Below are 557,070 nucleotides of genomic sequence, written 5' to 3'. Positions count from 1 at the left end.
AAAAAAAGATTGACAGAGAGACATTTCAAGGATTCCTGCTGTCCAAGGGCTCCTCCAACTCTTTCTGCTGGTGTCTTTTCAGCTTTTTTGCACTTTTTTAACTTCCGTGGTCCTGGTTGTCCTCTTCTTCCTTTTCAGAGTTGGCTGAGCCATCTCATCCAGGCGCATTGCTTTGATCCCACCGTGCCCCCCCCCTTTCTCATGACCCCCCAGCCCCACCCCAAGCTGGTCCTTCCCCTTGCACTCCAGCCTGTGGACACACTGGGGGGTTGGTCCTGCAGGAACCTTAAACTTCGCAGGGCTTGGTACACGGCTAGCAGCTTGGGCTCCAATGCAAAACAGATGTAGTAAGGGTGGAAGCGGTCGAGTCATTAATCTCTGAATCTCAGTGTTTGCTTTTAAATTGCAGAATGAAGATAATAGTACACCTTTGCCTCGTAGAATTGTGAGAATTAAAATACAGCTGACCCTTGAACCACAGTGATTGGAACTGCGTGGGTCCACTCATACAAAGATTTTTTTTCATTCTAGTGCAGTAACTGTAAATGCATTTTCTCTTCCTTATGATGTGCTCGATAACCTCTTTTCTCAAGCTCCCTTTATTATAAGACTATGTACCACATAATATACATACAAAAATGTGTGTTAATCATTTGTTGGTAAGGCTTCCAGTCAACAGTAGGCTATTAGTTGTTAATTTTGGAGGGAGTCAAAAGTTATATAGGGATTTTTGACTGTAGGGATCAGATCCCCACATTTTTCAAGGGTCATCTGTAGAAAAGTTAGATGCAAAAAAAAAAAAAAAAGAAAGAAAGAAAAAAGAAAAGAAAAGTTAGATGCTTGGTACTATGCCTGGAATCAGTGTTCAGCTATGTGAAGGTATCCATAATTAAAAGTATCATCCCCCCCAAAAAAAATAAATAAAAATAAAATAAAAGTATCATCCCCACAAGACCTGCTCTTCCTTTTGAGTTTCTTACTTCATTAAATGACCTTCCACCACTTGCCTGCTGGATGACTGACCAGGACACTTTGGGTCCTCGCTGATCAGGGTCCTGCTTGCTCTTGCACGCCATTCTTCTCAATCCACCTTGGTTTGGCTGAGTCAGGACAAGTGCTTCAGTGATGTCAGACACATGCTTCTTCCTCCCGCCTTTTCCAGCTGCTGTGGTTCAGGTGGAGGAGTAGCTCCCTAGTGCCTTCTCATTTAGCTGAAGTTATACTTCTCTGGAAGCTTCCAACATTACCTTCCCATCAGCACCACACTCAATTTGATGTTTCCTTTCCATTTCTTCACTATTCGCTACATAATTATCACATTTGCTCATTGTGTTGAAATGTTTGGCCTACATCACTGTCTCTGCCTTTATTTTTTTTTTAAGATTTTATTTATTATTCATGAGACGGAAGGGAAGAGAGAAAGAGGCACAGGCAGAGAGAGAAGCAGGCTCCATGCAGGGAGCCTGACATGGGACTCAATCCCGGGTCTCCAGGACCACGCCAGGGGGTGAAGGCGGCGCTAAACCACCGAGCCACCCAGGCTGCCCTGTCTCTGCCTTTAGACTGAATTTCTTCAAGGTAGGCTCATTCATTACTTATGCACGAAGAAGGAGTAAGGACTCTATAAATGTTTGAGGAATGAATAAATGATCACAGTTTATAGGAAAAGATATTAAGGCGGAAACACCAGACGGGACCAAAAAAATTGCCTGGGCAAGAATCCATGAAGGGTTGAAGTAGGGTAATGATCATGGGGTTAGCAGGATGAAAATAAATTAGAGGAGAACATCTGTAGGCCTGGCAACTAACTGGATGGTGGAAGAGAGGGAGGAGTCAAAGATAACACTTGAGTTTATTTGATATAGTGGCTCAATAATGGGACCACTAACTGAGAGAACACAAAGTTTCTGGGAAAGATAAAGGATTCAGTCTTGGTACTTGAGATTTGAAATATCTATGATATAAGCCAATGGTGGCCTTCCAGTAGGTAGCAGAAAATATGGATAAGGAGTGACAATGGGGCTTCTAGAAATTTTGACATTGGTGCATAGGCAGCAGGTAAAGCCATGGTTATGGATGAGTGAATGGTGGCAAATGTATCAGATATTTTCTGTACTCTTTTTGGGTACAAGTAGGGTTGCATTTCCTGGCTTCCTTGTCATTGGAATGAGCCACGTGACGCATTCTGCCGCGAATTGTGAGCATAGCATTTAATTGCTGATGCAAGACCTTCCAGAACTCTTTTTTTCTCTTTGCCATGGCAATCAACAATGTTCTAGAGAGTATATGCTCCATGAGTCTTGGTTTTAGAAGGGAGGATGATGCAGAAAAGAGTCCCATTCACCTCATGATGGGTGTTTAAAGTGAGTGAGAAGTCAACACTGGTCATTTTGGGCAACTGAGATTTGAGGGGTTTATTTGCTACCGCAGCAGATCTTTGTCATTTCTGACTGATACGAATGAGAAGGGAAGAATGAAATCTTGAGAACACTGTTGTGTTCATTAGACTATTTTGCATGTAAGAAAGAGAGATCCAGAGACCACCTTAATTAAAAAGGTGAAAGCAGAAGTGTTTATATGGATATCGATAAGTAGCTAGTAGGAATCCAGGCCCTTTGAAACAGAAGCTGTTCTCTTATTTCTTTCCCATCGGATCTCCATTTTTTTCTCTACCTCTTTGATCTGTCCTCACACTACTGACTGCTAGTTCTTTTATCCTCTCATCTACATTTCAGAAGCACAGTCTAATTGCAAGACCCTCTATCTCTAAGCCACATCATTAGTGGCCAACCAGTCTGTGGTCAGGCACCCATCCTGACCCAAACAGTGCCACCCCTACAAAAAACACCCCCCTCCACCCCAGCTCTCCTGAGCCTGGGACCTCTGGTCAGGGCAGTGCAAACTATAACGGGATGTTTCCGTCCTTGCCTGCTACAACTTCTTTTTCGCAGAATTGCTGAAGGTATATTGTACAAATGGAAATTAGATATGCCTTAACTTACACTCCGACTTGCCACCCCAGCCTGTTGCATTAGCAAAAACATCCCAACTGCTTGCCTGGTCTACAAAGCCCTTTGTGATCTAGCTTCTGCCAACCAGTCCTACCTCATCTCCTGCTACCCTCCCTCCAGCCATACTGGCCTCCTATCTCTCCCGTGAATAAGCCAACCTGGTGTCAACTTCAGGATGTTTATACTCTGCCCTTACTAATCTCTCTTGTTTGAATACTCTCCCCTAGCTTTTAAAAAGTTTATTATTATTTCCTCCCTTCTTATTTATTTTAAGTTCTACAGTAGTCTCAGAGATGAAGTCTGCATTAGAGTCCTCCTTTTCTTCAATTGTATCTGTGATCTCAAATATGTATGGTTATTGCTTTACTGTCTTCCCTAAGAACACCAAAAGCCCCATGAAAGTGGTCATCTTTTCTGTCTTGGGATTCTCTGTATTCTCTAGAATAGTTCCTGGCACATGAAATATTTTTAAATTAATGAAGGAGGTGATAGATAGTGTGCTGGTGACTGGCTGTTTTCTGCTGATCCTCCATCGGGGTTCATTCTCTACTTTTCCCTGCCTTGCTGTGTGTCTCAGGAGGCTGAGCTCTAGAGTTTCCATCATCCAGCCTCCTTCATACTCTGGGTTTCCACTAAGGTTTGGCCAATGGAAAGCACCAGAAGAATACTAGACAATAGTATGAGTAAGAAGGGGTCAGAGTATTTACTACACTTTCCCAACCCAGCTTCACTATTTTTGGCAGTGACTGAATTCTCCCATGACCAAAGTTCCTCTATCAAGTTTCCAGCTCCACCTGGCTCTGCCAATGGTTTCCTGATGCTTCACCATCCTCGTAATACTCCCTTGATTAGACTCTTTACTATGGCCTCTGTCACCCACTAGGACCCTTACTGACAGCTTAAAAGGTCAAAGGCTGATTAGTTCAGTACAACTAACCTGAGTTCACACAACTTATCCAAGACTATACAGAGAAAGTGATGGATCCAGGTTTTAAAGTCAAAGTTCAGGAATCATGAAAGGTCAGGAGAAATTGTTACACTGGAAGTCCAAGGAAGAGAGACTATTAAGAAGGAAGGAAGGGTCACCAGTGCCCAGTGTCGCAAAGGGTTCAAGGTGAAAGAAGGATCAATAAGTGTCCCTTAGAAAATTTGTTTTATTATTTATTTATTTAAATTTTTTTTTAGATAATGTGTTTTAAAAATAGCCACTTACAGGGGTCCTGGGTGGCTCAGTCAAGTAAGCATCTGACTCTTGGGTTCAGCTCAGGACATGATTTTAGGGTCTTGGGATCGAGCCCTGCTTCAGGTTCCCCACTCAGTGGAGAGTCTGCTTGTCCCTCTACCTCTCTGCTCCTCACCCTGTTCACACCAACTCTCTCCCCCACCCCATATATAAATAAATAAATAAATAAAAAATAAATAAACAAACAAACAAACATCTTTTAAAAAATAAAAGTAGCCATTATGGCATTAGGGAAAGTTCTTTCAATGAAAGGCAAATTTCAGAAGTTTGGGACTATTGGAAAAGTGAGTATAGCAGAGTTTAAATAGCTCTTGTGATGATCCTGAACAGAAAGGAAGGAAGAAAAGGGTGACAGCTAGTAGGGAATGCCAGGGGAGGCAGATGGCGAGATTACGTGATACTCCAGCGTGTTTATTAGTTGAGATGAAGCAGCCTGGGGAGAGAAAAGGGTTGAGAAACAAAGAAAAAAAGTGATGAAACCAGGTTCTGAAAAAGATGAGGGGAAAGGATTAGATGTCGGGAAGCAACACTTTCTCTCAGGTTTAAAGGAATGACAAGAAACAAATGCAAATTTGCCAGTGCTGATTTCTAATCATAATGGAGTCCACCATTGGGGGTTTATTTGGAGAGATGCAAACAGTTTTTCCTCTACCCTTTCGTAGCCTAGGGCATGATTTCCATGAATTTCCCTGATCACAAATAATTTCCCTGGCTTATCTTCTCAGCTCTTTAGGTGTCAGTCATATAGTGGGTACATTTTTCCAGCCTCCTTGTTATAGACTTGCCACTGTGTCTGTCATTTGAATTCTTTTTTTCTTAGTATCTGTGAGGAGAGGGAAGGAGGTAGAAGAGGGAATCCAATCAAGCTTTATTAATTAATCACATTTAAATGCAAAATGGTAAGATGCTATTAAAAACTAATTCAATGGTAAATTACTCTGCAAACTCTAAATTATTTTATAATTACAGATTTTACAATATTTCCCAATATTACCTTTACTCAAATATAGGTACATCCATAATGACAAGTACATTTTGATATGTGGGTATTTTGAAATTAATTGTTAAAATTAATTTGCTAGGATTTATTGCTAGGATTTCTTGTTATTCATGCAAATTGTTTCTCATGGACCGTTATGAGTCTTTGCATGATTGTGATGTCTTTATCTTTCTCTACTTATGTTTACATCTTTGATTGGTAGGTTTTGGGGAGATTTTAGGGTTCTGGGATCAGAATTAGAATCTGGCTTAATTTGTAATAGAGTTTCAGAAGCCTTGAATTCTTCATGAAACTCTGTGCCAAATGGACACACAGGCCAGGCATCCTTCAGTGACTACTCCTGCAGCCAAAGGAAAGTGTAAGCAATGAATCAAGTGGTGGAATCAGAACAGTTCTGTTCTTCGAGAAGCTCTCCAGCTTGCAAGGCAAATACTTTGAACACTACTTTGGAGCACTTCACAGAAGACAAGTGCCTTCTTTTTTTCAGACTTGCTTAAGATATATAATTTAAATGAGAGTCTGGACCTGGTGTGAGGTGGTTATTTCAGTGTTAACAACTAACTCTTTCTGAATGATATTTAACTTATTTGTTCATCAGAAGCCTATTTGGGGATCCATACTTTGCCAGCTGCCTTAAGGATATAAAGATGAACTAAAGATGTTTCCTGCCTTTCAGGAGGGACAGTCTAATTGTGAAGAAGAGAACATTAACTGAGTTACAAAGCATGAGTAATGGCTGCATCAGAGTGGTGCCAAGAGGTTTGGGATGGCAGGGGGCAAGGTAGACGATTCCTGATGGCTGGCCGTTTCCAAAAAGCGTCCTTCCTTCTGTTCCTAGGTTTCCTTAGTTCCAAGAGCTAATGGTGAATATAACCAGTCTTCTTCTCTAGCTCCTCTGTCCATGATTACAATTGTGGTGGGAAACTCTATAGTCTTGTCCAGCCTTGATCCACCATCATTTTGCTTACACACCTGCCCATCTCTTACCCAGTACACATTTTCTTCAGGAGTGTATCTCCAGCCTCCCTCTTCTCTTATACCACTCTTCAATACATATTTGACCTGGAAGAAGTGAGTCTTGGTGAAGGTGGCAGGTAAAAAGTAGTGGAAAAGGGGGGAGCACCCACTCATATCAGCTAAGTAGTTATATAGCTAATTACCAGTCATGGTGAGAAAATGGGAAGTTATAGGCTGATGCTACAGATAGAACTTCCGGTTCAGAGCAGTCAGAAGATTTGGTGTTTCTAATTTCAAATTTTTTCAATTCTGTGAAAACAATATATCGAGGTTCAGTTAGAAAACTGTTGTTCATTCATGACAGTGTAGGAAAATGCTAAGCCTTGCGGTTATTATAACTGTTACTAAACAAGTAGATGTACACACAAAGTACTGCTCAGTCTAGACACTACATTGATTAACACCATATAGGATATTAGGAAGACAAATGAATATAAAATATTATTTTTAAAGTTTTGTTTAGAAAGAAAAAAAAATTCAGAATATCCTATTATCAATGACCCTTGCTTCCCAGTATAGAAAATATGATCAGAGACTGATATTATTTCTGTAGACTGAATCTTATTTTTAGGCATACATACACAGAATTTTATGATTTCCAACAAGTATTAAATACTTGTGGCTTTTCAGCTGTTCTCATAAATGAAGATTTATGAAGAAAAGATGATTAGAGAATATTTTTTAAAATTTGGATTTGTTTCAAGATTATTTGTTTTAAGTAAGAGTTCCGGAAGAAAGGCATACTCTGCTGACCTCCAGGCATAAAGTGACCCATCTGGCTGATTTTCTTTTGCCTCATCTCTTCATGTCATTCTCTCTCAAATCTGTCCTCCCGTTTGAAGAGAAAGAAGAGAGCAATCTCCCTTGGAAGAAGAGGATTCATCTTCAGTCAACAGAAAGGAATTTTAAAAAACCAAACAGGAGGGGTAGGCAGGCTTGCTTCTTAAACCACCAAATAAGGTCTTATTCAGTAATTATTTATTGGGAACATCTATGATTTCAGCATTTTAAAGGACGCAGTGAGAGTGAGACTGCCCTCACAGATCCATCTTGCAGTGTGAGAGGCATAAACAAATATAGCATGGAGCGTTAGGTATAAGGGCAGCACAGAGGAAGGAGTGACTAAATCTGTCTGGGTATCAGAGAAAGTTTTGCAGGAAAGGTGATATTTGAGCTGGATGTTGAAGGATGAGTATACACTTATTTATATCCTGCTTATTCCAAAGGGATTTAAGGTACCTTGTAGGAGTTGACCAGATAGTGGAGGAGTAGAATAGCATTTCAGTCACAGGAAGTGCCAAAGCACAGAAATGTGAAAGGGCACAGTATGCTTGGGAAGTCGTGGGAAGGTTTGAGGGCAGATGCGCAGAGGACACATGTGAGCCTGGGGGGTGGGAAGTGAGACAGCATAACCGCTGGGCCAATCACTAGCAGTAATTTGCAAACTTAGGCATGTATCAGAATCCCCTGGAGGCTTTTAAAAGCACAGATCCTTGGGCCCCATCCCCAGAGATCTTGATTCTGCAGATTTGGGGTAAGAGAGGGCAAGAATTTACATTTTTTACAAATTTCCTAGTGATGTTGACACAGCTGGTCCTGGTTCCACACTTTCAGAACCACTTCTTTAGAGTTGGGATTTTATCCTATAGTCCATTGAGAGTACCTGAAATTTGTGTAGTTTGAGAAAGAGTGAATCAGATCTGGATTTAGAAAATTTACTGGCAGCTATGAGGAGAACAAGGGAGGAAAACCACTTGGTAGATTATTTCACACATCCAAGAGACAAAGTAAATGGACCTCAACCCATTTACAGAAAGATGAAATACACTTAAGAATGTCTAGAGGCAATAAACAAACAAACAAACAACAACAACAGAATGTCTAGAGGCATAATCAAGATTACTTGGAATGATTGAATATGGGGAATGAGGGAAAGGGAAGGAATCTCAGAATGTTAAAATTATGTTCCATAATGTAACCAAAATACTATAAAATTTATTCAAAGGACCTCATGCTACCAAAATCTTTAAAATGGGCTCTAAGAAATCTTGCAAAATTTCAGATGACTTTCTTGCCAGGGTCGTGTATAATGCTTTTAGAGCCAAAGAGAGAGAGAGAGGGAGAGGGATAGCTTGGTCATGGTCATTCATCAGTCACTCCTCAAAATGTGTGACATGAAGCCCACTCAGGTATGGTCAGGCCTTTGTGAGGTAGCATCATCTAGGGGTGCTATTTACCCACCATGTCCATTAACATCGGAACTTTGATTCCAAGTATCGGCTGTGGTCTTTCCAGCCTCCATATACTCTTAATAACTATAGGAGTTTCCCCTGATACGTAGGAACTTCGTAGACACAACATGAAGGATCGGTTACAACTGGCTGACACCACAGAAGAGAAAGTGAACTATATATGAGTAACTTGATCCTAAATTGAACCCGTAATAACAATTCAGCAAAGTTTTGATTTTAGCTTCAAGTTTCTCTTTGCAACTGAATCTTTAGCCAAGTGTGCCTAAGGAGCCATCTCTGTTCTGTTCTCTGTTGTTCTCACAGTGCCAGGTTCTGCTGGCCCTTTCCTTGTGTTTTCGTGCTTTTCTTTCCTCTTGCAGGGCTGTGGAAATGGTCACTTCCTTGTACAAACCTTTCTTTATCTTTTTGCAATTTCTGAATGTTTCCATCAGTGTAATCTCTGCCAGTGGCATTTCTAAGGAGGTTGATTTGTTCAGTTCTCATTGCTAAATAGTTATAACCCATTATAGCTTCTCTTTGTTTTTCTGCAGCCCATTAACCCTCTCTGTCTTTCTTTTTTTTTTTTCTTTTTTTTTTCCTTTTTTTTTTTTTTCCTCTCTGTCTTTCGTATTGGACTGTGTGTGCTGCCCATTGGTAGTGATGAGGTAGGAGCAGGGTAGGAGGAAAGTACAGAGCGGGATGGGAGTAAGGTATTATGTTTTGCTCCTTTCAAATTAGAAGAATAACTTTCAGATTGGGTGTCAACTGGAAACACATCTCTCCCTTGGACAGAAATATTACCATATCTTTAACAACATTAAACATAATCTCTTGCTGTAGCCTTTCAGGAACTTTCTGATTCACTATTTTTATGCTCACAAATCATGTGGGAAACAAAGAAGCTTCATAGTCATTGTTGAGATTAGAGGGATTCATATGTTACTCCTTCTTCTCACCACATAAATTCTAAACTGGAAGAGACGCAGGAGTCAGGAAAAGGACGACCCAAACTTTAACTCTATCACTGATAGGGTCGATGGGGAGTCTGTCTTGGAGTAAAAGCCAAGTAATGACAAACTGTGCCAGTCTAGTCCTCAAAACAGCACATTAGAGGGAAAGTTTGAATCTTTAGCACAGAGAATGGCTGTCATCCTCCTCCCAGGTAATTCCTTCCACCACCATGTGGAAGAGTAAAGGGGTGGAGGACAAAAAGTCCAGAAAAACACTCTTTCATAGAAACCAGGGGATGAATTACCCAAGACAGATATATTTTCTAATAAAGTTTTAATGATAGTTCTAGGAAAATAACAATGACTAACCACACAGTGTCTATCATTTGACTTCTGAAGAGTGTCAAAGTAATCTCTTTAAGATAATTAATGTCAAAGACATTAAGAATTTTAAGAAATCAGGAAAGTTAATGTTTATTTTCCAGTCTATGAATGAAGATGACAAATGGTGTAATTATATGCATAACTTGTGAATAATTCAACCAATGAGCTATTTAATTTAAAAATTTATGATTTGGAGAGTTAAAGTTTTGGCTCTTTTTTTAAGTTGTCACACGCTGTTAGTGATTTCCACTCCATTCCTCTACCTTCCACTAGTACTAAAATTCTATCTGAGTATGTGGCCACTCCACTAAAGAAACTATTGCCTAGTCTCCCTGGCAGCTAGAAGTAGCCATGTAAATAAGTTCTCAGCGATAGAACAGCAGAGTAGAAGGGATGCCTGCAACTCCAGTCTCATTTGCTTAAAGGAAATACTTTGCTCTATTTTCTTCCCCCTTCTTGGGCTGAGATACTGAGATGACAGTCATCAGTGGCAGCAGGATCCCTTAGAGACCTAATGGACCAGAGCCTTTCTATAGCCTAGGCTGGCCAGACTGTAAGATGAGAGCAAAATAAGCTTCTGCCTTTTTTAGGCCACCATGTTTTTTGAGGCTCTTTATAATGTCAGCTTAACATTTATACCAACTAATACAAATAGTTATGCCTATTTTTATTTTTTATTTATGTATTTATTTTTAAATATTTTATTTATTTATTCATGAGAGATAGAGAGAGAGAGGCAGAGACACAGGCAGAGGGAGAAACAGGTTCCATGCAGGTAGCCTGACTTGAGACTTGACCCCAGAACTCCAGGATCACGCCCCAGGCCAAAGGCAGGCGCCAAACCACTGAGCCACCCAGGGATCCCCTATGCCTATTTTTAAAAGTGTTAAAATATTCAGTAGGAAGAAATCTGCACACTTAATTATTATAGTGGGTTGAATAGACATCCCCAAAAGATAGATCTATCCAGAACCTAAAATATGGTCTCATTTGGAAAAAAACATGTTTGAAGATGTAATTAAGAATGTCAAGATGAGATCATCCTGGATTAATTGGGTGAACCCTAAAGCAAACGACACGTCATTAGAGACAGAAGAGGAAAATAGAGGAGAGAGGCCACGTGAAGATAGGAAGGGACTCAAGGGATGCATTTGCAAGCCAAAGAACTAGAGCTGGAGAAGGCAAGGAAAGATTCTCTACTTTCCCAGGGATGATGACTCAGCCTACACCTGTGAAAGAATAAATTTATGTTGTTTCTAAGCCACCCAGTTTATGGTGATTTGTTACAGCAGCCGCAGGGAACTAACACAGCTATTTAATAAAATTTGATAATGAAGATGAAGAAGGATATTTGGAGGAGTTAAAAAAAATAATTTCCTGTTTTGTTATGAAATACTGAAAGGAGTATAGAGCACTAATATGAAAGTGGCTCATTCACTCATTTGTTAGACACCTTGGGGCACCGGGGTGGCTCAGTTGGTTGGGCATCCAGCTCTCGATCTCAGCTCAGTTCTTGATCTCAGGGTGCTGAATTCTGACCCTGTGTTGGTCTACACGGGGTGTGGAGCCTATTTAAAGAAAAAAAATTAATTAAAAAAAAAAAGACACCATCTGATTGCCTAAGGTATATCAGCCATTGAAAAGTGCCAGGAATATAAAAGAGAGACATGGTCCCAACCTTCAAGAAGTTCGTTGTCTCCTTGAAAAAGATACATGAACGTTGATGACACTGGTCTGGTTCATTTAAAAAAGAAGCTAAAAAGAAAGAAACTTTATGTCACGATTATAGGCTACTTGGCAATGAGAAAAACTCCCATGGAGTTGTTGGACACATAAGTTTGAAATCTAAGAAAATCGGATATTCAGTTTGTTCCACACAGATCCTTCTATTGGGGGATATGACAAACACTGTAATAAAAATGGTTCCTTGTATTTCTAAAGCTTTAACTTCATTAACTTTTTTAATAATTGAATCTTTATTACCTTACAAGTAAGTTGATGAAATAACATTCCCCTCTAACCAGTTGAACATCTCTAACTTAGAATAAGTTTTAAAAATCTATTTATTTGTTTGTCAGTAAATAGACTCCATTCCCAGCATGGAGCCCAAAATGGGGCTTGAGCTCATAACCCTGAGATCGAGACCTGAGCCAGGATCAAGAGTCAGATGCTCAAATGACTGAGCTGCACAGGCACCCCTAAAATTCTATTTAATAAGGAGAAATTTTCTAGAGTAAATAGAATTGTTTTCAATATCTCCTCAATCCCCGGTTTATGAAGTGCACTGTTTTGTATTTGGCAACCCCATCAGGGATTTATTTCAAAATTATGTCCAAAACAATAAAAATTACTTATGATCACATGGAAAGAATGCATTAAATATTATTCCTTGGACTGTATTTCAACCTTGGAATGAGCAATGCAAGATTCTCCCTTGCACAGATAAGCCACTAAGCAATATGGAATCTATTATCCACGTCACCTCCTAATTTTATTTTGGAACCAAAGATTCCTAGTAGATTCTCTTATTGGAAGGGACATCGTCCTTAATTACTCTGTCTTCAATGTGATACAGGTAATGTGAAAATCTGATTCTGTTCTCTTCCCTGGTATTTCACTGTTTCATATCATTTTTTTTTAAATCTTGGCTCTATTTTTACTCAATGCTAAACTTGTATATTTCCTTTTATAATAGGCAATCTTATCTTGGACCCACAAAATGAGGATTTACTACTGTGTAGGAAACATATACTGAAAATAAGTACGCATAAAAATACTGGAAGGAAATCCACCAAAATGCTCTCCTTTGGGTGTTAGATATATGGATAAGTTTTTAAAATATCCTTAGTGCTTTGTATGCTAATCTTTTATATAATAAAAATGGAATCAATTTTGATGTTTATTTGCAGTTTAAGGTATCATCTTAAACTGAAATAGGTAGGAGGAGATTGTAGTGGAGTCTGTCTCGCTCATGCTCAAGTGAACACAGCTGGGCCTGAAGTTGTCTTCCAGGATCAAGTGGAGAAGCTCGATAGAGCAGCCCTTCTGAGGAATCCCAACTAAGGAATCTCTGGCTCCACCTGCTTGCAGGGCAAAAGTAGTGCTGGAGAGCTCTTCTCACCAATCCACGAGGCATACAGGTAAAAAGAAACCAACATTCTAAACATTTTCCTCAATCCAAATTCATTTAAAGTAAGAAATATTTACAACAATATTGAGAAACTATAGTCCTGAAGGAAAACAAATGGCATCACTGACATATTCAAGTTTAGCCTAAGTTTTTTAAAAAAGGTAATGAAGTTACATTTTCATTTAAATGCCTAGGTATTTACTATAATCTTAGAGTGCCATAAGGTGGTTACTAATTTATTAGATAGCATTAAAGTTAGCATTTTAATGAATTGTCTTTTTTTGCCACAGCTTATCTCAGTAGTATTGGGTTTTGGTAATATAATGTTTGACAAACTGATAACTTTTGGGAGAGGGTAACATGAAATCCTTTGTTCTGTGAAAGTAAAGCACCTAGGAGCACTTTTTTTAAACACCTACGCAGGTAAATGAGATACAACAAAATCAGTTTTGGGTTGATGTTGCTGTTTCTTCACTCTCTCTGAATAAGATTTTTGTTGGGCTCACACAGCCATTTTGCTTCCTGGAGTGAATCTTCTTTCATATTTTTTCATTCAAGTTTTCATATGAATGTTTTTAAATAAAATATATAAGTGGAAAAATATGAAACCTGTGATATTGTTTTCCAGGGTGTTCAGTGTCAGCCTCAAAACATAAAAAAGAAAAAAGCAAATGGGACAACAAATAAAGTTGCCCTGTGTTTTTAAGACTTAAAACATTCACCTATAAAAACACTGATATTTTCAGACAAACAGAAAAATGTTTCCCTGCTGAAACAGTATTTGCTATTATAGGATATATAGTTAAATCGAATGAGAAATAAGGGCAAGCATAAACAAATACCAAAGAAAAACTTCATTGTGCAAATGTTCTCAAAAATAAACTTGGAGAAACATACCTCCCTGAGTATAAATATTTCAGCTTAGTTTATGTAAAGGTGTTATCTGTTGAAGTCAGCAGAAATCATGCCTTCATACAATTCTGGCTAGAATATGTTTTTTTAATGATTGCTAAAGTCTCATAGAAAGGTCTATATAATTTCTTGTCTTGTGTTAAGCAAGAGTTCTTGTTTCCATGTTCAGGTTTTCTGTGAATTAATATTTTGAAATATCAATTTCCTAAAAATGAGTGCATTATCATTATTTCAGTTGTAAACAGTCGCAACCTTTTCTTTTGCAAACCTGCCTTGCAAATACTTTGTGAGCCTTTACATGTTAGCATAACACTAGATAGCCTCATGTCATGTTTTAGTATTGTCTGTACAGATATTTCATCTGTGGGAGGTTTTTCATCTGTCCATCATGGATCAACCCAGTAGTAAACTGTGCTTATTTTAAGTCTTCTATTTTTAGCCTAATGATTTATCTAACTGACTTTTGAGGTCTGTTAAAGAACAAAAATAATTTGGAATTAAAAATAATCCATAGTGTCACAAATATAGAAAATGTGTTATAAAAAATAAGCTAAAGCAATTTTAGCACATCAGATTTGATAGAGTCCATCTGCTTTTGTTGCCTACATAAATTGCCTTTTCTTTTTTTTAAGGATTTTATTTGTATATTCATGAGAGACACAGAGAGAAAGGCAGAGGGAGAAACAGGCTCCACACAGGCAACCTGATGTGGGACTCGATCCCAGGATCATGACCTGGGCCAAAGGCAGTTGCTCAACCACTGAGCTACCCAGGGTGCCCCATAAATTGTCTTTTCTTTAGCTTAGTTATCTGTAGATGCTGCCATAGAGCTTCAGCTCCATCCAAAACCAGCCCTGACCATGCCTTAAAACAATGTGAATCAAAGTGGCATTTTTTTCCCCAGAGAGCTGTTCAGCTAGCATAGGACTATACCAGTCAGAAAACACAGAAGAGAAATACAACCTGGAGATGCAAAGTTTAGAAGGCACCAGCATTTTAATGGTTAATAAAGCCATGGAAGTAGGTGCCATCATTTAGGAAAAGAGAGTAGAACAATCTTTACCAGCTGTCTAAAATCCTGAATAAACACAGCATTTCCCCCTCATCCTCATTATCATAACCTCAATGTCCACATTGTTCCAGCTTTGGTTTTTGTGGTTTGTATTGTAAAACTAATGTTTTTGCGTCATTTTCAAATTACTATGCAATTCAATATCCATTTCCAGATTACACATGCAAAACCCCTGACGATTTAGGAGAGCAGCTACATGAGCATAGTAACTCACCTAAGGGACCAGCCGTGGCTCCTATCCACCCCCAGGCTTGCTAGAAACAGCAGATGAAACCATCCGGGTGGAGATCTTTGAGACTTGGTATACTAAAGTCAGAATTTACAGGATGCCCTCGTAAGCAGCAGATAAGACCAATTTCTAAATCTATGTGCAATGGGAAGTCTTGAGCATTTGCTTTTGGAACCTGGAGCATAGCATATTATGGTGATCAGTACTGTTCATCGCACAATTTCAACGGTGGGCTGCAGTGTGGCTCATAGTAGATACGATTTTATTACCGGTATTCGAATCATTTGTGTTTCTCCTAGTGTTTGAGAGCTCTCAAATGCCAAACCCAGCAAAACAGATGAACAGGTGTAGGGAGGAGCACGAGTAGCCTTTGTTCAGTGTGCGGGGTCATGGGTTCACTATCAAGATCTTGTGGACCTTCACGGGCTGGTTTGTAAAAGTTTTATTACTCTGTGTACCGTCTTGTCAGGGCCTTTACTGACACCAATACCAGTAAAATGTATTCTGCAAACAAAAATAGCATTTTTGCTTCTAAAGCAATTTTTCGTGCTTAACATTGTTTAGAAATTTGAGTGAGTTTCAGGGTACTATTTAATGATGTTTTGCCGAGAGTATCAAGGATGTCCCTGAAATTGCCTCAAATAATTATATCCTCCCCAATACTGCTGAGAGGTATGTTCTTATAAAGCAAAATTCAAGGGCAAAAATAACTGAACGACAACAGTAAAAAAATTTTATTAGTTGGGAATTTGGCTTGAAGCCACAGTACAAAGCTCAAGTAAACTAGGCCGCGCACTTGAAAGGCTTCTTTTTCTTGAGCTTGTTTGGCCTAAATAACCTCAGGCTATAGCAGCCTCCGAGGAGGATTGCTCTCTCTTCCTTTTTAGCTTCAAAGGCAGCCCTAAGACTCCAGTGAGCACTCGTGGAAATGGAGAGAAAGCCAATTGGAGAGGACCCTGTTAGCTCTCCTCTGTGTTGCTGAAGTAAACTTTTTGTTGTGCCTCAAACTTAGGGAGAGGATAACCTCTCTGTGCCCCCCCACCCCCACCCAACACCCTGCTCTGTCCTGCCAGCAAGCCAAATGGAAGCAACAGAGAGGCCTCCAGTGACCTATAGCCCTTTCGAAGAAAACTTTGACTCTTCAAAAAAAAAAAAAAAAGTAGCTTAATCAGTATTCGATGATCTTACTAATGCAATCAATCCTCCTTCCCTTGACTCTATCCCTAAAGTGACATAAAGAATGTCAATGTGGAATGGTGTTCTATGCCTAAGGAGCAACAAAACTATTTCAAGTAATTAGGTACCTTTCTTTAAAAAAAGGCAAAGTGTGGTTGCCTTCTTGTTTTCTGCGAGATAGGGTTTTTTTTTTTGTAAAAAAAAAAAAAAGTGCTCTTGGGGGATCCCTAAATCCTTGAAAAATAAATCAGCCATCTTCTGATTCCTTGGGGACTGGTGGAATAGTGTAAGCATGGACACACAGCAGACACACATTCTTTTTTTTTTCTTTTTAATAATAAATTTATTTTTTATTGGTGTTCAGTTTGACAACATACAGAATAACACCCAGTGCTCATCCCGTCAAGTGCCCCCCTCAGTGCCCGTCACCCATTCACCCCCACCCCCCACCCTCCTCCCCTTCCACCACCCCTATACACAGACATTCTTTACAATAAGTCTGGCTCTGGCTTTAACCCAGAGCCCTAGTGAGCGGGGCTGAGTCATAGAGTTCTACAAGGACTCCTTTTGTGCCATTGGCCTAAAGCCTAGATAAAATGAAAGTAAAGAGGCCTCTGACTTCTCTGCACTAGGCCTACAACCAAATTTTTGCCTTAAGAGTCTTGCTACTTTATTAATAGTAAGAAGGGAGGAAAGACAAGATTTTTAAAAAAGAGCACCAAGGGTAAAAGAGTCTTTTTCTTTTACACTTGGAACTAATGTTACCCGAGTTACCAAGTCGTAGGCCACTCAACATTGGGATGTTGTGTGTATTGGGGGGCACCTTAAAACAGAAATCGTGTAAAAGGACACACTCTATGTGAGACAAAGAGCACTGAAATTGAGACACCCACAGAACCCTAAAGATGCCAAAGTCAGAGCTATTTATTTATTTGCAAATCTCTTTGAAGCCATCAGCTAATAATAACTGACTGGCTTTGCTTCTTCATTACATCTTCCCTCAGCTTCTCCTCTTGAAATGCTCATCAAGTTTTGTTATTCTTCAACAGCCATCTTTTCTTAAATTGGGAGCTTCCCAAGGGCGGAGACATGTCTTATTCTGTAGTGCTTAGTAGGCACTCAGTAGACTTTTTTTCCCTATTGAATGACTCTTCATTGTGCCTTTGACTATAACTTTTATGCAGAGTAGCATTGAGGAGGGTCTTCCAGGTGATGGTTTCTTCATCTCCCCAAAAATATAGAGTGTGTAGCCAACGTTAACTCTAGAAGTATTATCATTTGCATGACTGATGAAGTTAGGAAAATTAGATCTCATACAAATATATTTAATTCATTGCTAACCCTTCAGACTGGATTTTATGTGTCCATAACCCCATAGCCATCCTTCTTTCATAGATCTCTTATAATTTCTTCATAAAAATCTGCATTTCCACTAGGCTATAAACTGCAGGGAGTGCAGGAGACTGGTTTGCTCACTGCTGGATTCCTAGCACCCATCACCTGGCTCAGCCTTTATTTAATAAGCATTTGTTGAATGAACAAAACGTTCGAGAATCTCCTTTCTAGACACTAACCGTAAAGTTCCTTTCTCATTGGAGCACCTCTCTGTTTTCATGTCACAGACCATTAGAAGACTAATGTTACCTATTGTGTGTGTGTGTGTTGGGCCACCTGTTGGAGTTACTGCAGCCATTCATGTTCACAATGGTTGAAGACTTATGCTTCAGCAGTTCTTATATTTCATTAGAAAGACAAAGGAAAAAGAAATACACTACAGCTGAAATAAATTGTAAAAGATATCTGCAACTCAGCTCTAAAACGTACTTCTAACTTTTGACAGTATAAAGCAGTGCACGAAACTGTGTAAATCTGGCTGTAGTTTTTACTGCATAAAAATTCATAAAAATGTTTGATGTGTAACTACATTTTTTAATGACAGGTAAAATCCATTTTTGTATTTATGTGTGGTCACAAGTAACCCTTGGTTCAAAGTGATATTTCTGTTTCAGATAATCCTTACAGTTCCACTTACTTAAGTACCTTATTTATTTATTTATTTATTTAGATTTTATTTATTTATTCATGAGAGACACAGAGAGAGAGAGAGACAGAGACACAGGCAGAGGGAGAAGCAGGCCGCTCGCAGGGAGCCCGATATGGGACTCGATCCCAGACTCCAGGATCATGCCCTGAGCTGAAGGCAGATGCTCAACCACTGAGTCACCCAGGTGTCCCTTAAGGTACCTTATATAAAGCACTTTTTAGTATATAAACATAGATACCAAGATGACTATTAATTTCTTGAGTTATTGAATTTCCAGCAAATTGTACTTTATGTTTAATCCCAGAAATAGAACGCAAAAAGTCCATTTTAAAGCCTCTTACTGCCTCATACAAATTTTTCTATCTCTTTAAGGTAGAAAAAGGAGAGAGCAGAAGAAAGTAGTAATATCTTATTTATAAACTATTGCTTTTATAAAATATACTTAACATATTTCATGTTAAATAACCTCTTAAATGACATTGTCAAAAGAGTAAAGCCCTCAGAAGTCAAAGCAATCTAGAAAGACTCTTGCTGAGAAAAAGTTAACATAAACGTATTACTAATATTTAGTTCAGGAAAACTCAAGTTTATTCAAAAAACTTAAATGTAATTTATTCCATAAGGAACAGCTTATGGAGGAGGAAAGACAAGGAGGAGTGAGGAAAAAGGAAAATATAACCCAAAAAATGATAACTTTCATACAGAAATGAAAGAACAGAGGGCAAATAATTGAAAGGAGTACTCTTGCCCCCCCTTGCCAGTCACTCGGCTGTAAAATTCAGCATGTGATGCAATTTCCCATGCCTTTTGAAGTACTAATTCCCTGATTAAGTACTCTTGACCTTAACCTGGAAGCTCCATGAGCTTTCATTCATTATTCATTAATGGGGCTTAAGACTATTCTACTCTGGAGAGACAGATACTCTTTTGCCTTCAAGGAATATGTCAATTAGAGGAGACAGGTCATTGAGGGGATGCTAAAATGGCTTAATATGTACTATTATACTGGAAATGCTCTTTTCTCATGTGTGGAAAAAGCATGCTAGGAAAATGCTCCAAAAACTCTGTCAGCTTCTTACATATAAGATCCTAAAATGGCATTTCAGGACCATTTTTTAAAAAACTGGTATTAGTTGCACTTAAAATATGACACCTATAGCAATGATACTTAAAATTATTTATAACCTCCTATATAATAAAATTAATACTGTTTTCATCAGATTCTATTTCAAATCACTGTAAAACTTTTATCTTCTCCCAGAACTAACCATGCGACCAGCCTGCTTCAGGCATCACAGAGTCAATGGAGAAGAAAATTGAGAAACAATGAATTTAGCGTTTATTATCTTACTTTTGAATGGTTATGTTGGGGTGCCTGACCGGCTCAGTAGGTGAAGCATGTGACTCTTGGTCTTGAGGTCATGGGTTCAAGCTCTACATAGAGCTTACTTAAAAATAAAATAAAAATCGAATAGAGTTATGGTTAGGATATGTTTAAATAGTAAATTCAGGACACCTGGGTGGCTCAGCAGTTGGGCACCTGCCTTCAGCTCAGGTCATGATCCCGGGATCCAGTGTTGAGTCCCACTTCGGGCTCCCTGTGAGGAGCCTGCTTCTCCCTCTGCCTGTGTCTCTGCCTCTCTCTCTTTCTCTCTCTCTTCTGTGTCTCTCATTAATAAATAAATCTTAAAAAAAAAAAAAAGGTAAAATCTGCCCTCAGCTTTTCCTGAGTCCAAGGTGGTTCTGTGGGGTATCAGCAATGTTGCTCCAGAGAACTATATGTATCACAGAACACCATCTTGGTACTTTTGTTTATGTAATAGATGATGATGATTACTTTGATCTAAAATTAGGTTAAGTTCTGAAAGCTTCAGTTATCTAAATTGGACTTAAATACTCTGTGGAAGGGCTACTCCAAGTAGTTTCTTGTGGAGGATACCCAGGGATACCCAGAAACAAGCAGGAACAAAGTCGTGAGGAACCTCACATATCATGTGAAAGTGCTTCGACTTTATTGTGAAGTTAAAGTATGTTCTGTTCTGATGGTATTTCACAATCTAGTAGAGATTTAGACAGGGTCTTGCTGCCTAATTTATCTTCTTAAGTATATGTTAGTATTAACTGCTTTAAAACAAAAACCTCAGTTTGTGTAGATGTTCTGTCCCTCCTCTGAATGAGGCCATGTTCCTTGTCAAAGGTGAGGTGAGAGGTGATTACATCAGGATTCTGAGGAGAGTATTAAAGATTTCCCAGTGGATCCATTCAAATTCCTCATTCCTTCCAGAGTAGAAAGACTAGAGGCCAAAGCAAGAGTATAGGTGAACATGTATGATGTCTGGACCTATATAAGGTAATGAATGATAGCAGAGATGAAGAAGGGATTAATTTGAGTGGAATTTTGATATAGAATTAAGTGAGAGTTTTTGAAGAAGTGGGAGAAATGAGAGATGATTCCCAGGTTCTTGACCAGGGTGACTAGTGGATGTAACGTCCAGGTTGAGGTGGAAGTTAATAAATCTAACTTTGGACATGCTGAACTGAGGGACATCTGTGCAAAGACATCTAATAAATTGGATGTTTGGTATGACGCTCAGGAGAAAGATCTAAGCTAGTGTTGTAATTTGGAAATCATTGTGTTTTGGTGGTTTAGATGTTTATCCAAATCATTGTGTTTTGGTGGTTTAGATGTTTGGTGTATACATATACTTTAGATGTTTAGATGTTTAGTGTATATAATGACAAAAGAAAGATTAAGGATGAATTCTAGGGGAATACCAAGATTTATAGGGTAGACGAGATAAAGACACTTCTTAAGGAGATAGAAAGAAACAGAAATGGTTGTCATGGATACCTGAGGAAAGAAAGACTTTCAAAAAATATAGTGGTCAAGACTTTTAGTCACTGTGAGGGGTCAAGTGAGATTAAGACTGACTAACTTCCATTTAATTTGGAAATTAGAGCGCTTTCAGTTAGTGACGCTGGTAGATATCAGATTCCTGTGGGTTGAGGAATGAACAGAAAATGAAATGAATTCAGATCATTCTTTCAAGAGGCTTATTTATGAAGGTAAGAGCAGAGATTATAGCTAGAAGAAAACTCAGGATCAAAAACAGTTTTTCTTTAAGATGGGAAAGATATGGGTTCATTTACTTGTGGAGGAGAAATCAGTGGAAAAAGATCTCAGGGGTAAGCAAGAAAACAAAATTGATGCCGCAGAAATTATTACAAGCAGAGATACAGCATGGAAGTTTGGAGGAGGGATTAGCTTTAGAGAGAAGACCTTTAGACTGGTAGGGGGTAGAGAATTGGGGGTTTTAGAGGGGCATTGATATCTAGTTTAGTTTAATTGTACTCCAGATGTGTGATTTCCTCTTTCTTACTCTTTGGAGAGCGTGCATGCCAGGCTGCCTCCACTCCTTCATTCACATCACTTCAGGAGAGGTGGACCTAATGACCTAGTAAATTTGACTAGAACAACCGAGCATTAGAATTCTTGGTTGAATTCCAGCCACTCTTCCTTTTGGGAGCAGTCTCTCCTACAGAGAGCATATGTTCTCCTGCTCCTTCGAGGACACACTTTTCCTCACCACACAGGAAGAGTTGCTTTGGTCCATTGCTTCCTTAAACTTGATTCTATGTACCTCACTCTGACTCAGCATTGTAAAACTCCTGTGAGTAACATACACAAAGCCATATCCTACAACCTGGCATTTGTAAGTAATAAAGATGATATTTTGGCCTCTGTCACTCCTTTCTTGCATATCTCAAATAGGTCAGTGTAGAAGAGGATCATCTTTGTGTTAATTAATCACTTACTCATCAAGCACAGCACTGCCTACGTGAATTTGGACAACAGCTCGTGGCTCCCCACCGTCTGGTCTTCCATTATTTATTGGACATGTTTGCCCAGATAGAGTCTATATTTCCCAGCCCCCTTGCAACTAAGTGTGGCCATAGGACTTCGTACTACTATGGAAGGGGATCAGCAGTAATGAGCGTAACTTCCACCTCACTTGATTAGAAGAAAGTTACTTTCCCTATTTCTTTTGTCTGATACCTTAGATATGGCTAGAGGCTTAGATGTGCCTAAGATCTTAGACCTTAGATATGGCTGTGAGCTAGTTAGACTTTGTAGAAGAGGAATGAGCCCCAAGGATCAGCAGAGCATGAATAGGGAGGGAATCTGAGTTGCCGAATATCCATGTAGAGACTTAGCCCACTAGGCTGCCCTGGGCTGTTACATGACAGAGAAATAGACATTTATTTCATTTAAGCCATTGTATATTTGGGGCTCTTTCTGATGGCAGTTTAACCTTTACCTTAAAAGCCAGGACTGAGTTGTTTGGGCCTTAATATTTTAAAATCCAGAGACAAAAAAATAAATATAAAAATAAAAAAATAAAATCCAGAGACGTAGATGGAATTTGACCTACTAGAGTCTTTAGCTATGAATGAGACCACAGAGGTATAGATACGATTGTTTCTTAGATAAATGAATAGCATAACTTCTAATATTAAAAAAATGTGACAACCATGGGCATAATATTAATATGTTCTAAGAAAGGTGGGAGGGACAGAAGGCTCTGTTTATGCTCGTATGTACAAGAAAAGAAGCTAAATAAACTTATACTCACTCTCATTCTGTTTATTTGTACCAATTAGTTTTCAGTCACATTAGGAAAAGATGAACTGAGAAAATTCTTCTGGGCGTTCTAGGCAGAGAGCACAAATAGCAGGCATAAGGTTAGTAAGCCACCGATGAACTCAGCATCAGGAAGAACCATGTACCTGGCACACTGGGGAGGAGAATCACAGGAAGATGAGGCAGATTGGCAGGTCCTTGTAAGTCAAGATAAGAAATAGGGATTTGATTTTAGGCATGATGGAAGCCATTAGAAAATTTTAAGCAGCTCAGTAGCAAATGAAGGGATCTGTCTTTTAAAAATATCATTCTAGAAAATTGATGCAAGGGAAGAAACAGGGAAACTGATTAGGAGATATTGTAATAACCCAGGCCAGTAACCATTGGACAGTGGTTTAGATCTTTTGGACAATGTGGGGATATTGAGCACAGCAAGCCCCTTTATTAGCAGCAAAATAATAAATAATATTTAGTTGAAGTGAAAGAATTCAACAAATACCAAAGATGTCTGTCTGGCACTCATTAGCCAGAACATTCCTTCACTCTCAAGCTCCAGGATTGCTGCTGGCTGCTCCCAACATGCCTTTGTTCCCAGGGAGTGAAATGTCTTGGCTCAGCTCAAAAACTGTGAACGGGGGCTCTCAACCACAGCTGCTTGCTTCTGGGAACATGATCAGCAAAATGGATGTCTAGATTTTCAGTTAATCAAGTGAAATACCAGCTAGCCTTTTGGTTTAGTACTTCCAAAGTCAGTTGCTGCCAAGTCCAGTCAATACTGTGAGCTGTTCAAGAGGCTTCTACAGCTGCTTGGCCCTAGAGAGACTTGTGGTGGTGGAGCTATTGACAGCTCACAGATGGAAGAGCTTTCAATGTTAGTTGGTCCAATGTGCTGGAAATAACAAAATTGGCAAGAAACAGGTGACTTCCGATTGGCACAGAGATGAGGTACCAGGAAACTGGCACAGATGAATCTAACCTAAAGAAACATCCTAAAACGTATAGTAGGTTGTTTCTTTTTCCTTGCTCAGCTAGTTTCCTTGCTCTAAGCTTGATATCTAATGCAGGCTTGACTTTAGATGCAGGAGCCCTTCCTGTTGTGGGTGCTCCAGGAGCACCAGAGGTAAACAGGTAGCAACCTAGAGAACTCCCAACCATGATTCTGAAACAGATACCACCCACCACTGAGAAACCAATTCAAATAGCCTCAATCTGAGGAAAAAATAGTCTTGTATCTGTGTTCAGGCATTCTCTCAAATGACACATGATGTACACCTACTTTAGAAATTTCAGTTTTTCAGGTTTTTTGCTCCCTGTGTGTGTATGTGTTTGGCAACAGCTCAGACCCTGACACTATACAAATTATGAAATAGCATTACCATTACCATCATCTTATAAAATACGGTATATTTAGCAGTTAGCAAAGAAATGTATTTGAAACTTGCATATAAATTTTTTAGAATATTGTATGTAACTTTGGACCTTATAATTGAGTTAGGATATAAAAGTTTGAGTAATTATTCAGAAAGAGTCAAAAAAAAAAAAAAGAAGAAAAAGAAAGAGCCAAGGAAGTATATAACTTATTGACACACAGATATGAAAATAAAACTCAAATTGGTTTCCTAAGTCTGATTAAAAAAAAACAAATAGTAGTCTCCATATAATCTGAAGGATCTTTTTTTTTTTTTTTTTAAATAGTTAGTAAGCGGCCTTCGACAGTGTACCACAAACTCCTGAAGGAAGAAATGAGCAATTATCTCTATTCATGAAAGGCTCATTGAGAGAACATAATCGTGGGGACAAATTTAGGATAAATGCAAAGTATTTCTTGCCCATGGAAATTGTCAGAGACTAGAGTCCCAGGGGCTTATGTGGGATCTTCCCATTGACTATATAAAGGGAGAGACAGAAGACAAGCAGTTACCTTCTGAGTATCTTTCATTCTTAAATTGCAGCTCATCTGTGTCAGATGGACTCTAAATGTCATCATCACCTGGAAAATTTGGGTGATGAGCTAGGTTTTGCCATTACCCAAATAACCACTGTATGATGGAAGTAGGATCTCCATGGTAGGACAGTTGTCCCTTAAGTAGAGAAGGTAAAATACAGAAGGAGGAAAGTATCTTGAAAGCAAGCAAGAATGAAAAAGTTCCTGCCATCCTCAAAACAGACACTCATCAAAAGAAGTCTCCTGTACTTGTATTTCAATATTTATCTTTTAATATGGGGCTTATGATGGGGTTACATCCTGATAAACTCATCATAAGTTGAAAATCCCATGAGTCAAAAACATATTTAATATGCCAAACCTACCAGACATCGTGGTGCAACTTAGCCCACCTTAAATGTGCTCAGAACGCTTACATTAGCCTGCAGCTGGGCAAATTGTCTAACACAAAGCCTATTTATCATAAAGGGTTACAAATCTCATGTCACTTATTGAATATAGAACTGAAGTTGAAAACAGTTCCATATGGGTACAGAATGCTTTTAAGTATATCAGTTGTTTACCCTTGTGATCACCTGGCTGATGAGAAACTGCAGCTGGACTTGCTAATTCAAAATTCACAGTACAGTTTCTACTTAATGGGTATGGCTTTTCCACCATGGTAAAGTAAAAAAAAAAAAAAATCATCAAATTGAAAGATTATAAGTTGGGAGCTGTCTATAATAATATGTTTAAGTAAGAATGACACTGTAGAGAAAACATCAGGTAAAGTATACTTTAATCTTTATACTTAGCCTAAAGTATACTTTATACTTAGGCTTAAAGTACAGCTCACATTCTTTTATAGGAGTTTGTTAAATCTTGTGATATAGGAACACAGTTGTGAGTTGGGTAATTATCACTTATTCAGAAGCTCTTTTGCTTGATACATCTCATTAACTCCGCTAGTAAAGTATTCAAATGAGAACATGTTTGTGTTGAATATTTTTAAATGGACAGTACGGTATGGGGGTTGAGTTTGATAAAGTAGAAAAAATTAAAAGTTGAGGCTCAGACTTATTGTGAGGATGAAAGCACTTTGTGTTTCTGATTTTGGTAAAAGAGGAGAAGATCTTGGTCAAATTGAAATAAGATTTTAGAACTCTGAATGTTTGGAGGCAATAACCTCAACAAATCATGTTTGTACTTTCAGTGGAATATCTTATTATGAAATTCCATAACTCAAATACATAGTAAAATGAATAAACCAGAAGTTGCGGTACTCTAAATAGTTGTAAGAATACTTTCCTCATAGAGACCTAAGCCAATGTTATCTAAGAAACTTACACTTCTGCATTCTTCCAAAATGTACTCATAACAGTTTTGAATCTATGCCATGCCTCCAGTCATACTCCATGCCTTTTAGGTAATAATTCTTGATGTTTCCCCTTGTTATTTCCAGGGCTTTTTGTTATTGTTATTTGCTGCACTCTTGGTGAAGAACATTCTGGAATATTACAACCATTTAGGAAAAATAACCTTCTAATGGAGAACACAACAACAAACCAAACAAAAAGAAATCCCACATAATTTCAGATGATAAAACAGAAAAGTATTCTGGTAATAAAAGATGGAGACTTGACTTTACCTCACAGACCTTCATTTTATGCTTGGAACCTATCCCTCACCCTGACACCTTTACTTACATGAATATATGGTAAAAAAAAAAAAAAAAACACCTTCCTGGGAAAAGAAATGTTGGGAAATATCAGGAAGGGAGACAGAACATAAAGACTCCTAACTCTGGGAAACGAACTAGGGGTGGTGGAAGGGGAGGAGGGCGGGTGTTGGAGGGGAATGGGTGACGGGCACTGAGGTGGACACTTGACGGGATGAGCACTGGGTGTTTTTCTGTATGTTGGTAAATTGAACACCAATAAAAATTAATTAAAAAAAAAACACCTTCCTAAAATAGAGAAGTTCAAGATTCAGGCACTTCACAGGATAAATTGCCCTGGAAAAGTTAAAATGTGCTTGCTTTTATGAAGGATAAAATTGAAATTTTGCAAATTATTATTTTCTTGAAGAAAATAGTTGCTTTACCCTCATCAAATCTACTTTATTATATACCTAGAGTCTTTCAAAAATACAGATTGTGTTCCAGCCCTAATGGATCAGAATTGGGGTGAGGGAGGAGGAATGTTGTTGTCAGCTGTATTTTTTTATATTCAAGTATAACTGAAGTACAAGATTATTTTAGTTTCAGCTGTACAGTATGATCCAACACCTCTGTACTTGACTCAGTGTTCGTTCATGGTACAGGTACTATTAATTCCCTTCACCTATTCTCCACCCCCCTACCTTTCCCCTAGTAACTGCACTCTCTATATTTGAGTCTTTTTTGTTTGTTTTGTTTCTTAAATTCCACATATGAGTAAAATCATACAGTATTTGTCTTTCCCTGACTTATTTCACATACCTTTATACCCTCTAGATCCAACCATTTTGTTGTAATTGGCAATATTTCATTCTTTCCTAATGGTTGGAGAAATATTCTAATATTAAAGAAGATGTGACATATATAGATTACTAGATCACATGGTAATTCTATTTTGAATTTTTTGAGGAACCTCCATACTGTTTTCCACAGTGGCTGCACCAGTTTGCATTCCCATCAGCAAGCAGTGCACGAGGGTGCCTTTTTCTTCCACATCCTTGCCAACACTTACCTCTTTTGGCCATCTATACGTGGCCAAAAATATCTATTCATGTCCTCTGCCCATTTTGAATTAGATTATTATTATTATTATTATTATTATTATTATTATTATTATTAGGTGTCTGGGTGGTTCAGTCAGTTAAGTATCTGACCCCGGCTCAGGTCATGATCTTGGGGTCCTGGGATCAAGCCTCATGTCGAGCTTCCTGCTCAGCAGAGAGTCCGCTTCTCCCTCTCCCTCTGTCTCTCCCCCTTTCTTGGTGCTTGCTCACTTGCTCTCATAAATAAATAAATAAATAAATAAATAAATAAATAAATAATTATTATTTTGATGTTGAATTGTATATTTTGGATATTAATCCTTTATCCAATATATCATTTGCAAATATCTTCTATTCAGTAGGTTGCATTTTTATTTTGCTAATGGTTTCCTTCCCTGTACAAAAGCTTTTTATTTTGGTGTAGTCCCAATAGTTTAATTTTGCTTTTATTTCCCTTGCCTCAGGAGACTATCTAGAGTAACGTTTCTCTGGCTTATGTCAAAGAACTTTTTATATTTTCTTCTAGGAATTTTATGGCTTTAGATCTCATATTTAGGTTTTTAATCCATTTTGAGTTTAATGCATTTTGTGTATGGTGTGAGGAAGTGGTCCACTTTCATTCCTTTGCAAGTTGTTGTGCAGTTTTTCCCAACGTCATTTGTTGAAAAGGTCTTTTTCTCATGATACATTCTTGGCTGCTTCATCAAAGACTAATTGTATAATCATGGACTTATTTCTGGGCTCTCTATTATGTTCCATTGATCTTTTTTGTTGTGTGGGTACCACTGTTTTGATTATTACAGCTTTGTAGTATATCTTAAAATCTGTGTGATACCTCCAGTTTTGTTCTTCTTTTTCAAGATTGTTGTGACTATTTGGGTTTTTTCTGTGGTTCCATACAAGTTTTAAGATTATTCTAGAAGTTCTGTGAAAAATACTGTTGGTATTTTGATAGGGGTAGCATTAAATCTGTAGATTGCTTTGGGGAGAATGGCCATCTTTAACAATATTGGTTTTCCCAATCCATGAGCATGGAATATCTTTCCATTTGCTTGTGTCATCCTCAATTTCTTTCATCAGTGTTGTATAGTTTTCAGAGTACAGGTCTTTCCTTGGCTAAGTTTATTCCTGAGTATTTTATTCATTTTTGTATAATTGTAAATCAGACTGTTTTCTTAATTTCTCTTCTGTCACTTTATTATTAGTGTAGAAATTCATCAGATTTCTGTATATTGATTTTGTATCCTGCGACTTTACTGAATCCTTATCAATTCTAGTATTTTTTTGGTGGAGTTTAAGGGTTTCCTAAATATAATATCATGTGATCTATAAATAGTGGAAGTTTTACTTGTTTTACTTCTTTATACCAATTTATATGCATCGTTTCTTTTCTTGTCTGATTTCTGTGGTTAGGACTTCCAGTACTATGATGAATAAAAGTAATGAGAGTGGACATCCTTGTCTTATTCCTGATCTTAAGTGAAAAGTTTTCAGTTTTTCACTATTGAGTATGATGTTAGTTGTTGGTTTTTCATGTGTAGCACTGATTATGTTGAAGCTTGTTCTCTTTAAACCTACTCTTTTGAGGGTAATTATCATGCATGGATATTATACTTTGTCAAATGCTTTCTCTGCTTCTATTGAGATGATCACATGAGGGTTTTATACTCTTGTTAATGTGATGTACTACAGTGATTGATTTATTATATCAAACTGCTTCTCCTGCATCCTTGGAACAAATCCCACTTGATCATGATGAATGATTTTTTATTTTTCATTTTAAAGATTTTTATTTTATTTTATTCATGAGAGACACAGAGAGAGGGAGAGAGAGAGGCAGAGACACAGGCAGGGAGAGAAGCAGGCTCCATGCAGGGAGTCCCATGGGACTCGATCCCAGGTCTCCAGGATCACGCCCTGGGCTGAAGGTGGCGCTAAACCGCTGAGCCACTGGGCTGCCTTATGAATGCTTTTTAAAATGTATTTGTTGGATTTGGTTTGCTTATATTTTGTTGAGGATTTTTGCATCTGTGTTCATCAGAGATATTGGCCTATAGTTCTCTTTTTCTGTAATGTCTTTGTCTGGTTTTGGTATCAGGGTAATGCTGGCCTCATAGAATGAATTTGGAAGCTTTCTTTCCTCTTCTGTTGTTTGAGATAGTTTCAAAAGAGTAGGTATTAACACTTCTTTAAACGTTTGATAGAATTCACCTGTGAAGCCATCTGGTCCTGGACTTTGGTTCATTTGAATTTGTGTTGGGTTTGTTGTTGTTGTTGTTGTTTTTGTGGGGTTTTTTGCTAATTCAATCTCATTGCTGTAGGAGAAGACGGGGCCAGACACAGATGTTAGCAAGCTGGCTGTAAAGTGCTCTTGCTGGTTCTGGAAGTGTCCTGCTCTCTAGGCTGGGGAGGGGCATGGATGGCATCTTCCAGCTCTCTTGTTCTTGGACAAATCTCCTAAAGATCTCTGTCCTTCCAGTGAGCTTGATTCTGAGATCAGTAAGTAAATCTACTTCCTGTATACCCCAGGTGCTTTTCAAACTGCTACTTGTGTGCAGTATCTCGGAGATATTATTTGTTACGCTGTCTCTGTAAGAGACAGTTTCCTAACACCCTCTTGGCTCTCACAGAGCTAAGCTCTATGATTTTTAACGTATCCAGAGTTAAGCCCCGCTGGTTGTATAGAGTTGTGAAGTTAAGCCCCGCTGGTTTGCAAAGCCAAATGTTTTGGGGACTCGCCTTCCCACAGCAGGTCTCCTGGATCTGGGGTTCCTGGTATGGGGTCTCTTCCCCTCCGTTCTCTGTGCTTGTGGTATCCCTCTGAGCTTCTGGTTAGTCTCACTGGGAGTTGTTTACCAACTGCATCTCCACCTCTCCTACCCTTTCTGATGTGGTTTCTTCTCTGCAATTAACTGTGGAGAGTCTGCTCTGCCAGTCTTTGGGTCATTTTCTAGGTTGGTTGCACTGACGTGGCTGTTACCTAAGGTGTATCTGTGGGACAAGATGAGCTAGGATCCTCGCACTCTACCGTCTTTCCCCAAAATATTTGTTTTTTTGCTTTTTGTAATATTGATGTCAACTGTTCTGTTGGGGTGGGGTTCAAAGGGGTTTTGGGGAGAAAGGTTTTTATGTCTTATTTAAGCCCTTTCATCCCAGAAATAAGGAGAACCAAAGCTTGGAAGGCAGTTTAGGGAGGTAGACTGAAGGTGATATTTTGAAATATTTAATGTTTTCTCCCTTGTTTACACTGAAGCCCCTTTGCCGTTAAAGCTGAACAGAATATCCATGACTTATTACCCTAAAGAACAGAGACCAAGGTACATAGAGAAGCAAAGGAATCCAGTGAGTTTATAAATGGATTTTGAAATAACTCAGTATAAATAGTAGTTTTGAAAGCCTTATTTTCAAGTGCAAGACCCAGTTGCCTACAGTTTCAAACTTCAAAAGTTTCTTTTTATTATCAGGGATTTAGAAAATGAAATTTTAGGCATATGTTTGTTTGATGAAAGTAGATTGACTCTAAGATTAAATTTACAACTGTGCGGAAATGGAAGCTTTTGAGTGAAGTTCAGTTATAGACCAAAAAGAAAAAAAGGCACATTTCTGCACAGTAATGCCAGTGACTAAGTGTTGACGGGCACAGATCAAAATTATAAAGGAAAGAACAGCATGGAGCAATGTGGCCTCCTCCTCCATTTGATGTCATTTAATGCAGTGGAGGACAGTGATTCCGAAACTAACAGCAAAACAAATAAAGCAGAAAGCAAAATTATTTCTGGAACTAAATGACACGAGAGATGCATATAGAAGACAAACAGCTCCTTCCTTTCTTCCCTAAACCCTTTACCCAAGTCATCTATACTGAGGAATAGGAACCTTGAAAAGAGGAAGAAAGTTGGGGGTCTTGCTAGTCTAGCAATTAGAGCTGTTAGGTCAACACATTTGGATTTAGAAGGTATGGAAAGGAATGGAATGCTTATTTGTTTCTTTCTTAACAAATTCATTAAGAGAGGTTTAACACATGCAAAAAAAAATTAACTACTTCACTGTAATATCATTTGTTTTTATTAAAGATAATGTTGATGTTTTAGTGAACATATCAACATTTCTTATTCTAAGATGAACAGTATGCACACACTTTTCTTTACATTTTTGCATTTATTGAATATAAACTCTCACAATATCTCACATATCTTGCTATCCCCACTGCATAATTAAGGATTCTCAAAGTTCTTACATTCTTTTATTTCAAAATGGTATGTAATATTCTGTTATGTTTATGTGCCATAATTTGTTAGAATCATGACTTAGTGAGAGACATATTGTTTTTCTTTTTTGCTGGGGAGCAGAGGTGAATGAATCCAGTTTAGAGCCGTATATATAATATTTTGCTTCTATGTATTTCCTTAAGTTTATTTTTCTTTGAACTTGAACTGACTGGGGTTGCAGGTGGTTGGCTTACTTCCATTCTCAACATTCAGTTGACTATGAAAGAACAGTTGACTTTCTAAAATGAAAACAAAACTTTGATTCTCCATTTGAACAATAACAGAATTCTCTTTAACCAATAAACAAACAAAAAGAACCAAATTTGAGAATAGAGCTGCACCAATATATTTTTGTTGTTTGTTTAAACAAACAATGCCAGGATACTTTTAGATTTTTTTTTAAGTTGTAAAAATAGTACAAAATTCCCATATACCCAGCATTCAGTTTCCCCTGTTGTTAACATCTTATGCTGGTATAACACTCACAACTAATGAACAAATGATGACACACCATTATTAACTAAAGTCCATACTTTATTCACATTTCCTTCCTTTTAGGCTATTTCTTTGAACTATTGTTAGAGCTTGCTTTATACAAAAGGTATTTTAATTGTATGAAAAAATGGTTTACAAAAGCCAAATCATACTGCTACAAATGGATGCTCTGAATTAGCCTAGAAGTCACAGGGGGAAAAGAGCTTATTAAAAATCTTCTCTGAGGGGATCCCTGGGTGGCGCAGCGGTTTGGCGCCTGCCTTTGGCCCAGGGCACGATCCTGGAGACCCGGAATCGAATCCCACATCAGGCACCCGGTGCATGGAGCCTGCTTCTCCCTCCGCCTGTGTCTCTGCCTCTCTCTCTCTCTCTCTCTCTCTCTCTCTCTCTCTGTGACTATCATAAATAAATAAAAAAAAAATTAAAAAAAAAATCTTCTCTGACTCACCAAACAGGTATACCTAGGCAGGAGTCTTGTGGCTGGAAAAGAAGAAAGCTCTAATTCTTCACTCTCACCCTTCTTCCATTGGTTCTAAGGCAGGGCATTGCAACAGATGGTTATTTTCTGTTGGCACACCGTGGGGGGCAAGGGTAGGCATATGATGACAGCTTTTAAATGCTGGTAAGTCCCTTGAATTTCCACTGCATGCCCGAAGGATTGAGTAGGATCATAACACATCACTGGTGAAAGCAAGCTCTGCATACATGAGAGACTTCTTTTTTTTTTTTTTAAGATTTTATTTATTCATTCATGAGAGACAGAGACAGAGGCAGAGGGAAAAGCAGGCTCCATGAAGGGAGCCCAATGTGGGACTCGATCTCGGGACCCCAGGATCATGCCCTGGGCCGAAGGCAGGCGCCCAACCGCTGAGCCACCCAGGGACCCCCCTACATGAGAGACTTCTAATGATTTGGCAGATCCTCTCAAGTATTAAAGATTTCCCTTATCTTACTTTAACCCCAAACCTTAGGCACGTGGTTCTTTCTATCAGAACAGGCCCTGCTTCTTAGAAGGACATGCTTCTATCATATCTGAAGTATGGCTGTATTTTCTCTTTGCTTAATTACTCCTAAGATTCAATCAGAGAAGCAGGTGGAACTCAGCTCTTTTCCCTTACTCTGAAAGCATAAAAAATTTCTGAGCATAAAAAATTAAAACAGTATTGTCTCTAGTTCATGCTAAGCAGTATAATGCTATCTCTAGGCCATCACAAACAGTTGGCATGGCCCCATAATAGGCTGAAGGGTTTTACACAAATTTTCTTATGTAATCATCACAACAGCCCTTGGGATCTATTACTATGCCCATTTTGCAGATGAGGAAACTGACACACAGAATGTTAATATGTGACTCTGCAGAGTCAGTCACATACTGAGTAAATGGCAGTTAGGATTTAAACCCCAAGACTTTGGTTTTAATCATGTTGCTATAAGTTTTACCCCTAGTTTTAGGGGTATAGTAAAGTCAACAAATATTTCATAAATGAGTTAGTGAATGAGTAATAAATGGATGGAACATTTCACAGGTGATGAATCCTTGAGTGAGATATGTCTTACATGAGTCAAGCTTAGGAACTATTTACTTTATCCTCATCTTTACCTTGGCTCACTTATTCAGGATAGCTTCCTGAAGAAATGCGAGTGTTATTTTTGTGTGATTTTGAGTTTTGAATAGGAATAATAAGACTGACCTAAAAGATATAAAAGAGATTCTGTATATAAAGAGCAACATGAAAAAGTTACAGTGAAGGGAAAAAAAGAGAGAAAAATAGAGCTAAACATTTTTTTTAAGATTTTATTTATTTATTCATGAGAGACACAGAGAGAGAGAGAGAGAGAGAGAGAGAGAGAGGCAGAGAGACAGGCAGAGGGAGAAGCAGACTCCATGCAGGGAGCCCAACGTGGGACTTGATCCTGGGTCTCCAGGATCACAACCTGGGTATGAAGGCAGGCACCAAACCACTGAGCCACCCAGGGACCCCCTAAACATTCCTTTGAATTCGGAGTGTCACATGGGAATGGAAGGAGATTGGAGATCTGTGGTTTGGGTAGGTAATTTGAATGTATGCAAAAAGCAATAATGAATCATTTAAACTCAGAGAAGGGATGATATAGTCCTTGTTTCTCTTATTTGGCTACAGCCTTCTGTACTGATCAGGATGTAGAGAGAGACCAAAGGCAGGAAGTAGGCTTCGTTCATCTGCAGCCTAGATAAATGATTGGCCATAGACACAATGTGGAAGGAAGTATTTGAGGAGCATTTGGGGAGTGGTGGAGGGAGAAGACATCCTCCTTATCAGAAAGTCATTTTGAATATGAAAAGGATATAGTGTAATCCATTTCTCTTCCCAACTTCTAAGATTCTTATTTTTATTTTCTTCCTTTCATTTTAAGTCAGAATCCAAATTAATTTTTTCCCCAGTAAATATGAGACCTAAGAAATTTTAAACTTGACTATTGTTAAGTCTAAATTATGTCATCTAGGGAATAGTAATATAGAAAGTCTAAAACCACATTTCTTTTAAACTTTAGAATTGCATTTGGTAGTTTAGAGTGCATGAGAGCAGATAATTTCTAATTCCATTTTGCTAAAATTATAGTAAAGAAGGTTTACATTCTCACAAAACAGACAATCAAGAAATAGCCCGAGGAGGAATTTCAGAAATACTGAGTTTTCAGGGAGAAATGAAGTAGAAATTTAAAACTTTCCCTGAAAAAGAAACCTGAGGAATTAAGTGCCTGACAATTATATAAATGCAAAATAATTTTAAAAAATATTTAGAAGCCCCATATCATTAACAGGTACTTTCCAAATACAAATTCTACTAGATAACTCTGACTCCAGAAAATAAGCACAAAAGATGTAAAATGACAAAGGTTAAAATTGTGTAGTATTAAGCAGTACTTGTAAAATCATTGCAGTAGAAGTATGGAGATAACAATATCTCAAGAGACTGATGGTAAATACAAGGAAAAAATCTAGGTGACCTAACCCTAAATTTCTAACATAGGTTACCTGTTATCTTCAGCTGACTATTAACTATATACACTTCTCTCAGCTTAGGAGATTTTGACAATGGACATGCATTATTTAGAAAAAAATAAAATAAAAATAATAAATACAGAGTTGTTTGCTTGAGAACATGTCCCTAAATTACCGTGGCTTATCTGAGGTATGTAAATATTGAATGACTAGTTAGGGAATTGGTTTGAACACCCTAAAATACTGTATGATATTTTATTAAGGACTCAGGTGTTCTTCACCCTGAAGAAAAATCATATTGAAAAATTGAATGGAAGAATGGCACCATCCCCTTTTTGAACAATATCATTCTCAAGCTGCTAATAAGGCCTTCAGTGAGCACTCATCTTGTAGCCTGCTTTCCTTACACACAAAAACAACTCTGGAATTTTCTGTGGGGAACACCAACAGGGGAGAGAGTTCAAACACATAGCACAGAGCAAAACTTCTTTAAAACCCTCTTTGAATATTTTTCTTTCTCCAGGATTCCATGCTTCATGGAAGCTCTCCTATATCTCTTCTCTTTCTTCCAGAAGAATCCTTCCAGCGTTCCCATAAAGTGCTACTCTTCCCTTTCTTTCCTATACAAAATTCCAAATGTGCTGACATGTCACAATTAGCTAGACAAAAGCAAAACAAAACAGCACCAAGCCAAATCCACACCCATCTATTAGCCCTCTAAGTGGCTCAATTTATCACATTATGTAATATATAAATAATAAACTAGCCAAAAGTAAGGTTCTTTTTCAAATGCAAGGGGCAAAATAAAGCATTCCCCTTCCTCATCCCATTCGTATGCTCTAACTGCTGTTCCTTTCCTAGTGACATTCATTTCATTCTTGTGATTCACCCAGAAGGTCACATACCAGTCCATCTGTAATATTTTTTCATATGGAAAATATTAAGCCACCAGACAAGTCTCCAGAAGAAGCATGTTTTAACAGATGCTATGAAAAAAAATGAGACCCTAAATTTATGTCAGAGTTCTAAGCACTAGTCTAAGAGAAGATGTGTGTGCACATGCCAGCCTTTTAAAAATTATCATTATTTTAAATGTTCACTTAGCTGGTGATGAGATACTTCAACAATAGCTGTTAATAGAGTCAAAGAGCCTGCTTTGGAGATGGTGGTAGTGAATAGAGGTTTGGGAAATGAGAGGAAAGGAAGCCATCTAGTTTCATGGTAGGGCCAGCAGATTTGATGTGCCAGGCACTAGTGCAATATTGTGCAAAGTCCTTAAGAGCCTGTGTGTGTGTGTGTGTGTGTGTGTGTGTAAGGAGAAGGTTCAGCTGTCAACCTTTCTGCCATCCCATTGAGCATTTACATTCTTAGGAGATGACCATCAGAGGTGTAACAAAAACATAAATCGTATCACATGCAAAATAAAGAATTCAAATGTGATTAGTGGATATGTTAAGATAGGAAGGGTTATTTTCGGCATGGTTTTGGTTTGGATTTTGTTGTTTTTGCTTCAATGAAGACAAATGAATGATGAAGTAATATAGTATACCTTACTTAGAAGTTATTACAGACGTGGGGCGCCTGGGTGGCTCAGTTGGTTGAGCATCTGACTCTGGATTTTGGCTCAGATCTCAGGGTCATGGGATTGAGCACTGCGTTGGGCTCCACACTCAGCAGGAAGTATGCTTGAGATTCTCTCTCTTTTCCTCTGCCCTTCCTCCAATTTGTCTGCTCACTCTCTCTCTCTCTCTCTCTCAAAAAAAAAAAAAAAGTTATTATAGAATCTTTCTTGCCCTAATGGGTTAAGATTTGGTTCCTGTGATGAGACCCAATTCCTTTTTAAAAAAAATTTCTTTTTATTGGAGTTCAATTTGCCAACATATAGCATAACAACCAGTGCTCATCCCATCAAGTGCCCCCCTCAGTGCCTGCCACCCAGTCACCCCCACCCCCTGCCCACCTCCCTTTCCACCACCCCTAGTTTGTTTCCCAGAGTTAGGAGTCTCTCATGTTCTGTCTCCCTTTCTGATATTTCCCACTCGTTTTCTCTCCTTTCCCCTTTATTCCCTTTCACTATTTTTTATATTCCCCAAATGAATGAGACCATATAATGTTTGTCCTTCTCCGATTGACTTATTTCACTCAGCATAATACCCTCCAGTTCCATCCACGTTGAAGCAAATGGTGGGAGACCCAATTCCTACTAGACTGTAAGTACAATGAGGACAAGAACTAATCAGCCATCTTTACTGCAGTGTCTCTAATGTCTGGCATGCAACAGATGCCATAATAAATATTTGTTGAATAATAATGACGTGAGGGTACATCATAGATCCAGATCATCTCTGATCTGAAGGACATTATGATGATGGTGATGATGAGAATGATGGTGATAAATAATAGCTGTGATTTATTGAATTCCTTCTTTGTGCCGAGGACTGCACTATAAATTTGTCCATGAATTTCACATTTCATTTATCCTAAGGAGTATGTCATCATGTTTTACAAATGAGAAAATTGAATTACAGAGTTAGAACGATACCCCACCCAGGTCAGTCTGACATCGAGCCTGAGTCTTTTACTGAATATCTTTAGACAAACACATTCTATACACACATTGTGAGCACAGAACTAAGTTGAGGATAATGGACTGAAAGTAGCATGGACTCTTGACTCCTAAGGAGACAGTTAAAGGTAAATAACAGGCGCGATCCTAGAGACCCGGGATCGAGTCCCACATCGGGCTCCCTGCTTGGAGCCTGCTTCTCCCTCTGCCTGTGTCTGTGCCCCTCTCTCTGTGTCTCTCATGAGTAAATAAATAAAATCTTAAAAAAAAAAAGGTAAATAACAATACTGAAGGGAGATGTGGCAAGGCCAGTTTGCCAGGTAATTGGTACAAAAAGTCAGTACTGCAATTTCAAAGGGGAAGAATTTGCTGTGTCCTAAAGATCTCAGAAAAATGTTCAAGGGGGCAAGAAAGCTTGAACTGAATGTTGAAACATGAATAGAATTCAGATAGGGAGAAAATGACGGGAAGGATATGAACTAATTGGGGCAGCACTTGCTTAGAGGAATGCACAACATATGTTTAGAAAGAAAGAGGAGATTCGGGTGGCTGGAGCAGGCCTTGGAGGCCAGTGTTCATTTCGAGAAGTGTTGCATTGAGATAGTATACGATTGAAAATAATTATTTTACTTTCCATTTTAAAAATATTCTTTCTCTAGCATATTGATTGTCTTCCTCCTAGTTTTATTTTCATGGATGTATCTTAAAAGCAGGAATCAGGGATCCCCGGGTGGCTCAGTGGTTCAGCACCTGCCTTCGGCCCAGGGCGTGATCCTGGAGTCCCAGGATCGAGTCCCACATTGGGCTCCCTGCATGGAGCCTGCCCTCTGCCTGTGTCTCTGCCTTTCTCTCTCTCTCTGTGTGTCTCTCATGAATAAATAAATAAAATCTTAAAAGAAAAAAAGTGAGGATCACTTTCTGAGGACAGTGTGAAGTGGGATACTTCAAAGTTAAAATTGAGTCCATATACTGACCATTGAAGTGTGTCTCCTGCTCTGCAAGATGCAGGGGCCAAGTTGAACTGCCCACATGGCCCCATGTTGTGCACTTTTGTAAATGCCCTGCAATCATGCCCTACAAGCTTGGTGGGTTTTCAGAACTACTGAGTCTCTGAACCATGTCTCATGGACTGCTGCAGATAAGTGGTGAGACTGTTCAGAGAGACTTGGAGCCTGCTGCCTTTTTTAACCACTGCAACTCCTCCACTAAATGTTTACTGAATTGGAGTAATGCCTACATTGTTATTTGAAAAACAAATTCTAAAAAAAAAAAAAGAAAAAAAGAAAAGAAAAAAAAAAGAAAAATTCTGACTAAGAAATACATTCTTAAAGTTCTCCTTCACAAGTTAGACTCAATCTAATCATTGAAACCTTTAGAGATAAAGAATGCCATTTTTATGGCAAAGGCTTTCAGTTAATTATTTGCCTTAAAACTTTTTTATGCTTTTTGACATCTTAAGTTTTTTAATATGTAGTCAATCTGATGTTTTCTTCTGTGATTTCTTTCATAATTTTTATTTGGAGAAAAGTCTCTTACCATCCAGGAGAAAATTTGCGTATAATTTTCCTTAGTTTTATATACTTTCTTCTTCTTTTTTTTAAGATTTTATTTATTTATTCTTGAGAGACACACAGAGAAGCAGAAACATAGAGGAATAAGCAGGTTCCTCACAGGGAGCCTGATGTGGAACTCAATCCCGGGACTCCAGGATCACACCCTGAGCCAAAGGCAGATGTTCAACCGCTGAGCCACCCAGGTGTCCCTAGTTTTTTCTTTTTTCTTTTAATTTTAACTCTTTTATCCACCTGGAAAATTTTTGGAATAGGATATATGGGTGTATTTAGGAATAGGAATAGGATATTATGGATGTATTGTTTATTTTATAAACAAGCATTTGACTAATTTTTTGGTTAATTTATTCCATCCCTGTTAATGTAATTTTTTACATTAGGATTAGTTTTTATACAGTACCAATTATGGGGTTTCTGTCATTGTTTATTTTGTTCAGGGTAGAGGAGTATCAGCGATATCTGGCCTTGCACCTGACTCTTAGAAAATAGCTAGCTATTCCAATTTATCTTATATTTCCCAGATGAATTTGAGTCATTTTTTATTGAAGTATAACTGATATACAATATCCTGTTCATACCAGATGTACATCACAATGACTTAATATTTTTATATTTTATAAAATGATCCCCATGAAAAGTCTAGTTACCATCTGTCACCAGTTATTATAATATATTAATCATATTCTCAATGTTGTACATTATATCACCATAACTTATTTATTTTATAACTGGGAGTTTGTGCCTCTTAATCCCCTTCACCTATTTAGCCAGCCCTCCAACCTCTCCCCTTTCTGATAGCCAACAGTTTGTTTCCAGTTCCAGTTTGAAGTCATTATCTTCAACCCCACACATACCCCCCACATTGTGTTTCAGAGTAATGATGAGTAGTTTTGACAATTTCAGATAGGTGTAATCTTGTGAGGAAAGTCTAAAGCTGTATTTCAGTGTTTGTTAGGCCACTTTATCAGAATTATTCAATCCGCCCCTTTAGGTTGGGACCTAGAAATTTGTATTTCAAGCAAGCTTTCTGGGGTTGAGAGCATCTGCTGTGGAAACATAGGTACATGCGAAGAGAATCCTGCACAGACTAGGCCTGAAGCAATAGGATCTAAATAAAGGTGGTGATAGTGATACAAGAACAGACAGGTGTAACCTATTTCAAGGTAAGAGTTGATAGCATTTTTTGAGCATTTATGTTATTGAGTTTGAATTTGGGAAATTGTTAGAGGATGTGCCACTGTAGAAATAGTGATTTGAAAAAGGATTTTTTTTTTCCTTCTAGAGGAAAACAATTCATTTGTAAACATGTCAATGTAAACATGTCAAATTTGACATGACGTCAATATTTCTAATTACAAAATATCTTAAGTAAATAGACACATGTAATTTGGTTCAGGTGAGAAAGGGCTCTGAACAGAAGATGTACAGGGGTTAGAGAATGAGCTTTGGGAGTGATGAAGTGTCCACTGTTGCCACTTAAGGCTCCTTGAGCTTGAGCAGGTTATCTAATTTCTCTAATCCTCAATTTTGACGCATGCTTTTGAGTGAGAGGTAGATATGATGGTTGTCTACAGAGAGAAGATGATTGTGAAGCTGTCAAACAGGATTACTTCTCCAATGGGGAAGGGGTGAGAAGGGGAAGCAGAGGACAAAGGACTGAGTCCTGAGAAGCCACTTCATTTAAGGACGGTAGAATGAAGAACTAGTAAACCAGCATAGGAGGTGGAGACAGTACAATTAGATAGCAAAACCTCCAGGCTCTGCTATTCCATATCTTTCAGTCCCCTGTCATACTCAGTTGGACACTGATGTCTATTACGTTTTTGTTAGGACTCTTTCTTCAAATGGCATCTCTGGACGTTCTGGTATGTAAAACAGGCAAGGGGAGAAGCTCTGGCTGAAGTAGCGATGGTGGCAGGAACCCCAGGCACTTGTCTTCTTGCTTGGCTTCAGCAAGCTGAGCTCCCAGACATCTCCCTAGAAGCTTCAGCTTGAACACCAGGGTATGGGATAGTTGTAGCTGGGACAACTACACTCACTCTGTCCATGGAGCAGCAAGGTAAACTCGAGCATGCCTGAAAGCACAGGGGAAACCTGATCTTTGGTTTATAAAAGCAATTGACTGAGTACTGACCTGGCTTGAAGAAGACAAGGTTTGAAGTCGGCTTGTCTAAGCATGAAAGTGTTGGTGTTATCTACACTGTACTGTGACACAACGCCCCCCCGCCAGCATTCCAGAAATGAGTTCCCCTTAGTATATTCATATCTTTCTTGTTCTGAACCATTGTGGATACTTGTGTTATTTAAGTAAAAATGTCTATCATTCTTAGTTCGTTAGAAAGGTGATATTAAAGAAAGAAATACAAGGAGAACAGGTGATTTTAGAGAGGTGTGCAGGGAGTTCATGGGTGTTTATCTTTTATGACCCATTATATTTTGTTCCTTAAATCCAGAATCTGCCTAATGTATTTTTTAAACATCTGCTTTAAACATTAACCTTGATCATTACTTTTCCTCTGTCAGTCTACTAGTACTCCAAATTCCACGTAATAATGGGCAGCCCGGGTGGCTCAGCGGTTTAGCACCACCTTCGGCCCAGGACATGATCCTGGAGACTCAGGATGGAGTCCCACATCGGGCTCCCTGCAGGGAGCCTGCTTCTCCCTCTGCCTGTGTCTCTGCCTCTCTCTCGGTGTCTCTCATGAATGAATAAATAAAATCTTTAAAAACAAATTCCACTTAATAAGCACTTTGCCCCGTGTTGAGAAAGATAACAATGCAAGCAATTAATTTCCTCTTGAAGACTGATTCTGGCTTTTATATTCTAGTCTTCTGGAAACTAAAATTAGACCACAAATTACTTCAATGAAGAACACAAAATTCTGCTAGGCAATAGCAACTTCCTGTAATTTTCTGAGATTTAAGGACCATATAACAGAGCTGATACAGAAATTTAAAGCTTTCCTGAAAAAGTGGGTCCATTTATAACTTATAGCAACTTGGGGAGTAATTTGGCTAAATCACTGAGTTGTAGTACTTAATTGTTTGTGTGGATGCTCAGGTTGCTAATTAAACCCCAAATTTCCAGTTTCCAGCTTCTGTACTTTGATTTCAGTAGGTCTAGGGTAAGCCTCTGCCTTTTAATGAACTACTCCAGGTGATTCGGATACAGGTGGTCCGTAGGTCACACTTTGAAAACGCTGATGTACAGAGTAAGATGACATTTAAGAAATCTTTTGAGGGAAGCATTTGATAGGTTTCCCTGGAGTGGCTAAACCATGGAGAATTTTCACTTTGCCCAGGAATATGTAACAACAAATAATGACCATAAGAAACCCTTTTCAGAACTTACTGGGTGCCAGGGATAATTATAAATGCATTATTTATACATTAAATTGCTTAATTATTATAACACCCCTACGAGGGAACTGAAGAACAGAGAGGTTAAATAATTTGCCCAAAGCCTTGGAACTAATAAATGATGACTGTGGGATTTGGACCCAAGTGGTTTGGTCCTTAGTCTCCACACATAACACTTGTTTTTTCAACAAGCAGAATGAATAAAGCAGCTCTATATGTAGTGGAAAGGAAAATTCTTAAAACATATTATGAAGTGCAGAAGGGGTGCCATCCCCCAAAAGAAAGAAGACAGGAAGGAAGGAAATGTGGATGTATGTGTAGAGAATATCTCTGGAAGGATACACACACACAAAAATGATAACCGGTTGCTTTCTGAGAGGGCCTCTAAGTAGCTGAGAAAAAGGAAGGAAGATTTATCCTCACTGAACACCTCCCTTGTGCCTTCTGATTTTTGTGCTATAGGAACACATAACCAATTTTAAAAGTAAATGCATTTTTTTAAAATGGCAAAACCCTCATAATGAATCCTTCTGAAGCAAGTAAGAGCCTTTTAAAGAAATATATATATCTTACCTCCCAGTTGATATAGTCTGCATGCAATTACCAGTTTGTGTCTGGGGTGCCAACAGGACCTCACTAGGATAATGACTTCAGGTAATTTCTCCCCATGGTGCTTTGCAACCCACATCAACATACAGCTAGGACTCAAGCAACACTCCAAGGAATTGGCCTCCATCAGCCTGCTCACTGACGGACCTAGGAGCCCAATCCGGGCTAGCCCAGAAGGTGATTCTGTGATGCCTGTCATGGAGGCCAGCATAGTAAGGCTGAAGAAATCTGGGATGAGCAAAGACAAAGGGATTACCCAGTGAACAGCACATAAAACTCGTCTAATAAATACTCTGAGTGGATAAGCCAAAGAAACCAAAAGGTGGGGAGAAGGCCAAAAAGTGGTAGTATAAATATGTGTCCCACACCTGGACAATAGTGACATTGATTTTTCATCTACATCTGATAAACTGGCTCTAAATGCGTCCTGGAGCAAGTTCCCAGAATGATCTGAGCAAGAACCATTAGCTTAAAAGTCCTCAGCGATACAGAAAATTCTATTTAAACTTTCCTTTTCCCCCAGAAGTGTGTGGGTGGATATGCGTAGGAGAGCAGGATTTTAACTTTGTCATCATAGCATGTACCATTTATCCAGTCCATAAAAATCTTTGAAAATTGTAAAAACAAAACACAGTGTTCTCTTTGAATTTGTAGTTTTAAATAGAGACTCGTAAGACTTGAAATTGAGACAGGCAAATATTTGAGGTTGTGGTTTCAGGATCAGTTTGGCTACCAGACAAGACAGGGCCCTAAGGCTCTTTGACTCTCAGAAGATGGCAAACACAGTGTATGTCCAGATTGGATTCATGCGCTTAAATGTACCAGGGGCCAAATTAAGTTCCTAGTGCTGAGGAGATGACGCTTCATGAAATCAGAAATCCATTCCACTTCTAAACATCTAAAGAATATGCCATAAATTGTATTATTGTTTCAAAGTTTTCTCATTCTTCCCTGTAACAAGGTTGTAACCCTGTTGCCATGGAATTTGAAGTAGGCCTTTGGTATGGGAGGAATATATTTCTTCATTGAATTTCTATCAGGCTTGAGCATGTGACTGTTTTTGGTCAGTGGAATAAAAATATGGGATGTCTGAGCAGAAGTTTTAAGGGCTATCACAAAGGTGGGCCATCATTCCCCTCTGCCCCTTAAAATGGTTCCTGGCAAAGAGACACTGCTCTTTCAGTGCTGGATCCTGGAATAAAGAGAACATGCTAAGCAGGCTCTGAGACAATCCCTAGCTGATGTGTAACAGAAACAGGAAGTAGACCTTTGTTGTTGTAAGCACCACGATTTGGGAGATTTGGGAATTCTAGTCTTTCCTGATGAAAGCTGACTGATAACAGAGTGACAACTTCAATAGCCATACTTGCTGCAGGAAATCTTTATTTTTTAATTTTTAATTTTTAATTTTTTATTTTTTTTAGATTTTATTTATTTATTCATGAGAGAGAGGCAGAGGGAGAAGCAGGCTCCATGCAGGGAGCCCGATGCGGGACTTGATCCCAGGACTCCAGGATCACGCCCTGGGCCAAAGGCAGGTGCTAAACTGCTGAGCCACCCAGGGATCCCTGCAGGAAATCTTTAAATGAAAAAAGATGAATGCAGTAAAACATAAATTCCTATGGCATCCTCACTCCCTCAGGCTGGCTGAACGATGGGCCTGGCAGGAGGGTGGCTCCCGGTGGGGCATGCCCAGGTAAATGATGAGTGAGTGGGTACCTGGACCCACTGGAGTGTCAGCTCCAGGTAGGACACTCTCTGTCCCTGGCCTCTGGGCTTGTCTGGATGAACACTTGGAACTCAGATCACGTGTTTGGCCATCTGTGGTGTGCAGTCATTAAAGCTGCTGTGAGAAAATATTTGAATTCCGTGAACTCTTTGTAGGAGAAGTAGATATTTTAAAGCAGAATGTTGATAGTCTTGGCAAGCTTCACACACTTGGGTATCTTCTCAGGATCAACCAGAAATTGCTCACTTTTATGAGAGTGGACGTGATCTTTGAAGAACCAGCAGAACTTTGACATACATCAAAGAACATGTGTAAAGAACCAGATAATAAATAATTTCAGGTTTTGCAAGTCATACCACCTCTTTCACAAATACCCAACTCCACCACTGTATTGTTAAAGCAGACAAAAACAATATCTAATGAATAATTGTGGTTCTGTTCCAATGAAACTGTATTTACAAAAATGGGTGCCTGACCAGATCTGACCTCTGGGCCATACTTTGCTGACCCTGGATCTAGTGAAAAAAGAAAATGGAGCTTAGTTGCATCAGTATCACACTAAGAAGTTTGGTGTCAGTTAAAGAGAGTTTGTTGAAAAAAAAAAAGAGAGTTTGTTGTATACACCTCATCTAGAGAAACTTGAAATGACCTTGCTCACCCAAGAAGTCATTAAACCATGAAGTTTACCCTCAGGAGATATTTGGAAAGTTTAATGACAAACATTGTGTCATCAAACACAATTAGGAACTCCAGGTGCCTTGACAGGGTGATCTGCAGACTTATCCCAGAGTTTGGGGATGTAAAAGCACCATCTTATGAGAGAGCACAAAACATACAGAGGCAACCAAGGATGCAAGTTCTGAGAGCGGTAGAAAGTTTCGAAGTTGAGAAGCAAGCATCACTAGGGATTTATTACTCACCCTGCATCACTGTGCAATGTGTGCGCTCATTCTGCAATTGGTTTGTCAGAAAGAACATTGGCTCTTAGTACATGTCAGGAGAGCAATTGTGAGTAGATTTAGGGAAGAACATAGACCAGGAGTGATTTGCTGTATCTTGGCCTTTCTTGTTCCTTTTCTAGGAAGAAGATATATGTTCCAAGAGAAGGTTTTTTGTTTGTTCACTAAACAAGAAATGAATTTAAATATTTGATATCCTCCCCCCAATGTCCAGAACAATGGAATATAATTTTCTTGGGAATTTTGTTTGCTGCGATCATTGAAAGAACATTCTCCATGGCTTATTCAGGAAGGTTGCTATTCTTAGAGGATCAGAGCAGGGTTCTTAAACATAAAGACCTAAGGATAACCTGAGTAACTTTTAGTTTTCTACAATTAGAGATTTATGGGCTTCAAAGATGCTGCTAGTTCTGGGTTGTGGTCCCTTATTATGTTATTTAATCAGCACTGCATGTGACACTGGTATAGGTGGTCATCTAATCAAGTGGTGAGAATACAAGAGCAGGGACTCCTTTTGACTGAGTCCTATGTTTGCTCCTGTAGCTCCAAGACAAAATCTATCTGCCAGAGCTCAAGTTCAGGTGCTCTCCATGCGCCAACTATGTTCATATACCTCTCATTGGGGTACTCGGGTGACTCAGTTAAGCATTTGCCTTCAGCTCAGATCACGATCCCAGAGTCTTGGGATGGAGCCCCCCATCCGAGCTCCCTGCTCAGTGGGGAGCCTGCTTCTCCTTCTGCTCCTCCCCTCACTCAGCTCATACTTTCTCTCTCTCTGTCTCAAATAAATAAATAAATAAATAAATAAATTAATTAATTAATTAATATACTTCTCATCTATTTATTGGATTTTATTATCCACTGACCTGAGATTTTGCATTTAATTTAGGAGGTATGTTTTTAAAGATTTATTAAATTTTTTTAGAGAGAGAGTGAGAGTGCACACACAGGGTAAGGGGAAGGGCAGAGGGAGATGGAGAGAGAAACTGAAGCAGACTCCTGGCAGAGTGTGGAGCTTGACGTGGGGCTCGATATCAAGACCCTGAGATCACAACCTGAGCTAAAACCAAGAGTCTTCGTGGCTTAACTGACTGTGCCACCCAGGCACCCCAGGAGATGTGTTTTTAATTATATGTATATAGCAAGTAACATAACCTACAACTAAGTCATTTTAGTTTCTGAACATAAACAGGATATATTTTTTCCTATGCTATCACCAAACCCAACATTATTGTTGTTTCAGAGGACATACAGGTACCTCAAGAGAAAAAATATTATTTGCTAATGTCACGTTTTTGCCTGAGGTTTTCTTTTATGTTAAAAGTAATTTTGCAAAGAGCATAGAAATAAATCCTGAATTTTGCCCTTCTTATGCTCTTAATTTCTAATGTGAATATCTTTTTTAGGGTAGCCTTTGAATAGAGCAAAAACAGGCTTTGCATAATGGGATGTAATATGATAAATCTATATGTATTAAGAAAGGATATGGCCTGAGATCATGTATAATTTAAATTAAATTATTAAAATTAACAATGGCTTCTATATAAATAAGAGGTCTTTATATGATATACCATACCAATATCTAATGTATAATTAATTAGAGATGTTTTAGGCTATTTATGTAAAAGGCTATTTATGTAAAAAAAAATCTCTTACTCAGGAATGTAGAGCCAAATTATAAAATCATTCCCAGGAGAAAATCAGTTACAGGTAGAGGCATAACAAAATATTCAAGAGGCTTAAAATCAGATAGATACTGGATTGCTTACTGATTTTGCCATTCACCATCTTTGTGGCCTTTCTCAGGTTGTCTAGTCTCTCCAAGCTTCATTCTCCTCCTCTGTACAGTAGGAAAAAATATATCCACTCCATTAAAGTTGTTATAAGAACTAACTGAGCAATGTTTATAAAATACTGAGCTTATAATGTACACTGAAAAAAATGTCAGTTTAGTCCCTTTATACCATTTGACTGAAAGCGTTCCTGAACTCTGAACAGAAATATGTTTTTTGGTTTCCTCTAAATATTTAAATATTCTGCATTCTTTTCTTATGTTACTTCCCAAAACAAAGCTTTTGTTTCTGATCTAATCTTTTCATAGTATCAAAAATGTGTGGATAGAGAAGAAAAGTCATAATCACTAAATAAAATTTCATTTCTAATTCAAGCCTTAACATTGTAATGCTAATGAGCACTGTATTTGGTTTGTCAAATATTTAATGCAAATTAGTTTGTGTTTTTACATTATTTTTAAAGGTTAATTTTTAATATTTCTTTTTTATGAATCTTGGAAACAAAGTATGTATTTCATCTTGAGTCCTGTAGCATAGGCACAATCCAAGCATTATTGTTTTTTTTTTTTAAACTTTGATGTTTTTTTTTTTTACTACGTAAATACTGTGGGTTCATTATAAAAGGATTAGAAAATATAGGTTCCTTAAAAAAAAGAAAATATAGGTTCTTAAAAGAAAAAAAACTATAAATTTATGAATCAGAAATGACCACTGATTACATTTTGCTGTGGACTCTGAGACATTATGTATGTATAGATATTATTACAACCCTTGGGAACTCTAAAATGTTGATTATCTCTCTCAAATATACTTTTATAATATAATAATTTATTTTATATAAATAAAATTATAATTTATTTGATTTATTTAATTGATAATAAAATTTCCTATGGAACCTCATATCTGATTTCCCTGCTGAAAGCTTGTTTCTCTGCTTCTAAAAGTCACCTATGTAGATGTTAATGCATGGTAGGTAGCGTTGTGGACATGAAGTTCATAAACTCTTTTTCTTACTGTTGATGTTTCATAAGACCCAGCCTCTAATTAGTTCCACCAAGACACTTTTTTTTTTAGCAGTTGTGGCTATCCCCCAAAAAGTTGTATTCATCATTCATTTTTTATTTATTCAAATATAGTTGAAAGTCAGTGAAAATAAGATATTGTTGAAAATAAAAAGGAACGTAGGTACTCTTTACTCCAGGCATGATTATATGATTGATTAGAACATGATTATAACATTGACAGGAGTCCTGTGAAGGAGAATTTCTTCCTTTAAATATCACTCTAGCCTCTAAACTAAATCCTCAGCATCATGTTGATTTTGGACAGTGTTGGACATCATGTTTAAACCCTGAGGCCTTTTCCTATTTCTCACTGTGCAAAAACATATAAATCCACCATACAGTGTTAAATGTCACAGGGGGTATAAGCATCCAAACAAACGACAGGGGTTCAAATGGAAAGTCTCTTCTGAATTGGAGACATCAAAGGACAACCTGGTGAGATAATATTTGAAATTGACCTGGAATCCAAATTGTTTTAGGTAAAGTAGGAAAGAAAGTTTTCATTATCCCTCTGATGAGAACTAATGGAGAAAACAGGCTGAGATCATATTTTCTAATTCTACCTCTCTCACTTTCCAACCATAGGTCCTCCTGGCCTACTTTTGTCATTTGTAGATTGGATGAGGAGTACTGCCCTAACATTTCACCGGAGAGCTGTGAGGTCAAACTGAGATAATGTGACTGAGAATATTTTAAAACTGTATAGTGATGTATGAGCATAAGGAACATTTAAATACTCAGTGTTATTAGCATGTTTGAGGTCAAGATATCAATTCACAGTTTGTGGTTCTACCTTGAATGACTCTGAAGAAAAATCATAAGAAAATATAAAGTGATTTCAGTATAAATTCAGCTATTATTTTGAGAGCAAGTAACTTTCAGGTTAGTGTCTGGAATTTTATAGTTATTTCACAGATTATACCCCTAATTTCAAGAACTGTTATTAATGTATCAAATACTGTGTTAAGTACCTCACATGTACACTTTGTGCCTGGGTCTTAATTTATAAAGATGACTGAATGATGACATGGAGAGGTCAATGCTATTTGAAGAGAAATTTAATGTCATTCACATTTCTTCTAGAAACAAGAGACATGGCTGGTCATGCAGGGCCAGGGAGGAACACCAGGTTTTGATCAGGAAGCCGAAGCTGTTAGAGGGATAGGTTTAGGCCTGAGCTTTTACTGGAGTTTCTGTGGGAAAGGCAAGGGAGGGCAAGATGAGCAGTTTAGGGTTGGCTCGTCTGAAGAATTTCGGCAGACTCCAAGGTTTAGGAGTGGTCCCTAGTTGTCTGATACCTGCCCCTGAGATGATTAAGGCAGAATTATGCCTCTTGGAGCACAGGCTGGGAAGAGGAGTCTGGCTCTGGAATGGTGAGTTCTCATATTAGAAGCAAGCTCCTTGCTGAGTCCTTTGCTATCTCTGAGAATTGGGACGCCCAGGGAGGCAGTCTATTTCCAGCAGGAAATGCTTTGTAAGATGTCAAAACATGATATAATACAATGCAGTATTTCATTAAATCATCATCAGCTTTAACTGAAACTTTAGACTCATTGATTAGTAATTCCCCATTACAGATAAGCTCTAGCAATCTGCTGTACCACATGGTCCCTGTACTCAAAAGTTATGTATTGGACACTTGAAAATTTGTTAGGAGAGCTGATCTCTGTTGTGTTCCCTTCTTACCACAAATAAATAAAAATCTAAAAAACTCATTACAACTCAGTATAAAGACACCACATTCTCCCTATTTTAAAAACAAGTACATCGAATCTTAGAGAAATTATGTAATCCGCCACACAAATGTTAAGTGACAGGATAAGGATTTATTTTTTTATTTTTTTTATTTTTAAAGATATTTATTTATTTATTTATTTATTTATTTATTTATTTATTTATTTATGATAGAAAGAGAGAGAGAGAGAGAGAGAGGAGGCAGAGACACAGGAGGAGGGAGAAGCAGGCTCCATGCCGGGAGCCCGACGTGGGACTCGACCCCGGACTCCAGGATTGTGCCCTGGGCCAAAGGCAGGCTCTAAACCGCTGAGCCACCCAGGGATCCCCAGGATAAGGATTTAAATACAAAATTCTAAACCCTGACAACCTATAACTGTAACAGTATATGTATATAGAGTACTTTAACAATTTATTTTCTATCCTTTAGTAGCTAAGGTATTGATAATGTTGGTTGGCGATGATTATAAACTTAGGAGTCATGGTGACTTGGCTAAATATGATATTGAGGGTCAGCTACATGGATTGCCCAAGCTAAGACATTATTTGGTAATTGTTGCTGCTTGACAAGCTAACCCTAGAGTTTGTGACATGAAACAATGGTTTTATTTTGCTCATACTTTATGGAGTCAAGAATTCAGGAAGAGCCTGGCTAGATGTTTTGTCTCTGATTCATGTGCTATCAGCTGGGCAACTGGGATCATACTCAATTTTCAAGAGGGTTTCTTCATACATGCCTGGTAGCTTATTTCTCCTTGATTTCTCTCATTTTCCACAGGATCTCTTATCCTCCACAGCCAATCCCTATGGTTTAGGCTTCTCACAGCTCGGTAGTCTCAGAGCATTTGCATTACTTAAATGGCAGCTGGCTTCCAAAAGACAGGAAGCAGTGATGCCAGGCCAGTAAAGGGGAATGCCTGAAAATGACAAAGCATCAATTCCGCCCTATTCTACTGGTCAGAGCAGTCACAAGACCTGCCCAGATTCAGGAGCTGAAGAAACAGACTCTGCCTTTTGCTAGGGTTATGACAAAAGAAAACAGGATGGGAGTTACTGTTCTAGCTATCTTTGGGATCTATAATGTCACGCATACCTAATCAGTGGCTGAACTCAGGTATCTAATGCCAAAGATCAAATTTTTATTTTTGCATTACAATGAAACACAGTTTAGCACAGCAATAATCAATAGACCTCCTTTTTAAAAAAAATTCAGAGTGACACTGAACATATGCCATTGCCAGTATATTGACATTCACATTTCCGTTATCTTCCTTAAGAAGACAGCAAAGTTTCTGATCCATTAAAAACTTCTGTTACTTTTTGCCAGAAGTCCTACTCTTCTTTTATGGCTCCACTCTTTCCAAAAAAAAGTATAAGTTTAGTAGATTCAGGACTTCAGTAGTCAGGACAGTTTCATCACAGGGATCTAAGGCTGCCTGGAAATGACATTGCTTTTAACCCCTAGGATATAGCCCATTCCATAGCATCCTAGAACTTAGTCATTTCCAGTACCTGCTTCCAGAAGTGAGGTTTTTTTATATACAAAGCAAACTTTATGCCACCTGATTAAAATAAGACAGTGAACAGAGATGGAAAATAAAAGTGGAACAAATTCTACAACTTCTCTTCTTTGCATGTGCTAAACAATTTCAAATTCTATTAAAAAAAGATAGACATGATTCATATTGAGAACTCACATTTTTAAAGACTGAAAACTAAAATTATATCCGTGGAATGTACTGAATCTCTGTTCTGCTTATCTCTTTGAAAGTATTAGAATAGCAGTATAACAATCCATTTTTTTAATGATAAATAATTCTTAAACTATCTAATTTACTACATGTGAAACCAAAATTCATTCATTCATAAAGTAACCCCATGGATGCCTTTTTTCCCCTACCCTAAGTTATTTCTGCTTTTTATTTGGAACATCTAGTTCATTTACTTTTAATATGATTATCATATTGTTGGATTTAAGAAAATCTTTGCTTATTTTCTAGTCTGTTTTGAGACTGCATTATTCCTTTCTATTTTTTGACCAATAAATTTTTTTAGTATTCCATTTTTCTCCTCCTCTGAATTATCTACAGGTCTTTTATTTTTAGCAGTTGTTCCAGTTATTATAATACATATTCTTAGTTTATGACAATCTGTTTTAAATTAATATAGCATTTCCCTACAATGTGAGAACCTTCTTAATAATAACTTGATTTACATCCTCCTGTATTTGTTCTGTTGTTGTCATATGTTTTACTTTGACATGTGATATAAATCCTAAAATACATTATTTATTTGTACTTTAAGCAGTGTGGGTCTGTATTTGAAATTTCACCATCTGGATGATCTGTGCATCTGTTGTCTTATCTATTGTTTTCCTTGGTTTCAATCCCATAGGTTTGTCTCTGTGGGCCTGATCTTTTAAATTCAGTGCCAGTTGTTGTACTTGAGAAATTATAGAGACAATTTAATGCCCAAGATAGGTACCTTCATCCCAAATAAGATTTACAGCTGTTTCTGGCAGATAACTTGGTGTGAAAACAATACAGATGCTCTTGATTCAATCAGGGATCGAATGCTTCAAACTGAGCTTCAGTCTTTGTGAGAGATGAGCTATTTCAGTTACCCTCCTTAGATGCAGCTGTTGAGGCTCCCAACCTCAAACCTGAGGATTTGCCAGAACCCCCTCTCTTTGGCAGGCTCTGCGTTCCAGTTTTTATCCTCCTAAATTTACAAGCCTGTGGAAAGCTTAGCTTAGCTTCTCAGCTTCTGAACCATCTCTTGTAGAATTATGTCCCTGAAGAAAAGTGATCCAAATACTATGCTTCCCTTTCTGGATTTTCTTCTTCTCTTGGTTTTTGGTCTAGGAATTTGTCTATGCCTTGTAGTTCTCCAATGCTCTCATATTTTTAAAAACAATATTTTGTTCAACCTTTATTTATATAATTCCCTAGGGTGAGACTGATAGTTATTTAATACCTTCCTAGTCTTTCAGTAATACTAGTTCTGAAAAACTTTTAAAATTATGAAATGTAAAAAAAAAATTATGAAATGTAATATATTTAGAAAAATTCTTATAAAATACAGGTTCAACTTAACTAATTATGATAAAATGAATATTGAGTGTAACTACCACTAAGGTCATGTCTTTTCATTTTAATCAAAATTATCTGATGCTAGGAAAGGTTAGTGTTACTTCACAGCAATGATTGTTATAACCCAATAAAATATAGCAATCTTAATGATAATGGGCACATAGAAACTAAAGATAACAAGCAATACTTACATAGAAATGATAAATTTATCTCAAGAAGTCTATTCTAAAGTGGAGTGTAAATTTTTCTTAGCTGGGGGAAAATGGTATTCTGAAGATAGTTTACTGATTAAGGTTTAAAGTAAACCTACATCATGGCTAATTAAAAGAAGTGAGAAATTGATTATATTGTTCCCAATATTTTTTCAACCAGAATTAAGAAAAAGAAGTTTGAATATCAAAAAAAGGAAGGAGGCTTCAATTTAAGCAAAATAACTCAGTATCACTTATTAATTTTATATGTTTTAAAAGCCACGGTCTCTTACAAAAACTTATAAATGGAAAAGATGAAATAATGAGAACATCTAGTAAAAGAGAAAATGATAGAAAACAAAAAAAAAGAGCTTAAATTAGTAAATAAAAAACCTTTTTTTAAAGTTTTCATACCATTTTTAGAGGTGAGCCACACATTCAACTCTGAATTTCTTTTAGTATAAGAGCAAAGAGGGAAATACAATCAGTTTCAAGATTCAAGGTACTACAAATAATTGTACATTCACAAACCAATTGTTTAGGAGATGCACAGCTGTTCTTGGTATTTATATCGGAAGAAAAAAAATTTTACTAAGAGTTCTTACTCAGGAGCATCTTTGATGAACGTATAAAGTAAAATGAGATTTATTTTTGACCAAAAGTTGACATGACACATTAAACATGATGCAGAAAGTAAGTTGCTAAAAGCAACCAGGCAAACAATCACATAAAAATTGTGAGATATTCATTGAGCAGATGTTCTGTGCCAGACAGTGTGTGAGGCCAACCACTCATGGTCCTATGTGGGAAACAGACAATTAAATTTACAGCATTGAGGTTATAATAGAACTGCATGCAAGGGAGGATCAAAATGGGAGGAGATCCAGTTATTCCTCCACAGAAAGATGATAATTAAGCAGAGTCTTGATGTCTGAGTAATATTTCTAAAGTGGCTAGCAGAGGACTGAAGGTAGACACAAGAGTGCATAATCAGAATGGAGGCAAAAAAGAAATGGAGATCTATAAATAATTAGAGAAAGAAATGCAAATTGGAAAGAAAATGGATAAAGGTAAAGAAGAAGACAAAGCCATTTGGATACCACTTAATAGCTAGTGAGCCATTCATAATTTAAAGCTATATAATGACAAGATCAGAGCTAATGCTTTAGGAGATTACTCTTGAAGCAGTGTGGGAGATGAATTAGAATGTTGGCCCTGAAGGTAGTGAGAATAGTAAAGAGCATATTGCAAAAGCCCAGGAAAGAAATTATGCATGTCTGGATCAAAATAATTGTAGTGGATATAAAGAAAAGTGATACATTTTTTAATATTTAGGAATTAATCAGTAAGCCTTGATGACTGATTGGATATTAGACATGATGGAGATAAAAGAGTTTAGAATATCTCCTAGGATACAGTTAGGAAGGATTTCATTTCACTAGTCACTTTAGAGGCCATAAGAGGGCTTGTTTTACAACCTAAGTGTCCATCAGTAGACAAATAGATAAGAAAAGTGTGGTACACACACACACACACACAGTAGAATGTTAGGCAGCCATAAAAATAGAATGAGATCCTACCATTTGAGACAACATGGATGGACCTAGAGGATATAATGCTAAGTGAAATAAGTCATAGCGAGGAAGACAAATATCATAGGATTCTATAGGTGGAATCTAAACAAAAACAAAAATGAATGAACGAAAAAGTAGAATCAGACTTATAAAACACAGAGAACAGACTGATGGTTGCCAGAGGGGAGAGAGGTGGAAGGATTTGGGCAAAATAGGTGAAGGGGAGTAGGACATACAGGCAACCAGTTATGGAGTGAATAAGTCGCAGGAATAAAAGGCACACCATAAGGAATATAGTCAATAATATTATAACAGCTATATGACAGAACAGATTGTAGCTACACTGTGGTTAGCACAGCATAATGTATAAGCTTGTCAAATCACTAAGTTGTACACCTGAAACTAATGTTACATTTTGAGCCAACTATAAAATTAAAATATTCAACTCAAAAAAAAAAAAAAAAAAAAGAGGGCTTGCTTCATAAACTCTTGAATGTGTTTTATTTGTGACATGTATAGTACATTCAAGTGGAGCCACCTAGTAGTCAATAAGATACATAGGCCTGAGGCCCAGAAAGAAGATCTGGGCCAGGGAAAGAGGAAGCATCATTGTAGTTTCAATCATGACTGCGGGAGCTTGATTAGGGAAAGAGTCCAGAGAGAGAAGAAAATGAGATTAAGGACAGAGCATTGGGTTCATCAACATTAAAGAGCTGACTACTGATAGAAAAAGAAGTCTCGGAGAAAGGCCAAGGATGTGTGGTCAGAGTACAAGGTGAATTCCTAGAGGGTTTTATCCCATTTTATCCCATTTTATCCCATTCTTTTTCTTTTTTTTTTTTTTAATTTTTTTATTTATTTATTTATGATAGGCACACAGTGAGAGAGAGAGAGAGGCAGAGACATAGTCAGAGGGAGAAGCAGGCTCCATGCACCGGGAGCCTGACGGGGGATTCGATCCCGGGTCTCCAGGATCGCGCCCTGGGCCAAAGGCAGGCGCTAAACCGCTGCGCCACCCAGGGATCCCTCCCATTCTTTTTCTAATTGAAAAAATACTCCATTTTCTTCATGATCCTGATTAGGTCTTTGGTAGTTTTAAAAGTATACAAATGGCCAAGATAGTGGCAGATCGTATTGTTTCACTAAAAATCATGCAGTGCCCATGAACTATATTATTTAGAGGTAAATAAAAAGTTATTCCTGTCCTCGGCATGGCATGGTGTGTTAGGAGGAAATGTGTAAGTAGCGGAAAACTTCAACATAAGCAATAAGTGGGGTTCACAGTGTAAACCACAATGTATTGTGTGAACGTGGAGCAAAGATGCCTCCTCCCCTTGCCAAGTTTTCAGATGTTGTCTTATATGATATACTAATTGTAAATATGAACAAGAAAGAGGGTAAAGAAGGATCTAATCAAGAGAGACTTAAACCACAGGAGAATTTATCTCATCTAGAGGATTAAGATGAGATAAATGCTTTCCTATGCCAGTGCCCCATAAACAACTGTCAGTAAGAAGCAGTTTGATTTTACTGGAGTATTTTGAAGTAGAAATGAGGATAGCCAATGTGAGGACAGAATATTTGGGTTTTGAGAGGTGATGATTTTCTAAGTGACATTCAGAAGCTAGTCTTATCAAAAAATCGTAGAGCAGATGTATTATCTCCTACACAGAGGGGAATCATTTCTTGTTTAGCCAAAAAAGGGATGTTTCTAGCTAATATCTGCCCAAAACACCTGCTAACAGCATGCTGTGATTCAAAATCTTCCAACACAATGAGAATGTGGAAGAAATATAAAGCTGCAATAGTTATGGTTCACAGATAAGTGTGTATTTCATAGATAAGTGTAAAAAGAATTTGTCCTACACAATAATTAGTCATTGAATAACATGCCTGTAGTTTTGGAGTCCCTGTAGCCAGGGAGAGCCACATGAAACTCAAAAACGAAGCAAAGCAAAGAAAAAAGAAAAGAAAGAAAAGGTGGGGTACCTGGGTGGTTCAGTCAGTTAAGTGTCTGCCTTCTGCTCAAATCATCATCTCCAGTCCCGGAATGGAGCCCCATGTTGGGCTTCCTGCTCACCGGGGAGTCTCCTTCTCTCTGTCTCTCTCTCTGTCTCTCTTCCTCTGCCCCTCCCCACTGCTCATTCTCCCTCTTCCTTTCTCTCAAATAAATAAAATCTTAAAAAAAGAAAAAGGTGCAGTAAGCTCTAGACAGAAGAGAACATTGCAAAAAAATGATGAAGAGTGAGAAAATAACGTCATTAGATCATCAGGAGACATTACTTGGATGTCTTGCTAGTTAACTAAAACACTATTAACCTTTGACTAAATCTATACAGCAACCCAGACTGGCATTGATTCTTGACATTTTTTCCCCTGTTGTCTCGATAAAGAACTATATTTAAGTGCTGTGGAAATGAAATCACCTGAATTCAGGGGGACTAGAGCCTTGCTACTCAAAGAGTAGCAATATCACCTTCTGAGAATTTTCTAGTTTGTCTCCATATTGAATGAATCAGAATCTGCATTTCAACTAAAGTTCCAAGTGATTTGTATACCTCTTAAAATTTAAAAAGTACTGGTAGGAGTTTATTCTGGTGCCTTGTCAAGGACTTCCATACCTTGAGTCTGTCAAGTTACATATATGTTATGTTAGTTTCTATAAAGTGTTTTTAGCCCAAATAACACTACTAGTTAAATGTATTACCATCTACATAGCTATATAACCATACAAGAAATTCAGTTAAATTGTCATCTGTTCCCTTGTTTGGCAAATAATAAGTACCTACACCATACTGAGAATATAGGTAATAAAATAGTCGAAACTATAATAATTATTTTATGGAAATAAAATCTAATTGAGAAATTATATCTTTACAGGAAAACACTAGGAAAAAAATATGTGGCATTAAGTGTTCAAACCATTTTGTAACCTATAGATCCAGGACCCTGAAAAACCACAAAGGTATTTCATGGGATCCTTATACTAATTTACTTTTCAATGAATATCATTATTTTCTCAATCAAGAAAAACTAGAAGTACAACTATTGTCATGTGGGGCCTATGAAATTTTCCAGTGCTAGTAGAGTTCATATTGAATAATTAGCATGAATTACACAAAATGTTAACAGAGTATAATTATTATTGATCTGAATGGGTTTGAATGTTGAGTACCTAGGTATTACAGAAAATGAATTATACTGAGTGTCTGGAGGGCGTTCTAGGGAGGAGTCAGAAGTGTGTTTAAGGTTATAAACAAATGAAATAGGCAGAGAATGAGAAGTAAACATCTAGTAGAGGTGAAAGACAAAACAGTTGGTCAGTATTAAGAGTCAATTATGTAGATAAGGGGGATTCCTGGGTGGCTCAGTGGTTTAGCACCTGCCTTCCACCCAGGGTGTGGTCCTGGAGTCCTAGGATCGAGTCCCACATCAGGGTCCCTGCATGGAGCCTGCTTCTCCCTCTGCCCCTCTGCCCTGTCTCTCGTGATTAAATAAATAAAATCTTTTAAAAAAATTATGTAGATAAGGATGGGGTAAATTATATAAAAATCGATCCTATTTTTATTTACCCCATATCTTACTCTCCTGGTCTCCGAATATTGGCAGGACATGTCTCTCATAGCTGGAGAAACACATTTGCCAAGAGTCCTTAAATTAGAAGCTCACAGCTGTGGTGTCCACTGTGGAGGGATTTATGTTTCAGAAAAATAAAGTTTCTCTTTAACATGAAGTGATGATTTCTTTTTAGTCAGATTTCTCCTCTGCATTTTTTCCCATGGCACAGCAATTTTGTTTTGTGCACTTAGAATCTTTCATAATGGTTCTTTAAGTAGGTATGCAATAAAAGTAAAAAGTTTGAGAGTGAAGACAGCAAAAATGGCAGCATAGGAATTTTGTCCCTCCCCACCAACAGCAATTTGAATAACCATCTGCAGGCAAAGTACCTCCACAAGAACCAAGGATTCCAGGTGAAGGATTATAGCACCTGAATGAAACACAGAATAAGAAAAGAGACATTGTGCCAATTAGAAAAATATAGATTCACATTACCCACCATCACCCCTTCTACAAGCTCAGTTTGGCCAGCATGAAGAGAGAGACTCTCCCCATGAGAAGAAAGTGAAGTGAGTTCTTACTTTACCACAGACCTAAGTCAGCCCACAGTGGCACCAGGCCCACTCCCATGGCGATAAGTGGCTCCCTGAGGGTTTCCAGGAACCTAGACCCTCAGCTTACCTGGCACCTGCAAGGTCTAGCAGCCCCAGTGGCTCCTGAAACCCTAGGTGGCTTCCATGGCACCAGATTCTCAGAAGGTCCAGCAAACCCAGGTTCCTCATCCAACCCAGTGCCAGCTAGCTACAGCAGCCCCAGCTGGCTCCAGTGGCCCCAGGCACCTGGTCTAGTCAACTCAAGTACTGACCAGCTCCAGTGGCCCCAGGTAGCTTCTGTGGAACCAGGTTTCTAGATCAAACCATCACCAACTGCTTCCCATTGCCCCAGGCAGCTCTCAGGGCACCAGGCTCCCACTAACCCAGGTTCCAACTCAGTGCTAGGCAGCTTCTGTTTTCCTAGGTCCCAACTGGCCCATGTGAACCTAGGTTCTAGACCGGGATCCATGAACTTAGGCTGTAACCCAAATCTGCTGCCAACTACCATCAATATAGAAATTCAACTAACCTCAGCACTAGGCCAGCACCCACAGCACCAGACCCTAGGTCCACCCCAGCATCAGGCTAGTCCCTATAGACCTAGGTTCTCAGCCCCACCCTAAGACAGACCAACTGCAACACAATCTCCCAAGTCAGTCCCCAAGGCCTCAGGCTATAGGACTATTTCTGTAGCCCTAGGCTCCAGGCTCATGCTAGTGCCAGGTCAGCTCCCATGGCCCCAGCCTCCAAGCTAGTCCCTCTCAGTACCAGACCAGTCCCTGTGGACTCACATACTGCACCCACCCCAGTTGTCCCTAGTTTCTGATTGGCCCCTATGGACTCAGGTTAGAAGTCTGCCCACAAAGACCCAAGTCCTAGGCCCATCACCACTGACCCAGCCACCACTGGTCCCGATGTCCCCAAGCACCAGGCATGCCTATTTGCTCATCCAGGCATGAGACTTGAGAGCTCAAGGACTTCAGCACCCAGTGTGACCATGGACAGCCCCAAGCAGCCCTCCCAGAGTCTCTGGAAAAACAGACTGTTGAAGGGATTTGCCTGCTGAAGCCCATCTGTAAAGACTGAAAGAGGTGCTTACTTCCTCAAATGTACAAGTACCAATATAAGGCCACAAGTACCATGAATAATCAAGGAAATGTACAGCCAAAGGAAATTAATAAAGCTCCAATAACTGACCATAAAGAAATGGAGGTTTATGAAGTGTCAAAGAATTCAGAATGATTCTCTTACAACTACAAGAACACTCAGACAACAAAATAAGGAAAACAATGTATGGGAAAAATAAGATCAACAAAGAAATAGATATTATTAAAAAATCAGAAACAAAACCAGAAATCCTAGAGCCAAAGAATAAAAATGACTGAACTGAATAATTCCATACAGATCTTCAGCAACAGACTTGGCCAAGCAGATGAATCAGTGAACTAAAAGGTAGGTCATTTGAAAGTATCCAGTCAGAGGATCAAAAAGGAAAAAAAAAAAATGAATGAAAAAAAATGAAGAAGTATACATGAATTGTGGTATACTATTAAGAGAAACTATCTATTCATTATTGGTGTCTCAGAAGGAGAAGAGAGAGAGAAAGGAGCAGAACGTTTAATTAAAGAAATAATGGCTGAACCCTTCCCAGACTTGAGAGAAATGGACATCCAGATTCATGAGGTCCAAAAGGTGTCAAGTAGGATGAATTCAATAAGGGCTACGCAAAAAAAAAAAAAAAAAAAAAAAAAATAAGGGCTACGCAGAGACCCATTATAATGAAATTGTCAAAAGCCAAAGACAAACAGAGCTATAAAGGAACAATTCAAGTTTGCCCCTGTAAGATTATAAGTGTATTTTTCAACAGAAACTTTGCAAGCCAGGAGAGCATAAGAAGATATGTTCAAAATTTTGAGAACAAAAAAAACAACAACAAAAAAACCTATAGGCAAAATACTATACCCAGCAAAACCATTCTTTAGAAATGACTTTCCCAAACAAACAAAAAAGCTAAGGGGGTTCATCTCCACTAGACCTGCCTTATATGCTAAGAGCATTCTTGAAGTGGAGATAAGAGGCTGATTAACATTTTATAAACATATGAATGAGTAAAATTCACCAGTATGGGCATACTTTGTTTTATTCCACTTTGCTTATTGTGCCTCACTGATAGTACTTTTTGTTTGTTTGTTTGCAAATTGACGGTTTATGGCAACCTCCTGTCAAGCAAGTCTATTGGAGCCATTTTTCCAACAGCATTTGCTCACTTTATGTCTCTTACATTTTGGTAATTCTCACCATATTTCAAACTTTTTCATTATTATTTGTTATGATGATCTGTAATCAGTGGTCTTTGATGTTACTGATATAATTGTTTTGGGGTACCAGGAATACACCCATATAAGACAGTGAAATTGGGCAGCCCAGGTGGCTTAGTGGTTTGGTGTCACCTTTGGCCCAGGGTGTGATCCTGGAGACCCAGGATCGAGTCCCACGTCGGGCTCCCTGCAGGGAGCCTGCTTCTCCCTCTGCCTGTGTCTCTGCCTCTCTCTCTCTCTCTCTCTCTCTCTGTCTCTCATGAAAAAAAATAATAAATTAAATAAAATAAATAAATAAAATAAAATCTAAAAAAAAAAAAGTGAAGTTAAGAAATGGTACATGTTTTCTGACTGCTCCACTAACTGGGCTGTTTCCCCATCTCTCTTCTGTTCCTCTGGACTCCTTATTTCCTAAGACACAATAATATTGAAATTAGGTCACTTAATAACCCTGCAATGGCCTCTCGGTATTCAAGTGAAAGGGACAGTCACGTGTTAAGTCAAACGCTACAATTAAGCTTAGTGAGGAAGACATGTCAAAAGCCAAGGTCAAAATCTAGGCCTCTTACACCAGTTAGCCAAGTTGTGAATGCAAAGGAAAAGTTCTTGAAGGAAATTAAAAGTGCTGCTCCAATGAGCACATGACTGAGAAGAAAGCAAAGGTGTCTTATTGCTCCTATGAGAAAGTTGAAATGGTCTGGATAGAAGATCCAACCAGCCATAACATTCCCTTCAGCCAAAACCTAATCCAGAGCAGGGCCCTAACTCTCAATTCTTTGAAGGCTGAGAGAGGTAAGGAAGCTGCAGAAGAAAAGTCTGAAGCTAGCAGAGTTTGGTTCATAAGGTTTAAGGAAAAAGGCTGTCTCCATAATATCAAAGGGCAAGGTGAAGCAGCAAGTGTTGATGTGGTAACTGCAGCAAGTTACCCAGAAGATTAAGCTGAGATAATTAATGAGGGTGGCCACACTAAACAATATATTTTCTTTTTTTAAAAAAATATTTTATTTATTTATTCATGATAGAGAGAGAGAGAGAGAGAGAGACAGAGACAGAGACACAGGCAGAGGGGAGAAGCAGGCTCCATGCAGGGAGCCCGACGTGGGACTCGATCCCGGGACTCCAGGATCGCGCCGTGGGCCAAAGGCAGGCGCTAAACCGCTGAGCCACCTAGGGATCCCCTAAACAATATATTTTCAATGGAGATGGAACAGCCTTCTATTGGAAAAAGATGCCATCTTGGACTTTCACATTTATAGGGGACCAGTCAATGCCTGGTTTCAAAGCTTCAGAGGACGGACAGACCCTCCTATAAGGGGCTAACGCAGCTGGTGACTTGAAGTCAAAGCCAATGTTCATTGACCATTCTGAAAATCCTAGGGCCCTTAAGAATTATGCTAGATCTACTCTTCCTGTGCTCTATAAAGGGAACAACATAGCCTGGATGACAGCACATCTATTTACAGTATGGTTTACTTAATATTTTAAGCCATAAAATATTTAATATTTATGTTGAGATCTCCTGCTCAGAAAAAAAAAAAAAAAGATTCCTTTCAAAATATGGCTGCTCACTAACAATGTACTTGATCATCCAAGAGCTCTGGTGAAGATATAAAAGATTCATGTTGTTTTCATACCTGCTAATACAATAATTATTCTACAGCCCATGTATCAAGAAGGAATTTCATCTTTCAAATCTTACTGCTTACGAAATACATTTTCAAGGCAATCAGTGCCATAGTTAGCAGTTCCTCTGATGGATCTGGGCAAAGGAAATTAAAAACCTTCTGGAAAGAATTTGCCATTCTAGAACGTTAAGAACATTTGAGATTCATGGGAATCTCAAATATCAACATCAACAGGAGTTTGGAAAAAGTTGATTCTGACCCCCATGGATGACTGTTGAGGGGTTCAAAGGTTCAGTGGAGGAAGTAACAGCAGATGTGATGGAAATAGCAAGAGAACTAGAATTATAAGTGAACCCTGATCATGTGACTGAATTGCTGCCACCTTGTGATAAAACTTGAATGGATAAAGAGTTGTTTCTCATGGATAAGCAAAGAAAGAGGTTCCTTTTATTAAACAGAAGCATAATTAACATATAGTGTCATATTAGTGTCAGGTGCACAATATAATGATTGAACAATTCTACAAATTACTCAGTGCTCATCATAATAAGTATACTATTAATCACCTATAAGAAAGTGGTTTCTTAATTTTTTTTGGTAAATATTTTATTTATTCATGAGACACAGAGGAAGAGAGGCAGAGACACAGGTAGAAGGAGAGTCAGGCTCCATGCAGGGAGCCCAATGTGGGATTTGATCCCAGGGCTCCAGGATCAGGCCCTGAGCCAAAGGCAGATGCCCAACCACTGAGCCACCCAGGCATCGGAAAAGTGGTTTCTTAAAGTGGAATCTGCTCATGGTGAAGATCCCGTGAAAATTGTTAAAATGACAACCAAGGATTTGGAATATCACACAAATTTAGTTGATAAAACTGAGGCCGGGTTTGAGAAGACTGACTCCATATTGGAAAGAAGTTGTACTGTGAGTAAAATGTTATTAGATGGCTACGGAGAAATGGTTTGTGAAAAGAAGAGTCAGTGGACTCGGTAAACTGCATTGTTGTCTTAAGAAATTGCTGCAGCCACCCCCACCTTCAGCAAACAGCAGACTGATGAGCCAGCAGTCATTCACATGAAGGCAAAGTCGTCCACCGGCAGAAAGATCATGACTTGCTGAAAACTCAGATGATGGTTAGAATTTTGGTAATAAAGTATTTTTTAGGGACGCCTGGATGGCTCAGTTGGTTAAGTGTCTGCCTTTGGCTCAGGTCATGACCCCGGGGTCCTGGGATCAAGCCCCACATCAGGCTCCCTGCTCAGCCAGGAGTCTCCTTCTCCCTCTGTCCCCTCCCCCTGCTTATGCTTTCTCTCACTCTCTCGCTCTTGCTCTCTCTCTTTCTCTCAAATAAATAAATAAATAAATAAATAAATAAATAAATAAAATTTTAAAGTATTTTTTAATTAAGGTAGGTATATAATTTGTAGACATAATACTGTTGCACATTTTGTAGAGTAAACATATATAACTTTTGTGTACGCTGAGAAACCAAAATTTCATAGCTTTATTGCAGTATTTGCTTTATTGCAGTGTTCTGGAACTGAATCCATAATGTCTTTGAGGTATGCCTGTAAATCCACAACAGTATATGAAGGTACCCTTTTTCCACGTCTTTCTTAACATTTGTTATTTCTTATCTTTTTTGATAATAGCCTTTCCAAGTGGTGTGAAGTGATATTTCACTGTGGCTTTGATTTGCATTTTCCTGATCATTAGTGATGCCAAGTACCATTCCACGTACCTGTTGGTCATGTAGTGTCTTCTTTGGGAAAATATCTGTTCAGATCCTCTGCTCATTTTTAATCAAATTGTTTTTTTGCTACTGAGTTTTATGAGTTCATTACATATTTTGGATATCAGGCCCAAACCAGATATGTGGTTTGCATTTTTTCTCATTCCATAGATGGTTTCTGTTCATTCTGTTTATCATTTCTTTTTTTTTTAAGATTTTATTTATTTATTCATGAGAGAGAGAGGCAGAGACACAGGCAGAGGGAGAAGCAGGCTCCATGCAGGGAGCCCGATGTGGGACTTGATCCCAGGAGTTCAGGATCATGCCCTGCACCGAAGGCAGGCGCAAAACCGCTGAGCCACCCACGGATCCCGTTTATCATTTCTTTTGTTGTTCAGAAGTTCATTTGTTGTAGTCATGCTTGTTATTTTTGCTATTGTTGTCAAATTTTAAAAATTATCACCAAGACCAATGTTAATACCTTACCCCCTGTGTTTTCTTCTAGGAGTGTACACACTCCTAGGGATACCTGCAAGTTGGAGCAAAGCAGAAAGAGAGTGCAAAAATAGTACCCATTGGCTTCTGTACCCAGAAAGCACCTCAGTAGGCCTCTAGATGTATGCTAAATTAGATGCTTGCCCCCCCAGGTCAATACTTTAAGATAAACAAGTTAACCTTTTCACAGAAAGTCTGGGTGCTTTTTGATTGCTTGCCTCTGTGCTGGGCCCTGAGATGGCCAAGTTCTTGGGAACTTTAAAGAATTATTTCTCAGTTTGCTATAGCCTTGTGGGTCTCATGGACACAAAGCCCACTGGTGTGCAAAGCTAGATGTTTGGGGGGTTTGTCTCTCAGGTGCAGGTCCTAAAAGTGCCAGATGTAAGATTCCAGCCCTTTATTCCTCAAGGATAATTTGGTGTTGTTAATTCCCTCCCAATTATGGGTTGATGTTCTGGGAATGGGATTTATAGTGATTGTGTCTCAACTATAGGCTTCCAGTTATGGAATGAATAAGTCATGGGGATAAAAGATACAGCATGGGGAATATAGTCAATGGTATTGTAATAGTGTTATATGGTGATAAATGGTAGCTACATTTGTGGTAAGCATAGCATAACAAAATCATAATATATAAACTAGTCAAATCACCATGTTGTACACTTGAAACTAATATAACATTGCATGTCAACTGTACTTCAATTTAAAAAAAAAGAAACAGATTGTATCTCTGTTTCTCCTACTCACTTTGATGATGTTTTTTTCTCATTCACCCTCTATGTAAGTGTCAATCAGCTAATTTGGGGATTTTTTTTCATGAGAAATTTTTACATATGTAACTGTAAATTCAGTGTTTGTGGGAGGAGGTGAATTCAGGATCCTTCTACATCACTCCCTTGAACCAGAACTCCAGTGTTTTCATTTTTATACTTGTTTTTTTTTTAAATTTTAATCAATATACTTTTTTGCTTGGGGACAGGCTCCAGTAAACTCCAAGAAAGGTGACTAAATTTTCAGCAAAAAAACTCCAGTCTTTTTAGCTTAGAAATCCAGAGACAGAATTTGATATGACCATAGTAACTGGAAAATGAGGAAGGATATTTGGTAAAAGAGAGAGATACAAGAAAGAATTCTAAATCCTGTGTCTAAAATTTGTCCAGAATTGTGCTGATTCCCTGAACTATGCATGCACAATTGGTATTCACTTGCCTATGCAAGAGTTACAAAGTTTGGAGATTTAGTTGAGCCAATTTAACTGCCTATTGAAACAACAAATGAATACTTTTCAGAGGAATAAACACAATCCAGAGTCTTTTCAATTCACAATGTCTAGGATATTATCTATAATAGACATATGAAGAAAGAGGCAAGTGTGATCGATACTCAAGAGAGAATACTCTCAGTGGATTCTGACCTAAGTTGACCTAGATATTGAAACTGGCAAAAATTTTAAAGCAATTATTTTAATTATGCTGAAGGACATTAAGAAAAATATATTTATAATAGATAAACATATTTAAAATGTACGCAGAGAAATAGAATCCATTGAAAAAGATCCAAATGGAAAATCTAGAACTAAAAAGTACATTATATAATATGAAAAAATTACTAGCTGACCTTAATAGCTGGTTACAGAAGAAAGTGTCCATAAACTACTAGAAATTTATCCCAACTGAAGAACAAAGAGAAAAATGAAAAAAATTGAACTGATACATGTGAGACAATAGGACTAATAGGATTAAAGAAGCATAAAAACACTGAGGACATACAAATTATTCAAGCATAAAAACACTAAAGCATAAAAATTATTCAACAAAATAATGTCCAAGTTAGTTCTTCTTCTGTTTAGGATGTAGAAATTCACAAAAGAATATGCTCCAAATAATGAGTAAAACTAGATGGTCTACAAAATCACAATTTTTCTTGCTTGCCAAAAAGTATTACACTCTAGTTCTGAATTTTTAGAATTATTGTTCAATCAATATAACCAAAATTCCCAGGGGTTTACAGAAGTAACACTTGTGAGAGAAGCAAAATCATCACTTCTGTAAAAAAGGGTCTTTGCCATAAAAACTCTGACACTAGAATTTTATCAACCACAGAAATTATTAACGGGGTCTAATTATTCTCCCAATAGTATAGTATAGTATAGTATAGTATAGTATAGTATAGTATAGTATTATTACAGTATAGTATTATTCTCCCAACAGTATCCAGTTTCAAGTAGCAGATTAATTTTTTTTAACAGTGTAATCACCTTTGTTCTGCCCTATAGCGGGTGAGAAAGTTGGACACATCTTTGCTGTAAAGCACAGGACAAAAATTAAATAACTTTTGGGTGCAGCTGGAATAATGTCTAATATTTATTAAGTGATTACAATATACCATTTTAAATTCTGTTAGTTGTTATTACACTTCATGCTTCTAATCTATTAGGTAGTTACTGTTTTCATCCCACTTCACTCATGAGGAAACAGCCCCTGAGAGCACGAATGAGGAGATTTCCCAAAGTCTCCAAGTTAGTAAGTGGTGGTACTAGAATTAGGACTTAGGCAATCTCTTTCCAGAACCCACATTCTTAAATAACTGCTATGCTATGCTCCTTTCCATCTAGGACAGAAAGTGTTCTGGTCAAAAATGACAGCTTACTGGATAGAAGTTTAGAAGCTCAAAAAAGTTAGGTAAGAGGTAGGGAAAAGATACTGGTTTTAATAATCTTGAACGACTTTAATGGCCTCTGTATGCTCATTTACCTCCTTCACAACTTTGATTTTAAAACACACTCCAAGTGCATTTAACTGTTCTGAGCATCTGTCTCTGATAATACTTTGTTGTTCCTTTTCACTGATCAGATCAAGTGTTAAAATATTAGTGTAAAAAATTAAAATAAAATATTAGTGTCATTCCCCATAATAGTCACTTACTTGTAAAAATACTATTATGATACCATGATGGTCTTCATCATGAAAAATGTTACAAACCTAAAAGTTTCAGAAAATTAGTATAGCTATTATCACTGTCATTTCAGTTTTAAAAGTCATCAAGCCCTTCCGATAAATGTTGCTCTGCCATTTATCCTTTGATGTCTTTTCAACAGAAATTAAACTATGACATGAAAAATAAAAAATAAAGTCCATGACCTTGCTATATAAGAGACCAATAAATCAAATTAGGTGAAGATGAAACTCTTTAGCCTCATTTCTTCTTTATCTACTTTTCTCTATGAAGCCTTTCAGATCTTCGGCCAAAATGGACCCTCTAGTGTCTACTACTAGTGTCCTTGATCCTGCATTGGGATCTCTTCTAATACTGCAATGATCCTCCCATTCACCGAGCAGATGGCTGTATTGTTTAGTCACCTCAGCATTGGTCCCGGAAAGTACTTGGGTGTGTGGTTCCCACATCTGCCCAACCTCTGGGTTTGTCTATATAAGACTGATTCAGTAGGTACAGAAGATCCAGCCACCCGCTTACCTTTGAGATTTGCAAGAGCCCCATTTATTTGGTATTGAAATCAGGAAATTAAAAGGATTAGGAAAAGGATTAGGGAAAGGTGGAACATCAACAGAAGGAAACTAAGATCATCATTCTGTATGATATCTCTGAGCATCTCAATCAGAAGAGGCTTTCTAGTTACCAACATAGTACATACAACTGGAAAAAAAAAAATAACCAGTAAGATGGTTTAGCAAAAATGCAAGTAGAGGGAATACTTAAAGTTCTTTCATTAGATTATTAAACGTGTTGTATTTGCCATTGAAAATAGGTATTTTTAACTCTTAGTTTCTCAAGAACTAACACTGTGTAGATTCATTAATTTGGTGTCTCTAACATTTCTTTGGGTGATAAAATTGTACAGACATGGACGGAATCTCTTCAGCGGTGCATATAAAGATCAAAAGAAGAACAGGGGAAATCTTGGTGAAAGAGTTGGGAGTTTTCAGGATTATGGTTTTTTTTTTTTCAGGATTATGTTTTTAAGTGCAAGATAGAATTAATTTTGTATATCTCCAGTCTTCTAATAGTGGAATGAGAATGAAATAATCAAGAGGGGGAAAACAAAAAAATAAAAATTAAAAAAAATAAAAAATAAATAAAAAAGAGGAGGAAAACATTTACATATTCATAGGTAGATATACTATAAAGAATACATTCTGTATAAAAATATATTCATACTTCTATGTTACCTACTCATATTCAGATATATACTTATTTATATTTCTAGAGCTAAGAAATTCTGAACTTTTAAAAGTACTTTTTTTTAAGGTGTTTTCACATAGTTCAGTATTTAACAGTTACAAAAAGTGAAAAGATCTCCCTTCATCCTGTGTTCCAGTTACCACATCCTGTCTTTAGATGTTACCTATTGCTTGTGTGCTCGTACAGAGCTATTCTGTACAGGTTCAAATAGATACATAAACTTAAATATTTTCCTTTCTTACCCTAGGGTACCATACTACGTGCAATATTCTATATCTTCACGGGGTTTTTAAAACATATTAATATATGTTTGTGAATATTTTTTCATTGCATAAAGAGCTTCATTATTCTTTTACGTGATGGCATGTGGGTGAATGAGGGAATGCGGACCAAAGTAGTCCTATCTTACAATTCTAGGAGAAGCCAATGATTAAAATTTTTATGCTAAATTTTCCACGTGTTAAATACAGGTAACTAATTTTAAATGTTTTCTAGAAAACTATGCAAGTCACATAAATTATATCTGCAAGTCACATCTGACCAGTGGGCTACTGTCTTTTAACATTTTTCTGCATTGTTAAATTTGAACAGTCCATGGATGAAGAAGCATATGTGTAATATCCACTCTCCATGAATGTGGACACTGTTTCTTAATGATCTTCTTTCCTAAAAGTATTTAAAAATTTGCTATCTTGTCATGGAACCCAAACATTCTATTTTAAGACTGAAGAAGTTACAAAATTGGGCCGGCAAAGCAGGACAAAAACACTCTTGCCTCTTTCTACAAGCGGATACCATAGCAACATATGTAATGAAAGTTAAGTTTTTTTCTTATTTTTCCAATTAATTTTAATTTTATATGTTAGCTTTATTTTTATGAGAGCTATACACAAATGTTATCTCTATTAAAAGATTAATTCTGTGAGTCTATAATTTGAAAAAGGCTATTTTCTGTCCCATCCTTACAGATTCTCAGTTGTTATTCCCAGGAGGCAACCACTTTCAATTCCTTTAGCTACATTTTATAACTGTTTTTTTTCCCTAATATTTGCTTTCATTTCTCAAAAACCAAAGCAACCCTTATATTTGATTTTCTAAATTTTAGACATGACCTATTGACTTTCTACTTTGAAAGATCATTTTCTCCATTTCCCTTTTCCCCATTTTTCCAATTTCTCAATCATAGTCTTGGACAAGATGGCAATCTGATGTTCCATCCACTGACCCACTATGTATTATACTATGATGATTTATCCTTCCTTACATTGCTTTTTATTTTCTCAGGAGATCATTATCCTTTTTTCTCAGTTGCTTATTTTCTATGTGTCTATCACTAATTTTCCCCCAAACTCTCCAGCTCTCCAAACAGTTAAACCCTCCATTGTCTACAAGTTTCTTTCTCCTTGTTGCCTCTCTTGCTCTCTCTCTCTCTGGCCTAGATATTCTCTCTGGAGCCCTCACATCTGTTCCTGATGAACTAGTTGTTCTCTGGCTTGTGGGAAAGCTGCCTCACCATGGACATTTCCTTCCCCTTTAGCCTGGAAATTCCCATATGCATCCAGCTCTGTTAAGTCCCTTATATCCTGGGTGCAGTGTCTGTCTTTGTTTACTCTCCTAGTTGAGTACAACACATTCTTCAGTGGCTTCCCAAGAGAGGGCACATGGAAAGTGAAATTTTTGATAAAGTATTTATTAGGATTCTCTAGAGAAACAGAACCAATAGGAAGTATTTATATATATATATATATATATATATAAGAGATTTATTTTAAGAAATGGATTCATGTGAGGATGGAGGCTAGCAAGTCCAAGTTCTGTGAGCTAGCAGAATAGAGACCCAGCGAAGAGCTAACACTGCACTTGAAGCCCAAGGTTTGTCAGCCCAGAGACCTGGAAAGGAGCCAGTGTTGCAGTTCAAGTCTAGAAGGCAGTCGGTCATCTGCTGCAGAATTCCCTCTTGCTCAAGGGAGGTCAGCCTTTTGTTCTGTTCAGCTCATCAACTGATTGGATGAGGCCCACCCACATTATGCAAGGACACCTGCTTTACTCAGAGTGCACTGATTTAAATTTTAATCTCAGCCAAAAACACCCTCATAGAAACAACTAGAATGACGTCTGACCATATATCTAGGCATTGTGGCCCAACCAAGTTGACATACAAAATTCGCCTTCACACACACCTAAAATCTGTTTTCATTCCACCTGTACCTTGTTTGATAACTAAGTATAGAATTCTAAGCTGCAAATTCTTTTTTCACAGAATGTTGGAGACATTGCCATGAGACCTTTTGGCTTACAGTGTTTCTCTTGAGAGGTCTGATGCCATCTTGATTCTATTTTTTCTTTTTAATTTGAACTTTGTAAGCTTTTGGGGTCTTCTCTTTCCCCCATTGTTCTCTTTACTCTCATTATTTCACTGTTAGGCCTTGATCTGGGCCTCCTTCACTCCCTGTGCTGGGTATCACCAGGCCTTTTCTTTCTTTAAAGATTTATTTATTCATTCAGAGAGAGAGAGAGAGAGAGAAGCAGAGACACAGGCAGAGGGAGAAGCAGACTCCACGCAGGAAGCCCAACGTGGGACTGGATCCCGGGTCTCCAGGATCACACCCTGGGCTGCAGGCAACGCTAACACCAGGACTTTTCAAATCTGAGTGCTTACGTTCTTCATTTTTGAGCCATTTTCTTGAAATGAATTTTCTTCCTTTCATTCTCCCCACTCTGGTTTTTGGGGGATTTGTTTTTGTTTTGGAATTCTTACAGTTTGAATGTTGAGTCTCTTGAACTAACCTTTTTTCTTCTGTAATCCATTTCTTTTATTACTACTTTTTTGGGAACTTTCTCTACTTTATCACTGATCTGTTAATCAGATAGCCCCCTTCTGTATCATATTTTTAATTTCTAGGATTTCTGTTGTTCCTAAAGTTATACTCCTTTTTTATTGCATAGTGTTTCCTGCATACCACTACCTTACCTTTCTAAGGACACTAACTATAGGGGTGGGTTTTTTAAAGTTTATTTATTTATTTATTTATTTATTTATTTATTTATTTATTTCTGATAGACACAGAGAGAGAGAGAGAGAGGCAGAGACACAGGAGGAGGGAGAAGCAGGCTCCATGCAAGGAGCCTCATGTGGGACTTGATCCCAGGAATCTAGGGTCTCGTCCTGAGCCAAAGACAGACGCTCAACTGCTGAGCCACCCTTAATGTGTTTTTAAAAGTAAAATAGCTATTTATTCAGCCCCTTATCATGCCAAATGTTTTGTGCATATACCATATCACTAGCACACCCTCTGTAACAGGCAAAATTATACATTATATTTCATGTTGCCTAATTATATAAAATACAAAGTGAAAATGATTTATCAATTCCTTTTAACATTACTGGTAAACAATTTAGCAGTAGATATGAGGCACAAAATCTTAGTAAAATATGGCATAGGAAGAGCAATAATGTAATTCTCACTTAGCTTGTCATAATTTGTTATGAATAGACAAAGGCAAATTTTTAAAAATATTGTATTTACTAAGATTCTGGCAAAAGCTTTGTGTAACAAGACATAGCATACCGGGCCTGCCACTCAACTTGTTTATGGTTAAGTCTCAGCTTCAATATGAAACTGTTTTAAAAAAAAAATCAAAAGCCTGCTTTTCTTACATGCTAAGTGTCTTGGCAAGTATGCCATTAGACACAGTAAGGAACTTAAGGTAGCAAGAATAAGGAGTTAATAGAAGCCAAACACCGCAGCCTAAACAAAATTCATACAAAAATAAAATAACTATCACTGGTTACATAAAATTTTCCTGACTAGTTAAAACTTAGCAGTATAAAACCTACATTTTAGAATCCGTAGCTAACAAGGTCAGAAAGTACCGGTGTCTATTTGAAATGATTCCTCTCCAATGCCAACATGTGGTCAAAACTAATTCAAGTTCTAACACATTCTAATGCTAAAAAGAATTTAATATTGTTGAAGGAGAGGTAAATCCCGGAGCTTCTGGGGCTCTGTCATCCTGCAAAGGGCTGTTTCTCTGGTTCACTTAAGCGACAAAGAACAGAGTCCAAGGATGTCAAAGGACAAGAGAGCTATACTCAGCTCTGACCTCCGCTGAAGCATGGCTGCTGTGTCCACAAAAACAGGATGTGCGAGGATAAAAAGCAGGCTAGTCAACTAGCTAGAAAGATAGCGAACTATCTACCCCCCCACCCTAAAAGCTCCTTCCCCAGGTAAATAAAAGTATAAAAGGGGGAAAAAATTAAAATATACTTCTCTACAGAGGAAGGATTTTGAAATATTAATGCAATCCCTATTTCAAAAATGTTAACTAGTCATCTCTAGTTGGGCAGCGGGCAACGATGATGGCCCTTTCACACCATGGCCTCTGAGTGGCTACTGAATAGTCCAGGATTAATTCTGAAAACAAGGAGATGCATGCATTTTAGTGATTATGTCATAATTCTCACGACTGAAATGTCCTTAGATATTGCACTTTCTTTCTAAGGGAATCCTGATTTTTCTTAATGCTACCATGAGCATGAGTCAGGACTTGAACTAGAAGCTTTCTTTTTCTTCTGATTGTGTTTCTTATCCTTTTTTTTCCTGTTACTTTTTCTCATTCTTCACTGTGTTTCTTTTTTGCTTGTGCCATCTTAATATAATCCGATTCTAATAAGAAAGGACTCAGATGATAAAGGTTTATCTTCAGGAAACTTTTTTTTTTCTTTTTTTTTTTTTCTGAGTCCTTTCATGTCCTTTTCTTTGTCAGTTGCACCTTTTGACTTCTTTTTCTTTTTTAAACTATCCTTACTGGCTGTCTGATTCAGTTTCCAACATGGAATTTTCAGAAGCTATACGTGAATAGTTCTTTTTTTTCCTTTTTCCTTGTTTTTTATCCTCATCTTCAGAATCTGAAGAACTGTCAGAAGAATGAGAGCTTGATGAAGAAGAATACCTACCAGATTTCTTCTTTTCTCTTTTCTTTCCCTGCCTTTTTTTTTTAATAGATGAGCTCTCATTCCCCCCTTAATAATTTCTCCCTATTTTTCCAAATCTTTCTTCCTGTTCTTATTTTTTTTTTTTCTTTAAATTCAGCCAGTGACTTGGAGCCTTTTTCTTTTCTAGTTGTTCTTTCACTTCTTCCCAGGTAGACCTTGATCAATTCAGATAATCTTGGGTCATTGGCCCTGAACCCTGGTTTGTAACCCTTGATCTGGGCATAGCTATTGTGTTCATATAGGGCCACCAGATTGTTCTGCTTCCCCATGGTTCAGGACTGAGCACACAGTCGACACCGAGGGAGATCAGGCCAGAGAGTTCTATGGTTTTTTTAGTTTGGGGGGCTTTGGAGGTCTGTTTCCTCAAAATTTCTTTTTCCTTCTTTTTGTTTTTCAACCTGTTTTCTTTGGCATTTCATGCCTATGGCTTTCGTCTGGTATCTGCTGAGCTTTGGCTACTGATCATATTTATGAGTGAAGCCTACACAGCTGATGGGATATTTGTGTGGGTGTTTATTGTCTGGTTGGCTTCTTTAAAGGGTAACTGGCTGGGCCATTTCCATGGGATAGAACTTCATCATCTGTAGAACTTTGGCCTGAGGGAAGAATGCTCCATTCTCCTGTTTGGGAGATATGAGCCTGGAAAATAGCATTCTAGGACTCAAGTAGGGAAAAGGGTAGAGAGGTCTGTAATTCAGAATAGAGCCTTTCACTTCATCTTCCAGTTTATGGCACGGCGCCACCCACGTATATGTCTTGTGTCCATGAGTTCAGAATCTATCTTGTTCAACCTCTTCACAAAGAAGAAACCTACCAGCTTCTCCTAAATTGAAGGAAGGTGGTGTCACTACCCCTGCTGCAAAGGGTAGTGGAAGGAGGTCTGGGAATCTAATGAGTTCTTAACCACATTTCAGCTACTTCCCCAGTTCTCAGCTGCATCTGCATCACCTCTTCTCAGAGTTACCAATGGCTTAATTTCTCAAGCCTCTCTGCAGTTAAATCCCTGATTCAGCTTAAATCCTGGCTTCCCCTAACACAAGCTTAGGTTTCAATTTTCTTTAGGCTGCCACCGAATCAGTTATCTCCGCCTCTTGGCTTTCTTGCTTCTAATTTTTATTTCTTGCTATTGTTTCCCCTGTTAGGTTACTTGTTTGCTGGTAGATATATCTCTTTCTGTCTTTTGGAAACCCTTTCATTATACTGTGAGTGCTGTTTTTGGAGGGAGGATGTTCAGTCACTTATTGAATAGTCTTCCCATCGCTTACAGTCCTGCGGAGTGGCAGTAAAAAACGCTGCATGCAGGACCCATGGGAAAGAGCTGAGAATGGCAGGACCTAGGATGCCCTGGCTTGCTGATGGCTATGGTTGGCGCTTTTGGCCAAGCGTCCAGTGGAGGATGTTGGGAGTTGAGAGGCAAAATTCAAGCATAATTAGCAAGAAGAGCAATTGCCCTGCCTTGGTCTGGAGAGGGGATGAAAGACAGATTCAGCTTTGCCTAGTGCTATTTTCCAATATTCAGGAAAAGTGACTTAATCAGTAGGACAAGACAGGAGGGCCTGGGAGCCATGGCAGGCCTCATAGACATCAAGGTAAAGATGTTTCAGGAAAGCCTCTCAGGTTAGAACAGAATAGCAGCCTGTAGAACAAAATTAGCTTCCAGGAGGAGGGGTAGCCAATGGGCAGGTGAGTGTTCAGGTTCCCTGGGCCCGCCTGAGTCTGCTTAACCAGCCTGAGTTCTGTGCTGTGAAGGCTACGGAGGTTTATGATTTTACCCCACTTCTGGATAATGTGAGTTGGTATCACTCTTAAGGATTTGTGAAAATAAAAACAATGATGACACCTTCCTTTCCTATGTTTGTTTCCCAAATGCCAAAGAACTTTATTTCGTCCTGACAAGCATCAGTCAGGGGCCTGTTGCTGCTGGCTGCTGACCGTGCTCTGGAACCTTCATTGCTCTGAGAGAGAGAGAGGAAGGCTCAGTCCAGTGACCCAGCTCCCTAGGTCAGTCCTGCGGAATCTGGGATAGAGTCCAATCAGGAGCAATGTGGATCTCAGTGGGCTTCATTATGAAAAGGCTAATCCACTTTGTTTCTTTTTTTTTTTTTTAAGATTTTATTTATTTAAAAATAAATAGAGAGACACACACATAGAGAGAGAGAAGCAGAGACACAGGCAGAGGGAGAAGCAGGCTCCATGCGGGGAGCCTGATGTGGGACTTGATTCTCTGACCCCAGGATTACACACACCCTGGGCTGAAGGTGGTGCTAAACCACTGAGCCACCTGGGCTGCCCTGCACTTTGTTTCAATCAAGGATGCTGCTCAATCTAGTTTATTAAGTCCAAAACTGTTATTCAGACACACAGCTGTGCCACTTCCCCATGAAGGAATTGCTGTTGTAGGCCTTCAGCACAGACCAGGGACCGTTTTCAGTTGCTCTGATGTCATGGAAAATGTCAGAACAGAAAAATAAATCAGCATGGGTGTGGTGATGGAGTAGAAGACCAGCATGGAGAGGAGTCTGTGGGAATTGGGGTTTCAGGCCAAGCTGACCTAAAGGAAGGTGATAAAATGCTTCACACAGCTTCTCTTACCCTCTCTTATCTTTGTGTCTGGGGCAATCAGGACTAATTCCCTGATTCTAATTCTATTCAGTGTCCCCTACTTTATGATCTTATTTTAAGTCTCCACAGTTGGTGACATGATTTTCTTAAATAGAGACACAGAGGCTCTTTATTGCTTGGAGTGAACAGAGTGAGGCTAGGAGGGAGGGCCCATGTCTATCTCATTTTCAGCTGTTTACCTGGTATCCAGAGCTGTGATTAGTACTTAGTAAAATTTCAATAAACATTTAACAGATGAGTGAATGGGAAAAAAAAGAAAGGAATGAGGCTGACTTGATATCAACAGAAAAAAAATTTTCCCCCCAAATAATTTTTTTTGTATATTTTTTATTAGAGTTCAATTTGCCAACATATAGCATAACACTCAGTGCTCATCCTGTCAAGTACCCCCCTCAGTGCCCGTCACCAACAGAAAAAATTTTTAAAGATTGTACATATATCCCTTAACATAGAGGGGCAAAACAAAAGAATTGTAATTTAATCCAATTTCCCTCACATATTTTGACCAAAAGGAAACTGTTTTCTGATAAACCACAATTGTAGTGTTCTTATAGAAAGGGGATTTGGTGGGGATCCCTGGGTGATTCAGCGTTTTGAGCCTGCCTTTGGCCCAGGGCGCGATCCTGGAGTCCCGGGACCAAGTCCCACGTTGGGCTCCCGGCATGGAGCCTGCTTCTCCCTCTGCCTGTGTCTCTGCCTCTCTCTCTCTCTCTCTCTCTCTCTATGTCTATCATAAATAATAAAATAAAATAAAATAAAATAAATAAAATAAATAAAAAGAAAGGGGATTTGGCAATGGTTGGAGAGGAGCATCTCTTTTCTAGGTAAGATAATACTTTTTTAAAGAGAATAATAATATAAAAAGACACTTGCTATTGAAAAATTGGGTATACATGTATATTATAAAACATATACAGTGTCAGCCACTGTGTTTTCAAAAGCGTTTTTCTGAAAAAAAAAGTTTCCATGAAGGTGTAAACATAATCCCAAAAGTCAATTCTTAAATTGTGTAGATTCTTTTCATTATGATAAATCTACCTAACAGTATACATAGGTAATATATAGATGACTTACCACTGAGGTATAAAGCAAAACATCGAAATGAGATTATACAACTAGCAGCAGGTTTAAGTTATATTGAAATATTTGGGGCAGCCCGGGTGGCTCAGAGGTTTGGCGATGCCTTGGGCCCAGGGTGTGATCCTGGGGACCCAAGATCGAGTCCCATGTTGGGCTACCTGCATGGAGCCTGCTTCTCCCTCTGCCTGTGTCTCTGCCTCTCTCTCTCTCTCTCTCTCTCTCTCTCTCTCTCTGTGTGTGTCTCTCATAAATAAATAAAGTCTTAAAAAAAAAAAAAGAAACTTATCCATGTGAAATTGAAGGACATTTGGCTCCATTTTGAAAACTGATTTTGTTTAGCGGCCGACTGTATCAATCTGGTCAGGAGGACCAGAGCCTCTACTCCATCCACCCCAATCCAAGGTAGACCATATTACTTTTAAGGACTCTGGGAAAATGGCACAGAATGCTTTCCTTTCTTCATAAAACTGTATAGGTGATTCAGTGAACAATACACTATAAATGAGAAAGAACATTGTTCCCAAACAGTTTTTAGATAAAATCTGAAGGTTAAAAGTTAGACATTTCCAGTGACTATCCTATTAAAGTGTTTTACACACTTTTCTGTCATAGGAGACAGACTATAGATCTCAAACTAGACCTCTCTCAACAACGGAGTGTCATCATTATGACTCTATTTATTAGAAGGCCGTGACTCTCACTCTACATACAGAAGCTGATAATGTAGAAGATGGGTCCATAACTTCCCAAAGGGCATGAAAGACCTCAAGTCCTGCTTTCTTAAAGTCAGCTAATGTGCATAGGTTACTTTAATAATTATGTGTTTCTTTTTTTTAATAATAAATTTATTTTTTATTGGTGTTCAATTTGCCAACATACAGAATAACACCCAGTGCTCATCCCATCAAGGGCCCCCCTCAGTGCCCATCACCCATTCACCCCCACTCCCCGCCCTCCTCCCCTTCTACCACCCCTAGTTCGTTTCCCAGAGTTAGGACTCTTTATGTTCTGTCTTAATTATGTGTTTCTAAGACATTTGGGAAAGAGCAGAATTGTATGCTCATATAATACTTTCTTAACTTAAAATAATGCTTATTTTTAAAAGCATAATCACAGAACATGCTAGGGTCAAACATGCCAAAATATTATGGAGAATCATTCTAGAAGGTAGTAATTATTATATTATTTTTTGTAATTATTATACTTTTAAATTTTCCCTGTAAAAATGTACTTTTACCTTATTTTTTAAAAAGATTTTATTTATTTATCCATGAGAGACACAGAGAGAGAGAGAGAGAGATTGAGAGAGAGAGGCAGAGACACAGGCAGAGGGAGAAGCAGGTCCCATGCAAGGAACTCGATCCTGGGACTCCAGGATCACGCCCTCGGCCTCAGGCAGGGGCTAAACTGCTGAGCCACCCAGGGATCCCTGTACTTTTACTTTTAAAAAATTAATAATAATAATCCCTTTATTTAACCATAAAAGCAGAGTGAAATGATGCATTTGCAGTATCATGGGCACCAGAAATATATACTATGAACCAAATGCAGAAGCTCTTACTTCTTTCTTATATTTTGTCATTTTACCTTTTTTCTTCTTTGCATTTATTTAATCATTGTTCCAAAAGTATTTGCTGAGCATCTACTATGTTAAATATCCTTACGTTCTGGGATTTTAAATGGTGAACCAAAACATAAGGCCCCATTCTCCTGATGCTGACCAGTGGTGATGGTGTTTGGACTAATGGATAGATGTTAATCATTTATCACACACATTCCAAAATAAATGTAGAATGACATCTGAAATCTTGTCTGAGGAAACAGGGGATGTTGGGAGCAAGGGGGTAAATCACATGAGAGTCCGTAGGAGAAATTGGGGGTCTAGTTATAACAGGAGGTAAGAATGACTGAGCAGATATTCTAGGCTTCTTTTTTGGACCAGAGATGGAACAGCTGTGAGCTGTCAGCTTCTGCACCTGAAGGATTTAACTTTGAAAACCATCATCAGGAGATGAGTGATCTTTTATTCTGATTAGTGAGCCTAACCTTTAATATTATATCTTCTTATGTCTCCACATCACCTCTTTCAATCAATTTTGGCACTCAGAGTTTTATTCTTTTCTGGAACTGTGAAAATCCTGCATGTGTACTGGATATGAAAGTGTTGTTTTACCAACTCTTATCCCTTTTATCTTTTCACATAATTAACATATTTTTCAAAATTCCAGAATATTAACTAGAATGTCAAATAACTCTGAGCAGCTTTTTTTTTTTTTCTATCCTGGGGTGTTACTGGTTTATCTTTTTCCTAAATTAAAATCTCTTATGTCTTTAGTGTTCAGATAGTAACACATACTGATTAATAATAATATATTAAAAGTTCAAGACTAAGCAGGAAGAAGAGCTAGAGGCAGTTGAGAAAGATATTATTCTCTTCATTTAATAGGGATTAAATAAGGTAGATGAGAAGTTAAGTGAGTTTATAAAGATTGTTTAATAAATAAGTGGCAAAAATGGTATTCAAAGCTAGTTTTTTCTCCAAATCCTATGCTTTTTCTATAGTGTATCTAAATCAATATTTTTATTTTTTAAATCAATAGTTAGAAATACATTTATACTGTGTTTTAGGTTTATGTGGGTTTACTCAAGAATGTATTTATTTCAATCTATCTCTGAAGATTTTCCAATATTCTCTTCCCACCATATTAAACTTTATGTGATCATAAATTTTTAAGTTGCTGACTTAAATTTTACACTTGATGTGCAAATAGATATTTGCAGTAAATAGGAGGAGTAAAGTTTCTGAAATAACATTGAGGTACTAACCACTGATGCTAGACATTCCCAAATAGCTGAATTATATTTAGACCAGAAGATGGCATAAGAGCTATAGCAATGGAAAATTACATGCAACAGATTGTAGACTTTCTTAAAGGATTGCATTGTAAACCAGCATATATGTTATGTAATTATCTATTTTTCTGATAAAAGGAAGCATTCTTTATCCTGTGAAAATGTATACTTCCTTTTAAATTACATAATAACTACAGACAAAAACATGTAACACAAATGTACACACACAAATCAAAATTAAAACCACTCAAATTTCACAATTCAGAGACAACTATCTCTAACACATTAAACATCTGGGGGTTGGGAGCAATGTGCATGCTTTAGAAAGCTATGTTTTTATGCCTCAGTCCAAGTTCTATTCCTTTAGGAATGGTTCTTCTCTGGAGGATCAGAGTTTATGCCTGGAAAGGCAGGATTCATATCCAGAAGACCTAAATCAATCCTGAAAGTACAGAGTGCTGGTTGCCTGCCTATAAGGTTGGTTCCACATTTGGAGATTGATATTTCATATTTAGAGATTGATATTCTATATATGAAGTTCTCAATTAGCAATAATCTTGCCTTGGATAAACCTCATTGGGTATGATACTGCCACTGTGCAAAGGTTATATATGAAGTTCTAATTTTCAAATCAGAGAAACCAGATTCCTTTCTTGGTGAATGATATTCTGGGTATAGAGTGACAGAGTCAATGGTTATAGGGCCAGGTTCCTTGTTTAGAGATTGGGATTCTGAACATGGAGTGCCAGGTTCCAGGTCTGGGAGACCAAGCTCCAAGTTTTAGAGGACACCATGTATGGGGTTCATTTAAGGGACTGGGGTCTGATCAAGGAAACAGTAATGACTATGGGAGGCAATAACATACAAATTTCTTGTGTGGTGCTTAGACAGAATTGTATGAGAGGGGAATGTCCCGCATAGGATGAGTCCATGCAGAGATTTGTAGTGAGTGGTCACCCTCCAGAATAGGAAAAAGGTAAAGGAACTCCTAGGAGAGAGGAAGATTGAAGTAGGATCTTTAAATCTAGGGGCTGTTGTTCAACAGCATGGCAGGGAATCTCTGGGTCCTCAGAGACCCTAAGGGCATAGGTAGCGTGGAGTCTTCTAGCCACAAGACTCTACTTATCAATGACCAGCAGATACTGAGTATAGTCTCATAAGGTCTCATAAAGTCTCATAAAGCAGGCAGGCTCTAAATAGCTAAAATTCTGCTTATTTGGGTTATTTAAAAAACAACCAAATGGATATGTAAAAATTTAAGTATGGTATCTGTGGGCTTCTGAGTTGACAATTCTTAGCTTGCAGTGAAGAAACAATTTAGGGGCAAATGCACAGAAGCCATCTTTGGCTTATTGACATAATACAGTATCTATAACTGAAATCCAGGTACTATGAGTTTCTACACTTGTAAGACCATGTTCCATATTTGAAGAAAGACATTCTGGATATAGAATGGCAGCAGATTCCTTGCTTATAATGCCAGGATTCATATCTGATCCTTCTGAGACTGAATTGCCTAGTATCCTATGTGGAGTGCCAGGCTCCCCAATTGTAAGGTCGGATTACATGCCTGGAGACTGAGCTTCCACATACAGTTTTCCATGTTCCATGTACGTAGGGTAAAGAAACACACATGGAATTTGAAACGGACTCTGAATGTGCCAAGTTCCATGCTTGTAGGGTTCCATATTTGGAGATTGAGATTCCACACATGAAATGTCACGTTCTATGCCTGGAGGCACAGTTCTATAAAGGGATAATTCAAAGTCTAGACTTAATTATCAAGACTGAAAGGCTGTGTTTCATACCAAGAAGTCTAGATTCAGTATTTCAGGCCTAGTTGAGCAAATTCCATACTTGATGGGTTAGATACTGTTTCTTCAGGTTCAGGTTTCACTCCCCAAAAGAAAGAGATATCAAACAGATAGGAAGCCATGGTTTGCCTGGAAGGGCTAATTCCATGTCTAGAAGGCCCTGATCCACAGACAGAAGCACAGATGCCACACAGACAGGGAGTGATTCTATGTCTGGAAAGTCAGGATTCACATTTGCATAGACTTCCCATGCCTATAAAGTTAAATTTTCTTCTTGGAGGGTTAGGATCCATGTTTGAAAGCTAAATTCAACACTTGGAAGACCAAAGTTCATCCTCAGAGGGCTAAGTTTAGATGCCTAGAGAGAAGGCCTAAGTCTCATATGGAGAACCAACTTTTATGCCTGGAAAGGTATAATTCACACTTAGAACTAAATCAATGACTAAAAGTGCAACTTTCACATAAGAAGTGCTACGTTCCAATCCTGGGAGATGTAGGTCCTTAGAGCATCGATTTATATGACTCAAATGCCAACTATTAAGTCTCGATTGCCATGTTCCACAGTCTCATGCTTGGAGAATGAGATTCCACAGATGGAGCACCACATTCCATTCCTATAAAGCCAAGCCTAATGCTTAAAGATGAAGATTTCAAAGGTGAAGTGCCATGTTTGCTGCCTAGAAAACTAGGTTCCACATCTTGAGGAGCCAATCTCTGTATGTCTGGAATGCCAGATTTCTCACACTAAGGCAGTGTCCCATGCTTAAGGATTAGGATTTCACACAGAGGATATCAGAATCAATGCTTGTAAGGCTGAGTTCCATTCTTGTAAATTGAGATCCTACATATGCAGTGTCATATTCCATGCTTACAGGGTCAAGTTCTATGCTTGAAGAACAGAATTTCCACCCCTGCCATGTCATGTCCCTTATTTGAAAGGCTAATTTCTAAGGTCAGGGCTTGAAATTCCATACATAGAGTGTCAGTTCCCATACTCGTAGGATTGGGTTCTTTGTCTAGAGGACAAGATTCCATATATGATGGATGGGTAGTCTAAGAAACTAGGCTCTATGACTTGGCAAGCTGAAGCCTATAATTAAAACATGAGGTTCCATGTCTGGAGTGTAAGACTCCTCACATGGCAAGTCAAGTTCCATATTGGTAGATTGAAATTCTAACATGGAACACCACATACCATGATGGATTTTGTGTATTCTTACAAGAAGTGACAGTGTCTATGACTGTTCATCCAGGTTCCATTTATGGAGACTGAGATTCCACACGTAATGAACCAGGTTCTCTATTAATAGTTCCAAATTCTATGTGTGGAGATTAAGATACCACACATGGTGTTCAATATCCATGCTTATACAGTTAGGTTCATGCTTAAAAGTGGATGTTTCAGATAAGGTATTCCAGATTACGTGCTTTTAGAGCCAAGCTCCTTGCACAAAGATTTAAATTCCACAATGGAGTGTCAGATTCCATGCTTGGAAATTGAGATCTATATGTGCATAGATTCCCAGGTATGATGCCTGGGAATCTATGCTCTATCTTTTGTAGAGTCAAGGTCTGTGATTGAAACACCAGTTTCCATGACTGGAGTTCTGGGCTACAAGCAAATCAAGTTATGTTCTATGCTTGTAGCTTGAGATTCCTCACACTGAAATCCAGATTTACTGCTTGAAGAGTTATATTTAATACAAACAGCATGAAGATTCTATACTTGTGTGTCATGTTCCATGCTTGGAGATTGACATTACATACAGGGAGTTCCAGGTTTCATGCCTGGAAGACCAGGTTCCATGATTTACAGAGTGTATGTCATTGAGTGACAAGCAACTTTAGATGTCACAACCCATACTTCTGTAGCCACCCTCTATATTTGGAAATTAAAAATCCACACATGGAGTGCCACATTCCATCATTGTTGGTCCATGTTCTGTACATGAATGTTATATTCCACATATAATTTCATGCTTTAGGTCCATATTCCATCTAAAGATACAAATCTTTATAATCCATGCTGGGAAACAAGTCTGCATGTCTCAGAAACACAAATTCTAATAGTGAAAGCCCATGATCCTTGTATGACTTAAAGATTTCAAATTTATAAAGCCAAGTTGAATGTTTGGAGATTAAGATTCCTAACATTGGATGCCATTTTGAAAGCTTTTAGCAACAGGTCTAGCTTCAAGAATGAAATTCCAAAAATAAAAATAAAAATAAAATAAATTAAAAAAAGATTGAAATTCTATGTATGGAACATCAGGTCCTGGTCTTTTGGGGCTAGATTCCATGTCTAGAGATTGATAATCCACATGTAAGGTTCCAGCTTCCATGCTTGTCTGGCCTGATTCCATTTCCAGAGATATTCCATATATAAAATGTTATTTTCCAGGTTTCAGGGCCAAGCACATGTTTGGATATTGAGAATACAAACATGTATTTAATGTTCCATGCCTGAGGGTAAAGGTTCCTTGTCTTGGAAAGCCAACAGCTATAACTCACACCCATGACCCATGTCTGAAATGGCAGGTTTCACTCATATAAAACTATTCTTTGCTTGCAGTTTAAAATTATATATATGGAGTGCTTAGTTCCACACTATTACGACCAGGTGAATTAATTTCTTTTCTTTTTTTCTTTTCTTTTCTTTCTTTTTCTTTTCTTTCTTTCTTCTTTCTTTCTTTCTTTTCTTTCTTTCTTTCTTTCTTTCTTTCTTTCTTTCTTTCTTTCTTTCTTTCTTTCCTTCCTTCCTTCCTTCCTTCCTTCCTTCCTTCCTTCCTTCCTCCCCCAAGCAAGTGGCATAGGGGAGGGGTACAGATGGGGAGATTTAAGCAGACTTCTTGCCCAGCACAGAGCCTGACATGGGGTTCGATCTCATGACCCCAAGATCATGACCTGAGCTGAAATCAGGAGTTGGACACTTAACTGAGTGAACCACCCAGGCACCCCAGGACCAGGTGAATTTCTTGTAGACAAAAGTTCCACATATGAAGTGCTAGTTTCCATTGCAATTGAGCAAAGTTCCATGCATGGAATTTGAGATTTCAGACATGAGATGCCAAGTGTAATGCATATGGAACTCAGTTCTTGTTTGGAGATTGAGACTCTCTGCATAGAATATCAGTACCATGTATTTAGAGCCTGGTGTCATGTTTAATGATTGAGATTCCAGACATGGAGTACTAGATTGCATGATTTTAAGGCTAGGTTGAAGAAATTTCACACATGGAATGATAAATTAAATTCTTGTTGGGCCAGACTCCATGTGTGGAGGCCAAGATTCCACATATAATGGGATTTACCAAGCTTGTAGATCCAATTTAAATGCTTAGAAATGTCAGTATTAAATATGTACTGAAAAATATTATGCATGGTTTCATGTAATGGTGACCTCTATGACCTAAGTGCCAGGTTTCATGTCTTAAGGGCCAGCTTCAGTTCATGTAAGGTGGTGCTGTGTCTCATGCATGGGGAATAGGATTGTACACATGGAACACTAGATTCTATGCTCATAGATACATATTCCATCACTGCATTTGAGATTATACTTTGGAGTGCCAGGTTCTATGCTCAGAGATTAAGATTTCTTGCATGGAGTGCCAGGTTCTTTGTAGCCAGGTTTCATGCTCAGAGATTCAGATTACACAAATAGTATACCAGGTTCTATGCTTACAGTCTAGAGATTTAAATTCCTTATGGTTAAAAAATAGTTAATTAATTAATTCCTTATGGTATATTAGTCTGTTCAGACTGCCATGACAAAATACCATAGGCTGGATGCCTTAAACAACAGAAAGGTATTTTCTCATAGTCCGGAGTCTAGAAGTCTAAAATAAGATGCTAAAAAATGTATTTTCTGGTGAGGTCTCTCTTCCTGGCTTGCAGATAATCACCTTCTTCCTATACCCTACATGGCCTTGCTTCCCTCTGTGCACACACAAAGAGAATAAACTCTGATGTCTCTTCTTCTTTGTATAAGAGCATCAGTCCTACAGGATTAGGGCCTCACCTTTATGACTTCATTTAACCTTAAGTACCTCCTTAAAGGTATTATCTCCAAATAAGTCACACTGAGGGGTAAAATCTCAACATATTAATTTGTAGGGATTTAATTCAGTCCATAGCACATACTGTGGCACATATGATGCCACAGAGAACAATTTCCATGTTTGGGAGGGTCAATGCCTTTGACTGAAATGCTAATTTCCATGTCTGGAATGTAAGCTTTCAAACATGTCTGGCCATGTTTCATTCTTATAATCCATACCAGAGTGCCAGTGTCCATTATTCTAAGTCAGGCTCCATGCTTGGCAGTCAAGATTTCATACATGGAATGCCAGTTTCTGTACTTGCAGGGCCATATTCCACCCATGGAAGTTGAGATTCCACACATGGAGTTTTAAGTTCCTTGCCAGGAAGGTCAAATTCCTTATGTGGAAAGCCAAAATCTATGACATACAGGTTGGGCTTGGGCACGAAGACCCATACTCTGAGGTGGTCCATGTTCAGAGATTGAGAATCCACACATTGATGCCATTCTCCATGCTTGTAGGGCTTCAACCCCTTCTTGGACATTAAGGCAACATATATGGAGTTCCAGGATCTGTGACTGGGAAATCAGTTTCCACGTTTTGGCAAGCCCAAGTGAATGACTGAAATACAAGGTTATATATTTGTAGTGTCACCTTCCATGCTTGGAGATCAACATTCCACACATGAAGTGCTAAGTGTCAAGCTTGTAGATCCTAGGTTCTATGCATGAAATGCAAAGGTTTATGCATGGCAGACTAGATTCTATGCTTGTTGGGTCAGTTTTCATGTTTGGATATTGAGCATGTATGCATGGAGTGAATTTCATACCTGGGAGGCATGTTTTGCAAGGACAGCTTCTATGACCTATATACCAGATTCCAAGTCTGGGATACTACATTCACCACAGTAAGACCATGGAGACTCGGAGTCCACACATGGAATGCCAAGTTGCATGTTTGTAGGGCCTGGTACCATGACTGGAGACTGTACTTTTACATATGAAATGGCAGATCCATTCTTGCTGAGCCAGATTTCAGATTTCACACTCTGAGATTGAGATCCCATAAAGGAATATCAGTTTTCATGCTGTTTCATGTTTGTGTCAAGTTTCATGTTTGAAAATTGAAATTACACATATGTAGTACAAAATTCCATGACAGGGTGACCATGTTCCTAGTATAATCAACATTTATTCCATGCCTAGATGTCTAGGAGCCACATGTAGAAGTCCAGATTCCACACCTAGAGGACCAAATTCTATGCCTAGAAAAGCAGGATTCACATTTTGTACTAATTTCTGTAACTGGAAAGTCTAATTCCATAGTTAGAGGCCTACGTTCCATGATTGAAGAGCCACATCCTATACCTAGAGGGCCAGGTTTCACGTTCAGAGGGTTAGTTTCCACTCCTGGAATTCTAATTACATGCCTGTAATTAGACCCAGTCATAAAAACAACAACAACAACAACAAAAACAAACAAACAAAAAAAACAGACTTTATGCCTGGGAAAGCAACCTAAAAGTTTTAAATCAGTATCTAAAAGATCAGATTCCATAACTGGTTAGTTAGATTCCATTCCTCTGGGCTTATGTTCTACACAGAGAGGTCAAAGCTCCTTATTTGTAGGATCAAATTCTATGTTTAGGGCCAAGTATCACAACTGGATGACCATGGTTCATGCCAGGAAGGCTGAGTTATGTGCCTTGAAGTCCAGGCCCCATACCTGGTATGCCAACCTCCCCACACATACGTTGTAGTTCCATAGTACAAAGGTAGGTTATACATCTGCAGGGCCATATCTGGAAAACCAGATTTCATACATGATGGGATGGAATTCATGCCTGGAAGGGCTACGTCCATGTTTGGAAAGTCCATGCAACTTTCCATGCCTAGAAGGTTCACTTCCACACTAGAAGGACACATTCAATGCATGGGGCCAAGTTTCACGCCTGGAGGTAAAAAGAGGGAGGGTCCTCATTCCATGCCCACAGGGCCAGATTCCATGCCAAATGAGCCACGTTCTTATGAGTGGAAGACCCATGTTTTTCCAAGTCTAAAAGACCAAGTCCAAATCCTAGGTGGTCTCTTTGCGCTACTGGAAGGCCAGAGTCCATGTGCCAAATATAGGCAGTTCAGCCCTAACTGTGCTCTAGCTGGGAAAGATGATTTTCTTTCAAATTTATTGTTCCAGCAATGGCCATTCTAATTGCCAAGTTAGTCTGGTGACATAACCCAACAATAAGCAGAAAAATTATGAGGCAAGCCAAGAGTTTTTATGCAGTTGCACAGTGTAAGAAATTGCTTCTATTGGAAAAATTTATTTGAAGGGACAATAAGAGAGAGAAATCAAATATTTTGGTTACATACTTAATAGTCATGCTTGCAGAGCTCAGTTTTTGCACCAGCAGTTACCGGGTACTAACCAAGTCTATACCTGCATTGCTAAGTCTGTACCTGAACTGTATCATCTGGTTCCATGGAGTGTGTCTTATTATATGACAGATTAACTGTGGCACAGAGAGTTTTACTGATTTTCCCAGTCTCCCAGCTGGATACTGTAGAGGAAGAATGTGGACTCTGCTACATTTTATGTATTTTAAATTACAATGGGCTCTGCCTGCAGTTTTGAATGAGCCCAAAACAAGAAGTGGTTAGCATTAATTCCCCGGCTGCACAGCCAGACTCAGTTATCTCTGCAGCATGATACACAAAACCTACACTTTGAACCACAAAAATCGTCTAGTCTTAGTCTAAGAAAGAAGGGGTATATGAATTCCAATAACTTCCTTATAACAATAAAAAAAAACCCCACGCATTTCATTCAACTTCAGAGGTATATGGCATATACACAATATGATATTCATAATTAGTTCTTATAAAGCAATTTTCATCCCTGAAGCACTTTATGAAATTAACTAATTAATCTTCCCCATATCCTTCAGAGAGAGATAACTGTACTCTGTCTGCAAAGAGCCTCTGTCATGGGACTGAAAGTGCTTTATGAATATTACATACAGGGATAAGCAGGCTCCAGGCACTTCAGATACACACAGGCTGACATTGGGGATATTAGTATTCACTCAATCACTAAGCAAATGTTTATTTAGTGTTATTACTAGACATCTGTAACTGTGGGACTGATGTCCCCAGGAGGTAAGATCGTGTGTGCCTGAAGAATGCAGTAGGGATTATGAGGGTATGCTGTTCTCTTTAGAAAAGACAACAAATCCCTCTTGACCTCTTTGCCCCAGAAATAGAAGTGGTCTCCTGAGAGCGGTCCACCCACATGCAGAGGCCTCTCTTCTACTCACGTTTTTACCATGGCGGAGTTGACTCCTGGTTTGGCTGCCGATTATGGGTTGCCTGGAACTTGCCCTGCAGCCTTCAGTGTGGGTATGTCTTAGTCATCGTAGCTGGTGACACTGCTCACTGCTTCCTTTTCCAGGACTGTCCTAGTCCCCACTCTCAGCCACAGCCTGGAAATAATTCAGCATCCCTAGCCCAGAAAGCTGAGGTTCGGTGTGAGTCTAGCACTGAATGTTAGCCTAGTAACACTTTTTGAAAAGTAGGCTTGTGCCTTAGATGAGGCTCCTCAGAAAGACTCTGAAGGGGAACACTGGTGCAAATGACTTAAAGAGGGAATACTTTCAGGAAAAAAAAAAAAAACAGGCAGGGAGTGAGAAAATCAGGACAGCGCAGCATGAGTGGGGAATGTGGTTCACCCATGGTTCCAGCCTGCTCTCCTTACCTCTGAAGTGCAGTTCTCATTCCAGAGGCAAGAGAGTGAGGCTGGTATATGGCCATGTTAGTTAGTCATTGGAAGATGAGCCACCTTCACAGAGGAACCAGGTCTACAACTGAGACATCTCCGGGTGAGGTGGCCCTCATCAGCCTTGCAAAAAAGATTGTCAGCAGCCAACACACACTGGTGCGTGTGGTAAAAGGCCTCTGGGCAGAGCATCACCGACCTCTGCCGCACCCTGCTTGGATCATCCCAATCCACTTATTTCTGGCATTAAGTTTTCCTGGTACACTCACAGCTTTTTCTGGCTTCTGTTTGGTCATAATTTCTGTGTAAACCTACAAAAGGAGCCTTACGTAGAACAAACTATGGATCTACTGCTTTCCGTCCCAATGAAGAAACTGAAACTCATTATCACGTGACCTCCATACTAGTAATCAGTATCTCTCTCCTCCTCAGCATATACTTTCGATGGTCTGGATGGCTTGCCTGGTGATGGAGCTAGACCCACAGTCCCAAAGGCGCTGAGCCTCTGACTGCCATGCCCCCTTTCAGATCACAGTTGTATTTGCCCATTTTGATTAAAATCAGGCACAGGAGTATACCTAGAGATGCTCAGTGGATAGCGCGCGTGCCAAGCATATTTCTCCTCGCCTCTCATGTAATACCTCCTCAAAATGATTTGTATGGTACCTCATTTCTTTGTCTGCTGGTCTATTGGAACAATGATCCCAAAATAAACAGGCAGGGGCCATAGCTCTTTGTTTAGGGAGACTTTCATCGTCCTTGGATGGAGTATTCCCTTCCTGGGAGCCGGGACCTCTAGCCCACAGGGCCTAAAGTTACAGAAGTGGGAAACACAAATTTCCCAAGAGGGTGACTGGGAATAATGGTGACTGGGTCATTCCCACTTCTGCACCTTAGTTCCAATACCCACGTACTCTGTCTATTGGAGATACAATACCATGTAATAGATGCTGAGATAGGGTATATGATATAAAAAACAACAATCCTGTGAGTAATGGATATTCTCCTGGAAGATGCCCTATGTATCCTATATCAGCATCTATTACATGGGATCCCAACATCACGGGCCCACTGCTGTACCTCCTTTGCTGGAAAGTGAGTCTCTTTGTCCCAAGTCATAGTCATACAGGATCCCTTAAAGAAAAATCCCATTTTTTGATTATGATACAAGCTGGGGCACTGTAGGAAGGAAAAGTAAACCCCTACTCTATGTTAGGATGAATCACTGTCCTTTTTACGGTAGAAGGGTTTTATGTAATCAACTACAACTGTCTTGATTGGTCACCTTAAGAGATAATGTCATATCAGATGCTCAGGATTGCTCTTTCTTACTGGGAGGTCAGATACTCCACAGGGGCATTAGCTAGATCAGGCTGGTGAGAGAGTTCCTGTACATTCTGAACCACGCAGAGCCTCCATGTTTACAACTATGACTATTCCCTTGATGGGCCATTGCATAAGCCCAGAAGTAGACAAGGACAGAAGTTGATAAGTAATCCTGTCCACATGGCGCTTCTGCACTGGATGCTTCCCAGTGGACGGTAATGCAGAACACAAAGATATTGACACTTCATGCCCCTTCCCCTATATACATTCACGTGCCTCTTTCCTGGGCCTCCTTGTCCCCAGTCTTCTCATCCTGCTTCTTCCAGGACTCTGACCAACCAGCCAAACCATTCACCACTGCCTAGGATTTTATATACATTCTTAATTCAGGCCATTTTTCTTTCCACACAAAGTATGAGGTTCTCTGCACAGAAGCTCTATTTTTTGGGAAGATCTTATCTCACCACCATCTTTCAGAGCATCCCTGCCTCATCAATCCATTTTCAATTTGTAGCACATAGTGAGCTAAACTGTCTGTGAACCAAGCCTAGGCTTTCTCCTCTTCCATCATCTGATCTCAGGGAGCCCCATGAGGCCGTATCTCTGAATCTACGGGAGATGGATCACCTGTGCTTGTATAGGACTCTTGCCTTCTAGGCATGATTAAGTCCAATATCAGAAATTTCATCTTCACTTCGTGATGGATTTCTGCTGATTACATGACATAGTGAGTCTGACAGGTCTCAGCTCATGATAGGTAATTCTGACTGGATGGTCACTTAATAAATTCCATGATCAGAAGCTCAATATTTGCTGGGGCTCGTGAAGCATGCCAAAAGTTGGTTTTCAATTTTTCATACACTTACCTGTTCCAGATAACATGGCCTTTTTCCAGAATCCGAGGTGTCTGCACTATAATTCTCCTACTGGATTTTGCTAGAAACTCCACACTGATAGCTATGGTATCACGGGATCTGCTGAAGCCAGTGGCCCAATTGGTAGGGCTGCTTGTACTACAAGCCTAACTCTGCTGCAGAATCCTTTTGTGCTCTGAATCCCACTCAAAATTGATAGCCTTCACATAACTTGATCAATGAGTGGAAACAGCATCTACAAGAGCAATATATGCTGCTTCCCAAACCCAAAGAAGCCAATTTAGTGCTGTGCTTCTTTCTTAGCAGCAGGAGCTACAGGGTAAGATAACGTGTCCTTTACCATGAAGAAGATGACTAACATTGCCTCCACATGACTCCTCAAAGTTTTTCTACTATAAGAGCCTTCTGATATATTTTAGAGTTTTGCTCTTACCCTCCGGAGAACGTGTGTTTTACCAGAGCATCTGGAATACTTGCCACATCCTGGTTCAAATAAAATGACATCAGCAATATAAGGGACCAGTGCTAATGTTCCATGGCGTATCCACATGATCCAGGCTCCCTTGAACTATATTGTAACAGATACCAGAACAGTTAACTCTCACTGGAGCAAAACCATGAATATATAACCACAGGCATCCCATGGGAGCATGAACAGTTTTCATTCTTTCTTTTTGATAGCTGGAGAAGGATGCATTACTAGATCGATAGCTGCATACCACACACCAAAAGCTGTATTGATCTCTTTTATTAATGACAACATTTGGCTTAGATGGCTATTGGTCTAAATTTGTAGCATTGCTGTTATCCACCATAATCTATTCAGTTCTTGCAGGGGCCAGCCTGATGAATTAAGTGGGGATGTGATACTCCTCTATCCTTCCAAAGTGCCACTGATCTCTGCTGTTCCATTCAAGGTGTGATCCTGGTTTTGGTTTATTATATTGGTTTGAAAAGGGAAGCTTCAGGAGATTTCACTTGGCCTTTGTCTACCCTAATAGCTCTTCTTCCCTGGATCAAGAAACTAATAATGTGAAGAGTCTGCCTTTTACCAAATATGTTCATTCTCATGTGACATTTGAGAATTGAGGAAATGACCACTGGCTGGGTCTGTGGGCCTAGTGAACCAACTGCGTAATATACACAAGACAGTTCTCTACTTATTGCTTGACTTCCATTCACTGCTGTTGTAATGGGGGGAGAGGCTCATGATGGCACTTAGTGTCCAAGTTTAGGATCAATTCAGACTCCAATTTGTCAATCCAGCAGCATCCCAGTGTATCATTAACCAGGAAATACCTGCGGGTCTATCTGGGAAAGGACTGAGGAATCACAACTTGCTGTAGGCCCGCAGCAGTCTTTATGCAAGGAGACTCAGCAGCTTCCCTTTTTATTGAAGAATTCTGCAGAGGGATTCAAGTCTAAATCAAAATTGGAAAAGGGATCATGCCTGTCTATTAGGCTGTGTGTGTGTGTGTGTGTGTGTGTGTGTGTAGGCTCTCCATATATTTTGCCTGTAAGAACATTGTTTTTACGAGCTATCTCTGTAGATATTTGTAGTAAGTTTTAAAGATCTAATTGGCTTTATTAAATGACTATCAAGTAGAAGGGAGCTCCAAAGGGTTTGAGGAAGGGAAAGGTTTTTAAAAAGTACAGAAAGTGGAAAAAAAGGAAATTACTAGCAAAAAATACAATGTAGGCAACACTGCCCTCCTCAAGGGAAGAGATGGGGCCTATCAGTAAATTTCCTAGTGCTGACCAGGAGATTCCCATGTTGACTGGTTAAATGTTAGATTTTGGGGTGGGGGCTAAAACAGTTAGCTTAGGTATTAAGTCTTGGTTTACTGACTTGGGGTCTTTACCAACGCAATGCCATTTTGAGCCTGTGGTCTCTTTTCAACACCAAATTCCCCACTGTTTTACTCAATCTGCATGTTGGAAAGCAGTGTTTTCCCCTACAAACCTCCTTCCTGTGAGTCTCCTCTGACACGGGGTACTCGTTGTACTTCCTAGATGCCAGGCCCCACTTGCCAGAGGCAGGTCCCATCTGCCTCTCACTTCTAGTCACTCTGCACTGGCAGGAGGCCGACCTGCCTCTGGAGAGAGTGCAATGGAGTCTACTGGCTCTCGTGCTTTGGAACTAATAGCTTTATGAAGCCAGAGCCAGCCTGAGACTCTCAGAATCTTCAAAACCACTGTCATTTCATTTATTCAACTTCAGTGCTTTGGGATACATTTTTATTGCATCACTGTCTCATTTTGCAACTCAGTATCGTTTTCAAGCAGGATTTGTTCCTGTCACATGAAATGATAAATTTGTACATTTGGAACTGCAAATCTAGTTATTCATGCTTTATGTAAGCAAATTAAATTTTTTCTCTGGGATTATTGACAATATCTAATATTATGAATTCTATTGGGGGAGTTGAAGAAGAATTTTAAGAGGCAGGGTAATTTGCAAACTGACTGGGTGTGTTGCTCTGAGGAGGTAACCAAGAAGAGGGAGCACATGCACTTCCTGTGAGAGGACTTCACACCCCTCCCGGTGGACATAAGGGTGGAGGGAGAGCGGACAGCTGCATGTGCTGGAGCAAAGACGAGGATGGCACAAGCAGACGTGTGGGAAAGGGAGGGGCAGGAGGAGTGTGAGGACCTACTGTCAGTTTAAAACATGGTCCAAATAAGTGGCTTTGAAGATAGTGCGGAAGCACATCTATAGAAGTCCTTCAATGGTGGGCTTTCTTTCTTTCTTTTTTTTTTTTTTTAAGATTTTATTCTATTTATTCATGAGAGACATAGAGAGAGAGAGAGGCAGAGACACAGGCAGAGGGAGAAGCAGGCTCCATGCAGGGAGCCCCACGTGGGACTCGATCCCGGGTCTCCAGGATCAGGCCCTGGGCTGAAGGCAGGTACTTAACTGCTGAGCCACCCGGGCTGCCCAGAATGGGGGGCTTTCAATGTATCTTTGCTTCAGTCTTGTTGCTGGAGAGTTAAATCTTCATCAGGTGAATTCATCATACGTGGTAATATTGCCATAAATTAATCCATAATATTCTGGATTATTGATATACCCACTAATCCTTTCCAGGTGAGAGTCACATTGGGCCTACCAGAGCATAGCAGAGCCGGAACACGGGTTCCTCTGGTCTCACTTAGAACGAGTGCCATGATGCCATCAATTAAACATCGCTCTTGACGTGAAATGTTTAAAGACAAGGAATAACTTCAGAATATTTATGATTATAAAATAATATATAATCACTATAAATTTTTTTAAGTACAAGAAAATATTAAGGTAAAAACTAGAGCCATTTAAAATATCACCACCCAGATAAAATGGCCACTAACATTTTATATTGTAGAAATCTTTCCTCCTACTATCTCTACGCTTACACACACGCGCGCGCACACGCACACGCACACACAGTCACATTCTCTTTACATAATTGCATACATTCTATCATATGTTAGATATTGTTTTTAACCAGATTTAATACAATGTTGTATACATTAAAATTTATTGGACTAAACCTCTATTCATGAAAGTTTGAGTTGTATAGAAATCGGGGCTCATAAACCATATTACAATGAATGTACAGTGTACATCGATACTGATCCAGTTCATATTCTTCCCCAAATGTTCTTGGCCCCACCTGCCTGCCAGGCCTGCAGTGGCTTTCTCAGGAAGCTCAGTGGAGAGCTGCACTGCCTCTGCACTGGCCCAATCTCCTAGCTCTGGGGGCTGTCTCATCTCCCCCAAAGATGAGAGTCTAGCCTCAGCTGGATTCGAAGGGACCCATGGTGGGATGCCTGGGAGGCTCAGCTGTTGAGCATTGAGCATTGAGCATCTGCCTTTGGCTCACAGTGTGATCCCGGATTTCCTGGTTTCCAGCCCCAAATCGGGCTCCCTGCAGGGAGCCTGCTTCTCCCTCAGCCTAGGTCTCTGCCTCTCTCTTTGTGTCTTTCATGAATAAATAATTAAAATCCTCCCCCCCCCCTTTTTTAAAATAAAAAGCCACAAACAAACAAACAAACAAAAAAAAACCTAAAGGGACCCATGGTTCTGACTCCTCCCACCACTTCCCAACTCTGTTCTGTGGGGGGAAGGAGTGACTTCCCAGGACTGCCTGGATGAACCAAGTAGCACAGTCTGGAAGTGCAAGAGTTCTTAGTACCTAGAGGGAGCAGGTAAGGAGGGAGGGAGGTTAAACTGACCTGGGAAAGATGACAGGTGGATTGCTGCCCTCCTTCCTCTAACACCAGGAGGGTTCCCAGGTGCAGTGGGGCTGCATAGCCAGACCGGAGAAATGTGGCCTGAGCTAGTGACTGGCTTTATTTTCTTGTGATATTGTGGCCACCTCACTAAGTACCACCTTTTTTTTTTTCCTCCTTCCTTTCCTGCCAGGCTTCCCTATTACTGCCCTAGGATTGAACCTCTCCACAAACTTGAACATTGCTTCAGACTCTTTTCTGAGCAATCTGGGCTAAGCCATCTTTTTTTTGTGATGTTGTCTGCTTATCCCCTTAGAGAAATGCCTGGAAGTAAACTACTTGGCTGAAGGGCATAAACAATTTTACTTGAATAGGAGTTGCCTAACTACTCTCCACACAGATTGAATGAGTTTACCTCCCTCCCATCAACTGAATGCTAATTTCTTTTTGAGGCTGAACATGATGGACTGTGACATGAATTCTTTTCCTCACCTTTAATCTTTTTTTTTCTTTGTCTTTTGCTAAAATGAACGTTAAATTCATGCTGTTTCTGAAAGAAAAATTCAATAGCTCAAAGCAGTTCAGCCTGGGGAAAAGTGTTTAATGGTACATTTTAACATTTTTTTTCTTGTTTACCATTTGTTCTCAAGCACTGCTCCCATGAAAGAAACTAATATAAAACTCATCTAATTTAAATATTCCTTTTTCATATGAGGTACTGTTTACTGAATTTTAAGTTTTAAGAGAGCAGAATAAACATGGCAATTTATCATGTAACAGATTTTTATTCAACAATACTTGCTAAGCCACTGCAATGCATTAGGCGCTTAATACACAGTGGAAAGGAAGCAAGACACATTTGGCCTCTGCCTTTTTTGAGTTTACAGTCTGCAGACATGACAATGGACAGTTTGCACAGTTTGAATGTTTGGGTAGAAAAACTATGGAGCCCTGAAAGGCCTGCCTGAGGCTTCCCAGGGGAAGTGGACTCTAAAGTGAAACCTAAAGAATAAAGAGGGATTGGGGAGGCAAAAGCATGGAGTCTGGAACTGTGTGTGTGTGTGTGTGTGTGTGTGTACACATTACATGTGCATGTAAATGCAAGGATATGTGCGTGTGCGTGCTCATGGGGAGCTCATGGCCGGCTCATGGGGAAAGATGAAACTTCCTTTTTTCATCTGTTTTGCAGGGTCTTGAGAATAACAAAAAGGACACAAAGTTTCACTTGCACTGAATCCAGGGTCAGCCATGGCCACTGACTACCTATGAGTAGAGAGAAAATTGGAATCATAGGTTGTAAAATCATTGCTCTGTGGGTTGGAGAACTGATAGGGGAAGGAAACATGAGAGATGCGGAGTTCCATGAAGAGGCTCTAGCTTCAGGGGTGAGGTGCTCCAAAAGGAACTGAGGCAGAAATGCAGACAAATGAAGGGCAATGGATTTCAGAACTATTTATGTTGGAATTCATGAGACCCGGTGAATGACTGGATTTGTGAGGGGTGAAAGGGGTCAAGATGGTTCCCATTCTCCTTAAAAAAAAAAAAAAAGAGATTAAAAATTTTTTTCTTTTTTTTTTTTAAGATTTTATTTATTAATGAAACAGAGAGAGAGAGAGAGAGAGACGCAGAGACACAGGCAGAGGGAGAAGCAGGCCCCACACAGGGAGCCTGACATGGGACTCTATCCCGGGTCTCCAAGATCAGGCCCTGGGCTGAAAAGCAGCACTAAACTGCTGAGCCACCAGGGCTGCCCAAGATTAAAAATTTCCATCAAAGCTTGTCCTGTTCTTTTGCTCATATTCACAAGGAGCTATGAGGAGATTTATGTCACTGCTTTTTATATAAATTAATAATGATTAGATTTATTGACCAACTATTTTGAGCCAGGCGTGGAACAGTCTGTGTAATCGTCACAGCCCCCCATGGGGTGAGTGCTATTCTCATTCCCACTTTCAGATGAAGAAACTGAAGCGCAGGTAGGTTAAATGATTTGCCTAAGAGCACACAAGTCAAAGTGGAAGAGCCTGTGCATGACCCAGTGTGCAGGCGCACGCTCTCTCTCTCTCTCTCTCTCTCTCTCTCTCAATATTATTATGATGGCTCCCCTTAGCAAAAATGAAAGAGAACCCAGTGAAGTTGGGAAATTCTTTTAAACCTAAAGCAATTTTGCCCATCAGAATACTGGCGGTTCATTTCAAAAGAATTTTTCTGAAGCCCAATTTCTTAGGAAGTAGGTGTCAGTTAAAGGCTAAAGGGCAGAATGACACAATTATCAGTTTTTGTTTTTCTTTTCCCTTCTTGAAATATGACTGATATTTTCCATTTTAAAAAGTGTGACCCAGGGCGGGGGGATTGGGGTAACTGGGTGATGGGCACTGAGAGGGGCACTTGATGGGATGAGCACTGGGTGTTATACTATATGTTGGCAAATTGAACTTCGGTAAAAAAAAAAGTGTGACCCCCTTTGGGGTGCCTGGGTGGCTCAACTGGTTAAGCACTTGACTCTTGGTATTGGGCTCTGGTCATGATCCCATGGGTGGTGAGCTTGAGGTGCCTCCCACCATCCCCTCCTAGAGCCCGCATCTGGCTCTGGGCTCAGCAGGGCACCTGCTTGAAAATTCTCTCCCTCTGTCCTTCCCCCAACTCGCAGGTGCCTTCTCTCTCTCTCTCTCTCTCCCTCAAATAAATAAATCTTTAAAAAAAAAAAAGTGTCCCTTTAACCCCAAACCTCTCCCTTCTATTTTTTTTTTTTTTCTAATAGACAGATTTGAAGCTGAGAAGGAAACTGGAAGGAGGAAGTCATTGCCATTGTTCAATTCTGAGAATTTTCCCAAGTGTAATTCAGGCTGTAAGTTACTTTAGTAAATTAGACACTTCAAAAACTTTCCCTAAGATGTAAATAAAATGTTGAATCTTATGAGTCGGCTCACCTCAAGAATGTACTATAGTCCAAAGGACTAGTTGTTTCATCACAAAACATATCAATGTATATTATGGGTTCTGAAGCATCCACTAGAACAACTATATGATTAGAATATGGTTTCCAACTCTTCTACACTGAGAAGTAGCTTAATAAATTTAATAGGAAATCGCTTTTGAAAAACGGTTTCAAATAACCTTGGCTCACTTACAAACCAGGAAACATTTCAGCTTTTGGGAGTTCTGTTTTGGAGAAAACAAGTAGTCTGTTTTTACATATTTCCCTAATTAGAAGTTAATCTGCACTTTTCAAGGAAATGTTATAACTTTTCTTCCACAGAGGAGCAACCAAGTGGGAATAATGCTAAGCAGGGTGAAAGCAGGCACTTCAGTCTCTCCATAATTTCAGGCATATGAGAAAGTCATTTCTAGGACAGCACTTGCCAGGGTAGAGCGTGGGCACATTCACATGATCTCTTAACACCTCTTTGAGTTTGGTAAACTCCATAGCATTGCACATGTAATGATGACCCTACTGTGCACTGGTTTCTGACTTATTCAGACAATATCAATGAAAGCTTCCTCTGCTTTAAGTGCTGGGGACGCAGTGAGGAACAGAATATTCAGAGTCTGCCCACACAAAGTGCTCACAGTCGAATTTATGTCCATTCTCATAACTGCACAAAAATCTGATAAAATGGTATTAAGGTTCAGACAGATTAAGCCACTTGCTCACAACTCCAGAGCTAAATCTGGCTCCCCTAATCCCACCCTCCTGCATCCTGGGTCCTCAGAATTCAGGAACACATCCCCAGGAACTCATTGTGAGATCCCCAAATGTCCACATTTATATGAAGAACCTTAGAAAGAAAGGAAGCCTGTTTCTAGGGATCCTTGGGGCATCTACACAGTGTTGTCAGGTGCCCCCTCCCACCTCTTACAGGCCTGAATGTTTTTAAACATAGATGCTTATTGGGACACCTGGGTGGCTCAGCAGTCGAGTGTTTGGCTTGGGCTCAGGGCATGATCCTGGATTCTTGGGGATCGAGTCCTGCATCAGGCTCCTTGCATGGAGCTTGCTTCTCCCTCTACCTGTGTCTTTGCCTCTCTCTCCGTCTCTCATGAGTAAATAAATAAATAATCTTTAAAAAACATAGATGCTTATTAAAATTATAATAGCTACAACTATAGGGTCAACTAATCTTTGACAAAGCAGGAAAGAATATCCAATGGAAAATAGTCTCTTTAACATACTGGGAAAATTGGACAACATGCAGAAGAATGAAACTGAACCACTTTCTTACACCATTCACAAAAATACATTCAAAATGGATGAAAGGGATCCCTGGGTGGCTCAGTGGTTTAGCGCCTGCCTTAGGCCCAGGGTGTGATCCTGTAGTCCTGGGATCCAGTCCCACGTCGGGCTCCCTGCATGGAGCCTGCTTCTCCCTCTGCCTGTCTCTGCCTCTCTCTCTCTCTCTGTGTCTCTCATGAATAAATAAAATCTTAAAAAAAAAAAAACAAAAAAAACAAAACCAAACCAAACAAAAAAACAAAATGGATGAAAGACCTAAATGTTAGGCAGGAGAGCATCAAAATCCTAGTGGAGAACACAGGCAGCAACCTCTTCGATCTTGGCCATAGGAACTTCTTATTCAACACGTTGCTGGAGGCAAGGGAAACAAAAGCAAAAAATGAACTATTGGGACTTCATCAATATAAAGCTTCTGTACAGTAAAGGAAACAATCAACAAAACTAAAAGATAGCCTACGGAAGGGTCGAGAAGATACTTGCAAATGACATATCTGATAAAGGGCTGGTATCCAAGATCTATAAAGAACTTAGGATGGGGATCCCTGGGTGGTGCAGCGGTTTGGCGCCTGCCTTTGGCCCAGGGCGCGATCCTGGAGACCCGGGATCGAATCCCACGTCGGGCTCCTGGTGCATGGAGCCTGCTTCTCCCTCTGCCTATGTCTCTGCCTCTCTCTCTCTCTCTCTCTCTCTCTCTGTGTGACTATCATAAATAAATAAAAATTAAAAAAAACTAAAATCAATTAAAAAAAAAAAAAGAACTTAGGCAACTCAGCACCTAAATAACACCTACTAACTGCCAGTTAACAAATGGGCAGAAGGCATGGATAGACACTTTTCCATAGAAGACATCCAGATGGCTAACAGACCCATGAAAAGATGCTCAACATCACTCATCAGGGAAATACAAATCAAAAACACAGTGAGATGCTAGCTCACATGTATCAGGATGGCTAAAATTAACAACACGAGAAACAACAGGTATTGGCAAGGATGTGGAGAAAGGGAAACCCTCTTGCATTGTTTATGGGAAAGCAAACTGGTGCGGCTACTCTGGAGAACAGTTTGGAAGTTCCTCCAAAAGTTAAAAATAGAACTACCCTATGATCCAGCAGTTGCACTATCAGATATTTACCCAAAGGATACAAAAATTGAGATTCGAAGGGGTACCTGCACCCTGATGTTCACAGCAGCATTAGCAACAAGAGCCGAACCATGGAGAGAACTCAAATGTCCATTGACTGATGAATGGATAAAGATGTGAGATATATATATATATCTCAGACATAAAAAAAAAAAACTCTTGACATTTGCAAGGACGTGGAAAGAGCTAGAGAGTATAATGCTAAGTGAAATAAGTCAGAGAAAGAAAAATACCATATGATTTCACTCATGTGAAATTTAAGAAAGGAAACAAATGGACATAGTGGAAGGGAGAAAAAAGAGAGGGGGAGTCAGTCCATAATAGATTCTTAACTATAGAGAATAAACTGAGGGTTGTTGGAAGGAGACAGGTGTGGGATGGGCCTAGATGGGTGATGGGCATTAAGGAGGGCACTTGCGATGAGCACTGGGTGTTGTATGTAAGTGATGAATCACTGAATTCTATTCCAAAAACCAATATTTCTCTGTATGCTAAAATTTAAATAAAAATTAATAAAATGATAATAGCTATTACCTATATTTTCTATTTTCGAAGCTTCCGACTCCGCCTCCAGATCTTGAAGTCCCTCTGCTTCGTCTCTATATCTTTTTATCATCAATTCACGTAATTGGATATTATGACAAGGAAGCAGGTAACATCCTTCATTCTCTTACTCTAATTCCTTTGATGACTATAAGATTTATTTAATCTTTCTCTCTTTTACTCATTCATTCCACACTTATTGAGTGCCTACCATGTGTCTAGCAATTTACCAGACACAAGATACAGATGAAAAATGCAGTTCTTACTTTCTAGTATCTAAGAGTTTAGGCAGGGAGGTAAGCAAAGAGGATACTAAAGAATTATTTAAAAAAAAAAATGTGAGAAGGGACATGACATGGGCATGTAGAGAGTCCTATGGAAACAAGGAAGAGGGAAACCTCTCACTCTGGGGATTGGTGGGGGCAAGAAGGGTGAGAGAGGAAAAGATGTCTGAGCTGATTCTTAAAATCCTGACTAAATGATGGGCAGGCCAGTTAAGGGAGGTGTTTATTCTAGGCAGAGAATGCCAAGGGCAAGAGCCCAGGAGCCTGGGAGAGCAATGCATATCCAAGGATCTGCCAGTAATGATAAATAGCCATATATATGTGCCATTATTTTTGTGCAAGGTCCCATGCTAGGTGTTTCACATGCATTATTTAACTGAATCTTCATCTAAACCGTGCTCAGTAGGTAGCATTCTTATTTCTATTTATGAGTTGAGAAAAAGAGAGGCTCAGTCAAGTGCCTTGGTGTTATCCAATGGTGATAAAAAGGTAGGCTGGGATTTGAGCCCACGTCTTTTAGATAAGAATCTGTCCGCTTACCCACTCCATTCCACTCCAGTAAATCTGCGTGGTTAGAATGTTGAGGCTGGGGAGGAGGTAGAGGGAGAATGGTGAGAGGTGACTGAGGCAAAGGTGATTGTATCTTGAAGGCTCCAGTGAGCCTCTGAAGGATTTTCAGCAGGTGTATGCTATTCTGAGATGTGTGTTTTAGAAGGTTCACTCCGTAGGTGGAAAGCATGGAAGGACAGGATGGAGGCAGGGAAACCAGGCAGGTGGCTGTGGCACTGCTCCAGGGGAGAGAGAACAGTTACCTGGTCTCCAGTGGTGGCAGTGAGGATGGAGGTAGAGGGTGGATTCCAAGATAAACTTTGCAACTGATTGAATAGGGGTGAGAGGCAGTGCTGGAAGGATCTGAAGTTATTCCCAGATTTCTCTTTTGGATGGATTGATGAAGGATGACAGTCTTCAACAAGATACGGAGGATAGGATAATTAGGAGAAAATGACGAATTCATTTTTAGACAAGTTCAGTTCAAAACGCCTTAAGAAATATCCATAAGGAGATGTGCACCAAACAGACTGAAATAAAAACCTCCAGGAGGGGAGGGGTCTGCTGGTTGCAAAGTCATCAGCCTGAAGACCGATGGTAACAATGGGATTGGACTAATACCAGTGAGTGAGAATGGGAGCCACAAAGAAAGGAAAAGATGAATCAGGGACACTGTCTAGAAAACATTAACATTTGGAAGAATTAGAAGATCCATAAAAAAGACTGAACAGAGGATGAGGATAAGAGTTTCAAGGAGGAGGGAGCAATCAGTGGAGTCCAAGGCTATCGATCACAATCTCATAATAACAGTGACCACCACTGCTCACCAGAACCCTGTTATAAAGAAAACCACAGGCCCCAAATGGTGTCCGTAAACCAAGACTTAATACCTACCCTGACCACAGGGAATCCCCCAGGGAATGTGACCTTTCGGAGTCAACAAGGGATTTCCCGGTCAATGGTAGGACATTTCTGATAGATGCCCTCTGTTCTCCTTAGGAGGGCAAACTTGCCTACACAATACATTCCTTGCTAATAGATTCCTTTTTTCTTCTTTTTCCACTCTCTCTGTGCCTTTAAAATCCTTTCTTTCGTTGACCTCAGTGGACCCCCTTCTACTTGTTAGATGGGGTACTGTCCACCTCATGAATTGCTTAATCAAGCCAATCAGATCTTCACATTACTCGTTTGAATTTTATTTTTAAGCACCCTTCTGTGCCAGACACCCTGCCATGCATTTTATGTGAAGTCTCTCTGGCCCTTCCACCGTGGTGGATGCAAAGTCTTGGTGCTGCTGGGGATAATGACGATTATCTTTGTTGAGCACTTTCTCTGTGCCTAGTGTTTGCTAAGCCCTTTGCACACAATACCTCAACCTTGTTTTTACAGATGAGAATATTTGCCCACGAAAAGGAAGAAGACGGAGCGTGCTGACTGTAGGAATGCACATGGCTGATGGACAATGCTGGATATTTGAAGTTTGTTCGATATGACAAGATGCTAGAGCTGTTAAGTCCATTAGGCCACGGATGGCAACTTTATTTTGCTCACACAGTGGTGTAACAGAAAAACATCAACCCCAGGGTAAAATAGCTGGTAGGAAAATTGCCATTATTTGTTAATCATTTTGGCCCCTGGCACTTACTATTCTGAGTCCTCATCTGACCGTCTACAGTTACAGAAAGGGCCATGCGGAAAGGTACTAATGGGGACCGTGCTCTGCCCTCCGCTATCCTTTCTCCGCACTCACTGCAAAACCTCTGGTGTTAACTCTTGTCTCACTGCATTAAAACTCTCTATTAAAATAGTGTCTCTCTAAGTTGCATGTGTTTTGCAAGGGCAAGGGCCAGTCTTTCTTCACATCTCCCCAGCTAGGCCTGTCAGCTGCTTGGCATGAAGCAGACACTAAATAAATGTCTGAATAGGATTATTCTTTTCGAACCCTTTCCCCCCTGGTGAACAAATGGAGAAATTTGGACTGACTGTACCCATAGTTCAAGCATCAAAAACCAACTCTTACTAACTTTCCAGAGTTTCCTAATAGGCTTTTCCATAGCACAAGGCAGTATGGAAAACAGTATGGAGCTTGCTCAAAAACATTAAAAATAGAACCACCGAAAGATCCAGTCATCCTACTTCTGGGTATACATCCAAAGGAAATGAAAACAAGATCTTGAAGATATATCTGTGCTCCTGGGTTCATCGCAGCATTACTCACAGTAGCCAAGATGTGGACACGACCTAAGTGTCCACTGATGGATGAACGGATAAAGAGGCTGTGATACAGTCACCACGAGAAAGAAGGCAGGCCTGCCATTTGTGACACCGCGGCTGGGCCTTACGGACATCATGCTAACTGGAATAAGCCTGACAGAGGAAGATACTACTGCCTGGTATCGTTTATATGGGAGACTTAAAAATGTTGAACTCCCAAAAACAGAGGAGAGTGGGCACGGGCAGTCGGTTGCTTTTCTCCACTGCCATCAAGAAGTTTCCCTTCGTGGCCCTCGATCCAGACTTAAAGTCCCAAGCAAAGTGTCCTGTCAACTGAGCCTAGATCTTTCTGCTCCCTGACAGATCTGTGATCTGTCCCTGACCCCTGGGATCATCTTCCCTCCTCAGAAGAGACACATCCTGCCCCTAATCAGGATCCTCAGCATGGGAACATTTTCCCTAAATGAGGAAGATTTGTTGGATCTTGGGCTGCCCAAGCAATGAAAATGTCCCCTAAACTGATGGGAAGGTTTCAGAATCATTGCTCCAATGATTCCACAGAAGGAATAACCCTCTGTAGAATTTTTAAAATGTAAATAAGATCGATTCCTGGCCCTCTGAAATGGTTTAGATAACAGTTCCTCCATGAAGCAGAGATGGATTGAAATATAGTATGTTTCCGCATAGCTATCATCTCCTGAAATGCTAGAAATACCTTCGTGTCAGTGTCTTATCATAAGAAGCCCGAGAGCTGGAATCTAGAATTACAATTCTTTTTTTTTTTTTTTTCCTCCAGGATCTTGCTACAGAGAATTTGGTAAGGAGATGCATTTCCTCCCCCAAGTCGGCTGTCTCCATTTGTAACTGATACTACATACAGCAGGGAGGCATCTGTGTTTCAGAAAAATGATGTGTGAAAACAGTTTTCAAAAATGCACGCTTTCTACATTAAAAAAAACTAAAAATATGTTTGGTTACCACTTTGCAGAGCCTATTGAATTTGGCTGTGAATGGGAATCTAATTGCCATCCGTTTCTATTGGAGCCTTCTACGAACATGACATTTCCATTAAAAAGAGAAGTCGACTATGGCATTATGGTGTGTATGCTGAAATTGTAAAAAAAAAAAAAATCTGAGGACTAGTTGGTCGTTTTATAATTTATATTTCTTCTTTATGGCCCATTAGAGGAAATAAGAAAAGCCACAGGTACAGAAAATAGCATTTGTATTGGTGGAGGTAAAAGGAACATTCTTACTGAAGTGTTACAAATAGCTCCCTCGTTTTGAAGGATGACTACTGACTCTTCTCCTGTTTTTCATGTATAACCAGAGATGATCTCCTTTGTCACCGGCTCTTGATACTGTGGGATTGGCATCAGAACGTTCCCACGTGCAGCGCTGAGCCTAAGGGCTGAGGGACCAGACTGAAACTGCACTCAGTCTCAGAAATATCTGTCCGCTGCTCCATGCGTGGCAGGAGCACATAGTAGCATATTTTCCTAAACTTGGTAGCCCGATGTCGATGATCGGCACCCCTTCTCCTTCTCTTTTTTGGCATTTCTTGTTCGGTGACCCGAAGCCCAGCACCCCATTTGTTGAGTTGGACAATCTGTGTTTAATGATTTTGTTTTTCCTTTTGGTGCCCACCTGGCCCAGGGAAGGCGCTATTCAGCAGTGCGGATAATAGGATTTACAGTTAATAAGGTGAAAGCACACAACGATGCCAGATTAATATTTCTCAGGCACTGCTCCAATTAACATCTTCCCCAATTAATCTACTGTCTCTAACTCCCAGCCTAATTAAATCCAGAGTTCTACCCCTGGACATCAAGAGTCTTTACTTCACGGCCTCTTCCTGTCTTCTGACATCTTCTACTATTTCCCTAGCTGAACAGTGTAGACCAGCTCCGTGGTTCTCATTCCTGGCTGCACATCAAAATCATTGGGGGGGGGGGGCTTTAAAAAACAACAACAACAACAACAACAAAACACTGATGCCCAGGGCCCCACTGATGCTAATTGAATATGAATCTGGGGGTGAAGGACAGGCATCAATTTGGTTTTTCTGGTTTTTGGAGTTTTTAAAAGCTCCTTATTTTGGTCATCTAGTGCTATAAAACAAACCGCCCAAGACTAATTTGTATAAAACAGAGACCATTTTAGTTTGCTCCCAACTCTGGGAGTCCAGAATTCAGAAGGAACACAGCACTGATGGTGGTCTCTGCTCTACGATGTTGGGGTCTTGGCTAAAAAAAAAAAAAAATCATAAATGGCTAGGCATGTCTCAGGAAGCTAGGTGCTGGAATCATCTAGAGGCTTCTTTGTTCACTTCTTTGCAGCTTGGACTGGGATGCCTCAAAGGCAGGGCTCCACTGTACTGTTAGCCAGCGCCTCCGCACGCTTCCCCAGAGAGCCTCCCCTGAGCATCGTGGCTCCACGTAGTCAGCTTGCCCCCGGGAAGCTCAAGAGCAAATATTCCCCCGTAAAAGGTGGAATTGTGGGGCCTTCTCCCTACTTAGCTTCGGGAGGCCACATGGCATCACCTCGGCTGCCTTTTATTCATGGAAGCAGTCAGGGTCACTCAGGGAAGGGGCCCACTTCTCTGTAGGTAGGAAGCACGGCGATGAATTTGTGGCCACATCGTAAAGTTGCCACACATCCTTGGTGAGTCCACTGTAGAGCCAGAGGTGACAACACCTGGATCCATGTCTCAGACACCCTGACCTGCAGGGCAGGGCTGGGACCTGGTGCGACACTGAAAAGGGAAGCCACTCTCGGGATCATGCAAGCGCAGTGGAGCATCTCCCTATGATTTTGTGCCCAAGGTGCTTTCCTGGCCTCATCCTGGGCCCGGCCCTGCCCAAGGGCACGTGTGTATGAGTCGTGGGTGGGGCAGGACTTAGATCCCCAAGTCTCAGACTCTGATATTCTAGTTCAATAAGCCTGGAGTAGGGACTGGGATGCTGTATATTTTCAAAGAATTCCGGTGGACTGACTGCAGATTCCGTGCGGTTTCCTGGTACCACGCCTTTGCTCGGGCTGTTCCCCTTACCTGGACCTTCTTCTCCTTCCATTTCTTTTTTTTTTCTCTCCTTCCATTTCTATCAAGTACCGAATATCTAGCAACGTTTACCATCGATTTCAAATACTGCCCCTTTTATCAAGCAAAGGTCCCAACAGCCAGAGTATCAAACTGCGCCTCCTAAGAGTCCCGGAACACTTTATATGCCTTAGTGCTCACATTTTGTTCCATTTTGTGGACATACCTTCTAGAAAGAGCATATTCCCTTCCTTTTTAAAAATTTTAAAAAATATTTTATTTATTCATGAGAGGCAGAGACGCACGCAGAGGGAGAAGCAGGCTCTATGCAGGAAGCCCCAGGCGGGGCTCGAGCCGGGGACCCCAAGAGCACGCCCTGGGCCCAAGGCAGACGCTCAGCCACGGAGCCCCCCAGGGATCCCCAATATAGTCCCTTCCTTAGGAGGTCACAAAGGAGGTGCAGGCCCGCCCCATCGACTCTGGCAAGAGGCTTAGGGTAGGACAAAGGGCTATTCTCGGAGTCATCTTCTCAGGCTGCTCAACTCCTAACCCAACAAGCGCCAGTGTGCGCCTTGCACATGTCGATGCCCAAGGAGCAGGGGACAGCTCTCCTGCTGGAAGGCGACACTCTCATTTCCTGCGGCCTTGCCAGACGCCCCCAAGTACTGAACAATGACCCTCCTCTAAATGCTTATGCAGAGACAGGACTTGCATCCTTCCGTGTGACGTCTACTCTGGGCATCATCTTGCTTGAACTTTCCCCAGATCCTCCCCACCTCTCCGCAGGGCCCGCAGCACCGGCCCCACCTGGAGGCCTCAGGGGCCTTTCGGGGACCACCATCCTTGTCACCATTTTACCGATGAAGAAAGCCGGGGCTTGAAGATCCACCGACTTCCCAGGTCACAAGGTCGCGGAGCAACTGAGGCAGGCGTCGGAGGTTCCAAACCTGACTGATGTGACCCCCAGGCCGATCCGCACCCCCGTCGCCCCAGTTGTGTGGCCCTTGAGCCCGCCCGCCCGTGCGGGGGAGGGGCAGACAGGTCCCGACCCTGGTTGAAACCTCTCGGACCGCGGCTCCCCCGCGGCGCAGGCTCGGGGCGCCCTCCCCGTGCGCTCGGGGACCCAGGGGCGCACCCCACTTCTACGCGGCCTGGAGGGGGCGGCCCAGGGGGGGAGGGAGGAGGGGGGAGGGGGGCGGCGCGCCGGGCCGGGGCACGGGGGGCGCGGGGGCGCCTGGCGGGGTCGAGGGGATCGGAGGGGCGCCGGGCGGGGGCGCGGGGGTCGCGGGGGTCGCCGGACCGGGTCGCGGGGTTGGGAGGGGCGCTGGGCCGGGGCGCGGGGGTCGCGGGGCGCCGGGCGGGGTCGAGGGGGTCGCGGGGGCGCTGGGCGGGGTCGAAGGGGTCGCAGGGGCGCGGGGCGGGGGCGCGGCGGTGCGGAGCGCGGGGAGGAGCCGGAGCGGGCGCCGGCGGCGGCGGAGGGGGAGGCGCGAGCGCGGAGGGGAGCGGGGAGCGGGGAGCGCGGGGGGGGCCGGCACAGTCGCGGCGGAGCGCGGAGCGATCGCCCGCCCGCCCGGCAGCCCCGCCGCCCAGCCCCGCCGCCCAGCCCCGCCGCCCAGCCCCGCCGCCCAGCCCCGCTCCGCCGCCGCCGCCGGGCTCGGGAGGATGGAGGGCTCCCCGGAGACGTCGCCGTCCTCCACCAACTCCTCGGACGAGCTCAGCTCAGCCCTGCAGCTGTCCAAGGGCATGTCCATCTTCCTCGACGTGAGTACGGGCGGCGCAGTGGGGTCGGGGGCCGCCGCGCTCCCCGGGGGGTCCCCTCGCGCTCCCCGGGCCCCCCCCGCGCTCCCCTCTCCCCTGTGCTCCCCTCTCCCCGGGACGCCCCCCGCGCTCCCCTCTCCCGGGACGCCCCCAGCGCTCCCCTCTCCCCGGGGCCCCCCTGCGCTCCCCTCTCCCCGGGGCCCCCCTGCGCTCCCCTCTCCCCGGGGCCCCCCTGCGCTCCCCGGGCCCCCCGCGCTTCCCTCTCCCCGCGCCCCCCTGCGCTCCCCTCTCCCCGGGGCCCCCCTGCGCTCCCCGGGCCCCCCCGCGCTTCCCTCTCCCCGCGCCCCCCTGCGCTCCCCTCTCCCCGGGGCCCCCCTGCGCTCTCCTCTCCCCGGCCCCCCCGCGCTCCCCCTCCCCGCGCCCCCCTGCGCTCCCCGGGGCCCCCCCCCGTGCTCCCCTCTCCCCGGGACGCCCCCCGCGCCCCCCTGCGCTCCCCGGGCCCCCCCTCGCTCCCCTCTCCCCGGGCCCCCCCCCCGCGCTCCCCCTCTCCGCACCCCCCGCGCCCCCCTGCGATCCCCTCTCCCCGGGGACCCCCCGCGCTCCCGCCCCCCGATGCCCGCGCCGCTGCGGGGGACCGCCTGCCTCTCAGCCGCCGGGATCCGGGGTCCGGCACCTGCGGCTCCGGGCGGGGCGGCCCCGGGAGACCCGCCGAAGTCGGCTTCTGGGGCGGCGTGGCCTGGGCGCCGGGTCGTGACCGCGGCCGCCTCCCCCCGGGCGCCGACGGACGGACGGACGGACGGAGGGACGGAGCTCCCGGGACGCCCCCTTGCTTCTCTTCTCCTTCCCGGTGATCCTCCTGCTGCCTCCCTCCCGTCGCGCCTCCCCGAGACCCCCCAAGTTTCCTTGCCTGCTCCTCGGTCCTGCATTCTCACTGCTCTTCCCTTGGGGCTCCCCCCCGCACCCCCTTGGGGATTGAGTCCCTTCATTTTTCTAATAATGCTGATCGTTTGTTTTTTTTTTTTTCCTCATTCTTGGTTGCCTTTTTTTTTCTCCTACTTTTCTGCCCCCACGCTGGGGTTTTTACCTTTAGAGCAGTTTATATCTCCATTTTGCTTTTCTCCCCTTTTCTGCTGTTTCTGTACTTTATTTTTTTCCGCCCCGCGCCGGCTCTTTCCTCCGCTGTGGGAGGAGGGGCTTCCAGCCCTGTCGCCTGCGGGCCTCCGCCGCTCCCGTCACACTCCTGCTGGCCCCTGGAGGTAGTTGCTCGCCCTGTGGGCCCAGTTCTGGCCACTTCTCCTCTAGGCATGATAGAAAATTGGCTCGAGGCGTGGAGGAGGGCCCTGTGCCCTCTCCTCTACCCTCCCCTGAGATCATTTCTTATTAAAAAATCCAGCTGTACGTGAAATTAAAATACATTCATTTGTGGAGAGATGAAAATGTGAGGAAGTCCATTTACTAGTGTCATCGTGGGGAAGCAGATGTCATGAAGATAAGAAGGATGGGGTGAGGAGCCCTCCCAAGTTTATTTTGAACGGATTAGCTGGGCTTTTTATTTTTTTTTAAAGATTTTATTTATTTATTCATGAGACACAGAGAGAGAGAGAGAGAGAGGCAGAGACACAGGCAGAGGGAGAAGCAGGCTCCATGGGGGGAGCCCGACGACGTGGGACTGGATCCTGGGTCTGCAGGGTCAGGCCGGCGGAAGGCAGACGCTCAACCGCGGAGCCCCCGCCCCCGGGCTGCCCTAGCTGGGTTTTTTTAAATTGGGATAGAAAACCGTATTAATAAGAAGATCTGGTCTAAGGCAGATGTGTCTCCTGGCAGCGTCCTCCCCTCATCACCGTGCTGTTCCAGTTGGGGATCCAGGCGTTCTCCGGCTGGCCCTCTTCCCACCCAAACAGTCTGATTCCCATTCCTTCTCTCGGTAGGAGTGAGTACCTTATTTTTCCTGAGCACTTCTCTCTGCTTGGTTCTGGTCAATCAGATGGTGTTCTCGTGCTGGTGGTTTGACTGGCTATGCTGTTATTTCTTTTAAATCCTGCTGTTCAGGGCCAAAAAGCCCTTGAGGAAATGGAGCTGGGGGAAGGAGGCACATAGCACAGGTGAGAAAGGAATCTTCAGCCAGTAGCCTCAGGGTCCCAGAAAGTCACGTCTGTTAGGAGGTCAGTGGCTAAGCTGCCCTGAAGTTGGTTCAGAGAGGGCAAGAGGGCCCCTCCATTCATTCTGGCCTGGTCTTCGCTCTGTCCCCCAAGGATATCAAGTGCTTCTCTGTGACTTTCCCAAAGCAGTTAACAAATCCTGGAGATACCGTAGAGATGAATGGACTGAGCTGTGTAAATGAAGGTCAGCCTCCTCGACACCCATGCTAATGTAGCCCAACTGTTCAAACTGCTGTTAAAAAAGAAAAGAAAAGAGGAAATTAAAATCTTACTTATTATTGTATAGACACGATTGTTCTTAAGCTCTGTCAATAAACAGCATCAGGTCCCTGTCCTGAAGGAACACGTACTCTATGAATAGGATATCCTCCCCTTCTATTTCTAGAATTTAAAAATAAAAATACAAAACCGATTTCAGATGAGAAGTGTTGACATGCTTGTTCGCCAGTAAATTCTAGTGTCTATAGAAAAAAAAAAACGTGCCACTGGATTTTATCTCTAGAAAAGATTTTGTTTATACTTTTCTTTGAGATATTTTGTGAAAAATCTAGCACTCTGGCGAAATTTGTGACACGAAAAAGGATTTGTTACTTGGGGATTTTTGCATTATTCATTTCTGGATCATACTGCTTTTAGCAAAAATAAAATGTTATATGTAAATACATAATTTATTTGATTTGTTTTAATATATTCTAGTAGCACTGCTAAAAATGATTGCTTTTTGAATTCTATTCAGATTATAGCAAGTAGGTCATAGGTAACCCCTTTTTCAAAGAGGTACAGGGATGAAACCCAGACTAATTTCCAAATTTGAGGAAAACTTCGATTTCCAGTGTGTGTATATACCAATGTCACTGTAGTAATCAGTCCTCTGAGAAATAATTGGAACCGGTCTTGAAGATGCCGTTGATGACATGACCGGGCATGTCCAGCTGGGAAGACACTAGCCATAGATCAGATAATCAGAGAGAGATTGACCCTAACTATTGGCTTCTGCTCCATTTGCCAATATGTCCAAATCAGGAGGTTGTATTAAGTGAGAGTTCATAGGGTATGAAAACTGAGAAGAAAAAGCCAACGTGCCGTCTAAGTGTGCTCTGTGGATTGCTACATCTCTGTCCCCTACCCAGTGCCAACATCACAGTAGCCAAATCCACAAATCAATACAGACACTGTCCCATTAGGAGTGTGATTTATATTCTTTTCTATCTAAAAAAAATGACAGGATTGCTTAGCAGTTCATCTTGAATATTCTCAAATGCCCACTGGGGGGCTTAGGAAACCCAGGGCTGGCCCCAGGGCTTGCACAGCACCGAGCCCACTGCTGCCCGCGGGAGGGGGACTGCACTGCGTGTGGTGTCGTGTGCAGCAACGTGGAAGGACCAGGCGGGTGGCGGTTCTTTTCTTTCTTACCACCTGTATACTGTCTTTGCAGGTTATTTCTTTTCAGATACCAGAATAAAGTCTGTAATTTAGAGTACTAGTCTGTAGAGCGTGTGGTCCCTCTTTTGGGTCTTTACGTTCCTCAGCTCTGCTGCTGTGCAAAGGAGAAAAGCCAACCTTCGGTCAGCCCTCGAGGCATGATACACGTGCAGTGAATTAGGTACCACTTCACCACGTGGTGCCACCGTCTTTTCCCAAACAGTTTTGCTTTGTAGCTGGAAGGGAAGTGGCCCCTTCCTCATTTTAGTAGAGGCAGACACCGGGCCTGGAAGGTTCTGGAGGGGAGAGAGGTGACTTTACTCTTGCTCTTCCCTCCCTTCCCCCAACCCATCATGCATACCCGTGAACACCGAACACCATGCACGATGCCTGGGCGCTCAGGGACTTGGTGACAACGAGTCACAGTTCTGCTTTGCCAACGATACTGCATTGCAAAGTCCCCCGCGCAGCTACGCATCCTCACCTGTGCAGGAGGTGAGCCAGACAGAGGGCTTCGACATTGTTCAGTCGGGAGGATGGCAGTTAACCCCCTCGCTTGTCTACCCTGAGTGGCCAGACAGACAGCACTCCCCTGGGTTTCAAAAACTGCAGAAATAAGAGAAACTCAGCTTTAATGTTAGCATGATTTATTTATTTATTTATTTATTTATTTAATCTATTTTTTATTGGTGTTCAATTTGCCAACATACAAAATAATTCCCAGTGCTCATCCCATCAAGCACCCCCCCCCAGTGCCCGTCACCCAGTCACCCCCACCCCCCCGCCCACCTCCCTTTCCACCACCCCTAGTTCGTTTCCCAGAGTTCGGAGTCTCTCATATCATGTTTTAAACCGTCGCTTCACATCAGCCCTATTCCAGGCAAGAGTGAGAAGATAAAAATGTTCCTGCTGGTTTACCTTCCCTCCAGGCCTCCTTACTGCTCCACCCCCCCCTGCAGCCCATCTCCAGGCAACCGGGGGAGCAGAACTACCCCCCCCCCCCCCCCCCCCCCCGCCCCAGGCCACACCCCCTGGTCTGCCCAGCGGGTCTTCCCTTCTGGGTGCCACTGGGCCATCTGAGGAGCTCCAGCTGCCTTGGCCTCTCTCCTGGCCTCTCGGAGGCCATCTCAGCTCATTACTTATTTTTAACCAGGTACAGGGTAGGAAGCACTTCGCAAACTGTCCGTTTTTTAGGCCTCGGTGATAGCATTTGCATTTTTAACAGCCGCCTTGGATGACTGCAGGTGCAAAATGAGGAATTTCAATGAAGGCCACCAGAGAGTCTCTTTGGGGGGTAAGGGGTGCTGCTGGATCATTCTTAAGTTGTTGCAGAAACGCAGCATAACCTGTGCGTTCTGGCCACGCTATCCGTGTCCATTTACTCTCCATCCTGTGGTCTTAAATGTAGGATTAGGCAATCCGGAGGGCTGCGGAGGCCTAACGTTATGAACTCAGTCCGCACCTGCAGGACCTGTTTTATTAGTCTGTGGGCTCAGAGGCAAAATTTGCAGCAGAGCCAGTTCTGTTCATATTTAATTACAAAGAACTGTCTTAATAAAGAAAGTTACTGTCTTAATGTCATCACTAAGGGGCTGAATGTTATTTAAGACAGTTCTTTATGAAATGATGGAAGCCAGGGATCCGAGTCTCTGGTGTGTGGTTATTCCTATTCTAGTTACTCATAAGGACACACTAGCTCTTGAAATAGAATCTGAGGGTATATTAAAGGTAAGACTCAGGCTGTGTCTCATGTCTCCCTGACACTCAGCTGGGGCTTCACAGTTTCAGAGGAGAGGAGGACACTGGTCCTGGTGGAGAGATGGGAGTCCCAAAACCCCCACTAGAAATTACCTCTGTGGAGTAAAAAAGGATTTGTGTCTCATTCGGCCTTAAACATAGAAGCTCTTACAGCTGAGAGCAGTTTTCTTGCAATAATGGAATAAACTTAGTTGATAAAGGGGACCAACTTCTTAGGCACACAAGTCAGGATGATGCATATCTGTTGTCGGAAATTTTTCCTACGTGAGATTTTTAGTAATATTAGTACCTGATAATAAACGCATTGTAATGATGTTTAGATTTAACCATCCTTCATCTTCGTGAAGTCAACAGAAGGAAAGGGGGTAATGTTTATATAGTAGAAAGCAGTAGAGCTTTGGTAGTGAGAACTATCGCTTACGTTTCAAGCTGCCCACCAAGAAGCGATGACCTAAATTTAAGAGTAGCTGTGGTTTCTTAACGTATACGGCTCAGAAAAAAAATGATCCTCAAGTGCCCCTTTCGTGTGATTCAAGGTTATCTTTGCAGTATGATAAAGGGACATTTTCCTTGGTGCTATATATAACATAGCTGTGTGTTATATTCTCCAGATTTTTTTTTTCCCTGTCAGTATATGGTTATCAGCTGGGGCTAATTTGATTGTCGCTAACAGAAAAAAATAATAAACTATCTTAAGATTTAAAACAATTTATGGGCTTCTGTAATGAAAAGTGGAGATCATCTGGTCAGGGTGTCTTGCTCAGAAGCTCAGGGAGTGTCATCAGGATCTACTTTCTTTGGTCTCTGGTTGGATGCTGCTTTCTTGAGGGCTGGTTATGTCCGGGTCGTATGCTGTATTACTTTCCTGTGGCTGCTGTAACAGTGTACTGCACACAGAGGGCCTTAAACAACCAGATTTGCTCTCTCAGCCCTGGAGGCTAGGGGGGTGACGTCAAGGTGCAGGCAAGACGACCTTGCTCCCTCTGAAGGCTGTAGGGGGAGTCTGCTCGATACCTGTTCCCCTAGTGACTCATGGTGGCCAGTCCTTTACACTCCTTGGCTTGCAGCAGCATCACACCAACATCTGCCTACATTATCATGTGGTCTCCCCTGTCTCTGCATCTCCAAATCTCTCCTTATAAAGTCATCGGTCTTGGGGTATAGGGCCTACCCCCAGTCCAGTAAGATTGTATCTTAATTTGATTACATCTCCAAAGACTACTTTCAAACAAGGTCACCTTCACAGTTACTGGGGGTTAGGACTTCCACATTTGTTTTGAGGCAACACGGTTCAACCCATGATATATACAACCAAGGAAGGGTAGACAGCAGCTTCTTACCTGTATCTTCCCAGGTTCCAAGTCAGCAGAAGAAGGTGTGTCTCTCTCTGTGCTCAAACCTGAGTAATCACTGTGGCTGGAGTATGGGACACCCTGCTTGCCAGGCCTGAGTGCTCTTCCCAATCCTCGAGCACATGGGCCCAGAGTAGGAAAAAGACTGGTTGCCCAGAAGAAAATTTTGAAATCCCAAAGATACCTGACTTGATAACCAGGCAGCTCTTATCCACCAAAGATAATAAAATTAATGCATAGACCTAATGTAAGATATAATGTGGACACGTGAGCTCTATTCATCCATAATCTATTACTTTTTTGTTTCGATTTATTCCCATTTTATTGAGGTATGATTGATGTATATTAAATTGCACATTTTTAAAGTGAAGAGTTGATGGGTTTTTGCATACGTATATCCCCGTGAGGCCATCACTGTAATCAAGATAATAAATACATCTACCACTCCAGAAAGTTGTCTCATATCCTTTTCTAATGTGCTCCCTCCTTATTTGTATGCAATGCTTAATCTTCTCTCTGCCACTGTAGTTTGCATTTTCTAGAATTTTATATAAATGGAATCACGTAGTACGTACTCTTTTGTGTCTAGGTTTTTACCCAACATCATTATTTAGCGATCCATCCAAGTTATTGTGTGAATCCAGAGCTCATTTCTCCTTATTGCTCAGTAGTATTCTGGTATGGATGTGCCACAGATTTTTTTTTTTTTTTTGTCCATTCACTTGTTCAAAGACATGTGGGTTGTTTTCAGTTTTTGATTATCCTAAGGAAACCTCTCAACTGGGAAACCTTTATTTAAAATTGGAATTTCTTTCATTTACTAAGGGATGAATTATATGTGAGTGTAATGTTCACTGCAACTGCAAAAATGGTAATAACATTTTTCCTTTTTCTTTTTCAGATACTGAGGAGAGCGGATAAAAATGGTAAGACCAAAAAAACTGCACTTCCTATTTATTGATCTCTTACCATTTAGATCACCCTATAAAGCATAGTATGGAAGAGAGAGGAGAACCCAAGAAACTGATGCATAAAATGTCAGCCTCTGGTACTAATAAGAGTTTTAGGGAAGTTTATGGTTCCGTCTGGATATTCATGAGAAATTGAAAGAGGTACTTATATTTGACAGGAAGATGGAATTTATGCCTTTGAAGTGAACAGCTGTCATAGCTCTGGCTTTTCCCTTTTATGCTTTAATTTTAAAGTAATAACAGCTTCTATTCATTGAGTGTCTACTGTGTGCCAGGCATTGGGCCAAGTGCTTTGAGTTATTTCTTGGAATTAATAAGATACAGATCTGAGACATGAACCCCAGGTCTACGTGGCTCCAAAATCGAGGCTGTCCACGCTGGATTTCATGGTGGCCTTGGGGGCCACTGCTGCACTGTAACAGGTACCTGGAGGTTAAGTTGGTTACCTGGAAGTGTGCGTTGCCAAACTTACCTTCACCCCATGGCTCTTGGCCATCGCTCTCGTATTTGAATTGTATGCGCTGGGATTGATAATCTACAGAGACAGAGAAGTCAGAGAAACTAGAAGAAAAAAAAAAAGTCCTGTCAGTGGAACTACAATTTAAATGATGCCTGCGCCGAGTCCAATTATAAGCTGTCATAAGCAATATCTTTTGACTCTTATCTCACTACAAGTTTTGTTCCATAGAATACAAAATCAGAACGTATTGAGTTTATTTTGCTGCTGTAGTACGAGTACATAATAGAGCCATATTCTTGACAAGACTTTCTTGACAAATGTAGGGTACCAAGAGTCCTTTCCTTTTCTTGAAATCGGATTTCTTATCTGTGGGGAGGGATTACTGGCAGAGTCCAGATCTGACACTTTAAAAACCTTTGTTGTGCTCTAGTTAGCCCTTAAGCAGCCAGATCAAGAAAAGCTTGATTGGCACTATCTAGCTTTTCCCACAGCAGAAAATATCTTAATCCAAGGAGCATTAAAACACTGTCCCCGATCCTGATAATACTTAACTGTGCCTGCCCCTCAGAATGTTTGCTCAGACTATGTTGCAGGGGTTAATATATTATCGATTCAGGGTTTTTTTTTTTTTTCTTGTTTCACCTGAATCACTTGATTAATTTTTAAGACAGATGTAATGATGCAGTCATCCTGTCTTCTCATCTCCCTTGTGGGCCCTGTGCCTGCCATCCAAAGTCAGTGATGTCTGAAACACAGCTGAATAGTCCATATGGCTCCATGCTACCTGCCTCGTACTTCAGCAGCCATTTCTACTTCAGAGATGCCTTTTCTCTCCCTCTACCCAGGCTCCACCTTCCTTTCTCTGGACCCCACGGTCCAACTGAGGGTTATCCATACCTTTGTACATAGCACTCTTCTCTCCATCAAAACTTACCTCTTCTGGTGGCCTACGATGATAATCCATAGTCACAGTAAAAAGCACCTGAAGACCCAATTCATGATTTACTGGAGTTGATGAGAACCTCATATGTTTTGCTATGAAGAATGGTCCCTTGGTGGGAGAGCCTTGTGTGGTCCTGTTTTTTTTTTGTTTTTTTTTTTTTTACCTGCCTCCTTCCTTCCCACATAGGATACCTCTCGCCTCCTTGCTCCCTGTCCTAATGCTGAGCCCAGTGTGCTGTCGAAGCTACCTGCCCTTCTGCTCCTACTCTCATGGTCTTCACCATGCATCCTCTTCTGCCGCTCTCTCGGAAGCACCAGGGCTTCTCCAAGCATCACTCCACCTGTCACACTTCTGTGGTGTCCTTGCTTGGATTCACACCTGCTCACCCCCATTTCCACTCTTAGCCACCCCAAGAACTCTTGTGTATTGCTTGTATTGGGGTCAGAAGGCACCTTGTCTGGAAAGCCTTCCCCCTTGGGAGGTCCCCCTCATCTGTGCTCTCTGCACTTTGGTTTGTGCTAATTATTCCCTTTTGTGAGGACTGTAGTTGTTCGCCAGTGACTCTATTTTCTTAAGCCAAATGTGCCTGTCTCGGACAAGAAACTTGTCTTATTAACAGGCACTCTGCTCAGCCAGTACGGGGTGCTCAGTGCATGTTCACTTAGTGAATTAACAATGATTAATGACACTCTCCTCCATTACCCATCGCCCTTCTATCACCTCTTTCCCTTGCCTTCCATTCTGCTTTCCTCTTCTCCCCCATTCCCGGTGCAAAGTGGGGGAAGGGCAGAGATAGGTAGGTGCACCTAGCAGCTCTGTGGCTTTGGGTAAGTAACAAACCTCACCCTCAGCCCTCTCACCTACAGACTAGAGATAATAGCATCTGTCTATGTCATGGGATTATTATGAATAATAAATGATGTGACATATGTAAAATCCCCCGGGGAAGTGCATGGTACATAGTAGCAGGTTACACCTGCTTGCTTTGCTGATATTTTTATGATCAATACGATCAGTATCACTACTTAAAGCTTGAGCTGTTTTTGGGGTTGTGATGCCTTGACTATTGGAGACATTTGGTGACATTCCAGTTGTTTCTATTTCAGTGGAGTTTAGTAGGGGAGAAAAGACTATTTAGCATACACACGGGATTGAAAAAAGGAAAAAAGGATAGTGGATAATCTTAACAAAATGAGAAAATACCAGCATTAAAAAAATCCATCTTTCTGAACCATGTGTTCATTCCATTTTGTATTTGCAAATAAGCAGCTGCTACATGTACATGATCTCTGGGTAACAGACCCTCATAAGACAAAATCCCTTATGGACCGCATAATTGGTAATAGATTAATGATGGGAATAAGAGGTGGTAAGCAGCATGACACTTAGCTTACCAGAGTACAGAGTTAGCTTCTGGGATCTATTTGACATGAGAGAAGCTGCTAGAGAAATGGGTGGGGGAAAAATACATGAGAGCAATTAACTGTCATACTTGTGTCTCAGATTCATTTGTTGTTTTAAAGTCATAGGCTGGGATCCTAGACATCAAGACAGACCTCGAAGTAGAATAGATTAGGGATGTGAGTGTTTTGATCTAAAGAGCCCAGAATCAAACCTAAAAATGCAGAAGCTCTTGAGAAGTCTTACGTATATGCAGGCTGAATGAAAAGGGACATGGCACATAGGAATTCGTAAAATTTGCAAAAAAAAAAAAAATTAACCTTAGAAAAAGGCAAAATCAAAAGGCTCACAGTAAATAACACTGAGGATTGTTTTTGCTGACGTGCGCTTGCTAGGATCTCCCATTTTTGACTAGTAAAGAGGTAGACTGCAAGGGGGGCTCTTTTAATCCCGATGAGTTGACTGATCCCTCAAAGAGATGGTCATAGTTCTCCTCATTGCCCTTTGACCTATTCCAGCATCCTGCGCGTTATACATCTGTGAGGACGGACAATGTGCCTATTTCACATGGCACCAGGGCCACAGTAGTGAGCCTGTCACAACATTTGTGCTCAATAATAAATACTTGCACATCTGTTGGTAAGAGGTGCATAACCAACAGTCTGATACTAAAAACTGAAGAAGAAGCATAATCTTCTAGATTAGTGCATCAAACTAAGCATTGATGTTATTTATCTGTTGTTTATTGGTTAACAGTATTAGCTAAAACCCTAAAGGTTCCACCAACAACAGTGTTAGAACTAATGAATGAATTCAGTAAAGTTGTAGTGTGCCAAGGCAATATACAAAAATCTGTTGTATTTTTGCAGACTGACAAGGAACTATCAGAAAGAGAAATTAGGAAAACAATCCCACTTATAGGTGCATCGGAAAGAATGAAATCCTAGAAATACGTTCCGCCAACGTGGTAAAAGCCTTGTACAGATGTACATTGATGGACATTTTAATTGTACATTTTAATGTACAACTTAATTGTACATTAATGAAAGACATTAATGAGAGAAATTGAAGAAGACACAAATAAAAGGAACGATACTCTGGGCTAATGACTGGGAAGATTTACTATTGTTAAAATGTTTATTGGGCAGCTCAGGTGGCTCAACGGTTTAGCGCAGCCTTCAGCCCAGGGTGTGATCCTGGAGACCCGGGATCGAGTCCCATGTCGGGCTCCCTGCATGGAGCCTGCTTCTCCCTCTGCCTGTGTCTCTGCCTCTCTCTCTCTCTCTCTGTGTCTCTCATGAATAAATAAAAAAAAAACCTTAAAAAAAAAAAAAAGAAAAAAGTCTTAAAATCGGAACAGAACTACATCTGGCATTCAAAACACTAATACAGGGCACCTGGGTAGCTCAGTTGGTTAAGTATCTAAAGCTTGATTTGGGCTCAGGTCATGATCTCAGGGTTGTGAGATTTGAGCTCCACTTTGGGCTCTGTGCCAGGCGCAAAGTCTGCTTGGGATTCTCTCTCTCCTCTCCCTCTGCCCTCCCCCAACTCTCTCTCTCCCCCCCCCCCCCAAATAAATAAATAAGATCTTTCAAAAAATAAAAAATAAAAATAACACTAATATAAGAACAGTTGATGTTGAGTTTGTGTTTGGGAATGTTTTGAAGACTTCACTGGATCATTATATAACCAATGTTAATAGATTAAGTGACAGTGCTTGGTAAGAGCCTCTCAATGTGGTTGCCCAGGGTTTGGTTTATTCAGTTGACGTGTCCGAATGTGACCCCAGGTGGAGGGTGGAACACAGGTTCGGTAAGTGGGAGCGTTTTCCTTGAAGGCAGGGAGACTTTCAGAGTACCACCCAGAGGCCTGTGATTCTCTCTTTCCTGCGTCTTGATAACAAGGCTGTGCTCTGATGTCAGCTACTTGGTCAAGCATCACCTCTGTGGTTGCCCTGACCTTAATCAGGGATCCTGGCCCCAAGTAAGGATGAAGAGATTAAAAAAAAACGGGGCTCTGGAAATCAGAATTATTGGCGTAAGGCGGCAGATTTTTATTTCATACTTCCTCACTATTTTCTCAAAATATGTTGTGAATGTCAGTGTAACAGAATCAAGTAATCACAGAGCAGTGGGGATCAGATGCAGCACTATATTCCTGCTTATTCTCAGGCGTATGCAAACTCACAAGCTCCTCAACTACACACCTACCAGCTTGAAAGTCAGCACACAAAAACACACATACACACACACACACAAAACACAGCCAGAAAGAAAGAAAGAAAGAAAGAAAGAAAGAAAGAAAGAAAGAAAGAAAGAACAAAGTCTAGTAAGAGCTATTTGTTTAAAAAAAAAAATCTCATGCCCTCACCTGGACCCTAGAAGTGGCTCATCAGCATTACAATATGTGGGAGTACAGGAGTGGAAGTTCTGACTGTAATCATTTTTTTTTAACAAAATAAGGAAAAACAAAATTTCTATTTCCACAGTATGTTTTTTTTTCTAAAATATAAAGCAGTTTCACTCTCATAAATGTGTTGCTTTTCTGCCAAAAGCAGAAAACTGTGAAAATTCTTATCTTTCCATAGCTGGGCTAATCAGCTGTCATAGAAACAAACAGAATTTCTATTCAGATTACTGAGCCAATGACATGAATGCCATGGGCAGCCAAAGGCTCAGAAGTCAGAGTCTGCAGTTTACAGAGCGCAGTGTCTACTGTAAAATGGTGCCTCTACCATAAGTGCTGTCTGATCTAGATTTGTAGGTTAGCGGCCCAGCACCCCCTTCCCTTTCTGTGCCGCAGTGAATCATCTGTACTCACTCCATCTAGATGTGGGAGGCATGTCGCACTTCGGTTAAGCTAGGCTTTGCAGTCAGACGGCCTAGGTTCATATCCTGGTTTCTCCTTCTCCGTGATCTGAGCAACTTACTTAGCTTCCTCATCTGTAAAATGGAAAGAAAAAAATCTTCTCAAAAACAAAGCAAAAGGAACCAAAGCCTCTCTCATAGGCATGCTGGGCGATTAAAAGAAATAGTACAGGGGGCACCTGGGTGGGTCAGTTGGTTGAGTAGCTGCCTCTGGCTCAGGTCATGATCCTGGCTGGGGTTCTGGGATCGAGTCCCTCGTCAGGCTCCCTGCTTAGGGGAGAGCCTGCTTCTCCCTCTCCTCCTGCCATTTTACCCCACTTGTGCTCTCTGGCTCTGGCTCTCTGTCAAATAAATAAAAATCTTTGAATAAAATAAAATAGATAATGTAGATTTTCTTGGAAAGGTGCCTGGCCCTTAAGAAGCTACGTAAGTGTTAACTATACTCATTTTTTAAAAGATTAATTTATTTGGGACGCCTGAGTGGCTCAGGGGTTGAGCGTCTGCCTTTGGCTCAGGATGCGACCCTGGGTCGAGGGATCGAGTCCCGTATCAGGCTCCCCACGAGGAGCCTGCTTCTCCCTCTGCCTATGTCTCTGCCTCTCTATGTCTCTCATGAATAAATAAGTTAAAAATCTTAAAGAAAAAAAAATTATTTGAGAGAGGAAGAGCTGGGAGGGCAGAGAGAGAGAGAGGGAGAGAATCTCAAGCAGACTCCCCACTGATTGTGGAGCCTGATGTGGGTTCCATCTCAGGACCCTGAGATCACCACCTGAGCCAAAACCAAGAGTCGGACAGTTAACTGCGCCACCCAGGTGCCCCCCACCCCATTTTCATTTTGTATCCTAATGCTTATTCTTACTCGGTGGGACAGTCACAATGTCCCACCCTCCCTCCTGCTGCTGCTGAACTATTCCCCTGGCAGCACCCAAGTGTTCTATCTGCGATGACCTTACTAAGCCCTCAGAGCTTCCCTGCTGCTTGCTCTATCTTTGCATTGGCCATTCAGCTCTTCTTATTGTTTGCAAACCAATAACCCTAATACAGTTTCTCTTGTGTGCTTGGAGTTGGCCCTATATGCCCAAATTGGTTTCTGTACTCCCAATTCTGAAAACTAAGGAAATGGAATTAATTTTTATTCATGGTTTTTCAATACAATAAAGAAATTGGAAAAACTGAAACATATGTGATACCTTCAGTTCCTTAGGTTCTCCTGAATATCAAAAATGTTGCGAAGCTGGATTTTGTTGACTATGACTTGATGATGTCAAAATGACCAATGGGGTCAGTGGATTTAAAAGTAGAAATATTTTGATTTTTTTTCCCCAACCGGTTATCACATTTTTTTTTTCAAACGTCTTATTAGGGCTAATGAGAACTATGCACCGAAATGATAGGGCAAGGTTTGGAGTTAGAAATCTTAAATTCTAGCCTCGGCTCTCCCACTCTTCTTCCATCTTCCTTTCTTTCATTCATTCAGCTACGACCAGGCACTGCGCCTGTTGGTCAGACCCTATGTTGGGCACTAACGATACTGAAATAAATAAGGCTAAATTAAAGTCAGCACTGCGCACGCACACACACACATGAACACACACTACAAGGAATGGAATGAAGTTCATTTAAATTAAAGTTTGAATTCTAGAGCGGATATAAACATGAATTAAAAATAATTATACACTGTAATAAATGCTGTGATAGAAATCGGCACTAGATCCTATATGGGAGTCATCTTTGGACGATGTACTCTGATACTATCTCTTCTCTGTTCAAAATCCCTCGTTTGTTACAAGATAAAATCCAGACTCCCGAGCAAGGCTGACCCCCCAGCCCTCAGTGTGTAGACACGCACAGCTTCCTCTGCTGGGAAGGACCCTCCATCCTTCTGCCTCTAGCCTACAGTCTCTCTCCCCTGGGGAGCCCCCTCTGAATTTGGTTTGGCAGAGAATGGCTTAGGAGTCAGGGATTGATACGTAAACTAGTTCTGCCGCATGCCAACTGCATAACTTGGTAGGTACTCAGAGATCCACGTTCAAGTTCAGCGTATAGGGCTGTTGTGATGATTCATTGAAGTAACACAAAGTCCCATACACACAACAAATACAACTCTAAGTATTAATGTCTTTGCCTGACTGCCCACCATTCTCTCATCTATAGTTTCCTTTTTTTTTTTTGAAGATACTTATTTATTTATTTGGGGTGGGGAGAGCACTAGTGGGGGCTAGGGCCCAATCCCAGGACCCCAAGATCATGACCTGAACCTGAGCTGAAGGCAGTGAACCGACTGAGCCCCCCAGGCGCCCCCCTCATCTACAGTTCCATTGCATATAGAAGATGGAGGAGTGGGAGAACCGAGGCTAATCCATTGCATTTTGTTACCATAAATGGTACCACCATTTATCATTGTACTGATTAGTCTGTGGGTATGTTTCCCAACCCCGCATTAGCCTGGACACTCTTTGAAGGCCAGCCACTCTACACCTTTAGTATAATGCTTGATTTATTTGTTAGTATTCTGTGAACATGACTGAATTGCTTTGGGGCCCTAGAGCAAGGTGCTCTAATTGTGCCTGGGGTGCTGAGTAAGCCTCCTCTTGAGGTGTAATTCATCTGAGTAAGTGTAGGGTAGGTGGGGGACAGGTAATTCCGGGTCAAAGGAAAACGAGTACAAAGGCACAGAATTTGAAAAATTGCATAGAAATTGCTTCCTGAACACAATTTCTCAGTTTGTAAAAAAATATATACTGCATACCTACTATGCTCACACCTGAAACCACACTCGTTAATCCCAACTGCCTCCCCGCGTCAGTAGGTGTTTCCCAACTCCGGAAACAGCATCACTGCTCAACAGGTGCTCCAACCAAAAGCTTCAGAGGCTTCCCTGATTTTGCTCCTTCTCCAGTAACTCCACATCTAACCCATTAGTGGCCCTCTTGGCTCTACAGTGAAAAACACCTGCAAAATCGAATCACTTCTCACTACTTCCAAATTTCTACCCGAGTTAAAGCCTCCGTAATCTGGCATCTGGACTACTGCAAAATCCTTGAGTTTTAGAGCTATTGAAAGCTTCAGTAAGTCCATGGCAGTAGAGATAACAGAGATAAGATACTGAGTTTTTTTTTATTTTTTATTTTTTATTTTTTTTGATACTGAGTTTTATATTTTTTGAATGTATTATTAGCAAAGACTTGGTAATTAATAAAAATGTATGTTATGAAGGTATTGAAGATGAAGGTAGTTAATGGTACATAGTGATGGGTGGGGACAAGAGGGTGAGATTTCTGGTTTCTGGCTCGGGGAAACTGGGTGGGCAATGAGACTTATCTACGTTGTGAATGTCTCACATATTAAAAATTATTTTTTGTAATTTTGGGGTCACTTTTAGTTACGAGAGCTTGCTTACGGATGATCTGTTGCTGCTAACAAGAGACATGGCTTTCTCCTTAATATTCTAAAATCATGCCTAGGTTATTAAAAATAGAATAGTTTGTACTTTACTAAGACCTCTGTGACCATGAGGAAATAGGTTCAGACTCAAGAAAATATTACTGTAATTACTGTAAATAACCCTACCAAAGGATTACTATATGCCAGATGCTCTGCTAAGCATGATTTTATTTAATTTCCAGAACAGTCTTATGAGGAAGATAATACCATTATCCCAATTTTATCAATAAGTAACCCGAGACGTGGATTACTTGTTTAAGGTCACAGAACAAGTAAACACAGTTTATATCCAGCTTCTCTTCCAATGTAAAAGCCCTTGTACTTTGCTCAGGACCCTCAGGCACTGTGGCTCCCCTCTCTAGTGGGGTTATGCTGTTGAAATGTAGAAATATCAGTGTTTCCACGTGCATACTGCTGAGTGAGTCAATGTAATTTAAAAATAAAAGACAAAAAAAATATATGGGATTGTTTTGGTAATGATCCTACTTGTAGGTTAGTTTAACGGAAATTTGGAACCTTTGATCTTGGCTCTACCATTTGTTCGCTCATTTGCTCATTCATTCATTTGCCTAATATTTTATGAGTGCTCTTGATTTGCTGGACCCTGGAAGGTGGTGGAAATATGAAGATTAAAAACATAGAAACTTCAGTATATGTTCACCAGGGTGTGTGCTCGGACAAATTCCTGAACCTCTCTAAACCTGTTTCCTAATAAATAAATAAATAAATAAAATAAATAAAATAAAATAAATAAAAACAAACCTATTTCCTAATTTTTAAAGTAAAAAAAAATCATAATAAAATTTTAATGAGTAGCAGTGTTATGAGGAAAATGCACGGAAAATATATGTAAAGTCCCAAGGACTTTGTTTAGCATATAGTGACTATTTAAAACCTGTCAGTTCCCTTCTGCCTTCACTCATTTCATATAGGTCCTAAGGATATGATTTCTTTACTTGTGATGGATTATGAAAGCAGACCGAAAACTGTGAGCCCTTACAAAGGCCTTATGCTACGAGGACAAATCATGTATTTGTCTAATGAAAGTAACTCCTTTTGATGTTTGCACAAGGATTTGGAGAAAACTTGGTCACGTCTAAATGACTTGGGACTTGAGATAAGGAAGAGATAGTGGATAATGTTGTCCTTTGGGATCTTAGCATCTTATTGATTTTAAAAAAAAGTCATAAACAGGGGCACCTGGGTGGCTCCGTTGGTTGAGTCTGCCTTTGGCTCAAGTCATGATCCCAGCCTCCTGGAATGGACCCCAGCCAGGCTCCCTGCTTAGTGGGGAGTCCATGTCTCCCTCTCCCTCTGCCCTCCCCCCCCGCTCGTGCTCCTCACTTTCTCTCTTTGTCAAATACATAAATAAAATCTTAAAAAAAAGTTCTAAAAACAGATAAAATCGAGTAACAGTGTCATCAGTGATGCAAGAAGGATCACTAAGCCAATTGAATGGTAAATATACTAATGTGAGTTCAGAGGAAAGTTCTTTGGGCTTGGGGTTGCCTAGGTGAGCCTATGGAATGATAATGCTCTAAATGTCTAAAGATGCATGAAAATTAAGAACAGCTAGAAAAAAAAAATGACTTATTTTATTTTTCCCTCCCTCCCTCTATTCTCATCTGTTTTGTTTCTTAAATTCCCCACATGAGTGAAACCATATGATAATTGTTTTTCTCTAATTGACTTATAATTAGGATCAGTTCAGTTCAAAGTGCCACAGACCCAATTCAGATTATAAAATAGGAAGTTTGGGCAGCCCCGGTGGCTCAGCGGTTAGCGCCTGCCTTCAGCCCAGGGTGTGATCCTGGAGACTCAGGATCGAGTCCCAGGTTGGGCTCCCTGCAGGGAAAGCCTGCTTCTCCCTCTGCCTCTCTAGGTGTGTGTCCCTTGTGAATAAATAAATAAATAAAAACCTTAAAAAATAAAACAGGAAGTTTGCTGGCTCTTTTTTTTTTTTAATTTTTATTTATTTATGATAGTCACACAGAGAGAGAGGCAGAGACACAGGCAGAGGGAGAAGCAGGCTCCATGCACCGGGAGCCCAACGTGGGATTCAATCCCTGGTCTCCAGGATCGCGCCCTGGGCCAAAGGCAGGTGCTAAACCGCTGTGCCACCCAGGGATCCCTGGCTCTTTTAACTGAAATACCCAGGAGGTGTGAAGAAGTAGTCACATGTAGGTGTTCAGGAATCACTCTTTCCCTGCCCCCTTCCCTCTCTCTCCATCTCAGTTTTGGTTTTCCTCTGGGTGGTTTTACTTTGAGTGGCTTTCTTACCAGGAGAGACAAAGACAGCTCCTGGAATGCATCCTACCACTTCAACAAACCGGAGTAAAGAGAGTACCTCCTGTATTCTCCTGTATCTACCTCCTGTAGAATAATTTTAGCAAAAATCTCAGGATTTTCTCTGATCAACTACAGTCACATGCCCATTCTTGAAGCAATAAGCAGGGGATGAAATGAACTGATTTTTCCAGGTTTGGATTACATACACCCCCGCCCCCCAGAGTGGTGTGAGTTGCATAAAGACTCACCTAACATACATAGAAGGAGAGAGAGGGCAGGTGATTTGTCAAATGAAAAAGTGTTTTTACCAAAATAGAGGAAAGTAGATGTGTTGACTAGGCAAAAATGACAGATATTCCTCTTTTGGAAGGTAAAAAAGCAGGGATTATTTGCTGGAAATGAAGATATAAAGGAGGGGAAAAGAAAGCAATTCAATTATGTGTGGTATTCCTTCTATATGTAACAACTTTATTAAAATATTTTAATTTTCATTTTGCAGTAAAATTTGCCTACAAATGGGGTCTTCCCTCCATTGCTAATTTGAATACACCTTCTCTACAAATGACTAAATGTTCCTCCAACAATGTTTTTTTCATCAGTCATTCTACAAAAGGCTGAGTGTATGTGTGTGTGTGTGTGTTTGTTGCCTTTCTCCCAGTCTCTCCTTAAACAACATTGTTAATTCTCTATGAAAGTGACATTAAATAGGTATCTTTTTAAAAATTTTATTTGATTTGATTTAAATTCAATTAATTAACATATTATTAGTTTCAGAGGTAAGTTCAGTAATTTGTCAGTTGTATATAACTCCCAGTGCTCATTCCATCAAGTGCCCTCCTTAAATGCTCATCACCCAGTTACCCCATCTCCCCACCCATCTCCCCTCCCGCAACCCTCAGTTTGCTTCCTGTGGTTAAGAGTCTCTTAATAGTTTATCTCCCTCTCTGACGTCGACTTATTTTCTCTTCCTCCCTCTATTCTCATCCGTTTTGTTTCTTAAATTCCCCATATGAGTGAAACCATATGATAATTGTCTTTCTCTGATTGACTTATTTTGCCTAGCATAGCACTGTCTAGTTCCATCCACACCATTGCAATGACAAGATTTCATTTTTTGATGGCCGAGTATTATTCCATATATAATATATATACCATGTCTTCTCCATTCTAAACAGATATGTTGACTGTATTTTTTTTACTAAATTAAAAGCACATTTTTCTAGCCATAAAAATTAATATACACTCATTAATTCAGGATAAAGACAGTGTTTTCATATTCCCAACACAATTCCAAGTGACAAAATTATTTTGATATAAGAAATAAGCTTTCCTGGTAAGGAAATACTAAATACTAAATACTTGGGTTATCAAGTCAGTGAAGAGCTAACCATTTGACTGGATTATTCAGTTTTCTACCTGAGTTTTGGTCACTTTTGTCAATTTTAAACTGATGGCAGTTTTAATGACCTGCTTCCAAAAATATGTTCCAGGAGATGTGCTTTCAGGGACCACATTGGAATTACTTAATCCTATTGTATTTCAGTTTTCTTCTGCTCCTGGAAATAAAAGTAAGAATATATAATTACTTAATCAAATTGTTGTGATGAATACAGTTGATCAAATGTAGAATAGAAATGCTTGGGAAAATAGTAGGTCAGCTTATTTTTGCTTGTATGGAGCATATTTCGTAAAACAATAAACAATACGTAAAACAACTTTCAATACGTAAAACACATTTCATTCTCCCAGATGATTTATAGAAAACAAGAGAGCCAGAGTAGCTTGTTTGGGGTTAAGAAAATAAATTCATTGAATTGATTGTTGAGTTTAATATGATAGATTTTGAGATCTAATGTGAATAAACATAATTGACTTCACCATGCTGATAACATAGCAAATCAGTTCTTAACATATTATTTAAATCCATATAATTTTCATATTCTATTGTATACATTTTTTATTTTACTTTTTTTTCATTTTTAATTTTTGAAGTTTTATGTTTATGGAAAAACTATGAAGTTACTATAGAGAGTTCCCATACACCTAATATCTAGTTTCCCTTATTAACATTTTACCTTTGTGTGGTACTTGTGTTAACAGTTTATGAGCCAATATTGATACATTATTGACTGAACTCCATTCTTAATTAGATTTCCTTAGTTTTTACTAAATGTCTTTTTTTTCTGTGGCAGGACAGCACATTATGTTTAGTAATCGTATCTCCTTGGGCTCAGTTTCTCAGACTTTCTTTGTTTTTGATGATTTTGACAGTTTTAAGGAGTACTAGTGTCTGGTGTTTCATAAAGTGTCCCTCAACTGGGATTTTTTTTTGATGTTTTTCTCATGATTAGGCTGGGGTTATGTGTTTGGGGGAGGAAGATCACAGAGGAAAAGTGCCATCACATCATATCAAAGGTTTACACTGTCAACATGATTATGACTGTTGGTGTTGGCCTCAATACCTTGGTTCAGGGAGTGTTTGTCAGGTTTCTTCACTTGCAACGTTGATTCTTTGGGAGGAAGTTACTCGGGGCAGCCCAAGCCTAAGGAGTGCGGAGTTATGCTCCACTTCCTTGAGGACTGAGTATGTGCATGAAATATTTATAATTCTTCTGCATGGGAGATTTGTCTATTTTCTCTTTATAGATGTATTTATTTATTCAGTATTTGTTTATAACACTATGGACACATGGGTATTTATTCTGTGATGAATCTGGGACTACTCAATATATTTTATTGTTCAAATTGTCCCACTTTGATCATCGGGAGCTCTTTCAGTAGACTCCTGTGTGCCTTTGTCCTACCCTCATAATTACGGTTTCTTTTTTTTTTTTCGGTTTCTTTAATAATTCCTTACTCTCCAGCCCTTCAGATGCTTGAGGCTCATCTTTTGTAATTCCTGTCGCAATATGACAATCAGTCACTTCTCCAAGGATCTTTGATTTTTGTTCTTACTAGAGAATGATATTAAAAACAACAATGTGGGTGGTAGATGTGCTCATTTTTACTGGTGTGTCATTGTTGCTTCTCAGCTCTCTCGGCTGATGGAGCAAGGAAATATATATGTGTATACTAGCCCAAGTGTATGCATATCTCTACATATTTCTGCATGTACTCGTATGTGTCTATATTAATTTAAACATGAGTTCATAGTGCTGTCTCAAACTTTAAACCATTACCACCTCCTCCCTTTGCTTATCAGTAACCTATCAAACAGTGAGACACCTGGCTCCCCCAGTGAGCTGTTCATTCGCATAACTGTTCAATCCTAGTATGCATGTGTATTATTCAGGATGTTTTACTTGTACGCCCAACTTTGTCAACTATATCAACTATATTACAGTGCTTCTGGACAGCTTATTTGCCTTTATATAGACTCCATTCATTTCCAGAATTGCTTAGGTCAACACTGTTTTCCCTCATTACCTTCAGTGAAGTTGTTTCATACATTTCTAATATATTTAAATTATTTTGTCACATTCTGCATTCCAGCCTGGAATCCCCTGAACTCCTAAATGATTTTTTAAGAATTGGCACACATTAAAGTTTGTTGTTCTTTGTGCTGTAAAGTTTGTGGGTTTCAACAAATGCATAATGCCATATTACTGTCATACCATGTCATGCAAAATAGTCACCCTACCCTAAAGTATCCCCTGTTTTTGTCCTTTCAACCCTCATTGCCCTGAACTCCTGACCACTAATGACCTTGTTGCTGTTTTTACAAATTTGTCTTTTCCAGAATGTCATAAAATTGGAATCATACAGTATATAGCCTTTTTAGATTGACAAAATTCATCCATGACTTTCTTTGGCTTGATAGCTCACTTTCTAAAAATCACTAAGTAATATTCCATTCTGTGTATGTACTAAGATTACTTTATCCATGCACCTGTTGAAAGACATTTAATTACTTCCAACTTTTAGTGATTATGAATAAAACTGTTGTAAACATTCACATGCAATTTTTGTATGGACCTAAGTTGTTAAGCAGTTGGGTAAATACCTAGGAGCATGGTTGCTACATAAGAAAATGCCAAAATAGCTGCCAAAGTGGCTGCAACATTTTGCTGTCCTACTAACAATGAATTAATGTTCCTGTTGCCCTGTATCCGAGCCAGGAATTGGTGCTGATGTTTTTTTGTGTTTGTTTTTTTCTTTTTCTTTTTTTTTTTTTTTTTGGAGGGAAGCCATTCTAAAGGGTATGTAGTAGTATCTCATTACTATTTAAATGATTAATTACCTATGATAATCAATATTGATAATATTTTAAATGCTTATTTGCTGCATGTATATTTTCATTGGTTTTGTGTCTGTTCATGTGTTTGCCCACTTTTTAATTGGCTTTTTTGCCTACTCATTGCTATTTTTTTTTTTTTTGCTATATTAAGTGTTTTTTGTATGTTATAGATGCAAGTCGTTATTTAAATGTGTTTTGCAGATATTTTCTCAGCCTGTGGCTTGTCTTTCATTCTCTTGAAAGAAATTTTAAAATTCTAATAAAGTCCAATTTATCATTTTTTTCTTTCATGTTGTACTTTCAGTGTTTTTTTTTTTTGTTTTTTTGTTTTTTTGTACTTTCAGTATTGTATCTAAAAACTCATCACCTGATCCAAGGTTTCTCTTATTTTGCATTTACATTTAGGTCTGTGATCCATTTTGAGTTAATTTTTCTTATCTCAAAAAGTGTAGAGTCTGTGTCTAGATTCAGGGGGGTTTAGAGTCTCCAACTATTATTGTGGATTTGTCTATTTTTGTCTTCAGCCTCATGTATTTTGATGTTGTTTTAGGCACATACACACTTAGAATTGTTGTCTCCTGGGAGAATTGACCCCTTTATACTTAAGTAATTCCCCTTTTGATTGTTGATAATTTTTCTTGAAGTCTACTTTGACTGAAATTAATATAGCTACTTCAGCTTCCTTTTGTTCAGCACTCTTATGATATGTCTTTCTCCATCTGCATAGATTTAGCCTATATGAGTCTTCAGATCTAAAGTGGGTTTCTTGTAGACAACATGTAGTTGGCTCTTGTTTTTTTTTTCCCCACCCTAACAATCTCTGCCCTTTAATTGGTGTACTTAGATCATTCACATTAAAATTGATTATTGTTATTTTTGGATTAATATCTACTATGTTTATAGTTATTTTCTATTAGTTCCCCTGGTTCTTTTTTTTTCTCTTCTTTTTCTGCCTTATCAGGTTTTAAACAGCATTTTGTATATAATGTCTTCTCTTAGAGAATCAAAAAAGTTTTTAGTTGTTTCTGTATTTTCCACCAATCTGACCTTGCAATATTTATTTTTTACTAATATAAATCAATCTTAAAATAACACTATACAACTTCATGGGTAATACAGGTACCTTGGAATATTTCCAAGGTCTTCTGTTCCTTATGAATTGATATAATTTATTTCACATATCAAAATACTATTAATTACTAATATGCTGTTAGTATTATTACTTTATACATTTATCTCTTAGATTAATTCAGAATAAGGAAAACAAAATATTTTATTTTCATTTATTCTTTCTCTGACACTCCTCATTATATTGATCTGAGTTCCTGACCTAAATCATTTTCCTTCACCCTAAGAACTTTTTTTTTTTTTTTTTTAACATTTCTTGTAGAGAAGTTCTGCTGGCACTGAATCTCTTCAGTTTTGTTCATCTGAGGTCTTTATTTCGGCTTCACTTCTGTTTTTTTTTTTTTTTTTTAAGATTTTATTTATTTATTCAGAGAGAGAGAGAGAGAGAGAGGCCGAGACACAGGCAGAGGGAGGAGAAGCAGGCTCCATGCAGGGAGCCCGACGTGGGACTCGATCCCGGGTCTCCAGGATCACACCCCGGGCTGCAAGCTGTGCTAAACTTCCCAGCCACTGAGGCTGCCCTCGGCTTCACTTTTGAACAATAATTTCACTGTATATAAAATTCTAGATTATGGGACGTTTTTTCCAACATTTTAACTATTTCATTTCACACTCTTTCTGCTCGCATGGTTTCTCATGAGAAGTTTCCTGTAATTTTAATTTGTATTCTTGATCCTATATAGACTATAGATTAATTTTTTCTACGTCTTTCTAAATTTTCTCTTTGTCTTTGATATTATGTAGTTTGAATATGATATGCCTACGTGTTAGGGTTGTTTGGGTCAGAGTAGGGGGGATGTCAGGGCAGGAACGTAGCCTGTTTGGTGTTCTCTGAGCTTCCTGGATATGTATTTTGTTTCTGTAATTAACTTTGGAAAATTCTTAGCTATTATTATTTCAGATATTTCTTCTGCTCTGTACTATCTTTTCTTCTTCATCAGTTGTTTATGTAACACCTTTTGAAATCTCTTAGAGTTCTTAGATGTTCTGTTCAGGTTCTTGTTTTTTTTTAAGCTTACTGATTTTTTTCTCAGCTATATTGTTGAGACCATCAAAGGCATTCTTTGTTTCTGTGTTTTTGATTTCTAGCATTTTCTTTTGATTTTTTTTTTTTTAGAATTCCCATCTCTTTGTTTACATTATCCATCTCTTCTCTTTATTCCCATTAGACCCCTTAACCTGCTAATCGTAGTTAGAATTTCTTGTTTGATAATTCCAATATCTGTGTCAGATCTGAGTCTGGTTCGGATTCTTGCTCTGTTTCTTCAGACCGTGCTTTTTCTTGCATTTTCTCATTCCTTGTAATATTTTTGTGAAAGCTGATCATCATGTATCAGGTAATAGGAAATGAGATTACTAGGTTTCTAGCTTGAGATATAATTATCTGGTAGGAGTTGGGCAGTGTTTAATGTTTGCTCTAGCTGTAGGTGCTAAAGCCTTCAAATTCCTCTTGTCTTTTTGTCTCCCCTGTTGACCTGGGCTTCCCTAAGTACTCTTCAGAGAGATTCTGAGTCTTACAGCTCTTTCAGCTGGAATCCACTGGGTTTATATGGGAGCCCTGTTGGTGTAATGGTAAGGAATGGAGGAGCAGATGTGTCAATAATCTTATGATTAAATCTCAGTCTTTTAGTGGGCCTATATTTCTGGGCTGTGACCTTCACAAGTGTTTCGTAGCTTCCCTTCAACTTATTTGATATGAAGGCTAGAGGGGACTGCAGTGAGAGAAATGTCCTTCCCCCAAGTGGGGTAGAGTTCTGATAAAATCTGTGCCCCTGAAGAATAGACTTCAGTCATGATGAGCACTATGGGTCTATTTATTGATTATTCTTGCTCTTCCCTGTGCCAGAGCTACATGGTGAAAAAAAAAAAGCTACATCTTTTTTTGTCTCCTCACTATGAGAACCATGATGCGGTTCCTGGAGATAAAACCCATGAAAGTGTGGAAGCTCCCTAAAGCCTGAAGCCCCCAGGAGTTTCTCCCTCTCATGTTAGTCTGTACCCAGCCTCCAGCAATTCATCAAAATTACTCTATAAGTGTTTCTATCAGTTTGTGTCTCCAGTAGCTTCTCCTCTGTGTAAGCAGATCTTGGCTATGATTCTCTGGTTTTGTCTTTTTCTCAAATTTTGGGTAGTGGTTTGTCCTGCAACCTCAGTTCTCTCATAAGTCCGAGAAAAGTCATTGATTTTTAATTTGTTCAGCCTTTTGCTCTGCTAAGGACAGGAGTGGTAATGTCTAAGGTTTTACATATTAGAGTTGAAATCAGAAGAACTTCTATTTTATTTGCATTTATAGATTGTCAATAACTTGTTTTATTTTTTATTTTTTTAATAACTTGTTTTAAAACAAATATATGGCATTAGACATTTAACAGGTAGAAGCTTGTAGAGATAAGGAAGTTAATGCACAATGATATTAAATGACTTGTGCAAAGTGATAGGTACATTTGATAGAACATATTTAATCTATTTACATTTAATTAAATGTTAATATATTAATTATTATTTTTCTTGATTTGCAATTTAAGAACTTCATTTTAGAAACAAGGTTGCTATTTTTATTTCTGCCTCTAAAAATTTGCATATTATGCAAAGTATATGCTGTTCTTTGTGTGTTAAACTCACTAATGCTTTCCAGGTGTTCATTTTGTACATTTATTTTTGAAGATGATCATGTTTTGGTGTTTTAATCTTAATAAACCACAATATTTAATCTTAATAAACCACAAGATTTTTTATGTGCTCAAAAGTCTTAAATACAGGAAGGAAAATCCAGTGTTTTGAAAGAATAATATTTTTTTTTAGAGAGTGCACACCAGCAGGGCAGGGGGACAGAGGGAGGAGTGAGAGAATCTTAAGCAGGCTCCACACCCAGTGAGAACGCATGACCTGAGATCATGACCTGAGCCCAAATCAAGAGTCAGACGCTTAACCAACTGAGCCAGCCAGGTGCGTCCAAAGAATAATCCTTTAAATGATCACAAAAACTAGATTAAAATTATGATAGTAGGAGGGGAAATGCTGGGATCGGTGCTCATTGTTGGCATATTTGTGAAAACGACATTTGAAGGAAAAATTGAGTGTTTAAAGAGACTCTTTTTTTTCAAAGAAGCTCCAGTTTTATTTTTTTAAAAGACTTCATTTATTTATTCATGAGAGACACACACACACACACAGAGAGAGAGAGAGAGAGAGGCAGAGACACAGGCAGAGGGAGAAGCAGGCTCCATGCAGGGAGCCCGACGCAGGCCCTGGGCTGAAGGCAGCGCTAAACCGCTGAGCCACCTGGGCTGCCCAAAGTTTTAGACTATGTTAAACCCTTATTACCTAAGAAAATAAATTAAAATTTCTATTTTTCAATAAACATATCAAATACCCATTATTCTGTATGCACTCAATAAGTACTTTTTAAGAAAAAGAGCAAGATAGGAACGAATTCATGCATAACGGTCATGACCGAGCAAGACTGAACAAGTAAATCCATCCAAAGACTATAACAACCTTTGTTGAACTCTTACTCTGTGCTAGGTACTGTGCCAGGTGTTTTCTGTACAGCCTCTCAATCCTTGCAACAGCCAAGCATTTATAAAATCTGAAACTTAAAGGATTTAGTTGGCATTTCCAAAGTCTATTCTGGGACCTTTTCTTTCTCACTGTAGGCATTCTTCTGGGAGAATGAACTCACTTCTAGGACCTCAATTAGTATATATTGGTAATGCAGAAGTACCTCTCCCTCTTCCTCTTTCTCTCTCCCTTTCTCCCTCTTCCTCTCTCCTTCTCCTTTTCTATACGACCATGATGCTCCTGCTTTCTAGATGCATCTACTTACTCCATAGGTACATCCAATTTCTATAGACCTAAGCACTGTACTCCACCCCATGCTTTTTGCCATGTGTTCTCTATTGCAATGAATGGAGATGTCATCCATCCGATTACTCAGTCTTAGAGGGGTATCATTTCTTTTTAATTTAAATTCAATTTGCTAACATATAACACCCAGTGCTCTTCACATCATGTGCTCTCCTTAATGCCCATCACCCAGTTACCCCATCCCCCCACTCACCTCCACTTCCACAACCCTTTGTTTCCCAGAGTTAAGAGTCTGTCTTGGTTTGTCTTCTTTCTAATTTTTCCCCACTCAGTTTCCCTTTCCCTTATGGTCCCTTTCACTATTTCTTATATTCCACATATGAGTGAAACCATATGATGATTGTCCTCCAATTGACTTACTTCACCCAGCATAATACCCTCCAGTTCCATCCATGTCAGTGTAAATGGTAGGTAGTCATCCTTTCTGATGGCTGAGTAATATCCATTGTATGTATGTATGGGTATCATTTTTTTTTAAAGATTTTATTTATTTACTCATGAGAGACACAGAGAGAGGCAGAGACACAGGAAGAGGAAGAAGCAGGCTCCTTGTAAGGAGCCTAATGTGGGACTCCATCCCAGACCCTGGGATCATGCCCTGCTGAGCCACCGAAGCGTCCCAGATGGGTATCATTTTTGACTTATTGTTCCCTCTCATCCATCACCTCTAACTGATCACCAGTTCCTATTGATTCTGTTTCTGAGACAGATGATAAATCTGGCCACGTATCTTGTGTTCTTACTGTCACCACCAAAGTTTAAGCCACCATTGATTCTTTCCCTAATTACTACAGTGACCTCTAATGTGTCTTCTCTTCTGGTGCCACACCTGTCCACCCCACTCTACTCACCCACAGTAAGCTTCCTAATAGGACAATGGCTCCTCTTGGGGTAAATTCAGAAGTTTTTACCAGATTTGTATGGTTTTTCATGGCATTGACTCTATGTATCTAACTCTCTGGCTTGCCTTTCTTCCCACCCAGCATGTAGTCTTTTCTCCCAGCTTTGTTGACACTTTAAGATTGTGTATATTTAATGTATACAGTTTGCTAATTTTGTATACACATGTATTGTGAAATATTCAGTATAATAAAGTTACTTAACCTATTCATCACCTCACACAATGACTCTTTTATTTTATGGTAAAAATACTTAATATCTACCCTTTCAGGAAAATTCCAGTATACATTACAATATGGTTAACTGTAGTCACATTGTTGTACTTTAGATTTCCAGAATTTACTCATCTTGAATAACTGAAACTTAGTACCCCTGATGAACATCTTCCAATTTCCCCCGCCCCAGCCCCTGGTAACTATCATTCTCCTCTAGCATATATTCTTTGACTTGGTTTACTGATTTTTCTTTTCAATTCCCCAACTATATTATTTCTTGCCTCCTGGCTTTGTGGTTGGCATTTCCTTGACCTGGAATACTCTTACCCTTTACAGTTCTTTCCCCATTAACCCCATTTGTCACTTGTATCTCTCAGCTGAAATGTCACTTTTTCCTGGGAAGCCTTCCCTATATACTTACATCTGGGTTAGTTTTCTTTTCTACATGGTCCCACATCATACTGTGTCTCCTAGAATTGCCCTTATCATATGGTATTTGTTTGCTCATTTGCTGTATCCTCCGTCATAAATATAAATTCCTTCCGAGGTTGCCTGCCATCATCCTTAGCACAAAACAGTGTTGGAACCTAGTAGGAGCTGAGCAAAAATTTGATGAGAGAATGGATGAAAGTGCTATACTACCGACAAACGGCAAATCCATGTTAAAAGCTCAAGATTCTCTTTGTTCTAAGGCTTTTCTAAGCAACTTCTCTCTGCTACCTCAATCTCAAAAATTAATCGGATATAGAATATAAGACCAGAATACTTTAAAAATAGCAGAGGAGGGGCCAGGTATGCTCAGGATAAACTCAGGCAGAGCATGTAAGTCGGATAAAAAAACTGAAAAACTTGTACCCTTTGGTGGTAAAGGTTAATATTTATTATCCTAGGGAGGGGAGGTGGGTGGGGGAATGGGGTAAATGAGCGACGGGCATTAAGGAGGGCACTTGTAACGAGCACTGGGTGTTTATATGCAACTGATGCATCACAAAATTCTACCCCTGAAACTAATACTATACTACATACAACTAACTTGAATTTAAATAAAATCCTGGGGGGAAAAAAAGATTTATTATCATAGTATATCAGATCTCACAGGATTTGGCTAATCTGTAGGCCAAACCAGTATAAATCAAGGTTTAATTGTATTCCATTTCTAAAGAGAAGACCAACAGGAAAATTGAAATAGAAAAAAACAATTTTAATAAAAAATTGAGATTGCTTTGTTAATGCAGAACCCCACTAGAAAGGAGTATTTTGCCTCCTTTTCCTTCAAAAAATACTGTAATACTTTTGTTTGACATTAAGGTACTAGTCTAGAAATATTCTGAAGTAATTCTTTACAATTGCTTATTTAAAAGTATGGTAGCCCAAATTTAGGACTTCCAGGAATCTTGGATGTGGTAAAAACAGGCTTTAAAAATATAATTTCCACCCTTCAGGACTATAATTGAATGCTTCCTTTTTTTTTCTTTTTATATTTCTTTCTAATAAGAATTACAAAGTAAAAAGGCTTTTCGCCCTCATAGAATCATCAGAGCACTTGTTCGATGCTTTTGATAGTATTTACGTTATCACTTGAGCTTACTTATTTCTGCTGATTGTAAAGTAGTTTTCCAGAGGCTCACCCTGCCACAAAGTGCACAGGCAGGTTAAATTCTATGATAGCCTGGTTCAGCCTACCTGAAAACCATTAAATACTCACCAAGGGAACATTCCACCATGAATATGTATGTATCCCATTTGTTACACATTTCCATAGCAGAGTTGGAAAGAGTGGGTTGATTTCTATCTTTTTCCCTCCCTCCTTCCCTCTTCCTTCTTTCCTCCTCCCCATACCTAGATGTGGTTTGTGTCCAATTCCCCAACCTGGTGATATATTTTCTTTGTCAAAGTAAGGAGGTACACAGCGGAGATACTAAAACTATGTCTAGTCTGGAACATCAGTTACATGAAGCCAGAGTTAAAAATAGTCATTTGAGACATGACACTAAAAGAGCCCATCCAAAAGCAGAAATACAAAATTAGACAATAGATGGGCCTGGTGGATTCAGCTTCATTTTGCATTGGGTTGCTGTGGTCTTTGTTTTTTTTTTTTTTTTTTTTTTTTGCTGTGGTCTTTGAATGGCTGAGCCAGACTGAGGTCATCCAGTCCAGGGGGCCTCTGGGAGTGAGGAACTCCAGATCAGGCTTGTTGTGATCTCTAATGCTAAGTCTGCTCTGTTAGCATTTGGCAAGAATTAACTGGAAGATTGACTGATTGACCTATACAGTCAAAAAGTAAAATCATATGCAATTTAAAAACTCTCAGGGGTCTTTATATTTATATTTTGCAAATACAGATTTTTTGAAAATGTTACAGCCTTTAAATCCCTATCTGAAAAAGTAGGTCATTCAGTGATGAGGTCTATTGAGTCCTTCCGTTAATTATTAATGTGAGAAGGAATCTCAAAAAATCCAGATTTCTTGACTACCCCACTGCTCCATGCCCTCTGTGAGATTGGGATTTGCTGGTAGGGCCCAGGAATTTGCATTTTAACTGAACAATGGATGGTCTGGGGACCATCTTTTGAGGCATAAAAAAAAAAAAAAGAAGCCCCAAATGGATCTTGAAGATCCAATCCTATTAAATCTTATCAGCTTTAACTCAAAGACAAATTCTACTTTGTTCAGTATGGTGTTGTTAGTAGGAACACACAATAGGAGTTTGGTGACCGTAACTTCCTTCCTCCTAGTCCTCTGCTGCCTCTTTTTGTTGTTGTTGTTGTTGCCTCTTTCTAAGTGGAGAGGATCATCCCACCACTTAAGTCATCTAGCCACTTACCTGAGACAACCGGCAGACCAGCTTCTTGCACAGAAAGAAGGATGCTTTCCTTTTCCTACATGTCCATCAAGACCCTTAAATTCTCTGCTTCTGTATCTTGAGAGGTCTTTTAATTTCATCTGTTACTAATGTGTTTCTTCCATCTCTGCTTATTCAGATTTACCTGTAGTAGAAAGTCAGGTGCAAAAGTTCCTAAACTCCTCATGCCCCCAAATAGTGGGATCTTTGATTGCCCTAACCCCCCTACATTCCAAAGTGTATCTCTTATTGCACTTACCGTGTGTTACTGTGTAACATACCTGTGCTTATGTCTACACCTCTTAGCTCTTTTTATTAGACTCCCTGATTTGATGGTCATTCACTTTTGTGTCCCACAATAAGTAAAATGTGTTTGTCTTTAAAAAGTGTTCATTTGCTTGAGTAGTGAAGGGATGAAGACGGCTTGTTGGATTGTAATAATTCTAAAATCTAAATGTTCACCTTCATTCAGTCAATATACACTTATTAAAAACTACTGCTTATTCTGCAAGCTGCCGGGTCCTGTATATGAGGACCTAAAATGTCTAAATAATTGACTTTTAGGCTCTATTTGGTTGGGTGGATATCTCTTTGGCCTGTTTAGTTAAATGGCTTGTTAAATGTTTGCCTTAGAAATAAATGTTCCCAAACATACTTAAAACCATGTAGGCCTAGTCCATAAGGGCGTATACATCTGAAGTCTTTGTACTATGGGGGTATATTAAATTATTTTCCTTTTTAACACCTTGAATTATTCTTTCTTTTTAAATAAATGTATATCCATACACAGGTAAACCTGCATAAGCACTTGGGCAGTTTTTAAACTTTTGTCAAAATACAAATTTGAAATGATTTGCTTCTCTTCTCTTTTCCTACCATTTCAGATGATGGAAAATTGTCCTTTGAAGAATTCAAAGCATACTTTGCAGATGGTGTTCTGAGTGGAGAAGAATTACATGAACTCTTCCATACCATTGATACACATAATACCAAGTAAGGAACTTTTCTATTGGGTTCTGCAAACGATGTAGAGAAGGTATGAACAACCACACACTAGATGGAGAGAATGAGAAAATACGTAGAGGGCACGTTTTGTAATGTTTGATTCTCTGTGGTTAATTTTGAGACACCCCCTTTTGAGTAATTCTAATACTCCGAAAAGCTGAGTATTGAATTGCAAAACAGTGATCTTCTGTTGGGAGCCCTCTTAAGGTAGCCATAGGGTGTGCAGAGATTATAAATAATTCTCATTCTATCATTAAGAAGAAAGTAGAATTTTACCTCATTTCTTAGGTTTCATCTCCATTTTCCTCATCTAAGAATTGTCCTTAGGCCATTCTTCTATTAGTGCAGTAAAATGTGGAGCTGCAGTGATTATCTGGACAATTCAGATGTGCTTAACTCTAAGTCCCTGTTACCTGAGACATGCAGGTAATTCAGGACACGGAATTTTTTTTCTATTATAATCAATGAGTACAGTGATCTATCTTTTTTATTTATTTTGCATATATAAGTCTTTGCATTGGTAGAACGTTGTTAAAGTTTCTATTTATATTCTTACTATACTTAAAAATGTAAAATAATGAGGAATTGAGGATATAGAACAACAGAAATGTGCTGTTTGGTTTGGGTAATTGAACCAAATCCCATTATCTGTAACAGTCATGATTGCAGGATTCTAATGTGGAAGATGTGTCATTTTGGTCACGCGGGAAGATCCATCAGCGTGTCTGCTACTTGAACAATCACTGTCTTGCTTTAGGCAAAGCGTTGACATGGTTCCAGGCAGTGAGCCAGCTTGCCAAGAAAATGCTCTCGGACTACATCTAAGCACAGACTTTTTTTGTGGCAACCTAGTAAGAAAAGTTTAAGGATTAAATTCGCTTTCCCCAAGCAGCTGCAAATTTGTTAAATAATCAATCTGTAAGTTTCCTGACTTCTGTTGGAATTTCAAATTCCCTATGAAATGGCTTGTTTTGTTGTCAGAAAAGGTGTTAACTGATAACTGTGTCAGAAGCTCCATTCCCTTCAACAGATCTGAGTCCCTCCTAGCTATGGGTAGTGTGACAGCTTATAATTTATGGGACGTAGACCCCACTAACTGATCTTTTTTTTTAAATTTTGATGATTTTATGTATTTATTTATTCATGAGAGACCCAGAGAGAGAGAGATGCAGAGACCCAGGCAGAGGGAGAAGTAAGCTCCCTGTGGGGTGCCTTTGGCTCAGGGCATGACCTTGGGGTCCTGGGATTGAGTCCTGCATCTGGCTCCCTGTGAGGAGCCTGCTTCTCCCTCTGACCATGTATCTGCCTCTCTCTCTCTCTCTCTCTCTGGGTCTCTCATCAATCAATCAATAAAATAAATAAAATCTTTAAAAAAAAAAGAAAATATCATAGATACTGTAACTGAGGTATGTTCACGCACCTTGGGATCACACAGTGGGACAAGGAAATTTTTAGCCTAGTTTGGCAGCCTCCAGGACTGTTCTTAGCATTAGGGAATCTGGAGTTGAGTCTTTATGGGAGAGCAGAAACTAGGTAGGTAAAAAAAGGGATGGGGGTACATATATTCCAGTGGAGGAAAAAGCATAAGTAAAGGCCTGGACGGTTTAGCTGGTTGGGAGGGACAAGTATTTTCATCTTACCAAAGTGTCGGTTGTAAGGCTGAGAGCAGGAGGAGAAAATCTGGGAAGGGAAGAATGGGCCAGACAGGAAGGAATTGGCACTCTTGAGATGCAAGAGCGCTTCAGATTTAAACTGCAGGCTGGGAAATGCTGTTCAAGCACTTAAGCCAGGGAGAAACGTCCTTATAGGTTACTGTGGCTCCACTGATGGACAGAGCTAAGGGGGTAAAGGTGGAGAAAGACCACAGATGTTAGCTGAAGTCTTAAATGACTGCTAAGAATAATGTTTATGCATAGAAGAAAGGAAGAAAGGAAGCCGTGTGAGCCGGTCTGAGAAATGATAACCTAAGTGAAAAAACAAGCAGAGGCTCCGCTTGTGGCTCAGATGTTGGAAGTTGAGATGCTAATACTCCATTATGTATGCTGATTATTTCTTCCTCATTACAGTTATTATTAGAGTTTTAACAATATCCAGGACTGGAACAATTGCTGAGAATCACAGTTGCAAAATTAGGCGTCACAGGGATTTTTCGAAACACATTTACTCCTATTAGTGAAAAGTAAAGTGTTCGGTAGACTTTACTGGTCTGATTTGGTATTTTATTTATACATTTATTAGTTGGAATTACTTGGCATGCATTAAGATTATATTAAGTGCTAAAGAAGTATAGGCAGTGATTTATACAGTAAGTCCAAAGGAGTAATTATTTCAAACAGTTACTCTCACATACGCATTCGTAGAAGCACTTTAAGTGTTTTCTGGTAACTGTTTTATGATAATGGTGCTCAAACTAATTTGGAGCTGAAATATATTAGAGACTTCTGAATTGTATTAGTGAAATTCCTTTTTTATTTCTTTTAAAAAAAGAATGTCAGTGTCAGGCTTTGATTTTTTAAGGAGATTAATTCGAACATTGACACAAATTTCGGAGCTACACTTCAAGCAAATGATAACTTTTGTCTTTGCGTGATCCAAGTTTTAATTAGTTTAGTGATTATATTATATATGCCATATATTCTTTCCCCTTCCACATAATTTGTAAGAAAATATGTTCTCATATTGCCAACTAGTCAGATTTGCTCAAGGATACATCTGGCCTGAGGATGGGCTGGACTGTGTCACACAGACTCATGGTCTCATATTAATGGTGAACCATGAGATTCGGATACCATGAGTGTGTGCTGCTGAGGCCCCGAGGGATGCCTGGTTCCTGTCCCCCTCCCGTCTGGTGGTTTAACTTCCTCTTGGAGGTCCATTAAGTCACTGTCTACTTAATGCACTGCATTTTCTTGAGCTGATTTGAGTAAGATTCCATCCCATGCAAAAGTGTATTCTAAGATCATATTAGCTCATTCCTGCCATCTATGGAAATTTATCGTTTTGCTATAAATATTATATTTGCCATGTTTGAAAAGTGACATATCCACTCTGAAAATATTTGGAAAGAAAGAAGGAAAATATTGAGAACCTATCTTGCTAGCTAAAGTCTCCTTTTTTTCTCATGAAGAATGTTCTTGAAATATCAATCATGGAAAGCAAATATTATTTAGAAATGTAATTATAGCTGTTCCTGTAGTACCACATAAGGTATTTTAAATACCAAAATTAAGTAAATTATTCCTTATAAAAATGACATTAAAAAAAAACCCATCAGGTAAACCTATAGATTTTCAGACCATGTTTTTATAAGTAGCTTTTAAATAGACAAACTATAAACGTAGAGCTGTGCATTGATAAAAATGAAGTTTTAATAAGTAAAAATTAAATATATTGCCCTCTCTACATGCTTTTAGGTAGCAGTTTTAATTTCCAAATCCAACTCTCCTGGTTTTCTTCCTTTCCTTTCATTCAGTCATTTCTTTGCTCCTTTATTTTAAAAAATCAATATATGCTTTTAAGAAATTATGTTTAGAGGATCCCATCGCAGGCAGCTTTTAATATGCCCTGGAGCCACTTGGACCTTTTCAGTCAGATTTCCTCTTCTGGATGCAACTATAACCAACAGAAATGAGAACAGATCCAAAGACGTGCAACTTCGTAAGAGCTTACACTTTTGAGACACTGCAGAGATTTCTATACATGGATATTACCAAGATTGGAAGTATCTATAGGTCTGAATCATAGGGAATTTTTTTAGTGTATTTCAAAATGAAACCATCCACCACACGTCCCTCTGTGTTCAGTAGGGTATCCAGGGACTTGTGGTCACCTTGCCAGCTTGCACAGGTGCAAGCTTAAGCTCAAGATGCGGTATTATCTTGTTCTAATGAGAATTCCACGAATCAACCTAGTTGTTTAATTAGAACATTTTGGTTTTTTTTGTTTTTGTTTTTTAATTTTTTTTAATTTTTATTTATTTATGATAGTCACACAGAGAGAGAGAGAGGCAGAGACACAGGCAGAGGGAGAAGCGGGCTCCATGCACCGGGAGCCCGATGTGGGATTCGATCCCGGGTCTCCAGGATCGCGCCCCGGGCCAAAGGCAGGCGCCAAACCGCTGCACCACCCAGGGATCCCCTAATTAGAACATTTTGCCAGAAATTATATTCAGGCCTAATATACACAGCCTGAATATTTCACTCAGAGCAGGGACTAGAAATGACAACACCCTAAATGAAAGTAGGAGAAATCTGAAGGCATCAGAAATCTAAATTCCCATCACCTTTATCCAAACATTAATTTTAAAATTGGCAGAACTTTTCCACCACGTTTGGACATTTAGAAAATTCTCATGAGTTGTTTTTTTTTTTCTTGAAGGGTATAACTGATTGAGTGTGGAACAAAAAGCCAGTGTATTTCTGTGAGTGATACTGGGGATATATAGCATAGCAAAGAAAAAGAAGTCCAAAATGTAAGTTTTTTGTCAAGAGGGCAAACTATTATTGAAATTTGTAACTTTCTCAAACTCTAAGGGAAATGCATACAATCTAATATTACAGAACATTCTGAAAAATGCCATATCCACCCTACTAAGCCTTTCAGGATTTCATAGACTTTTGTCAAGCCTCATTTTAACTGTCTAATCTCTGGGTCAGATATGCCTAATCTTTTTTCTTCTTCTTAAAAAGAAAAAAGAAAGAAAGAAAGAATTGTTAATTTCTCAGTCCTTTGAATTAGCCTTGTTACATCTTTTCCAGCTCCATTAAAGGGTTTCGGACACACATTTTTCTCAAATTTTGTATACATTACTGTCTAAAAAAGAATACACAAAGCGCTTAGCATATAAGTTGGGCAAAGTTCAGCACAGACTAAAATCTACAGCTTGTATAGCTTAAAAATTGAAAGCACCCCATCAGTTAGAGAGCAGGAACAGATAAAGAGGGAGATTAGTAGGTCAAGAGGAAACTTCCATGGTTCGTCAAAAGTGCTCTTACTCATCAGAAAGCCAGCTTGTCTACATTTTATAGTCAGTTAGAGGAACACGGGAATAAATTAACATAATTCCCCGTGGTGTTAACCATAGCACAGGCGGGGGAAAGATCCCCTAGAGACCAAAAAGGATTCTTTCAGTATCCTGCACTTTGGAGCTCCAGATTGTTAAGATAGACCAAATGGTAGAGCAGATGGGAGTTTTGCTCTTAGGTCACAGAGTGAACGCACAGAAAAGCTTCCCAGGGCCTGCAGATGGGGGTGGGGGGAGGGTTTGAAATAGAGATGGGCAACTGTCGTCTTCAGGTCGAGTATTCCTCATTCCAGGCTAAAATAATTTTTTTCAGTGCCGATTACTGGGATTTCACCCAATACTTGTTAAATTACTGAAGCACACCAAAGTGACAGAAATATCACCACCTACTGAAAGAGCATAGTCCATCTTGAGCTAGCTCTAAAAGCTCAAAAATCTCTTTCATAAGCTGAAAATTTCTCTCTCGACTTCCACTTATTTTTCTTAGTTCTGTTCCTTAGGGGCATGCAGAAGACAAATATTTTATGACAAGTCTTTCTAATATTTGAGGACAGTTTTATGCACCAATGATGAGATAAAAATCCCATAATAATTGGAGAGTAATGATAGCAGAGGGTTTATTCCAGATGGCAGGATTTGGTTCCTTCTGAAACAGAAGGTGGTTCATCCTGTATTTGTGCATGACAGTGAAATGCTAAAGCCTGATGAGTTGGTTGATGCAGCCACTTTCTCCCTTGAATTATTCATCACAAAATGTGTAAGTAGACACATTTTGTGGGCAGTAGGAAAAGAAGGCCCTATCAGTACCCCAGGGAAGGTTGGCCAAAGCATATGTGGTGTAGCTTGTACCACGTAGTGACTGGAAAGTTCTTTGTAGTGGGCAAAAGAGATATTCCTGTTAACATAACCAATCCCGTCTTCACCTGGAACTGGAAACTCAGAAAGCAGAACCAAGACCTAAGTGCCTGGAGAACAAGGAGGTCGCAGTCTCAGGTGCTGAGCAAGTATGCCAGGCCCGAGAGGTGCACAGTGAAGAACTTAGAAGAGAGTAAAAGGTGGTGTAGCTGCATCTCAAGATGTCAAGTGAGGGAAGGGAAAATCAAACTCCAGAGTATAACGGGTATGATGGGGTGGACGGAGCAGGTGTCCAGAGTTGAGGTTGAGCAGTATGGAGTGGGCAAAGGAGCTGTGGCTGCAGAGGGCTCCAAGTATTCCAGCAAGGCCCAAATTGGCCAAGAGCAAATGAGCAGCCAACACAGATGGAACATTTCTTTCAGCTCTATGAGCAAGACTTGGCTGTAGCACAATGAGCTACCACCACCTCACACAGGTCACAATGGCTAAAATTAACCACTCCGGAAGCAGCAGATGTTGGTGAGGATGTGGAGAAAGGAGCCCCCTCTCACATTGCTGGTGGGAATGTAAACTGGTGCAGCCGCTCTGGAATATAGTATAGAGGTTCCCCCAGGAAGTTAAAAATGGATCTACCCTATGACCCAGGAATTGCACTACTAGGTATTTATGCAAAGGATGCAAACATAGTAATTTGAAGAGGCCCTGCACCCCAATGTTTATAGCAGCAGTGTCCACAATAGCCAAACTATGGAAAGAGCCCAGATGTCCATCAGGGAATGAATGGATAAAGAAGAGATTGTGTGTGTGTGTGTGTGTGTGTGTGTGTGTGTGTGTAGAACTAGAACTAGAGTTTTATGCTAAGCAAAAGGAGTCAGAGAAAGACAAATACCGCATGATTTCATTCATCTGTGAAATTTAAGAAACAAAACAGATGACCAAAGGGGAAGAGAAGGAAAAATAAAATAAGATAAAAAGAGAGAGGGAAGCAAACCATAAGAGACTCTTAACTCTAGGAAACAAACTGAAGGTTGCTGGAGTGGGGGTGGGTGGAGGACGGGGTACCTGGGTGACGGGCATGAAGGAGGCCACTTGATGGAATGAGCACTGGGTGTTATGTGCAGCTACGCATCACTAAATTCTACCCCTAATAATACACTATATGTTAACTAACTTGCATTTAAGTTAAAAAAAATTTTTTTAAAGACTTAGCTGTAGGAACTGAGCTGTGAGTTGACCGCTGTCCAGGCATTAAGTAACCTCCTTGGCATAACCAGAGAAAGGCCAGGAGGTGTATGCTGTTTTCCAGAGAGAGTCAGGAATTCTGTTTTCTTGAGCAGATCCTCTTGCTGGATGTCAGGATGGTTACTAGAAGCCCTGGGTTCGTATCGCTACCAGCTTGGTGAGCTCCCAGAGATTGCTTTCCTTTCCCAATATCCCAGCAGAATTCTGATCTTGACTTGTGTTAGCCTGGCTTGGGTTTCATTCACATCCCTGGAAAGTCACTGTTTTTAGGAAAAGAGGATGTGAACGAGAACCGGGATGCTATTTTCAGAATAAAGAGGACTAGAGGCTGGGCAGGCAAGACCTGTAGGTCACCTGCTGACTCGACCTCAAAGACTTCCCTTTACCCACTCATAGCGGATTATAATCCACTTCCCTAATGGGCCAAGAGGCTTGGTGGGGCTTGAACTCCAGAGAGTTTCTATTGAGTGTGAGGTCATTCGGGACAATCTGGAGTTCTCTCTAATGGAAAAGATGGAAGCTGGAGATCCTGGTTACATGAGCTGTCCGAGGTTCTGGTTCCCTACACCTCCTCCCTTCCTGACCATCTGATTGTGTCACGTCCCTGTGTTCCTCTGTTCCCTTACTCTAACTCCTACAATCATGCCTGCAGTGCGGTGTCTTTGCTCCTTGTGGTCCTGCCAACCCTCTGTATCTTCAGGGACTGCCCAAATTTAGGCAGGCTCAGTGAGTGACACCTGTTCTTTATTCCCTTAGTCTTGCTCCATAGTTACTCCCACCTAGTTTGGATACTCGGGGCAGTTCTCACATACTGTGTTATCCTTATTTCTTAAGAATTTAAAGATTAGCACCATGAACATGGCTAAAAGAAACACTATTTGATCATATTTTTTTAAAGATTTTATTTATTTATTCATGAGAGACACAGAGAGAGGCAGAGACACAGGTAGAGGGAGAAGCAGGCTCCACGCAGGGAGCCAGATGAGGGACCTGATCCCAGGACCCCAGGGTCATGCCCTGAGCTGAGGGCAGATGCTCAACCACTGAGCCACCCAGGCGTCCCTATGTGATCCTATTCTATACTGGTGCACTTTTGCCACATTTTTAGAGTCTAAAAACAGAAGTCTTAAGAGTCTTTCTAGACCTCACCCTAATCCGTAACCACGTCTCCAGTTATTGATTCCATTTGGCCATTAGCACTAAACCTGCGGACATCAAATTTACTTATTATTCAGCTATTTTTCAGATGTGCCTTTCACCACAGTCATCTCTGAAACACATTTACTTTCTTTGAGCATCTGTAGCTCCTATGGAGAGAAAAAAAACAGGCTGTTTCCTGAGAGTTCCTTTTAAAATTCTTTACTTTCCCGTGAAGCCTTTTCCTTGACACCACTGCCGCTTCCTCTTAAATCAGGCCATCCTACAATCTGCAGTGTTGATTGAGCTGAGGATTCTTTCCTGGATGAAAAGTGAGGACTCAACAAATCTACTTTATAATTAAGAAGATTAGCATAGTTTGGGGGGATTTATAAAGGAGAGAATTTTTAAGGAGATTTTTTTTTTTTCAGATGATGTGGGAAATGGATTAGTTGTGGTTTCTGAGAAAAAAAGAGTTGGTCTCAATTTTCTCTGATGGTAGAGAAGACAAATTTGTGTCAAGGCAGTTCATATATAATTTCTAAAATTATATTGAGAAAGTGTTTAATTTTTAATTGAATAGAAAAGTACATTTATTGACTGAGCACGTGCCAGGCACTTACTTGCATCGTCTTATTTAATCTTCACAAAAAACAAATAAAAAGGTATCATTCCTCTTCACAACGTACAGTTAGGCAGTCTGATACAGAAAGTTCAGTGACTCACCCAGGGTTACACAGGGATGGTATGTAAGGGCCCGGGAATCTCATGGCTACCTGAAAACCAAAGTCAAGCTCATGGTCAGGCCACTTCAGTAAATTTTCAGATTTTCAGCTATTTATTTTGTCTACCAGAAGTCAAAATATTCCATAGCCAGTCTTAAAAATCACTTTCAGGTATTTTCTTTTTGATGAGAAGGTGGTTCATTCTCTCCAGCAGAATATATTTGGATGTACAGTATAGAGGTAATTGCCTTAATTGCTGCTTTAATCTCTTCCCTTTTTATAATCATTATGTAGGATTTTTACAGTGTGGGAGTCGCCACAATGTAGAGATGTTATTCTTTTTCTCTGTGGACATTATTTCCATTCTTTGCACATTTCCCCACCCTCCATCCTACCTTTATATTGGGGATTCATCTCCTACTTTTGGACTTAGTTCCCAGCCGCCTTCCATCCCGTCACTGTGCATTTGGCTCATTTTCTCCATTGTTCTTCAGAGCACTCACAGGGTTTTACTGTTTCCTTTAATCATTTGTGTTAAAGGCCTTTGCTTTCAAGCTCTTTCAGATCATCTTATATTTTTAACCTTATCCAGAGAATTCTTTTCTGGTTGTCATCTCTTCCTCCCAGTAAAGAACGTGAATTCTCTTTTAATTTTTACTGAACTCACTTCCCATCCACCATAATACAATTGCTGGTTGTAAAGTAAAATTGATCACTGCTCAGAATAAAAATTGTCTACGGAGAAACCTAGGTGAATTATTTATTCACAGTATGCGGTATTCTTTCTTCCCTAATGGATCCACCAAATGGTTGAAATCAAGTCAGCAGAATGTTAACCCCAATCTTTTAAAAACACACGATGCTTACTTCTTGGATGTTTTCTTCTCTCTTCATCCCCCAGCACACCAACCAATTGTGTCTTTTTTTTTTTCCCCAGCTCATTTATCTTACGAATCCATCTAATTCTCTTTATGGTCAGGACCACTACCCAAACGCAAGCTTTCTTTCTTTTACAACTGCATTATTCTCAAAATGGTCAGTTTGGTGGCGTATTTACAATTTTTTTCTCTATGATACCTCCAGGTTTTAGGATTTTTGCAATGAGTATAGATTATAAATAGTCTGATAGTGATTGCTTCCTTTGGAAATGCAATTTTTCCAGAGCAGTCTCTTAAGGAAGATAGTTTATTCTATAATAAACAATTATATAAATAGCATATACTTACTGTAAAAAGAATTCAAATAATACAGAAATCTTAAGAAAGAACATAAAAATACCTGAAATTTCACCACCTTGACCTAACTACCAATAGCATTTGGTTGCCATGCTTCTATTGTGTGCATTGTTTTAATCACAGAAAGCTATTTTCTTGGATTTCTTCCCCTCTCTCAGGATCCACGCCAATCTCACCCCACATGACCAATCTGGACCACCTAAGCTGTGATCTTCTGTATCGTTTTCCATATTTAAATAATCATATATACATGATTTCCCTGACCTTTCTTACTAGGTTATATTTCTCATTCTACTTTCTCCTTATAGTGTGTATCTGTTCTCCGAAGCATTCATATAAACTACAATTTTATGTTTGTTCAGTGTTGATTTGATTAATGCTCACCTCCCTGGTGTAAACTACATGAAGGCAGAGGTCATGACTCTTGCTTTCCAGCAATTCCCAGACCCAGCACAGTCTCTAGGACATAGTGTGGGCTCAGTGAGAAGGGATGGTTTCCTGCTTCCCTGTGTCTCATGCTGTGCACTTGGCCTGAATAGTCCTGCCCCTCACCTCTACCTCATAAACTTTTCCAGCCATCAGGGTCTATTCAAAAGTGATGTTGCAATGCAGAAAGAACTCCACTTAAATGCTTAAGCACTTAATGCTTAAGTGCTTAAATCCCTCCACTTTCTAGCAGTGAGGACTCTGGGTGGTCATTGCTATTTACTGAGCCTTAATTTCATTGGCTGCAAAATGGAGCCCAGGTAAAAACTCATTTTGCAAGGTTTAGCAATAATATGTAAATACCTGTCACAAAATAGTGATCATGATTATTATTATTAAGATGTATTCACTAACCTTTCCTTCTTTCCTGATTATCATCTTCTTTCTCCAAATTTTCTATAATTGCAGTTTATACTTTGACACAATACCATATAGTTGTATATCATCTATTATTTTTTGCTGATTGTTTCGTGAACATATTAACCTTGTCTCTAAATCTAAATCATGCAATCCTTTGAGGCAAGAATATGGTTTTCTCATCTTTCCAGTAATTGCTACAATACATTCGGTAAGTACTTAGTTGATTGATTGCTATAGGAATGGGATATATTGACTGGATGTAAGAAAAGCATACAATGGCACGTTAGGGTTGACTTTTAGAATTTAGATCCTGGCTGACTGGCCAGGGAAAGGATGATGCTACTAACAGATCCTCTCAGATCAAAAAGGAGAATTGACTCTTTTTGTAGGGGAAAGAATAAATAATGAGTCTGGCTTTGGACTCTCAAACATTTGAAATGTTATTTCTCTTTTAAAATAGTTCTCTACTCCCATGAATTAAAAACCATGTGATGTAATTTTAAGATGTAAATATGGATTATTTCTTTAACAGACAAAAAATATGTTCAAAATAAGAATTTTTCTTTGTCCCTGTATATTTAGTAGATCTGTATTTATATATAAACAAAGCTTCCCTGCTTTAAAAGAAGCTCCTACTATATAGAACATTATATTCTCGTTTCTGTTCTTAAAACGATTCTTGTGACGCGTCAGTGGCTCAGTCTGTTGAGCATCAGCCTTTGTCTTGGGTCATGATCTCGGGGTGCTGGAATCAGTCCTCCAGTTGGGCTCCCTGCCCAGTGGGGAGTCTGCTTCTCTCTCTCTCTCTCTCTCTGCTCATGCTCTCTCTCTCTCTCTCTGCCTCTCTCAAATAAATGAATAAATAAAAATCTTACAAAAAAGGTTTCTCAGTGGGGAAAAAAATAGAATGGGAAGAGCTTTTAGTAGTGAACTCACACTATATTAGGAAGAAAGCTGAGCATGGGTATCAGCTGAACGTTATTCTTGACTCATTCACTAATGGGCTTAATGGTTTAATTTTGTTTTTAAGTTTTTCTGGGAATCTGTTTTTAATGAACTTTAGATTAAAAACAATGATTCAGAGTAATTAAAAATCTACATGTGGAAAAGCTCAAAGGGATTTTTGTCTTTAATATAGAGTATATTCAGAGAAACATAGTCAATGAAAAGAGCATAGTATGAATGTATGAAAAATTGCTACCCTCATTGTATTTGAAGAAGTATTCTTTAGGGCGAAGAAGGCAATCTAGATTTCAAAGCCCATGACAGACATCTCTGTCCTTGGTTTATTATTTAAAGTCTTTGACATAAGTTTTCTTGACCAGTAACATGAATCCCTGGAAATTTAATAAAAATGTTATGGATATTACATATTTTAATTTTGGTGAGAAGAGCAGAGAGGTGGCTGTGATACGCTGTATCAGACACTCAGTGTTATGGCCAGAACAGCAAAGAACCAGCATGTGAGACTCACTTTTCCTCTTAACTTCTAAATCAGGCCCATAGCCTTTTAGGAATAATTTTTTAAAGATTTTATGTAAGTATGTATGTATGTATTAGAGAGAGAGAGAGAGAGAAAGTGCAAGTAGAGGAAGAGCAGAGGGAGAGGGACAAGCAGACTCAGTGCTGAGTGCAGAGCCCATTGTTGGGGACGATCCCATGACTCTGAGAGTAAGACCTGAGCCAAAATCAAGAGTTGGAGGCTCAACCGACTGAGATATCCAGGTGCCCCTGAATAGTTTTATATCAACCCTGATTTAGAAAAAAAAAACAAAAAACAAAAACACAAAAGACAAAACAAAACAAAACAAAACTCGAATATGGAAAGAGCTTACCCCAAAAACCCACTGAAAGTTCTTTGGAATTCCAAGGAAGAGAATCCTAGCGATTAGGAAGAGAAGGAGGCTAATAAATTGAACTTTGAAGGGTCTAAGAGTCTGTCTGGCATACCAACTGAACTTACCATTCTTTTTTTTGTTTTTTAAAGATTTAATTTATTCATGAGAGACACAGAGAGAGAGAGAGAGAGAGGCAGAGACACAGGCAGAGGGAGAAGCAGGCTCCACGCAGGGAGCCCGATGTGGGACTTGATCCCGGGTCTCCAGGATCACACCCTGGGCTGAAGACAGACGCTCAACCCCTGAGCCCCCGAGGCATTCTTCTAACAAAGTGTTAGTGTTTACTGTGTGCCAGATATCGCGCGAGGTACTTAGGATATGGTGGTGAACAAGAGATTTATAGTTTAGCCGAGGAAGTAGAAAAGTGGTAACTTGATTAATTATGGCAGGGAGATAGAAACTGTTTTGGAGTTAGGGGTGGGGGCTGACCTAGTGGAAAGGGGTCAGCCAGGACCTCTTGAAAGCGACTTTTAAGTGAATGTTGAGCTACTATCAAGAAGAGGTGTGGATTTGAGTGGGGATGGAGATGAGAGAAGTTTCTAGCCGAAGAGAATGGCATATGGGGAAGCTTTGAGTAAGAGAGAGTGTGGCATATTGGGCGTCTTGGAAGACATGCAGTCAGCCCAAATCACTGTGTTCAGGAGGGTGCTGGTGGAGAGAGGGACCAGAGAGACAGACAGAGCCACTTATGAAAGGCTCGTTAGCCAGTGGAGCATCTGGGTTTCTACCCTCAGGTCGCTGTGGAGCCATCAAAGGGTCTTCAACATGGAAGTGACCACACTAGGTTTCTGGTTTAGAAAGATGGATCTCCCCAAAACTAAGAGGATTGATAAAAGGTGACAAGTCTGGAGACAGAAAGACCAATTAAGAGGCTGCTTCAGCGATCCTTGAAAATAATGTTTATCTGAATCATCATTTTAAAAAAATAGTCTTTCTGAGTAGGTTTAAATCTTTCTGATCTGGAAAGATATTGAATGATCAATACTTTGATAATGCAGAGCAATAATACTGGCTAACTTTTATGTGCCAGTTTTATAATACTTTAAAAAAAATTTTTTTTAAATTTATTTATGATAGTCACAGAGAGAGAGAGAGAGAGGCAGAGACACAGGCAGAGGGAGAAGCAGGCTCCATGCACCGGGAGCCTGATGTGGGACTCGATCCTGGGTCTCCAGGATTGCACCCTGGGCCAAAAGCAGGCGCTAACCCGCTGCGCCACCCAGGGATCCCCTTATGTGCCAGTTTTAAGTATGTTCCATCATTAACTTATTTAATCTTTACCAAAAGACACCTACGAGTGAGCCCATTTTGCATGAGGAAGCCGGAACACGGAGAGATTTAGTAATTTTCCCAAAATCACACAGAGAGTGTGAGGTAAGCCTGGGCAGTCTGGCTCTTAGTCATTACTCTCTACAGTGTCCTGTTAAATCAATCTCTTTTTAAGAAAATATTTTATTTATTTATTTGAGAGAGAGACCACAAGTCAGGGGAGGGGCAGAGGGTGAAGCAGGCTCCCCGCTGAGCACAGAGCCTGATGCAGGGTTCCGATCCCAGGACCCTGGGATCATGACCTGAGCCAAAGGCAAATGCTCATCCACTGAGCCACCCAGAGGTACCCCTAAATCAGTCTTTATGTACTCTCCTGATGTCTGGCAAAGTGGTAATCCTCACGCTGTTTCTGAAGGCATTGGCCAAGCAAACTTTTCAGTGTTTTGTTCAACTTGGGTTAGTCATACTTGTAATTGCAGAACTGCATGAAGCACAGAGTCCTTGCTCATTGCTGCCTCCTGGGTTCAGGCCGGAGGGTGGGGGGGGGACTATGGTGGCTGGGAAGCTGTCCCATTCATTTCATTCTGGGCACGCTGTCTTAACTCTTCTATGAGGGCTATTGCTAGTGTCTGTGGCAGGGGCGCTGGTGTCCTCAATTAATAGAAATCTGATCTTTCAAGAGGTGTTACTGTGGAAGAACAAAAATAGCTGTGACGAAGCTGTCAATTTAGTGACCAAGTAGTTGGAAGTAGTTGATCGGACAATGTGCGTAGAAACGAACTATCTTGGGCTCTCTAGAGAGCCCTTGGAGATTAAACTCTCCCTCTCTGAAGAGTTCACCTTAGAAATGCGAACTCCAGTTGATAGGAATTGCTTTTTTTCCTAATCATGTCGTTGGCAGGCAACAGGAGCTTGGAAAATGGACTTCCTTTGAAAAAAGAGATGGGCACAGTCTAGAGACAGATGAGGGTCAAAAGGACCTTGACTTCAGTAATAACAGGAGAATATTGGAGCTGCTTGAATCTCTGGGTATCATCTGGGAAAGGGAGTTAAGAAATGCCGTCGCCAACTGGAAGGTATTATGCTGAGCGAAATAACTCAATCAGAGAAAGAATTATATGATTTCACCTGTATGTGGGATTTAAGAAACAAAATGGAGGATCATAGGGGAAGAGAGGGAAAAATAAAATAAGTCAATATCAGAGAGGAAGAAAAGCCATAAGAGACTCCTTTTTTTAAAAAAAAAAAATTTATTCATGAGAGACACAGAGAGAGGGGGTGGGTGGTGCAGAGATATAGGCAGAAGGAGAAGCAGGCTTCCTGCAGGGAGCCCGATGCAGGACTCGATCCCAGGATCCCGGGATCACACCCTGAGCCAAAGGCAGATGCTCAACCACTGAGCCACCCAGGTGTCCCACCATGAGAGGCTCCTACCTCTAGGAAATAAACAGAGGGTCCCTGGAGGGCAGGGGGTTGTGGAGAGGGGTAACCAAGTGGTGGTCATCAAGGAGGGCATGTGATGTGATGAGCACTGGGTGTTGTATGCCGCTGATGCATCACTGAGCTCTGCCTCTGAAACTAATACAACAATATATGGTCATTAATTATGTAAACTAATAACACAGTATGTGTTAATAATACAATAGATGTTAGTTAATTGAGTTTAAATAAAATAAAAATAGAAAAAAGATAAAGAAATGCCATCCCCATTAGGGACTCCACCTCCCTGCTCTCCTAGTGGTTAGGTTTCCCAGCGGTGAAAGGGACTTGGAGACTTGTGGCTGAGGACAGCGGGGGAAAGGTGGGGGATGGGATATATAGGGTCTGGCTTAAGGGAGAAGGGCCTCCTGTGGCAGCTCGGAATGAAAGGAGGACAGTTTGGATCCTGGAAGGAATTACCGGAGGAGAGGGGACACAGAGGTGGCTCAGGCCGGAGAGGTCATGATAACCAGGACCCCGTGCAGTGCAAAGGTAGACTCTGGAACATTCTTCAGGTGGGTCACAGGGAGCCTCCTAAAAAGGCGACCTACTTGTCCTTAGGCCCGAAGTTGTAACCGGTGCCAATGTACATGCTGAACAAGTAGATGCAGAGGTACTGCGTTCTGAATTTTTCCATTGTTTCTCATCCCTTCAGGACAAGTGCTGGGTGGCTGGGTGGGAGGGAGGATTGGTGAAGCTGCAGCTCACATCGCAGAAGCTGTGTGCACACCAGACTCGTCAGCGGGCTCTTGAGGGCCTGGCTGTGTGGGTGGGCTTCCTGTTGGCTGTTTGCTGTTTGTTTTATGTGGGCTGGAACATCTTGTCTGCTAGAGCTCTTTGCTCCTCAGAGGAGTCCTGGGCTGTCTAGCTCTGCACTGAGCACGACTAGAGCTGTTCACCACACTTCCAGGCTTTTCCAATGTAGGACTTTTTCTGCAGAGCTGCAGTGTCAAGACAGTGCTGACACTGAGATGGCCAGACCATCTTTCCTTTATTGTTGTTCTCAGTGAATCTCGGTACGTCACCCATGATTCTTATGGTGTGTGTTTAAGAGTATTGTGACTACTGCCAAGGCCTTGCAGGACATGATTGTAGGCGCTGGAGAAGTTGCCTTAGAACGTGGCAAATGAAGATAGGCAGAAACGTGGAAGGTCTCCTTTTTCGTGTCCCTTCCAGAATCATTCCTTTTGGTTGAATGCATGGGTTGCTCCTGGTTTTCCTTCCCTCTTCATCTCCAAGAGAGTTCTAAGTAGCGCTTGCCCTAGCAAAGGAAGGAGGGAAGACTCTTTTTATGTTTCCTCTTGTTCTTTTTCTTTGCAATTTCCGAAAACAGCTGTGGTTCACAGGGTCACAAGGGGGAAACTCTAATATTTTTTTTAGCGTGTAGTAGAAAAATGAACTTGACGATTTTTCGTTGGCCGCATTGCCTGTTATTAGAACTAGTTCATGCTCTCCAACCGGAAGAGTGAGACACGCTACGGGATGGGACCCCTCGGATAGTTGCAACGCTGGACTCAGATTTGTTTCATCTCACTCATACGGATATGTATCAAGCACTGGCTATGGGCGGGAAACTGGAAATTCAAAATCTAGCATCATTTTTAGACAGAAGTACTTCCTTCTGAGCAGGATGTTTCCTTTTATAGTTTTTGATCACTGACAGTGTATGTCAAGGAAGAGGAAAAACCAAGCTTCTTCAAGGGAAATCTGGGTCTATAACTCTTTCATCTTTCATTTGAGGAAACCGAGTTCAAAGAAGATAGAGCGATTTCTCAAAATTATGACTGTGTCAGCCTGGGCTAGAACCTATGACTCCGGAACCCATCCCTACCTCTACTTTCTATTCTGTGCTGCTTCCTGACTTCCAGATATATCAGACCAGAAACTCAAGTGGAAAGGAGATGGGATATGTCACTTTTCTTTTTTTCCCTGTAAGTCAACGTAATTTCTATTTCGAGCCTCCTATTCTGCTGGGTGGTGGAAATGGAATCAACTGCAGTCAATGGAGGGTCATTCTCCTCTATTCCTGGTGGTTGTGTATTCCTGGTGCAAAATCACGGGAGAAGAAGGGCACGTGTTTGTCTCTGTGTTCAGCTCTCGGGGATGTATCTGCAGTGGTGTCTTCTTCCCACGTGATCTTTGGTCAGGAGTTCGGTTCAGAATCTCCCTCTGCACATTCCCTTGTTCCCAGCCCCCTAGCATTTTTCATGTCTCCCAGCTCCCGGGGCCACATTTCTACTGCTCTCAGAGCCTGATGATCCCTGTATTGTTCCCAAACCGGTCTCTATAGAGGTAGGCGGTTTTGTGAAGCTGTCGCAGGTCCTGCCCGGACACCCCACCCCCACCCCCCATAGATCTGCTGCTCCCATCATGCCAGCCTAGAGGAAAACCAGTCTTTCTACCTGGAGATGAGTCACAGAGCCTCCCTGTTGTCCGATCTCAGACTTCTTTACGGTCCTCCCACCGAAACACCACTTCCACTACAGACTTGGCTTTGAAGGGAAGGCAGGGTAAATGACCTTCTTTGGGAAGATAACACATGAATCTCAGTTCTCTCCATTTTCCCCTCTTCTAGGGAACTTGTATCTAGTTGAGGGGTAGGGAGGCTTAGCTGTTACTGAGTCATATTCCTCTAAATCCTTTTTCTTACCTGGGTCAAAAGTCAAGAATCCAACCCTTGGTATGTGTCAGGGTTCTCCAGAGAGTCAATAGGATATATTTTTATATAGAAAGAAGTTATTTTAAGGAATTGGCTCATGTAATTTTGGAGACCAAAGAGTCCCAATCTGCAGGGTAGGCTGGCAGGCTGGAGAGCTTGAAGGAGCAAGTATTGCAGCTCAAGTTTAAAAGCCATCTGCTCGAGAGTTTTGTCTTGCTTGAGGGAGATCGATCTTTTTCTATCCAGGTCTTTGTATGACCATGGCCCACCTACGTTATGAAGGACAGTCTGTTTTACTCTCACAGATCACTGGTGTAAATGTTAATCTCATCCAAAAACACTTTCACAGAAACATCCAGCATAATTTTGACCACGTATCTGGGCACTGTGGCCCAACCAAGCTGACACATAAAATTAATTATCACACTCCTCTCTTGTTTGTGGTCTGTCTTGTCTTTGGTTCTCTTAAGAAAGTAGTAACCTATTCAGTAGTAACCTATTCAGTAGAAGGAAATAATAGCAGATGTTGTGGGCATAAAAGCAGACGGGAAGACTTTGATTCATTCTTTGAAAATACATACCATGTGTAATTATAGTACTTATATACTTATTTTGAACTATTATTAATTAGAGCTTTTCAATATGCTTTCAGTACACTTTCAGTCAGTTTCACAGGTGTTTATCTTTGGTCTCCCCCCACCCTCCAAAAAACCCAAAAGTTTCTTCAAAGAAGGCACTGGTTCATTTCCCATTGACTATAGTATTTTGTACAAATAGTAAATTCCATTAATCGAAAAAATTTATGAGCCATAGGTATGTATTTATACATTTATTTATTTAAGTAAAATCTTAGGCAGTTTTCAAGTGATATTTGTTACAAAGAAAACATTTGAAGTATAACTGCTTTCACTTCACTTGATGTCTTTTTGGATCATCTTGAGACCTTGCAATTTTTTCGTCTTTATGGAAAATCAGAAAACACTGGTAAGTGGTAAAAGTTAAGAGCAAAATTTCCAAAGTGAGCAATTTTTTTTTTTCTCCAAATAGCGTGGTCGTTTTTCTTCTTTGAGTGTCATCTATGTTCCTAATTTTTGAAGTAGATTTTCCCTGAATAATTTTTAAAAGCCCACAAAGTAATGCTTATATCTTCTTTTGAGTTGCCGGGAGACCACAGGGTTTTTTAGAATGAAGTGCCACCTGGTACATCCTAAATTCTGTGAAGCAGAGCTTAAGCTGGGCTGAGTGAACAAAAAGTGACATCTCCTTAATTACCACAAAATGATACCTAGGTACTTTCATGCCAGCTTTAAGGTAACACTGAACATAGCTACGATTGTGTTTGATTTTAATGCCACTTACATAAGGTAACCTTTCAGACCTGGAATGACTCCACCAGTGTTGCCAACTTACCTTTAATAGGTATCCTTTGGGTGCACATGTCTTCAGTATGGCTGACCACATTTTGGCCACTGGTATCTAATGCTTTCCTAGGCTTGTTATTGCAAAATAACTTTTGGTTTAACACTGAAATTGCAGGAGTAATTATTTCACTTATCCTTGATGCTTCACAAAGAAAGAAAATAACAGACATCTTATTGTCATCAAAATGGAAACTGCAGTAATTATGTCATAATAGATTTAAATCTGTGATGAACTTTGCTTGATCTCTGTTGAGATGGAACTGTGATCGTTCTAGAAGCCTCAAAGAATACTTCAAATAAATGTTTTATGGATTGCTTATTGCAAGAGACTAGCTATGACTGGTCTTCAGTCTTTTATAGCAAACGATTTAGGACAGAGAATTTAGCTTTGAGTATCTTTGATAATGAGAATGCATCAATCAAAAATCAAGTATTTTTTTCAGTCGATGCTATTATCTACTTATTTGTTTATTCCAGTTATTTAGTGAGTGCTTACTGTATGCTAAACTGTCCAGACTAGAATTGACATATAGTTTATTTATTTTGGGGGTGGGGAGAAGGAGAGGCAGAAAGAGAGGGAGAGAGAGTATCTCAAACAGGCTCCATGTCCAGTGCAGAGCCTGACACAGGGCTCAATCTCAGGACCCTGAGACCATGACCTGAGCTGAAATCAAGAGTCAGAGGTTTAACTGACTGAGCCACCCAGGTGCCCTGTATAGTTTAAAATAATGGAATAATTTAGATTTCTGAATATTATTTTTATGACAGATTAAAAAACAGATTTTATTTTTTCAGTATTATCTGTAATAAAGCAATAAAGATAAGAAGATAAGATAAAGAAGGTAAATCATGTAAAGATTATTTGTCATGCATACAGAGAGCTGATAGGTAACGTAACACCATGCAAATCACGAATAGTTTAATAAAACTGTTAACAAAACAACCATAGTTGATCATTGTATGTAGTTCTAATTTCCGTTTTTGTAATAAAATTATTTGCTTTTGAACTCTCCAAAGCCAGAGGAGAAAGGACCAGAACGGATTTTGGTCTAGAATTAATTTAATATGCCAAAAATTTTAAGAGGAGAGTATGACCTGTCAAGCAGAGTAGTCCTCAGTTAACTTCAAATCATTTGAATTTCCTCTTCTAGATGTCAGAAAGGAATGGAGAGAGGAAGATCAAAGATGGACAGGCAGAAAGGAGAAATTAGAGAGATAGAAAAAAAAGTAAATAAGATGGGATAGGAAAAGACAGTTTAATTACCTTTTTGATTTTAAGGCTTGTTTTCTTGAATGCAAAACTAACTCCACATGATTGATGAAGTTGCTCTGGAAGGGGAAAAATATCTTCTCTAATAGTAATGCTCCTTGAAACTCATTTCAATAAAATGAAAATGGCCCTGTTCACCAAGTAGCACATTTCGCCAAACATGTCATATAAGGAATCAGTAAAATTAGTAGAGAAACACTAAGGCTTGAAGGGACCCTGTGTAATGTCACAGAGGCTGGGTACTGGTGGACTGGAACAGATCGTGAACCATGGAGAGAAGAAGATAAATCATGTGAGGATTATTTGTCATGCATACAGAGAGCTGGTAGGTAATGTAACACCATGCAAATCACGAAGTACACTTTATTGGACAGCTTAGAGGAAGGACCCCTGCCATTAGGGAGCAGGAGATCTAAGATTTGAGTACTCTTATCTTATTAGTAGGGCTCAGGTCTCTTTATTTCCATTGAAATCATTGAATTCCCATTTTGGGGGGCCTCTGGGTGGCTCGTTCAGTTAAGCATCCGACTCTTGATTTGGGCTCAGGTCATGATCTCAGGATGGTGGGAGGTGGAATGAAGCCCCCCATTGGGCTCCACGCTCGGCTGGGAGTCTGCTGGAGATTCCCTCTCTCCCTCCTCCTCCCTCTGCCCCTCCCCCTGCTCATACTCTCTCAAATAAGTAAATAAATCCAAATAAATAAATAAATAAATAAATAAATAAATAAATAAATAAATTCCCATTTGGTTTTTGATTTCTTTGGTGTTTATTTCTTTACATCCTCAGGACACAGGATTCAGTGTCACTTTCACTGAAATAAGTTAAAATGAACTAATATGGTTTGTTGTTTCCAGTTTTCTTGCAGGAGGAGGGGGTGTTTGTGGAGAAATGCATCAGCAAAGTCTCTGCTTGATAACCCTACATGCTCACTCATTGTGGGCAAATATCTGATTTGACCATATATGAATGTCTGTCAGGAAGAGGGCAAGCTGCCATCTGCCATGATCCTACTGAGCACAAAGCACTGTTCTAAACATTTTATGCTGTTACCTTCTTTTAAATTACCACCATCTATCATGGTGACGAAAAATTCAGTGACTTACCCAAGGCCATACAACTTGCAAAGAGTGGATCAGGGGATCAAACCAGAACTTTGTGTCTTCAAGTTTGAATTTTCTTATCGTAACGTGTCTCCCCATTCATCCCCAACTTAGCTATGCCCATTTTAAATAAAAGAAGCTGAGGTGATTGATTGATTTGCCTATAGCAACTCACTGATACAACTTAGAGTAATTATTTTTTAGCTTTTTGGGGGAGGGGATACAAATTCAAATCCATACTCAGTTTTATCTTCTCAGTTCCATCCTTATAAAAAGACATTAGAAAACTAGTATTCAGGGTGCCTGCCTGGCTCAGTTGGTAGAGCATGTGACTCTTGATCTCAGGGTCATGAGGTCAAGCCCCATGTTGGGCATGTAGCCTACTTTAAAAAAAATACAATAAAAAATAAAAAACCCTGATTCTTTCTTTTAAAGATTTTGTTTATTCATGAGAGACACAGAAAGAGGTAGATACACAAGCAGAGGGAAAAGCAGGCTCCCCTGCAGGGAGCCCAATGTGGGACTCGATGTTGGGACTCCGGGATCATGACCTGAGCTGAAGGCAGACGCTCAACTACTGAGCCACCCACCCTAAAACACCCTGATTTAAATATATATATATATATATATATATATATATATATATATATATATACATATATATATATAGAAAGTAGAGATAAAGGAAACTAGTGTTCACCCAATTGAAATAAAGCTCACAATTTTTTTCTAATGATAAGCTTATGTTTAATGGATCATTTTTTACCTTTTTGAATTTGCAGCAATCCTAAAATACAGATAGTACTATTTGAACCTGAGAAGAACATAGTTATACTTGGGTGATTATTGCACAAAAGTGTTCCCAGGGAAATTGTCTCTCTTAAAGCCAATCTCCCACAGGAAAATGCTTAGACAGGGAACCCGGAGAGGGCTGGGAAGGTGGCGCTCTGCATGTGCTCTGTGATTACACTTGGTCAGTGCTTAGTAGTACCATCAAGTCAAGGACGGTGGCTCAGACGACGTGACTATGTACGTTGTACCTGTCCAACCTTTTTTCACTGAATATTTCCATTGAGACTTTCTTTGCTGCTCCTAGTGCCACACCCAGAAACCAGATCGTCTGACTTAGCTGAGCTATAGCACAAAAACAGGAAGAAAACTACCTAAAAATACTGGCTAGAAGGAGATCACTGGTAATGAAAATATGAGAATTCAGTTCAAACCCCGCAAGTCTAACTGAAGAAATTTCACTATTACCACCCACCAGTGGTTCTCAATTTTTGCTTGCACATTAGAATCACTTGAGATCTTTTTGGAAGATCACTAGGCCAACACTACACCTGAGACCAACTAAGTAAGAGCTCTGGGGACAGGAGCTTGGCATTAGTATTTTTAAAGCTTTCTAGATGATTCTATGAGCAGGCAAGGTTGGGGAACAATGACCTGTTGCTTTACCTGGTGCACCCCTGACTCCTGGGAGATCCCCTGTATGTGGGAAGTACTCATAGAACACCAAGAATGATACTAGTAAGTCCTCAGGAGTTCACCAGCCTAGGAGGGAGATAACGTGTTATGTTTATCAGCTAAATAACAGTTCAAGGCAGGACCAAGTTGGTTGATTTGGAGAGAAATGCTGTGGAAGCTAGGGTTTCAAGGATAGTTCGGAGGTACTCAAACTACCACACTAGTTTTTGTGTTTATGTCTATATGCAGTTTTCAGGTGGGTAAATAGAGAAGATTCATTGCTTTAATCAGATTCTCATTGGGGTCAGCATTACAGAAGAGGCTGGGAGTCACAGCTGAGGGCTCGGGGGAGTGGAGGTCAAGAAGGGCTGGTGTGGTCAGAACCAGAACAGCATCGTGTAGATGGGACACCACACGGCATTGAAGGGGCTCACTGCAACAATCTGGAAGGAAGGAAGGAAGGAAGAAAGGGGGTCTTTCCAAGTCCAGGGGAGAGAAGGAACGGAGTTATGGAGGTAGGAGCATGCCTACTTAACTAGCACAGTGAAGCCTTGGAGCTCTATGGGGGATTATTTTTTAAAAGATTTTGTTTATTCATTTGAGAGAGAGCAGGAGCCGAGGGAGGGGGAGAAGCAGACTCCCCGCTGAGCAGGGAGCTCGATGCGAGGCTCCATCCCAGGACCCAAGATCATGACCTGAGCCAAAGGCAGATGCTTAACTGACTGAGCCCGAGATTTTTTTTATGAAAATGTTGGAGATAATCTTTTTTTCTTCCTTCTAGGTCTCACAGTGATTAACAGATTTCTTCTATAAGACTATGAGCGAAAGGCTCAGTGTCCTAAATCCTGAGTGCTCAGGACATCATCAGGCCAAAGGGGCTTCTGCAAATCCCTTTATTAACAAGTAGCAACGATCAGATATTACCCCCACTGGCTCCTCAGAGTCCGCGATGATGAGGTCCCCGTTGGAGCTGTTTCCATGTGCAAGGAGAATTAAAGACATTCCCCCCAGTGTCCCCTTCTCTGATCTCAGGAGGCAGAGTCACAGAGAGGTTCATCCACAAGGCAGGCTGTGTTATCAGGAACTTGTTTCCCTCAGAGTAATCCAGTGTGACCGGCAGTGAGGACACACAGTTTCACCTTTCCCTGCCTCCTTCGAGCTTCTGGCAGAGAAGCAAGCATGCAATATTTTCCTGACGTAGGGCAAGATAAAAGACTGAAGAGTATCTTATGTGCTTATTCTCTTTTCCCTGGCCATAATAGAAATCATAACTTAGAAGTAGGATTGCATAGGCCTTGCTGTGTACCGTCTCCTAGTAAAAGGCAATCAGTGTCATATGGTTAATGGCAAAGGAAACGCTGTCACATGGCAAAGGACTAAAAACCACTTGTCCCTTTGGTCTGCTAAAGCATAATCATCTAAGTGTCCCTTGGAATGAGAGCTACCACTTTAGGGGATGCTAATTATGTGCCAGGCCCTGAGCTGCAGGTGTTACATATATTGGGTTATCCAATCTTCACAAGTAATCCTTTGAGAAAGGTATAATTATTATTATTCCTAATTACACACGAGGGGCTAGCCTAGAAGTGTAAGTCACATGCCTAAGGTCCTACACCTAGTAGATGGTGGAGCCAGGCCCAAACTCAGATCTCCTGCCTCTCCCCCACCACGGGATGCTGCGTCACAGTGAGATGCAGACCCAGGTGTGACGCAGGAGACTGCTGTATTGAGAGCGGGACTGCTGTATTGAGAGCGGGACGTCACTCCATAGCCACGAATTGCAGAGGGGATTGCCAGGACTTAGGAGGAGTAGACGGAGATGGACGCACTGGTGTGGTCTTTCTTTCTATATAAACGACCTCTCCATTGGTTTGGAGGTGGCCTGTCTTAACAGTTGTACTCATTGAATGGGGGCTCTCTGTACATAAATCTTGGCACTTTAATTTGGTAGAAAAATATGTAGCTACTAAAGACTGAGACAATGCTATAGATAAGAAAGGATGTCCAAGATATATAGCCAAGTAAATCAGCCAAGATATAGAATGGCCTGCACAGCATGCTACTTTTTTTTTTTTTAAGATTTTATTTTTTCATGAGAGACAGAGAAACATAGGCAGAGAGAGAAGCAGGCTCCATGCAGGGAGCCCAATATAGGACTCGATCTCGGGACTCCAGGATCACACCCTGGGCTGAAGGCAGGCGCTTAAACTGCTGAGCCACCCAGGCGTCCCAGCATGCTACTTTTTGATTAATAATAATAATAATAATAATAATAATAATAATTGTGGGACACCTGGGTGGCTCAGCGGTTGGGCGCCTGCCTTCGGCCCAGGGTGTAATCCTGGAGTCCCGGAATCGAGTCCCACATCAGGCTCCCTGCATGGAGCCTGCTTCTCTCTCTCTGCCTGTGTCTCTGCCTCTATCTTTGTGTCTCTCATGAATAAATAAAATCTTTAAAAAAAATCGTTAGGCTATAAAAGACTATCATTGGGATACACATGAGACTGGAAATAATAGATGCCCATATTCGAAGTGACCTGAATGGTTAGGGGATGAGATAAGAGGGAAAGGGTTGTCACTGGAGGTGCTGTTTCACCTTTTGAATGGTTGCCCTGTTGTAGATTGTTACCTGCTAAAAAAAAAAGAAAGAAATAAAAAAAGGTACATCATATGCATGATGATAAAGATGAAGCTCTCAGTAGCATGATGTTTGAAATAAACTTGTACAATTGAGTTTTGGAAATCTCAGCAAAATTAAGCAAAACAGTGAGGTAGGTTAATGTATTGGTCCTGAAGGGGGGGATATGCAGGCCACTCACGGGATATATTGCTCAGCATTTGTATGTAGACTTCTGTATTTACTTATGTTTAAATTAAAAAGGGTTTTCTTTGGGAGTGATTAAAAAATATATATAAGACCTCTATCCAGCCATATTTTTGAGTGGATAAATTTTAAAAAGTTGAATGGAATGGATTCTATTGGATATTAGAGATAGAAAATGTATGTAAAGCCCAAAATGTTGTTACCAAGTATCCTCTTTACTTCCCCTCCCCCAACTCACATACAGAATTTAGAATATCCATTAAGCATGTGACTTCTGATTTCCGCTCCGGTCATGATTGGGGTCGTGGAATCAAGCCCCGAGTCAGGCTCTTTGCTCAGGAGGGTGTTTATCTACTTGGGATGCTCTCCCTCTGCCTCTCCCCTCCCCACTTGCTCTTCTTCTCTAAAATACATAAATTTAAAAAAAAATCTAGAACATCAGAAACTTGATAACAGTACAGAAGAAAGGTGGAAGAGATACCATATATCTTGATGCCACACAACAACCTGTCTCTTCTTTCACTTACAATGAACATTTTTGCACTTTTTAACTTAGTATAGTGCTTACTTTTGGGAACTTCTATCCTTTCCAAAAACCTATACAGATCCCAGAAGAATTGATTTTTTTCCTCTCGTATAGATACAAGGCACTTGAATGTATTTTGTGACAACAGAATATTGATGATTTTTAATTAGAAAAAAAAAAGGATAGGATTCATTTCTTCTAAAGCTATCTTTCTTTCCTAGATTGAACAATTTTCTGAAGTGTTTCTCTACTGGTCTTTTTTATATTGTTTGCCTGATGGCAAAGGTTGAATTCTGAATGGCAAAGTGATGTTTAAAATAAGGCAACAAGATTGAATTTTAGAAATGCTAGGAAGGAGCAAACATTTTCTGAGGCACATCGAATTCAGAGTTATGCAAACAATTTTTATCATATAAAAAAGGTGTAAATATGCCCCCAAACATCATTTTTTCTACTCTCCAAAGTAGTCTTTATATTTCTTAGTTCTTTTCATCTTTTGAAAAGATTTAGACATTCCCAGTCATAGCAAACTTTCTTAAGACAATTTTCTGATGCTTTGTGTATACTTCTAAAAAAATCTGTGTTTTTTGAAACTTAACCTATCTTATGAAACTTACCCATCTTATGAAACCCCCTTAATTCATGAAGCCATTTTATATAATGTAAAACAATCCTTTACCTAGAAATTTTATTAAGTAATACATAAGAAGATGGGAGAGTGTGAACGTTTAACACTTTGTTGACATTATATGGAAACCCTTTAAAATGTAGGACCATAAGCCTCTTTTTAGTTAAAATTGGGCTTTTTAACAATCCAGTTATTTTAAGAGATTAGACAATAGAGACCTAACTTATTTGTGATAGAACAAGAGCAGATTCCGGTTGTTATTTGCACATTGTGCTGATGTTTCTGATACAAAACACGTTTCTTGAAAATAAATTCTGGGGGGCGCCTGGGTGGCTCAGTTGGTTAAGTGTCCGACTCTTGATTTCGGCTCAGGTCATGATCTCAGGGTCCTGGGATCGAGCCTTGCATCAGGCTCTGCACTGGAGGTAGAACCTGCTTGAAATTCTCTCTCCTTCTGCCCCCACCCCCCACCCGACTCAGGTGCTTGCTCTAAAATAAACAAATCTTTAAAAAAGAAATTCTGAGAACTAAAACAGAGGCATTAAAATCAGTCTGCACGATAGCAGTTCTCTGTATTGGCGCTTCTCAAAGTGCAGGCCACAGACCCACAGTGGCCCACAACCTGATACTTGTCCGCCTGAGATAAGGAAACTTGACAGTGTTTGACATTGCGGTGATATTGAAGCACATGATCTAGTAATTCATTTTTACAGTTTTTTTTTATTTTTATTTTTTTTATAAAACTCTTACTCTGGCAGAAAATGGAAATTTAAAAATCTCACCCTTCCCCAAGGAAAGTGCAAGAAACACTGCTCTGGAGAATGTTTGTGGGGCTCCTGAAAGTATTCTGGGTGGAGAAGGGGCTAGATAAGAAACAAGGCTGAGGTGAGAGGAGGGAGGGAAGGGCTCGCCACCGCGCGGTGGTAGACACAGCTGAGCCAGCAGAAGTCCCAAATTTTAATGTCCCTCATGAAGGGAAGATTAATTTTGGAGAAGTGTTGTCATTAGTATGAATTTTCAGTCTTTTTTCAGCCACATGTGACAGACGCTAAACTCAAAGTAGATTAAGAAAGAGGAAAAGAGAGAGAAATCATTGATTCCATGACTAGAGAGAGACTCTTGGTGTAACAGCTTGTCACAGGGAATCTAGGGACTTGGGGTCATTATTCTTATTCATTCATGCTGTCCCACTGCTTCTCCTGCCTCTCCCTCCAGTTGTTTCTCTCTCAGGATTGTCTCTCTTCCTTCTACCACAGATAAGATTGTGCCATGTGGCGAGAAGGGTGAGTGGCTTTCGGTAGTGCGAGGCTCTATCCTATTACCTCATCCCCTCCAGAGGTAAGAGCGAGCTGTGCTCTTAAGAGGCCATGCACAAAATCCTCGGGGAGCACTCTCAATGGCCCCATTTACACAGTGGGCTCAGTCCGGGGCTGTTCATCACAGCTGAGGGGAGAGGAGACTATTTTCTTGCACATGCATGTGGCCAAGTGGATTGGGCTGAGGTAGGGAGGAACTGGGGTATTGTGTCAGCAGCTCCTTAAGAAACCTATAGTTGGGGGCAGGTTCCCCAGAGATTGGGGGAGTGATGGTAGAGAAGAATGAAGAGATGAGTAGACTAAGCAAGAGATGTCTACTGCCTTGTAGAGACTAAGCTTTTCAGTGTCACAGCTCATTGGTTTGAGACATAGCAGGAGGTGGAAGAAATAAGAATGAAGACCGGAAAAGGAAAAGGGAAGAACTCCCCAGCAGACACTGGGAGGAGCCCTGATTGGGGGCAGCCAGGGAGGGGCTCGGGGTTGAGGCATAGAGAGGAAGCACTGAGACCACAACAGAAAAGGGAATTGGAACAGTGGGGAGCCCCATGCTCGTTGTCCTATGAGGACCTGAGCCACAGGACAGCTTTTCAGTTCTGGAAGGTACAGATGTCAGCCAGCCAATTAGAGCTCAGCATCCTCTCACAGTTGAGAGCGTAACTAAGCCCCAGCAGCTGCTAGTGGTTATTTTACAATTTGGCAATGAGAAATCTCAGCCATGAAAACAGTGTCTGGTAAACTTTTATTATTTTTCCCAGAGCCTCCACCCCAGTATTTCCTTTTTTTTTTTTTTTTAATTTTGTTTGTTTATTCATGAGAGACACAGAGAGAGAGGCAGAAACATGGGCAGGGAGAGAAGCAGGCTCCATGCAGGGAGCCCAATGCGGGACTCGAACCCAGGACCCCGGGGTCACGCCCTGGGCCTAAGGCAGGAGCTCAACCGCTAAGCCACCCAGGCATCCCCAGTATTTCCTTATTTATGTGAGACAACTGGAAAGTCAGAGTAGGGTTTGGGTTTTTTTTTTTTCTCCCCTACATACGAAATACCTTTGCGAAAAGAATGTCTGTAAAACACAGATCCGTTATACTCTCCATATGCGGCAACACTCAAGGTGCAGTTTTCAACATTATTTGTGTCCACAAAGCTGCTCAAAATCAGAGCCTTGGAGACAACTGTGACTTAAGGTCCCGTGGGCGAAGCCTCGAATGGGAGGTGTCGAAGTCCATCTCTTGACTAATGCCCGCAGTTAGCTACAAGACTCCTTCGCGTGCCGTGAACAAGGCGGCGCGGGCGAGGCAGGCACCCGGGGGTGCTTGTGGCCCGTGAGGGCAGCTCTCAGGTGAGAAGTAGGCCAAGCACCTGCAGCTGCCCTCAAGTGTAGTCCTGTGCCCTCCTCACGACGGAGACTCTGGGCCTGGGCTCAGCAGCCCTGTCCAACAGGCTCTGGGCTGAGGGGCCCGGCCAACTGCAGAAGCCCAGAAGGTGACCGCAGACGCCGGGTTGTAGTTGGAGTTAGAAGACGGGCCTAGAGGCCCAAGTAAGTGTTAGGACCCGTCCAGAGAGAGGAGACTTGACCGTGACTCGGGGGAGTTTTATTCCCATCGGTCTTCTCCACTAGCCATTGTGCGCGGCCTACAAGAGAGGCCAGATGCGCCATTTTTTGTTTGGAGGCTGACCTGTGTGAGCGGGTTCCGTCTCCTGCTAAATGGACCTTGGACGTCGGGAGAGCTAGGGAAGGAGGTCGGAGAGGGGATTCGGCTGACGGAGTTGTCGAGCTGATGCTTACACAATTAACCAATAAATTATAACACAGGTGTTCTTTGCGGATGGTTTCCCTTCTAACAAATACCTGACTTGAGGCCTAGTGTGACAGGTAAAGGCTGCTTACTAAAATCACCTTGGCACCTTTTCTGACAGAAGAGCCACACCTTGAATTTCTGAAGCATCATCTCTAAGTGTTACGCCTGAAAATCTACACGAAAAGACAAAACAGTCTCCAGGTGGTTCAGTTGCTCAGCCAGATTTAGAAACTTCTAAGAAAAAATTAGAAAACAGTCACGGATATGAACCAATGAGTTGTCTGCCTTTTTTTTTTTTTTTTTTGGTTTTGTTTTGTTTTAATTTTCGGTCTGCACAAAGAACTACGCTTCCCCATCCTCAGGCTATACCTGTGCTTCAGGCTCCTCCTCCCTGTGTCTTCCTGGCGGGTGTCTCCCCACCGGTTCCCACCTCTGTCCCCTCTGCCCGCTGGTTCCAGCCTGGGGACGTGACCTTCTCCCTCCATTCCAGCTCTCACCTTAGTTTTGCCTTATTTCTTGCTTTTGTGTCCCATTTCTTCAGAGTCATGTGGACGTGGTTCTTGCATCTCTGAGGCCCCCAATCTCAGGGAAGGACTGAAAGCGTTGTTCATAAGTTGCCAAAGACCTCAAATGTGAACTGTACTGATTCTTCTTCATGCCTTACTGCATCTTTTCTTCAGTCTCGAGAGCTCTTGGAACTCTCTTCTAGACTTCTGAGACCCTGGGCTGACGCCCCCCCACCTTTTTTTTAATCCCCTGCCTGCCCTGTTTAGCCTCCTCTGCAGAATGTGGTATTTGTCTTCCTCTGTCTTATTTCACATACATAATGCCTTCAGGGTCCCTCCGTGTCTTCCCAGATGTCAGGAGTCCCCTTTTTCGTGGCTGAATAATAGTCCTACGAATGTCTCAAAACTTCTTTATCCACTCATCCGTCGATAGGCACTTAGGTGGCTTCCATATCTCCACCATTGTAAATAATGCTGCGATGCATACACGGCTCCTTGAGTTAGCATTTTTGTTTTCTTCATTTCAATACCCAGCTGTGGGTGTTTATTGCTAGAACTTGTGGTAGTGCCATTGTTGGTTTTCTGAGGACCCTCCACACCGTTTTCCGTAGTGCTCTCTGGTTTGCATTGCCAACAGCAGTGCATGACGATTCTCTCCCCTCCGTCCCTCACCAACACTTGCTGTTTATCATCTTTTTAAGGAGAGCCATTCTGACAGGTGTGAGGTGGTGTCTCCTTGGGGATTTGATTTGCATTTCCCTGATGACTAGTGCTGTCGAGCACCTTGTCATGCACCTGTGGGCCGTTTGTATCTCTTTTAAATAAGGTATATTCAAGTCTCTGGCAGTTTTTCAATGAGATTGTTTCTTGGCTATTGAGCTGTATGAGTTCTTTATATATTTTGTGTATTAACTTCTTATCAGAGAGACATTTAAGAGATTTTTCTCCCATCCCATAGCTTGTCTTTTCATTTATTAATGGGTTGCTTTGCTGCGATAAGTCCCACTTGTTTGTTTTTGCTCTTTTTGCCTCTGCTTTTAGTGTCAAATCCAAAAAAAGTCAAGTGTTCAGGAGCTTACCCCCACTTTTTTTTAAAGGAGTTTTATTGTTGAAGGTCTTAAATTTTGAGTCTTTAATTTCCATTTCATTTTTTTATTTTTTAAATTTTTTTATTTGTTTATTTATGAGAGGCACAGAGAGGCAGAGACACAGGCAGAGGGAGAAGCAGGCTCCATGCAGGGAGACTGATGTGGGACTCGATCCTGGGACTCCAGGATCACACCCTGAGCCAAAGGCAGACGCTCAACCGCTGAGCCACCCAGGCATCCCTAATTTCCATTTTAAATTTAAGTCTTAAATTTAAGTCTGATCAATTTGAGTTCAGTTTTGTGTTTGGTGTAGGACAGGGGCCCAGTTTCATTCTTTGCCTGTGGCTGTCCAGCTTTCTCATCACCATATATTAAAGAGACGGTCCTTTACCCATTGTGTATTCTTGGCGCCTTTGACATAAATTAGCTATGAATATTCATGGGTTTATTTCTGGGCTGTCTAATCTGTTTCATTGTTATGTTTTATGCCAATAATATACTGTTTTATCATAGATTTGTAATATATATCATTTGAAATCAGGGAGCATGATGGGCTCCAGCTTTGTTCTTCCTTCTCAATATTGTTTTGGCTATTTGGGATCTTTTGTGGTTTCATACACATTGTAGGATTATTATTTTTATTTCTGAGAAATGCCATAGGAACTTTGATAGGGATTGCATTGGATCTGTAGATTGCTTTAGATAGCATGGACACATAATCTTCCAATTCATGAGCATAGAACATCTTGCACTTATTTGTGTCTTTAGTTTCTTTCATCAGTATCTTAAGGATTTCAGTACAGATATCTTTTACTTCCTTGGTTCACTATATTCATAGGTTTTTAATTTTTTTCATCATAAATTGGGATTGTTCTCTACTGGGGTCTTAAATGATGGTCATCTCTAGAATTCAGTTCAAAAAGTATTAATCCAGTCCTTGCTTTGTGTCAGATCCTATTTTTAATATTTGTATATAGTAGGTGGGATAAAGTACCTGCCCTTGTGTGACTTCAGAATTCAATGAAGGAAAAGCAAATTGGAGAGATCACTACCTTCACCTTTGGTAGGTGTGATGACATGGTGCTTTAACATCGAAGTGTCCATCCATGGCTCTTTCTGTGAACTGTGAACACTTTGTAGTTTGACTATCCCTATGGTTTTGAGTGCTCCCCTGTACTGATGACTCCAGATATCTATCACTGAGTCCATAATTCCTGTATCTCATGGCTAAAAGCATTTTCAAAAAATATTTTATTTATTCATGAGAGAGAGAGAGAGAGAGAGAGAGAGAGAGAGGCAGGGACACAGGCAGAGGGAGAAGCAGGCTCCCTACAGGAAGCCCGATGTGGTACTCGATCCTGGGACCCTGGGACCACGCCCCGAGCCAAAGGCAGACACTCAACCACGGAGCCACCCGGCCATCCCAAGAGCTTTCCTGAGTTAAACACACCTGGGTTTGAATCCTGGTTCTGCCACTCATATGTGTGACCTCAAATAAGATACTGAACCTTATCTAAGGCCTATTCCCTTTCTTGTACAATAGGGATCATGAAATCAGAGTTGTAGGAAGTGAGCTACACCAGGTAAAGCTTTCAACACTGTACCTGGCATAAGCCAAGTGCTCCAAGTATGTTGCTGCTATTTAACTTTGAGTTCTTTGAGGTTTTAAAAAATTTATTTTTATTTTTCCCTGTGCTTGATTCTTTGGGGTACCATGAGCTTTCATTTGGAATTCCCAAACTTCAGTTCATCTAATGCAATATAGTAACTGCCAACTTTCGAGCCAGATCTTCAGTTCACTAAATTCCCAAGAGTTACTAAAATGACACAGAAATGAAAAGGTAGTGTTATTTTGTGGGTATAGCTTTGGAATCGATCACAGCATGTGGTAAAACATGTATTAGCTTCCTAGGGCTGCTGTGATAAAGTGTCACCAATTGGGGAGCTTAAAACAACAGAAATCTGTTCTGGAAGCTAGCAGTCTAACACCAGGCTGTTTGCAGGGCCATGTCGTTTCCAAAGTTCCAGGGGAGAATTCTTAGTCCTTCCTCCACTTCCTTGGTTCTAGTGCTTGCCAGCAGTCCTTGGTGTTTTTGACTCATGGCTACATCACACTCCAGTCTCCGCCTCCATCTTCACAGGACCTCTTCTCCCTGTCTGCCTCTGAGTCCAAACCAGGGCCAACCTTAACTCAGTATGACCTCACCTTAACTTGATTATATCTACAAGGATCCTATTTCCATCTATGAATCCAGCGATTCATAGATGTTGGGTGTAAAACTTGAACAAACCTTCTTGGGGGAGGTCAACCCAGTACAAGGCACATAGAAAATGTTTATTGTCTTGGACACGTAAGTGATTAACTTTTGCCTTGAAAAATAGAATGCTTATCTAATCTCCTTGTGTCTCTCACAGGAGACCTTGTGTTTATGTGTGGAAGTAGTCTGACCTTAATCTGTCTCAGTGTTAGCAAGATTCAGATACTTGTTTGTGTGCCTCCTATAAATTCCTCCTATAGAGGACACCAAATGCAAAGTCTATTACCACTATAGACTCTACTTCCACACTTCAAGCCAGCTGCTTGCCAAATGCTGCCTGCTACAACACTCTTCAGCCCTCATCTCCATATACTTAGGACTGTTTTACCTGTAATTACAGGATCTGACCTCTTCTAGGTTCTAGGGGCAATTTTGGCCTTCAGCAGGAGGGATTTACAGAGCTCTTCCCAGAGTGTATACAGTCACACCGTGTTGATAGCTTGGCCGTACATATTGCCTTGCTTCTGAAACTGAGTATTTGTCTTGATTATAAAAACCAGTTTTTAAGAAAATGATAATCATGTGAGGTAATGGATGCATTAGTTAACTTGATTGTGGTGATCATTTTGCACTGGGAAAAAAATGTTAATGTTTAAAAAGAGCAATTTCCATTTCTATGCTGGTTCTGGTCTTCTTGGCTCATCGCACAGTCCAAGGCCCTGTTAGGTAACCTGTGTGGTATGGTCGTTCTTCTACAAGCGGGGACCAGCACTCATGCTACCTCTTGGGTTAGGGCTCTGGTGACTAAACTTGCCCCTGCCTATGGCGATATCTGAATAGAATCTGTTCCTGAAATCCCTTTGACTACAATTCTGTGATGCTTTAGATGGAGAGGGCTCAGCTGAGAGAGCTCAGCTCATCTTAGTTTGTATCTACAGCATCCACTCCATCAGAGGAGGCACATCCCAAATCTAGGCCCTAGTCTTTCTCACCGTCTGCCCTGTCCCCCTTCCACCAGAGGGACAGACTCTAGGACAACCAGACTCTTTATGACCAAATCTACTTCGTGGGGTTAAAAAAACCCTTCCAACATATCTGCAAGGTCAGGGTCTTTATCATTTTTCCGATCCCCCAATATTGCTCCTATTGATCTTCATTCATGCTGTTTTGTTTGGTGCATCAGAACTCGCTGAATACATTTGCTCTGATGATAATGGAAAGATACTCTGCTCAGATTATTAGTGAATTCTTAATGAATTGGAAGATCATAATATTCTTTTGTAAGATGAACACTATGATGGCTGAGCATATTTGTTACTTAGCCAGCCTGCTAGTCTGCCAATAAACCAATGTGGGCATCGCTACAGTGCTCCCATCAGGGAGTAACTAAGCGTGTTGTGCTTGCTGAGTCACATTTTCCTTGCCTCAAATACTGTCTGGAGGTAAACATCTTCATAAGCCAGAATTAACTCCTTCGGGTTATTAGGGAGCTTAGCAGTGTTTAGCAAAGTGTTTTGCCAACTGAAGAAAGAAACCTCTTTGCACTGGTAATGTTCAGACTGGCGGGTGATGAACTGGAAGCTCAGTGAAATGTGAGGTGGGACTTAGATGTTAAAGCTTCCTGCTAAGATCTACAGCGTGTTAATTTTGAAGAAGCTAAAAATCTTGAATATAATCAGAAGCAAAGAAGGAGTTTAGAAGGGTGATTTTTCAGCAAGAAAGTCATAATCCTTTGTTCTTATTTATGCTGCAAAGAGCGCTAAACCCATTGAAAAATGCTTCAGAGATAACTAAGAATATTAATGTGAAGCTAAAATTGTTTTGAGGTAGACCCTAGAATTGAGAGCAGACTTCTAAAGGGTTATATTAGAAAGATGCTGAATTCGCAAGTAGAGATCAATCTGCACTTCCCAAATATTTTCTCTTTTCTTGACAGTAAACATACTTCTCAGGAGGGCGATTTAGCTCTTCAGAACTCAAGAGTGCCCAACACAGAAGAGTAAAGTCAAAAACTCAGCTCCCCCTAAGACGTGTAAATGAGGGTGTTTTCAGTGCATGTGGTGTCCTTGTTGCACTTGGAGCATCTGAGTGGTGCATTTTGCAGAATTGAGTGGTGGGTACAAACAGACAGATATATTGTAATTTATATCAAGTAGATTCATAAATTAGACAATATGAACCTTATATGCTTAGCATCCTTGAGTCATTCTATCTATAATCACAAAATTCGCTCTTCCCATTATAAATGAAACCTTGTAATAAGACAAAAAGATTTGGAAAACTGTAAAGAAGGCAAAAGGCAAACCCACCCAGAGTCCCAGCATCCAGAAGCAACATGGCCCACTGTTGGCATTCTTACTCACTTTTTCCCAAGTCCTTAATATAATTGATTTTTTTTGATCCTATGTATACCATTTATATCTGGTTTCACATTTTTACATAACTTCCACACATAAGCTTTTCTCAAGCTATTGACAAGTCTTTAGATAGATTTTAATGATTATGTAATGATATGCAATTTGCTTAGTTATTCAGCTAATGAGCACTTAGTTTGTTTCCATTTCTCCCCCTCACTTGTCAGTCGGGCTGCACTGAATGTCTGTGCTTTCCCCTGCCTTGCATCTAGCTGAGGATGCATTCTGATAGGAACATCCCTCTGGGTCTGTTTCCATAAGAGTGTTTATAATGTAACTAGCATTTATTCTTTCCATCTAGCTTTCTTTAAAAAAAAAATAGCATAGCTAAAAGATTATAGGTTTTCTTGCTATAAGTGTGAAAAGAAGCAGGACAATATCACACGCTGTCAGATATACTATAGGCTTATCTGCGGCTGAATATTCCTTTACAATCGCGCGTTCCCACCAGACGGAGGTATCTCGGAAGAAATCAGTTATATAGAAATAACCCATCTGAGGCTACTCTAAAAACAACCATGCTTTTCTACGCACAACAAATGACATAGCACAGAAACAGCTAAATAAAGGGGTGCTTGAGGGGCCAGTCACTATAGTACTCTGGGAACGTAGCCTTTTATTAAGGACCAAGTAGAACTAATGTCATGCAAATTACTGCAAACTATGTTTTATGATATATTCCATGTGATTCAGCTCTCATAGTGGATTGGACTGTTTATTCCTTTAAAATTGGAAATCACATTATGAACCTGTGAACCATTCTGAGGAAAATACAAAAAACAATGTCATGACCTTTAATGTCCTTTTCCAAGGCTGAAGTTCTATGAAAACACTAAGGTCAGGAAATGACATGTATGTTTTGTTGACCAAAACGTTTGAAATGATACTAAAAATTGCGAGGTGATCTAGTTCTGAATCCCGTAAGATTCCAAGTTTTGATAGTTTCACCTCGAAATCCTTCACATCTGACCATCCTTTTGGCCCTTCCCCCCATCTCTGCCTATCCATCCTGCACCTCTGATCAAGCTCTCATATTAGGTAATGGTTTTTTGGCTTGAAATCCTAATATATAAAAAAGACTTGCAAATCCTATGTATGCACCACTGTATTAATATTTATACACTATAAATTACACAAAAAGACATGAAAAAGGTGTAGGCTAAATATACATACAGATATTTGAGAACTGCCAGATTTTTTTTTAAGATTTTTTTAAATGTATTTATTCTTGAGAGACCCGGAGAGAGAGGCAGAGACACAGGCAGAGGGAGAAACAGGCTCCCTGTGGGGAGCCTGATGCGGGACTCAATCCTGGGACCCCAGGGTCACAGCCTGAGCCAAAGGCAGGTGCGAAACCACTGAGCCATCCAGCGTCCTGAGAACTGCCAGATTTGATAATGGCATTGAATCAATATTAATTTTCTTCACTTGTATGTAAGAGAACATCCTTATTTGTAGAAAATACACACTGAAGTATTTAGGGGTAAAGGGATAGCATATCTGCAATGTATAATCAAATGATTTGAAGAAACATACAGAGAAAGAATGTGATAAATGAAATAAAATGATGACAACTCTGTGGGGGGAGTTAGGTGAAGAGCATTTTTTTGTAGATTTGGAATTACTAGTCTGGGCCAGTTGATTCCACACTAGAGTAATCAACCCATGGAGGTGTGCAAGGCCATCCAATGGAGGTGCATAGGAGTCCTTGAATTTTACATATATTATTACCCTAGCAATAATGTCCAAACTGTTCTCTAGGCCTCTTTTTCACCCTCTTTTTGTCTAACTGCAACCCATGTGCTAGTGACCTTCCTAAAGTATAAATCTGACGATGTCACTCACCTTCTTTAAAATCCTCTGTGATGCCAAGTTCACGAGAGAGAATGCAGAAACCTTCTAGATGATCACATGAGGCTTTTCATTGTTTAGTCCTATTTCTTTATTAATGATCTATGTTCCAGCCAAAGGAACTACTCCCCATTTGCATAATTTTTCTTGCAAATAGTGTTTCTTCTCACTGGAATGTTTTTCCTTTGTCTGCCTTTTCTACTCATTTAACCCTTGAGATGTCGCTGCAAAATTTCATCTTCTATAGTCCCTGATACTCTTGCAGTTAGCCACTTCCCCCATAGCAACGATTTTACCACATTTTAATCATTTACTGTACAAGTCTACCTCTAAATCCAGCTGCTAGAGACTAGGGAGCGGACATCCTCATCTCAGTACCTGTTGCACCCTGATTGACCTGTGATGGTTAGAACAGTGCCTGGCACACAGCAATGAATGCCTGTGGGGTGAATGAATGAATGAAGGAGCAGAAACCCACACTGAAACTACCACAGAAGACTCTTTTATCCAAAATCAAATATTAAAAAAAAAACAAGATCAAATATTCAGCATCTGAGGATAACATCCTGAATTTAAAATTATATTACAACTAGTGATGGAACTGGTAAAAAAAAAAAAAAAAAAAAAAAAAAGACCCAGTGTTTGTAATGCTTCCACTCATACCCGGCCTGCCTGCCGCATGGAGGAGGACTGGGTGATCACGGCTAGTTCCATTGAGCTTTGACCTGCGGGGCAGCTGGACAGTGTCCAAGATTTTCAGTTAATTGATGTTTGCAAGCTGACTTTTAGTAAGTCTTACCATCTTTAAGAGGTTTGCTCTTATTCCAATTTTATTTAAACTTTAAAATTAGGAGTGTTGGATTTTATTAAGTTCCCATCTAGTATTTATTTATTTTTATTTTATTTTTTATTTATTTATTTTTTCCCCATCTAGTATTTAATGCAAGTGTTCTACTCTAGGTTATAATGTAACCTTATATTGACTTATTGCTTGATATTTGGACCATTCTTGCATTCCTGTACTGTGCCTGCCATGGTCAAGACGTTGTTTTGATAGGAATATTTTCTCTGCTGTTCTATACTTTATAAGAGTAAGAGGTGACTATTCTTTACATGTAATATTTACGCCATGGAATATTTGTTATGTTTCAGAGATCATTCCAAAAAAAAAGCATTGAAAAAAAACACACACACACACACAAAAAGGCATTGAGTCAAACTTAACCTCAGTGGTTGAGTATGGAACCATTATAGCCATTCTATCAAGTCAGAAATCATGATAGCTAACATTTATTAAGTAACCTTTTATGCCAGTTACTCTTTTAATTGCTTTATATGTATTAACTCACTTACATCCTATTGCATTCATATGAAACAGAACTTATTATCCTTATCTTGTGGTTGAAGAACTGAGACCCAGAGATGCCAAGTACCCAGGGTTACATGGGTGGTAAATGGTAGAGTCAGGATTTGAACTCAGGCATTCTGGCTCCAAAGCCTATATGCTTAATACTTAGGCAGTATCCTCCAGAATGATATTGGGGAAAACACAAACCCAGGAATTATTTGTTCAAAGATAGAATCTGATATAACCGGGGTGCCTGAGTGACTCAGTTGGTTAAGCGTTTGTCTTCAGCTCAGGTCATGATCTCAGAGTCTTGGGATCAAGCCTTGCTTCAGGCTGTCTGCTTCTCCCTCTCAAATAAATGTGTTTTTTTAAAAAAGAATCTGATGTAATCGTCATTTAATATGATTAAGTAATGTGGAATTTATGAGAGAAATACCATAACTACATATCATCTATTAATACAGTAATATAGATTGGGGAATAACAGTATTTAACTATTTAAAAACTTAAATATTACCAAAGTAATAACAGTTTTTTTTCTTTTTCTTTTCAGCAACCTTGACACAGAAGAACTATGCGGTAAGTTTTGGTATTTTGGGGGGAAGAGGTGGGAAAACTCACTACTTTGCTTTAGAATGAAAAAGAATATCATCTTTTATAAACTCCTATATACCCTGAAATTAATGTCCTAGATTAGGAGTTTGGAACATAGTAAAAGATAATTGAGATCTCAAGGGATTTATCCTATCTGTGAGTTTTACTCAAGCTTGTATTTCACTGGAGAAAGAGTTGGGGCTCATTAATTTGTTCATGGAGAATTGTTTTGTAGTTAGTACAATTAGTTTTACAATAGCAAATTCTCCACTAGTTTGAATATATTTTTACATTGGTGTTTAATAGGACTTCATTATTCTCTTCAAGTAGGTTGCCTCTTATTACTGTGTTTCAAAATTGACCCTCCCCTTCACATGTAAGAGCAACTTTGTTCCATACCTGCCTAAACAGTTCTAGAATTTTATTTTATTTTATTTTATTTTTTAACAGTTCTAGAATTTTAAATGTCACTCGCAAAACCAGTTTCAATAGAGGAATTTCTACAGATTGCTGATTTATACAGCCTCTTCATTTATTTTCTTCATCTTCGCGGTTGGAAACAAAAGTCAAAGGCTGGGAATGTGGAAAAGGCAAAGATTTCTGAGCTTTATTATTTTTTTAAAGATTTTATCTATTTATTCATGAGAGACACACACAGAGAGAGGCAGAGACATAGGCAGAGGGAGAAGCAGGCTCCACGCAGGGAGCCCACTCGATCCCAGGACCCCAGGATCATGCCCTGAGCTGATGGCAGATGCTCAACTGCTGAGCCACCCAGGCGTCCCAAGCTTTATTTTTTGTTCTGGAAAAAAAAAAAAAAACAACTATGGAGCATTGTGAGACTATTCAGTGTGAAACCATCATTTTTCTCTGAATACTGAGAAGTTTCAGAAGTTTTTTTCAGAAGTTATGTTTTAAGGTAGTTATATAAGAAAACCTCCTGTCCAAGTTTGATTTTTTTTTATTCATCTAGGTTTTTTAAAAATAATTTTACAGATGAGATTCTTTGAAACTCCTAATTGAAGTCACAGGCACTTCCTGAACATCTTCTAATTCTTACAAAGTTAAAGTTTACCAAATCATCACAGAGTCCCTTTTACAATATTCAAGAGTGGTCAGTCATCTTTCATTTCATCAAAATTGTAAGACAACACCAAGCAAGGTTATGTCAGGACAAAATATCAGAACACAAGGTTTCAAGAAAATCACTCCAAACAGCACAAACTCATCATAAGCTTTCCAGTTTTCCAGTGGTCATAAAACACTATTTTCTGTTCCTACATAATGTCTAGCTCCTGTTCAGTGAGAAGAATCCAACTGAAAAGCACAATGTCTATGCAGAAGCCAGGTATCTGATACCAAGTCATGTTATGATTTTGGTAATTATGGAACCCTAGTAGAGAAAAACAGAGAAAATCCTGGCATACTTTTACACTTAATTCAAGCATAACCCATCCACACACACGTATTAAACTGTGCCAAGTGGGCAAAGGGGCCAGTAGGACCATGGCCACCAGGTTTTCTAAAGAACAGCAATCACTATAAAGGTCAAGTTGTGATCCATTCTCATCCATGTGCATATAGTCCCTGCCAGTGAAGTCGGGAGATGAAGCAGAGAACTGAGATTATCTTGATAATTTTGTGAGGTTGGGAGACCCGTTTGCCTCACGTGTCTGGATAGGTCAGGCCAAAGTAATGATTTCCTCAAATCATCCAGGTAATTCTTTTTGTTTCCTACTCAACTTTGTGTAGATAGGCATGGCTTGTGAGAAAGCAAACTCTTAGGAGGGCTTTTAACAGAAAGACGTTTATGGCTCCTCTTTATTTGCTGTGTGGCTAATGTATTGTCATTAAGGAATATTACATTATCCACTCTTAGTATGATCCGTGTATCTTAATCCTCTTCAAAAAAAAAGAAAGTTTGTCTTTTATAATAATAGAAGTAGATTAGGAACCTACTCTGTATTTATTGGGAGAAGATTTGACTATGATTTTCCCCATAGTTAGGGCATTGGCATATGGATTTTTTTCTTTTTTAAGAGAGAGAGAGCATGCATGCAAGCTGGGGATAGGGAGTGAGGCAGAGGGAGAAGGACAGGGATGGAGAGAGAATCCCAAACAGGCTCCACTCCCAGCCAGAGCCCGCTGTGGGGCTTGATCTCAAGACCCTGAAATCATGACCTGAGCTGAAATCAAGAGTCTGATGCTTAACAGACTAAGCCGCCCAGGCTTCCCTAGTGTATGGGGTTTTAATGCAGCCAACTTGCTCTGTGTTTTTAAAACCAGCGATACTAGTATTCCCAATCGTGTGTTATAATCCTCCCCCTCTCTGTTCAAGAATGTGCATTTTAATTTCCAGAGTATAGCTTCATGTCTTGTTATTTTGTAAATATAAAGTAAATATTTAAGTTGGATTCTAATCAAAACCAGATGCTTCAGTACAAGCAAGTAAAATCTGTCGACTTACACCCCGCACAAATTCCCCCTTGTGCATGGGAGGGGTGGCACTTGATCAGTATGGGAAACAGATTTCTTGGACTCTTCCATAGAATCAGTTGGAAGGTCCAGGTAAAACTTGCATTCTGTTGCTTTTACTTAGTTTGTTAATTTATCAAGTTATGGACCTAGAAATCAAAATCTATTAAAGTATTTTAGTTGTGAATATCTGTTTTTAAAATTTAATAATAGATTACATAGGCATATAAGCTGGAATGTCCATCTCTCTCTTTCTTTCTCCCTCTCCTTTTCCCCTAGTCTCCGCTGCTAACTGCTTGGAGCATATCCTTCCAGATATTTTTATTCCTACCTTGACATTGACACGTACGCCTTGATAGATAATTTTTCCAACAGTGAGGTCACACTATACCATCAGTACAGCCGCACACTGTTCCTTGTATTAAAAAGGCTCTAAGTGTGCTGCATTTACCTTAGTTTTTTCAATCCAATCCCTTTTGTGGATTTTCAGTCTGTTTCCAGCTTTTTGCTTGGACAAACAGCACTGGAGTAAATATCCTTGTTTGTATTATCTTCATACTCTTGTATGCGTAGTCCTATGTGGTTAGATGCCTATAGGTGTGATTTCTTGGCCAGAGATTCTTCGGTTTGCACGCCCACCAGCAGTGTTTAGGCGTGCCACTCTTGGCATGATTAGGAAGGCCTTCCCAAATAGCAGCTTTCGGCTGGATCTTATCAATCCAGTACATAACCCAGTTACAATTAGGTGTATGAGTTTGAACTCTGGCTTTGAGTCTTCGGTTTTCTGTTCATTCCATCTTCAGCTGTGATCTTAAATCTATCAGGAGAAAAAATATTACTTTTCCGACTCGACCTAGTTTTTTTTTTTTAAGATTTTATTTATTTATTCATGAAAGACACAGAGAGAGAGAGAGAGAGGCAGAGACACAGGCAGAGAGAGAAGCAGGCCCCTCACAGGGAGCCCGATATGGGACTCGATTCCTTCACCCGAGATCACGCCCTGAGCTGAAGGCAGATGCTCAACCACTGAGCCCCCCAGGCATCCCACCACTGAGCCACCCAGGTGTCCCTCGACCCAGTTTTCAACTATTATGATAAACCTTACTCCTTTTTAACTGAACTATTTTGCAAATCTTGAACTTGGCAGCTAAGTATTTTGAGATACTTAGAGATGGATGAAGAATAATTGCGATGAAAGTTCATGTAGCTAGAGTGCTGATCTGAAAGCATTTCTCTAAGAAAGCTCTGTGAGCAAAGTCAGGCACATTCAATATTCTACTTTCTCATCTACTTGCTGTCTACCAAATATATATATATATTTTTAATTTGCTCACAAGTAAGATCTATAAAAACTGAGGGTGCAGGACACTCCAAGGGGAGGACAAGTAGGTAAGCTTTATATGTAAGATTCCTTTTAGTAACTGTGTCCTGAGTGTCCCTGGTCAGACCCCAGAAGAACACCGGCTTGCTTTGCCCCAGCCTGGGCAGTGCTGAGGGACCTGTGCCAGCCAGAAAATCACAAGTCACTATTCATCTTCCATACTATTAGAGCTGTGGCTATCTGGCACATTCATAAAATCACCAAAAAAGAAGGGCACTGCTTGGGATGCTCAGTCAGTTAATCATCTGTCTCCTAACCTCAGCTCAGGACTTGATCTCAGGGTTGTGAGCTCCAGCCCTGCACTGGGCTCCATGCTGGCAGTGGAGCCTACTTAAAAAAAAAAAAAAAAAAAAAGTCACCAAAAAAGATGTAAAACACTTTGCATGACACTGATACGCATTCTCTCAAAATAACCCTTGTCCTTAGATTCCCAACTGACGCACCAGTTCAGAGCATGGGTTCTTCCCACCTCTCCAGTCTCCCTCACCTCAGTATTTTCCTCCTGATCTAGTAGACTTCTCGGGAACCTATAGCAAGATACACACCATAGGATTCATCTAAACTCCTAAGAATGCTTTGTGAGATCAGCTCCCAGGGTGGCCTGGGCGGAGGGTATGGGGCTGTGGTTTGGACTTGAAATTCTTAGAACTTCAAACTTGAGACGACCACATGGAGCATTAAGATGCCGAACCGGAAAACAAAACTCGGTGATGCGCCACCACCAGTCAAGTACAGCAGGGAAGGGAGAATCTAACCTTCAGGCAGCATATTATTAGCGAAGACACTGCTTCTTTGAACCTCCGCGAGGAGATAATTTGCTTTCTGGTAGATAACTTGTCGAATAAGTCTGTCTGTAAACCGTACTCTATTCTCTTAGAAAACAATGTTTTTAGACTCTTAGAATCTTTCCAAGATTCTTCGCTTCAACTGATGAGAATGGGCTGTCATGCATCTCCGTGTGTGCTGTACGATTCTGTGTGCTCCTGCCCGTGGAACTCACATGCAGGTTTCAATAAAAGTGCATCACTTCTCCAGGAAATTTACTCTAGTTATTGGAGGAAAGAGGTTTTGCTTTTTTACCCATGGAACCATGCAGCTCTTTTTTATTGTCTTTTGATACTATAACAAATCATATTATAGATTTAAAAAAAAAAAAAGAAGTACCCTACAAGCAAAAGAGATAAAAAGAGTTCCACATACAATGGATTTTGGGGGGGACTGTCCTGAGACCATGCATATATTCAGCATTTTATGCCCCATAGAGACTGAGTTGAAGGGATAGAGGTCACCCTGTGTGTGGGGGGTGGTGTCCCCATCTTCATGCCTCTTCTGCTTTACTCTGACCCTTCGGGGCACATGTGAAGTGCAGCTCTAAGTCCAGGCCACAGAGGAAGGTTACATCTGGAGAATGAGGTGTGTTCTGGGGTCCTGGACCCTTTCTCTGGAAGGATCAGAGTTGTCCTGGCTCTTGTGGTCCACCTCAGACCCTGAATTTAGAGATATGTTGTTAGAAAAGAGGAAAGGAGCCCGAATGCAGAAGGCTGCAGGATAGAGGCTGCCCAGATGGCTTCAGTGTGACCCCAGCAGCTGGAACCTGCCTCAGATGCGAGCCCTGGGTGTGCCCCTGAATGGGATAACCTTTGGTGTTTGTGAGTGACGGGACAGTTCCCACCTTTGGGTTCCTTCATCACTCATTTCTGCTGTTTTGGAGCTCCTGCTCTGCATTACCAACCACCCAGGCCTGCACACTCAGGCCCCCCCGGGCTGGTGCTCCCCTTCCTTCCCACAGTCTGTAATGACCAGCACCCTTTCTGCGTGGTAGCTGCCTTCAGCTCTCACATCCAGTCTCAGGCCCAGCCCCATGTGCTGCAGTCCCAGGTCTCTATCCCAGTTATCTCTACCTCCATTGCTGCTCTGACTTCACCTTCTCCCTTCTGCCTGGAATTTTACATGGTCTCTCCTCTGGCCCTGTGGCTTGAGTGTCTCTCAATGGGCCACACTGTCAACAAACTAGAGTTCTAATGAACCAGTATTTATTCTGGATCTTTCTTTCTCTCTAATGCTGTGATTTGCCCAGCTCACCCTGGAATTGTGATCCAAATGAGACACTTGGGCACAGTAACAGGGATAAAACAGTCCGAGCTCAGTCACTTGCAAAGCTATCACTGGTCTTCTTTTCCCGCCTATCGCATCTTCGGGTATAATACTGCTGAAATTTCAAGTTCCTACCTATCCTCACCTCAGCTTCTGCATGATGCAGGGTCCTTGTTCTGTGATGAAATCACTCCTGACAGTTGATGGTGCTTTTGTCTCTCCTCATGGTGTGTCGTCAACATTCCCAGGCTTTCCACAGCATGTCCAGGATGGCCTTCCTCATAAGAATATTGGAAGATAAAAAAAAAATGAGTGGGAAATCTCAGAAAGGGAGACAGAACATGAGAGACTCCTAACTCTGGGAAACAAACGAACCAGGGGTGGTGGAAGGGGAGGTGGGTGGGTGGTGGGGGTGACTGGGTGACGGGCACTGAGGAGGGCACTTGATGGGATGAGCATTGGGTGTTATGCTATATGTTGGCAAATTGAACACCAATAAAAAATAAATTAATAATAACAAAAAGAATATTGGAAGATATCACTCTACTTTCCAAAATTGTCCCGTGGCTTCCCATTGCCTGTAGTGATTCTCAGATTTATTTCAGGTCCTAATCCATCCTGGCATGTCTATAAAACGTGGTGATTCCTTGGCCTTAACCCAAAGATTCCGACTCAGTGATGAGACCTCAGTCTTCCTTTCTAATGAGCACTCTAGGGCAATGCTTCTCAAACTTTAAATGTGCCAAAACAAACAAACAAAAAAACAAAAAACAAAAAACACAAAAAACAAAAAACAAAACACTTAAATGTGCCTACAAATAACCTGGGAGCTTAATAAAATGAAGAATCTGACTCAGTGTAGGTCTGAGGTGGGCTTGAGATGCTACATTCTTTTTTGTTTTGTTTTGTTTTTAGACTTATTTTAGAAAGAGAGTGTGACACTGAAGAGGGGGAGGGGGAGAGGGAGAGAGAATCCCAAGCAGAGCACAGAGCCTGATGCAATGCCAAGTTCGATCCCAGATCCCTGAGATCATGACCTGAGCCAAAATGAGGAGTCGGATACGTAACCAACTAAGCCACCAGGGCGTCCCGAGGTGCTACATTCTAACAAGTTCCCAGGTCATACTGATGCTGCTGGCCCAGACCACAGCTGGCACATTGAGGCTTAGGAATTCTCTACGGGATTCTGATGCAGATGGTCTGAAATACTGACCTAGACTTGAGGATAAATTTAGAGCACTAGCAAGGCCTACTTGCAACCTGTCCAGCTTCCTCTCTCATCACTGATTTTTGGCATCCTGCTTCCTTGCCACTCCTTCTCCTCAAATATGTTTCAGTCCTGTCCTGTATGTCCCAGCAAGGCTGACCTATACGTGTTCCTGCAAATATGGTAAGAGATCACCTGCTTCCCTGCTGCTGTTTACCCTTTCTCTGGTTATCCAGAAGATTAAGTCCTATTCATCAGTTAATCCAGGCCTTGTCATGCCTGCTCTGTGGAGCTGTCTCTGACTCCCTGCAGGGGACTTCAGCATTCTTTGACCTATACTTTTTTGGGGGGGGGGCCGGGGGTGGGGGGGAAGGTGATTATCTGAACATATCTCTTTCACAGTAGGGTACTGCAATAAGGGATTTAATTGAGATCTAGTTGACATAACCTTAATTTCAGGTATAGAGTAATGACTTGATATCTGTTCATATTGTGAAATGATCACTACAGTAACTCTAATTACTGTGCGTCACTCCACACAGTTTTTTGGTCTTGTATTGAGAACTGTAAGGTCTAGTCTCTTAGCAAATTCCAGATACATTATACAGTATTACTAACTATCGTCGCTGTGTTGCACATTACATCCCCATGACTTCTTTTGTAACTGGAAATTTGTACCTTTCGGCCATCATCATTTATTTCACCCACCTAGCAATCTATTTTCTAGAAGTATCTGTATCTAGAAGTTTTATTATTTTTTTTTTCAATTCCACAAACAAGTTGAGACTGTGTTTGTCTTTCTCTGACTTACTTCACTTAGCAGAATGCCCTCGAGTTCTATCCATGTTATCATATATGGCAAGATTTCTATCTTTTCATGACTGAATAATATTCTACTGTGTATATATAACTACATTTTCTTCACCGTGATCTGTCGATGGACATTTACGTTATTTCCATGTCGTGGCTGTCATAAATAATGGTGTTATGACATGGAAGTATATATATATTTTTTTAATTAGTGGGGAGTCTTTTGTTTTTAAGATTTTTATTTATTTATTTGACAGAGAGCACAAGTAGCGCAGTAGCAGGCAGAGAGGGGGGGGGAAGCAGGCCCCCCCGACTGAGCAGAGGGCCCAATGCGGGGCTTGATCCCAGAACCCTGAGGTCATTACCTGAACCACCCAGGTGCCCTATGAGTTGGTGTTTTTGTTTCCTTTGGGCAAATACCCAGAGGTGGAATTGTTGGGAGGTACTGTAGTTCTATTTATAACTTTTGGGGAACCTTCATACCGTTTTCTGTATTGAAAATATACAATTTACATTCCCATCAACAGTGCGCGAGGGTTCCCTTTTCTCCACGTTTTCACCAACACTTACTACCATCCTGCTGATAATCCACATTCCAACAACTGTTATCTCGTTGTGATTTGGATTTGCAGTTCTTTGATGATTAGCTATGTTGAACACCTCATGTACCTGTTTGCCATGTGTATGTCTTCTTTGGGAAAATGTCTAGTCCTCTGCTTATTTTTTTGTTTTTGTTTTTGCTGTTGTATTGTAGGAGTTCTTTATATATTTTGAATATTAACCACTTAACCAGATGTATAATTTGCAGATATCTTCTCCTATTCAGTAGGTTGTGTTTTCATTTTGTTTTTGTTTGCTTTGCAGGAGCTTTTTAGTTTGATGTAGTCCTACGTGTTTATTTATAATTTGTTGCCTTTCTGTGAGTGTCAAATAAAAAAAAATCACTGCCAAGACTGATATCAAGGAACTTACCATGTTTTCTTCTTGGAGTTATATGGTATCAGATCTTAAATCTAAATCTCTAACCCAGTTTAAGTTGATTTTTGTGTATGGTGAAAGATAGCATTGGTTTCTTTTCTTTTGCACATAGCTGTCCAGGTTTTCTAGCACCATTTGTTAAAAAGACTGCCCTGGGGATCCCTGGGTGGCGCAGCGGTTTAGCGCCTGCCTTTGGCCCAGGGCGCGATCCTGGAGACCCGGGATCGAATCCCACGTCAGGCTCCCGGTGCATGGAGCCTGCTTCTCCCTCTGCCTATGTCTCTGCCTCTGTCTCTCTCTCTGTGACTATCATAAATAAATAAAAAATTAAAAAATAAAATAAATTAAAAAAAATAAAGAGTCTACTGTGGTGCCTGACTGGCACAGTTGGTAGAGCATGAGATCTCAGAGTTGTAAGCTCAAGGCCCCCCAAAAATTAAAAAAAAAAGACTGCCCTTTCCCCATTATATATATTGGTTCCTTTGTCATAAACTAATTGGCCATATATGCATGGGTTTATTTCTGGGCTGTTTTGTTCTGTTGATCTGTGCATCTCTTTTTATGCCAGTAACATACTGTTTTGATTACCAAAGTTTGTGATAGAATGTCCAGCTGAGAAGCATGATGCCCTCCAGCTTTGTTCTTCTTTCTCAAAATTTTGCTCTTTGGGACCTTTTGTAGTTCTGTACACGTGTTAGGGTAGTTTTTTTCTACTTCCAAAAAATGCCATTGGAATTTTGATAGGGTTTGCAATGAATCTGTAAATTGCTTTAGATAGTATTGTTAAAACGTCCATATGTTCCAGTCCATGAGCACAGACTTACTGGTCTTCAATCACTTTCATCAATGTCTTCTTACATTATAGATTGTGTGCAGATTTTTCATCTCCTTGGTTAAACTTATTCTTTAAATGCAATCATAAATGGAATTTTTATTTCTTTCTAAGTAGTTCATTATTGTACAGAAATGCATCTGATTTTTATATATTACTGGTTTTGTACCTTTAATTTTACTGAATTTGTTTATTCTAACAATTTTTTTGGTAGAGTCTTTAGAGTTTTCTATATATAATATTCTATCAAATAGTGACAGTTACCTTTCCTTTCTGATTTGAATGACTTTTCTTTTTCTTGCCTAATTGCCTTGGCTAGGACTTCAGTACGGTGTTGAATAAAGTGGTCTTATCTTCTTTCTGCTCTTACGGGGAGAGTTTTGACTTTTCAGCATTGGTACGATGTTAACTGTGGGCTTATCACATTTGTCATCTATTATGTTAAGATATATTCCCTCTATACACAGTGAGACTTTTTTTTTTTTTTAACATGACTGGGCATGAATTTTGTTAAATGCCTGATTGATTTTTATGGATGTTGAACTGTCCCTGCATCTCTGGAAAAAATCCCACATGGTATATGATCCTTTTAATGTAATGTTGATTTCAGTTAGCTAATAATTTGGGGGAATTTTTTTCTTTATAATATTTTTATTTTTTTAAAGATTTATTTTTATTTTTATTTTTATTTTTTAAGAAATTTATTTTTTATTGGCGTTCAATTTGCCAGCATATAGAATAACACCCAGTGCTCATCCCATCAAGCGCCTCCCTCAGTGTCCTTCACCCAGTCATTCCCACCCCCCGCCCACCTCCCTTTCTACCACCCCTTGTTCGTTTCCCAGAGTTAGGAGTCTCTTATGTTCTGTCTCCCTTTCTGATGTTTCCCACTCATTTTTTCTCCTTTCAATTTGGGGGAATTTTTGCATCTGTGTTCATCAGGGACACTGGCCTGTAGTTTTATTGTAGCGTCCTTTTCTGGTTATCCTCCTTCTTGGTAGGAGGATAATATGGCCTTATAAAATGAGTTTGGAAATATTCCTTCCTCTTCACCCCTCCCCCCCTTTTTTTGTTTTGAAGAATTTGAAAAGGATTGGTACTGTTCTTTAAATGCTTGATAGAATTCACCAGTGAAGCCATCTGGTCCTCGACTTCTGTTTAGGAGGTTTTTGATTACTGAATCAATTTTCTTACCAATAATTGGTCTATATTCAAATTTCTATTTTGTCATGATTCAGCCTTTGTAGGTTATGTATTACTCTTCTACGAATTTATCCATTTCTTTTAGGTTATCCAGTTTAATGGTATAGTTGCTTACAGTAGTCCCTTTGATATTTCTATTGTATCTGTTGTTAATGTCTCTTTCATTTCTGATATTTTGTCCCTTCTTTTTTTTTTCTTGGTGATAATGTTTGTCAATTTTGTTTATCTTTCAAAAAACCAGCTCTTGGGATCCCTGGGTGGCGCAGCGGTTTGGCGCCTGCCTTTGGCCCAGGGCGCGATCCTGGAGACCCGGGATCGAATCCCACGTTAGGCTCCTGGTGCATGGAGCCTGCTTCTCCCTCTGCCTGTGTCTCTGCCTCTCTCTCTCTCTCTCTCTGTATGACTACATAAATAAATAATAAAAAATAATTTAAAAAAAACCCAGCTCTTATCTCATTGATTTTTATTGTCTTTGAGGTCTCTATTTCATTTAGGTATGCTGTGATCTTCATTAATACCTTCATTCTACTTACTTTGTGCTTCAGTTCTTTTCTAGTTCCTTGAGGTACAAAGGTTGGTTATTTATTCGAGGTCTTTCTTGTTTCTTGATGTAGGTAGGCATTTAGCTCTATGAACTTCTCTTTTAGAACTGCTTTTGGTGTATTCCCTAAGTTTTGGTATATCGTATTTTTACTTTTATTTGTCTCAGGGTATTATTGGCATTCTTTTAATTTCTTTGATTCAGGGAGCATGTAGTTGTTCAGGAACATATAGTTTACTCTCCACATATTTGTAAATTTTCATTTTCATCTTGTAACTGATTTCTATTTTTATACCATTGTGATCAGATAAGATGCTTGATATAATTTCAGTCTTCTTAAATTTATTAAGACTTATCTTGTGGCATAACATAGGATCTATCCAGTGGAATCTTCCTTGTGTACTTGAGAAGAATTTGTATTCTGTTGCTTTTGGATGGAATGGTCTTTGTGTGTGTGTATGTATGTATATATGCGTGTAAGTACATGTACGTGTATATACATAGTCCATCTGGTCTAATGTGTCATTTAAGAATATTGTTTCTTTATTGATTTTTCTGCCTGAATGGTCTATTGATATAGGTAGCATATTAAGGTCCCTTATTATTATTAGATTCCTATCTGTTTCTCTCTTGAGGTCTGTTAATATATGCCTTATATATTTATGCGCTCCTATGTTATGTGCGTGTATGTGTGTGTATATATATATATACACACACACAAATTATATACAAATATATATTTACAAAGGTAATATTCTTTTGGTGGCTTTGACCCCTTATCATTACATAATAACCTTCTTTGTCTCTTTTTATAATCTTTGTCTTAAATTCTATTTTATCTAATATATGTATAGTTACTCCAGCTTTCTTTTGGTTTTTACTTGCATGGAATATATTTTTCTATCTCTTCACTTTCAGTCTGTGTCCTTATATCCTAAACGAGTCTCTATTTTTAATCCATCTATCCACTCTGTCTTTTGATTGGAGAATTTAGTCCATTTATATTTAAAGTAAGTATTGATTCATACGTATTTATGTATTATTGATTGTTTCCTGGCTGTTTTGTAGTTCTCTTTCCTCTGTTCCTTTCTTTTCCTCTTGTTTTCTTCCTTTGTGATTTGATATTTTTCTGTAGTGATATAGTTTAGTTTTTTTTCTCTTTTTGTGTGTGTGTGTCTAGCTACTATAAGGTTTTGCTTTGTGGTTCCCATGAGGCTTCCACAAAATAATTTATAACTGGTTTAACTTGATAACAACTGAAGTTGGAACACATTCTAAAGCTCTATATTTTTACCCCCTTACCCCTGTGAAACCTTTTTTAGATGTCACAATTTACAGATTTTTATCTTGTGTATGCAGTAACAATTTATTATAGTTATCATTATATGAATACTTTTGTCTTTTAACCTTCATACTAGCTTTATAAATGATTAACCCACTACCTTTACAACATTAGATTATTCTGAATTTTACTACACATTTACCTTTACCAGTGAGATATACACTTTTGAATGTGTTCCTGTTAAGTAGTACCCTTTTGTTTCAGATTAAAGAAGTTCTTTTAACAGTTTTTGTAAGGCTGGTCTAGTGGTGATGAACTCCTTTTGCTTTTACTGCTCTGGAGTACTGTTTATTGCTCTAATTCTGAAGGACAGCTTTCTGGGTAGGGTATGGTTGGTTGGCAGTGTTTTTGAATATAATCATGCCACTTTTTTCTGGACTGCAAAGTTTCTGCTGAAAATCTACTGATAGGGGTTCCTTTGTACCTAACAAGTCGTCTGTCTTTTGCTGCTTTGTATTTTTTATTTATTTTTTAAAAGATTTTATTCATGAGAGAGACACACACAGGGAAAGAGAGAGGCAGAGACATAGGCAGAAGGAGAAGCAGGCTCCATGCAGGAAGCCTGATGTGGGACTCGATCCCAGGACTCTGGATCGTGCCCTGAGCCAAAGGCAGGTGCTCAACCGCCGACCCACCCAGGCATCCCACTCTTGCTGCTTTTTAGATTCTTTCCTTGCCTTTAACTTTTGACAGTTTCATTATAATGTGTCTTGATGCGGTTCCCTGTGGTTTTACTTGGATGGGAACTTTATGGGCTTCCTGGATCTGTATGTCTATTTCCTTCCCCCAGGTTAGAGAAGTTTTCAGCCATTATTTTTGCAAACAAGATTTTTTTCTGCTCCTTTCTCTCTTCTCCTTCTGAGACCCCTATAATGTGAATGTTGGTCCACTTGATGATGTCTTATAAGTCTCTTAAGCTCTCCTGACTGTTTTTCTTTCCTTTTTCTTTTTGCTGCTTTGATTAGATAAGTTCGACTGCCCTCCTTTCTTCTGCTTCATTTAGTCTGCTTTTGAAGTCCTATGTTGTGCTTTTCACTTTAGTTTTTGCATTCTTCAATTCTGTGACTACTGCTTGGTACATTGTATATTTTTGAAATTCTGAGTTTATTTACTTCCAAGTTTGGCAGGTTTTTTTTTTTTTTGGCAGTTATTTTTATAACCATTATTTTGAACTCTTTTTTTAGGTAAATCACTAATCTCTATTAAAGTATTTTTTTCTCTAAATTATTACCTTATTCTTTTGTTTAGAACATATTCCTCTGTTTCATCTTTTTTTCTCTCTCTCTAAATTGGTTTCTGTGTACTAGTTAAAATGATCACCTCTTCCAGTCTTGAAAGAGTGTTCTTATATGAGAGATGTACCTTATCTTTCAGCCTTTCCCTAGCTCTTGGTTGTCTTCAAACCTTGTTCAAGTAGCCTGCTTTATTCTAGTGGTTCCCAGTAATTGAGGGTGTGCCAAGACAGGTCAGTGTCTCAGAGAGGAAGATCTTGGTTAGCATCCACAGTTACCCTGATTGGAAGCTAGACCCTCAGGCAACAGCTTTTAAAGTATGCAAATATACTTCTTTTAGGGAAAGTCTGGGTGACAGTTATTTCTTTCTGCTCCCTCTACACTGATCCCTGGGTGATAGCCACTTAAGAACTATTTCTTCCTTTGCTATTATACTGTCATAAACACTAGCCCTGCTGATCATCAAGCTAGACTATCAAGGCTCAGCAACAGCCCAGAAAGCTGGGATGCCAGATGTGTACATAAGCTCCTTTAAAGACACCAATGATCTGGGTAGGGCCAAGAGGAAGCACATAGATGGTGATGCCTGCCTCCCCAGTCTCTAGAGAGGATTAATGTTGGTCCCTAGATATGTGTTTCTTACAAGCCTACCTCTCATGCCATAGCTCTGAAGATAAACTAGTGGGATTTTTTCTCAGTAAGACTTTGGGTGTGATTCAGTCTGCCATCTCTGTGCTATCCTATGGGGTTGGGGGGTACCTGGTTAAGAACTCTTTCTCCATAGTCCTATGGGGCCCATAAATGTAAGCCCCCTGGCCACCAGAGCAAAGCAATCAAGGGATGTCCCCTGCTTTGCCCTGTACTTTGATTGCATTTTTGTACCCGGGTTCTTGAACCATTGTCTGGAACAATGATCATGTGTATAGCAGTTGTTTGTTGGAATACTTTTTTCTCCTACCTGGTTGTAGGTTCCTTAAAATTTCTGTCTTCTTTGTATTCTAAGCTCCTAGTATAACCTATATGGCACACAGAAGGCACTAAGTGCCTGGAATGACTAAATGACTAATACTTCACCATCATGAAGTGGAGCGTGTGGATTCTCTTTTACATATGTTAAATGTTGCTGGCTCATTGGAGCTCTAGTTGCCCTTGTAAATGACTATTGGTAGATTATAAAACAATTTGAATGACACTGACCCACACTACCTCAAAATAGTTCTTATTCTTAAGCTCCTATCCAGGGTTTGGGTATTGTAGTTCTCTCTATTCGAGTTATTTTCTTTGTGTGCTAGTATATTGCTTGGGGAGTAATTTTTTTTTTCTCTTGACTCCTTTGATAATTGAGATGAATGAGTAGACGAATAAAGAAAGGAAGGAAGGGGGCAGCCCGGGCTCAGTGGTTTAGTGCTGTCTTCAGCCCTGGGCCTGATCCTGCAGACCTGGGATCGAGTCCCACGTCAGGCTCCCTGCGTGGAGCCTGCTTTCCCTCTGCCTGTGTCTCTGCCTCTTTCACTCTCTCTCTGTCTCATGAATAAATAAATAAAATCTTAAAAAAAAAAATGAAAGGAAGGAAGGAAGTCAGGAAGGTAGGCAGGCAGGCTAGATAGGTGTCAGCCCGGAAACCTCATTGTCTTCTCATGCTGTTTATCAGCATGTACCTTCATAAACTTGATTTCACAGCAGAGGGAAATTTATATTCTCTCCAGGACACCTTCATTGATTAAGCCAGGTATTTTATGACAATATTTTAAAAGGCTGTGTTCCTTCTTTTTTTTTTTTTAACCTTGACTTTTAAGCACAAAATTCTGTTTTTCACTTAATATATTTCTGTGATGGGGATTAAATTTGTTTTTTAATTTTTATTTTTTAAAAGATTTTATTTATTTATTCATGAGAGACACAGAGAGAAGCAGAGATACAGGCAGAGGGAGAAGCAGGCTCCATGCAGGGAGCCCGATGTGGGACTCGATCCCAGGATCCCGGGATCACACCCTGAGCTGAAGGCGGGCGCTTAACCACTGAGCCACGCAGGCATCCCTGAGTGATGGGGATTTTAAATGCAAACAGGCAGTCTTTTTTTGAGTCTTTGTATATATTAAAATTTTGCTAATAATTTTACTTGTTTCCAGTATTATTTATTCATTTTGCTTGTTTCAATCTAGTGTGGATTTTATTCTGCTAATTATTTTTGTCAGTTAATATTCTGGAGCCACATTAACTGCTTGCTAGTTCACAACAATTTTGTTCACAGGAACTTCATTTATTCCAAATAATGGCAACAAGGTGGGACATGTTGGTCAACACTCAAAATCAGTATGAGAGCCAAGAATTAAAATCTTATTGTCAAGCAGGTATTTAAGGAATATCTGCCTCCTTATTTGTTTTCCAACTAATCCCTTCCTGAAAGAACCCTTATGTGGGATAATTTGTAACACATTTTTTAAGGAATGCATAATCAGGAAAGCATTTACTTTTTGTCAAAAATATGCCATGAATTTTTAATCCATGTGTACACAAATTATAATTTGACAGCCATAATCTAGAATTGATTTATTGCTCTCCTGTGTTTATTTTTCTTCTCAGATGATTTCTGTACATTTACTAATAAATCATTCGGTGGTGCTTCCCATTTGTTATTAAGATCAATGTCAGCAAATAATTCCATCTTGAGCATTAATTTAAAGTTTCTGTAAAACATACTGAAATTTATCTCAGTGATCTCAAATAGCTTTATGGTGATTTTTCTTACCATTCAACTTGATGCCATAAATACTTTTGGCACATTAAAGAGAGGCAGTAATAAGCTATACCTCATTCAAAGATGAGTTCATAGGAATGGTGAGGTCTTATGATTTTCTAGTGACTGAAAGCTCTAGATCTTTTCAATATAGACTTCCTATGAATTTTGGTTAGGCTAGATCTCTCATTTCAGAAATATATAGATTTCTGTAAGTAAACATGAGGCTTTGCATTTATCTTGCCTATACTTCAGCTTATTTGGGAATAGTCTATATTCCATACTCCTAATCCTAACATCCAATGTATTTTATTTCTACCAGTTGAAAAATGTGATAAACATCCTTTTAGCTCTGCCCAGATTGTTGGAAAAAAATTAAATCATGATAGGGAAAGTTACATGGGAGGTGCTAAGGGGGTCATCCTTGTGTCTTGCAGCATTATTAATTTAAACCATGATGAGGAGAGCTTACCTTCTTAAATGTCTCCCAGGAGAAACAATAAAATATAGTTTAATTTTTTACTAAGTTACTTTTTTAATGAGTGCTATAATAGTATGTTGTTGAGAAAAATTTTTATTGTTCACAGATCCAGATTCCTTTTTTTTTCCTATTTTTGTACGAAAGAGCATTTCTGCAAGGATAATTTTAACTATTCAGTTTTTTTAATGTAATGCGTATATTGACACCCTAGTCTCTTTTGAAAACCTTCCAGTTTTCACTTATAGCATTTTATTTGTTTTACTCATTTGTGGAATAAATCACCAGTAGATTTTATTGTTTTTTATGATACCTAAATGCAAACATGAATTTTTTTCAATATCTCTACTTTCAGAATATTTTTCCCAGCACTTGGGCGAATATGAGAATGTACTTGCAGCACTTGAAGACCTAAATCTCTCCATCCTGAAGGCAATGGGCAAAACAAAAAAAGTAAGATATTGGAGTTTATTTTCTGTAAATCTCTTCTTTGAAATAATTTTCTTGAAAATCCTGCTTATTTCCTAATCTGTCCTAAAAGTATACATTGGTTTTTATAACCTACTTTTTCAATATGAGATGAGCTATTGTAGCCATTCACAATACAATGACAAAATACTAGGTGCCAGAACTTGTGCTCTTTGCTGAGGATACAAAGAGCTGCTCCATCAGCTCGTGCTCTGGGCGTGAGAAAAGTGTGAAAACATGCAACTGTAGTGCAGCACCACAGAGGGAAGCACAGGATGGGACACCGGACTCCTGCTGGATGAGATGACACCTGAGCAATTACAGATGATGTCATAGCTAGGGAAAGGTAAAACAGATGCATGGAGCGGCCCATTCAGAGGCCCTGCTTTGGAAGGGGGGTGGGACAAGCACAGGGCGTTCAAGTACAGATAGTCTATAGGGTTAAAGTCTCAAATGCCCAAGAGCAGCATCATGAGACATGAAACGTGGTAGAGGGGGGCTGTGCCTTTCATGATGTTGCTGTGGAACATGACGATTTAGACGTGTATCCTAGTTGCAAATAAATCAGCCACATTTTCAGCAACAATGTGGACATTCATGCAGCCTTTTGAAAAGACCATATAAGAATTTGGGATTAGGGTGGAGAATGTGGGGAATAGAATTAGGAAGGTGAGTGAGGAGGCTAGTTCACTAATTTAGGTAGGAGATGTTGGTAGTTTAAAGGTACTGGAAGAAGATACGGAGAAAAGGAAATTTAATTGTACGTCAACCTGAGAGCCTACCAGTAAACCATGGAGAAGGAATGAATATGGGGATGGGAGAAGGACATGTCCAGGGTGAATCCTGGTTTTTAGCTTGTATGCCTAGACAATAGACTGCAAGAAGACCAGGTCTAGGCGGGTAAGAATATAAGTTCTCTCGTAGGCCTGTGGAATCTAAGCTGTTTTGGGGACATTAAGGAAGTCCTAGTATATCATTAGATACATAGATCTGTGTCTGAGAGGTAAAGTGTAGATTGGACATATGTTTGTGAATTGTTAATACTTAGGCAAAGAACTTGAACGACATAATCTACAGAGAGACTATATAGTAAAAAACAAACAAACAAACAAAAAACCTTTTTTTTTTTTTTTTTAATTATAGGAGAGGATCTAACACTGAGTTTTAAGGAACTTCAACTTTTGTTGGTGGGTGAAGAGAATGAGCCAGCACGAGAATTTGAAGCAGAGAGAGGGAATCTAGGAGACTGTAGTGTCTAGAAGTTGAGGAGAGTATTCCATGAAGCATTGAGTAGTCCATAGCATTGACTACTATAGGGAGGTCAAGAGAGGGGACAAGGAAATTTCTTGTCTGTAAATCAAGATATTTTAGTATGTGAGGTGCATACTAGAAGAACAAGAAATACACATTTTTTTAAGATTTTACTTATTTATTTATTTTTAAGATTTACTTATTTATTCATGAGAGACACAGAGAGGCAGAGACACAGGCAGAGGGAGAAGCAGGCTCCATGCAGGGAGCCTCATGTGGGACTCTATCCTGGGACCCCAGGATCACACCCTGGGCTGTGGGCGGTGCTAAACCACTGAGCCCCCCAGGGATCCCAAGAAATACAGATTTTTAAAGCTTACATGGACTTTCCAGATAAAGACAGCAGATTTATGTGTACATCACTGAACTCTGCTTGCTCCTGAAGCCCCCAAAGAAAACGAAAATGAGATTTTTTTTTTTTTTTTTGGTGGGGAAGTAGCAAAAATTGTACTGAAAAGCAAATGAACAAATGGTTGCTGGCAGCAGACCTGACACATTTGACTGCTTGACTTGCAGTGGAAAAGCAGAAAGCCACAGCTTGGCTGTTAGAAAGGCTCAGGCCCTTAGTGGCACTAGTTGCCCCTGGAAATGGATGGGAATGAGGGGGGCTTAAACAGGTGTGTGTGTGTGGGGGGGTGTTGTTGGAAATCTGTGATTCCCTGCTCTTCCCTACCCAGCTGAGCAATTGTGTCTTGACCCAGCCGGGAAGAAAACCTAGACTTGGTCCCTGAAAGGGTTAAAGGAGAAGCTCTCTGCCCTGGGGTGGTGTCACCACAGCTGAGGGAGAAAGTAAAAGTTTAGGAACTAAATGGAAAGACTGCCAGCTATCTTCACCCATTGACCTCCCAGAGTGGTGGCCACTCAGAGGGTTGGCTTCCTGAGGGCAGAGAAAGAGGTTGTCTGGGAGAAATCTTAGCAGTACGATAGGAAGGACCCAGAGCCTCATGGGTGGTGAGCTCAGCCTCTGCTCCCTCTTCTCCCCTTGAATCCTAAAGGCTTGTCCACAGCCCATCCTTAAAGATGCACATCAGCCAAGGGCCACCAGACTCCTTACAGGAAAGGCGGAGACCAAGACAAACCAAAAAGGAGGGAGGATGAGGGAGGGAAGGTGGGAGGGACACAGTAACACAGGGGGCTGTACAGGAGGATGAAAGCTCCCAGTCTCCTCAGCCTCCTCAGAGCGACAAGAGGAGATCCCGCTTCCCTGAAAAGTAGGATGGCCAACAGAACACTAAAGAGCTCTTTGAAATTAAAACAAGAGAGTAGAAATAAAGGCTTAGCAGAATTCTGGGAAATAAAGTTTAGAAAGTCTCCCCAAAAGTAAAGCAGAAAAGAAAGTGTGAGAAAATGGGACCATCAGCCTTATTGAGTTGTCCTATATCCAAATAACCAATCCCACAAAGAAAGAACGGGAGAATGGGATCTGAAGATGTTTTCTCTTGATCTGTTAAGAAGGAGTATTTGGAAAGTGCCTAAGAGTTAACACCTTGGGACCTTCCCTCCAGAAATGATAACTTTTGGGAACCTCTGCTTGGCGGGGCTGGCTTCCCCCCTCCTCCTCTAGGCCTCCCCTTTAGACCGCGTCCTCAGTGAGGCCTTCTCTGACGGCCTTAGTGAAAGAGGTTCTCTCTGATTGTCTCCTGTGCCTGCTGGCAGTGATCAGAATGAGTAACCATGTATTTTGTTTTCCTTGTCTGTAAAGAGGGAGAAGGGCAGTACCTTTCTGACCTTTCTGGGATACACAGAGCCTGATAAAATGTACCCTAAAATTTATTGATTGGCTAAATAGATTGACTTCTATGGATATTCATAGAGCTCTGAAAGCTAAGTTTACTCCTGGAAGAAAAATTGCCCTTCCATCCATCTAAGAAGTGTCCAGATATCCCTTAGCGGGAAGGAAAAGCAAGTACATAATCCTCATTTTCTCACAAATTAAACTAAAATCGTGTTCTTTGAATTAATACAGCGAGGCTTTGTGGGATTTAAATCAAGATCCACCTGTTACTTTGGTGTCTCCGGCACAAAACCTACTTCTTAACAACGACCCTTAAAAATGCATTTGATCTGTGTAATCATCTTGCTTAATCAAGGACGAAAAGATTTTGTTTAAATGGTCTAAGATAAAATTAGGCTCTTTGTGCGATAGCTCAAAGATGAGTGAAATGCAGGAGTTTGACAGTTTCTTTTTTTTCAAGCCACTGTTGGACTGACTGACATCCTCTCCATACTGTCTAGCACAATGAACCCTTCTGAGTGAGCGATCCAGCATTTCTTTTTGAGAATCTCTCTGTATTTTTACCCAGATGAAAAGTCCTGTCTCGGTAGGGAGGGCTGACTGTTCTAGGCTTTTATGAAAAGTGAAATGCAAGCCGTTGGTGCAGTACATCTGTCTGCTGCGTCAGAGAATGGAGAAAATGGATTCCAGCTGCTTCACTTAAGCCCCAGGAGGTGACTCAGGACGGATGCATTGTTACCTCTGCATCCTTCCTCCTCCTGGTCCCTTAACCCAACCCTTTCTCTAGGTCCCCAGGGGTTACCTGGATGATTGCACTTTGCATATTTTTCCCAAATAAACACCATAGGTCAAATACTAAGTGGTCGTTTGAAAGCCTTGAAAGTAGCTCAAAGCCCAACTCCCTATCTGGCTTTGGGATGTCACCAAAAAAATTGTTATATTTCTCTTTCTACCATGGGGTGAGAAGCTAACGTACGTTGTTAGTTTGTAATGTGCTCATGATCTCAAAACAAATGTAGAATTCTGATGCTGAAGTTCAGATTCATCTTGTGCCATTTACATAAGCATCTACGGAATTCTGGATTCCCTTCAGCCTTTACTTTACTGGTAAGGCTCACCAAGGAAATGTTCCTGAGGAAAGTGAAGAGCTGCCTTCTTAAAATAATCACTTAGGGTGTGAATAATTACTTCACCTCTGCGAGGGAAGCTGGAAAAAAATATCCAAAATTAAAATGTATACATATTTTGTAGTTTTCACCCAGAAGTTATTTTTCAAACAAGGACATTCTATAATCTTTAATTGTTTTAAGAAAAAAAAAATAGACTCGAGTCCTAGCATCGTTGCTTCTCTCTGGTTTTCTGTTGCTTCCTAAATCTGGGATCCATAGACACCTTCGTTTTAATCTTCCCATCTTTTCTCCCTCCCTGTCTCCTTATATTTAGCATCTGGGCTCCCTGGGCTCTGTATTCCTTTCACTTGTTAAAACTCATCTTTTTTTTTTTTTTCATTTTTGAGAAAAACCGTGTGTGTATGTGTGTGTGTGTGTGTGTGTGTGTGTGTGTGTGTGTTCTTCTGTGAAGAAGAAATTGCAGTAGGTCTCGGAATTCCTGTCTGGGGAAACCATCACTAATTACTACAGTTTTATGTAGAATTTATCATTAAAAACAAAAACTTAAAAGTGTAGGTGCTGAAATAGTCCCATGTGCGGAATAGTGACAACGCCCTCATAGCTCATAGAAGGCAGACAGATCCTTTTACGTATTCATGAAAATGAAAAATATTCTCGGACTTCATACTAACCATAGGAAAACAAGTGTATTTGACATCCCATTTGAAATGATGTGTCTAAAAAAAATGAAATGATGTGTCTTTTATGTGAGTGTATTGGGGGAAGAGGAGGTAGAGACTAGAGCCACAGGGAATAGGAGAAAAGTATCTGGAGGTTGCAAATTTGGCCCAGTAAGAGGGAAGCCCTGTGTCAGGCCTACACTTTAGGATCCTCTTTTCAGCCTTGACCAGACTTGTGTTCAGTGCAGGCAAAGAGGAACCCCAGGCCCTTGGAGAGGCCGATGTGTTAAGTCTTCCTTGGTGTGGGGGAGACCTGGTTCTCTAGAAGACCCACCTTTCGGTCCTGAAGGAATCTGCGGTATGTGCTGACTCAGAGTAAGGAATCCTGGGCAGAGGAGCTTGCCACCTCTGCCTGAAGAGGGAAAGGGCAAAACGGAGGTTAGAGAACCGACCCAGGTCATGTGAGTATGACTCAGGGGACAATTTAAAGGTGAGAAGAGACCACTTTGAGGTTTACTAGGAGGGCTCAGACGATGGTGCAGGTGATTGAGGCAAGATCATCAGCTGGTGGGTAGGAGGATAAGGAACCCCAGCTCACAGTGAAGCCGAGTCCTCGGGACTTGGATCAGCACCCTCCGGGCAACCACATCAGTATTTCTTCCTAGCCGTTGCTGGGACCCTGCCAAACTCTTGGCCGCTGACCTGACTTCCTTGAGCCAAGTTAACCAGACAACAGCTTAGGGCTTGAGTGGCTCTGAACAAAAAAGGAATGAGGAATAACAGTTGATACCAACTAGAGTGTATATAGTGCCTTGGAGTCTTCAGTGTCCTTCGATATGCGTTATTTCATTTATTCTTCATAACCCCCTGGTGAAGAATGTCAGGCAAATAAAAATATACTCATTTCAAAAATGTGGAAACCGAGTCATAAAGTAGTTAGTTGAGTTACTATCATAAAGTGAGTGAGACTTAAACCCAGTTCTCACTTGAAAATGTTTAATTTAAGGTTTATGTGGTCCCATATGGAACATATTGCAAATATGCAATTCCAAGTTGTATCATGGCACAAAAAAGAAAGGGTCTTTGAAACGATCGAGCTCTTCGGGGTTTAGTTGTGGATCAGCAAAGGCTGGAGACTTCTATCTTCTATGGTTATTTTTAACTTTGTTTTAGGCAAATGAACAGAGCTTTGTGTAATATGTGAAGAACATATGAAAGACATCATAGAAGCAGATAACTAAATGCTAAAATAATAATTAAACACTAAAATATGAATGGTGTATAAGACTTCTAGGCAAGGAAGCTCATACATTTTAAAATGCATAGTCTGTTGTCATCAGAAGAACAGATGGGATGTTAACTAAAAAACAAAGGACGTTACCTGCCATGTCAACTAAGAGATATTTAACTTTTCACCTGGAGAGTGAAATATATCCAAAAGGAAGACTAATGTACTGGAGATCAATAAGCAGAAATATTGGTGGCCTTCTGAGCTCTAGGTAGATTTATAAAGGACCTGAAAGTAGCCAAAATAGGAGCCACCTGATTTTTTTTTCCCAAATAGCTCACTATTCCCACACTATTTCTCCATTTTCTTTCTTTCTTTCTTCTTTTTTTTTTTTTTTAATTTTACTTACTTATTCATGAGAGACACAGAGAGAGAGAGAGGCAGAGACACAGGCAGAGGGAGAAGCAGGCTCCATGCAGGGAGCCGGACGTGGGACTCGATCCCAGGATTCCAGGATCACGCCCTGGGCTGAAGGCGGCGCTAAACCGCTGAGGCACGCAGGCTGCCCTATTTCTCCATTTTCTTATCCCGCTCAATAAAATGCCACATTTCTCATTTGTTCACTACTTGAGCCTATGCCCAAGCTCACTGTCCTATTCCACTTATAAAACTATATTGTCTAGTATTATTAACATGTTGTCTTAATTTTTGAATACTTGGGTATATTGAAAGCATGAGAATGCAGATCTACCCTCACTGTTCTTCTCTTCCACAGAGTTGTTCCATTTATACATAAGTTTTATAGTTGCTTTCCAATTCTCTGGCAATTTTTATGGATTTACATTAAATTTGAAATTTTAAGAGAACTGCCATCTTGGTAATATGCCTTCCCATGCAGCTGCATACATCCTTCATTTATCCAAGCTTCCTTTTAGGTCTCATTAAGCTTTTTATGATACTTCATCTAGCTTCAAAACACATCTTGTTACATCAATTTACAGATATTTTATATTTCTGTTGGTTTTATAAATGGCCTGCCTCTCCATATCCCTAACTTAATATTGGTGGTATAATGGAAAGTGATTTTTTTTTTTTTTGGTATATAAATTTGGTAACTGGGCTAGCTGCCATCTAAAGTAGCTACTCTGTGACATATTATTTATCTTCCCTTGCTAATATTATGGGTTCTAGCTTTGAAATCCATTGCCACTTACTGGAAGAACCAAGCCATCCCTCTGTCTCCCACAGAATCCAACGCTCTACTTAGTCTTTAGCTTTCTGACTCACCTTCTCCCATTTTTTGATCTGAACTTTGAAGGTGCACCTTATGCCTGTTATTATGTAAGATTTCCGATTCTTCACTGCTCCAAGGCCGTAATAAATGTGACTCTACACTTTAAAACCTTATGTCTTAGAGGAACAAGATAATTTTCCACAATGCCAACTGAAACTTTTTAAAAGTTGTCACAAAATACTACAAACTCAAACTTGTAATATATTAACAGGTCCTCCGTTTTTATCAGAGGAGGAAAAAATGAATAATAGAGTTACTAAAAATGTATTTAATTACTGGTGGGTACATGGGGCTGTGAATAAACTTGGCATTCAAAAATGAGAGATCAATGTTTAACTTTAGTGATCAGCTAAAAGTCAGGGAGGAGGTGAGACTTAAGTGAGCCTCAACTTAAGGGGCAGGATTTTAAGAGAGAAGGAAGAGAGAAGGGCCTATAGGTATCAGCCCTTCTTTGACCTTGTAAGTGGGTAGTTGGGGACTGGTTCTGTCAGAGGCCCTCAGTCGTGTTCAGAAGAGGCTATGGTTTATCAGTGGTCAGGGTCAGGTCACACTGCCTACAGTTTGTCACCTTTCGCCTTATTTACTGTTTCTTGAATGAGTGTATAAAAACCAAGCGGTGATCCTGCAAATCATCTTGACAAGACTTAAAAAAAAAAATCCAACAAATTTCTAGATAGGTTGTCAGAGGCCCCAGGTAAACTTCCAGTGTACCCCTGAATCCACAGGGATCCCTACAAATAATCACTTTCTTTTTTTTTTTTTTTCAGGATCACTTTCTATTTTCAGATAATCCTCCCAACCCCGCTCCCTTTTCCCACCCCAACCAGAAATAAGTTATAGTAAGAAATTATTGCATTGTGTGTCATGTACCTATGGTTTTGAATAGCTGTTTATTTTCTTATGGAAATCTTTTTAAAATTCATCTTTCTTAGATTGCTGGCTGGTATGCTTAATTTCTAACAAATTGGGAGTGAAGCATCTGCCTAACGAAGTACAAAATACACTATTTAAACAGAAAAGCTAGTTTATTTGGCCTCAGGATAAGTTCTGAACTACAGTTGTCTTCATGAGGCTATAGCCCTATCTCTAAAGGACTGATCTTTGTTCAAAGCTAAATAAGGGAAGGAGACCTCCATGCAGACATATCTAGGGGGATACACAGCATAGCATGTGATTCTTATGTCATGAGAATCAAATCTGAAAAGCCTTATTTCTTTTGCCTGAAGTGGAAAAGTGCAGAGGGAGAGACTAAAAATTGGTCTGTGTTGTATTTCTCGATCTGACAGGCATCAATTATTATCATGTCATCGTTCTTTCTCTTTCTTGTCTGCTGTTGCACAACAAGGAATACTAAATGTTATTTGAGTATTATTTATTTTTGCCCAAGTCCTTTTTTGAGTAGCATGTACAAAAACAAGATGAATGTGGTGTTACACCTGTGTTTCCAGTGTGGCTTCAGGACGAGAGAGCTCCTGGCCATGTGTTTTTTTGTCTGTCCCCTGTGGAATGATTTAGTCAACCATCTGACGGTTGTGTACTGGCATGTGGTCTGTAGCTCTCATAGCCCCATGAGGTTGTCGTTTGTGGTGTGGTCTGCGATCGCTGGTGTGGTTCAAAAGTGACACACTCCTGGGATTTCTTTGGACTTGGACAAAATGCAGTTTGAATTTCTGTTATGGATCATATTTACTTTTCAAGACTACCAGCTGCCCTGCAAGTGGCCTGACTTCTGGCGGTATGGGAAGCAGATTGTTTTCTGTAATTACACCTGTAGCTGACTGGATATTGGCTCCGTATTACTCTGTGTGATTGAATGTCTCCTCGGGCAACCTCTTAGCTTTTCTTTTTGAACCAAATTGTAATGATACTATAGCTGGCATTTATTGAGCAAATACCACTTCCCAAAAAGTATACTAAATACTTTTGTATCTTATTATACTAAGATTTTAGTATACTTATTATACTAGTATTTTGTATACTTATTATACTAATATTTTATTAGGTAAGTTCCACTTTGTTCCTGTAAGTATATAAAGAAACTGAGGCCAAAAAAGTTTAGGGAACTCGCTCAAGGTCAAAAACCTCAAGCTGATGCCCTCTAAGTTCCTTCCTAGACCTTCTAGGCTTGAAGCTATCAGAGTTTCTAGCCAATTTCTTGAAAAGATGACAAAAACCTTGTTTGGTTGGAAAGAAAAGGAAAAAAAAAATTTTTTTTTGGACTTGTTAGCCACAGTGGTTATCTACTGCTGTGTAACAAATTTCCCCGTAAATTAGCAGTTATTTCATGTAGTTTGCGAAGGTCAGGAATTTAAGAGTTGCTTAACTGGGTGATTCTGACTCAGATTATCATGAGGTTATTGTCAAATTGTGAGCTGGGACTGCAGACATCTGAAGGTGCTTGAGGAATACCTCCTAGCAGCTGTTGGCATGTTCGGTCAGTTAGCTTCAGTTCCTCACGTGGAACTTTCCACAGGGCTGCTCCTATACGTGGCAACTGGCTTTCTCCAGAGCAAGTCCTCACAAAGAGAGACCAAGAGATGTAGGCAAAGAAACCAACTAAAACGAGAGACTAAGATTATCCTACATTATCATACAATCTTGGCAGTAACATCCTATCACTTCTATCACATTCTGTTCATTAGAAGAAGGTCCAGCCCACACCCAGGGGGAGGAAAGTTAAACTCCAGTTCTCCAAGGGAAGAATCAAAGAATATATGTTCCTATCTTTAAAACCACCAGTAAGTAGTAGCCAGCCTTTAACTGTGTGTGTGCACATGTGCAGTGGAATGGTGGAAGGAAATCTTTATTTTCCCTCTTAACATCTGCCTCCATTAAAAGAAACCAAATTGATTTTTAAAAACTGGCCTTCATGTCCGTTCCTTGTGTTAGTTGAATATCAGGAATGCTGAAAAATAGAATCAACTATGCTTTACCTTTAGAAGGAAACCTCAAGCCACATATGCAAATACATGCATAAGGAGATAGGCATCAATAGAGCTGAAGCGCGTATACTGAGATAATACATTTTTTGAGTGAATAGTAAAGATGACTCTTCTACAACAAGCCTTTAAAAAGTAGTTTGGAAATACTAGTTTTCAGAAATCCAGTTTTTTAAATGACTGCGAATCCATGTCTCTTAGGAAAGGCTTGGTTCAGTCACTGGTTCAGTGGAAATGCCATGCTGGGAAATGGAAAAGAATGCACAAGGTTTACGACACTGGTCTCAAGAGACAACCCCCCCCCCCCCCCCCCAGCAGAATTGGGTAATGTGGGACTATCTGCAGCGCAGAGCTTGGAATAGATTGGATAGAAATGGTTCAAACTCCTCACTGTAAGAATAGAGAACAGGGAAGCATTGTTTTGTCCTCCTAATCTGGAAAGTCATCAAGGAGTAAATGGCATTTAAACTGAACTTCAAAGGCTAGAAAGCAAGTCAATGGGCAGAGATTTCTAGAATATAGTGGGAATGGAAGTCCCTCTCAGGAAAGTGAGTGAACATTAGCACATGTGAGCAACACAATGTATTTTCATGCAAATTTGGGGAACACAGTGTTTGGGAAGCATAAAGCTTCTTTGGATGCCAGTGGGTATTCAGGCTGAAAGGCAAATTGGCTGGGAAATTTAGAATTCAATCGTGCAGCAGCTGAGGGACACTGAAAATTTGACAGAATGGAGTTGGTCACCTGTGGGTCAATTCAGTGAGCTCTTATACATTTTTTTTAAAATTTCCCAACTATGACCTCAAAAGTTAGGATAATGTTGACTTCGGTCATAATATTGATCTTTATTCCTTGAAAGAGAAGTTATGCATGTTTTATGCATATTTATGTGTATGTGAATCTAGGTCATTTTTTTATGAATTCTAGGAAGTTCCACTGTTTTTAACAGCATTACTTATTCCACATTAAGAAAATATATAGTGGAACTAAGAACTTTGCTCATTTTTAAAATGCCATTCTTGATCTAATTCTTTTTTCGTTATTATCAGTCAAAATGAGTTAAACAAAGCCAGCATTGCCAGCCCTGTGTGTTTCCCTATTGGAGTATATTTTTATGTGATCCAGGAGTAGTGGATAAAGGCCAAGAATTTTTGGTTTTCAACAACAAGCAAAACGACAATTATGCAAAATGTTTAGAAAATATGTAAAGATTTTTCTTTGTTTTTCTCAAGAATATAAAAATATGTAGAATATCACTCTTCACATAATCAGGTCATTTTTCTACATCTGAAAATCAGTATTAAATGAAATCATGGTAGGTGGAGGGTTAACTCGCAGGTGTTATCTTGCTTGTGTGTGTGAGAGAGATGTATCTTGATTTACCTTATGATTCAGTCATATATGAACCATAGTTATTCTAGGAAACATTTATCCTCATGATTTCTAGCTTTTAAGAAAATTAAATCACTAAGATGCCATCTATCAAATTTTTTGTAATATATACAATAGTCAAAATATTATGACAATAAGCCTTATAAATGAAAAATCACCTATGTGACTATCACCTCAATAAAAGGACCATTTGGAAGGCAACAAAGATTTGAAGAGGACACACTCATCCCCCATGGTTGAATCATTCGTCTGTTCCAGCAATTTTCTCTCTTTAATATTGCTCCCATCCATCATCCTCTTTCCTCTTTCCACTCCTGTCTGGGCCTTGTGAGGCATAACTGCCATGATTCTCACTAGGATTCTTTGCCACAGACACAGAGTGAATTTTTCTGCTTCCAGTGTCGTCTGTCCATCTCACTCCACCCTACAGGATGAGACATCGTTCCTTCAAAATAAGACTTCTCCTGTTCTAAAACCTAAATGGCTAAAAGCTTACAATGGCTCCCCATTGCCCTCAGGAAGAAAGTCCAGATGCTTTGCCCAGAACACATAACACCAAAAACTGGGCTCTTCTTGCCCATCAGCTACCCCTGCTCATCTCTCTAGTCCCACCTCCTGCCAGTGCTGAGTGATTTTGTCCCAGCCACACTTAGCCATTTACAGTTCTCTGAATCCCTCGCAGTCTCTACCCCATTTGGATTTTGCTTGCAGTGGTCCTTCTGAGTGGATGAATTCCTTTGACCTTCCCAGGTTCTTTCTCAGAGCTCCAGTTACCTGCTTGGTTTTCATCTGACTGGTCCTGTAATATTCCTGGTGATGCTACAGGACTCTGCTTAAATGTCTTTCCTCATGCCTCCAAGGGGAGTCAACTGCTCTCAAAGCACCTCACGTGTCCCCACTGATGGCCACTATCAGTTCTCACTTTATCACCCCAGTGTCTTGAAGTGTGTTATTGTGCTGGGGCCACTGAAGCTACTCAATAAATGTGTTTTTACTATATATTAGTTTACAGGAGAGGGAAGGATATGCTGCAGATTACTGCTGAGCATGAGTCATCTGAAAGAAGAGAGGGGCTCCGTGCCTGCAGTCCAGTTTTGGACAAGTTAGCCAAAGTCACAGTCCATTACAAGGGACTATGGAGGAGGTGAGGAGAGAACAGGTGTGTGGAATTCCCACCGAAGACTGTCTCTGAAATTTGGAATGATTCCTTGTCTAGGGCAGCAGCATACGCTTTCTGAATTTACCAACTCCTGGAATGAGGACTGCCCACCCTGGATTCCACTCGCGCGAGAGGAAGTCCAGTTCCCCGGCAAGCAGGTGTACCTTGTAGCCAACTGGGGAGCCCTGGAAAACAGGAATCAGCAGTTTTCTTTTTTTTTTTTTTTTAAGATTTTATTTATGAGAGACACAGAGAGAGAGAGAGAGAGAGAGAGAGAGGCAGAGACACAGGCAGAGGGAGAAGCAGGCTCCATGCAGGGAGCCCAACGTGGGACTCGATCCTGGGTCTCCAGGATCACGTCCTGGGCCAAAGGCAGATGCCAAACCACTGAGCCACCCAGGGATCCCAGGAATCAGCAGTTTTAATCATGGTGCTCGTACAATTTTGTATTTTATAAAGCATGAGTTTTTTTTTAAGCTGTAGGTCATGATCGAGTTTTCTCACAGTTGGAATTTTTTTCCCCCTCAGTCCACTATGTCAAACTTGTCTTTCAAATGTGTTTGTCTGTGACACATCTTCAGTTCACAATCTTCTGTTCTGACATTTTTAGAACTGTAACCAAGATTATAATGTGGCAGAACATGGTAGGTGCAGGTGAGAAATATTTTTAGAGTTTCTTAGAAACAGAAGCCTCATTTTCATGGTAATAATCTAAGGAGCAAGGAAGAAAAAAGACATAGCACAAATAGCCTATAAATTGAATTGATAGCGTTTACGTGGGTTTTTAACAGTTCCACACACTTTTCCCCCACGCTAATATATTTTTTTAAGATTTTATTTATTTATTCATGAGAGGCAGAGACACAGGCAGAGGGAGAAGCAGGCTCGATGCAGGGAGCCTGACGCGGGACTTGATCCTGGGTCCCCAGGATCCCACCCTGGGCTGAAGGTGGGAGCTAAACTGCTGAGCCACCTGGGCTGCCCCCCACGTTAATATTTTTATTTTTTATTTATTATTTTTAAAGTATTTTTAATATTGCTCTTGATACCTACAGCCTGATTCTCTCAGTAGGGAAGGAAAATACATCATACCGGGAAAAAGGGAAACCTACTTTTATTTCCTTGTTATTTCTGCCTCTGAGTTCTGCATGGGTCACCCTGATACAGTAACAGGTGGAAAACGGTACCCACCCCCAAACTCTATAAGTCAGGATACCTGCAGAGATGTCTCTGGAAAGACCAATTTTTGGAACCAGGTAATATGTACCTGCATCCCAGCTCTGCTACTTGCTGGTGTGTGCCCGGGTGACCCTCTGTGCTGCTGGTTCTTCGTTTGCAGGATGTGAATAACTGTACTTCCCTCCCAAGGGTGCAGGCGGTACCGAGTAAGGTGACACATACGGGGTGTCTGTCGCTACGTGTGGCACACTGTAGGGAGTCAAGAGGGACTAGTTAGGTTCACTTCCAGGGTCTTCCCCAACTTTTAGTCTTTATTCATTTATTGGAAAATATTGCTAAGCGTGCGGTCTGGGGCTTTATGGAGCTAGGGATTATTTCTTAGAACAATGACCCAAACATTTTGTTTCTACAAGGTGGAGCAGCTGACAGATAATCTAAGTAAAATTTTGGGGTGTGGATCCTCCAACGAAATAATCAAGTAGAAGTTGGGTGCTCTGATCCCCTTAACTTCAGCTTCATGAAACTCCACTTCATCGTAAGGCTACCCCCTGCACCGCCTTATAAGCCCCCGATGAAGAGTTGAAGCCAACGGGCCTGTTTGTGGGGGGAACTGCAGTCTGGTGAGTACCTAGGGGTACCTGCTACCTCGGGCCATGCACCACACTGCCCTCAGGGGAGTTGGATGGAGGTGCACGTGTCAGGCAATGACCGAATGAGCAAAACCCAACAGAAGTTAATCCGTAAGGATACAGAGGAACAACTGACAAGGAGACCCGGCTCCTGGGCAGCCCCCCGCCTCCTTAATAGGATCAAAACGGATGGTCTTAGGCAGAACCTGCCCTCCTGCCCGCCCGCCTGTAGGCGGCCCCGGAGCACAGCCAGGGCCTCGGAGCCTGCGGAAATGGGAGGGGAGGCAACACCGAGGAAGCCCACTTCTGAAGAGCAGGAGCCGCAGGTGTCCTGGGCTGCCCACCACCCGCCGCAGGTGCCCACGTGCCGCCCTCCGCAGGTGCCCAGGCCACCCGCTGCCCTCCGCAGGTGCCCCCGGGCCACCCATCGCCCTCCGCAGGTGTCCCGGGCCGCCCCCTGCAAGTGCCCCGGGCCGCCCGCTGCCCTCCGCAAGTGCCCCCGGGCCGCCCCCCGCCCTCCGCAGGTGCCCCCGGGCCACCCATCACCCTCTGCAGGTGCCCCGGGCCACCCCCCTCCCCCCCCCCCCCCCCGCCCTCCGCAGGTGCCCCGGGCCACCCCCCGCCCTCCGCAGGTGCCCCCGGGCCGCCCGCCGCCCTCCACAGGTGCCCGGGCCGCCCATCGCCCTCTGCAGGTGCCCCCGGGCCACCCATCGACCTCTGCAGGTGCCCCAGGCCGCCCCCCCAGCCCTCCGCAGGTGCCCCGGGCCGCCCTCCGCCCCACAGGAGCCGCCGTAGGGTTAGCGAGGAGCCCGCGCGGCTGGAAGCTCCGGCTGCCGCCTCAAGCCGAACCCGGGCAGCCCGGTGCCACCTGTGTCCGCAGTTCTTGCGGAGATGGACGCGGGAGCGGTTAGGATACGAGGGCACTGCATGCCCACCTCTGATCTGCAACTCTGACATACAGAAAGTTCTGGAAACTGAACGCCTCCGTGTCCTTGTTGTCTGGGCAGCTTGGTGCCGCAGTCCATTTGGTTAACAAAACCAGGTTTATTTACTTTTTTTTTTTAAGATTTTATTTTTTCATTTATTCATGAGAGAGACAGGGAGGCAGAGACACAGGCAGAGGGAGAAGCAGGCTCCATGCAGGGAGCCCGATGTGGGACTCGATCCTAGAACCCCAGAATCACACCCTGGGCTGAAGGTGGCACTAAACCGCTGAGCCACCCGGACTGCCCAAAATTATGAATTTTAAAATAGATCTGACCCCAGTACTTGCATTAACAGATTGAATTAAGATGGCTAAATACCTGATCGGGTGTAATAGATCTTCTAATTATGGTCGGGTTATCAGAGTGTATGCTTCAGTAAGGCCGAAATGTAATTCTATCTTACGCTTAAAAGAAAAAAGAAAACCTACCAATTCTTCAGAACGTTCATTGCATTTCAAAAAGCAGCAGCTCACATCAGGCATAGACAAATGAAAGTTGACCCCTGGTACTCCGGGGAGAGGATGGATGGATTTATTAACCTCTCAAAAATGACACTCGTATGCGACTTAACTAATTATGTTTGTGGCAAGTACAGTGCATGTAGTGAACGCTCTCACTTGTAGGCTCAATTTACTGAGGAATCTGGAGCTGCCCTCTGAAAGTCCGCGCTGACAGATTATTTAGATGGCTTTGAGAATAATCAGTTGGTGTAAAATAATTCCTTTTTTAAAAAATAATTCCTTTTTAAATCACTGTTGCTATAGGATGAGGTGGTCGTTTCCTTGCAGGCCCTGTATCCTCTGTAGTAGTCTGTAGGGGCGCCCCTAGTTACGGCCTCTACCGTTTCTCAGGAGGTAAAGAGTGGGGCTTCAACATGCTGTCTGATACCTAGAAAGCCTCTTTAATCAAACCTGGGACTTCTCCTTGAGAATAAGTTCAGATAGGAAGGATTCAGGGTCTTACCCCAATATCCTGTCTGTTCTCACCCCTCTTCCATCCTTCTCCACTTGGGGCCCCAAATCCAAATTGGAAACATAGCCTTGTCTTTAGACCTGGAGCAGTAGCCCTAATGGATTGTTACTGCTAGTCCCCCAACTTCACTGAAGTCAGACATTATATTAACCACTTAGGGACCTGTAAAACCCTGAAAAATGAACAAAATCAGTATTTGGGGCCATCTAGAGCTGAACATTTCCTGGAAGGCCTTAACGCTTCAATAGAAGTAGCAGCTCCAGGGCATTCCCAGCTGTACCCAGTGGCTGAACCCAGAGCATTGCTTGGACCACGATCTAACCTGCTCTCTTGCCTGGTTCTTTGCGTCATCCATGACGTCAGTGTCTCCTTCCCAGCTGACTTTTTCACTCGGAATCCATCATAATTCTTGTTAATAGGGATACCTACTATTTACTGAGCATTTAATACAAGACCAGCCACTGAGCATACATTAACCTAAGTCCTCTTTTAGCCCAACTGTCCCAAGACACTCATGATCGAACACCTGCCAAATGATAGGTTAGCGCCTAAGATCTGGGTCCTCACCTATCTCTTCACCTCCTCTAAGAGTTCACTTGGTTCATCCTGAGACTTCTTCATCCGGCACAACAAATATTTATGGGGTACTGAGTCCTCGCTAGTTCGCGGACAGCAGATGCCAAGATGGAATTAGGATTTCAAGAGATTCCCCATGAAGGGAAGAGGGAAGAGGAAGCCGGGGTTGCGGGAAGAACCTTCACAGGGTGATGCAGATCTGTCACCTAGACAAAGACATGAAAGCCCGGCAAGAAGTGCCACCAAGAAAGTCTCAGCCAGGCCAGCTGGGAGCCCACATCGGGTGGAAGGGGCCCAGCTCTTGAACCTTCTCTGTGCTCTGTTAGGGGCTGGGAGTAGCCTGGAGAGAATGGCCTCAGCAGGAGCACTTGAGGGGCCCCCCAGGTCCAGCAGGCTGTCACTTAAGCACACCCCATCAGCGGGTTCTCGGGGCACCTCCGTGTCTGCCCCATAAGTGTGGCTTCAGAACATGGGCAAGGATTTGAGAATTCTTGAAAAATTCATCTTTAAATACCCATTTCTTTTAAGTCTCAAAGGTTTTTCATTCTTTAAGACTCTCTGGTGTTTACAAGATCGGTGTTTATTAAAGTTTTTTAAAGCAAATGTCACTGGGAAGGAAAAGACTTAATAACATCTTTGTTATCCGATACCTTAGCAAAAGGTGGTTGAAGGCCTGCTGAGAGGACGAGGACCGGCCCCAGGATTTCTGAGCTCCTAGTAGTAGCTAATGAGGTGCTAGAGAGGCACCCTCTCGCATCAGAAGGAATAAAAACTTCCCCCTGCTTTTCTTTAAGAGTTTAACTTCGTCTTTCCACTTTTTAATTATAGAGTCGTTTTCTTCATTTCAATGAGAAAATAGTGGCTCCACAGTGAAGCAGCTGACCTCAGTCCTCCCGTGTTGAAGTGGGAACAGTCACGGATCGGGTGAAGGTCAGGATGCATGGAGCAGAATGACCATGACCCTGTGTGTTCTGCGGCTCCCCACCTTAACCTTTTTTGAGGTCCTATAGCAGGAGGGTAGAGCACGCATGGGAGAATTTCTTCCACCTGTCTAAAAAAAAAAAAAAAAAAAAGAGTAAAAAAATGGTTCTTTTCTTTGCATTCAGTATTAGATGAGCCAGTGACCAACAGACCTAGCCCGTTCTGGGATGAAAGCTGAGACTAGTGTTCCCACTTCATAGATTTGAAGGGGGAAAAAAAACACAGGCGAGTTAATGGACTTACCTAAAGTCCTACTGTGAGTTAATGGCCAAGACTGTCTTCTCTAGAATCACATCCTCAAAAATATATATATATTATTTGGAACGGGGTAGAAATACTCCAATTAGTTCCTTCCAGTCCAATCACTAAACTGTTAACACAGTTTAGTGCCTCTGGTGAGCATAATGCAGATTATCGTTGTAACCTTCCAGGTACAGGATTTTACATCTGTTGCCATGGCAAAGGAGCAAAACCTAAGCTTCTGATTAAAATGAATCCTTTTGTTAAGAAATAATCAAGATTTCTGTCAGAGTTTTTATCACTGTCTTAGTCTTTTCATTTTTTATACTACTCCAGGCCTGGAGCTCAAAGTACCTACCTACTTGAAATCTGCTTTTTGTTGTTTATATAATAAGTGAATTAATTGTGCTCCATCAATTTCTTGGGGTTTTTTTTTAGTCGTATAAATGTACTTTAATCATTCTGAATATTTGAATGGTTTTATTTCAGCGATGACAGATTGATGAGTACTGAGGCTATAACATATTTGTTTCTCCTAGAATCTTAATTTTACATTTCAGTATTAAAGTTTTTGAGGGATTCAGTATGGAACACACACACAAAAAAAACTATCAAATATGAAAGAGGAATAGGAAATTATAAATTAAATAACTGTCAGCCTAGAGATACTAATTGCAGGATAGGCTTCTATAAATCTTTACCTGGAGGCTGTGAATGTTTCAGAAAAAAAACCTTCTGAGGCCAATGTGATCCAAGTGTTATCAAGAAATTATGCTTTTTTTTGCTACTGTCTGCTTAAAGAGAAATACAGCAGCAATTTAGATGATATATGTCCTCTTCTTTAATTGCTTATTTTTTTGTTCTGAAAAGGTTTCCTTCCAGCAGTGCTCTTAGGAGCACAATGTTATAATCAAGAGCCTCTGTCCCTCATGGCCTCATGAGGCTGGCACCTGCTGTTTCTCTCCAGAGAAGCTTAACACGGACCCAGGAACGATCAAGGGGCTTTTTTGTGTGTGTGTTTTAAACACTTTTTGATGGGAGGCAGAAGGAAAGGGACACCTGTATTTTAGTCTAGTCTAGAAGAGTTCTGTGACCTGGAGCAAGCTATACTTCTTGTGTGTGGACCCCATTTCAGAAAGGAGGAATTTAGATTCAGTGATCCCTTCCAGCTCTGTAATGTATTGTCTTTGAATGATTTTCTGATTGCTCATGAAATTTAGTGATTTTTTTGATCCTGAATATTGTTTTCCACCACAACCGACTATATATACCCTGTTACTTAGATATCTCTCATTCAAAGCGAGACTTTTTAGTAGTTCTATACATTTAATGGAGGTTGAGAATGTTCCCCATTTAGCAAGCTCTATGTGTATTTAATGTTTGGCTAAAACCTTATTTGCACTCTTTATGTTTTGTGTGTGTTCATGTTACCTGAGTGTTGAATGAAAGCTTTTTAATCTGTACAGCTGTAAAAGCAGGTGGTATATTTTATTTCCTTCTTTAATGCACCCTCACAGTTATATTTACAAAGGGATATTCAGCAAATAAAAGGTACCCCTTTACATATTTTATCCTTTCCCTTTTCTTCCAAGTAAAGATTAATCCAGGAGCTTGAAAATAAAGCTTTTGTTTAAAGAAGAAAAAGACACTTATGTGGTGAAAATCATTTGAACATAGAGGTTTGGAAAGGTTTGCTTTGTTCGGTGTTCTCAAACTTTATTATTTTCATACTTATTTATGTGTATTTTACCGTGGTAAGAACACTTAACATGAAATCAGTCCTTTTAAACCTTTAAATGTACCTTATATTATTATTGACTATAGGTACAACACTGCACAGCAGATCTCCGCGGCTTATTCATCTTGCTTAACTTGAAACCTAGAGCCTGTTGATTAATGTCTCTCCATTTCCCCCTCCCCACCAGCCCTTGGCAACCCTTGTTCCGCTCTGATTCTTTGAATTTGACTATTTTAGATACTTCATATAAATGGAATTATGCAGTCTTTATCTTTCCACGACTGGCATATTGCTCTTACCAAAATATTCTCAAGGTTCATCTGCGTTATCACATGTTACGGTTCCTCTTTTTTAAATTTAAGGCTGAATAATATTCTACTGTCAGCCCACATTTTCTTTATCCAGTTGTCTACCTGTGGATATTTAGGTTGTTTCCATCCCTTGGCTCTTGTGAATAGTGCTACAATGAACATGGGAGTGCAGGTAGCTCTTCAGCATCATGATTTCAAATCTTTTGACTAAGTACTGAAAAGTGAGATCTTTTAGTAGTTTGGTAGTTCTGTTTAATTTGGGGGGAAACCTCCATACTAGTTGCCTTGATACATCAGTTTGCATTCCCACCAACAAAGGTTCCAATCTCTCCACTTCTTTGCCAACACTTGGTGTCTTTGGGTTTTGTTTTGTTTTAAAGATTTTATTCATGAGATGCACAAAGAGAGAGGCAGAGACACAGGCAGAGGGAGAAGCAGGCTCCTTGTGAGGATCCTAATGTGAGACTCGATCCCAGGACTCTCTGGGATCATGACCTGAGCCAAAGGCAGATGCACAACCACTGAGCCACCCAGGTTCCCCTGGGTTGATTTTTTTTAAAATAACAATCATCCTCAGGCAATATGGTAGTTTTGATTTGCAATTCTCTGATATTTAATGACATTGAGCATTTTTTTCCATTTACCTTTTGGTTTTTGATGTGTCAACTTTGCAGAAATATTTATTAAAGTCTTTAGCTCATTTTAAAATTGGGTTACAAGGTTTTTGCTGTTATCTTTATAAGCTTTAGAGATTAACCCTTTATCAGATATGTGCTGTGTAAGTATTTTCTCCCATCCCATTGCTGTTTTCTTCAGTATACAGAAACTTTTTATTTGATAAGGTCCCACTTCCACATTTTTGTTTTTGTTGCCTGTGTTTTGATGTCACATCTAAAGAAAAATCATTGTCAAGATCGTATTATGGATCTGTGTTTTCTTCTGGGAGTTTTACAGTTTCAGGTCTTATATTTAAGTTTTTAAAACTATTTTGAGTTGATTTCTGTGATTACTGTAAATCTTAAGTATATTTTGAATTCATAGGGTCTGATGCCTCTGCCTTTGTTGTCCTTACTCCACATTACTTTGGCTATTCAGGGCCTCTTGTCATTCCATATGAATTATAGAATTCATTTCTGTAAAAAAAAATGTCCTTGGGCTTTTGTTAAGAGATTACATTAAATCTACAGATCATTTTAGGTAGGATGGATATTTTAATATTAAATCTTCTGGCCCAGGAACGGAGGATATCCTTGCATTTATTTGTAACTGCTTTACTCTCTTTAATCAGTTATTTTATAGTTTTCACCTCCTTGGTGAAATTTATGACTAAGTATTTTATTAAGTTTATGACTTAGGTATTTTATTCTCTTTGATAATATTTTAAAAGGGATTATTTTCTTAATTTTCTTTCCAGATAGTTTGTTAGTATATAGAAATGCAACTGGTATTTATATGTTGTTTTTGTATCCTACAATTTTATGGAATGTACTTATTCGTTCTAATGGTTTCTTTTTTATGGTAGTTTTTTAGGGCTTTTAATATAGATGATCGTATTGTGTTCACACAGAGGCAGTGTTTCTTCTTTCTTTCTGGTCTGGATGTCTCTTATTTTCTTTTTCTGCCTTAATTGGTCTCGTTAGAACTTCCAGTACTATGCTGAGTAGAAATGGCAAGATTGGGCATTCTTGCCTAGTTCCTGATCTTGGAAAAGCTTTTCGTTTTTCACCAATAAGTATGTCAGCTGTGGGATTCTCGGGAATGGCCTTTATTATGTTGTGAAGTACTTTTCTTGCATTCCTAGTTTGTTGAGAGTTTTTATCATGGAAGTATATTGAATTTACTCAAATTTTTTCTGCATATATTGAGATTATCATGTGATTTTTATCCTTTATTCTGTAATGTGATATATTAATTGATTATCCTATTAAACCATCCTTGCATTCAAGGGATAAATCCCACTTAGTCATGGCATATGATAAATTGGGAGTGTTCATTAGTGTTCAATCTTCTGGAAGAGTTTAAGAAGTCTTGGTGTTAATTCTTCTTTAAATGTTTGGTAGCATTCACCATGAAGCCATCTGAACCTCTGTCTGTCGGGAGGTGTTTGATGACTGATTCAATCTCCATATTAGTTATAGACCTGTTCAGATTTTCTGTTTCATCATGATTATTCACAGTAGGTTGTATGTTTCTAGAAATTTATCCATTTTTTCCTAGGTTATCCAATTTGTTGGAATATACTTGTTCATAGTAGTCTCTTAGGATCCTTTATATTTCTCTGGCATCCATTGTGTCTCTTCTTTGTTTCTGGTTTTATATTTTAGTTCTCTCTCTCTCACTCTCATCTAGTCAAATGTCAATTTATTTCTTTTAAAAAAATCAATTCTGGGCAGCCCGGGTGGCTCAGCGGTTTAGTGCAGCCTTCAGCCCAGGGTCTGATCCTGGAGACCCAGGATTGAGTCCCACGTTGGGCTACCTGCATGGAGCCTGCTTCTTCTGCCTGTGTCCCTGCCTCTCTCTGTGTGTCTCTCATGAATTAAAAAAAAATCAATTCTGAGTTTTGTTAATTTTTCTGTTATTTTGCTATCCTTTATTTCATGTATTTCTGTTCTAATTTTTATTATCTTCTTCTGCTAAATTTAAGCATAGCTTGTTTTTTTTTTTCTTTTTCTAGCTCCTTGAGGTATAAAGTTAGGTTATTTATTTGAGATCTGTCATCTATGTAGGCGTTTCTAGCAACAAATTTTCCTCTATGTACTGCTTTTTTTACATTCCATAAGTTTTGGTATGTTGTATGTCCATTTTTGGGAATCTTATTTTTTTGTTGTTTCTACTTTGGCCCATTGGTTATTTGGGAGTGTATTAAGTTCCACATATTTATGAGTCTTCCAGTTTTCCTCCTGTTATTAATTTCTCATTTTCCACCATTGTGGTTAAAAAGGTTGATGTGATTTCAGTCTTTTGAAATGAAAATTTCCTTTGTGTTCCAACATATGATCTGTACTGAAGACTTAATTAATTCCAGGTCCTGTGGAAAATAGCATGTGGCAAAAAGAAGGTATATTCCCAGAATCAGAGGGTGTACCCTCTGCCTTAGACAGAAGAATAGTAATGTCTCTCATCGCTTAAATAAACTTTAGCATTCTCCTGTTAGATGGAATGTTCTGCATATGTCTGTTACGACCATTTGATCTATAATGTGGTCCGGATCTTCTGGTTCCTTATTGATCTTCTGTGTGAGTCTTCTGTCCATTTAGAAAGTGGGTTATTAAAGTGTCCTGGTATTTTTGTCTGTTTTTCCTTTAAGTTTTGTCAGTGTTTGCATCATATAGTTAGGTGATCTGATATTGCATGTATATACATTTATAACCATTATTTCTTTCTGGTGGATTGGTTGTTTTGTCCTTCTGTAATATCCTTTGTCTCCTGAGGGGTTTTGACTTAGTTTATTTTGCATGGTGTACGTGTACCCACTCCTGCTCTCTTTTGGTTACCACTTGTCCGTAATATATTTTTCCACCTTCTCACTTTCAGGCTCTGTGTGTCCTTAAAACTGAAATGAATGTCTTGTAGAGAACATCTTGTATGTTTTGTTTTGTTTCATCCATTCAGGCTGAATGGATGTGTTTTTATTGGAGGGTTGACTCCATTTGTGTTTAAAGCAATCATTTAATAGGAAAAGATTGCCATTTTGTTATTTTCTTTTAGCCTTATTCCTTTGTCTTTTCCTCTTGCTGTCTTCCCTTATATTTTGTTGACTTTTTGGTATTGATAGGATTTGCTTGCTTGCTTTTTCTTTGTGTGACTTTTATGGGTATAATTTTTATGGATACCTTAGGGCTTACATAAAATGTCTTATAATTATAGCAGTCTGTTTTAAATAGATAAGTTTAATCACACACCAAAACTCTACACTTTAACTTGTCTCCCACCCACATGTTGTTACTGTCACAATTTATATGCATTCATACGGTGTATCTTTTAATGTATTTTTAGTTACAGTTACATTTTAATAGTTTTAACTTTTATGCTGGAATTAAAAGTGACTTACCTATCACCCTTATAGTAATGCAGCATTCTGGATTCTATATCTACCTTTATTAATGAGTTTCTAATGCTATAAGGTTGCTATTTAGTATTTCTTTATTTCAACTCGAATAACTATTTTGAGCAGCCCTGGAGACGTTGGAGTGCTAGATGAAGGGAACAACTCTTTCCCCCTATGGGTGGAGGCTGAGAGCTGGAATTTCCATCTTCTCAATCTGTGCTGAGCATCGGGGAGGATTTATGGCATTTACCAGCCCAAACCACCATTTCAGTTTTCAGCAGGTGGCTAGATTGTGCCAGGGCTGTGAGAGTTCCAGGGCTGGCAAGACAGAAGCCAGTCCTTTGGGGGAGTCCTCTTGGAAAAGTTGTGTTGCTAGACACACAAACCAATCCCTTCTCTCCAGTGAGAAAACCTGTAGCTAATCCTGATCCAGTTGGTGATGTGCTGGGGCTGAGGTCTCTGACGAGAAGGCGTCCGGAAATCTGGCTGCAGTGAGCCTGGTTTCATGTTTGCCCAAAGTGCAGGAGACTTGTGAGTAGTTTTTGGATTTGTCTGTGACATGTTGCTAAATCATTGTCTTTGCAAGAAAGGAAGGTTCAGGGCTTCTTACTATGCCGCCTTGCTCATGTGACTCTCCTATTGATTCTCTTAAGAATAAGAAACTGGAGCCTCTGTTTTTATTTATTTTATTTTATTTTTTAAAGATTTTATTTATTTATTCACGAAAGACACAGAGAGAGAGGCAGAGACACAGGCAGAGGGAGAAGCAGGCTCCATGCAGGGAGCCCGACATGGGACTCAATCCCCGGTCTCCAGGATCAAGCCATGGGCTGAAGGCAGGTGCTAAACTGCTGAGCCACCGGGGCTGCCCCTATTTTTTTTTTTTTTTTTTTTTAGATTTTATTTGAGTCTCTGATTTTAAAGCCCATTTCATTTTTAGCATACCAAGTTGCTTATTTCTTGAAACTTCCTAGATTGTTCTGGTACAAAACATATCACTATTGAGATATATATATATAAAAGGAATGAATTGAATTATCTACTTACAAATGCAAAGGAGCTTTCCTCTCTCTCTCCCCACGTGTGTATAATACACATACTGTAAATTATATTCTATGAGTATTCAAGCTTAACAATGAGCAATATAAATTAAATTGATACCAAAATATATACTTCTCAATCAAAAAGTTTAGTAATGTCCATTATTCACAAACACAGAAAAATGAACACTCTCAAACACAATAATGGGACTTTATGTGTTGGAGGATGGGTTTGGTGATGTTTGTTGAAGACTACAAATGTTTAATAATTCAACTCCTAGAAATTTGCTTAAAGAATTTAGTATATGTGTAGGGGATCTTCCTCATGTAATAGTTTCTAATATTTGTTATAAACCAAATGTCCAACAGTGTGGAATTGAATGAATAAATGATGAATATAATGGAAAAATACCATTTAGCCATTAAAAATTATATTGCAAATGAATATTTATGAACATGGAAATATGCATGCATTTTTAAGTCCAAATACCTAATTAAAAATAAGCACATAGTTGTTTTTAGAAAATTAAAAATACAGATGTGCTAATAACTTGAAGTATAATTAACATACCATAAAATTCACCAATTTGGGGTGCCTGGGTGGCTCAGTCAGTTAAATGTCTGCCTTTGGCTCATGTCTTGATCCCAGCATCCTGGGATCAAGCCCCGAGTCAGGCTATCTCCTCAGCAGGGAGTCGTCTTCTCCCTCTCCCCCTCCCTCTCCTCCATCTCCTCTACTTCCACCTCTCACCCCAGCTTGTGTGCACTCTCTCTCTCTTTCTCTCACTCACTCACTCATACTCTCTCTGAAATAAATAAAATATTTTTTAAAAATTCACCAGTTATAAGTCTATGGTTAAATAACTCTCAGTAAATTTGTGGATTTGAACAACCACTACAACAATCTAGATTTAGAATATTCTTTTTCCTAAGTTTTTAATTTTAATTCCTATGTCTTAATAGTGTTATATTTCACATGTACAGTAGTGAGATTTGACAATTTGATACATTACTCAGGGCCCATTATGATGTCTCCTCTTTAATCTCCATCACCTATTTCACACATCCCTCCACCCACCTCCCCTCTGCTAACCAATTTGTTCTCTGTAATGAAGAGTATTTCTTGGTTTGTCTTTTGCTTTTTTACCTTTAAAATTCCATACGTAAATGAAATGATATGACATTTGTATTTCTCTAATTTCACTTAGCATAATACTCTCTAGCCATCCATGTTGTTGAAAATGTCAAGATTTCATTCTTTTTGTGGCTGAGTAATATTCCATTTCATACACACATACACCACATCTCCTTTATCCATTCATCTATTGATGGACACGTGAGCTGCTTCCATATTTGGCTACTGTAAATCATGCTGTAATAAACATAAGGGTACATGTATCCTTTGAATATATATATATTTTTAGTTCTTATATCACTTATTTCTGCTGTATTCTTTATTATTCTCTTCCTTCTGCTTGTTTTGAGTTTTATTTGTTCTTTTTCTAGCTCTTTTAAGTGTAAGGTTAGATTGTTTGAGACTTTTCTTGTTTCTCGAGGTAGGCCTGTATTACTATAAACTTGCCTTAGAACCACTTTGGCTGCGTCCCAAAGATTTTTGGACTATTGTATTTTCTTTCCTTTTTTTTTTTTTTTTAATTTGGACTGTTGTATTTTCATTTCCACTTGTTTCCATGTAATTTTTTATTTCTTGTTGGATTTCTTGGTTGACTCCTGAATTGTTTAGTAGCATGTAATTAGCTTTCATGTATTTGTGGTCTTTCCAGTTTTTTTCTTGATATTGTTTCTTGAGATTGAGAATTTCTTGAGATTGATTTTCCATAGCATGTGGTCAACAATGATGCATGGCATGAGTTTGATCTTTTTTGAATTTGTTCCAACTTATCTGTGCCTTGTGGTCTATTCTAGAGAATTTTCTATGTAAACTTGAAAAGAATATGTACTTTGTTGTTTTAAGATAGAATGTTCTGAATGTATCTGTTAAGTCTATCTAGTCCACTGTGTTATTTAAAGCCACTGTTCCCTTGTTGATTTTGTGTTAAAATGATCTGTTCATTGCTGTAAGTAGGGTGTTAAAGTCCCCTATTATTATTGTGTTACTATCAATTAGTTACTTTATTATTAATTGTTTTATGTACTGGGGTGCTCCTATATTGGCTGCATAAATATTTAAAATTGTTATATCTTTTTGTTTGATTGTCCTGTTTATTATTTCATAGTGTCCTTCTTGTTACCATCTTTGTTTTAAAGTCTGTCTGATATAAATATTTCTACCCTGGCTTTCTTTTTCACATCCATTTGCTTTCCTTTCACATCCATTTACATCTCCTCACTTTCAGTCTCCAGGTGTCTTTACGTCTGACGCAAATCTCTTGTCAGCAGCCTATAGATGGATCTTTTTTTTTAATCCACTCTGTCACCCCATGTGTTTTGATTGGAGCTTTTAATCCATTTATATTCAATGTAATTTTTTTTTTTGAGAGTGGGAAAGTAAGAGATGGAAGGGGCAGAGTGAGAAGGAGAAAGAGAATCTGAAGGCAGCTTCATGCTCAATGCAGAGCCCAGCGTGGGGCTTGATCCTGAGATCATGACCTGAGCCAAAATCAAGGGTTGGATGCTTACCTGACAGATATGTATTTATTGCCATTTTGTTACTTGTTTTTGTGGTTGTTTTTGTAGTTTTTCTCTGTTCCTTTCTTCTCTTGCTTTCTTTCACGGTTTGCTGGCTTTATTTAATGATACACCTGGATTCCCTTTTCTTTATTCTCTGTGTATCTATTACTTTTTTTTAATTTGTGGTTACCATTAGGTTTGTATAAACATCCTTTGCATATAGCGGTCCATATGAAGTTAATGGTTGCTTAAGTTTAAACCTATTCTTTACTCCTTTCCCCATTTTAGGTAAATAGTGCCATATTTTACATTCTTTCATTTTATGAATCGCTTGTCTGGTTTTCACAGAAATAGTTATTTTTACTTCTTCCTTGTTTCCCACTTTTCATACTCTGAGTTACAGTCTTTCCTTTTCACTCAGAGAGTCTACTATTTCTCATAGGGCTGGTTTGGTGGTCATGAACGACTTTCATTTTTGTCTCAGAAACTCTTTATCTCCCCTTCTATTTTGAATGATAGCCTTGCTGGATAGAGTAGTCTTGGTTGCAGATCTTTCTTTTCAGCACTTTGAATGTTACCATGCCACACTATTCAGGCCTGCAACATTTTTGCTAATCCACTTGTAGCTTTATGAGATTTCCCTTGCGTGTAAGTATCTGCTTTTCTCTTGCTGTTTTTACATTTTTTCCCTTTATAACTGCTTTTTGCCATTTTAATTACTATGTGTCTTGATGTGGACCTCCTTGGAGTAATTTTTTTGGAGGATCTCTGTGCCTTTTGGATCCTGACATCTGTTTCTTTCCCCAGATTAAGGAAGTCTGCAGATACTATTTCTTCAAATAAATTTTCTACTCCCTTTTCTCTTTCTTATTCTTCTGAGTTCCCTTTGATATGAATGTCATTATGCTTAATGGCATCACCAAGTTCCCTAAGTCTGCTCTGGGCATAATTCTTTTATCTCTTCACTTACTCAGCTTGATTACTTTTCATTACTCTTGTTGTCCACGTCATTAATTCATTCCTCTGCTTCCTCTAGCCTGCTATTTATTCCATCAAGTGTAGTTCTAATTTCAGTTAGTATGTTCTTCATCTCAGATTCATTCTTTTTTTTTTTTTAATCTCTGTGTTGAGGTCTCATTGATGTCCTCCACTCTTTTCTCATGTCTATGAGTATCTTTATGATCATTACTTTAAATTCTCTGTCAGGCACATTACTTATTTCCATTTTGCTTATTTTCTTGCTGTGATTTTGTCTTTTCATTTTCTTTCAAAATGCATATTCCTCTGTCTCTGGATTTTGCCTAAATATCTATGTGTGTCTCTGTTTGTTATAAAAGTAAGCTATGTCTGTTATTCTTGAAAAAAAGTGGGCAGGACAAGCACTGGTCCTCTTCACAGGGTAAGCCCAGCTACTGCAAAGACCCAGCCTGCTGGGGTGTTCTGTGAGGTGTGTGTGGGTAAGTATGGGGCACTTTAAGGTGCATGTGCTGGTACTCTACCACTGGGGAGACCTGACCATCTGGGCCATTCCACAAAGTGCATGCAGGAAATATTTTAAGGTGTGGGCATCCTCTGTGGAATGTAGGAAGATACAGGTTTGGCAAGGTTCGTGCCTGACTTCTGGAGGAGGGGACCCACAGCTCAAGGACTGGTGGAGGTGGGGCATGGTATGAATAAGTGAGATAGTGAATGCCAGCACCATGCTGGGGGTTTGGGAAGGAAATGGTGCCTGCCATCTAACTAACGCTCCCTCCTGTGTACCCCATGCATTTTTCTAACTGCTGCTTCTATGCTGTATTTCAGTAGGACTGTTTGTTGTGCTCTTTAAGGGTGGAGGACTGAGCTTCCCATGACCCTCTGGGTTTTGCCAGAACTGAGCCTGCTAATTTTTAAAGTTCTGGCCTGTAAGTCCTGCTTTTTGTAAGAACTCATAAAATTCAGCCCACTGATTTTCAAAGCCAAATTCTAAGGGAATTCGTCTTCCCCATGCAGGTTCCCCAGTGTGATAGTCTGTTTCTTGCTCCTCAGTGTGTCCATTGTTCATTCCCTCCCTCCTTCCTCAGGTGGCCAGACTCAATAGGGTTTAGCTCCCCACTGTCTCTGTCTCTGCCCTCCCAGTCCTGTTCAGTGTGGCGTCTTCTCTCCATTTAGTTGCAGAGTTTGTTCTGTCAGTGTTCAGGTTGTTTTATTTTTGGTTATTTGCACTGATGTCAGTGTTACTTAGTTGTATCTGTGGGATGCAGTGAGTTTGGGGTCCTCCTACTCTGCCATTTTCCCTAGACGTCCTTAGAATAATCATTTTAACATCTTGTATTGCTTATTTGTATTTTCTGATTTATGGTGAACAAATTGTTACTTTGAAAGAAAGTTATCTTTTTAATTTAAAATTTTAATACAGCTGTATCTATAGAAAATGTGTCCTAACTTTTCAGCCAGTTTGACCTATAATAGTAGATGTTTAGGATACAAGTCAGTAGATTTTTAAAGTAGAGTTAGGGGATCCCTGTGTGGCTCAGCGGTTTGGCACCTGACTTTGGCCCAGGACGCGATCCTGGAGTCCCAGGATAGAGTCCAGTGTCGGGTTCCCGGCATGGAGCCTGCTTCTCCCTCCTCCTATGTCTCTGCCTCTCTCTCTATGTCTATCATAAATAAATAAATAAATAAATAAATAAATAAATAAATAAATAAATAAAATAAGTCTTTAAGAAAAAAAAGTAGAGTTAGTTTTGGGATGCTTGGGTATCTCAGTTGGTTAAGCATCTGCCTTCAGTTCAGGTTATGATCCCAGGACCCTGGGATCCCATGTTGGGCTCCCTGCTCAGCTCCCTCTACCCCTCCTCCCCCTGCTTATGTGCATGCTCTCTCTCTCTCTCTTTCTCAGATAGATAAATCTTTAACAAAATAGAGTTGGGTTTTTTTTTTAATTTTTATTGGAGTTCAATTTGCCAACATATAGCATAACGCACAGCGCTCATCCCGCCAAGTGCCCCCCACTCGGTGACCATCACCCAGTCACCCCAACTCCCTGCCCACCTCCCTTTCCACTACCCCTTATTCGTTTCCCAGAGTTAAGTGTCTAATAGAGTTGGTTTTTGTCAAGTTTTTTTCCCCATGGAACAATTATTACTCATTCATGAACAAAAAAGTCAAAACTTACCTACTAGGCTATGTGACTTTAAGACCTTAATCTCTTTTGGGAAGTTTGTGAGGCTTAAGTAAAGTAATCATAGAAAATAATAAGCAGTGTTTGTTATGGTAGTGTTGGAGTAATAGATTCCTTGAATAACCCTTTTGTTTAAACAAAATAAAAATGATGGGCACAATATATTTTTTAAATTCCTAAATGTATCAGTTACCCAGAAAGACAGTAAAGACTCCTCATGGGCCAAAATCTAAGAGGGACCTCAAAAAATAGGCAGTGCAGGGAAGTTGACTTTAATCCTAAGTTTTACTTTTAAAACTTTCGGAACACCATGGGAAAGGCAGAAGGCCTAGCCATGCTCCCAGGGAGGCTCTCCAAGGAGTGCCCTATCTCCATGGTAAAGATTCCAATAAAAAGCACCTCCATAAACTTGGAACCCAAAAAGTTTCACTGTTCACAAAAAGGAAAATAACTCCTAATGGTCCTGAGTACCAAATAAACAAAAGGTAACTGAAAATTGTAAGTCAGCCCTTATGGATTTTCAAGCCAAATTTAAACTTCCTGTTTAGTGATAATAGCCTTAAGCCAAGAATTTAATTTAAAATTGTTCCAAGATAAGCAATTACTAGATAAGCATAAACTAGACCAAAGTAAACCAAATCCTCTTTTAATCCTCTTAATCTTGTCCAATAGGTTCCAAAGACTAATCTTGCAAATAATGTGTGCTGATGTTTTTTAAAAATCTCAACACACAATCCAAAACTGTGTACATTGAAAATATCAGGCAGTGGATAAATATGTTAATATATCAATACATGATGGGGTTAAAAATGTGAGAAATTGAGTAAGAGTATACAAAAAAAAAGACCAAGAAAATTTGAGAAAGAACAAAAAATAGGTATGGGTCAAAAATATATAGCCGAAATTAATATACCAGGATACTAGCTTTGCAGTAGGTTCTGTGTAACAAGAAAGAATAAGGGAACTTGGAAGACAGAACTGAAGGTATCACACAGAGTGTGATTCAAAGAGACAAAGATATATAAAGTATAAAAGATTAAGAGACAAAGAACTGAGTGAGAAGCTAAAACATAGAATCAGATTTCTTGGAAGATGAGGAAGAGGGGTTAGCAGGAAAAACAATAAAAAAATCATATCTACAAACCATTAGTTAGAATATCTATAGAAACCTGACTTCTCTTAGATTTGGCAAAAATGTATGGAAGAAGAGTAAAGATTTAAGAGTTTTTTAATATTAGAAAATTTAACTTTGGCCCCAAGAGAATTTCATAAACAAGGTACAGAACACAGTAATACATCTATAATATGGTATAACTGATCATTTTCACTTCATCATACTCACTTTATCATATGCTTCAAAAAATAGCACTTGGAAGTTGAAAAGAAAATGAAAAACAGGAGTATGTGTTTGTAAAACTCATCTATAAAAGGACTGATAATCAAGAACATTTAAAGAAGTTTTATAAAACAAGAAAGAAAAATCAGAACACATAATAGGAAAAAGAAAAAAAGCAAAATACAGGACAAATACCTTCCAAAGGGAACAGGGGAAAGTCCAATAAAGACTTTTCTTTCAGCAAAGAATTACTGAAATCTCTTTATTAGCTGAAAGTTCTAAAGTGCAATGTCAGATAATTTGTCCAAGCTAGTGGAGAACTTCAGGGGACCCATGCAGAATATTGATCCCTTGTACTTTAGAGTTTAAGGGACTTTGGGAGAGATTGATCACTTATTTGTGGTGAACTCTAAAGATGAGAGCCTGTGATTGCAACTTCCTCTGCCTTGTGGCACAGAGAAGAAGAGCATCTGCAGGGTTAGCAGACACATGTCCAGTGGGAGCTGGAACAAGGGTTCCTCAGGAGAGAAAAGAAGATAAAATATCAATACTTCTCCTATTTAATAAGTTTTATTATATTGCATCTAAGTGTTGATTTTATTTTTTTAAAGATTTTATTTATTCATGAGAGACACAGAGACAGAGAGAGAGGCAGAGACACAGGCAGAGGGAGAAGCAGGCTCCATGCAGGGAGCCTGACATGGGACTCGATCTCGGGACTCCAGGAACACGCCCTGGGCTGAAGGCAGGCGCCAAACCGCTGAGCCACCCAGGGATCCCCTGATTTCTTTATTTATGCTGTTTGGCATCTGCTGTGATCGCTGAATCTGAGATACCATAGCTTTGCTCAGCGCTGCAAAACTGTCAGCTCTTGCCTCCTCCTTCACCTCTTAGAAGTCTACAGAAAGTTAGACCTTCTCATTTTCTCCGTCTCTCCTATTGCATATTATCTGTCTTTGTGCTTGTATTTGGATCATTATTTCAGATTTATATTCTATTTCCCTAAACCTCTCTTTATCTGTATCTAATCTGATATTTACTCTGTTCATTGAGTGTTTCAGTCTTTTTAAGTTCATATTGCTTCTTTTGAAATCCGCCTGCCTTTGTGTTATACTCTTTCCTTTCTCATGTTTTCAATTACCCTTTTAAAAAAAAATTATTGAGCATTGAAGCCTGTTTCTGTAGATACTTTTTTATTCTTTTTTTCTTTGTGCAATATGGATACATAGTTAGATTGAAATTTTTTTAGCTATGAATTCATATGTGGATGAGTGAATTGTTGGGTATTCTGAGAAATGTGGTTAATGATGTTTTTCCTAAATAAAGAATATATTTTTTGTTTCTGACTGGAGCCCCAGGATATTACTAATATAGAACTACTTTAATCTCTCAGTTTAGGAATTCTCTGCATCTTGCAGGTAAAGGAATTGAACTTCAGACTCTAATGTGAACTAAGCTTTGGTTGTAAGTTTTCAAGAATGTTTTGCACCCATAGCTAGGCCTGAGACAATTTGTCATCTTTCTTTGTTTATGAATCGTGTTCCTTTGTTCTACTTCCAGCTCTCCCCAGAGTTATAATCTGAAACTTGAAGCCTCTGGCTCAAGAAAATGCCTAAAGAACGGCAAGAATTTCAGTGCTAGATTATAACACTAAAGTTTGTGTGTCTGTTTCCTCTTCACTTGGGGGCACTGCTAGGGTTTTCTTTCTTTCTTTCTTTCTTTCTTTCTTTCTTTCTTTCTTTCTTTCTTTCTTTCTTTCTTTCTTTCTTTCTTTCTTAGAAGCTCTGCCATGCATTTACTTGTCATACTTTAATATTTTTGTGAAAGAAGTATTTTTTAGGAAATTTAACAAATTCTGTTGCCAAAAGTGGAGCTTCCAGGAATTTTTTTAAAAAAGATTTTATTTATTTATTCATGAGAGACACAGAGAGAGAGGCAGAGACACAGGCAGAGGGAGAAGCAGGCTCCATGCAGGGAGCCCGAAGCCGGACTTGATCCCGGGACCCTAGGATCACGCCCTGGGCTGAAGGCGGTGCTAAACTGCTGAGCCACCCGGGCTTCCCGAAATTTTTTTTAATGTAAATATTACTTTCTAATTTACCATTTTGAAAATGTATTCAGAACTGGTTGTAAGTAATCTGTATCATCATCTAAAGGAGAATATAGTAGATTTTTATAACCCATTTTTCTTGTGCTCCCGGATGGTTCCCTGCATATTCTTAGTCACCTAGGAATTAGGGGGTCTTTGCTATTTGTGATCCACCCAGGATGTGTGTGTGTGTGGTTGGGGGGTGGTCAGCAGGTTGCATTAGTTTAGTTACCTTGTGCCATAGAGACACGTCTACCATGAATGCTTGACTCATTGTTCAGGATGCATCTGAGGATTTCAAGTAAGCCTATCCAGATATTTCTAAAGTGAACCAGAAGACCTTGACACAAACCTGATCTTAAGAAAGGCGAGCCGTGGCTATGATTTCAGTCCATAGCCAGTTTCTTCTTATGTCGACCAGTCATTTTCTAGAACACTCAGGAGAAATATTCAGTGTGTCTCTCAGTATAACATTTCAGACTTTGGGACCCCTGGGTGGCTCAGTGGTTGAGTGTCTTGTGTTTGGCTCAGGGCATGATCCTGGGGTCCCAGGATCAAGTCCCACATCGAGCTCCCAACAGGGAGCCTGCTTCTTCCTCTGCCTATGTCTCTGCCTCTTTCTCTGTGTGTCTCATGAATAAATAAAATCTTAAAAAAAAAAAAAGAGTTCCAGACTTTAAAACGTGAAAGACATAGGGACGCCTGGGTGGCTCCGTCGGTTAAGTGTCTGTGTTGGACTCAGGTCACGATCTTGGGTTACTGGGATCCAGCCCCTTTCAGGCTCTCTGCTCAGTGGGGAGTGTGCTTCTCCCTCTCCCTCTGCCCCCATCCCACCTGCAGGCATACTCTGCCTCTCAAATAAAATCCTTAAAAAAATTCTTTTAAATGTGGAACACATAAAGTATGAAGTTACAGGTACAAAGAGATTGTTTATATTTCTTGTTGTTAGTCACTCTTATATTGAAATGTACCGAAACCCCATATTCCATCGATCTCTAGGGCACATACATATTTACTTTTTCACATTTATGAAATGGGAATACATCTTGCACTTGATGGTGGATGAAATTGAATTGCAAATATTTTTTTCTTAGTGGCATACAAAATACAAAAAAAATGCATCTCATAATGGCACTGCATGTTTGATGAAATATAATATTTTAATTTTTTAAAGTCTGGCAAAAATCCTTGTGTATTTATTATTCTGAAGAAGTTATTATTCCCAGGAATATTTTTTCCTGAACAGAAAGTTACTGGAATGTTTTGGTATTCTATCCATAACTGGACCACAAAAGCAAGTTAAATCCAAAAACATGTCTGTGCTCATATGTATTAAGTCTCTACTATTTTCCATATATTATGCTGTTTGGAAATGCTCCTAAAACTTTAATACTTGATTACTCCTCTGTCATAGGGTTTGTTTGGATCAAAGACAAGGATAATATGTCTTTGAAAGTTGAAAGATCATAAATGACGTTTTGAAGATGTATTTGCCTCTGCCAAATTCAGTAACTTAGACATACTAACTCAACATATTTTAAGATTGTGGTTAAAATAGAACTATCCATCTGACACATACATACACTGTTTAGGAGGAATCAGATTACAAGTGTGTGTTACCTTTGAGGTATTATGTGCTTAAAAATGATATTCAAAGAAAAGTATGTGAGCAATAAGGTAGAAAGCATCATATTTATGGGGAAGAAATTTTATTTGCAACATCAACAAACATAAATTTAGCCCAAATTATGTGTAAATATAGCTCTATGCTCGTCATGCTGAAAAATTTAACATTTGGTTCTATGTTACACTCCAGAAAAATACAGGCTAGCAGTTGAGAAGATAGTATAGGAGAGGTGATAAAAATTACTAATTTGGAAGTGTTTACAGATTTTCTTGTCCTACTGCCTGCCAAAGACTCCTGTATTTTACAGCCCTTAACTGTCTACTCCCACAATCTCTCAAAAATATGAGGATAGTGTATCCCTACCAGGCTGGATCCTACACATATCTTAACTTTCGTAAAAATAAAATTAAAAGGAGGAGATTCATGCAAATCATATGTAGAACTTAATGATTATAGGCAAACTCTTCAAACCACCACCCAGATCAAGAAACCAAACAAACCTACCAGCTTCCCCAGCCCTTCCATGTGCCTTGATCTAATTATCTTCCCTCCTCCTGAATGTAATAACCAAATGGATTCCTCTAGTGATCATTTCCTTGCATTTTATTATGGCTTCATCACATGAATATTCATCTCTGAAAACTATAGTTTAATTGTGCCCCTTTTTATATGTGTTAACACGTCTTTTAAATTACAGGTTACCGTGCAGTCCTTTAGAGGGATGAGGTACTCATGGATTAGATTTTGCTGATTGCCTTCTCATAGTGCAGTTCCTGTTCATCTAACAGAAAAAAGTGGCTTCTGGGGATTTTAATGATAATCCAGTTTTTAGGTTTTTGTGGGTTTTTTTTTTTTACCCCGTATGTCATTTGCTCTTTAAGTCTAAGTACACAAAGAATTTTTGCTTTGTCTTTTAAAGCCCAATAATTGTACAGAAATACGTCTTGATGTTTGTTCTGATTTGATATTCTTAGGTATGTGATGTGCTTTTTTCAATCTAAAATTACCAAGAGGCAGGAATTCAGTAAAAGCATTTATTTGGGAACAAAGAATTGCCATTTGAGGTACACAGATTTGGGCAGCAATCCAAACAGTGTCTCACAAGGGAGCAAAAGTTAGGGATTTTTAAAGATAAAAAGAGAATGTCTGTGTAAGTTGTTTACCTGTACCAGCTGTTTACAAAGAATTTTGGTTGATGTTGGAGACAGAATACTAATCTTACCTAAACATAATTAGTCGCTAAGGCTATCACTAAGCAAAAGTCTCTCACTGTGGCAAGTTACAAGTGTTCTTCTTGCAGAGTCCTTGATGTGTGGTTTAGCCCAATTTAAAAGTATATGGTTCCATGTGAAGTCATGTGTAAGGCTCACCTCCTTACGACCTCCTGGCTCCATTTGAAAACACCTCAATACACATGACTACATTTTATTTCACCTTTCATGCTTTGAATATCTAATTTCAAATATTTTTTTTAAATCTTTTTATTTCAGAAAAGCATTCTTGAATAATGGATTCTAGTATTGGTACTGTTCTTTTGCTAATTTCTATACTTCTTTAAGAGCTCTATTATAAATGTGTTGGGTGTTCTTTGTTTATGTTTAATATTTGTTATGCTCTCTCCAATCTTTTTACTTTTCTCAGTTTCTTTTGATTTTTGAAGATGGCTTCTTTTTCATTTTCATCTATTAAGGTGTTACCTGTTATATTTATGTGTTCCTGTGTTCCTTCTAATTTAGATTTCATTTCTGAAATAATTTTCTTCTCTAATTCTCTTCTGAACTTTGTCACCTTGTGTCTGAGCTAATCTAACTCTGATACATGTTGTTCTTTCACTTCTTCATTTTCTTTTTTCAATGTCTTTTAGCTCATTTAAAAATACTTGGTTATACATTTGATCTGTTTAGTGAGCTCTGTCTTTCTGGTGTGCTTTCATTATCTGCAGGAATGCTGTTTTTCCTTTAATATCCTTTTTCTTATAATAACAAAATAGAAGTTAACCTTAATAATTTTCTGTTGCCCACTTTATAAAGAATATTAATTTCCCTGAATTTTTCAAAGACCACTGTGTTCAGAATGTTTTTTTCTAGCTTCATAGAGCTCCCTTGTAGGTGGTTATCTTGTAGTATTAAAAAAAATATAGTGACTTTCCTTCTGAGAAAAGGCGCTGTTCCTGTCCCCTACTTTGAACTAAATCTTCTTTATATCTGTGACCCCATCCCGCTCAGTTTTGATTTGACTCCCAGCAGTTTCCCTTCACTGTAGGGCTCTCTTAGCATATAGTATTAGCTAGTTGATTTTTAGAGTTCACAGGGCTGGGGTGCCTGGTTCATTCAGTCCATTGAGCCTCCAGCTCTTAATTTCAGCTCATCTCATGATCTTGGGGTCATGAGATCGAGCCCCACATCGGGCTTCATGCAGAGTTTGCTTGGGATTCTCTCTTTCACTCGCCCTCTGCCCCTCTCTCCTGCTGGCACTCGAAATAAATAAATAACATCTTAAAAAAAAAAAAAAAAAACAAGCTCACAGAGCCTCCACAATTCCAGCCCCAGTAGGCTTTAGTAGGATGTTTTATGTTCATCCAGTTTTGGATACAATTCCTCCTGGGTTTAGCTGCTTCTCAAGTTAGCCCACTGTGCTTTCTAGTGAATATTTGTGGGCTGTTGGAGTTCTCTCATCCTCAGGTCTGTCATTGTATCCCATGATTTTCCATTTGTTTCTTCTTAAACATCCAGCGATACCATCAGTGCAGATCTTGTGGCTGTCATTGATTTAGTTCTTACCCATTGGGATCCCTGGGTGGCGCAGCAGTTTGGCGCCTGCCTTTGGCCCAGGGCGCGATCCTGGAGACCCGGGATCGAATCCCACGTCGGGCTCCTGGTGCATGGAGCCTGCTTCTCCCTCTGCCTGTGTCTCTGCCTCTCTCTCTATCTCTCTGTGACTATCATAAATAAATAAAAATTAAAAATTTTTAGTTCTTACCCATTTGTCATTGGAGTTTCATGATAATACCTTGAAATCTAGTTTTATTGCATTTGTTGTCTATGGGGGTTTTTGTTGTTTTTATGTTTGCTCTGTCTTTATGAGAGGATTCCAGGAGTTTCAAAAGCTATACCACCAACATGGCCATATTCTCCAGATCCTGCTGTTGTTTTGTTGTTGTTGTTGTTGTTGTTGTTGTTGTTTCTGGTTTCTACAATTCTGTGATGCAGAATAAGGAAATTGGCCTAGATGAATGGAAGCAGAATTACAGTGGCTTGAGGAGAAGGGAAGAAATCTTAGCCAGTTTACATATGAAGATATGGGAGAGAAAAGAGGAAAAGGAAGTAAAATCAGATTACAGGTTGAGAAGTAATTTTGAAAACATTCTGGAAAATGAAATGCCCTGGAAGAGGATACAGCTTGTAGGATTCAGAAGTGATAAAGAGGAATGCAGGAAGTGTTGCTTAGATAGGTATATTGGGGCCCCTGTACTATCCTGGATGAGAAACAAGAATAGAAACACTTTCTAATTACTTTCACAGTTGAACTCTGGATTTTTACCTGACCTTCTCAAAGACTTAACTCCATGGGTCACAGCTTCAATATAGTAAGAAATAGGTGTATAAAAGGTATACACTTCTGAACAAGCAGGGTAGGAGATGTGCAGTACAAAATATATAAAGGGGTGCCTGGGTGGTGCACGTGGTGCAACCAAGTGTCTGACTCTTGGTTTCGGCTTAGGTCTCATCTCAGGGTTGTGAGATCAAGCACCATATCAGGCTCTGTGCTCAATGCAGAGTCTGCATGGGTTTCTCTCTCCTTCTCCCACTGCCCCGCCCACTGTACTCTCCCTCTCAAATAAATAAATAAATCTTTTTTTGAAAAACCAAATATATATAGAAGGAACTCCTTTATAGCTTAATGTTTATGAAGTTTAATATTTGTGAAAGTTTAATATTTGTGAAGATCCTGCTATACACTGAACACTGACATAGATTCTAGCAAAATTCTGAAGTGAACTATTCTTGCAACATTCAATCTCAGGCTTGTGAATTTTCAGCCAGTTATCTGGTCATTACACTCTGTAACATTGTTCCTCCAATGGACTGATAGCAATGATGAACATTTATCAGAAACTAGAAGCTAGACACCTTACCATGTGCTTTACAGGCTATATTTCATTCAATCCTCACAAGTTTATGAGCTTGGCACTATTATCTATAGTTAGGAAAACGGGGACTGAGGTCCAGTACTTCCCCAGGCTCACACTGCTGTTGAGTGGCATAAACACTGATAAGAACTTATGTGAAACTGTCTTCAAACCCAGATTCTTAATCACCACCCTATGTTATTAGATGTTATGAATGGGACCCAAGTCTTCATCTTTTACCTATTAACCCTTAAATTTGGGCTGACTCTGTTTATGTTTCCACATTTGAATCCAGGTATTTTTTTTTTTTAACCAAAATTCTACTTGTTTGAGGATTACTTCCAAGCAGAATGGGATTATTCTTTGGGAAAAGACATTTAAGGGGCCATATGTTCTTGTTAGAGTCTCCTGGTATGAAATAGCAGTAGAAGGAGCCAGAGGAAAGAAGCCTACATGAGATCAATCTTTGGGATCCCTGGGTGGCTCAGCGTTTTGGCGCCTGCCTTCGGCCCAGGGCGTGATCCTGGAGACCTGGGATCGGGTCCCGCATCAGGCTCCTTGCATGGAGCCTGCTTCTCCCTCTGCCTGTGTCTCTGCCTCTCTCTCTCTCTCTCTCTCTCTCTCTCTCTCTGTGTGTGTGTGTGTTTCATGAATAAATAAATAAAATCTTAAAAAAAAAAAAAGAGATCAATCTTTGATAACCTCAGGATGAGCCCTCTACAATGGAGTTCGTCAATGTAAAGGTCTTTAATAATAGAACTCCTCTCTAAAATATTTTCTGATTTCGAACTACAGAATAGGTCAAAACAGGGCTTAGAAATTAGTTTATTGGTAATTTAATAACATTTTATTCCAAAACTGTAGCCTTGTTTTCTCTTTCACTAGCCTGAAAAAATTTATATTTCCTTTAATCCTTGGGGCTCGGCAGTGTGAAAAATATGTTAGTCTCTTGTGCTGCTATCTAAAATTTCCAACTATCTATCTGGAATTAACCTCAGTCTATTTTTTCAATAGTCTGAGTTTTGGATTAATGACCATTTTTTTTCTCCTTATGATCAAGGGGTAGCACATAACAGCCAATCTTCATATTGACTCAAAAAAATAAATATTCCAAAACCGTAAACCTGCCCGCCACCCCTCTCAGTGTCCAAGCATCAGCGATTGTGTCCAGTGCTGTTGGATACCTCTTAATATTATCTGAAGAGTCACTAATGAGGTTAGCAAAGTCTAACCTCTGAATTAAGGACCAGTTTTTTTTTAAGGCTTAAAATTGATCTAGTGTTCTCCCAGTTTAAAAGAAAAGTAATTTAAAATGAAAGTCTAAAAAAATAAAATAAAATAAATAAAAATGAAAGTCTAAGAATGTTTACAAAAGTAGGATGTAGATAAAGCATGTAAGCCAGTTATTATTTTTTAAAAGCCAACAGTTTGGGGAAGAGGAGAAAGAAAGATAACCTTATCTTTGTAAAAGTGAATTTTCCCCTGGTCTCAGAGCCAGCACAGCTGTCTCCCTTGGGAACAGGGAAGGCTGCAGGGGCTTGGATCAAGCGGCTGTCAGAAGCAGTGCCCCCTGCTAAATGTGATTGAATCTGATCTCGTAAACAAGAAGGCACTGAGACTGGATGTCACAGACTTGATTAATTTTCAAGTGGGGCAAATACAAACAGGGAAGACTGATGCTATGATTTTGCTAATTAACTCCGATGATTCATAGTGGTTTAGCAGCCGGGATCTCTCCTCTTCCATTACGCGATGGGCAGGAGCTTGCTTCTTGAGAAATGATCGGACAGTGAAGATGCTCAGACAGTCCCCCAAGAAACCCCATTTTCAAGGAACTCTGCTTCTAATGCTGGGCTCTTTATTTGAATGAATCCTCACCCTGTTCCAGCTCCGCGCAAAAGAAATAGGCAGATTGAAATGGTCACACTCCGGCTTTCCAGAGACACAAGTGGAAATATTAATGCAAGTTAACAACTTGCGCTTAAAGATGAATTGAACTGACAGTTATCAGTGACATGCATGAACGTTATTGGGAACTGGGGAAAGTATTATTAGGCTTCATTTGCCCATATCCATTCTAATGGACGTAAAGGACTAAACTGTTTTTGGAAAAAGTGGCAGGATCTGGATATCAGGTACCATCTGTAGGGTTTTTGACTGTTTCACTAGACCAGCGGATGTTCTTTCCGCCAGTCTCTCAGATTCTGGATTTTGCTTACAGGAGCATATGTTTTAAGCCAACATATCAGTCTTTGGGGAGTTCAGCATGCAAAGATCCCTTTTTGTACCTGCAGAACCAACACATTTGTTGAGAATAGAAAGGGCCAGGCTCTGACATTTTCCAGCTTGTTATCTATTTAATCTTCCATCTGCTTCTTTTGCCACTGCCTTCCAAAGGAACATCTGCTGCACATCTGAGAGAAGGAAAGGAAGATTGGCATCATGCCACCTGGGTCTGCCATCCTAAACCTTGGGATTCGGATTAAGGGAAGGGAAGAAGACTAACAAATGGTCCAGAAAATGAAATGAGGACAAACAGTCTGTTAAGAACAAAGCTTTATTTCCATTTATTGCAGAGCCCACACGACCAGGCAAGCTGGACAACAGTGGCTGCCATCAAGGGCTAGAGGCAGGGGGAGGCAGCTGGCGCCTGGGGGAAGGCAGGAGCAGTTTCCAGGGCTCAGCCATGCCCTCTGGTACCCAGATCTGCAGGTAGTCTCCTGCTGCTCACATACCCTTTAAGCATTTATGGGGCTGATGCTCCATTTATGGGGCCCAGCTTTGTTCTGAGCATCCTAGAGGCAGAGACGATGATAAGATATATTTCCTACCTTTAAAGAGCTGGCCTAGGATGAGGGAGATGGGCAAGTAGATGGCAGATTACAATATGCAATAATAGATTCTACACACTGGCTAGGAGCACAGAGAAGGGAAAAGAAATGCCCTAATCTCATGAAGCAAAATGTTGGTTCAAGGAAAGGAGAGGCTCTACAGAGATGGTGCTATGAACGGAGTCTGGAAGGATAAACAATAGAAAACAAGCTCTTTTTTTCTCCTTATGATCAAGGGGTAGCACATAACAGCCAATCTTCATATTGACTCAAAAAATTAAATACTCCAAAACTGTAAACCTGCCCGCCACCCCTCTCAGTGTCCAAGCATCAGCGATTGTGTCCAGTGCTGTTGGATACCTCTTAATATTATCTGAAGAGTCACTAATGAGGTTAGCAAAGTCTCATCAGAGTGGGGGAGAGAAGTCTCAGTATAAGAACCACTCCTTAATTTGCTGCTATGGAGTATCCAGTTGTCGGATTTTAACTGCCTTTAAATATTGAACTTTGGCATCACCAAAATCTTCAAATGTAAGACCACACTAGCCAGCCCAGTACATTTTCAGACTTAGGAGTTTCTCTGCAATCAGGTATTGAGTGAGCATCTGGTGTGGGCACCATGAGGCACACAGAAATAGAAGGCATGACCTTTGAGTCTAAAAAACTAAAATCTAATTGCAAAAAGAAGCAGTTAGTTCTATAGTTCTGACATGACAAATAATTAACATTTAACTGAGAAAACAGCGAGGCCAATGTGATAATGCACTGCTCCGTGAATGTATGCTCTCTTCGCTTTCCAAGCTGTCTACAAACAGGTATAAAATTTTATCATTTGCTTTAGTGTCCGTGTATACTGAGATGCAAATGTAATTGGCATAATCTCTGACTACACCAATCTGTTGTCTTCGCGTTTTAATAAATTTTGTTTTATTTATTTTATTTTTTCACATTTTTAAAATTTAAATCCGTTTGCCAACGTATACTCTAACACCCAGTGCCCGTCCCATCAAGTGCCCTCCTTACTGCCCGTCACCCAGTTACTCCATCTCCCCACTCTCCTCCCCTTCTGCAACCCTTTGTTTATTTTCCAGAGTTAGGGGTCTCTCATGATTTGTCTCCCTCTAATTTTTCCCACTTAGTTCCCCTCCTTTCCCTTATAATCCCTTTTACTGAATCGCCTGGGTGGCTCAGCAGTTGAGCGGCTGTCTACCTTTGGCTTAGAGCATGATCTGGGAGTCCCATGATCGAGTCCTACATTGGGCTCCCCTCATGGAGCCTGCTTCTCCCTCTGCCTGTCTCTCTGCCTCTCTCTGTGTCTCTCATGAATAAATAAATTAAATCTTTTTTTAAAAAAATCCCTTTCACTATTCCTTATATTCCACCTATGAGTGAAACCATATGATGATCATCCTCCGTATTTATTTTATTTTTTAAATAAGTTCTATTTAAAAAGTATGCTTTCACAAAATGCAAATGACTGCAGAAACATCAAGCACACCTTTTTTTAGACCACATTTTCTTTTCAAGAGAAAACTTTTCTCAATTTAAAAACACAATTGAATAACTTTCTGAAGTTTTTATTGCTATTGACTAACAGTTTGGTTTGGTAAAATTAAATATTTGGTGTATTTGTACCTTGAATTAACTCACAGAAATCCTTAGGTTACTACAAGCATGTAATGTTTTGGTCTATGGTTAGTTTCTTAGGTGGAGTTTAAAAGCACTAAAATGTTTAAGTTTTAAATCATATCATTAGATATGAGAATTCCCTGTGTTCACCTACGAAAACGGGCTTAAAGAGAAACTGATGATTGAAACATTTTATGATTTCAAAATAGGAATGAAAGGAGGATTTCTGTGGCATTAGGTGATTGCGCCGTCAGAAGAACAACTCCAAAGTAACCTTTGCCAGGAGGCCATAATTCATTATGTCCTAATTTAGGGTGAAGAAGAGCACAGAGCATTTTTTGAGTTGGAAGGTATGCCCGAGTTATAGTCCGATTTGTAAATGAGAGAGCAGAGACCCAGAAAGATTGACTAATCATGTCTTTGTTTTTTGGGTTTACAACCATGACCTGAGACTCCCCAGCGCATCATGACTCCCAGCATTATCTTGTCACTGTTACCCCTTTCAGTTTCATATTTTCACCTCTATAAACATCACTTAGGGACAGAGCTAGATCCATCTATTTCTCAGCTGAACTTGTATTTATCCTTCCCACCTGATACTCTAAAAAATCAAGTTTAGCTGGCTGGGCTCATGACCTGAAAGAGTGGTTCTGGTCCCTGCCAACCTGATTTTTGCTTCTTTCTTGGTTCTCCTTGAGACTGTAGAAGACAAAAACAGCAGGTGGCACCATGCACAGCCCACCTGTCTCCTGAGATTAAAGTTGGTGAGTATGACTAGTGTGTATGCGTTGATCTCCAGGTAGACGTTGGGCCGTTTGAAGGAATGGTGCTTTTGTGGCTGACTTGGATGCAAATGGGCCTCAGGTGGGTTCCTGAGGGAGGGACATGAGCAGATTTAGTAAACTGTTTAAACATTCCATGCCTAACTTTTCTGAATCTTGGGATAACTACACATAATATCCTTTGGCTTCAGTATAATACAGATTGGGCATAACAAATACATCAAGAGGGAACTAAGCCAATTGCTGAAACGTGACTGCATTTAGTTGACAAGAGAGAAGATACATGATGTCATGGTCATTACTGAAGCACAGAACAAACTCTGAGTTAGTCACCTTCTAACCTTCCCCCCCCCCCCAGATAATATTCTTTTCCTTCTCTATAGATGTCTGTTCCATAACTAGCGGGTTTTGTCCTAATACTGAGGCAGGTATAATGGGAGAGGAGCTAGAGATTCCCGTTATCTCTGCAGCTCTTATATTCAACTTCTGGTGAGTGGGTAGAGCTCTGCCCCAGCCTCCAAGGTCAACATGTCCTCTCTCTTCCTGATTTCTCCTCAAAGACTAATCTGAGATCGATGGGTACATGGGGAAAGCCATTCCTGAATATCTTTCCTTACCATACTTCTAATTGCCTTTGCTTTGTCATCCCTAGGACTACCAAGAGGCCTCCAATTTGGAACAATTTGTAACTCGATTTTTATTGAAGGAGACCTTGAATCAGCTGCAGTCTCTCCAGAATTCTCTGGAATGTGCCATGGAAACTACTGAGGAACAAACCCGTCAAGAACGGCAAGTTAAATATTTCCATTTGGTGGTTCTTTAGGGACTATGAAAGACCAGTTGAAGGGCATCATTCTCAAGCTAGTGAAAACTAAAAAATGGGAATTAATAAATTTAAATAGAATAGCAGGAACCCCCATTGGGTGCTCGCCTTATATTTGCCTCTAAAAGAGACTCTTCTACTTTTACTGTTCATCATTTATTCAAATTTAAATTGCTAATTTAGTAGACGAACAAGGCTTTAAAAGACACTGTGATAATGTAAAGATACATGTTACATAGTGTGACTCTTCAGGAGGCTAATGTCTATTATGTAAATAAGACATGAAGACTAAAACCATAAGGCAAGATGCAAAATGATACATATCATACAGAAGGGGAAATTGGTTGCCAGGGATTTAGGAAGAGTAAAAGATTAAATATGAATAGAGGGATGAAAGACAATTCCATGGTATTTCCTGAGGATATTTGGGCTTATCTTGCAAATAGGTAATATATGAAAGTGTAGAAGTGATAGAAAAGAGACTTAAAAGTTAAGTGAACCTGGATGTACCTAGGAACTAGGAATCGAATCAGCCTATTTATTTAAGGAAATAGAGAAAAGGGAATGATAAGAAAAGATTTCAAAATTCAAGACTGCCAATTAATATCACTGAGAAGGTAAGTAATGATACTATAATAGTTATATAAATAAAGATGCTAATGCTAAAGAGAAACCTGAATTAGAACTGTGTAAAGCAGACGTCCCAATTATTCTAACCAACAGTTGGTCCTTGAGTTTCCATTGTTTATACCTTGCAAGCTAGAGAAGGGCTTGGCAAAACTCTGGCTTATGCAACATATTTTTGCATGTGTTACTTCAAACCTATACACATGACCATCTAACTTTTGCATTTGAAATTAGGGAGAACCACACAGTAACTTTCTTGAACAGGCTGATAATAGCCTACTCAGTAGGGCCAATTTTTCTAAACAAATTAATGGATACATAATTATTAGGACATCTCAGAGAAACAGTGGAATTTTCAACCATGTGTTTACAATGTCAAGAAGAGTGAACACCACCAAATTCTAACAAAAAAGCCTCTAATCTCAAGTGTAATGAGCTTGTGCAGCTGATGAACATGGGTCTGCACTCAGCAGTTGATCTGTGCAGCATTTTTCACATTATAAACTTCTTTCCATGGCCTTGATTGATTCTCTATCAAATGGCAGATGTAACAAATAGCTTTAGAAGAGCAACAACCCAGTTCCTCAAGTTTGAGCAGAGGATAAGTATCTTGAAACACAATGAAATTGATTTCGTGTTCCAAATAGGAAAATGAGGTTGGTTTCTTTGTTTTATTTAGGTTTTCTTGATGTAAAGTGGATTTGCCCTTTTTAGAATCAATTATTTGCCACATGAGAGGAAGCCTGCAAAAAGCCTCTGCTTCCCTTCTTCAACTGCACTTTGGGTATTTTCTACAGTCCTCCCTTGCAAACTTGAGTTCTGCACGCACCACCATGTAGTGAATATACGATGAAGAGCTGTTCTTTGTTTCAGGCCACAGGCTAGCCTTGACCTCCTATGAAAGCTACCAACAGCTGCACAGCAGCTGTGTTTAATGAGAAGGAGTGTGATAATGCAGAACTTAAGGAAAGTAGAAGACATTAGAGGACTAATGAATATTTTATTTATAGGTTTCTATCTCAAACAGAGCTTGAAGAATGAGAGCTATTATGGATCTGACATAAATTTGGATTTGACTAAGGTACCCAGGGATGCCCAAATCCCACCCCGAATCCGTGATACTCCTCCCAGGGAGGTTTTCATTAAAAAAAATAAAAGGCAAAAAAAAAATTAATCTCCACCCTAGGTTTGTGCCCATATATCCAACTTGAAGTCTCTGGTGACCCTGACTGAAGAGTAGAAATTAAGTTCATGCTTAAAAGTACAGTGTCTCCTCTCCCTAACTCCATTTTGCAATCAGCTGGCTGCCAGAAACCAAAGTAAAGAGAGCCCCAAGGGGGCCCTCACCAGTGGAGAAAAAAAACAAGACAGAAAAGATGGCTGTCCTTTTCATGGTATTTGACAAGAGACTGGTAAATAAGCCTCAGAGAAGATAAGATTTGAATGAGATCTTTACAGTAGATTTAATGGTAGAGGATATTCTCTCTGAAGAGACGAGTCTCCTCACGCATCCCATCGTACCCATCTTCTTTCTTCTAGCTGGCTCTTCTCATTTGTTTGGTCACTGCTTCGACAGCACTTGCTCTGGGAAAAGTTCCTTGCTCTCAAAGTAGAACTTTATACCTCCTACTCCACCCCTGTGTACTTGCTCGGTACCCTCTACTTAGACATACCTACAAACTCAGTCCTTTATTTCTCTCTCCCACTCTCCCTTTATTTTTCTCTCCCCACGGGGACTTTGCCTTATTTCCCTGTACCTGGCACAACTACATGTTAAATACATGAAACCAAATGAAAGAGAATCCCAGGTAAAGGGAACTATATAGAACAGCAGTGAATGAGGACCTGGGACAGTGAGAACAACCTGGACTCCTACCTGGAGTCTAAGGTTAGGAAAGGTCTTAAAAGCTAGACAGGTGCATTTAGATTTCATATGATCAGAGATTATCCTGATGGTTGTGAATAAAGAAGTATAATGAAAACAAGTTTTAAGGAAAATTAGTGTCATAACAGTATATAGTAGAGATTTGGAAAGACTTAGAACTAGGTCAAAGAGGAGAGGTCAAATCAATGTATCCAAAAACTTATCCTTTTTTAATATATATAACATAAAGGAAGATTCCATGATGCCCTGCATAGTCAACAGTTGCAACCTGCAGATAGCATTAAAAATCCCAGTGCTATAATAATTTGTTTCCCCTTCAGCATCAGCATTACCTTGGGGCTTAATATTTGTGAGACCTAGGGATACAGAACTTCATTGGAATGGAGCAAATTTTGAGAAGTCATCTATTCTAGCTCTCAACCCCAGGGAGGGATCACACAGTATCACTCATCCTGCAGTAATGAGTTAGACATGCAATGTTGGGCAGAATGTCTGTGTCTATTCATGTGAAAATGGCAATTTCAGAGAGAAGGGATGCATACAGCTGGAATGCCACAGAGGTGAGATTTTCAGATGTCGTTCTACAACGCTCTTTGTATCTGTCCTGGCATACTGGCTAAATGGAAGCCACTTTAATTCCATGTCTTTTGAGAGTACCTAATAGCCAATGACAAGAATAATCATTACGTTACACTGAAGTTTCCCTCTAGAGACCCCTGTCCTCTTACATAAGCCTCTCTTCCTCACAAACCAGATTTCTGGGAGCACAGTTTAATTATATGTGAATTTCTTTTTATAATAGAATCTGAATATTTATTCTATTTTCTGAATTTCTTCTTTATCCAGAGAAATGACTGATTCCTTCTAGGCTTGGAAATTATTTTTCTCCTTTTGATGGTTGTCTATTGTAGAACTAAGGGAAGGCTTTAGTTGTGCTTACAGGTGATTATAAAACTTCAGACAGTTTACATTCCCTTAGCTTCAACATAGAGAAGAGCTGCTATAGTCACCTATTCTTATGACCCCTGAAGCTGCTAGAAACTTGATCTTTTTTAATGCCATAGGGAAATCCATAGGGTAGTCTAGTTAAAGATTGGAGGGTAAACATATGATTTGTTTCCCTTCCTCCCTAAACCTTTCGAAAAAAGGCATTAACAGAGCCTGGACATTAACAGAGCAAGGAGTTATAAAGGTGCAAAAATAAGGATAGAAGAACCAAAGGGGTAGAAACTTGGAGTATGGAAATAAAATTAATCTAGTGGTGACTGATGTTGAAGCCCTGAGAAAAACAAAACATAGACAATGTATGAAGCCAAGATGTAATGTAATTGGTATCAAGAAACCTCAGAGAGGCTCAAGAACTGGCTTTACCATGTGCAGCTGATAGTGGTGGTGAGGTGGTGAAGGTTAGGCTAACATATTGCTGAAAGCTCCATCTAGTGCTATATAAGTGCCCCTCCCCTTGAAGGGAGGAAGACTAGCGATGTGCTTTCTGGAGAAGGTGAATAGATATACAGCTAGCACAGCAGTGGTCATGACATGATACTAAAAACAGAGGCATTAAGTGAAAGTCTCCATGCTGAACAGTGAGATTTGAAAGCCACTCAGCATGCTGTGCTCCCAAAGCACTGACAGCTGGGCTTATACACAATAGTTTTGGGATGCTTCTCTGGCATTTCTGTGGAATCTCATCAGTCCAAGAGAAAAACTTAAAAGTACCAAAGATGGTGTCCCCTAATGAATAGGCCCAGTCAGGCCACCTGACAGGGGAGGGTACAAGTTGGCAATCCCCACTCCCCTCATCCCTGTTTCCTTCCTCTGAAATAGGCAGGGACAACCAAGAGAATAAATCAAACACAAGAAAAGAAACTTAGAAGAAACAGATATAATCCAGAGAGCAGAAGAAAGCTTCCAAAAATACCCCATGCCCTCAGAAAAGCAGAGAAAAATATTGCATTTATGAATTAAGGACAGGATGCTATTTAAAAAAATAATATTCAAAGCACACAAAGACCTCTTGGAAATTATGATTGCAGAAATAACCTGTGAGCAAGATTTGTAGATAAAAGTGTGATGGCATTTCCACAAAGAGGTGAAAAATAGGAAAAGAAAAAAAATAAAATTATAGAGTAGTCCAAAAGGCCCAATATTTGAAAAGTAGTAATTTCAAAAAGAGAAAGAGAAAAGAGAGAGATTGTCTAAGAAATAATTCTCAGAATAAGGACATGAGTTTCCAGGTTGATAGAACAAACCAAGAGCCCATTAAAATGAATCCTAAAATCTGGCTTCAAGGCATGCCATTATGGGATTTCAGAATATGAGAGACAAAGAGAGGTGTCTAAAATCTTCCAGACAGAAAAACCAGGTCAAATACAAAGGATGAAGAAAACATTAGATTTTTTTCAATAATGACACTGGAAGCTAGAATGCAATCAAGAAGCTTTTTTCAAAATTTGAAGAGAAAATGATTTGCAACCTAAATTTCTCTACTCTGACTTCTGGGGAAGATGGCAGAGTAGAAGGATCCTAGACTCACATTGTCCTATGGAAATACCTAAATACACCCACATCATTGTAAATAATACAGAAAATGACCAGAAGGCTAGCAAAACAAACTCTCCATAGCTAAGTGAAGAGAAGAGGCCACATTGAAAATGGTAGGAAGGGTGGAGGTTCAGTCAGAAGCCAAATAGACCCCAAATAGTCTCTGGGAGGGAGGGAGGGACACTGCAAACATGGAGAAGAGAAAAGAGCAGACCCCACATCAGGCACCCCAGATAGAAGGGACCGACATATGGAAGATGAAGTCCTATAATTTGGATTTGAAAACAAGAGGGGCTTAACTTTGTGAGTTCTCAAAGTCAGTGGGGCTTAAGACCGAGAACTTTAAAGAGAGCTAGAGGGTGATAGGAAACTGAGTCCTTGTCCTTAAAGAAACAGCACAACCGACATCCCTGCTGAGATACAGCATAGAAGCAGCAGTTTGAAAAATGCAAGGACTGTGCAGAAAGGAGACTTATTTATTAATCTCAGAACATGTGCTGGAGGATCAGAGATCTTTGGGAGACTTCTCCAAGAACAAAGGAGCTAGCAGGCATAATTTCCCTCCCATGCACCTCAGTGTAGACACATGAGCACCTTCATGAACAGCACAACAGCACCCTTCATCTAGTTTGCTAAGACCATGCCCTGCACCCATGTTTTTCTGCATACCTGACCCCTCCCACCTAGCTTGGCAGGAGCCCAAAGCAGCACAACAAATGTGCCATTGGGTAAATAGCCACTACAGTGTCCAGTATGAATCCAAAGAGATTCCTGCCCTAGGGAGGGGGGAAGGTAACCACAAATATCAGCTCTACTGTGGTTCTAACAGTGGGCTGGAGGAAGACATTTAGTCTGACTGCAGGCCCTGCCCACCAATGAAAGCCACTCAGTGGACAACACAGGGAAAGCGCCCTGTAGATCACTGTGACCACAGTTCAGGCAAATGTCTGCTGTGACCAAACTCAACCCCAAAGCAGCACCAGACTGTCCCACTAATAAAATAAGGACCAAACCCTACTGCAACAAAGAGAGAAACTGCAGATGACAGGACTGAAGGCAAAGATGCTCAGCCAAAACATTAGGGTGCACACAACACACATAGGAGACACCCTTTGAAGGGCCAAGTTCTGGTAAACTGGGGACATTGCACTACAGTGCATTACAGGACCTCTTCTTCATAAAGCCACTACTTTCAAGAGCAGGCGACCTAGCTGACTTTCCTAACATAGAAACAGACACAGAGTTACACAAAATGAAGAGACAGAGGAATATGTTCCACATGAAAGAACAGGGCAAAAATCACAGCAAGAGAGCTAAGTGAAATGGAAATAAGTAATATGCCAGATAGAGAATTTAAAATAATGATCATAAATTACTCACTTGTGAAAAGACCAGGACCTTCATCTCAGTGAGACTCCCAACAAAGGCATAGAAAATATAAAATGAACCAATCATAGGGTGCCTGGGTGGCTCATTCAGATGAATGCCTGACTTGATTTCAGCTCAGGTCATGATCTCAGCTCAGGTCATGGGATCAAGCTCTGCATGATCCCATGACCCATGGTCATGATCCCAAGGTCATGATCTTAGCTCAGGTCATGGGATCAAGCTCTGCATTGGGCTCCTTGCTCAGTGGGGAGTCTGTTGGAGATTCTCTCTTTCCCTCTGCCCCTCATCCCCTCAAATCTTAAAAAGAAAAGGAACCAATCAGAAATGAAGAACTCAATAACAGAAATTAAAAATACATTAGAGGCGGAGTACCTGGGTGGCACAATCAATTCAATGCATGACTCTTGGTTTCAGCTTAGGTCGTGATCTCAGAGTGCTGAGATGGGCCCCATGTTGGGTTCTACAGTCAGCATGGAGTCTACTTGAGCTTTTGTCTGTCTCTCCCTTTGCCCCTCCTTTGCCACCTGTGCTTGCTTATGCTCTCTCTCTCAAATAAATTTATAAACCTTTAAAAATACAGTAGGAGGAATAAACAGTAGACTAGAGGAAGTAGAAGAATGGCTCAGTTACCTGGAAAACACAATAATGGAAAGTGCTCAAGCTCAAGAAAGAAAAAATAATAATAATAAAGTAAGACTAGATTAAGGGAATCCAGTGACATTATCTAGTGTAATAACATTCACATAATAGGGATCCCAGAAGAAAAAGAAGAGAGAAAAGGAGGCAGAATTTTTATTTGAAGAAATAATAGCTGAAAACTTCCTGAATCTGGGAAGGGAAACACGTCCAGATCCAGGAGGCAGAGAGAGCTCCCAACAAAATCAACCCAAGCAGATGCTCATTAAGACACATAATAATTAAAATGGCAAAAGTAGTGATAAAATTTTAAAAGCAGCAAGATAAAAGAAAACCATTACACACAAGAGAAACACTGTAAGGCTTTGAGCTGATTTTTCAGCAGACAACGTTGCAGGCCAGAAGAAAGTGGCATGATATATTTAAGGTGCTGAAATGAAACAAAAAACCCACAACCAAGAATACTCTATCCAGCAAGGGTAGAATAAAAGAGGAGATATTCGGAATAGAAGAGGATATAGTTTCCCAGACAAACAAAAGTTTAAAAATTTCATTATCACTAAAGCAGCCATATAAGAAATGTTAAAAGAGGCTTTCTGAGTGGAACAGAAAAACCGTAAGAATTAGTAAGAGAAGTAGGAAGCACAAAAGCATTAAAGTGTATCTATAAAAATCAGTCAAAGAACTCACAAAATCAAAGGATGTAAAGTATGGCACCATATACCTAGAACATGGGGCATGGTGGAGTAAAAATTTAGGGCTTTTAGAATGGTTTCAAACTTAAGCAACCATCAACTTAATACACATTGTTTTGTACATAAGATGTTATTAGACATCTTATGACATTAGGTTGTTAGACAAACCTAATGGTAACTACAAATCAAAAACCAATAACAGAAATGCAAAAAATAGGGGCACCTGGGTGGCTCAGTTGGTTCTGACTCTTGGTCTCTGCTCAGGTCATAATCTCTGAGTTGTGAGTTCAAGCCCTGCATTGAGTTCCTCACTCAGCGGGGAGTCTGCTTGAGAGTCTCTTCTCCTCCCTCTGCCACTCCCTGACCCTTCATCCCACTCACTTGCTCCCTCTCTGCAATAAATAAATCTTTAAAAAAAAAAAGAAATGCAAAAACTAAAAAAAAGAAAAAGGTGTCCAAGTATATCATGAAAGAAAGCCATCAAACGATGAGAGAAGAGAGCAAGAGAAGAAAGGAACACAGAAATAAAAAACAACTATGAAGCAAATAAAATGGCAGTAAGTACAAAACTATTAATAATTACTTTGAATATAAATGGATGAAATGGTCCAAGCACCACATAGGGTGGTGGAATGGATTTAAAACAAAACAAAACAAACAAACAAAAAAAAAAACACATGCTGCCTATAAGAGACTCATTTCAGACCTAAAGACATGTGGAGATTGAAAGTAAAAAAATGGAAAAACAGTTATCATGCAAATGTAAGGGGAAAAAGCCAGAGTAGCAATACTTATATCAGACAAAGTAAAATTAAAAACAAAGATGATAACAAGAAACAGAGAAGGACAACATAAGCATAATAGGAATAATCCAACAAGAAGGTAAATATTGTAAATATTTATGCACCCAACATGGGAACACCAAATACATGAAGTAATCAGTAGTAAAGCAATAATAGTAGAGCACTTTAACATGCTTCTTACATCAATGGATAGACTATCAAACAAAAAATCAAAAAGGAAACAGTGCCTTTGTATGACACACTGGACCAGATTGATCTAACAGATATGTTTAGAACATTTTATCCTAAAGCAGGAGAATACATATTTTCAAGTACATATGGAACATTCTCCAGAATGGGTCACAGGTTAGGCCAGAAAGCATGTCTCAACAAAATCAAAAAGATTGAAGTCTTATCATATATCTTTTCTGACTATAAGACAAACTAGAAATCAACCACAAGAAAAATCTAGAAGGAGCACAAATACATGAAGGCTAAATAACATGCCACTAACCAATGAATGGGTCACCCATGAAATCAAAGAGGAATTTAAAAAAAAAACATAAGGACAAATGAAAATGAAAATACAATGGTCCCACATCTTTTGGATACAGCAAAAGCTATTCTGAGAGGGAAGTTTATAGCAATACAGGTCTACGTCAAGAAGCTAGAAAAATCTCAAATGAACTAAATTTATACCTAAAGGAGCTAGAAAAAGAAGAATAAAGATGCATTATTATTATTACCTATTCTCAAACTATTCCAAAAAATAGAAGAGAAAGGAAAACTTCCAAATTCATTCCAAATTCATTCTGTGATACCAGCATTATCCTGATACCAAAACCAGATAAAAACAATGCAATAAAAGAGAACTACAGGCCAATATCTCTGAAGAACATAGATGTAGAATTGCTCAACAAAATATTAACAAACTGAATCCAACAGTATATTTTAAAAAAAGATCATTCAACACAACCAAGTGGGATTTATTCCTGGGTTGCCAGGGTGGTTCAATATTTGCAAATCAGTCCACATGATACATCACATCAGTTAAGAGAAAGGCTGAAAATGATATGAACATTTCAATAGATGTAGAAAAACCTTTTGACAAATATATCCATTCATGATAAGAACCCTCAACAAAGTAGGTGCAGAGGGAACATACCTCAACATAATAAAGGCCGTATATAAAACCCCACAGCTAACATCATACTTAATGGTGAAAAACTGGGAGCTTTTCTCATAAGGTCAGGAGCAAGACAAGGATGTCCACTCTCATCACTTCTATTCAACATAGTACTGGAAGTCCTAGCCATAGCAGTCAGACAACAAAAAGAAATAAAGGTATCCAAATTGGTAAGGAAGAAGTGAAACTTAACACTATTTGCAAATGACATGATGCTCTATATAGAAAACCCTAAAGACTCCACCAAAAAATCTACTAGAACTGATAAATGAATTCAATAAAGTTATAGGATACAAAGTTGGTATAAAGGAATCTGTAAATTCTTCTTTTTTTAAGATTTTATTTATTTATTCATGAGAGACAGAGAGAGAGAGAGAGAGAGGCAGAGACATAGGCAGAGGGAGAAGCAGGCTCCATGCAGGAAGCCCGACGTGGGACTCGATCCCAGGTCCCCAGGATCAGGCCCTGGGCTGAAGGCGGCACTGCACCACTGAGCTACCCGGGCTTCCCAGAATCTGTCAAATTCTTATACACTAACAATGAAATAACAGAGAAATTAAGAAAACAGCCCCATTTACAGTTGCACCCAAAATGATAAGATACCCAGGAATAAACTTAACCAAGGAAGTCAAAGACCTGTACTCTAAAAACATTGATGAAAGAAGTTGAAGATGACACAAAGAAATAGAAAGGCGTTCCATACTCCTGGATTGAGAGAACAAATATTTTTTAAATGGCCACACAACCCAAAGCAATCTACAGATTTAATGCAATACTTAGCAAAGTACCAACAGAACTTTTTCACAGAACTACTACAAACAGTCCTAAAATTTGTATGGGACCAGAAAAGACCTTGAATAGCCAAAAATGATCTTGAAGAACAGCAAAACAGAGGAGGTACCACAGTCCAGATTTCAAGATCTACTCCAAAGCTGCTAGTAATGATACAGGCAGAAAAACAGTCCCATGTATCAGTGGAACAGAATAGAAAGCCCAGAAATATTTCATCATTATATGGTCAATCTATGACAGGAAAGAATACTCATTGGGACAAAGACTATCTCTTCAATAAATGGTGTTGGGAAAACTGGAGCACTTTCTTACACCATACACAAATATAAGCTGAAAATGGATTAAAGACCTAAATGTGGGGATCCCTGGGTGGCGCAGCGGTTTGGCGCCTGCCTTTGGCCCAGGGCGCGATCCTGAAGACCCGGGATCGAATCCCACATCAGGCTCCCGGTGCATGGAGCCTGCTTCTCCCTCCGCCTGTGTCTCTGCCTCTCTCTCTCTGTCTCTCTGTGACTATCATAAATAAATAAATTTAAAAAAATTAAAAAAAAAAAAAAAAAAGACCTAAATGTGTGGCCTGTAAAAATCCTAGAAGGGAGCACAGGCAGTAATTTCTCATTGGCTATAGCAGTATTTTTCTAGACATATCTTCTAAGGCAATGAAAACAAAAGCAAAAATAAACTATTGGGACTACATCAAAATGAAAAGCTTCTGCATAGCAAAGGGAATAACCAATGAGACAAAATGACAACCTATGAATGGGAGGAGATATTGGCAACTGATATATTCAATAAAAAGGGCTAAGATCCAAAATATATAAAGAATATAAAGATCATATACAACAACATTAAAAGAATAATCCAATTGAAAATGTGCAGAAGATAACAAATACTCCTCCAAAGAAGGCATATAGGTTTCCAACAGACATGTGAAAAAATGCTGAACCTCACTATCAGAGAAATGCAACTCAAAACTATAGTGAGTTATCACCTCACTCCTGGTGTAATAGCCAAAATCAAAAACACGGGAAACAAGTGTTGGTGAGGATGTGGAGAAAAAGGAACCCTCGTGCACTGTGGGTGGAAATGCAAACTGGTAGAGTCATTGTGGAAAACAGTATGGAAGTTCCTCAAAAAATTAAAAATAGAATTACCATATGATACAGCAATTCCGCTCCTGGGTATTTCCCCAAGGAATATGAAAACACTAATTTGAGAAGATATATGCGCCCATGTGATTTTTTGCAGTGTTACTTAAAATAGCCCAAATATGGAAGAAACCCAAGTGTCCATTGATAGATGAGTAGATAAAGAAAGTGTGGTATGTGTATGTGTATATACATATTTAGGTATGTGGGATATTACTCGGCCATAAAGAAGAGTGAAATCTTGCCATTTGCAGCAACAAGGACGGATCTGGAGGGTATTGTGCTAAGTAAAGTCAGTCAGAGGAAGCCAAGCACCATATGATTTTAGTCCTGTGGAATTTAAGAAATAAAACAACAGGATCCCTGGGTGGCTCAGTGGTTTGGTGCCTGCCTTCAGCCCTGAGCATGATCCCAGGGTCAAATCCCACATCGGGCTCCCTGCCTGGAGCCTGCTTCTCCCTCTGCCTGTGTCTCTGCCTCTCTCTACGTCTCTCATGAATAAATAAATAAATAAAATATTAAAAAAATAAAACAACAAAAAAGAAACAAACCAATTACAGACTCTTAACTCTAGAGAACAAAAGGGATGGTTGCCATAGGGGAAGTGAGTCGTGGGATGGATGAAAGAGACTAAGAGCACACTTAATGATGATGAACACTGAGTACTGTATAGACTTGTTGATCACTATATTGTACACCTGAAACTAATATAGCACTGTGCATTGATTATACTAGAGTTTAAAAAAAATTTTTTTAAGTTGTTTACCTCATACAACCACCAATAAAGTAGAATAAAAGTATTTTTTTAATATGCAGTATCTCAATAATTTTGCCTCTCATTGCACCCTTTCCTGTGAAGCAATTAGAGGTCCTTTTCGACCAAAATGAAGAGAAAATGGAAGTTCAAATTTAAAGGGGAGTGTTGAGGGATCAGCATTAGAGAGAGGCTAAAGAAAGTTTTCCTTGCTGTTAATATGTTTGGGGAGTAAATTAGCATTCGATTTGCCTGTATGTAACAGGAAAAAAAAAGTGGCTTAAACACACATAAGGACTTATTATGTCTTAACAAGGAGCTTGATGGTGGCAGCCTAAGATATGACAGCTCTCAGGTTTATCGTAGACCTCCTGTAGTTTTCACTTACTAAATATGTCCTCAAGTTTGCCTCATGGTCCAAGATGGTTGCTGGAATTCCAGCTATCAGGTGTGTATTCCAACCAGGAGAGGAGTAGAGGCTTGTTTCCAAAGGCTTGTTTCCCAGGTTGAACCCATCCTTTCAAACACTCTTCCTGTAAGTTCCTTATATATGTCATTGACCTGAGCTTTTCATACTGGGAAGTTAATAGGTACATCCTAAAACTGAAGAGTAAAGGGACAGCAATTTAAGCATATTATATACAGATACGGGGATGACAGATTAACACTTGCTGGAAACGTTCCCTTCGAGAAAGGGGCAGGATGTGGAGTTGGGTGAGTAGGAGCTCCTGTGTGTTGCAATAAGCTTCATAGAATTATCTGTCTTTTATTTATTTATTTATTTATTTTTTAATTATCTGACTTTTAAAATCATATGGATACCTGGCCTCGATTTAAAGAGCCTTGATTTAAAGAATTTCAGACTGACCGAGCCCCATAGGTGTTCTCACACTAAATCCATCAGCCCCCACTGATGAATTTTTTTCCATTGATGATTTGGTCAAGAAGAGAAAGATGCTTTTCCTAAGTCGCACATACAGTTTTTACCGAGACTCGCAAAGAGTAAAGGCAGCTCCCAGTTTCTCCTTTCAGGTTCACGTTTATCAGACCGCCCCGTCTGGGTCTTTAGAGCGAGCGGCCAAGCAGTAATTCTCCTGGCTTTTCAGTTCACTGCACCGGCAGAGCTTTGGGACTGATGGTTGAAGGGCTGTGTCTGGAGGCCAGGAGTGCGGGCCCTGAAATGCTGTGTCTGTCGTTCAAGGCAAGGGCCCACCAAGCCCGAAGTCCTGCTGATCCAGTGGCCTGGAAAGCGATCAAATCGCCGCGTCCAGAGACACAACAGCTTCTCCCCCAAGAGCCCTCAGTTCAGTGCCTGCGCTCCAGGTAAGGAAGCTCTGTCGTTTCTCTGCCTCCAGACTGATCCATTTGGGTTTGCAAGGTGCCTTATTGTTTTTCTTGGGCAAGTAAGGCAGCAGTAGTGATGGAATGCTCTTCTTATACCTGGTAAGTTTGTCTGAAGCCACAGGGGCCGAGAGCCTCCGGTAGTCAGCATGGGGTGGTGGTCCCCCCGGCCCCACAGTTTCCATCAGAATCCCACAGCTGCACCCAGTCCTGCTCGGCAGGATGAGGGGTCACCTAATACACGAGGGACCGAGGACCGAGACCCGTAGAACTCATCTGTCTCAAGAAAGGAGCCCTTTAGTTCATACCCTCATTTGCTCCAGGGCCCCTAAAGTGGCCTAAACATATGAGATCCTCATTTCCTCCCATGATAGGATTAAAAGCAGCTGGCAGTTTCAAAGCATATAATATAATATAACATTTCTTGGACTAACACCTTCATAATATTTTAGGTTATTATATTTTAATGACATCATTTCTAATAATTACAATCCATTGGAAATGTAGAAATTCATGTGGCAAAACATCGCAGTAATTTCTATAAAGCATGAGTCTGCACATATGCACATGATGCCTGTGTACATGTACAGGCGTGTATCTGCACACATCATGACATATCATTTTAAAACAAATCAACCTTTAAATATCTAATGTTCCAGAAAAGAAAAGTATTAAATATAGCCTATATTTACACAGATTGTGCTTGACAGGTTTCAAAGTGCTTTCTTGAACACTGTCTATCTTATCCTGATCCTTATAAGATAGAGGTTAGTATCTTTTTTACACCAGAAGTGAAGCAGTTTGTCCCAAGGTCATATGGTTTGTTAGTCCATATTTACTGCAAAACAACCTCAGAAGCTCAGCAATTACAGTTGCAAAGATTTGTCTTTTTTGCTCATGGGTCTGTGGTTGACGGTGACCCGGGTGATCTCAGCTGGGTGGGCCCTTTCCAGCCTGTAGCATGGGTTCGGCCCTGCTTTGCACGTAGCCTCCTGGGATCGGCGACTCCTTGGAGCAATTTCTTCTCTTGGTGGGTGTCAAAAGCACAAACAGTCAGGCCAGATCACACAACTCACTTAAAACCACCGGGTGCATCTTAGCTGCTGACTCTTCGTTGGCCAAATGAGTCACATGCCAAACCCAGTAACAGTGGGAAGGGAAATGGACTCGGCCCATTGTGGTAGGGGTACTGCAAAGTTGAGGGGCAACAGCTGTACACATACAGTTCTATAACAGGAAGAAAGTGAAAAATTGGGAGCAGTAACACAGTCCACCGTGTGTTGATTAGGAAATGACAATACCAGGCTCCTGCGTCAAAATATAGACTTTTCTTTTACACTTTAACCATTTAGAAAACAGAGTGAAACCCAAAATATCCTTCTAAGGAATTTTGAAGTGACAGTCAACTTAAGTCCTTTTGAGAACAACGCAGAATGGAAATGTGTTAACTAATTTGTAAATTAAAAAACAGATATAAATTGTGTTTATACAGTGACAATGATTTCTATTATAAAGCACCCTTATTCTGATTTTTTTTGGGGGGATAGCTACTTCTGTGTGCTCCTGCTTATTTTTGCATCATAATTTATGTGATGGGCTTTGAGAGGAGTTTTTAACCCAAGAATGCAGAGAGAGAAGTGAATTCTAATGTAAAGGGCTACTGCTTTATAATTTGGTCTTAACTTCTTACCATCAAAGCTAAAACAAGGCTTTTTAGTTTGAATTCGATCACATCCTCCCATCCAGAAATAATCAATAATATTGTTTCAGCAAATACCTATGAAATCATTTTGAGTGAGCTGCCATAAGGAGGATACACAAAGATGCCAGGATGTTTGTGCAGGGGCTCAGACCACAGATATTCCCTTTGCACCTTTTTTGAAAAGATTTTATCTATCTGTCTATCTATCTATCTATCTATCTATCTATCTATCTATCTATCTATCTATCTATCTATCTAATCTATCTCAGAGCCAGAGAGCCAGAGAGCACAATCAGGGAACAGCAGAGGGAAAGGAGAAGCAGACTCCCCACTGAGCAGGGAGCCCGACATGGGGATCGACCCCAGAACCCTGGGATCATGACCTGAGCTAAAGACAGATGCCTAACTGACTGAGCCACCCAGTCACCCCACTGAGCCACCCAGGCACTCCCCTCTTGCACCTTTGAATAATCTCCAGGTCATGAGTTCTAGCCCCATGTTGGGTGTAGAGCTTACTGGAAAATCAGTAATAAAATAAAAGGTACTTAAACATTTTTTAAACTAAAAAATAATTATAGCAGCAATAATAGGAGCAGGATTTACAATAATGCTGGATCTGGTGCTGGATATAGGTATGTGCTTATGTTCACACAGACAGACGTAGACCTCATATGTATGCACGTATATATGTGTGTGTATTTATATATGTTGCAATTTAATCCTCACAGTGACCATTAATCTGTTGTAATTTAATCCTCACAATGACCATGTGGCCAGTGATGATATTATTGCCATTTTAAAAATAAGAAAGCCGAGGCCAGAGGAGTCAAGTAATCTGACCACAATCAGCAGGTTTCAGATTCTGCACTCTTCCCTGCGGTGCCATGGCCATAGTGTCCATGCTTATTCAGCTTGGTCCCTAGGAAAGGAGCCCCCAGCTTCCTTACTGTGGTTGGGCCTGTTACTTTCCTGGCTCCTGCCACTGTCCCAGAAGCAGATTTAGAATTTCTGATTGATGCTTTCCTTTTTTCAAAAGAAAAATCAGCCATCTCATGGGGTGGTGAAAACGGCTCAGCAGGATCTGTTCTTTGACCATCAAAGGCCAGCACAGGCAACAACATAAAAAGCACAGACTAGTGCAAATGAACCCGCTGGGACACATGGTCTATGGAAGTCAATAACTTAGAAAGCACTCACGTGAATCTATTTCTTAAAAGGGTGGTGACTAGTCAATGACACTGTGTGCTTCCTTCAGGGTAAAAGGAAAGTTCTGAGATGCCCCAGCATTCCTGCTCTGTTTAATACACTGCCCTCATGATTTTCCCCTCAAGCCTTATTAGAAGAAGATAACCAGTGGATGACCCAGATCAATAGACTCCAGAAATTAATTGATCGACTGGAAAAGAAGGTAGGTGCTTCCTTTTCTTTCTTCTCCCTCTCACTTTTCAGTACATTCTGACCCATTTTCCTCACTGCATTAATATATCCGTGGCTGCCCCACAGATAGAATAACAGCCAGGAACTCCCTGAGGCTACAAGTGGCTGTGGCTGTTGGGTAGTTATCTAGGCATTTCTGTGAAAGCAGATACAGGTGCTCACATTAATTCTCAGTCCGCCTACTCCCACCCCTAGTCATATTTGAAACAGGATGTAGAGGGGCGCCTGGGTGGCTTAGTGAGTTAAATGTCTGCCTTTGGATCAGGTCATGATCCCAGGGTCTTAGGATCAAGTCCCACATGGGCTCGCTGTTCAGTGGGGTCTGCTTCTCCCTTTGCCACTCCCCACTGCTCACGTGCACGCGCTCTCCCTCTCTTTTATAAATCAGTTGATCTTTAAAAAAAAATAGGATGTAGCATTTCAAGTTAAATGAATGTACTGCATTGCCTGCCTCTTTGGTTATCAGTGCTATAGGGAGCAGTATGCTTGACTGATGCAGATGGCAGCTCTTAGGGACAGCCTGGATATCTTGGGAATTTTCTGGAATGATTCAGGGAAGTGGTTGTGTCATATACTAAAAAGATGAAATTACAGTCTCAACTCCTATAAATTAGCATGTTAACTGATGATTTTTGGCATTGGAACTACCCTGTGAGCAAGCAAGTAGGGATGTGACGAGTTTTTCAAATCTGTATTTTGTGTTTCCAGTTATTTTTATTGACAGAACCAATTAGTGTGTGTGGTCCTGACATTGTAGTGGTGTTCCCCTGAAACAGCTTTGACAGGAGAGGCAGGTTTTGCCAGTAAGTAAGAATATGTGTTTTCTGTGCGTGCCAGGTGCCAAGGAGAAGCGTTTATGTTTGAGACAGTTACTCACTTTGAAGAACCCAACAGTCTACTTGTAAAATTAAGCTTTATAAATAAAAATGGAGTTAACAGATTTTTCTTAAAACATATCTTTTCTTAAAAGATAGTACAGAACCAGGTTCATAGTTAAGGCTCAGTAAATTCTTGCTGACCAACTGCAAAGATGGTAATTGCAATCTACAGATGCTTCCTGAGGGAACGATCACTGTGAGCCAGGTGCTTGGCAAGGATCTAGTGCGGCAGGAGGGGCTTCAGTTGAGCCCTAAAATGATGACGATTAGGAATTGTTTACAAGCAACAGAAATCGCCTCTTTTTTCTTTTTTTAAAGATTTTATTTATTCATGAGAGACACAAAGTGAAGGCAGAGACACAGGCAGAGGGAGAAGCAGGCTCCATGCAGGGAGCCCGATGCGGGACTCGATCCCGGAACTTCAGGATCACACCCTGAGCAGAAGGCAGATGCTCAATCGCTGAGCCAGCCAGGTGTCCCCAGAAACCACCTCTTTAATCAATTTTTTTTCTGCAAGGATACGGGAGTGCTCACAGAATCAACAGGCGCTGTAGAAACTGGGATTCAGGAAAAGTCAGGAGACAACCCTAGGGATTTAATTGAGAAATACTGGATGGTCTACTGCTCCTGGAATAAGGAGTTCCAGCCATCTCTAGTCTGTTGACCTTGTGCTCAAAATTTCCAGGGGTAGAATCTGGTTGGTCCCAGTCTGATGACTTGGATAAGGGAGGAAAAAGCATCTTGGTTGATGGTCCCAGAGCACTGTATTGAAAGGAGAAGAGAGAATTCACTGGAAAGAAAATGTATTGTCATTAAAATTGCAATAAATGCCAGTCTGCTAACCAACCAATGAACAAACAAATATTTGCTGTGGACAAGTAAAATTTTAGTAAAAAGAGAGCAGCTAGAGAGGACAGTCAGGTAAGGGTGGTAGCATGAGTAAACCTTAAATAGGCCAGCCTGGTTGGATTCTTTCATTTAGGTAAGTGGTAATAAGTAAGATTGCATGGATGGATAGGGGCCATGTTATGGATGGCATTAAATAACAGAGTAAGGGATGTGGACTTGGTCTTGGAGAAAATAAGAGGCATTTATTATTTTTCGACAGGTAAGTGACATAACCAGAAACATTCTTTAGATAGAAAACTGGACAGCAAGAATTCAAACTGGATTCAAACAAGAAAACTCAGAGCCACCAAAGCCAGCTGAAGCGATGCCATTAAAGAGCGGGTTGTACGTCTGAGCCCCCTGGGATCAGGAATGGCAAGAGATGGGCCTGGCCAATGTGACTGAAAAGAAGATGGCAGATTTGAAAGCCTAGAAGTGAAATGAGCAAGGCCATTGAATGGGTATAAAGGGTAAAGCACAGGGGGATCTCAGATTAGAGTCTGAGGATTTGAGCCTGACCACCTTAGTCGTGTCATTAGCAGAAAGGAAGAAAAAAGTGAGAGATCATGGGTAAGGTGAGGCGAGGTGAACACTTGAACGTGTTGATCACATGTGTTGATTTCAAGATCCAATAGGCCCCTTGGGCAGAGATGTTCGGTTACATGTTGATAAGTCAGGCCCGCAGTTTAAGATCTTAAGAGCCGTCTCTACAAAGATAACGCTCCAAGCCCTGAAGTTGAGGAGGATCTCTGAAAAGGAGATTGTGTGCAAGGAACCAAGTCCACGGGAAGAAACCTTGGAGAACTCCAGTCCCTCTGCCACCATGTCCTTACTTGTTACATTTATGTTGACCACTAACCAGGCAAATAACCTAAACTTAGAGCTTGCTACTATCCAACTTTCTTCCTTCCTGATTTTATTAATTGGTATGCGAGCTAAGATTAAACATGACCGTAAGAAAAATGGTGGCTAAGAAAATTAGCTTCCCAGTCGTGGAAGAGTGGGAATGCGTGACCTCTATTTGGAAAACAAACCCTGTTAAAACATAAAGACTCAATTGTTACATAATTTCAGATTCATTTAAAGAACATAAATACCTCCTTTTAAAAATAGGTTCGAAGTTCTTGGCAAACCTGTCTTTATTTGGTGTCTTAACTTTATATAGCTATTTTTAAAGGAAAGCTTAAACTTAGGTCATGCCTATTTTTTTTTCCGTAACTTTATATCAAAGTATTATCACATCTCTTTCTTTCCTAGACTTTTTCTCCCTCCCTTCCTATGAAAGGGTTTCATTTTGAGGACACCGTCTGAGAGGTTTGCTGAAAGTATGATGTGCTGGTCTTCGGCATTGGGTCCCAGCTGTGTGGGGCTCAGCATGACCTGTCTTAATGAATGGAGAGGCAGTGCAAGTTCCATGTTCTTCTACAACTTATTCTGTACTGTGAATTAGGCTTTTAGAGGAAAAACTACCCAATTGCCAAACAGTAGCTAAGTGCATGTCATTTCACAGCTGACTCTCTTGTCTCCTGCAGCTGTTGGCACCGGGTTTGATCTCCCCCATTAAAAGGAAGTGTACCTGCAGTGGAACACCTGTTCTCTTTTCTCTGCACTTAGTATGATAAATCCTTCCTGCACTGTAAACCAAGCCCAGTACCATTCATGGGGGGTGTGTGGGGGGGTGTATGCGGGGATAATACTTGAAATTTCTACAGGTTCCTTCAGGCATTCGTTCTTCCCATGAGAATTTCTGGAGATATATTGAGATTAGATTTTATGTTTTGCTTGAGCTCTGCAGAAAACTATGTGTCGAACAACACAACAGCAGCAAAACCTCTTCGACTTTCATGACGCCTTAAGTGTATCATCAGATCACAGGACGTCCTCATTTGAAGGAGTAGAACTAAGGATGCTGCGTTCATACCACTTGTTTTAGGTGTTGTTCCTAACTTAGAGAAGATGGAAGTGAAAAGCGTACCTGAGCTGATGTCAGGGAAAGAGTGGTCAAGGAGATCACTGTCGTTGCAGTTTCTATCCATAGGGTATTCTTTAAGATTCAGCTCACGTGCATATGCATTGCATCACTTTGCCTTCAGGGAAAAGATGTAATTTCTTTCTTATTTGTTTATTTACTTATTTGTTTATTTTTATTTTATTGTTTTTTTAAAGCGGTGATTTCAATGGGGCACTCACTCAGCCGCTCATTTACTCAATAGTGTTTATAGAGCATCTGCTTTATGTCAGGTATTGTTCTGACAGTGGAAGTACAGTGGTGATCCAAACAGGTAAGGCCCTTGGTCCAATAAAGACAGGAAAATCAGTAAACAAACCAATGAAACAAGGTGACCCCCAATCGTGAAAAGTACTGTGAAGACAAAGTAAGGCAGGATGGTAGAGACGAGGCACTGAATACTTAAAGTGGGTGATCCAGGCAGGTTGCTCTAAGGAAGTTATGTTGAGAGAGAAGAAGGAGCCAGCTAGATGCATCCCTAAGGAATAGAGAATTCAAGGCAGAAGAAACAGTAAAAGGGAACCCTAGAAAAGTCCAAATAACTTGTCTACAGTTTTACAAGGGAACAGCAGCGTTAGAGCTACGGAGCTCTGTCTTTAACAAGCTTATATTATTTCAGACAGTCTCAATTTCTACAATTTTAAATTTATTTCTAATCTACTTGAAGGGATTATTGCACATAATCCTCACTTACCATAAAGCTAGGATATATATTCTTAGAATGAAGTCCTCAGAGATTACATGCTTGGTTTCACTGGAGACATTAGCACCGCCCATTGATCACTGCAGAAGAGTCTAGGATCTTTTTAGTAGTTGTTGGCTTTTAGAAAAAATCAGTAATGTTTTCATTTGCTTTTGAATTCATGTTTTAGTGATGTCACATTATCACTAGAGTATAAAAGTATTATTGCACTTCCACGAATGTCCGTCATGATCTCTGAGAAAAGTGGCGATCAGCACTGACAGCAAGAGGTCAGCCTCGTCATCCTTGGTCTTTCCTGACCTATCCTTTCCTTGTTCTAATGAATCTGCTCCACTTTGTTCTCTTTTAATGTCATCAGTAAACTTAAAGTAATAACAAATTAAACACATCTGAAATGGCTTTTTACCATTGATAAATAGGTAAAACAGGCTTTACTAGAACGGCTTCATTTTTAAAATCAGAATCGTTCCGTTTCCTTTAAGATAATGAGGTCCTTTTGGTACAATATTAGCCATCAAACAGTTACCACTCAAGTATATGGTATTTCCTGTGTCTCACTCCTGGTGCCTTCCTTCCCTATTTCTTGAAGGATCTCAAACTTGAACCACGGGAAGAAGAAGTTATTGAAGGGAATACTAAATCTGTGAGTACTTCTTTTCTAGATCAAAATGTTAGAAATATGTACTTTGAAGATATGATTTAATTTATTCAAAATTAGTTACTATCTCCATGAAAATTTGAAAAAGTAGTATGGAGGTATATTTTATTTTGCATGGTAGTTTCGAAATCGTGATTTGTAGAAAACGAATGCCTACTTTACAAGGTTTTTATGTAAGTACTTAGCATATGTTGTGTGCAAAATGAGAATTTTATGCATGTATAAATCACTGAGTTATTGAATAATTGAATGAATGTGATTGGCCAGAAGGGCGACATTCAAATTATATTACGAACAACACTGTATCACAAACAACAACCCTGCGAGCCTGAGTGCTGCACCTGAGCTGAAGCTTGATGCTATGCAGTATTGTATCTCAGCTTTTATCCTAGGGCCAGGCACGCTGTAAGTGTTCAGAAAGTGTTTTTTGAGAAAAAAAAATTGACATTTAGAGAGGAAGGAACATTTATGCTCATAAGGAAAAGGTGTCTATCCAGAGTGGTGGCTGTTTATAGAGATTGGAAGAGAACAGACGAAGTGATGCTAATAGGCATGAAGACACAACAAAAAAGAGGGTTCTGAGAGCAGCTTACTAATGGTGTTATGATTAGAATCCCATAGATGAGGACTCTTTCCCCCAAAGACAACCTATATTTCACTACATGTTCAGTGTTTCTGTTCCTCCAAAGACAGGGGTGTGTGGTCTGTATTAATTCATCAGGCATCCAGATTTCTAAAGGGGTACATTTGGGTGGGAAGCAAAATGTTTTTTGTGAAGGAGAGAAGGCTGTCGACTGCACATACTAAGAATACTATTCCTAGCCATCCCGTAGGCACAGAACTGTGACCTTGCAATCTTGCATCTCTGTCATCAATTAGATTTGCATGTGGAAAAAGCTCCACTCCAGTCAAGAAAACTGAATATCTCATTTCTAATATTGAGAGAGAGAGACCATCATCGTCTCTTCTACGTTAAGTTCTTAACCTGTGACAATTCTCTCTCACTAGCTAAGTGGGAGAAAAATTGTCTAAGGATTGCTTATGGAAGGTAGCAGACTGTTCCATTCTCTGGTCCCTGACAGAAGAGAGGCCAATGTCAATTGTAAAAGATTTATCAACCCACACAGCATTACTAACTCAATAGTACATAGAAGTATTAAACAAAATAGGATTGGGCAAGATGGTTCAGCAGTCAATATTAGTTAAAAAGCAGGAAAGGATATTCCTTAACTATTTTTAATGACACATAGAGATAAAATAATTATGTTCTTTGGGAATACACATCTAGTAATGATTTGAACAAGTTTGTTTTCCTCAGAGATACCAATATGTGTCATGAAAAGCTGTATTTTAGGGCGCCCGGGTGGCACAGTCAGTTAAGCATCTGCTTTCGGCTCAGGTCATGAGCCCAGCCAGGGTCCTGGGATAGAGCCCCGCATCCATCCGGCTGGCTCCCTCCTCAGCAGGTAGTCTGCTTCTCCCTCTGCCCTTCCTCTCTGCTTGTCTTCTCTCACGCTGGCTCGCTCTCTCTCTAAAAAAAAAAAAAAAAAAGTTGTATTTTATCATTAATGGTGGTGATGCATCACCATCAATTCTTATAAAACCTTCTGTATGCAGAATGACCAAAACAGGTCTCCACCGTCCACAGCCAGCGCTCAGCATTGCATGCTCCTTTGTGTTCAGCGATTTATCTTGGTGTCCAAAACCAGTTTTAGACTTCATTGACTAGAGAGGTAATTTTCCTTTTCCATTAGCGAATACCTGAGAACCTTGAAAAATAAGTTCCACACAGGAAAGCAAAGAATACATTTTTACGATACACTTTATTTTTTAAAGCTGTTCTTTTCTGAGCCATGCTACGTACCAAGCATTGTGCCAAACACACACATCTATAATTCACTTCATCCTCATAAGAGCCAAACAAGTTGGTGCCGTCATTAAGCCCATTTTGCAGATGAGAATTAAGGTGTGGAAGGATTTAAATACCCTAGCCAGACCCCAGGAGTTCTACATGAGACCTGCACCCCATACCATAATAGTCTGACTTCACTGTTTGGTGCATTTCTGGACATTAAAGTGGAGTTGTTCTTTGTCAGTGAGGGTGTAAGCTAACATGACTCCGTTTCATGAGATTTCCTACCATGAGAGCAGATCAGTAGTATCTGGTGGGCTTATTTAAACACACAGCAAAAGTCCCAAACCCTACAAGCTCCATATCTAGTTTTCTGGGACGTGAGTCATTACCTAATGATGAGTAGTCAAGGATATGATTTCTTTTTTTTTTTTTTCTTTTTAGGTCTTTTTTTTTTTTTTTCTCCGTGAGCAGAGTATGAGAAGTAACATCTATTGAGTATCTATCCTGGGCAAGATTTTTACCTACACTATTCCATTTAATCCTCCCCACTCTATGAAACAAGTACCACTCACTGGTATTTAATCCTCCCCACTCTATGAAACAAGTACCACTCACTGCTCCAATTTCACTCCGTGACCAAGGATGAAAAGATGAAGTAACTGGTTCAAGGCCATATAGCTAATAAAAGTGAAGCCAGGTTTTTTGTTTGTTTGTTTGTTTTTGACATGATAATGGAGATAGATGAAAGACAATGATGTAGGGCTCTTGAGTTTGCAGGACCACCTCAAATCCTTTCCTGGAATGAATAGTGCATAAATGAAATTTATTAAAGAGCTTTTAAGAATGGTCAGTGGCTAAAAGCAAAAGCATCTTTTGCTTATTTGACCACCAGCTGCATGCCAGGCCCTGGAGGAGGGTCTAGAGAAAAAGTGGTGAATATTGCAGGTGCTACAAGACAGGCCAGAGGACCTGCAGTGATTCAACAAGCATCTACAGTCATCTGCAGTACACCGTGATGACAATTATTATAGAAAAGCATAGATTTGGACAGCAAGGGAATTCAGCTTAACTTAGGAGGCCAGCGAATGTTTCGAGAATGACGTAGTATTGAAGATGAAATAAAAAAGAATAAGTAGGAGTTTGAAACAATATTTATATATCTTTTACAACATTGAATTTTTCCAATGTTGTACTAAAAGAACAGTTGTTCTAAGGTGCTACATAGGAATATTAAAATGTTCCAAATGATTTGTCACAAGCACTTTATAAAGGCATCAACCTTCACAATTTATAATTTTACTCTTGTTATAATAAAATAGGAAATGTGCATCAGAGAGAAACTCAGATCTAAAATCCAAGACTATCACTTTATGGCTCATAGAAAATTGGGGGGTAATTTCTTCTAGTTGTCAAATACTAGGCAGAGAGTATGAATCATTGAAAGGTCAGTATGATTTTTGGAGGGAATCCAGCCAGACCACACATCCTGGATCTGGCCAGGTATATTTATCCACCCAGATCCTTTCTGCTTGCTGCCATTGTATGCTTCACATGGCACTTTGTATTGCACAACTATTGGAAAATGATGACACTTTCCTAAATATTTTCTATGTTCAAAAGGGTTCTTTTTGGATTCAATATAATTTTAAACAAGTTTTGATCACATTCTGGTGCGTTTCAAAAGCTGTAACTTTTCTTGAGCATATTGTTGTTTATACCAGAAGAACTTATGCAATAGGAATTTACAAATCTAATTATTTTTCTGCTTTTCTACCCTCATAAAACCTGTGAATAATAATATTTTGTGAAGTAAATTAATCCTGACATACAATATCATGTGTATTGGGGATTATTGCCATCAAAGATGTCATGGACTATTAAAACATAATTTTGCTTTCCAATAGCTATTATGAGATTGAACAAGAACACACAAGAAAGGCTGTTACATTTCTAAAGATGTGCTTGGAACACAATGGTAAATGTCATAAATAGAGCTAGAAAACATGAAACAAATTAGTTGCATTTAAAATATTTCTGTCTCCAGAGATTAAAAAAGCTGAAATTTCTGGAGAAAAAAAATCCAAGAAATCAAAGGTAGATGCCACTAACCTAATGTGACTAGCAAACACTGTTCTGTAAATATTTCACCATAATTCCATCATAACAAAATCTCTATAAAGTAAATAATAAAGGCTAAGCCCCTTCTAAGGCAGAGGAAAGAAAATGCCTGGGGCTGGCATTCCCACTAGATTTTAGTAAGGATCTCATGCTGTATATTTGATATAAGTAACATAGAATGAAGATATTAGGACTCCTGTAATTCTCCCATGTGCCTCATCCTACAACTTGACCTGACCAGCCTAGAAAATTTAAGGATTTTCTTAGGACCTCAGAATGTCTACCTTAAATTACCCAAGATTTGTAAAGCTTCTGTTGGGGATCCCTGGGTAGCTCAGCGGTTTAGCGCCTGCCTTCGGCCCAGGGCGTGATCCTGGAGTCCCGGGACGAGTCCCACGTCAGGCTCCCTGCATGGAGCCTGCTTCTCCCTCTGCCTGTGTCTCTGCCTCTCTCTCTGTCTCTGTGTCTTTCATGAATAAATAAATAAAATCTTTTAAAAAATAAAAATAAATTTTAAAAAGCTGTTATCACAGTAGTCATAAAACATAGATTATCTGGGCCTCATAAATTGATATCTTTGTGTAAATGTCTGGGGAAAAGAGGGGAAAGACATACCTTGTTTTGGTTGCAAAGTAAATTTATTTTCCAAATTACGTTTACATCCATGTGTGTACGTGAATGAATCACTCGACTATTACTATATAACAAACCATCCAAAACTCAGTGGTTTAAACCACAATTCTAGAGGTAGGCAATTTAGAGTGGGATCAAGTAGGTGGTTCTTCTGGTATCAGCTGGCCTCCTTAGTCAGCTGCAGACCAGCTCTGCTGATCTTGGTTGGATTTTCTCATATGCCTGGGGCCTCCACTGGGATAAATCCACTGACTCAGCCCTGTGCTATGTGGTCGTTCATCCTCCCGCACGTGGGTTGGCAAAACTATAGTGTACTGCTTGTTTTTATATATAAAGTATTATTGGAACACAGCCACACCCATTTGTCTATTGTCTCTACACTAAAACAGAGTTGTGGAGTGTGACAAGAACCTTATGGCACACAAAGCCTAAAATAGTTACTCTCTGTCCCTTTTCGTAAAAAGTTGGCTGAGCCCTGCTCTCCAAGGGTTTGTTCACATGGCAGTTTCAGGGATCCAAGAGAAAGAACGGAAATTCACAAGGCCTCTGGGGAGTTAACCATGAAACTGGCACACTGTTTTCTTCTGCCCCATTCTGTTGGACAAATTAAGTTTTATGGCTGGCCCAGATCCAAGGGAAGGGGAAATAGGATCCATGTTTTGGTAGAAGAAGCTAAAAAGTCAGATTTCAAAGGGCACGCCTTCAGGGAGTAGTGAAGGAGTCTATTCGTGGTTGCAATTTAGATCACATAAGAATTGCCTTCACACTAAAAGAATTATGGTGGAATAGGTAGATAGATTTATTAGGAAAGCCCATGAGAAATTATCTGAGTCCCTGTTAATTACAAATACGTGATCAAGAAGTCCCTGTAGATTGCTGTCAAAAGAACATGTCTACAGTTATTTTGGCAGAGATTAACTTAAACTCTTAGTTACTGATACTAAAACCAGGTCCTGGGAGACTGGTACAGGAGATTGTTCATTACATGATCTTAGGAAACAGTTAATAGGCTTGTATCTACTGATTCTTGATCTCTGATCCTTAAGGGAAATAAAACAAAGCACAATTAAAGTTACTGAACTCATTAAGGCGACTGGGCTATGGAAACAAATAGACCCAAATGGAGAATGATTCCAATATAATAAAAGTTTTTCCCTTGCCCAGTAAAACGGTCCACACAGTGATTCAGGGACACAGGCTCCTCTTAAGTGTGGCTCTGCCATTTCTAAAGCAGGTCATTCTATCAACAGCAAAGGGGAACAGAATTTGGAGGGAGGTCACATCTCTCTTGAAAGTCTTGGTCCAAAAGCAATACACAGCACTCCTGTGTGTATTCTGTTGGTGAAAATGCATCAGTTGGGGACACCTAACTTCAAAGGATTATGGAATATGCACTCATAACTCTACCTAGAAAGAAGAGGAGAGGGATTTGGGGGGACAGTTTGGAGTCTTTGCCACAGTGAACCTTCTGATTATCAAATATTCATTCTTTTCACATACATAGAACACATAGACCCCTTCACAGAGGAGACCACCCTAAGGCCTCTGCAGTTACTGCTTCTGGCACAAAGACCAGTCCTCTGTAAGATCAAGATGCAGTCCCTTGCAGTCTGACATAATACTTAGGACTGGGCCAGGAAAAATGTCGTAAGAGCTGCAATTCGAGAAAGACATGACTAGGAAGCACACAGCATTCACTGGTTCATTGCAACAATGAATTCATGATGGGAAGGTGTTTGTCAGTGAAGGAAGTGATTAGAAACTGGGTCTCCATTCTGGGAAGAATTCTGTTGCCCATTGTTGTCCTTTTGAGAGTTTTTTCTTGGTTCATTATCCTCCAAGACACCATCAGAAAGAGCTGGTTGGAGACTATTGTCCTTTATAGGGGTTAAACAGTAGCCTGCTTCCTGCTCTGGTGAGTTTGGGGGCCCAAATATTACCTTAAGATTTATACAATCAAAGGACTTTGAGACTGGGATCAAGATTTATTGCACAACAGAGTTCTGTCAAAAATTCAGTAGACTTCTTGCCAGCTTACATATAATCAGTTTCATGATCATATCAATACCTAAAATTATTCCATAGGTATAGTTTTCAAACCTTGTTGATTTCTTTACTAAACTCCATGAAGGTAAGGATTCTATCTTGATTCATCCCTATATACCCAGCATCTAGCATTTACCTGTAAGAAAGCAAAGTAGGAACAAGAATTGAATATATAAAGTGCCTGATATGATACGTTTGATATGACTGGTCTCCAACAATGGTGGCTGTGAACATGACGTGAGAAACTCTTTGGAGAGGAGACAGCCAACCAGGGTCTTAACTCTGGCTCTGCCACTACACAGCTGGGTAATATCATGCAAGTTGTTTTCCTCGTATTCTAAACTGTCCTGACATTGTTGTTTCACACTTTTATCATTCGCGCCCAATCCTTACTTTTTTTTTTTCTTTCCTTTCCACCTCTATGATTCATTACCAACTGTTGATGGAGGAAAGGCTTAATCTTGAGATCAAAGTGCCATGAGAAGCCCATAGGCAGATCTATAGGGAAGTCTTCAAACTACAAGTGCTATAAAGATAATAGGATTTGTTGCAGTAAGCAGTTGCCATCCAGCCCAGTGTGTTCCATTTAAACAGAGGCTCCCTTTGACGCCATGAGATTTTGAGCAGGGCCTGTGTGGTATGTGGTCGGTGGTTAATGTACCTTTGGAAACGCAACACATTGAGCACGAAGGTTGAAATTTGTTTGTCATGATAGACATGGCTAATATCCCAAAATATTTAAGGTAAAGCTGGAGCTGTGCAGTGTGTAGAGTAGGACTTACTCTCAGCCCTGGCTGCACATTAGAGCCACTAAATACTAGTGTTGCACCCCACTTCCAGAGATTCTGATGGAAGTGCAAGACCTCCCCAGTGCTTCTAATTGAGAACCACTGCTTTTAACAGGGAAGTGTATCCTTGGGAAGACACTCTCTTTAGCACCTGCTCCTAGAGGCAAGACAAATATACAGCCTGCTTTACAGCTTTTCTACGGTGTTATTACTTGGATTAGTCATGGTCTTCCTTTTGGTCGTATTTTTAGATGAGAATTGTTTGCTTTGTGAGGAGGACTGGGCTGGGCCGTGGGGGGTCAGCTTAAGGGAGGCTCCCTGGCAGCCAGAGTGGTAACACTTGGCTCTTCCTCGGCAGCACATCATGCTCGTCCAGCGTCAGATGTCTGTGATAGAAGAGGACTTGGAAGAGTTCCAGCTTGCTCTGAAACACTATGTGGAGAGTGCTTCGTCCCAGAGTGGATGCTTGCGGTAAGCGCTCTTGAATGTTCCTTAGTGGAGGGAACTGGGAGAGCAGGTATGGGGGACGGGCATTTGAGAAGCCTGTTGTATTTATGTTGAGCACCCAGCCCTCTGGGTGAGGTAGACTGCAGACTTTAATTGGGTGTTTCTCTTCGATTCTTGGACTCTGTATGGATTTGATCATGGGGGCACTGAGGGAAATAAAATGGTGACAACGGTTTGAAGAGGGGAGTCTCTCTCCTCGCCTGACATCTCCCCTTCTGCATCCAGGCAGGCCCACACTGATTTAAAATCACCCCGATAGATGAGCTCCAACTCTAGTGCATCTAGCTCTGATTGCTCCCTTGGCAGCGTGCCCCGTAGCCTAATAGCGATTTCAGCCACTATGAAATTGTACAAAGTCTGAAGTCTTGATTGCAGACCTTGGTCATAAAAAAATAAATTAAAAAAAATAAAGAAAAAAAACCACTTCTTTCCGTAGTCGCCCCAGTTCAGGCTTCGATTATCTGAGGCTACTAAAATTTATGAACTATTCCTCATTTTCAGTGTCTCCGCTCCAAGTGGCCCAATCAATAGTTACTAGAATAATTTTACAGAAACAGTTCTTAACAGAATTCCCTTCATCAGGAACTGCAGTAACTCTCTGAGTTTCTTAACCAAATGCTAGATGTTTCTCTGACCCTATGTTTTTCCTACTCAAAAACGCACAGCCCTGCTCACTTTGGCTCTCTCCACCTGAGTGTCAGCAGTGCCCAGCTGCCCATTGTCTTTCCAGCATAACCTGCACCTTAGACCTGGCCACTCACCTGCTTCTGGAAAACTACAACCAAATCTACCCCTACCTCGGGGTTTGTTTAAACTGCATCTCATAATGCCCAGTTCCTCATGGAGGATTTGCTAAGACCCTAAGACGGCTGTGGGGATGAACTGAGTGCTAAACACCGAGGGGCCCGGAAAATGTGAGCTGGGATGACTGTGGCCTCATCCTCTAGCTGGTTGACCACTGACCCACTCTGTCGAGTTGCAGGGGACTTGCTCAGTGCCTACAGTCTTCCAGGCATGCCTGCATAGTAGAAACGCAGGAAATGCTGAGTTTGCGTTGTTGTTGGTTGTTCACAAAAAACTAGAAGGGCTCACACTGAAACCATTTTTAATCGTTTTAGTTCAGTGACTTAGGGGTCTGCCAAAGTTTGAGTATATGTAGTCTTAAAAGCCTACTCCTCTGAAACTGAAATGGAATGCTTGGAAAATGCATGTGAGTATGTGTGTGTGTGCGTGTGTGTGTGTGTGTGTGTGTGTGTGTACACCATCCATCGCAGGAACTGCTCACCCAAAAAAGTGGGGACATGGGGAAGATAAAGTCTTGTTTGGTAGTCACAGTCTCCAGGAATGGATTAGACTTCTCACATTTATAAATAGGGCACAGAGTTTGACTTTTTTTATAAATTTATTTTTTATTAGTGTTCAATTTGCCAACATATAGAATAACACCAAGTGCTCATCCCATCAAGTGCCTCCCTCAGTGCCTGTCACCCAGTCACCCCCACCCCCCACCCACTTCCCCTTCCACCACCCCTAGTTCGTTTCCCAGAGTTAGGAGTCTCTCATGTTCTGTCTCCCTTTCTGATATTTCCCACTCATTTTTTCTCCCTTCCCCTTTATTCCCTTTCACTATTTTTTATATTCCCCAAATGAATGAGACCATATAATGTTTGTCCTTCTTCGACTGACTTATTTCACTCAGCATAATACCCTCTAGTTCCATCCACGTCAAAGCAAATGGTGGGTATTTTTTAAGGATTGGTGATAGTTCTTTAATGTGTGCTGGGGAAAGGGCTAGAAGCTACACAGACTGCCCCAAGGGGTGAGGGGAGCTGTGGCGGGAGAGCAGCTATGGAGATAGACCTGCATGACCTGCTACAGACTATTCTCTCAACAGCCTAGGACCCTGGCTCTGTGGGCTCCAGCTGTGAGGTCCGGGGGGGGGGGGGGGGGGGGGGGAGGCTCTTCCAATGAGATAATGAGACTCTCAGCCTCTCCTTTTCCTTTGCAAGCTCATTTATTTAAGAACTCTTCACTCACTTATTGCTGATTTTTCAACTGATTTCTGTCTTTTACTGGAATTATCAAAAAAGTAGACTTAATCAGATGGAAATGAGCATCAGAGAATTGCTCCCCATGGACGGAAACCATGTGAAATACACGTTATGCCCACATGCCTGTCTAAATTCAGTCATGCCACTTCGTCAAATTCAGTTTTCTTCTGCATCAGCTGATGAGCAATCAGATGGGCCACTCACGTTGTCCGTCGTGCTCCAGCGTGCCCTGCACCATTGCCTTGTGCTTGGCTGATAAAATAGAACTCAGGATTATCAGTTTTGCAGTTTCTTTTCCCCTGATAACAGGCTCAGCTTCACCATGGCTAGATAAGAAATGTTGCCATCAAATAAAGTAGGAATTAAGGATTAATGACTAGGCATTTTGTTTCCATTTTCTTATTTAGTCTTCCCGGCAATCATCCGAAGTATGTATCACATCCTCTGAAGGCGAGAGTAGGCTCAGATGCATTAAACATCTTGCCCTAGCGTATCTGACTCCAAAACCCACATTTACTCCTTGCTAGTATTTGGTCATCCTTGAATTAAAGTTTTCTGGACTTCCTGTGGTTAACCAGGGGTAGAATGGACGAGATCCCTCCTGTTCCAATTACAAGGTCTTAGTTTCTCAAATTTGGGCAACTGACTTAGAGAGGCTTTTGTCCTGAAGTCATCTGACCACAACACTCAAGAGGTTTAGGGGCTGACGGAACCCTTACCAAAATGTCAGTCACTTGAGTTCTAAAATGATTGTTAGCAGAAAAGCCACGTAAATCAGTTGTGTGACCGTTGTGTGTGTGCACACAAAAAATGATTTTTTTGGTTATTTTTTATAAGATTTATTTGAGAGGGAGAGAGGGAGCAGACTTGGGGGAGGGGCAGACAGAAAGAATCTTCAAGTAGACTCTGCTGAGCATGGAGCCCTACGTGGAGCTCAGTCTCACAACTCGACCCATGAGATCATGACTTGAGCTGAAAACGAGTCAGACACTTAACCAACTGAGCCACCCAAGCGCCCCTCTTTTTGCTTATTTTATAATCACGACGGCTTACGAATCCCTGTGGGGAGCTACCAATTGAATATATGTGGTGTACCCAGTGTATTCTTAGAACTGTGCTTGACGTCAGGAAAAGTGAGGAAAGGTTCTGCTTTTAAGGGTCTTAGAATCAAGTTGGGAAAATAGGTTACTCATTCATAGGCTAAAGTCTCACAACTATTAAATAGGATGAAATGATTTCTGAAGTCACTCTTAGATAAAAATTCTAGAATATGTTATGTGTTCTAAACTCCATGTCAAGGGCCTAGAGAACATGAATGTGGAATTGTATTAGAAGACGTGATCCTGAGACTTTACCATGGCCAAAGAAACATCTTAAAGAACTAATGATATGCTGTGGCATATTGACTAGGAGTCATTTATCAGCATTTTTGTGCAAGTAACATAATTCGGTGGCTGGAGCTTGGTGTGGAGAAATGTGGGGGTGGGGGTGGGGGGGGCAGGAGGCTCCCTTGTGTTGTGTTGTGTTGTGCCTTTTCTCCAGTGGTTAGGTTCTATGAGTTAAAGTAGGGCATGTAGGAAAAGGAAGAAGCCAAGAGGAAGAGAGTTTTGTGTAACTTATCTTCAACCCCAACTATTCTTGAGCCATGTCCTTTCCCCCTGGAAGCTATTTCACCACTTTTTTCCAGCTGTTGGGGATATTCAAGGTCTCCCAGAGCTCTGGGCTGAAGCTCTTAGTCACTGCATCCAGGGACAACTTAGCCAAAGAATTCTTGCTTCAGCCAGTGAGTGGTGTCAGAGGACACACCAAGGAGGGAGACTGAAGCACATTAGCAACAGCTCAGAAATGTTCTATGTAATTCTAAGTGTGCAGATAATTGAAAGCTGATCATTCAAGCCCTCTGCCTTTTCGAGAGAAATATTGTTGACACCTTTTTCATAATTAACCATTTCTTAGTGTCGTCATTGCACATTACGCATATGTTGCTCTTTGTACCGGACGGTCTTAAATAGCAACATCCTTAAATGTCATTGCTGTGTATTGGTCAGTCTTGCTCATAACTGAAACCACCCAGTCTTTAGAGCAATTCTGATTAGCATTTTCACCTGTGTCCCTTTGAGCCAAAATCCACGCTGGTCTTCAGCCCTGCCACCTGGCTCTTCACCAGTCGGCCTATAGTCAGAAAGAACAAGAAGAGAATAGTCCCAACAAGTCCTCCTCTTATGTCTGAGGCTCGGGATGCAAGCATTTCCAAGAAGCCCTTGCTTCCCAGTACACGTTCTTTGGTATCCGTTGGTCCAGCTCAAGTTACATGGTCATTCCTTGACTCCAGAGCAGGTGAGAAAACCCGTATCCAACAGAGAAGCGGGAGTTGGTGATGGCTGTCTCAGTCCAGCGCCGACTGGTACGTTGGCTATATTGTGAGCTCAGCGGTGGCAGGCCTCTGTTAAGAGTGAGTAATCGTAGAGGCAGCAGTGTCTGCTGTATTGCCCCAGAGTCCATGTGAAGGTAGAATTACTCAGTCTGTGTCAAGTGCTTAGACCAGGGGCTGGAATAGAGCCATACATGGTAGTAACCGTCACCATCGCTGTTGGCGCGTACAATGATACGGCAATTGTCACCATTATTGTCCTGTAGCTTTACGTTGTTTTCACAAATGTCTTTTTCCTTCAGTTGTTGGGGTTTTTTTGCTTTGTTTTGTTTTGCCTGGTCTGGTTTTCTCTCCAGTTCCTTTTACTTCTGTTGTGCTTTTCAGCTTTAACACCGTTTAAGACTTATTAGCCTTTGTAACTGCTCATCCAGTGGAAGTGCCACTTTCTTCTGAGCTATTGAACTAACAGCGAATTCAACACCCCAAATTTGCCAGGGACTGGGCTAAACGCTCTGCAGGCAACCCTTTAGTCCTCACTGTCCTGTTTTTATCATCATTTTACCGATGAGGAAACTGAGGTTAGTAATGGGCCCAGAGTAACAAAGCTACGAAGTTGTAGAGAAGTGTAGGCCTGCTGGTCTATACTTCAAACCATTGCCTGACCACACTGATACTTTTCAGTTCTTTAAATGCTTGAGAATGATGCTAAAAATATTTTTTTAATTCCTTACAGTCTTACAGATGTCTAGAAGGTCTAGATTGCAGGATAAGTTGGCTTTTAATGTAATAAGTAATATAAATGAATCAGTATTTCTTGAAGAGCCTAAAGTGCTAAGCTGAATATTTTAAACTTTGTCCTGAAAAAACAGTCGTGGGTTGAAATTTGTCCCATTACATCATCAACTTATGTTTGGAGATTATAGATGCTTTGAGGCTATTGTGAAAGCTATGTATTTTCTTCCCAAAATAAAAAAGACATGCACATCAATTTGCAGCTCATTTCAACGATTTCCAGGAACCCCACCCAAGAGCTCACTTATGAACTCCGAGAATTAGAAAATCTCTGATTTCACTTTCCATCCGCTTCCTTTGATTCTATTATAAACCTTTTCCCTAGAAAATTTGAGATTGAGTTAGCAATATTTGCTACATCATACCTTAATTAAGATAAACAGCTATGAAAAAACTATTTACAGGCAAAGAACTAAAGGAAAAAAAGCATTAAAATTTCTGTGTGTAGTTACCACCACCTGCTGGTCACACTTAGGTAAATCCTAAACTACATTTAGCTTGACTTTTACACTAATAACATTCTTTTTTCTCTTTTAAATCAATATCCTTGCTGTTAGTTTAGACTCTCATTTTGATTTCTAATCTGGATATAATGTAAAACTGTAGACTGAGCAAGCTGGATTGAGGGAATTTTTTATTTTTAAAAAAATTATAATTCCGGGGTAATTAACTCTGTGTTAGCTTCAGGTGTAGAGTGTAGTGATTCAAGAGTTTTATACGTTACTCAATGCTCATCCTGATACGTGTCCTCTTAATCCCCTTTACCTATTTCACCCATCCCCCCCTACCCCCCCACCCCACCCCGTCCGTCCACCTTCCTTCTGATAACCACCAGTTTATTCTCTATAGTTAAGAGTCTGTTTCTTGGTTTGTCTCTTTTTTTTCCCTTCATTTCTTTTGTTTCTGAAATTCCACGTGGAGTGAATCATGGTATTTGTCTTTCTCTGAATTATTTTGCTTAGCATTATACTCTCTAAATCCATCCATGTTGTTGCAAAGGGCAAAATTCTATTCTTTTTTTATGGCTGAGGAATACTCCTCTGGGGAAGTGCGTGTACCACATTTTCTGTATCCATTCATCTATTGATGGACACTTGCTTCTATATTTTGGCTATTGTAAATAATGCTGCAATTACCATAGGGGTGCATATATCATTTCCAATTTATATTTTTGTATTCTTTGGGTAAATACCCAGCAGTGGAATTACTGGATCATATAGTAATTCTATTTTTAATGTCTTGAGGAACCTCCGTACAGTTTTCCACAGTGGCTGCATCAGTTTGCATTCCCACCGGCAGTGCACAAGGGTTCCTTTTTCTCACATCCTCACCAACTCTTGTTGTTTCTTGTGTTTTTTTTTTATTATTATTATTTTAGCCTTTCTGACAGGCTTGAGGTAATATGTTACTGTGGTTTTGATTGGCATTTACCTGAGGTTTAGTGATGTTGACCATCTTTTCATGGCCATCTGTCTTTGGAGAAATGTCTGTTCATGTCTTCTGCCCACTTTTTAACTGGATTATTTACGGGGTTTCTGTGTTGAATTGTATAAATTTTTTATATTCTTTGGACACTAACCCTTTATCAGATGTGTCATTTGCAGATATCTTCTCCCATTCCACAGGTTGGCTTTTTTTGTTTGCTGTGCTGAAGCTTTTTATTTTGATGTAATCCTAATAGTTTATTTTTTCCTTTGTTTCCCTTGCCTTGGGTGACAGATCTAGAAAAATGTTGCTAAGGCTGATGTCAGGGAACTTATTGCCTGTGTTTGCTTCTAGGATTTTTATGGTTACAGGTCTTACATTTAGATCCTTAATCCATTTTGAGTTTATTTTTGTGTATGGTGTAGGAAAGTGGTCCAGTCTCAGGTGGCCTTGGGCCCGAGTTGAGTCAGACCTGGCATTTGCCAGAGATGTAGTAGCACGGAACTCAGGGCACTTCCACTGTTTTGTATCCTGAAAGTTTCTGTTCATTGTTGAGTGGGGCCTGTGGTCAGACCAGATGTCCACCCTCAGCCCACTGCTGAGGCCCTAGTTGGGCTGGTGGGGATGTGGCTATCTTCCCCTTTCCCAGGGGCAGGCATCGCTGTGGAGTGATGCCAGCCTGGGCAGAGATGCTTGTGCACTGCCAAGCTCTGGCTCTGCTTTGGATGGGCTCTGGCCAATAGCGTGTGTATGGGGGAGGGTGGGAGGGGGCAGATCCACTGAAGTGTGCAGGGGTTGGATGTGTGGTGTTCGCAGGGCTTGTGCTGCTCCACTGTGGGAAGGACCTGCAGCCACCAGGACCAAGACGGGCCAAGTTGGAGAGGGTGGATCTGCCTAAGTGCAGGGATCGGGGGCGGGCAGGAGGCATAGTATTAGCACGTTATGTAGGGACTGTCTGCTGCTCGGGTTCCCCCAGGTGGCTGTGTGTTCATACTGGAAGGCAGGGGAGGGAATTGGCACCTGCCTGTTCCTTGGTTCCTAGAGAAACCTGCCACTGATCCCTGCCCCTGCGACACATGCCCTGAGATTAGTAAACAAGGACACCCCAATCGTATTTTCAAACTGCTGCTTCTATGCTGTACGTTCATGGGGCTGTTTGTTGTGCTCCTAAAGGACAGGGCTTCAGTTTCCTGTTGCCCTCCAGGCTCTCCCAGAGCCAGCCCTGATGATTTTTAAAGTAAGTCTTAAGTCCCACTGGTCGTAAGAACTCATGCAGTTTGGCCCTTCTGATTTTCAAATCAAATTCATCTTGCCTGTGCAGGCTTCCTAGTGTGAGGGTCTGTTTCTGTCTCTTCTCTAGCCCCCATGGATCCCTCTCCTCTGCCAGCAGTCCCGTGGTCCATGTAGCTCCCAACAGTATTCTTACCCTGTTCCACATGGTTTCTTCTCCACATTTAGCTCTGGAGAATCTGTCCTGCTGGTCTGTGGGTCATTTTCTGAGTTACTTACACTGATGTGGCTGTCCTCTAGTTCTGTCTGTGGGACAAGGTGAATTAGGGTCCTCGTTCTCCACCTTCTTCCTTGGAAGTTCCTGGAATTAATTTTTTAAAGGCATCTTTGTATTTGTCTCTCATTCTCCCTTAAATTTATGAATCTGTCCCCTCCTCCTTTCTACCTTAATTTGGATCTTTGTCATCACTCCCCTAAGCAGTTTCACCACCTTTCTAGCTTTTCTTCCTCTGTCGTATTGACTTTCTCCATGGGATACCTCACACCACCATCAGGATATTTAAAACCCACCTCGAACCCTAATATTTACCTGTTTTAAATCCTTCAGTGGTTCTTCATTGCTCCAGGATTAAATCCAGCCTTCACCCCAGTGTGTCTTTGTAGCACACTCCCAATCCAACTCCTCTAAAACGTATTACATAGCCTTTTAGCCACTCTCAAGCTAATCAAAGAATTGCAAGGAACAAATTTTTCTGCCCAAAATTGGAAAAGCAAAAAAACAAAAAACAAACAAACAAACAAAAACCACAAAACAAACCTACAGCTATGGCTAGAATGTAGACTCTCAAAGTTGGAGAAAATTGGGAGGGGTGTGTGTGAGAGAGAGAATGATGGGGCACTGGCAGACCAGAAGCCTTGCTACATAGCAGCAGTCAATCCAAGGCTAAGGTAAGGCCAGGAATCTGGGAAGAGCTATGGCAGCAGAGAGGATAGATTCAAGGAGCTGCACTTGAGGGCAAGGGCAAGGGCAGTGGCAGGCACTCAACATTTTTCGGAACCCTAACACAACAGATACTCGGTATTTTGAATGAATGACATTTTACAGAAGTTATGTGTGTGATGTCTATAATATATTGAGATGATTTTCATGATGCCAAACCAGAAAATTAAAAAAATTATGTCAAACAAAACAGAAATACTAATCAATTCTTCACAAAAATTTCATTTTCATGCAGGCACCATAGTTGTTTCCTATATGAATAGGTTAAGATTGTTTCATACCACATACAGAGATGATTAGAAAAATTAGTTTGCTTCTTGGGGCACCTGTGTGGCAGACAGTTAAGCATCTGATCCTTGATTTCAGCTCAGGTCATGATCTCAGGGTCATGATATCAACCCCATAGGGCTCCTTGCTCAGCGTGGACCCTGCTTCAGATTCTCTCCCACTGCCTCCCTACCCCCAGATCACTCTTTAAAATAATTAACTAAAATCTTTAAAAAAAAGAAAAATTAAAAAAAAAAAAAAAGAAAGAAAAATTAGTTTGCTTCCTGGGGCCACTTATGCTTTTTCTTTTCCATTTCAGTATTTCCATACAGAAGCTTTCCAGTGAATCTCGCTACATAATTTATGAGTTTTGGGAGAACAGCAGTGTGTGGAATAGGTAAGTAATAAGCAGACTTTTTTTTTTTTTTTTGAGCCAAGGAGAGGGATATATATGCTATGTTTTTAGGACTTGTAGGGAAGAGCTCTATTCCCTTTACATCTCCTCTGGAATTCCCATTTGTTCATTTTCCTAAATTCATCATTTTAGGAATTTATTTCATGGATTAGAAACCAGTTTCTTCTTGAAGCACAAATGCTTTTAGTAATGATACTACTTTAAGTGTTAACCATTTTACTGATGTAAGAGTTAGATATGGGTCATGGATGTCTAAAGTGTCAGGAGGGCAGGTGGACAAAGGACACAGAAAAGGATGAGAAAATAATTTTACTTTCTAATTTTTAACAAATTCTGTGGTATTTTACTTTACCATGAAACTATATATAATGACTAAAGTTATCATAGCTTATTTAACTTTTCTAAATGTCTTTAAACACTGCAACAAAAAAAAAGGAGGGAAAATAAAGACATTCAATTAAAAAATCAACTTCTCTTGGTAACTATTATGCAGTGTATAATGTATATAAAATCATATTGTACATGTTGAATGTACAACAGAGTTAAACAGATCCACCTATTTGTTTTTTTTTTTAATTTTTATTTATTTATGATAGTCACAGAGAGAGAGAGAGAGGCAGAGACACAGGCAGAGGGAGAAGCAGGCTCCATGCACCCGGAGCCCGACGTGGGATTCGATCCCGGGTCTCCAGGATCACGCCCCGGGCCAAAGACAGGCGCTAAACCACTGCGCCACCCAGGGATCCCAGATCCACCTATTTGAAATTAATTACAAATAAGTAACATATAATTAGAAGAATGGGATGAAGAATATTTTTGCTATTCTGAGATTATATAGTTCTAGTTGATTTTAAATGGCAGAGAATATAGCCCTCCAGTAAGTCCATATTTAGGGTTTTAAATATGGTAATGGAAATAATGGAATACTTGGAAATTTCATTGATAAATATTTCACCCAGAAGTTCTATTTTTTTTTACTATTTTAAGACTACAATACATAATGATACCAGTAGAATTTCAAACTCAAAAGGGAAATTTAAAGGCAACTTACTCAACTTTGTACTCCAGGCCTACACTTTTAGATGACTTTTCTTTCTTTTTTTCCTGAGTGAGAGAAAATCTATAGTCTCCCTTCCTAGCTATCCTATTTTTTAATCATCCTGACAGCCAATATATTCTTCCTTCTGTTTAAACTTGTCTGCAGTTGAAATCTTTCTCCTTTTGTTTTATCTTCTATAGGGAATTAACATTCTTCTGTTTTTATTTTTTTTTAATTTTTTTTTAATTTTTATTTATGATAGAGAAAGAGACAGAGAGGCAGAGACACAGGCAGAGGGAGAAGCAGGCTCCATGCACCAGGAGCCCGATGTGGGATTCGATCCTGGGTCGCCAGGATCGCGCCCTGGGCCAAAGGCAGGCAGGCGCCAAACCGCTGCGCCACCCAGGGATCCCATTCTTCTGTTTTTAAAAGTCTTTTTATTTTCTGATGACAATTGTTGAGTCTTGTTTTTAAGGCTAAATAACCATAAAAAGAAGTCTATTCAAATGCTTAAATAATACCATCCCAAACCTTGCCATCTTGACTGAATTTGAACTTTGTTGCACTCATAAAAGTGCACAGCCTTAACCTATAATTATTTATACAGCCACCTTCAGACGAATTATAGCAAGACATTCCAAAGAAGCAACGTGGATTTCTTGGAAACTCCAGAACTCACATCTACTATGCTAGTTCCTGGTAATTATCCTGGTTTCACAGTGCTTCTATATGCTTTCTGTATTGTCTTTTGCTTTTTAAAACATAGTATGTTCTTTCCCCCTACACTTTATCATGGTGCTATATTTATTATACTTTAAAAGGGGTGGGGGGAATAAGAGATCTATATATTCTACTGTCTTTAGTCCTTAGTTGATCCTATTTGTATTCTAATATTAGTCACTTCCTGGTCACATTCAGTAATTTAACAAACTTACAAGTCAAATCATAACATTTCCAAAAAAATTATTCAAATGCTTTGCCACAATATAGTGTATTGAATAAACTTGAAATGTGTGACCCACAGACTCCAGATTAGAATTATGCTGGAAATATTTAATAGCTGTTAAAATATTTTATGTAATTGGGGGAAAGCAGAATGGAAAAGAAATTTGAAATGAATTGTCTAAGAAGTCTGCTAGCCAAGGCTTAAGGTAATTGAGAACTGAAATTCATTTGTACGTGTACCCTTCCAGTCACCAGTGAAATATATTTGCTGAATGTTATATGTTCCAGGTACTAGAATATACTGGGATACTTAGCCTGTTTGCTAGTGCTGAGTTCCAATTCTGCATAAATACTATGTTGGGAGCTAGAGACAGTGCAAGGAAAGAAATGCAGTCACTTCCCATAAAATGCTTTCTATCCAGTAAGAAAGACAAATGCTTGCAGAAACCAACCAGCTCAGGGCATATCCTAGCAGTTACGTTACCACTGGTCATAATATGCATGTGGATTTAAAAAGAGAGGACTCAGGAGCTGGAACTTATAAAGTGAGAGTTGGACAAAGAAAGAGAATACTTTGGTAGAAGTAAATTATAGACATGAACAAATGCAAAAAAATGTTAAATGTTTTGGCTAATTGTTACAAAGGTTAAGACCAAGGCATAGAGCTTATATATGGTACATGTAGAGGGGGAAGAGTAGGAAATGGGGTAGAAAATACAATGATGAGTTTGAACTTCATAAAATGGAGTCATTAAAGGTTTTTGAGAAGAGTGGTGAATGCTCTACTCAGTAGTGACTGGCAGGAGGGAGACAGGTGGATGTCACGGGTTGGTGAGAGATTGGTCAGGTAAGGCAATAATCTAGGCCAGGAAAAAGAAGGCACCTGAACCCCGAGCTACCCAGAGAGTTCACTTGCCAATACAGTTTCGAGAGGTTAACCAACAGCAAGATGGTATTTGAAACCTGGGTTTGGTGAGAAAGGGTATATATAGGTAGAACAAAATATCCAACAGAAGCCTAGGAAAATGCCTTTATTTAAAAGGGAGGGGGAAAGCTCCCTTTATTCAGGATGCAGAGGGGAACCACTCAGAGAGGAGAATCAGACTAGTAGAGTAGCAAGGAAACCACAAGAATACCATGCAAGCACAGTGCTTGTGTGTGTAGTAGAGAGGGACTGAAGAGAATGAACTGAAAACTGGATTTGACAAGAGGTCACTGTTCAAGAGAACGGTTTTAATACGGTGATAAGAATTTGAAAATTAGGGTAGATTTTGATGAATTAGGGAAAAGAAGGAAAGTAAAAAGGTAAATTCTGAAATTGAAGGTGGGTGGAGATGGGGGAGATCAGGGGTGGGTGCTTTCCAGTCAGCCGACCTACCATCTCTGAGATTTAGGCAAACACTTACTCTGGATCCTAAGGACAGGTCTGTCTGGCCCAGGGATGGTAGACTTGTAGACTCACCTTTGCTATATATCTCAGACTTAATCCTCAAATAAGAAAGCCATGAATATGGCCAAAGTTTTTCTAATACTCTTTCTCTCTCAAATCATTTCCTAATTTAGAAGAGTTGGGCTAGGTCAGTTCTTATTCCCAGAGCCCCAATTCATTACAGTTTAATGCCTTGTTACCCAGTTTTGCATTAATTTTCATATCACATTTAATTTCAACGGTAACCACTGAAATTTCTAAGAACAAAAAGAAAAGATAGGTTTGATTTCTAATGCAATGTTTTAAATCTCCCTCAAGATTTTTAACCTCTATTTGGGGCATCTTTCTTTTCTTTTCTTTTTTCTTTCTTTTCTTTTCTTTTCTTTCTTTTCTTTCTTTCTTTCTTTCTTTCTTTCTTTCTTTCTTTCTTTCTTTCTTTCTTTCTTTCTTTCTTTCATCGATTTATTTATTTAAAGATTTATTTACGAGGGAGAGAGAGAGAGAGAGAGGCAGAGACACAGGCAGAGGGAGAAGCAGGCTCCATGGAGGGAGCCCGACGTGGGACTCGATCCTGGGACTCCAGGATCACGTCCTGGGCTGAAGGCGGTGCCAAACCACTGAGCCACGGAGGCTGTTTTGTCAGTTGCAACAGCAGATACACCTCCCTGGACTAATTGCTGGAATTAGCTTACATTTAAAGATTTTATTTATTCCAAGGGGGTAGGGAGAGGCAGAAGGAGAGAGAAAGGGAGAAGCAGACTCTCCTCTGAGCAGGGAGCCCAATGTGGGGCTCGATCCCAGGCCCCTGGGATCATGACCTGAGCTTGAAGGCAGACGCTTAATTGACTGAGCCACCCAGGTGCCCCTATTCATGGTTTTAATGGCCATACAACTTGTAAAATTTTTAGTAATCATATTTACGAATTTTTTTTTGCTATATGGATATGAAGGCTAAAAATAAAAACAAAATTATTTTAGCTGTACATAACTAGACCTAAAATAAAAACATGAAAATACACCTATTATACAGAGATGGGTAGGTTTATATTTTTAACTCACAAATTATGATTTCCAATAAGACTTTTTGATTAAGTTTCTAAGTGGTTTACCTAAGTACATCTTAAGAAATATATTCCTGTGAACTCTCAAATATCAAAATCATGAGGTATACTGGAGTGCGGCCAGACGGGCCCACTAGCCACCATAAAACACCCAAAGTATGAAGAACTCCATGTGTGGAGCAGAATGTCCCTTAGCAAATGAGAAAGGCCCGTGGCTAAGAGAAAAGATGAGAATACACAAGGAAGTAAGATCCTATCCTATTTGCCTGCCTGATTATCACCCAAATAACTTTGTAAACAAATTTTAATCCTTTCCACAGGATTCCATCTTACTCTTACTTCTTTGCCATAGATTTGTCTTTGGGGTATTTGTATTCACGGGGGAAAACATTTTCAGTCTTACAATATAGATATACTAAAAAATATTTAAAACACATCTACTTGCTTCTACCCAGTCTTTCTGAAATTGTTATGTAATACTATCTTATGCTCCCAAACTGCTTCCAGTACTGGGTAGATTAAAACAACATGGTTTCATCTTTAGGGCATTTATAATATCATTGCCAAGATAAGCTCCATTCATACATACAAAAAATTAGACTACGACCAAATGCCAAAAGATCTGGTACAAATATTGCATAGGAAGAGTTCAATCTTGGTTCAAATAGGAAATAGTGACTTGAAAGATAATTACACAGATTAAAGGTGGGAGAAAATAATTTAAAAAAATATTTTATTATTCATGAGAGAGAGAGAGGTAGAGACACAGGTGGAGGGAGAAGCAGGGTCCCTGTGGGGAGCCGATGCGGAACTCGATCCCAGGACCCCAGGATCACAACCTGAGCCAAAGGCAGATACTCAACCACTGAGCCACCCAGGAGTCCCAGAGAATAGTTTAAGGATGATTACACCTTGAACTAACTTAGCCCTGGCAATTATTTTCATTATTTAAAAATTTGTTTTTCTCGCGGGGCCTGGGTGGCTCAGTCAGTTAAGCCTCTGCCTTCAGCTCAAGTCATGATCCCAGGGTCCTGGGATTCAGTGCTGCATCGGGCTCTCCACTCAGTGGGGAGCATGCCTCTCCCTCTCTCTGTTGTTCTCCCTACTTGTATTCTCTGTGTCAAATAAATAAAATCTATTAAAATAAAATCATAAAAATTTGTTTTTTCTTTTCAGCTTCGTGGTGGATCCTGAACAACTAGATGTTCCTAGACATTTTCTTTATGGTTCCAAGTGGAAAACAAGTATTCTAATCTAAAATGTGAATTAGAAAATTCTCGGCAATTACTAATCTACTCTATACATTTGTTTAAGATGTGCGCTCTTCTAAAACGTCTTGTATATCTTTCATGTGAAGTTTAGCTAAATTTTCAAAGTTCACTCTTCTCAATATTTGCTGTTTTGCTACACTGTAACCTAAAACCCTTTAGTGGCAAAATCCTAATATGTGAAAAAAGTATACCCATAAAGGAACAAAGTTGTGAAAAAGAAATGATAAAAAATAATTGAAGTGGAAACTTTGAGAATATTACTTCATAGGATAGCTTTTGTAGATTTGTCAGACTATCAAGGTTAAATCAGTGTTTTGTCATTTTTAAGTAATTGATTTTCTGTGAATGAAGTTTATTCTTCGGTAACGCTCACTCCATTCCCAGCTCATGATCTTATGAGTATTTACTTTACTGGAAAAGCTAATATGTGATCCAAAATGGTGTCCTTATGCAGAGAGAGAAACAGCAGGTGTACAGAGAAAAGGCCATATGAGGACACAGTAAGAAGGTGCCAACATCAAACCAAGGAGAGGCCTCGGAAGAAATCAACCTTGCTAGCACCTTGATCTTGGACTTCCAGTCTCTAGAACTGTGAAAAAATACTTTCTGTTTTTTAAGCTAAAGAAATAATATTAATACATGAGCATACAATGATCTTGGCTATAATCTATAGACTCTGTATAGTCCTGTCAGGTTATAAACTGGCTTTTCACAAGTGAACAATTCTGTGATAGGATACCATATAGTACTGTGACATCATTATATCATCTATTAGCATCATAATTCCCTGTATGTAAATTCAACAAATCAAGAGAATAGAGTTTTACTTTGAGAAAAATCTGATTCAAATGTTTTGGCATATGATCCTAGGGGACTAATTTTCTTATGAAAAATAGACATTTGCCTTTAAATAATGATTTCAGGATATTTAAAGAACAAAATTTTAACCTAAGTGAACAAAGAAGAAATGTAAAACAAGCATAAAACTTTAATAAAATAGGGAAGGTACTAGACATACCTTTTCCAGTTTTAACACCAGAAAGACAATTCTACTTTCATGAGAACAGTTATGTACCTAATATACTTTGCTATACAAGCTCATATATTTTTAATAAAATCTATTCCGATAAATGCTGATGAAAATCTGGTGCATATGGAAGTTTGTTACCATGTTACATGTTATTCTGTAGTCCAGATTCTCTTGAAACCACAGGTTTTCAAGGAAAAACCTGTAATTTTTTTTCCACTATTAGAAAACTGAGAAGGTTGAACTAAACTGTATTTTTTAAATATAAAATTTGACCTACAATATTTTCTCAAACTAATTTATATTAGCTCCTATCAAAGGTATACCTTTGTATACTCAGTCCTCATCTATCTAAGTAAAAAAATTTTTCATAGCTTCTTCTAGATAAGGACAGTAAATTTTGACATATACACACACATAACACAAATGTGCGTATTGTGTGCGCATATATATGTCTGTGTGTCTCTGGTCATTTCTAAAGATGACAAACACTATGAAACAACACCTGGCTCAACTCTTTTAATTTATATACAAAGCAGAGAACATTAATGGAGATGTACAATGATTATTCAAACAAGCTATACATATGTACAAAGGCAAACAGATAATAAAACAGTCTTTATAGTCTCACTCTGATTATATACAGTGACTTTTGACATATATAAACTCTTCTTGAAAAGGCTGGTTATGAATGGTTTGAAAAAATACAAATTATAGCCAATCAAAACATTTTTCAGTATTAGATTCAGAAAGTACCTAAGTCTTTTGAGTGTAAAGCAGTTTCCAAAGTATGGTGGTGGTCTGACTTAAAAAGGTTTCTGCCCTCAGTAACATGCTGAGCAGAATGGCTCTTTAGATTCCAAACCGGAATAGGTTCTATCATAGTTTTTTTTTTTTTTAACTTTAAGAATAGGTAAATAATAAAGCAAACCAATTTAATTATATGGTAATACTGACCTCAGCTCTTATATAAATTGTGTGTGTGTATATGTACATCCATACACACTGAAACCTATAATATAAAGGGAAAATAGGACAAAAAATCTGGGCCCTAGGTATAAATGTATTATTTTTAAGTAACCCATAAATTTATGGTTTTAATGTATTTTTCCCTATAAAAAATATTTTCCTGGGGAACGAAGAAATGAAAAGTAATATACTAAAAGACCACGATGGGAAGCCTACCATGTACTAAAAGCTTGAATCCAGGAAATAAGCCCAAAACCAGTGAAGAAAAAGTTACTGGTAATTCAGTTTAAGATAAATTTTTTGCCAAATGGTGGTCTTGGATGCCTTGCCAGTAGACCTGGGGATCTGAGAGAGTAGAAGTAGGGAGAGTTTACACTTACCTTTATATCAGCAATTTTTTTTTGACACTATGCTGGAAGAAACTTTTTTCAATAGTAACATCCAGAGTGACAAAATGCAGGAAATTTATTACATAAAATTTCTAGGAGGTAAAAGTTTAACCCCCAAATTCTTCATCCATACATGTTCTTGCTATAAGAAATTACAGAATTAAAACTTAATGTACCTCAGTTATTTGCAAATGCCTAAATTTTTCCTCCTTTGGAAATAAAAATATCAGTTTTATTTTGCAATTGCCCAACTTCTTTTGTTATGTAGTCTGATTAGAGACAACAAATAGCAGCTATTTTTCACCTTCAGTTTCATTTTTTTTCCAAATTGTCAATCTCTGCTAGTAATTATTTTATCAAAAACCTAGAGACCAAAGACATGCCTATTAAATAAAATATTAAAATATTCTCCTTCCTGTCACTGGGAACTATGCATCGAACATCCTGGGTCATTCTAAGCCTCAGGAGAGATTGTAAAGATCCTTTCAAAGTGCTGGTATGAAATCAATGGGAAAAAGAAAAGCCAACTTTAATAGCAACAAGAAATTATGTACCATATATACATCATAGCAAATACTTTATATTTGAGAATCTTTACAGCTTACATTTCCATTCCATTATTATGAGATGAAAAACAAAAAATTGCAAGTAGCATGCAAATTATAAATACAGCCTTCCACTTTACTAAACAAATTCTTACTTTCCAGTGTTACTTCCCAATTTATGCAGGAAACTGCCTGCAAAGCTGAAACTGATTAGAAAATTCTTTATAGTTTAAAATATCTTTCTCATTTTAGGAGAAACCAAATACCCAACCATCAAAATTAAAAATAAACTGAATTGTCAGAGTCCATTACAGTTATTGTTACTAGATCCACTTCATTTGCAGGTGTCCAAAATATAAAACAAATAATTCTTTATCTTCAAATTCATCTGTTCTTAAAATGCTACTTAAAACTTTGGTGGTTTTCCTGTAACATAAAAGAAAAAGTTAATTTATCAACTAGCTCGAATGAATACAGTTTTTACTACTTAACTTAGTTTATCAAACCAAATACTGTGATCCTATTAAGTGTTTACAGATCTTAAGTGCATGTTACTATAGAAAGTATTAAAGTAACTGGAATTTGACAAAACAGTTCTCCTATGTTTAATAAAATGTGTAATTCATTTTTAAATATACTAGATTGTATTCCAAATCTGTTCTGTTTTTGTGGTACCTGGCTTGTTCAAAATAATGTGTATGTCAGACTTTTATTTACACAATAAAATATTAGAGATGAAATAAATCTTCAAATGAAAAAGTGACCATATTTTATATAGCACTGAAGTTTAGATTTATTCATATACACTCCTAAGATCTTTTCTGAATATTTTTGTATGGTTGGAAAATCTGAACATCATTAAGGACATTTTCCATGATAAAATATTCCTGTGTGAAAGAAACTTGAATTTCTGCTTAAATTTGGAAAAACTGACTGCAGTTCAATTTAGGGAGTTTAAGAGAAAAAAGGGCCTTGCATTCCAAAGGGCTAGAAACCCCAAGAATGGAAAGCACAAGTGGTATGTCTCACATTTGAGCCATTCTCAGCATTCTATATTCTGAGTTCCTCTCAATTGAATACTTTTACCCATATAAAATAGTTTATGAAGACTCTAAAGTCAAATTCTAGTCTAAATTTACTAAGTGCATAATGAGAGCTAAGTACAGTTCAAGCCCTTCTAGACATTATTTCACTTAATCCTAACAACTAGAGATCATCAACCTCATCTGCAATCATAAAACTGAACGGTATACTAGCACACAAGTCGAAGCGACAATTTAAACCCACGCCCAATATCAAAACTCCTGGCTTTCCAATTAATATGCTAAAAGATACGTGTATTTATTTATTGTATTTGTTTTGATGAAATTTAATGCAGTGACACAAATATAAAGCTCTATAACGAGCAAAAATACACGAATAAATGAGGTAATGTGTTTTACTGTATAAAAAGAATGAACTGAGAAAAGCACCCACAAGCAGACCATACATATATTGCCAGAAAGGGGGCAGAGGACTGTCCTTTCAGTAAATACCGCTGGGATGACTGGATATCCATGTAGAAAAGAAAACCTGAGCCCTACCTTACACCATAGAGTATAATCTATTGCCGATGGATCATAGAAATGAATTGAAAAACAGTAGAACTTTTAGACTCTTTATCTTTCAATGGAAGAAAATATTTCTTAAAATATACCTTCCTGTTTCTTGAGCAGAGTGGTAATTACTTACAATAGTTGGTCATATTATATATTTAGATGTGTGTACTTTTCTGAATTACATTCCACAGTAAAATTAAAAATTTAGTGAAAGAATCCAGTGAAAATACTAAAGATAAACATTTTAGAATGAAAACAATACAAAATTAGAGAACTGCTTACTGGTTTTTGAAGTACAATGGGATGATCGGGCAGGAAGTCTGGCTTTTTTCTGCAGATGGAAACACTTGAGAGCTTCAACAGGAAATCTCTGCTGTACTTAATTCTCTCTATAGATATTAAACATCAGATGTAATGTTATAAAATACTCTCCCAGAACACTTTTTGGCTCATAGTTTTCTGCATGTCCCTTACTAATCCATTATTTTATAAAATAATGAGTATTTTCTATGCAAAAAAAAAAAAAAAAAGAGAAGCAAGAAATTTTGAAAAGTATCTACTGCCTTCACTTTTCCTTTTACATGGAAAGGAAGCCAAGTAACCAAGGAAAATTGGGAGAGAAACATTTCAGAAAATTGGTAATGCATGGTCTCTCCCATTAGGCTATTCAGATTTAGTGAAGGGATCATAAGCTTAACAGTAGTAATACCTGTTGGGTAACTCAGATCCTGCCAAAATAGGACCCTAAGAAGCCTGTCTAGTCTTCACACTTAAAATGTAATACAATCAAAATAAGTTTAAGAAAATTTTGTTGTATATCTGCACATCAGAGATATGCTAAGTAATGGTGAAAAAAATCCAAGATAGGGTCCCTATCTTCAAATATCTGCATATTTCTCATCAGAAATGATCACCATAAAAGATCACCTGCTGAGCCAGAGACAGAAAAGCAATATCTTTAAAGTGCTAATAGAAAAGAACTGACAACCTAGAATTCCATACTGTGAAACAAAATTTTCTGCTGGTCTCCATCCCTGGTTCCTTGCACAAAGCTCCTAAAAAAAAACCTTGTAATTTCATTAAGTGATAAGAGTACTAGGAGCATCTTTTGTTCTAGGATTTGGTTTTTGACCCTACTTCCTGATACACAGCTCTTAAATCCCTTGAATTTTCCTGGGTGACAGAAATGTCCTTCTTTCTAATGAGATGAATTTCAGTGGGCTTCTGGACAGAGGATGGTCAAAAGAAAGATCAAGCCATGATAGAAGCTTGAAGCTTACAGCCCCACCCCTACCTCCTCTAGGAAGTAGGTAGGGCTACAGATTTGAGTTAATGACTGATCATGCCACATAATGATGCCTCCATAAAAATCTCAAAAGTATGGGGTTTGGAAAGCTTCTGGGTTGGTTAACACATCCATGTACCAGGAGGGTGGTACTCCACAAGGATAGAAACTCCATACTTGGGACCCTTCTAGACCTTGCTCTATGTATCTCTCCATTTGTCTTCATCTGTATCCTTTATCATATCTTTCATTATATAATAAACTGGTGTTAGTTTACCCTAAGTTCTGTGAGCTGTTCAAGCAAATGATCAAATCCAAGAAGGCAGATTTAACCTAATATACAGCCAAGTTGGACAGAAATTTTGAGTAATCTAGGGACCTACTACATGCAACTGTCATCTGAAGTGGAGGTGAGTTGTGTGAGATTAAAATCATGTGAAGTTAAAAGACATTTTCAAAAATGAAAGAAAAAGAATTCATAAGTAGTAGTTATAGCTGATCTATGAGGAATGCTAAAGGAAGTTTCTGAGGTTGAAAGGCAATGAAACTAGACAAACTTTAATATTCAGAAATGAAGAATAAAGGGTAAATAGCTGAATGAATATAATGGACTCCTTTTTTTCCTTCTAAATTCTTTAAGTGTGTGAATGTTGAAATCAAAACTTAATGACACTCTCTGGTAGAGATGTGATTCATACAATAACAGCAAATAGGACACTGCAATGGAATAGAGGGAAGAAGCCTACACATGGTTGCAAGGTTTTAGCATCACCATTTTGCATGAAGTAGTATAATATTAACAAGTACACTGATTTAGATATTATAATCCCAGACCAACAACATAAAAATACAATATAGCTAAAAATTCAACAGATATAATCAAATACCAACAAAAATTCAAAAATATCCAAAAGAAGGCAGAAAAAGGGAAAAAATAGGATAAAATAAATGATAAAAGGCCTAAATCCAACTACATCACCTTAAATGTTAATGGTCTAAACCAGAGATCAATAAACTTTTTTCTATAAAAGGACTAATAGTAAATATATGAGAGTTTTGGGACATAAAGTCTCTATCACAACTACTCAGTCTTATAATGCAAAAGCAGCCACGGATAGTAAACCATGTGGCTGTGTTCCAATAAAATTAATTTCCGAAACAGGGATTTGAACTGAGGGACATAGTTAACTCTTAGGTTAAACACTGCAATTAAAGGCCATAGATTGACACAATGGATTAAAAGAGAGAAAGTAGGGATCCCTGGGTGGCGCAGCGGTTTGGTGCCTGCCTTTGGCCCAGGGCGCGATCCTGGAGACCCGGGATCGAATCCCACATCGGGCTTCCAGTGCATGGAACCTGCTTCTCCCTCTGCCTATGTCTCTGCCTCTGTCTCTCTCTCTCTGTGACTATCATAAATAAATAAAAATTTAAAAAAAAAAGAGAGAAAGTAGTATTATATGCTGCCTGCAAGACATACACAGATAGATTGAAAGTAAATGGATATAAAATGATATACCGGTAGGAAAAGAAGGCAAGAGGGGCTATATTAGTATCAGCTAAAGAGACCATTATTGATGGGTTGTGCCTAATGACCAAGATCCAAAATACATAGAGGGAAAATGACAGAAATAAAATAGTTTCACAAAAAATAGGTAATAGAAAACAATCCCCTTAGCACTTTATAGAAAAGTGCTAGACAAAAAAACCAGACTAGACAAAAAAATCAGAAAATACTTAGATCTGCCCAATATCAACCACCTTGATTTAACAATTACAGAAACTACATCAACAACTGCAAAATAACAAATTATTTTCAAGTGGACATGGTATAGTCACCACAACAGACCATAAAAACAAGTCTCAATAAATTTAAGGGGTTTGAAAAAAAAACACACAACAAGGAGACATTACAAATAATATCAAACATACAAAATATCATGTACAAAGAGACTTCTATGAACAAATTATACATCAAACAAATCTAACAACCAAATTTATCCAATTCTAGGATAAATACAGAAGCTATCAAAACTGAGTAACAAGAGAAAATCTGAACAAATTATTAAGGAGATTTTATCAGTAATCAAAAATGTCCCAACAAACAAAAATCCAGGACCAGACAACTTCACAAATTCTACCAAACATTCAAAGAATTAATATCAATCCTTGTAAAACTCTTCCAAACTCTCCTAAACTCATGGGACCAGCCTTATCCTGATAGATCCTCTTCTCGAAGGATGCCACCAAAAAATCAGACCTTGATAAACACAAATGCAAAAATCCTCAACAAAATATTAGTAAAGAAAATTCAACAATACATTAAAAAGATCATAGTGGGTACAGAGGAAACATACCTCAACAGCATAAAACACAAGTAAGATGAACTCACAGTTAAAATCATACCCAATGTGAAAAGTTGAGTTTCTCTAAGGAAGTTTCTTTAAGATTAGGAACAAGACAAGGATGTCCACTCTTGTCACTTTTATTCAACATAGTACCGGAAGTCTTGGCCACAGCAATCAGACAAGAAATAAGAAATACAAGGCATTCAAATTGGTAAGAAAGATGTAAAACTGTCTAGTTACAGATGACACAATACTATATATAGAAAACCCTAAAGACTCCACACAAAAAAATACTAGAATACGTGAATTTGGTAAGATGCAAAATACAATTAAAATACAGAACTCTATTATGTTTCTATACACTAATTACAAGTTATCAGGAAAAGAAATTAAGGAAATAATCCCATTTATAGCTTCATTAGAAAAACAAAATACCTAGGAAAAAATTTAGCCAAGGAGGTAAAAACCAAAAGCCCTATATTTAAAAACTATAACACACTGATGAAAGAAATTGGAGATGACACAAATAATGCCATGCTAATGGCCTGGAAGAACTGATACTATTAAAATGTTCATATTATCCAAAGGAATTTACAGATTCAATGCAATCGCTATTAAAATATTAATGGCATTTTTCACAACTAGAAAAAAAAATCCTAAAACGTGTGGAACCAAAAAAGACCATGAGCAGCCAAATCTATCTTGAGAAAGAACAAAACTGGAGGTATCACACTCCAATTTGAAACTATACTACAAAGCTATAGTAATGAGAACATTATGGTACTAGCACCAAAAAAAAAAAAAAAAAACCTACAGATCAAATGGAACAGAATAGGGAGGCCAGAAACAAACCCACATTTATATGGTCAATTAATCTATGATAAAGAGACAAGAATACACTAACACGGGGAAAAGGGAGTCTCTTTATGGGGTGCCTGGGTGGCTCAGTCAGTTAAGTGTCTGCCTTCAGCACAGGTTATGATCCCAGAGTCCTGGGACTGAGCCTCATGTCAGGCTCCCTGCCCGGCTTGTGCTCTGGCCCCCTCTCTCTCTCTATCAAATAAATTAATAAAATCTCTTTTAAAAAAGTCTCTTTAACAAATGATGCTGGGAAAACTGGACAGCATATACAAAAGAATGAAATGACTGTTTTCTTATACCACATACAAAAATAAATTCAAAATGGATAAAAGAGCTACAAGTAAGACTTAAAATCATAAAACTCCTAAAATAAAATATAAAGTAGTAATCTCTTAGAACTCAGTCTTAGCTATACATATAGGATCTGTCTCATGAGGCAAGGGAAATAAAAGCAAAAATAAACCATTGGAACTACATCAAATTAGTTTTTGCAAGGCAAAAGAAACCAACAAAATGAAAAGACAACCTACCAAATAGGAGAAGATATTTGCAAATGATACATCTGATAAGGGGTTAATCTAAAATATACAAAGAACTCTACAACTCCACACCAAAAAAAAAAAAAATCCAATTAAAAGGGGCTGAGAACTTGAATAGACATTTTTCCAAAGAAGACACACAGATGGCAAAAAGAAAATATGTTCAACATAAGCATCAGAGAGATATAAATCAAAACCACAATGAGTTATCACTTCATACCAGTCAAAATAGCTAGTATATCAAAAAGGCAATAAATAACAAACATTGACAAGGATATGGAGAAAAGGAAATTCATGCACTACTGTGGGAATGTAAATTGGTACAGCCACTATGAAACAGAGTATTGAAGGTTCTTCAAAAAATTAAAAATAGAAATATAAAATCCAGCAATTCTGCTTCTGGGTTTTTACCCAAAGAAAACAAAAACACTAATTCAAAAATATATATGTACCCCTACATTCACTGCAGCATTATTTACAATAGCCAAGATACAGAAGCAGCTTGTTTACTGACATAGCAATGGATAAAGAAAATGTGCTGTATAATGGAATATTATTCAACCATAAAAAAGAATGAAATCTTACCATTTTGACAACATAAATGAACTTAGAGAGCATTAAGTGAAGTGAAATAAGTCAAATAGAGGAAGACATATATTGTAAAACCTCACTTATATGTGAAATCTTAAAAAGAAACTAAGGTCACCAAATAGATTGGAGGTTGCCAGAGACAGGGGATAGAGCGTGAGCAAAGTGGAGAAAGGGGATCAAAAGGTATAAATTTCCAGTTATGAAATAAATAAGTCATGGGAATGTAATATGCAGGATGGTGACTATAGTTAATAACACTGTACCACACATTTGAAAGTTACCAAAAGAGTACAACTTAAAGTTCTCGTCACAAGAAAAAAAAATGTGGAACTATGTATGGTGACAGATGTTAAGTAGACTTATTGAGATGGTCATTTCCCAATATAAACAAATTTTGAATCATTATGTTTTACACCTGAAACTAATGTATATATCACTGTACTTCAACAAAAAAATGCTAAAAAAAAAAATCAAGGCTTGAAATCATACAGACTATATTCTCTGATAACAAAATTAAGAAATCCAGAAAATTTTCAAATATCTTACTTCAAATATCTTATAAATTAACATATTTCAAAATAATTCATGAGTCAAAGATAAAATAATGAGGCAATTAAAAATATTTTAAAGTGAATGACAATATAATGTCAAAATTTGTGTATAGCTAAAGCAGTGCTCCAACAGAAATTTATAAATTCTTGTAAGAAAGTATCTACAACAAATGACCTAACAATCCATTTTAAAATGCTAGAAAGAAGAACTAAACCTTAAGTATAAAAAATAAATTTGTAAGGAGATATCACCAAAATAGAATACGTCAGATTAAAATAGCAAAAGTTGGTTCTTTGAAAAAGAGAAACAAATTTGACAAATCTTAGGCTAGATTAATTAAGAAAAGAACACAAAAATCAAATGTGAAGATCAAAAGTGGCTGTCCAGGGGCACCGGGGTGGCATAGTCATTTAAGTGTCCAGCTCTTGGTTTCAGGTCAAGTCATAATCTTAGGGGTCATGGGATCAAGCCCTATGTTGGGCTCTGCTTAAGATTCTCTCTCCCCCTCCCTCTGCCTGTCTTTCCTCCCACCCCCACTCTTTCTCCCTCTCTAAATAAAAACAGTTTTTTAAAAAGGGGTTGTCCACAGATTGTACAGACGTTAAATAGAAAATAGGAGATACTATGAATAACTTTAAGCCAACATTTGGCAACGTGGATAAAATGGATATACTACAAATTTTGTGTGGACATATTTTTTTTCATTTGTCTTTGGTAATTTTACCAGTAGTAAAATTGCTGGGTTTGTAGTACTTTGGAAATCAGGACCTCTTAGAATTGCTCTAACTAAAAAATCATATGAATTGTCAATACCAAGATAGATACTTTATATAAATGTAATCATATAATATGTAACCGTTTGTGTCTGGCTTCTTAGCATAACATTTTAGAGTTTCATTCTACCTAGAAGTTCCACTTAATGAAACTATCAATCAAGCATGTAATAGTACATTTTTAGATACACAAATTCAAAGAATTTACAAACAATACTCGTTTTTTGAAGCTCCTGGAAAATGCACTTGAGCAAAATGAGGTATATCAAAAAAGAAGAAAACATAAGGGTCAAGAAACAAGAGAGTAAAGTCAGCAAAAGTAACCAAGAAAGAAACTCTAAAAATCTATTTCTCCACCAAAGCAACAAACAGTCAAAAACTTCCAGAACCAACTTTTTCTGAATTTTAAAATCAAAAGCTTACAAAACCAGGGGAATACTTAATAAAGAAGAGCTAAATTTAGTAAAGAGTTTTGTGGCATTTTAACTTGCCTGAGAGCATCTCCCCCAAACCAGCTTGGCAATGGCCTTGAAAATAACTGCTCTCATTCCTGATACAGGTTGCCAGTACTGGTGACAGCAATGCAAATCATATTCTCAGAGAACTGTGCTTGTTCATTTTGACCTGTCTGGTGACCCCCTAAAGAACTATCTTAAAGGACTTGCCTGTATCTTACCTAAGAACTCTTCCAGGGCTGAGGCTGCTATCTGAATTCATTTGTCAAAACATTTACAGGAAAATGTATTAGCCAATTCCTCCTGGGAGAAGGGATAACAATTAAAGCAAATAATAGGAAAACCCAAAAAGCTTAGGAATAAAGATTAGGGAAAAAGATGCTTTGGGGAATAAGGGCATGGAAAGACTCAGATGTTCCTAGGACTCTAGAAGTTCACATGCATGCTAAAGGCTAGGCTCATGCTCACAGAAAGACTTGAGAAGGTCCTAAACTATCATCTCTGGCTGACCTTCAGATTCCTCAGAAGTAAGAAGTCAAAGGAAGAGTTGTAAACTGCCCATTGAGTACTAAAGGCACACCCCAACACACATAGAGAAGCCATATACAAAGACTGGGAGAGGTTTTTTCCTCTTCTGTTTTTTGGTTCTAGGTATTGAAGGAATTCTCTGCCAAATCATCAGCTGACCATGAAGATATCACAACAGAGACTTGAGTGGCCACATGTAACAAACATAGACTTTACAATATTAGTTCAGAAAAGGCACTAGACAACAAAAATTTCACAAGCAGCAATAATAGAGCCTAAAAAAGGGAGAAAATCTGATTTCCAGAGTTATACATTATAGTCAAAATACTGTTTTCAAAAACAACAAAATACAATGCATTCAAAGAATGAAGAAAGTATGGCCCATATGTATGAATAAAAGACATTTTCTCTGAGATGCAGAGACATTGGATTTACTAGAGAAAGACTTTATTTTTTTTTATTTATTTATGATAGTCAAAGAGAGAGAGAGAGAGAGGCAGAGACACAGGCAGAGGGAGAAGCAGGCTCCATGCACCGGGAGCCCGACGTGGGATTCGATCCCGGGTCTCCAGGATCGCGCCCTGGGCCAAAGGCAGGCGCCGAACTGCTGCGCCACCCAGGGATCCCTAGAGAAAGACTTTAAATAAACTATTTTAACTATGCTCAAAGAACTAAAGGAAACCATGAGAAAGCACCTTGCCAAATAGAAAATATGGTTAAATAAAAATTATGAAAAGGCCCCTAATTCTGGAAAAGTGAAAAGATTCGCTAGAGTGGTTCAACAGCAGATATGAGCAAGCAGAATAAAGAGTAAGCAAATTTAAAGATAAGTCAATTGACATTACCCAGTCTGAGAAATAGAAAGAAAAAAGAAAAAGAAAAATGAACATAACCTAAGATACCTGTCAGACCACAGCTAGAATGCCAACAAACATACAGTGAGAGTCACAGGAGGAAAAGGGAGAGAGAAATGATAAAAAAAAAAAAAAAAAAAAAAAATACTTAAGGAAATAATGGCAGAAAACTCACAAATTTGATGAAATACATACACTGACACATCCAAGAAGCTTAATGAACTACAAACTGGATACACTCAAAGAGGTTCACACTAAGATGCATTATAAGCAAAATGTTATAAGATGATCCTGAGGCCAGCAAGAGCAGCAATTAGTCACTTACAAGGGATTCTCAATTGGATAAAATGCTGATTTCTCATCAGGAATCATGGAAGCCAGAAGGCAGTGGGGAAGACAAAGTACTGAAAGCAAAAAATCAACCAAAAATCTATATCCAGCAAAACTACCTTCAGAAATAAAAAAGAAACTGAGACATTCAAAGATAAAACAAAAACTGACAGTTCATTGCTTAGAAAAAAATGCTAAAGGGAATCCTTTAACTTGAAATTAAAAAGTGTAAAGTAACCAGAATCAGGATGCCTGGGGTGGCTCAGTGTTGAGTGTCTGCCTTCAGCTCAGGGTGTGATTCCAGGCTCAGGATTGAGTCCCACAAGGGGAGCCTACTTCTCCCTCTGCCTATGTCTCCGCCTCTCTTGCTGCACCTCTCATGAATGAATGAATGAATGAATGAACAAATAAATAAATCTTAAAAAAAAAATAATAAAGTAACTGGAGTCCACATTGATAAGTAAAAACCAGTAAACCTAACTACACTTGTAGGCAAGTTAAAAACTAGTATCAATGAATTTTTGGATGTAACTTCCCCTTATTCCTATATGTCTTGAAATACAAATACATAAAATTGCAGATTCATAAATCTAGGTTGATAGATTACACAACATATAAAGATGGAATTTGTCATAATGGCAATGTAAAGGTGGGATGGTGGGATGGAACTATAGGGGCAGAGTTTTATATAATATTGAAACTAAAGTGGTATTAATTCAAATTACACTGTTGTAAATTAAGTAGTTCCCCAGTGCAACTGCCAGGAAAATAACTTCAAAATATACAGTAAGGGGAATGAAAAGGAAATAAAAATGATACAGTAGAATCTATTAAACACAAAAGAAGGTATTAGTGGAGGAAATGTAAAACCAAAAAAGATCTAAGACTTCTAAAAGACAAATACAAAATGGGTGTAGTTAGTCCTTCCTTATTAGTAATTACAACTGAATGTCAGTCATAAACACTCCAATTAAAAGACAGAAATTGGCAGAATGCATTAAGAATACGATCCAATTATATGCTGTTTGACAACGATGATACTCACTTTAGATCAAATTATAAAAATAAGTTAAAAGTGAATGAATGAAGATGTGTGACACAGATAATAACCAAAAGAGAGTTGGAGTGGGTATACTAATAACAGATAAAAACAGACTTTAAGACAAAAATTGTTACAAGAGATAAAGGAGAACATTATACAATGGTAAAAGGGTCAATTCACTAAAATAACAATTATGAACATATATTACCTAATAACAGAAAGGAAAACTGATGGAACTGGAGGCACACGGAGAATTTAATAATAACAGCTGGAGATTCCAAGGATCCTACTTTCAATAAAGAACAGAAAAACTAGACAGATGATCAACAAGGAAATAAACAGAGGGCATGAACAACACTATAAGCCAACTACACCTAACAAACACATACAGAACACTTCATTTAAAAACACCAGAATGTACATTCTTCTGAAATGTACACGAAACTTTCTTCAGGATCAACCATGTTAGGCTACAGAATAAGTCTTAAAAAGTTTTAAAAACAATGGTATCATACAAAATATCCTGACTATAATGCAATGAAAGTAGAAATCAATATCAGAAGTAAAACTGGAAAATGCATGAATATGTGGAAGTTAAAAAAATACTCTTAAACCAATGGATCAAAGAATAAATAACAGAGGATTGAGAAAATACTTTGAGACAAAAGAAAACAAAGACACAACATACCAAAATTTAAAGGATACAGCAAAAGCAGCACCCAGAGAAAAAATTATAACCTCAAATGCCTATATTAAAAAAGAATAGCTCAAATCAATACCTAACATCAAACATTAAGGAACTATAAAAAGAATGGCAGGCTAAAGCGAAAGCTAACAGAATGAACGAAATAATAAAGATGAGTAAAGATAAATGAAATAGAGATAAAAAAATAAACCAACAAGTCAAAGGTTGATTATTTGGTAAGATCAAAATTGACAAAGATCAACTAGAAAAAATACTTAAATTACTAAGATCATGTATAACAATGATTTTGTATCCTGCAACTTTGCTGAATTCATTTATTAGCTCTACTGTTTTTACATGTCCTACATTTTAGGGTTTTCTATGTATAAGACTGTGTCATCTGTGAATAGAAATTACTTTGTCCTTTCAAATTTGAATGTCTTTTATTTATTTTTCTCAACTACATGCTCTGGCTAGAACTTCCAGTATAATGTTGAATAAAAGTTGTAAAAGTGATTATCCCTGACTTGCTCTTGATATTAGTGGGGGAAAACTTGTAATCTTTCACTACTATGATGTTAGCTGTGGGGTTTTCATATACATCCTTTATTATGCTGAGGAAATTCCCTTTTATCTCTTGCTTGCTGAGAGTGTTTATTAAGAAAGGATGTTGGATATTGTCAAATGCTTTTTCTGTAACAATTGAGATGGTGATGTTATTTTTTTTTCTTGCATTCTGTTAATGTGGTGTACTATACAAATTGATTTTCACATGCTGAACCACCCTTAGGATTAATCCCACATGGCCATGATATATAATCTTTTTATTATGCTGCTGGGTTTGGTTTGGTGGTATTTTTGTACCTTATATTCTGAGGATTACTGATCTATAGTTTTCTTTTTGCATGATGTTTTTGTCTAGCTTTGGTATCAGAGTAATATTAGCCTTACAGGATAGATGAAAAGTGTTCTTCAAGTTTTTGGAAGAGTTTGAGAAAGTTGTGTTAATTCTTCTTTAAATGTTTGGTAGAATTCACCAGTGGAGCTGTCAAGTCCTGAACTATTCTTTGTTAGGAGATTTTCTTATTACAAACTCAATCTCCTTACTTGCTATATGTTTATTTAGATATTCTATTTCATCTTAAGGAAGTATTGGTAATTTCTGTTTTTAGTAATTTTTCTATTGCATCTAGCTTACCTAATATTTTGGTGGCGTACACATAACAATTGGCAGTATTTTCTTATAATTCATTTTATTTCAGTAAGCTTACAGTAATACCCCTACACAAAATCAGCTGTGTTTTCTACACTATGAATTAACAGTCCAAAAAGGAAATTAAGAAAACAGTTCCACTGGCATGACAAGGAATAATTAGGAATAAATTTAACTGAAGAGGCACAAGACCTGTACACTGAAAACTGAGACACTGATAAAATAAAGACTGAAAAAAATGGAAATATACCCCATGTTCATGGATTGAAAGTTTTAATACTGTTATAATCCCCCAAAGTAACCTACGAATTCACTAATATCCTATCAAAATTCTTTTGAAAGAAAAGGAGATTTTTTTGCAGAAATAAAAATGCAGATCCTAAAAATAACATGGAATTGCAAGAAACCCCAAATAACCCAAACAACCTTCTGAAAGAACAAAGTTGAAGACTCATACTTCCCAATTTCAAAACTTACTATAAAGCTACAGTAATCAAAACAGTGTGGTACTGGTACAGGACAGACATACAGATTAAGGGAACAAAACTAGAAGTCCAGGAATAAACACATACTCCTATACTCAAAGGATTTTCAACAAAGATGCCAAGATCATCAAATGGAGAAAAAATATCTCATTAATAAATAGTGGTGAGACAACTGGATATCCAAGGCAAAAAAAAACAAAAAAAAAAACAAAAACAAAAACAAAAAAGAATCGAAGGTGGGCTTCTACTTACACCATATATAAAAGCTAACTCAAAATGGAAAAAAGACCTAAATATAAGAACTAAAACTCAAACTCATAGAAGTAAATCTCCGTGACTTGAGATTTGGCAGTCATTTCTTACATATGACATCAAAACCATGAGCAATAAAAGAAAAAATAGACTTTATCAAATTTTTAAAAATTTGTACAGATAAGTACACTATCAAGAGAATGAAAAGAAACTCCAGTATAGGAGAAAATATGTGTAAATTATATATCTGATAAGTATATATCTGATAAAAGCCTTGAATCATATATCTGATAAAGGTCTAATACATAGATCTCAAATACCTTATATATACCTAAGTGTGTGTGTATGCAGGGGAAGAAAGGAAGTGAGCACGGGGACAGGGGAGGGAAGTGGCAAAGAGAAAAAGAGTTGAAAGTCTAGTATCCAGAACTTTTATAACTCAATCACAAAAAGAAAATAACCCAATTAAAATATGGTCAAGGAACTTGGGTAGACCTTCTTACAAAGAAAAAATATAAATGGTCAACAAGCACAGAAAAAGACACTCAATATCATTAGACAATAGAGAAATGCAAATCAAAATCACAGTGAGATACCATTTCACACCCACTGGAATGACTATAATAAAAAAAGATCCTAACAAGGATGTCAAGAAATTGGAACCCTTACACACTGCTACTAAGAATGTAAATGGTATAGCCACTGTGGAAAACAGTTTGGCAGTTCCTCAAAAAGTTAAACATAGAATTACCATGGGACCTGGCAAGTCCACTCCCAGGTATATATCCAAGATAAATGATAATAGGTGTTCAAACACATACTTTCCACAAATATTCACAGCAACATTATTCATAACAGCCAAAAGGTTTACCCCAAATGCCCAACTGAGAGATAAACAAAATGTAACATATCCATACAAGAAAATATCATTTAGCCATAAAAAGGAATGAAAAATGAAATACTGATACATGCTACCCATGGATAAACCTTGAAAATCTTATGGTAAGTGAAAGGAGTCAGACACAAAAGGTCATATATAATTCCAATTAGAGGAGATATCCAGAATAAGTATGTCCATTAAGACAAAAAGTAGATCAGAGTTTGTCAGTGGCTGGACAGAGGGGAGAATGGAAAATGACTACTTAAGGGGTATGAGGTTCCTCTTGGGATTATAAAAATGTTCTGGAACTAAACAGTGGTGATGTTTGTACACTACTATACTAAAAACCACCAAATTATACATTTCAAAATAATTTACTTCAATTAAAAAAGGAGAAAGAAAGGGCACCTAGATGGCTAAGTCGGTTAGTCAGCCAGCTCTTGATTTAAACTTAGGTTATGGTCTCAGGGTTGTGAGATAGAGCCCCACATCAGGCTCCATGCTCAGTGCTCAGCACGGAGTCTACTTGAGATTCTTTCCTGCTTCCCTTCCCTTCCCTTCTGCTCCTCCCCTGGTGGAAGGAAGGAAGGAAGGAAGGAAGGAAGGAAGGAAGGAAGGAAGGAAGGAAGGGAGGAGAAGGAAGGAAAGAAAAGGAAGGAAGGGAGAGAGGGAGGAAATTAAATAAAAATTAAAAGGAGAAAGCAACCAAAGAACTGCAAAGGGGTATTCCATGATAATAGTAAAAGTACATTCCAGGACAACAGTACTGAAGAGTAAGCAGTCTATACTGGAAAAGGATCATGAAGGATTCTGAAAGAAAACCCTTCTCGGGGCGGCGGGGGGGGGGGGGGGGGGGGGGGAATACCAACTGATATATTTGTGCATAAGAAAAATATTATAGGTAAGTGTAACAGAGTTCTTGGAGCACTTAAGGAAAAAAGTTAACAGCCGTTACATAGAAAAACAACATGAACATTAGCTCCAAGAAAAATAATGGATTGTCTGGAACAGATATGCACCTGTTGGCTAAGCAACTGTATTTACATTGTCTTATAAAGAGTGGTAATGCTTTAACTGAAATTTGTGAAATAACTATATGGTAGAGAGGGAAGACAGAAGGATGAAGAAGTGAGGCAACTGACGTAGAAGACATAAATTCTCATTTTCCAAAATAGGCTGCCAATATAAAAAAATAAAGTTGGAAACAATTTAAACATTTTACTTAGAAATAGTTAAATACTAGAAGAAAAAGCCAATAGAGTACTTTCATGACTTTTAAATTATATAGACTGACAAAAATCTAGAAAATAAATTAATAAATAATTCTTATTTTATTTAAAACTAGCTGGTAGGAGAGACTACTGGTTATCCCCAAGAGCAGCAGTTTCCCCTTCTGTTTCAGCAACAGAATTAGCAGGCTACACAGCTAAAGATTACATTTTCCAGTCTGCTTCATACAGGATGACTAAGTTCTGGTCTATGAGTTATTAAGTGAAAGTGATATATGCTACTTACAGGTCATACTTTTAAGGAGAACTACCTCTCCCTTTTACGTCTTTCCTGATGGCTAGACAGGGAATATAGTGGCTGAAGGAAAGGCATTCATCTTGGGCAGAGATAGAAGCCATACATTAAAGATGGCAAAGTTGGGCAGCTCGGGTGGCTCAGCGGTTTAGCACCGCCTTCAGCCCAGGGCCTGGGCCTGGAGACCTGGGATTGAGTCGGTGTCAGGTTCCTTGCGTGGGGCCTGCTTCTCCCTCTGCCTGTGTCTCTGCCTCTCTCTCTCTCTCTGTCTCTCTCTCTGTCTCTCATGAATAAATAAATAAAATCTTTAAAAAATAAATAAAAATAATAAAGATGGCATAGCAATATGATTGAGTCCAGTAACATTTCACCAGAGCAGAATGAATACACCAGCCCAATTATGAGCTGTTATAGAATATACAGAAATAAAATTCTATCTTGTTCAAGCCTTGTTGTTATGGTTTCTTCTCTAAAGCAGTCATATTTACCTATAGCATTTCTAATATAGATAGAAATCAACCAAAAGAATATAATAAAATTTATGTACATAAGGTTTGCAACTAAGCAATTATTAAATAGGAATGCTAAGATTCCCTTATGAAATTTAGGAATTATGGTAAAAAAATGTACCTTTTTTAACTGGAGACTGATGTTGCTGTTGTTCATTATGACCTTGAGCAAAGGCTTGCATTCCATTCGTCTTACACTATTAAAAGAAAAAAATATATACTTTTTAACTGGCTTAAAAATTTTATATAACTTTTTTTTTATCATCCAAAACTATTTTCCTAATCAATCAAAGTATTAGTCAAGACATATTTCTGGACTAAAGGACAAGCAATCTTGTAAGAGAATGCTTATTAAAAATAAGCAAAAGAAAAAAATCTTTCAAAATATATTCACCTGTATCTTTAACTATTTTGTCATGATTTTTTTTTAACTAACTCCCCTTCTGATTCCATGCTCACTGAGAAGTACCCTGATTACAATTTAATCTCCCTAGTGCATTTAATAAACTACTGGAACCAATAAGAAAATATCATAGGCACATGACAGTAAGATTTCTCATGATAAAATAATGCGTTCTCTGATTTTATAAATCAGTTTCACAAATTTGGTCAATGCAATCTATCCTTAAGATAATCCCTTACGCTGACAAAAATCAGTTTGCAAATAGTCAGCCATACTCTGAACCATGGTAATTCATTAAGGTAGGTTTCTCTGAAGATATCTATCCTGAAAAATAAACATCTCTGCTCTATCAATCACGGTAGTAACAAGTTATAGCTCATTCCTTAAACATTTGCAAATTCTACCACGGCAACTCTGCATGAAGTTAGAAAGATTAATTATCTAACCCTATGACACAATGAAGAGTAATGAGATAACTCTATAATACTGAATCATCAAAATAAGTTATCAGAAAAACATTAAATTTTAGCAAAATTTTTATTTTTAAGTAGAGATAGAAAAATATGAAAATGCCAAAGATCTTCATTGTCCAAAGTTTTTCTTCCCATTAGATTTAATAAACAATGATATTAACTATAGAGTCCCTTCTAAAAAATTTTAAATTTAAAAATTTAAAGTGTGCAAAGGCACACTTCACTGACACTAAAATGCAAGACCTCAAATCAAACTCAAAAGTAAATTATAATCTGAAAAAAACATTAAGAAATAATCTATTGGGATCCCTGGGTGGCGCAGCGGTTTGGCGCCTGCCTTTGGCCCAGGGCGCGATCCTGGAGACCCGGGATGGAATCCCACGTCGGGCTCCCGGTACATGGAGCCTGCTTCTCCCTCTGCCTGTGTCTCTGCCCCTCTCTCTCTCTCTCTCTGACTATCATAAATAAAAAAAAGAAATAATCTACTTTGGGATCCCTGGGTGGCTCAGCAGTTTAGCGCCTGCCTTTGCCCCGGAGTGTGATCCTGGAGTCCCGGGATCGAATCCCACATCGGGCTCCCTGTGTGGAGCCTGCTTCTCCCTCTGCCTGGGTCTCTGCCTCTCTCTCTCTCTGTGTCACTCATGTATAAATAGTATCTTTAGAAAAAAAAAAAGAAATAATCTATTTTTAAAATAGTATCTAGGGGTACCCAGGTGGCTCAGCAGGTTAAGCATCCGCCTTTGGCTCAGGTCACGATCCCAGGGTCCTGGGATTGAGCCCTGCATTGGGGTCCCTGCTGAGAAGGGAGCCTGCTTCTCCCTCTCCCCCTACTCATGCTCTCTCTTGCTATCTCTCTCAAATAAATAAATAAATAAATAAATAAATAAATAAATAAATAAATAAATAAACAAACAAACAAACAAATAAGATCTTTAAAAAAATAGTATCCAAAAGAAGAAAATACGTAGGAATAAATTTAACCAAGGTGGTGAAATAGTTGCACATGGAAAACATTAAGATACTAAAGAAATTAAAGATGGCATAAAACTAGACAATATTCTATGTTCATAGATTGAAAGAATACTGTTAAAATGTCCTTAACTATCTACAATGATCTACAGATTCAATGCAATCCCTTCAAAATTCAAATAGTATTTTTTTATAGCTAAAGCCATTCTAAAATTCATATGGAAAAACCCTAAAACACCATAAGCAGTCAAAGTAATCTTGAGTAAGAACAAAGCTGTATCCATCACACTTCCTGATTTTAAACTATGTTAGAAAGCTAAATAATCAAAACATTACAATACCTGCATAAAAAAACAAACAATGGGACACCTGGCTTGATCTTGGGGTTGTGAATTTGAGCCCCATGTTGGGTATAGAGATTACTTAAAAATAAAATCTTTTTTTTTAAAAGAAGACACAACCTAGAAATAGACCCACAGATATATTCAACTAATCTCTGACAAGGGAACCAAGAATACACAATGGAGAAGGGATAGTCTCTTCTAAAAATAGTACTGGGAAAATTGGATATTCAAATACAAAAGAATGAAATTGGATCCTTAGCTTATACACAGAAAATAAACTGAAAATAGATCAAAACCAAATATAAGACCATAAAAAAAACCATCAAAGAAAACATATGGAAAATGCTCAACACTGGTCTTGGAAATGATTTTTGGGGTATGACATCACAAGCACAAGCAACAAAAATAAAAAATAAGTAAATGGGACTACATCAAACTAAAACAGTACAGCAAAAGGAGCAAACTACAAAATGAAACAGCAACCTACTGAATGGGAGAAAATATTTGCCAATCATACTTCTAATAAGGGGTTAGTATCCAAAATATCAAGGTCTCATATAACACAATAGCAAAATAAAAATAATAATCTGATTTACGAATAGGCAGAGGACTTGAATAAACATTTTTCCAAAGAAAACATACAAATGGCCAAGTGGTACATGAAAAGATGCTCAACATTGCTAAATCATCAGGGCAATGCAAATCAAAATGACAGTGAGATATCCCTCACACCTATTAGGAAGGCTATTACCAAAAAGACAAGATAATTGTTGGCAAAAATGGGGGAGGGGGAGGAATTCTTGTACAATGTTGGTAGGAATGAAGATTGGTTCAGCCATTTTGGAAAACAGTATGGAAGTTCCTCAAAAAATTAAAAGTAGAACTACCAAAAGATCCAGCAATCCCAGTTCTGGGTATATATCCAAAGGAAATGAAATCACTGTCTTGAAGACTGTACATTCCCATGTTCATCCACTGGAGTATTATTCACAATAGCCAAGATAAGGAAATAACTTACATATCCATCAACAGATGAATGGATAAGCAAAATGTGATAGAGATAGATGAAAAATTTACAAATAGAATATTATTCAACCATAAAAAAAGAAAATCCTGCCATATGTTACAACATGGATGAACCTGGAAAACATTATACTAAGTGAAATAAACTAGACACAAAGACAAATATTGTATGATCTCATTTATATATGAAATGTTAAAAAATCAAACTCACAGAATTAGAAAATAGAATGGTGAGTACCAGGGGCTAAGAATAGTGGAAATGGGGAGATGCTGGTCAAAGAATACAAATTTTCAATTACAAAATAAATAAGTTCTGGAGATCTACTGCACAGCATGGTGATTATAAATAATATTGTACTATATACTTGAAATGTGCTAAGATCTTAAGTGCCCTCCCAATCCCCCACAAATTTGCTAACTATGTGAAGTGATGAATGTGTTAATTAATTGTTATAATCATATCACAATGTATATATGCATAAATGATCAAGTTATATACTTTTATTAAAAAATCATGTTGTATAGCCTAACTATATTCAATTTTTATCAATTATACCTCAAGAAATCTGGAAAAAATTGTACGTCATTTCAGCATATATTAGCAAAAATATATAATAATATATAAATATATAAAAATACTGATTATTTCAAATCTTTCATAGCATGTAAGAAAGTACATCTACCAAAATTTTATAATTTTTTCAATTATAGTCTTATAATAAAATCATATATAATCTTACAAATTTAACAATCTTATATAATCTAATTAATAAAGCTGGAGAATTCTATAATAAAGATATGCAGAAAGTGTGATGGAAAGAATGAGCAAGAATATCAAACTTGGCTTAAAAACGTCAGGAAAGGCTTTACATGATGCATAACACTCAGAGGATCAGTAGTAGCTACGCTGGCTTGACTAGTAAAAAATGAATGTTTATGGAAGAAAAGAGCAGCTTTGTGTTGGGATGCATGGGGTAATACAGCTAGTTTAGGAAATGGAAAATCAAATAGGCTTAAATAAAACAAAAGAAACAGTAGGTCTTTTTTTTCCAAGTCAAGGTTCTTTGCAATTTATGGTACAATACCCAATAATCTATTTAGCTTTTTCATATTTATAGCAAAACTGTTCCCAGCTCCTGTCACTCATCTTAAACAACTGTACACGAAAAAAAAAAAAACTGTACACGACTGAGACAACAAAGGAGAATTAGAGGTTAAATGCATATCAAACTCTACTCCTAGAACAAAAGTTCAACAGGAAAAAAACTAACTCATTTAGAGTTAATTTCTGTAGTATAAAATAGCTCCTACAAATAATAATAATAATAATAATAATAATAATAATAATAATAATAATAAAGCCTATAAAAAAGAATGGGCAAAGGCCGGGAACTGGTAATACAGATGAAAGAAAATTCAAATCACTGTTTTGTTTTTTTTTTAAGATTTTATTATTTTAGAGAGAGACAGAGCATGAGTCAAGGGGGAAGTGGAGGGAGGGAGGGAGAGAGGGGGGAAAGAATCTCAAGCCAACTCTGTGTTAAGAGCACAGTCCAACATGGGGCCCAATCTCAGGACACTGAGATCATAATCTGAGTTGAAACCAAGAGTCAGATCCTTAACCAACTGAGCCACCCAACCACCTCAAATTACTCATAAATAAATGAAAGATGGCTATAAAATCTTGACATTTGTCCCAACAACAGGTAAATTCTTTATCTCCTCCCCTGGAATCTGAGCAAGTTCTGTGACTGCTGAAACAGATCTAATACAGTAGATATGACACTCTGCTGATTTCCAGGCTTTAAGAGTCTTCCACTTCTTATCTTTTAGAACTTTAGCCATGGAACCCAAACATGGTGTTGTGAAAAGCCCAAGACACTTGGAAAGGCCATTTGTGTTCCTCCCATTACACTGAAGCAGGTGAACCCTAAGCCAAATACCCAGCATCAACTGCCAGCCATGTAAGTAAGCCATTTGCCATCCAGTCAAGACTTTAAATGACTCCGATCCTAGATGCTACCTGATTGTAGGCACATTACTGAACTTAGAAAAAGGTCCCTGACACCAGTCATCCACAGAGCTATGAAAGATAAGAAGCTATTTTTCAAGTCAAAGTTTTAAAGAATTTTTTATGAGGTAATAATAAAAAACAGAGGTTAAAAGAAGTTATTCAAACATAGGGAAGGTAATACCAGAGAGAAACATGGATTTATACAAAGAAATTAAGAGCACTGGAAATGGAATAAATGAAGGTGAAGTAAAACTCATTCTTTTACTTAAGTTATTTTAAAAGATAACACTGGAAATCAAAAATAACAGCAATGCATTATGTATTTATAGTACAAGCTACAGTAAAGTTATTCCCATAATAGAACGTGTTATGGAACATGAATGGGAAGTAAAAGTCTACAAAAAAAAAAAAACTATCAGATCTAATAAGTGAATTTAATGAGATCAATATACAAAAACCAATACTATTTCTGTATCCTACCAACCAGCATGTAGAATTTGAAATTTACAAAAAAATACCAATTATAATAGTACCAAAAAATATGAAATGCTTATAATAAATTTGACAAAAGATCTTCGAGACCCCATTCTAGAAAATACAAAAAAAAGGAAATATGTGCTCACGAATCAGAAGACTCAATATTGTTAAGATGTTAATTCTTCTCAAATTAATCCTTACACTCAATCAAAATTGTAGACTTTTTTTTGCAGAAATTGGCAAGCTCATTTAAAACTTATATGGAAATGCAAACAGCTAAATAGCTGAGACAAATTTGAAAAAGACTGTAGTGAACTTCACTATCTTATATCAAGACTTATCATAAACCTACAGCAGTCTGTAAAATGTGATCTTGACAAAAAGATGGACATACAGAAGACCTATGTACAGTTGGTGACTTTCGTTAACAATACTGTATTATATAACTGAAAGTTAAGAGAATAAATTTTTTAAAGATTTTATTTATTCATAAAAGAGAGAGGGGGTGGGCAGCAGTGAGACAGGCAGAGGAAGAAGCAGGCTCCCTGCAGGGAGACCGATGTGGGCCTTGATCCCAGGACCACAGGATCACACCCTGAGCTGAAGGCAGATGCTCAACCACTAAGCCACCCACGCGTCCCTCTAAGAGAATAAACCTTAAATGTTCTCACCATAACAACAGAGTAATTATGTGAAATGAAGAATATTTTAACTAAATTCATTGTGGCAAGCATTTTGCAACATATAAATGTATCAAATGATCTTACTGTATATCTTAAGCTTAGTTACATGTCAATTATATCTCAATAGTTGGCGTAAAAGACATATAAATCAATAAAGCATAATAAAGTTTAGAAATAAACTCACACATGTATACTGATTTTCAGTACTCTCACAATTCAGTGAACCCAAACAACCCAAAATCAAAAACCCAAATAAGGCAAACAACCCAAATATCAAAAATATGCAAAATATTTGGACACTTCACCAAAGAAAAAAGAAAAATACAAATGGAACAGAAGCTCATGATAAGATGCTCAATCTCATTAATCACTATGAAAATGCAAATTTAAGATACAATTAGATACTAACACATACTACAATGGCTAAAATTTGTAGGCTATGAAGCAACTGGAACTGGCACATACTACTGGTGGGACTATAAGATAGTACAATCACGATAGAAAACATTTTGACAGTTTCTTATAAAGCTAAACAAACTTCTCATAAAACCCATAAATTCCATTCCTGTGTATTTGTGTGTATGTCCACACACAAATTTGAACACAATCGTCCAGAGCAACATTATTCATAATATCCAAAACCTAGATACAAGTCAATGTTTACCACCTGATGAATAAGCAAACTGTCCTATAGTCATAGAGCAGAATACTGTTTCACATTAAAAAGAAACCAACTAAAAAAAAGAAAAAGAAGAACCCAACTACTGATATATACATAACACAAAAGAATCTTAAAAACATTATGCTGAGCAAAAAAAAAATCCAACACCAAATGATATATATGTATGATTTCATTTACATGACATTCTAAAATTGTCAAAACTAATTTACAATTAAAGAAAGCAGATCAGTGGATGCCTGGAGGAGGAAGGAGCAGTAGGGATTAGTGGAAGAGGGGATGATGAATGACTACAAAGGGACATAAGGGCACTTAAAGGGAAGATAAAAATGTATCTTAATTGTGGGGTCAGTTATATAGGGTATATATTTGTCAAACTCATTGAACAAATGGGTTCATTTCACTGTAAATTATACCTTAATGAAGTTGTTTTAAAAACTACACAGCAAAAAGTATCTATCATATATGTGGCATTTCTGACATAGGTTCTAGTAGTTTTTCCATTATAACTTAAGCAGCAGACATTTTAAGTTTAGAAGTAAATTTAATTAAATGATTTGGTTTTCTTCTATAAAATTTGCAATATTAAATATACTCCTTTTTTTACGCATAAAGTTTTTTGAACAAGGTCGATGTTTCCAAAAAGAGTTATAAACATTACTATTATATTAGTTAGGGATATGCTAGCTGCTAGAATAAAACAAAACATTAGAGACTTCTAAAAAATTAATATAAAGAGTAATTAAGATACCACCGTACTGACATAGAGAGATGCAAATAGGTCAATGGAACAGGATAAAGAGCCCAGAAAAAGACCCTATACATATGAAAACTTATTATATAATAAAGATGTCATAAATCTATATGGAAATAATAGATTATTCAATGAATTATACTTGACGACTGGTCATACATGAAAACAATTAGATTTCTATCTCGTATCATACAAAAAAATCAATTTCAGGTAGACTATACCTGAACATGTATGTAGGAAAATACCTTTTGATATCAGGGATGGGAAGACCTCACAAACAATGACACAAAAAGTGAAATCATAAAGAAATCGTAATATGACTATATTAAGATTTAAAACTTCTGAACAAAAACATCATAAAAAAGAAACAATTTTCTCATAGACTATATTCCCAGGAAATAATTTATTTGTTCTGCATACAAAAAAGAGAATTAAAATCCAAAATATAGCTTAAAGGCATATAAACCAAAAATAAAAACACAACCTAAGAAAAATGGGCAAATGATATGAATTGGCAATTCAGAAAAAGGGAAAATCCAAATGGAAAATTAAGCATATGAAAAGATGCTTCACATCACAAATAATAGAAAATTAAAAATTAAAACCAACAAAAATATATAATTTCTCAGGGGCACCTAGGTGGTTCAGTCAGTTCAGCGTCTGCCTTCGGCTCAGGTCATGATCTCAGGGTCCTGGGATCAAGCCCCGTGGTCCTCTGCCCCTCCCCCAACTCATGTGCACACTTTCTCTCAAATAAGTAAAAATCTTTTTTTTTTTAAAAAGAAAAGCACATATAAAGCCCCGTGGTCCTCTGCCCCTCCCCCAACTCATGTGCACACTTTCAAATAAGTAAAAATCTTTAAAAAAAAAAAAAAAAGATTTCTTATCCATTAAACAAGACAAAATATTGAAGTCTGATGATAACAAAGTAAGGATGTAGAAAAATCAGACCTCTCCTACATTGCTCACGCAAATCACTTTGGAGAGTAACTTAGCAGTAAATAAGAACAGTGAAGATAAGATTACCTGTTAACAGTACTTCTACTTCAGTTTTATAAAGCAGAGAACCTCTCAAATAGTATAAAATATAACATATGAATGGATGTTCACTAGAGATTTTATTATAAAATACAAACAAGTGCCAAGCCCACCAACAAGAAATGGAATAAAAAATATAGCATATTAATAAAGAGATTTTTTGTATTTGCACATATAGAACAGCTTTATTCATTTTAATAGTTGCCTCACATTCTATTTATTATGAATAACTTATGCTATAAAAAGCACATGCATAATCTTTTGCTGGAAGTATCTGGTGAGATACTGATACAATGGTTACTTCTGATTAGAGGAAATTGGTGACTAGGGTATAGAGACTACAGGGAAATTTTTCACTAAATGCCATTTCGTATGTTTTCAATTTTAAACTTTGATTATTTTACATAGTCAAAAATTATATTAGAAATTTTAAAATATAAACCTATGCAAAAAGAATGGCATAAACACATGTGGGTATAATACTATTTATATAAAACTGTAAGACAGGTAAAACAATTCTATTTGTTGTAGCAAAAGTATTAATACATTCACGGAAACAATAACAAATTGAAAATAATTTGGAGGAAGGTACGGAGGATGGCGAGAAGAAAGTGAGATGGGGGAGGAGGCACGGTCCATAGGTACAGAGAGGAGAACTGCTGCGTGTGTGAAGGGAACACTTACTACATACCAGACACATGCTAAGACTTTGGGAGCATGAGCTCACTGCTGCCTCCACCTCACACTGACCTGTGAGAAAGATAGTGTTAGCCCCATTTTCAGGCGAGAAAACTGAGGCTCTGAGAAGTGAAAGAAATCACTCATGTAAGGTCACAGGGCTGAGAAGTGGCTCATCTTCCTACCAGAGCGTTGGCAGGGGGCGTGTGTCCCCGAGGCCAGACACTCTCTCTCTGGGCCCATCTCTGCGGCAAGCCCTACCACATGCATTTAACACAACACTTGCGGATGGCAGGATCCCATCGCAAAGAGCACTATTCTCATATACCCACAAAGGGAGAAGATGAGGGTGAGAAGAAAATGGGATAGTGGAGCGAGAAGTAGGGGTTTTGAAATGTATCTGTTACGTTTCTTCTTTAACATTTTTCAGCAGGGGAGAGGCAGAGGGAAAGGAAGAGAGAGAATTTTATCTCACACCCCTGAGATGGTGACCTGTGCCAATATCAAGAGTTGGATGCTTAAGCAACTGAGCCACCCAGGAGCCCCTCTCTTTAACATTTTCTAAAACAAATATAGAAAAATGTTTGGATTTGAAAATGCTGGGCAACATGTGTACTTTTATTTAATATGTTCTTGAAATATATCATAACTTTTTAAAAAGCATATAAAGTACCTAGCACAGTACCTGGCACAAAATACCCATCTAACAAATGTTACCTTCCAGTCTGCAATGCTTCATTTTATTATAATTTCTAGGACTTACTCTGCTAACTCCACTTTGTAAGCATTGAGTGTTGCATGAATATTCATTTTGAAAGTTGAAAGGGAACACTGCTCCTGTTAGGATGGAAAGAAAGAAAACTACTTTAAATACCCATAACTTCAATAAATGATACATCACCACTCAAAAACCTTAAGTATCCAGAATATTCTAGGTGTTGTTTTTTTAACTGTATTCTGATAGCCCATTTACTTAAATATTTATTAAACACCATGAAATGTCAGCCACTGTGTTAGGGGATGGGTATATAAGCGTGAAAAGAGTTCATGGCCTATTTTAAATGACAAACTCACAAACAATCACTATAATAAAAACAAATACATTATATGAGAGGTACAGAGAAGATCCCAGGGGAGAACAGACTGGGCTTTGTGATACAGAGGAAAGCTTTGCAAAGGGAAATAATTCTGGGGCGCCTGGGTGGCTCGTTGGTTCAGTGTCCAACTCTTGGTTTCAGCTCAGGTCATGATCTTAGGGTACACACAATCAGTGCGGAGTCTGCTGGAGATTCTCTCCTTCTGCCCCTCCCTGTACTCAAGCCCTGCTCATGCTTGGTTTCTCTCTCTCTCTCTCCCTCTCTCAAATAAATCTTAAAAAAAAAAAAAAGGAAATAATTCTATCTGGGTCTTGAAGAAAAAGTAGGATTCTCTGGGGATGTGAGCTAGCCAGGGAGTACAGAAGTATATTGAAAAAGGCAAAAGTTAATTTCTGATTTACTAAACTTCTCTACCTAATACAACTATTCTCTCTGGATCTTAAGAGTATATAATTAAATAAGAGATGGGCCTACCACCTTTTACCCCTATACCACACTTGGGAGGAAACAATTAATAAGAAACTGAATCTGTACAGATGAGGGAGCGAGGGGTGTTGTAAAAAGGCTGGTCACTGAAAGTAGCTGCTGCCAATAGCTTTACACCCTTCCCTTTAGGAGAAAATCTGAGACTTGACCCAAAAACAACCGCTCCTTCAGCACAGCAGGAGATGGCATCAACGCTGCTAAAACTATGGTCTAGAAGATCCCTCCATTTCATTTGTCTGTCCTAAGTTACAGCCATCTTCAGAGGAAACATGACCCAAGCAGAGACAATCTTCCTTGTAAGAACCAAGGATGGGAGAACAAATTGAAGATTGAGGAACTGGTACCATTTCTATCTTTCCTGCTTCATGTTTGCACCTAAAGTAGCCAGTTATTCAGCTGAACTCATGGACTAGAGTATTTTAATAAGATGGTAAGAAATATGCACTTAGATATTTATTAATATTTAGAAGATACACACACACACACACACACACACACACACAAAAGCCATTCTGGGGACACCTGAGTGGCTCAGTGGTTTAGCACCTGCCTTTGGCTCATGTCGTGATCCCAGGGCCCTGGGATCAAATCCCGCATCAGGCTCCCCACAGACAGCCTGCTTCTCCCTCTGCCCGTGTCTCTGCCTCTCTCTCTCTATTCTCTCATGAATAAATAAATAAAATCTTTTTGGAAAAAAAAAATACAGAAGCCATTCTGGCAATAGCAAAAAAAAAAAAAACCCAGAAGGTTAATAATCCAATTTAGGAAAAAGTATTTCAAGAATTTGTCCAAAATACTAGTTTTATAGGCAAAAGAGAAATTTTTAATTTTAGAAATTTTTGTTTAGATTTCTTGAAAAATGAGACTATATGCCCCAGCTCAAGCACAGCCCTAATCCGTAACCGCAGTTTTGTTTGTAATCATTCTCATTCATTTATATGCCATTAGGAATTTTAGAGGCTAATTCTCTCTCCAGAATGCTCCACCGTGATCATAATCACAGGGCACAATTTGTATTGAGAGTATCATTCTAAGCTGAAGCCAGTTAACCATGAAAACGAGGCATGAAAAAAAGATACCCAAAGTTGTTCTCAGGCAAGAGCTATTCTTCCTACCTTTGTTAGTCTGGTAGACTATGGACACATAGACTATTAAAAGTCTTTTTCTTTGGTCTTTAAATTCTTCCAACAAACAAGATCATTAATTTTTGTATATTATTTAGCCTTTCAAATACTACTTAGCCACTAAACAATGAATACTAAAAGGTGTGTACCCTAGATTACTCACCAGGGGGAGAAGTCAGATGACGAACAGGTCTTGCGGGTTGAAGCGGTTTACCAATCAATTTTTTGGTTTCCATTATCACAAAGACCTTGAGGTTCCATACTTCAGGAAGGAAAAATACATTTTATCTTTTCAACAAGATAAACAAGATGCTTTTATATGCACGCGCACACACACAGCATTCATTTGAAGATATCTATTTCATAAGGTAAGTTGGAAAACAGGATCACAAACCTTTAATTTGTTAACAACCTTAGATACTTTTATAGTATCTGTCACAATGGAACAGTCCCTCTTTTAATACATTTTCCTCCCACAACTTCCCTGACTTTTCTTTTGGTTTGTTTCCTATTTCCTTGACTACCTTCTAATTTCCTTGACTTATTTCTCTTGTTTTCTCCAATTAAATTTAGGAATTCTTCTAAATTTGGCTTTGATCCTCTTCCCTGACCTCATTTTTCTCATGATTTCAACTACTTATCTACATGATAAATACACCCTAATTTATACATTTAGCACCTACCTCTCCTTTAAATTCCAATTCTATTTTTTAAGATATTTATATCTTATCACAGACACCTCAAATTCAATATATCCAATATTGAATCCATCACTTTGACTCCAAAGATGTTCCTCCTCTGGTATTCCTTAGTCTTCAACTCCCTCAGACCACCTTTGGTTAAATAAGATCTAAATAAGGGCCTTCACACCGTAAGTAGGCTCTAATTCCTGCCCATTCTATTTCCAAAATATTTCTCAAATCTATTTTCTTCTTTCTTACCACTACTTTTAGTTGCATAGTAGCTCTGAATTCATCTCCCTTATCACTAAGTCTGATTTAAATACTCTCTTCCCTCTCTATGTTCAAGGGACACAGTGAGTATGCCTACATCATGGTATCAGAGAACATTGTACTATTCTATAATGACTGATTTCTTTGTCTTTCATACTTAGCAAAAGTGAGGAGCAGATTCTTTAAGTGAGAAATAATATTTTCATTCACCCTCTTGCCCTGGCAACTAACACAGTCCCTGGACTGGATCCAAAGTAGGTAAAACACAAGCATTTGCTGAACCAATAGGTGACTATAACCTCTTTTTCTCCAAACTATGATCCTTTTACACACACACCTGCTTTAAAAACTTCAGTTCCTCATCACGTCCTGGATTATTCACAATAGAAACAGGAGCCAACATCCATGTATCATGCAGAGTAAAGCATTTACCTAAGTTACATTATTTGAGATTCAGAACAACTCTATCAATTAGGCACAATTAAGAGTTCAGGTCTCAGGTTGGCCCACATGGGTTCGTATTATGGCTCCAATACCTAGTTATATAACTATGGAAAATTATAGCCTCTCTCCTAAGGTGTGATGTGAAGATTAAATAAGATATATGTATAAAAATTAGCACAATGCCTGGTACATAGTAAGAGCTTCATAAATGTTAGCTTCATCATTTTTTATAATCCTAATTTTACAGATAAGGCTAGAGAAATTAGGTATCTTGTCCAAGGTCCTGAGTCTAGGAAGTGATGGGATGCCCATGTTCATGCTTCTGGCCAACAAGAGTCAAGAATCTTGCCCAATCTCTTTCCACCGCATACCCAAGCAGAACTGAACAGGTTCTGGTTAAGGACTCTTATGTGTTCACAAAACACCCGTGCATCTATCCTCTTCCAATGTGATACTTATTGCATTAGTTGCAATTACCTATCGTTTGAACATTAAATTACAGTTCTCTCACCCAGGTATATCTCCAGCGTCTAGCACAGTGGTGGGTGTTTAATAAATTATTGAATTCATAAATGTTATTTGTTTCACCATATATTTATACATCCTGCAGTTCCTTCACTCTCCCTGCTGCTCTTCTCCCAAAATGCTATTCATCCTTCAAGACCAAGGTCAAGTTCCTGTCATTCCTTTGGAAAAAATATCTTTATGTCTCAACAGTAATGTTAAGCAAAGTAGTTCACCTGATGCTTTCTAGTTCCTCATGGATAGTTGACAATAAAATAATAATAATTTATCTTTTTATATTTCTTCTTCCACTAGCTCCTACAGTATTTTATTTGTTAATTATTTTAAGATGTATCAGAGTAAATCTATTATATGCCTGTTTGATTAGACTGAGTTAGTTGGGACTAAAACACTAGATCTTATTTATCTTTGTATCCTAGTACCTGCAACATAACTAGTGTTACTAAATAAATATATAAATTTAAATACTTCCTAAGTATAACCAAAACCCTCTGATGCCTGAATAGGACACAGCTTTCCAAATTATGATGCCTATTAAGACAAAGCCTAAAGTAAAATTCCACTTGACTTTGTTCTTCTAGAAACAATAGTAAGCATATGATTTTAAGCAAATCATTATCCTAAATGACTGTTTCCGTAAGTATATAATTGGGCTAATAACATGCTTTCATCTATTTAAAAAATGCCTCTGGATATAATTCAAATGTTAAAAATCATAAATCTATAAGCAACCTCTCAAAGTTAGTGCTGATAACTAAGCACAAAGTATTTACTTTTTCCTAAAGTTTGGAGATAAGCCAGCCAGCATTCCAAATTAATATCTATCAAGTTTTTGTAATGTGTCTCTTGACTGGTATTTCAACATGGCTACTAACAACCTTCTAAACAAAACTAATAATGTCTGTAATCGTTGGCAATATAACTTTGATATAATAAGAGTCAAAAAAGTTGTAAGTAGGGACACCTGGGTGGCTCAGCAGTTTGGCACCTGCCTTCAGCCCAGGGCATGATCCTGGAGACTCCGGATTGAGTCCCGCGTTGGGTTCCCTGCGTGGAGCCTGCTTCTCTCTCTCTCTGCCTGTGTCTCTGCCTCTATCTCTCATGAATAAATAAATTTAAAAATATATATATTTTTAAAAGTTGTAAGTATATAAGCAAAAAATATACTTCAGACAAATATTGAACATTTTCTATGTGGAGAGAAAAATTTTAAATAACAACCAAAAAGACGTTATAATTAGAACCCTAATACTAGAATGTAGGAACTTTCCATCCTGTTTCCCATAGGAAACTAATGAATCAGAATACAATAGAGTACTTTGGCACATACTTTCTTGTTTTTCATTGCTCAGCTGAAATTGAGTTGAGAGGTTGTAAAGTCCTTTCCAGTTGCTGAGCATGGCAAATCCACAGTATTCAAACTAGGGATTTTCAAGAGTTTGGGAGTTACAGAACTATTATATGATTTTGCAACACAAGAACATAAACAAAAAATAAAAGATCTTTTAGTATCAGCCACTCTTTCAATTTATAGTAGGAAAACTAAGCAAGAACTCCAGATATATAAATTCACATCATCAGTTAATGAGAAAATATAATGCCATATAGTATTCCATTTAATATTTTTTAAATGAATTATTCCTGCACAGAGACACTGATATTATAGGGATTAAGGTGGAAAGCACCAGTATACAACAGCATCATGTTAGTGTTATTTACAAAAAAGCCAAGTATTTACAGTATTTATTATTGTAAAACTGATCCATAGGATCATAATCTATGAAGGACAGGACTCCACAAACCAAAGCCTAATTTTCAGTTTATGTAAAAAATAATAGTTAACTGAACTAAAAAATCATTATATAAAATCATTTTAACCTTAAACTCTTAATACCTCACTCACCCCACATAGAGCTCCAAAAGTTTCCTTTGAAGCTACTAGTACAACCTAGGGTAGGCGTTTTGGTATCAACTGTTACAAAGGACAACACTTGCAAAAGAAAAAGAATCCACTTACAACACTGGATAACAAGTAGGGGCCAATCATGGAGTTGTCTTTTAAATTATTAATATACAGTCTTTTCATAGAGTTTTTAAAAAACATTTTGATCCACTGTCTCAAAAATTTCATATTAATATATGCTGAGTAATAACTATGGAACAAAGGTTTTATTCCAAGTTTACACATATTTAACAAATCATCTTAAAAGGCCACTGCTATGAATAAAATATTGGTCCACATGTCAGGAAGCTTTAGTTGTTATTTTACATCTAGCAATACTTAACTACACCTTAGGTTCTTTTTCTGCTTAAAAAAAATCATATGAATGCTAAGGACCAACCAATTCTGAAATTATAAATTATCCTAGAATTTTCTAAAATGCAGTACAATGGGATAATAAGCACAGATACTGACCATGTGGGACATAATCTTACTGAGCAATATATACTATTCTTTTTTAACTCAAACTCCCATTTCTGAGGTCCTATTACATGCTAAATTCTTTACAGATATTTCACTTAATTTTGAGCCATACATTAACTGTCGTAGGAAATCTATTAGTTCCATACCTTAGTTACCTCTAAGATGTGAAACCTAACGCTCGGAAAGATGGTATTCTCAAGCTCACATAATATGTATTTGGTAAAAATGAAGATTTAACTATAAAGTTCACGCTCTTGTCTCTAAACCTGCATGTTTGGTAAGTAAAAGAAAGACATCTCTCTAGTATTCCATGTGGACATTGCTTATTGGATTTCTTTAAATGAATTATGAGAAGGGACATTTACATATAAGGCATTGCTGAATAAACTGTTATGTACTAATAATTTCCATTCCCTCAATCTATCATTTTTCTTAGAATGCTAAATAAATTATGCTTTCTTCATTCTGTAGACCTGGCACCGTGTCTTACTTATCATAGGTCACAACATAAGAAACATACCATGTATTTAGAAACCAGATACTATACTTAAAATTTCCAACCTCAATTCTAAATTTCTTTATAAAGTGTTGATGGTTCTGCTGCAATTAAGAAATAAGATCGGGGTGCCTGGGTGTCTCAGTCGGTTAAAGCATCCAGCTCTAGATTTTAGCTCCCAGTCAGATCTCAGGGTCCTGGGATCAGCCTTGCCAGGTTCTGTACTCAGAAGGGAGTCTGCTGGAGATCTCTCTCCCTATCCCTCGCCCCTGCCCCCACGTACTCTGTCTCCCTCCCTCCCTCTCTCTCTAAAATAAATAATTTTTTTAAAAAACAAGATCATATAGATGAATGGATAAAGACATGATACATAGATATACCTACACACACATACATAGAGGTACAGTGGAATATTATTCAGCCATAAAAAAAGAATGAAATCCTGCCACTTGCAACAACATGGATGGATCTGGAATATAATACTAAGTGAAATAAGCTAGTCAGAGAAAGACAAATTTCACTCATGTGTGAAATTTAAGAAACAAAGGAACAAAGAAAAACAAAGACAAACCACACACACACACACACAGACTCCTAACCATAGACAATAAACAGATGGATACCAGCGGGGAGGTGAATGAAGGAGGTGAGGGAAAGAGGTGAAGGGGGTTAAGAGCACGCTTACCTTGATGAGCAATGAGTACTTTATGCAATTGCTCATTCACTATATTATTATACACCTGAAACTGATACAACACTGCATGTTAACTACCCTGGAATCGAAAAGAAGCGAGATCATATACAATTAAATAATCTGAGAAGTGAAAAGACCAAGCTTTCATCTACCTCATGTATATTTCCCATATGATAATCAGATAGGATTTAATCTCAATTTTCAACTTCAAAATATTAATCATGCAAAGTTAGGATCCCTCGAAACCAAATGCTGCTTGAAAGTAAACAGCACATACTGAGAAACTGACAGAAGTAATATAAAGGAAATACAGGGAGTAAAAGACAAACCAATTATAACATAGATGATAAAAGATATTTTTTTAAGATTTTTTTTTAATTTGAGAGAGAACATGAGGGGGGGCTGGGAGCAGAGAGAGAGGGAGAAGCCGACTCCCCGCCTGACTCCAGGCCCCATATGACAACCCGAAGGGAAAGCCGATGCTTAGCCCTCTGAGGGTCCAGGTGCCTCCATAGCAGGGATCATGTGTTCCTCTAATCAAGCTGCCACATTCAGGAAATTGTAAAACTATCAAAAAGTTGTCGGAGGAGAGAGTATGCCATCGTATTTTCCATTTCATGCCTTCTCTTTACAACTGATAAAAAAAAAATTGTTTTTCTCTGTGAAGTGTCTTCCAAGAGGAATAAAATTTAACACTGAAGTAGGGTAAAACCATTGAGACCACGGATGCCTGTGGATATCGTAACTGATGTAACTGTCCTTTTCTGGGGCTTTCCTTAAATCATTAGCAATTAAAATGGTTTGATACAAATACTGAATCATTATGTTATCAACCTGAAACCGTTATATGTCAATTCTATTTTTTTTAACAGCGTATCTTTACAAATTATGTGGAATATCTTCATATACTCTCATGAAATATTTGATTTTCTTCTGTGAGTTAACCATATATGTCTTTGCACTCTTTTTCTTTCCTGCTGCATTTTCTTTTGAGTATAATTTTTTCTAATTATTAACTTGGGGGTTATTTTATTAATAAAAACAACTACAATAACGTCAAAGAAAAAAAGTTGCCTGAAAATAGTAGTGATGGTGCCAGGGTACAGGGCAAAAAAGGTCTTCCAACCATCCAACGACCTGGGACCAGGTCCTGGGGCACAGGGCGCTACGTACTTTTTTCTGGTGTTTTTGTTTTAACCTGCCCTCCGCAGGGTAACTGTCCCTCACGGGCTGACCCTCCCCCACGGGCTGACCCTCCCCCACGGGCTGGCCCTCCCCCACGGGCTGACCCTCCCTCACGGACGGGCCCTCCGCCACGGGCGGACCCTCCCTCACGGGCGGACCCTCCCCCACGGGCGGACCCTCCCCCACGGGCTGACCCTCCCCCACGGGCGGGCCCTCCCCCAGGGGCTGGCCCTCCCCCACGGGCGGACCCTCCCCCACGGGCGGACCCTCCCCCACGGGCGGGCCCTCCCTCACGGGCGGACCCTCCCCCACGGGCTGACCCTCCCCCACGGGCTGGCCCTCCCCCACGGGCTGACCCTCCCCCACGGGCTGACCCTCCCCCACGGGCGGGCCCTCCCCCACGGGCTGACCCTCCCCCACGGGCTGACCCTCCCCCACGGGCTGACCCTCCCCCACGGGCGGGCCCTCCCCCACGGGCGGGCCCTCCCCCACGGGCTGACCCTCCCCCACGGGCGGGCCCTCCCCCACGGGCGGACCCTCCCCCACGGGCGGGCCCTCCCTCACGGGCGGACCCTCCCCCACGGGCTGACCCTCCCCCACGGGCGGGCCCTCCCCCACGGGCTGGCCCTCCCCCACGGGCTGACCCTCCCCCACGGGCGGGCCCTCCCCCACGGGCTGACCCTCCCCCACGGGCTGGCCCTCCCCCACGGGCTGACCCTCCCCCACGGGCGGGCCCTCCCCCACGGGCTGACCCTCCCCCACGGGCGGGCCCTCCCCCACGGGCTGGCCCTCCCCCACGGGCTGACCCTCCCCCACGGGCGGGCCCTCCCCCACGGGCTGACCCTCCCCCACGGGCTGGCCCTCCCCCACGGGCTGACCCTCCCCCACGGGCGGGCCCTCCCCCACGGGCTGACCCTCCCCCACGGGCTGACCCTCCCTCACGGGCTGACCCTCCCCCACGGGCTGACCCTCCCCCACGGGCGGGCCCTCCCCCACGGGCTGACCCTCCCCCACGGGCGGGCCCTCCCCCACGGGCGGGCCCTCCCCCACGGGCTGACCCTCCCTCACGGGCTGGGCCCTCCCCCACCGGCTGGGCCTCCATCCGCCACCAGCCCCAGCTGCCCAGCTGCCGTCTCCACAGCAGGCGCCGCCCCTCGCTCCCTCCTCGCTCCCACCTGCGGAGGGTCGGTCCGCCCGACGCCGGGGTCTCCTCCCTCACAACTTTCCAGGCGTCCGCCGCCCCACAGCCGGGCCCCCTCTGCGCCCGTCCGCCCGCGCGTTCAGCTCGTCTCCCGCGCCCACCTACCGCCTCAAGATCAGGGAGGATTGCGGGGCAGAGCGTCGCCGCGCTCAGCCCCAACGCGGCGACCCAGCGCCCCGCGGCCCGTCGGGGAACGGCTCCCGCCGCGCGTCGGCTCGAGGCCGGGGGCGGGACCGGGGCCGGGGGCGGGGCGGGGCCGGGGGCGGGGCGGGGCCGGGCACGAGGTGGGGCGGGGCGGGGCCGGGGGCGGGGCCGGGGGCGGGGCCGGGGCCGGGGGCGGGGCCCGAGGGGGTTGCGGCGGCTGAGCGGCGGAGCCACGACCGTTAAGCCCGCGGCTCGCGCACCTCGCGGGGCGTCCTGGCGGCCGCGCGGCGGGCGGAGGAGGCGGGCGGCGGGCGGCGGGCGGCGGGCGGGGGGCCCTGGGCGGCGGCCGTGAGCAAGGCCCCGCGCGTGAGAGCCCGGCCGGGGAGCTGAGCGCGCTCAGCGGGGCTGAGGCGCCGGCTGGGCGCTCGCGTTCGCGCCGGAGGCGGCCCGAGGACCGCGATGAGCCGGAGCGGCCTCGGGCGAGCCGTGTTCCGTCTTCAGCCCGTGCGCTCTCGGTCACTCTTCCTGTTTGAGTGTCCCCGTGGGCGCCAGGCCGGGGCGCCGGGGCAGGGGGGCGTCACGGAGTCCAGGGGAGCCCCGGTCCCTGAGCTGAGGCGCGGGTGGGGTGCGGGCCTCGGGGAGCGGCGCGGGGCGGGGAAGAGGGCGGCTCCGGGAGGCGGGGTCAGCGGCGGAGGGCGGCTGGCGGGGGGGGCGGCGCCCGGGGGCCTTCGCGAGGCTCCGTCGGACGCTCGGCGCGGCGGGCGGGGAGGGCCCCGCGGACGGGTCCCAGGCGCGGCGGACAGGACGGACCCGGGGGGGGGCGGTTCCGAGGCCTCAGAGACCAGGGCGGCCCGGAGGAGCGGCTGCCCCCGCCCAGGGCGTGACCCCGCGTCCCGGGATCGAGTCCGGCACTGGGCTCCCCCCGGGGGCCTGCTTCTCGCTCTGCCTGGGTCTCTGCCTCTCTGTGTGTGTCTCAGGAGTGAATGAATGAATGAATGAATGAACGAACTTATTTTTAAAAATAAAAATAGAATGAGGTGAGGAGAGAAGGAATGCCTCTCCGAAAAGGGATCATCTAAATACACCTTAAAGCTCATGTACAAGAGGGGGGGAAAAAACTGTCTAGGGAAGAATAGGTCTTAATGCCCTGCAGCAAGAAAAACAAAGTCTGGCAAAGATCAGACCCTGAGGGGAGATCAGTCTGGCCAGAGGAAGCGGGAGAAGGTTGGAGTTTGGCGACCTGGGAAAAGCCGGAAGCAGACAGGGTGTGTGAGGCTCCAGGGGCGCCGCCGCCTCCCCCGAGAACTCACCTGAGAACTCACCTGGCGGTCCTGTGCTGAAGCACCAGAAGTCCGTGGACAATGGAGTCCAAGCCCCAGATGTGGAAAGTGTTAAGTGTAGGCCCCAGGTACCATCAGTCTAGTCAAAAGAGAAGTTTTCTTCTTCAAGGAAGTATTTACAAAACTGCCCAACGAAGAGGCGATTAAAATACATAAAAGTAAAAATACAGGGGGAATGAGGGGTGGCTTAGACAAAATATTTTTATGGGTTTTTTGAATAGCTGGTATTTGTCAGCTTTTTAAAATCTGTAACCAGGGGGACCCCTGGGTGGCCCAGCGGTTTGGTGCCTGCCTTCAGCCCAGGGCGTGATGCTGGGGTCCCGGGATCGGGTCCTGCACTGGGCTCCCTGCGCGGACCCTGCTCCTCCCTCTGCCTAAGTCTCTGCTTCTCTCTCTGTCTCTGTCTCTCATGAATAAATAAAATAAAATAAACAAACAAAATCTGTAACTGGATGCCATAGGTATTTGTTGTTGTTGTTGTTGTTTAATGGTTTGGAAAATGGATTGAGGAAAAGCGAGAGTGGAAATAGGAATCCCAACTCAAAGGATAATAATTACAGTTAAATGTGTCTAATTGTCAGCAGAGGTTTTTGTTACCACTGTTTTCCTAGCTTATTTGACTTTACCTTCGCAGTACCTTCCTTTTCCTTAATAAAACCCTATCGGGAAAAAAAATAAAAATAAAACCCTATCGGAGCAAGGTAAACAAGCCGGTTACATGCTCTGGTGAAACGTACTGTCTAGTGAGGGTGCGGGCTCACCAGCAGGCCAGTCCGATTCAGTAAGCCAACTGCTGTGCTGAAGGCACGCCCAGGGCGCGTGTGCACCTGCGGGTGCTACTGAAAGCCTGGCGCGTTGGGCAAAGCTGAGAGGCAGGGGGCGGCATCAGCGTCTGTACCAACCTCCTGCCCGCAGTCTGCCTCTCACTCACTTATTGCACAAACATTTACAAAGCGCTTTATGGAGGACACGTGCACACCGAGGGGCACACACGCATACAGTCATCACCACAATGCACTAAAAACCCATGATAGAGACTTGGTTTGATTCAGCTCAGCTCAGCAAAAAAGAGTTTTGAAGGCTTCTGCCTATTAGGTGCTAGGCACTGAGGATACAGACAAACCGGAATAGGACAGTATGAGGAACAATCAGCAAGGAGACAATGATAATCTTAGGAGTACCAATGGCCTGGGGGCGCCTGGGTGGCTCGGCCGGTGAGGTGTCCCACTCTTGATTTCAGCTCAGGTCATGATCTCAGGGTTGTGAGATCAAGCCACGTGGAACTTCATGCTCTGTGGGGAGCCTGCTTAAGATTCTCTCCCTCTGCGCCTCCTCTTGCTCACATTCTCTCAAATCATTTTTTTAAAAAGTAGCAATAAATGAATAAAATAGAGGATAGTCTACGTAGTAGTTAGAAATATACACTTAGAATAGAAGTTGTACAGGGAAAGAAAGAATTCTATCTGGGCTTGACAGAAAGAGGAGGGATCACGGAAGGGTTCCTAGAGGAGGATTTTCAAAGATTGAAAAGGAGTTTACTAACTTAGGGATATTCCTTGCAGGGAGAAGCACGTGACCAAAAACATACAGAAATGAAACCACAGTGAATAGGAAAAGTACTGGTGATTCAAGACTGCAGGAACACAAAATACGGGCGCCGCTTGAGCAAGTGGTTCAGTATGAGGCTACAGGAGCATGAAGAGTCTTAACTGCTAGGGGGAGAGACACTGAAGGACTTCAGATATGAAAGGGTCATATGCACATTTGGAAAAGGAATCACCTGTTAAAAATGGGCTGAGGAGAGGGACGGGAGGCAGGCAAGGCAAGAACAGCAGCAGGGGGATTCATCCAGACTCCTACAGTAACCCAGGCAGTGTTGATGAGGACAAGTGAGGTGGGTCTCTAGACATGAAGAAAGAGAAGTGCATGTCCTTGAGAGGATAGATACCTGATGAGCCCTAAAGGGTGTGATAATGAGAAGAAAAAATGGTGATGCCAGGTAGATGCCCACAACGGGGCAGCCAGACGGATAGAATAATGAGAAGGTACTGGGAGTTCCCTGAGGAATGGGGGGATGGGGTGGGTCTAGTGTAGGTGGAGGGAAAGGACAAAGGTTAGAATAGGTGAAATCAATCATCTGCCACGGGAGGAAGGGGGTCTACTGTGGAAAGTGTGATAAGGGGCGTTAGGACTTTGAAATTTTCAGATAGCACCTGTGGGAAATTTGCAGGAATTGCCGGAGACAGGGAAACAATCCTGAGGAGCAGCTGAAGGTAAAAATTAAAAATCTGGGTGTCTGGGTGACTCAGTTAAGCATCTGCCTTTGGCTCAGGTCATGATCTCAGGGTCCTGGGATGGAGCCCCACTCCCTGCGCAGGGGGAGTCTGCTTCTCCCTCTGCCTGCCACTCCCCGTGCGTGCTCTCTCTCTCTCTCTCTCTCTCACTCTCTTTATCTCTTATCAAATAATATCTTTAAAAAAAAGAAAATTAAAAATCTAGTGGTATTTGTGTGGTTGTGGGATTTACTGGAAATCTTTCCAATAGACTGGAAAATAATTAAGAAACTCTCAGTGCTGAAGGTGGTATTCATGAAACATAGTACAGAGAGTGAGAAGGGGCACCTGGGTGGCTCAGTGGTTGAGCATCTGCCTTTGGCTCTGGGTGTGATCCCAGAGTCCTGGGACCCAGTCCCACATCAGGCTCCCCGTAGGGAGCCTGCTTCTCTCTGTGTGTCTCTCATGAATAAATAAAATCTTAAAACAAAACAAAACAAAAACAGAGTGAGGATTTTGTAAGGATAGAGGAAGTACAGGTCCAGAGAGTGACTATCTGAGCATAAGAGTTCAGAGATGGAGTGCTTCCAAGTATGCGTACCCCCTGTACACCTGGAGATGAATAGCAGAAGTGGGATGGAAGGTCATTAGATTTGAGGGAATCAGAACTGAGTCCAGACCATTCACGTCGACATTTAAATCAATAACATATGGTAAGAATGAAAACCAGGTACTGAAGTCCGCATTGATTAGGGGGGAGTGAACAGATATTTGTAAGTTGCAGATGGTAGGCAGACAGGAACTTTTTAAAAAAAGAATAAGGCAGGTATTCAAGAAGAAGCCAGGAAAAAAATGAAGCCTTGCATAAGCTAAGGAATTCTCTACAAATATCCTAAGCTTGCTCTTGCTAAAAGCTTAGAAACTAATGAAAATGTAGAATTTAAATGTCCAATATCGTAAGCCAAAGATCTATCTAATGTAGAAATATCAGACACTCCAGCAAGGTTTTTCAGAAAAAATCAATTTGAACACTGGAAACTTTCAGTAGCTCTACAATCAACCATTAATACCTATACATGCATAAACCACTCAAGGTAAATTTAAAAATTTGTTGAGAGGAAAGTGTGTGATCAATTCCTATTTAGCAAGTTACCTTAAATGAGCTTAGTTACACTGACAAAACTGAAAATCTTTGATTTCTGGTAGATCGAAGCTTCTCACCTGTCAAATTACAAACCATATTTACTTTATAGAACTGTAACCTTATCTGATACTTAAGTCTGTGGGCCAGTCCCAAAAACGCATAGGCTTTTAATTTTTCTGCTTTTCACATAATGTTCTCCCTCAAGTCAAATATATGTATATTTATCCAAACATAACAATCTTATTTGTAACTGAGCATATAAAATGATTTTAAAAATTAAAAACCTTTACAGATCCTTTTTAGCATTTTGAGCTATTTACCAATCATTTCAATATTGCTATTACAAGAAGAAGAAGTTACATTAAAATTCATTGTATGTCAATTTCCTCATATTTAATGTCATATTCCTTGCCACTCTTCTTATGATTTTATGCTAATTATAAAAAAGAAAATAAATATGTGTAATAATATTTTTTACATAAAATCTTCTAACAGAAAGCTGGATATAATATCAAATTCATAAAAATATTTTTTAAACAGAAGTATTCCATTTGTGAAATGAATACTGAGGGCAGTTTTCAATTTTCTTTCCACAAATCAGTTATAGACAACGAACAGAAGGGGGCACAAAATTCAAGTTTTTCTCTACAAAGCAAAGCACAATAAAAATCTCCTGCTGTAGTGGAAAGCAGATAAATTTTGAAGGAAGATTGTTTGCTTCCAACAGTCTCCATCACATATAAGCTGAATGACTTTTAATTATTTAGCCTCTCTGAGCTTCTTCAGTGGTAGAGTCATGATGACTATGACATAGATTTAATATTAAGGCAAATCAATAAGCACTAGGGTTTTTTTTTCCTTCGGTGCCTATATATACACACACAATATCCAAACACATCAAATAAGTGCAGATTTAGATTTTGTAGCAATTTTTAATTGTAATTTATAGCTAATTGTACAATTAGCAATTGTAATTTGTAATTTATAGCAATTTCCAGCACATAGAAATGGCTGTAGTTTCATAACATACAAGCACAAGCATAGCTAGATCAAAACTAAAAACAAAAGATAAGCAAAGGTGGGACGCCTGAGTGGCTCAGCAGTTGAGCATCTGCCTTTGGCTCAAGGCGTGATCCTGGGGTCTTGGGATGAGTTCGGGTTCCCCGCAGGGAGGAGCCTGCTTCTCCTTCTACCTGTGTCTTTGCCTCTCTCTGTGCATCTCTCATGAATAAATAAATAAGAGCTTAAAAAAAGATAATCGAAGGAAATGGCATTATTTACTCAAATACAATCAAAGCCTTTCTATTTAAGAAAATCTGAATGCCAGAGAAAGTGGATGCAAACGTGTGTGTGCATGGTATAGTGCAGTGTTTCTCACGAGGATGATTCAGGAAAACCTACATCAAAATCATCCAGAAGTTCTTGTTTTGAACGCAGTTGCCTACCCCACTTAAAACCCACATTTTCAGATCTGTAAGAGTGATACTTCAATTTCTTCTGGTAAAACAGGAACCAGAATATGTGCTTTCTCGGCTTCCTGAGGCTATTAAACTGCAAGTGCTGTGAGGTCAGCACTGTACCTTACACACATTATTAGGATCTTCTAAATGACACATGTAGTCTTCCAAATGACGTGCTCAAAAATAACTGAGTGTGGTTCCATTTTTTCCCTTTTTCTAAGAACTAGGCCATTTTTTACTACCTCGTACAGCAGGTACAAAAACATCCTTCCTTTCCTGATTAGTGACTATGGTGTATTTCAAACAACATTTTCCCAGCACTTTCTGAGTTTATCTGTACTAGGAATTGGAAGGAATGCTTTACTTTAAATAAAACTGGATATAAAGTCTCATAAATTTGGATGTAAAAATTTATATTAATTGATATAAGACTAAGCTTCGGTATAGGATCTGTTAACTATTATCTTTTATCACCCAGAGATAACCCTTCTTACTGTTTTAGTGCTTAATTTGCCTTAGTTTTTTGAACACATACACATAAAATCATTTTCTTCAAAAAGTAGATTACACTGTGCATATTGATTTGTAATCTGATTTTGTCACACCTTATTTTGTGAACCATTGCCAATTCAATTAAATAAGAAATTTCATCATCTTGTTAATGACTACCTGTTATTTCACAATATAAGTACCATGATCTATTTCACCTATAACTTAGTTGAATTTTTAGACTTCTTACTTTTAATCTCTATTGTAAACAAAAATGTGATAAGTATTATTATACAAATATATTTGTTCTTTTATCCAGAACATCTTTAGGATAAATTCCTAGAGACAGAATTACGATGTCAAAGACTGCGTGTGTGTGTATACTTTCTCGGATCATCAGCATTTCGGGGATTAATCGCTCTTTTTCATTCTTTGTTAATATAGTAGGTAAGAAATAGAATCTCTGTGTTTTAACTTACATTCTTTGATTATTAGTAAACTGAAAAGAAGTTCATGTTTATTACTTATAGCATTTCTTCTTTTATGAATTGCTTTTTTGTACCTTTAGTTCTTTCCTGTATTAAAAAGATTAACTCTTTCTACTATTGTGGAAATATCAAAGTTAATCTTTTGGCTTTAGTTATGATTTTTTCACACAGTTCTTTTTTTTCTTTTCATCATACAATCTATCAGTCCTTTTATGTGATTTGTTTTGAGGTTTTACTTAGAAAGTTTTTCTTTAACACAAGAGTATATGGATATTCATTTATATATTCTGTAACAAAATATAAAGACTAAACCCAAGGGATAAAATTTTAACATACCAATTCATCCAATCATTTATTCATTCATGCAACAAATATCTACTGAACACAAATGCACTAGGCGCTGTTCTAAATGCTGAAGGTAGAGCAGTGAGAAAGGCCACCAAAGTTCCTACTATCGCGGAATTATAGTCCAAAAGGAAAAAGATCATGCAGCATATAATTTAATGTGGGTTTGCTGTTACAACTAGTTAGCCATTAAGAAATAAATTAGATTCTTATTTCATACCTTACATCAAATGTAATACTAATGGATTTAAAATCTGTATTTCTAAAATGAAACCATGAAAATACTAGAAAAAAAATAAGTGAATATTATATAAAGAAATATTACATATGTTCTTAAACACGAAAACTCCTTTAGAGTAATAACTCAAGGTAATTTTGGAAACACCATTTTATTTTTAAAAAATGGAAATATAACAAAGTAATTTTTGAACAATAATCTTTATTAGTGTATTTTCAAAGGTACATATAATCCTGAGCTACTGCATTTAAACATTTATCATTTACTCTTTAAAGTTTACACATATTTTGCTCCAAATTCTCTGATGAGTACATTTTTACACTAGTCAGGAACATAAATATTTAAATTATTATTCTTATCTCTGGAATAGCCAATTAATTTACTCATATTATCCCCTTATCTTAATTCTACTATACTAAAGGCTTTAGAACATTATTTCTCAATTAAGCAATTTCTCTTCCAAAACTGCAAAGATGGGCAGTGCGAGAGCTGATTCCTTAAATCTTAGTGAATTCTTAGAAAACTATGTTGTTTTTTGTCTGTGATCTACTTTCTTGAATAAGTTGGGTAATTATCAGACCAGCTATATTTGAGAAGAATTATAAGAATAACTACCTCTAATCTCAACATTTTAGCTAGTGTAAAATGTCACAGGCTCTCTTCTCATGTAAGTAGTCCATAATTAGCCCAGTAAGGAAAATTCACCATGACCCAATGTAAAGGGGGGCAACGTAAGGTAAATATATCTTTGTTCAAATGGTTATTATAAAACATGTTATGTGAAATACTTCCTCCAACATCTATAAAGGAATACATACAGCTGATTAACATTAAATTTCATAAATCTAGACCAGAACTTCTATAATTAGTAAATAAAAAAGCAGACAAAAATGAAAGACAAAAGTCCTGTGATCTTTGAGAAAAAACATTTATCCAACATTATCTCCAACTGTGGACAAATAAATATTTTCATTCTTGTATTTTAAATTACTACCAAAATATTGTATCTTTCTACAAACAACAAAAAAAACAAGCATACAGTATCTAGAAATGGTTTTTATCTGACAAGAATGTCAAGTCTTTGAAGGTACACTCAATTTTTTTTTTCCTGAATAAGGTCACTATGATCTTAGGTTAAAGTTACAGTAAGCAGTTCAAGCAAAATGCATATTGCTTAGATTTTAAAGCGAGCAATTTTGATACTGTTTAACTAAAATGTGAGTATAAATGTGAAGCTATTGTAGAAATATTTATAAATACTCCTTGGGAATACTCACAGATCAGCAAGTAATGGAACTGATTTAAAAATAATAATGGAAAGGTGATGTTACATGTAATGTTTGGCAAATCCAAAATATCTTTAAAAGATGTAAAAGAACATGAAGACACAGTTTTATTATTCGGAGCTTTGAAAACCTAGCAGCAAAACAAACTGTTTGCATATAATGTAGTGCAATGAGCATTTGTTCATAAAACACTCCCAAAGTCTTGGAACTTTATACAGAAACCAGAATGGAATCCATTAGGATGAATGACTCAAAGATGCCCAGAGTAGCTTATCAAGAACTGCCAGATACTCTCACCTGCATCACCAAATTACAAGCAAGCTTATGCAAAACTATGTTCTGGGTAACTCACTCGTATGGCTCCCCAATAGCAAGCTCGGATAAGGCAAATCAAACCTAAGAGATAAGCAATTGCCCAAGAAACATAGGTTGCATGAAATCGCCTTGCAAAATCTTGGGTGCCAACCTAAAATAAAAAGCAATATAATAACAAAAGATTAAAAACTTTAACCAAAGGTTTATTTAAAGAGCTTGTGTTGGCTTATACGTGATTTTTAGGAAATACATCCCTAAGGCAACAATATCCCTATGAAATATGAGTTGATGCATTTGTGGACTATCACTGACAGAGTCAAATTTAGTAAGACAATACTGCTGGTTATATTAACTATGAATTTTATGCAAAAAAAAAAAAAAAAGCCCACTTGAACATGGTGTTTCTATAAGTAAGTAAATCTGTCATCGAAACTCTTTAGTGTTGTATGACACAAGAGGAGTGTCTCTGATAATATGGGACCAGGTAGGACAAAGGAGAACGGGAGGTAAATAATAGCAAAAAAGATCAGTAACTCCTTCCTTCTCCTGGGGGAGAATAATCCCCACACCAACTACTTAGCTTCAGTCTCCTCTAAAAATAAGCCATCCCCACAATGATAATAAATCTGTGCTTAATTTGAATAAAAATGGCTTTTCAGACCTCCATAGCTGATTGAGTAGTGCTTTTGCTTTGGTATGGGACTAAATAAAAACAGTGGGCTTTTGCTTAATGGATGGTGAAGTCCCCAATGTCAGAGACCTTCAGAGGAGTCCCCAAACACCATTTCACCAGATGGGCAAGCTCCATTCCAAACGGGTCCATAGATTGACTGGGCTTCAGATTGCCCACAGTCCTTCAGAAGCTTCTGGGACTGGTATGCCAGGGAAGCAGGCTCTTTGGGGATCACTGAAGGCTGTCCCAGGCCTCATCGTTTACTACTGGTAAAGTTAAGAAGAAAGAATTCTAACAGTGAGTAGAGTAATACTCACAGTTAATCCAACTCCAATGAAAATACATATCATTCCAATGGTAATATATGCACAGCAGCGTCTTCGTGGGAGTGCACTACCCACTGAGGAACTGCAAATTCATGACAGCAGAAGAGAACATTACTGACATGCGGTTTCTCCATTTCATCTCTGTGACTACTTTTCTATGACTTTAGTAATACATGTACTTCCATTTATTTCTTTGAGAGAGAAGAACATGCATAAAAATGTCCTTTTTAAGAAGTTAATATAATGATGAATGATAAATTATATTACAGTGGCTTTACACAAAGTTCAAGCCTTGGTTATTGACAGTATCCACAAAAGAACCGCTGTGATCAATAATGATCTCCAAAGATAAAAACCCATTTCAAAAAAATGTATTCTGAGATGGAAAATATGTGCTATCTTAGAAATAGCGCTTCATTTTTTGCAGTTATAACAGTGTATGTCTACTGTAGAAAATTTGAAAAATAGAGTAAATAATAAAAAGGGACAGGAAAATTGCCTATAAACCCACTACATAGTCACTTAGTATTTCAGCATATTTTCCTCCAGCTAGTTTTTTTAATTTACTAACATAGTATATGCATTTTCCTATGTCATTAAATATTGTCAAATTGGAATTCCAATGGATGAATATAACCTAATTTAACCAATCCCCTACTACTGAACACTTAGAATTTTCATTACTGTAAATAATGCCAGGTAAACATCATTTTAAAAAGCATTCTGTTTAGTTTTCTTGGTTTTCTCAAAATAAAATTTCAAGATTAGGATTGTAAAATCAACGAGATTAAACTTTTTAAAATCTTTTAATACATACTGCAAGAAGCCTATGGGAAATTCATAAAAGCCTATACTGTTGCCACACTTCTCAACTGAAATTTTAAATCCAATACTTTTGAGTTATTTACACTTTTAATTTTTGTAATTTTCAAAATGGTACAAGTATAGCAGAAAATCACACCACCAAATTAGCACTTTCTTCTCTTCCTAAGCATAAATATATTAACACACATCATGTAGGAGGCGCTGTATTAGTGAATCAAATAATCAAGTATCTGATCTGTTTTTGTATGGCCAGTGTCAACATCATGCCTCGCACAGAGTAACTGCTCAAAGAAGGTATGCTGCATAAATAGAATAAATAAATGTATTACTTACTAGGCATACTTTAGAGATGTGCTATTCCAAAGAGGTTAATTTTGCATAACAGAAAAAGTTTCCTTTAAGTTCTAAACCTTTTTTAAAAAATTAATGAATAATGTTTCAAATATATATCATCAACATTCCTAAATTCCTGAACTGAAACAAACATCTGGGTCACCTGGGGTCATGTCACCATCGCATACAGCTTGCTACGTGGAGTTACCAGGACATGTAAGATTCACTGCCTTTATAGTTAGCCTTTAGACTACTTTTAGTTTTAATTCTTACACGGGCATTTGGGGGTTTTCCCTGCCTTTATGCCTCACAGCCGGCTGTCATGTCCCATTTACCTGTGTATCTGCCTCTGGCAGTCTAATCTGCCAAGGATTGTAAACCAGCTCAGTTTATCAGATTGTATATTAAGGAAATCAAAAGGTCTTCAGTGAATACCGGAGCAGCTTTTCTGTGAGCCAAAGTACATTTATTTATTATTTAGTACATTAATTTCAGTGCGTGAATTATCCTTAGAAAAGCCATGCTCATTTCCCATCATCCAACCTACACAATCACTACCTCTGGGAGGTCTTCCCACAAAAGAAAGACTCTACTGCTACCCTATAACTCCAGTGTCATATTATCATGGGGATAAAGTAATGAGCAACAGGTACCTACTGCATAGATTTAAAAATCTCATATGCATTTAGTACACGCATGGTATCTGCATGAGCTACGTTGTGCTGTTTTGCATGTGTTAAAACTTCGTATGTGTGGGTGCTGAACTATGCTTCTGTGACTTGCCCTTTTTTGATTGCTTAACACTCTGTAGGAGACTCTTGCACACTCGTATGTGGAGATCTAGCTCATTTTCACAACTATCTTCTGTTATATGAAAGTACCAGTTTACTTATTCTCCCCGTTAATGCGCGCAAAGGTTTGGTTGTGGGGTTTTTTGTCCCCCCTTAATTTTTGGCTATTATAACAATGCTGCTTTGAACACTCCTTTGTGTTTCGTACGTACACAGGCAGGAATTTTCTCAAACATATTCCTAGGAACAGAATTGCTAGGTTGTATTGTAGACATACCTCCAGCTTTCATAAATGCTCAATTTACACATCCCCACCATCTTCATACGAGAGCTTCCAATGTTCCATCCACATCAACACTTCAACACTGAGTATTGTTTTCATGCTTGACAATTTTATGGGTGTGAAGGGTATTTCACTGGTTTTAACATGATTTCTAGCAAAACTGAACATCTTTTCAAAGGCTAGTTGGCTACTGGTTTTCTTTTCTCCATTAATCACTTGTTCATTTTATTATCCCTTGGTTTTGGGGCTATCTTTAGCTTACGGACTCACAGATGATATTTATATAATTTGCATAGTATTCCAGGAAGTTGTCTATACTGTTTCTATCTTCTTTCAGCCTGTGGGTTTGTTTGTTCATTTTTTTTTTGTAAGATTAACCTTCACTTAAAAAAAAAAAAAAAAAAAACCATTATTAAAGAGTTTTAAAATATTACTAAAACCCTTAACATAGGTTCTAAACCTGATAAAAGCACACTTCAGAAAGGCTGCCAATGCTAAATAAACTCCTGCCAGATGATGACCTGAAAGTGCCAAACACAAAATCTCTAAGGAACGTTTTCCAGATACATAATTTGTCCCTGGCTTGGCCATCCCCTCTCCAACTACCCACAAAGTCCTGCTGAAAGTATGCCTTTTAGCAGATTTTACAACAGGATGTTACAATGTATAAACTATACAGGTTCTTGGTACCCACAATGTTACCAAGGTGTTGTTGTTGTTGTTGTTGTTTTAATTTCTGATTCCAACAGTTGGTCACAGAAGTGAAGTATTATCTTTCGTCAGTTCTCGATCACATATGATTCAAGTGCACACAAGACCCAATAGTTCTCAAGAGGCAGAAGCCTGAGGATTGCGAGGTGAACCTGTCTAGGAACTTTCTCCAGCCACCCGAGGGGGGCTGCAGGTGGACCTCAGCCCGGCAGAGGGTGCTAGGAACATCCTGCTCCAGGACCACAAAGCTCATGCAGATGTGAGTGAGCTCACCGAATGCCTCAAACCCATGGCTCACAGACTGTGCCAATAACTGAGAGAATTTTTGGTTCTTAAAATTTTTTAAACTACACCCACCAGGGGTCTTGTAAACAGTCAGTGGGGTGAAATCTGTGACGGTGGTTTTAGTTCTGACTTGGCACATAGATGCTGCTGTCCCTGAGGATTCTAAGCCTGTGGGTTTTAAAATTCATTTTGAATAACATGCTTCGATAATAAGTTTTTATTCATGAAATTAATGTATTCTAACATAGTAAAAATTATCCATGTTTTCCTTTCTGGTTTCTTCTGCCTTGTGTAGGAAATTCTTTTCTACCTGTCATAAAAATATTTCTAAAATCTTCTAAGAGTATTAGAATTTACCTTTTCATATTAATGTCTTGGTGTACAAGAGCACAGTCCTTATAATTATAAATTTTTATTTCACTTATTTTGAAGTCATATTATGTGGTTCACACAAACCCAGAATTTATGCATTTGTTTTTTAAAATTTATTTATTTATTTTAAAGTAAGCTCCATGCCCAGTGTAGGTAGGCCTTGAACTCATGACCCTGAGGTCACGTGCTCTACCGACTGAGCCAGCCAGCAGCCTCCAGAATTTATGTTTTTGATGGAGTGACCATAATAATCATTCTTTTTACCCTAAAGCACATGAGATATACTCAAGGTACCTGCTAAAATGCTAGAATAAAGACATCCAATATATAGTAGCTTAAAAAGTTTATTTCTTTTGCATATAAGATTTCAAAGATAAATGTACAGCTTCAGGCTGGAGAAACAGCTCTGTTCTGGGATTAACTGCTCTTGCCAGACAACAGAGGTGACAAGTGTCCTGCTGCAGATGCCTTTTCCAGCCAAATGGAAGAGGGGAGAGAAAATTAAGACAAGCAGTTTTGCCTTAATTTGAACACATGGCTACAATCTTCTTCAAGAGAGACTAGAAAATGTGGTTAGCTGGGTGGCCAGTTAGACTTTGAAAGTTCTTCTGGTAAAATAAAGAAGAGAACAGCATTCTGTTCTTTTAAGTGACGTTAATATTATTATTTTCATGTTGGCTAGTGTTGCATGGTGTAGCTTTCCTTTGGTGAGGGTTTTGTGATTTGACCTTTTTTCTCTCCTTTTATCTTCATCCTATGTTCTTGTATTTCATGGGTTTCTTCTTCAAACTGTATATGGACTTCAGGCTAGTCTGATAATTCCTGGAACGTCTTGCTGACGAGTCCAAGTCTAATTACATATAACCTGACAGCGGATATATATGTGGATTATTTCTGCTATCTTATTTTGGCTTTCTATAGTTTCTGTATTTTCTATGCTTCTCCACCCTCACTTCTACACTTCTTGTGGCTTGACCATGATTTTTTTATTTCATTTTCCACCTACTATTTAGAAAGTTTTACAATTTATTTCTACTAATTTAGCAGAAATTTTTTTAACATACATAACATTTAAAAACCAAAATCATTTAGCAAATCTACCCTCCCAATACGGAATCACAGAAAGCGTTAACTTCCAAACTTCTACTCCCATCTTAGATGTTCTTGTTCCCAATATGTCAGTTCTCTTGTATTATTTCCCCAAATTCATTAGCATTAATATTCTCATTACTGCTGCTTTTGCTCTTTTATACAATGTTCCTGATGACTGTTTACAAAATCTTGGTTCACCATTTCTTTTTGCCTTGTAGAAATTTCCTTCAGGATATTTTCCATTTTCCCTAAGTTCATCTTTTAGCAGTTTCTTTAGTGAGGGTATCAAGATGGTAAATGTTCTGGATTTTTTGCTATTGTTGCTGTTTGTGGTGCATTGGTATGCATTTTAAAATACAGACCAGTGTCTTCATTATTCTCTTATGGCTTAGGTTGGGCTATAATATCAGTTTGATGCTTAATTTCTCTTAATACTTTTAAGTGTCTTTAAATTTGTTTTTTGGGTTTCATTGTTGCTGTTGAGATGTTTGCTGACAGAACCGGCACTTTTTTATAGTAAAAATCTGGGGGTGGGGAGCCTGGATGGCTCAGTCAGCTAAGCATCTGCCTTCAGCTCAGGTCATGATCTCAGGGTCCTGGGATCAAGCCCCACATCGGGCTCCCTGCTCAGCGGGGACCCTGCTTCTCCCCTCTCCTTCTGCCCCTGTTTGTGCTGTCTCTCTATCAAATAAATAAAATCTTTTAAAAATTCTTTAGAAAAAAAATCGGTCTTCTCTCTCTCTGCTTTTATTTATTATCTTCTATTTATCTTAGGTTTTCTGCAATTTCACTATAATGCACTTGCTTATTTTGCATGGATTTCAGTGTTCTTTTGGGATCTAAAGGTTCAGATCTTTCACAGATCTGAAAAATCCTTTGGGATTATCTCTTCAAAATGTCCCATCTCATTCTCCAGTTTTGCCTTCTAAATCAGATATAATTCAGATGCCTCTCATACACATTTCTCTTAATATTACTCTTACCTGTGTGCCCCTGTTGGATTCTAGGTAATTCATTTACTTCTCTCTTGTAACCCACCAAAAATTCAATTTTTACCTTCACCCGCTGCTTAATCTGTCCATTCATTGCATTGTATTTTCTGTGAGTTTTATTGTTTTTTTTTTTTAAATCTACCTGGTTGTTGTTTATGTTAAGTAAATGTTTTATTCTAAGACAGTTGTAGATTCATAAGCAGTTATAAGAAATGATACAGAAAGATCCCATGGGTTTTTATGCCATTTCTCCAATGGTAAGAACAGCTGGCAAACTACAGTATATTATTAGAACCAGGATGTAAGTACTGGTTCAATCCACTGACAGATTTCCTATTTTATTTATACTCATTTGTGTATGTGCGTATTTAATTTTATACAATCTTATCACATGTGTAGGTTTAAGTATCCATCACCACAGTAAAGATACAAAACAGTTCCAACACTACAACGATCCGTTTATAACCACACCTGTGTCCCTCTGATTTGCCCTGCCCTCTGCACCCACTACATGGTCACTAATCTGCTCTCCATTTCTAAAAATTTACCATTTCAAAATGTTAGATGAATGAAATCATACTGTAGGCAACCTCATGGGACTGTTTTTTTTCCACTCAGCATAGATTCATCCAAGCTGTTGCATATGTCTATACCTCATTCCTTTCATTGCTGAATAGTATTTCAAGGTATGGAAGTACCACAGTTTGTTTAACCATTCACCCATGGAAGGACATCTGGGCTGTTTCCTTTTTTTTTTTCTTTTTTTTTTTTTATCTGAGTTGTTTCCAATTTGGGTCTATTAAGAATAAAGTTGCCATGAAAGCTTGTGTACAGGTTTCTGTGTGTGCTTGGTCGTTTTTTTATGGACTGTTTTCTCACTTCTATTTTTTTAAAACATTTTATACACGGTTGTAACATATTCTATAATAGTTATATCTGAAGTCCTTGGAAATCTAATTATACTGTTTGTTTCTTTAAAAAAAAAAAAGATTTTATTTATTTATTCATAGACACACAGAGAGAGATGCAGAGACACAGGCAGAGGGAGAGGGAGAAGCAGTCTCCATGCAAGGAGCCGGATGTGGGACTCAATCCCAAGTCTCCAGGATCACACCCCAGGCTGCAGGCGGCGCCAAACCGCTGCGCCACCAGGGCTGCCCTACTGTTTGTTTCTGATGCTGATTCTGCTTATAGTCCCTTGCTTCCTCATGTGGTTGGTAACTTTTGTTGATAATTTATTTTGGCAGTTCTTAATATAAGAAATCCATAAGAATGGTTTAGGGGAGGCTTCACCCACAGAGAATTTTCATTTGCTTTTCCCAGGTTCCCTAGAATGATACAAACCCTAAACCACTTTAAATTGATGTCAGAGACTGGCTTTTCCTAGACCACATAAACGAGGTAAAATATAAGGCTCATCGAATTTCTACTTTGTAACATTCCTTTTCTGGTAGATTTTTTTCCCTACCCACTCTTTTCATGAAGAACAGCCTTAAGTACTTTTTCTGGGAGTGACGGGATGGTATTTCAACTTTCCACATTCTGGGAGGCCAAGGCCTTCCTCTCATTCTTCATCTGAACATTGAAACCCAAGGGGCCAGATCACCAGTATTGGCAAATACCCTCAGGATACTTGAAATGACAGCCATGATTGTCCTTTCCTCTTTATTTCCCATCCCTGGGTATTTTCTTAACTTTTATATGAACTGAACTATGCATTTAAAAGAATGTTTGTTATAGTTAACTAGTGCTCTATGTTACTGGATATGAAAGTCAAGAGCCTCTAATATACAAAACATGGACAAGAAATCTCCCAAAAGTAAGAGATCATGCAATACCTCCCAAACATCTAACTATTCACTCCCAGGTTAGTAACTTTTCCCTTCGCAATACTCCCCCATGGGCCACAAGCATTATAAAGGACATCTGGAAAATGAAGACAGTGCCAATCAATATTATTTACAGCACAACTTGCGGATGAGGTAGCCAGGGAAAGTTTTATTAGTTATAGCTTAAGGATAGGATAAGATGTGAAGAGATGAGAAAACTAGTAAGTAATCTGAGCAGGAAACGTGACATTGTTCAGGTTTGAAGAACATAAGAATTTTGTTCAAGAAACAAGCAGCAGAGTAACTTTTCTTTCAGAGAAGGCTTCTGTAGGTGAGTAGTAGAGTAGTAGAATCAAGGGTTATAGTAGGAGTTAATTTGTGAAGTTAAGTAGGGGTTTTCCAAGTATATAGGAAGGAGAAATGGACTAGGCAGGCCGTCTGAGGTCCAGCAGGATGAGATTTAGGGACAGAAGCAAGAAACTGTATTGTATATTTATGGAATTTGAATATTTTATTGAGGCTGGTACATAGTAATTTGTGTATGAAGATGGAAGAAAGCATAATAAAAACATCACTAGATAGATAAGGCAAATACCTAAACCTGGAGGGTTGTATATACCTTGCTAAGAAGTTTGGAGTTTGATTTTGGATTTTAGGCAATGGGCCTATAATAGTCCATATGGTGCCTTTATATCAATAAGTAAAATACGTCCTTCTTCAGGATACTTTATATGCCACAAATAGACAAGCCTGGGATAATAATGAAAATAGCACCTCGTGCAATATACAGCCTGTACAACTGTACACCACGACCATGAATTTTGGAGCTACTAAAAGATTTAGAGCCAGAGTTTAAAATCATATTTGTATCTGGACCATTACTCTAATAATTGGAAAAGAGAATGGCAAGGCTAAAGGCCAACAGATAAATTGGAAAGCTGTTACAACAGTCCTGGAGAGGGATCCTAAATGTATGAACTAAAGTAGGAATAGTGGGAATAAGAGATCAGAACTGAAATGTCAAAAGAGAGAAATGATAGGACTTGTTTCCATTTGGATATGGGGAATAAAGATACATTCAGATTTCTGGCTTGGTCTGCTGGGCAGATGGGATAACATTCATTAGTGCAATATATTCATCAGCAGACACGGAATCTTAGTTTGCAGAGTGTAAGGAAGTTGAGTATGTAGGTTTGAGATACCAATGGACATCCAGATTGAAATAATCATAGGGAAAATGGTGAATACAGGCTGCATATTTATTATCTGAAGCTCCAAAGACAGACCTGAGATGATTTAGTGGCGTTTGGTTGTGATTTAATGGCATTTATATGACAGACGAAACTATGAGAAAACCAAGATCTTGTGTGGTAAAGTTGCAACCCTGGAGAAAAGCAATATTTAACTACTTGGAAGAGAAAGTGAAGTCAACAAAGGGAATAGCGCAGGAATGTTCTCAGAAGTGGGAAGAGAGCAGGACAAAGTGGTACCTGGAAACTGAGAAAATAACAAATTTTAAGGAAAAAACCAGGATGATCCACAGAACCAAATACTGACTACAGAGAATATAAGCAGGATGAGGACTGATCAGATCTATCAAAGTTGCCACTGGGACATGAATTTTATAAAAGCAAATTCAGGGACCCACTGGGGATGATGGCTAATTGCACTTCACTCCAGATGGAATGGGTGCCTTGATCAAACAAAGGAATACGCACCGAAGGGAAGAGAACTGCCTCCTTCTGAGAAGAGAAAATGAAGTGCGCCCAGATACAGGTGGTGTATGGGCAGGCAGCGGGAAGACGGAGCGCGCACGGATAGCCTCAGTCGGACACAGAAGGCAGCTTCCCTGCTGAGGCTGCAGGACTGGTGGCGGAGGGCTGGGAGTTTAAGAGGGATGGGAGAAGGATTTAAGCAGGGACAGGGATTTAATCAAAAGGGAGTGTCCAGCAAGGGTTTTGCTGAAGTGCACAGCTGTACATTTGTAAAAAGATAACCAATACGGAATTATTTTCAGATGTCATTTATCCTGGTAAAGGCAGGGAGGAGCCAAGGCTATACTGATCAAGGATCGGTGGTTTGAAAAGTAGATGGATATGAATTTCAAGGGATGAAGATTTAGACAGCCTAGCACACCTAGAGTCTCTTTATATCCAATATGTTCAAAGTGAATTTGGCATGTGTCTGCCAGACATAGTTCTTCTAGATGCTAATTCCCTATCTTAGCAAATGGTTCTATAGCCTGTCAGAAAGTCATCCTTTACCCCAACCGCTCTCATACCTTCACATTCAATCCTATCTGTTCCATTTCCTTAATATCACATCTATATACCTTGACTCCACCGTACCTCTGCACAGGTAGCTCCTTCTACAAGGACCCATCCTGCCTTCTTTTGTCACATGATTCCCACTCATCTTTAATAACCTATTTCATATACCATCCACCCAACTGGAAGCCTTCTCTTCAAGTACCCTTTCCCTCTAATCTGGGTTCGGGGCTCTGAGAGCAGAAAATGCAAGGTGTCGCTCTTTCAAAGCACTTAAAACTTTATTGTACTTGACTATTCTCTCCCCAATATCCACAAGAATAAGTTCCCTGAAGACAAGGTTACATCCTCTATTTCAAGCATACAGTATCTCGCACAAGACTGTCTACTCAATTCATGGATAATCATAAAAGAAAGCACGAAACAGCAAAATAAAAGAGAGTAAGAGCCTACTATCATTTAAAATGTCAGGAGATGATCCACAAAGGAGTATGTCAGTGATACGGAGAAATGATACCCAATAGTAATTATCACAGATTAAACCAGCCTCTTTACCAGTCTTAGGTCTATCGCAACGATGTAGACCAAGCACTATTTCAGAATGCTAGGACTACAGCTCCTGTCCCACAGTGGCTGCAAGGTGCCCAGCTCACCGAAAGAACAAGCTCGCCCCAGTGGGAAACAGTGACATGAAAAACTGCTTCTTGGTCCCCGGAGCCACTGGGGCAAGCTTTCCTGCATGTGTTTTGTGACGGTTTCATAGCAATGATTTAGTAACCTCTATAACTTCAACATAGTTTTAGCGTATTTTGTACTTGTGTTTAAAGAAGTAAGATTCCTGGGGCGGCTGGGTGGCACAGGGTTAATTAAGCATCTGACTCTTGGTTTCAGCTCATGATCTCAGGGTCATGGGATCAAGCCCACTTTGGGCTCCATGCTCAGTGCAAAGTCTGCTTAGGATTCCCTCTTCCCTTCCCTTTGCCCCTCCCCCCCCAATAAATAAATAAATCTATTAAGAAAATTAAAAAAAAAAAAGAAAGAAGATTCCTTAGAATCTTATCTCAACAGTTGACTCATCATTTTGTTATGAAGGAGAACATTCAAAGAGAAAACAACTGTAGATACAAGCCATGAGTGTTCATGTGATAACAGCATCTTTACTCAAATAAGTAACGGATGCCCTGAGTCCTCCCATGTTTAGCATGTGATTCCAATTCCATAAATGTTCCTTTAAGAGTGATTTTAAGCAGATTTATTCCATGTGAATTTCTATGCACACTGTTCCTTAAGTAACTGATACAAATTCTTAACATGAATACACTGTCTCGTGGAATTTTAACCAATCATAGACTATCTGGACATTCAATGTTTCTTTATTATTAGCAAAGTATTGCCACTGTTCTAAAACACTTACCCAAGCAAATCACTTAGGCAAAATCCTTAATCTCACTAACAGTTCCTCATCTGTAAAATGAGGATAATAATTCCTGTGTTCCAGGATTGCTGGAAGGATTACAGCTAATAGATCTCTGTGTATAAAGTAACCATCACTGTACTTAGCATACACTCTACTAATCACAAGAAGTTTCTGGTTTTTATCTTCTGTAGATTTTTATTTAATTTTTTAGAAGACTTTATTTTTTTAGAGAAAGAGAGAGAGAGAGTGCTAGTGTATGCATGCACCACAAAGGGGCAGAAAAGGAGGCAAAGAATCCCAAGCAGTTTCCATGCTGAGCTCGAGCCTCACATGGGGTTCAATCTCACAACTCATGAGATCATGACCTGAGCTGAAACTAAGAGTTGGGTGCTTAATTGACTGAGCCACGTAGGTGCTACAGAATTTTTAATTCCATAGAATTTTTCATCCAATTTAATCTTTTTTGGTGAAGATATTTGCAATTTAATTTTTTTCATTTTTGTGAAAATATAGATAACGCACAAAATATGGATCATTCACATATTTTCACATACATGTATACGGAAGTGTCTCTCAAGTATATCTTTTTCTGTGTAGTATTTGAGGTTATCCACTTTGCTTCTCATGTACAGATTTCTACTGGATTCGACAAAGTCAAGAATTCAGTTGATTAATTTCACAAATAAATTTAAAAAAAAAGGAAATGTCTGTTCTTCTGAACCTAGAAATTTGCTGTGAAGAAGTTATCCTTACAAGGCTATATTCAGTTGGAATTAGATCCAGCAGAGATAAACGGGGAAATTTTGTTACACATACTTTACTCAGACACTTCTCAGTTCTTTTCTCCTAGAAATCATTAGGAATCCCTCAAAACAGATAAGGTGTTTATATCATACTAGGGATCACACTAATTAAACCTCGTACTCATATTTTCAGTTTTAAAAGCTGAACTGTCAACCCACTGCAGTTTAATTTCCTTAGCTAAAGTTACAGTTCACACATATAAGTGGAGAACAATAATTTTTAAATTAAAATTTTGTTATCAAAATAAATATTGTGCAGAAAGAGTTCTTATATACCAGGCCTGAGACAGGTATCCTTAGAAAGGTCTGCTTTCAGGATTGACCCTTGGCTGACATCTGTGAACCTAAATATCTAAAACGTTCCCACAATTCTCTAACTGATAAGAGTGGCCTACTGTGCCTAAATTGTTTATGCAAACAATATGATTTATATGATTTATGCTGAATACCTGCTTTCTTTCTGAGAGTTTAGAAATTTGGTGTGTGCTATGCAGTAGGTGCCGATGTGACCAGCGCCCATAAAAACCTTGGACGCTATCTCTAATGAGCCTCTTCAATAGACAATATTTCACCTGCGATGTGGCAATTCCCTGCTGGAGGAATTAAGCCCTTCATGTGTGACTCTACTAGGAGAGGACTCTTGGAAACTTGCACCTGGTGTCCTCCAGACTTTGTCCCCTGTGTCTTTTTCTTTTGCTGATTTTGCTTTGTGTAATAAATCATAGCTGTGAGTACAAATATACACTAATTCTTATTAATCCTCCTAGAAAATCACATTATCTTGGGGTGATCTGGGGACCCACCCCCAATAGAGCTGCCATAATATGTCTTTAATCAAAATATCTCCAATTTTTTTTACCATTTTTATACCACTTTTTGTAAATTTCCTTAGGTATGCTATTTAGGAATAGAGGAAAATACACTGAGTAGTTAAATACATAAATAATTACATAAACTTTGCTCTTAGAGAATAGTCTCACTAGACAGGAAATTTAAAAAGCTAACAACTATCTAATTATAAACTTCCAAAAAACTGGTGCTTCTCCTAAATTACAGTCCATTTTTTAAAGATAAATTTTAGATTATTTGCTATAGATTATAACCTCTTAGGGCATTTGTAAATCCTCACCAGGTTACTGGTAATATTAGTAATTTCTTTCCTAGAAATTGATTTCCCTTTGGAGAGTGATAATCAAGCCCAATCATTTTCATTTCAAAATGGAACATATTAATCAGCTTAAAGATATGGGGTTTTTTTTGTCTTGGAAAGCATAAATATATTAAGTATGCATTCATCCCATGGTATATCTTCAAATCAAAATCTACCATAGTAAGAATTCTGCTCTTTAAACTCTTCTCAAGTACTTCCCAGTAGCATTTCCAATGGTAGTAAAACTTACATTTTTTTGCAGTGTGGGCATTTTGCCAGAGTGTTGAACCTCAGTTCCATCCACTGTAAATAAAAAGAAAAGATTGAAAAGAAAAACAACTGAAAACTATCCAATCTGATAAGATGTTTCTTTTAGTTCAAATGTTATCAGGGATCACAGCAGAAGCAACCCCCTTCTCATGGTTATAGGAGCTTTTCCCCTTCAATACTTCTTCCTTTCCCTTAAAATAATGTTTGGGATTCTCCTCTGCAGCAGTTCCCATGACTTGTCCAAAGTTCTGACGCAATCTAGGTTGACTTTACAACGAAATCTGAACGTAATGCTGTAATTAGGGTCATTTCTTTCAGCTTTATGTCTCAGTTCACTCTCAAGGAATAAAAATATATTTCATGGACCTTCAAAGATGTTTTGCCTTTAAATCTTGAGGACTAAGGGTGCCTGGGTGGTTCAGTTAGTTAAACGTCTGCCTTTAGCTCAGGTCATGATCCCAGGGTCCTGGGATTGAGCCCAAACTTGGGCTCCCTGCTCAGAGGGGAGTCTGTTCTCCCTCTCCTTTTTTTTTTTTTTTTTTTTAAGATTTTATGTATTTATTCATGAGAGACACAGAGAGAGAGAGAGAGAGAGAGGCAGAGACACAGGCAGAGGGAGAAGCAGGCTCCCTGCAAGGAGCCGATGTGGGACTTGATCCCAGGACCCCAGGATCATGCCCTGAGCCAAAGGCAGACACTCAACCACTGAGCCACCCAGGCGCCCTCTCCCTCTCCTGCCCTGGCCCCTCACCCCTGCTTGGGCCCTCTCTTTCTATCTCAAATCAATAAAATCTTTTTTAAAAAAGTCTTGAGGACTAGTCTTTTAAATATATGGATATTTAAATTCATTACTAAAACACATTATTTATAATCTAATTATGCGGAAGTCCACAAAGTAAACAAAACACATGAAATGTATAGAGAACTCAAGTCAGGCAGCTGCTCTCTGTTCTGTCCTTGCTTACTTTATGTAATAAAAAGATATTCCTTCTATGGTGCAAATTTTCTTCCCTGTAAATATGGGTAATAGAAGGGGCTACCTTCCTTGTTATTAAGATACTTGAAATGGTTTACTGGTAGGGGGTTATAGCCTTAGAAAGGATGTGCAATATAAATTTAAAGTAAATCTTAATCACAAAATGTCTATTTAAAAATGCTTTTTTTCATTTTTCACTTTGCTTACTTTTCTATATTCCTTCTATATTTCCTTTAGAGTTTTAGGAGAATTCCTTTAAGTACTTCAGTTTGATCACCAAAACAACTTTTCTTTTATAAAAATAATATTTAAGATTCCAAATCACATCTCTTTCCAAACCTTCCAGTTCTAGGTATAGCAGAGCTTCAATAAATTATCCATTTCGAAATGTTTTCCACACAATAGAAGATAACTTTCAGAAAGCATTTGATATGTAACAGTTTTTCTTTTTTAATTTTTAAAAACTATTGACTTTAAAGAAAAAAATCAAATATTTTCCTAGACTTCCCTTTCTTCATTCTTATTGGAAACCTCAAAGAAAGTTAGTTAACCTGGAAATGATCTCAGTCACAGTAGGCACATAGAGTCTCCTGATAAATAAACTAGGGATGAAACTCTACATGAATGCTCATTCTCTTTTCAAAATAATTATTTTTCAACATCTAAGAATGCCAAGCCAAGGCTACTTTTTGTTCCAGTGCCAGTAAGTCTTTTTTTCATACTTTTGTAACAAGTTAACTTATTGCAAAGCTTAATAGTAAAAATGCCAGAATTCATGTGCTAAACAAAAATTTCCTGAGTTCTACAGAATATTAAGAAGTGAAGAATCCAGAAATCTTACCGAGTACTTTTTTTTCTACAGGCCCAACAGGCCCAACCGCCCCAACCTGAGGTGGACAAGGTGATGAGTGTTTTTTTGAAAGAGAGAGAGAGAGAGAGAGGGAAGGTGGGAGAGGGGCAGAGGGAGGGAAAATCTTAAGCAGGCTCCATGCCTAGCGGAACCACGCTGAGATCATGACCTGAGTCAAAATCAAGAGTTGGACACTTAACTGACTGAGCCACCCACGTGTCCCTTTTTATGTTACTGTATTTAGTTTTAGGACAGATGCTGAACTTGTGACATCATTTCAAATTTTATTTACAAATAACAATTTAAGTTTTTCATAGTTAAAAAAACAAAGTAGTTAAGGAAGCTGTTATGAAACCCTTGAGCAAAGAGGAACTCAAAATCCAAGCTTAAAATTGGCATAAGAATTCCAGAATTTTAAATGACCAACCTAAAGAGATGATTTAGTCCAATATTATCATTTAATTGTGTTCTTCATTTCAGCATAGATTAATCATGGTGAATTCAATTATAACTGGCAAACAGCTAAGACCTTATTATGTAATTAGTAAATTATACAGCCAGGAACCTAACACGTTGGGTTTTGTTATCTCCCAGTATTCACTTAAATGCAGCAAACTAAGAACAGAAGAACATCTATTATTAGAAATAATTTTGCCATAATCTATTCAAGTGAATGCAAATACCTGTGCTTTTGAAAGGAAGTTGATTTATTACTATTCCTTTATCTAAAATGCAGCCTCTGTACTCTTAGAATCTTATTACTAGAACTTCAATAGGGGGAAAAATTATCTATTTTCTATCAGAAGATTAAAGGCAACTTCTCTAAAACTCAATCATTTTTAGTACAGGTCATCCAATATTTGACTTATTTCTAACTGTTCTATGTAACAGATAAACTTAGTTTCCCCAAGATATACTTTTTAAATCAATCTTAGAAGGCCATAAGAAAGTTATACTGCTAAAAATGAATTCTTTGATAGTACCTTACTGGATTTTATTTTTTTAAGGGATACAATAGGTAACTGATGTCATTACTTTGAATTATGCAAGTTAATATTGTTACTATCCGCTATGACACCAAACCATATGTCCTATGTCCAAATAATGAGAATCTGACCCTGACTGAAGGTACTACACAGGCTCACTTCAGAGCAAAGTTTGAATCATCATCTATGATTCAGGCATATATTGTAGATTGTGTTACGTTTTTATTGGGGCATGCCAACCCCATAGTCAAGTATTGGTTGACAAACCACCTGCTTTATCAGCAACAGAGAACACCTGCCCCCATAGAAATGCAAAATTAAACTCCACTGTTCAGTGTCTTAAGAAACTTCTTTATTTTTCATGCAGGGCTAGCTAAAGGCTAAGTATTCCCTTTATTCTTTTGGAAAACTATTTTCTAAGCAACATCCCTCAAAACATTATTCTGACTAGATGATGACCTCAAAATAGCTTAGAGGTTGAAAAATGTTTGGAGGGACACCTGGGTAGCTCAGTCAGTTGAGCCTCGGACTCTTGGTTTTAGCTCAGGTCCTGGTCTCATGGTCCTGAGATTAGTCCCCAAGTCAGGCTCTGTGCTCAGCAGGGAGTCTGCTTGGAGATTCTTTCCCTCTGACCCTATCCCTGCTCTAAAACAAATAAATGAATCTTTTTTAAAAACTGTCCATAAATACCACATTAAAACTCCTTCCTGGATGGTAACAATAATGCATGCTAAAAGTGCTAAAGAATACACTTGTAAAAAAATTTGTGCTCAGTTTTTTGTTTATCGTAGCAATTCCCAATGACCATGGAACTCTTCATTCACTGAATACCTATTATTATTCTATAAAATGAGTGTTATATTGAGTATACTTCGGAAAACACAAATCTAACTTTTCTAAACATTGGTTTTGTACACCATTGTTTCCAACCAAGCTGTGAAAGGAATAGTGTGGATAAGTATGGATTCACAGTAAATTTAACTTTAGTATTATAACACTGATATATTTAGAAGATGTTATTATAAACAGAAAGTTGTCGAGGACATAGTCCATTACATTGTTCTTTTATCTTAACCCATGGAAATCATTCTCTTTCAGGTTACAATTCCAATAAACCCTCTCCTATGTGATCTTCCAAAAAAGTGTCAGGAATATCTTATAATAGATCATGTTTTTCTCTTTTTGTTGACTCCAGAAGTCTCACAGCTAAAATTGAGGCTAATTTTAACAACTGCACAGGATTAAATATTATGCATATTTATATTCTTCTCTACGACTTATCATGTGTTTCTGTCCTTTTCTTTTTCAGTCCCTGATTTTTTTTCATATTCCCTTTTCAATGTCATTGAGCTTTATAATCTGTCTCAATTGTTTTTAGGCCTTGTAATCCAAGGCTGAAACAAGGTAGAGAAAAAGTAAATGAATCCTAATAGTTGAAAGCTTGAAGGACAAAGAACATACTCAAAGGATATAAGACCCTTTGTGATCAGCATAATAATAAGGATAAGGCAAAGTTCTTGAATTAGAATTAAGAGATTTGCATCCTATTTAGTTTTTATGACACTGAGCATCTCTCATTAATCTGAAACTCTCAAAAGTAATAGCTACCCCCTAGGTATATACGGTGTTCCCTTAAACACCAAAAACTTCGTTTTCTAGGAATTTTTATATCATCTTTCAATACCACGTATTAATTCAAAACAGCCTTTCCTGCTAAAGAATTAAAAATTTTAATCATATTTACTGTGCTATTATGATTCACTTGTCTGTGCTAAATATTAAGTAAAAAAAGCTACTTTTAGAAGTTAGTCTCTGGATTGTACATTACTTTAGTAATTTTCTCCCAGGTTGTATAAGGATCTAAATGGATAAATTACCTTTATAAGTAATAAAAAAAATCATGTCACATACATATCTTTTAACCTGTCAGTTTGGATCATTCTCTAGAATTCACTGCCAGATGATTTCAAAAAATTAAATATGAATTTTTAACAGTCGTCTTTGAATTTCCTTTTACCTCATTCCCTTATCTACCCTACTGTCAGCATGTCAATTCTCTCTGAAAATCTTTATGCTATTCCCATCCATCATCTTCACTTTTCTGGATAATAAAAGCTAAACATCTAGTCTTGTTCCTCATCAGGCTTGTCCCTATGCAATCCTTCTATACATAGCATCTATTTATACAGAATTAATTATAAAGCTCTAAAAAGCTTCCCATTACTCTTAGGATAGTGTCACTTCCTCCAGGCTAGGTACTTCTATGCCGTGCATTAAGAACACTCTGTTATTTCCTACTGTAATCTAACACATTTCATATCATTTTTGTTTTAATTGTCTTTCTTCTCCAATCAGATTAGAAAACTCCATGAGGGCAGGAAATGTACGTTCCTCCTTCCCCAGCATATAGCCCAGTGCCTGGTATGCACTCAATCTGTTTTTGTGAACATATGAAATCAGCTCACTTATAATGTGGCTATAAGATTACCCATGGCAAGGATTTAGAATACAAAATATAACTGAACAAAATGCAAATGTAAGGTAATTATGAAGGGAAGTTCTCCCAAGTTGAAATCTGTTTTGAAGATTTAAAAATAGTATCTCGGGGATCCCTGGGTGGCGCAGCGGTTTGGTGCCTGCATTTGGCCCAGGGCACGATCCTGGAGACCCGGGATCGAATCCCACGGCGGGCTCCCGGTGCGTGGACCCTCTGCCTATGTCTCTGCCTCTCTCTCTCTCTCTCTCTCTCTCTGTGACTATCATAAATAAATAAATAAATAAATAAATAAATAAATAAATAAATAAATAAAAATAAAAATAGTATCTTGAAATGTAATTTGTTCACATATAAGAAAGAAAATAGCAAATATATTTAACTTAGTCAAATCACTTGATGTCTATCAATTTGTACAGAGTGTATTGCCCTGTGTTAAAGAAGTATAACCTCGCTCCCTGGGGTTGCAGTGGGGAAGCTACTGGAGAATGTTGGCCCTGTTTGAGGAGCGCAGTAGGGTGGTTCCATGTGGGATGCTGTGGGGCCAGTGGTACCAGACCTTGGAGGAGGTATTCCCTGAAGTTCAGGTGCTGCCAGGCATGCCTATGCAGGACATCCAGTGTGGCCTACAGAGTCAGCAGTGCCACTGGCCCTGGGTGGTCGCAAGATGCCTAAGGGCAAGCTCTTTGATTCTACAACAGCTGATTAGGGAACAGAAGAATGGTCCATATTGTTCACAAAGACAAAAACAGATGCAGCAAATTGCTGGATTTTTCTAGAATAATGAATATGAACCTGAGCCCTGCGTGTTGAAGACTAAATGCAGAAAAAACTTACATTTGACTTCAGTGGAGCAGAGATCTCAGGAAACTATACTAAAGGTGAACCAGATTTCTCAAATCTTTTTTTTTTTTTTAAGATTTTATTTATTTATTCATGACAGACACAGAAAGAGAGAGGCAGAGACAGAGGCAGAGGGAGAAGCAGGCTCCATGCAGGGAGCCTGATGTGAGACTCGATCCCGGGTCTCCAGGATCGCACCCTGGGCTGAAGGCGGCGCTAAACCACTGGGCCACCCAGGCTGCCCAGATTTCTCAAATCTTGATAAATAACCACTACTTGTTTTTGCTGCATTCTGTGGATCCCAGTAGATGTTGCCCACTTAATCAAAGGAACAGATTATGTGGTAGAAGGAAAATGTGGACACCTGCAGTTAGCAAGTTGCAAAATATCTTTAACTATGGTTCTCAAAATTGCATTCAACTATGATTTACTTAGGAAACATATACTGTGAACACTATTCTACTAATATAGAGTAACTTATTTTTGGACTTGTGTCTAGGCTCAGCATGAAGTTTCATATGCTGCATTTTACTAATTTCATACTTAACCTGTAATTTTTATACAAAAAAAATTAGGGTACAGATCATGTGAAATGACTGGGTGCCTTCAGGGACAACTAAATTTTTTTTTCAATAAATTTTTTTTCAATAAACTTTCCTAAATAGGAAAAAAAGCAGTATACAGTAATTTTCAAAAGAAAGTTTGTTAATTACTCCCACCAACTATATTCTCTAATTTATATCCTTACTCACTGATTTAATCGATAAAACATAAATGTAAGAGAGATTTATCTTTTCCTACTAGCTCAGAAAAATCCTACCAATTCAGATTAAGTATAGTAAATCAAATAGATGCATGCATTTCCATTTCCTTTCCCAAACTTGACCAAAATGATAGTAAATGAATTTAAAAATATATAATACCATAAGGATAAAGAGGAGAAATGGCCTCAAATTTTTGGACAATGGAAAGCTAGTGGAGACTTGGCAGCTGGCTTAGTGAAAGGGATGCTGAAAGTTGTCTGCCAAGAGATATGTCAATGCAAAGCTGGTTCACACTGACGAAAGACAGAGTGATTGAGGCCATTACATGTTTTCCAAGATGGGGCCAGAAATAGTGACACAAACAGCAGGGTCAGTTGTAAACTCTTCCCCTACACATGACAAAAGCAGAAAGCCTCATCTCCCCAGTGCATGCAAGAAAAGAGGAATTTATTCCAAAAAGAAACTGGACTAGAGAGCTTGTGGACTTAGAAACACCAGGCATAGCAGAAGGCAAGATAAAACATCCTAAAAAGAAGGGAATTTAATTAAAGTCTGTGGTTTGAACATTGGATGAGACCTTCTTCTCATTATCTTTCTTAACTCCTAAATGCTGTCACCCAGCATATTACTCACAAGAAACAAGAGGATTGTTTCCCAGAGGAAGTTGCCCTCAAAGAAGACTTCTTGAGGAGCACCTGGGTGGCTCAGTTAAGCGTCTGCCTTGGTCTCAGGTCATGATCCCAGTCCTGAGATGGAGTCTTGCATCAGGCTTCCCTTCTCAGCAGGGAGTCTGTTTCTCACTCTCCTTCTGTCCCTCCCCTTGCTTATGCTTGCTCTCTCTCCCTCTCTCTGTTAAATAAAATCTTAAAAAAAAAAAAAAAAAGACTTTTTGATATTAAGAGTTGACAGTTCTTCAAGAAATGAGAAAAAGGAGAAGAAAAAGAAGAGGAAGAGGAAGAAGGAGGAGGAAAGAGAAGGAAGGAAGGAAGGAAGGAAGGAAGGAAGGAAGGAAGGAACGAGCTTAACTTCTGCTGCATGAGTACAGCTTTCAATCAGTGACCAACCCTCAAATATAAATGAACCTGTCAGTAAGATCTCTATCACAAAAAAAAAAAAAAAAAAAGAAATGAAAAGAAAGAAAAAGTGGGGGAGAAAACAGAGACAAGGCATAAAGAAGAATAATACCTCAGAAAAAAGACAGAATTAATAGTTTCAGAAAGATGCCATAGAGAAGAGAATGCTCTTTAGGAAAAGGAAAAAAATAACCATAGAACAGAGGAAAACGCTTCAAAATTAAAAATTAAGTTAAATAATCTGAAATTAAAATTTAGAATTAAGTTTAGAAGGCATAATTGGGGAAGTTTCCCAGTAACTAAAGGAGAGAAAACTATAAAGAAAATGTTAAAAAAAAAAAGGAAAGAAAAAGAAAGAAAGAAAGAAAGAAAGAAAGAAAGAAAGAAAGAAAGAAAAGAAAAGAAAGGGAAAGGAAAAAGGAAGGAAAGGGAAGGAGAAGGGAAAGGGAAGGGAAGGGAAAGGGAAGGGAAAGGGAAGGGAAAGGGAAGGGAAGGGGAAGGAAAGGGGAAGGGAAGGGAAAGAGAAAGGGAAGGAAAGGGAAGAAAGGGAATAATTCAGATGATCTAATATAAAGGATTCTAGAAAGAATGAACAAAGAAAATAATGTGGACTATAAGAGGGCCCAATAAGTACCCAATGAGTTAAAACATATTTTCCCTGAGACACATTTTTTCTTCACATTTTTAAATTTGAGTATAGTTGACATACAATGTTACACTAGTTTCAAGTGAACAACTGTATTGACTATATTCCCTATGCTGTGCCTTTTATTCCATGACTTCTTCATTCCATAACTGGCACACTTTCTCCCACTCCCCTTCATCACTCAACCCCTACACCCCTCCCCTCTGGCAACCATAAGTTTGTTCTCTGTATTTACAGGTCTGTTTCTGCTTTTTTATTTGTTTGTTCATGTTTTGTTTTATAGATTCCACATATAAGTGAAATCATTGTCTTTCTCTATCTGACTTATTTCACTTAGCATATCGCCCTTGAGGTCCACTCATGTTGCTGCAAATGGCAAGGTCTCATCCTTTTTCGTGGCTGTGCAATATTCCTCTGTGTGCATGTATGACATTTCCTTTATCCATTCTAAGACAAATTCTAATGCAATTTCAGAGCACTGGAGAAAATGAAAGAAGAAAGAGAAAATAAAAAAAAAAGTCAGATAGAAAGGACATAGAATCAGAGTAGCAGTTGAATTTCTCATCATCAATGGAGAAAAGCCTTTTAAATTTTTGAGAGGAAGCAATTAGCAACCTATAATTCTACAGCTGGACAAATTATAAAGTAAATGTGAGATTAGATTCAAAACTGTTTAAGGGGTGCCTGGGTGGCTTGACTGACTAGTCAAGTGTCTGCTTTCAACTCAGGTCATGATCCCAGGGTCCTGGGATCAAATCCCACACTGGGCTCCCTGCTCAGTGGGGAGTCTTCTTCTCCCTCTGCCCCTCCCCGCTGCTCATGCACACTCTCTCTCTGTCTCTTTCCCCACCACCAAAAATAAAATCTTGAAAGAAAGAAAGAAAGAAAGAAAAAAGAAAGAAAGAAAGAAAGAAAGAAAGAAAGAAAGAAAGAAAGAAAGAAAAACTGTTTAAGTAAAAGGTCTCAAATTTACTTCCTTGCATCTTTTCTCAGAAAGCTATGAAAGGATGTACTACACCAAAATGAAAGAATAAACTAAAGACTGTGAGGATGGCACAGGATCCAATACAGGAAAAGGAAAAAGGAATTCCTAGGATAATGATGAAGAGAAATCCCATGGTGGCAATTGTATAGCAAGAAACTTCAATAATAATAGTAGATTCCCTGATGTGTTTGACTATATTGATAGCAATTTTATAGTTCTATGAAAGAGTACGGGAAGAATTAATGATTTGTACATCGGAAATTAAATTCAAAAGGAAGAGGGACAATTATTCTTTTTTTAAGTACTCTGCTTTCAATGTAGGGTTCAAACTCATGACCTAGAGATTAGGATTTGGATGCTCTACTGACTGGCCAGGCCACCAGCCAGGTGCCCCAAAAGGAGGACAGATAATTATTAACAAATTCAAAAAAATTTTAAAAACCATACAGTACTGAAATATAGTATATTACTTTGCTCAGCTGTAAACATAATTTACGTAATCATAAAAAATGTAAACACTAAGTATTAACTGAATAAAATATTAAAACTCTACTGGGACCATGGAGTCAAGAGAAAGACTATGAGTAGGGGAAAGGTGCTATGAATGCTAAATCCTCAACCTCCATTGTACAGGGTAATAGGTAATATCTAAAATTGCCTAATTAAAGAGAAAAAAATGGATAAGCAAAGAATTTAAACACATGTTGGGGGCAGCCCCGGTGGCGCAGCGGTTTAGCGCCGCCTGCAGCCCAGGGGGTGACCCTGGAGACCCTGGATGGAGTCCCATGTCAGGCTCTCTGTATGGTGCCTGCTTCTTCTCTGCCTGTGTCTCTGCCTCTCTCTCTCTCTCTCTCTGTGTCTAAATAAATAAATAAATAAACAAACAAACAAACACATGTTGGTAAATACCAGCAGGGCAGCTGAAAGAGTTCAAAGTAACTAGGGGACAGTATTTAGGGATGACCATTATTTTCCCTATAAGCTTTACAACCCTACTTGACATTGAAGTTATGTACATGAATCATTCTACTAAAATAAAAATTAGAAAGGAAAAAAGCAAATCATCTACACTTTCTTGAACAGGTTCATCTCTTAGTTTATCCCAAAACAGGAGATCTTGTCATGGAAGACTGTGACCTCAGCCCTCCCGTGTTCATACTCTGGAAGTTTTCTTTTCATTTCATTTCATTTCATTTCATTTCATTTCATTTCATTTTATTTTATTTATGATAGGCACACAGTGAGAGAGAGAGAGAGAGAGGCAGAGACACAGGCAGAGGGAGAAGCAGGCTCCATGCACCAGGAGCCTGACGTGGGATTCGATCCCAGGTCTCCAGGATCGCTCTCTGGGCCAAAGGCAGGCACTAAACCACTGCGCCACCCAGGGATCCCTTATGTTTTTTTGTTTTTTTTTTTGTTTTGTTGTTTTTTTTTTTTTTCTGGAAGTTTTCATTAATACTTAGGTTCTAAGGAAAATGTTTTGTCTCCTCATGAAGGCTGAATAACAAAAGGAAATCTTCCTGACAGAGTAAAGTATTATGAAATTAACTTTTAAAAATCAACTTAGGGTTAAAGTTAAAAGTAGTAAAATAAGAACTCCTGTCACTTTTGCTCCTATCTTACTCCTATCTTACTACTTATACCTTCTTGTTTTTTTTAAAGTATTTTATCTAATTATGTACATCAGAATTAATTCCCTTGACTCCAAGTTTAATTTTTAAAAATCAGAAAACATTTGATGCATTATAAGAAGAATTTTTCTTGAATCTAGATACTGTGAAACTGGGCCACTACATGAGACTTTGCACTTTGTTTTCTGCTAAGGAGGTGAGAGTTTCAGCCACGCACCAAGCCAAGACACCCATGTTGCTAAGCCCAGAAGGAAAGGGCACTGTTTCTCATTAGCCTACCCAGAGAGGCCCCTTTTAGCAAATGAACCAATCAGAGGATGTGCCTTATATCTAATTCGCAAAATATGCAGTATATCCTAGCTGCACCTCTGATTAACTGTCTTTCTTAAAAAGGTTTTCTTTTAATCTTCTGATTAATTTGCACTCAGATAAAAGTGTAAGGCCATGAGCAGTAGTTGAATATGTGACCATGACCTACTTTTATGTCCCTATGACATATTGATGTCCCTATGGCAAATGTCTGGTTACTTACCAGGAATGTGTTTCCGCAATGCCCACAGACAACCCTTGTACCTTCTGGCTGGACTGGCAATGCAGGTTGAGCAGGTTGTTCTTCAGAAATAAGCATTACCGGGCCCAGGTTAATTATGCGTCTACTGTAGAGAGAAAGGAAACAGCTTTACTATTCCATAAATGGACTGAGGGCAAAACCTGTAATATATGGCATAGCACTGGAAATAGATTATACTTGTTTTACATATTGTCAGGCTTTAAAGCCAAATTCACAGGAAGTAGCAATATTCAATATTTCAAAAGCAAAAAAATGAGGATTTTTAAATATTTGTGATGGAAATCATATATTATGGAGTTGGTTCTAATCAATGGCCTTTGGAACCTTTTAACTGCCATTTCCAAATTCTTACAAATTCAAATCAGAATAGTTTTTATCCTTCTCTATCTAGGAAGACAAGTTGAGTTTGGTAGGAGACTACACAAGTTAAAATATGCTACATCAACAAATATGCATGTGCCATGAAGGTACCAAAGTGCTGAGTCACAACAAAATTTCTCTGGGTAGCCTGGTATTCTTTGATGTCTATTTAACCAGAGTTGGGCAAAAAGGAAAATGAGAGGTTTTTTCCTTTCTCTTCCCCAGTCTACCATCAGATGGGGTTGCAAACAATTCATATAATGGTCAAAGAGGCAGAAATCACAGAAAAAACAGAGTTGAAGTCTTGATATACTTCTATCTGGGGACATCTATAATGGAAGAGGCAAAAAGCTCCAGAACTTAGTGCATAGATTATGTTCAGCAGAGACTAGTACAGCACACAGTGAGGGACACGATAACTAAAACACTTCCAGGTTATGATGAATTACATAAAAGGTAAACTAGGTGGTTAATTTTATTTTTTTTATTTCTTTTTTTTTTTTTTGAAACATCTTTATTTGAATTGATCTTAATCACTTCATATACATATTACAGTTGGGTTCACCTCCCTTCACTGATATAACCCACGCAAGAAGTGGCTTGCAAATAGTGTTCTTAGAAACACCTTTTTTGCAACTGTTTAAACACTTGACTACATGCATTACAGAAAGGGTTTATTCCATTTATTTAGATAACAAAGGTCTGCAGGTTGCAACTAGGGAGCTCATAAATACCTTTATTAAAAGTATTCTTAAGAACTTCACTATATACATAACAATGGGGATAAGTGGTTACTTTTAAATAAGTTTAAGGAGTCACTAATTTATTACAGGGCATTAAGTACTTATATAACATGAAGAAAACTTTCATTGCTCATTCAATAATATTATATCTTACAAATACTTGTGACCAATAATTTCAAACTAATCACATCATTCCTTCAACAAAGAAAAAATAATAATCTTGGTCCTGTAATTACTTTGAGAACAAAGACTCTATTTAGAACAAAGCCTGGCACATAATGATCTCTCAATAAGTACTTGTTGGATGAACAAATGAATGAATGAATGAATGAATGAATTTTTATCTCTTACCAGTTAGGTCTCGGACATCCTATTCGCCGAGATGTGTCCTTACAAATGAGGAGACAATTACAAGGGCATCTAACATATTTCTTCCCTGTTGGGGGGTTTTTGATTGGCTAGATAAGGGAAGAAAATGCAAACACAGCAAATTAACCAAAGGACAGACTGCCAAAGCTCGTTTGTATATAAAAAGGAAGTGGTTCCTTAAAAACTTAGGTTCCCCATAGAGCTACCAAAGTACTGGTTAAGGAAAAGTGCACCATCCATGGTGTTAAATAGCTCAAATGTTGGCAAGCACTCTAAGAAATTCTGGGGCTGCAGAGATGTAATTGTGAAGGGCTTATTTCAAAACTAGCTTGCAATGCCCTTTTAATATGAGAAGAAAATTTAAGTTCACAACAAGAATTGTTTTCCCTTTAAAGTTTTAAGACCAGACAAAGTCAACTATCTGTCCTACCAGGTGCAAACATTCACTAAAGGTTCTTGCACCTCTTTGGGAAGAGCAAACTAGTGAGCAAAGAGGAGTATATAACAAATTTGAACTTTTTTTTTTCTGTCTAGAATATAAGAAGTGATTAATTTTATTACATCTTTTAACTTAAAAGCAAACAACTTGCAATAACTCTTAATGCTTCCATTTTTAAAAACTTTACAGAAAATTTAAAAGCAAGAATAAACACCAAGGAAAACACTCCTTTAAATAAGGACTTGGGCTTGTTAATGTAAATAACCTATGAGGCAATGAGAGGATTAGATGATCACTCCTGGGCATGCCTGCCAAAAATGTATAGCTTGAATCTAATCTTTAGGGAATAACAGACAAATTCAAACTAAGGAACATTCTACAAAACACCTTGCCTATACTCTTTGAAAATGTCAAGGCAATCAAAGACAAAGACTACGTTTCAGATTAAGGGAGATTAAAGAGACATAGTGTCCAAATACAACATGGAATTCTGGATTCACTTCTGGATCATATTGTTGGTTGTTTTTTTTTTTAATGGAGTCATTGAGCAAATATGAATTAGGTCCAAATATCAAATAATAGCCATTGTATTAATGTTAATTTCCTGCATTTGATCATTGTACTATGATTATATAAATGAATGTCCTTTTTTTTTTTTTAAGGAAATTCCCCTTAAAATGTTTAGGGGTAGAAGAGCCTCATGTCTGCAATTACCCTAAAATATCTTTTAAAAAAAAAAAGATTATGTATTTATTTATTTAGAGAAAGCTAATGTGACAAAATATTAATGCATTTGGGGAATGTGAGTACAGGGTCTGTGGGAATTCTCTGTAGATAATATGTACTATTATTTCTGTAACTTTTCTGTGTATCTGTAAGATATTTCAAAAAAAGATTTAAAAATTTAGGTAAATAAATTTTTATTTATTTAGAAAAATAAATATGTTAGAAATACATAAAAGTTAGCAATAAGTCATCAACAATTTATTAAATTATATTACAGATAAAACCTGAATATCTAAAATTTATAAACATCCAGAAAGTATTACTAGCCAATCTAAAATATCAAGAAACCAGAACTTGGGTTATTTCCTGTGTATCCAAATTTTCCAATTAAGTAAATGTGTACTTGGTACATGAAAAGCTTTTTTACATTTTCTTTTTATTCCTACCTTATTTCTAGACCTCAGTTCCCTCATTTACAAAACAAGGCGAATGAACTAGAACTGGTCCTTAGTGCCCGCCCATGCCTCCCATGTCTGATCTTCAGGGAAACAGGGGTGAAAATGGCATTGTCCTTATGCATAAGTTCTAATATTCTTACTTAGTAAAATGAATTTGTATTTGTCTGGTGCTGTGCTGGGCACTTTACCCCTGTAATCCCAAGAGCAACCCTATTAGGTAGATGTTATTATTATAATACCATTCTATATATGGAAACCACAGGGTGGGGAAGGTAAGTCCCAAGGACTTATCTTGATAGCTACCAAGTAGCAGAACTAGGATGCAAACCCCAGTTCATCAGCCTCCAGATCTCACTCATAATCAATCACACAGCCAGTTACCTCTACTATTCCTCCAGAACGTCTCAACTTTTCCATTAACTTGTCCTAGAAATTGCTTTTTCCCTTTATCTGAAATTCTGGATTCCCTAAGTCTTTCTAAAATCTGTCCATCTTTTCTCTCCCCCACCTTCTCTCCTTCCTCTCCCAATTTTATCTACTAAAATAAGGACTTCATTAGCTGTGTTTTTTTGCTTTGTTATATTTCATTTTTTTAATCTCCTTAGGAATGTCAGGATCCAACCAGAGTTGGCTACCCAGGAGAACAGACACAGTGATCTCCTGTTTTAGGTGACATGAGGATGAACTACAGTGAAACTAAGCAAGGAATAGTGACCATGAACAGAAGGGAGCTGCTCTGTTGGACCCTGGTCCATTTACCTCTTCTTTTCAACCCAGAATTTCTCCAGAGAAGCTGCTAGTTGCCTAACACATCTTCACTCATAAATTTAAGATCATATCACATTGCAAACATTGGCAAGTCATCTGTTAAAGCACTCCTCACACACATTTTCCCTTCTTTTCTTTCCCTGTAATATAACTGATTTCACACAAGGCAATGTAATTATTAAATATTAGAGAAAATATTCATTTTCTGTAGAATATTGAGAAATACTTATATTTCCTTATTTAAAAGGAGTTCTAATGATATAAAAATGTCAGCATAACTTACTCTGTGTCCAGAAATAGTTTATTTATACCCAAATCCTATTGTTCCAGTATAATGAACTTATCATTTCTGAGTTGCCAGATTGAGGCTGTTGGCTAAATCCATAGCTTGTTCTGTTCACTTCCAAGGGTAAATCGAAGGCTTTAAAACTTTTTTTTCTACTCATTAAAGAACAAAAGTTTGTAGGGGTGACCGAATAAGAGAAAAAAATCAACACTAACATCAAATCCAAAGTACTGGGTTGTTGTGTTTTTTATTATTATTATTTTTTAATTGCCATCTATGCCTGACAACTCTTATTTGGTTGCTAGCTCCAAAATGAGCGCCATGGAGGTTAATGCTAAATTTGCCAGTGAGTGTTCAACCTAAAAAGAAATAGTTGGTTTTGGGATCCCTGGGTGGCTCAGCAGTTTAGCGCCTGCCTTCGACCCAGGGCGTGATCCTGGAGTCCCGGGATCGAGTCCCACGTCGGGCTCCCTGCATGGAGCCTGCTTCTCCCTCTGCCTGGGTCTCTGCCTCTCTCTCTCTGTCTTTCATGAATAAATAAATAAAATCTTAAAAAAAAAGAAAAAAAGAAAATATCTGGTTTTGTAGGTATCGCCTCTATTTACACAGTAAAGTTCATCTCCAAATGATGTCTCTTATGAAAAATACATATTTACAATGAAATATATTGTTTCATGACTTAAGGTTTTATTTTATGACTTTTTAATAAAATGTATAAAGCCCAGTACATATGTTTCATGGCTCTGAGAGGCACAATAATCTCTGGTTGACTTTTTTAAAGGCTTTTCTGAAAAGGAAAAATACACAAAAACCAATTAAATATTATTTTAACATTTAAATTTAATGTTTAATTGCGGATTTTGCAAGAGATTGAAATTTTAAAAATAAAGCCTAACCATAGAAGTGGAAATATATTTAATCTAACCAATATACACTTTACCAGGTCATTACTTGAAACTGTAAAACTTTTACTTAAAATGTAGTTGTTCTTCTTAAGGTTCAGTTAAAAAAGTGCCCTTCAAAAGTTTTGAACATTTCTCTAAATTACCATCAAGCAAATAGAATTAAATGCCAAGCAATTTGCAAACACATTGGCACAGATATCAATAATAAATGAATAAACTTAAGCCCAGAAAAACCATACAACATCCTATAGATGTAAAGAAAATTTAAATAATTTTTGACACAGTAAGCTGCAAAGCCTGCATAAAAGTGAAATTTGGTATGTCATCATTTTTGTGAAAATCAAAATGGATTTAGGTGTGATGTGGATAGACAAGATACTTATAAATACCCGACTAGGGTCAGTCTCATGTTAGAAAGTAAAGGGCCAAATGGCATTATATTTCAATTCACCATGAAATTTTTGCAATGGAATTAGCTTTAAATACCTGGAGACATCTTTGTATGATAAAAGAGAATGAGAAAATATGGCCATATCTGTATCAAGCCCATATCTACCTTTCTCAGGAACACTACTGGAGTATCTCCTTTAGAGAGAAGATGTCAGCTAACAATTTAGGCTTTATTAATGGAAAGCCCCACTTACCGTAGCTTCGTTGCAAACCGTGCACTTAACCACATGCTGGTGAAGCTTGCCATCCAAGTTGATGAGAGACTGGCACACACGGCAATTTATTACTGGAATACCACTGGCATCGGGACTGGCGATGGCTGTATACGGAGGTGGGAGTTCCGCTGAAAAGGTTACCAGTCACTGCATCAGAGCCAGTGGTATCACAGGGAACAGAAGTAAAGCAGGAACTATCAAAAATGACCTCATTCTTGTACTTTTTTTTTTTTTTTTTTGTACTTATGTTTTTAAAGCTAGCCAACTCATCCGAGTTTCAGAGCATGCGACACACATGGGACTACATTGTGAAGTAGAATAATTGTTACTCGGATAAAATCTAAATTGTGTTTGCCAGGGTGCCTGGGTGACTCAGTGGTTGAGTGTCTCCCTTTGGCTCAGGGTGTGATCCTGGGGTCCCAGGATCCTGTATCGAGCTCCCTGCAGGGAGCCTGCTTCTCCCTCTGCCTGTGTCTCTGCCTCTCTCTCCGTGTCTCTCATGAATAAATAAATAAGATCTTTAAATTCATTCATTCATTCATGTTTGCCTTGTCTGCCCAAATGATCCAGTTTCCTTTTACCAGACTATACTCAACATACCCACTCTGTTCCTGCATAAACTCATAGAGCTTATAATGGGAAAGTGATGATTCATGCCTAAAGTAAAAATCTTCCACTCATGATCTGATTACCAAGAAAGAGAAATAGTCAACGAGAGCAAAGTTTTTAAATCACTTATACATACCCATAAAGTGTGCAGTTGCCATGCTGTGTTTACAAAGGGGCCAGTATGTAACCACTGGCCATGACAACAACAAAAATTTCTGGTGGCAGTTAAGGAGAGACAAGAGTGAATGAAGGAAAACTAAACTTATCGACATAGAACAAAGCTAATTTCAGACACAAAACAAAAACAAACAACACATTTGTATCTCAAATTTTTAACCTGAACGTTAAAAATTCAGGAAATGTACTTAAGTATTTATGAATAAAAAATATGATGTCTGGGAGTTAGTTTCAATTCTCTAAGACAGGGATGCTTGGACAGCTCAGTGGATGGGCATCTGCCTTCGGCTCAGGGCCTGATCCTGGGTCTGGGGGTTGAGTCCCACATCGGGCTCCCTGCATGGAGCCTGCTTCTCCCTCTGCCTGTGTCTCTGCCTCTCTCTCTGCATCTCTCATGAATAAATAAATAAAATCTTTAAAAAATAAATAAATTCTCTAAGACAAAAATGGGTTAAGAGATGAAACAAGATTAGCAAAATGTTGGTAATGAAGAAATATGATGACACAGAAGGTCATTCTGCTCTTACTACTTTTGTGTGTGTTTGAAAATTGCCAGAATAGGGGCGCCTGGGTGGCTCAGTTGGTTGGGTGTCTGACTCTTGGTTTTGGGTCAGGATCCACCATCCTCGCCAGGGAGTGGGCTTGGGATTCTCTCTCTCCCTCTCCCTCTGTCCCTCCCCATTCTGTGCTCTTTCTCTCCTCTAAAATAAATAAATAAATAAACCTTTAAAAAGAAAAGAAAAGGGGCAGCCCAGGTGGCTCAGCAGTTGAACGCCTGCCTTCAGTCCAGGGCCTGGTCCTGGAGACCGGGGATGGAGTCCCACGTCAGGCTACCTTCATGGAGCCTTCTTCTCCCTCTGCCTGTGTCTCTGCCTCTCTCTCTCTCTCTCTGTCTCTCATGAATAACTAAAATCTTTAAAAAATAATAAAAAAGAAAAAGAAAAGAAAATTGCCAGAACACACACACACACACACACACACACACAGTTTTTTGAATCCTAAATTTGCCTGATTGTGTAAAGGATGGAAGCTCAGTTTCAGAATCATGCCCATCTACCAGAGGTATATATTGTTGTGAAGGTTTGAGAAAAGGAATCTAGATATACTACTCTGGAATGGGATTTCTTTTTTTAAAAGATTGTATTTATTTATTTATTTGACAGAGAGAGCACAAGCAGGGGGAGCAGCAGAGGGAGAGGGAGAAGCAGACTCCCCACTGAGCAGGGAGCCTCACTTGGGGCTTGATTCCAGGACCCCGGGATCATGACCTGAACCTAAGACATGCTTAACTGACTGAGCCACCCAGGTGCCCCTGGAATGGGATTTCTAAAGGGAACTGAAGAGTTATTTCTGAAATAGAGATTTTCTATCCACTGAATTAGATTCTGAACTCTGGTATTTTTAAAGTATAGCACACATGGTATGTTTAAAATCCACATATTACTACCTGGCATCCTTGAGGTTTATCATACAGAATTTTTTTAGACTAGCAAAGGATTAGCAATAAGTGCTACTCATTTAAGTGATTCATAATAAGGGGCACCTGGGGTAGCTCAGTCTATTTAGCCTCCAACTCTTGGTTTCAGCTCAGGTGATGCTCTCAGGGTTGTGGGATTGAGTCCCCAGGTGGGCCCCAGCACGGCAGGTGTCTGCTTGAGATGCTCTCCCTCTGCCCCTTCCCCCCACTTGCATGCACATGCTCTCTCTCTAAAACAAAAAACAAATCTTTTTAAAAAATAATAATAAATAATTCACAATAAGCTGAAGTCCACAGCAGTCAGGCTCCAAAAGAGGCCACTTTGATATGACAATACACATAGATTTCTGGGAGGTGTGTACCAGAACACTGCCAAGTACTAAACTTGAAAAGAATCTATAGATGTCTTAAATTATAAAAATAGCTCTAAATCCTTGAAAGAATTTGAAGTTGATCCAGAGTGGCTTGTCATGTATTAATCAAGAAGAAAAAAACAGGTTAAAGGAACAATGAGTCAACAGTACATTGGAGCCCTTGCAATTTGCAGATTACTTTATCAGATCTCAATAAAGAAGATATTGTTCTGGAAAAACAAATACATACCACACTAGAAATTCTAGATACACTGCCTGGTGTATAATAATAAATGTTATATTAATAATTATTAGCATTATTAATAAAAGCCATTTCTTCGCTGGCCTTTTTCTTATGAAGTAACATAAAGTAGTTCTCCCATAATTCCAGGTGTCCATCTTACATAATATGACAGAAAAGAAATTTAAAGACAAGAGAATTTCACAAAGAAAACAAGTCACTGAGGATGAGGGGAGGAGGCCACACACTGCCGTATACATAAATGGCTAGTAAAGCTCACCTACTTCAACAGGCCAAAGCTTTGCTCCAAGGAATCTAAAAATCCCAATAGGGGACCTTAAAAAAGCATTTACAGTGCATCACAGCCAACAAAACCCCGTGAATTTTTTCTCTAAGATTTGTGCCACACATAATCTTTAACCATCAAAAAAAAAAATAGCTTTTGATTATGACAAAAATATACTTGAATCTTTAGGAGGCTTGAGAAGGGGAGGGAAGGGGAAAGAAGAAAGATCAGAAATTTAAGATGGGAGAGGCTCTAAGTTCCATGAGACCAAAGTCTGTTGGGCTTGTTTGGGACTGACTCACCAGTGCTTGTCACAGTGCCTGGTGTATGAGAGATGCTCAATGACTATTCATTGAATAAGTGGATGGATGGATGGATGGAAGGAAGGAAGGAAGGAAGGAAGGATGAAGGAATCACTCAGACACATCTATCTCTCTTGGGAAAATAACAGTATACTACTGCTGCTCTCACTGAAGAGGAAGGAGCTTGGGTCCTAACATCCAAGTAAGTCTCCCTGAAGAAAGGGTCTCTACTATATATATATATATATATATATATATATATATATATATATACACCCTCCAAATATGCACTGACAGAGGGGAGGTAGTCAGGAGACACTGGCCTGGCCCACCAGATAAATGGAATCAATCCAAAAGATCAATAGAATGACAGATGCAGCAGCCTAATTGCTCCACTACATAGTGCTTCCAGGCCTGTTGTCTCAATTTTCTGTCCATTACTTCAGCCCTAAGCTGATACAGAGATATGTCTTGTACTTTAACCTCCCTCCCTCAAAAAAAACCCCCAAAAAACAAAAGAAAAAAACAACCCTTCACCTATAACCCCACCTCCTTTTTGTAAGGGACTTTTAATTGCAGACATACATTCTACCATTAGTGACAACTGGCAATTTAGATTGTTCATTCTCTCTCTTTTCACTCTAAAAGTCAACAGATCACAACTATCATACCTATTTCAAATTTCTGCCCTGGATAAAAAGCCCACGGTAATCTCAGAACTCAGGATCATTAGATATTGAGAGTCACAAAAAGTCTTCATTTTGGAAGACACTTATTACTTAAACAATGGCCGTTTTCTCCATGGGGTTTGCCTAAGTGAAAAATCTCTTTTCCTCCATGTGAGCAGTATTTGTTAGGAGTCCCCAGTCCTGAAACATTCCTTCAAAATTCCAGAATTATATTCCCTGTTAGAAATTCAAGCAATATTAGGAATTACAGAGTCTAATTTCTTCAACCTATGGAAAACCGAAGCCTGGAGATTCTAACTTTTGAACAGATTTGTATCTAGCCTTCAGCAAAGGCAAGAGCTGACTCCACTCCCAGAGGTTTCTCCACAATAACCATTGTCTCCCTCAGTGAATAATTTAATGCAAGCAAAATATGTAATGACGAGTGAGAATTCTGTAGAACACACAGACAAGAATCCGATCTGAGCTAAAAGGGAAGAGGATGAGGAGAAGGAAGATGGAAAATAAAAAAAAAAATCGGACAGAGTATAAAAAAAGAATCCACTCATGGTAATAAAAACTTCATAGAAAAACTGAGACTCGTAAAAGAGACAAAATGAAAGAATATGGATCACGAGGCATACATAATGGTCTTCCTGAAACCCTCCAAAGGAACCATTATTATCCTGTAAACCCACAGGTAATCAAATTACATTTTCCCACCATCAACACAGACCTAATTTGTCTATTTTATGCCAAACAAACCCTTCGTCCTGCTAATTCATCCTAGTGTATTAATCCAGACTTCTTCTTTTTCTTTTTTCTTTTTTTTTTTTTTTACCAGATATATCCTCCAGCATTTTAAAGGTTCAAATTGTTTTGCTGGATTGCTCTGACCTCTCTTAGCTCAGTTCTTCCTTTCCAACTCTCTTCAGTGGCAATATTTTCCAGTTTAATTCACTTACTTCACCAACGCACGCTTTTTATTCACCCCTTCAGGCCCTTGACAAAGAAAGATGTGGTATCAAAATTGAAAAACGACATCCAATTAAAATGAGAGATATTTTAGGACACTCTGATTACAGCATGAGCAAGAAAAGCATAAAGGACCAGCCTGTGAGGAAAGCCCCGCCGGCTTTTTCTCCTCCTTCAGGGATCTTGGTGGAGACCATGGATGAGGGACAGTGAGCCTGGCTGGCTGGGTTCTCTGCTTCCAGGGTAAAACATCTCCGCTGCAGGTGTGCACCGAGAAGGGGAGGACCACCTTCTGTTCCTCCTCTCTGTGAAACCACAGGCATAAATCTATTCTGCGAGACTCCTGGGTTCTTCTAGAACCATGACACTCTCAGAAGGTTCCATCTGGCTGACGTCAGCATGGAAGGTAAACGTGCTACCTATTAGGTTACTGACCCTTAGTTCCCAACCTACCTTCCTCTGCTTTGTCATGCTTGAGCTGGAACTCTGCAGACCACACTGTAGCTTTGCCAGCTGGCTGCAGGCTACGTTCACAGGAGGTGACAAAGGGAGCCGACAGGGTTCAGGGAGGAAGGAGGGACTGACAGCCCTTTTCCCAGGTGTACAAAGTCTTTCTCCAGAGCTCAGGGACATCAGGACCAGTTGGCTGGTGCCTCTTAGAAGTCATGTCTCAGTTCCATAGGACCCCACCTCTAAATTACTACATCTTAGTGACTCCAATCACTTCCCTCTGTTCTCTTGGCCCAGACCTCATGGTAGCTGCTTCCTGCATTTGATTACCTACTTGGCACCTCAGGATAGTATTTGTACCTTTTAGTTACCTAGGTAACAACTTCATACCTAATCTATTATATTCATATGAGTGGTTTCTATCTTTAGGTCTTAACTGACACAAAAACTCATACCAAGTGTAATCCCAGGAAACTGACCCTCAAAAATGGGATTGGAGGAGGCGCCTGGGTGGCTTAGTTGGCCGGGCATCCGACTCTTGATTTTGGCTCAGGTCATGACTTCAGGGTCATGGGATCAAGCCCCACGTCGGCTTCGTGCTCAGTGGGGAGTCTGCTTGAGATTCTCACTGTCTTCCTCTACCCCTCCCTTTGCTCCCTCTCTCTCTCCCTCTCTCTCTCTTTCAAATAAATAAATCTTTTTTTAAACATAGGGTTGGAGAAATGGCTTGGTCATGCCTTGTGCTTAAATGCAGAGCTGAGCTCTTTTACCATGGGACACAGTATGGCAGTGACTGGTGATGTGCAGCAGCACCCTGATGAATCCGATTACCCCCTGCAGATGACTGGGACGTTTGTGGTTCCTTCACTAGACCATTACGGAAGCAACAATTATTATTCAGACTTTCAAATTGTGATAGAGGGTGGATTCCCATGAAAACACTGGAGCATTTGCAGAAACAAAAGGAGAAACTCAGGTCTTTAAACACTTAAGTTATGGTCAGAGAACCAGAGAACTTCTATAGTAGCCCTCAAATATCCCTTACTTCCAATTGTCACAGGGCTTACACTGCTGTAAATCAAACACAGATGTAATTGTATAGATTGCAAAATTAAAATGTCAGGTAAATCCACAGCCTTACCATGCTTTCATGTAAAAGCTGGAACACTGTGCAAACGAGTGGACCCCTGAAACATGGAATAGGGCCAAGCGGAGTTGAGAACCCCTGAGTCACTCTTAGCCTCCTTTATGAGTAGAAAGCAGCTTTTCTTCTTGTGTTTGAAGAGATGAGCCTTCCCTCACAGGAAAACTGCTGTTGTCTCACTAGTGACAGCCATTCTCCTTAAGACTCGTCCTCATCCATAACTAAGCTCAGATCTCAACATGTTCCAGGAGGACAAGTAGAGAGCATGACTCAGGGAGAAGCAGCTTATACACCAAGAGAATTGCAAGGGTTTGAAAATATATATTGTCAGAAACGTGGAGAATATGTGTGGGGGTAGATCCTAAGAGTGTCAAACCAGAGAGGATGGAATATAACACTGAGTTGAGCCAAATTTAATCATATGGGTGCATTTGCCAGATGCTCTGGATTCGATGTTTGTTTTAAAGCTGGAAGTAGCTCTCTATCAGTCTACTTGTCTGTTGGGGAGACCTGGCCAGACACTTCATGGAGCTGTGATGCCGGAACGTCCCCAGCATGTACAGGAGAAGGGCTTCCCAAAGGCTTAGGGAGCTAGAATGCTGCAGTGAAGTGTGCATGCCCACACCCTACTACATGGATTTGCTTATTTGCTAAGTTGGACTGCTGGTCCGGGGCAAACCTAGTTTTGTAACTGAGAAGGTGTGATATAAGCCCCGCCTCAAGCTCTGATGCCAGAGAAAGTCAAGAGGCCTTCAGCTAAAATCAGGAGAAAAGTAGCAGCCAGCCAGGCACGCTAGGGGTGTGTGTTGGGGAGTGGGGGTCCCAGGAGTTAGTGAGCATTCAGTGGGTTGCAAGCACCTACTGTGTACCAGGCACAGTGCAAGATGTATATCAGGAATATCAAGGGGAAGGAGAGAGGCTCCAGGGGTTAAAGAGCTGAGTTCTTACTGGCAGAAAGGCAGTGAGACGGCAAGTACAACTTGGTGTGGTAAGTGCTCTGATAAGGATGCGTACAGGGGCTTTGTGAGCACAGGAGAGGGCATCTAACTCTGACTCGGGCAGAGTGTGTGTGTCAGGGTGTGGGTGTCAGGGTGGTGGCAGTGGGAGAGAGGAGGGTGGTGGTACAGTCATTCTAGCACACTTGAGCTCTCCTCCAATACTGCAACCTTTCTCTAAATTGTTACCATTAAATCCACACAGCAGCTCTAGAAAAACAGCCAAACCTTATTAAGTGTGGCTGTAATATCAGCTTGGAACCAGTATCAGTCTACATCCTAAATGCCTCCAATATTGCTTGCAAGGGTTCCTGTGTGCCCATGGCAGGACCCAAGGCACCAGCAAACCGGGCGTTCTTATCTAACAGGCAGTCATGAGCACTGAATTCCACCCTGAGCTATTAATCTGTTGTCTTCCCCTCCCTTAGTGATCCCAGGCATTTGGGTTGTGTCAAAACACTGCCACATAATTGGAGATGCTGGCAAGAAATGCCCGATGACCTGCCAATGACCAATTCCTGGATGACAAAAGCTTCTGCTCCGGCTTCTACTTCTCATAAGGCAATATTTCTGCCTCATTTTAATAATGCATTTCACCTGTGGCACTAGTGCTTTCTTCAAGTATCGACGGTGAATAAGTTATGTATTCTTCTTTCACTTTATCAATTACTGAATTTATCTTTTTCCCCCCAAAATGCAATTTTTTTTCTGACATGATTTCTGTGAAATCAAATTGTTTATAAGCATGGCTGCATTCATAATTTGTTATTTGCAATATTGCTTCCAAGAAGGCATGTTGTTTCAAGAAAAATAGAGACACCTACTTTCAGTACAGAAAAACAAACTGGCGCTCCCAGGGCAAAAAAAAAAAAAAAAAAAAAAAAAAATGCACTTGCCTCGAGAAACTCCCATAGCCTAAGGAGGTAAAGAATTCCCATTCTGTCACTCTTCTAGACAGCTCATTTTCACCACATGTCTACATTTCTAAAGACTGTGCATTTCTAAAAGAAAAAGAGACACCCCTTTACAGACAATAAGCGATAACTTACAGTTTACGAGTATTTATAAATCGGTTATAAAATGAACTCAAATATAATTGTGTCTCAAATTTGTTACAAGATATTTTAGAAAAGAGAGACTATAAGGAGGTAAAATGACCTCAGTACGTGGGGAAGGAAAAAGTTCAACCAGATCTGTACTTTTATTTGCTTAAATATATGAAACAGGGGATCCCTGGGTGGCTCAGTGGTTTAGCACCTGCCTTTGGCCCAGGGCGCGATCCTGGAGTCCCGGAATCGAGTCCCACATCAGGCTCCTGGCATGGAGTCTGCTTCTCCCTCCTCCTGTGTCTCTGCCACCGCCCCCCTCTCTCTATGTCTATCACAAATAAATAAATAAGTAAATCTTTAAAAAAAAAAAAAATATATATATATATATATATATGAAACAGCATGGCACAAAAAGTAAGGTCCAACATAATTAGGGGCACCTGGCTGGTTCAGTTGGTAGAGCATGTCACTCTTGATCTCAGGGTTGTGAGTTCAAACCCCACTTTGGGCACAGAGATTACTTAAAATACAAACACACAAACAAATAAGGTCCGACATAATTAGATGAATGATAACATTATACTCAGTATTTTCTATCTTAAAATATTTCACCCATACAAAAAATGACCTAGGGATTAAAAGATTCCAGATGAAGTCAATAGTTCAGCAATTTTCGAATCTGGCACATATTCACCATAAATCCAAGCAAAATCAGACACATAGATGAAATAAAATGAACTTCTAACCACAATATTTATTTTCTAAGCATACAATGAATGTATAAAGATATTTAGTGAATAAGTCCCTTAAATTCTAGTGCTTAGATATTTTTATCTCATGGATTAACTTTCATTTCAAAATAGAGAGATTGCTAAAGAATTCCAGAAGTTAACCCAAGAGAGTAAGTTCCTCATTATAGCCAGCAGAGGGTACCGCCCTGGAGCTCCCTCCATTGCCATGAGGGCATTTCTAACATGGAAGGACATCTGGCTATCTGCTCTGCGGGATCGCTTTGTCTTTCGCTCTCCTGTTACTCAAGCTGCAAAAGCTTCACTCCCCGAGTGACTTCAAAATCCCCATCATGCCATCCTTCCTTGCTTTCATTCATTCAACTGATATTTGTTGAGTGCCTAGATGTATTTGATCATTTGCCAGGGGCTATGTAAGGGACACAGCGAAGAAAGATACAGGAATCCTATCTCCTTCACTGTCTCCTTTGAGGGGCTCATATACACCATAAATGTTAAAATATATAATGGAGGGGCACCTCCACGTGGCTCAGTTGGTTAAGGGTTCAACTCTTGATTTTGGTTCAGGTCATGATCTCAGGGTCAAGGGATCAAGTCTTGCATCCAGCTCCACACTGAGCATGGAGCCTGGTTGAGATTCTCTCTCTCCCTCTCCCTTTCCCTCTACTCCCCTTCACACATGCTCACTCTCTCCTCTCTCTCTCACGTTTTCTATACTCTAAAAAAACAAAAACAAAAACAAAAACAGATATACAATGGAAATGTCAAGGGATACTTCCATACAATGGAAATGTGGAGAGATATTTGGGAACATATGTCTTCCAGTAATAGAGATTAGAAAGGATTCTACGAAAGAAAAAGGCTTTGATGGATGAGTAGAATTTGAATGTTTTAGTTTCCAAAACCCCTTTCTTATTCATCTACTCATAGGAAGTAAACAGTACACCCTTACCTTGAAAACACTAGAAGTGGCTAATAAATGATACCAGTATGAGGCAACGAGTATGGTCTTAAGTAAAACCATATATGCACAGTGATGTGTTTTCCATTTCAGAACAGGAAGGATCCCTCCCATTAAATCCTTGACAGGCTGGAGTAATGGATCAAATCAAACACACTGAAATGCAAGGTGTAAGTACACGGACCTGCACAGAGATGTGAGGCAGGCTCTAAAATATGGCACTTAGGTCATCTTGTATTCGGGTATGTCGGGTATGTCAGAATAGGATTCTGGTGATATAAATTTGAAAATATTATTTATATATAAATATAATATAATATATATATAATATAAATATATTTATAAATATAAATTCAAAAAATGGTTTTCCTATGCATTTTTGAAATACTTTTGTATTAATGGGTATAATTCATTCAGCTCAGTAGAAATCAGTGTTTTTTGGGGAAACATCCTATGGCCTAAGATTAATAACAAGTCAGGTGTTTGTGCAAGTCTTCTCACTTTAAATCTACTATCACCTCCATGTGTTGCTTTTCCTCTGGATTGTGAAATCTTAGCACTTAAATCTCTGAAACTATAAAATTTCATCTTGTCACATACCTTCCCCTAAATTCTCCCTCCGTAGAAATCACATGTTCAAATGTTGAACAATTAGAGGCTTTCGTACAAGAAGTATCCTGTTTTAAAATCCCTATTATGAGTCTACCAAGCTTAAATATCTCAACTTAACAACGTATGGGAGAAAGAAAGATTTTGCCATTACCTTTACAAACACGTGGTTTGATACAATGCCCTAACCAGTCATGTGGCACGTACAAATACATTCTACAGAAGAAAATACTGCATGCCATTTGGGCTTCCAATGCCTAAAAGAGTCACATAATACTCCTTGATGTTCAACATATTGTCTTTCCAATTTTCAAAGGAAAACAGAAGAGGGATTTCAGTGAAAGAGGGACCGTGGAAGTAAAAGAGGGAGGTAACATGACAACCACCTATAAAGTAATAGCTAGGTGTGTCCAGATCCCTCACCAAGAATAACTGTGGCATAGAACAAAAAAGCAAAAAGGAACATACTAAATCATTCCTTCTCAGGTAGGAAACTGAGGCATAGCAATGCAGAGTAACTATTCTAAGGTCAACAGCTAGCCACTGGCAGAGAGAACTCCCACAGGCTAAACCGTACCTGGTGGTGAGTTCATCCCTGAGACTCTAGAAGGATTTAGTTATACAGTGCTTGAGAAACTCACCTGAAGGCCACCAAGAGGAGCCAGGCTTTCTATTTTTTTTCGCTTTTTAAAAATCCTTGCAGAGAAAAAGAAATTCACTTTATATCAATCAGGGAAAGGAAAGAATCTAGAAAAGTGCCAAAGCAACACAAACTCCAATGTATCTTCCTACCCGCCCCCCCCCCCCCACATAGAGAAATTCTCTTAAAAGAACAGAAAATAGTAGGTAGAATGTATTTCCTCTGAAGAGCTATTAAAGGAATGCCATTCCCAGTGTATGCAACATCTCTTCATCCTTATAAAAGTAAAACACACAGTAGCTGAGCTCAAAACTGGATCCAGTGTTGTCTGCTTTTCCCCCATTTGGATCCTTTCCCAGATAGTTGCTTACCGCCCTCAAAGAGAGTTATGAACATCCATCTGGCTAGCTCTCCTCTCTAACATCTGTAGTCATCCGGCTAACATCTGCATCCATCTGGCAATCTTGCAAGACTTTAACAGAATGCTCTACCCTAAAAGTTTGACATTCCTGAAAACAACATGCAGAGTCCTTGGGAATAAATGGGAAATTGAGATCATTACCTCTTGCCACAGTGAAGTGTTAGTACACGGATGATAAATACTTGGTGAGCAAAATTTACTCTCCAGCCCTGATGTCCCTTCACGCTCCAGACTTGTGTGTCCAACTGCCTACTCGATACCTCCAGTGAAGTGAGGGCTAAAAGTATTTCAGACTCAACGTGTCTAAAAACAGAATATTGATTTCCACTGTCCTTCTTCCCCCTGCCCCACATACCTAACTCCTCCTGTTCGTCTATCTTAGAAAAAAAAAACAAAACAATTTTTTCCTCATTGCTGGGGTCATTTCTGGAGATTTGTGATTCCTTTCTTCCCACTGATGCAATCCATCAGCAAGTCCTGCTGTTCGAGGCTTACATATGTCCTGAATCCACGTCCCACCGTTTCCATCACTTCCACCCTGGTTCAGAGCACCATCACCTCTTGCCTAGTCCACATTAAGAGCCTCCCAATTAGTATCATATCTTACTAGTCTCTTCTTATTTTTCCCCAATAATCCAATTCTCCATTCTCCACATGCCAACCAGGTTCATTTTCCTTCCTCATATTTTTAAGAGATGGGGGCAGGGGCAGAGGGAATCTTAAGAGGGAACCTCTCTTTAAGAGAGAATCTTAAGGAGGTTCTCACCCAACACAGAGGCCGATGCGGGGCTGAGTCTCACCACCCCGAGATCATGACCGGAGCCTAAATCAAGAGTTAGATGCTTAACAGATTGAACCACCCAGGCGCCCCCAGGAAGATTTTCTTAAAAACTAAGTATTTCATGTCTCTCCCATGCTCCAAGCCCTCCATGCCTTCCCATTACTCTCAGAATACAACCACATCTCTGACGGTGACCTACGCAGTGTCATCTTCCCTGGTCCAGTCCCCCAATCCCTGCTGCCACACTTCGGCTCTACCCCCCTGCCCTCTATGTTTTGAAACAGTGTGTTTTATACTTGCTGTCCCAGTTGCCTGGCACCCTCTTCCTTTGTCTTCCAGTGGTTGATTCCAGCTAATCTTCCAGGTCTCTGAGCAATTGTCATCTCTGAGGTATCTTTCCTGAAGCAATCTGAAACACTCCCCATGTGGCCAGTTACTCTCCATCCTCATGCGCTGCTTTATTTTCTTCACTCTGAAATTATAGTGCTCGCTGTATGTGCCTCTAACTGGAACATAGGCTCCCAGGCATCTGGAACACTATAATAGGCATTCAAATATTTGAAAGGATGACTGACTGAATGAAATGTATTAAAGATGCTTAGCAGAGCCAGGAGGAAATGTAGGCATTATAAAATAGAATAAAAGAATCATGGAGACTGATGCTCACCTAATAATAGGAAAGGATCTTAATAGGAAATGGGCTTGCCACAGTACTGGGAAACTGGAAGCAGGTGCACTTCACCATGTTTGGGCTCTATTTTCCCTTAACGACATGGCCTCAGCGAAGCAGACTTTGCTTCAAGAATCAATTTGAAAAAATCTCCTAAATGTGGCATTAGCTTCAGCAGATCACAAAATCAAGCCTCTGCAAGACCCTACTCACTCAGCACCACGGCTGGTGCACACCCCTATCGAGGCTGTCAGGTAGCTGCTCCCAATGTGCCACATCTGTTTCCACCCATTGCGGGAACCCGGCTTCCAGTGGGCTTCAGAATCCTTGGCAAATAAAATGAAAAGTTAATCCAATCTTACAGCGGGTTATACATGAGGTGTAGGTCTCTGTCCGGGTAGGCATCATCTTTTCCTGCCAATCCACAGCCAACCCTAAACTTTGCAAGGACACAAGGAGGTTCCAAAATTTAATACACTGCCCAAATGTATTCAAGAACTCTGAGTGCAATGGACTGAATGTCTACATCCTCTCAAAATTCAGGTAGACTCTCTAAACCACAAGGTAGAGGCATTAGAAGGTGGGGCCTTTGGGAGGTTATTAGGTCAGGAGAGTGGAACCCTCATGCATGAATTTAGTGCCATAAGGAAAGGAATGAGAGAGGAAGCTCTCGTGCTCTCTTTCCACCATGTGAGGAAGATTCAAGGAGTCAGCACTCCGCCACCTGGAAGACGACAGCTCTCCAGACACCGATCTGTTGGCATTTTGATCTTGGACCTCTCAACCTCCAGAACTGGGAGAAATAGATGCTTGGTGTTTAAGCTACCCAGTGTATGGTATTCTGTGATGGCAACCTGAACTAACACTCAATAAAACTCTAGGCTAGTGCAGAACATAGTTCTAAGTGAGGTGAAACTTTGCCCCACTTTAAACTAAGGCACCATTTCTTTTTTTTTTTTTTTTAAGATTTTATTTATTTATTCATGAGAGACACAGAGAGAGGCAGAGACACAGGCAAAGAGAGAAGCAGGCTCCATGTAGGGAGCCCGATGTGGGACTCGATCGCAGGACTCCAGGATCACGCCCTGGGCCGAAGGCAGGCACTAAACCGCTGAGCCACCCAGGGATCCCTAAGGCACCATTTCTAACTTTAGACTTCGTCAGGTAGCGGACAGGAGAGGATCACTAAAAATACACTTTATTTACTGGACAGTTTCTAAGTAAGAAGTACTGGAGTACGTAGTAAATAACTTACCCCTTACACCAAAAGTCAATTTATTTTCTGGTCACTGAAAAGATTCTCTCAAGCAATCTCAAATTTGCACATTTTAAAAAAGTGAAACAAAAGTGAAAAGAAAAAGACAAGGCCTTTCTAATTATATTTCAGAGGAAACCTAAGTGTTTCAGAATAAAAGAATATTAGCCTCTTCCTGCAAGTTGTCGCTTTAAAGTGATTTTACAATTAAAATAAATCTACATTAGAATATTGCATTAGGTGGAAGTGAATAATTCTTTGATTCTTTACCAAGGATTTGAACATGAACACTATAAACGCATATAAACAACTCTCAGTGAGGTCACTAATGTGACCTTTGAACTAATGTTCAAAAGACATTTTTGAGTTCTTATCTATTCGCTCTTTCTTGCGGCTTTTGACCTGTTTGACCACTCTTTGCTTGAAATGTTCTCTTCTTTTTGATTCTGTGATATTAGAGTCTTTTGGTTTTCCTCCTACCTGCCTAGAAGCTACTCATCAGCCTTCTTGGGGGCTCGTCCCCCTCTAACTAGTTACTGAATGTTGGAGTTTCTCAAAGCTTTGTCCAAGGCTCTCTCTTCTTTTTACTTTATTCTTTCTCCCTAAGTAGTCTCATATATAGCTTCCCCAACTTCCTCACATGCCAGTACACAGAGAAAGTGACAATATTTCTATAGCTACACAGAGCGGGAGGCCTCTGGCCTAAAGGCTTCTGCTGTTCTAAGGACTGAGGAGAACCAGTATCTTAACCCATGTCCGTTCTATCTCAGCACATTGCGTGGCACACCGGTAGGGCCTTGGGAAGCTCTGAACCAACATCCATGTTTTTAGCTGTTACCAATAGGCAAATGACACAATTTTATATTTTTCAGCCCAGGCCTCATTTCTCCACTCTACACCTATGATGCAATTGCCCATCTATCATCTCTTCTTGGATATTTGAAACTCTTAAATGTCACATGTCTTAAACTAAGCTCATGATTTGATGCTCTTCTGGTGTTGTCTCACTGTGGGCAATCACACCATCAGACTGTGGACACCAGAACTCTGAGAGATAGCCTTGCCACCTCCCTCTCACTCTCACAGCCAATCCACCATCAACCCAACTTTAATCTACGTCCTTAATATCATCTTGTCTCTCCACTCCTACCACGACCTGAGTCCATGCTATCTTCACAGGTTATCACCTGAATCAGACAGTAGCCCCTCAAGTCATCTATTCTCATCAACTCTTGCTCCCGTCCCATTCATTCTCTAATCTAGAAATAGAGTGATTTAAAAAATAATAAAATTAGGATCCCTGGGTGGCTCAGCGGTTTAGCACCGGCCTGCAGCCCAGGGCGTGATCCTGGGGTCCTGGGATCGAGTCCTACATCGGGCTCTCTTCACAGAGCCTGCTTCTCATTCTGCCTGTGTCTCTCATGAATAAAATAAAATATTTAAAAAATAAAAAATAATAAAAATAGACATTTTTTCCAAAGAAGGCATACAGATGGCCAACACAGACATGTAAGGATGCTCAACATCACTAGTCAGAGAAATGCAAATCAAAACCACAATGAGAGGGGCACCTGGGTGGTTCAGTGGTTGAGCATCTGCCTTTGGCTCAGGTTGTGATCTCAGGGTCCTGGGATCAAGTCCCACATCAGGCTCCCTGCATAGAGCGTGCTTCTCCCTCTGCCTGTGTCTCTGCCTCTCTGTGTGTGTCTCTCATGAATAAATAAATCTTAAAAAAAAAAAAACCCACAATGAGATATCCAGGTGTAAGATACCTTACATCTGTCAGTAAGGCTAGTATCGAAAACACAAGAAACAAGTGTCAATGGGTGTGGAGAAACAGGAACCTCTGTGCATTGTTGGTGGGAATGTAAATTGGCACAACCACTGTGGCAAACAAGTTATGAAAGTTTCTCAAAAAATTAAAAATAGAAATAGCATATGATCCAGTAATTCTATCCACTACTGGGTATTTACCCCCCAAAATGAAGACACTAATTCGAAAAGATATACGCACCCTTATGTTTACTACAGTATTATTCACAATAGCTAAGATATGGAAGCAACCTAGGTGTCCATCAACATAGGAATGGATAAAGATGTGGCGTGTATACACACATGCACACACACATATACACACAATGGAATACTACTCAGCCATTAAAAAAGGTGTTGCCATTTATGGCTACACGGATGGATATTACGCTAAGTAAAATAAGACAGAGAAGGACAAATACTGTATGATTTCACTTACATATGCCATCTAAAACACAAAACAAATAGCAGAAACAGATCTATAAACACAGAGAACAAACTGATGGTGGCCAGAGGGTGGAGAGGACGGGATAGGAGGGCGGGAAAATTGGGGACAGGGGAGTGGGAGATATAGGCTTCCAGCTACGGCATGAAGAAGTCACACAGATAAGAGGTTCAGCAAAGGGAATATAGTCAATAGTACTGTAACAGTGTTGTATGGTGACAGATGGTAGCTACACATATGGTGAGCAGAGCATAACATAAATACTAATCACTGTGTTCTACACCTAAAATGAATGTAACATTGTGTGCCAAATATATTTCAGTTTAAATAATGATAATAATAAAGATCTAACTGGATCAACCCTTTGCTGAAGGCAAAATTTCTCAACATGACCAATAATACCCTGCATGGACTGAGCAATTCTTATTGTTCTGGTCATCTGTTGCTGCAGAACAAATCACCCTAAAATTTAGTGGCTTAAAACAACAGTTTAATACTACCTTTCATGATTCTGTGGATTGTTCTAGAATCTATCATGCGGCTACAGTAAGAGTTTGGCTTGGGTTGGAGCCATCTGAAGGCCCGACTGGGCTGGGCATCCAAGATGGCTTCTTCATCCACAGGCCTGAGAGCTGGTCGGCATCCTCCTTTCCGTGTAGTCTCCCCACCTGTCTAGTTAGGGATTCCTCAAAGCATGGTAGTCTCAGTGCATTCAAATTCTTACAGGACAAGTTACTTTCTTCAGGGTGCACTTTATGAGAGACCAAGGCAAAAGCTGCAACACCTCTTACGTCCTAGTTTCCAAAGTCTTTCAGCTCTCTTCTCCATAGGTCAAAATTGAATCACAGGGTCAGTCCAGATTCAGGGAGGGGACCCATCCAAGGACTTGAATGTCAAAAAAGCGTAGCTCTTTGGAGGGAGAGGTGGGTCTTTGGAGAACATCCACCACACCCACTTCTCCATCAGTACTTCTACTCTAACCACACTGGCCTTGTTTCAGTTCCCTGCACTCACCACACTCAATCCTCCTGAAGGCTTTGTATGTACTGTTTTCTTAGTCTAGAATGTCCTTCCGATCCACCCCTTTCCAAGTTCAACTTTGAGACCTCAATCAAGTCTCAGGAATGCCTTTCCTGTCTTCTCTAGCCAGGTTAGATCTTGTTACTACATATTTTCATGGCACCAGATACATTTCTGGCATTGTCCTCATCGCCCTGCGCTGTGCACTTGTTCAAATGATTGTGTAATTTATGTCTCAATATCCCCCATTAAACTGGAAGAGGGGCCATAACTGTTCTTCCCATCCTACCACAGAGCTTGGCTAGTACTCATGTATTTATTTGCTGCATGAATGACAGAAATGAACTAGGTAAATGAAACTGTCTCTGTGTAATAATTCTTTTAAACTATAGTGAAGTAGATAGCCACCTTCCCAAATTAAATACAGAGATAATTAGCCCTAAATATAAACATTTTTCACAGAGGAAGTCTCATAAATGTAAAGTCTCATATCCCACCTATAAAATTAGCAGATAATAAAGAAATCAATAAATATAGCCAAGTTGTGTAAGCTTTGTGATATTTCTTCCAATCTTTTTTCAAATGAGCCTAAAAGTGCATTTATTTGATTTTAATTTCTATGCCTTAATAAAAGCTGACATATGTACCAAATGAAGCATTTTGACCACAAAATGGTCAAAATGGTCCAGTAGGAGAGATGATCTCCTACTCTATGCAGGAATCCAATACTGACAGCGAAGACCACTAGAGGCATTCCACTCAGAAACCCAGGTGCGCTGTTACACGGACCACACATGATTCTCATTATACTAAAACCAAATGCAAAACACTAACTGCTTCCCACTACATTATCAATAACCTGTCTACAAATACTTGACCAATTTTCAACCTAAAATGGATTATTTCATCTTTGAGTGAGAGCTGACATTTGTGTTCTTAGATGGTGGTGACACAAATAGCAAAAGGTTCAACTGGAGAGAATATTCATTAGCTATGGCTCTTAACTACTTAAAAAAAAAAAAGTCTGGGTGATTACAAATGGTATCATAAACCGAAGTTCATTATCAAAAAGTACATTCTATTCTAGTCTTTTGAATCCCAACCTTTAACTAATTCCTGTCAACTACTGAAAACATCTGGTCTAGGAACAGTTTCTTACAATACAAATAATTCAGCCCCGTGTTTATTCTTTTTTTCCATTTCAACGTGGGTTTCAAGAAGGGGTGTGTTTGGTCAGTTTTGTTGACCTAGAGCCGTCTCTGGCATACCATACTGCCCAATGAGTCAATGAAAGAGTAAATACCACAGGTCTCCTAGAATCAGATCTGTGTATCACTCAAAAACATTTATGAAGATGTTTATTTGTTATTTAAGAAAAGATATTCTGACATAAATGCCAATAACATAAAATGTCTTTACTTCTAATTTATGCTTCTTGCTTCCTAGGTACTATGCCACATGAAATTAGCGTTTCTAATTAGCTAACCTGTCTTATTCACCAGTTTAAGGAAAAAAAAAACCACAGCTATAGTCTATCATAAGGCCAAAATGGCTTTTTGCTAAATCAGTTGTTAAAAACAAGACAACAGGCTCAAAATGGAGTCACTTATGCTAAGCTCCACATCACCAAATACAGCCTTAATTACACTTCTGGCCTCACCAGGAAATGGAATCTTGGAATGTCAATCAGGAACTACCTTATTAGCACTAGTGAGGTCATCTGCCTGACAGACCACTGCCATCCCCTAAACGAAAGTGATCTTGCCACAACCCATCCACTTTTTGCCTTTTTCCCATTCCCTTCTGCCCATGGAAGTCTTTCATTTGGTACAGCTTTTTGAAACTCCTTTCTATCTGCTAGATGGGATGCTGCTAGAATCACGAATCATTAAATAAAGCCAGTAAGATCTTTAACATTTACCCAATGGCATTTTGTGTTTTAATATATTGAATTTCTTCAGTTATTTAGCTACCTAGAATGAAACTTCTTTTTCTCAGTGGCTGAACTGTGATTTGTACCTGATTGTGCAGTTAATCTGGTCTTACCAGATTAGACAAATATGTGGCAAATGATAAAGAACTCTATAAGCAGGTCCATGAGCATGAATATATTTGTGGAATAATTTAGCCACTATGACTAAAAATACAAAAAGATGTAAGACAGAGGACATGAAAATCTGTCATAGGACAGTTGCTTAAATCCAAACCTTGTCTTTTAATAAACTGCAAATATTTTGCCCTAAAGGGTGACTTGGGGAAGTTGCAACATTCATTTATAAATGTTTAAACTTATCCTAGACCGACCCGATTTTGATAACAGTACAATATTAATATCAAATTTGTGCATTAAAGGAAATTCCTCCAGCTGGTGTCCTCTGATACACCTTTAATACAAACATGACTTGGGGTCTTTCCTGTAGGTAAGTCTCTGTCCCATTTTGCACCTTATTTCTCAACTGATTGATCACAATTATTCACAGCAAAACATCTTTTTCCTTTGTCCTGCTTCTTTTTGGGTGTTGACTAAGACCTAGATTGTTCCTCTTCAAGTTGGGGACAATGTTACCATTAAGTGGAAATTTTAAATACTAAACAAGTTCAACTTGCTCTACAACTGCTCCAATTCCAGACTTGAACTTACAAGAAGTTGTGTTACAAGAAACATGATCTGCCTATGTTTTCAAAAGCATTAACATTTTGTCTCCTTGGGTTTTCTTAAACTCCTCTCATATTCGGCTGGAAAGGGAGAGATGCACTTAAGCATCATTTGCAAGTGCCATATTTGGCCATTCTTTTCATAACTCTAAGTGGTTTTCAAGTCTTGCCTTCCCCTTTCAATAAATCGTGACTCCACCTTCTTTCTACTATAGAAAGCCACTAAAAGGCTTAGAACAAAGATAGATCTTTTAATAGTTTGCTAAACACCCCCCCACACACACAGACACACTCACACACATACACACTTCTTTCTTCAGATCCCACTGCTAATCAAATCTTTTTTGATTCCATCTTGAGAAGTGAAATAAATAGAAATGCATGCAGGGTTAGCCCGGGTTACTTTCAGAAGTAAGTTCATTTCAATCTCACCCAGATGCATCAGAAATATCCCATCTTCCTTCCTATGCTCCCTCATCCGCCAGCAAGGCTAACGCACACCCCTTACAAAGGGGAGTAATAAGGAAAGGCAGGACTTTCAGACATATTAGGAATATCGATTACCGCTATTCCTTTCGGTGAGACAATTCCCTGACTGCACAGAGCCCGGGGCGGGGGGCGGGGGGGGCTGGAGGGCAGGCTCTGCACATTTTTCAAGCTAAGCCCTTTCAAGGACGGATCCCAAGGTGAGCAGTGCTAGGGGCTTCTCAGCTCGGGAAGGGCTTAGGAACGGCCGCGAAGGCTGGGCACCTCCTCCAGCGGCACCTGGGGCTGCGCCAGCGACTCCTGTCACGCCCGTGCCCCCGGGTAAGAAGTGCTGAAACACGCACACGCACACGCACACGCACAGCCGCGTGAGAAGGGGCGCGAGGCACGCGCCCGCACCCGCCCGCCCTCCTGGGGGCTGCGCTCCCAAGGGCCCGGCCCGCGCGAGGCGCAGTCTGCAGCCCCCGCTCCCGGCCCGCGGCCCGCGGCCCCGCCCGCCGCGCCCCAGCTGCAGCGCCCCGGGGCCTGCCTCCTCGGCCGCCGCGCAGCGAGCGGGAGGGCCCGCCCGGCCTCACCTCTGGGGCTGCTCTCCTGCAAGTACGGCGGGGCCGTGGGGGTGACGGTTCCCGGCGGGGATGCCGACAGCAGGGGCGAGCGCTCGTCCACCCCGTCCGCAGCCATGACTGCCGCAGCGGCGGCGGGGCCGCGGGGAGGCTGGGCCGCGGGGGGAGGAGCGGGAGGGGGCCGGGGAGGGGGAGGAGGCGGGGAAGGAGGAGGAGCAGGAGGCTGGGCCGCCGGGAGGAGGCTGGGCCGCGGGGAGGGCGGGGAGGAGGAGGAGGAGGCTGGGCCACGGGGAGGGGAGGAGGCTGGGCCACGGGGAGGGGAGGAGGCTGGGCCGCGGGGAGGGCGGGGAGGAGGAGGAGGAGGCTGGGCCAGAGGGAGCAGGAGGCTGGGCCGCGGGGAGGGCGGGGAGGAGGCTGGGCCAGAGGGAGCAGGAGGCTGGGCCGCGCGGGGAACGGAGGAGGCTGGGCCGGGGAGGAGGTGGAGGAGGCTGGGCCGCGGGGAGGGCGGGGAGGAGGCGGGGCCGGAGGAAGGAGGAGGAGGAGGAGGAGGAGGCTGGGCCGCCGGGAGGAGGCTGGGCCGCGGGGAGGGCGGGGAGGAGGCTGGGCCAGAGGGAGCAGGAGGCTGGACCGCGGGGAGGGCGTAGAGGGGGCTGGGGAGGGGAGGAGGAAGAGGAGAAGGAGGCTGGGCCGGAGGAAGGAGACTGGGCGGGAGGGAGGAGGCTGGGCCGGGCGGGGGGCGAGGAGGAGGCTGGGCCGCAGGAGGAGGAGGAGGAGGAGGAGGCTGGGCCGCGGGGAGGGGAGGAGGCTGGGCCGCGGGGAGGGGAGGAGGCTGGACCGCGGGGAGGGCGTGGAGGGGGCTGGGCCGGGGAGGAGGAGGAGGCTGGGCCGGGGGGAGGAGGCTGGGCCGGGGAGGAGGAGGCTGGGCCGGAGGGAGGAGGCAGGGCCGGGGAGGAGGAGGCTGGGCCGGAGGGAGGAGGCAGGGCCGGGGAGGAGGAGGCTGGGCCGGAGGGAGGAGGCAGGGCCAGGTTGGTGGGGGGCGGGGGGAGGCCGGGCCTGCGGCTCCCGCGGAGGTGCTGCTGCTGCTGCTGCTGCTGCTGGTGGTGCCGCCGCCGCCGCCTCCGGGAGGGCCCCCCCCCCGGACTGTGTCCCAAGGCAGGAGGCGGGGGGAGGGGCGGAGCCGGGAGCACAGTAGGGCTGCGGAGGAAGGGCGGGAGGGCCCAGGGCAAGGGGTTGCAACCCTTTTCGTTTCCTTAGCAGGAGCAGGGGAGAGGGGCGGAGAGCAGCCTGGAAGGGGGTGAGAGGAAAGGCCTGTGACTTGATTACCGAGGAACTGCGGCCAACACAGACCTCAAGTTTAGCTCTTGGTCGAGGGGAACAAGGGGTGCTGTGCTGCGCAGCGTCGCAGCAGTTACCCACGAAAGCTTAGTCCTGGGGCTGTCAGTTCCTGCTTGGGGGCTGCTGCTTTTGCTAGAAAATCACTTTGCAACAGCTGTTGTCTGAGAGGAAATACAGTTCTGCAAGAGCGGTGCCGGCCGCGCTTGTCCTTGTTTTCTAGTAGCAGCACCTTGTAGAAACGATGCAGACGGGGTTGGCTTTTACAAGTTTAATTTGACAAAATACGTTGCCCTTTTAGTTTGGTTTTTGGACTGCGTTGTCCCTGACACCTCATACAATAATGAAGTTTATGAAAATATTCATGAAAATGTTTTGAGCCAGTCGTAGTTACCGGCATCCTTTCGTGTTTATCATGGTCTTACTTTGGTGGTTTGCTAAAATGATTTAGAAATAAAAAGTTTTGAATATGCCTGGCAAAAATGCAATCAGAAAACAGCGAAGGTCTCAAAAGATCATTTTTTTTCTGCAGTGGTTCTTTGCGTCATTCAACAAACATGTATTCTGTGCTTACTGGGCACGCAAAGATGAATACATAGAGCAATGCTCTTGATGCACCAGATGTCTGGGTGGAGCACAGTCAGAAGCAAGCAAAAAATGAGGCTGGCAGTCCCAGCTGCAGATTATAAAGGGTCATGAAGAAAGCTGACTTTAGACATTTGAAACTATTTCTCATATTACATTAAGAAGGGTCTTCATTTTCCTCTCTGAAGATACTCTTTCTCCAAAAACCCCATTTAGACATGCTGGAAATCCTAAGGGAAAAAAATCAAAGAATAATGTTTTCTACTATGCGGCATCTTCTGTGGGTCAGTAGTATCAGGAACACCGCCATATAAGGATCCCCATATGATATAATCCAAGGGCATTTGTAGAGCCCCAGAAACCTGAAAAGTGAGAGGTCAAGATGTAGCACTGCCTGCAAAAATAAACAATTTACAAAACGAATAGCAAAAATAAACAATTTACAAAACGAATTTTTTTGTTTTTTGTTTTTTGTTGTTGTTTTGTTTTTTGTTTTTGTTTGTTTTTGTTTTTGTTTTTACGATTGCAACCTGCAAATTATTGGGTTAAAGAAACTTAACTAATCAACAAAATCCTATGACTGTGGTGTCCTGTTCTGTCACCTATCACACTATTTTTTTTTTAAATCTAGACAGAATCTAGTTTGTTTTTTTTTAATTTTTATTTTATTTTATTTATGATAGTCACAGAGAGAGAGGCAGAGACACAGGCAGAGGGAGAAGCAGGCTCCATGCACCGGGAGCCCGACGTGGGATTCGATCCCGGGTCTCCAGGATCGCGCCCTGGGCCAAAGGCAGGCGCCAAACCGCTGCGCCACCCAGGGATCCCCCCTATCACACTATTTTAACAGTGTATTTACATTTCCCTTATCCACCCACTACCCTTTATTCCCAACTGACTTTGTGAGTCAGAAACTGTACCTAACTCCTTCACTATTGTATCACCAGTATCTAAGACAATTCCTCGCTCATTAAGAAGCACCGGATAAAGATTTGCCAAATAAACAAGCAGAGGTGTGTATGAGGAAATCCTACCCAGTACCAGAATCTACTAAAGCACAGTTAGCAGGAAAAACACTGAGCATCTCTTGAGTTTTTTGGTAAAGATGACGGTTTTGCCATCTGACCAGTGTTTTTATTGTTACAGTGTCTCTCTGCAACCACGGTTTCTTTATTGCCCAGGTATAAAGGCTTTTTTTCTTTCTTTCTTCTTTATATGGCTCCCCTATCCATTCCAGAGCTCATTAGAGGATGACACAGCTAGTGGAAATTATTCACACTATGAAAGGTTGAGGGTATACTGAGATTGTATTTGCAGCAATGTGAAGTTTTGTGAAAAGGAAAAACTTTTATTAGGCATCACTTCATTCTGGTTTAAAAATGATACTACAGTTTATGGTTACTCAATAAACATTAAATAATACTCATCAATCCAAGGCATTTTATGATTATGATACTTTTCCATCTCAGGACACGAGGTAAGGATGTGTCTTTTGGAATAATAGGACAATATAGACAGATAATGTGTGAGCTAGAAAAGCTATTACCTTACTACGTACATAACCTACTTAAGCCACAATACTAGTTATCTACTACTGAGTCATACCACAACCCAGTGGTTTTAAAACAACATGATTTGTCATTTTTTGTGATTCTATAGATTAGCTGTGTGGTTATTCTATTGGTCTTGCCTGGGCTTATATCCAGGCAGCTGCATTCAGCTAACCTCATTGGTTAGGGGCTGGCTCAGCTGGAACAGCTTGGAAAGGGGAGGAGGGGGGAGGGGAGAGCCTTGTCTCTCTCTCTGTCTCTCCACCTAGTCTTTCACTCCTGGTTTCTTTGCATGCCTGGTAGTCTCAGAGAAGTATCAGAAGAGGGTGAGAGGGTGATTGTGGAAGCTCTGGTAACTTTTCAGATCTAGGCTTTGGTCTCAAGCAATTTCATTTCCACCATATTCTTGTATCTCCTTCAGCCTGCCTCCTGCTTCCTGAGCAAAGAAAGTTAGAAGCTCAGGGGCCTCTTTCCATGGTCAACCTCCATAGTGAAAATCGGTCATTGTAAAGATTAAGGAACTTCCTCATTTCCACGTTAAAAGCCACCCTAAACAGCATGCCTCTGAGCTTCATCTCAATGTTGGATTTGGAGACTCCCAGTCGTGAACTCTTTTTTTTTTTTTTTTAAGATTTATTTATTTGTGTGGGGAGGGGCGATGGAGCTCAAGGCAGGGCTTAATCCTAGGACTCTGAGGTCATGACCTGACATGACCTTAACAGACTGAGCCACCCAGGTGCCCCATTCATGGACTATTCTTTTGTGCACAATAAGCTCTAAATACTATTTTACTGATCTGGTCTTAACTTTTATTGTCTCTGGATTTTGACAGAACTATAAAATAATACATTTATGTGATTTAAGATGCTGAGCTCGTTATAATTTTTTATGGCAGTAATAGGAAATGCCACCTCCCATCAAAGCCAGCTAAAAGAAGATAATTGTTACTGTCTATATTATACAAGGAAATCACATTAGTGAGATCAACAAGTTCATCAGGTACATGTACTACCTTCCAAGGTACCACAGGCAACAGTTACTTAGCTCACCTCTGTCTGGTCTCCAGGAGCAATTTCCTCCCTGCTTTCCTAGCTTGCACCAACAGTCTCCTCTCTACCCTTTCCAGCATTCACTTGCTGCCTGGCCCTAAACACTGTCATGTGTTTGGGTTTTGTTAGAACAGTACTAACTTCTGTTACACTCATCTCTTGCTTTGTACTTTAAGTACCATTTTATGTTGGGTTAGTCTATTACTGTGTATTTCTGGTCCCACTTTCTCTGCTTTATTTGTTGCTTTGGAAGAATCCACCATTCTGAAACTTGGGGATTAAAATAACAGTATTATTTTTCAGGAAGATGCATTTAGCCGGCGGTTCAGCTGTGGACTGAGCTCAGCTGAGGAAGCTAGGTTGGCTGAACCTCTCTCTCCAAACTCACTTCCACTCTGGGCTTCTTTATTGCACAGCAGTCTCAGAATAGCACTCCCCAGAGGGCAAAGGCAGATGCTGGCAAGGCCTCATGAGCCCCAAGTTTTGGAACAGGTACAAGGTTAGTTCTACCACTTTCTATTGGTCAGAGCAGGTCAAGAGGCCAGCCCACATTCACATGAGCAAAGGGATAAACTCAGTCTCTTGATGGAAAGTGGTGGTGGTATGACCTTTGGAGGGGCATGAATGCAGGGAGGTGTGACTCACTGGAGTCATTATATAACGATCTATCACAGCTAAAACAATATGTGATGTAAGAAAAGCATTGACAATGACAAAGGAGAGTTCTTCAAGAAACGCCATGCTTTGGGGAAGAAGTTCAAACTGAAATTTTAAAGTCCTAAGAGGTATATTTTACGAACATCTATGTGATGTAGATTATGTTCATATTAAAGACTTATTGTAAGGGCTATAACTGCTTATCTCAGTGCATATCAGATTGTTACCCCAACCCTGTCACCTTGATCTCTTGGTCTTTCCTCTGTGCTGGGGTAGCCCATGCTTGGAAATCAATTGTATTTGAATATAATTCTACGTAATTTGAATTCACTACCTCTAAGTGGTGACCTTGGTTAAGGTAGCTTAACTTCTCTATAACTCATTTGTCTAATTAGTCTGTAGGACAAAGAAAATAATACCTACCTTGCGGGGTACTTATGATAGTTAAAAGAGAAAATGTATGAAATATAACTATCAGTGCCTGACAGCTGTAAGTATAAGCTTTTTTTTTTTTTTTTTTTTTTTTTTTTTACCACTCTCCTTTTTTAACTCTATTAGAAGGGAAACCAGGGGATAAGCATCGCTGAACTAAGCTAAAAGTACAATGGTCTAGAATATATATATATATTATGTGTATATATATATGTATATTAGCCATTGGCCATATATGGCTCATAAAGTTTCCCAGGTCTTTTGGAAATGCCTATTAAAAACCTCTGAGGAACACCATGAAGTCCAAGAAAACAGGGATTTTAGATTTAGTTAGATTTCATATATATTTCACATTCATAATGAATACCCCTTATTTATTGCATGCCTTAGGAAGGCAGGAAGCTGGTTGTTAGGTGAGGGAAGCTTGAAGGATGGGTACTCAGCTTCACCTAGACTAAAGAGCTTTACCTTCAGCTCCAAGGGTCTTTTGTTTACTTCTCCAGCAGACAAAGTTATAACTCTGAAAGAACAAGGCCATGTTATGGAATTGAAAAAGGTGCAAAAGTTTGCAAAAACAATTGAGGAGGATAGCAGGCTTGACTGCACTCACAGAAGAGTTTGTTAATTAGCCCTGGATTGCCTGTCACTATCTCAGTTTCATCAGCAAAATGAGGGACAGCTGTCTTACATCTCATTGGATCCAATAAGTGTAAATAAAGTATGACACAAGCTCTGTAAGCACCCTCCAAAAGAGAAGAGTGAAATGCAATGCTCAGTAGAGGATATTTGACCCAAACTCGGGTAGAACTTTCTCTGTTGACTCAAAACTGTTAGCCAGGGTCCAAAGCTCAGGACAAAGAAAGAATAGGTACTTCGCACATGCTAAATCAGCAGAACTGGTCCCTCAATAACCACAACTACCCCTAATCCATAGAAACCACAGGAGGAGAAAAATGGGAATTACTGGAGTCATATATTGTTAGCCTAGTAAATTCTGCTGCCCTTTTCTAAAAAGTCAAGTGAGAAGGGATCTAAGGTAATTACTTGCAAAATCTGGGCATACCTGCATAAAAGGAAAAGCAGTGCCTCATTTTCTAGTTGTATATCAAATCAGAACACAGGCTAGTTGATCTTCCTAAAGTCTATATGAACAGGAAAAAAATAACTGGCAAATGATGGCAGGACAAACAGAAAGGCTTATGATGTAGCTCAGCTATCACCTCTGCTTTGATGAGAACATGAGTTTCTGATAGGCCAACTGAGCACCACCTAACTAGCTGGGCTTGTGCCATCATGCTGGCACGAACACAAAAAGTAATTAAAGGGCAAAAAAAAAAAAGAATTGAATTGAAAGAGAATTGGAAAAAGAATTGAAAAAGAATTGAATTGGAAGAATTGAAACAGGACATTGTGGACTGGGATGGTCCCTAAAGAACTGACATTGTAGGATCGCCCGCTGGCTCAGTCAGTAGAGTGTGAAACTCTTGGGGTTGTGAGCTCAAGCCCCAGGTTGGGTACAGAAATTACTTTAAAAATAAAGTCAAGGAGAAGGAGAAGGAGGAGAAGGAATTCACGTTTGTGCCTCCTCTGTAAATCCAATAGCTGAATCCCTGCCGTGGAGAGACCGTTGTCACCAGCTAGTGCCAGGCAACCCAAGGAAGACTACAACCATGACCGCTTGAATCCCTCTGACTCCTCCCTGTGTCCACTCCCTGGAAAAGGAAGGAAGGACCTAAAGCCCAGAGGTAAATTACATTCTTTCCCCCAAGGTAGAAGAATGAGAGAAAAGTAAAGAGAAGCCCATATCACACACACACACACCCTTTTCAGGTCCTTCAAACCACAATGCTAATCGATGACAGAAAAAAAAAGGAAATCTTTTATTTGAATGTGAAATTGGACTGAATGGATTTTTTAATCACTGAAATTGACCAAAAAATTATAGAATTATAGAATTTACCCAAGAAGTTATAAGATATCTGCTATAGGGGGCAAGGAGGGATTTAAAATGGAGATTAGGGGCAGCATTTGTATGAAACTATAACTATTTCTTAATTTGTACTTCACTGAGTTAAGTTTGTTTAATAACTTGGATGGATGGATGGATGGATATAGATAAGGAAATAGATAGGACTGCTGCCCCAAATACAAGCTTTCGATGATTAAGACATTTTTGACTAAGAAATACGAGTATCTGGTATTAAACGCTGGGCTACCAAGATGAGATGGGGCATTTAAGAGGTAATTAAGGTTAAATAAGGTCGGTGGTAACAATGGGGGCGCCAATCCAGTAGGGTTGATGTGTGTAAGAAAACACACCAGAGAGCTTGCACTCACTCGCATATGCTTGCTCTCTCTCACCCTCTCTTTCGATGAATCTGCACTGAGGAAAGCCCAGCTGAGGACACAGTGAGGAGGAGGCCATCTGCAGGTTGGAAAGAGAGTCATCATCAGAAACTGAGCCCTGTTGGACCTTGATTTTGGGCTTCCATCTTTCAGAACAGTGAGAAAATAAATTTCTGCTGTTGAAACCAAGCAGTCTGTGGCAATTTCTTATGGCCACTCCAGCAGACTATTACAATCTGCAAGGAATAAGATTGCTTTTAAAAAATCTTTTCAGCCCTCAGAGACACCCATGTTCACAGAAAAGCCTATTTGAGACCAGAGAAGCCGTTGATAAAGGTAAAATACATTTTATGATGAAAAACTTCCTATTCCTATGGTTTCAGAAACCAGTTGGGTAAGAATAATAACTGTTATCTCTTTAGAAATTGGTATTCACAGAATTTCCTCCTATGAAATACAAAACCACATTCAGGTTTTATTTTAGGCACGTTTAGGCTTTTGATTCTCTTATTTGACAGTCTGACCCTTCACTGAATCATCCCACTTTACGTAACCAGTCCTCTATTTTTTAATGTTTCAGAACTTTTGCAGTATTTTATTCATTCATTCAGCAAATATGTATTGAATGCCTTTTATGTGTCAGGCACTGTTTTATGGGTTACAGAACCCCCAATCTCATAACAACAGAGGACAGGGAACACTTAGTTGAAAGACGATATATCATCCATCAGAGGGTTATAAATGTTATAGTAAGAAATCAAGCAGCGTAAGGGGAAATAGGAGAGAGAGGGGGAGAGGGCGCGTTGCCTTTTTGCACGGATGAGCTAGGTGGGCTTCACTGATGTCTGAGCAGAGATGATGAGCTAGGTGGGCTTCACTGATGTCTGAGCAGAGATGATGAGCTAGGTGGGCTTCACTGATGCTGGACAGTGAACAGCAAGGTCCTGAGGAGGGAACACACTTGGCATGTGTGAGAGCAGTGGGGGGCTTGTGCAGCCTGAGCAAAGTGAGCTGGGGACTGGGGGTGAGGTGGGGGCATAGAAGATGAGATCAGAGAAATTTGCCATCCGCTTGGACAGGGCAGATCATGGGCAGCCAGTGTGGCTTTCCCTCTGAGATGAGAAAACTTTGGAGCTTTTGGAGGCCTAGGGTAGAGGAAGGACTTGATAGGACATAGGTTTTAAAAGGATCACGATGGCTACTTGTGTCAAAATTGGACTATGGGTAAGAAAGACAGAAGGAGTGAAGGTGGAAAGAGCGTCAGATTATGGATATAGGGGATCCCTGGGTGGTGCAGCGGTTTGGCACCTGCCTTTGGCCCAGGGTACGATCCTGGAGATCCAGGATCAAATCCCACGTCGGGCTCCCGGTGCATGGAGCCTGCTTCTCCCTCTGCCTATGTCTCTGCCTCTCTCTCTCTTTCTCTCTGTGTGTGACTATCATAAATAAATTTTTTAAAAAATTAAAAAAAAAAGATTATGGATATACCATGAAGGTCAATCTAACGTGATTTCCTGATGGATTTTGTGCAGTGTATGAAAGACAGAAGTAGAGGATGGGGGTGCCTGTGTCTGGCTTCCATTCAGGTCATGATCTCAGGGCCTTGGGATCGAGTCCTGCCTCGGGCTCCCCACTCAGTGGGGAGCCTGCTTCTCCCCCCTGCTTGTGCTCTCTCTCTTTCTCAAATAAAAAACAAAAAAAACTTAAAAAAAAAGAAGGTCAAGGATGACTTCAGGCAGTCTCTGAACACTTTTCTGACATGTATTCCTAATAAATTTTTTTGAATGGAAAGGCTAGGTCAGAGACTATGCACATGTAAAAATCTTGGGGTGTGTACTGTCAGTTGCCCCCTAGAACTTGATCATCATTTTACTCCCACTTCTGGTGCCTGGCACTCTCCGTTTCTTAGCAGCTTAGGAAAATAACATGGACTATTATTTTCAATATTGATAATTTAATTTGAAAAGTAGGTTTTTTGGTAACTTCCTTAACTTTATCCTTAATGATTCTGAATATTACTGAATATTTTTATCAGTCCTTGGTATTGGCCATCTTTCCCCTGGAGGGGGGGTGGTTCATCTTTTTTTATTGCCACTTCAAATTTTCATTCATGTTGAATTTAAAATTTTCTTGATTGATAAAACCCATTCCCTTTTCCTCCTGAAAACCCAGCTAAGTTACATTTCCCAGCCATCCTTGCACTTGAGGGTAGTTATATGTCCAAATTCTGGCCCATGGAAGTTGGTAGAAGTGACACAGACTCCTTTGAGCCTGGCCCATAAAAACCTCCCTTGTGGGATCCTCTCCTCCCTCCTTGCTATGCTCCTTTCCTCTCTAAGATAGATGGCAGGAAATGAGCCCCAAGGAGACCGTGGGAGTCACATGTTGAAAACGGTACAAGGAGGAAGGCTCTTGAGACACTATATCACTTACTTACAGGAGAGCTGCCCACCAAGAACTTGGGTTTTGAAGTACTTTGTGTGAAAGAAATCTGCTTTATTGTGTCACACACCTGAAATTTCAGAATTTATTATAACAGGTGTTTCCCTGACAAAGAAATACATAGAGTTACAAAGAATTTCTTTATCTTCATCTAGCAAATAAACTTGTCTTTCGCCTGTGGGGAGAAATGTGAACTTTTCTGCTCCAAAAGTACCTTGACCCCTGTGTGCCCTGCCCTGGTCCTGAGAAACTAATGCCTTCCTCTCAATTCCCTCTTTAACAGTTCCAAGAACAGACTGTAATGGACTGCAATGGGCCAAATCTCTCTCCCTTTCTGCCTCCTCCTGCTTTCTCTCTCTCTCTCCCCTCATTTCTCTCTCCCCAATCCTCTCTTTCTCTCTCTCCCTCTCCCTGTCTCTCTCTTCACGCCCCCACACCCACTCACCCCTACCTTTTCTGAAAGATTGCAGCACCTGCCTGCTTGGTCACCAAACTTGTAATTGGCACTCGGCCACTTTTGTTTCTTTGCTGCATACAGTTCTCCTTGTTTCCCATTTTCCAGGAAACACTCCCTTTGGATGCTCTCTGTCACAATAGCCTGAATAAAGGACCTGTCCCCTTGATTCTCAGTCAGCTTTTGAAAGTTCAACACATATAACAAATAAGGCATATGTTTTTCTGGGTTTATGTCTTTTGGTTTTGTCTGTGTTGAAAATATTTTTAGTGGCTGCCTAGTTTTCCCATATATGCTTCTAAATATGATTTCTCTTTATATGCTGATTTATAGCCCGTGAAATATCAAAATGTATTCTTTCGCTGATAGAACCCTTAGCCTCATTCGTTCTCATTTCATGTTAAACGTAGACTACATGATACATGAGTTAGCAGGTACCATTTCCTGCCTTGTCCTTCTCATGTCTTATTGGGCATTTACTCTCAAGGCTACTCTGTGTTGGTCATCTGACTCTTAAGGCTATGCCTCTGGTCGCTCAGTCTTTCCAGGCATCCTGTTCTCTGTCTGCCTAAGTCAGTTTGTCACTGACCTTACAGGTCACATATCCTCACCGGTCACCAATCACCGTGGCCACACTAATGAACACTAACTGGTCAGGACAGCTAACCTGATCCCATGCAGCTGTCTCTGGCCTGCATGACAGGAGGGGCTTATTATTTACCAATAATATCATGTATGTAGAATAACATAAGGGAAGTGTATTAGTTTGCTTTGCTGCTGTAACAAACTACTGCAAATTTAGTGGCTTAAAACAATGCAAATAGGGTAGTGTGGAATTTTGATCATTAGTTGTGAGTGTAAAGCTCTATTTTTATGGATGTTGAGCAATACGTTCTTTCAAATTAAAAAAAAGAAATGCAAAACTCTTATTATCTTAGAGTTCTGGGCGTCAGAAGTCCAAAATGGTTCTCACTAGGCTAAAACTGAGCTGTCAGCAAAGCTGCCTGCATTCATTCCTCTGTGGAGGCTCCAGAGGAGGGTCTATTTTCTCACTTTTTCTAGCTTTAAGAGGCCATCCACATGCCTTACTTTTCACTCGTGTCCCCTCCTTCCATCTTCAAAACCAGCCCTGGAGCATCTTCAAATCTCTGCCTCTGTCTCTCCTGCCTTCTTTCACATAGAAGGACTCCTGTGATTATTTATGTGGAAATTCTTTCCACCTAAATAGTCTTAATCACATTTGCAAAGTCCCATTTGTCATGCAAAGTAACACGCTCCCAGGGGTTTAGGATATGGTGAGCCACTGTTCTACCTCCCACAGAAGGATTTTCCCACCCTGTAACAGAAAGGCAAATCCTCTTAGTGGCCATTAATTGACTCTTAAATTGTATCTAGTAATGAACCCACTCAGTGCAGACAAAAATTCAATTCTTAACTAAATTTCTAACTTCATTATTAATACAAAATAAAACAAACAAAGACTATAAGTAAAATATGTGAAAACAAAATACATGATACATAATCCCTTTGGTAGGAACACCATTAACTTCAACTCAGAGTAATAATCAGAGATAAATAGGTAACTTTTAATTGGCCTGATATAAGAAAGATCTTCATTCTTATATGACTTACTTTTTGTGTCTAAAGGTTGAAAATATCTCTTGAAGATAATAATATGAATTTCCATTTAGAAAAAAAATGATTAAAATAAAACATATAAGCTCTAAACAAATGCTTCTACCTTTAAGTTTTCTCCTATTTCTAATGAACCAGAGTATTAGAAACATAAATCTAAAATGCTTCTCAGGATTAGTAAAATAACATAAAAGTTTCAAATATTTGAAATTTTTTCATTACAATAATACTAGAGAGAGTTTCAGATTCAACCACCATTTTGATTTGTTTTTTCTAAGCAGCTATTCTTTTTTCTTTTTTTTAAGATTCTATTTATTTATTCATGAGAGACATACACACACAGGCAGAGACACAGGCAGAGGGAGAAGCAGGGTCCATGCAGAGAACCTAATGTGGGGTTCCATCCCAGGTCTCCAGGGTCAGGCCCTGGGCCGAAGGCAGTGCTAAGCCGCTGAGCCACCCAGGGATCATGACTTGAGCAGCTATTCCTATCTGCCCTTTTCTTCAGTCATAAAAATCACTATTGATTGCTTACTTTGTACCAAGTACTATTCTAAGTGTGGGGATACAAAAATGAATAAAGCATGATTTCTAGGACACCTGAGTGGCAGTTGGTTAAGCGTCTGACTCTTGATTGTGGCTCAGGTCATGATTACAGGGTTGTGAGACTGAGCCCCAGTTTGGGCTCTGCACTCCTTGGGGAGTCGGCTTGAAGATTCTCTCTCTCTCTCCCTTTATCCTTCCCCCATTCTCTCTCTCTCTCTCAAATAAATAAATAAATAAATCTTTTAAAAAAATGAATAAAGCATGACTTCTAATTTTGAGGGGTTTATAGTTGAGTGTGACATACGCTTAGAAAATCAAACCATTTCTGCACTAATGAATATATGAAGAAAACACCAGGAAAACACAGTTAAGGCAGCATCTAATTAATATTTAAAAAGATTTTATTTATTCATTTATTTATTTGATAGAGAGAGAGGGTGAGCACAAGCAGGGGGAGAGGCAGAGGGAGAGGCAGAGGGAGAGAGAAGCAGACCCTCTGCTGAGAAGACACCCCAATATGGGGCTTGATCTCAGGTCCCTGGGATTATGACTTGAGCTGAAGGCAGACGCATAACTGACTGAGTCACCCAGGTGCCCCCTCTATTTTTTAAAGATTTATTTATTTGAGAGAGAGAGAGAGAGAGAGCAGAGTGAGGGGAAAGGCAGAGGGAGAGAAGCAGACTCCCCATGGAGCCTGCAACCCAGCACAGGCCAGACACCAGGCTCCATCTCATGACCTGAGATCATGACTTGAACCAAATATTTGCCAGACTGAGCCACCCAGGCATTCCAGGGAGCATCTAATTCTTACGCAATCACACCTTAGAAAGTAACTTACTTAGTCTCAACTAAAAATGTTATTACTTGTAAGGTGAAAAAACACTGAATAGAATGGCATCTGGAAATATTAGCAAGTAATGGAATAAAGGAATATTTAGGAATAGAAAATGATTTGTGAGCACAGATTGCAGTAAAATCATTGCTATCGATACCAATATTTTGATTACTAATCTTATCTCTTCTGGGAAAATAGAATTGCCTCTTTGAGCAACAGATTTCTTTTCCAAATGTTTTTTTACTAATATGAACCTGGAGGAATGGGAGAATTTATCTTCCAGGACTGACTTTAACTTCCATGTTTAATTTGAACAAATACGAACTACTTATTGGGAAATGAATTTCTTAGTGTAGGTGGTTGGTTACGTGCTTGTATTTTACAAATTTGCTGTGGAAATTCCAAGCTAAATGTGCTTTATAATGCCAGTGTTAGAGAGGCACTGACTTCCCAGAGAGAAATAAGAGTCCATTATAGGAAAAAATAAAAGTATAAGGGAAAAAAGGTTGCAGAGGGAGTAGAAGATTATAAAGAGAAAAAGGGAATTAAAACAGAGGGATGCCTGAGACAGAACCAGAAAGGCAAAGGAAGGGACAGCTGGCAACAAAAGAGGAACGTCTGTCTATTATCATTATATTTTTACAATTTATAGTTTAAAATATGCTTTGTGTACAGACTCTCATGTCACAGTAAACCTGTGCAACAAATAAGTAGGACAGTTAATACTGTTGAGCCATATGACATTGAACCCTCAATTTCTTATGAAATATCTCCATGCTTTTTTTTTTTTCAAGTTTATTTATTTTTAGTCATCTCTACACCCAACATGAGGCTCAAACTCATGACCCTGAGATCAAGAGCCGCGTGTTCTTCCAACTGAGCCAGCCAGGTGCCCCGTCCATGCTTTCTGTACCACAGTTCAGACCAGCTTGGTTTTGAGGCACACTGGGAAATAGTAATTAGTTGGAAAGGGAACGGTGAGGTGTCAGAAGCAAGAATAAATAGAATTTATTAGGAGCATAGGAGCATAGGGCAGGCTATAGGAGCAGGTTAGCACCCTGCAAATGGTCAGGGAAAACTGAAGCTTGTTTCAGATCAAATCAGTATCCCAAGGCTTCTGACCTGTTGACGTAGCAGCAAGGGAATCTAGAAGAACTGACAATCAGCGTTAGAAGAGCAGTGATCCAGCTGATGAAGAGTTAGAAACTAGTAACTGGAGGCACAGGTCTAACCTCTGTGGAAAAAGGGCTGGCATAGGCTCCACGCATTGTTGGGTATCAATGGAACAGGCCATTCAAGCTGGCCATTCAAGCTGGCCATTCAAGGCCAGCTGCCATGTCAGCAGCAGAAATCAGACGCTGGGGGCAAGTGGGGCATCACCCACTCAAAGGGATGGACAAATATAGGGAAAGTTTGCAGCTTGGAGGACACAAGTTTATAAGCTCAGAGTTCAGAAGCAGAGACTAGATGATATATATTTTTAAAAAATATTTTATTTTTAAGTAATCTCTACATCCAACATGGGGCCTAAACTTACAACTCTGAGATCAAGAGTCACTTACTCCACCAGCTAGCCAGGCTGACTGAGCCAGGTTCCCCCCCACCCTCCACCCCCCCACCCCGATGTTTTACCATGCCCTGATGGATATGGAGATTTTGATCTATTTCTTGTCCTGATGAGGAACAGCACAGATACAAAACTGAGCCAACTGGGGAAGCCAGGGGTTGGCATACTTTATTTCTATCTCAAGTGACAAAATTGATTAACAGTAAAGTGGGTTGTTTTTGATAATGATAGTAGCTAATATTGTGTAATGAGGGCTTTCTACTTTACGTGAATTGTCCCAATTGATCCTCAGAGCAGCCCTTGAAGTGGGTACTACCATTATATACCTTTGACTGAGGCAGATGCTGAAACTCTAAGATCACATTGGTCACTCATCCTAATGCTAGGCTTAAGCATTATAAATGGAATCTCAACCCAAGTCATTTAATCCCAAACCCTTTGCTTTTAAACGTAACTGCCTCCCTTATAGAGAGATTGCATATGCTGAGAAATATGAAGCCATATACAGATGGAAGCATCTATTACAATCCTTTAGTAACCTAATTGTTATCGCCATAGTCTCCCAAAGCTTATCTTTTTCAATTCTATTAGGATGATCTCTTGGATATGAAAGTTAGGTTGTTCACTTTGACCATCTACCTCAATTTTACAACTCCTCCTTTATTCACACTCCCTCAAGGTTATTTGCAGGTGGTCATTTATCTTAGCAGCTTTCCCTTTCGTTGTCCTCTTGTCCCAAAGGTTTTTACCTGTTATTGAATCACTTATTTCAGTCTCTATGAAGCATTAACATAATAAAGATCCTTATCATCTCTAAAAACAACTTTTGAAAATAGCTTTTAGGATTACATTGGATTATATTTAATACAATTACATTCTTTTTCCCTCTGGGTTAATTACAGATTCTTTTTTTATACTTTAGAAGTGTGTATTATAATTTCTTATTATTTTTAAGCAATGAAGAATTTCACTGCTGAATTTCAAGTTTTAAAAGTAAGATAATCCTTGAGTTCTAAGAACTACATGCATTGCTATAATAGTTGCTATTTCAGCCACTGCAAACTTCCAGTAGCCTTCAATATTTATGATGTTTCATGTTTTTCTTTAATTGTTATAACAATTCTCTGCTCCAATAACTGTAAACTTTCTGTGATAGTTTTCTAGGCAAAACTATTTTCCTTAACATATTTTGAAATAAGGAGAGAATTTCTGGCTGGCAGAAATCAGTCTGGGAATTAACTTTGAAGAGCCCACTAAAGGTGGGTGAGACTCTATAAGAATACTATCAGGAGGTGGAAAGCATCAGAAGAAATCAGAAAACTGTTCTTCATGAATAGAGGAAAGACATATTTTCCCCCTGACAAGGAAATAGGAAGAAAATAAAAAATTAAAAAAAAAATAGTTGAAGAGATAGAAGTCAAAAAGAGAGAAAAGAGCTAGAAAGACCAGTAATTTTATGTGAACTGGCAGTAACAAGATAGGAAACAATAGGAAAACATACTTTTTTACATTATCAACAAAGCAAAAAAATTCAAAAATCCATCTCATAAAGCAGTACCTAAGAGCCTAAGATCCTTAATAAGAAAATATTAAAACTATATTAAAGAAGGGTGCCTGGCAGTTTCAGTTGGAGGAGCATGTGTCTCTTGATCTGGGGGTTATAGATTCAAGCCCCACACTGGGTATAGTGATTTCTTAAAAATAAAATCTTTAGGGGCACCTGGGTGGCTCAGATGGTTAAGCATCCAACCTTGATTTCGGCTCAGGTTATGATCTCAGGTTTCTGAGACAGATCACGCCCCACCTCAGGCTCCATGCTGGGTGTGAAACCTGCTTAAGGGTCTCTCTCCCTCTGCCCTTACCCCACTCTAAAAAGAAAGAGAGAGAAAATACAATCTTTAAGGAAAAATCATTTTAAAAAACTGAATTAAAGAGCATTTTTTTTCTTCTAAGTTTTTATTTAAATTCAAGTTAGCAGACATACAGTGGAGTATTGGTTTCAGGAGTAGGATTTAGTGATTCATCACTTGCACACAACACCCAGTGCTCATCCTTTTTTTTTTTTAATTTTTTTTTAATTTATGATAGTCACAGAGAGAGAAAGAGAGAGAGGCAGAGACATAGGCAGAGGGAGAAGCAGGCTCCATGTACCCGGAGCCCGATGTGGGATTCAATCCTGGGTCTCCAGGATCGCACCCTGGGCCAAAGGAAGGCGCCAAACCGCTGCGCCACCCAGGGATCCCCAGTGCTCATCCTCACAAGTGCCCTCCTTAACGCCCATCACCCACTTAGCCCATCACCCCCTCCATCTTCCCTCCAGCAACCCTCAGTTTGTTTTCTGAGAGCCCATTTCTTACTCCTCTTCCGCTCTGCTTCCAGGTCTCTGCTTCTCATCTCCAACTTCCTCCATTTCTTCTTTTTTCCATCCTTCTCAGACATGGGTCTCATTTTAGCTTCGAGTTAAGCAAAATAGTTGAGCAAGTGTTAGTTAAGCTAATAGTTGAGCAGATGAACCTGCAATATTTTACAGTGGATCTTTGCCTGGGGAGGCAGCTTTCCTGCTCCTCTCCCAGGACTCACTTAGGCTGTTGCTTTGTATGACAGAAGGGTCTAGGTGCAGGCAGGCTTTCTTTTTTTTCTTTCTTTCTTTCTTTCTTTCTTTCTTTCTTTCTTTCTTTCTTTCTTTTTCTTTTCTTTCTTTTCCTTTCTCTTTCCTTTGCTTTTAACAGGCATTTAAAAGGGCCAAAACTACTGTGTAGAAAAAGAAAGACAACATGTTCAAGGATCAGAAGTTTGATAGGAGTTAGGGTAAGAGTGTGTGACCAGGAAGCAGTAGTACAAGGAAATTTTTTGAGATGATGGAATAGTGCTGTGCCCTGATTGTGGTGGTGGTCACGTGAATCTATACATGTAGCAAATTTCATAGATCTGTACCACAAACACACAAAAGGAGTGCTTGTAAGACCTGTGAAATCCAAGCAAGATCTACGGTTAATGATATTTTATCAATGGTACTTTCTTGCTTTTGGTAAAATAGTATAAAGCTGGCTGAAAAGTACACAGGAACTATGTTATTTCTGCAACTTTTTTTTTTAAGTTTTATTTATTTGTTCATGAGAGACCCATACAGAAAGGCAGAGATACTGGCAGAGGGAGTAGCAGGCTCCCTGCAGGGAGCTGGATGTGGGACTTGATCCCTGGACCCCAGGATCACACCCTGAGTCAAAGGCAGACGCTCAACTGCTGAGCCACCCAGGTGTCCCTATTTCTGCAACTTCTAAGTCACATTCCAAGAGATTCAGGAGTCAAAGAACTCAAAGGAGAAATCATAAAGTTGTATGAAGTGAAAAAAAAAAAGAATATATAGTATGGTGACTATAATTAGTAATACTGTTTTGTATGATTGGAATTTGATGAGAACATTTTAAGCATTCTCAATACACGCACAGACTCACACAAACACACAAAATTTAAATATGTGAGGTGATGGATGTGTTAATTAATCTGACTGTGGTAATCATTTCACAGTATATACATATATCAAATCATTATGCTGTGCACTTTAAATACATACAATTTTAAGGGTACCTGGGTGGCTCAGTCCGTTGAATATCTGCCTCTTGATTTTTGCTCAGGTCATGATCTCAGGGCCATGGGACCAAGCCCTGCATCGGGCTCCCCGTTCAGCAGAGAGCCTGCATGAGCTTCTCTAACTGTGCCCCTACCCCACTGTGTAGGTGTCCACATGCTCTCTCTCTAAAATAAATAAATCTTAAAAAAAATGTACAGTTTTGTCTGTTGATTATGTTCTAATTAAGCTGATTAAAAAATCGTAACTGTTGTTTCATAGTCATATTTTAAGGATGACTTAAATGTTGAAAAATTAAAGTAACTACTATACAAGAATAAAAGAGTGGGTTTGAAGACATATGTAAATAGATGGTTGAGCTGAAATTTTAATACTGTTAAAAAAGAATATAATTTTTTCATTGTTTTTTCTACTTGATAACAGCTTTTGTTTAAATGGTAAATTATTATAATTTGTAGCTGTTTACAAAATAAATTTAATTTTTCCTTAAAATCTAAGAGAGTGAAGTGTTGGAAATCTTTGTTGTGTTTTTGTTCCTCCTTTCCCAGAGCTTTTCATTCCTGATTCTTCCCATGCTACTCAGAACAGGCACCACTGATTACCTAATTTCAGTATAATCAAAATGCTAGAAAGTACTTTAAAGACATGTCTTAAGACTTCTGTGATATAAATATCACATTGACAGAATCTGATCTTTTCCCCACCATGATAGATAATGCTGATTTAAGTTAAAACTAAGTGTTTTTAAACAAAATTAAGGGCATTACATGAATTCCTGCATAGACAATAACAGTCCTGCCAAGAAAATTACATTACCCAGTGTGTTATCCGAACCACTGTAATTGGTTGGGGAGGAATGGGTAATTATCACAACAAACAATGGGGCTGATTTTCAGCAGTAATTCTGATTCATATTTGAACTCTGGCTACTTCTTATATTGAAAATTTTGCATTATCTTCTGATGCATTCTGCATCATTACTTAGATTCCCAAACTCTCAGGTTCCTCTAGAATCTAACTGCCTTTTCACCTTTTATTCTGTGTCTATTCTCTGTTAATGTACTAAGTGCTTTGACAGCAGCAACCCACTCCAGTGCCTTTGATCACAATTCCTGGTACACTGGTAGGAAACATTTAAAAAAAAAATGGAAGACACTTCAGGAGAAAACCCACATTTAGAAAAATAAAGCCATATCTATTTTCTAAAGGAATTAAGCAAAGAAGCAAATCTTGAGACCCAGCAAATAACATTCTCAGTTGGCCCAAAGTACCCTTAACAGGCTATTAGGATTTGGTTATTTAATTTTTTTCATTGATTAGCAAACTTTCAAAAGTCATCACTGTCAATATTGTTATCTTTCTTCTAGAACATTCAAAACAGCATGTATGAGGGGAAGCGGTGTCAGAAACCACCCTAATGTATCATTCTCCTTACCCATGGTGAAACTCTTCCTTAACATAATTTCTTCAAACTCAACCAAATGGAAATACATTCAGGTTAACCATCATCTCTAAAACATAGAAGTTCTGGAAATTCTTAAGACACATTTAGTAACTAAGGTCATATATTTTGTTTCAAATAAACATAATAAATAACTTTTTCCAACACCTGAGATTGTTAGGAGCATCCTTTTCTTCCTCCCTCCCTTTCTTTTTTTGTTTGATTGTGTGGGGTAGGAGGCTGTACACTTGTAGGGTCTGGGTCTATCTAGCATAAGGAAAAAGGACAACTCTGGATAAAGAGAGAAGAGCATGAATGTTTGATTTGCCTATAGCTTGTGGGAAAGAATGTCAGAAGGTGGAAGAGGGACATGGAAGGGAGGATGGGAGGGCACTGAAGGTAAACTCCCCCTTTTCCATGGTTTTGACCAAGGTGGGTACTCACATAATGACAACAAAGGATCATCCTTAGCTGATTCTATCTGAATTCATGGCCTAGTTTTATTTGCCATTTATTTTTCTCTCCATGGGATATCAGGACCGGGAACCCACATCCATCTGTTTTAAATCTTGCATCATACTGAATCTGTTGGTGGCAAGAGATTGGAGGTGGCATGTGGCATCTGTGCCATGGATAGAAGATTGCTAACACTTGTTCAAGTTAACATCAATAAGTAAATAGCCTGGAATATGCTGTTTCTTCTGGAAATGCCTGCCCCACTTACTCTGAACGGTTGACTCTTTATGTTTTATTCAGATCTTTGCCTACATGTTACCTTCTCAGATTTAGACCATCCTTGACAAATCTGAAAAGATTCCCATCACCATCCCAACCACCCTATTATTCTCTATTATGGCACACTTAGTTTCTTTCATAGTACTTCATACAATTTATACTTGTCTACTTATCTGTTTACTTGCATATAAAGCCATATATTAACTTGTTTGGTACAAGTAAAAAAAAAAAACAAGTCTTCATAGGAAAAAGAATATGCTGGGGCACCTGGGTGGCTCTGTCAGTTAAGTGTCTGCCTTCAGTTCAGGTCCTGATCCCATGGTCCTAGGATTGAGCCCCGCATCAGGCTCCCTGCTCAGCAACTTGCTCAGCAAATAAAAAAAAAAAAATCTTTTTTTAAAAAAGAAAAAGAACATGCCTTTGTCATTATCTTCATTGATTTACTGCAAATATTTAATATTATGGTATTTTAAGGAATATTTGTAGCACAAGAGATCAATGGGACCACAAGACAAACCTAGTTCCTTCTTTTTTTCTTTTTAAAGATGTGCTTATTCTTTCTTTTTAAAGAGAGAAGAGGGATAACAAGGGGGAGGGGCAAAGGAAGAGGGAGAGAATCTCAAGCAGACTCTATGCTGAGTGTGGAGCCGCACATGGGTCTCGATCTCACAAACCTGAGATCAGGAATTGAGCTGACACCAAGCATCAGGTGCTTAACCTGATGCCCCTAAGGCACCCTAAGTCTAGTTCCTTCTTAAAGCCAAAAATATATTAGTGAATAATGACTAGGAGTTTAATAATTGCTTCTTAAATTGTATATTCTTTTAAGTACACATATTTTGCTTATTTAGAAACAAGGAATATTCTTCACTTCTGTAAATAATTATGCTTTCTCTTATTTTTATTGATACATGTGTCTTCTTGGCCTGGCTTTTATTTTCCCACTTGTGGTAGAGACATGGTTACAAAAAACAGTTCACATTTAACTCTGAGAAAAACCCCTGTGCAAGTGCCATGTAAACAGCAAATGACATTTGGCCTCAGTGATGAGGAGACAACAGAGAATGGCAAGATGTGGGGAGCTGGAGAAAACATGCCCCAAATAAAGGGTGCCACACCACTGCTGCTCTATAATTTCAATGTTTGTGAGAGCTTAATTTTTCGAGAGAAACTAGAAGTCAGTGTTGGATTTTTAAAAATATTATATTATCCTATCTTTAAAATGTTTGAGGGCTGGGGTCCCTGGGTGGCACAGTCAGTTAAGCATACAATTCTTGGTCTCAGGATCCTGGGATCAAGTCCTACATTGGGCTTCATAATGAGCATGGAGTCTTCTTGAGATTCTCTTTCCTTCTACCTCTGCCCCTCCTGTTTGTGCTTTCTCTCTCTTTAAGATAAATAAATCTTTAAAAAAAATGTTTGAGTGCTAACTAAAAGAAATATGTGGCAACACTGGTCAGGTCAAATAAATAGGATGTTAGACTCAGCCCTCATGATGTCTGTTTCTTCCACCCTAATGAATATTTCTCATTTTCAATTGATAGAATCTTTGACCATTAACACTTGGGATATTTAAAGGCAGATGACTGTCTATTTGGTTACTTTCACAGTACATAACAGGTACTTAAAAAATATTAGTTGAGTAGACTGACTTAATGAAATCATTCACACTTTGTTATATGGTTCAAAAGTCAGTTTTTAATTTCTATGAAGAGACAAAAATTGAATAGTGGAGATTTATTTACATATATGGTAACTGTAACAGTGAAGAGTTCTGAGCACTTTCTATGTTCTAGGCACTCTGCAGGTGTTGCCCTACCAAATTATGATGTGATTCTATGTAGCAAGACTACCACTGTCCACTAACTTGTCCAAAGAGTTAGTAAATGACAGAGTTAATAGAGGGAAGACATATAAACCTAATTCTGACTCCAAGTCCCATCTATTAATCATTAAATTATTCGATGTAAACTTGTATTAAAGAACGACAGGACTATAATAAAGACCTAAGAAACAGATAGTGTTTTGTTTTGGAAACTGACACTGGTTTTGGACCTGCTAGGTAACATAAAAGAATAGAAGTATAAGGAAAGGTAAGAATTTGGCAAAATCCAAGGACTTCTAGAGAAGTTGTAAGTTGAGAAAGAAAAAACACAAGTCCCCAGAATGAGAGGAGAGATTTGCCTTATTGAAAAGCAATGGAAAGCTGAGTGCTCAGAATCAGAAAAAAAAAAAAAAAAAAAACTATATGGACAACTTATTTCCAATCCTGGCTGCATATTAGTCATCTAGGTTTTTTTTTGTTTTGTTTTGTTTTTGTTTTTTTGTTTTTGTTTTTAATACACCTGCCGAGTCCCAACAGCAGACTTTCTTGGGAGACCAGAACATCAGCATTAAAAACAAAACTAATCAACTCTTCAGATGATTCCAAAATACAGATTGGAAATTTCTGCTTCAGATTATCCAGTGATATTCAAACTAAATTCCTCGAGGCTTGTCAGCGGTGCCTCAAGTTTAGGAAATAGTAGGTAGGCTTCCATGCCACTCATTCCTTTTAGTCTCTTTGGCTCTGTTCTTATCGGTTTCTTTCTTTCTTTCTTTTTTTTTTAAGATTTTATTCATTTATTTGAGAGAAAGTGAGAGAGCATGAGTGGAGGGGGAGGGGCAAAGGGAGAGGGAGAAGCCGACTCCCTACTGAGCAGGGAGCCTGATTCAGGGCTCTATCTCATGACCCTGGGATCATGACTGGAGCTGATGGAAGATGGTTAACTGACTGAGCTGCCCAGGTGCCCCTTACCTGTTTTATGTACTGGACTGCTGCATAGGATTTCATTTAAAAAAAAATAGTTTTGTGGTTAAAAAAATAAAAAGATAGCTTTTCATCTTTCCATTCCCCTCAGTTTAAAGTTGGAAACTCAGGCATAAAGAGGCTAATACAGAGGCTGCCACAAGACATCTCTGTGGCTTTGATCAGACACCAGAAAGATACCTAGAGATGAGGTGCAAGGCACTGGACACTGGAATGGTGCCGCAGTACCACCCAGGGTCTCTATAAATGTCCTAACTGGTCATACAGATGAAATAACAGGAGAAAACAGTCCACCTCAATTAATCTTGGGTATGTCCCTCTAATTGAGGACATTAGTTTGTATGGAAACAAACTAATTTGCATCCGGAATCCTTTAAGAGATAAACGAAATAAAGTGCTTATCTTTCCAATTCTTGAAATTTCTTTCAACTTTAGGAAGAAGTTGGAATGGATGCCAAGTACCATTTGCCATACCAACTATATCAGATTCCATCACTTTAGGATTCTTAACCAATGCCACATGACTGTTTAGTGATAGGTAAAGGAAAAAGAAAAAAAAATTATCGTGAAGGAAGAAGAAAAATAACTCAGTGAGAAGGATTTAGAAATGGGCAAGAAAACAAAAATGAGAGACTTCGGGAACATTGCAACTGAAAATATTTGAAAAAAGGGGAAATACAATATAAATTAAGACACAAAGCAGAAGTTAAAATGCCCAAAGAGGAAGCTCTATAAGGTGTTTCTTTTCACCTACTAGTATTCGATTAGTTGCAACTGGGTAAAACGTCATTGGAGGGACAAGATCTGATCTTCTGTCTTCTAATTACCACTGAGGAACTGATTTGAGTCTGAGAATATTGATAATAAAACATAGGACAATATTTCTGTAACCATATGAAGATGAAAGGTAGCTTAAATGTTCTTTCGTCTTTATTATTGCTCGTCCAGTCCATGTTTGATTTATTAAAAAGTTTACTAAAGGACTTCTGGGTGCTAAGCACTACATTAGGTAATGAGGACAAAAGCGTGAAGAAGGCAGATTTAGTTAGTCTGTGCTTCATGGAAGTATATTCAAATATAGAAAACAGAAGAAAAGTAAAAGTATTATTAGGGGAATAATTAGGGTACTTACAATAGGGAATGAATAGGAAAAAAAATTGTGTATTACATTAGAGTGGTCAGGGAGTGACAGCAGATCAGTATTTCCAGTGGTGAGAAAGCACTACTTCCAAAGGTACTCCATGCCTGAGGGAAGGGACAGTGTGAGAATTCAAGGTACCAAAGTCCAGAATGGCTCAAACAGATTTAACAGAATGTGTCATGGGATGAGACCTGAGATGGCCTTGAGAAGCATGTTAAGAGACATACACTTTATTGAAAAATTACTTTGAGTTTAAACTCTTAAATTTGGCTTCAATTTTACAAAGATCACTCCTATTGTGTATAAAGGATAAACTTGAGAGAGGAATATTATATTTTCTTAATATAAGTGAGAAATGATTCAATCCTGGATCTAGAGTGGTGCCAGAAACTGGAAGTAGGTTAATTGATTTGAGATACATTTAGAAAGTGAGGTTTAATGATTTGTTCAAAGTGAAGGGTAAGGAAAAAGCCTGGTCAAAAATGATGGCCAGGTTTCTGACTGAGACAATAGTGGCGTTGCTTCCTGGTTAGTTGATTGTAGTTGCTTGTAGGTCAATTTTACCTTAATAAAATAAAACTGCAAAAGAAAAAAGGCAAGAAAAAGATGCTATCAGAGAATAATCAGGGCTACTACAGTGATACAAAAGGTAAAGTCATTGATAGTTCCTTGAGATAAGTGACATACACTTATCAAGAGCCCCCCTCCCCCTCCCAGGGGACTCAGGTAGCTTGTTGGTTAGGTGATGCATCTCTGATAAATGAAGCAAACCAATTTTGACCTGAATGATAATAAAGTCAGCTTTAGGAAATTTGGGGAATATTTCTCCCAAATCAAGGAAGCACCTAGTAAAAAACTTTCAGGCAGAAAGCAGCCTAATTTTTCTAAAAACAGAAAAAAAGACCAAGATGGCAGAAGTTCTGGTATTGGGAGCTGGGATCAGAGATGAAAGCAGGAACAAAAACATGTGGGGCCTTTTTCATGATGTGCAGTGGTGCCATTTAATAAGATCACACACACAAAATTCTGGAGATACAGAAATGTTATTCAAAAAAGAACAAAAACACAAACAAACAACTGGAGTACAAATTTAGAGAAGAGCTGTTTAGCACGTTAAATCCAATGTACCTGCAGGACAATCCAAGTGAAGCAAAACAGGAGGCCGTATTTGTATGACTCTGGCACTTGGGAGAAAGGCCCAGCTGGCACATAGATGTAGTAATTGAAGCCATGGGAGTTGAAGTTGGGAGGAAAATGGGCCTGGGGCAGACCCCTAAGGGAACCAGCAAATTATAATGAGAGACAGAGAAGGAGCAGTCAGAAGCAAAGAAAAAAAAGCAGGAGAGGGTATGTCATGGAAGCCAAGGGAGGAGATAGACAATACTCAATTTAACAAGGATAAAAATATTATCAGTTAGTGATAACTGTTATGGAGAGAAGTCAAGCAAGTTCAACAGAGAAATAGAGAAATAGAAAAGGTGGGTGGGGAGAGCACATTTCTTCTTTTTTATATGGTGGGACAAGAGCAGGCTTCATTGACATTTAGGTAGAAATGTAGATAGTCAATAGCATCTGATATTGCTGAGAAACAAATTACAAGCTGAAAAATGGTGGTTTTTGACAGCTGTTTTATGTGATGGGAAAATATGCAGCAGTTAAAAATGTTTTTGAAGAATCAATGACTTGGAGAAATGTTTGTATTATAATTGCAAGTGAACAAAAAGCAGAAACTTAGCCTAAATTTGAAAAGTAATTTAAAAGTAATTTCCAGAAGGAAGTATCCCACTCTCAGGTCATCTATGCATGGTGGGATAAGGGGTAACACTTGTCATCTCTATCTTATTCAAAATTTCTGCAGAAATGCTTTTAATTTTAAAAAAGTAATATGCCTTTCTTTTGCTCTGAACATGACACATGCTAAAGAAAGGTAAAAAATAAGGAACTATTTTAAAAAGCTACCATCCAGATGTATACTATGTACTGTTAATTTTGGCAATATCCAAATACTTTTATTTTTTTAATTTTTAAAAAATTTATTTATGATAGTCATACAGAGGGAGAGAGAGAGGCAGAGACACAGGCAGAGGGAGAAGCAGGCTCCATGCACCGGGAGCCCGACGTGGGATTCGATACCCGGTATTCAGGATCGGGCCCTGGGCCAAAGGCAGGCGCCAAACCGCTGCGCCACCCAGGGATCCCCTCCAAATACTTTTCTACACATTTTCTAGATAAGGAAAGATATACAAACACACACACACACGTACAATTAGTCTTACAATATTTGCTGTTAACTGGCTTTTTATTTTTCTTACTACATGTCACTAGGTACTTTCCATGTCAATTAATATAGAGCTTACTCTTTCCTAATGGTTCCTGTTAATGTATTTAACTAAGCCCTTATAACTGAACATACACATCTTTCCCTAGTTTTTAATATTATGAATTTTGCACACTTCTCTATTGCACTTTCAGGATGAACTTCTAGAAGTGAAGTTGCTGGGTTTGCTATGAATTATTAAGCCATGCTCAAAAAAATGTTAATAAGTTAATCACACTGAAATAAATTTATCGATCATTTCTTCACTATTACAACTGTTTGCTCCTTTTCAAACCTCTGGGACCTTGCTTTATCTCTAACAGAGGGTTGATAATGGTAATAGCTTTTTTCCCTATCTTACTGGATTGTCTGAGGTTTAAACAAGATAGTAATATACATAAGGACTTTATAATAAACAGTATCCATTTTAGCAATCATAACAGCCATATGAAAATAAATAATGGCAATTCTTGAGAGAAAACAAGGTCGAAGTACAGTCAAAAAAAAATTTTTTTCCAGAAACCAAAAAGCTCTTACACTCAAAATTCCAAATTGATTTTCATTCCACATTTGTATAATTATAAACATTAAGCACGTCAACAACTAAGTAAAATAGGTTGTTGCCTAAAAGCTTAGTGTTGGTAAACTAGCAGTTATTTTAGGCTGCATTAAATTGTATTGCCTTCCCACATTACTGAATCACACCCAGCCCCCAACAACACACAAAAATTCATATGCTGAAGGTCTAATTGCTCTCCGGAATTGTGGCTGCATTTGGAATCAAGAAGTGACTGAGGTCAAATGAGGTCATAAGGTAGAACCCTAACCCAATATAGTCAGTATCCTTCTAAGACACCACAGAGCACGCTCTTTCTGCCTCCCTCCTCCCTCTGCCCCTGGCTTTTTCTGCCAAGTGGAGGCATGGTGAGAAGGCAGGTATCTACAAGCCGGGAAGAACTCTCATTAGAAATGGTGTTGGCTGGCACCTTGATCTTGGACTTCGTAGCCTTGAGCACTGTGAGAGATAAATTTAAGACACCCAGTCGGTGGTATTTTGTTACAGCCACCTAAAACTGAGACACACACTGTTTTACTATTATTACTATGATAGCTTTCAAGATGAGAGGCTCAAAATTGCCAATTAATTAAAACTAAGGCCCAAGGACGCCTGGGTGGCTCAGTTGGTTGAGCATCCAACTCTTGGTTTTGGCTTAGGTCATGATTCTCAGGTCTTGGGATCAAGCCGTTTTGAGCTCTGCACTCAGCGGAGAACCTGCTTGAGATTCTCTCTCCCTGTCTCAGCCCCTCCCCCTGCTCATGCTGTCCACACTAAAATAAATCAGTCTTAAAAAACAAAACAAACCGAGGCCCAATTTCCTTCAGCAGCGTAACCCTAATGAGCTTTGCAGCTGGGTGAGTGTGACCCTTGAAGATCAACCTCATTTCATAATTCATACTCTCTCAATTACGCAGTCTGGTCAAACAAAAAACGCAAACCCTCAATTTTCCTGTACTTTTTTGGCATGTAGATTTATACCATCATTTAGTCTTGAGAGTTCTTTGAAATATTTGAGACAGAGTCTAGATTTCAACTTGGCTTTGCTCCATATTGGGAACATCTTGCTGTCTCAGACAGGACAGCAAAATTGCAGCTGCTGAATCCAGACTTGCTGGCTCAGTGCCGACAGAAAGGAAAGAAGGAAAAACCACTGAGTTCATGGTAACCAGGCACAAGTCTTTCAGGACCACTGCAGTGACCCCTTAATTCTGTGAGGGTTATCAGTGTTGTACCCTCTCAAGGCTGAAATGTAAATATGGCTCCCCAAATTCTAGTTGGAAATTTCACAAAAACATACTGAATTATAGTCCATATTCATTTTTTTGCAGGTTCTGCATGTGAATTTGTTTACTAAAATTAGTAAACCCTCCAATCAATACTTATGGCGCTTTCATGGCATGTACATATGCGGAGTAGCAGCAAATTTGAGTCACCTGACATGGATAGGCCTAGATGATAATACAAGGTGACACTGTCTTCTTGTCTCAACTCTCAGGCTGCAAACAAGTGCCCCTTCCATGACATATTTAGTGGGGTTTTCACATTTCTGTGCTTTTTCTTGGTGATTTTGCTGTTTAAAATGGCCTAAGAATAATGTTGGGTGGTGTTGGTTCCTAAGTGCATGAAGGCTCTGATGTGCCTTACAGAGAAATATTAGGCAAGGTGTCAAGACCATGTATTACAGCGCTGTTGGCTGAGTTTAATGTTAGTGAATCAACAACACATATTTAAGTATCTTAAAACAAGATTAGGTATTGATCAGCTGATTAAAATAATGTGACCAGATGTTCACAGGAACCTAATCTTATCTTTCCCGCTGATGCGATGATACAGTATTCACTAATTCAGTGCTTGAGTGACTTTATTGTCGAATTCAATTGAAACTACAAATCTCAATCTTCTATTCCTCTAAACCTACCCATCAAATACAGGTGTCCCTTAAAGTTTAATCTCCTTTTTCCTTTCTCCTTGTACTTATCATCCTTTTCAGGCTGATTCCTCAAGGCTTCAAATACCATCTTTGAATCAGAAAACTCAAACCTAAAATTTCCAATCTTGACATCTCTTCTGCATTTGGACCTGAGTTTCTAAACATCGGACTTGTCACAAATACGATCAGTATGTTACAAACAAAACTCATTTTTTTCCCCTCCATAAGCCATTTTTTCTGTGTATGTACCTTAACTGAAGTAATGGGCTTTCTTCCTTATCACATAAACCAGAAGTTTATCCTAACAATCTTCTAAGGTGCTATAGTGTGGATGAGGCTAGGATTACATAGCTGACAACATTTACAGCCTTGAAATCAGATTTGGTTCTCATATTTACTATGTGGCCTTAAGCCAATAACTTTTTGAGCCTCACTTTCATGGTTAGTGGACACAGTGAAGGTCTTACTATTTTTCTACTTGAAAGCGTGGTATGTATCCAGAATGGCAGCATCAACACATGGACACATTTAAGAAATACAGGATTTCAGCTTTACCCTAAGTATGTTTTATCATTATTTGCATCTTAATATCTTCAGGCAACTGGTTTGCATATTCTAGCCCACCCTTACTAATACAAGAATGTTATCACCTTCAGGGGAGTACAGCACTGGAGAACTCAAAGTCCTATCTGTAATTTACTAGAGCTGCTGTTCCAATGGTTAATAATCCTATTTATCCACTTGTCACCAATTCTATAGTCAATGAAGGTCTTTTACAGCTTTTATAGAATCTTTGATTTCATCCAGAAACCGTGAACTATCTGCACATGACTTGAATTTAAATCCACTCCATGGTCATTTTATTCACTAGGGAGAGGCTTATTATTATTAGACAGGCTCAGTCGTTACCATTTTAAATTGTCCTCCAAGATTTCTAAAGTTTTCCTTGTGTCCTAAATTTACAAATTTTCCAGACAGGAGGAAAACAGGAGTACCAGTCTTGCACTGGTACTGGTACCAGTCTTGCACACTAAGAAAATGTGACCAAATCTTTTGGTTCAAATAGGGACGTTGCAATAGCTTACAATCAAGTGAAAAAACTTATACGGTAACACTGCTTCAGCAAAACTGTTTCTAATACTATTTAGCATTAAGTATTTATAATGTACAAGGCATTATGTTCAGTGAGAAAGTTTTAATTTATTTTATAGTCTACTCCCATGCTGTTATTAACCTGAGGTATGTTTCTAACAAGCTCCCAGGCAATACTGATGTTGCTGAGGACCATAAACCATACAGCAAGAAATATCATATGGAGATCTAAGAGACAAAAAAACCGTGTGTGTATGTGGGGGTTGTGGTGGTGAGAAAAGACTTCGGCTTCTCCCTTTTTGAAAATCAGCTGTTTAGAACTTAAAACTCAACTGGGAGAAATCTGTCCCCAAGATACTAACTGTGGCACTCAGAATAGTTTATATTGGAGAAAATCTACTACTTAGGATGGGAAGGTAACAAACTTTATAAACTCCTGTTATTAAGTCTATCTTAGGTACACATGCCATTGGTTCCCTGTTCCTTGCCTTTTGTACATTCATCCCACTGCATATAATGTGTAACGTCCTTATTGTAGCGTTTCCTAAATTGTGTTTTTCTCTTTGACCCAAATAATTTAAGAACATTCCAAAATTCTAAGTATGTGACTTTTCAGCTTTTAAACTTAGTTTCTAGGCTTCCTTGAAATGTAGTCATTTGTGCAATGTGATCATATATTCAAGTTTTCTCTAGTACAAGACCATTTAGAGAAGTTTCAGGATAATTTGAAGAGAATGCAAATGAAGTAGCAAAGTAACGCATACTATCCACACATTCACATCCCTCCTACTTTATCCTTTTTCATTTACTACAACTGTAAGTGTTGAAGTCAGTGTCCAGGATATGTATTTTAATTAAGAATTACTTTATTAGGGGCGCCTGGGTGGCTCAGGGGTTGAGCGTCTGCCTTCAGGCCAGGGCGTGATCCTGTCTGGGGTCCTGGGACCCAGTCCCGCATTGGGCTCCATGGGAGGAGCCTGCTTCTCCTTCTGCCTGTGTCTCTGCCCCTCTCGGTCTCTCATGAATAAACAAACACACACCTTAAAAAATCTTTTAAAAAAAGAAATTATTTTATTAAATACCTAAAATGAACTATTTTTAAAAATTACCACTCACATCAAGATACTGAACAGTCGGCATATGAACGTGTTATTTACCAAAGATTCTTAAATGCTACATCCTACACTGTGTTGTATACTTTGTTATAGCTTAAATTCTGATAAAAATGTTGCTTCCTACTTCAATTTCTAGGACTTAAAGGTTTCCATTATCTTTAAATTCCTTTAATCCTTTGTTTTATACAAATGTGAACATCACATTTCAGGTTCAGAGAGTCATTTTTGACCCAACTGGAATCTTTTCAACAAGAGTAGTTAGCCTGTTTAAGAGTGTGATGATTCACCTGTACCTCTGTCAATCTATGTTACTTTTAAGGTTTCCTGGCTGTTTTTTTTTTTTTTTAATCAATTCCACTCCAATCCATAAAACCGGTATATTTTATCTGTTAACACTTATCTAACGTCAAATTTACTCAGAAGGAAGCAGCAACTACCGATTTTCCCGAGGCAAGATGTACAGAAGCCAAGGTTTACAGCTACCGTCTCCCCAGCCAGGGATTTGGACATGTTCTTTTTACACTATCAGTATTAACACTATAAACAAACTTTTTACTTATCCCTCCTCTATAATCAAACATAGAGGACCCGAAACTGTGTCCAATTTCCCATTTTACCGAACTAACACTCGGAATGCCTTTACTCTGTCCTGGCCACAGTGACAAAGCCCTTTTCTTTTACTTCTGCTTAGCTGAACAGCAATGCTCGTCTATATCTACATTACACACTACGAACAGTAACATTTGCTCCCTAAATTGAACATTTTAGCACAGCGTTTCCGTTTCAAAGGAGATAAACTTCAGACCCGACTCCGCCATCTCTGCACGTAGTTTCACGACCCTGTATGTTAACAACTTAATAACTTAACCTTAAGAGTACTGAACAAGCTTTAATGCCTCCCCACTCTGGAGTCGCTTCCGTGGGCGGCGGGAACAGAACCAGGCGGGGATGTTAAGGCCGGTGTGTGGGTGATACACCTCCCACCCCTGCATCTGGCAACGCCTCCCACTTGCCTCCGTGTAGAAACCACGACTTCGCTCGCAGGATACACAGCTCTTCATTCAGGAGCATTCTTCCTTGAAACAGTAGACCTTGCACCACTCACTACCTTTGTGCGTCTGGAGCTGCGAGGGGAAAACCGGCGGGGGCGGGAGCGGTGGGGGTGGGTCTGACTTCCAACCCTTTATAGACAACCTGCCTTTTTTTTTTTTTTTCTTTTTAGATAACCTTTCTCCGAATTATTTAACATTTTCTTTCTTTTCCTTCCAGTTTTACAAACGTCGCTACCAGGGTGTGTCTACGTATTGCTTTCTGTCAAGTTTTACTGGTGTTCTACCCACTTTTGGTGTTTGCAGATTTTGACCGGCCTTCAAATCTGGAAAGCTGCCTTTTGGTTCTTTAGCTTTTTTTTCTTTTCTTTTTTTGTTTGTTTTTTCGGCTGTGCTGTTTTCAGGTATTTCTGTGCTGTTTCGACGGTTATCTCCCGGGCACGATGCTGGAGATACGCCTCCTCTCCGCTTCCATTTATTTCTCCTTTTTTCCGGCGTCCGGGTTCTCCGGGGTCGTATTCGCGTCGGCAGCTCGATTCTGGGACCGGACGAGCGCGCCCGCCTCCGCTCTCGCTCTCAAGACCCTGATGCTCCTCAGGCGCTCTCGCATCAGCCTCTTTATGACCGGGCACAGGTCGGCGAGCTGCCCCGCCCCGTAGCTCTCCAGGCTTCCCAGCTCTTCCGTGTCCAGAGGCGGCATTTTCTCGATTCCAAGCGGTCTCTTCCGAGCTCAGCTAGGACAACCTTTAAAACAAATACACAGAACTTAACCACCGCCATTCGACCGAGTGGGCCCACAGCGTCCCACTGGTCATCACCAGTCTGTTACTCAAACGGCTTCTCCCCCTCGCTTACCTCCCGAGCAGCCTTTCTCGGCAACGGGACCGAAAGCCGGCAATCTAACCGTCGCTGCCCAGCGCGCGGCGCGACAGGAAACACCCAACATGGCGTCCGTGGCGTCATCACCGCGCGCCTCACGTCAGAACCAATCGGCTGTCGTGATCGCGCCCCGCCCCGCCCCGTCCGAGGGGGAAGGGGCAGGTCCGGGAATGCGCATGCGTGCGTCCCCGCGCCGCTCCCTTCCGTCCAATGACTCGGCTCGGCTGCGGAGCCGCCTGGGAGGCGGGGCTGGGTCGCGGCCGCGGCCAATGGGGCCCCGGGTGAAGGGTGAGGGTGGAAGTGCCGGGCCGCCCGGGCTGCGGCCTCTGCCGGCGCGGGTGCGCGGGTGCGCGGCTTCCCGGTCGTCATGGAGGCGGCGTTGGCCGAGGAGCTCGATGAGGAGGAGCAGCTGGCGAGGAGGCATCGCAGAGAGAGGAAAGAGCTGCAAGGTGACGGGGCGGGCGTCCCCGGACGCGGCGGAGGGGCGCGCGGCGGGCGGTCCTGCGGGGCCCCGGGAGCCCCCCGCCCCCGCCCCGGAGGGGCCCTCGCCGCCAGGCCTTCGGGAGCTCCGGTGCCCCGGCGCGCCGAGACCCCCCCGGCCCCGCCCCCGCTGACCCTGCCTGCCCGCTGCCCCGCCCCCCCCCCCCCCCCGCCCCCCCCTCCCCGCGGCCTCCCGAGACGCCTGCGCTCAGTCCCGAGGTCTCGGAAGGATGTGGTCGGAGCTAACCCGAGACGTTACCCCCCCCCCCCACCGCCCTCCCGTCACCCTGAACACACGTGCGGGGCGGGGGATGAGATCGAGTCATTGATTGATTGATTGGACACGTGCGGTTCGGGTGACGAGATTGATTCATTGATTGGACACGTGCGGTTCGGGTGATGAGATCGGTTCATTGATTGGACACAGGTGCGGATCAGGTGATGCAATCGATTCATTGATTGGACACGTGCGGTTCGGGTGATGAGATTGATTCATTGATTGGACACGTGTGGTTCGGGTGATGAGATCGGTTCATTGATTGGACACAGGTGCGGATCAGGTGATGAGATTGATTCACTGATTGGACACACGTGCGGATCAGGTGATGAGATCGATTCATTGATTGGACACAGGTGCGGTTCGGGTGATGAGATCGGTTCATTGATTGGACACAGGTGCGGATCAGGTGATGAGATCGATTCATTGATTGGACACACGTGCGGTTCGGGTGATGATTGATTCATTGATTGGACACGTGCGGTTCGGGTGATGAGATCGATTCATTGGACACACGTGCGGTTCGGGTGATGAGATCGATTCATTGATTGGACACACGTGCGGATCAGGTGATGAGATTGATTCATTGATTGGACACACGTGCGGTTCGGGTGATGAGATTGATTGACTGATTGGACACACATGCGGATCGGGTGACGAGCTTGAACAGACCTGGGGATTGGGTGATGAGGAAGTTGGTTGATTGGACAGACGTGTGGATAGTGATGAGATTGATACACGTGCGTATAGGGTGAGGAGATTGAACAGACGTGCCGATCAGGTGATGAGGAGATTTATTGATTGAACAGACGAACGGTTGGGTTGATGAGATTTTATTTATTTATTTATTTTAATTTTTATTTATTTATGATAGTCACAGAGAGAGAGAGAGAGAGGCAGAGACATAGGCAGAGGGAGAAGCAGGCTCCATGCACCGGGAGCCTGATGTGGGATTCGATCCCGGGTCTCCAGGATCGCGCCCTGGGCCAAAGGCAAGCGCCAAACCACTGCGCCACCCAGGGATCCCGATGAGATTTTATTTATTGAATAGACATAGGGTTCGGTTGTTGAGGAATTTTATTTATTGAACGGATGATTAGTTTGGTTGAGGAGGATTTTTATAGATTGATTGATTGAACAGACCTACAGTTCGGTTGATGAGGATATTTATTTCTGATCTCTCCGTCTGGGCTCTTCTCTGTAAATGTGTGATTATGTGATCATCCTTCTTGTGTGCATCATTACTTGTCTGCAGCCTTTTCTCCCCTTGCCATCATCCCCTGACTGTTCCTATTTCTCATCTCCTCTTAACCCCTGTGTGGTTGGCCTAATGGTTTTTTGTGGATTTTCAGCCAAAATTCAGGGTATGAAGAATGCTGTTCCCAAGAATGACAAAAAGAGGAGGAAGCAACTCACTGAAGATGTCGCTAAGTTGGAAGCAGAAATGGAACAGAAACATAAAGAAGAACTGGAGCAACTAAAGCTGAATTCTAAGGGGAGAAAAGTATGTCATGTTTCTCTTTGCCTGCGACATCTGAAAGCTGCTTTTCACTATATGAAATCATAGTATTGGAAGAAATGGAAGTCACACAATCATGCTCATGTATCACCTTTCATGACAATTTCTGGGAGCAGGTTTACGTGGGAATGTATTTTTGTAAGGGAGGGCAGCAAAAAAAAAAAAAAAAAAAGGACTCTTCAGTTATGTACTTGCCCCAAAAATGAACAGATTGATAAAGCAGACTAGAGGAAACTTCACCAAATGGAAGTTGGAGGATCAGATCTCTGGCCCCAGAATCGCCATTAAATAGTATTGTAACCCTGGTCAAGTTACTTAAGCTTCCCGAGCATGAACTTCTCCACATATAACATGATACAAATAATGCTGTTTAAGCACAAGAGTCTGTAAGAAAACAATGGGACAGCAAATGTGAGATCATGTTTAGGTTATAAAAGTGCATTATGAACAAGCTGTAACAAATGAAAATTCCCTTTTGTTTCTCGATAAATTGGAGTATGCTCTCATTTTAACTAATATTTATTTCATCATTGTAGTAATAGACATTGTGTGCCAAGGACTTTTAACATATATATATATATATATATATTTTAAAGATTTTATTTATTCATGAGGGAGAGACAGACAGACACACAGGCAGAGGGAGAAGGAGTCTCCATGTAGGAAGCCCGACATGGGACTCAATCCCGGGACTCCAGGATTACACTGTGGGCCGAAGGCAGGTGCTCAGCCACTGGGCCACCCAGGGATCCCCGACTTTTAACATATTATATGCATTATTCTCATGTGATTTTCATAGTAGCACACTATGAGGAACCCAGGAAGTAAATGTAGATAATCCCATTTTTCAAGAGACAAATAGGCTCAGAGAGATTAAGAACTTCCTTCTGAATTCATAACAGCTATTAAGTTGAGAGTTAAAAATCCGGACTGTCTTACTCTAAGATGTGAAATCAGAATTCTGTTATAACTTTGTGTGGTATGGTAGTTTATTGCATGGGTTTGGATATTAAGGATCACAGACTCTGTAGCCTTACTCCATTTTCTTTTTTTTTAAAGATTTTTATTTATTTATTAAGGACAGAGAGCACGTGAGAGAGTGAGCACAAATGGGGGGTCAGGGCAGAGGGAGAGGAAGAAGCAGTCACCCCGCTGAGCAGGGAGCCCCACGTGGATCTCAGTCCGAAGACCCTGAGATCATGACCTGAGCCAAAGGCAAACGCTAAACTGCAACTGAACCACCCAAGCACCCCTCTGTTTTCTGTAGTTAGAAACTTCTTTTGTCTGTACAAAAACTTTATCTTCCATAATTTACTTTTATGTGGTTTATTTTTGGTTTGCTGTTGACAGGGAAAACAACTTGTCTTTACTGATTTACAGTGGTCATTATATTAAACATGGTCTCATTTTCTTTAGCCTTAATAGCTAGTCAGAAGATCCTGGCCTTTTATGCCTTAACGTATTTTATTGCCAAGTAACAAGGCGTGATGCTCCAGGTGTTTAATCGTGTTGTCACAATCTTGGTATTCCTGATTATCTCCCTATCTTTTCAATTAGCGAGATAGTCTGGTTTGCTCTTTCAATTTTCAGTTTTGAGAGTTCTTTCCTAGGTTTCCAAGGACAAAAATGTTTGATTTTTAAGCTACATACTGTTTAATGCTGTTAAAATACAAACTCCTATTTTACTTTGACCCGGTATCTTTTTCATTAACTTAAGCTGCTTTTCTTTCTGAACACTATCTGAATTCTCATGTCATTGCTTTCCAGGTGCTTTGTAGATTTTAGCAGATTCCTCTGAAAAATAAAAGAATTCTAATTTTACTAAAGTTGATATAGCCACTCTTTGAAGTCTTAATCTGATTTTGATATTTTGATACTTTGAGTATAGCCTTGGAGACTGCTGGCTTTTTTGTTGTTAGAGGCCTCATAACTAAGTTACAGTTGCAGTAATAAAATACTAGTTCTTAACGTTAATCATTAGACTAGCATCTTTCTTCTTCCCCAAACACGATAGCCATTTGATGATTAAGATTGGTCGGGATATTTCAACAGTGCATTAACTTTTCTACCTGTAGTTATCAGTTTGTAGATGGGAGAGGATAGAGAAAGCTCAACAGTATTCATCAGGTTCTGGCTAATTGAGATGGAGAAAGGCCTTTGCTGCCACATTTGAGGTTATGAAGGCAGTAATGACCTGAGCCAGCACATGATTTTATTATTTTCTTTTTTTAAAGATTTTATTTATGTGAGAGAAAGAGTGCGCATACTATGTGTGCACAGGGGGAGGAGCAAAGGATGAGCAGAGGGAGAGGGATAAGCAGACTCCCCACTAAGTGTGGAGCCTGATGCATGGCTCTCTTTCAGGACTCTGACATCATGACCTGAGCCGAAATCAAGAGTCTGACGCTTAACCGAGTCACTCAGGTGCCTCAGGACAGGACCTTAAAAATTTTATAAGTACTCTCAGCATTTAGAGAGGGGAAAGGTGAACTCCTCAATGAGTTGGCACTCACAGCAAGTATTCATATTAATGGAGTGGAAATTTCTAGAAGGAAGGAAAGCCTGCAGGGATGAGCATTATCTTTGGAGATCTCTAACAAGACTTTCTGGGAATCTGATGAATTCTCCCTTAAAAATAGAAAAAGACAAATCCATGTCACGTACTGTTGCATCTAGTACTGTCATTCAAATCTGAATTGTGGGATTACACATATTTGTGATTTTCAAAAATATAATCTAATACTTTAAAAAATAACTTGAAAGTACTTATTATTAACTTGTAATACTTTTGTTTCCTTCAGATAGATTCTGTTGCGGTTAACATTTCAAACTTGGTTCTCGAGAATCAGCCACCTCGGATATCAAAAGCACAAAAGAGACGGGTATGAATGTCATGTCACCAAGTAATTAAGTTAGTGCTATACGTTTATTCTATATTAGGTGTTGTATAGCCAAGGAATAGGAAAAGAAAATGTTGGAATTTCTTGTCAAAGGACCTGAACTAACATTTATTAAGCACTTGCTAGGTGCCAGATACAGTGCTAGGCATATAGATTATATGAGATATCATTTAGTCCTGATTATAATCCTGAGAAGCAGATTCTTATCCTCATTTTAAAGAGAAGAAAATATGGCTAAGCAATATAAAATAACACATTCAGCTTCCAGGTCTCCTAGAGAGTAGGGACAGGAAGGGGGTGTGCAAAGGATATTTTTTACAAATATATTATCCCAGACTTCATAATCTTCACATTGTGGGCCCAGGTGATTCTGATGCACAGTTTTGGTTAAAAACTATAGTAAAAAGTGGTGAAACAAGGCTTTGAATCTAGAAATTAAGCAAGATACACAGGTGTAACAAAATTCTCAGGATTATGCAGGTATCTTTGTAATGGTTAGTTGCAGTGAAAATTCAGAGAAGGAAACGTTCATTTGTGCCAAGTATTAAATAATGAGTTGGAATTTTAAGAAAGTACAGTTATTTAAGTAGGATGTTTGAAGCAGGAGAAACAGCATGCACAGAAAAAAAATGTGAGCATGAAATTTTCCATTATTGGAGAGCTATAGGGAAGCTGATTAGTTGGAAGTAGTGAGTTCATGAAATCAAAATTACAGGAATGATATTAGATTAGGTAAGGGCTGTTCATTTGGAAAAAGAAGGGATTTAAATCCAGTACGTTTAGTTCCAAATGTTGTTACTAACACTTGATGTTTTATAGGATTTTTTATTTTTAAGCTAACTTAGCATTTTATAATTTAGTAGTACCTAATTTAATAGGACATGGTGTTTGGTGTCAGACATGAAGGTTTTAATCTTACTATTTCGGTTTGGGGTAAGATTCTTCACCTTTTTAAACCTCAGTTTCATGTGTATAAAATGGGGGAAATAATACCTACTTTATAGAGTTGTTGTAAGTATTAAATACTGTACTGTTTCCAAAGCCCTAACACAAGGCCTGGAGAGCTAGTAGGTTAGCAAATGATAGTATTGTTTACCATGTTCCGTCTTGCATAGTGTGCCTCTTAGAAATTCAAGCCAAGATCGAGTCTTTTTTGTTGTTTGAAAGTTGATTAAGTTGCAAATTGTCAAACGTTTCTCATACGTATGTAGGATTTTATTTTCTTGAGTAAATATTACAATTATGAATGTCATAAAATCATAGACTTTGTGGTATCTTGGAAGTTAACCTGTTTTAACTTCCTACTTATGATGTGTATTCTCTTTGTGCTAGCCTTATAGTTGTCATCTAGCTTCTATAGATCAAAAGCAAAGGTCAGAATTTTTGCTTGGCAGTGGCATAACAAAATACTTGTTGAATTGGCTCTATTTAGTAATTGATACATCTTAAGAGTAGCCTATTTAATTCTGGAAAACGAAGGTTCCCAACTCCTTCTTGTCTTTATCAAATCTTACTCATCCCCAGCCGGACTCTTAGGCAACAAAACAACTCCCTTACTTTTCCCAAACATTTTGTTACTTTTCTCCTAAGATACTGCATAGCTGAAATGCATACCTTTTCAACCTTTTTTAACAAAAAAATTAGTATCTTCCCATAGTCACCTGCTTAAACACTTGGCAGAGAAAACACTCTAGAATTAATGCCTAAAGTTTTTTATTGCTTTGTTATGTTAATAGTATTAATAGTAATATTATTAATAGGATTCAGAACTGAAAACACTTAGGTTTATAATACAGTTTATATATACCTGAACTTTTTTCCCCCACCAAAGTCACCAAGTAAAATAAAAAGCCAATTAGTTTATTGTGTATATCTTTGGGAGAGATACCATTCTCTCTTAGAAAAACATGACAAAACTTTATGAAGATTTATTATTGGAATACTGTAGAGCAAATATCTTATTTTATTTTATTTCCTTCAGCAGACTTCAGTGAAGGAAGCTTTTCTGTATGCTGCAAAGAGCCCAAAGTAGAACTTAGAAGAATTTGGTTCCAAAAATAGGAAATTTGGGAGCTGGAATGAGATCTGGTTCAATTTCTTTATTTTACACATGAGAAAGCTGAAGCCCAGTTGTCTCAGTGGCAAACTGAAGTTTGATAGAAACCCAGGACGAGTACCCAGGTCTTAAGATTTCTCTTCAGAGTTGATTTAGCTGCATTACCATATTGGACGTAACTCTAGTTTTACTGACAGTATATTAATGAGTTAATTGCTGTTTTCACCCTAAGTACCTAAGTATGTGTTTTCATTAGATTTAATTGTTGCCATTCTGTCTTCAGCACTAGGGCTGTAGCAACCACAGTGCCTAGCGCCATTGGGAAACTAGGAAACTATCGGTGGCTGGGAAGAGAATCCAATAAATTTCCCACCTTGTGCCCTCGAAAGAAAACACAATTGCTGTGTAACACTGAAGCAGAACTTGAGGGCAAAAGTGAAATGCTTAGATTAGTATTTTAGAGGATTAAATGGTTTTGCAGATAGTATAAAATTCCACTCTTCTAGTACTAGTATATGACATAATTAACTCCAGCTCCCATCTGCTCCAACTTTTATTCTGATTTAGGTGCCTGGATAGAAGGAGCGCTCTGTGTTGTCCTTGGTCCCACTCTGCTTCTAAACCAGCTGTATGGCCTTTGGAAATCTTTCTGCGTGCTGTTTCCTCAGAGGAAAGTGAAAGTGAGGGGTTTTGGATTAGATGATATCCAAGGTGCTTATCCTTCCTCTCCCCCCTGAAAATGTTTTTTAGACTTTTATAAAGTAACAGTGCCACCTTGTGTTTTAAGATTTGTATGCTACTGTGATGCATAGTTGTAGGTATGCAGTGAAATAAATTGGTTCATGTTACTTCTGGCATGGCTGGATTTGGGCACAATAAACTTAAATGGCATATGTTTTATTAGGGAGATAATATGTTTTTTGATTCAGGTAACTTATAAATCACTTTAAGTTCCAGCATAGCACATAGCAGGCAAGTAGTTCAAGTCTGTAACATTAAGTTAAATTGAAATTTGCCTTTCCATTAATTTCTTGTTCCCCAGGGAGGAATGAGAGCTAGGGACGTGAAAATCTTTACTTTTTCTTACTTTTTCCTGGTTTACCAAATCCTTCGCTGTAATTTTCTACCAATATCAAGATTAGTGGAATTTAACTTTTTTTGTTCTCTTAAATTGAAAAGCATTCATGATTTGTATATAGAACATATTCATGATAGAGAATTAGAAAGATGGAGAAAAGCACACATATACACATGCACACACACACAAAACAAAATGTATTTTGTAAACAAAATCCAGACATAAAAACAGAAAACAAAGTAGTGGTTGCTAGAGGGGAGGTAGATGGGGGTATGGGTTTGGGGGGAAAACAACTTATTTTGTAATCCTATGATCCAGAGAAAAGCACTGTAAATATTTTGTGTATATCTAATTTTTAAACAATATATAAATAGATTTAACATATATTAATTATATACATGCCTTTTTTGCCCCCAACCTCCTCTCTTAGCATGTTTTTATGGTACCCTGGCTATACGATCCTTATTTAGCTATGAAACATACAGTGCTTTCTTGCTTTGATCCTTGCTAGTATAACCGTCAGAATTTTTTTCCCTCATTTTTCTTACCTTCCCACTCTACTTCCTATCCATCCTCATGTCACAGATCTCATTGCCCTACCCTCACCCCATCTTTGCATATGTTGCCATGGGAAGAGCTTCTCTGAGATTTGAATAAGGAAAGCACATTGCAGAATGTAATATTATACCATTTTTCTTAAAATATTTTTTTCTATACTTCTTTATGAATACATCTGTTTTTGTTAAAACGCTTAGAAAAAAATTTACAAAGATACACACCAGACCTCTAGAGCAGGCACTGAAATAGGCAGTGGTCCTTAGGGGGACTTCAGTCTATCTGTAACATTTTAATTTTTTTTTTTAAGATTTTATTTATTAATTCACGAGAGACAGAGATAGAGAGGCAGAGACACAGGCAGAGGGAGAAGCAGGCTCCATGTGGGGAGCCTGACGTGGGACTCGATCTGCGGACTCTAGGATCATGCCCTAGACTAAAGGTGGTGCTAAACTGCTGAGCCACCTGGGCTGCCCAACGTTTTAATTTTTATAAGAAAAATGTTTTTATCTGTTGCTTTGATTAAATGTGTATGCCTGTGTGTGTGTGTGTGTGTGTTTGTGTATGCACTGTTTTTTTTCTTTTTTCTTTAGGCTAGATAAATAGAATTCCTGTACCATCTAAAGGCTTTGGCATATTGATGCCTCCCTGGTGATTTAGCATGTTAATGCCCTAGTAGTTGAGTGATAAGAAGCTTGGATTAGCTTGGCATAAATATGATGATGATGTTGCTTTAAGGCCTAGGATAACTTAGTCTTAATGCAGTACTTTAAAATCAGTAAGTAGAATTTTTAGAAACTTGTCATGTAGTTTTTAAATAGACTTCAAAGAAAAATTTAAAGCCTTTTTTTTGTCCTAGTACAGAGCTTGGTGTTGGGTACATGCAGATGAGAATAAAGGAAGGAGTTCATAGTATAGAAAAGTTTGTAAGTGATGAGATCATCAATATGATAATGCTTGTGGGAGAAGGAAGATGGTAGGAAGTTTTGAGAGTCTTACATTTCTGTCTTCTCAATCAATGTAAAATAGTCCTAATTATTTGTGAATTAACTTTCTTCTATTCTCCTAGGACAAAAAAGCTGCATTGGAAAAGGAGCGAGAAGAAAGGATAGCTGAAGCTGAAATTGAGAACTTGTCTGGAGCTAGACATATAGAAAGTGAAAAACTTGCTCAAATATTGGCAGCTAGACAGTTGGAAATTAAACAGATTCCGTCTGATGGCCACTGTATGTACAGAGCCATTGAAGATCAGCTGAAAGAACAGAAATGCCCCTTGACTGTGGCTGCCTTGAGAAGTCAAACTGCTGAATATATACAAGGCCATGTGGAAGACTTTCTGCCGTTTTTAACAAATCCTAATACAGGAAATATGTATACTCCAGGTAATCTAATTTTCCAATTTTCCCCCACTTTTTCTACCTAACACCCCCCCCCCCCCGTCTTGGCTGTTAAAATGATTCCTGGGATTGAGAAGAAGAAAAACCTGTGATCATTATTATGGAGGGAAAAAAAATCTCAAAATTTAGGCAGAATTAATTTTTATTATTTTAATAGATACTAGTACATTTTGCTTGTTAAGATCTTTTAAGTACTTAACCACTCTTTGTGGCTAAATATATTGTTTTATTTAAGATAAAAATGGGAATAGCATTATTATCGAAAAAATTGTAAGTTCACATGTCACAGATTTGGGTGTAGAGCAAGGTAAGCTTTGAGTAGTCTATGGACATATAAGGCCCCAGGACCATAAGGAGAGAATGATTGGGAAAACAAAATTCTTTCATCTTGTATTTTGGGAGATTTAATTTTCTCCATAAGCCATATATTTAGGCAAAATTTGACTTTGCAAAACCAAAAATAAGTCATTTAATAACCTGCCTTATTATTCTTTATAATACTGTTAATAAGGTAAAATATTCATGGAGAGGTTAAAAAAAAAAGCACAACTAGCAAGTAAAGGAGACCAGGTGAAAGCCTGAGAGTTTTGGGGGGAGTCAGGGGTATAACAGGCAAGTTAGTCCTTATGAGAAGACTGCAAGGTGTGGTGGTATCCCTTGGGAGCAAGTCATACGGCCAGGATGGGCTGGACAAGGGAAGGTTAAGGTTGGCTTTCTTTTAACGGAATCTCTAACTCTGCTAGTTGCAGGGCACTGGAAAAGAAGTGGCAACTCCGCATGCTGAATTTAAGAAAAAGATAAAAGACATAATTTCTTAATCATTCAGCCAATATTTATTGAAGGCCATTAAGTGCCAGGGACTGTTCTAGGTGCTGTTCTGAGCATGGGGGATATAGCAGTGAATGGGGCAAACACACAGGACACAAGTTTTCTGTAGATGCCCTTAATTGTTTTCCCTTCCTCTAAACAGGGAGGCTGTTAGTTTCCCATTTTAACTTTCTGTATCAAAGTGTGTATACTTGGGACCTGGGTGGCTCATTCAGTTAAGTGGCTGCCTTTGCCTCAGGTCATGATCCCAGAGTCCCCAGCTCCCTGCTCAGTGGGGAGTCGGCTTCTCCCTCTCCCACAGCATCTCCTCGCATGCACACTGTGTTCTCTCTCTCATTCTCTCTCAAAAAAGCAAAAAAACTTTTTAAAAAAGTACATATGCTCAAAATGTGCCATTAAACTGCAATTAGCTCTTTACGTCCTCTCATGACTGATCTAGGAAGCCCTTTCTTTGGGTAGAACTGATACTGAAGTAAATAAGGTGTAAATGCTTTCAAAAATAGCAAGTGGAAGCCCTGTTTGCTGCTATTGCTGGGAAAGGAATTTCCGCTCATTGCACTTTTACCCCAGTTCTCTTCTCACATGTCTTTTTTTTTTTTTTTTTTAAGATCTTATATATTTATTAATGAGAGATACACACACAGAGAGAGAGAGAGAGAGAGAGAGAGAGAGAGAGAGGCAGAGGCAGAGGCAGAAGCAGGCTCCATGCAGGGAGCCCTACACGGGTCTCGATCCCGGGTCTCCAGGAGCAGGCCCGGGGCTGAGGGTGGCGCTAAAGTGCTGAGCCACCCGGGTCACCTCTTCTCACATGTCTTAATGGGTTCTGACAGTAGACCTGATTTAGTTGTTCAGTGTATTTTTTCAGATGCAGGTCTGGGCTTTAAAATACTATGTCAAGGTAGTGAATATGGTGGCCATTTGGGGGTTGCTTGGGTAAACAGAATAGCCTTGTTATGTCGTGAAGGTCCCTGGGCTTCAGTCTGAGAGAGAGAAACAGAAATGAATTGCTTTGCTCTCAGATGGAGAGGTGGTACAAAGTTGGAGCCATCTGGGAAGTGGATTAAATTCTCCAGAGCGCAGGGAAGAGAAACGAGAAAGGTCACAACTTGAGCAATGATCAGGAATTGTGGAGCCTACAAAAGGGATCTTTTAAGTTATGTATGAAAATTATTTTAAGTGCTATATTCTCATTTTTCTCTACAGAAGAGTTTAGAAAGTACTGTGATGATATCGTCAACACAGCTGCATGGGGAGGTCAGCTTGAGGTAAGTTTGTAACTATTCATGGCATTTGTGGATCGTTAAGATTATCTCTAAATCTCATGTAGCATTCAGACATTTTTCAGATGATCCCAGTTTCTCATTGAATATCCCTTTTCTTTACGTATTTGCTTTTTCTCTACTGATGAAGCACTGAAATAAGGAGTTAACGTTCTTAGACTTGTGGTTAAAGTATGTATCTATGGGAAGTAAAGCCCTATTTCATTTTAAATAGCCCAGTGTTTGATCTGTGGGTTGATGAGGCTAATGTTGCCTCTGTGTGTTTGCATTTGTGATGCTGCTCCTGGCAATATATTTGATTTTCTTGGACTTACAGAAGTGAAGATTTTTTCAAGTACAGTAAAACTGACCCTAGTAGCTCAGCTGATGATGATCAGTATTGTAAAGTAGCATCCATTACCTCAGAAATTTGAAAACTATTTCAGCTGACCCTAGTAGCTCAGCTGATGATGATCAGTATTGTAAAGTAGCATCCATTACATCAGAAATTTGAAAACTATTTTTCTGTGAAATTACAGGTCAGATCCTACCACAATACATTACGATTGGAATTTCAGTTGATACTGACTTCAAAGCAGTATTTGATGCATTAAAATTCACATCAGGAAGGAAATCAGTAGGAAATCAGTGTGTTCAGTCACTTGTAGGGAGTTAATCAGGATTTTTTTTTTTTTAAAGCTTTAACTTATTTGATTAACTTATTGTTAACTTTGTTTCATTAAACAAAATGAACAAAACACCTAATTGGTCCAAGTGGCAGCCCAGGGTATTTGAAAGTCAGGGAATGAGAGAGAAAGCCCTGAGTTTGGGTCTTGGCTTTCCTTCTACTTCTCAGTTTGGTGACCCTAGGGAGTCAGCCAACCTCCTGAGCTTGAGTTTCCTAATTGAGTGGGGGTCGTAAACCACTGGTGTGTACTTGGTAGGTCATTGTGGCTTGGAGTATTTCACTTCTTCAAGAAGTATATATATATTTTTTCCAAGAAGTGTATTTTTTAAAGAAATGATGTGAATGCTTCTTCAAAATCTTTGTTTCAGTAGTGCTGTATTTGTACCTCTTCTGAGCCACCAGAGGGAACTATATGTCCATTTGTTTTGTATGCTTCTCTTGGGTCTCTAAACTGAGGAAATTTTCATTGTGGCTTTGTGACTACATTAGGAGTAAAGATGCTTGAACTTTCTTTTGAGGGTCACAAATTAATGAGAACTAGAGACCTAAGCAAGTCTTCTTAAGTGGAGAAAAAAAATCTTTAAGGGGCGCTTGGGTGGCTCAGTTGGTTAAGTGTCTGCCTTCAGCTCAGATCATGGTCTCAGGGTCCTGGGATAGAGCCCTGTGTTGGGCTCCCTGCTCAGCAGGGCGTCTGCCTGTACCTCTGTTCCTTTACCTGTTCGTGTTCTCCCTCTCAAATAAATAAATAAAATCTTTAAAAAATTTTTTAGGAAAAAACTTTAAAATATCTTTTGACGAACAGTCATAAATTTTTGGTCTGTGAATTCATTTGAAATAAGAGCTGCTGTTTTCACAATGGGGTATATTTAAATTATTAAAGAGAAATTCTTTATATAATTTCAAAAGACTTCAAAGGGATGTTAAGATTTCCAGAAATTGCTTTATGCCATCCATTCCTTGCTGGCTTTTAAAAAAAGTGATATTTCAGTTATAAGGAAAAAATGTCCCAAAGGAACATTTTATGAGATAGAATATGGGATTACGTTTGCTACTGTGCAGCATAGGATTTTCTTCATATTCCTGAAATAATTTCTTCGTTAAAACTTCTAAAAGGACCATGCTCTAGACAGAATGTTCTTATAATCAGGCAAATATATAGATGAGGGCGCTATGATTGAGGACTGTTAAATGATTAATTTCGAACTTGGCCTCAAAGTCACATTTAGTTCAGTTGCAGATCATTTTATTTCCTTATGCTTGACTTAGGACAGGCAGCTTAACCATTCTCTGCCTCAGACTCTAGGTCTTTATTTATTTATTTTTAAGATTTCACTTATTTATTCATGAAAGACACAGAGGCAGAGACACAGGCAGAGGGAGAAGCAGGCTCCATGCAGGGAGCCCGATGCCGGACTCGATCCTGGGTCTCCAGGATCACACCTTGGGCCGAGGGCAGACGCCCAACCACTGAGCCACCCAGGCGTCCCAGACTCTAGGTCTTTTACAGTAGTACATATCACATAGGGTTATTGGATATATGGGATATCCCAGAGGATTGAATTAATTAATACACATAAAGCGCTTTAGTGTGCTTGGTCATGGTAAGTCTAAACAATGTTACTACCAATATTTATTATTATTCATCTAACTTTAAGCTCTAATTCAATAACAAATGGTGTGAAATTAACATTGTGTATTAATCAGATGGAAATTCCATGAAAGTATAGTACAATTTCATATCCGTAACTCATTCTACTTATGCCTTGAAAATTATGGAACAGTGGTTATCAACACTGGTGTATGTTAGAATCATCTGGAAAGGTTTACAAAAAAATAATACATCTCAAAACAAAAAAAATACACCTCCTACTCTTACCTATTCTTTCTCTCCTTACCCCCAACACCTCCCAAATTGTAATTGATTTGGTCTAGTGCCTGAGCAATAGTATTTTTAAAAACTGGCAATATTCAAAAGTAGAAAGACTAGTATAATGAATCCAATCTACCCATGTCCTCACTTCATTAACTATGATATTGCTATTTCTTAAAAAGCTGTTGCGCAGCCAGGGCTTAAAACTTCTGCATTTGATTTAATAACTCTTATATTTGTTTTTTAAAAATTATGTATTAAAAAATAAAATAAAAAATAAAAATATGTATTAAGTGTCCACTATGTGGCAGGCTCTTGGTATACAGTGAGGAATAGAATATTCCTTGATCCATCCTGGATGATGTTTGCCCATACTCAATAGTTTATGATTTGAGTAAGATTTACCTTTTTATTTTCCTTACTAATACATTTTCTTTCCTTTAGCTAAGAGCCTTGTCTCACATTTTGCAAACACCAATAGAGATAATCCAGGCAGATTCTCCTCCTATTGTAGTTGGTGAAGAATATCCAAAAAAACCATTAATACTTGTGTAAGTACCTGGAAATTTCTACTGTTATGTGTTTCATAGTAAGACAAAAAAAATTATTCAAAGATTTTAGGTTGTGTATGTTGATTAATCAGGAAAAAAATCCAGCTGCATTAATTATGCTTATTTTATGTTAAAGGCAATTATGGAATTAGAAAGCACCATCAATATGTGATTTAGATAAGTGTTAAAAAACTTCTAGTGGTTTATTCTTGTGTATGAATTAAGAATAAAATCATTTCTAAAGGTTACAGATTTTAGCATTAGTTTTCATATTTTCCCGGTTTCACACGAATGAAATGCTGTTTCAACAAGTGTAAAAGCTGAAATGTATTCATGTTGCCTAATTGTTTATTCCTTAGAGATTTTAAAAATTTATATTGTAGAAGTATTTTACATGAATGAGAATTCTTCGCTCAAACAAAGCATGGAGAATTTGCTTTTGGTTTTAGTGTTTATTAGCCAAACCTACAAAGGTAGTCATTAATGGCTTAGATTTAGGTGAAAATTTAAGCTTATTGAGCACTCAGCATTGTAGTATTTCCCTTTACCCCCCAGTGATTGTGTATTCCCTGACTTAAACTCAGTTACAGAGTTAGTGAACCAGATTTTACGGATTGCTGATGCTTTTCAAATGGTGTTGAACTTTTAAGTAATATGTCAATGAAGTCTTTGAATGATACCCCTGTGGAGTGATTCATTCAGAGTGTTTGGTTTTATATACATAATAAACATTTATATACAATGAATTAGTTTTGTCTAAACTACTCATTTCTCCTTTTCTCATTTCAGATATATGAGACATGCATACGGCTTAGGAGAACATTACAATTCTGTTACACAGTTGGTGAACACAGCTACTGAAAATTGCAGCTAGTTTACAAAATGTTGCACAATTATGTTTTAGTACAGTGTGCTGATCTGACTATTCTTACAAGTGCTGGGTTGTTCTAACATTACTGAAAAACACAACTACCTTAAATCAGTTTTATGGCAAAGCTACTAAGAGACTTTAAAAAATGTGTCAGCGATAAACTTTAACCAGTGTTCCCTCAGTGGTATTTTAAAAACACTTGTGAGTCAGTTTTGGAGAACATCATTTACAGACCAAGATGGCACCCTGTTTACTGATACTTTTATTAATATAGTGTCCTGAACATTCTGTTCTGCACTGAAAATAAATTTTTTTTTCTCATTATTAAAAGCTTTCAGTAAGCATTTTAATGTAACTATTCTTGAAGAAATGAAATGACTCGGTCTCTTTGTCATTGCAAATATGTGGTAATGGTGACAGCAAATTTAATTAATGCTTATAAGTGAATCTGATTTCAGTAACCTTGGTACTGATGGGATTAATACTATGAAGCTTTTTATATAACCCTGTCAAAATGCAGCCATAAACCTTGCTTTAATAACAAAAAATTTTAAAATATTTATTCACATGGGAATCAGTTAAGTTTAAGAAATGAGACAAATTCAGAGGTAAATAGGTGTTTCCTATCAGATCAAACCTCTAAAGAATTAGATTAGCCTTTTATTTGTGTGCAAGTAAAGACCTGTCAGATTACTGTCTCTCTCATTTGTTACTCCTTGCTGTTTCTTAAACTTCAGAATAGAATTACTACCATCATTTTTTTTACAGTTTTTTAAATGTCTTTTATTTTTTATTTTATTTTTAATTTTTTAAAGTAATCTCTCTGCCCAACATAGGGCTTGAATTCATGACCCTGAGATAGATAAAGAGTTGCATGCCCTACCAACTGAGCCAGCCAGGAGCTCCATCATTTCTTGATCATCTTCATAACTACAAATTTTTATATCCTTTGTTTTCCTCATCATCACTTAGCTGCTTTGTTTTCTTTGCAGCCTGTTCCACTAAGGAGCAGTTGGTGGTCTTATTCTTTAACTTGAACAAACAGAAGGAGTAGCAATGTAAAAGGGTCCAGGGCCAACTTGACTTCAAATTCTTCCTCGTTTCCAATTTGTCTTACCTCTCTTTTTGTTTCATTCTCTAGGATTAGAAGAAAGCCTTTGTTGTAATTTTAGTTAGCCTTATTAATGACACCTTTCCTTTATTTCAAATATTTGAGAATGTTTATATTATATGTAGGGATGAAGTTGAAGCCCACTGTTTGGGAGCTAAGACTGTATAGGAAAGACAGTATATAATACTTTGTGATATGAATGATTTATCTATCTCAGATTTCAGGTTACTGTTAACACTATTCTAAGAAGACAGTATCCATATATAGAGACATTTCTTATTGATAATGTTTTATGTAACTAAGTATTATGAAGATGAGTCCTATTTGGTTTGATCTATTTTTCTCAAATTAGGAATGAGTATTAAGACTTAGCATCAAGTTTATGATATATTTGAATTTTTGCTCCATGAATGCAACTTAATTTTTGTAAGTTAATACTGAGTTTTATAATATTAAAAACGGGTGTCAGCCTCACATGCCCAGCTGGTGACAATGTGGGAAGCTAGTAGGGATGGGTCAGCTTAGAGCAAGTTAAGTACTGCATGAAGGTATTCCAATTCAAAAGAAGAAAAACCATTCTGTCTGCCAAACAAAATATATTCTGAAGGCTGACTGTTTTGTAATACTTGATCTGAAATTTTTGGGGTCTGAAATTTATAAAAGAATTAAATTATAAAATGCTAAATGGCTTGCCTTTATTATGAAGTAATCTGTTACTTTAAAATCAAAAGATAAGCATTAAGAAATAAAGCAAATATCATGAAACCTAGTTATTACAAATTGCCATCTATATTTAAAATAACATTGGTAGCTATTTTTTTTCTAATAAGATGAGTGGAATTTCCTTGATTATAGGTTTATTTTTATTATTTTTTATTTTGAAACGGCCAATATGCTTATGAGTAAGATTTGTGTGGTCAGCTTCTGTTCTTTCATAAACTTCAGATAAAAATCATTTTAGCTGTAACCAAAAACTGAAGTCTTTAAAAAATGGCAGATGTTAATTTAAAAACAGCATATACTAATTTAGTTTGCTGTGTGATTATGGTCTAATGGAAGTTTCATAAGCTTTCTTTTCTCCTAACTCAGAAAAGTATATGTCAGAGTTTTGGAGTATGTCCTCAGCCAAGAATTTTATCCACTTAACATATGTTTACAAACTTATATAAAGCAAAAAAGAATGTATGTAACTATAGTGAGCAATATAGTTTTGCTCATATTATCTGATGTTTGCCAAAAGAAGAATAAAAGATGTATGAATTAAATCAACATTTGTCCAAATTGTAATTCTTGAATGTTCTTCTCAAATTGTTATAGAATTATATCCAGCCTTTATTTTGTCCTTACATATAATTGAGAATAATACAATTACAGATTCTTGCTTTAAGGGATTTGGAATAAATATATGAAGCATAGCATTATGTCTCAGGACAGAGGGAGATAAAGTGATAGGCATTTAGGCCATGGCTCTTAGAAATCAGGTTGAAGCTTAAAGCCTTTTAGAATGATGAAGGTTTATTTAGGACAAACGAATTCGAAGAATATTCTAAGACTCATGGGTGTTGAAGGAGACCAAGCACCTGTGTACAAGCATGTGAAGCAGTAAGAAGGAAATTTGTGCTGATTAGTGCTGGTACACAATTGTTAATGTATCCTTGGTTGTCATGCATGAACTAGCTGAAGAAGCAGATCTCTTTAGTTTCTGGGAATTTAATTGGGGATTTCATAATGTTTTTACCTTTTATTGAACAAATGAGTGGTTTTCTTCCTTTCCATATGTTTTCACATATTGATTCTTCTTTCCTGTCTTACATCTTGTTTAAAATCCTTTTCCATCTTGCAGAAAAAATATAACTGAAAGGATTTTTATTTATTTATTTCTTTTTTTTAGAGCAAGTTGTAAGAAGTATCCTTTCTTGTTCAGCATTGTTCCCTCGTACGTGAAGGTGTTTGAGCTGCCATTCAGAGTTGAGCACTTCATCCAACTAGCTTCACCTAGCTTATTATCCTGGGCTCGGCATAATCAGCACCAACCTGTCTGTACTCCCGTCCTCCCGGGCTGGGTGCCCCAGTTCATATGTGTTGATTCATAGTAACTGCACACCAGTAACTGGTTATATGTATTTAGTTTACTGCTATTACTTCCCTCTAGTCTCTAAGTGCTTAGAAACAAGAACTTTTTGATTATTAATAAAATACCTAGTACATTGCCTGGCCTCTATAGTAAGTGCTTCATAAATGTTAACAGTCATGAAAATTGAGACGATAGGATATGACACTGAGGAGTTGTCATTAGACTAATGGACCATTAGGACTAGGGAGAGGTATTGACTTAGCACTGTGCTTGCTCACAGAAAGGCTGCTTTCTAATTTACCTAACCCCTGGATGAATTTTTCAGTCTTTTGGTCGGTATAAGGGAGGAACAGAACCCAAGAGAGCTTTCTTTTTTATTCTGATTTGTTAATTTATCTTCATGTATCAATTAGGACAATCGATTTTAACGAATGTACGGAGTATAAAGGTCCTTTGTGATAAGCGTATAAACCAAGGAAATACTATAAACTGTTAACATACTGACTAGGAAGTTCATAGTTGTCTTATTTCAGTATAATTAGGATGACTAGCACACCGTACTGAAGCAAATCACTGCCATTCTGCTGAAATCAATTCTCTGAACAGGGATGACTTAGTCTTTCTCCTGAGTTTTCTTATTATGTTACCCTTATTTTGACAAAAGGAAAATTCTGTTTACTATTTATAATCTTAACCAGTACGGTATCAACACGAGGCCTAAATGAGAACCCAATGCATGAGTTTACTGAGCAAAAATAATTACCCAGTTTTAAAAAGTAAATTGCTGTTTTTGAATCAGACATTCCCCCCCCCCCCCCCCCCGCCCTGAAATCAGAGAGGCGTTCTGCACTTACATCAGAGTTTCTGAGCAATGACACCACAGACATGTTGAGCTAGATAATTTATTGTGAGGGCTGTGCTGTGCATCATGATATATTTAGGAGCATTGCTGGCCTCTACCACTAAATGCCAATAGAACTTTCCATCCAGAGATGTGAGGAAGAAAAATTTCCAGATTTTTAAAATGTCTTCCTGGGGACAAAACTCTACGCCAGTTGAGAACCACTTACTAAATCTTAGGTTTTACTGCTAATGAGATTGGAATGTTCTTTTTTTTTTTTTTTTTTTTTTTTTAATATTTTATTTATTTCTTTGAAGCAGAGCGAGCACAAGCAGGGGGAGCTGCAGAGGGAGAGGGAGAAGCAGGCATCCGGCTGGGCAGGGAGCCCGATGCAGGACTCCGTCTCAGGACCCTGAGATCATGACCTGAGCCTAAGGCAGATGATTACCAACTGAGCCACCCAGGTGCCCAAGATTGGAAAGGTCTAAGGAAAACCATAAAGAATAAAAATTGGGCACATTAGGAAGAGTTCTTTTGTATCTTTGGCAGCTGCCTAATGCTAGATAGACTACATGAACCCCCTTTGAAAAGCTCAGTGGACCTTAACTTTTGCTCTATTTTCATATTGTATCCTCACCCACTGAGATGTGTGTGTTTCACTTCTGAGACCACTGGTGATAGCAGTGAGGATACACTAGTCAGGCTGTGGTAACAAGTCAAAAGTTGGGGTTCCAACAAGGAGTGTTTCTTATGCTACATTTTGCCAGTTGGCTGGGAGCTATGCTCCATGTCTGTGTACTCTGGGACCCAAGCTGTCACTGTCTTAAACTTTTCCAGGAGACAGTATTCTAGAGTCTCACTCCAACAAATTCTGTGGTTCAGAAGAAACACTTGTTTCCATTCGCTGGCTTGAATTTGTCATATGGCCTCACCCAAGCAGGAAAGTACCCAGAGGTACAGCCCTGCCACGCATGTGTCCTTAAGGCAGACAGCTGGAATATTTGGGGAACATCATTAAGGATTTTCACATGTACTGGAAATTTTCACATGTACTGGAATTTGGGATCAGACCTAGATTGAAATCTTGACTAAGTTATTAAACTTGTGCATTTATTTACCCTTCCAGAGCTCCAGTTTGCTTGTTATGAAATAGGAATAACAACATTTACTTAGTAGGGGAATAACAGCAAATATGGAAGTTTAGATAATGAACCTAACATTTCAGCAAATGCTCTATAGTTTATGATAAATATGAAAATAATGGTTATTTTGCTGTGTTTTTTGGTTTTTTTTTGGGGGGGGGGGTTGTTTTGTTTTTGCCCCAAAGTCACCTGGATGGGATGCAGACATCTGATAGAAAGGCTAGTGATTTGTTTTGGAAAAGTGGGGTCGTCAGGGTGGTTCACAAAGCAGAGCCTGAGATGCTGGAATGAGGGGGTATTTCACTGCTGCCCTTGGTATTCAGCTCAGAGGGATTTTCTGTAGCTTGTAGGCTACATTATGAGACTAAGGAAGCATCAGATAGTAAGGTAAAAATTCTTAGAGTATTTGCTTTGCTTCCTATCCATTACCTCAAAGTTTGACATTTATATTCTGTTTGGAATTGAGCTATCAAGATTCTTCATCAGAATAGAATTTTCAGGTTTTGTTACGATATTCTTTAACAAGTTTTTAGGTTTTTTGGATATTATTGGTGAATGAATGTGATTTAAGAAAACACCTTTGCTAAGCTTCACAAGGAATACCCACAACAGTCTGGATTTAATGTCACCACTCCACTGAAACTGCTTCCAAAAGCAGGTACCAGTTGCTCACTTGGCTGTTCTTGTATCTTCCTGGAACTCTCAGCCGCATTTAACAGTGTAGCCCACTCGCTCCTTGAAATTGTCTTGCCATTTGCAACACAATTCTGTTGGTTCCTCCTCTTTAGGCTCTGTTCTGGCTACACCACTTCCCTCCACCTTCTTTCAGGATGTTATCCTTGTTCCTCTTTTCCCCTTGCTGCACCAGAGCTTCTAAACCGGGAGGCCGAGCGCCATGGAGACAGGTATTTTGTTTGAAAGGGATTCAAAGAGAATTCAAAAGTGAATTAGTCGGTAGGATTTAAGAACTGGGGGATTTCACTTAATCCATGTTTCTGCTTCTCGGAGAAATCAGAACTGTCAACACTGGGCCAGGATTTCCCCGTGGCAGCGCTCAGCAAGGGCTGAGCAGTGGATGCGGCCCTTAGCCAGCACACGCACCTGGCTCGCCCCCCGCCTTCCCCAGCTGGCCTGGGAAAGTACAGTTTGTATCTCAGTCAGGGATGCCTCGTTCTCAAGCCAAAATCTTGTTTGGCTTGAGAATCCTCCTCATCATCATACGGTCCCCTCTTAGGTTCACCTTTTTGTTCTTTGATAGACTTTGTCAATGTTCCCTTACGGCGCTTGGTTTTATCTCGCTGTTCTCTTTCCTAATACTTTCATTTCTACTTTTAGTTTTAATAGGTCATTTTCTTCTGTTTTCTATGTATTTAATTTGTGGTAGAAACTTCCAAAATAAATGTATTGTGTGTGTGTGTGTGTGTGTGTGTGTGTGTGTGTGTATGTTTAAGTAGAATCTGAGAAGTTCATCTAACCTAGTGGTGATCAAATCCTGCTCTGTAGGGGGATACCATTTGCAAAATAAAGTTTTGTATAACATGATGGATTTTTCATAAGGCAAATTCACTTAATGTCAAGAAATTTATCCTTTTTTCTTTTTACCAGAGGGCTTTAAAATGTCCACTGATGAAATTATGGTGGTAGTAGAGGGAAGTGAATTCTTTAGAATGTTTTCACTTGGCAAAATTAAGAGTTGATAACTTAATTTCTTACAAATTGCCTCCTGTGTAAAAGTCATACTTTTACAAAAAAAAAAAAAAAGTCATATACTGTGGACCACAGGTATATTTCTAACCTCAGAGCCAACATAAGAATTATTTGTACAGCACTGCTGACAAATCTTCACCCAGTTCCCTATTAGGACTCCTTTAATGAGAGTGCATTCAGATACCTAAGTAATCAGGTGAAGTGGTGATGGATAAAGGATAGTGTAGTGCAGGTCACAGCAGAGAGACAGGTCCTTGACACAGCAGGCATATATTAGCACCTTAGCCCCCAAAATGGTATGTGCACAACTGAGATTTAACAAAAGATGGGGATCTTTAAAATATTGTACCAGAGCATCTGGGTGACTTCGTGGCTGGGCATCTGGGATTGCCACAATGCCAGTAAATGGCAAGGCTGACCTCAGAAGGCAGGCCTTTGAGAATCCAAAATCCCTTATATTTTTATTTATCTTTTTAAAAAGATTTCTTTAGTTATTCTAGGGCGGGGAGGGAGGAGGAGGGATAGAGTCTTAAGCGGACTGTGCTGAGCACGGAGCCTGACGCAGGGCTCGACCTCACCACCCCGAGATCATGACCTGAGTCATGAATTGGACACTTAACGACTGAGCCACCCAGACCTCCTGAGAATCCAAAATCTTCTAAAAGAAAGCTTCCATTTCCATATTTAAAAAAGAAAATGAGCCAAGAGAAAGCCAATGTTCCCCCCCCACACCCGCTTTTTTAAATCACAGGACAGAGAATTGCTACAATAGGTTTCTAGTACATGAAGCATCTGCTCATGTTTGAAAACTTTTACCCCAAGTCTCAGACCATGTTTTAATGACAAAATAAGCTTGCCAAACCGAATCGAGTAAGTGTGTTCGTTTCTGCCGTAACCTGTGTTTATGAACTTCTGTTTTTAATGCATTTCCGTAGCTTTCAAAATCTTTCATTTGTCACAGGGGCCCCTGTCCTAGGAATTAGCCAGGTTCTTTTGTATTATAGACGTTAATAAATGTTGGTAGATGTGTTGTAGATGTTAGTTAACGCGTTAGTAAAATTCCTGATTGTTTGAAACTCCTTGAGATTCTAGGATGCTATGTATTTTAGCATTCCTACAACACTGTATACTTCCAAAGTAATTTATAATCATCAGTTAGATATTTCCCACACAATCTCAGTGGAATAGATTGGTATTCTTGTTATTTTACTGATGAGAAGACAGATAAAGCCAGTTTGACGGACTTGAAGTTTACATAAGTCACTTGCTCCGTCTAGATGAACATTCAACTTAAGGTTCCTAGCTTTGTGCGGAGTTCACAGGATGATGCTCACTCAAAAAAAACTGGTGATTTTTCAATTCTTTTCTGCAAATAGATTGATTTCTGGTTGCTGGGAAAGCTCTGGATGCCAACATTCCGTGAGGCCAACCCTTATGGCAGAACTCAGCAGCCCTTGCAGCTGGGTGTTTATCGGGAGCACATTTAAGACGCAAGTGAAAAAACCCTCAAGTCTGAAATAGTAAACCCCATCCCCTTTTCTACATTTCTCTTCCTAGGTTTTTAAGGTCTTCATAAACTGGTTTGTGCCATAGCCTCACCCTTTGTATCAAATGTTACCCACTCTCGTTTCCCCACTTCACACCCTAAATTGTGGTTCCCATCTAATCTAATGCACCTGCAAGATCAGGTTCTAGTGGCAATCTTACCCGCATTATGCCCTGTCATTTCTTCTCTAGCCCTTGTTCCTCTCACCTAGGATAGTACAAATATGCCGTAATTGCGTCCCTGCCCACAGAACTAGTCCCTTTACTCCCCCTCCCTTCATTCTACCAAAGCAAACTGCCAGAGATGCAAATCTGAGCACATCTTCTAACCTAAACTTTCCAGTGGCTTCCCAGTCCTGGAGGATGAAGTCCTCTCCGTAACATGGCATTTAAGGGAGGTCCTTTCCGACTGGTCCTGTGTACCTCGCCAGCATCACTTCCCATCACTCCTTTCTTTAGGCTTATGCACTAGAATGATTTATGTTCCCCAGGGTCCCATGTATTTCGTGCCTGTGAACATTTTTCTCACACCCCTTTTATTTAAATGTATTTCCCCACACCCCCTCACATTTATTACATCAGCTGCTTAATTTTTTTTAGCCTGTTATGACTAGACTCAGCAGTCAACAGCAGGAAATCTTCCTTGAACCAACAAGGTGCCTCAGTGCTGTGATGGTGCTCAGCATGTAATACTGAGCATGTTATTACTGTGATACTCATTTTGCCACATTTACACATATCCCCTCATTTTGTACACCTTCAACTTACACGTTATATGTCAGCTGCATCTCAGTAAAACTGGAAAACAATACTGGATGAACGAATGGCTGACTTACATTTATAATTTCCATCTAGACTCTACACCCCTTGAAGACAGTGACTGCTACTCATATTAGTATGTGAGGCGTCTTGGACAGGGCCTGACAAATAGTCACGCGACATTTTAAACTATGTCTTTTCTCCTATATTTGCGTGAACATTAATTTATGGTACTAGTAAGCTTCATATAAAGTACTCTTTCAGACAACCCTTTAGCTTAAGATTCCTCTTAATTTAATGAACATTTACCGAATTCCTGCTCTGTGACAAGCATGGTGGTCGAGATTGCACTTCAAACATAAAGCAAGGGAGAAATACGACGAGAACAGTAATACAAAGGATTAAGTGCTAAATCAGAGTTTGTATAAAATCCTTTTGAAAGAAATGTGGAAGCAGTTCTGCTTGGAAAGAGGAGTAGATATGTGTGAAGGGTGACGGTGTGGTGCATTTGTACTGGATCAATTTAAACTTAAGACTGTGTCTCAGAATCCCCTTCCGTGTCTACTTTCCAAGTCCTGGCCATAAGAGAGATTTTGCACAAAATTTGGAAGGCGCGGATCAAGCAGAAGCTTGGACAGTTCGCGTGAGGGCATCGAGTGTCACTAGGGTGTGTACTGTTGACGATCTGCTGGCTCACTTCACTGGTGTAAATTAACCGTGGGGCCTGCAGCCTCCCCCTCTGCTAGATCTTCTCCTTGGGGGTCTCCAAATCCTGGGGCAAGCACCACACCAGACACGTCAGCAACAGCCCTATATTGATGGCTTAATCGGCTCCCACCATTACCTAAGGCCAAAGTCTCCATGATCCTTGTTGGTCTCAACTGATACAGAATTTTCTGCTATAGTGAAATACCTAAGCCAGGTAATGGGTTTTGGGACTGGGACTCAGAAGGATCAGAAGGGTTAAGTCAGAAGGGTCTTCTTTGGGACGCCTGGGTGGCTCAGTGGTTGAGCATCTGCCTCAGGCCCAGGGCATGATCCTGGGATCCGAGATTGAGTCTCACATCAGGCTCCCTGCATGGAGCCTGCTTCTCCCTCTGCCTGTGTCTCTGCCTCTCTCTCTCTCTCTCTCTCTCTCATGAATAAATAAATAAAATCTCAAAAAAAAAAAAGACGCTTTTTAAAAAAGACTATTTTAGAGAGAGAAAGTGTATGTTAGCAGAGTGGAGGTTGGGAGGGATGGGCAGAGAGGGAGAAGCATCTGAAGCAGACTCCACCCTAGAGCCCAGCTCGAGGCTCGATACCAGGACCCCGAGAACACGAGCTGAGCCAAAATCTGACTTAGCCACTCAGGCACCCCTCAAAGGGTCTATGAAGAGACTTGATGTCACCCCCGGAGGCTGCTGGCAAGAATTTTTTTTTTTTTTAAATTTTTTATTTATTTATGATAGTCACAGAGAGAGAGAGAGAGGCAGAGACACAGGCGGAGGGAGAAGCAGGCTCCATGCACCGGGAGCCTGATGTGGGATTCGATCCCGGGTCTCCAGGATCGCGCCCTGGGCCAAAGGCAGGCGCCAAACCGCTGCGCCACCCAGGGATCCCCTGCTGGCAAGAATTTAAAGGAATATGAATAAAATATTATTGGAAATGTTAGGTTATTGGAAGAAAGGTGACTCGTTACATAGGAGCAGAAAGTTTAACAATGATGCCAGCAGCATTAACACAGAAAATAAGTCTATCTCATTAGCTCGATGATGTCTAGGCAAAATGTTAAAGGTACTATCTAGATTCTTCTAGTTGCCTATGGTAAAAGAGCAGAAAGGCAAGCAAGAAGAATGTAAATGAGCCACAAATTTGGGGGTTTGAAAAATATATATTTTTTTTATTCCCAGCCTCTCCAGACAGTAAATGATGCTAAAATTAAATGAGTTCCAGAAAGAGCACAGATCAGGGAACTGTTAGGAAAATGAAGTCGAAAGATGAAGCCAAGGGCATGACTGTAAACCCTTTGTTGAGACCTCGGGAAGATTAAAGATGCTTTCTAGTCAACAGATGAGAGAGCGAGCTGCTCAAGTTCTTAAGGCTATTGTCCCACAGTAGTTTCACGTGGAAACCCAAAACAGAGAACAGTTCTTGCAAAGACATGCTGGGTGAGGCTTTTGTCTGATAGAGCGTATTATAAACTCAAGACAAGCTTACAAAGTTTTTAAAGGGGCTATTATCAGTTTGGATCAAATGTGACAGGATAACTTAAAAAAAAAATTTATTTGAGAGAGAAAACACAAGCAGAGGAAGGGGCAAGGGAGAGGGAAAGAATCCTCAAGCGGACTCCCTGCTAAGGTGAGGTCCATCCCAGGACCCTGAGATCACGACCTGAGCCAAAATCAAGAGTTGGACACTTAACTGAGCCACCCGGGTGCCCCCAAATGTGACTATGAAATGAAAAGATGGGGGCACCTGGGTGGATCAGTTGGCTAAGTGTCTCCCTTTGGCCCATGTCATGATCCCGGGGTCCTTGTTTTGAGCCCTTCAGACTCCCTGCTCAGTGGGGAGTCTGCTTCTCCCTCTACCACCATTCGCGTGCTCTCTTGCTCTCTCAAATAAATAAAATCTTAAAAAAAAAAAAAAAAAAAAACGATGAACCCTCATATACTGCTGGTAGGAATGTAAACTGATGCAGCCACTTTGGGAAACAGTCTGCTAGTTCCTCATGAGTACCCCATGGTGTGGCAATTCCTCTCCTAGGTAGATAATCCAGAAAATTTTACACAAATGTCCACAGCATCATTCGTAACAGCCAAAAAGCAGACACAACCCTGAGTGTCCATCAACTGATAAATGGATAGAAAAGGTAGTAGGGTGACACGATAGAGTATCTTTAGATAAAGAGGAATGAAGTAGTGGTACGTGCTGTAACACGGATGAACCTTGGAGACACTGAGCGAAAGACGGTCACAAAAGAGCACGTGTTGTACGATCCCATCTATATAAACGCCCCAAACAGGCAAATCTATAGAGATAGGAGATCAGTGGCTGCCTAGGGCTGGAGTAGATGGGGAGGACTGGAGGGTGATAGCTAAAGGACACAGGGTGGGGAGCCTGGGTGGCTCAGTCAGTTAAGCATCTGCCTTCAGCTCAGGTCGTGATCTGAAGGTCACAATCTCAGGGTCAAGTCCCGCATCAGGCTCCCTGCTCGGTGGGGAGTCTGCTTCTCTCTTTCCCTCTGCCCTCTCCCTACCTGCTTGTGCTCTCTCTCTCTCTCTCAAATAAATAAAATCTTAAAAAAAAAAAAAAAAGGATACAAGGCTTCTTTTTGGGTGATGAGAATTCTAAAATCGATTGTGGTGATGGCTGCACAACTTGGCAAGTATATTTAAACCACTGCCTTGCACACTTTAAATGGGTGAATTGTGTGGTACGTGAATTATAAATCAAAGTTGTTACCAAGAAAGTGAAAAATGAAAAGTGGTCTTTGGACCCTTGAACTTCTATGGACAAGCACGCTGAGAAAATTTAGCCAACATGGGCTACATTTTATGAAAAAAGAAAGATAATTCAAGAGCCCAGAGAGGGGCCCAGGCAGTAGGACTGAACATTAATGAAGGATTTGACAACATGTACTCAGTTGGGTTCCAGAACTGCTACAAACTCGGGTTTCCTTGTGGCTCCAATTTTTCCCTTTTTTGAGGGGCACTGTCTACTGCCTGTCTGTTTCACCTCACCCATTGTTACCTTCTGGGTATGTGAGGACAAGATAACACATCTCTTCAGTTCTTAAGTCTTCAGATCAACATGAACTGTCCTTGAAATGGACTCAAGGAACTGCCTTTAAGGAGCGGCATCCACCTTTGTATGTGATTTAGATGACAAGATTTACAATGTGATGCTCCAAACAGATGAAATTTGGGGGAAGGAGGTTCTTGGGAGAAAGTCTCTTCTGTCGTGTGTGTTGAAGGAATATAAATAACTCATGGCCAGGGGGTGGACTGTGGTGACTTTTAAGACATGTCCACTTACCATCAAGAGGTGGGGTCTAGTTCATCTTCCTTTGAATATGGGCTCTTCTCAGTGATTTGCTTCTGATGAACAGGACGAGGTAGAGGTGATGCCACCTGATACGGAGCTAGGTCTTGAAGTCCTATGGCTTCCATTTCACTTGCTCTCTTGGGCTGCTCACCCTTCGAACTAAGCCACCATATTGGGAGGAAGCTCAAGCCACCTTGGGTAGATTGGGTGTAGATGTTTTCCAGCTGACCGCCCAGAACCTACAACCAGATAGGTGAGTGAGATGCCTTCTTCAGATGATTTCCGCCTCAGCCTTTCAGCCATCCCAGCTGTCACCGAGAGTAACACTGACAAGCTTTCTCCACTGAGCCCCACCCAAATTGTAGATCTGTGGATAAAATAAATGTTTTAAGCCAGGTTTTACAGTGGTTTGCTACCCAGCAATCAATCACTGGAACAAAGGACTGACAGCATGTTGGAAGTAAGAGAAGAGGAGGAATCAAGAATGTTTACCAGATATTCTAGGTTAAGCAAATTAATATAAAGCAGTAGCAGCTTGCCCCGCGGGGCCTGTCGACCTGTTCACAGCAGCAATAAGTTACCAGTGTTTGCATAGTGTCCGCTGGGGTACTGGCTGCACACAGCTACTTCAGAGGAGATGAGTGTCCATGAGATTTCCTTTTTAAAGCCTATGATCAATTTGTCTGATAGTAACAACATGATTATTCTCCAGAAGCCACAACAGTATCAAAGGAAAGAAGCTAGAAGATAGGTTTGGAAGAGCTAAGACAAAGCACAGCGATGAAGTGGCAGAAAAATGATTTTATTTTAGCAACTGGAAGTCACTATTAATCAGCACCTCTTATTTTGCTATTATGATACTGATGTAATGATTATTCTTTAGGACTCTTACAACCAAAATCAATATATAAAGGGTAAGTATACAAATATAAATATATACATATATCGCAAATGCCTCTGAGCCTCAAACTGATGCCTATGAGTTCTAATAATAATCAAATACCACTGGTTTCAGCTCCTCCCACTTCCTGTTATTTTTATTTTTGTCCTAATCTTTTATTTGAATAAAAAGAATAATATAATGAACCCATACACACCCATTACTAAGCATCAATAAGTTTGATGTTTCTCCACTCACTTTCCCCCTGTTATTTTAAAGAAAATTCAAGACATCCGTCATTTCGCCTGAAAATTTCAGGTGCATTTCTAGATGGTAAGTGCATTTTTAAAAATACTACCAGCACACCATTATCACACATAACAGAATTAGCAATTCCTATCATCTAATACCCTGTCCATGATCACATTTCCCCAATTGACTCCACAGTATTCTTATTCAAATCAGGATCCAAACAAGGTCCCCATATTGCATATGGCTGTAATTTCTCTTGTCTCATTTATTTCATAACCATTTCTCCTCCTTTTTATTAATGCCATTGATTTGTTGGTTGAACCTTATGCCATTTGCTCTGCAGAATTTCTTACATTCTGGATTTGGTTCACTGCTTCCCTGATATGAGTTTAGCTTGTTCCCTAGTACTCATATTTTCTATAAATGGCAGTTAGATCTGGATACATGATTAGGTTCAGATTCAATTTTTAGGCAAGAATATTTCATAAGTAGGTGCTGTGTACTTCTTTCTGCATCATAACACGAAACTTGTAACATGTGGCTGTCTCAATTTTAATGATGCTAAAACTGAATAAGGGTTTAAGTTATTAGCCTGACTTCTTGCTTATAAAGTTCTCATCAACCTCTTACCTGATGCTCTTAGCATCCAGTTATGATTTTTGTGAGGTCGGTTATTTCATCAGGATTTACAAAAATGGTGATTTTTCTAAATTTATTTTTCCTTCCTCATTTATTAGCTTTAATTTTTCTTTTGACTAGAAACTTCATTAACTCTTAAGTTACACTAAAACGCACTTGTACTAGAAAAGAGAATGCTTCATTTTTTTCTTTATCAATTTGCCGACTCAGTGATCTAGCAATCCCTTTGTAATCAATGAGTTTCCTTTATTTTAAAATACCATTATGAACTCTCAGATTTTAATGTATTTTCACATGTCTCGCTTTACTCTTTCTGATCCTCGGATTTCCCATTTTAGACCAATGGGAGCCCCTAGCAGTTGGTTTTTGTGTCCTTTTGATGTGTGATCTCATGAGTCTGAAAACTTGCATGTCCCTGGCATAAGATACCCTAGGCTCATCTTGTACATTTCCCGCTCCAAACCTGGAATCAGCTATTTTCTCTCGGGATCTTTTTCAGAGGAAACTATCTGATGCCTCCTGTCTTCAACATGGTAGATCTCGGAATGTTTTGGTTTCCATGGCACACCCATTCTGTATTTAGAGGTTCTTTTTTTTTTTTTTTTTTTTTTTTTATGATAGTCACAGAGAGAGAGAGAGAGAGAGAGGCAGAGACACAGGCAGAGGGAGAAGCAGGCTCCATGCACCGGGAGCCTGACGTGGGATTCGATCCCGGGTCTCCAGGATCACGCCCTGGGCCAAAGGCAGGCGCCAAACTGCTGTCCCACCCAGGGATCCCTGTATTTAGAGGTTCTAAAGGTGCACAATAAGGAACTTAATCCCTAATGGTTACCTTCCCCTTCTTCCAAGCCCATGACTGAAAGATTGTTAGTAAGAGCACTGAAGGGTGGTAAAGACACCAAGATCGTTACCTTAAATGGGAAGGAGATAACAAAGATGCCCTCAGCATTAAGTAAGCTGCCTGGCCTGAAGACTCTAGATCTCCAGAATAACCAAATCCGCAAGGTGTGCCCGGAGATAAGCACCTTGACCCAGGTGAGGAACAGCATATCTTTTTGGATTGAGGTTGGAAAATAAGGAAGAGAGAAAAGAGGTGAGAGAAAAATAAAGCTTTGATCTCTGGGGCCTTAGCTCCCGGGAGACTTACTGTGGAGTGTTGTTGGAGAGGCATCAAAAAGCTTTCTCCCGTAGGGGATTATTACATATGGTAGGGAAGAAGATGTTTCAGCTTATTCGTGTGCACAGCTGGAATCGGAGGATTAGGTCTCTGCCACACTCATCTATCTGGAGGCTGTCATCTGGAAAAGGGTTGAGAGCCTGGATCTGCTTGTCTACCTTGGGGGCTCCATCTGGAAGTGGGATTGAGGGTCCCGGAGATGCTGTTCGCCCTGGAGACTATCCTGAAGCTTCTGCATACGGAATGAAGAAACCTTCTTGGATGTAGCAAGGGGGTTCCTTTTCAATTTCCTAGGGCGGGCTGAACTTTGAAATGGGAGTGCTGGCAGGGGACGGGAAGGAGGACACATTCATTTCTTCTGAAGCAGTCTTTAAAAGAAGGTTAGTATTTTAAATAGAGAATACCCTTCTTAAAGAGCAACAGTTGACACGAATGAATCCCAGATGCCCCGTTAAACGTTTCTGCCCAACAACGCGAAACCTCAGCTGCCAAAGATCTTGAGGTTGGGAGAAGGCAAGGGGTATTAGTTTTGCAGTTTTCTTTGTATTCACTTCTAAACTGTCACCGAGCACTGAAAGAACCTATAACAGTAAAGTCACTGGAGTTCATTAGTTTTGAATTCAGAGTTATCAAAAACAAAAACAAAACAAAAAACAAACAAACACACACACACACACACACACAAAACCCAAACTCTATCTTCTTACCTTCACCTACCTCATTTCCTTTCAGAGTCATAAAATTATTTGAACTTGTAACCTGTGGCCACATCTTTTCAAAAAACAGAGTAATACAAACTCCTCCCTTTAATGGTCACTTTCAAAAGTGCACATATGGTTACAGGACAAAGATTTGGACTTTTCTAATAGGACAGAGGAGTTTCTGTGCAAAAGAATCTAGGGTTTGACTGAGCCATGAGTTAATTTTCTCCTACTCGATTTTTGTTTCCCATTAAAGTAATCCAGTGCATTGTTTTAAGAGAATCGCGTACTGCAGAAGGCTTATAATAGAAAGCTGCTATCTTCTGTTCCACTCTCCCTCACCCCAAAACCTGATCTCCATATACAAACATTTCTCACTCATCTTTTTTTCCTTCATTTGTCCATTTTAGATATCACTCTCCTTCATTCTTCCAAACACCATTGGTATACTTCGTTTCTCCATCGTTTAGACTTGCTACACCTTCGTTTCTTCTCTTCCCAACGGCAGTCTCTTTTTACTCTGTATGATGACTGCGTCAGCATCTCTAATCCACCTTCAGCTCTCCCTCCCTCCTCCTCACCAGAAATTTTAAACATGTTACTTTTATAAGATGTCACCACTTAGGCCGCACCCCGTTAAAACCGTGGTTAAATATTTTGTCTCTTGGAGAATTCTGAAATGTGTCTCATTAATTAAATAACCTTCATGCAGAGTTGATTAATGTCTCATGATTACATTTTCTTCTTCATGTACCGTTTCTGTTGCCTTGGAGTTTCCATTCACCTTTCTTTCATTCTGCATCTTTTGCCTTTGTCGTGGCTTCCTTTTATTTCAAACTTGATTATCTTACATGTTCTATCAAATGTGCTTTTCTGTGGAGTGACTTCTCCCCCAGGGTCCCCGTCCCCCTGCCCCGGTCTAAGCTGATTAGCATGTAGGTTTGCTGGATACTGAGGTGAGGGCATCACTTTGTGGTTTCCCTGAGTTGGACCCATTGTTTCCTCTGGCCCATATTTTCCACTTTCTTAGTTGCCTTTCTTATTTTGTAAGAGTAAGCTTCCAGGTGCCATCCTCCTCCAGGTATGTGGTGGTTCAAAATTTTTTTTTTTTTTAACTCTTACATGGCTCAAAGTTTTATGTATTCTTTCATGTTTGGTCAATAGCTGTTTAGTAAAAAACATTAAAGACTGTAAAATACATTTCCTCAGGGAAAAAAGCCTGAGTCTGATTATCCTTACTGTGTCATCTTCTCATATCTCCCCCAGTCCTTTCCTCCTTATCCTTTTATTTATGAAAGTCCTTAAATTTTGACATCTGTTTGCTCACAACTTCCTAAAATAGGGAGCTGGCTAAGCTCAGCCCTTACTTTTTTTAAAAAAATAATTTATTTATTTGAGAGAGAGAGAGAACAAGCTGTGAGAAGGGCAGAGGGAAAGAGAGAGGCAGGCTCCCCACTGAGCAGGGAGCCCGACATGGGGCTCGATCCCAGGACCCCAAGATCATGACCTGGGCTGGAGGGCTTCAGGCTTCACTGTCTGAGCCACTCAGGCGCCCCTCAGCCCTTCCTTTCAAAGAAGAATTCAACTGATTTAGAAAGTAGGCTTCCTGTGGTCTACCTTTAAAGCGCTTTGCAAGTCAGATTCAGGCAAATGCCATTATTGTTCAGCTGTTCATGAACTAGCAATTTTTTTTTTCATGTAGCGTCTCCCCAGTTGTGGAATTTTGAAAAAAAAGTCAATCTCCACTTTATAATGGAAGTTCTAGAAGCAGCTTGAATAAAATGTGCTGGAAACCTTCCAAAGATATAGATTGTTCATACTGCACATCATTCCCATAGTTTCTAGCAGAGCGGACAGGTGATAGTTTCAGAAAAAAAGAGGTAAGAGGGGCTGCTCGCCCTGGAGGAGCATTTGGGAGACCTGGATATCTTTTTTTTAAAATTATTTATTTATGATAGTCACACACAGAGAGAGAGAGGGAGGGAGGGGCAGAGACAGAAGCAGAGGGAGAAGCAGGCTCCATGCACCGGAGCCCGACGTGGGATTCGATCCCGGATCTCAGGATTGTGCCCTGGGCCAAAGGCAGGCGCCAAACCGCTGCGCCGCCCAGGGATCCCAAGACCTGGATATCTTAACTGGTTCAGCCACTTACCAGCTAAATTAAAGATGCTTGATCCCCCTGGGTCTCAATTTCTGCCTTCATTTACTCAATCCGTATGTAAGTAGTGAGCACCATCTGTGTCTCAGGCACTAGGAACTGGTGATTCAGCAGCAGATGAAAATCCCGGCCTTCGTGGAGCTTCCATTCCAGCCAGTAGAGCTGTAAGAAACAATCAAGCAGAACAAGCAGGACACAAGGCAGTGGTCAGTGCTAGGGAGAGGACAGCAGAGAAGGCAGGTAGGACACGTGGCATTCCAGCTGACACGTGGAGGACTGATGGAAGCCAGAAAGTGTCCTCATGATCTTTACAACCTGGTGATAGGTCTGTCATAGTTCTAAGGTCATCATTCTTATTCTGATCATTTTCTAATAAAACCCGATTGTTTTTTTTTTTTTTCCAAAAGTTAGTTTGAACTCTTTCTTGTATTCCTTCAAATCCTATCTTTTTATTACAAAGTATTGAAAGTATCCCCCTACCGGGCAGCCCAAGTAACTCAGTGGTTTAGCGTTGCATTCTGCCCAGGGCGTGATCCTGGAGACCCAGGATCAAGTCCCACCTCGGGCTCCCTGCATGGAGCCTGCTTCTCCCTCTCTCTGTGTCTGCATTTCTCTCTCTGTGCATGTCCCTCATGAATAAATAAATAAAATCTTAAAAAAAAAAAAGAAAGTATCCCCCTACTACATTTTGCAGGGGGGTGGGGGGGCCCATACCACCCCCCCCCCCCATCTTTTGGTGTTTACCTTTTGGACTAGACTTTTTTTTAAAATTATTTTTATTTTTATTTTTAAAAAAGATTTATTTATTTATGATAGACATAGAGAGAGAGACAGAGAGGCAGAGACACAGGCAGAGGGAGAAGCAGGCTCCATGCCGGGAGCCCGACATGAGACTCAATCCAGGGACTCCAGGATCACACCCTGGGCTGAAGGCAGGTGCCAAACTGCTGAGCCACCCAGGCAACCCCCCTAGACTTTTTTTTTAAATCATCGTAGGAAGTCCGGTTTGCCCCAATATTCTGATATTTGGTCATATTTTCTACAAAATATTAAAATAATCTCGATATTTTTCAAGTTGCTAAAGCAAAAATGATACTTTTAAATTTCAGCACTCGTATAATGGTATCAAATAGAATAACAACATCAATCATTTCTTGAGAGCCAGGCACAATGCTGGCAATTGTGTTCATTTTCAAGGAAGTTACTACCCTCACGTTGTTAATAAAATGCCCGTATGGTTCAGTAAGAGGTTAGGTCACTTGTCAAGGTCCCTCAACCAGTGAATACATCTATAACATGAAGTCTCTTTCGAGGTTGCTTTCAGCTCTGTTTCATTATTTATATACTTAGCGTAAAATTTGTCAGGGTGGGGTGTTCAATTTGTAGTTCTAAAAAGAAAAACTGGGGGATCCCTGGGTGGCTCAGCGGTTTAGCGCCTGCCTTCAGCCCAGGGCCTGATCCTGGAGTCCTGGGATCAAGTCCCATGTCAGGCTCCCTGCATGGAGCTGCTTCTCTCTCTGCCTGTCTCTCTCTCTCTCTCTCTCTGTCTCTCATGAATGAATGAATAAAATCTTAAAAGAAAATAAAAGAAAAAGAGAAACTGGGTTGCCTAAAGATAGTAGGTTTGATTGCCACATGGATTGACCCTACTTGACCATTTGTTTACATATGAGTTTGGTCTTCTTGGGTCTGTGCTGGTCCCAAGGATGCAGATGTGGAAAACACGGACGCCGTCTTCTTGTTTGAGGATGAAGCTAAATGTTGACAGAGGGGAAGCCCAATGCCCGGCACAGAGGAACTTTTCAAAGTTACAGCTGCTCTTAGGATCACTCTTACCGTTGTGGTGTAAGTGGCAACTGGGGCAAAACGGGAGGAGGTTCTTTAGAAAATACGAGATCCTTCCTCTTCTTTCTTTGCTTATTTGACTAGTGAAACTTGGGGACATTTCAATCCCTTCTGATGACATGGGAAAGAATGAGTTGATGGCCGGTCGTTCGGGTGGGAAGTGCTGGGATGGCAGCAGCGCTAGAGAAGCTCTTCCTCTGAGGCCTGAGGCGGGGTCGTGGCCCCGGTGCGGGGCACCTGGTGAACCACAGCACGCGGCCTTGGGCGGTGGGGGGAAGCCCTTTGCAGGGTCCCGCTTAACCGGCCTCCCCAGGATAGCCGGCATCTGTACCGGTGCGGGCCGGGCGTAGGGGCCCCTCCGAGGCTCGTAGGCCCGGCTGCCCGGAGCCAAGTAGGTGTCCCGGAGCCTTTCCTGGGACCATCAGCAGTGGACAGCAAATAAGGCCGAGCCTGAGCAGAGCCAGGTAGTCTGGGAGTTTGTTGCTGTGTTTCTCCTCTCTGCTTTTCCTGCTTTACCGTCCTCTTCGGTGACCCCTACCTGGTCCACGGCCTTCTCCCTCGGCCCCTCCGCTGCTCCCTTGCTTCCTCCCACCCAGCCTCTCCTCCTGTTCAGCAGTTAGGCGAGCCTGGGTGGCTGACGCACTGCTGGGTGTTGGCCAAGTGGGAGAGGACAACCGTCTCCACGTGTCCCCAGTCTCGGACTTAGTGGGGAAAGGCGGTCCAATATACACCGAGATGGGAAATAACATTTCTGAAAAGCGCCACGAGGGAGAACTGTACTGGGCCGGGAGCATCTCTAGTCAGAGACGTAGGAGAAGGCGGCCCTGAGAGCGCAGGGAGCGGGCATCTGTGGGGTGAGCTAGGCTGGCCTGCCCTCTCCCTCCTCGGGTGTCCGAGGCGACACTAGGGAACTGATGTCCCCTGTGCTGGTTGTCAGCATTTTCCTGCCCTTACCACGGGAAATCTCTTTTCCCCCATCAAGTAGGTAAAGCCTTTGTTTTCCGACCTGGCCCTTCTGTCAAGCAGGGATTTACTATCCTGCTTCACTCTATCCTGTCCAGGTACAGAGGTACTAGGCAGTTCCTTCTTTCCAAGCTCCTTCCTTCTTCCTTTGCCTCTGCTGCTCCCCCCCAGCCTGTGGTAAGCTTCCTGCACCCTCCTGCACCCTTTCTGGAACTTCAGCTTTCCGACTAGCTGGCAGTCAGGTGTCTGGAGGACCCTCAAGCCTCTTCTCTCACTTGCCGGCTGGGTGATGTGAAACGACTCTGCTCATCTCTCTATGCCCCACTTGCCTCGTCTCTAAAACATGCTTCGTTACTCCTGGCACCTAAAGTTGTGTCAACGTTACCTTGTACAGGACGCCTCACCATACTGCTTACTCGGAAGATTTTAGTCCTTACCCTCACGTAAGCATCCAAATGCTTCACTCTTCCAAACACTTCAGGTCTTACATTTTAACTGAATTTCAGTTCTGTGTTGTAATTCCTCCTTCCTGATAATGTGAAACTCTTGTCTCTGTTTCTTCTGTTTTCTTCCTTAAGAAGTTTCTGACAGAAAAATAAATAAATAAATAAATAAAAATAAAAAAAAAGAAGCTTCTGACAGTATGCTAACAGGTAACACTTTGTTAATGATTTTACTATGAATGATGATCAGAAAATCCATCTTACGCTGGATGAGTAGGACTTGCCAATTCCACGACACTGGGTTTAACTTTGGGCTCCAAGGGCACAGGGCTTAGTTGCAGAGGTCTTCAGTGATTAGATGCCAGGCTGGACCCTGGAACCTTTGCCTGTCTTTCCAGTGAAATTACAATTGTTTTGCTAAATCTGATTATATACTAAGAAGTTGCTGCAACTTCTAGTAATTAAAACTATTAAATAATAGTTTTGAAATTTGCAAAATTATTCAAATAAACAGAATCTTGCAGGAAGAGCTGGACTTAGAAGAAGCTTTTGGCAACTGTATTAAACTGTAGTTTTAGGGGCACTTGGGTGGCTACGTGTCTGAGCATCTGCCTTTGGCTCAGGTCATGATCCCGGGGTCATAGGATCAAGTCCCACACCGGGATCCCCACAGGGAGCCTGCTTCTTCTCCCTCTGCCTATGTCTCTGCCTCTCCCGGCGTGTCTCTCATGAATAAATCGATCAAATCTTTTTTTAAAAAATCCTATAGTTTTAAAGATGCCACAGATTCCTTAGAGAAATTTTAAAAAGGCAGTGCTAAGAATTAGCAGTGAGCTATAATGCTACCCTCTCCCAGATATACCTTGGTCATACACATGCTATTAAAAAATATAAAAATCCCATTAAAAAATTCCATTAATCTTCTCTCATAGATTTGATTCAATTATTTTTATTAAATAGTTTACAGAACCTGACATTGTACTGTGCATTACTTAGGTATAGTGAATGGAAATATTCATTATCCTTAAATAATTTAAGGATTAATGGTCACATACTAGCTAAAACATATACATATCTATTATAGGCAAATGATCTAAAAGCTCATTTCCAAATGGTATCATCAAGCATGTTCAAAAGACAACCAGATAAAATGGACATTTGAACTCATTTTTTTAAAAGATGTATGTATTTATCTTTAGAGGGGATAAGGGGCAGAGGAAGAGGGAGAGAGAGTCTTAAGCAGACTGCCTTGAGCGTGAGTGACCCAGGGCTCGATCTCATGACCCTGCGATCATGACTGAGCAGAAGCCAAGAGTCAGGGGCTTAACCAACTGTGCCACCCAGTCACCCCTGAACTCAGTTTGTTTGTTTTTTACACTTTTAAAAATGTTTTTATCCAAGTTAGTCATAGATATCATTTTAAAAATCAAATAAGCAATCGAAAGACAAAATAAATAGCACAGAGTTTTCAAGTGTAATTAACAGCTACAAACACAGCATAATTAAGTGTTAGGTTTAATTATGTTGCCTGGTGCAAGTTCTAGGCATACATATGATAGCAGGCACTACACTGAATTAAGCATAGGGGTTACTCAGAATGAGCAGAGAGTTAGAATAAGGAAAGCATGCAGACCCTTAGAAGGAAGTAAATCAAGCCAGGAAGATTGGAGCTGACTGCGTTCAACAGATACTCAATTAAAGAAAAAAAAAAAAAGACATGGAGCCATAATGAGTATTCCTCAGTGTGAACCATTAGCTTACAGAAATGATCTAACCATTAGCTTGCAGCATTCAACTATCGTTTATTGAGCAACTATTATGTTCCAGACCCTGTTCTTTGAATGTTAGATGAATCACAACATAATAGTAGAGGTAAATCAATCACTAAAATATGAAGCAGAATAATTGGTCATAGAAAGCACACAGTGCCATACAACTACAAAAGGAAGGTGGCTTCCTGGAGAAGGACGTATATACCGAATGGGAGCAGGAAATATAGAAACCTATTATAATAACTGAAGAACTAAGGTAAAGTAACAGTTTAATGGAAACAGAATCCTGAAACACATTATCACTAGAAACAATAAAAAAAAATTTTCCCACCAAAATTAACGAGTTAGCAGAAAGTCATGATTCTGTGGCCAATGTTTTTCTTTCTCTGAAAATGTCATTGAAAAATGGCTGTGAGAGAACAGAATGTTGGTTACTAGAGGCTGGGGGGTGGGGGAATTGGAGAAACTTTGTTTAAAGATACGAACTTAATTCAGTGTAGATAATACGTCATCCTACACAGCATAGTGATTAGAGTCAATAATAACTGTATTAAAAACTACAAAGTTGCTAAGAGACTAGATCCTAATTGTTCCTAGCACAAAGAGGAGATAATTATATGACCCGACACAGGTGCTAGCTAAAGCTATGGTGGCAATCAGGCTGCATTTTATGTATGTATCAGGTCAACATGCTGTACACTTTAAACTTACAAAATGTCATATGTCGGGACGCCTGGGTGGCTCAGCTGTTGAGCGTCTGCCTTTGGCTCAGGGTGTGAGCCTGGGTCCCGGGATCGAGTCCCACATCGGGCTCCCTGCGTGGATCCTGCTTCTCCCTCTCCCTGTGTCTCTGCTTCCTCTCTCTGTGTCTCTCATGAATAAATAAGTAAAGTCTTAAAAAAAAAAGTTATATGTCAATTACATTTCAATTTTTTAAAAGTGGCTTTGAATTTAGAAATCTTTGAAAAAACTAGTTAGAAATCATTAAGAAAGTGGTTTTAACCATGAGACTCTTCATGATAGAGAACAAAATTGAGGGCTGATGGAGGGAGGTGGGTGCGGGATGGGCTAGATGGGGCATGGCTATCAAGGAGATCACTTATTATGATGAGCACAGGGTGTTATACGTAAGTGATAAGTCACAAATTTTTACTGCTTAAACCAGTATAACACAATATGTTAACTAACTAGAATTTATTTATTTATTTATTTATTTATTTATTTTTCTAAAGATTTTATTTATTTATTCATGAGAGACACAGAGAGAGAGGCAGAGACACAGGCAGAGGGAGAAGTAGGCTTCATGCAGGAAGCCTGATATGGGACTCGATCCCGGGACTCCAGGACCACAACCTGGACTGAAGGCGGCACTAAACCGCTGAGCCACCCGGGCTGCCCAACTAACTAGAATTTAAATAAAAATTTGAAGAAATTAAAAAGGAAAACGGGTTTAAAGTTGGAAAACTAAATGGAAGTGCCAACACATATCTATGAAGCACCTACTGAATTTCTAGCACCGTGTATGTTCAAAATTTTGTATTAGGGTCTTCTGGATCTAAAAGATCAGATTTAGCATTTTATAATATCTGCCATATTCCAGGTACTTTATTGTATTGTCTCTAATCCTTAAGACAGCCCTGAAAAGTAGATACTAGTATTCCTATATTTTAAAAGTAATCTCTACACGCAACATAGGGCTTGAACTCACAACCCTAGGATCACGAGTTGCATGCTCTACTGACTGAGCCAGCCAGGCACCCGATCCCCATTTAAAAACAAAACAAAACAAAACAAAAAAACCCTAAAAAACCCTGACACTTAGAAATTTGACTTGCCTGAGATCACATAGCTAGTACATTGCAGAGCAGATGGTCTCCAAATCCTGTGCTTTGCCGACCGTGCAATATTGACTAAAGAGTGTGAATACCAACAGAATAAGAATATTTAAAATGAGAATTCCATGTACTGCATACAAGACAATTCCACTGTGTGTGTGAATCAATATATATATATATACATGCATGTATGTGCACATACATGATCATTCTGAACAATAATATTTTTTTTAATAGACAGCACATTATCATAGACAGTGTATAGTAGGAGGAAACACATCCATGTATTTCAAGGGAGGGCACAGATAGGCTGTAACTTAGAGGTATGAATAGGCCTATACAATCAAATAAATCAAATTTAGGAAAAGTTGGGACAGACACTGTTTGGGACAAATATGCTAAGATGCAGAAAAGACTATAGGCAGATTGAAAACATTTAGGACATTGTTGGGTAGGGCAATTCCTCATGGACTGGTTATTTAGGCAGCTGTTTATATAAAATAATCAGAGAAAGGAAAGGAGAAAGGAAATTTAAGTCACAATAGCTGATAGGATTACAAGGATGGTGGGTGCATTAACCAAAATGGGGATGGGAGAAACAGATCTAGTATGCCCACTGACATTGTCCAGTTTTAGACTTTGAATTTAGAGTGACAGCATCACATTCATTTGAGATTCTTTTGAGCCAAAACCAACAAGATGCAATTTTTACAGGGATGACTGTAAATTCCTACATTTGAGAAAAGAATTCAATTGCACAAGCCCAGGATGTGGGTTATCTCCTTCACAGTTATCTCTTTGGCCGTGGGTTTTTGATGGCCACACACAAGATCAATTATGCAACAACAATGTGCCCTGCTGCTGAAAGAGGGCATGCCATGTTGGGCTGCATTAATAGAAGTGCAGTCATCTGCCCGAGGGAGAGTCTGTGGTCTCCCCAGCATCCATGCTAGGCGATCACATTTCCTTGTCTCACCCTAGGCGCCATGTTTCCAGAGAGGGGTGTGCTTACAAAAATGAGAGGGTGACCAAGACAGTGAGAGGTCTGGAAATTATGTCCTGAGGGAAATGGTTAAAGAAGAATGGAACAAATTCAGGGGGAATATGATAGCAATCTTCAAATATTTGAAAGATTATTATGTGGCAGAAAGGAGGGGGAATAGAGCTATTTTTTAATGACTGCCATGGGAAGAGTTAGAAGTTAGAGAGAGACTGACAAACAAAAAATGTATAAATAAAAAAAGTAAGGAACACTTCCTAAGAAGTGAAAGAACTGCCTATTACTGAATGAGTATATAAGGAAGGTATATAGTTGCCTCCTTGCATTTTATATGCTGTACCAGGTGACTTATAAAAGTTCTTCCCCAGGGGCCTGGCTGGCTCAGTGGGTTAAACGTCTGCCTTCAGCTAAGGTCATGATCCCAGGGTCTTGAGATCAAGCCCTGCATTGGGCTCCCTGCTCAGCGGGGAGTCTGCTTCTTTTCCCTCTGCCCCTCCCCTTGGTCCCCTCCGTTGATTTAAATGAATAAATAAAATCTTTAAACAAAAATGTTCTTCCTGATTGTAAGATGCTATAATCCCTGGTCATGGTACCATGAGAAACCACTTTGGAGAAATGGTGTCTTTCAATCTATGGCAATATGCTAGCTTCCAAAGGACAGGAGAGTTATATTCTGAATACGTCAACAGAAAGTTCATTATAGAAAATTATAAATGTAACATGAGTTTCAAACTCATCCAGTAGCTGTCTCTTATATGGCTAAAGCCCTTCCTCTAGGAACTACCCATAACCACAGAGTGTTACTAGTGAAACACTGCATGGTATTTTTGAAACCCTTTGTGGATGGAATCCCATTTGGAATAACCTTGTCAAGGCATCTCAAATAGTTCATCTCAAACAACTTGTCAAGGCATCTCAATTAGCTCACCTCAAATATCGCCTTCTCAGAGAGGTCTTATCTAATGGCCCAATCTGGCTTTGAGTTACCTTTTTTTTTTTTTAAGATTTATTTATTATTTATTTATTTGAGAGAGGGTGAGAGAGAGTGAGCACAAGGTGGGTGGGTGGGTGGGTGGGGAGCAGAAGGAGAGAGAAACTCCAGCAGACTCCACATGGAGCACAGAACCTGACGTGGGGCTCAATCTCAGGACTCCAAGATCAGACCTGAACGGAAACCAGGAGTCTGATGCTCAGCCGACTGTGCCACCCAGGTACCCCAACCTTGAGCTACTTTCCAACCAATTAACCCATTTTCTTTCCTTTCCATGAGGCACTTAACACTAACAGAAATGATCTGTTTGCTTATTTGTTGTCTCTCTCCCCTCCCAATGTATAAGCAGTGTGAAGAGAAACTGTGGGTGTCCTTGTCACTCTAGCATTCAGAATATCGTGCGCATAATACACATATAATAAATATGATTGAATTAATACAACATTGAAGTTGAGTCTTGAAGTATTTCTCAAGGGAAATTTAGTCCTTGTTATAGTGTCTCTGGAACTTCTGTATAATTTATGTAATCTAGGCTGAAACTCATGTATTCGCCATAGTGACAGAGGATAGCCCACAGTCTTTGGAGTTACCATCACCTCTATGAATTTAAAGGTAAAAAAATGAATCTTCTTTTAGTTACCTTTTTCTATCAAGAATCATTCTGGTTTCATTCATTTTATCCTAGTTTTAACTTTAGAATCCTTTAATTCTTGAGATCTTCAGTTGAGCCCTCTTCATCTTCTATATGTCATAGTCTTGGTGTTGAGCTCAGATTTTCACATGGTAGACTTTTCTACCCAAAGAGCCATATATTTAAAGTATCTTCCAAAGCAGGTGCCTTTTCCTGGGTCATTTATCCATTTTATATCATCTTCTTTGGAGCTGTTCTATCAGAAAACCAGCTGTGGCTATCAGCTACCCTACCACATTTGCCCAGATTGCTTTTCAAAATTACATTTCCTCAAACCTCATACATCTCCTCCTCCAAGAAAATGGTTTTGCTTCATATTTCATTGAAAAAAAAAAAAGATACTCTCATTCATGAAAACTCCCTCATCCTTCTCTTACCAAATCCATCCAGGGCCCTGATCTGCATGTACCTTCTCTGCCTTCCCTCCTAGAACCTCAGTGAAGGCTCCCCACTCTTATGCAGGGCCAGCACCCACTTATACTTTGGATCATATCCTCTCTCATTTTCTAAAGGATTTTGATTCTGAAATGATCCCTCTCCTTATATCATTAGTTTCTCATTCTCCGCATAATTATTTCCATCAGCATGTAAATAAGCTGTATGATCTTTTATTTTCAAAGAAAAACCCTCCAGCTCCCTGCTAGTTTTCTAAGATCCCTTCATAGTGAAAGTTCTTAAGAGAATTGTCTATTACCCATTATCTTCACTTTTCCTCAGCTTCTCTATAGCCCACATCAATCAGAGTTTCTTCCCCAATTCCTCACCCCTATTGCCGAGGTCACTGATGATTTTCATGTTGCTAAATCCAGTGGTTATTTCTATGCTTTTATTTTACTTAACTTTCCCTTAGGATTTGGCCTGCACCTTCTTTTTAAAAATAACTTCCTTTTCCTTTTCTTTCTCCTTGGCTTCTGTGACACCATGTATCTTAGAAAACCTAAGTCAGATTTTTGTAATTTATTGAGGCTGTGCTCTCTGTAGAAACCCTGTAAAAGTGTGAGGAAGCAGATCAGAGCAGGGAAAGAATCAAGGTTAAGATATGATCTCAGGAGAAATTTAGCCTTAGCTTTATTCCACCAGAGTTCTGGAACATGCCTTGCACCCAGAGGCAAAGGAGTGTGGCTGTTTCATCCCTGCATTCACTATGGGGTATAGGCTGCCTTGGGAGGATCGAGTAGAGGGATTACCTTCCAGGCATAACCTTTCAGGCATCTCTGGCTAAAGCAGTTCCTAGTGGCCAAGGGAAATTCTTCAGAGAAGGATGAAATAGAAAGTCCTTAGCAGGAAAAGTCCAGTTCCTGAGGACTGAACCCTGTCTCAATAAAGGAGATCTGCCATATCAGAGGCTGTCGGTGTCCCACCCCTTCTGTCCACCTCACTGGCCATTCCTTCTCCTCTGCTAGGATCAATTCTTCTCTCATACTCTCACTCTTGGTATTCTCTTATGATCCCACATGACAACTCTGACTTGGGTGAAGGCTCAAATTTAACTCTTTGGTCTTGACCCCTTTAGGGAGTTCTAGACTTGCATTTACAACTGCCTACTTGATATTTCCACTTCAATGTCTAAAAGACACATTAATTTTAATATAGATAAAACAGAACTCTTGATTTCTTCTCCTTCCCCCAAACCTGCCCTTGTCCTAGTTGTCCTCATCTCAGGTGTTCAAGCTCCAAATCTTGATTGTATCCATGATTCCTCTCTTTCTCTTATATTTCACAACCTCTGGCCCTACTTCCAGAGTATATCTTACACCCATCTACTTCTTTGCACCTCCATCACCACCATTCTAGCCCAAGCCATCCTCATTTCTCATCCTCATCCTCATCTCTCATTTCTCATCCTCATTCCTCATCCTCTTTGCCTGACCACTGCAATCCTGCCTCTGAAAAGTGTGCTATATCTGCTCTTCATCTCTAGCTCCCCTGAAGACTATTCTGTAGGCAGTTGTCAGAGTGCTGCTGTTAAGTTATATGCCAATTAATACCATATTTCCTCGAAACCCTATACTCATTTCTCACTTTGCTTAGAATAAAATCCCAACCCTTCACCCTGGTTTACAAAATCATGAGCAATTTGGCTCAAGTACAGCTTTGCAACCTCATGCTTTGCTGGGTTTCCCCCTCCATCAGCCACATCTCTTGGTTCCTCAACTACATCAAAAATGTTTGTGCTTTGGGGTCTTTATTTTGGCTATTTCTTCTTTCTTATCAGCACTCAGATCTCAATTTAAATATAAACTTCTAAGACTAGTTTCCTTGGACAACCAATCACTATCTCTTCATTCTTTTAATTATATACAGAGCACTTAATGCTATCTATTATTTTTCTTATGTTCTTATTTAGCCATTCACTTTTTCTTTTTTCTTGAATTTAAAATCAGTTTAGTTAAACAAAAAAATCAGTTTAGTTAACATATAATGTATTATATTTCAGGGGTAAAATTTAGTGGCTTATCAGTCGCATACGACACTTAGTGATCATTGTATCAAATGCCCTCCTTAATGCCCATCACCCAATTACCCCATGTTGCTACCCACCGTCCCTCCAGCAACCCTCGGTTTGTTCCATATAGTTAGGAGTCTCTTATGGTTTGCATCACTCTCTGGTTTTCTTTAAAGGATTTTATTCATTTATTTGTGAGGGGCACAGAGAGAGAGCGCAAGCACATAAGCAGGGAGTAGGGACAGAGGGAGAAGCAGACTCCCGGCTGAGAAAGGAGCGCTACACGAGACCCGATCTTAGGACCCTGGAATCATAACCTGAGCCAAAGGTAGATGCTTAACCAACTGAGCCACCCAGGTGCCCCATCATCCTTCATTCTTTTTATCTTATTTTTCTTGCCCTTCCCCTATATTCTATTTTGTATCTTAAATTCCACATATGAATGAAATCATATAGTATTTGTCTTTCTCTGACTTATTTCACTTAACATAATACCCTCTAGTTCTATCCACGTTGTTGCAAATGACAAGATTTCATTCTTTTTGTAGACACTGCTGCTATAAACATGGGGGTGAAGATCCCCTTCAGATCACTACATCTGTATCTTTGGGGTACTCAGTAGTGCAATTGATAGGTCATAGGATAGTTTTATTTTTGACTTTTTGAGGAACCTCCACTCTATTTTCCAGAGTGACTGCACTAGTTTGCATTCCCACCAACAGTGTAAGAGGGATCTCCTTTCTCCACATCCTCGCCAACATCTGTCATTTCCCAAGTTGCTAATTTTTGTCATTCTGACCTGGGTGAGGTGGTATATCTCATTGTGGTTTTGATTTGTATTTCTCTGATCCTGAGTGATGATGAGCATTTTTTCATGTGTCTGTTAGCCTTTTGTATGTTTTCTTTGGAGAAATGACTGTTCATGTTTTCTGCCCACTTCTTGACTGTTTTTTTTTTTTTTTTTTGGTGTTAAGTTTGATAAGTTTTTTATAGATTTTGGATACTAGCCCTTTGTCATTTGTGAATATCTTCTCTCATCCTGTGGGTTGCCTTTTAGTTATGTTGATTGTTTCCCTTGCTGTGCAAAAGCTTTTTATCTTGATGAAGTCCCAATAGTTCAATTTTGCTTTTGTTTCCCTTGCCTTTGGAGACATGTCTAGTAAGAAGTTGTTGCAGCCAAGATCAAAGATGTTGCTGCCTGTGATCTCCTTTAGGATTTTGATGGGTTCCTGTCTCTCATTAAGTCTTTCATCCTTTTTTATTTTTGTGTATGGTGTAAGAAAGTGGTCCAGTTTCATTCTTCTGCATGTGGCTGTCCAATTCTCCCAACACCATTTGTTAAAGAGAAAATCTGTTTTTCCACTGGATATTCTTTCCTGCTTTGTTGAAGATTAGTTGACCATAGGGTTGTGGGTCCATTTCAGCATCTTTTGTTTCATTCATCTATGTGTCTGTTTTTGTGCCAGGACCATACCATCTTGATCATCATACATTTGTAATATACCTTGAAGTCCAGAACTGTGATGCCTCCAGCCTCGCTTTTTTTCAACATGGCTTTGGCTTTTCATGTCTTTTCTGGTTCCATACAAATTTTTGGACTATTTGTTCTAGTTATGTGAAGAACGCTGGTTGTACTTTGAAAGGGATTGCATTCAATGTGTAGATTGCTTTGGATAACGTAGATATTTTAGCAATATTTGTTCTTCTAATCCATGAACATGGAATGTTTTTCATTTCTGTTTGTCTTCCTCAATTTCTTTCGTAAGTGTTCGATCGTTTTCAGAGTATAGATCTTTTCCCTCTTTGGTTAGGTTATTCCTCGGTATCTTAGGATTTTTAGTGCTATAGTAAATGGGATTGATTGCTTGATTTCTCTTTCTGCCGCCTCATTATTGGTGTATAGTGATACAACAGATTTCTGCTGATTTTGTATCTTGTGACTTTACTGAATCCATGTAACAATTCTAGCAATAATTTACTGGAGTCTTTTAGGTTTTCTACATACAGGTTTTCTTTCATGGCTTCTGCAAATAGTGAAGTCTGACTTCTTCCTCATGATCTGGATGCCTTTTATTTCTTGTTATTTGATTGCTGGGGCTAGGACTTCTGGGACTATATTAAAAAACAGTGGTGAGAATGGATGTCTCTGTCGTGTTCCTAGTCTTAGGGGAAAACCTCTCAGTGTTTCCCTGCTAAGATGGCTTTTTGTTGAGGTATGTTCCCTCTCTCCCTATTTTGTGGAAAGTTTTTATAAATAAGGGAAGCTGTATTTTGTCAAATGCTTTTTTCTGCACCTACTGAGAGGATCATAGGGTTCTTTCTTTTATTAAGGTGGTGTATCATGCTGCTGATTTGTGAATATTGAACCACCCTTGCAGCCCGGGAATAAATCCCACTTGATCATGGTGAATGAATCTTTTAATGTACGGTTAGATTCAATTTGCTAGTATCTTGTTAAGGATTTTTGCATCCATGTTCATCAAGCATATTGGCCTGTTGTTCTGTTTTTTAGTGGAGTCTTTGTCTGATTTTGGAATCAAGGTAATGCTGGCCTCATAGAATGTATTTCCAAGTTTCTCCTTCCATTTCTATTTTTTGGAATAGTTTCAAAAGAATAGGTAGTAGCTCTTCTTTAAATGTTTATTAGAATTCCCCTGGGAAGTCGTTCTGCCCTGGACATTTGGTTGTTGGGAGATTTTTGATTACTGATTCAATTTCATTGCTGGTTATCCGTCTTTTCAAGTTTTCTGTTTCTTCCTCTTTCAATTTTGGTAGTTTATATGTTTCTGGGAACTTACTCATTTCTTCTAGATTGCCCAATTTGTTGGCATCTAGTCTTTTCATAATATTTACTTACAATTGTTTGTATTTCTGTGGTGTTGGTTGTGATCTCTCCTCTCTCATTTGTGATTTTATTTATTTGGGCTCTTTTTTTCTTTTTGATAAATACTGGCTAGGGGTTTATCAATTTTATTTATTTTTTCAAAGAACCAGCTCCTGGTTTCATGATCTGTTCTACTGTGTTTTGTTATTGTTTCTATACCATTTATTTCTGTTCTAATATTTATTATTTTACTTTTCTGCTGGCTTTAGGCTTCATTTATTGTTCTTTTTTGACTCCTCTAGGGGTAAGTGTATCAACAAAAGTTCTTAATTATTTATCTCTTTTGAAGGTGAATAGTGCATGAGTTAATTAAATTTCTGTATGTTTCCAGTTGACGGCACTAAATCTGGGAAACAACCTTTTAGAAGAAATTCCAGAAGAGATGAAATATCTTACATCCCTGAAGAAGCTTCATTTATTTGGAAATAAGATTTGTAAATTTGCACCCGGAGTATGTGGTAAGTTAGTCAAAGAACAGCAGTATTATGGGATCAAATTTAATCTCTTTATATTGAACAAGTGAAAAAAGTAAATGAAATTTTACCTAATAATCTTTTTTTTTTGTTGGAGATATTTATGCACTACTCTTGAAATTAAGGATTTTTGGGTACAATAGTGTCTTTTTTCAACTATTGCATTATTATTTCTGTAATGCAGACCTAAGAAAATAAGTTAGTATTAAATTAGTCAATTTTTCCTTTTCAGAATCAGGGTACATTTTAACTCTTAAATCTGGGGGCCTTTTCTCTGTGCCTGAGAGGAAATTAATTGAAAATCCAATCAAGAAAAGCATTCCTTGTTCTTTATACTTTTTATTTATTGCTTCAATATTAAGCTGCAATCTTTGCTCAAGATGCTAAGTTTAAAACCAATCTGAGGAAAATTTTAAAGAAAGAATGTGAGATCCAATAACTGGCTCTTTTTTGGGGGGAGGGGTATTTCCTATCAACTTGTAATTCCTCCAATAGGACACTCTTCCTATTTAATATAGGTAGAGGGGGGCTTAAGGGGAAAACATGTGACAAAGAGATGATTTTTAGGGCTTCATTGAACATTGTACATTATAGCTCATGTATAGCACTTCCTCATTCTATGTTTTTGTCCCTACTAGTAAAACTAAAGATATGTGAACTTTTGAGACATGGGTGCTATGTATAATCACTGTCATCACCAAGCAGCATTTATTAAGGATATCAATGCATAGGGAGTTAAATCAGGGGTATATTTGGCAAATAGCACAAATAGACTCTGCTATGATCTCTTTACTTTAAACCCTTAAATCACGTATCCTGGAGAGATATTTTTTTCAAAACAAGACCTATAACAAACACTTATTGATGCTTATGCACATTATGTATGCAAACCCACAGATTTGGGGTTCAATTACAGTTTACTTAGATTATAGTTTACATAAGAAAAAATTAAGGGCATTAAAAAAAAGACAATCTTATAAACTATTTTATAAACCACACTGAAGGAACAAACTTATGTAGAACATGACATAGTAAATAATATTAAGCAACCTATTAATGCTAATAAAGAAAATTTTTTCTTGCGTGCCCTTACATTTGAGGTTTCTAAAATATATGTAATCTTTGTTCAGTGCCCTTGCATGCCTGTATTTTCTGTATTTCTTGGTTTTGGGCTGCTGAACATTGAAAATCCCATGTGAGTGACATAAACTATGTTTTATGTTGTGTCCTTACTATCCAAGAGCAGAAGCAGTTTGGTGTCAAGGAGTTGAGCGCCATCCAGCATGTATTACGTGATCCAGTCCCCCTGACTAGACCAGACTGGGCAAGAGCTAGACTTGTGTCCCAAGTTAGGCCAGGGCTCGTCTCTTTCTTGGGAATTAAGAAAATCTACAAGCTGTTTGAGCGGTCTGAGCTAATCGTGTGAACAAGACGGGGGTCGCAAATTGGTGCCTGTGAGCTGAAACTGGTTCCTAGATGAACGTGGTTCATAAACAAGTTGGCTGTGTTTCGACAATCTTTTAAAGAATTTGAATTAGGGGCACCAAAACTTGCAAATCAAAAGAGTTCATTAACAAAAAAAAATTGGATGTCTCCCTCATTTTTGTCTGTTTTAAAAAAGGTGAGGCAACGTTGGAATCACATTTCCAGGGGCCCAGCGGCAGCCCCTTGTTGGATAAAGCCCAGTCCTGCCAGGGCGCTCCCACCAGGGCCCCCACTACCTGTCGGGTCACCTTCTCAGTTCCTGTAGGCACCGCAGTTTGAGAACTGCCTTCCCTGTCTATGAACAGTCACACGCTGGCGTTGTAGGATGGCTATCAACACACGGCAAATTAGAGGAAATCTGCTCAAAGAGAAGGCCTGGGGCGTGGGGGTTAAAAGAGGAGTAGGGGGGGAGAGAGAGAATGTAGGTATGGAGCTGAGAGAAGCAGTAGAGAGAACGAAAACTCCACGTTGCGCGGGGATGGCCTGAAGGCGCGTCCAGAGGCAGAAATTCCTGGGCGAGGCCGGGTGCTGGCCTGGGGAGCGTGGGCGTCCTCGGAGGTCCTCGGAGGTCACGGCGCGGTTCAGGGGCTCAAAAGCACGAGGCCCAGGAGACCCGGGCAGGAGCAGGTGTGTGGCCCCCGGGGCATCCCGAGCCCCCGAGCGTGCGCGCACAGACACACGCACCGGAGGAGCCGCGGGCCGCCCATCGCACCAGGTCACACGCCTACGGGCATATGCTCCCCCGACCCCGACCCCGACCCCTGCGCGGGCCCGGCCCAGCAGGCGCAGCCCCGGGCGGGCCTGAGGGGCGGCGGTCGCCGACCGCGCCCTGGGTCAGGGGCCCGTGGGGCTGCCTCGTGCGGGCGAGCCACGCCGCCGCCTTCCCCCACGGCCTGGCGCCCTGGAGCCGCATCTGGGCCCCCGCGCGGGAGCCGCGAGCCCCGCACACCGTGTGCCACGCTCGGCGCTGCGGGTCCGGCCGGCGGCCCAGGCCACGCACAGGCCCCCAGGGTGCGCACAGGCCCCACGCCCGCCCACGCACAGGCCCCACGCCCGCCCACGCTGCCCCCAGGCCGCGCACAGGCCCCCAGGGTGCGCACAGGCCGCCAGCCCGCCCGCGCACAGGCCCCACGCCCGCCCACGCTGCCCCCAGGCCGCGCACAGGCCCCCAGGGTGCGCACAGGCCGCCAGCCCGCCCGCGCACAGGCCCCCAAGCCACCCACGCACAGGGGCCCCAGGCCGCCCATGCACAGGCCCCCGCCCGCCCACGCTGCCCGGAGCCCCTTCCGGACGCCGCGCGCCCAGGGGGGCGCCCTCCCCGCAGAACGCGGCCGAGCCCGCCTCCGCGCCTGCGCGCCCCTGCGGAGATGCCCCGGAGCTCGCGCCTCGTCCTGCCCGTGTCCGCGCGTCCACCTCCCCGGACACGCTCGCCGCGGAGCTGCGTGGGCCCTCGTGCACCCCGCACGCCCGCTCCCTCCTCTCCAGGGAGGCCCAGCTGCGCGGCGGCCGCAAAGACAGCGCCGTGGGGGGCGAGTCGAGGCCTCCGGGGGCCGGGGGCGGGAGGCCGTGGCCCGCGACCCGCGTGGGTGTGCGCACGTCCGCCCCGCCCGCCCCGGGGAGCCGCGGTTCTCCTGACGGGTGAGCGGGCGCCGCGTGGCAAGGGCACGCCGTGGGCACATCCGCGGGCACAGCCCAGGTGAGGCCCGGCGCCTCTGCGGTTCTGGGGTCCCGGGGCCGACACCCCGTGCGTCCGTCTGTCGGTCCGTCCGTCGGCACCTGAGGAGCCTCGCCCCTGGGCAGGAGCCCCCGCTCGCCTCCGCCCTAGGCGGCCTTACGAGGGCGTCTGTCCCACGGCCCCAGGGCTTGGCCCCGGCAAGAAACCAGAGGGACAAGCATCGGGACCTGAAGAGGGCTCCGAGTTGTTCCCTGAGAAAGAGCCAAAGTGACTACATTTATTCTTCTGACAGGTGGCTTACAACACTTGATTCTGCTTAATCTGAACAACAACCGGCTCACATGGATTCCCCAAGAAGTCAGCAGGTAATTTGGTTTATAGGGACACTTGGGTAAACGTCCCCTTCTCCACCCACCCTGGTCATCTGAACCTCGACCTCACTGCTGGGCTTCCAGGCCTTTGGGGTTTGCCCCTGGCCAGGAGGCCGGTGAGGACTGAGACAAACCACTCATTTTAAGCAGATGATTCTTTTTTTTTATTCATTTATTCATGAGAGACAGAGAGAGAGACAGGCAGAGGGAGAAGCAGGCTCCATGCAGGGAGCCCCATGCGGGACTCGATCCCGGGTCTCCAGGATGACGCCCTGGGCCAAAGGTCAACCGCTGAGCCACCCAGGGATCCCCTAAGCATAAGATTCTTTAAACCCTTCCGGGAAGATGAGAAATAGCAAAACTTGGTGGTCTAAGTATAAAAGTGAGGGTTTGAAACATAAAATTCTAAAGTTGATTCTATAACTGGTGTCCCAACTCTGAGGTTCTTGGAGTTTGCTCTGATACAGAGTCGGGGACTTCCGCTTTTATTTCCTGTAAGTTTTCGAGACCATTTTCAGCCTGATGGAAAAGGCAGTTTGAAAGCAAAGTGTTGAAAATTAAAATAGCATTTTCATTTTAAAGAAAGCCCCACGTTTTATTACCGTTAACAACAACAGCAAAATGCTGCGCATCTCATGCTGCACATCTGCACAGATGGGCTGCCGCTACAGTGGCTTTCTGGAGCCAGCTGAGGGCCTTGTCCTTCTGCAGGCAAAACACTCTCTTGGGTTTTTCCTCTGACAGATGGAGAGAAAACCCTACTTGGGTTTACTTGACTTTGGAGACTCTCTTTATTGCTTGTTGAATAGAAACAGATGTATAACAACATAAGCGCATCCAGATTTTTAAGGGATACAAAACTCTGAACAGTCCTTAACAAAGGGATTTGTGCAGCACCTAAAGTCTACTCCGATTCACTTGTCTATCCCTCAAGCCAAAGTATTAGCCTTCCCAGAGAGATTTTCCCAGAGAAAGTAATGTTTTTAAGTCACAGTGACTAGAAAAAATTTTTAAGTGATCTAATTTCTGCAGATGAAGATTGTCACAGTGGAAATGCCAATACCTGTCTGCGTGTGCTTTCATTTATTTAGCTTATCAATGGATTTATGTGTCAACGAAATAATGAAAAAGAGGGAAGATCTGGTGAGCTAGGTCATTGTGCAACTAGCCTTATGACCTTGGGCAAGTCGCTTAACTGCACCTTGGCTTTCCTGTCTCTAAAGGAAAAATTTTGGGTAGATGAACGTCAGAACAGCTGTAACATGCTATGATCTCACAATTTATTAGGCTTGGATCTGCTTGGAGTATGAAGTATAATATTCAAAGAACTGTATAAATCTATAGTGACGTGCTAGAAGATGGAACGAGATGCAAGCTTTCACTGAAAAACGTCGGATTGCAAAATATATGAGTCTACCCTATTTTATAGATAATTCTGATAGCCTGAATTCCCGCTGGGTCCTGTATGTCAGCTGATTGGTCACCTCCTCAAGCAGGATTCCATTTTCTGACCTTGGGAATGTTTCTTCACCTTTCCATACCTCAGTGTCTTTAACTGCGACATGCGGACAATAATAGGGCCTATTCATGGGGGTGGTTTTGACAGGTAAATAGGCAAATTCGTCCAAAATATTTAGGATTGAGCCTGGGACATGGTAAGTGCTCAGTGGATGATAGCGTTTCTTATTATGGTTTGTTATTTTTATTCTTCTTTCTGTTCCTCCCATTCGTCCCTTTTTAGAGATAAAACACTGACTTGGTGGTGAATTTGGGAAAAGCATGGAGCGTAAATGGCTCAGTGTCCTCCTTTCACTCTGCCTTCACGTAAGCAGCTGCCTTTAGCAGGAAAGGCTGTGACTGGTGGGTATGGTGAATTCAGGGGAGGGTGAGTAGGAAGCCTGAGAATGTTTGCGTCGGCTTTGTGCTGATGTGTGATTCCCTTCTTTCCGGATGTCATGTCTTATTTCTCCATCGGAGGGGGAGAGTTCTGTTAGTTTACTTGAGCTACAGAGTATTGGTTCATGGACTTGGAGTCACACCTGGACAGGTGAGAGTTTTGCCCTGAAACAACTCTGTCATGGGCAGGACTGCAGAGCCATAGAAGGAAAAGGAGAATGTGGGTATCCTGGGGACAGAGAATCTGAAAGAAAGAGGGAGAAAGGAAGGGATTAAGCCAGTGGGCTCAGTTCTTTCTCCAGATTCTCCACTCAGGGAAGTTGCTCTTCAGCCCACTGGAGAGGAGAGGGGCAGGGAGAAGCTCTATCTCCTGTAGTTTTTTCTTGGAAGAGTGGAAGTTCTCCCTGCTTCTGGCAAAGGAAACAATGACTTATCCTTGCTCTTTACTCAACCAACGAATGATGACCATTTGCAGTAGCCTCTAGGCTCAGCCTTGTGCCTTCCAGTAAGGACACAACGAAAAGCCAACTGCCATGATAGTGATTTCAGAGTAGAATCAATTAAGATCGTGATTACAACAGTGATTAGTGAAGAGAATCTTGTCCCTTTCTGTTTCTCCACGGGACCTACGCCGCACACTTGCACTCTCTTGAACACTGGGTCATCCAGTTTTGACCCTATATCCTCTCTGCAAGTGCCTTTGCTCCTTATTTTACCAAGAAACGTGGGATCCATGGATCCCTTCTTTTCAGGCGTTTTATCTTGCCTTAAGTAGACCTTAAGGCAAAGTCTACTTCTTGCCTTTTCTCTCTTGCTCCCTCATTCTTTCATTTATAGCCAAACTTTTGTAAACTGCCATCTGTCTATTGCTTTTGTTTCCTACTTAAACCCTTAAAATTCGTTTCCCTTCTTTATTCTACTTAATATTATTTTTAAAGACCATTAATGTTCCTTGGGCAATCAAATCTAATGGTCTTTTCTCTCTACTGAATACAGATTACACAAAAATCACGAGTGTTCCATTCAATGAGTTTTGACCAATGTACACACACCAATAAGGTATTGAACAGTTCCAGTAAGGTGTTGAATATATGTACATTTCCTGAGTTCTTCTCTCTCATAAGCGACTACTATTTTGATTTCTACCTCTACAAATTAGTTTTACTTGTTCTAGAACTAAATAAATGGAATCATACAATATGTATTCTTTTGTCTTTTACTGAGCATATTTTTTTTTTTGAGATTCGCTGTATTGCTGCATTTGTCAGCAATTCATTGTTTATCCCTAAGAGCATTTCATTGCATGAATTATGCCACAAGTTATTTTCTCCTGTTTATGGACATTTGGATTCTTTCCCTTTTGGGGCTACCATGAATTAAGCTATTGTAAATATTCTCGTGCAAGCCTTTTTGTGGACATATACTTGATTTCTTTTTCGTTTCAATTCCTAGGAGTAGAGTTGTAGAGTCATGGGGTAGGAGTATAGGTATATATGTTAATTTACTAAGAACTGCCAACAGTTTTGCAAAGTGGTTGTGCCATTTTACACAAGTGTGTTCACTTTAAAATGTTAACCATTTGTAGTCGGTATGAAATTATATCTCATGATAGTTTTAGTTTGCATTTGCCTGAAGTTGAGCACCTTTTCATATTCTAATTCCCCATTTATATGTCTTCTTTTGTGGAATGTTTGTATGAAGTATTTTTTCCATTGAAAAAAATTGTATTTTTTTTCTTAGCATTAAGCTATAAGAGTTCTTTATATATTCTGGATAAAAGTGCTTTGATAAGTGTGTATATTGCAGATATTTCTTCTAGTATATGGCTTGCCTTTCAATTTTCTTAATGGTACCTTATTTTTTTTAAGGGTTCTTTAATTTTGATGAAGGCCAATTTTAAAATATTTTCATTTTAAGATTAGTGCTTTCTGTGGCCTTTTAGGGAAAGAAATATTTTCCTACCCCAATATTATCAATGTATTATCCTATATTTTCTTCTATAACATTTATAATTTTAGTTGTTATTTTAGCTGTATGATTCATCTCAAGTTAATGCTTGTGCATAGAGTGGAGTAATGTCAAAGTTCACTTCCCCCCCCCACATTATTCCTATATTTTCTTCTACAAACTTCATAGTTTTAATTTTTATATTTGGATCTATGAGTCATCACAAATTAATGCCTGTTTGTGATGCAGGATAATAAAGTTATTTTTTCTCCATATGTTTATCCAGTGGTCCTAGCACCATTTGTTTAAAGATTTTCTTTTCTTAATTGCACTGCCTTGACACCTCAAAAACCAAATGACTATTTATGTGTCTATTTGGACTCTCTCTTCTATTGCATTGAATTATTTTTCTATAATTTCTCTGAATACTATCTTAATCACTGTAGCTGTATTGTAAATTTTGAAATCAGTTAACATGAGTCCTCTGACTTTTCTTTTTTATAATAGTTTTGACCACACTAGGGACTTTGAATATCCATGTAAGTTTTAAAATTCATTTGTTGATTTTTACACGAAGAAACCGTTAAAAGATTTTTATTTGAGAGAGCGCTTGGGTGATGCAGTTGGTTGAGCATCCAACTCTTGGTTTCAGCTCAGTTTGTGATGTCAGGGTCTTCAGAGTGAGCCCCATGTGGGGCTCTGTGTTAGCATGGAGTCGGCTTCAGACTCTATCTCCCTCTGCCTCTACCTCTCCCCATTGCGTGCACTCTCTTTCTAAAATAAATAAATTTTAAAAAAGATTTTTATTTGGGTTGAGTGGAACTGTAGATGAATTTGGGGGAGAACTGGCATCTTAGCAATGTTGTTTCTTTTCATATATGAACAAGACCAAGACATATCTCTACTTTTATTTAGAGCTTTTTAAAATTTTCTCAGTCATAATTGACAGTTTTCAGTATTGGAGGCCTCTCCTATTGTTGGTTAAATGTTCTCTTAACTATTTTATGGTAGTGGTTTTTTTTTTAAATGTTACTGTAAATGGAGTTTTTAGAACTTTTATTTTCCAATTTTTGTGGCTACAATATAAATAGTGACTTTGTAGTCTATGATTCTAGATTTGTTAGTTTCTATTACCTCTCTTTAACATTTAAAATGTTGACTATCTCTTTAATTTTGAGATACTCTCCTCCAGTACCTTTAGGGATTCCTTATTAACCTAGTTCATCTGCTGATTCTCTGCTCATGCCTGCCTTCTTTAGATGCCTTGTTTAGTTTTTTGTTGTTGTTTTGTCAGATGTCTGAGTTCCTCAAGAATCTTTCCTACTTGGGATGCCTGGGTGGCTCGGTGGTTGAATGTCTGCCTTCAGCTCAGGTTGTAATCCCAGAGTCCTGGGATTGAGTCCTGCATTGGGCTCCCCACAGAGAGGGGAGTCCTGCTTCTCCCTCTGCCTGTGTGTCTTCATCTCTCCCTCTGTGTCTCTCATAAATAAATAAAATCTTTTTTTTTTAAACTTTTTAAAAAATTTTTTATTTATTTATGATAGTCACACACAGAGAGAGAGAGAGGCAGAGACACAGGCAGAGGGAGAAGCAGGCTCCATGCACTGGGAGCCCGATGTGGGATTCGATCCCGGGTCTCCAAGATCGTGCCCTGGGCCAAAGGCAGGCGCCAAACCACTGCGCCACCCAGGGATCCAATAAATAAAATCTTTAAAAAAAAAAAAAAAGAGTCTTTCCCACTTGCTGCTTTTCTCTCTTCTCCTGCCCTTTTTGTTGTTGTTCTTCCCATCAATCTCATCTATTCACAAGGCTTCCATTGTTGGTTTGCAGTCTTCCCCCAGTCGCCTTCACCTGCACTGACCACTTCACTACATCTAGGCTCCTTTTTTAATTGTTTAAAAAATATCAATTTACTCTGTTATTACTTTAATCTCAACACATTGGATCTTGAGATTATTATATATTTTCATTCTTAGCTTTGCAAACAGACACATCTGCATTTGAATCTTGACACTGTTGTCTACTAGGTGGGTAATTTGGGCAAGTTGTTTACTCCCTCTGATCCTTTATTTTCCTCACTTCTGAATTAATGGTAATAACTCCAGCCTTAGAGTTGTGCTGATGATATAATTTAATGCACCGGTACATAGTTGATGCTCAACATTACTAATTTCTTGTGCGTCTTTACTCAAAATACTAATATTAGACTCATAGCTTACTATGACCCCCTGTTGCCCTGATTTTACAAGTTCTATTATTAAAAGCCAAGCTCAAATGTTTATTCTCCCAAAATGCTTGTGGTATACCTCACTACCTACCATACCTGCAACTAGAAATTCGAATTTCCTTGATTCATTTCTCTCCGTCTGATGGCATTTCCTATCTTCATTTTATGATTCTATCTAATATCTCCTTCTAGACCATGATGTCCATAAGGCAGAATTTGTGGCTGATTCATCTGTGCATCTTCCACAGCAACTAAGTGGTTCTCACATCTGTTTGGTTCAGGATATTTAATCTATATCCATACCTTTATCCATTTATATACATGTATATATGTATATACGTATGTGTGCGAGTATATGTCCTCCTTTGTCCTTTGGCTTCCTCTTCAGTATAGCTGATGTATACATACAAAAAGTGAAAAATAAAGTTTTCTCTCTCTTAAATCGAGGTTTTGATTACATAAATTTAACATAAGCCGATTATAAAATATCTTCAAAAGTTAAATTATAGTAGAGATTTTTTATGCTCAAAGTATTTGTAGTAGTTGTGAACCTGTGACTAAAGTAAGGCTCAGATGAGCTACAAAAAAACAATGAATTGACACATGGCTTCTGATAAGGGATATGTACGGTGGGCTTTCTTATTCTCATACTTTTCAATCATCTACTTTATTTTTTAGATTAAAAAGCCTTGTAATTTTGAGTATAAATCATAACCAGCTAGCCAGCATTCCTAAAGAACTTTGTTTTCTTGAGAATCTTTCTGAACTTCAACTTAGCTACAATCGGCTCCTTTCTTTACCTGAAGAGATTAAGTTCTTGAAGAAGCTCCAGAAACTTGTCCTGATTAGGAACAACATTGAAGTTTTGCCAGAGGTAAGCAAAACACGGAACCAAGTTTTCTTGGGGAAGAACTCACTATGACATGATGGGGAGTGGCTATGGAATGGGTTTGGACATCTGAGTACAAGCCATCATTTGCTTCCCCTCCAGTGAGGCATAGTCAGTTCCCAAAGCCCTGTGACTAAAAAGGGTTACAACTTGGATTATTCCACATAGCTAGGAACGCCCCATTTAGTAAAACTAAATTTAGGTTTGCTCACTTAACCTGAATTTCAGATAAGGAACAAGTAATTTCTTAGTATAAGTACGCTCTAATACTTTAGTATAAGTATTGCATAGATGTATTTATACTAAAAATATTGTCGTCTGAAATTTAAATTTAAGTGAACCTCTTGTATTTCATCTGGCAAACCTATGTACAGCATGCATTGTAAGTACATTTTGGTTTTGGAATATGTGCTGTATATCTTCCATTTTTCCTACCTATCTACTCTCCATCTTTTTCCAACCTGTCCTGTGCCCGGAAGACTGACCTGCATGGGTATCAGTAAGCTCCATTGTCCTCTGGCTTCCTTTTGGATATGACCAATGAGAGCCACTAGTAGGAGATGAAAGGGCAGGAGAAGAGTGAGTACCAGATGGTATTCCCCTGGTACCTTCCCTGATAGGATGTTATAAGTTGCCCGCACACTTTTCTTGTAGACCATAACGAATATTTGGTGATTCTCTAATAGACCATTACTACCTCCCCTTGGTTCTTCAGACCCGTGGAAGTAAAGAACCCCCTGCCACTGCTGGCCTTTGGGAATTTTGTGGGAACCTTGCCAAACTTTTATAAATGGTGGTTTTATTAAACTCTCCTCAAATTTCCCAGTTTGAGAATCTGTTTCCTGCTAGGAACTTGTCAATGGGTTTACCTTCGTTCGTTCCCTATGCAAATTAAAATTAATTTGATAGGAGGGAATGCATGTCATATAGTAAATAGAAGAATACAGAAAAGTACCTCAATTTCTACTGTTTCATTTTTCTCTCAAGAGGATATTCCCTTAAAAAATTTTGTGTACACTCTAATGTGATATGTGAAAATATAGCAAGGTGTAGGCTGTAAATAAGTGTATTTCAAAAATATTAGTCTTAAGTTCCTTAAAAATCTTAATTTCTGTAAATAAGAACAGTTCTCGAAATTACAAAATAAATCTATTAAAAGTGTAACACCTTTATTTGAAGGAAAATAATTAACAGTAGAACCATTGTCATGAAGCATATTACTTTGTGTTCATAACAACTCTGATGTTGCTCTTCTTATTTACCCAGTTTTTTTAAAAAACATTTATTTATTTATTTATTTATTTATTTATTTATTTATGAGAGAGAGCCCGTGAGATCATGAGCATGGGGGAGTGGCAGAGGGAAAGGGAGACGAGCAGACTCCCTGCTGAGCATGAGCCTGTTGTGGGGCTCAGTCCCAGGAACTGCAGATTATGACCAGAGCCAAAGGCAGACACTTAACAGACTGAGCCACCCAGACACCCCAACCCATTTAAAAACAAGGAACAGAGAGGTTATATGACTTGAACACAGTTTGCAAAAGTCAGAGTAGGGAGGGGCTCAAATCCATGTCTGTCTGACTTAAAAGCCTGTACTTCAAGTCAGTACTCTTACTACATTTTTTTTTTTAAATCTTGAGGAGTTTGGGCTTTAAAAAATGTAAATGCTAGTAAGTCCTGTCCTGAATTATTATGTAAAGAATGCCTATGAGCATATGTCCTTCTACATTTAATATGATTCAGTTTATCGTTATTCTTTTTGTTTTGCATTATAAATGGTAAGGCATTATGGGAAATACTCATTTGTTTTGATAGTGAATAGATTATGAATCATTTTTTGGTATACTATATTTAAAATTTTTTTAAATTTATTTTTATATTTTTTAATTATTTATTTTTTAAAAAATTTAAAAGATTTTGTTTATTTAGACAGAGAGTATGAGCATGAGGTGGGGAGAAGCAGGGTAAGAAAGAGAGAATCTCAGGTAGACTCCATACTGAGTATAGAGCCTGATCTGGGGCTCCATGGTCAGGATCCCAGGACCTTGATCCCAGGATCATGATCTGAGATGAAATCCAGAGTTGGATGCTTAACAGACTGAGCCACCCAGAGGCCACTGGTACAGTATAAGTTATGTCGTGTGTGAATGCATATGTCCATTTAGTCACATTGGGCATGTAGATAGATGCTAACAGATTTTATTTTATTTTTTAATAAGGAAAAAGATTGGGTTAGCACAGTGCTAAGCAAAATATAGATCTGAAATAAATGCCTTTGGAATTGTTGATGTACCTTTTACATCTGTTTTCAGTTTCTCAAAGGTTTTTTGTATTTTAATTTTAGTAACGTCTACTGAGTTCTCACTATAAGGCCTTTCAGTAAGTCCTTTCTGACTGGTAACTTATTTAATCCATTCAACAGCCATATTAAAGTAAGGGCTTCCTTTACCATTTTCATTTTACAAATGGGGAAACTGAAGTACAAAGAGATTAAGAAATTTGTCCATAGTTACGTAGTGCCAGAGGTCAGATCGAACCTACAAATAGTCTAACTCTTGGCTTCCATGTTATGTTGCCCTGGAGTGGTCGAGGGAAGTGGAGACCATAGAGAATCTGGCACCTCATGCATAGGGGTCTCCTCCAGGAGGAGGTACTGAAGAATTGATCAGGTAATTAGGAAAAGATGGTCAGTCCCATCAAGTTTGAAGTTGGAAGAAATATTTATGATTCTATATATTGAATTTTTGAATATCTCTCTTTTGTTTTCTGACACAGGGACTTCGTGATCTTCAGAATTTAAGAATCCTAGACATAGCTGGAAATATTATTCAGATACTTCCATCAGGAGTAAGAAAAATTTACCTCTATTATAAACGAAACATTGTTTATGCTACTGAGATTAGAAAAATATGAGCAGTGGTAAAACCTTGTAGTAATTGGAGCCTTGGATTATACAAATGACTCAAAGATTTGCTTTGTTCTAGAATTTCAAAAACCTGTTCTCTCCCATTCCTGGCCATGTGTTCTCTGCCTGCTGAAATTGTTTGAACTGAGTGAACTCTGATTGCTATCATATATATTTTAAATGTGTTTTGTTATTTTATACTGCTTTGGTCACCTCAGACTTTTGGAAAATATGACTTTCTAGAACATACATTTTCATCCCTTGTAATTAATCCAAGGTGACACATTTGTTAGTTGTTTTTGAGTCATAAACAATGAAAAATACCTTTTCCCACCATGTAGAAATGAATTTTGACTTTCTGTATTTCAAAAAACAGAAACAGTTGGTCTTGGCAACTTTTGGCTTTTGGGAAAGAAATGGCAGTTTTTTTATGTTGAATTTTTGTATCTGAGCAAGTGTCATTCCATATGCAAGATAGTAATTAGAAACTTATCAATCCAGAAGGTATTCAATAAATAGTTTTTGATCTATTAACACTTTTTTTTCTGATTGATCAACTCCAAATTAGTATTTCAGGGTTTTTTTTTACCCTTAAAGAAATTTTTTGCACTGAAGGCGACTCAAATATGAAAAATGAGTGTAAAGTCTATTTTAGGAAAAAAATGTAGTTTTTATTGTGTTAAAATATAACATACGCTTTATCATTTGAACCATTTTTAAGTGTGCAGGTCTATGGCAGTAGGTAGATATTTGCAATGTTGCACAGCCATCGCCAGCTGTCTGCAGAAGTGTTTTATCTTCCCCGACTAAAACTTTGTTCCCCTTAACACTATTTCTCTATTCCCCTCTCCCTCCCCCAGGCCTCATTTAAGTACAGGATACCTCATACAAACATACAATAATTTGTCCTTTTGTGACCATATTTCACTTAACATAATATCTTCAGAGTTCATCTGTGTTACAGTTGGTGTGAGAATTTCCTTCCTTCTGAAATGCTGAATAATATTCCATGTATGTATATGTCACATTTTGTTTATTCAGAATTCACCTTTCAGCTCTTAAGAATAATGCTAGTGTGAACATGGGTTGTACAGATATCTGAATTTCTGTTTTCATTTCTTTTGAAATGGGTATATACCTAAAAGTGGAATTGCTGAGTCAATATGGTAATTGCTCGATTATTTCTTTTTAAAAGTTTTAATTTAAATTCCAGTTAGTTAACATACAGTGTAGCATTAATTTCAGGTGTGCAGGATAGTGATTCTCCATACAACTCGCAGTGCTCATCACAACAAATGCACTCCTTAGGAATTGCCAGATTGTGTTCCAGAAATACAGTTTTGAATGTTTAATAATTGGGTGTTGTTAATACTGACCTGATAAATGCTATCAAGTTTTATCATCCTGCAAGTCTTAGTTCAGCCCTCTGCCCTGTGATGCTTTCCATGTTTTCCAACAGTCTTCTGGTGCCACCACTTCTATGGTACCACTGTGGTTTATACCATGTAGTAGAGTACTTCTTTTCAAGTCTGTCTTGCCATTAGACTGTAAGCTAAATAAACTACCGAGTTTTTTTAGTTCCCTTGAAACAATTATTTTTAATTAAAAAAAAATCTTTTATGGCAGAGATCTCTAGCTCTTCTTACCCTCAAGAGCCCAGTTATTTTCAAATTATGGTCATTTGAAGAAAAAGTTGACCTGACTTAAGTGAGAAAAAGTTCTAATGATTATCACCAGGGGGCATCATGACATTTGCCTTTGATGTGAGGTTTATAACGAAATATCTATAAAACATTTGCAGACCTAACAGAAAACTTCACATTTCTGAAACACGCTTGGTCAGACTCCTCCATTAGCCGTTTCACTGCCTGACCTGTCATGACCATACTTTTCAGATTGAGAAATGACACTAGAAGTTGTATTTCTAAAGCGGTGCTTTGCAATTATTTAGTAATTTGCAGACTTGCTAAGTAATTTTGCATGTTATGAAATATTTATAACAATTTAAGTTTGAATCGCCCATTGAAGAAGACCAATCTGTTATTATTCCTGGTTAGCACTGAGGCTCTAGAGAGGTAATTTGCCTACAGAAGTTGCCCTGAGACTCGAGAGGGCCTCAGAGTCCCCAGATGACCTATGAAAAAATTGTAGAGTTTCTGATTCAGCAGGTTGGAGAGCCCAAGAATTTGCATTCCTCTTAAGTTCTCAGGTGATACTGATGCTGCAAGTCTGGGCATCACACCTGGAGCACCACTGGCCAGAAGTGTAGAGCAGTGATGGAGTTTGGACTTGCACTCAGGATTTTTGCCTGCAAGCCCAGGGCTCTTCCCATATTACAAAACTCTGCCTCTGAGAGGAATAAATTCTTTGCGTCAGGAATGACAGGCAAAGGTCGTCTCTGTTATGCTACACAAATAAATGAGACCTTTCTTTAATCTCAGTAGCAGTTTGGGTTCTGAGAGGTTCCCTGTGTCCTCGACTAAAATGATACTCAAGGATCATTCCTTGAACAATACCATTCCTGTATACTCTGGAAAAATTTTCACACTGAAACTAGGATTTTGATATGTGAGCACAAGGAAAGCCTATAAAGTTGGAAGCTGAGTTTTATACGTTACTCCTCTTCAGCCACCCTGTGGTTGTACTTGTGTTTGGAAGCGAGGCTCAAGTCTAGGTAAAATATTTACCTGGACACATACAATTACGATAGCCTACAGGAAAGTGCTTTGCTGAGAGTAGGCATCCAAGAAATATGGATTTAAAGATGTAACCTACAGCCACGGCTACATTTTCCATAATTGCTGTTTGCTTTCAGTTTCAAATTCATATTAACATTCATTTGAAGCCCTGGCCTCCATAAACAGGTTCTGTGTCAGAGTTAAGAATCTTGAGTATTTGTATATCCCTAAGGTCTGTAGGCATATAGTGTTTTCAGGAGGAAAAAGCCTCATGCAATGGTGGTGTCATGAGAAAAATATGCTTGGACTATTTATGGGAGGGATAATGGTTATAGCACCTATTCCATTTTATCAGTGCCCCCCTTTTTTCCTTCAAGAATTCTTCAGAGTCCTCATAAATCAAATTTGAGAATGGTGCAAACACTTTCCCCTTTCACAGTATGAGAAACACAGGGGGAAAAATATAAGTAACTTTCCCAGAAACACAAATCATTTGAGTGGCGAAGAGACTATTTGAATCCACTGTTCCCAAACAAAAATTAAATATGCTTAAGTGAGCAATTTACCGGTTGTATGACCTTGAGCACATAACTCAATCACTTTGTGTTTCATTTTTTTTTCCCTGTGGAAATTGGGGATATTAATAACACATAACATTATTGGGAAAGGGTCTGACACGGCAAGTGGTGCTCAGCAAATATAGAACGAATAAGTGATTAAATGAGATAACGTGTTTAAAGCTTTTACTAGTGGTTGGCATGTGGTCGATAGTAAATGTTATTTTTATTTTAAAGTCTCAACTACCTGCCACTGAATCCATCCCAAATGCAGGGACACTTTTGCACACTTTTAAAGTCATGAGAGCACCTGAATGATTTTAACTTGCTAACAGCAGGATAACCACTGTCTGTGTGCGCTGGTACACCAGGGGGGCACAGTCTTATTGGCACCTTCCTCTACTTTCTGTTCTCCGTGTGCTTTTTGCCTGAATAGCTATTCCACGTTATTTTCCTCTGCAGACCCACTTACAGTCTCCTGGCCTACCTTGGTGAAGCAATAAAACAGAACCAACAAACGATTTCCCTGAAAGGGGTCCTTGTTTCCCTGGATCTTTACCAGTAATTCTATTTATTTCTGTCTCATCCTTTCATCCTGTCTCTTGGCTCACTTGCTTTCTGATTGTCAGTTACACCGGATTCCTCTGAAAATAGGGCCTCTCGTTACTGAACTTCCTTTTCCTTAGACCCTTTATTCAAATTGATGCCTACTACTTACCCAGATGCAGTTTCTTTCCTCAAATACTTTTAATTTAAAATGGTTTCTCCATTTATGGCTGATGCTGATTATGATCCATGCCAGTCTAAACATAACTTGTTATGGTGTCCTTGATTCCAGACACCTTCCTTACAGCTAGCATGGCACAGGCCCTGGCTTAGGGTCACGTCTGCCTCGTATTTGTCTAATCCATTAAGCCTAAATATTTCACAAATGCTCCCAGTGTCTTTTGTTTTACTTTTCTGTGCTTAATTTAAAGTCAAGTGACTTTTTGAGTGCCTCTCATCATTTACAAATGGGGTCACCTGCCTTCAATAGAACGACTTCTGTATATGAGCAGTTAACATACAAATACGCACACGATGCATAAGGAGGCCATTTAGCTTTGGATGAAGAGAAATTGTTCTGTGAAGCTGACCGAGCACATGGAGAATGGCTATATAAAAATTTCAAAATGTCTATGATCAAAAATGTGCTTGAGTGGCCAAAAGTGTGGTCCAATCGTGGGAAAGGAGCTGCCTGGGAAAATGAAATTGTGATGTTTGTCTTGTATCAAAACTTCTATCCAAGCTTTTGAAACTGTTGCAAGATGTTTTGAAAATAGCCTAAAAGTTTAAAACTGATGTGCAGGGAAATGTCTTTGAAGCTGTGTTCAAGGACATCTCCGAACGTCTCCACCATCTAGTGATTTGGTTTGAGGTATCCGCTTTGCTGGGTAGCCCATGAGAAATTCCATTTGTCTACCTCACGCCCTTTGCTTTTTCTCTGCCTCTTGAACAGCAACATTAGAGAACCACTTTGTTCTTGTTCCCATATCTATAGTTTATTTTCTGTCTCTGTTGGTTATTAAGGAAAACTGTACCCTATCCTTGAAGCTCATTAAATCCTCTAAAATTTGACCTTAATTTGAAAATAGTATATTTTCTTTGGTTGTCGGTGCTGCCTTCAGTGGCTCAGTTTATTAGGAGATATACATTTAAAACAACATTCAGTGACCTTTAAAAAAATGGGATAGGAGCCAACGCTTGCCTAATGAAAACCCCTTGTGGCCTTTGCGGTTTTATGTAAGTGATGTAAACTTAGCTAATAGAGAATTAGTGAGTTCCAAAACTTGACTAAATGCCTTGCCTGTCACTACTTTTATGAGAATGAGATCATGTTTTCTTCTGTTTCTTATATAGGGGGAGGCAAAGAGGAGAGTGTTGAATTATATGTGATTGCTTCTTTCACCCTTCGAATTCTAAAATTTCATGAGATAGACTTTTTGAAATGAAAAGCATAGAGAAAATTCATAAAATATTACCCTGGATGCAGCGAGGGTTTTGTTAAAACCCTGACTCAAAAATTGAGGGCTCAGTTAAGTTACAGGTATAACTGGAATTCCCTGCTTGGCTAAAGTAAACAATCTGAGTTCTGCCTTTTTAGGTCTATTGTGCTTTTATCAGAATGAGCGACGGGCTGGTCCAGGATGACACCAAGTGCTGCACAGTCCACCCCCCCCACCCCCCCCCACCCCCCGTTCCACATGGTATGGGGGGTGGTGAACAGTGTTCCCTTTCACTGGTTTCTCTTGGAAATTGTATTGTGCTAGCCAAGCAGCTAAAGAGTGATTGAGGAGACAAAAGGGATGCTTTTTATCTTTGAAATGGATATCCCAAAACTTAAGTGGGTGTTACACCCATTTCACTTGTTGAGAGAAAGGGAGCATAGGGTTATTTGCTCCTAGTGTCAGAGTCAGAGCTACTATTTTTTTTTCCTGCTGTGCGATAAAAGCTGAGTTTACATGATTTCAAAACGAAGGTCAGTATTTTTCAAGGGGTAAATCAATCTAATAAGAAAATGAGAAAAGTTTTAAAGAGAGACTTGGACAGAAATTCAGTAATGCCGTTCTTATGTAGCCTATTTAAGCATTGGTTTTGACTTAGATGATGAGTTTTTTCCTACTCCACACCCCCACCCCCAAATGTAAGCTCTATGAAAGCAGGTATTTTTTTATCTCTTTTCACTGATATATTCCCACTCCTAGAACAGGGCTTCTTATAAATTAGGCACCCAATAAATACTTGCTAAGTGGACAGATGGATGGATGGGTGTATGGATTGGGTGGATATGGACTTTACCTAACAAACAAGCATGACGGCTTTGTTCTGCCGGAAAAATCAAAACTGATTTGTGAGAATGAGTAACCAAAAAGTTGGTCTAAGGCAGTTTTTTTCAACCAGAGAAGATTGTGCCCTTCAGGGACATTTGGCAATATCTGGAGATATTTTTGGTTATCACAACTGAGGATTGTGGTGGTACTATTAGCCTCTAATGGGGGAGAGGCCAGAGATCCTACTACAAGTTCTATCATGTGCAGGACAGTCCTGTGTAACAAAGCATTATCTGGTCTAAAATGTCAATGTCTTGGTTTGGAAGCCCTGGTTTTAAAGATTTACTATTTATTCCTCTTATATTTTCCAGATCATAATCCTTTTAAAATATATTCTTATCAAATAGATTTTAGAGTGCATAAGAATTGGCTGTGGTGTTTGTTAAAATTTGATGTCCTGGCTCTATATGTATGCATTCTGAATTATGGCTAATAATGCTTTTTGCTTTAAAGTTGAATTTTCTTATAATAATGTGGCTTTATCAGCTACATCTATTTTGATTCATGCTGCCAGGATACATCTATTTTAATTTCTTGCTTTCAACCTTTCTATAGTCTTAGATTTTAGATATATTTCTTGTAAATGCCATATGACTCTTCATTTTAAGAAGGTGATAACCTTTGTCTTGAAATTGCAGCATTTAGTTAATCTAAATTGGATGTAGTGGCTGATTTATTTGGGGCTAATTCAGTATCTTCCTGTATATTTGTAATTTGTTCCACTAACTCTGTGTTCTGTTTTCTCTCTTCCCTTCTTCCAATATGATTGGAAATTCTTGTGATTCAATTTTAAAAAATCTTTGTAAGGCATTTTTATACGATTTTGTTATTATTTTTTTAAATTTACTACCTTAAAATTAAAAAAATCCTACTTGCTTTATGAAAGTGTATTATTAATTGGTACTTACACCTTCCTCTTAGACAATGCAAAGACTTTAGGAGACTTCAAATCTAATTATTGACCTGCATTCGTAGATATTTTGTGTTTGTTAAAATTTTGTATTTTATATATGATTATATTTTAAATATAATTTTCTATTTTAAAAGGTTTTATTATTATTTTACACAGTATTCATTTAGATTTATCTGCAGGTTTCACATATTTGCTGTTTTTCATTCCCCCCTCCCCCCCCATATCTCCAGTCTTCCTTTGGGATTCTATATTTGTTTCCAGCTCAAATTACAGTTTTTAGTTCTCTTTGAGAATGAGTCTGTGTTCCATTTCCTAGGTTTTGTTTGAGTTAAACTATCTTTCTTTTATTCTTGAAGAATAAATTTTACTGGATATGGATTTTTAAATTGACAGTATTGCATTTCACTACTTTCTAAACCTTGTTCCACTGTCTTCTAGCCTCCATTGTTGCTGTGGAGAGAGAGGTCTGGGAAAAGTGTAGCTGTTGCTCCTCCTTAGGTAATGTTTTTCTTTTCCTGGCAGCTTTAAACATTTCCTCATTATCTTTCCTATTCCACATTTCAAATATGATGTGTTTAGATGTAAACTTCATTTTATTTATCCCAGGTGGAATTTATTGGGCTTTTTAGATATGTAAATTAATGTCTTTCATTGTTTTTTGAAAAATTCTTGGTCATTGTCTTTTTCAATATTGCTTCTGCCTCTGCCTTCTTTTGCAACTCTAATTTCCCATGTATTATAGCTTCTAACATTATCTCCTTTTTGACTTACTCTTTTTCTTCCCCACTGTTTTCTCTGCTTTTGTCTCTGCTTGATTCTAGATATTTCCCCCTGAGAAATTTTACAGTGTAATAATTTACTCTTTGATTGTGTCTAATGTACTTTTAAACCCATCCAATAGGTTATTTCTTTCATTTATATTCAGTGCTACAATTTTCGGTAGGTTCTTTTTCAAATCTACCATGTTACTTTTTTTTTTTTTCCCCAACATGGGGCTTGAATTCATGACCCTGAGATCAAGACCTGAGCTGAGATCAAGAGTTGGATGCTCAACTGAGCACTCCAACCATGGTACTTTTTATATTTTTCAGTAATCTACTGAAAATTTTAAGCTTGGTTTTTATTTTCTGGAACATGTAAAGTATAGTTGTTTTAATGTCTGAGTCCGATATATTCAGTATTGGGAAGTACTTTTGGGTTGATTTTTGTTTTCTGTTGTTTGTGCAGTTTAATTTACCCATATCAGAGTTTTCCAGAGAAATGCCATTCAACCCAGTTTACCATCTTTTCTTTTTTTAGATTTTATTTATTTATTTGACAGAGAGCACAAGTAGGCAGAGGGAGATGGAGAAGCAGGCTCCCTCCTGAGTAGAGCCTGATGACCTGAACTGAAAGCAGGTACTTAATTGACTGAGCCACCCAGGTGTCCCCCATCTTTTCTTTTAATGTGCTTAGCGATATATATATATATATAGATGAATATTCTCCCTCTCTCTCTCTATGTATATATATACATATATACACATATGTATACATATATGTATACATATATATACATGTATACACACACATATATATATGCACACACATTCATATGTATGAATGTATATATTGGACATGTGTATTGAAGTGTAGTTGACACACAATATTACATTAGTTGCAGGTGTACAACATATAGTGATATTATAAGTGTATAATGCTATAATACTTGGTTATATTTGGTTATATCCAGGACGTTGTATTTGAAAAAATACTTTTGAAAATAACTCGAGGCTTCAGATGATGTAACTTCTAGAGAGAGACGTTTTCATTTTCTTTTGCCACTTTGACAATGATGTAATGACATCCTTCAGTACAATGGAAATAAGAATATGGTGCCACTTTTGTCTAGTTTCAATGTATAAGAGTCACCCAGAATAGTCAAAGTTGGGCTGCTATCTGTGTGGGGTGGATATATATATATATTTTTTTATTTGTCCTTATTCCTAGGTGAAAATTTCTTTCTGGCCTCAGAGGAGCAAAAGTGGTTTTAAATGTGGGGCTCATTTCTTTGGATACCATGTGGTCCTGGATCTTGTCTTGTTTTTTCTGTTGGTCTTTTTAGCTCTTTGATGCTTTGAAGATTTCATGTGTATATTTATGTTTATTGAGATATTTTGAATTACCTTGTTTTCCATTACTGGACTTGGAATTCTTTGATTTCATTAAGACAGTGAGAAAACTTGAGAGACTTCATTCTGAAAAACTCAATTACCTTCTTCAACAGCCAACACATTTCCTTTTCTTTAAGGAACAAACATTCACCTCTGCTCGTTTCTAGGACTCTTCCACAGGTATCAGGACGTGAAGTAGTAAAGTACTCTAACTTTGACTTACTCAAACCATTCTCTTGCTGATAAATAGATACTAGATCTAGTTCTTTGGTTAAGTGGTATGTATGGTCTCCTTATTTCCTGCCTTCTTGAGGAAACAGTCTTCACTCATCTCTGCATGCCCAGTTCTTTTGTATCATTATAGGTCTTAGGTCAGGTGTCGAATTCTCAGGACAGCCTTCCCTGGACACCCAATCAAAGTAGTCATCACATTACTCTATTGCCTCAATGCTTAAAATTTTCTTTATGGAACTTACCACTGTTATAAAAGTATGTTTATTTGCTTACCTGCTTATTGTGTCTTTATCCACAATCTACTCTTTTATGCCCAAGGGAATGTAAATCCCCATGAAAGCAGGATACTTATCTGTTTAGTCATTTGTTATGTTCTTATTGCTCAGAGGAGTGCTTGGCAGATAGTAAGCATTCAGTGTAAGCTTTCATCTCACAACCCCGAGATCAGGAATCACATGTTCTACCGATTAAGCCAGCCAGGCACCTGGAGAGATTTCAGTTTGAGAATCATCGTCTTTCTCATATTTTTGAACTCTAATTTTATTTGCCACAATTTATATGTCTTCTATCATAAACTACCTAAAGTTCTTGGAAGATAGTTGAGAATATTTTAAAATATAAACCAAAACAAAAATTAAAACCTAAGCCCTGGCTGAGTAGGTAACCCAGGAGACTTCCAAAGCTTTCTATATTAAATTACAGGTCATTTAACATCTTATTTATAATCAGCAGTGAGGGAAGGAGGGAAAGGGATCACTTTTCTCGTTATCAGACTTTTATGAGGCAAGGATCAAATAAATCTATAGAAACTACTCAATGTATAAATGTTAGCTTTCTCTCTCTCTTTTTTCCCTTCTAAGTGCCCACATGCAAAAAATCATGCTAGTGTGCAGAGAAGATAGGTACAGTGATTAGTGACAGTAAAGAATCAAGGTTCTAGAACATAATGAGGGGCAAAAAATCACTTGTATATCAAGAAGACAGCTACTCAGAGGTATCAGGGAACTTGGCCCAGTGTATAGTTCTCTTTTGTTAGTACCAGGGCAGCTTTTCTTTTGGACATTCTGGAAATTCCATGGACTAGATAAGAGTCTGAGGATCGGGGGTGGGGGTGGGTAGGAATAAGGCCATCATCATAGGAGGGATGCTCTTCCATTTATGATATATTGTTACACTGTTAGTAAGGGTTTTGTCTACTTAGGCCACAGATGCTTACTGGAAAACAGTAATAGGCTAAGGAAGATAAGTAAAAGTTACTATATAAAAACCATGACTAATATTCTTTGGAAACTGTGTTTGGTTTTGTGTTAAACATTAGAAGCATCATCTTATTTAATCCTCATTATAGCTCTGTGGGCTGGGTACTATTAGTCTTTCCATGAGAGAACTGAAGCTTTGGGAAGGAATTAATGTATGTATAGCAGGGCTGAAATTCAAACCTAGGTCACCTCCAAGTCCAAATATTTTTTATCCCTGGTAGTAATTCATATAAACATACCATGCCTGATTATCATAGATTGTTCCTGTTTGTCAAGATTGTATACTCTTTTAATTTTTGTGGAAGGCATGGCTGAGTTGAACTATCCAGGGAAAGGACTGATATCTGAATCTCCTACCTCCTCTGCGTAGCTCCCTGTGCTCCTGTGGGCTCTGGTTGACTTTAGGAAATTGAAGTCAAGACCCCTGGGAATGTGTTCTTTAGGATAACTAAAAGCATACTTTTATTTGAAATGAGGAGTGGAGATTAGCAGTTGATTCTGCAAACTCTTGTTGAAATGGGCTTTTTGTGCCTAGTAGTTAGGAGGAACATTTGTAACATCTGAAGTTCCCAACAAACCAAACCTCCAATCTTACCGTTGAGGGAAATAAAAAATACTGAGGTAGTGGTCAAGCATCTGCCTTGGGCTCAGATCATGAACCCAGGGTCCCAGGATCGAGTCCCACATCGGACTCCCTGCAGGGAGCCTGCTTCTCCCTCTGCCTGTGTCTCTGCCTCTCTCTGTGTGTCTCTCATGAATAAATAAATAAAATCTAAAAAATAATCCTGGGGTTGAAACACATTTTTAGATACTGTGTTGGAGAGTCAGTTGCTGGTATTCTTGGATTAAAGGGGGGAACTTCAAAGAAACTGGAGGTGTGACTTTCTAGGAGGGAAGACTAAAGAGAAAGCAGAACTATAAATCAAGGAGATAATTCCAGGCTGAAGACACTGCATTTGTAGGAGGCTTAAGACAGCTAAGCGGTGCAGTAGATATTAAAGAACCAACTCACAGATGGGGAGACAGTAGGTGACATTGAGGAGAGTGTATCACTGTGGGGAAACTTTTGATATTGTAGTTGTTTGTCTTAGAGCATAAACATTTTACTTTGAATAATACAAGTGATGCTGCCTGCTGTGATAATTGACTGAGCTAGCAAGTGTAAGTCCTCAGAAACCTGGCTACTGCTTAAATGTCACAGTAGTCCTGCTTCCTCTCTTTGCTTATCACCAGCAAAGCACAAGCACGTGCCCCCCGCACACTAGGACAGTGGTGCAGGATTGCGCCCATGATGTCTGGGCCTTAGAGACATGGTGCTATACATCATTACTGCTTCCTCCCCAACTTTTCTCTGAGGTTATCTCCTATATCTAGGTGCCCTTTAGGCAGGCTGACCCAGACTATGAGAGAATGAATGAGGGGAAGGGGATGGAGGAATAATAAATGGAAAAAATATATAACCTATGCGTACCTGAGGGGGTATTGTTGGAAATCTAATTAATGCCAGCAATTTTCTTTAGCTTTATGGCAGGAAGAACAGTTATACTTTAATGGTCATGGATCAAATATACCCTCTGTAAAGCAAGAACAAAATAAAATGAAACAAACATGGAGCTTGTGTTTAATATCGCAGTGGAAGAAGCTGTTCTATGAAATTATTTTACAGCACTCCCATGTAATTTTTATTCAGGTTTTCAGTGTTTTGGAGTACAAGTCCCGCTAAATGTCCCCTGGGGAATAATAAGTAGAGTCAGTCCAGCACTAACTGTCCTCATATAAAAAGAACAAGAGGGTTTATGCATCTTTGGAGCAAGCCCAGGACTGCCAACCAAGCACCGCCTTTTAATAAAAGCTCTGCCCCTGCCCATTTTCATAGACACAAAGCTGGTTATAAATTCTGCTGTTCTCTTTCCCCCACCTACACCCTGGTGATCTTGCCTGATTTGCTTGCTGAATAGGCACAATTTTTAGTTACTGGTTTGCCCCACCCTTGTTAAGCTGTGATCCTTGATCAGAGATTTAGGAGATTTGGGAAGTGTTTGAGACAGCAAGAGGAGGGCACCATGCTGAAAAGTCAGAGTCCCACAGAAGCAGCAAAATAAGGGCAGCTCTTCGGGAGAGAAGTCTGGGTAGCTCATGTAAGTGCTTTTAGCATTAATAGACAAGGAAATGGGGATGGGAAGGAGATATCCAGTGGCGTGATGGTAAATGTTTGACAACTAGCTCTGTTTGTGGCATCTGCCAAGTTCTGTGGGGTAAAAACACCCACTGTGGCCTGTTTCAGGTTACCAACATGACCTGATATCACTGGAAGTCAAGTTGAATATGAATGCTCGTAATTGGCTTTTCTTATCTGGTACTGGTCAACAAATCATTGGCAGTAACCTTGGCACCTCTAGTATGGAATTTTAAGGGATTATATGTCTGTCTTTTGTGTTAGAGGTTCTTAAAATATTAGGTTTGCTATTTATAAGCTGTCTATTCTTGAGTAGAGATCCTTCAGTTTCCTTAGGCTCATTTCCTTACTATTAAGTCATTTATTAAATATATTTGCATATCTTTTAAAGAAGATTTTATTTATTCACGAGAGACACAGAGAGAGAGAGAGAGGCAGAGACACAGGCAGAGGGAGAAGCAGGTTCCATGCAGGGAGCCTGACGTGGGACTCGATCCTGGGACCTCGGATCAGGCCCTGAGCCAAAGGCGGATGCTCACCCCCTGAGCAACCCAGGCGTCTCTATATTTGCATATCTTTTGTATGCCAGGAAATACTGTTGTAGGCATTCTGGATACAGAAGTGAGTAAAATAAACCCAGTACCTTCTTGATTCTTATATTCTAGAGGGGAAGACACAAAATGCAAATACACGAGAAATTTAATTTTAGGTAGTTCATGAAGAAAGCACACAGAACACTGTAAGCCCTGAAGGGGAGATTTTGTGGGGTTTTTTTGTGCACTATTCTCAGTGCTTAAACCATCGTAAAAATGAATCAGAGCATGAAGGAGAGTCTGGTACTCTACGTGCGGCTGACATGATCAGAGAGACTTGAATGATATAGAACCCCTGTGGCAGGTGCTGTTGGGAAGTTGATTAAAGGTCCCGTCTGAAACCCTCTTCTCTTGAACTTCCTTTGGGGGGAGTGGTCATGTGTCACAGTTCTGACCCAGAGAAAAAGAAATGAGAATCTTTTGGGTGGAGTTCCTGGAAAAACTTTTATTATTATTTTTTATTAACTAATGTTACTAGTCAGTAGACACTTCTTCAAAGCTTTGAACACTTCTATTTGAAAACAGAAAGTAACACGATGCTTAGAAAAAAATCTAGCATTTTATAAATTATGTCTTTTTGTCACAAATTTCAACATACAAAAAAAACAAATTTCAACATACAAGCAAATTATTGAAGAGTTGAGTTTTCTAAAATGAACATGCGTACATGTATGTGTGAACATGTGTAATAAAAAATAGATAAAAGTAGTGAATGCTCTAAGCAACCTAACCAAGAGAGGATATATGCAAAAAAAGAATTTGGGTTTTATGTTCCTGTAGCTGAACCAGTGTTTCTTAACATTTTTTTTTAATTATTGTGCCCCTCCCGCCAGAAACTCTTTAGACATTTTCCCCCTAATAACTTGTCCCCACCCCATTGCATTTTTTTGCACTGGAGAGAGACTGTGTATATGCTTATATTATCAGGGAGGATTGAGTTTTGAAGGCCACAAACCATTGTAATAATATCTAAGGTTGTTTTGTTCCCTCATAAGCCAGTTTTCACCTCCTTGGGGATCATATCAGTCCTCATTATTGAAATGCGTGAGCTGAACCAGCACGGAACTTGAAAAAATATTTCTTACATTCTTACTTTTATATCTCATGGGCCAGATATGTGGGAGAGTTTTCAGACTTCTGAGAGAATCTTAGAATCAGCACAGATGTTGAGCTAGCTTTCTTGAAATCTTTGAAATACTTTTAGTCCTGGGAAAATTTTATCCACTTTGGGAAGCTGTATTTTCGGTCTTTTAATCCAGTACAGAAAGACTCTATCTCCTGTTGCTGACATCCCCAAATGCATCTTCTGAAAGTTTGCAGATCAGAATTAGAATTAGAGTGATATAAGTTTAATCATTTTGTAAAAAATTTTGGGAATTTCTTTTCACTGTGGATTATTTGGAAAATAGAGATAAGCAAAAAGAAGAAAAGCAAAATTATGCATAATTTAAGCATGCTGGGGGAGGGGAGAATGCTCATACCATGACATGTTGGTTTATTTTTTTCATATTCTTCTAGTTTTTTTTAAGGTCTGAATACTTGTGTGGATATGCACATATAGATTTTTAAAAAATAGAATATTCATACATGCTAATGTGTTGTTAGTAGTATTCATAAATATCAGTGTGTTACTCATACATACATGTTTTATAACATGCCTTTTCAATTTTTATTGTAAACATTTCACCATTGCTTGAAATATTTTCCTACTTTTCTGTTTCTTTGTTTTTTTCTTTCTTTTTTCCATTGGGTACCTAGATTATTATGGAAATTTGGGTTAATCATTGAATATTTTTAATTTTAGCCTGGTTTGTGCTTTCTTTGTAAACTTATAGTTGCCACTGGGCAGCCCTGGTGGCTCAGCAGTTTAGTGCCGCCTTCAGCCCAGGGTGTGATCCTGGAGATCCCGGATCGAGTCCCACATCAGGCTCCCTGCATGGAGCCTGCTTCTCCTTCTGCCTGTGTCTCTGCCTCTCTCTCTCTCTCTCTCTTTGTGTCTCTTGTGAATAAATAAATAAAATCTTAAAAAAATTATAGTTGACAGCAAATTTACGTGTACAATGTTACATTGGTTTCAGGTGTATGACATAGCAGTATGACTCTCCTCTATTTTTAATGGGTGCATCATATTGACATTGTTTATGTTTAAGCAGTCTCCTGTTTTTTGACAGGTAGGAGATTTCAAACTTTTCACCACAATTAAAATGCTTCAATGAATGTCATTGTAGCTAATCTTTGCATATACCATTAATTACTTCTTTAGGAAAGATTCATTGCTAGATCAAAATTATGCATACTTTTACTGCTTTGATAAATGTCAAATTTTGCTTTAGAAAGCTCTACATTTCCAAGTTCTAAAATTGGTTCTGATTCTTGCTTTACCAAGGCAATATTTCATATATCTCTTTAAAGATATTAATTATACTAGTTACTTTAGAGTCCTGTCCTATTAGCTCTGTTTCTTCTGATATAAATTCTTGCCTCTATTATTTCTAATGGTATTGACACTCAGTGATTTTCAGGTAATTTTATTTTTGAACTTTCATCCTATTTTTAAATTTGGGATACTGGGGATTCCCTGAAAGCTGTCAGCTGTATTTGCAGTTACTTTATGAGAGAAGAGAAAGTTCTTACAGGAATTTATATTGGTCAGTGACAGTAGAAAAAATGGTTGAAAATATTCCAGCAGGTATAATGCATGCTGATAGCTGTTTTGCCAGCCATTTAGGGTCCCTCTTACCTCTTTCTGTTCAAAGCACTGCATCTATTAGGCTGTAGGTGTGCAGGATTCAGGGAAAGGAGGTAATGGAGGTGGGAGGTGGATCATGGCTGTGGGATAAGAATGGATCCATAATATCTGCTAGCTTCTCCTCTCTGTTGTTTCACTACCCATTTTTTTCTGGAGACCTCTCCTGCCTCTGTGTATTGAGTTCCCTCAGTTCCTTGTGTGTGTGTGTGTGTGTGTGTGTGTGTGTGTGTGTGTGTGAATTTTTCCCTAGGCTTCCATAGTATCCTGGGTTGATATTTCCTTCTTCAAATGATACCATCTACAATAGTTTCTGTTCCTGTGAAAATTTCTCTTCTTGTTTTTAAGTGGCTATTTATTTTGTATTTTAAAAGGTATCTTTATATAATTTCTAGGGTTTGTCATGGAGAGGGATATTACTGATTGTGCTTAGTTTTACTATCTTGAAACTAGAAGTTACTTATATCAGTTTGCTAAAATATTTGCAGTACATGAAGGTGCCTTTACCTCTGTCTGATAGCACTTAAATGAAGCAAAGTATTGGGGGGAGAAAAAGGAAGACAAAATATTGGCTGATTCTAACAAGCCAGAAAAACAATAAATGTGACTTCATACATTAGACTATGGACTACATGTTGGTGTAATACTTAATTTTTCTAGAATGCTTTAAAGTTTACCACATACTTTGTCCTCCATCATTTGACCTTCACAATCAATGAGATGGATATAGGTTATATTCACACATCAGATACTCTAATGACTTGTACCAAGAGATTGTGTGGAGGAAAAGTTGTATGACAAACTTAAAAGAAAGAGTGTTTTAGTTAAAATAACAGTGACTGAAGGGAAGGTAAAGAAAAGCATTCAAGAATTCTTGAAATATTGATATCTAATTTGAATAAAGAAGAACAAAGATATGTGGAGAGAAATTAAAGGTGTTATACCTTTGAGAAGCTTTATTTAATACATGGGGGCTTGCATAGAAACCAAGGCAGAAGCTACAAACTGGCATTCTTTCTGCTGTCCTCATCATGAATCTGGCCACTAACATTTTAATTTCCTGTCAGAATAAAAAGAAATGGAAGACCAAACATCTCACAATTGGTTTTCAAACCATAAACAGCTTTTACAAAATCTTTGAATATCTTTCTTCTGGTTCACTACTCTGAATTGTTGCCTGATATGAATAAATTTTAAGATGGAATTCTTCAGTTTAAATTGTAGACTATCCAAGGGCAGAGGTTGGTAACTTTGATTTCTTTGTTATTTCCTAAGGAAAGTGCCTTTTATAGTTTGGTTACTGATGATTACTGCTTTCCATCTGTAACCAGGTCTGTGAGGTTTAGAAATATGGATGAAAAAAAAAAAAGAAATATGGATGAAAGCATATCACTAGGTGTATGGCTTCCCTAGGTAGCGGAGAAGTACTAGTTACATAATTTGTTTTCAGAAGCCTGAAACTGTTTCTAAAGAGTCAGTTAACCAAGGTTTGAGAATCTTAGCTAGATTGAGAGAAGGGAGTAAATTTTTATATTTTGCAAAGAAGTCACAGAAAAGCACCCAAGAAGGTTAGTTGGAACAATTCTGAAATAGTAGAGAGAATTGTTTATCTGCTGTGAAGGTGGGAGAAGAGAATTCAATGACATGTTGAAATTGGTGTGCATGTTTTCTTTTGGCTCTTTGGTTGCAACATAAATAGAATTTAACTAGAGTTACATAGGGAAGAATAAGGAGACTCTCACAGGGATTCAAACAGGAGCTATGGTTAGCGGCTGGGTGGAGCTCAGAGGTATGGGAGTGAGTGTTCTCAGGTTAAGGAGCTGCTGGGATCTTCAGCAGCATGAACTGGTAGGTCATCACACTTGTCATAACTGGTTGGTATAATATTGGTATGTTGGTATAATGTAGCCATATTCCAAATGCTGCTCTGCTTATGCAGCATACACATAACCTGCTGTGGAGTTTCCAGCTCCTTGCCATAATAGCTGTTCTATTCCAGCTTCCAGAACTCAGCTGCAAATTATTTCCATGTTTCTTGGTTTAAATTCCCAAAAGAGTATATGATTAGGCAAGCCTGTTGGATCGCATATGATTGGACCAGGCCTGTGACTAGCTTTCTTTGGCTCAAGAGTCAAGCCCCTGTTCAAGTGTCCAAGTAGAATCATACAATGTAAAATGTGTAGGTGGTGGGGTCCCTGGGTAGTGGTGGAAGGTGGGGGTTGGAGCAGCATCAGCAGAGGAGGAAAAGTTTGGTGGTCCTAGTATATGGAGCTGAAACTTAAACAAGGCAATTTGATACCAGGTCTGTCTTCCTATACCCATACATGTTATATACTAAATCTTGCACTGCAACTGGGGATATAATGGTAAGGAACCAGATGGAGTCTCTGCTCTCTCTGAGTTATAATATAGTGGGAAAACGTATTAATCAAGTAATTAACATTATGAATATATAGAATATATAGATCCAAACTGAAATCAGTACACTAAAAGAAAGAACCACTGGTCTGTGAAAGAGATCAGTAGGCTGACTCAACAGATATGTTAGGGAAGGCTTCCTGGAGAAAGTGACATAAGCTGAGAACTGAAGAATAAGTAGGAATCAATTAGATGAAAGGAAAAAGACACATTTTTAGAGTGAACAGCATGTGGAAAGATCTTGGAAAGGAACATGGATGTTCAGGGAACTGGAGATAATTGAGCATGGCTAGAGCTCAGAGATTGGATGGGAGGAGTCCATGGCCAAAGAATATAGGATATAGGGTAAGAATTTTGATCTTTATTTGAAGGACTACACAAATCTCAAAGGATTTAAGGCAAGGGGTGACATAATCAGATTTGCATTTTGAAAATATTTTGTCTGAAGTGTGGAGGATGTATTGGAGGAGACTAGAGGGAATGTTGGGTGAATTTCAGGTAGACACTTGCTGAAGCCAAGCAAAAAATTATGGTAACTTGGCCTAAGGTGGTAGTAGCAGGAGTATAAAGTCAAACTTTATACTCCTTCTTCAGGTCCTTCTTGGACCTGAAACAGATCCAAGAGACATTTAAGAGGTAAATTTGGATTTGGTGATGGCCTAGTAAGCTTTCTATTGTCTAGGATAGAAAATACTGGAAAAAGACCAGCCTTAGGAGAGCAAATCATGAGTTCAGTCTTGGGCATGGAGTTTGACTTGTATTTAAGACATGCAAGTGCAGATTTTGAGTAAGCAGTTGGCTAATAGGGTATGGAACCAGAGTCATTGGCATAGAGATTTAATTGAAATTGTGGATGTGGGTAAAATTGCCTAGGGTAAAGAAAATAAAATGAGAAGAATGTGGTGGGCTCAGTGGAGAACTATTTCATGGTTGGGCAAAGAATGATAGGCCAGCAAAGAAAAAGCCGAGTTAATTATGGCTAGCGTGCTGAGTAGAGGAGAATTTCTGGCAACCACTGAGGGCATTTTGGAAGTTGATGACTGTGATTCCTGTCTACCCTGCAGTGTGTCTCTGCAAATGGCACTTATTTGCATGAGTGCAAAGACAGGGAAAACTGATGGTGAGGATGACCCAGGCTTAGGTTTTCCTAAGCATAACTCATGAAAAGACAGAGGGCCAGAGGATTCAGACATGTCATATAGTTTACCAGATTTTTTTTTCAATATAGGAAAAGTTTTTAGAATTTTAAATAATTTTGAGAAACATATTTTGTGCATAAACATTTGTTCCCATTTCAAATATTTATTTTGGGTGAATTCCTTCAAGAAGAATTAACAAAGGGAAAGAATGATTTTCAGGCTTTTTGATGACATTGCAAATTTGTTTATAAACAGATTGCCCTAACGTTGTTTACGTTGGACGGTGGGCGTTCTAATGCTTATTTTTATTTTTTTTAAGTTTTTTCTTTAGAGGTTTCTAAGAAGCTACTTTATTCATTTATTTTTATTGAAGTATAAGTTTCAGATGTACAATATAATGATTCAGCAATTCTATACTCAGTGCTCATCACCATAAGAATACTTTTTTTCCATAAGAATACTTTTAATCTCCTTTATCTACCCATCCCCTCACCCACCTCCTAATTTTAATTTTTTTTTTGCATTTTGACAGACAAAACAAATGTACTCCCCCAATTCTTGTTTTTGTTACTCTTTTTCGATTGCTTTGTAGCTTGGGTAATTTTCTTTGGTTAAGGTAATTAGCTTATGCATGTGAGAATGCCTTTCCATTGTTTTTGCACATTAATGAAAACTTGTTTGGATTTTGAGTCCATGGGTCATCAGCATTTCCCCTCTCAAACAGGTAAATGTAGGATTCCATTTTTTTTAAAAGATTTTATTTATTCATGAGAGACAGAGAGAGAGAGAGAGAGAGAGAGAGAGAATGAGGCAGAGACACAGGCAGAGGGAGAAACAGGCTCCATGCAGGGAGTCTGAGGCCGGACTTGATCCTGGGACTCCAGGATCATGCCCTGGGCTGAAGGTGGTGCTAAACCACTGAGCCATGAGGGCTGCCCTGATTCCATTTTTTAAAAAAGACTTTATTTATTTATTTGAGAGAGAGAAAGAGCGTGCAAGCACAAGCAGAAGGAGAGGCAGAGGGAGAAGGAGAAGGAGGTTCCCCACTGAGCAGGGAGCCCAATGCAGGGCTCAATCCCAGGCCCCTGGGATCGTGACCTGACCTGAAGGCAGACAATTACCCAACTGAGCTACCCAGGCGCCCCTGTATGATTCCATTTTATTCTGAATTTTAATGGTATAGACAAATCTGAGAGCAGAGTGCTAAAAAGTGCAATGATCTGAAGTGAAGAATGTAAAGAAAGCCAATGTTGCCAGAATGGAGAGAGGAATAGAGAAAGTGAGAGAATGAGTGCTAGGGGTCAAAGATAGTACAGGGTCCAATAATAAGAGACGTATAGGCCAGTGTGAGGATTTTGCATTTCATCTTGAGTGAGATGAGAACCACTGGATGGTTTTGGGCAAGGGAATGATATGATCTAATTTACATTGTAAGGAGATCACACTGTTGAGGATGGAGCCCTCAGGGCCTGTGGAAACAAAAGCCTCTTCCCCTGCTTGTTCTCAGGTGGTTCGTGGACAGAAGTGGGGTATAAAGGAGATGTGGAGTGGAGATTGTGAAGAGATACAAACAAGCCCTTGTAGACCAGTTGTTTTTTTTTAGTGATGTTTAAATCAAGAGGCCTGAAGAAGATGCTCTAGCTACTGTCCCATTAAGGTTAAGGCCCAGCGTACTGAAGGCAGGAAGCGGCCTTGGCTTGAGTCTTTGGCCACCTCTCCTTGGCCAGAATTGAGGAAGAGTGTGTGTGTGTGTGTGTGTGTGTGTGTGTGTGTGTGTGTAGAACTAGACAGTTAGCTATCTCTTTCCCTCTAATTTTCTCTTGGCCTCCCCTCTTCAACTCCTTCTAAGGGTCTTCTCTTGGGCCAAGTATCCAGCAGATACTGAAGGATCTTGACTTTTGGTCACTTTATGCCTGTTCTCACTCCCACTCATACAGAATGTGAGAGAAGGGTTCCCAGAACAGAGATTTTGGCTTCTTATGTTCAAATGATATCAGCCCACTCATTACACAATTTTGATTAGATATGAAGTTTATCATATATTTTCTTGAGTTTCTCATTGGTCACAAATCTTGTTTCTGTCCTTTTTAGAATTGTTTATATATTTTTTGAATGCCATAGCCTTACACTTAAAATCTTATTCTCGGGCAGCCTGGGTGGCTCAGCGGTTTAGTGCCTGCCTTCAGCCCGGGACGTGATCCTGGAGTTCTGGGATCGAGTCTCACATCGGGTTCCCCACGTGGAGCCTGCTTCTCCCTCTGCCTGTGTCTCTGCCTCTCTCTCTCTCTCTCTCTCTCTCTCTGTCTCTCATGAATAAATAAATAGAATCTTAAAAATAAAATAAAATAAATAAATAAAATCTTATCCTTTTTACCAGTTCGGCTTTACCTTATTTAGAACTTCTAATTCTTGCTACCAGGTAACCCATGAACTTTGTTTGGAATGGTCTGAAGAACCCATGGTAATTTGCAGTTGCCCTACTTATTGGTTCTATTTTAGTCAATATGAACTCTCAGCCTCCTTTCTCCTTGTTTACATTAAGAATGTCCTTGCTAAACCAGACCCTTGTGAGTTCCCTTATTACTTTAGGCTAGTCTAAAGCAATGGAAGGATTTACTGAATTTATATATCGTTCCTGAGGCCTGGGGCTTTGGAGGAACTGTTACAATTGATCACCTCTGGAGAAGGCTTCGAACATTTTGAGTTCCCAGGGAGAGCTGTGTGTGCCTGGGGCTTCTGAGAAGACATCTGTTAATTTACTAGTCATTTACTGGGCACCAGCTATGTTCTAAGTGCTGCATTTAGAGGTTGCATTCTGTAGGTACTTAAGATATGGTTCTTAACGAGACCAAAGTCTGATGGATGAAGATCGACTTTTCAACAATGATTGTTTCGTAGAATTAAAGGTGGTCTCATTTATATATAAGGCGCAAAAAGTAGACTGGGAAACATTTGGTAGAAGTCAGAGAATCTTAGGTAGATATATTTTCATCTTGAGGAAGAGGTGATCCAGGATGGAGTAAGTAGAAGGCACAGTATGGGTAATAACTGTGAGATAAGACACAGGCATCTCGTGAGACCCCTACAATATCTCAGAATGGCTGGTGTATAAGGGTGAAGGTGGTTTCCTAGGATAGAGGGTTGGAGAGACTGGCTGAGGAAAGCCAATTATGTCATACTGGGGCTTTTGAATTTATTCTGTGGACAAAAGAGAACACTGAAACATCTTAAGCAGGGTTGTATTATGATCAGATTCTCATTTTAAAAGATAACTTTGGCAGCAAACGTTTGCAGAGAGACTACTTTGAGTACTATTGCAATAATTCATATCAGCTGAGGGCCTTAATCCATGCAGCGAGGGTTAGTGGCTGGGGTTAGGAGTGGAAGAGATTCTGCAGAGGTAGTGAGGAGGTGGGTGGGAGAATGGGATGTAAATAAGGGATGGATTCCAGGGGTGTGTGTGGGGGGTGCAGTCAGTTGTGAGTATCCACTCTTGGTTTTGGCTCAGATCATGGTCTTGGTTGTGAGATTGAGCCCTGTATCGGGCTCTGTGCTGAGCATGGGGCCTGCTTAACTTTCTCTCCCTCTCCTCTCACTCATGTTCTTTCTCTCCCTCTCTCAAACAAACAAACAAATAAACAAACAAACAAATAAATCTTTAAAAAAAAAGAAAGGATAGATTCCAGAAATTTTAAGAAGGTAGAACTGAAACAACATGGAGGGGTATTTGATGTGGGTGATGAGAAAAAGGAAGGAGGAAAATGTGGAGGAAACATGAGTTTAGTTTCAAATGCTGGAATTTATGGCGATTGGGGGACCTCCAGCTGGAGATGTTCCACAGGTAGCCAAATATTTGAGGGCATTACTCAGGAAGTTCATTTGTAAAGGTGGTCAGTGCAAACAACTTCAGCACAAAGTTCCTCGAATCTTTGATTTTAATGAGCTTTCCCAGGCTTCACTTTACCAAATCGCCTCCACACTCATGTCTGGATCTTGCCATCATTTTCACCTACTCCTATTTTCCAGTTCCCTATTGCTTTACAATCATATCTTTTTTTTTCTTTTGTGTCACTGAAACTTCATATCACCTTATTGCTTTTACTCCTGGTCCACCAAAACATTGTATTATTATTTCTTTTTCTATCTAGTCTAGACCATAAAGCACAAAGCATTTACTTTTTAGTATGTACAGTGCACCCATTCCCTTGCTTTCTGCTGTATCCATTCTGCATACTCTTAGTGTTGGATTTGGGTTGCTGGGTGCTAAATAGAAGCAATTCATAGACAGAGCCCACCACAAATGTGGGATTCCAGTAAGTCCCTCGGCACCTCTGTATAATATTTTTGCTTGTCCCTGGCCAGGTTTCTCTTCAAAAATCTGTAGCACATTCCAGACTTTCACCACCTTCTTCATGTCTCCTTCCACAGTGACACCTCGTTTCACAACTCAGTTAACAGATGGTCTTACTCTCGATTTTAGAGACAAAATTGAAGGGAACGTGTCTGACTCCATCAATGATCCAAGCCCACACCTTGAAATGTATCCCTGCCTGCACTTACACTTCTGGCCACAGAGGAGGAAATAATTCAAAGGTGTTAGTATTCAAAGATCATTCTGTGTTCACATGATCATTATTATTTCAATCATCCTTTTCTCTAATCTCTCTCTGTTGGCACTTGCCTACTACATGCTCAAGTGATCTTCATCTTAAAAAAAAAAATAAAAACCCTTATTTGAACCTTCATTTCCCTGCGGCTGCCAATCCCTCTCCAGTTACGACAGGTTAGTGAATGTTTATCATTTTTTTTCACCTCTAAATCAGGGTTTTCCAACTTCAACACTATTTTGGGCCTGATAATTCTTTGTGGGGGCTGTCCTGTGCATTGTAGGATGTTTAGCAGCATCCCTGCTCTTTACTACTTATATGCCAGTAATACTCCCCTTTCCCCAGTTACAACAACCAAAAATGTCTGTAAATCTCAGTTATGGGGGAGGGGCAAAATTGTTCCAGTTGAGATAAAACTCATAACTCTTCTTGTTTGAGTAGGCATGAGCAAAGAGACTCTGAAAAGATGTAACAGCATCTTATTAAATAGAAGAGAATATAACTGATTGTGCTACTAGAGTGACAACGGCCAAAAATATTGTTCTGTTAAGAAGTGAGGCTGACCAGAAACCCAATAGTGCACACAGAGAGAGGGTATGAAAAATGTTCTGGGGAATATTCAAAATGGACATTGAGAGATTGTGTGACTTCAGGTTATTGAAACTTATCTGCTGCAAAGCACATACTAGTGAATTTCATTAATTTCTTCTCATGAAGATGACTTCTTTCTGAAATATTTTGTGTATTAAGTTAGTAAACTGAGTAACTCATTAACATGTATGATGGAAGCATAGTGACAGGGTTTGAAGAGAATAGAAACGTATGCCCTTTGAACTGTGGTCAAAATTGAAATTATGTTCATATATTTTAATGATATTTACTTATAGCAAGATATTCAAGTTTTTATCTGTTTTGAAAGAAGGCTATGAGTTATGATATAAATTAGGGAGTATTATTCTTTAAGACAGAAAGGGAAAAAAATGACAGTTCCCTTAAGCACAGGGAGTGCTTTCTTCATTTCAGCATGCCCAGCACTGACTAAGGGCTACCCTTGGATTCAGCTCTCTAGGTTGCTTCCTGATGGTGGACAACATAGGAAACTGCATTAGCAAAATCAGAATGTCTGTTGTGGAACTAGAAGACAAGGTGATTCCAGCATGGCCTTGAGCTCTGTATTTTATTTCAAAATGCTATCTATGTTGTAAAAATTTCCTGAGACTCTTAAGACCTAGTGACATGATGCCCTGGAAAGATATTTTATCAATTATTTTAATTTGTTGAATGCTTGCTGTGTTTCAAACTCTAAGCTGTAATCAGGAAAATATCTCAAATTCTCCCATAAGTGTAATGATGCCAGCTCATCCTGGCTCACAAGAACCAATTTTCCACCTCTCTTCCCAACTCTCTTTTTGGTGACTGGAATCAGCCATGATAAGAGTATTTACAGGAATGAATCAAAACATTCCACAATTCAGGGCTTTACTTTTTTTTTTTTTTTCTCAGAGAACTGCATTACTAGCATACCACTGCAGATAGAGGTCTTTTTTCTTTCACCTGAATCTGAGGCTCAGAAAAGTAATTTTCTAAATGAATTTAACTTTGAGTTCACACATGAGTTCTTGGGAGGCAAGGCACAGTATTTATTAATATAAGAGAATCCTTTATTTTTCTACTAAAATGGTAGACTCAAATGGTAGACAATTGAATTTTGGTTCTTCATAGAAGATTCAATATCCTTGTGAATTATAATCTCTTTTTTAAAAATTTTCACTGTGCATAACAGGTTATAGTGAAAACATTTTGATTTTCCTTTGTCTCTCTTACCTTTCTCACTGAGCATAAATGGATCATGGTTCATAGTCTTTGAAACTGGATTTTGGTATATATTAGAATATTATTTTTCATCATACTTGGTTTTCTAACAAATACATTATTTGCAAAATGTTCCCAGCTTTTAATTGACTAAACTCTATGCTATTACTAATTAGTCCTATTATCTTGAACAAGTTTTCAGTTATCAAATGGGGTGGATGCCACGAGAGACCTCTAAGATCATTGCCTTTCATGCCAGCATGAAGACTCTTATGCTTCTAAAAATTAGAATATGTCATACTGTTAAAATACTAACACGGACTGTAAGTCCTAAGTAAAGTAAGATACAGCCTCAAAAGTGAAGTTTGTTATTTATCATACGAGGAAGTTTTTTTTGTTTTGAAAGTTTCAGAATCTGAAGCTGAGGGAATTCTACTGTGAAGGAAACCCATTGTTCCTGAAGAAGCCAGTTAATGCTATACAACAGGAGGACGCCTGGAGTCTACAGGTGAAGCCTTACATCATTTATATACGTTTTCAAACTAAAGCCGTGATTTAAGTTTTAAAGAGTTCTCTTTTAAAGCCTTATTGCAAGCTGGCAAATGATTACTGTCCATTGGCACTGTGGATCCTAGACATAATTTCTGACTTGCTTACAGAATCTAGGGTAATTTTGGTTTCTAGGGCAACCAAATTTGGAGAAATGGAAACCTTTTGTTAATAAAAAGAAAAGAGAGGAATTTTTTTTTTCACTTTAACCTACCAAGTATTTTCTTCAGTATTATCTAAGGATGTATTTGATTAGTTCTTACCAGGGTCTTTGCCTCTTCCATCCTATTTTCACTTGTCCCGATTTCTAGTGGATGAATGAATATTATCCAGAAATCATGTTAATTTTAGTCAGATAAATTGATGATATTAAAAGATGGAATAGAAAAGCATATTTAAAGGATTTTCTTTGTGTGCTTTTGGTGATAGATGAATTAAAGATTGCAGATCTTCCCACATTTGAGTCTCCATCATGAATTTGGACTTTTCAGGTTCTAAGTACTTAATAGGAATTAACTAATTTAGTCACCTAATAAACTTAAAAAGGGTAGTACCATTATTGTCCCCCTTTTACAGATAAACTGAGACCCAGATAGATTAAATAACTTGTCTAAGTTCACAGAGCTAGTAGGTGTTGGGATGATAAAGCTCACTGAAGCAGCTGATCTTCAGATTCTATGCTCAGAAAGCTCCATTGTCTCAGAAGGCTGCTGCTAGTAGGTGAGGGAAAAGGAAATGGAGGTAGTCCCTTCCTGGAAGGAGTTCTGATGCATGGAGGGGACTGAATGGTCAGTTAACCCAACGTGGCAGTGGTCTCATTGGGAGCCCTTGAGGTCAAGAATGTTGTCCTGTGGCTGGGATAGAGATGCAGAGTAAGAGAGCAGTATTTCTTTCCTCATTTTTAGAACTGTGAGGACCCAGGAGCACAAGCATTTTACACACATGCACACACGCAAACACAGTTGACTCTTGAACAACACAGGGGCTAGGAGCGCCAGCCCCATGCAGTCAAAAATCCATGTATAACTTTTTGACTCCACCAAAACTTAACTACTAATAACCTAAGGCATAAATACACATAACAAATAGGTGTTAATGTACATATGTACTATGTACTGAATTCTTACAAGAAAGTGAGCTAGAGAAAAACTGTTAAGAAAATCATAAAGAAGAGAAAATACATTCATAGTACTATACTGTATTGAAAAAATTCACTGTTTCTGGAAACTAGAGGGGCTTAACACCATGAGTTTTTAAAATATTTTGTTTTGTTTTAGCACATTGTGAGTTTTTACAGTCAGTGGAGCTTAACACCCCAACTTTAAAAATTATCAGCTTGGCTCTGGGAGAGCCTAAGGGTGATAAAAAACTGAGTTCTTACCCTTAAAGAGATAGCATAATAAACAGCTCCAGTGATACAGCATAGAAGTGACAGTTTGACAAACACTTGAGGTATGGGAGAGAGATTTGTTTACTAATCTCAGAGATTGTGCGGGAAGGGCAAGGATCTTTGGGAGACTTCTCTAAGTACAAAAGAGCTGGAAGTCTCTACCACCCCTCAGCCTAGATATACAAACATATATAGGAATCAGCAGAGTGTGAACACTCCAGCTAGCTTGCTAACAATGTGCCCCACACAAACTGAACAGGAGCAAGAAAAAAAATTAATAAAAAATGAGTTCAGCTTAAGGAAACTAAGCAGCACCATCAAGTGTAATAACATTCACATTATAGGGATCCCAGAGGAGAAAAGAGAGAAAGGAGGCAGAAAATTTATTTGTGGAAATAATAGCTGACAGCTTCCCAAATCTGGGGAAGGAAACAGAGATCCAGGAGGCACAGAGAGTCCCCAGCAAAATAAACCCCAGGAAGCACACCAAGAACATTATATTTAAAATGGCAAAAAGTAATGATAAAGAGAGAATTTTAAAAGCAGCAAGAGAAAACAGTTACATAAACACCATAAGACTATAAGCTGATTTTTCAGCAGAAACATTGCAGGCTAGAAGAGAGTGGTATGTTACATACAAAGTATGGAAAGAAAAAAACCCTGCAATCAAGAATATTTTATTCAGCATGGCTATCATTCAGAGTAGAGGGAGTGATAAAGAGTTTCCCAGGCAAACAAAAGTAAAAGGAATTCACCACTAAGCCAGTCTTGTAAGAAATGTTAAAGGGGTTTTTTTGAGTACAAAGGAAAGACCATAAGCAAGAGTAAGAAAGGTAGGATGGATAAAAGCAGTAAAATTAAGTTTATCTATAAAAATAAAAGGATTTATAAAATCAAAGTATGTAAAGTAAAAAAAAAAAAGTAAAAGAAAAAAAACAACCCAAAGTATGTAAAGTATGACACTATGTAGGAAAAATGTGGAGAGGACAGGAATAAATATTTAGTGCTTTTAAGATGAATTCAAACTTGTGACTATCAACTTAATATAGATTGTTACATGTACAACATGTTATATATAAATGTAATGGTAACAACAAAACAAAAAACTGGTAATAAATATGCAAAAAATTAAGTAATCTAAGTATATCACTAAAGAAGGCTAACAAACTATGAGAGGAAAGCAAGACAAGAAAGGAAAGAACTACAAAACAATCATAAAACAAGTAACAAATGTCAATAAGGACATATCTATCAACATTTAATTTGAGTGTAAATGGACCAAACATTCCAATCAAAAGACATAGTGTGTCAGAATAGATTAAAAAAAGCAAGACCTATCTATATGCTGCCTACAGGAGACTCATTTCAGACCTAAAAAGACATGCGGTTTGAAAATGAAGGAATCGAAGACCACTTATCATGCAAATGGAAGCAAAAAGAATGCCAGGGTAGCAATACTTATATCAAACAAAATAGACTTTAAAACAAAATCTGTAACAAGAGACAAAGACATGTATAATAATAAAGGGGACAATCCAAAAGAAGACAACAATTATAAATATTTTTGCACTCAATGTAAGAGCACCCAAATAAAACAGCCATTAACAAACATGAAGTAATCAGTAGTAATACAATAATAGTAGGGGACTTCAACAGTCCACTTATTTCAATGGACAGATAATCCAAACAGAAAATCAACAAGGAGAGAATGGCTTTGAATGCTTTGTTGACCTGGAGGGATCTAACAGACATATTCGAACACCCCATCCTAAAACAGCAGAATACCCATTCCTTTAAAGTACACATGAAACATTCCCCAGAATAGATTGTGTTAGTCCACAAGAGAAGTCTCAACAAATTAAAAAAGATTGAAGTTATACCATGTGTCTTTTCCAGTCACAATACTATGAAACTAGAAATCAACCACAAGAAAAATCTAGAAAGAACACAAATGCATGCATGTTAAATAGCATGCTACTAAACAGTGAATGGGCAATAAATCAAGGACAAAGTAAATAAATACATGAAGACAAATGGAAATAAAAACACAGTGGTCCAAAACCTTTGGGATACAGCAAAAGATGTTTTAAGACAGAAATTTATACAATACAGGCCTACCTCAAGAAGCAAGAAAAATCTCAAACTAACCTTACATTTAAAGAAGAACCAAAAGAAGAAGAAGAAGAACAACAACAACAAAATACAAAACAAGCAAGAAAGAACAAACAAAACCCAAAGCAGTAGAAGGAAGGAAATAATAAAGATTAGAAGAGAAACAAATGGAATAGAAACCAAAACAAACAAAAAAAGAAAAACCCAACCAACTAACCAAACAAAACCCATAGAATAGATCAATGAAACCAGGAGCTGGTTCTTTGAAAAGATCAACAACATTGATAAATCTTCAGCCGGGGCGGGGGGGGGGGGGGGAGAGAGAGAGAGAGAGAGAGAGAGAGAGAAAGGACTCAAGATCAGAAATGAAAAAGAATAAATAACAACAAACGGCACAGAAATGCAAAGAATTATAAGGGAATAGTATGAAAAATTACATGCCAACAAATTGGACAATCTAGAAGAGATGGAGAAATTCCTGGAAACATAACCTCCTAAGACTGAATCTGGAAGAAACAAAAATTTGAACAGACCGATTATCAGTGATGAAATTGAATCAGTAATCAGAAAACTCCCAAAAAACGAAAGTCCAGGTCCAGATGGCTTTACAGGTGAATTCTACCAAACATTTAAAGAAAGTTAATATCTATTCTTCTCAAGCTATTCAAAAAAATGGAAGAGCAAGGAAAGCTTCCAGATTTATTCTATGAGGCTAGCAATACACTGATACCAAAGCCAGATCAAGAAACTACAAAAAAATTAACTACAGGCCAATATCTCTGATGAAAATAGATGCAAAAATAATCAACAAAATATTAACAAATTTGAATCCAAAAGTACATTTAAAATTTCATTCACCACAATCAAGTAGAATTTGTTAAGATGCAAGAATGGTTCAATATTTGCAAACCAATAAATGTGATACATCATATCAACAAGAGGGATAAAAATCATATGATTATTTCAATAGATGCAGAAAAAAGCGTATGACAAAGTATAACATCCATTCATGATTAAAAACCCTCAACAAAATAGGTTTAGAGGGAACAAACATCAACATAAAAAAGGCCATATATGAAAAACTCACAGTGAACAGTATACTCACTGGGGGAAAACTGGTGACTTTTCCCCTAATATCAGGAACAAAACAAAGATGTCCACTCTGACCACTTTTATTCTTCATGGTACTGGAAGTCCTAGCTTCAGCAATCAGACAATAAACAAAATAAAAGGCATCCAGATTGGTAATAAGGAAGTAAAGTCTTCCCTATTTGCAGATGACATGATACCACATATAAAAAATCCTAAAGACTCCACCAAAAAACTACTATAACTGATAAATGAATTTAGTAAATTCATAGGATACAAAATCAATATACTGAAATCTGTTGCATTTCCATACACTAATAACAAAACAACAGAAAAGGAAATTAAGTAAACAGCTTTATTTATAATTGCACCAAAAATATTAAAATACCTGGGGATAAACTTAACCAAGAAGGTGAAGATTTGTATTCTGAAAACTATAAAACATCAATGAAGCAGACTGAAGATGACACAAACAGATGGAAAGAGAGTTCATGCTCATTTAATATTGTTAAAATGGCCGTACTACCCAAAATGACCTACAGAATGCAGTCCTTATCAAAATACCTACAGTGTCTTTCACAGAACTAAAACAAATGATCCTAAAATTTGTATGAAACCACAAAAGACCCCAAAAAGCCAGATCAAAACTGGAGGAATCTCAATTCCAGATCTCAAGATATACTACAGATCTCAAGATGTACTACAAAGCTGTAGTAATCAAAACAGTATAGGACTGGCACAAAAAGACACATAGATCGATGGAATAGAATATAGGGCCCAGAAATAAACCCGTGATTATATGGTCGACTAATCTACAACAAAGGAGGTAAGAAAATAAAGGGGAAAAAAGGTCTCTTCACCAAATGCAGTTGGGAAAAGTGGACAGCTACGTGCAAAAGATTGAAACTGGAGCATTTTTTTACAGCATACATAAAAATACTGATAATGGATTAAAGACCTAAATGTGAGCCATGAGCCATAAAAATCATAGAGGAGAGCATAGGCAGTAATTTTTCTGACATTTCTTAGATATGTCTCCTAAGGCAAGGGATACAAAAGCAAAACTAAACTATTGGGACTACATCAAAATAAAAACTTTCTGCACAGCAAAATAAACAAAACAAAAAGCCTACTAAATTGGTGAAGATATTTGCAAACAATATATCTGAAAAAGGGTTAAATCTGCCCCCCCCAAAAAAACCCTAATACAATTCAACACCAAAAGAACAAATACTCCAATTAAAAATGGGCAGAAGACATGAACATTTTTCCAAAGAAGACTTACAGATGGCCAACATACAAATGAGAAGATGCTCAACATCTCTAATCATCAGGGAAATGCAATCCAAAACCACAACGAGATATTCCCTCACTCCGATCAGAATATCTAAAATCAAAAACACAAGAAGCAACATGTGTTGATGAGGATGTGGAGAAAAAGAAACCCTGTGCACTCTTGGTAGGGTTGCAAACTGGTGCAGCTACTGTGGAAAACAGTATGGAGGTTCCCCAAAAACTTAAAAATAGAGTTACCAGTGATCCAGCAATTCCACTACTAGGTATTTTCCCAAAGAATACAAAAGACCTAAATCAAAGAGATATACGCACCTCCATGTTTACTGCAGCATTATTTACAATAGCCAAATTATGGAAGCAACCCAAGGGTCCATTGATAAATGGGTGGAAAAAGATGTGAGATATATGTACACGCATGCATGCACGTGTGCACATACACACAGAGAAATACTCAACCATAAAAAAATGAAATCTTGCAATTTGCAACAACACGGATGGATCTAGAAGACATAATGCTAAGTTAAATAAGTCACTTAAAAAAGGACAAATATTGCATGCTATCACTCATATGTGGTTGCCAGAGGGGAAATGAGTTGGGGGTGAGTGAAATGGGTGAAGAGGATTAAGAGTACACTTACCGTAGTGAGTAATGCATAGAATTGTTGAATCACCTTATTGTACACATGAAAGTAGGATAAACATTATATGTTAATCATACCAGAGTTTTAAAAATAATAAATAAATAATAGAAGGAAAGAAAGAGAGAATTCTGCGTTTAATTGGACCCACACAGCTCAAAAGGGTCAATTGTACTTAGTGGAAATAATGATTTTTACTTATATTAATGATTTGGGTAGTTTTGAAAGCATCTCTAAGAGTTTTTTTCTTAGAAAGCTGCCAAATTTATTACACATTTCATATTTGTACTTAAAGTAAAGCCACTTTCTAGTGGCTATTTGGTTAACATTACTGTTACAAACTATTTTTTTTACTTTTATGATTTTTTTTTTATTTTTTAAAGTACTCTCTGCACCCAACGTGGGGCTCAAACTCACAACCCTGAGATCGACAGTCACATGCTCCACAGACTAAGCCAGCCAGGTGCCCCTGATTTAAACTACTTGATCTGCTAAAGAATTGCAGAGCTTTGATTTAGGCTATGCCTTGGTTAAGATTTTTCAAAACTTTTCTTCACCTCAAAGATTTATGAGCTAAAATTTAATGTTTATGACTAGATTATAACAAAATATTAACCAAAGTATACTGCACCAGTAAATGCTGGATTAAGAGTTTTACTCGTGTTATCTGATTTAATTCTCTGAATCCTATGTGATAGTATTAGAAAAAAAAATCCCTATTTTACAGATGTAGTATCCAAGGTTAGAGAAGTAAATGAGGACTAGGTCACAGAGCCAGGATTTGTACCTATTTACCTGTCCGGCTCTAAGAATCTTTGCTCTTGATGATGTTTCAGTACCTGTCATATACACAGTAGCATTCGATCATGCAACAGTTTCAAAGTTCATCATTCCTTCTAAAGCTTCATGGTTTTTTTTTTTTTTTACATTTTATAATTTTTAATATTTATATAATTTGCATATGGATACTTCTATAATAAAAATCACATGTAAGGAAAAATAAAAGAATTTGGCTGAAACTGACTTTAATATATGATAGTTTAAGCCTAGGAATAATCTCTGACCTATATATAGTTAGCTGACAAATATTCTTACAAAATAGCATATAAATTATTCAAAAGGAAAAACATTTATTTATAAAAGATTTCTTGGCCTTTAAATCACAGTAGAATTAGGCCATCATTGAGTTGTCTGTTCTCAAAAATTGCATTGCCTATATCTTTTAAGAGGTGACCAATTGTCATTGGTCCTGCCAATAGTATCTTACTTTATATATACTAGCAGTTCCAAGTAATAACTTTATGTTTAGTGGTATATATGTTATTCTTCCAAAGTAATGTATTGGCAGCAAGTAGGAGAAGAACATAATTAATGGGTAATGTAAGAGTTGTCAAGAGACATATCAAGTGCAACAAACCTGTTTGGTTCCAGAAACTATAGATGGAAAAAGTGAACTGTATGAATTGTGACCTATTTATAGGTCCCATGTATTTCAGCAAATTTTTCTAACATCTGCTGTTTGGGGGAGTGAATCCTTATTTATTAGTTTTCTGCTTTATAGTGAGAACCTAGCCGTTGAGTTCTAAGAGCTAAAAACTTACCTCTAAAATCAGTATTTATTCTGAATGATAGACTGTGCTCTGTGTAAGTAGTTAAAAAAGGGGATTTGATAATAGATGTCTAATTTAGGAGCCTTGGTAATATTACTGTGAAAGAGTAATTTTTTTCAGAAAGGATGACCTTATTAACTATCCCTGAGGAAGAGCTGAAGTGGATAGGAGGCTGTGCTGCTGAAGGATTTAAGGAGCCCACGTTAAGGCTGTTTGCTGTACAAAGGCAGCTTTCTCAGCTGCTTGGTAAATGGAAGGGATCGAGTAATACGGGACACGGAGAAGCAGTTTATAGAATTTTGTTGTTATGTTTGAAGATTTTAATTGGGGTGGATGAATGAGGATTATGTATGTACATAAGTATGTATATATCCCCAAAGATTCCTATTTGAGCCTACTGTGGACTATTTAATACCAGAGAGAAATCTTTCACTTTGACCAGAAAAACAAACAAACAAACAAAAAAACCAGTTCCACATACTATTAAATTTCATGCAGTGTTTTCGTGTAACATTTACACAGGACTTCCATGCTACCGGCACAAATAATGAGGCTCATATAGCGGAGTAAAAATAAAATGTTTATTTTGTTTCATTAGTGAAGATCTAATTTTATGTATTATATAGTATTTTACTTTTTTATATATAGTATTTTACTTTAGGATGATGATACTGTCGATGGTCCTGGCGAAAGTGACTTTGTATTTTCTTACCACCCCTTTTGTTATTTAATGTTAGAATTACTACCTAAGGCGAAGTTTCTAGGCATGGCTGTGGATAGTTTTAATTCAGAGATTACAGATTGAATTCAGAGATTTGGGTGATAGAAATCTGTACTCTTTACGGATATGACTCTATTCAGGTACTCACTGCAGTAGGTAACTTAGACCAGCATCTAAAAGGTCAACAGGCACACCAATTGATTGCCTGGGGAACCTTTTTAAATTGCAGATTCTGGTTCAGGAGGTCTGGAGTGTAGCTGGAAGTCTGCATTTCTTTCTCTTTTCTTTCTTTCTTTCTTTCTTTCTTTCTTTCTTTCTTTCTTTCTTTCTTTCTTTCTTTCTCTTTCCTTCTTTCTTTCTTTCTTTCTTTCTTTCTTTCTTTCTTTCTTTCTTTTTCTTTCTTTCTTTCTTTTTTCTTTCTTTCTTCCTTCCTTTCAGATTTATTTGAGAGAGAGAGAGAGAGAGAGAGCAAGAGGGGGTGCCGTGGAAGGGCAGAGGGAGAGGAAGGAAAGAAGCAGACTCCCCACTGAGCATGGAGCCTGGTATGGGGCTCAGTCTCAGGACCCTGAGATCATGACCTGAGCCAAAATCAGGCATCGGAAGCTTAACCATCCAGGCACCAGGAAGGCACCAGGCACTAGCCATCCAGGCACCCCAGGAAGTCTGCATTTCTAATAGGTTTTGAGATAATGCAGATTCTATTGGTTCATGAGTTACAGTTGAAGTAGTAAGAATTTAGATGTTAATAAATATGACAGACTCAATTTTTGAGTCCAGTCTGAATATTTGTACAGTCCTTGCTTATTTTAATGAGAGGTACAGAATTTGAATCTAAGCTTTAATAATGTAAATTTTTAATAATTTGGATTCCTGTATTTAAGAGACATAGAAATATTGAAACAGAAGTAACTTATTTTTCTTATATCATTGAAAACTGTAATGCCAGTTACTGGCAATATAATTTAATATATATTATATTTCACATATATATTATATATATATATTATATATTTCATGTATATATGAAAACTAACAGAAGCTGTGAAAAATAGCCCCAAAGTGCAAATTAGTGAAATGAGAATCATTGTAATATGAAACAGTTATCTTGAAAATAATCTAAGCAACCGTATTTTTTTAAATCTAGGAAATAACATCAAGATTTATAATGAATGAGCTAGAAGGAAAGAGTCCTTTCATAATGCAAGCCATACAAAGGCACCCACAGGTCAGAAACATAATCTCTCAGAGAAGAAAATGTGCAATATGTGGAAAGTACTTTTTAACAATATGGCTGGAATGTGTTGAATTTGTTCCTCCACCAAAGGTAAATGGTGTTCTTTGTGTGAATAGAGCATAAGACTGTCTCTTATTCTTTGTCCTTATCTAAGTCAGCCAGTACTAACTAGATTTTTATCTAAGAACTGACTTCTCTGATAGTATAATGTTTTTTAATTGAGCTTTATTGAGATATAATTGACACATAACATTGGGTAAGTTTAAGGTTCATGTAAAGCACATCGATTTGGTACATTTATAAATTGCAAAATGATTACCACCATAGTTATTTTTAACTATGTGGTGAGAACACCTAAAATTTACTAAATTATCAACATTTAAGTAATATGAAACAGTATTATTAACTAATTACCATTTTGTGCGTTAGACTTGTAAATATTATGGCTTGAAGTATATACCCTTGGACCAATATATCCCCATTTCTCTCATCTCAATCAGCCACCACTTTACTGTATCTCTGAGTTTGTCTTTTTTTAGATATTATAAGTGATATTATATATTAAGTGTTATTATAAAGTATTTGTCTTTCTCTATCTGACTTAGCTTACTTAGCAGAATACCCTTAAGATCCATCCAAGTTGTGGGCTTCTGGGTGGCTCAATCAATGAAGCATCTGCCTTTGGCTCAGGTCATGATCCCAGGGTCCTGGGATGGAGCCCTGCATCAGGCTCCCTGCTCAGCGGAGAGTCTGCTTCTCTGCCTCCCTCTGCACCTCCCCTCTGCTCGTGCTCTTTCTGTCAAATAAATAAATAAATAAATGAAGTCTTTTAAAAAAATCAATTTAAGTTGTAGCAAATAGCAAGATTTCCTTTCTTAAGGCTGAATAATATTCCTCTCTGTTTGTGTATCACATCTTTTTTATCCATTCATCCACTGACAAACACTTAGGCTATTTCCATGTCTTGACTATCATGAGTAATGCTGCAATGCATGCAGATATCTCTATGAGATCCTGATTTTAGTTTCTTTAGATATATACTTAGAAGTAGGATTCTTGGATCATATGGTAGTTGTATTTTTAATTTTTTGAAGAACATGCATACTGTTTTTCATAGCGGCTATACTAATTTACACTGCCACCAACAGTGCATTAGAGTTCTTTTCCCCCCATATTCTTGCCAACACTTATCTCTTATCATTTTAAGAGTTATTATTCTAACTGGTAGAGTGATATCTCACTGTGGTTTTGATTTGCATTTCCCAGATGATTAGTGATGTTGAGCATCTTTTCATGTACCTGTTGTTCATTTGTATGTCTTCTTTGAAAAAAATGTCTATTCAGTTCTTCTACCCATTTTTTAATTCAGTTATCGATTTTTTTTTGCTGTTGAGTTATATGAGTTCTTTATATATTTTGGATATTAATCCTTTATCAGATGTAGAACGTATAAATATTTCCTCTCATTTCATAGGTTATCTTTTCACTTCATTGAGTTTCTTTTGCTGTGTAGAAGCTTCTTAGTTTGGTGTAGTACCACTTACTTATTTTCCCCTTGTTGCTTGTGTTTTTGGTGTCATATCCAGGAAGTCACTGCCTAAGAGCAAGGTAAAAAGGAAGTTTATCCTTTATGTTTTTTTTTTTCTGGGATTTTAACAGTTTCAGTTCTTAAATTTAAGTCTTTAGTCCACACTGCATTTATTTTTATGAGTTGTATAAGATAGTGGTCCAATTCCATTCTTCTACATGTAATTTTCCAGTTTTTCCAACACTGTTGAAGACACTCTTCCTTCTCCATTGAGTATTCTTGCTTGCTTGTCAAACATTAGTTGACCATATATGTGAGGGTTTATTTCTGGGATCTAGGTTTTGTTCCATTGGCCTAAGTGTTTTTATGCCAGTACTGTACTCTTTTGATTACTGTAAGCTTCATAATATGGTTTGAAATAAAAAAGCATGATGCATCCAGCTTTGTGCTTTTTCTTTAAGGATTCCTTTGGCCATTTGGGGTCTTTGTGGCTTCATAAAAATTTTAGGATTGTTATTTTCTATTTCTGTGAAAAATGTCATTGGAATTTTGATAGATATTGCATTAAATCTGTAGATGGCTTTGTGTAATATGGACATTTTAACAATATTAATTTTCTGACCAATAAACATAGGATATCTTCCCATTTGTTTGTGCCTTCAGTTTCTTTAATCAAAGTTGTAGTTTTCAGTGTAGAGAACTTTCACCTCCTTGGCTACATTTAGTCCTAAGAACTTTATTGTTTTTAACATGTGGTGAATGAAATTGTTTTCTTTATATCTTTTTCAGACGTTTTGTTATCGGTATACAGAAACACGACTGTTTTTTGTATGTTTACTTTACTGAATGTATTGATTAGTGCTGGCAGGTTTCTGGAGGAGTCTTTAGAATTTCATCTGCATAATATCTCAGCATCTGCAAACATAGCCAGTTTTACTGCTTTCATTTCTATTAGGGTGCTTTTTATTTCATTTTCGAGCCTGACTGCTCTAGCTAGTATTTTGGTACCGTGTTGAACACGAGTGTTGAGAATATAGAGAGCTTTGCACAGTGCTTGGTACAAATTTTATTTCTGAGAAAGGCTGATGAATGATAAGACCTGGGTTTGAAAACCAGCTCTTCCATTCTATTACATTATTATTATATCAAATGTACCTGAGAAAAAAATCTGACAGAGCTGCTGCCAATGAGTAATAAAATCATAGTAAAATAATGTTTGAGGAGAAATTTAAAAGTCAAAATCAGCTGGACCTGAAACGCTAAGAGAAAAGAGAGATTATTAGTGGAAAAATGAAAATAGAAATGTATGTTGGTTCTCAAGATGGGAGTAAATCTGTAATCCTGATTTCTTATGTAACTTATCTGTGAATTGTTCACATTACCATCTGGATTTGATTGTTACATTCAAGAGACATTTCGTGAGTCTAACACATGGCATGGTACTTGGTAAATGTTGTCAAAACACTCTGCTTTTCACTGGTCATGACATGAACACCTTGGAGAAGTTGCCATTGTTCATTTTTTCCCAGTGAATATATTTTATCTTTCTTGGGGAAGATGTTCTTGCTCTTATAGATTTTTTTCTTAAAATCCTCTGATGAGGTGCTCATCTCATTTCAAGTAGAGAAGTTGCAACCTAATGATGGCGACCACATCCAATGTTTATTTGGTACTGTGTCTGATATCATGCTAACCAAGTGTGTTGCCCTGGCATACTCAATTAATGTGCAAAATAACCTCATGACACCAGTGATAAATCCAACTTGCAGAGGAGCAAAGTACTTTGGCCCAGTTCACTGAAGCTGCTGAGTAGAGGCTCTGCAGAGGAAACCCACATATGTGATTCCTTGCTTTTAACCAGACATGGTGGACCATCTTTCCTGTGTCTTTCAACCCAGTTATTTCTCATTTGCTTCAACTGAATTCATGGTGTTCATGTTAAAGAGCCTTATTCTGTCATAATTTTTTTATCTACTCAAATTCATGATTTTTTTTTCATACTATGTATCAGGTACTTTACCAAGGGCTGGGAATATAGAGCTCCAGCCTTCCAGGAGCTTACATGTTCCAAAGGAAGCAGGATAATAAGATGATTGGAATCTGATAAATTAGGCTTGATGACCAGCCCTGCCACTTAACCACCTGTGTCATCTTATTTTCCTCTTTGAGGCTAAACCTCCATTTGTAAAATTTTAATAACAGTAATAGTACATATCTCACAGGGCTGAGATGAATGATACATGAAGTACTGCCTAGATGGTACTTAGCACCTAGGTGCTTCATAAAGGTAGTACATAGTAGGGGATCCCTGGGTGGCTCAGCGGTTTAGCTCCTGCCTTTGGTCCAGGGCATGATCCTGGAATCCTGGGATCGAGTTCTGCGTCAGGCTCTTGGCATGAAGCCTGCTTCTCCCTCTGCCTGTGTCTCTGCCTATCTCTCTCTCTCTCTCTATGTCTATAATGAATAAATAAATAAAATCTTTAAAAAATTGGAGAATTTTCCAAATATTGGAGAAGTTTTTTTTTCCAAAAAAAAAAAAAGGTAGTACATAGTAGATACTTCATAGCATAGATTTTTTCTAAAAAGTTAAGGCCTTTAGATAAGAAAGAATGTTCTTGTTTAAATAAAGTGATGGAAGAGTGCCCAGGATGCTATGAGAAGTCATCTGTTTAAATAGGGATATTCTCTATCCTTGGGGTCTAGCACAGTGATTATGCTTTGTACTTCAATACATAATACATGTTAAAATTATTTTAATAAGCATTGCTTGTAAATGTGCTTTGAGTGATAGGGAGGTATTAGAATAAAGAACCAGTGGACAAGTATTCTTGGTGATGGCAGTGCCTGTGCAAAGTTAGTGTTATGCAGGTAAGTTACACAACAAATGTGGGGAACTCAGAGAGCCTGAGGTATGAGAGACGAGGTTAGAGAGAGACTCAAGTGTGAGATCAGGATGGCTCTTGTGAGTGAAATTTGAACTTAATTTTGAAAGCAACTATATTGGTTTGTTACAGCTGTCATCACAAAGTGCCACAGACTGAGGGGCTTAAATAACAGAAATTTATTTTCTGTTCTCGAAGCTAGAATTATGAGACCAAGGTGTCAGAAGGCTTGGTTTCTTTTGTGGCTTCTCTCCTTGGCTCATAGATGGCCATCTTCTCCGTGTCTTCACCTAATCTTCCTTTTACACATGTATGTGTTCAAGTTTCCCCCTCTTATGAGCACACAGTCACATTGAATTACAGCTCACCATAATGACATCATTTTAACATAATTACCACTTAAGGACCGTATTTCCAAATATAGTCACATTTGGAGGTACTGGGGGGTTAAGATTTGAACATATGAATTTCTGGAGGACATGTTTCAGCCCATAACACCTACCTACAGTTGTTGAAACAATGGAGTAGCAAGATGACAGTTTTTACTTTTTTACAAAGAGAGGTTGGAGCTGGTGAAGGGAATTTAAAGATTGTTTATATGAGATACTTGAAGCCAGGGGAATGAAGTTTGCTCAAGGGGACTTATGTGGTGAGGTGAGAAGGTCAGAGGACAGAACCCTTGAGGATGATAATATCAAAGTGGTGAACAAAAGCAGGAGTCAGCGAAGGGGAATGAGAAAATATAGTCAGGGAAGCAGAGGGCCAAAACCAGGTAGTGCGAGCACAGATTTTCTAGCTTTTAACACAGATGTGTGAGAAATAGGGTTTTCTTACTTTTTCTTCTGCTGAACTTATCCTTGATTGGGCCCTCATTCTATTGAAAAACTTATTTTAGTTAATTCCAAGTGTGGTAATTTTAGCATGTTTTTGGTCATAGTTTAAGATACAATCTTGATCATTCAAGATTTCCTTCTCCTCCCTTTCTTCCTATATAATCCCACTTTTGGAACTCTTGAGTAATGTCCTATGTGGGCATCCTCTGAGCTATATGGTCATCCTGTCAAGACCTCAGATGTTTTCCTATCTTCATGATGGTGTCTGCTGAGTTGCCCACTTCCCACTGACCTCTGCTTATCTCTTCTGTGCCCTGTCCCTTCTAGTTCTGACCCTGGAGTCCCTTTGTCCTGCCAGTCCTTTTCTACCACACTATTCTCTGAGATAATTTGGCTGTTCCTTTACTCTACTATGGGCTTAAGCATGAGTTGGTTAAAGGTGCTAAGTTGAGAGATTCAGAGCTGAGGAGAAAAAAACTGGGCTGGAGAATAGGGAGAGGGAGATGGTATCCTTCATTAAATGTCATTGAATGGGAAACAGATTGCATTGATCAGAAAGTGAATGGGAACACAGAAGTTAAGTCTACAAGTCTTGACTAATCTCCAGGAAATGTATAGGATAAAGGTAGGAGAGTAGCAATAGGATGTTTCCTAGAGGGTGAAGAAGGCTTGAGGAAAGATTTTGAGCTTGGGGATATAGGTGCTGGATTGTAGATGCAGAAAGAGCTAGTAGATGATGAAACTTTAAATTAGTCTGTTTTGTGTGCTAATTCAGGAAGGGTTTTTTTTTAAAATTTTTTTAAATTATTTATTTATGATAGTCACAGAGAGAGAGAGAGAGGCAGAGACACAGGCGGAGGGAGAAGCAGGCTCCATGCACCGGGAGCCTGATATGGGATTCGATCCCGGGTCTCCAGGATCGCGCCCTGGGCCAAAGGCAGGCGCCAAACTGCTGCGCCACCCAGGGATCCCCAGGAAGGGTTTTTAATGTTTTGATTATGCACTGCCTACTTTAAGGAATTAATAGAGCTAGAATTTCGTTACCACATAATGAGCCTCATCTTTTTCTTCACCTTAAGGGATTGCGTAAGCCCAAAAGAGCAGATATGAAAATTTTTAAACAGCTAGAAAATGGATAGTGATGGTACTTTCCCACTTACAGTATGATTTGATTTTTTTCTTCAGTTACCTTTAGTGGGTGCTTACTATGTGCAAGGTACTGTACTAGCCTCTTAGGATCCAAACATGAATAAGACAGTCCATGCCATTGAGGAAATCACAGACTAGTTATTAAAATATAGTGTTATAAGGATTATAATAAAGGTGTTATATACTCATACTATGGCATTGCAGACAGACCAAGCAGCTATTTAGGTGATATCTCTGTTCAGGCTACTATAATGAAATACCACAGACTGAATGGCTTATAAATGACAGAAATTTATTTCTTAAAGTTCTGGAGACTAGAAGTCAAAGATCAAGGTGCCAGCATGGTTGGGTGAGGGTCCTCTTTTGCATCACACACTGTATTCTCACATGTTGAAAGATGCTAAGGAGTTCTGTGGGGTCTCTTCTAAGGGCACTAATCCCAATCACGAGTGCTCTGTCCTCCTTATCTAATGGCCTCCCAAAGGCCTCATCTCCTAAAATCATGCATTAGTTATGAGGACTAACACGTGAATTTTGGAAGGACACCAGCATTCATCCCTTGTACTTATATAGCATATGCATTTTTTTGAAGCACAAAAGAAAGTGCAAATAAATTCATTGCTTGATGGTTATATAGTTATTCATAACAGCTGCCTTCTATATTTGAGAGATTGTCAGGTGGAAGAGAGATGAGGCTTTTCCTCTGTTGACTTCTGAAGTGGAACATAGAACCACTGATAGGCCAGATGAAGGGAACAGTTTTCCTACATGATTTTATACAGATGCACACACACACACGCACTCATGCATGTTAATATTGGTCATTACTGAAGAAACAATAAGGATGGAAGAAGGAATAGTAGAATAAAGATATTTGGTATCTACATAATGTCATTTTAAAAATTAAAAGGGAAATAAGAATACCTTTTTATCAAATATGTCTGAGCGCATTTTAAAAACAGCACAGGATGGCATAAGAATATAGTATGGGTTAAAAACATAATGGTTAGGGGATCCCTGGGTGGCTCAGCGATTTGGCGCCTGTCTTCGGCCCAGGGCATGATCCTGGAGTTCCGGGATCGAGTCCTGCATCGGGCTTCCTGCATGGAGCCTGCTTCTCCCTCTGCCTGTGTTTCTCTCTCTCTCTCTCTCTCTCTCTCTGTGTTTCTCATGAATAAATAAAATTTAAAAATGAAAACAAAAAAAAAACCCATAATGGTTAAAACAAATCAGAGACTTGTATGTGAATACTTGAAAATAGCAGAAAATATTCAGTTATTGTAGAAAGACATGATCCCTCACATTGAAAAAGCACATTGGGTGCCAAGTAGAATAAAAAAGAACAAATCCATCTCTAGACACATTTAGGTAAAACTGTATTATGCCAGAGGAGCTATTAAGAGCTAAAGATAATTCTTTAATAAAATAGATCATGTACAAAGAAATGACAATGGACTGAAAGCAAATGCAAGAAAAAATGATATCTTCAAAGCACTAAGAAAAAAATAACTCAAAATCTAGAATTATATGCCTAGTTAAGTTGATAGGCAAAAGACATTGGAGTGTTGGGGAATTGTGAGAAGAAAAAATTTGAAAAGAAAAATTGTTTTGCTTTGAAACCACTGATCCTAACTTTATTAAAATAATTGAAAAAAATTAAACAAGTAACATTTAGTAAGTTTGTGTTAATTAAAAAAGTATGTAAAAATGGAATTAGAATAAATATATAGTATGAATTTATAAATTATGCCAAATCTAAGGATATTTAAAAATTGTGTAAAGAAAATTCAGAACAGAATGTACATTACCAGGTACTTGACAATTGAAGCATGCTATATATATTTTTTGAAGCATGTTATTTTCATGAGGTTGTTCAGTTCCCTGTTTCTAGAGTGAAAATGTACACAAAGTACATGGGGATGATAATCAGATTAACTATGTTGGTAAATAATTGCTTTCCTATATCTTTAGGAATTTGTGTTGCTTTTCCGCTTGAGTAGAAAGACATTATACAAAAACTAGTTTGCCTAGAAGCCTCTCTTTCTATTAAAAAAATTTAATATCTTAATTATCTTTTCAGGAACGAAACTTGGAGAATGCTGACCTTTAGAGTAAATACTTTATCATGAAGGGAGAGCCCATTTGATAATGCCAACGTCTGGTTGCTCTGTTGTGCTTTACAGAATGTTCTTTCTCTGCCGGAGTTTGCCATCTGAAAGCACAGTTGAAGGGGGAAGCACTTGATGACAAATGGGTCTTTATTCTTGACATAAAACAACTAGAAACAACCAAATATCAAATTGTAATTGCTTTTATTCAGGTGAATGTGAAATTAGGAGGTACTTATGAAGTGGTGAGATGAGGACTGGAAAAGTAGTTGAAAAGTTTCGCTCAAATATCAGATATTAATCTTTACCATGATTCATCCAGATGCTTTTGTCTTTTTCCAAATGTTACAGCTTGTGCCATCTGAGTTTGGCGAGTCCTTAGCAATGATAGAATTGTCAATAATTTCAGCATAATTGATATTTAAGTATTAACTCCTAGTGATATAAATCTTTGAAATAGCAACAAAACTTAATCCTTTTTAGTTACTACCAGCTTGGGCCATATTTGAACTAGTGACTTAGAGGTAACCTATATAGTCTCATAAAATCCTTTCCAAACACTGGAGAGTGATCCTGGACCCTAGATATGCATTTGATAGTTTTCATTTTGTATAGTTACGTTAGTTGAACTTAACGTTTCCCCAGATACCTTTAAAGTTGAAGAGTTTAGGGAGGGAACAGTTTGGAAAGTGAACTCTCAACCCTGTATTGAATGATGTAATGTAATTAAAACTACCCTCAAAAGAGATTAGATTGAGTAGGTTTCACTACAAATGAGTGAAAATGCTGATCTACTCTATGAAAATAAATGAAAATTTGCAACCTTAATTCCTTTTTTATGACAAGCTGCCAGTAATGAAACATAATATAAGATTACATTTAATAATTTTACTCATTACTTATAGAGCAAAATCTTACTTTGCAGTAAAAAGTTATTACTGTTTAGATACCACTGACATTCATTTATGAAACTGATCATTCCAACCAGCCAACTGTGAAAATGAATGTAGGTTTTAAAACATTTATGCACTGGTTAGTCAATTTAATGTACATTAGGCACGAAGAGGATCAGAAGGCATCACATTTCTAATTCTAAACAGTCGTGAAAGTAATATGTATTTATTGTTCAGAAAAATTGAAATGGTGTGAATGTTCCTTATTATTTTATTCAGAAAATAGCAAAAACAATTATAGTATAAATGAACTCATGCACTGTGTCTTGATTACTTCTTCTCCTATGGGAACTCATTGAATTTTCTCTTTAGAAAACTCTCTTGTTCTTAAACTGCTGGGTAGAGTCACAGTTGTGTTCAATATCTGTGCTTGTTTTTTCTTCTAAAGAGTCTCAAATTACTTTCAACTTCAGTACATTTATCTGAAGCTGTACATCGCCAAAATGTTTGAACTTCCCACATGAAATAAAGAGGACACTGATGATCCAGAGATGGTGTTGGAGAGCAGGATCACTCCATAGAGGAGAGAATGCTGCTTAGCCGGATAGGCGGCTGGAATCTGAGCAGGATTTTCTTTCTTGTTTCTGCTATTACCACAGTCCAAAGTGCCCTATACAGGTGGAATGACCATATAATGTATGACTTAAGTCAAGATGCCTTTGAGAGTGAAAGTGAACATTACTAATAAGCTGGAGAGCCAGCAGGAAACCAGGACTGTCCTGGGTAAATCTGAATGTGTGGCTCCACTTAGATGGAACAGTTAACTTTAGGGTCGTGCTCACTGCTGGCTTTTATCACTGCTGGTGTGGAGGAGTTGTCATTCTGAATGTTCACCTTGGGTTTTTAAAATTATTTTCAGTCACTCCATAAATATTTGACATCCCGCTTTCAGCAGGAAACTCTGGATGCTAAGCACAGTGCAAATAAGTAGGGGGCCTAGTTGGTCCCAAATGGTTTAAAATCTAAGAGTTTAAAATCCTAAAGATGAAAAAGACGCTATTAATAAAAACTAAATGTTAAATGAGTGATAAGAGCTTTAGTGCATCAAAGAAGAAGATGAGATCATTGTATAAGTTGTCCGGCCTGGAGACTGCCCAGAAAGATGCTGCGAGGCCTTGACATAGGTAGAGTTCCGATACATGGAGAAGGAAGCAGAGGGGATATTTTGGAAGAGAACGATATGGAGGAAAATGAATCTTGTTCATAGGGCAGTGAGTCAATTAAGTTGGTTCGTGGTTGGGAATGGGAGAAAGAAAGATTATTTTAAAAATGAGGTCAAATTCTATGAACCTGTCAAAGGATAGAATATGGAGTTTGAACTTGATCCCATTTGGAAATGGAGTCCTACTGAATGTGCAGGGACAAGCCAATGATATAAAGAAAGATGTATTTTAGAAGGAATCATTTGGCAGGAGAGTGCAGGAGGTTGAAGAGAAGGGAAGCTGAAGAGACCTTTCAGTGGTTGCCTAGCGTGGGTGTAAGGTGTAGCATTAGAATGCAAGGAAAGGAACCTCCGTGGGGAAGGAAGGATGATGGAACTTTGTTGATTGGCTGTGGGAAACTGCCGAAGGGCATGAGGGAGAAGACCAGAAAACCCCAGAGGGAGCTGATTTGGGAGGCAAGACCCCAAGTTTTATCGCAGACATACCGAGTTTCAAGTGTTGTGTGGATGATTCAAGAGAATATGTTTAGGGAGTTGGAGATCATACAGCAAAGCGCCATACTTCTGTGCATTATCTGAAAATGTGTGCACTTTCCAACAACTGTTCATTCTTTCAGAGAGCTCTGCACGCTTCGTAAACTGTAATCAAAATTCTACTTTGGTGAAAGAAGCTGGGAGGAATATTCTGACTAACACTGAGTAAGAGTTTAATGAACTTAGGTTTTTATCCTGTCTCTTGCTTGAACTCTGAGGCTTAAGGTAAAGGACCTTCCTTCTCACTGCTTCTGGACTAATCTCTTATCTGGGCAATGAAGGGATTAGATCAAAGCCTCTTCTAGCTTCAGAGTGTCCAAGGGGCTGTCAGAGTCATGCTTTTCATGGTCCTGCTAATTTGGAACATGATACCGGTATCAGTTTCCCATTGGTGCTGTAACAAATTGCTGCAAATCTGGTGTCTTAATGAAAATTTATGATGTTACAGTTCAGTAGGTCAGAAGGTTCAGTAGGTCATGAGTCTCACTGAGCTAAAATGAAGGGGTCAGCAGGGCTACATTGCTTTCTGGAGGCTCTAGAGGAGGATCCATTTTCTTGTTCTTTCCAGCTTTTAGAGGCCACTGACATTCCTTGGCTCATGGCGCCTTCCTCTGTCCTCAAAGTCACATTGACAGATCTGGTCTTTCTCATACACATCACTTGGATTTTCTCTTCTCCCCTCCCCTCCCCTCCCCTCCCCTCCCCTCCCCTCCCCTCCCCTCCCCTCCCCCCCCCTCCTCTCCTCTCCTCTCCTCTCCTCTCCTCTCCTCTCCTCTCCTCTCCTCTTCCACTTTTAACAATCATTGTGATGAAATTGGGTCCATCTAGATAATACAGAATAATTATGGACCTCTCACGGTCCTTATATTAATCACACCTGTAATGCACCTTTCTGCATAAGGTAACATACATATTCACAGGTGCCAGGGATTAGGACATGAACATCTTTGCGGGGTGGGGGGTGGTGGTGGCAGTGAGGGGGTGGGGACATTATTCTGCCTACTATGATACTTTTCCGAAGAAAACAGGAAACTATCTTACTCTTTTCTTATGCTTTGTGTTTCATGTAATACTGAAACCTCATTCAAAGCTTTACTTCATTCTGTGATATAAATATGCATTTTGATAATTTAAAAAAATTTCTTAGTTTAAAAGATGACAATGATTGTCACTGATAAGGCATGAGTTGAATGATTTTTTTTAAATCTCTTAATTCCACCATTCAAAAAATATAAAACTTAGTAAATATATGCTTTTAAACTTAAAGTGCAAAACTCCTTTTTTCCTAAAATAGGGAGAGGATGTAATCATATATTCATTTGCCTTAGGAAATAATGCATTTCAGTATAAATAGTAAAGGGTGAAAAATTAGACTGTAGTATAGCTTTTCACATTTTAAAGCTTTTTGCTACAAAGATATTTCAGAATAAAAGCATGTCTAATCATAGACCAATTCCTTTTCCTTTTCTAACTTCAGCTTGACAAAAAGGAGCTTTCAGATGTTTCAGTTTCTATCTGTAAACAACCACCAAAGCAGTAATTATCTTCCACATAGTCTTGAAGTCATGTTAATTGAGGTTTGTGAAGAGAGGTCCTCGGTAAGAGGGTGTGTCATTATTCCTTTGTAACGTGCTCTTGTCAGACAGGTGTCGTACTGGTAGAAATCATTGTGACGATGCACAAATAGGCGTAGAAATTCATTTTTTAATTTTTAATTTTTTCTTTTTAAAAATTTAAATTCAATTAATTAACATATAATGTCTTATTTGTTTCAGAGGTAGAGGTCATTGATTCTTCAGTCTTAAATAATACTGAGCACTCATTACATTACGTGCCCTCCTTAATGTCCATCACCCAGTTACCCTATTCCCATCCCCCTACCCTCCAGTGACCTTCCTATGTTTGTTTGTTTCCTATGATTAAAGTCTCTTATGGTTTGTCTCCCTCTCTGATTTCATCTTGTTTTATTTTTTCTTTTCTTCTCCTATGATCCTCCATTCTGTTTCTTAAATTCCACATAAGAGTGAGATCATATGATAATTGTCTTCCTCTGATTGATTAATTTCACTTAGTATAATATGTCCTAGTTCCATCCACATCTTTGCAAATGGGCATACAAATTTAAATGGATATCAACAGGTCAGGTATTTGAGACTTTCATTTTTTATGAAAACATTCCTGAGTCCAGTGACTCTAGATGGAAAAATATGTTCCCAAGGAATTATGTTGGGTTCATTTTTCTTAGTAAAATTTCCAGGAAACAATTCATAGCCCTGATAAATATCAGAAATAGTAATTATTAAGTTATAGAATAATTACAAGCAAAGTTTCATAGTCAGTACAAAACTGATAATGGTCCTTGGTAAAATAAGCTCCTAAAAAGCGAAACAAAATATTTTATTCTAATTAACTGATACCCCCAAAAAGGGGAAAGAGGGATACACTTTGCATTCCTGCCTGCAACAAGAGCCAACTCAAACCCTACCCATAGAGTTTCTTAATGACACAAGGGAAATGGCTAAAACCACAGTGGAAATAGAAAATATCTTCAATAGTTTCTATTGTAAACTTTTTACCCCAGAGAAACAGGACAAAGCAAACCAGATTAACTATGGCCCCGCTTGTTTCCTTGGTTTACGTTTGTCTTTCTTTCTGTAACCTCCTCTTGGTTCATGGCTCTACTCTTTGTTCTAGTTTCTCAAAGAGCACTAAGTGAAGTGTATTAGCATGGTTTATTTTGATAGCCCGCAGTTCTAGACGAAATGTGCTACAGTAGTTAGCAGGGGTAGCTGATTGGATGAGATGCAAAGGGGAAAAAACACATTTAGCTTTTGAGCACAATTTCAACACTTAGCCATTATAATCTAATGAATCACTATGATCCTGTATAGATTTAAAATACGGTACATAATGTGTGTATCGTTGGAAAACTTTATGAATGTTTCTTACCCCTGGACTAATATATTCATTTATTTATTTTTTTTAATAAATTAATTTTTATTGGTGTTCAATTTACCAACATACAGAATAACACCCAGTGCTCATCCAGTCAAGTGTCCCCCTCAGTGCCCATCACCCATTCACCCTCACCCCCCGCCCTCCTCCCCTTCCACCCCCCCTAGTTCGTTTCCCAGAGTTAGGAGTCTTTATGTTATGTCTCCCTTCCTGATATTTCCCACACATTTCTTCTCCCTTCCTTTATATTCCCATTCACTATTATTCATATTCCCCAAATGAATGAGAACATACACTGTCCTTCTCCGATTGACTTACTGCACTCAGCATAATACCCTCCAGTTCCATCCACGTTGAAGCAAATGGTGGGTATTTGTCGTTTCTAATTGCTGAGTAATATTCCATTGTATACATAAACCACATCTTCTTTATCCATTCATCTTTCGATGGACACCGAGGCTCCTTCTACAGTTTGGCTATTGTGGACATTGCTGCTAGAAACATCGGGGTGCAGGTATCCCGGTGTTTCATGGCATCTGAATCTTTGGGGTAAATCCCCAACAGTGCAATTGCTGGGTCGTAGGGCAGGTCTATTTTTAACTCCCTGAGGAACCTCCACACAGTTTTCCAGAGTGGCTGCACCAGTTCACATTCCCACCAACAGTGTAAGAGGGTTCCCTTTTCTCCGCATCCTCTCCAACATTTGTTGTTTCCTGCGTTGTTAATTTTCCCCATTCTCACTGGTGTGAGGTGGTATCTCATTGTGGTTTTGATTTGTATTTCCCTGATGGCAAGTGATGCAGAGCATTTTCTCATGTGCATGTTGGCCATGTCTATGTCTTCCTCCGTGAGATTTCTCTTCATGTCTTTTGCCCATTTCATGATTGGATTGTTTGTTTCTTTGGTGTTGAGTTTAATAAGTTCTTTATAGATTTTGGAAACTAGCCCTTTATCTGATATGTCATTTGCAAATATCTTCTCCCATTCTGTAGGTTGTCTTTTAGTTTTGTTGACTGTATCCTTTGCTGTGCAAAAGCTTCTTATCTTGATGAAGTCCCAATAGTTCATTTTTGCTTTTGTTTCTTTTGCCTTCGTGGATGTATCTTGCAAGAAGTTACTGTGGCCAAGTTCAAAAAGGGTGTGGCCTGTGTTCTCCTCTAGGATTTTGATGGAATCTTGTCTCACATTTAGATCTCTCATCCATTTTGAGTTTATCTTTGTGTATGGTGAAAGAGAGTGGTCCAGTTTCATTCTTCTGCATGTGGATGTCCAATTTTCCCAACACCATTTATTGAAGAGACTGTCTTTCTTCCAATGGATAGTCTTTCCTCCTTTATTGACTATTAGTTGACCATAAAGTTCAGGGTCCACTTCTGGGTTCCCTATTCTGTTCCATTGATCTTTGTGTCTGTTTTTGTGCCAGGACCACACTGTCTTGATGACCACAGCTTTGTAGTACAACCTGAAATCTGGCATTGTGATGCCCCCAGCTATGGTTTTCTTTTTTAAAATTCCCCTGGCTATTCGGGGTCTTTTCTGATTCCACACAAATCTTAAAATAATTTGTTCTAACTCTCTGAAGAAAGTCCATGGTATTTTGATAGGGATTGCATTAAACGTGTAAATTGCCCTGGGTAACATTGACATTTTCACAATATTAATTCTTCCAATCCATGAGCATGGAATATTTTTCCATCTCTTTGTGTCTTCCTCAATTTCTTTCAGAAGTGTTCTATAGTTTTTAGGGTATAGATCTTTTACCTCTTTGGTGGTTTATTCCTAGGTATCTTATGCTTTTGGGTGCAATTGTAAATGGGATTGACTCCTTAATTTCTCTTTCTTCAGTCTCATTGTTAGTGTATAGAAATGCCATTGATTTCTGGGCATTGATTTTGTATCCTGCCACGCTACCAAATTGCTGTATGAGTTCTAGCAATCTTGGGGTGGAATCTTTTGGGTTTTCTATGTAGAGTATCATGTCATCGGCGAAGAGGGAGAGTTTGACTTCTTCTTTGCCAATTTGAATGCCTTTAATGTCTTTTTGTTGTCTGATTGCTGAAGCGAGGACTTCCAGTACTATGTTGAATAGCAGTGGTGAGAGTGGACATCCCTGTCTTGTTCCTGATCTTAGGGGAAAGGCTCCCAGTGCTTCCCCATTGAGAATGATATTTGCTGTGGGCTTTTCGTAGATGGCTTTTAAGATGTCGAGGAATGTTCCCTCCATCCCTACACTCTGAAAAGTTTTGATCAGGAATGGATGCTGTATTTTGTCAAATGCTTTCTCTGCATCTAATGAGAGGATCATATAGTTCTTGGTTTTTCTCTTGCTGATATGATGAATCACATTGATTGTTTTGCGAGTGTTGAACCAGCCTTGTGTCCCGGGGATAAATCCTACTTGGTCATGGTGAATAATTTTCTTAATGTGTTGTTGGATCCTATTGGCTAGTATCTTGTTGAGAATTTTTGCATCCATGTTCATCAGGGATATAGGTCTGTAATTCTCCTTTTTGGTGGGGTCTTTGTCTGGTTTCGAAATTAAGGTGATGCTGCTGACCTCATAGAACGAATTTGGAAGTACTCCATCTCTTTCTATCTTTCCAAACAGCTTTAGTAGAATAGGTATGATTTCTTCTTTAAACGTTTGATAGAATTCCCTTGGGAAGCCATCTGGCCCTGGACTCTTGTGTCGTGGGAGGTTTTTGATGACTGCTTCAATTTCCTCCCTGGTTATTGGCCTGTTCAGGTTTTCTATTTCTTCCTGCTCCAGTTTTGGTAGTTTGTGGCTTTCCAGGAATGCGTCCATTTCTTCTAGATTGCCTAATTTATTGGCGTAGAGCTGTTCATAATATGTTTTTAAAATCGTTTGTATTTCCTTGGTGTTGGTAGTGATCTCTCCTTTCTCATTCATGATTTTATTAATTTGAGTCTTCTCTTTTTAATAAGGTTGGCTAATGGTTTATCTATCTTATTAATTCTTTCAAAGAACCAACTCCTGGTTCTATTGATCTGTTCCACAGTTCTTTTGGTCTCGATTTCATTTAGTTCTGCTCGAATTTTAATTAACTCTCTTGTTCTGCTGGGGGTGGGGTCCATTTGCTGCTTTTTCTCTAGTTCCTTTATGTGTAAGGTGAGCTTTTGTATTTGAGTTCTTTCCAGTTTTTGAAGGGATGCTTGTATTGTGATGTATTTCCCCCTCAGGACTGCTTTTGCTGCATCCCAAAGATTTTGAATGGTTGTATCTTCATTCTCATTAGTTTCCATGAATCTTTTTAATTCTTCCTTAATTTCCTGGTTGACCTTTTCATCTTTTAGCAGGATGGTCCTTAACCTCCACGTGTTTGTGGTCCTTCCAAACTTCTTGTTGTGATTAAGTTCTAATTTCAAGGCATTATGGTCTGAGAATATACTGGGCACTATCCCAATCTTTTGGTATCGGTTCAGATCCGATTTGTGACCCAGTATGTGGTCTATTCTGGAGAAAGTTCCATGTGCACTTGAGAAGAATGTGTATTCAGTTGAGTTTGGATGTAAATTTCTGTAGATATCTGTGAAATCCATCTGGTCCAGTGTATCATTTAAAGCTCTCGTTTCTTTGGAGATGTTGTGCTTAGAAGACCTATCGAGGGTAGAAAGAGCTAGATTGAAGTCACCAACTATAAGTGTATTATTATCTAAGTATTTCTTCAGTTTGGTTATTAATTGGTTTAAATATTTGGCAGCTCCCACATTCGGGGCATATATATTGTGGATTGTTAAGTCCTCTTGTTGGATAGATCCTTTGAGTATGATATAGTATACCTCTTCATCTCTCACTATAGTCTTCGGGGTAAATTTTAATTTATCTGATATGAGGATGGCTACCCCTGCTTTCTTTTGAGGGCCATTTGAATGGTAAATGGTTCTCCAACCTTTTATTTTCAGGTTGTAGGTGTCCTTCTGTCTAAAATGAGTCTCTTGTAGACAGCAAATAGATGGGTCCTGCTTTTTTATCCAGTCTGAAACCCTGCACCTTTTGATGGGGTCATTAAGCCCATTCACGTTCAGAGTTACTATTGAGAGATATGAGTTTAGTGTCATCATATCTATTCAGTCCTTGTTTTTGTGGATTGTTCCACTGAACTTCTTCTTAAAGGGGAATTTTAAGAGTCCCCCTTAAAATTTCTTGTAGAGCTGGTTTGGAGGTCACATATTCTTTCAGTTCCTGCCTGTCTTGGAAGCTCTTTATCTCTCCTTCCATTTTGAATGAGAGCCTTGCTGGATAAAGTATTCTTGGTTGCATGTTCTTCTCATTTAGGACCCTGAATATATCCTGCCAGCCCTTTTTGGCCTGCCAGGTCTCTGTGGAGAGGTCTGATGTTACCCTAATACTCCTCCCCATAAAAGTCAGGGACTTTTTTTCTCTTGCTGCTTTAAGGATCTTCTCCTTATCTTTGGAATTTGCAAGCTTCACTATTAAATGTCGAGGTGTTGAACGGTTTTTATTGATTTTAGGGGGGGGATCTATTTCCTGGATATGAATGCCTGTTTCCCTTCCCAGTTTAGGAAAGTTTTCAGCTAGGATTTGTTCAAATACATATTCTGGCCCTCTGTCCCTTTCAGCTCCCTCGGGAACCCCAATTAAACGTAGGTTTTTCTTCCTCAGGCTGTCGTTTATTTCCCTTAATCTGTCTTCATGGTCTCTTAATTGTCTGTCTCTTTTTTCCTCAGTTTCCCTCTTTGCCATCAACTTGTCTTCTATGTCACTCACTCGTTCTTCCACCTCGTTGAGCCTCGTCGTTAGGACTTCTAGCTTGGATTGCATCTCATTTAATTGATTTTTAATTTCTGCCTGATTAGATCTAAATTCTGCAGTCATGAAGTCTCTTGAGTCCTTTATGCTTTTTTCTAGAGCCACCAGTAGCTGTATAATAGTGCTTCTGAATTGGCTTTCTGACATTGAATTGTAATCCAGATTTTGTAACTCTATGGGAGAGAGGACTGTTTCTGATTCTTTCTTTTGAGGTGAGGTTTTCCTTCTAGTCATTTTGCTCAGTGCAGAGTGGCCAAAAACAAATTGTATTGGGAAAAGGAGAAAAAGAGAGAGAAGGAAAGAAAAGAGAAAAAGAAAAAAGAGAAAGAAGAAAAAAAGGGAAAAAAGAGAAGAAAAACAGAAAAAAAAAACGAAAATAAAGGGGGGGAAGCAAACAGAAATCAAAAAGTAAAAAAACAAAACAAAACAACAACAAAAAAAAACAACACGGGGGAGTATCTTCTGATTCTGTATACTTTAAGTCCCTTGACTTCCCCTGGAACTTGTGTGTCTTGCTGGTCTTCTGGGGGAGGGGCCTGCTGTGCTGATTCTCAGTTGTTAGCACTTGGGGGAGCTGCTCTGCCCCTGCCTGGTGCAGGGCTCAGTGGGGGTTGTTCACCCCGTGAGGCCCCAGGAGGAGCAACCGCAGTGGCGGGGCCAGCTCTGCAGCCCTGGAGTCAGCCCCCGCAGTAACTCCAGGGCTCTCCGTCTGCAGGGCCTGGAGGCTCTGGGGCGGGCCGCTGATCTGCTCAGCTCGGGGCAGGGGCGTCCTTGCTGTCCTGGGCCCTCCCGGCCTCTGCCTGTCCTGGGGGAGGCCGGATCCTGGGCTGTGTCCCGGCGCTCAGTGCTCCGGGGCCTGCGCTGTTGGATTCGCTCCCGCCCCGCAGCCCCCTCCGCGGAGCCGCCGCCCGAGCCCCTCCGAGCTGCTCCGGGTCCCGCCGTGCGCGCTGCAGCCCTTAGGGAGCTCGGCGCACTCTCCCGGGGTGCAGGTGCCTGTTAGTGTCCCAGGGAGCCCAAGGGCATCCCCGCCCTCCTGGGTCCTGCTCTAACTCCCTGCGGGCCCCTTTCCACCCTGGAAGGTTGGTGCAGCTCCTGCTCCTCCGGGACGGGGCTCTCCTGTCCTGGGGGCACTCGCCCTGGCCTCAGCCCGGCTCCTCGCGGGCCCCTCCCCCGTGGAGGCCTTTTGTGTCTTTATCTCTTTTTCCCCATCTTTCTGCCTGATAGAAGCACGAACTCTTCTCACTGTAGCGTTCCAGCTGGTCTCTCTTTAAATCTCAGGCCGAATTCGTAGATTTTCAGGATGATTTGAAGGTTTTCTAGGTAATTTGGTGGGGACAGGTGACTTGGGGACCCTACTCTTCCACCACATTGCCCCTCCTCCAATATATTCATTTATTATTGATAGTCCATGGTTTAACATTTTATGGTCTATTTATTGTTTATACAGTATTGTTTCCCCAATGCAGTATGCACATTCCTGAGCTCTCACAGCTGACTCTTTCTGAATGTCCTTTCATGTCCTTTCCAGACAGTCACAACCTAGTCATCCTTCAAAACCCAGCTCACCGTTTTCTTATACTGTAAAATCTTGCTTACCATGCAGCCTACAGTGGTGTCTCCCTTCTCTGAACTAATATAGAACCTGTCATGATGTTGAGCCTTATGTTTCTAGTTATTATTTGTGTTTATTTATTAGCTTTCCAACTAGATACTGAAAAGATTCTTCGAGGCAGAGATTATTTGTTCTATATCTTTGTATCCTTGGCACTTTGCTTAACATGGTTCAGGTTTTAGGTTGCTTATAATTTGTCAGGACTTTTGGCTGCAAATTAAGCCCAATTTATGCACTAACTAACTATTAAGTATTAAGAAAGCCTAGGAATGGATCTGGCTGAATATTTAGTCATGCTGGATCAGGTAACCCAAATTTATCATCTGCAATCTGTCCTTTTATGTGTATTGTCTCTGCTTTCCTTTGTCTTGGTTTTGCACTCATTGCACCCTACACTTTGCCTTCTGGCAACAGAGGGAGAGCTTCCCTCTCTTCGTAGATCCAGGGAAAGCCCTAGGGCTGATGTTCATTGGCTTTTTTGGACTGTCTTGGGTTATGTGCCAGACTTGAGTTACATGCCTAAGTCTTGAGCCAGAGAGTGGGATCAGTTATCCTCTCTCTTTTATAACATATACACTGAAATCAGTGAAGGGCGTTTCCCAAAAGGAAAAGATGGGCTTTTGTGCCAGCAGAATGGGGAATAGATGCTGACAGGCATGAATAAGATGCTGATTGGAGATTTCAGTAAATGTTTGCTGATTAGTCAACTAAACCTTTTAGGGATAAAGTCGGATTTGTAGAGATTCTGTACCATTTTCCACCTTCATCCCAAATATTTTATCATTAGATAGTGCCATATGTCATCTGAGTACTTCATAGTCATGGTTGGAGGTGGATGTGAAGGTGATATGACATATGACTTTGACTTCCCCACTGATTTAACACCAAGGTTGAAAGGTTATTACTCTCTCAAGGATGGATTAATAACTGTGCTTAGGTACCTTGAACCTTTAAATGGGCCCTCACAGTTATTTTGTGGAAGAGCGAATAAAACAGTAACGAAACCTCTCACTGTGGATTTTGATGATGACAGCCCAGTGGGCTCATGATAAAAGTATGTAGCATTGTCAACTGGTTTAACTACTAGTTGTGTGACTGTTTTGGAGTCTTTCACTGAGAACTATGTTGACTTCAGAAATTGTTTATAAAACATACAAATGGTGAGCTTTTGAAGTTGTCATTGTTTCCAGCATTAGTGGTCAAGACATGTATACTAAGCTGGATAATAGGGTTTTTGACTGCCTATTTTGTGCATTGAGAATGAAAAACAGAGATTTGAAGTACAAAAACCTAAGTCACATATTCAACAAATTGTCTGAAATCCAGGCAATAGAGATCATAATGAAAATTATAGATAGCAAAGATTATTAATTTCCATGGGAAGTGGATACTCGACAGGCCAAACCTAGATATCCATTGGGGGGGGGGGTTGTTCAATAATTGTGTGCAAATCGATCAATTTAACATCCCTGTAGGACGGAAATCAGGTTTGTGTGGATTCTGAATTGTTCTTTACCTTCATTCCAAACACATTATGGTTAGACAGTATAATAATATATTTGGATAAAAGCGTAGATAATCCTTTATCATTTGAATTTGTTTTTTAAAAAATTTATTTATTTATTTTAGAGAGAGTGGGGGGAGGGGCAGAGGAAAAGGGAGGGAGAGAATCTCAAGCAGACTCCGTGCTGAACCTGATGTGGGGCTGAATCCCAGGACCCTGAGATCATAACCTGAGCTGAAACCAAGAGTCAGATGCTCAACTGACTGAGCCACCCAGGCACCTCATTGTTTAGTTTTGAATATGCCTTTCTTAGCTAATTTGTTTGTGTGTGGGAAAAGAGCAAATCAAGCATAAATAGAATAGTATGTCCTTTAGAAATTAATGTTGTGAAATGTCTGAGAAAGTTAATATTTACTTTATTCAAAAATACTTACTGAGTACCGTTTTAATTTTATCTTTAATTTTTACCTTTTAGAACTGGAAGATAAGCAGAAATCTAAAGCTGGTACCTCTTCGAATATTAATTTGTTCTTACAAATGTTTCAATAAACGTGGCCCTAACCTCTTTGGAATTGCTCAAGTATAGAGCTGGTGAGAAACTCATTTAGAGCCTCACATGACTTGCCCCATCAGCTCTGCACACACAGTCAGATTATGCCCTACTTATGATACCATGCTGTGTCTCTTCTCTTTGCCAATACATTAAGCAAAGGAAGTAAAATTATTTACTTGTAAAGATCCCAGTGTAAGCACTATAATCTCCCTTTAGCTTGTTTAGATTCTAAGAATGCTGTTTCTTCTTTGATTTAAAATAAAGAGTGGAAGAATAAAGATCTGTGTGGCAAGTGTTATTTTTTCCTGTCATTTTAAGACCACCACCTTCCTTTTCTAGATAAGTATTAAGAGACTTTGAGGGGGACAAGTATTTATTTTATGCGTGTTTTGCCATTGAAAGAGAATTACTTTTTAGTGCTAGACAGTTGTATCACATTTGTATGATTTCAGATGAGCTCTTCTTTTTGAAGAGGCACTAATGTCTTACTAAGATAAAACCTTTATTCTACTTAAAATGGAGTAGAAGGCTGGAAACCCAGGCTTGGTTACTCCTAATATCACTTTGTTTATACTTTTAAAGTTTTGTTCCTTATTTTTGTT

At 39.5% G+C, this 557,070-nt stretch overlaps 5 protein-coding genes and 3 pseudogenes across 8 annotated transcripts; 4 read left to right on the top strand and 4 right to left on the bottom strand.

The window, feature by feature from the left end:
* Positions 1-74,756: 74,756 nt before the first annotated feature.
* LOC112931617 (uncharacterized) lies at positions 74,757-75,496 on the bottom strand (annotated as a pseudogene).
* Positions 75,497-82,265: 6,769 nt separating this feature from the next.
* LOC112932594 (U4 spliceosomal RNA) lies at positions 82,266-82,388 on the bottom strand (annotated as a pseudogene).
* Positions 82,389-111,361: 28,973 nt separating this feature from the next.
* NECAB1 (N-terminal EF-hand calcium binding protein 1) lies at positions 111,362-298,951 on the top strand. Its single transcript, XM_072734344.1, has 13 exons — positions 111,362-111,586; positions 119,176-119,200; positions 144,723-144,831; positions 185,576-185,601; positions 203,282-203,379; positions 249,811-249,947; positions 263,621-263,742; positions 266,794-266,870; positions 271,966-272,019; positions 279,833-279,945; positions 289,437-289,514; positions 291,179-291,270; positions 295,183-298,951. The coding sequence occupies exons 1-13, from the start codon at positions 111,488-111,490 to the stop codon at positions 295,206-295,208; spliced, it is 1,056 nt and encodes a 351-aa protein (XP_072590445.1). The 5' UTR covers positions 111,362-111,487; the 3' UTR covers positions 295,209-298,951.
* On the bottom strand, positions 296,809-335,908 carry C13H8orf88 (chromosome 13 C8orf88 homolog). 2 transcript variants are annotated; one of them, XM_026013428.2, is made up of 7 exons: positions 335,779-335,905; positions 333,279-333,339; positions 327,914-328,012; positions 325,807-325,880; positions 315,630-315,705; positions 300,088-300,194; positions 296,809-298,633 (listed from the first exon to the last, which is right to left on the bottom strand). In XM_026013428.2, exons 3-7 carry the CDS (start codon positions 327,984-327,986, stop codon positions 298,610-298,612), a joined length of 354 nt encoding a protein of 117 aa, XP_025869213.1. In that variant the 5' UTR covers positions 327,987-328,012; positions 333,279-333,339; positions 335,779-335,905; the 3' UTR covers positions 296,809-298,609. The 2 variants fall into 2 exon arrangements, with proteins under 2 accessions (XP_025869213.1, XP_025869208.1); XM_026013423.2 differs by lacking the exon at positions 333,279-333,339 and having other exon boundaries at positions 335,779-335,908.
* Positions 335,909-343,778: 7,870 nt separating this feature from the next.
* PIP4P2 (phosphatidylinositol-4,5-bisphosphate 4-phosphatase 2) lies at positions 343,779-400,056 on the bottom strand. The gene is made up of 7 exons (XM_072734342.1): positions 398,958-400,056; positions 377,132-377,280; positions 372,888-372,994; positions 371,395-371,518; positions 359,595-359,647; positions 346,186-346,276; positions 343,779-345,346 (listed from the first exon to the last, which is right to left on the bottom strand). Exons 1-7 carry the CDS (start codon positions 399,061-399,063, stop codon positions 345,203-345,205), a joined length of 774 nt encoding a protein of 257 aa, XP_072590443.1. The 5' UTR covers positions 399,064-400,056; the 3' UTR covers positions 343,779-345,202.
* Positions 365,409-365,874, top strand: LOC112930955 (nudC domain-containing protein 2 pseudogene; annotated as a pseudogene).
* A 33,157-nt stretch (positions 400,057-433,213) lies between the features above and the next one.
* Positions 433,214-451,740, top strand: OTUD6B (OTU deubiquitinase 6B). 2 transcript variants are annotated; one of them, XM_026013441.2, is made up of 7 exons: positions 433,214-433,480; positions 435,141-435,292; positions 438,109-438,189; positions 442,966-443,278; positions 445,325-445,386; positions 448,383-448,489; positions 449,279-451,740. In XM_026013441.2, exons 1-7 carry the CDS (start codon positions 433,399-433,401, stop codon positions 449,361-449,363), a joined length of 882 nt encoding a protein of 293 aa, XP_025869226.1. In that variant the 5' UTR covers positions 433,214-433,398; the 3' UTR covers positions 449,364-451,740. The 2 variants fall into 2 exon arrangements, with proteins under 2 accessions (XP_025869226.1, XP_025869242.1); XM_026013457.2 differs by lacking the exons at positions 433,214-433,480; positions 435,141-435,292; positions 438,109-438,189 and adding an exon at positions 440,831-440,974.
* A 13,448-nt stretch (positions 451,741-465,188) lies between these two features.
* Positions 465,189-556,501, top strand: LRRC69 (leucine rich repeat containing 69). 2 transcript variants are annotated; one of them, XM_026014916.1, is made up of 8 exons: positions 465,189-465,371; positions 483,574-483,700; positions 487,168-487,240; positions 493,995-494,190; positions 496,980-497,051; positions 523,671-523,772; positions 533,814-533,993; positions 556,391-556,501. In XM_026014916.1, exons 1-8 carry the CDS (start codon positions 465,189-465,191, stop codon positions 556,499-556,501), a joined length of 1,044 nt encoding a protein of 347 aa, XP_025870701.1. The 2 variants fall into 2 exon arrangements, with proteins under 2 accessions (XP_025870701.1, XP_025870706.1); XM_026014921.1 differs by lacking the exons at positions 483,574-483,700; positions 487,168-487,240; positions 493,995-494,190; positions 496,980-497,051.
* The last annotated feature ends 569 nt before the right edge of the window (positions 556,502-557,070 follow it).

The sequence above is a fragment of the Vulpes vulpes genome, chromosome 13 (assembly GCF_048418805.1).
Source record: "Vulpes vulpes isolate BD-2025 chromosome 13, VulVul3, whole genome shotgun sequence".
In the NCBI taxonomy this organism is placed as follows: Eukaryota; Metazoa; Chordata; class Mammalia; order Carnivora; family Canidae; genus Vulpes; species Vulpes vulpes.
The sequence above is the reverse complement of the archived record's forward strand: the minus strand, read 5'-3'. Positions and strand labels throughout refer to the sequence as shown.

Coding starts and splice junctions, on each gene's coding strand:
- NECAB1 (XM_072734344.1), top strand. CDS start 111,488: ATGGAGGGCTCCCCGGAGACGTCGCCGTCCTCCACCAACTCCTCGGAC. Junction 249,948..263,620: donor GAACAAACCCGTCAAGAACG/GCAAGTTAAATA, acceptor CTGTCGTTCAAG/GCAAGGGCCCACCAAGCCCG. Junction 266,871..271,965: donor TTGATCGACTGGAAAAGAAG/GTAGGTGCTTCC, acceptor TATTTCTTGAAG/GATCTCAAACTTGAACCACG.
- C13H8orf88 (XM_026013423.2), bottom strand. CDS start 327,986: ATGGAAACCAAAAAATTGATTGGTAAACCGCTTCAACCCGCAAGACCT. Junction 315,706..325,806: donor TACAAAGTGGAGTTAGCAGA/GTAAGTCCTAGA, acceptor TTCTTTTAATAG/TGTAAGACGAATGGAATGCA. Junction 298,634..300,087: donor CCATTGTACTTCAAAAACCA/GTAAGCAGTTCT, acceptor TTTATGTTACAG/GAAAACCACCAAAGTTTTAA.
- PIP4P2 (XM_072734342.1), bottom strand. CDS start 399,063: ATGGCTGCGGACGGGGTGGACGAGCGCTCGCCCCTGCTGTCGGCATCC. Junction 372,995..377,131: donor CGGTTTGCAACGAAGCTACG/GTAAGTGGGGCT, acceptor TCCCTTATCTAG/CCAATCAAAAACCCCCCAAC. Junction 371,519..372,887: donor GGATGTCCGAGACCTAACTG/GTAAGAGATAAA, acceptor TTCTCTCTACAG/TAGACGCATAATTAACCTGG.
- OTUD6B (XM_026013441.2), top strand. CDS start 433,399: ATGGAGGCGGCGTTGGCCGAGGAGCTCGATGAGGAGGAGCAGCTGGCG. Junction 435,293..438,108: donor TGAATTCTAAGGGGAGAAAA/GTATGTCATGTT, acceptor TGTTTCCTTCAG/ATAGATTCTGTTGCGGTTAA. Junction 438,190..442,965: donor CAAAAGCACAAAAGAGACGG/GTATGAATGTCA, acceptor CTATTCTCCTAG/GACAAAAAAGCTGCATTGGA.
- LRRC69 (XM_026014916.1), top strand. CDS start 465,189: ATGACTGAAAGATTGTTAGTAAGAGCACTGAAGGGTGGTAAAGACACC. Junction 483,701..487,167: donor ATTTGCACCCGGAGTATGTG/GTAAGTTAGTCA, acceptor TTCTTCTGACAG/GTGGCTTACAACACTTGATT. Junction 494,191..496,979: donor ACATTGAAGTTTTGCCAGAG/GTAAGCAAAACA, acceptor TTTCTGACACAG/GGACTTCGTGATCTTCAGAA.